This window comes from Ornithorhynchus anatinus, chromosome 2, assembly GCF_004115215.2.
Source record: "Ornithorhynchus anatinus isolate Pmale09 chromosome 2, mOrnAna1.pri.v4, whole genome shotgun sequence".
NCBI lineage: Eukaryota > Metazoa > Chordata > Mammalia > Monotremata > Ornithorhynchidae > Ornithorhynchus > Ornithorhynchus anatinus.
Window position 1 is genome coordinate 89947138 of NC_041729.1, and position 524254 is coordinate 90471391.

The 524254-nt window shown below is 42.8% G+C and overlaps 2 protein-coding genes, 1 long non-coding RNA gene and 2 other non-coding genes across 17 annotated transcripts; 4 read left to right on the forward strand and 1 right to left on the reverse strand.

The window, feature by feature from the left end:
* The first annotated feature begins 342 nt into the window (after positions 1-342).
* AHI1 (Abelson helper integration site 1) lies at positions 343-248658 on the forward strand. 6 transcript variants are annotated; one of them, XM_029052155.2, is made up of 25 exons: positions 344-388; positions 8430-8502; positions 10530-10651; positions 41691-42295; positions 44453-44643; positions 45178-45406; positions 46538-46730; positions 48645-48740; positions 51587-51772; positions 54693-54845; positions 67059-67191; positions 72504-72627; positions 75002-75231; positions 77378-77484; positions 81126-81244; positions 83631-83761; positions 85075-85215; positions 98806-98999; positions 127537-127654; positions 177540-177598; positions 201631-201663; positions 213221-213383; positions 217167-217270; positions 234289-234368; positions 248147-248658. In XM_029052155.2, exons 2-25 carry the CDS (start codon positions 8493-8495, stop codon positions 248385-248387), a joined length of 3762 nt encoding a protein of 1253 aa, XP_028907988.1. In that variant the 5' UTR covers positions 344-388; positions 8430-8492; the 3' UTR covers positions 248388-248658. The 6 variants fall into 6 exon arrangements, 5 of the variants coding, with proteins under 5 accessions (XP_039767110.1, XP_028907988.1, XP_028907997.1 ...); XM_039911175.1 differs by lacking the exon at positions 344-388 and adding an exon at positions 2170-2251; XM_039911176.1 differs by lacking the exon at positions 51587-51772 and having other exon boundaries at positions 343-388.
* On the forward strand, positions 68218-68355 carry LOC114809881. Its single transcript, XR_003757653.1, has one exon. It is a non-coding gene; the product is annotated as a small nucleolar RNA SNORA7 (small nucleolar RNA).
* Positions 248659-257967: 9309 nt separating the features above from the next.
* LOC120639039 lies at positions 257968-261187 on the forward strand. The gene is made up of 2 exons (XR_005661175.1): positions 257968-258061; positions 260595-261187. It is a non-coding gene; the product is annotated as an uncharacterized LOC120639039 (long non-coding RNA).
* Positions 261188-315177: 53990 nt separating this feature from the next.
* Positions 315178-360396, reverse strand: MYB (MYB proto-oncogene, transcription factor). 8 transcript variants are annotated; one of them, XM_001509928.3, is made up of 16 exons: positions 360325-360396; positions 350396-350513; positions 347612-347683; positions 346662-346754; positions 346138-346358; positions 343430-343664; positions 342056-342136; positions 341522-341626; positions 339620-339877; positions 338324-338674; positions 336882-337024; positions 334776-334890; positions 334565-334690; positions 333509-333619; positions 332519-332626; positions 315178-316502 (listed from the first exon to the last, which is right to left on the reverse strand). In XM_001509928.3, the coding sequence occupies exons 1-16, from the start codon at positions 360345-360347 to the stop codon at positions 316386-316388; spliced, it is 2277 nt and encodes a 758-aa protein (XP_001509978.1). In that variant the 5' UTR covers positions 360348-360396; the 3' UTR covers positions 315178-316385. The 8 variants fall into 8 exon arrangements, with proteins under 8 accessions (XP_001509978.1, XP_028908022.1, XP_007671122.1 ...); XM_029052189.2 differs by lacking the exon at positions 360325-360396 and adding an exon at positions 357632-357809; XM_007672932.3 differs by lacking the exon at positions 360325-360396 and adding an exon at positions 353110-353412.
* LOC114809922 lies at positions 331030-331166 on the forward strand. The gene has a single exon (XR_003757693.1). It is a non-coding gene; the product is annotated as a small nucleolar RNA SNORA7 (small nucleolar RNA).
* Positions 360397-524254: the final 163858 nt, after the last annotated feature.

Consider the following 524254-nt stretch of genomic DNA (forward strand, 5'->3'; position numbering starts at 1 on the left):
TGTCCCGCCTCCTCGGCAGCGCTAAGCGAAGGCGCCCTGGTCCCGCCTCCCGGGTTTCTAGGGGCAACGGAAGCTTCCTCCGCGGGTGATGTAACGGGGGAGGCGGTGTCGCATTCCCTCCTTCCCTCCCTCTTCTGTCCCGCCTCCTCGGCAGCGCTAAGCGAGGGCGCCGTGGTCCCTCCTCCCGGGTTGCTAGGGGCAACGGAAGCGTCATCCGCGGGGGACGGCACCGCTCTCCTCCCTCCATCCCTCCCTCCCGCGGCCTCCGCGGCCTCTTTCTCCATCCTCCTCCAGCCTCCTCCATCCTCCTCCATCCTCCTCCATCCTCCTCCATCCTCCTCCATCCTCCAGCACCGGCGCCTCCCTGGTCCCTCCCCGCCCTTCCCGCGTGAGTATGGCGGAAAGCGTCCGTCCGAGCCCCGCGAGCCTCGGGCATCGCGGTCGGGCGGTGCGGGCCACCCCGGGACCACCCCCCGGCCAGGCAAGCGATGATCGTCTCCGCCCCCTCCCCGGCCATTCCCCTCCCCGTCCCCTAGAGCGCTCGGCTCCATCAATCGATCGTAGTTACAGATGAGAGTGATAACGGTGGTACTCGTTAAGCTCTTACTCTGTGCAGAGCACTGTTCTAAGCGCTGGGGGGATACGGGCTCATCAGGTTGTCCCACGTGGGGCTCACAGGCTTCATCCCCGTTGGACAGATGAGGTCGCTGAGGCCCAGTGAAGCCTCGGCCACTTGTCAGCTGCGTGACTGTGGGCGAGTCACTTCACTTCTCTGGGCCTCGGTGACCTCATCTGGAAAATGGGGATTAACTGTAAACCTCACCGGGGACAGCCTGATTCCCCTGTACCCACCACCCCAGCGCTTAGAACAGTGCTCCGCACAGAGTAAGCGCTTAACAAATATCAACATTATTACATTATTACCTAGTGGAGAGAACACAGGTCTGGGAGTCAGAGGGCCTGGGTGCTCATCCCAGTCCGGCTTCTTGTCTGCTCTGTGACCTTGGACAAGTCACTCAACCTCTCTCTACCTCAGTTGCCCATCTGTAAAATGGGGATCGAGACGGTGAGCTCTATATAGGACAGGAACCGTGTCCGACCCCAATCTGATCATCTTGTATCTACCCCGGTGCTTGGAACAGAATAAGCACTTAACAAATACAAAAAAAATAATAATAATTCAGCCAAATACTATTGCATGAATGAATGAAATGCAAAAAAAAAAAAAAAAAATCAGCCTAAGACGAGACCCGTTCAAGTTGTCTTACTTTATAATGAAATCAATAGTTGAGGTGGTATTTCTTAATCTTTTGATAATAATAATTCTGTGTTTGTTAAGAGCTTACTATGTGACCAGCACTGTTTTAAGTGGATACAAGCAACTCAGGTTGGGCACTGTCCCTGACCCATGTGGGGCTCACAGTGTCAATCCCCGTTTTACAGATGAAGTAACTGAGGCCCAGAGAAGTGAAGTGATTTGCCCGAGGCCACACAGCCGACAAGTGGCGGAGGCAGAATTAGAATCCATGACCTTCTGACTCCCAGGCCCCTGCTCTATCCACTACACCAAGCTGCTTTACTAAGTAAGAGCTGGAACTAGAATCTTATTCTCTTCTCAATCCTCTGCACTTTCCACTGGGCCTTGCTCACGGGATTGAAAGGAGGGTGAGGGAGCGTGGGAGTTCCATGCCCCGGTGTCCTCTTTTTGGATTTTCCCACACTCCTGAGCCACCAGGAGGGCTTAGGTACTATTTTTCTTCTCCAGAACCAGTTTTAATGGAAACATGCTGGACTCTATCGTACATATAAATAGGTTTAATTGTGTGTTGACAGGAGAACTCTGGGAATGGGCACATCTAGAGCTGGGAGATCCCCTCCTCAAAGCAGGTCTCTGGAAACTAGTCCCTATCCCCCACAGTGCTAAATTGAAAACGCTTCAGAAGTCAATACAGAGATAATAATAATAATGGTGGTATTCGTTAAGCGCTTACTATGTGCAAAGCGCCGTTCTAAACGCCGAGGGGGATATGAGGTGATCCGGTCGTCCCACCTGGGGCTCACAGTCTTCATCCCGATTTTACAGGTGTGGTGACCGAGGCACCGAGAAGCGAAGTGACTTGCCCGAAGTCACACAGCTGACGGGTGGCGGAGCCGGGATTAGAACCCAAGACCTCTGACTCCCAAGCCCGGCCTCTTTCCGCTGAGCCACGCTGCTTCCCAAGGGTCGGGAGGATCCCTGGGGAACCTGGCGGTAGGACATTGGTCAGAAGGAAATGAAAATGCTAGGGGGCGGATTACTTTCTTCTCTTTTTTTGATCCCGTAGTGCAGTGCAATATAGTCCCCGTGCTCTGCCCGTAGTCGGTGTCCAATAAGTGGTGGTCGTGTGATGATTAGTCAAGCGATCGTATTTACTAAGCCCTGTGCTCTGGGAGGGAGACGGTGTAACCGAGATGCTAGATATGATCTCCGTTCATAAAGAGCTGATTCCTTGGATTCAAATAGAATAATAGAGTAATTATGGAACTCCGGTCTCTCCCTCCTTCGGCCCCGTCCTCAACTCTCTCGCCGTCTCTCAAAATCAACCCCCTCCAGCTGCACCTCCCGCCCCGTGTCTTAGTGTTCATATTCTCCTTCAGGCCAACAACTCCCACTTCATATCCTCTATTCTGTCCATTTTTAAAACCCTTCTAAACTCTCATCTCCTCCCAGAGGCCTTCCCAGACTTAGCCCTCTGTTCCTCCTGTCTTCCCCTCGTAGTGTCACCTACGCGCTTGGATCTGTGTCCATTAAGCACTCGATATTCACCCTACCCTCAGCTCCACAGCGCTGATAGAGAAGCAGTGTGGCCTAGTGGACGGGGCAGGGGCCTGGGAGTCAGAAGATCTGGGTTCTAATCCTAATGAGATGTTCATCCCCTTGATTCTATTTATCGCTACTGTTTTTGTCCGTCTTGTCTCCCCCGATTAGACCGTGAGCCCGTCAGAGGGCAGGGACTGTCTCTGTTACCGCCTTGTACGTTCCAAGCGTTTAGTACAGGGCTCTGCCCATAGTAAGCGCTCAATAAATACTATTGAATGAAGGAATGAATGAAGTCACTTACCTTCTCTGTGCCTGAATTCCCTCATCTGCAAAATGGGGATTCGATACCTGTCCTCTCTCCTACTTAAACTGTGAACCCCATGTGGGATCTGATGGTCTTGTATCCACGCCATTGCTTACTACAATACTTGGCACATAAAATGTGCTTAAAGTATACTATTATTATTATTATCATCAATAATAGTAATAGTAAATCCATAATTTATTTTAATGTCTGTCTCCTCCTCTACGCTTTGAGCTCCTTGTGGGCAGAGAATGTTTCTACCAACTCTATTGTAGTGTACTTTCTCGAGCACTTAGTACAGTGCTCAACATATAGTAAACACTCAATAAATACCATTGATTGATTGATGTCGGGTTTTGCAAGAACTCCACTCCTCATAATGGGGTCTTCGATATTTTCCGCAGGAAGTTCACAGTTAATCTAAGCAATATTTTCGAGCAGAAGCTGCTTCTCATGAGGAAGGGAATCTTGCGCAGAGGCAACTTTGTGACTTCTGGTTTTTCCTTGCTATTCTGTGGTGACATTGTTCCTGTGAGGTCTCGGTATGATTTAGTGAGTTTGGGGACTGTTTTCTGTGTAATCCACTCAGCTGTCAGAACTATTTTAGTTGCCAGTTTTCAGGAAAACCTTTTAAGATGAGTAATGGAATAGTGATTTTTAAACAGAACGTTGAATGGAAAGTAGTGCAGTTCCTCAGAGACGTAGATTGTTTTTATGGTATGTCATGACTCTTTAAAGATAAGTTTGTATCTTCTTTGTTGTTGTTGTTGAATCTGGGGATTAGCAAGGGAAAATAAAAGGATATGAAATGAAAGCCAACAAGTTTTTTTGCTTGGAGGAGTTTGAAATAAATGACTCAAATGAGGTTTGTGGTTTATCCAAAAATTCTAATTTTCATGATGTAGTCCCATTCAATTGAGAGTTGGCTATATTTGCTATTTTATGGAAAAGTACTATCATTTAAGTCTAACAGTAGTTAAAGGACCGTAGGACTTTGCCAAATTATAAAAATAGAAATTTATTATTATCAAGTGCTGTTAGAGTCGTTTCCGATTCGTAGCGACTCTATGGATATATTTTCTCCGGAACGTCCTGTCTTCTGCCGTGATCCATAACCTCTCTAAAGGTTCTTCCTTTATCGTTGTTATGGTCTCTATCCATCTAGTTGCTGGTCTGCCTCTTTCATGTTTTTCCTGGGCTTTTCCTAGCATTAGTGTCTTCTCCAGAGAGTTAATCCTCCTGATTGTGTGTTCCAAATACGCTAAACTTGTTCGAGTCATTTGGCCTTCCAAAGACCACTTTGGTTAATTTGCTCCAAAATCCATTGGTTTTGTTTTTTGGGCAGTCCTGATATTAGGAAAAGCATTCTCTAACACCACATTTCAAAAGAATCGATGCTCTTTCTATTCTGTTTTTTCACTCTCCAGCTTCTGGATCCGTACACTGTCACTGGAAACGCCTTAGACTCGACAGTTTGTATTTTGGTGGCAATTGTTAGAAAATATATTTTATGTATAAATTATTTTAATTTACAGTCCATAAGAATATATGCTGACATAACATGGAGAATCATTTTAGATAGCATATGGTATATGGTCCATTGTAATTCTAATCGCCTAGTATTTATAATTACAATAATAACATTTTTTAAGCACTTACTATGTGTGGAGCGCTGGTCTAAGTGCTGGAAAGAATGAAAGTTATCAGATCAGACACAGTCCTTGCCCCACATGGGGCATACACTCTGTGATATGTATATGTTCCTAATCAACCAGACAACGATACTTATTCGAATCCCGGCTCGGCCACTTGTCAGCTGTGTGACTTTGGGCAAGTCACTTAACTTCTCTGTGCCTCAGTTACCTCATCTGTAAAAAGGGGATTAAGACTGTGAGCCCCACGTGGGACAACCTGATTCCCCTGTGACTACCCCAGCGCTTAGAACAGTGCTCGGCACATAGTAAGCGCTTAACAAATACCAACATTATTATTATTATTATTATTGAGTTCTTGCTGTGCGCAGAGCACTGATGTAAGCGCTTGGGAGAGTAAAGTACAACAAAATTGGTAGACACATTCCCCGCCCATAGCAAACTCACAAATTTCGGTATTCATTTTCATTTCAGGGTATTGTTATTCTAAATTACCTGCAGAGACACATCAGTAGAAAAAGTAGTGATCCCTAAAGAGCTTTTTCTATTTTAGGCTGCGTTTGGATGTCTGCAAGTTGGGACCTCAGGACTTGAGAGTTTTAGCTTCTACTTTGCCACCAAATCCTATCTCTTTCTTACAGATCTGTCAGTTGTATCTTTTGAGCACTTAGCATGTGCAGAGCACTGTACTAACTGCTTGGGAGAACACAATATAACAGACGCATTCCCTGCCCGCAGTGAGCCTAGGGTCTAGAAGGGGAGACAGGCATTAATGTAAATAAATAAAATTGCAGATATGTACATAAGTGCTGTGGGGCTGGGAGAGGGGGTGAATAAAGGGAGCAAGTCAAGATGGCGCAAAAGGTTGTGGGAGAAGAGGAAAGGAAGGCTACGCACTTCTCTCCCCCTTTCTTCCCCTTCTTCCACCTGGTCCTCTTCTCCCCTGCTGTGTAATAAGAGTATTTGCTCACTTAGGTGTCCCATTTTGGTCCCAGGATTCATAAATTCTCCCAATTAGAGGGGGTGAAGAAAAAAATGGTTGGATGCATTGCATGTGGCATCAGTGGATCAAGGCAGGATGCTGTTCTGCTCCCCTGTCACTGCCTCAGCCCTAATTGATAGTGCTTTAGGTTTCTTTCTGTACCGGCATTTAATTCAGTAAAAGATCAATGAGTGGCAAAGAGGCACAGTATTTTGCTCATGCTGGTTGTAACAATGAATAAGCATTTGTATTTGAGAAAAATATACCATGGCATATGTGAAAGATCTCTCCCAACCTGGGAAGTGGAGAACCTCCGTTCTCGCCTTCTACAGCCTACCCTGTACACGCCGTACCTAGAGAAGCAGCGTGGCTCAGTGGAAAGAGCACGGGCTTGGGAGTCAGAGATCATGGGTTCGAATCCCAGATCCACCTCCTGGCAGCTGTGTGACTGTGGGCAAGTCACTTCACTTCTCTGTGCCTCAGTTCCCTCCTCTGTAAAATGGGGATTAAGACTGTGAGCCTCACGTGGGACAACCCGATGACCCTGTATCTAGCCCAGCGCTTAGAACGGTGCTCTACACATAGTAAGCGCTTAACAGATACCAACGTTATTAAGTAGCATGGCTTAGTGGATAGAGCAGGGGCCTGGTAATCGGAAGGACCTGGGTTCCACTTCCGACTCCAACACTTGTCTGCTGTGTGACCTTGGGTAAGTCACCTGATTTCTCTGGGCCTCAGTTACCTCATCTGTAAAATGGGGATTAAGACAGCCAGCTCCATTCTTTTGGTAACCTGATTTCCCCATGTCGTGTCTCCTGGGACTCCCAGATGCTGACTACGGTTCTATATGCTTTTCTTCATTCATTCATTCATTCAATTCTATTTATTGAGCACTTACTATGTGCAGAGCACTGTACTAAGCGCTTAGAACGTACAATTCGGCAACAGATAGGGACGATCCCTGCCCAACAATGGGCTCACAGTCTAAACTGGGGAGACAGACAGCAAAACAAAACAAGTAGTCAGGAGTCAGTATGATCAAGAGAAATAGAATCTTTGATCTATACACATCATTAACAAGACTCATTCATTCATTAATTCAGTCATATCTATTGCGCGCTCATTATGTGCAGAGCACTGTACTAAGTGCTTGGAACGGACAGTTCGGCCACAGATAGAGAAAATCCCTGCCCAACAGCGGGCTCACAGTCTAGTCAGGGGAGTCAGACAACAAAACAAAATAAGTAGTCTGGTGTCGATATCATCAAGATAAATAGAATCATAGATGTATACACATCATTAACAAAATAAATAGAGTAATAAATAATGTATACAAATATGCACAAGCGCTGTGGGGAGGGGGAGGGGGAAGAGCAGAGAACAGGGACGGGGGGAATGGGGAGGAGAGGGGGAGCAGAGGGAAAAGGAGGGCTCAGTCTGGGAAAACCTCCTGGAAGAGGTGAGCTCTCAGTAGGGCTCTGAAGAGGGGAAGAGAGTTAGTTTGGCGGAGATGAGGAGGGAGAACGTTCCAGGTCAGTGGTAGGACGGGGGCCAGGGGTCGACGGCGGGACAGGTGCGAACGAGGGACCGTGAGGAGGTGGGCGGCAGATGAACGGAGTGTACAGGGTGGGCTGTGGAAAGAGAGAACGGAGGTGAGGTAGGAGGGGGCAAGGTGATTGAGCTTTGAAGGCAAGAGTGAGGAGTTTTTGTTTCGGTTGATATGTAACCACTGGAGGCTATTGAGGAGGGGAGTGACATGCCCAGAGCGTTTCTGTAGAAAGGCGACCCGGGCAGCGGAACGAAGAATAGACTGGAGCGGGGAGAGACAGGAGGACGGGAGATCCGAGAGGAGGCTGGCGCGATAATCCGGTCGGGATATCTTGAGAGCTTGTACCAGTACGACAGCCGTTTGGATGGAGAGGAGAGGGCGGATCTTGGCGATATGGTGAAGGTGAGACCGGCAGGTTTTGGCCACGGATTAGATGTGTGGGGTGAATGAGAGAGCCGAGTGAAGGATGACACCAAGGTTGCGGGCCTGTGAGACGGGGAGGATGGCCGTGCCGTCCACAGTGACGGGAAAGTCAGGGAGAGGACAGGGTCTGGGAGGGAAGATAAGGAGCTCAATCTTGGACATGTTGAGTTTTAGGTGGCGGGCCGACATCCGGGTGGAGACGTCCTGAAGGCAGGAGGAAGAGATTCTTACTTTTGAATGAGTCGCAGAGAGATTGCAGTGTGGCTTAATAGAAAGAGCGTGGGACCGGGAGTCAGAGGATGTGGGTTCTAATCCCGGCTCTGCCAGTTGTCTGCTGTGTGACCTTGGGCAAGTCACTTCGCTTCTTTGGGCCTCAGTCACCTCATCTGTAAAATGGGGATTAAGACTGTAAGCCTCACATAGGACAACCTGATTATCTTGCATCTACCCCAGTGCTTAGAACAGTGCTTGGCACATAGCGCTCAACAAATACCATAATTATTACGATTATTATTAGAGAGATTGCTGAAATAGCCCCTTCGAGGTGATTCTTCCATTTCAATTTAATCATTTAATACCTTAAAGTAGAGACTTATTATGTGACCTCAAGGGAGGCCCGAGAGAGTAGTTGAAAATGCTTAATTGCCACCTAGAGTTTTGTTCACTTGTCTGCATCTGTCTTCATTTCACACAGATGTTTTTATTTACTGTTCTTGCAGGCTGCTGAGTGTGCTGATTGCTTCAACACTTCACATTGATTGTCAACATTATAAATATTTAAAATGCCAACGGGTAAGCATTTTACAAAACAAAGATGTATCATATCAGTTAACTGCTCATTCCTTTTTAAACTTTAATTCCTTCAGTAAGTATTAGTAAGGGTAGAATGAATATCAGAGACATATGTATATCTTTATAATGCATGCTTACATGTAATCCATGCAGTCCTACACATGATTCCTGGAGTTACACGAGCTCAACTGGACAGGAAGAGACGAAAATGTCGTTGAGGAATTGGTGCTGTGATGAATTTCTTCATCATAAATCAATCGGTGCCGTTTACTGAGCGCTTACTGTGTGCAGAGCACTCTTCTGAGCACTTGAGAGAATACAAGACAAATTAGGAGACACATTCCCTGCCAATTATTAAGTGTGCTCATCTCGTTCAGCCCCTGCCTCAGCTTCCAAGGGAGACATGACCATGATGAGTGGGAAATGAGGAGGCAGAGCAAATGTCGTTATTTATTTTTTTTTAGTGTATTTCTTAAGCACTTACTCAGTTGCCAGGCACTGTACTAAACACTGGGGTAGGTACAAGCTAATTAGGGTGGACACAGTCCATGTCCCACGTGGGATTCACAGTCCCCATTTCACAGATGAGGTAATTGAGGCACAGAGAAGTGAAGTGACATGGCCAAAGTCACACAGCAGACAGGTGGCAGAGCTGGGATTAGAACCCATCTTAACACACAGAGTCTTGTACGCACCACGTTCTGTGCTCTTCCCCCCCCGCGCCGCCCTGTCAGTCAATTAGTGGCATTTATTGAAAGTTTACTGTGTGCCGAGCACTGTACTAAGCACTTGGGAGAGCATAATAGAGTTAGTAGACATGATCCTTGCCCACAAGATGAGTACAGTTTAGTTTTCATTCATTCATTCATTCAATAGTATTTATTGAGCGCTTACTGTGTGCAGAGGCACTGTACTAAGCGCTTGGAATGTACAAATCGGCAACAGATAGAGACAGTCCCTGCCCACTGACGGGCTTACGGTCTAATCGGGGGAGACGGACAGACAAAAACAATAGCAATAAAAAGAATCAAGGGGATGAACGTTTCATTAAATGAGCCAGTCCGTCAATCGTTAGTATTTATTGTGCGCTTACTTTATGCAGTGAGCTGTTGAGAGGGTATAGTGCAACAGAATTAGTGGTCACGTTCCCTGCCCATAACAAGCTCACAGCCCAAAGGGGGAGACGGGCATTAATATAAATAAGCAATTTATAATATATAATTTAAGCATCTGTATATAATTGCTACGGAGTTGGGGTAGGGCAGATATCAAACGTCCAAAGTCACAGATCCAAGCGCATAGATGACGCAGAAGGGAGAGCAGGATGGGGAAAAGAGGGCTTAATCGGGCAAAGCCTCTTGGAGGAGATGTGACCTTACTAAAACTCTGAAGATGGAGAGGGTGGGTCGAGCACATTATGGAGTGAGAAGGAGTTTCAGGCTGGGGGAAGGTGTGGGAAAGGGGTCGGTGGTGAGATAGACGAGATTGGGGCACAGCGGGTAAGCTGACGAAGGAGTGTGTGGGCTGGGCTGTAGTAGGAGATGGGGGGATCGCTCCCCTTAATTTGAGACATCCAGTGGCACCGGAGCATCCCAAAGGCTCAGACAAAACTAGGAGCCCTCATCAGCTGTCCCCTTTGAATAGCCTCTACAAAACAATCATCCCAAAGTCTTTTTAAAATTGCTTTTATGAAAATGTTTCAGAATTTAAATGTTTCCTTTAAAGGACTACTCTTTGAAAGGGTGTTTTTAAATCCATTGCACGTCTTTAGTGCCTCAACTCTTTCTGACATTTTAACGAATACGTAACCTTATGTTGGCTGTTTGGGAGCAATTACCTATGTGACTGTTTGAAAGGCTGCAGGATTAACTAGACTTTGTGCCTTAAAATATATTGATAGTACGCATCGCTAAGAAAAATATTCTGACTTTCATAATAGGACAGTTAACTTGCAGAACAATAGAGTCACGTCCAGCTCTGTTATAACTGTTGGAGGAAGTGACAGAAATTCCCCCGATCTTTCGTAGTGGAAAGTGAAGCAAAGGCGAAAACCAAGGTTCGTTTCGAAGAACTCTTCAGGAGCCATGCTGGGTTAACAACTGACAAGAAGAAACCGAAGAAGAAGGCAAATTCTCAAGAAGACATTGCGGTTAGTTTATGAAGAACCTGATGATGTGGATTACGTGTTTGTTGGGGAGGGGGAGCCTTTAAGCGGGAATCAGTATTTATTGAGAGCTCGGTATGTGTTGAACACTCCTAAGTGCTTGGAGGAGTACAGTTGAACAGAGATGGTAGACATGTTCCCAAAAACATTGTAACAGAGTTTTTATAACGAAGTTACCTCCACCTATATACAGATAAAATATGAGAACACTGGGTCAGAGCCGATGCTGAGGTCCGATTGTTTTCATCTGGACCTGGGAACACATTTCCAGGGCTAAGGGTGCGGGAAATGTGTCTACCAAGTCTGTTATATTGTACTCTCCCAAGAGCTCAGTAGAGTGCTCTGCACCCAGTAAGCGCTTAATAAATACAAATGATTGGTTGATTACTTCTCCAGCAACAGGCCTTCCATCTACCCCTGGCTCACTGCTCCATGTGAACTATAACCTGTCACCAAAGGCTCTGCTTGTCCTCAGTTGAGTCTCCAAGAAGAGAGACGATTCAAGCCCCGGGCCTTTAAGGAAGCCCAGGCAACCAGCCCCGAAGCCGCTCGGTGGCCCAGACAGTTTCCCGCAGATCAGAGCTCTTTCTGTTTTAGTCCATGACCTGGGTGACTTGGTGGTACCAAAGACTCAGCCTGGCAATTTGGAATAGGATGGCCACTGCTCATGGGACAGTGGCCCTGGGGGCTAGCCCCCCTGGTCTCAAAAGCTCTTTGGTTACCCCACGCCCCCCCCACAAAAGAATAATAAAAAATTGCATTCTTAGAGAGACCAGCACGGCTACCCAGAGGAAACAGAGCAGCCCGGGAGATGTTTGTGATTCAGAAATCACAGGTTTTTGGTTTTTTAGAAACTGGCATTTGTTGTTGTTGTTATTATAATAACTATATGTCAAGCACTGTACTAAGCACTGGGGAAGATACCAATTAATCAGGTCCGTGTCCCAAATGGGCTCCCGGCCTTAATTCCCGTTTTACAGTTGAGTTAACCGGGGTCCAGAGAAGTTAAGTGACTTAACCGAGGTGACACAGCAAACAAGTGGCGGAGCCGGGATTAAAACCCGGGTCCTTCTGATTTCCAGGCCCGTGCTCTCTTGCCTCGATCATGCTGCTTTGCACAGTTAGGCCATGCCTGGGTGAGCAACGGTCCTGAGGCAGATAGAAGAGGTTTCAGTGTCGAGGGTGGCACGGAGGAACGTCTGCCTGAATCCAAGCGAGGCCACCGAAATGGTGGGAGCGCGTGGATAGGTCGGAGCTCACCTCAGAATGGCTTTGAAGGGAATGTGGGCCAAAGCAATGAGAGACTGGGCTAAGGGTGTGGGTTGTACAGTGAACTAAGATATCCACCCGGGGATGGAAATGTTTTCAGTAGGCAAGACGATTTGAGGCTGGGGGATCAGCGGGAAGAAGGTTATGATAATCCAAATATGAGTTAAGCGTCATCAATATCACCAGCGGTAGAGCTACTGGTACTCCCCACAGCGAAGGGGAAGCTGGTCAGTGTAAAAACCTTTTTTTTCCCCCCCATGATATTTGTTAAATGCTTACTATGCACTGTATTAAGCGCTGAAGTAGATACAGTTAATCAGTTTGGACACATTCCGGGTCCTACCTGGAGCTCACAGTCTTAATCCCCATTTTACAGGTGAGGGAACTGTGGCACAGAGATGTCAAGTGACTTGCCCGCGGTCACACAGGCTACCAGTGGCGGTTCTGGGATTAGACCCCAGGGCCTCTGACTCCCAGGCCTGTGCCCTATCCACTACAGCATGCTGCTTCTAGACTCTTATACCGTGGGACTGTATGGAAGGAGTGAGGACGGCAGGACAACTGATGTTTGGGGGACGGCAGGACGACTGATGGTTATTCGTTCATCAGGAACTCGAGAGAAGAGAAGCCATCCCAAGCTGGAAGACGTGTCGGGGTGGTGTCTGTTTCGCGATAGGAAAAAATGGCTTGATGGGAAAAACCTACCAGAGCGGATCCATTTTCTAAGGAGGGTGTGGAATACCCATAGGGAGACTCGTCAGAGAAGGAATGATTGGAGAGGTGGGAAGAGATATCCGCGGGTTCCGGCGTCAGTGGTAGAAAGCAGTAGATGATGGGATAGTTTGTTAGTCCACTGGAACATAATCCCCTCAAGTTCACTGCCAGACTCATCCAGTAGGTTGAATCTCTAGAGTTGGGCCCGTCCGCAGCGCGTGGAATGAACGATCTTCGGTGGTCTGGATGAGAAAATGCTTTCCTCTAGATTGTAAGCCCATTGTGGGCAGGGAACGTGTCTACCAACTCTGTTCTGTTATCCACTTCCAAGCTCTTAGCCTAGGGTTCTGCACAGAGTAAGCGCTCAGTAAACATGATTGATAGTATAGGCCAAGATAGGCGATCACAGAAGCTGATGACATACCTCTACATATAAATGAATGTTGTTAATAATAATAAGGATAATGTCGGTATTTGTTAAGCGCTTACTATGTGCAAAGCACTATTTTAAGCGCTGAGGGGATACAAGGTGAACAGGTTGTCCCTCGTGGGGCTCACAGTCTTCATCCCCATTTTACAGATGAGGTAACTGAGACCCAGAGAAGTTCAGCGACTTGCCCAAAGTCACCCAGCTGACCAGTGGTGTAGCCGGGATTAGAACCCGTGACCTCTGACTCCCAAGTCCGTGCTCTTTCCACTGAGCCACGCTGCTTCTCTAAACTCTTCTAGGAACCATTTTGGCTTCGTCCTTTTCTCTCTTGCTGTTGGTCTTTCGCTCATGCCCTCCCTTCTGCCTGGAGCTCCTTCAATCGATGGTATTTATTGAGCACTTGCTCTGTGCAGACCTCTGTACTAAGTATTTGGGAGATTGCAGAACAACAGAGTTGGTAGATCTGTTCCCTGCCCCTAAGAGCTTACAGTTTAGAGGGGGAAGGCAGAAATCAATATAAATAAATAATGTCTGGATATCTAAATATCCCCATCACTCCTCTCATCACCTTGGCAGACCACTGCTCTCCTTATTTTCAAAGTCCTTCTAGAGTAACGTCTCCTCCAGGAATCCTTCCCTGACTGATCTCTCATTTCTCCATACCACTTTCCACCCTACTGCCACTTCAGCACTTCACTCTCCCATAAATAATAATGTTGGTATTTGTTAAGCGCTTACTATGTGCCGAGCACTGTTCTGAGCGCTGGGGGAGATCCAGGGGAAGCGGGTTGTCCCGCGTGAGGCTCACGGTTGATCCCCATTTTACAGATGAGGTGACTGAGGCCCAGAGACGCGAAGTGACTTGCCCACAGTCACCCAGCTGACAAACGGCAGAGCCGGGATTCGAACCCATGACCTCCGACTCCAAAGCCCGTGCTCTTTCCACTGAGCCACGCTGCTTCTCATAAACATAAACTCTCCTGTACCCCTCTTCTCGCTCCCCTGCCTGTAGTACTTATTTATACATCTTATATTTTATTACTTCTTTCTGTCTGTACTTTATTTTAGAGTCTGTCTCCCCCATTAGATTTTAAGCTCCTTGAGGTCATGTCTCCTAACTCTCCGGTACTCTCCCAAGCATTCAGTGCAGTGCTCCATACATTAAGCGTGAGCGGCAGCGTGGCCTAGTGGCAAGAACACGGGCTTGGGAGTGAGAGGTCATGGGTCTGATCCCGGCCCGCCACTCGTCTGCTGTGTGACCTTGGGCAAGTCACTTCACCTCTCTGGGCCTCAGTTCCCTCATCTGTTAAATGAGGTTTAAGAATGTGAGCCCCACGTGGGACCAACTATTTAGCTAGTATCTACCCCAGTGCTTAGGACGGTGCTTGGCACGTAGTAAGTGCTTAAATACTATAATAATAATTATTTTATTATTAATAATCCCTAAGTAAATAGAATTACTTGCTTGGTTGATTAATGGGTAGTTTCATTGATTGGTTGATAAATCTCTCTTTGCCCTCCTAGAATGCAAGAGGGAAAATGCTAAATGCTAATGTTAACCATTTAATGATTTCAAAAAGCTTTTCAATCACTCAGATTCATGACCGGTCAGATATTCCCGTCAAACGGTTTTAAATCATCCCACCAGGTCACTGCCCAAATCCTCGGGCACCTCTGGCTCTTTGGGTCTCAAGCACGTAACTGAATTTTATGGAGCCCAAAGTAAAGTTTGCTAGGTTGGGGTCAAGCACAGACTCTCCCAGTTGTCCCCCATTTTGACTTTTAGGATTCCGAGGGGCAGCAGTTGAGGTGGATCAGCGCTTAGGGCCAACCTCCGCCATAATTGGGCTGAAGGACAGCCTTGGCTCCCTCCCATCCCAGCCAGATTCAGGGCAATAGAGTGGTCTAGTGGATGGAACCCGGGCCTGGGAGTCGAAGGACCAGGGTCCTAATTCCACGTGTCTGCTGTGTGTCCTTGAGCCAGTCACTTGACTTCTCTGGGTCTCAATTCTGTCATTTATAAAATGGGGTTCACGTGGGTTAACCCCACGGGGGAGAGGGACTGTGTCCGACTCAATTTGCTGTGTTCACCTCGGTGCTTATTGCCGTGCCGGCACGTAGTAAAAGCTTGACAAATGCCACAGCTGTCATTATTATTCAGGCCACATTGTGCAGGCCAGTGCGCAGGGAGGCCGGGATGGGCTGTGGCTTGGGATCTAAGTCCCGTGTCCCTTTCCCTGTTAAAACAAAGGACGACTTTTCCGTAGCAGCAGTAACTGTCACACCTGTAAAAGTCTAAACTCCTTGTAGGCGGGGAACGTGTCTCGTGCTTCTGTTACACTTTCTTGGGTCCTTAGCTTAGTACATTCAGTAGGTGCCCCATGAATACGATACAGAGAACCGTTTCATCTTTTGAGATGGAGCAGAGGAAGAAGAGTGGTTTTAAAGAAGTAAATGAGTGTGGATAGGCTTTGGATACATTAGACTGGAAGCCCGACTGTCTCTATCTGTTACCCATTTATACATTCCAAGCGCTTAGTACAGTGCTCTGCACATAGTAAGTGCTCCATAAATACTATTGAATGAATGGATATGCTACTAAATCAGTCAATCAATAGTATGTATTGAGCGCTTACTGCGTGCACAGCACTGAACACCCGATAGAGTACTAATATAGCAGAGTTGGTAGACAATTTCCTTGTCCAGAAGGAGCTTACAGTCTAGGGGTCTAGGGATCAAATTCCCATTTAACAGATAAGGTGATTGAAGCCCAGATTAATAATAAAAATTTTGGTAAGTACTTACTATGTGCCAGGCACTATATACTAAGCGCTGGGGTGGATACGTGACTTGCCCAAAGTCACATGGCAAGCAAGCGCAAAAGCTCACTATCAAGCAAAAACTCCTCACTCTTGGCTTCAAAGCTTTTCATCACCCGGCCCCCTCCTATCTCGCTTCCCTTCTCTCCTTCTACAGACCACCCCGCACACTCCGCTTCTCTGCCAACGTCCTCACCGTGCCTCGTTCTCGCCTGTCTCGCCGTCGACTCCTTGCCCACGTCCTACCACTGAGCTGGAATGTCCTCCCTCTTCACATCCGCCAAACTAGCTCTCTTCCCCCCTCCAAAGTCCTACTGAGAGCTCACCTCCTCCAGAGGCCTTCCCAGGCCGAGCCCATGTTTTCCTCTGCTCTTCCTCCCCTCCCCATTGCTCCTGCTCCCTCCCTCTGCTCTACCCTCCTCCCCACCCCACAGCACTTGCGCATATAGGTACATATTCATTATTCTATTAATTTTATTAATGATGTGTATAGATCTATAATTCTGTTTATTTTTACTGATGCCATTGATGCCTGCAGCGTGGCTTAGCGGAAAGATCCCGGACCTGAGAGTCAGAGGTCGTGGGTTCTAATTCCAGCTCCTCCATCTGTCAGCCTTATGACTGTGGGCAAGTCACTTCACTTCTCTGTGCCTCAGTTCCCTTATCTGTAAAATGGGGATTAAGACCGGGAGCCCTGCGTGGGACAACCTCATTCCCTTGTATCTGCCCCAGTGCTGAGAACGGTGCTCGGCACTTAATAAGCGCTTAACAAATGCCGTCATTATTATTATTATTACTTTTTTTCATGTCAGTCCCTCCCTTCTAGACTGTGAGCCCGTTGTTGGGCAGGGATTGTCTCTATTGCTGAATTGTACTTTCCGAGCATTTGGTACAGTGCTCTGCACACAGTAAGTGCTCAATAAATACGATTGAATGAATGAATGAATGAAAGTGGCGGAGCTGGGATTGAACGCAGGTCTTCCCAACTCCTAGCTAGGCCCATGCTCTTTCCAATAGGCTGTGTTGCTTTGCCATAATTAGGCCTCTTTGATAAATTTAATATGTTGGCTGTATATTCTGGCAAATACTGTAGTTTTAATGATGGACATTACATTTTATGTCTTGGGACATCCATTTTATGCTTTGCCACATTTCTAGGCATAGGAGGATAAAATTATATCAACTGTCTTTACAAAGCAACCACTTCTGGAAGTTTGAATTTTCTACATTTTTGGATTCACTTGAAACTGTTTTTTATTGCCGAGGTGATTTTCTCTTCTCCCTCTTAGACCCAGAAGTACTTTTCTGAACCAATTAATAAAACCTGGACAAAACAGTCCAGAGCCGCTGCAGGTAGAGGAGCAGAGTAAGCAGAGGGATAAAACATCCAATGATCTTTGACTTTGAAAATGTGTCCAGTCAAAGGAAGTGCTGGAAGTGCGGGCCTTCCACTATTACAGAAGGGTTCCTTTCACTGAGTAAAATCAGGCATCTATTATACAAGTTGGTTCAAGAAAACATGCCTCACTTGGTCTTTCATTGCTCAATTTTCAGCCGCATAATGGAGCTACATCACCTTTGCCAAGCAAACAATTGCTAGGAACAAGATAACCAAATCATCTGGGCTTGTTTGAACTGGTTGATGTTGGTTTAAACTTATGTTCACAGCTTCAGGGTGGTTATGAACTGCACTTCTAAAAATAACCAGACAAATGAACTAGATTTCTGTCTTGGACTACCTTGTACCATTCTGTTCCAAATCTACTCAGCTTCCTGGTGAAGCTACTTCGAGAGTTCTGGAACCTCCTTTGGACCTTAGTCATGCTACAGCATTTATACAGCAAATAAAATTCCTCCTCATTTGCAATAATAATAATAACGACGATGTTGGGATTTGTTAAGTGCTTACTATGTGCCGAGCACTGTTCTAAGCGCTGGGGTAGATACAGGGTAGTCAGGTTGTCCCACGAGAGGCTCACAGTCTTCATCCCCATTTTACACATGAGGTGACCGAGGCACAGAGAAGTTAAGTGGCTTGCCCACAGTCACACAGCCGACAAGTGGCAGAGCCGGGATTCGAACCCATGACCCCGGACTCCCAAGCCCGTGCTCTTTCCACTGAGCCACGCTCCTTCTCTGTATTTTTCAAGACCTTGATTAATGCTGCGCTTTGAATTTCTCAACCTCTTCTTAGACATCTGTTTTACTCCTGCTTCCTGTCCTTCCACTAAGTGACTCTGCTTATTACCCTTTTCTTTGTTTTTCATTCTTGACTCTGCACCTTCACCTACACCCTCTGCCTGGAAATTCAAAGTCTGTATTTGTTAAGCACTTATTCCCTAAGTGCTGGGGTCGATACATGCTAATCAGATTGAAAACAGTCCGTGTTCCACATGGGGTCCGTGGTCTTAATCCCCATTTCACAGATGAGGTAACTGAAGTACAGAGAAGTGAAGTGACTCGTCCAAGGCCACACAGCAGACAGATGACGGAGCCAGGATTAGGACCCAGGTCCTCAGACTCCCAGGACCATGCCCTTTCCACTAGACCACACTGCTTCCCTTAACCACCTAACCTTTTCACTCATTCCACTAGTTTTGGAAAGAAGCACAGACCTTTGACCTTTTGAACACTAGTAAGTGTTTTGACCATCTAAACTCTTGCGAGATGGAATATTCTCTTTGAACATCTTGAGCACAGTGTCATGTTCATGTTCCTTCTTAACAAATAACTTAGGATGGTGCTCACTCTGGTCAGTGCACATTTAAAATAATAATAATAATAATGATGATGGTATTTGTTAAGCGCTTATTATGTGCCAAGCATTGTTCTATGTGCCGGGGTAGATACAAGGTTATCAGGTTGTCCCATGAGTGGCTCTCAGTCTTAATCCCCATTTTAGAGATGAGGTAATGGAGGCACAGAGAAGTTCAGTGACTTGCCCGAAGTCACACAGCTGACAAGTGGCGGAGCTGGGATCCGAACCTACGACATCTGACTCCCAAGCCCGTGCTCTATGCACTGTGCCGTGAACCTTAGTGGTCTCCTTCCCTCCTGTTCCCAAATTTTAGCCACTTTCTGACCTGTTCTCGCAAGAAAAATATGTGAATGGGAAAGTAGGGTAATTAGCTAAATGGAAAATGGCCCTTTAAAAGAACTGTGTTTCAGTGCTGAGAATTTGTCTCTGGAATCTGAAGCTTTCTGTAGCCACTGTAAGACAGGATCATTTTTTTTTCTTTTTTTTTTTTTTTCTGTTGCTTAGAAGTTATCTATAGAGAATCTGTCCACATCCTTTTAGGTTATTGGGTTTGTCATGAAAAGGATGTTATTGGTTTACCCAAGCAGGAAAAGGTTAAACACATATCAAAGGCATATTGATGAACAGTCTTTGAATACCCCAAAATAGATGAAGTTACTGAAATAGTTCAGTGTAGGTTTCTTTCTTTAAAGCTGGTTTTAAGTAAACAATGAACTTCACTTTAGGCTGTTTTTTTCTTATTATTTTTATTTATGGTATTTGTTAAGCACCTGTTATGTGCCAGGCACCGTATTAATTGCTGGGGTAAATAACAGCTAATCAGGTTGGACACAGTCCATGTCCCACATGGGGTTCACAGTCTTAAACCCCATTTTACATATGAGGTAAATGAGGACCAGAGGAAGTGGCCAAGGTCACACAGCAGACAATTGGCAGAGTCGGGATTAGAACCCAGATCCCATTGACTCCCAGGCCCTTGCTGTATCCATTAGGCTACAATGCTTCTCAGGTTGTCTTTCAGTAGGGCTCCCAGAGAAGCTAAAATACTGAGTGTTATTGTTTTGTTACTTTTATCTCTGAATGGAAACATTTTTAGCGTAGAGATCTTGGTGAAAGAGCTATTTTCTATGGGTTAGAAGTCAAGATTGGTGGGGCTTCTAATATTAAAGTAATAATTGTGTTATATTTTAAGCGCTTACTAGTGCCAAGCACTGTACAAAGTGCTAGGGTAGATACATGATAATCAGGCCAGCCAACAGTCCCTGGCCCTCATGGGTTCACAGTTTAAGAGGAAAGGAGAACAGATGTTTAATCCCTATTTTTCAGATGAGGAAACTGAAGCCCAGAGCAGTTAAATGGCTTGTTTAAAGTTACAAAGCACATCATCTGTCAGTCGTATTTATTGAGCACTTAACTGTATGCAGAGCACTGTACTAAGTGCTTGGGAGGGTACAATATAACAATCTGGCAGATCAGGAATTAGAACCCACTTCTCCTCCTCCCAGGCCCATGCTCTTTCCTCTAAGTCATGTTTCTTCCCAGTGTGGAACAGAGAAAAAACAGTCCATTCCCTCCAGAGAATGTTTTGCTGCTCACCAGATCACCTGCAAAATAGGAAATTTAAAGTTGTGTCCAAGGCACTCTACCTTATTCTAGTTTCGTAATAAATTCCCAGAGGAAGTTGAAGTATTAGAAGTCTGACAAAACTCAGCGCTTGAATTTTGTTCAGTGTATTATTTGTGCATTCCTGTCTCTGCACTTTCAACCAGCTCACCGAGCCTCTCTAAGTGACTGTTTTTGTTGCAGTTATCAGTAATGGTGATTTTACTTTGGCATTGATTTAGTGCCTTTCAGCGTCAGCAATAACAGAAGCATTTATGGAGTGCCTACTCTTTGCAGAACGTTCCTCCAGATGCTTTTAGCAGTTTTTCGGGTTTCCTCGTGACTGACACAAGCAAACCTTGGGATTGTCACAGGGGTTTAAGCCAGTAGCCGAGGTGAATTCTCCTGCTGTCGTGCGTCACCAGTCGGGCACGATGTGCCGGAGAGTCTTCCTTTCTCTCCTACCCTCCGTTTTCCCTACCAACCCCCAGCTGAAGTGTTTCCCAAGTGCCGAGGATCTTTTTCCTTTCGTTGCCGTGATCAAAAATCATAGTTAGGGAACAGATTTGGGAGGTTTTACCTAAATTTACCCTGAATTCGGGGTCTTCTCCCCTGAACAACCTGGGTTGTTCTTCTGCCTGCAAAGCTGCCTTTCATTCTGCGAGTTGTTGCAAGATGCCTCTACCCCTTTTCCTTCCTCGCTCATTCATTCATTCGGTAGTATTTATTGAGCGCTTACTATGTGCAGAGCACTGGACTAAACGCTTGGAATGAACAAGTCGGCAACAGATAGAGACGGTCCCTGCCGTTTGACGGGTTTACGGTCTAATCGGGGGAGATTAGGCTCGTAGTCAGACTCACCCTTTTGTCTTTTCCTTTCTTTTTTTCCCTACTTCCTCTCCCATCTCAGAAGCTAAACCAATAGGAACAGCTCTGGAGGGGCAGGGGAAATGGGGAGGTCTGGGGAAAGAGAGAGAGATCTCAGCAGCGGTGCTGCAAGGAACCTACTGATCATGAGAACAATGGGGGTGATGGGGACTCTGGCACCTCCAGAACATTTGATCAGGAAGGGTGGTTCTAGCCCAGCTCGCCTCTTGGAATGGGAAAAGGACTGAAGGTAGAGGTCACTCCTTGCGCCCCGTTGGAAGAACGCGGCCCCAGGCTGGCCCAGAGACCTGTGGAGTTCCCAGTGTCCTCATGAAGCCTGCTTCCTGCCCCGGGGACAACAGGCCGTTGCCCACCCTGGTGCCCGTGAGGATGAGCAGCTGGAGCGTTGGAAGCGGGCCCACCAAGCCGGAGCTGCCAAAGGGGTTATAGCCACAAGAGCGGTCTCCAGCTTGGCCTAGAAACGAACTAAGCGGTGGTGGAGGTGGAGGACGTGGAGGAGAAAGACGATGGCCTTTTTCCTTCAGCTCGGGCCGTGCTGTTTCTCCCGTCCCCTTCATTCATTCAGTCGTATTTACCGGGCGCTTACTGTGTGCAAAGCCCTGTACTACTCTGCCTCACCCCCCCCCCCGCCTGAGTGGCTCGCAGGTCCAGTGGGGTCTAGCGCTCCAGGTCCGTAGTGTTGTGGCCAATAGGCAGCCGTGGATCTTGCTCCTCTAGCTTCTCGTGGAGACGGTGGTCTGTCTGCCGGGAATTTGACCAGATCCTATAGGCTGAAGCTTCTTGTTTACGGGCAAGTGTCTGCTAACTCCATGATATTGTAATCTCCCGAGCGCTTAGTACGCAGCCCGGCCTAGTCGATAGAGCATGGGTCTGGGAGTCAGAAGGACCTGCGTTCTAATCCTACCTCCACCACCTGTCTGCTGTGTGACCTTGGGCGAGTCGCTTCACTTCTCTGGGCCTCAGTTCCCCAAGTGTAAAATGGGGATTAAGACAGTGAGCCTCGTGTGGAATGGGGACTGTGTCCAACTTGATTAACCTGTATCTACCCCAGCACTTAGAACAGTGCCTGACACATAAGTGCTTGGCAAATATAGTCATCATTATTATTATTATTAGCTGCAGCCAGAAGCTGTCCAGTCAAGCGACGCTCTTCTGCCCCGTTGGGCATGTGTATTGCGGCGGCTCTCGCGGCGGATCAGAAGCCAGGAGGCCCCTCCCTGCAGGAATGTGGAATAGAACTGAGAGAACAGGCTGCTTTTTATCCAGGTTTTCCAGCAGTGTGGCAGCTCCCCGCCCTGTCCTCCCCTTCTCTCCCACACCCAGCAAAGATCCAAAAGCAGCAAAGATTTCCCCTTCTCTCTTCTCCTTAGTTTCCCTCTTCCCTTGACTTTCTCCCCCCTGTTTTCCTCCCTTATCTCCTCAATGTGTAACACTCTTGAATCCCCTCCAACAGAGCTCACCCCTTTAAATGAAAAGTGGGCACCCCTCATATGGCAGTTCAGGGTGCTGGGCTCCTGGAGGTGGGTGGGGGGGGAATTTTCTTCCAATCTTAGACCCTCTAATTCCTCTTCCCAACCCCTTTTCTGATTGCTTTCCTTAGGTATGATCTGATTGGAAGGGAAGTAATAGCAGCAGTAATAATAATACTATAATGTTCTATAATTGTGGTATTTGTGAATGCTTCCTATGTGTCAGGCACTGTTCTGGCCACTGGAACAGCACTTTTATTCTCCCAGTGTTATCACATTAACTCCTTTTTTCTCTCACAACTGTCCTGCAAGGTGGGATAGAAAGGGCAATATTCTCTTCCCCATTTTGCAGATGAGGAAACCGAGGTAAAGAGAAGTCACGTGATCTGCCCACGGTCACGTGGCAGATTGACAGTGGAGCTCGGACGTACCAATCAATCAGTCACGTTCGTTGAGCGCTTACTGCGTGCAGAGCACCATAACAAGTGCTTGAGAGAGTACAGTATAAAGAGTTGGTAGTCATGTTCCCTGCCCACTGCGAGCTTACATTCTAGAGGGGGAGACAGACATTAGTATAAATGAATAAATTATAGATATGTACACAATCTGTGGGACTGAGGGAAGGGTGAATAAAGGGAGAAGATCCAAGTTCAAGGGTGATAGAGAAGGGAGTGGAAGAAGAGGAAATGAGGGCCTAGGCAGGGAAGGCCTCTTGGAGATGTGCTTTCAATAAGGTTTTGAAGGTGGGGAGAGTGTTCCAGACCAGAGCTCAGCAGCGAGATAGACGAGATCAATATATAGTGAGCAGGTCGGCAGTGGAGGAGCGAAGTGTGTGGGCTAGATTGTAGTGGGAGGTTAAAGAGGTAAGGTAGGATGCGGTAAGGTGATCGAGTGCTTTCAGAGAAGCAGCGTGGCTCCGTGGAAAGAGCACGGGCTTGGGAGTCAGAGGTCATGGGTTTGAATCCCGGGTCTGCCACTTGGCAGCTGTGTGACTGTGGGCAAGTAACAACTTCTCTGTGCCTCCGTTACCTCATCTGTAAAATGGGGATTAAGACTGTGAGCCTCATGTGGGACCACCTGATTACCCTGTATACCCCAGCGCTTAGAACAGTGCTGTGCACATAGTAAGTGCTTAACAAATACCAACATTATTATTATTATTATTATTAATAAGTAGCAGAGAAGCAGCGTGGCTTGGTGGTTAGAGCCCGGGCTTAGGAGTCAGAGGTCGTGGAGTCTAATCCTGGCACCGCCACTTATCAGTTGTGTGACTTGGGGCAAATCACTTAACTTCTCTGTGCCTCAGTTCCCTCATCTGTAAAATGGGGATTAAGTCTGTGAGGCCCATGTGGGACCACCTGATTACCCTGTATCTACCCCAGTGCTTAGAACAGTGCTCGGCACATAGTAAGCCCTTAACGAATACCACCATTATTATTATTATTATTAAAGCCAGTGGTAAGCAGTTTCTGTTTGATGCTAAATTGGATGGTCAATTAATCGATCATGTTTATTTAGCGCTTACTGTGTGCAGAGCATTGTATTTAGCACTTGGGAAATTATGGTATAGCAGAGTTGGTAGACACATTTCCTCCCTTTAATGATTGGAAGATCTTGAGAAGTGGGGAAACATGGACTGAATGGTTTTGTGAAAAAAAAAAATGATCCGAGCAGCAGAGTAAAGTATTGCCTGGAGTGGGGAGAGACAGGAGACTGGGAGGAAATATTCTTTCCTCCTGTAGTTTTTGTCCTTCTCCTCAAAATTCATGGCTTTTTCCCTTGTTGGCAGCAGGGCAGAGAGAGATGAGAAGATGACAAACAAGCGGGAAGGAAAGCAGAAAATATTCTTTTCTTCTGCAGCTCTTCTCCCGTTTCCCCTAAAATCTCGGTGAAAAGCCCAGAAGTGACCACGATCTATCCTGCCTTCTCATTTTTCTTCACCCCATCTTCTCTAGCAGTGCTGAAACCTAGTCTTAGTACACTTGGAAAAAAGGAGTAATAACTCTGAAAAGCCCCCTCTAAAAGGGTCAACTTTGCGGGAATTTTCCAAACATGAGGAGAGTTATCCATAAAGTCAGATTGGCTTTAATGTTGGGGTATTTATTAAGCGCTTACTATGTGCAGAGCACTGTTCTAAGCGCTGGGGTATACAAGGTAATTAGGTTGTCCCACGTGAGGCTCACAGGCTTAATCCCCATTTTACAGATGAGGTAACTGAGGCACAGAGAAGTGAAGTGACTTGCCCACAGTCACCCAGCTGACAAGTGGCGGAGCCAGGATTAGAACCCACGACCTCTGATTCCCAAGCCCGGGCTCTTTCCACTGAGCCACGCTGCTTCTGGTACCTTCTGGTACTTTGCGGTACTGAGCTCAGTAGCCGTTCATTCGGAGAGTGAGTCAGTGGTATTTATTAGAATTTGAGAGAGTACAATACCATGGAATTGGTAGATGTGTTCCATGCCCACAAGGAATTTGCAGTCTAGATGGGGAGAAAGACATTAAATGACAGATTTGAGAAATGACAGGCCGTAAGGATATTCATTCATTCGATTGTATTGAGCACTTACTGTGTACAGAGCACTGTACTAAGTGCTTGGGAGAGTACAACATACCAATAAACAGATAGATTCCCCGTCCCCAGTGAGCTTACGGTCTAGAGGGGGAGACAGACTTCAATAGAAATACGGACAGATATGTTCATAAGTGCTGTGGGACTGGGAGGGCAGATGAATAAAGGGAGCAGATCAGGGCAACACAGGAGGGAGTGTCAGAAGAGGAAAGGAGGCCTTAGGGAAGGGCTTCTTGGAAGAGATGTGCCTTCAATAAGGCTTTGAATGGAGGGAGAGTCCGTTGAATTTGAGGCGGGAGGGCGGCCCGGGCCAGCGGCAGGACGTGGGCGAAGGCAAGGTATCGGTGGCAAGTTAGATGAGATGGAGGCACGGTGAGAAGGTTGGCATTAAAGGAGCAGAGCGTGGGGGCTGGGTTGCAGTAGGAGAGTAGGGAGGTGAGGTAGGAGGGGGCAAGGTGATTAAGGGCTTCGGAGCCCATGGTGAGAAGTTTGGGGTGAGGATGTGTACACCAGTGATGTGGTTCGGGGGTGGGTTGAATATCGTGTGTTTAAATCGTACAGGTCCAAGTGGGAAGGAGATGCAGAAGAGAGGGGGAATAGGGGAAATGGAAGCTCAGTCTGTCCAGAACCTGCCCCCTCATGAAAAACCCCCAACTGTTGCCCATCCATCTCCGCATCAGACAGCAACTCCTTACCATCAGCTTTAAGGTACCAGGCAGTTCTCCCTCTCCTACCTGACCTCACTGATCACCAACTACAACTCAACCCATGTACTTCATTCACTCCACTTGCACCGATTTCCTCTCTCTCCGTATCTTGATCTTGTCTATCCTGCCGCTCACCCACCCTGAGGCCTAGAACTCCCTCCCCGCTCATATCCGAGAGTCCACTGCTCTCCCCGTCTTCAAAATCATCCTAAATCACGTCTCTTCCAAGAGGCCTTCCCAGAAGAAGTCCTAGCCATCATCCCCTCTGCGTCTCATTCATTCAATCGTATTTATTGAGTGCTTACTGTGTGCAGAGCCCTGTACTGAGCATCTGGGGTACAGTACAACAATAAACAGACACATTCCCTGCCCACAACGAACTTATGATCTCGAGGGATATTTGTTAAGCGCTTACTAGATATTTGTTAAGAGCTTACTACGCTTGGGAGTCAGAGGGCATGGGTTCGAATCCCGGCTCTGCCACTTGTCAGCTATGTGACTGTGGGCGTCACTTCACTTCTCTGTGCCTCAGTTCCCTCATCTGTAAAATGGGGATTAACTGTGAGCCTCACGTGGGACAATCTGGTTACCCTGCAGCTCCCCCAGCACTTAGACCAGTGCTCTGCACATAGTAAGCGCTTAAGAAACACCAACATTATCATTACTAAGCGCTGGGGAAGATACAAACAAATCAGGTCGGACACAGTCCCTGTCCCACATGGGGCTCACTGTCCCAATCCCCATTTTACAGATGAGGTAACTGAAACACAGAAAATAATAATAATGATTGTGGTGTTTGTTAAGCAGCGCTTACTATGTGCCAAGCACTTTACTAAGCGTTGGGGAAGATACAAACAAATCAGGTTGGACACAGTCCCTATCCCACATGGGGCTCACAGTTTCAATCCCCTGTTCACAGATGAGATAACTGAAGCACAGAGAAGTGAAGTGACTTGCCCAAGGTCACCCAGCAGTCAAGTGGCAGAGTCCGGATTATAACCCATGACCTTTGACTCCCAGGCCCATGCTCTATCCACCGTGCCATGTCTCCTGTGCACTTGGCAATGTACCCCATAAACATTTTGATATCCATCCCAGCCTCCCAGTGCTTATAATAATAATGTTGGTATTTGTTAAGCGCTCACTATGGGCCGAGCACTGTTCTAAGCGCTGGGGTAGATACAAGGCAATCAGGTAGTCCCACATAGGGCTCACAGACTTCATCCCCATATTACAGATGAGGGAACTGAGGCACAGAGAAGTTCAGTGACTTGCCCGAGGTCACACAGCTGACAAGTGGCGGAGCTGGGATTAGAACCCATGACCTCTGACTCCCAAGCCCGGGCTCTTTCCACTGAGCCACGCTGCTTCTCATGTAACCCTTCTTATACTCTACTATTTCCCCAGTCCGTAATCATTTTAATATTTATCTCTTCCTGTCAACTTTAAGCTTCGCTTGTGGGCAAGGGTGAAGTTTACCAACTCTGTTTTATTTTATTACTTCCCCAAGTGCTTAGAACAGGCCTCTGCACACAGTAAGTGCTCAGTAAATACCACTGAGTGATTGATAGGAAAGTCTCTTGGAGATATGATTTTAGCAGGGTTTTGATGTGGACTGTGGGATACGACGGGAGAAGGATATTAATTGGGGATGTTCTTTTCAGAAAGTAAGCACCCCAGTTTATTACTCTAAATCAGACATATTCAGGTATAGAAAAACAGGAGATCATGGGTAGACCGTATCAGCTGAAGAAATCTTTGTGAAAATGTGTCTTTGAGGCCACAGAGAGAAGTTGTGTACAAGAGAAATGATCTTGTAAAAGGTGAAATCAAAGTGGTTTGAAGGAAAACTTTGATAATATCTGTAAATTAGAATTTCCGGACATATTCAGCTTAGTACTGTGAGGCTTTCAGAGTAGTGAAATGGAATTATTTTCTTACATTAACGCTGTGCTGATGCTTTCCCTGGGGAAAATCAATCAGTGGTATTTATTGAGCACTTAATATTTGAAAATATGTACCCTCCCACCCCCCAAATCTCTTAATACTATCGCAGGATAGTCTGTCTTTGAACTGCAGCACTTCAACTCTCAGGAGCTACCTCAAAGCAAACGTAGGATGTCAGTATATGAATGATGTGGAGGGGACAAGATAGGGTTCACGTTCTTTCTGGCTTTTAGGAATATGCGAACACACCCGTCATTTCTCTCACACAGTTATCGCCATTCTCATTAAACCAGTCGATGAAGTCCCTGCTTCGTGTGGGTGCCCTGTATTAGATGCTTGGAGAACCTCCATGTGACATAATCCCTGATTTCAAGGCATATGTAGGAATGCAGTCAATCCGTGGTATTTGAGTGTACGCCATTAGTATGCACTGTACTAAACAATTGGAAAAGTTTAATACAATATAGTGGGTAGATTATGGGCCCTACCCTCAAGGATCTTACAGTCTAGAGAAGCAGCGCGGCTTAGTGGAAAGAGCACGGGCCTGGGAGTCAGAGTTCATGGCTTCTAATCCAGGCTCCACCACTTGACAGCGGTGTGACTTTGGGCAAGCCACTTAACCTCTCTGTGCCTCAGTTACCTCATCAGTTAAATGGGGATTAAGACTGTGAGTCCCACGTGGGGCAACCTGCTAACCTTGTGTTTGGAAAGTAATAATAATGTTGGTATTTGTTAAGCGCATACTATGTGCCGAGCACTGTTCTAAGCGCTGGGGTAGATACAGGGTAATCAGGTTCTTGATTCTATTTAGTCTTGATTCTATTTAGTTGCCTTGATTCTATTTAGTTGCCATTGTTTTTACGAGATGTTCTTCCCCTCGACTCTATTTATTGCCGTCGTTCTCGTCTGTCCGTCTCCCCCGATAAGACCGTAAGCCCGTCAAAGGGCAGGGACTGCCTCTGTTGCCGACTTGTTCATTCCAAGCGCTTAGTACAGTGCTCTGCACATAGTAAGCGCTCAGTAAATACTGTTGAATGAATGAATGAAAGGTTGTCCCACGTGAGGCTCACAGTCTTCATCCCCATTTTACAGATGAGGGAACTGAGGCACCGAGAAGTTTAGTGACGTGCCCAAACTCATACCGCTGACAAGTGGCGGAGCTGGGATTTGAACCCGTGACTTCTGACTCCCAAGCCCTGGCTCTTTCCACTGAGCCACGCTGCTTCTCTACCATACGGCAATGAAGAGAGACAGCCCCTGCCCACAAGGGGTTTACAGTCTAGAAGGGAGGGAGACAGGCATCGATACGAGTAAACTGGCATCGGTATAAATAAATAGAATTCTAGATATATACATATATACATAAGGGCTGGGCGGTGGGGAGAGAGGAGGAGAGCAAAGGGAATGAGGCGAGGCGATGTGGAAAGGAGGGGGACCTGAGGAACAGGGGGCTCAGTCTGGGAAGGTGTCTTGGAGGAGGTGCGCCACTGGGCAGCGGGCAGGTCATGGGTGACTTTAAAGAGAGCAGTTTCAGTAGCAGCGGGGCTCAGTGGCAAGAGCCCGGGCTTGGGAGTCAGAGGTCATGGGTTCGAATCCCAGATTGGCCACTTGTCAGCTGTGTGACTGTGGGCAAGTCACTTCACTTCTCTGTGCCTCGGTTACCTCATCTGTAAAATGGGGATGAAGACTGTGAGCCTCACGAGGGACAACCTGATTCCCCTGTATCTACCCCAGCGCTTAGAACGGTGCTCTGCACATAGTAAGCGCTTCACAAATACCAAGATTATCATTATTAGAATGGAGGAGAGTTGAGGGCAGATTGCACGGGTAGAATAGGATTCTCAAGCAGACTCTCTTTTGCTTCCCATTCTTCTACCTTCAATTGCCCAGTAAACTTGTTGGATTTGTTAATGCATAAAAACTCTTGTGGAAACTGAATGAAATTAATAATTTTCCCCAATGAAAATTTGAGGAGAAATTTTAAATGGAAAATTGTAGTGGAAGCATTGCCTCCAGACTCGTCGTAGGCAGGGAACATGTCTACCAGCTCTGTTGTATTGTACTTTCCCAAGTGCTCAGTACAGTGCTCTGCACACAGTTAGCAATAATATAATTGATTTTCCTCATGTTTATGGAAATAATTATTTAGAAGATAACATTTTTCTGCCTGCCCTCTCTCTCTTCCCCCCCACCCCTTCTTGCTCCAGTTCTAGTGAAAGTCTGGAAATGATAATAATAATAATAATAATAATGATGGCATTTGTTAAGCCCTTACTGTGTGCCAAGCACTATTCTAAGAGCTGGGGTAGTTACAAGGGAATTAGGTTGCCTCACATTGGGCTCAGAATCTTAATCCCCATTTTTCAGATGAGGTAACTGAGGCACAGAGAAGTGAAGTGACTTGCCCAAAGTCACACAGCTGCCAAGTGAAGCAGCGTGGCTTAGTGGAAAGAGCCTGGGCTTGGGCATCAGAGGTCATGGGTTCTAATTCCTGCTCCACCACTTGTCTGCTGTGTGACCTTGGGTAAATGACTCACTTCTCTGTGCCTCAGTTACCTCATCTGCAAAAATGGGGATTAAAAAAAAAAAAGTGAGCCCCACGTGGGACAATCTGATTATCCTGTATCTACCCCAGTGCTTAGAACAGTGCTCTGCACATAGCAAGCGCTTAACAAATGCCATAACAACAACATAACAAGTGTCCACACACTTAAAACCTCAAAAAGTTAATCTGGAAAGTGTTTATTCCCAACCTTTCTGGGTGAATGGGATTTATCTGTACAGTGCGTGTTGCTTGATGCGGTAGAAAAGACTCCTGGATTATTTAAAATCCATCATTAAAAATAATTTTTTACCTATCCCTAGGCCCAGTGGAAAGAGCATGGGCTTTGGAGTCAGAGGTCATGGGTTCAAATCCCGGCTCTGCCACTTGCCAACTGTGTGACTGTGGGCAAGTCACTTCACTTCTCAGTGCTTCGGTTCCCTCATCTGTAAAATGGGGATTAAGACTGGGAGCCCCACGTGGGGCAACCTGATTCCCCTGTGTCTACCCCAGCGCTTAGATCAGCGCTCTGCTTAACAAAAGTAAGCGCTTAACAAAAATACCAACATTATTATACACTTTTTAAGATCCGATCCTGGCCCAAAGAGGAAGGAATGATGGAATGATGCAAGAGCCAGCCACTCGGGGGAGCCAAATTACCTGAAAATGAACATAAAAGATGACTTCTCTCAAGGGATACCGAGTAGCTCCAGCGATTCGCCCAGTATTTGCTGAAAGTAAAGTTGCAGAATCAATCAATCAATCAATCAGTGGTATTTATTGAGCCCTTGCAGTGTTACAGAGCTCTGAACTAAGCACTTGGAAAAATCCAATGCAATGGAATTGGTAGAAACGATCCCTGATAATAATAATAATAATAATGGCATCTGTTAAGCGCTTACTATGTGCCAAGTAATAATAATAATGTTGGTATTTGTTAAGCGCTTACTATGTGCAGAGCACTGTTCTAAGCGCTGGGGGAGACACGGGGGAATCAGGTTGTCCCACATGGGGCTCACAGTCTTAATCCCCATTTTACAGATGAGGTAACTGAGGCCCAGAGAAGTGAAGTGACTTGCCCACAGTCACACAGCTGACAAGTGGCAGAGCTGGGATTCGAACTCATGACCTCTGACTCCAAAGCCCACGCTCTTTCCACTGAGCCAAGCTGCCAAGTACTCACGAGAACCTTAGAAACAAAGGGACAATTGTCCTAGGAACAATCATTTCAAATATGTTGAATTTTTGTTTGATTTTTGTTTCTTACAGGAGGAGGCAGACGTTAAAATAGATTAGGGATAGGGGAAATAGTAGAGTATGAGAATTCATTCATTCACTCAATTGTATTTATTGAGCGCATCCGGTGTGCAAAGCACTGTAATAATAATGATGATGATGATGATATTTGTTAAACACTTACTATGTGCAAAGCACTGTTCTAAGCATTGGGGGGATACAAGATGATCAGGTTGCCCCACGTGGGGTAAATCCCCATTTTACAGATGAGGTAACTGAGGCACAGAGAAGTGAAGTGACTAGCCCAAAGTCACACAGCTGACAAGTGGCAGAGCTGGGATTAGAACCCATGACCTCTTGACTCCCCAGCCCGGACTCTTTCCACTGAGCCATGCACTCGGGAGAGTACAGTGCAACAGACAGACACATCCCCTGCCCACAATGAGCTCACAGCCTAGAGATTGAGATAGACATTAATCTATATAATTAAATAAATTACCGATATATCCATATGTGCTGTGGGGTTGGGAGGGAGAGTGAAGGAGGGGAGCAAGTCAGGGCTACACAAAAGGGAGTGGAAGAAGAGGAGAAGGGGTCTTAGGGAAGGCTTCTTGGAGTAGGTAAACAGACAAATTTTGTGCCCACATTGAGCATCCAGAATATTTACAAAAATGCTCTGGCGAGTATCAGAATGCTTAAGCTTTTTTTTTTTTTGGTTTTTTTTGTATTTGTTAAGTGCTTACTATGTGCCGAGCACTGTTCTAAGCTCTGGGGTGGACACAAGGGAATCAAGTTGTCCCACCTGGGGCTCACAGTCTTAATCCCCATTTTACAGATGAGGTAACTGAGGCACCGAGAGGTTGAGTGACTTGCCCCAAGTCACACAGCTGACAAGTGGCCGAGCCGGGATTCGAACCCATGACCTCTGACTCCAAAGCCCTTGCTCTTTCCGCTGAGCCACACTGCTTCTCTGTGCAGCCAAGTGCACAGGTGATACAGAATTAATGTTAATGTTGGTATTTGTTAAGCGCTTACTATGTGCCGAGCACTGTTCTAAGCGCTGGGGTAGACACAGGGGAATCAGGATGTCCCACGTGGGGCTCACAGTCTTCATCCCCATTTTACAGCTGAGGGAACTGAGGCACAGAGAAGTGAAGTGACTTGCCCACAGTCACACAGCCGACAAGTGGCAGAGCTGGGATTCGAACTCATGAACTCTGACTCCAAAGCCCACGCTCTTTCCACTGAGCCACGCTGCTAAGGCAGATAGGAGAAATTTAGGGTTTAGGATTAGGGGTGGGAGGAGAAGGTCAAATGGAGGTGTTAGAATTTGAGAGGAGGCTGGGTGTCTCCTCTTGAGATACTGCAGGGAGGAATAGGAGAGTTTAAGAGGGGATCAGGAGGATGGAAAAACACCTTCAATGATGCGTGAGTAATCGCAAAACACGTCGTTCAGTAAGAGCATTAAATGCTGTAGTTACTTGTACCGGTAAGTATTTTCTTCGCTCTGTAGTTCATTTTCATTCGGTCAGTTCCTTATTGGGTCTATCCTTTTGGTTTGACATTTTGAAATTACATTTGCATGTCCCCAGAATAGTTTGTTGGGACCCGAATCGACAGGATTTTCAGGTCTCGTTTTCTCTGAACTATATATAATTCACAGTGTACCTAATAGTTCCACGTACGCAATGGATTTACAGTAAATGTTTAATGATGATGTCGATCAACTTTTTACTGCATGCCATCTGTGAACGTGGGGCTGCGCTGGGCTATGTATTAGTTAGTCATTGTTTATATTCTTTAAAAATAATTTTTCTAGTGTCCCCCGGCAGGCGAACCATTTTAGGTAATATACCAGACCATACTTTTGAATCCTTATATTTTTCCCCCAAATTGCAAATCCATCATTATTTAAAAGGAAAAAAAAGTACCGTAGATGCCTATCAGTACATTAAAGAGCCTGTTTTTTAACTCATATGAAGGTGTGTCATAAGGTATTTGAGAATAAGAATAGTTGGTGCTAAGAACAATCAATTCAAATATTTTGAATTTTTGTTTGATTTTTCTTTCTTTCTAATAGTTAAACTGGTATGACTTGTTGATTAAACGACAGAAAACTCCCGTGTTTACTTGAGTTGTACCTGTTGCCTGAATTTATAGACCGTGCGAGTAAAAATATAGTTTCTAACAAAGTTCTTCACATGTCTTTTGAATTTCAAAAGTTAGTTGTTGTTTATCGTCTACTGCCATTAGATAGAAAGATTTCTTCAGTAAGATGTATTTCGCAATTAGATTGAAATCTCTCTCAAGAGCCATCAACGTAATTTGTTTTTCCACTACTTCTTCATAATTTATTCTTATTTATCATGACTGCACATTTATATTTTGAAATTTGAGGTTAACTGGATGAGGGTTGGAATGAGTGTGTTCTACTAAATAAAGCAGCAAATCTAGTTTTCTGTAGAAGTAGTGAATGGTAAAATGTATGTGGTTCTCAATAAAACTACTCTCTATAAATTTTCAGTCTTTTATGGGCCAGAGGTATTGTCTTTGATCTGAACATTCTTAACTAGAAAATATCTATCAGCCTGTAGTCTTTTGTATAGTTCACCATCTCCCTAGATAGTACACAGGTAATAATCAATGAAGCAGTGTAGTCTAGTAGAAAAAGCGTAGACCTGGGAGTCAGAGGACTTGGATTCTAATCCCAGCCCCACCACTTGTCTGCTGTGTGACCTTGGACAAGTCACTTAACTTCTCTGTGCCTCAGTTACCTCATCTGTAAAACAGGGATTAAATCCTAATCCCTCCTTCTTAGATGGTGAGTCCTATGTGGAACAGGGACTGCCCAGCTGAATTTTCTCATATCTACCCCAGCGCTCAGTTCAGCGCTTGACGTAAAGTAAGCACTGAACAAATGTCATGGAAAAATGAAATGAGCATTCATTTAAATTTGCTCATCTTTACATCGTTCTCCTTGTGTGAATGCATATTTGCAAGTCTCTTAAAATAAGGAGTTAAAATAATATTGCTTTCATTTTTATCAATTATTAACAAAGGCTTCTGTTTTCGCCATTGTTATGTAGTATCACATTATAGCAGTAAAAAGCATAGGATCTTGGTGGGTTGCGCTTTTTTTTTTAACTAGAATTTAGGTTTTGGCTGTTCATCAGTTGCACTTGGTATGTAGAATTGGATTTAGTTTTCATTCTGATAACATAAAAAGTAAAACATCCCATTAAAAAATAGAGTAAGAGCACATTTTATTCATTATTCAAAAAAGCAAAAAAAGGGCATTTGTAAGATGTCATCTATTTTTTAAACAACAAAAACCTTCCAGATTTACTTGAACTTGTACCTGATTCTTGAATTTGTAGAACATGCGAGTGAAAAATAAAGTTTCTAACTTGAAGGGCTTCAAATGTCTTCAATAGCCAAGAATAGGAAATAACTGCCATTTACTTTGTCACTGACTGCCCTAAGAAGCAGGCTTTTAAGGTAACATGTCCTACTCCTGTGCATTTATTTGGCCGATCATTCTCGGTCTCCTACGCTGGAGCCTCCTCCCCCTCCCATCCTTTAACTGTGGGAGTTCCTCAAGGGTCAGTTCTTGGCCCTCTTCTGTTCTCCATTTACACTCACTCCCTCGGTGAACTCATCCGCTCTCACGGCTTTGACTACCATCTCTACGCAGATGACACGCAGATCTACATCTCCGCCCCCGTCCTCTCCCCCTCCCTTCGGGCTCGCATCTCCTCCCGCCTCCGGGACGTCTCCACCTGGATGTCGACCCGCCACCTAAAACTCAACATGAGCGAGACTGAGCTCCTCATCTTCCCTCCCAAACCCGGTCCGCTCCCAGACTTCTCCATCACCGTGGATGGCACGACCATCCTTCCCGTCCCGCAGGCCCGCAATCTCGGCGTCATCCTTGACTCGTCCCTCTCGTTCACCCCACACATCCTATCCGTTACTGAGACCTGCCGGTTTCACCTCTACGATATCGCCAAGATCCGCCCTTTCCTCTCCACCCGAACGGCTACCTTACTATTACGGGCTCTCGTTATATCCCGGCTAGACTACCGTGTCGGCCTTCTCTCTGACCTCCCTTCCTCCTCTCTCGCCCCGCTCCGGTCTATTCTTCACTCCGCTGCCCGGCTCATCTTCCCGCAGAAACGATCTGGGCGTGTCACTCCCCTTCTTAAACAACTCCAGTGGTTGCCCATCGACCTCTGCTCCAAACAAAGACTCCTCACTCTAGGCTTCGAGGCTCTCCATCACTTTGCCCCTTCCTACCTCTCCTCCCTTCTCTCTTTCTACCACCCACCCCGCACGCTCCGCTCCTCTGCCGCCCACCTCCTCGCCGTCCCTCGGTCTCGCCTATCCCGCCGTCGACCCCTGGGTCACGTCCTCCCGCGGTCCCGGAACGCCCTCCCTCACCTCCGCCAAACTGATTCTCTTTCCCTCTTCAAAACCTTACTTAAAAATCACCTCCTCCAAGAGGCGTTCCCAGACTGAGCTCCTCTTCCCCCTCTACTCCCTCTGCCATCCCCCCTTTACCTCTCCGCAGCTAAAGCCTCATCTTCCCCTTTTCCCTCTGCTCCTCCACCTCTCCCTTCCCCTCCCCACAGCACCGTACTCGTCCGCTCAACTGTATATATTTTCGTTACCCTATTTATTTTGTTAATGAATTGTACATCGCCTCGATTCTATTTAGTTGCCATCGGTTTTTACGAGATGTTCTTCCCCTCGACGCTGTTTAGTGCCATTGTTCTCGTCTGTCCGTCTCCCCCGATTAGACCGTAAGCCCGTCAAACGGCAGGGACCGTCTCTATCTGTTGCCGACTTGTTCATCCCAAGCGCTTAGTACAGTGCTCTGCACATAGTAAGCGCTCAATAAATACTATTGAATGAATGAATGAAAGTTTCTGTGTTCAATAACAGATGAAAATATAAAGCTTTCAATAATTTAACTTCAGTAACATTTTATGTCTACAATCCTCTATTTCCCTAGGATACCTAATGGCTTAGTAGATACTATTTGTTGATGGAGGTCAGGGTGAAGAGCTCTTCATATATGTAGATAGATATACATAGAGCTAATTTGGTCTGATTCACTAGTGATTCTGTAGTGCACCATTGACTAGGTTTTTGAGTAGTCCTTTTGCAATGATTCTGCCCAGAATCTTGTCAGAATGGAAAGCAGAGGAAGATTCCCCTGTAGTTCCCACTGTCATCTCTCCTTTCTTTGTGCAGATGGCGCTGATTGTGATGGCTTTTTGAGGTGCTGTGGCATTTCCTCAGTGATCCTTATGTTGAAGAAAAATTCATGCAACTAGATGAGGATTTGCTCCTCTTCTTGCCCATAGATTTCTGCAGAAATGCCTTCAGATATGGGTGCTTCTCCATTTTCCTTGACTGCAGAGATGTCTTTCAAATCAGGGTCCTACCCAAATCTTTGAGATATGCATGTATTTACATGTCATTTTCTTTGAGACCTATTCTTCTTCCTAGAATTCCATAATGCACGCAAAGTAAATCAGAGCAGAGGCCAGTGTACCTTAAATCGTACCCCTTGGTGTAATCTAACAGTATCTCCCTACCTGTTCCTTGGCTTGCCTCCCTTTCGGCACTTGCTTTAGTCTTGAATAGTGCTTGACTATTGTCATTTATCCCCAAGCGTGTATTGTACTATACTCTAAGGAGTTAAGCAAGGGGCTGTGGATGGTGTCATGCAAACCATCACCATTCAGTCAACCAGTGGTATTTTTTGAGGGCTAACTCTGTGCGGAGCACTGTATTAAGCAGTTAGGAAAGAGTACAGTAGAATAAGTAGACATGGTCTTTGCCCTCAAGGAGCTTACAATCACCACTACAACAAAAACAACTCAATCACATGTCCTGCTAGCGATAGGACCTACCTATCTCCTGTTGACCATTCATCTGAGCATTGCTCAGTCCACTGGCAAGAAGGGCAGAAAAACTGCACTCCTGTTTTCAAAAAGTGTGCAAGAGGGATGCTGTCAATTCATTCATTTATTCATTCATTCGATCATATTCATTCAGCACTTACAGTGCGCAGAGCACTGTACTAAACGCTTGGAAAGTACAATTAATAATGGATGCATTCTCATCTTTCAACCACAGAACAATTCTACTATTTGTATTGGACAGTATATTTTATCGGTGCGCATGGGACATACAAAAAAGTATAAGATGTAATCTTTGCCTTCGCAGGCAAGTCAACATACTTGGATGAAACAGTAGTTGAAGGCAGTTACCAACACCTTTATGGAATTGTTTAAAAGACCATGAGAGTACACACACACATCATCCATTGCTGACAAGGCTGATTTGCTCCTCACCTAAACTCAGCACTCATTTACTGGAAAAAATATATAGATTAATAGTATAATATAATTTTCTTTTAGCTTTACACCTTGAGGTAAAATCGACTGTGTAGTGAACCAGTGGATTATCTGTTACCTGGAAGTCTTGCACTTAGTTTAACCTTTTCTGTTTGTCATTTATCCTATTGGTTTATCTTTCATTTTATATCGATAACTTCCTGACTGTTTTCTCTTACTGCTTCACAGGAATTGAAGTGGCCAGACTAGATGAGTCTTTTACTGATATTCCTTACTCATATAAGAACTCTAAAATATATACGAGTGGAAAGAGTGTGAAAATAACTCTAAAAGTCCACTGGCATTTCTGAATAAAGTCTTTTCTTTTTTATTTGTTTGTCTGGTAGTCTTTTAGGATAAAATAGTATGAGAAACTTGTTCTTGAGAATCATTTTTGTATCAAATTTTGAGGTGCAAGCAGCTGTAGTAATACCAATAATAATATAATCACCTTGAATTTACATGGGGCCTTTCTCATTAATCGTAAACATTGCCTATAGTTACATAGCATAGCAGAAGAAACTTTGAAGCAAGGTGCCTGAGTCCCAGCCCCATTTTCTTTCCATTAGACCAAGTTGCTTCTAAGGGAGAAATAGAATATAATTTCAGCATCAAAAAAGAGACTTTGTTACTTTCAGCATCTCACTGACTAGAGGCATTCTAGAATCAATGGCAGGACAGTCCTATGGATTTTTATTTTTAAATGCACATTTTGATGTAAAGATAAAATTATAATTTTGCCATCAAGCACATTTCTTCCAGGAACCTCAGAGTATTGTACGGACACGCTCATCCTTTTATTTTTTTTCTCTCCCTCTTCACTAAATAGGTAGCAAAAGTGTTTCATCATTTTATTGATGCTGTAAATAAGGCTAAAAGAGATAATGTGATTTTTTTCAGAGACACAAAGTGGATGGATAAAGATTTCGGGTATCTAGATTCTGGCTATACTTAGGTGATGGCAAAGTAGCCTCTTAGCAAATGAGCAAATGAATTAACTAGTGCTTAGAGGAATGGGCACAATGATGTGTTTGTCATATTGTCTGCTATCTCTGTTGTATTGAACACTCCCAAGCATTTAGTACAGTGCTCTGAACATAGTAAGTGCTCAATAAGTACCACTGACTGGTACTGAAGGGATGTGGCTCAATGGAAAGAGCCCGGGTTTGGGAGTCAGAGGTCGTGGGTTCTAAACCCGGCTATGCCACTTGTCAGTTGTGTGACCTTGGGCAAGTCGCTTAACTTCTCTGGGCCTCAGTTCCCTCATCTGTAAAATGGGGATGAAGACTGTGAGCCCCACTTGGCACAACCTCATTCCCTTGTATCTACCCCAGCGCTTAGAACAGTGCTCGGCACATGGTAAACGCTTAAAAAATACTAACATTATCATTATTATTATTACAGAAGCCTCCTAGTTGGCAATCAGTGAGTCAGCGTGGCTCAGTGGAAAGAGCACGGGCTTTGGAGTCAGGGCTCATGAGTTCGAATCCCAGCTCTGCCACTTGTCAGCTGTGTGACTGTGGGCAAGTCACTTAACTTCTCTGTGCCTCAGTTCCCTCATCTGTAAAATGGGGATTAAGACTGTGAGCCCCACGTGGGACAACCTGATTCCCCTATGTCTACCCCAGCGCTTAGAACAGTGCTCGGCACATAGTAAGCGCTTAACAAATACCAACATTATTATTATTATTAAGTCGAGTCATATGGATATTCATTCATTCAATAGTATTTATTGAGCGCTTACTATGTGCAGAGCACTGTACTAAGCGCTTGGGATGAACAAGTCGGCAACAGATAGAGACAGTCCCTGCCGTTTGACGGGCTTACGGTCTAATCGGGGGAGACGGACAGACAAGAACGATGGCACTAAACAGCGTCAAGGGGAAGAACATCTCGTAAAAACAATGGCAACTAAATAGAATCAAGATATCTGGCTGGGGCAGCTTTGATCTGTATGAAGCAGCATGGATGTGGGTTCTAAACCCGGCTCTGCTACTTGTCTGCTGTGGCTCAGTTACCTCATCTGTAAAATGGGGATTAAGCCTATGAGCCCCAAGTGGAACAGGGAATGTGTCCAGCCTGATTACCTTGTATCTTCCCCAGTGCTTAGAACAGTGCTTGGCATATAGTAAGCACTTAGCAAATACGATTAATAATGTGGGTATTTGTTAAGCGCTTACTACGTGCAAAGCACTGTTCTAAGCGCTGGGGTAAACACAGGGGAATCAGGTTGTCCCACGTGGGGCTCACAGTCTTAATCCCCATTTTACAGATGAGGGAACTGAGGCACAGAGAAGTTAAGTGACTTGCCCACAGTCACACAGCTGACAAGTGGCAGAGCCGGGATTCGAACTCATGAGCCCTGACTCCAAAGCCCATGCTCTTTCCACTGCGCCATGCTGCTTCTCATAGTATTATTATTATTATTGCATCTTCCAAGATTCCCAGGAATATACTGGGCCGGTTAGGTTGGATCGGGTTCAAGTATGTTCCTCACGGCCTCCTCCTCCCTCATCCCTCCAGCCGCACCGTACCATAGGTAGCCTCTCCCTCCTCATTTTGGTTAGTTTTGGACCAGAGGAGTCCTGGCATGGTGACTAAAGTGCTGTTAATATCTGTATTATTGTTCTTCAGATTACAGGTTGTATAGAGGTCCCTGGTACCGTAGAGTCTATACTCCACTGCAGCTAGCTGCATAATCACCTCATTATTCCTCTGAAATGAATTCCGGGCCATTCTGATTCTACTTGGCATTCATTCAATAGTATTTATTGAGCGCTTACTATGTGCAGAGCACTGTACTAAGCGCTTGGAATGAACAAGTCGGCCACAGATAGAGACAGTCCCTGCCGTTTGACGGGCTTACGGTCTAATCGGCGTGGCTCAGGGGCCGGCTCAGCTCTTAGATACTGCATTCTGACTGGGAGGCTGGCTCTAGGATAAATTAGGCCTAGATTCCGGACTTCAGAATAAACTTTCCGTTTGGCCCTTACCAGTCGATCAGTCAGTTGTATTTATGAATGCTTTCTGTGCGTAGAGCACTGTACTAAGTGCTTGAGAGAGGGCAATATAATGAGCGCTTGGGAAAGGGCAGTATAATGGAATTAGTAGACACGTTCCCTGCCCCCGAAAAACTTACAGTCTAGGCAGGGAGACCAGAGAGCAATATAGATAAATAAATTATGGCTATGTATATAAGGCTGAGAAAGGGGTGAAGAGGGGGTGCAAAGCCATATGCGAGGGCAATGCAGAAGAGAGTGGGAGAAGAGGAAATGAGGGCCTAGTCAGGAGGTCTCTTGGAGGATATGTGACGTTTGTTCCCTTAGGATGTGGATGGACTTTCATCCACAAAAATTACCGAATTGTTGAAACAGGTATCTCCGATGGACTTGGCCCTGATAGAGGTTTTATTCTCTGTCTGTATCAGGTTGTCCCAGTTCTTTCTCTTTATATGGAGGTTCGGGCACAGAATTTTTGAATGTACTTCTAATACAAGCTTTTTTGCTTGGAAATTAAACAGTTCATTACTTTATGTGGGCCGAGACAAAAAGGAAAATAGGAGTTTTCATATTTTTCGGTTCACAAAATATTATGCAATAAATATGTGCTTCTTGCCTCCTGCAAGTTCAAAAGACTTTTTTCCCTTTTATTTGTGTTCTCTTCCTAGCTTGACACCTTTAGAAGTGATCTTGATCTAGGTAAAGGATCTGGAAATGATGAGGTAATTATCAACACTATCTACCATCCCAAGAAGAGCCTGGGCTTCACCAAAAACAAACCAAGAGAAGAAAGCTCAGTGGCTGATAAAGCAAACATCGATGTCATCAGTGGAGAAGAAAACAAGCAAATCAAGACAAACAAGAAGAAAAAGAAAACAGTATTGCAAGAACAATTTAATGAGGAGGAAAATGCACATAAAACTTTACAGGAGAGTTTTGAAAGGAAGATTAATGATGACTCCCCCAAAGCCCGCAGAAGTAAATCACAGTCAGGTGCACCTCATCCACAAGGTGACAAGATAAAAAATGCCTTGCCAGAAGTGAGAGTTATAACTGAATTAGATGAGGAAGAACAGTTAATTCAAGCCTATGAGCTGCAAGTGGCTGAGGATGAGGCAAATGCAATTAGAAGGAAAATAAGGAAGAAACTTAAAGAACAGATGTCTGAATTTTCCACTGATGTTCAAAGTCATGAGGTTGTATTGAAAAATGAAGTAGGAAAAAAAAAGAAAAAGAAAAAAGAAATTCCTCTAACATCTGAAGCCGAGACAAGGTACAGCGGTGATAAATTATGACTTCTGCCAGAACTGTGAGAATGTTTCAAAGTCTTAGGCTGGTGGAATGATTTAATTTTGAAAAATGTGTCTAATATGAAACAACTTCCAATATCCATGTTTTCATAAATTCCTTTTAAATGATATTCCCTTTATATGTAAATATTGCCTTCTGAACTTTCGCTAAAACAATCTTGTAGCATATCAGCATATGTGAGGCAAACATTAATTTTTTGCAAATTGAGTTGATTGAATAGTATCAAGGAAAGGATATTAGTAATTATCCCCATTTTGGAGACGTTGTTGCTCTGCCTAGGCAGAGTATGTCCCTACTCTCACTCCCCGCTCAAGCCATTTCTGCCCCTTATCAGCAGGAGCAAACCCCCAGATGAAAATATCCAAATTCAGAATATGTCTGAATGGATCTGATATGGGAAGAGGGTCCACATCTCACTTCCAGGGAGGCGCCTCCACCCGGGTGTGGTGATTTTGTGGAAGAGTGGGTCCTTTCGTGTCCTGGTAGCAGTTGTTACCCTGTACTCAACTCATGGCTTCAGCTACCATCTCTGTGAGGATAATCCCCAAATCTGCCTCACTAATCCTGACCTCTCTCACCAGCTGCAGTCTCACATCCCTTCTTGTCCACAAGACATTTCCACATGGATGCCCCACAAGGCCTAAACTCAAAATGATGAATATTGAATTCCTCTTCTTCTCTCCCAAATCCTCTCTTTCACCTAACTTTCCCCTCATATTTGACACCACCTCCACCTCTATGTCTCTGAAGCCCGTGATACTGATATTATCCTTGACTCCTTGATCTCTTTCTACTTCCGCATTCGGTCTGTAACTTAATTCTGTCCGTTTCTCCTCCAGGGTATTTCTTGGGGCTGTCCTCTTTTTCTCCATCTAAATGGCCACGTCCCTGGATGTGACAAGGCACTTTTCATATCCCGGATACTGTTCCAGCCTCTTCGCCAGCCTCCCTACCTCTAACCCCTCCCCTCTGCAGTTTTTGCTTCACCCGCCTCTTGGATCATCTTTCTAATCTGTCATTCTGCACACATCTCTCCACTCCTTAGAATCTTTCCGTGATTACCTATTTTCTCCAGCTCAATAGAAACTCCTGACGTTTGGCTTTAAGGCAATATCTCAGCTCCTCTCTCTTCTCAGCCTCCACTTAGACTCTCCATTCTTCCCAGACTCATATTCTCTTTGTGCCTCATGACCTATCTCTCTCATTCATTGTCGTATCTATTGAAAGCCTACTGTGTGCAGAACACTGTACTAAGCTCTTAGGAGAGTACAGTATAACAATAGTCAGACTCATTCCCTGCCCACAACAAGCTTATAGTTGAAGTTCCAATCCCTAGCTCATGCCCTTCCTCCTACCTAGAACTCCCTCTCCCTTCAAATCCAGAATACTACAGCTGTCCCCGTCTTCAGAGCCTTTCTGAAATCCCTCCTACTCCAGGAGTCTTTTCCCTATCATTTATCTTCTCCTCAGACTAAATCCTCCCACCATCATCTTAGAACTTTTACCCCTTGTAGGCATTTTTAAACTCAACCCCATTGTAGAGTACAGTGTATGCTAAATTTATTTCTGTTGGCCACTCTAGTTGTAAATATTTCATGCCTGTTTTATGTTTAATTTATTTTGTTCTTTAAAAGTTTGGGTGGTTTTTTTGTTTTAATTTAGCCAAGACTTAACATTATGAATTTTTTAAGCTTTAGCATAACAAAATTTTAATTATATTTCACCAGGATTATTTGGGAGATTTTTCTATTTTTAATAAAAATGGAAATGATTTTCAAAAGTTTATTTTCTGCTCTTGAGAAATTTCTCATGTCTTTATTTTTATTTATTAATTTCAGTCAGCAATACTTTCTGAATGTTTATGCTTTGCAGAACACTATTTTTAACACCTGGAAGAAAACAATAGGGTTAAAAGATGTGATCCCTGCCTGCTCTTAAGGAGTTTACAATATATGAGGGTAAATGGAAGAAAAATGCTGTAGTTAACAGCAATTTCCAAAACTCTATAATATACGCTAGCACCCGCTATTATACTTCTTATTAAAAATGTTTAACCTAGCATCATGAAGATACTTAATGCTATTTTATGAGGAAAAGTAAGTACTGTGTTACATTACAGTGCAATGTCCCTCTCTGAACTGCAACAAATTCCAGTTGAAGATAATTTCAATAAAAAGAAGTCCTTAGAGGGAGTGCCTGCATCAGTTTTCAGTCAGAATGATGAAATGAAGACAGAAGAACAAAGCACAGAAGATGACATAAAACTGCCAACACCTAAAGCAAGGAAGGCAGCAAAGAAATCCAAAAGAGGTTTGTGATTTAAAAGTCAATTCAATTTAGATAACTTTGCCAGTAGTCAAGGAGCCAAAACATAATATAAGTAAGAAGAAATTGGAAACCCTTATGTACAGTATATTTTATCCTTATTCTCTTTTAGCACACATGCATGTTTCTGCACCTATGAAACCTGCATTTTTAATAATTTTGCCAATTTGGGCAAAGTTTCTGTGTTTAAAACAATATCACTGTATTTTGCCAAAAGTGTCAAGCCTATACCTGTTGCTGTGTTTTTTCTCTGTTTTCCTTTCTTTGGGTTTTTTGGCTTATAAAGTTGAGAAATGAATGACTCTCACATGAACAATAGATGATTCCTTCCATAACTGGAAAGTAATAACTCATGTTTTTGAACATCAATCAGATTTGTTCTTTCTACAATTCTATAAATTTATTACCGTTTTTCTTTTTAGGGATACCAAAAATGTCATTCAATCTGCCCAAAATACGTGGCCTTTCATATTCAAATTTATGTTAGTAGAAACTTATAATTTTCTTCCACTCTTATAGTTTCAGAAGATAACACAAAGGACACAAAACCCAGCAAAAATATTATCCAAGAAGCGACAAGACCAGAGGTTTCAACTCAGTCCAAGTGTGGATTTGATGATTCCCACGTTCTGGGAATCTATATTCATCGAACTGATCGACTTAGAACAAATTTTCTGATTTCTCATCCTATGGTAAAAATCCATGTGATTGATCAAAATACAGGAACGTATGTCAAGAAAGAACATAGGTAATTGAATTTTGTAAATTCCAGACCCACGGTGCTGCAGGTGTATACGTGCTTAAGAGATCATTATATGAATGTGTATATATTTAGACCGCATCTCTTCCACAATAATGATCTTTGACTGGCATACCAGTCCTTCTTTACCCTTCTGAAACTTAAAAATGTACTCTAAGAAGAAATTGTTTTCTTTGGTGCTACTGTTGCCTTTAAATAGCAATCGGGACTGACTTGGGAAAAGTATGGGAGTGGATTAGACTGGAAGTTCTTTGAGTAGGGGTTTTTAAAGTGTGGCTTTCTTCATTTCAGAGCTTTCAGTCTCCAGACCCTGGTAGGGCATAGAGCCCAGAACCTGGACAGATGGGTTTAATGTTTAATGTAACTATTAACTCAGCTGGGGATTTGGGGCAAATCATTTTACCCCTTTGAGTTCCCATTTCTTTATAAAATTGGCATAATTAATTGTTTCCCTTATGGTCTGCCAACCTGTACTCTTTCCAGAGAAGTTATGATTGTAATTATGGTATTTGTTAAGCACTTATTATATGTCAAGCACTGTACTAAGCTCTAACATAGATACTAGATAATCAGGTTGGACACAGTCCCCATCCCATGTACAGCTCACAGTTTAAGTAGAAGGAAGTGCGGTTTAATCTGCAATGTACAGATGAGGAAACAGACACAGAAAAGTGAAGTGACTTGCCCAAGATTCCTCAGGAGAAAAGTGGTGGAGCTGGCATTAGGACCCAGATCCTTTGGCCCTGAGGCCCTTGTCCTTTCCAGTAGGCTAATGCTGCCTCCCAAGATAGTATTTCTAGTGGTAATTGTAGATTCAATAACTGTTACTTATTTTCAAGCTTTGAGGTTCTGGAACTAATACAGTTTTTTGCCTTTTGAACTTCTGTGATTTCTGATTGCATATTTAAAATTACTGCCATATATAGAATTCATTTTATAAATTATAAAGTTTGTTTCCTAAATTTGTTCTTGCTGAATTGGACTATCCAAGCGCTTAGTACAGTGCTCTGCACACAGTAAGCGCTCAATAAATATGATTGAATGAATGAATTTTTCTTTGCTCAATCCTTAGTGATATTATGAGGCTTTCCAAACCCTGCAATGTGTTTTTCATAACAGTAACCGGGCAGTTTCATCTTTTTATGAACAAGAGGGAGTTGAACATATTCTTCCTATTATGACCCAACCATATGATTTTAAATACTTCAAGTCAAGACTTCCAGAATGGGAGGAACAAATTGTGTTTAATGAGCGTCTTAATTATTTCCTCCAAGAATCCGAAGACAGCCCGATAGTCATCCTGTTTTTTGAGGTACAAATTCACTGTTCTTACGGCATTTCATGCTGTTTTCTCAGTTTAACTGCATACTCTCATTCCTGGTTGTATATACTACAAATAGTAATTTGCCATTTTTGTGGTGCAGTGGGAGTTTGAGGAAGACAGCCAGACTATAACTGTAACTGTATAATCTGGTTACTCTGACCGAACTAAAATGTTTTCTACTACATGAAGGTGGACGTGATTTTCGTCTCCATGAGACATCTGTTCCAGTCTTCTCTCCATTCCCATACAGCTGAGCAGCAGTTTCAGATGCATTTGTGATTCAAAATAAGTTTAGAGGATTGATTGATTGTTTACATTTTCTGAATTATGAAAAGCATCTACAAGATGAGTACCTCAAGACAAATTTTTTTCCAACCTCATTATTTCATCTGTGGTTTTGGGACTAGTTGTGTTGTGTATCTTCCAGTAAATGTGTTTGATTTTTAGATTATAGTAGCAGATCTTCGAAGTTCACATGAAAATTTTTACTTCAACAAGTTTACTTTGTTACCAAATTTAGATCCTAGCTATGAATATTAGACTGTAAGCCCATCAAAGGGCAGGGACTGTCTCTATCTGTTACTGATTTGTACATTCCAAGCGCTTAGTACAGTGCTCTGCACATAGTAAGTGCTCAATAAATACTATTGAATGAATGAATATATGGTTTATTCTGATGAAAAGGGAATTATATTACATTTCAGATCAGAATATGAATCTTTTCATTCAGTCATATTTACTGAACGCCTACTAGGTGCAATGCACTGTACTAATGATAATGGCACTATGGTCTGAGACCCACAGGGGCCTCCTAAACTAAGAAGGGAGAGGAGTTAGGGGAAGGACACTTGTACCAAAAAACTGAAAAATGATAAAAAACTCAATACAATGAGAGAACATGGAAAACCAAAAAAGCCCACTAAATCTGCAGTACATTATGACTAAAGGAGCAATTTTCAGATTTTTCACCATTCCCACAGTCCAATCCAGAGTTCAGCAGTTCCAGCCTTGTAAAAGCTTTAAAGGTTTGAAAAGTGTCAAAGAGCTGCCCCTGTCTGCCCTGATTCTGCCCCTGTCTGCCCTGATTCAGCAGCACAGGACCAGACCCCTAAGGGAAAAGGGGTGAACTATCTCTCCCGCAATAACTGTTACTATGAATAATTGTGGTATCTGTGGAGTGTCTTATTGTGCCAAGCCCTTTGCTAAGCGCTGGGATAGATACCAGATAATAAGGTCCGATGCATTCCCTCTCCTATATAGGGCTCACAGTCTAAGTAGGAAGGAGAACAGGTATTAAATGCCCATTTTACAGATGAGGAAACTGAGGCCCAGAGAAGCTAAATATCTTGCCCAAGGTCACACAGCAGGCATATGACAGAGCCTTAATTAGAACCCAGGTCCTCAGACTCCCAAGCACATTTCCACTAGGACACGCTTATGGAGAGAAGTTGCCCAGGCTGTGTGCTGTTTGCTGCTGCTGCCTGCACAAAACTGCACCCCGAGATTTAGCTGTGATATTTAAAATGGAAGGTACATTGAATTATTTTATAAGAAATTTTTGGGGTCTGTGATTTCAGTCAATGCATTCACATCCCAAACCAGATCTACACTCCAATGCAGTTGTGCAGTATTTAACTTGTTTAAAACGGTCTTGCAGATGACGTGTTTGCTCACTCAATTATGTGTGGTATTTTTCAGGTAATCAGCAAATAATTTTAATTAGAGTTCTTATGTTAATGTTGGGAGATGTGATCTGGAAAAAAAAAATAATTTGTTATTGCTTCTGTACTCACTTGCGAGGCTGCTTTAAAACATGTGAAAAGAGCTTTTTAAACTAAAATGTTGAAATTTTGGTCATCTAACGCATTCAGAACTAATATTTGCAAGCCTTTATATTTACAGATACTTGATTTCTTAAGCATGGATGAAGCTAGAGCCAACTCTGAAGTTCAAGTCCAAGAAAGTGGTTTTCGCAAAATTGCCTGGGCATTTTTGAAGGTAAAAATGTTCAAAATGAATGAAAATTAGCTGCTAGACTTTTTGTCCTAAAGGTAGTGGACAAAATAAAATTTCCCCACATCTCTACTAATAATACTGAATAGGGTATTAAATGCTTGCTAGGAGTCAAATAATTGTGCTAAAAGCTGAGGTAGAGTTGACATTTCTGGGGCTTCTCAATCAAATAATAGTATTTATTGAGCGCTTTCTGCATGCAGAGCACTGTACTAAGCACTTGGGATTATATAACACAATATAATAGACACATTCCCGGCCCAGAATGAGCTTACAGTGTAGCATCAGCTGTATCCTGTCTAAAATTGCCCTCTGGAGTCAGTTTAGGAGAGTCCTGACACCTGTTGGACTTCACTGACTCCTGAAGCCCTCCAGTTCTTCCCTTCCTGGGATGCCCAGATCTGTGGGTCCCTCCCTAGTGAACCCCAAATCCCTGTATCCCGATTATCGGGACTCTCCTCTGTCTTAACCCCAGGCATCTCCCTGAAGGCGAGGGGGTCATTCTCAGACTAGCCTTCCATCCCCTTTCCCAGGGCTGGCTACGAGAAGTTCACGGAAAAAAAAATTCTTCTCCTGCCTTGGTTTCCGGGGTCATGTTCAGAGACCTCAATAAGTTTGACTAGATTTCTTACAAATACGCTTATCCCATTTTATTTTTTTATGGCACCTGTTGAGTGCTTCCTAGATGTCGAACACTATTCTGAGCACTGGGGTAGTAATTTGTACAAGCCCTGTCCTGCATGGGGTTCACAGTCTAAGTATGAGGGAGAACAGGTACATAATCCCCATTTTACAGTTGAGGGAACTGAGGCACAGAGAAGTGAACTGACTTTCCCAAGGTGACACAGCAGATAAATGGTGGAGCCGGAATTAGAACCCAGGTCCTCTGACTGCCCTGTCCATGCTCTTTTCACTAGGCCAAGCCGCTTCTACTTTCTCAAGAAAGTAGGCAATAGAGCAACAGTTCTTCCCTGGCTAGGTCTCAGGTAGAGGATATAGGATAAGCAGGATACTCAGGCAATGGTTATATGATGAACTGAAAGGAAGGATATCAAGGAGAGCAGAACAAATGATTAAAAGACATGGTCTCACTGTCAAACACTACCAATCGACCAATCAGTTAAATTGATTGCGCGCTTACTGGTGTAGAACACTGTAGTAAGTGCTTGTTTTATCTTATGCCACTGAGTCGTCTCCAACCCATAGCGACATTCTGGAAACATCTCTCCCAGAGTGCCCCACCTCCATCTGTAATCGTTCCGGTAGCATATTCATAGAGTTTTCTTAGTAAAAATATGGAAGTGGCTTGCCATTGCTTTCTTCCACACAGTAAACTCGAGTCTGTGCCCTCGACTCTCTCCCACGCTGCAGCTGCCCAGCACAGCGGAGTTTTGACTTGTAGCGGTTTGCCTTCCAGTCGCTAGTCACTGGCCAATTTAGGAATGGAATGGGTAGGCCTCTGCTTGATTCTTCCTCCCATAGTCAAGACTGGTAGAGGACTGGAAACTCTACAGGTGCCACCCTGAGAGGGAGAGTAAGTGCTTGGGAGAGTACAGTTCAGGAGAGTAGCTAGACACAATCCCAGCCCTCAAGGAGCACGTGTACTCGTCTACTTTGAAGTGTTTCTGAACTGCAGGGAAAGTTTTTTTTCCCATTTCTTAGTTTCTAGAGGCAGGTTGGCCTAGTGGAAAGAGCACAGGCCTGGGAGTCAGAGGTCCTGGGTTCTAATCCCGGCTCTGTCACTTGCCTGCTGTGTGACTGAGTCTCTGTGCCTCAGTTTCCTCATCTGGAAAATGGGGATTCAATATCTGCCCTTCCTCCTACTTAGACTCTGAGCCCCATGTGGGGCAGGGGCTGTGTCCAATGTGATTAACTAGTATCTACACCATTGCTTTGAACAGTGCTTGTCATATAGTGAGTACTTAATAAATACCTTCCTTTTTCTCGTTCTTGTTTTTGTTCAATCAATTGTATTTATTGAGCACTTACTTTATTCAGAGCACTGTACTACACACTTGGGAGAGTACCATATAACAGGGTGGTGGTTGTTCTCCTTCAACTCCTTGTCCTTGTCCTACCCCTTGTCCTTGTCTTCCACCTTCCCCTCCTCCTCCTTTCTCTCCTTTCTCCTGCTCTTGCTCCTCCTCCTCCTCCTCTTTCCTCTGTTTTGTGATTTTTGAGTAATTGGAGGCATCTATTTCTAAATCATGTGACTGATACAGGCCTCCATTTTCTAGGCCTATAATTGCATGAACCCATCATACTTTATTTAGCATGGAGATTTATCTTGCTCTATATACTGGCAAAAAAGGAGATGAAACTACATGCATTTTAGCTTTTTAAATTATATCTCACAGAGGTAATTGGCTCATTATTAATGGCTGCCATATGTGTTATTTCTAGTATATAGTAGATACAGATTGCAGAGGGAATGTTATTTGGTATCTTATTTTATCGTCTTTTTCAATCTTTAAGATGAACAACTTTACGTACTCCTATCTGTCACAATCATTCCATGAGTGAAAGCAGAAGCGATTAAGCTACTGAGGCCCAGAGAGACTATAACTTACCTAAGGCTAAACTTTGACTAGGTGGGGGCAAAGACAGAACTCCCAATTTCCTTAAGTTGGAAGACCTTTCCTTAGCTCACTGAGTTACATTTTTTCCTCTGTTTAATCTCAAATTATGTAAAACCCTTAATTCTGGTCTAATTGGACTTTCTAATCAGGAAAGCATAATTTATTCAAAACAAGTTTTTGCATTTGTTTGGGTTCTTTTATTTGCTGATATTAATACCTTTTTCTACTCTTTATTTTTTGTTCTTTGCTTAGCTTGTGGGAGCCAATGGAGTTTTAAATATCAATGGGAAACTTCGTCTGCAACTATACACCCCACCTTCTAGGACTAGATCACAATTAAATGTTGTGGAGGTTTTTGAATGGTGGTCAAAATGTCCTAGAAATCGTTATCCTTCAACACTGTATGTAACTATAAAGGGTTTAAAACTACCAGATCATGTAAGTTGATGAGCTTTTTGTAGATCAGTAAAGCTGATATTGATACAATAATTCCAGATTCTGACCTAAAAAATTTAAGGGGAACATTTTGAATTTTTACTTTTTTAAATGGCAATCAATTATTTAAAATAATCTAACTGTACTTCATCTCATGAAATTGACATGTTGCCATATGATTCTTACTTATTTTTTCTAATGAATAAGTTTGATTGTTTTGTTTTTGCTCTTGTCTTGCTAATATAGGAAAGCAATAATAATAATTGTGGTATTCAAGTGCTTACTGTGTGCCAGGCACTGTACTACCAGCTGGGGTGGTACAAGCAAATCGGGTTGGACATAGTTCCTGTCCCATATGGCGCTCACAGTCTTAACCCCCACTTTACAGATGAGGGAGCCGAGGCCCACAGAAGTGAAGTGACATGCCCAAGGTTATGACAAGTGGTGGAGCCTGGATTAGAACTCAGGTCTTTCTGACTCTGAGGCCCGTGCCCTATCCATTAGCCCATGCTGCTTCTCACTTGGGCAGTGTGGTCTAAGTGGAAAGGACTGGGGGTTGTGAGACCTGAGTTCCAATCGGGGATCCACCACTTGCCGGCTATCGGACCATGGGCGATTCACTTAACTTGTCTGTGCCTCAGTTTCCTGATCCATAAAATGCAAATTAAATACCTGTTCTCCCTCCCCCTTAGACTGTGAGCTCTTTGTGGGCAGAGACTGTATGATATGAGTGCAACTGCCCCTATTCCAGGGCTAAGCACAAAATTTGGCACACACAGAAAGCTCTAACAAATGCCTCTGTTGTTATTATTACATTTGGGGATTACGTGCTTCTTTCCCCAATCCTCCCCTCCACGTAACTTTCCTATCCCAGTAGCCACCATCACCATTTCGAAGGTTCTGAATCTCACAACCTAAGCATTATCCTTGACTTCTCACTCTATTTAAATCCACATATTCAGTATGTCACCAAATCCTGCCCGATTTTCCTCCACAACATTTCTGGAATCCCCCCCCCCAACCCCTTGTCTCCATTCTGCTCAGTGAAGAATTGTGGGCAGAAACCTGAAAGAATCCCATTGGAAAATGAGAGCACCCTGAAAACTGTTCCTTTGAGCAATAGATTCCTGCAGCTTTTGTCGTTGTTGCCACAGTTAATTGATTGCTTCTACTGTATTCATCCTCTCATCGCCATCCTTTATATATATTAGTTCCTCCCTTTTTTAGAATGTGAGCACCCTGGGAGGTCAGGATAGGGATTAAAGTAATATCCTTGTACCTTTCCTCTGGGCTTAGTAAAGTGTTTTTTGCCCTGTCCACTTTTATCAGTTAGCATGAATAATCATCATCATCATCAAACACATTTATTAAATGTCCATTGTGTGCAGAATGAACTGAAGTAGGTGCTTGAGAATATTCAGCAAAAATAAAAGGCATAGTCACTGCCTTCAAGGAATTACCCAAACCAGTAAAACAGGATGTAATATATTCTCTTTCCTGCCTCTGTTGTAGGCACCAATGCTATATTTTATTATACATCCTCCTAAATTTTTCTTGCTTCTTTTAGAACCTACAAATCAAAAAAATGACCTGATGGTAATAAACTAAGGGCTTACTGTGGCAAGTGCTTTGCTGAGCACTGAGGTAAAATGCAAGAAATCATATCAAAGTCCCTATTCCACACGAGATTCGAAGTCTGAGGGAGAGAGGAAGAACAGGTATTTTGTCTCCAATTTACAATTTAAGAAACGGAGGCATAGAGAAGTTAAGCGTTTCGCTCAAAGTACACAGCAGGCAGGTAACGGAACCAGTAATAGAACCTGGCTCTTCTGACACCCAGACCCATGGTCTTTCCATTAAGCTGCATATTATTATTATTTTCATAATTATCGGTATTAATACATTTATTAATTGTTAAACATATACAAGATAATCAGGGCAGAACCAGTCCCTATCCCACATGGGGTTCACAGTTTAAGAAAGGAGAACAGATTTTCTGATACCCAGGCACATGCTCTTTCCCCTGGACCCTGCTGTTGCTTTCAATATTGCTATTACTTGTTAATTATCCACAGAGTAGTTACACCAAAATGACTTTTTACCTAAAGCTACTCTGCGTACTTCTGGAAAAATAACATTAAATAATCAGAGAATGGGGCCCGATAGCCTGAATATGTGAGCTAAACATGATTTCATTCATCTGATCATTTGATTTTCTAAGGAGGATCATCTCTGATTATTTCAGATGGTCATTGTCATCAGCAGTGGTATTTATTGAGTGCAGAGCACTGTACTAAGCGCTTGGGAGAGCATTCATTCAATGATATTTATTGAATGCTTACTCTTCAAAGCACTGCACTAAGTGCTTACTATGCAACATAGTTGGCAGACACATTCTCTGCCCACAGATTTTAATATAAATAAATAATTTATAATATATAATATAGTGTTACAGATCATGTAATTCAGAAATATATATATACATATATATATATGTGAAGCAGCGTGGCTCTGTGGAAAGAACACGGGCTTAGGAGTCAAAGGTCATGGGTTCCAATCCCAGCTCTGCCACCTGTCAGCTGTGTGACTTTGGGCAAGTCACTTACCTTCTCGTTGCCTCAGTTACCCCATCTAGAAAATGGGGATTAAGACTTTGAGCCTCATGTGGGGCAACTTGTTTATTCTGTATCTACCCCAGGGCTTAGAACAGTGCTCAGCACATAATAAGCACTTAACAAATACCAACATTATTATTATTTATTATAAATGCTGAAGGTTGGGGGTGGAGCTAATATCAAAGGCCCAAAGATTACAGATCCAGGTCCTGAAATATTTTATACTTCCTAGGAAAAAAAAAACAAGACAAAAGAACAACAACAAAAAAACTTGGACCTAATCTTTGAAAATTTTTGTGCCTGTTTAGGTTGATCCTTCTTTCCGGTCTATGATGGCTCTTCAGCAGGAACAAGGGAATACGTCGTATTGTGACCTTCAGAAGGAGACTACGAAGGGCACTGAATCAGATGCAGATGATAAAAGCAAGGAATTAGTAAAATGGTCAAGGCTGCCTGGGCAGGTAGGCATCTTTTGAAAAGACCCATGTCGTTCCTCTTCAGAAATGAAGAGGAAGAAGTGTGACCTCGTGGATAGAACACAGGCCTGGGAAGATAGATGAAGTATGGCCTGGTGGATAGAAAAGGGCCTGGGTTCCAATCCTGACTCGGCCTCTTGAATGTTGTGTGACCTTGGGTAAGTCCCTTTGCTTCTCGATGCCTCATTTCTTTCATCTGTAAAATGGAGATTAAGACTGAGAGCCCAATATGGGACAGTTTTGTCCAGTGTGATAGTTGTGGCTGAGAAGACCAGTGTTTTCCTAGCATACACACCATGTTAAGTTTACCTGTCTTTGCAAAAGAACCCTCCTCAAGCTACAATTTTGTAACTTGTCCCATTAATCCTGGGCCTTGCCTGACCTAGCCTGAGTGAGGTTCCAGGGCCTAACATCTATGTGGTCCAAGTCTGAGTGAGATCAGATGTGCCCTACCCCTCCATAGGCAGAGGTGCCCTAACTCTCCAAAGGGTCAGTGGGAGTGATGGTGCCCATAGCACTTGGGGCCTGGGTCCCCGGACTTGTATATCTCAAGTCTCTGATGTGCTCAATGAGGGCTCAAAAGATCCAAAATGATGGATTTCTGGCTTGTTCCTTCACAGCTTCATCCTTCCTAAAATCCCTGCTCTCTTTTCTGCTCTCTCTCATAGTGAAAATTTGGCACCCCCAACCTAGAGGTACAGCCCTTAGGCCTTACCCCCGCATGACACTGCTGTGCTATTGGGACACCTTGGTGCATATGTAGAAATTGTGGAAATTAATCAGAGCATATAGAATCTGCTTGATCCTCATCCTCTTTTTTCGCGTGCTCCACCCTGTGAGGCAGTATTGTAACGAGCAGTTTTTAGATTCCTTTCAGTTTCAATGTTCTAGGATCTCAATCTATCAATCGGTAGTATTTATTGAGCACTTAGTGTGTGCAGAGCACTGTGTGCAGAGCTCGAGAGAGTAGAATACAACAGATTTGGTAGATAAGTTCCCTGCTCACAATGAGCGTACAGTCTAGAGGAAGAGACAGACAATATAGACAAATGATTTACTGATTGGGGTTGAGGGTAGAGTTAGCATCAAGTGCTTAAAGGTACAGATCCAAGTGCGTAGGTGATGCAGAAGGGAGAGGAAGTAGGGGAAAAGAGGGCTTAATCGGAGAAAGCCTCTTGGAGTAGTGACTTGAATAAGGCTTTGAAGGTGGGGAGAATGGTGGTCTAGCTTATATGGAGGTGGGGGAAGCCCCAGGCCAGAGGGAGGACATGGGAACAGGGTTGGTGGTTAGAAGAGATTCATGTACCTCATTTTTGTGTCAAGTGTGGATCACATTTGTTGCTATGACATTACTCAGTAAGTTAAATATGTAGTAGGTTCTGGTCTCTTAGCAACAGAAATTTGTTCATCATAACTGCTCTTCATACCTAGAATGAATTTTTCAGATTTTGTAGTCATCCCATTAAGCTTGAATAGCTAACACTGTTGCCAGTACCACTAAGTGTGTGTACAGTGTTTTGGGTATATACACCATCAGTAGCATAAACTTTGACAATGAAGACTGTAGCTGTATTCATCACATATATACATATACGTGACAGATACATCCGTAGCCTTCACTGTCGAAGATTATGCGTGATGAATATGGCTATAGTCTTCTTTGTCGAAGATTATGCTACTGATAGTGAGATCTATCCCTGTGTGTTAATACAGCTATAAAGTCCCGTGCATGACCAACATACATTTTCTGCTCTATGAATTGACCCCTGCTGCAATAATGGTTCTTTGATATTGCAGCAGTGTGGCCTAGTGGATAGAGCACGGGCCTGGGATTCAGAAGGACCTGGGTTCTAATCCTGACTCCACCACTTATCTGCTATGTGACCCTGGGAAAGTCATTTTGCTTCTTTGGAACTCTGTTGCCTCATCTGTAAAATGGGTATTAATACTGCAAGCCCCATGTGGGACATGGACTGTGTCCAACCTGACTAGCTTATATCTATCCTAGTGCTTACTCCATTGCCTGGCACATATTAAGCGCTTACAAACACCAAAAAAAAAAAAATTGAAAGAAAAAAAGGTTGACCAAGCATAATTCTCATATGAGTCAGTTTTGAATTTGGTGAAGCAGGCGATGTTTAGAGCAACATTTAGGTTGAAGAGTACATTCCTAATTATGGCATGGAGAGTGTGTACCATGTTGTGTTTCAAGGGTGTGTCTCTGATTTTGAGTTTCTCTGTCTTTTGTTTTTCTGGTTAGGGGGGGAACCTCCCTAAAAGATGGTTATTTTAGAGACTGGTTAGTGCTTCCTCTCGTTCCCAACAATTGGGAAATAGACTGTTCACTTAAGGGGGAAGGAGTTTTAATGCCCCTATGTCACTAATCAGAGATCTGTAGGTCTAGGTAACTTAATCCTCTAGTCAATTAGTCAATCGGTTGTATTTATTGAGTGCTTGCTATGTGCAGAGCACTATACTAAGCCCTTGGGAGAGTACAGTGTAACAGAGTTGGTAGACACTTTCCCTGCCCGCATTAAGGTTAAAGTCTAGAGAGAGACGACGCAAATAGCAAAAGGATATGTACATTTATATTGGATATGTACATATGTACAGGTCTTTAGACTCTCAGCTCATTATGGGAAGAGAACGTAATTGCTAACTCCATTATATTGTCCTAATTGATAGAGTTCAGTGCTCTGCACAGAGTAAGCGCTCAATAAATACCATTGATTAGTGAACTTTTTAGCTGGAAATACCCATGAGGAAACTCATTTGTTGAATTCCCTAGGATTTAAGTAATGAAATTCATGCATTTCTTCCTGCTTTTAGGACACCTCTACTTGGATGTCCCCCAACACCTCAAACTTAAATGTCCAAATCAGAACTCCTTTTCTTGCCACCCAAACCCTGTCATCCTTTTGATTTTCTGTCACTGTAGAGAGCACCTCCATCCTCCCTGTCTCAAAAGCCTGTAACCATGCTGTTAGCTTTGACTCATCTCTTTCATTCAACCCACATAATCTGTTACCAAATCCTGTCACTTCAACCTTCACAACATCACAAATCCACCCTTTCTTCTCCATCCAAACTACCACATTAATCCAAGCTCTTATCCTATCTCGCCTGAATTACTGCATCAGCTTCCTTGCTGACCTCCTGGCCTCCTGTCTCTCTCCGCTCCAGTCTCCACTTTACTCTGCTGCCCGGATCATTATTCTACAAAACATTCAGTCTTTGTTTCCGCACTCCTCAACAACCTCCAGTAGTTGCCCATCCATCTCTGCATCAAACAGAAACTCCTTATCATCGGCTTTAACGCATTCCGTCACTTTGCCCTCACCCCTGCCCTTACCTTACCTTCCTGATTTCTTATTACAACCCAGCCCATACACTTTGCTTCTCTAATACCAACCTCCTCATTGTACCTCTGTCTCATCTATCTTGCCACCGAACTCTCACCTACATCCTCCCTCTGGCCCGGAACGCCCTACCTCTCGATATCGGACAGATGATCACTCTCCCTACCTTCAAAGCCTTATTGGAGGGTGATGCTTCGGCGTCACCCTCTCACTTGGACTCGTACCCTTTTTTTACTCCTCCCTGCCCCCAGGCCTACAGGACTTATGTACATATCCATAATTTATTTGTTTATATTAATGTCTCCCTCTAGACTGTAAGCTCACTGTGATCAGGGAACATGTCTACCAACTGTTATATTTTACTCTCCCAAGTGCCTAGAACAGTGCTTAGCTCTCCCAGACTGAGCTCCCCCTTTTCCCTCTGCTCCCTCTGCTCCCCTTGTACCCCCCACTTCACCTCCCCTCAGCTAAGCCCTCTTTTCCCCCCTTTTCCTCTGCTCCTCCTCCCTCCCTTCCCCTCCCCTCGGCACTGTACTCGTCCGTTCAACTGTATATGTTTTCATTACCCTATTTATTTTGTTAATGAGATGTATATCACTTTGATTCTATTATTTTGTTAATGAGATGTACATCACCTTGATTCTATTTATTTGCTATTGTTTTAATGAGATGTTCATCCTCTTGATTCTAATTATTGCTATTGTTTTGTCTGTCCGTCTCCCCCAATTAGACTGTAAGCCCGTCAAAGGGCAGGGACTGTCTCTATCTGTTACCAATTTGTACATTCCAAGTGCTTAGTACAGTGCTCTGCACATAGTAAGCGCTCAGTAAATATTATTGAATGAATGAATGAATGAACAGTGTTCTGCACAAAGTAAGTGCTCAGTAATCATCATTGATTGATTCAAGTCTTCAACAATTTGTACAGCATAAACGATTGCTCCATTCAACAGCATTTTCTACTGGGAAGGAAACATAAAGATGTTATTTTCTGTGCCATGATTGCCTTTCAGTCTTAGCCAACCAACTTTCAATAAGTGTTGCTGGGTATCCAGAAAAGAGAGAGTAGGTAGTTCAGCATAACCTATCACCACTTGTGGATAAATAAATCAAGCATATGCGATTTTGATGGTGGCATACCCCCAAAAAAGAAAAGAAAGACCTAGTAAAGAGGTGAACCAGAAGGCTGTTTTTTTGGTTTGCTGAAATAATAGAGTACCATCTGATAGTGCCCAGAGCAGCAAAGCAATTTTGTGAGCTACTTGCATAGCCCAGTCAGCTTAAACTGTAGACCTTAATCTCACAGTGCAAACAATGGAAGCAGGAGGTTGAAAGCCATTCCAGGAAGAACAGGTAGAAAATTCAGCAGCTAATGATGATCATTTTGTACGCATTAGTGGAAGGAATGTTAATTTTTTAAGAATGGTATTTGTTAAGCGCTTACTATGTGCCAGGCACTGTTCTAACCACTAGGGTAGATGCAAGCTAATCAGGTTGGACATAGTCCGTGTCCCACATGGAGCTCACAGTCGTAATCCCCGTTTTACACATGTGGGACCTGAGGCCCAAAAAAGTGAAGTGATTTGTCCAAGGTCACACAGCAGTCAAGTGGTGGAGCCAGGACTAGAACTCAGCTCTTTCTGACTCCCAGGCTCTATCCACTAGGATACACTGCTTCTCTAGTCAATCATGAATGTTCATTGAGCGCTTACTGTGTGTAGTGCACTGTACTAAGCACTTGGGAGGGAGAGTACAACATAACAGAATTGGTAGACACGTTCCCTGCCCACAACGAGCTTACAGGCTAGAGGAGCTGAATGTTGGTCTCTTCAGCCACCTCCAAAATCTCAGCATCAGTCAGGACATCTCTGAACTTTGAGCAGGTGGAAGGAGGTGTGTGAGTGTTACTGAACTTCCACATTATAGAGGTAGCTAAGGCCCAGGACTAATGAGTACAGAACATGTAGTCTAATATTAATCAGTAGTATTTACTGGGTGCTTACAATGTTCAGAATACAGTACTAAACACTCGGTAGAGTACATTAGAATAGTTAGAAGCTTCTTCCCTGTGAGCCTGTTGTGAGCAGATTATCTCTGTTGCTGAAGTGTACTTCCCAAGTGCTTAGTACAGTGCTCTGCACAGTAAGCGCTCAATAATTGAATGATGATTGAATGAATGAATGGAGAAACTTGCAGTCTAGCAGAGAAGCTTACAATCTTTGTGGAACGTAACTGTTGAGACGGTGAAGGTGAGGGGAAAAATCAGAATACTCGAGTTGTATCCTTAGGCCAGCTTCACTTTGGCCAGGAGGCCCACCTGGGCTGAATTGAAGAGATAATAATAGCAGTAATAATAATAATAATTATACTTTTAATAATAATTGGTTATTTGTGAAGTGTTTACTAGGTGCCAACCACTGTAGTAAGTGCTACAGTAGATCGAGAACGTGTCTGCCAACTCTGTTACAGTGGGCTCTTCCAAGTACTTAATGCGGTGCTCTGCACACATTAATTTCTCAAAGAATGTAACTGAGCAATCAATAATCAGATCAGACACAGTCCCTGTCCCACACTGTGATCACAGTCTAAATAGGAAGGAGAACAAGTATTGGAATCCCCATTTTTCAGAAGAGGAAACTTAGGCCCAGGGAAGTTGTTACTTGCCCACAGTCACACATTACATGAGTGGCAGAGTCAGGAAACCTGACTTCCAGGCCTTTGCTTTTTCCACTAGGCCATCCCACCTCAAACTGGAACCAGGTTAGAGAAATACCTGAATCCAAATCTGCAGGGAGGCACCTGGAATTGCAGGAAAGGACAACTGATATTGGGACCCAGCCCTGCTTGAGGGTAACACTCCAGGCCACAAATGAATAAACGGGATTAGAAACTAGAATAGAGATCCTCCTAACTCCAGGTTGTTTCTTTTATGGTATTTGTTAAGTGCTTACTATGTGTCAATCAACGTTCTAAGCACGGGCATAGATACACGTTTATCAGGTTGGACACAGTCCCTGTTCCACATGGGGCTCACAGTCTAAGTAGGAGGGAGTAGGATTTGATCCCCATTTTACATCTCCTACTTCAACCCAATCTGCACGCTTTACGCCTAATGCCAACCTACTTTCTGTGCCTCCTTCTCATCTTTGCTACCACTGAACCCTTGTCCTCTTTCCCCCTCTGCCTGGACCTCCCTCCCCCTTCGTATCCAATACTCTACCACTTTACCCATCTTCAGTCACTGTCCCACATGGGGCTCACATTTAAAGAAGAAGGAGTAGGATTTAATCCCTGTTTTACACTTAAGGAAACTGAGGCACAGAAAAGTTACGCTATTTGCCTGAGGTCACACTGCAAGCAGTTGGCAGAGCTGGGATTAGAACCCAGGTCCTCTGACTCCCAAGCCCATGTTTTTTTCCACTTGTTCACACTGCTTCTCAGGTTCTGTGCTGAAAATGCATTATTCCTGCCTCTGTATAGATTCACTTGAACATCATCAATTACTTAGAGAACACTTGCTTTGTGAAGAGTATTGTAATAATAATGATAGTATTTGTAAAGCGCTTACTATGTGCCAAGCACTGTCCTTAGCTCTGGGGTAAATACAACGTTATCACGGTCTTAATCCCCATTTTACAGATGAGGTAGCTGAGGCACAGAGACTTGAAGTATCTTGCCCAAAGTCACACAGCAGACAAGGGCCATAGCTGGGATTAGAACCACGTCCTCTAACTCCCAACCCCATGCTCTTTCCACTAAGCCACACTGCTTCTATTGTACTGAGTGCTTGCCTGGAAATACTGAGAAAAATAGACAGTTCTGTCTTTGTTGAGCTCATGCCTAAGGGGAGACAGACCAAAAAACAAATGAATAGACCCAGTTTTGCCAGAATGTGTCCTTTCTTTACGTGTTTTGGGTGGAACCTTGCTAGGAACTTAGGCAACGTATATCCTACCATACAAGTCTCTGGATGTGGGATACCACAGTGTCAGAAGAAACTGTTTGCAAATTGCATGTAGCATTAAACCTAGAGAATACTACAGGGTGATGAGTATCACTCCTGAATACAGTATTTTCCAAGAATACAGCCCTTATGTTTTTGGAAAACTGATTGTAACTTAATGTCTAACATTGAACAATTAAACAAGAGCCAAAAGCAACCATTGCCTGCTGAGCTTTCTTAGGGTAGTATTATGAATCCTCTGATACCCTGAGGGTCCATCGGATATTAGATATTTTTTTCCACAGTGTTTCAGAAATTCATAAAAAAAGGTTATCCATTGGTCCAGTCAGTGAGTGTGATGTGAAGTCCTGTACTTGGTGCTTGGAAGAGTACAAAAGAAAGAAGACACAGGTTCCCTTGCCCTCAAGGAGCTTACAAGCTAGTAGGGGAAGAAGAAGAGCATTATTGGCAAATAGAAGGGAGCTAGAGGAAGAAGTGTACTTTCCTATAGAGAGGTGGGGGTATAGGTGGCAAGCTTGGATTAGGTGCCAAGGTTTTGGACCCTATGTACTTTGGATTTGGACCTTTTATAACACAACTTTACTTTTCATATGTTCTCTACTTATGGGGAGAATTTAGAGTTGTGTTTGAATTATCACACTGGCAAAATACCACACATACAAAAATCTAATTTCTACATGGTCTTGGTTTCACCAGCACTGTTCTTTCCTTGGCATTGCTATTATCATTATTAGCACTATTCTTATTATTGTTGATGTTGTTGTGGTATTTGTTAAGCACTTGCTCTGTGTCAAGCACTGTTCTGAGCACTGGGGTAGATACAAGTTAATGAGGTTAAATATGGCCCATAATAATAATAATGTTGGTATTTGTTAAGCACTTACTATGTGCAGAGCACTGTTCTAAGCGCTGGGGGAGATACAGGGTCATCAGGATGTCTCACGTGAGGCTCACGGTTAATCCCCATTTTACAGATGAGGTAACCGAGGCACAGAGAAGTTCATTCCTTCATTCAATAGTATTTATTGAGCGCTTACTATGTGCAGAGCTCTGTACTAAGCGCTTGGAATGAACAAGTCGGCAACAGATAGCAGCGTTGCACGCTGGAGAAGCAGCGTGGCTCAGTGGAAAGAGCACGGGCTTTGGAGTCAGGGCTCATGAGTTCGAATCCCAGCTCTGCCACTTGTCGGCTGTGTGACTGTGGGCAAGTCACTTAACTTCTCTGTGCCTCAGTTCCCTCATCTGTAAAATGGGGATTAAGACTGTGAGCCCCACGTGGGACAACCTGATTCCCCTATGTCTACCCCAGCGCTTAGAACAGTGCTCGGCACATAGTAAGCGCTTAACAAATACCAACATTATTATTATTATTAGATAGAGACAGTCCCTGCCGTTTGACGGGCTTATGGTCTAATCGGGGGAGACGGACAGACGAGAACGATGGCAATAAATAGAGTTAAGGGGAAGAACATCTCGTAAAAACAATGGCAACTAAATAGAATCAAGGCGATGTACATTTCATTAACAAATTAAATAGGGTAATGAAAATATATCCAGTTGAGCAGACGAGTACAGTGCTGAGGGGATGGGAAGGGAGAGGGGGAGGAGCTTAGGGAGATGGGGGGAAAAGAGGGTTAAGTTGCGGAGAGGTGAAGGGGGGGTGGTAGAGGGAGTAGAGGGAGAAGGGGAGCTCAGTCTGGGAAGGCCTCTTGGAGGAGGTGAGTTTGACTTGCCCACAGTCACAAAGCTGACAAGTGGCAGAGCTAGGATTTGAACCCATGACCTTTGACTCCCAAGCTCTTTCCACTGAGCCATCCTGCTTCTCTATCCCACGTGGAGGCTCACAGTTGAAATAGAACTCATCTCTCTCAACTCACATATTCTATCACAAAATCCTGTCAGTTCTACCTTCACAACATCCATAGAATCCGCCCTTTCCTCTCCATCCAAACTGATGCAATCACTGATCAGTCAATCAGTGGTATTTATTGAGTGCTAACTGTGTGCAGGGCACTGTACTATGTGCTTGGGGAAGTACAGTACAATAGAGTAGATAGGTTCTCTCCCTGCTCACAAGGAACTCACAGTCTACAGAGGAGACTTGTCCAAGCACTTATCATTTTTATCCTGCCTTGATTACTACGTGATTGACCTTCCTTCTCCAGACCATACTTTATTCTGCTGCTGGGATCATTTTTCTGGAAAAGCATTCAGTCCACATCTCCCCACTCTTCAGAAATCTCTAGAAAGTCTTTACAATCAGCTTCGAAGCATTCACTCAGCTCTCCCGGGTCCTACCTTACATCACTAATCTGCTACTCCAAGCCAGTCTGCAGGCTTTGCACCTAATGCCAACCTCACTGTTTCTCGTTTCATCTAGCCCACCACTAAACCCTGGACCTCGTTCTCCCTCTGGCCTGGACCTCCCTCCCCCTTCATATCCAACTTTACCCATCTTCAAAAACCCCTAAAATCACATGATTTCTATGAGGCCTTCCTGACTAAGCCCCCATTTTCCCTACCCACCTTCCCCTTTGTGTTACCTTTGTATCCATTAGGCACTTTCTACTCATCCCAACTCCACAGCATTTATGTACTTATCATTCTACTTCATTATTTCCTGTATCTGTAAGTCATTTTTATGTCTGTCTTTCCTTGCAGACTGTAAGCTCCTTGTGGGCAGGGTTCACTCCCTCTCCTTCCCTTCTGTGTTACCCTTGCACTTGGATTTGCACCCTAATTCATCCCACCCTCAGCCCCATAACACTTTATGTAATAATGTTGGTATTTGGTATTTGTTAAGCACTTACTATGTACAGAGCACTGTTCTAAGCGCAGGGGAAGATACAGGGTAATCAGGTCATCCCATGTGAGGCTCACAGTTGATCCCCATTTTACAGATGAGGTAACTGAGGCACAGAGAAGTGAAGTGACTTGCCCACAGTCACAGAGCTGACAAGTGGCAGAGCCGGGAGTCGAACCCATGACCTCTGACTCCGAAGCCCGGGCTCTTTCCACTGAGCCATGCTGCTTAATTCATTTATCCGTATTGTTGTCTCCTCTTCTAGATTGTCTACCAACTTTGTTATATTGTACTCTCCCAAGAGCATAGTACAGTGCTGTGCACACAGTAAGTGCTTAATAAATACAACTGATTGATTGGATCATGTCTACCAATTCTATTGTATTGTACTCTCCCAAGCGCTTAGTACAGTGCTCTGCACAGAGTATGTTCTCAATAAAAGCCATTGATTGATTCGATTGAATGATTAATACAAGAAGATCCTTTGAACAAATGGAATAATATTTAGATACTTCTGCAATATTGCAGTCATTCTAAAAGTAGCTTTTATTTAACACGTGTAAATGTGACTTAGTGCTTTCCAAAGGACCACTTTTAAATAATGTTGATGGATCTTTCATAATAGTGCTATGGCCGTTATCGTATGCTTATCTGAAAAGTAATCCCATTTTGTTTTTTGGCTGCATGAGGTTTTGGAATAAAGCCAACATTCTTTTTAATTAAGCACTCAATCTTATTGTGAAGTACATTATCTTATTATTACTGCATGATTACATTATATCATTCTTAATATTTAAAAATGGCAATATTTTCATTTCCAAATCTCATAGCAATCACTGAGGTCAAATTAATGGTAGTGGTAGTAAGTGGTAGTAAAATGCAATTAGATTTTAAATTTGGGACTGTCTCTTCTTTAAAAGCATGATATTGAGGGACCACTGCTTGGACCAGCAGGTGCTCATGTTCAAATGCACTGAAAGGAGGTTGAGAGTCATTCAGTTTCCTGTTTCTCTCCACATTCCCCAGCCCCCAAAATTCAGTCATTCATTCAATCGTATTTATTGAGCACTTACTGTGTGCAGAGCACTGTACTATGCATTTGGGAGAGTACAATATAACAATAAACAACACGTTCCCTGTCTACAACGAACTTTCAGTCTAGAGATGAGCTTACAGTCTAGAGAAAAAGTCAGGCATCATCATCGGTGGTATTTATTTAGTTTTTTTCATGTGCAGGGCACTGTACTAAGCACTTGGGAGAGTACAGTACAACAGAGTTGGTAGCCCCATTTCCTGCTCACAAAGAGTTTACAATCTAGAGGATGCCTCAGAATCTAAAACCTTTCATTCTTAGATACAGTATAAAGATTATATCAGTACTTCCCCATTTAAGGCCTGTAAGAAAGTATTTCAGGAAAATGATCACAAATACCTTTTATGTGGTGAAAATAAATATAAATTAGTATTAATATGACATTTTATTAAGATAAAAAATGTGAATACATTGAAAAATGAAAATGATCTAAGACAATGGAAAATTAAAGCATTTTGTTACATCTTTTCCTTTCCTCTTAATAAAAGTGTTAATGTGTTTTTTGGGGGTGCAGAAGTATTATGGAGAACTGAGAAATATTGTATTTATTATTATCTTTCATCATTCCCAATTAGCTGCATTTCTCTTCCCTAGTTTTTTAATCATTGTACATTTTCACAAAGCCATCATTTATATTTAAGAATGTTTATTTTGCTCCTTCCCACTTGAAGTCATAATCCTCTTTTAACCTCATAATTTCCACAGTTTTGATATCACTAGTATAGCTGTCTTGATGCATGGGGTGTAACCACAGGAAATATGAACTTCTACAAGCAGAAATGTGTTTTTCAAGTCTAGTAGCAAAAGTGGCAAAGAGAAATATCAGTTTTTATGAGGCCAAAATGTTTTCTGTGGTTTTAAAATTTCATGCTAATAGTAAAGTATTATAAACACAACAGTATGGAATTTTAAAAGGCTGTTTTAATGTCATGGCTAAACTGTAATTTTTCCAACTTGAAAATTTTTCTTTGTTTTTTAGGTTTGTCGTATCCCAAATAGGCATCATTTGTCACTGCGGGCAGGGGAGCGAGGTTGTTTCTCTATTAATTTCTCCCCAAATGGAAGAATATTAGCAGCAGCATGTGCAGGGCGTGATGGGTACCCTATTATTTGTAAGTTGTGAATTTGTTATTTTTAAAATTTTATAGCATTATTATGATTATTATTATTATCATTACTACTATAGTATTTGTAAAGCACTTACTGTGTGTCAAACACTGGGGTAAATGAAAGTTATTCAGGTCGAATACAGTCCCTGACCCACTTGGGCTCCCAGTTTAAGAAACATGGCTATGCCTGATCATCAGAGCATTTCAGGGTTTTTGTTTTCTATCTCAGTTTTTAGGACAGCACTAAAATTTTCCAGATGGTACTTCTAGTGGTTTTCAAATTTAATAATTCATAAAATATAGACGAAAGAGGTTTTTTGAATCCGAAGTTCCCGTGTACCTCAGCTCTTTCAGAATCTTCATCTCAATTAATGATTAATGTATAAATTTCATCATTTTTCTGAAACACCACTCTGCATAAGCCTTCCCCCAGTCCTCAAAACCTCAACGGTTACCCTGTCATCTCTTCATCAAACAGAAACTCTTGACCATTGACTTACTTGCTATATAGCTCTTAAGGAACTCCATCAATCACTCCGTGGTATTTATTGGACACCTATTGTGTGCAGAGCACTGTGAAAAACATTTGGGAGAGTGTAATTTAGAGTTAATAGGTACAATCTCTCCTCTCAAGAGGCTTGTAGTCTAGGTGAGGAAACAGACATTGAAATTTTTCAGCTTGGATGAGGTGATTGTTGAGTATTTATTGAACTCTTTTGGTGCACACCCCCAAAAGTCTGACCAACCTCACCCCAGTGATTGGGGTACTATAACCAGCCAGTGAATCAATCTCATTTATTGCATATTTACTGTGTGCAGAGCACTGTACTAAGCACTTGGGTGAGTACAATATAATAGAGTACAATATAGTAGAGTTGGTAGGTACGTTCCCTGCCCACAATGAGTTTAGAGCCTAAACGGGGAGACAGACATTAATATAAATAAAGAACTTACCCATGTGGCACCTATGTGCTGTGGGAATGAGGGAGGGGTGAATATCAAATTCCCAGAAGGATAAAGACCCATGTTCCCCTCTCAGGATTGCACCTGGAGAGTTTCCAGTACTCTACCAGTCTTGACTACAGGAGAGGGAGTCAAGCAGAGGCCTTTCCATTCCATTCCTAGCTTGGGCGGTGGCTAGCGAGTAGAAGGCAATCTGCTACAAGTCAAAACTCACCTGTGCTGGGCAGGAGCAGCATGGGAGAGAGTCGAGGGTGGAGATTCAAGTTTACTGCAAGAAAGCAATGGTAAACCACTTCCGTATTTTTACCAATATGGTAAAAATACACTACTGAAATGATACCTGATGGGGGCGGGGCTTTCTGGGAGAGATGTGTCCGTGTCTCGCTATGGGTCGGAGAAGACCCGTCAGCATTAGACAATTCAAGACAGATCCAAGTGCATAAAAAATGCAGAAGGGAGAAGAAAATGGGAAAAAGAGGGCGTAATCAGGGAAGGCCTCTCGGAGGAGAGGTGGGGAATAAAGTGGGGAAAGTGGTTGTCTGGCATATATAGATAGGTAGGGAGTTCCAGGCTAGAGAGAGGAAAAGGATTAGCAGTGAAATAGATGACATGGGGCCCAGTGAGGAATGACATGTGCGGGACTGGACTGTAATAGGAGTTCAGTGAAGTAAGGTAGGAGGGACAAACTGATTCAGTACTTTAGAACAAATGACAAGGAGTTTCTGTTTGATGTGGAGTAGAATGGGCAACCACTGGAGTATTTTGAGGAATGGGGAGGTGTGGACTGAACGTTTTTTAAGAAATAAGATCCAGGCAGCAGAATGAAGTATGGACTGTAGTGGAGAGAGATAGGAGGCAGGGAAGTCAATGAGGAGGCAGATGCAGTAGTTGAGGCAGAATGGGATAAATGCTTGGATCAGCATGGTAGTAGTTTTGATGGAGAGGAATGGGAAGATTCTAACTATTGTAAAGGTGCAATTGACAGGATTATATAACAGATTGAATACAAGGGTTGAATGAGAGAGATGAGTCGAAGAAAATGCCAAGGTTATGGACTTGTGAACCAGGGAAGATGGTGATGCTCTGTAGTGGATGGAGCCTGGGCCTGGAAGTCAGAAGGTCATGGATTGTAATTGCGATTCCACCTCTAGTCTGCTGTGTGACCTTGGAAAAGTCGCTTCGCTTCTCTGGGCCTCAGTTACCTCATCTGTAAAATGGGAATTGAGACCGTGAGCCCCACGTGGGCAGAGACTGTGTCCAACCCAACTTGCTTCTATCCACCCCAGGGCTTAGTACAGTGCCTGGCACATAATAAGCACTTAATAAGTATGTAATAATAATACAATGATGGGAAAGTCAGAGGGAGGACAACTTTTGGGAAGAATTATGAGGCATTCAATTTATACGTGTTAGAGATGTCCTGAAGGCAGGAGGAAATGCGAGACCAGGGAAGGAGAGAGGTCTGGACTAGATTTTTAGCTTTGGAAATCATCCGCGCGGATGGCCGTCGAAGCCATGGAAGTGAATGAGTTCTCCAAGGGAGTGAGTGTAGAAGTGCTACTTCATCTCCCACTGAGGTGGTAAAGATATCTGACCAAAGAACCACATCTCGCATGGATATCTCACATGGAGGAAAGGCTTAGTGAGAATCTGAAAAATATTTGGCTAATGTGAGTGGTGAAGACCACAGTGGCTTCTGAGCCAGTTGACTGCTGGCCTTGGCTGTGGGCCTTGTTGGAGTCTTGGTCCTTGTTACAGTCACTTTGGTCATAAATAGCTTTTGTAAGTAAAACTGTCATGTGCATTTTGTGCTATGTTGGCATGGATGAGACAGTGTGAGTGATCCAATGCCAGAGAAAACGGAAAGGTGAATGGGTGAATAAGTGCTTAAATATTAGAGTAGGCAAATCAAAATGCACAAAGGTGTTTCTGGTGACTCAATGCTTTTAAGAGCTGGGGAGGGTATGACTTTAAGAGAAAAAAATAATTGGGAAATGACTCCTGGAGGAGGTGTGATTTCAGGAGTATTTTGAAGCTAGGCAAATCCGTAGTCTGATGGATTTGAAGAAAAGAGTTCCAACAGGGGTTGGATATGAGCAAAGGGTCAGAGTTGGAAGAGGTGAGAGTGAGGGACAATGAGAAAATTCACTGGCAAAGAGCGTAGAGCAGAAGCTGGGGTATGGCAGTGAAAAAGGCCTTGAAAAAGTTTGACGGGTAGATCTATGGCTGCTATTTTATGATGTGGAGGGAAATAGGTAGCCATTGGGGACTTTGAGAATGGGGAGAAGTGGGAATAGAAAGATGTTTTAGGAAGATCATCCAGGCTGTGAAGTATAGTATAGACAGAAAAGGAGAAAATCACATCTCCTTCACCTTACATGCCCTTGCTCCCCTGTTTGTCAGACATTCAGTGTTTTCTGAGCACTTAAATAATCACAACCTCGCATAGAATTACTCTATATTCTACTTTTCCTATCTAATCTACTTTGGTGTCTGTCTTCTCCACTAGATGGTCAGACCCTTGAGTGTGGGAATCGTGTTTACTCATTTTATTGTATTCTCCCAGGTGCTTAGTACAGTTTCTTGCTTACAGCATGTGTTAAGTAAATACTTTTGATAGGGCATATTATCATTTGCAGATTGAGTGTTTTGGTGGAACAAGTGTTTTGCGGTGCAGAAAAATTCACAGCGGAGAGGCAATGGAACTTTAATACAAACAATTTCTGACTTAAGTAAGAATGAAACGTATTTATATTTGTGTGTGCCAATTCTGAATAATGCTATTTCTAAAGTAGGTTCATAGTCACTTTTGCTTCACCTTGCATTAGTCTCACTCTTATCAAACAGTGGTAATGTACTTTTGATGAAAGTGTGTTTAAGCCTAAATATAATTTGAAGATATGGAAGGCTACTGACTATTTTTCCATTCAAATTTGTGATAAAACATTTTATTTGGAAATAGGAAGGGCTACTGACACTTTCTTGATTTATTAAATTTTTCAGTAAAGTGGGTCTCCCTATGGCCATCCTAAGATGGTTTGCACAACTTATTGCTCAAACATCCAATAGAAATTACTTAGCACTGCATTGACCAACAAAATATCTTTCCCCTGCCCTTTTGGAGACATATGAAACAAATGGACTGCAGATAGTCTTCTCTTTTATTTTATGGAATTTGTTAAGCACTTACTCTGTGCCAGGCAATGTACTAAGCGCTGGGGTAAATATAAGCTAATCAGTTTGACTACAGTCCCTGTCCCTCATGGAGCTCATAGTCTTAATGCCCGTTTTATAAAGGAGGTACCTGAGGCCCAGAGAAGTGAACTGACTTATTCAAGGTCACACGGCAGACACGTGGAGGTGTTAGGTTTGGAACCCAGATCCTTCTGACTCCCAGGCCCATGCTTGAGCCACTCGGCCACTCTGCATCTCTGCTCCTCTTGTATCAATAAATCAGTGGAATTTATTGAGCACTTATTTTGTGCTGAGCGTTGTACTAAGCACTTGAAAGAGCACGATGCAATAGAGTTACTACACACCTTTTGTGCCCCCAATATTGAGCTTGGACAGAGATCCTGTCTACCAATTCTGTCATATTTTAGTTCCCTACATGCTTAGTACATTGCCCAGCACAGTGTGTGCTCAATAAATACCACTGATTGATTGTTTCAAAAGATGTGTATGTTGAATTATATTTTGTCATTTAACAGTAATGGTCATAGAGATATCAACTTTCATTATTTGATTGATTATTATTATCATTGTGTTGGTTAAATGGTCCTCTCCTTAGATAAGGCTTCCTGGAATGTGGGCTTGGAAGTGTCTTTGAGTGGTACCTGGAATGTGGCTAAAGGTTTGGGGACCAAGAAGTTTAATCTAATTTGATGGCTAGAAAGTGAAGATCAAAGCACAGAGGACATCCAGGACTAAGCTAAAGAATGGACAAAGTAACCAAATGGGATTAAACATAGATTTCCCTTTGCATAGAACAAGGGCAGGAACATTTTCTGACCCAAGTTAGGGAACTATTTTTTCAAAATAGGTTAGTGTACTGGAGTCATTGTCTGAACCACTAGGTGGGAGTAAACTCTTGCAAACTTCAATTTATAGCATAACTAGAAGTGTTTAAGCAGGCAGATTTTATTTTATATTTTAGAGTTAACTTGTTATGTATTATACATTTGTTGTTTACCTCTGGCAGTTGCATCACTTCCTCCCGTGTTTAGAGAGTATTTTAAGTTGATTCAGTTTATTCAAAGATGATAACCCAGGAAATGAATTTTAAATTGATTTGGGAGGAGTGGAGAGAAGGTATCACATTCCTGGAAACTTGCTCTTTTCTTTTTTGTTAGTGTATGAAATTCCTTCTGGATGCTTCTTAAGAGAACTTTGTGGTCATCTTAATATTGTATATGATCTTTGCTGGTCAAAAGATAATCAACATCTCCTTTCTGCATCCTCTGATGGCACAGTCAGGTTAGTATAATGCAAAATGGTATATTTGAAAGGGAGGAAATATGAATATATACATAATAAATTGTATGTATAAATACAGAGCCACCTCAAACCTTTTGAAAAATTTGATCATATCACAGTATATAACGGAAGTAGCAAACATTCTTTCAGAAGTGGCCTTCCTCTAGAAGACATTATTTGAAAATTATATAGTTTAATTGTAGTATGAGTCCTATTCTAGAAATATGCACTGAATCCTATTGCCAGTTTCTCAAAGCATTTTTGGCAGTTGAATCCTTCCCAGAAATTACTTCTGAGGTCTACAAAGTCTCGTTTTTCTTTTTCGTTTTCCTTGATTTAAATAATAATCTTATTTTCAGCATCATTTCAAGCTACTTTGCAAGTGAAGTGAACTCTTTGCTTTTATTTTCTGTTTGCTACAGTCCTCTAAATTGTTTCCCAAATCCAAAGGCATATTCCATTATTTTTGGTTTAGTTGTGTGATCTTTAACTTTTTCAAAATAAATTAAAACAAAAACTTTGTCCTTGACAACTTAAATAAGGCCGCTAGCTATGTATTCATTCATTCAATCATATTTTTTGAGTACTTACTGTGTGCAAAGTACTGTCCTAAGAGCTTGGCGAGTAAATAGAACAATAAACAGACATAAGAATCTTACACATAGAATTCCATTAATCTCCTCCTAAATTAGTGATGTCAAGAATCAGCGTCGTTACTGTTGATGATGATTTTTCATCACATATATAGGATCTGTCTTCCAAGCACCTTAAGGTATTATTTTTATAAAATTTCGCCATTCTTCTCACAGTTTCTTTGTGTGGTAGTTAAACTACGTTATAAAACAACTATGGCAAATATCTTCTCCCTTCATCCTTTCCAGCTATATTAAAGATCCATAGTAGGACAGGTGATGGAGTTGGCAATAACCATTGGAGTTCTCCTCTTCTGACCCAGATGGCGGAGAAGACAGAACTTTTCAGTACATATTTATTGGGCCCCTGTTTTGGGGAACCCAGATGATACTTTGGTCTTCAGAATTTCCCTCCTTCTGATTTGCTGCATACTCTCAGTGATTTTTTAAATTATTAACAACTAATTTAGCCATTACATGTGATATAGAGCTTAGTATTATTCCTCTTTTAGCAGATTTCTTTTGTTTTCACTTCTGAATTTCTCCAAACGCAAGCCTTGTTCCATCTGATAGATTGTTGACCTGCTTCATGTATGTGCTTTGTATACTTTACAGCACTCTTCTTTTCACCTACTTAAATTGTCTCAAGTCCCTAGGAGACTGAAAAAGTGGCAGCAGTCAATACTTTATAGATTCCATTTTGAATAGAAGGCTTCAGTGTGGATTTAAAAATAGCATATTTCATCTTTTTGTATAAGATATTTAGAAAAGTGTGGTGGTCTCAAGCATATCCTTGTTATAATCTTTTCAGTGGCCCCACTGAGCATTATTAGTATGATGGCTCAATCTACTTGGAGAGATTTGTTAAAAGGTGTCAGTCTGTTTCCCTATTCCACATAACATCTGGGCCTAGTGAAAAATGTAATGTAGTTTGAATGTATATCAAATGCATAAGCAATCTTACTAATTTCCACTTGAAAAGATGAAACTCTTCTTTCACTTCCCTCACGCTATTAGTTTGGATTCTTAGTAGATAAAGACCATATCCTGTATTCTTTACAATTCAGTTTCTAGTATTGAGAGTTACTGTTTAAGACAGCTGTCTTTTTTTCCCCTCCACCTCAAATTATGAAAAGTAGACAGCCTGCTGTGTGTCCTTAAGCAGCATTTACAGTGATGAGCTGGTTATGTTAAGGTGGATATCCATTTTTTTCAGTAGTGACATGTCAGCAAAAATTCTCTTTTCATATACTTTTTAGCATATTAATATTTTTCCAAGCTCTAAAATAGTAAATATGTTGTTGAATACATTGTTATAACATTACTATAGTTCATGCTCAGGTACTAAAATTTTCCTTCATTATTATTCTTTTTTCAAATCAGAAGGTATACACCAGTAGATTTTTATCTAATCAGATTTAGATAAAATGGCAGGGTAAAAATCAGAAAGGCTAGTTTTATAAGTCCTGACATGGGCCATATTTTTTGAACCTGGATGTGTGGCTTTAAATATGCTTTCTAATGTAATAACCAGAGAAAATAGTGAAATGAGTATGAGAACCCCAAATTAAAACTGTAGGTCTTCATCTGGTTTCCCTGCAGCATCACATCTGTTATGAGGTCTGACTTGCCATTAATTTTTGTCCAAGCCACGTGTCCTTTTTCATTTTCGTATTGATGCTAATGAAAATAGCTTAATATCAATATTATGGGGTTCATAGGTGTTATTTCTTTATTTTCAGATTGTGGAAAGTTGAAAATCAGGGAGCACCAGCTATTAAAGTTTTCCCTCATCCTTCTTTTGTTTATACGGCTAAATTCCACCCAATTGCAGACTATCTGGTGGTGACAGGATGCTACGATTCTGTGATTAGAGTATGGAATGTTAAAGTTAAAGAAGTTCATGGTCAGTTGCTGCAAGAGTTTGATGGGCACAAACATTTTATTAATTCTCTCTGTTTTGACGCCGAAGGTAGGCTGAACATAAAATGTGAATGTTCTAAAGCATATAGTAGTGTTTCTCATTTTGTTAGAATGTTTATCTCAACTTGGGAGAGTTCTTTTCATGTTATTGTGGTTAGCGTGATAATCACTTAACTTGTTAAAGGACTTCTACCCATCAGAATCTCACAGACTCTCTTAACTGTGTACTTTTTTCATGGAGTTGTTGCAGAGAGAGGGGTTCCAGGGAAATACACCCTTGGCTGGAACATTAAGGAAGTGAATTCCCTGGTTTTTTGTTCTGTTTTGTTTTCGTTAAGTAAAGGCCTAGATAAAATTACCTATTATCTGCCATGATGACTTAGTTCTAGTAACCACATGTGGACTCTTATAACCATATGTGGAAATCTATGTCTTTGCTCTATTAAAGATAATTTTCTATTGGCAAAAATGTTTCACAACAGAAATTAAAAAGAGGCATCAAAAGTGGAAACTGCAGTCATTTCAGGTACTAGTATTTATTTACCACTGTATTCGAGAGCACTGTACTATGCACATGACAACGTACAATAGATTTAGAAGACCCTATCCCTTACTTTGAGGAATTTACAATTTAGCAGAGAGAGACACACAAAATAATTACACTTAGGAGGAGAAAGAAAATGGAAACATGGATATGGGGATGAATAGGGGTGTAAGTACTAAAACCTGCAAGTCTGTCAGTCATAGTTATTGAATACTTACTGGGTTCAGACCACTGTACTAAGATTTTGGGAAAGTATAATATGGGAGAGTTGGTAGAAATGTTCCCTGCCCACAAGGAGCTTACAGTCCTAAAGGGGGAGACAGACATCGATTGATTGATTGACATTAATATAAATAAATTATGGATATGGACATCAGTGCTCTGGGGCTGAGGGTGGGAAGCAGAATGGCCTAGTGGGTAAACTACAGGCCTGGGAGTCAGAAGCTCCTGGGTTCTAATCCCGTCTCCTCTGCTTGTCATTCATTCATTCATTCAATAGTATTTATTGAGCACTTACTATGTGCAGAGCACTGTACCAAGCGCTTGGAAGGTACAAATCGGCAACAGATACAGTCCCTGCCCATTGACGGGCTTTCAGTCTAATCTGCTCTATGGCCTTGGGTAAGTCACTTAACTTCTCTGTGCCGCAGTCACCTCATCTGTAAAATGGAGATTAAGATTGTGAACCCCATATGGGACCAATACTTTGTGCAACCTGATTAGCTTGTATCCACCCCAGCATTTAGAATAGTGCTTGGCATATAGTAAGCACTTAACGAATACCGTCATTATTGTTATTCATTATTATGAATAAAGGATACAGAAGTGCTGAAGGGCATGTCCAGAAATACTACCAGGGGATTGCAAGTACATAAATGCATAGTTATTGATGGAGTCAGAAATTGGGGAAATTGATGTGGGAGAAGAAAATTTAATTAGGGAACTCTTCAGGAGGAGATGGGATTTTAGGAGGGCTTTGAAATTGGGAAGAGCTGTGGTCTGATGAGTTTGCAGTGGGAGGGTGTTCCAGCAGAATGGAGGGCAAGAGCAAAGGGTTGGGCAGGCAGGAGAGTGGGCATCAGCAAGAGGTTGTTGGCAGGAGAGATGAGAATGAGATATTATGAGTACATTTGCTGGAGAGGAATGAAGATTGCCATTTGGAGTGTAGTGGAAAACATAGTGGAGGAGGGAGAGAGATGATGGAGTGGTCAGGAATTTCTCCTTGATGTGGAAAAGAATGGGTAAACATTGAAGGCTTTTGAATAGTGGGGACACTTTTGCAGAATGATGTTTCAGAAAAATGATCTGGGCAGCAGAGTGAAGAGTGAGGCCTGGAGAGGAAGTGGGGAGTTGGTGGGACATTTCAGGCACTGTGGTACTGAATTTTGGAGTTTAATCTTAATTATTCATTTGTGGATAAAAAGTGCATGGCCTAGGGATGAAATAAAAGTGAATAATGCTCAAAAATCAAGGAATAGCTGAGTGATGTATAGTGATAAAACACTATTATGCTATAATGCAAATTATTGAAATCCCTTTTCTCTCAGAACCCTTTCATTTTTCTTCAGTTGTAAAGTGATGGTACACTCCCAAGTAATCCAGTCTCTTTATTAATGTTAGTATTCTTAATGAACCATGTATCATTTCGCAGGACTTCACATGTTCTCAGGAGACAGCTCAGGGCTGATCATTGTATGGAATACTTTTGTCAAAGGAAGCTCTCAGCAACACCCAGTTCGACATTGGGGCATAAATAAGGTATGAGATGTGTTTTTAATTTTAACCTTCCATTAAATTGGTCAAAAATATGGCTACCCAACACTTTTTGTAATTTTTCAATTGAAATAATAGTTTATGCCCTATGTGGTTGGAAAGTTAATTCCCCTGAATGTCTTCCTAATACTTTACAAATGGCTGATAAACTTTAATGACCTACTAGTGATTTTCTAGATTTTGCTCAGGGCTTTAGAGCATGAAGAATAAATATATGCTAATTTCAAGAGGGTCAGTTTATAACAAATACATTCACTTGGAAAACATATAATATATGCTGTTGAAAGTGTTTAACCTAATAATCCAATATTTCCCACTCTTCCCTACCAACCATTTTTCTTGGCAGTGTTAAGGCTCAGTTCGCACCACTATAGTTAGTGTTTTGTCAGCAGTACTGTTGTCAATCCTGTTTTTCAAGCTTATGTAGTTATAATGGGGTCTGTCATTTGATTGGGAGAATTGTTCTGGGTTAAAACTTGGCAAATTGGCACAACAGAGCAAACTGTAACTTCTTTCACTTCAACTGCTTGCTATTTGGATTTGTTTTGTTTTTTTGAAGAGGTTATTTCTTTTAAATTCGCTTGCAGCTTTTAATTGGATTTGCATAACAGTGGTTTTATTTCGTACAATGAAATAAGATCAATCCACACACTTAGGTTTTAAGTTTCTTTAGTTTCTATTATAGTTGACCCACTTTGTCCCTAAGTTTAAATAGTGTAGTTAATTGCCATCCTATGTAGTACTGTGAATGAAAGGCACTAAATTAGTGAAAAGAACCTTTATCACATCTCATTCAGTTTGTTGAGTTAAAAAAAAAAACTTTCTTAAACAGCCTTATGTATGTATTCTATTTGGAGTCATTCTGGTCTGTCAGGTTAATAATGAGTGATGTGTGGGGTTTCGTACTGTAGCCTAATTACACACATTTGAAAAAGAACTGTCTAATTACTTATATACCTGGGGGACTGGCAAAGCTCCAAAGGAGCCATTCTAGTCACTTGAGTACATATAATACACTGTTTATTATTGACCATGAAAGACACGGTGTGTTTCTTCTGTCTAAAAGCGATAACAAAAAGGCAGTTGGCTTTAAGAAATTTTATTCCAGTTCTATTTTTCTTAAGGTAGTCACAAAGACAAAGCCAGAAACGCTGTGACAAATCTGGTGGCTTCTTTCTTTCAGGGTCTAACGGGTCATGGCACATTAAAGTGCCTACAGATGGCGGTTCTATCTCTTCTTTTTCACGGTCCCTGTCAATTGGCAGAAGTAGTGAATGCTGTGGGAAGATCAGGCTCAGCTTAGAGATCACAGGATAACCTTTAAGAAGGAAGTGCTTACGTGCCATGTGGCACATAACTTGGACCAGGACCACTGATTTAAAGAGAAGCCCTAGTTTCCTCCTGTCTAGAAAGACTTTTCCCTTGATCATGAAAGTGATGTAGAAAAATAAAGGAATTCTCTGTCTAGTATATATATATATATATATATATATATATATATATATATATATATATATAAAACTAGAAACCTCCCAGAAAAAAAAATGATCTCACACTTACACCTCATCCTTTACTTGTTATGTCAATTTTTTTTTCACATTCACATCTGTTTAAGTGTTTCTCTCACCCACAGCAGTGGTTTTTTTTTTTTTAATTGATCTAGTTTGATGTCACTAAAATCCCCATCTGGGGTGTCTGGGTGTTGTGTGTGTCTCTTTTTTTTTAATCCTGTTGAAGATAGCTTGTATACCTTTATTTGGATCAATGGCCCAGTATTTCTTGGAGCTCCGCAGCTACAGTAGGTGCTCTGCAAAAGGTTTTGGGACCAGGGCAGTACAACCTAACTGCTTGCCTGTACTATCCTAAATCAAGTGGTCTCCTGAATAAGGAAAGGGAAAAGAAGCAGAAGGCTTCTGTGCCCTAGTGGAAAGAGCCTGGTTTTGAAAGTCAGAAGGACCTGGATTTTAATCCCAGCTCTGTCACTTGTCTGCTGTGTCACTTTAGGCAAGTCACTTCACTTCTCAGCGAACCCATCTATAAAATGGGAATTAAGACTGATGGTGAACCCCACGTGAGACAGGCACTGTGTCCAACCTGATTATCTTTAATTTACCCTGGCTGTTAGTGCTAGTGCAGTGTCTGGCACATAGTAAGCACTTAAGCAGTGTGGCCTAGTGGAAAGACCCCAGGCCTGGGAGTCAGAGGACCTGGGTTCTAATCCCAGCTCTGCCAATTGCTTGCTCGCTTAACTTCTCTGTGCCTCAATTTCCTCTACTGCAAAATGGTAATTAAAAACCTGTTCTCCCTCCTACTTACATTGTGAGCCCCATGTGAGATAGGGACTGTGTCCTACCTAATTAAACTATCTACCCCAGGGTTTAAAACAGTTTTTGACAATAGTAAGTGCTTAATCCCCCTGTAGGGTCACCCCTGGAGAGTTTCCAGTCCTCTACCAGTCTTGACTATAGGAGGAAGAGTCAAGCAGAGGCCTACCCATTCCATTCCTACCTTGGCCAGTGGCTAGCAAGTGGAAAGCAATCTGCTACAAGTCAAAACTCACCCGTGCTGGGCAGCAGCGGCTTGGGAGAGAGTCAAGGGCAGAGACTCGTTTACGGCACGGAAGGAAGCAGTGGTAAACTGCTTCTGTATTTTTACCAAGGAAATTCTATGGATACACTACCAGAACGATTGCAGATGGCAGTAGGGCCTTCGGGGAGAGATGTGTCTGTGGTGTCGCTAAGGGTTGGACATGACCCGACAGCATATGACAACAACAACAAAGTGCTTAATAAATACCATAAAGTAGTAAACAAACAAAAAAATACCATTTTAAAAAAAGAAGCTTTCTGGAAGTGTGGTGTGGAGTAGGGGTGGCAGAAGAGGACACATCCATTGTCTCTCTAGCTTCCAGCCTGGGCAGCCATTCCTTCACAACTTTTCCTCCTCTCCTGAAATCGAGACAAGAAAATTACCTAGAGGACCTCTCAGTAGCCTCTAATGATTCTGAGCTGGTAGCCCTAAAATGATGCTGCCGTGACATCACTGATAAGGCACCTTTTTACAGTTGGCTAGAACAGCTGTCCAAAAAGCCAGACTAAAAACCTAAAGTTAAACGGTTTAGCAATCACATCCCAATTCAATATGCCACATCCATACCGAGGCCCAAGCTAGATCAAAATACAATTGTCTGGTAAAATTTAGAGATGCATTACTTAAAAGTTGACCTCCTTTTGAATTTATAAGGCTGGATGTTTGTCGCAATCAACTTTGCAGTGGTTTCACGCATCTGTTTTCTATATCTGAAGATAGCCAACAGTGTTCGTGTCAGCATGTTCAAAAGATGTACTTGTATTTTTTAAAATGAATGTTTGTCATCTACTGCAAACACTTTGGAAACCTGAGTGTGCTGTATACAGTATCATTAAAAGTGAAATGAAAGCAAGATAAAGTTTGTAAAGTGATATATGCCACTTAAATTGTACTACTAGGATTTGGGGTTAGGTTGGGTGGGGGCAGTAGTATAATTAATACTTCGTATGTAAAACTAATTAGAGTTGATTTTGCTCACTAATGGTGTCTTTTATAATTTTTCAAAGCATTTTGTGTTCTATCTTTTTTTTTTGAAGGAAATAAGGGAAAATGATATCAAAGGAATCCCAATAAGTCATTTAGAGGTGCATCCAAATGGCAGGCGTTTGTTGATTCATGCCAAAGATAGTACTCTAAGAATTATGGATCTCCGAATGTAAGAAGATTTTCCTTGTCTTATTCTACTAACTTAATTAATCTTTCTTGTAAAAGACATATTTCTCATTCCTAATCCATTTTATATTCATGAATTGTCTTCAGCAACACTGTAAAATTAGCCTTGTTTTACTTTCGGGTATTTTTTTCCAAGAATATATTCAGTGTATAGGTTGGGATTTTTGTTTGTTTGTTTTTATCATTACCTGAAGATAGTTCCATTAAAATTTTGTCCATTAAAGTATAAAGGCTCATCATCTCACACTTTTTATTTTATTATATAAAGTAGGTTTAAGTAAATGCATCCTAAAGAGTCAACCCTAGTGCAATTCTAAAAATGAAATAAAGCATCCTGTTCTCCACTTGGTAGCAGTAGTATTTATTAGGTGCTTACTCTGTGCAGATCACTGTATTAAGCTCCGGGGAAGAGTATACAAGTGGGAATTAGATATGGACCCTGTCCCTGGAAGAACTTACAATATATGCATATAGAAGGTGAGAAAGGCCTGGCGACTGACGCATTAGGAGCAAAATAACACTAAAACAGTAAAAATGGCATAAATGTCCAGGACAAATATGCAATATGGAAAGTGAAAACTAAAATCAGTAGGGAGCTGTAAAGCATACAGCTGTTTCATTGTTGAGTAACATGATGGCATAAACCTCTTTTCCTGGGGTGATGTATTGCTAGCTTCAAGAAAGACCAACTGTTTCGTATTTCTAGTTCAGGGACTATGTTATAATGAAAGCCAAAATGAGATAATAATAACAACTGAGGCATTTGTGAAGCGCTTACTCTGTTCCAGGCACCGTTCTAAGAACTGGGATGGATTAAAGCAAACCGGGTTGGGCACAGGCCCTGTCTCACAGGGGTCACATAGTCATCTTCGCCATTTCACAGGTGAGGTAACTGAGTTACAGAGAAGTGAAGCAATTTGCCCTAGATAATGCAGCCTAGAAGTGGCAGAGCTGAGTTTAGAACTCAGGTCCTTCTGATTCGCACGACCGTGCTGTAGACATTAGACCACACTGCCTAGTGGAGAAAAGAATGAATGAAATTACATTGAGAATTAGAGAGTTTCCTGTGCACCTAAACACACACTTTGTCTATATCGCTAGTGCCACGCTAAGCAGCGTGGCTCAGTGGTAAGAGCCCGGGCTTTGGAGTCAGAGGTCATGGGTTCGAATCCTAGCTCTGCCACTTGTCAGCTGTGTGACTGTGGTCAAGTCACTTCACTTCTCTGTGCCTCAGTTACCTCATCTGTAAAATGGGGATTAAAACTGTGAGCCCCACATGGGACAACCTGATTCCCCTGTGTCTACCCAGCGCTTAGAACAGTGCTCTGCACATAATAAGCGCTTAGCAAATACCAACATTATTATTATTATTATTATCCTCTGACTTGATCCCTTTATTCATCCTCCCTCCCCAGCCCCACAGCACTAAAGTATGCATGTGTAATTTTATTTATTTATATTAATAGCTGTGTCCTCCTCTAGACTGTAAACTCATGGTGAGCAGGAATATCTGCTATATTGTTCTCTCCCAAGCGCTCAGTACAGTGCTCTGCACACAGTAAGCGCTCAACAAATGCGATTGACAGAGTGCAGCTCGTGTTTCAGTACTCCCTGTGTCCGACGCCACACACATTTGTACAACGGTTTGTTCTGACATGGCTCTAGATTATTAGGTCTTTGTGGGCAGGGAACATGTCTGCCAACTCTGTTGTATTGTACTCTCCCAATCCAAGTACTCCGTATAATAATCATCCAGTAAATAAATGAATAAATAATAAGCACTCAATGAATACCATTGATTGATTGCACTGTATCCACGCAAGCTCACTCAGTGGTATTTACTGAACACTTTTCAGTGTACACAGCACTGTACTAAGCACTTGGGAGAATACAATAAAATAATAATAGTGGTGGTATTTGTTAAGTGCTTACTATGTGCCAAGCACTGTTCTAAGTGCTGGGGTAGACACAGGGGAATCAGGTTGTCCCACGTGGGGCTCACATTCTTAATCCCCATTTTACAGATGAGGTAACTGAGGCACAGAGAAGGTAAGTGTCTTGCCCAATGTCACATAGCAGACAGGTGGTGGAGCCGAGATTAGAACCCGTGTCTTCTGACTCCCAAGCCCCTGCTCTTTCCTCTAAGCATGCGTGTGTTGTTGGACAACCACTCCTGTTACTGCAACCACAGTCTAGCCGTAAGATATAAAGAAAATAAATCATTTGGCTGAAGTAAGTGGATCTACTTTGGTAGCAAAAATTTTCTTGGGCTGTAGTGGGTTTGGTTTTTTTTTGAAATACTTTCTACCACCAACTGGTTTTATATGTGAAAACAACTCACCTGTTCATCATATTCTTTTATATTATAGATTAGCAACAAGAAAGTATGTAGGGGCCACAAACTATAGGGAGAAGATTCATAGTACATTGACTCCTTGTGGGACTTTTCTTTTTTCTGGGAGTGAAGATGGTATAGCCTATGTTTGGAACCCAGAAACAGGTAAAACATTTTTGTAAAGTCTCAAGAAATATTTTCAGATTGTTAGGAGAAACTTAAAAAAACTACTTAAAATCATCTGTGTGGTTTTTTTCCCTAAAAAACACATGCTTCAGAATAGAATTACCAATCAAGGTTGCCTGTTTTTAAAGACTTCAGCTTATCTTTGAATACGCTTGAGAGATTTGGTTTGTGGAGTCCAGATATGATCTAAAAAAAATTTTAATCCTTTCATATCGTAAGCATCTTTTCAGATTTAAAAGTCTTAAAGGATACTTTTAGTCTATTTCTCCCATGGAGATGATGACATACTCAAAACATTTATTATCAGGTGCAAACTTTGCATAGTGCTACCCTGAAAATTAGTGTAACTGGAAATAGGACAGTACGACATATGATGTGACAGAATTAAAATGCTATCTTGACTTATATGATAGAAGGCTAAAGAATTATATAATCAAAAATTTAGAGAACTGGGAACTGAAAACCTTATAGTTATGATGTGACTTGATTATAGATCATTTCACCTTGAAGATTTCAAATTTGTCAAGTTGCAGATTTTAAGGGAAAATGTATTCTACTCTTGAGTAGACTATTTGATTTCTCTTTGAAAAGGTGAAATTACAGTATAAAACTTTTCCAAAAATAATCGAAAGTACTATAGAAAGTATAATAAAATAATTCCTTTAATGGGGGGTATTAGAAGTTCCCTTTAATCAGACTGTTGTCGTATAATAAGCTGTGATTTTAAAGACTCATTAAAATTTAGTTGTAGGCAGTTTTACTTTGTGTGACTGATTTGTTCATTGGAGTTTGGGTTGTTTATTTGTCCAAGCTATGTTGAAAATGATATGCATTTTTGAAGGTGGGGTACTACCCACCCTTATCCATATTGAGAGCAAGTTCACTTATATTTAGCTCCAATTTTAGAATTTATGATTTTGGAAGGTCTGGGAAGCTCAGGCTATCCACATACTCAAATGCTAACATATTTGAGTAATATCAAATATTAGTATCAATAATCTTGATTTATAATTTGTTCATTTTCTCTTTATATGCTTTACTGAAAAGGTCCAGAAATTCTGAGAAACTCATGCCTGTTTTAAAGTGTGCTTGCAAAACTAATTCATACAGTAATTACAGCATCAACAGAGCCAGGAAAAATGATTAACTTTGACCCAAGAAATACTTGATAGTGTTGAATGATGTACCAAAAAAATTATAATTATACAATTGATATGTAAATTAATTTTAAAAAGTAACATAATACCTGAGTATCTTTTGAGTATATCAAATGGAATTTCTTTCTCTTTTAGGAGACCAAGTAGCTATGTATTCTGACCTTTCTTTCACATCGCCTCTTCGAGATGTTGCTTTTCATCCACTTGAACACATGGTGGCATTTTGTGCATTTGGTCAAAATGAGCCCATCCTGGTGTACATTTATGATTACAGCGGTAAGTACATTTGCTCTTTGCAGTCAGAGAAAGTGTCTTCCAGCTCTGTTATATTATACTCTCCCAAGTTCTTAGTACAGTGTTCTACACACAGTAAGTGTTCAATAAATACAACTGATTGATTTACAACGCTCCCTGAAAAGTAGACTGAATACAGAATCTTGAGAACATGTGGGTGACTTATGAATTCAAATATGAGAGCCAGGAACTCAGAGTTCTTGTGAGAAGTGATTGCTATCTTCTGTGTAATGCTCAGCTTTGAGTACTCTGTGCCTGCACTAGTAAAAATTATGATCTCTGACTCTTGAAATTTTATTCTAAAATGAGCTGTTTTGTGCATCTATTAGGAAGAGAAAGTATATTTCTAAAGTGTATAGTATACATGGTTATAAAAAGTTTTGCTAAGCTTAGCAGTTGCACTTATACTTCTAGACTGTGATACTGTTGTTGGGTAGGGATTGTCTCTATTTGTTGCCGAATTGTACTTTCCAGGGGATTAGTACAGTGCTCAGCACACAACAAATGCTCAATAAACATGATTGAATGAATGAATGAATGAATGAGAACATTAATGGAAAATAGTTTTAAAATACAGATGAATTATTAGAACAGTGAGAACTAATTTTGATATTTGGAGTTCCCATCCATATGTTAACATTTGAACTGCACTCTGATCAGTTTTATATATTTGCACTCCATAGAAAAACTGCATTTTGTAAACAAAATAATTTGTGATATATGAAGAGAGAGAATCGTAGCTAAAGAAGATTCCACTGACAATGAAATTCACCAGTGCATGCTTGTGTGGCTGATGAAGCCAGAGAGGCCCCCACAGTAGTGACCACATTCTGCTCACACATGCTGTCCTGTCACGTTTGTTGTTTGCAATGCCTAGCATTTTCACTTTCACCTTCATGTCTTCATAGTCCTTATGAGTCCTTTGCTTGAAACCAGCTTCCCCTTTTTTTGTTATTATCAAGGCGCCATGCTGGTCTAGCTATTTTTTATTGTTGGGCGCCATGCTGGTCTGGCTATCACAGCTGACTCCCAGTTTTCAGGTTGGGTGAAGACTCATCTGAGGCGCCACGGTGCTTTATCAGTGAAATATTTCTGTTGTCGATGTGTTTGGCAATTATAGCTTGCCAAACAGCTGCTGAATGAGTTCTTCTCAGGCTCTTTGGCCAGCGACATTATGATTCTGGAAATAAGCTCAGTGTGGGCAGGAGATGGGTCTGTCAACTCTGTTGTATTGTACTCTCCCAAGCTCTTAGTACAGTGCTCTGCACACAGTAAACGCTAAAGAAGTACAATTGAGTGATAGATTGGAAGTGTTCAATTGATAATCTTATTTAGTAGCTGATGTAGAAGCACTCTGGCTAGGATCTTGCTGGCAATGAACAGTGATGCCTCAACATTTGCTGCAATCTGATGTTTCACCTTTCTTCTTGAAGATGATGATGGCATTTTTGAGATCCTGTAGCATCTCCTCAGTGTTTGATACATTGAGGAAGATCTTATGTGGGTATGTAAGCAGTTTATCTCTTCCATTGTAGTAGCTCTCAGCAACTACACCATTCATTGCAAGGGCTTTGCCATGGCTTAAGTTCTTTCCTCTAAGTCTGAATGTTTTCTATGTTATGAAGAGCCTAAAATTCACTAGTAGGAGGTGTGATGAGGAGAATATTGAAATGATATTGCCATCTCTTCAGGGTTCCCTCCTCGTCTGCCCTTCCTCCTCTTCCTACCTCCCTTGCCACTTAAAGTATTTGATTGTGGATAATGACCAAATTTCACCACCTGAATTAAGCTTATCTTTGTCACATCTCCTCAAATGCTAGTAGTTGAGTTTTCATGTTCCCATTAAAATTTATTCAGATGATTTCTAATTCTTAACACTGCCTTTTGACTTTCAAATGCAGTTTCCGTATCTTCTGTTTGTTAAATTCATATTTCTACATATATAGCTGCTCTTAGGTATTTTATTTAAAGTCTCCCTTGACAGTGCAGTTGACCGGTATATGCATGAAAAGCTATAATGGGCCATGCGGAATCATGGTCCTGACTACACCGTGTATGCATACAAAGATAGTATTCTGTTGTGATTGTCATTTTAAGTGTTTGGCAGTGTTTTCTATTCTGCCTCTTTGTGAGCTCTTTGTGGGACAGGGACTGTATCTGATCTGATCATCTTGTCTCTACCTCAGAAATTAGCACAGAGGTTGTAACGTTCATTCATTCAATCGTATTTATTGAGCGTTTACTATGGGCAAAGCACTGTACCAAGTACTTGGGAGAGTACGGTACAATAGCAAACAGATATGTTCCCTGTCCACAAGGAGATCACAGTCTAGAGGGGGAGACAGACATTAATATATATAAATAAGTGAATAAAGTACAGATATATACATATGTGTTTCGGGGATGGGAAGGAGGATGAATGAGAGGAGCAAGTCAGGGTGATGCAGAAGAGAGAGGATAAAGAAGAGAGGAGTGCTTAGTCAGGGAAGGCTACTTGAAGGAGATGGGCCTTCAATAAGGCTTTGAAGTGAGGGAGAGCAATTATCCGTCTGATATGAGGAGGGAGGGCGTTCCAGACCAGAGGTAGGATGTGGGCGAGAGTTTGGTGGCAAGATAGACGATCCTGATATAGTTAGAAGGTTAGTATCAGAGGAATGAAGTGTGTGAGCTGGGTTGTAGTAGTAGGAGAGGTGAGGTAACGAGGTGAGGTGAGAGGAGGCAAGGTGATTGAGTGTTTTAAAGCAATGATTAGGAGTTTTTGTTTGATGCAGAGGTGGATGAGCAACCACTGGGGTTTCTTGAGGAGTGGGGCAATGTGGCCTGATTATTTTTGTAGGAAAATAATTCAGGCAGCAGAATGGAGTATGGACTGGAGTGGGGAGAGACAGAGGGCAGGGACTGATTCAATAATCAAGGTGGGATAGGATAAGTGCTTGCATTAATGTGAAAGTAGTTTGTATGGAGAGGAAAGGGACGTATTCTAGCGATGTGACGGTAGAACTCACAGGATTTAGTGATAGCTTGAATATGTGGGTTGAATAATAATAATAATAATGATGGTATTTGTTAAGTGCTTACTATGTGCCAAGCAGTGTTCGAAGTGCTGAGGTATATACAAGGTAATCAGGTTGACCCACATGAGGCTCACAGTCTTAATCCCCATTTTACAGATGAGGTAATTGAGACACAGAAAAGTTAAGTAACTGGCCCAAATTCACACAGCTGATAAGTGGCAGAGCCGGGATTAGAACCCACGACCTCTGACTCCCAAGCCTGTGCTCTTACCACTAAGCCACGTCAAGGATAATGCCAAGGCTTCTGAGAGAGGAAGGAAGTGGTGCTGTCAACAGTGATGGGCAGGTGAGTGGGAGGACAGGGTTTGGGTGGAAAGATAAAAAGTTCAGTTTTAGCTATATTAAATTTGAGGTGATGGGAGTACATCCAAATAGAGATGTCTAGAATTCTGAAAGAAATACTAGACTGCAGAGAGGGAGAGAGATCAGGCCTGGAGATGTAGATTTGGGTGTCATCAGCACAAAGGTGGTAGTTAAAGCTGTGTGAGAGAATGAGTTCTCCAAGGGAGTGGATGTAGCTCGAGAATAGAAGGGGACCCAGAACTGAACTTTGAGGGACACCCAAAATTGGGAATGGGAGGAGGAGGAGGAAAAAGACTGAGAATGAGCGGCCAGAGTCAGTGTCAATGAAGGCGAGGTTTTATGATGTTTCCAGGGGAAGGGGGTGGTTGACAGTGTCAAAGGCTGCTGAGAGGCTATCTATACTCACTCCCTTGGTGAACCCATTCGCTCTCATGGCTTCAACTATCATCCCTACTCAGATGACACCCAAATCTACATCTCCTCCCCTGTTCTCTCCCCCTCCCTCCAGGCTTGTATCTCTACCTGCTTCCAGGACGTCTCCACCTGGATGTCTGCCTGCCACCTAAAACTCAACATGTCCAAGACTGAGCTCCTTCCCTCCCAAACCCTGTCCTCTCCCTGATGTCCCCGTCTCACAGGCCCATAACCTTGGTGTCATCCTTGACTCTGCTTTCTCATTCACCCCACACATCTACTCCGTCACCAACACCCACTGGTCTCACCTTCACAGTATCGCCAAAATCCGCCCTTTCTTCTTCCAAACTGCTATTGTGCTGGTATAAGCTCTCTCATTATCCCGACTGGATTATTGTGTCAGCCTCCTCTCTGATGTCCCTTCCTCCTGTCTCTCCCAACTCCAGTCTATGCTTCATTCCGCTGCCTGGATCATCTTCCTACAGAAACGCTCTGGGCATGTCACTCCCCTCCTCAACAACCTCCAGTGGTTGCCTATCAACCTTTGCATGAAACAAAAGCTCCTCACTCCTGGCTTCAAGGCTTTCCATCACCTTGCCCCCTCCTACCTCACCTCCCTTCTCTCTTTCTACTGCCCACCCCATGCACTCCGTTCTTCTGCCACTCACCTCCTCACGGTCCCCCGTTCGCGCCAGTCCCGCCGTCGGCCCCTGGCCCACGTCCTCCTGCTGTCCTGGAACGTTCTCCCTCTTCACCTCCACCAAACTAACTCTCTTCCCCTCTTCAAAGCCCTACTGAGAGCTCACTTCCTCCAGGAAGCCTTCCCAGGATGAAGCTGTCTTTCCCTCTGCTCCTCTTCTCCTCCCCTTCCCCCATCTCCCGCCCTCTGCTCTTCCCCCTTCCCCTCAGCACTGTGCTTATTTGTATATATTATTCATTACCCTGTTTATTTTGTTAATGAGGTGTATATCTCCATAACTCTATCTTGATGATGCTGTCTTATTTTGTTTTGTTCTGTTTTGCTTTGCTGTCTATCTCCCCCATTTAGACTGTGAGCCCGTCACTGGGCAGGGATTGTTCTCTATCTGTTGCCAAATTGTACATCTGAAGCACTTAGTACAGGACTTAGCACTTAGCCCAGGACAGCGGGAGGACGTGGGCCAGGGGTCGACGGCGGGATAAGCGGGAACAGGGGACAGCGAGGAGGTGAGCGGCAGAGGAGCGGAGTGTATAGGGTGGGCAGTAGAAAGAGAGAGGGGAGGTGAGGTAGGAGGAGGCAAGGTGATGGAAAGCTTTGAAGCCAAGAGTAAGGAGTTTTTGTTTCATGCGGCGGTTGATAGACAACCACTGAAGGTTTTTGAGGAGGGGAGTGACAGGCCCAGAGCGTTTTTGTAGGAAGATGATCCCAGCAGCAGAATGAAGAATAGACTGGAGCGGGGAGAGACAGGAGGAAGGGAGATCAGAGAGGAGACTGACACAATAATCCAGTTGGGATATTATGAGAGCTTGTACCAGTTGGGATGGAAAGGAAAGGGTGGATCTTGGCGATATTGTGAAGGTGAGACCGGCAGGGGTTGGTGACGGATTGGATGTGTGGGGTGAAAGAGAGAGCTGAGTCAAGGACGACACCAAGGTTGCGGGCCTGTGAGGTGGGAAGGATGATGTCAGCTGTGTAGCTTTTGGCAAGTCCCTTAACTTCTCTGTGCCTCAGTTACCTCATCTGGAGAATGGGGATTAAGACTGTGAGCCCCATGTGGGACAAGCTGATTACCTTGTAGCCCTCTCAGTGCTTAAAACAGTGCTTGACACATAGTAAGCACTTAACAAATGCCATTGTTATTATTATTATTATTATTCTCTGTGATTAGTCTGAAAAAACCTCAGGATAATGAAACAGTAATACTACAGTTTGGTTATCTAAGGAACACACTGTCCAATAATGTACTATAGACAAGGAAGTAGAAAATTGAGACAAAAGTTCAGCATATCCTTTAGAAAAACAGTCAGAGCATGGCAGCAAGGCTCCAGAGGAATCTGGAGGCCTAAAGAACTGTAACACATATCCAGCTTTCCAACGTGGGAGTCAGAAGGACCTGCGTTCTAATCCCAGCTCTGCCACATGTCTGCTGGGTGACCTTGGGCAAATCACTTCACTTCTCTATGCCTGTTACCTCATCTGTAAAATGGGGATTAAGAGTGTGAGCCCCATGGACTGTGTCCAACATGATTAACTTGTATCTACTCCAGTTACCTCCCTCCTCACCTCTGCCAAACTAACTCTTCCCCTCTTCAAAGCCCTACTGAGAACTCACTTCCTCCAAGAGGCCTTCCCAGACTGAGCCCCCCTTTCCCTCTGCTCCCACTCCTCTCCCCCCCGCCACTCTTCCCCCTTTCCCTCCCCTCATCACTGTGCTCATTTGTATACATTATTTATTACCCTATTTATTTTGTTAATGAGGTGTATATCTCCTTGATTCTATTTATCTTGATGATGTTGTCTTGTTTTTGTTTTGTTCTGTTTTGCTTTGCTGTCTGTCTCCCCCGTTTAGACTGGGAGCCCGTCTTTGGGTAGGGATTGTCTCTATCTGTGGCCCAATTGTACATTCCAAGCACTTAGTACAGTGCTCTGCACATAATAAGCATTCAATAAATACTATTGAATGAATGAATGAATGAATGAATGAATGAATGAATGAAGTGGCGGAGCTGGGATTAGAACCCATGACCTCTGATTCCCAAGGCTGTGCTCTTTCCACTGAGCCATGCTGCTTCTCATAGTGGATAGAGCATGGGCCTGGGGTCCATAGAGAAGGTCGTGGGGTCTAATCCCCATTCCACCACTTATTTTTCTGCTGTGTGACCTTGCAAACGTCACTTTATTTCTCTGTGCCTCAGTTACCTCATCTGTAAAATAGGGATTGAGACTGTGAGCCCCACATGGGAAAGGGACTGTGTCCAATCCAATTTTCTTGTATCCACCCCAGTGCTTAGTACAATGCCTGGCACAAAGTAAGTGCTTAACAAATACCATAAATGCCATAGGTTCTTAAGATCAGGCTGACTCTTCAAAGTGATTCATAATCATCCAAAAATAGTAGTAATAATTGCAGCATTGGTAAATGCTTACTGTGTGCCAAGCACTGTGTGAAATGCTGGTATAGATGCAAGATAATCAGGTTGGACATAGCCCCTGTCCCACGTAGACTCACAGTCTAAGGGGAGAAAGAACAACTCTTTAATCCCCATTTTGCAGATGAGCAAACTGAGGTACAAAGTTAAATGACTTTCCCAAGGTCACACAGCATGCCAGTAGCAGAATTGGGATTAGAACCCAAGACTCTTGACTCCCGTTCCTGTAACTCTTTCCACTAGGTCATGCTGCTTCTTGCTGCATTTGGAATGTGCTACTAGGGTGCAGTCATCCAAATGTGGAATATTTCTTTATAATATTTCTCTACCCATGTTAGTGCCCCTTAATTGGTTCCGTGAAAATGAAGCGTTAAGTGGAAGAGCACTAAACAAAGTATAGTTTCCCACAGGAAGTAATTTAAAGTGCATCAGTAAATTCCCAAGAACACCAAAATTAATCAAACCAATATAATACTGTTAAAAACAGTAATCAAAATATAGCTACATGATAAATAGAAGTGTAAATGTATATTAGATTGTTTTTTGGACATGTGGAAATAGAATCATTTTCACAGTGTTATTTCTCACAGGCATACTGCCGCTGAAATGGGCTGTAATCACCCTATACTAGTCACACCAAACACTTTTATGGGCAGCGTTGTGAGTGCTGTATGTAATATCATCTTTAACATTCAATAGCAGTATCTCAGAAGCCTGCTGTTGTAGAGAAGAGCAATGGATGTGCAGGGTAAAAATAATAATAATAATAATGTTGGTATTTGTTAAGCGCTTACTAGGTGCCGAGCACTGTTCTAAGCACTGGGGTAGACATAGGGGAATCAGGTTGTCCCACGTGGGGCTCACAGTCTGCATCCCCATTTTACAGATGAGGGAACTGAGGCACAGAGAAGTTAAGTGACTTGCCCACAGTCACACAGCCAACAAGTGGCAGAGCTGGGATTTGAACTCATGAGCCCTGACTCCAAAACCCATGCTCTTTCCACTGAGCCACGCTGCTTCTCCAATAGGAGAAGCTTGTTTTAGAAAATGGGGCAAAGGGGTTCTATCAAGTTGTCCTCACCGATAATCTAATTCAAGCACTGTAATAGCGAGGTTTCCCATGCAAATCTCATTGTAACTAGCTTGCCAAGTAAAATGCGCTTCTTTAAAAATGAGTTTCCTGAACTTGTAAAATGGAGGTGTTAGAGGTCCACCTGATATTTGGGGTGATAGTCCCAAGTATCTTCTTTCACTCCACGAGACCCCACATTGTAGTAGTGATGTGCCTGGGAACCAGAGGTGGTGACTGGAGCTTCAGTAAACTGTACCACTGTTGAGACTTCCCTTTGTCTCCCCTCTAACTGTTTCGGGGTGGATGCAAGAGTTTTCTTTATTCGGACAGAGGAGGCTTTGGGAAGGAGGATTTTTTTTCATTTGAGGTGATACTTGCTTACCACCAAATTTGTTTCATCCTCCCCTCTTCCCCCCAGGTTCTCAGAGCACTCCAAAGTGTAGCAGATGTGTTTTTCCTGGGAGTGGGTTTATTTGATAGATTGTGTAGGTATGTGGGTTTTTGTGTCCTTGTGTGTCCTATTACAGGTAATGGTGAATGTCACAAAGACTCTAATGAATATCTTTCAGTCAGTCAATTAATGGATGACTGACTCTCCCCCGTTTAGACTGTGAGCCCGTTATTGGGCAGGGATTGCCTCTATCTGTTGCCGAATTGTACATTCCAAGTGCTTAGTACAGTGTTCTGCACATAGTAAGTGCTCAATAAATACTATTGAATGAATGAATGGTATTTATTGAGTCCTTTCTTTCTGCAGAGCACTGTACTAAGTTTTTGGGAAAGTACAGTACAACAGAGTTGGTAGACATGTTTCCTGCCCATATCGAGCTTACAGTCTAGAGGGGAAGACTGGCATTAATATGAATAAATAAATTACAGATTTTGAGTACTAACATCAAGGTTTTATCTCAAGTAAATTAATCTTATTAAGGTGGTGCTTAGAGCAGAGAAATCAAATATAATAGCAATGAAAAGGAGAAATGGAACAGGAACAGATGAAAGGAAGGAAAATATCTATGCAAAATTTTCATGCTAACTTCTAGGAGTTCTGATGTATGTGCATGAGCATATTTTTCCATCAAGCTTCTTCATTTCTTGCAGAGAAATGAAACATCCTGTGTTATGTTTTTCTACACATATTTGTTGCTGCTTTTGTTCCTGAAAAAGAGAAATTTTTCATCACCTGTTCATTTTGCAAAAGACAGGGCCAATTTAAAGATTTAATATGGTTCTTTAGGATCTGGTGGACAAAGTATTATTTTAGATTTTTTCTTGAGAGCATGGTTTATTAGGTAGTATTTGAGTATATTTACTTGAAAATATATAATTTTGGGCGTGCATTTCCAGTTAAAAAATAAAATGTCAGTTTATTTTAACACTGACTGGAAGACATATTTAAAAAATAGAATGAGCTTGTTGTGGACAGGGAATGTGCCTGATGTTATATTGTACTCTCCCAAATGCTTAGTACAGTGCTTTGCACACAGTAAGCACTCAGTAAATACGATTAGTAATAATTACTAAGGTAAATACTAAGCCATTGCAAAATATACACTCCATATACACTTATTATTATTATCATTAAGAGCCTTTCAGCAAGGAAATAGTTATTTCCTGCAAGTTAATATGTACATGTCAAGTAGTAAACTGTAGTAATATTCTAGTAGAGAAGACACTATGTAAGTTTCATTGGGTGGGAAGACTAAAAGATTATTCACCATTGACATAAAATATGAGCACTGGTATTGATTCTTTTCTATTTCGTTCATTTTGAACAGTCTTCAGGTACAAAGGTTGGAGACATACAAAAGCTTTCCTTATAACACCCAAAACCTATTTGGGGGTCTAGTTCAGACATGTCTTTTGAAACAGGCCTCTCATTGTGCCATCCTAAATCTCCTGACGGGAAGAGAGTTAAGTACTCCATAATTGGACTCTTATCCAGGAGTTGGGCAGCCCAGATGTTTTCCCTCAGCCCAGGGAAGGTTGGAGAGGGGAAATTCCATGTTGTCACTTATTCAGGACCATAACTGGATCAGTGGTATTGATAAATTCTGGTTTATAGAAGTTCTGTGAAGGTTTCACCGCAAAAGCAAGTTGATATCCAACAATTTATTTGTCTCAAACAGTGTATTCCATCATCGACATCTTTGGATTGTCCGAGGACCTTTTTCCAACCAAAAGCCTACTTCAGGTCGAAAGAAATCTGATCTGAAGGGCAAAAGATCACTCGTCATTTGGTTGGTGGGCCAAGAATTTAGTCTATTTGCCCTGGAATCCATAGGCAATTTGAAGACATCTTTCAAAACCATAGATTGTTGAACTTCTGTGTTTGAACTGTGGTTGAAAAGTGCGATTAAACACTTTCTTTACTCTTGAATTATTTGTGTTTGTGCAGGTGAGGAAGAAAGCACAATGTCACGGTGACATCATGAGGTGACAGAGTTAAGGTTTTACTGGATAATTCAAGAAAACGAGGGTTCAAAACTCTAAATATCCCCAATTAAAAACCCTTGTTTTAGCAGTATGTTATTTTTGAGTGTTGAAGAGTTTTACGGTCAAACTTTTTTAGAACTTTCTCAAGTGTCAGCTATCCTTCATTTTATAAATGAAAAAACTAGCTATAAATTGTTTTAGTAGTAGTGGTAGAACAGTGCTTGGCACATAGTAAGCACTGTACCAGGCACTTGAAAAGCACAGAGTAACAAAGTTACACATCTGCTGCCCACAAGGAGATTACACGTATAGGTAAATGCCACTAATCTGATGTTCATCAGCGTAAATCACAGAGCATATAAAATCAAAATGGAATTAAGATGTCATCTTGTCCAAGAACCCAAACTTTCTGACAATCATCTTTCAAAATTAAATAACTATGTAGTTTTCACTTGAAATATTTAATTTAGTAACCTTTTACTCAGAATTTTTATATAAAACCTATACCTGCCTTTTAAGAAAACCTCACATGTTAGTTGAGATGAATCTTATTGAAAGAGATGCCATATACAGTTAAGTTTCAAAGTGAAGTGAGTTTGGAAAAATTGTCACCATTAAGTTGTGCTTGGATTTTGAATGTAACTACACATGATTCTTTCAAGTTTCAAGAACTTAAACTTCAACAGTTTTATGTAATTTCATAGAAAATGGACCAATCTTGAAAACATGAGTTTGTGTAGATGTTAAACAAGATCATGTTGAGACCACATTGGTAGCTAAATGTATCATCCATTTTTCAGTTCTAACAAAATCTGTGACAAGTCAGCGAACATCTTTCTCTGTAAGCGTATGCGCAGGTTGTGGTCTTTTGTATCTTTCGTACTACTGACTTTTTGCTTTTTTTGGTAAGAGGCATAATTTTTACTTTCAGAAGGCAGTTGTATTGTGCCTGGTGTTGAAAGAGTTAATCATATAGCAATACAAAGCTTAGTCACTAAGTACCACAAATAAGGTTCTTTTAGGATTCCCATAATAACCGGTCTGCACTCAGAAACGGCTACTAAAAGTCTTAGCTTATGTCACATTCATTTTTATACAGAATTATAAGCAATAAATGCTTTGATTTTCTTTTCCATTGGTATTTTGTCCTATGCCATCCAATTTCTGCTATAACCCAAGTAAACAAAGACAAGGTAGGTAACCATTTTTGCATCGTGGACACAGTGTGCTGTATTCTTGCAATTGCCTATTCTTGGTGTATTGGAAGTAGATCAGTGTTTGGTTGGAAAGATTCTCAGGAATATATATACAAATAGGCATACGCATAGACTGAGAATTTTGTGTACTCACACACACGTGCACATTACGTACACATCACAAGGAGTGAGGGGATTATTCACTAGATGGCAGTGTCCCCTCTCTGAGTCAGTGTCAACTTCACATTGTTGTCTTAAGGCATTTCAGCAAGATGTAAGCCTGAAATTCTGACCACTTGAGGTCATTGAAAGCTTTTTATCATTGTTAGTTTGAGTTACTAGCATTTCTCCTATAGCCAGACAAAATCTTCACAAGTAGAATAAGCACATTACCCATTTTCCACCTGCATGCCTCACTTCAGTGTGATATCTTCATTTCTTGCCCCAAGTGCTCCCCTGTCATATTAAAATAACTGTTTTAAAACCACAGAAATGCACGCATTTTAATTGTTGCTGAAATATTGTAGACTTTTTTGTTAAAATTGCTCAATCTGCTACTGGATGAATTCTACAGAATATCAAATGATTTACTACTGCACTCTTATGAGTTGTTTTTTTTTTAATTTTCCCCTAAAATGTGTAAAATCAGTATTCTCTGATACAGTGTCAGCTAGGCATAACTAAAAATCCATACTTTTAGTGATGAATTTGAAATGGAAGCTGAAAAAATTTATACCTATGGGCTTTGAGAGTTGCATCGGTTTTCCCAGTATACTTAAATATAAGAAAAAAATCCCCTCTCCTTGCAAAATGGTTGATCCCTTATTTCTTTCCAAGGTATTCTCCCTTCAAAAATAGAAACATATAAAATAGCTCTGTTGATAGGTTTTTATACGTGTTAACTTGGACAAGAAAAAATTATATCAAATTATGCAGATTTATGTTTCCTTTAGATGATCTTAAGGTTCTGTACGCTAATATCTTCAAAAATAGATGAAAAGTTAATTTATCATTTACTGTGTCAATGATTTAAGATTTGAAACACATACCTTTAAAATTTAGGCACCATCATCAATATTTGTTGAGCACCTATTTGCAGAGTCATGTAGTAAGCACTGCAGTGGTGTCTCCTTTTAAATACATTCAGTGAAGTAGTAACAGTATTTATTTTCTTCAGAGTACTGAATTAAGCACTGGAAAAAAAAATACACAGGTGGGAATTAACACAGACCCTGTCCCTCAAGGGTCTCCGAATCTATGAAGGAGTTATGTTTTGTCATTTAAATTGGAAACTGGTGATTTTTGCTGTGTAATTGAAATGGTTTTCTAGAATCACTTGGGGATGGGTGATTCAAAAAGAAACTCTGATATTGTTGTTCTCACACTTGCACAGCATTAGTTATTCAGCAGGAAATTTAACCGATTCTAGGGTCAGCATTTTTCAAATGCATTGTTGATATAATGTAAATTGCATGGTGGGCATACTGAAAAGATGATGAAGATATCACTATCCTGGCTATTTTTAGGGAAAAATGATAAGAACGACGAGTGGTAGCTATGGCAGCATTTCATTACCAGTAAGCTACTGAGCAGAGTAATTCTTGGCCATCTCCTGCCCATCATCAAGTAAAAGCTACCAGTTTTAGACTCTAGTGACGTAGATAGAAGGTGTGATGCAGGGAAAAGGATTTTGTAGAGTCAACAGAAAGTATGTAGTGTTGTTATGCTTGCACTCACATTTCTAATTTCTGTTTTGAGCGTCTTTGATTTGTGAACACTTTTTCACAAGGTTCATTCAAGTAGTATGGCTAATTGACGTTTTTGACAAAGCACATTAGGTGCCTTAGTATTCTACTCTTCGGTGGTGCCTTTTCTTGTCATCTGAACACAACATTAGGTCTTCATATGGAAAAATTAAAATTGATTAACATATTAACTTTTTCTCTAGTTGCACAGCGGGAGGCTGAAATGGTAAAAGAGTCCAGTGGATCACTTGCGTCAGCTGGAGCACATAGAAATCCACAGATTCTTAGTAATCCTGCAATGCAAGATCCGACCATATCTCCAGCAGACCAGTTTGCCAGTGCTGCCAGAATGTCTATGAGAATGCAGAAAGTGAAACACAAACTTGAATCTGTCACGGTATGTCAAGTTTTTATATATTGTCAGGAAATTGAGAAATTCTTCTCGGAAAGGCCTAAAGCCTTTGAAAAATCCAAATGGTTTTCATAAAATAGCTTTTCATTCAGGCAATCAGTGGTATTTATGGAGTACTTACTGTATTAAATTCTGGGGCAAGTACCATACAACAGAGTTGGTAGACACGATCCCTACCTACCAGGATCTTACAGAATAAGATGGGGAGACAGTTACCATAAATTACAGATGGGGGAAATATAGAGTGTAAGGATACGTACGTGAGTATTTTGGGGCTTAGGGTGGGATGAATATTAGTTCTTTGAGGTTGGGTTGGATAACAAGTGCAATTGGAGGGCAAGTGGGAAAAATGTGGGCTCTAAGACTAAACTCGTTATGGCCCGGGAATGTCTCTGTTATATTGTTCTCTCCCAAGTGCTTAGGTCAATGCTCAGCACACAGTAAGCGCTCAACAAATATGATTGACTGACTGACTGATTGAACTTAGTCTGAGGATGTGTCTTAGAGGAGATGTGATTTTAGGAGGGCTTTGAAGGTGGGGAGAGTGCTGGTCTGTCAGATATGAAAGGGGGAAGAAGTTCCAGACCAGAGGAAGGATGTGAGCAAGGAGTTGGGGCAAGATTACTTAAAGGTAAGTATCCTCTTAGATTTTGGAAAAAAATTAATATTAAATATAGAAAAAAATTAACGGAAAGCATCATTTGCAATAATCTTCATTTTGCATAAGGATCGTCAATAAATACTTTTTATCATCAGTGGTATTTACTGAGCCCTTAATATGTGCAGAACACTGTACTAAGTGCTTGGGAGGGTACAAGACGACAGAGTTGGTAGACATATTTCCTGCCCATAAAAGTCTAGAGGGAGAGACAGACATTAATATAAATACATAGTTTATAATACATAACTTATAGATATGTACATAAATTTTTGATGGTAGTGGTAAATACAGTATAAAATTAGGCCAGACAAAGCAAAATAAACATAGGTTAACAGTTCTTCGTGTCCAACAGGAAAGATTAAACTTATACTTATAGCATTCCTTGAATGGAGTACTATATTGTAATTCACGTAGAACTAGTCCTACTTTAGTACTAGTAGTAATAGTACTAGAAGTCATAATGGTATTCATTCAGTGCTTACTGTGGGCAGAGCGTTGTACTAAGCACTGGGAGAGAATACACAGGTGGAAGTCCGAAACGGTCCCTATCCTTTTGTGGAACTCACAATCAACGTGATTGTGAACTCAGGAGAATTAGAGGAAGCACAGTTTAGCCTCAAAGACCTCTATAGAATAAAATTTCTTGCTGCCAGGTTCTGGAAACTCAGATTTAGCACTGTTAATAAAGGTACCTTAGCTGATCTTATCGGGTATCTAAAGTGTTACCTTTGGTATGCAGTAAGTTCAAGTATTCATTCCTAAGAGGCTGACAAAGACAAATCTGAAGTTTCGGGCACTCTGAAAAATCATAGGTGATATGACTTTCATCTTATAACTATAGTATTCGTTAAGCACTTACTATGGGCCAAGTGCGGGAATGGGTACAAGATAACCAGCCCGGACACTGTTCAAATTGGAGTTTGGATAAAACCTGAGTTTTTGCCTGGACATGGAGTAGTCCAAGCTCAATCTAGAAGAAACTCAGCAGCCTGAGTCCACTCCTGGATGTCTCAAGGGTCCCCACCAGATAACACCACATTAGTGATTAGTTCATTCAAGTGATCTCTGGATCACACACTCACCCAAAGCAATCCAAAATCCTGAGAGTAGCCCTAGCCCAGATTCCCTCCCCTAGTTCTTCCTCTTCCCTTCAATCAATCAGTCAGTAAATGGTATTTATTGAGTGCTTACTATGAGCAGAGCACTGTACTGAGCTCTTGGGAGAGTACAATGGAATTAGCAGACACAGTCCCTGGCCAGTCTAGGAGGGGGACACCATTTTAGTGTTTTGTGATTGTCATTTCCCCTAAAAGCTGCCATCATTTAGTACCCTTACCATTCTGGTAGCCAAATTTGCTAATATCAACATTTTCACAAGGAAGGTTAATACTTAAAAGTTGAAATAAATGAGTGTTGGGCTTTTCTAAACTAACTTAAATTTATGTTAAACAAAAATATGGGCCAAATTATTGTACATATAACTCAAAGTATAGGAAATCAGAAAAAAAAACCTCATGTTGTTTTAAGGAAAAGCCTTCTGAAACTATGCAAATATATGGAAGTAACCCAAATAAAAGACTTTTTTACAGCCAAAGACAGTCCGACCTTGCCAAAAATGTTGTTTCAAGACCAAGTGGAGAACTTCGTAAATCTTCTACAAACACCCATTACTTAGAATGACAAATGTTTACCTAGTCTCCTACTCTACAAAGTCAGTCTAATACAATGAATACACATGACTAATTCTTAGAAGTTCATGAAATAATTAAAAAACATTTCCTGATTAAAATGTCTTCCTATTTATTTATGATAATGGGTGCTTAGATACTTACAGAGTAGATGATTCAGGGACATTACTGTACTTTGCTCTTTCCAGTTTACTTTTGTAGCTCGCAAATGTCAAATACTTTCTCAGTTAGGTTATCTACCTGGCACACAAACTCACGTTGACTCAGATCCTATTAACCAATATTCAACTGCAATTCAGATGTTTTAGGTTAGAAAGGATTATGACTGCCATACAACCCATTGCCAAACGTTGGCAGTTTTTGGTCACTGCTAAGCAGTTTAGTTCAGTTCTCTTTCCAGCTGAAGTAAACAGGATTCCTTCCATAACCGGTCCCTATTGACACTGGTCTCTTTTGATTAAGGCTTAATGCTTGCCTTCTCATTGTTGTGGCTGCTGCTTGCAAAAGATGTATGTGCTGTCTTTGGCTCAGAGAGCATCAGACAATCCCAAAATCTTGTGGTTTCCCTGTATAACCAAGTGAGAAGGTTACCCAGACTTCGAACATGTTTTAGGTTGTGCTTTTGTCTGTGAATGTAAGCGCATTATAGGCAGGGAACGTTCCACTAGTTCTGTTGCATCGTGCTGTCTCGCATACTTAATTCAGTGCACTGCACATGTTAGCCCACAGTAAATCTCATTGATTGATTGAATGGTTTAAAAGATGCACAATAAGACAGTAGGGACATAATTAGCTGGATGGGAGTGGTGTTTATGAGTAAAGCATGAGAGAATTGAGTAGAAAACTGCAGGGGAGATTCAAGCTTACAATACCTATTAATGAGATCTAGAAAAGGAAATTACTGGTGCTAATTTAAAATAATCTCCATTGATAATAAACTGTAATTTAGCAATCACTGAACTTCTGAGAATTGATACAAAATGCTGTTATCCCAAAAGAAGACAGAAGAGCAGTACTATCTTCATGCAATGGCAGAGTCAAAACGAGAAGGGGAAAATGGCTCTGCAGTCAGTTCCATTCTACATCTTCTTATAAATAGGAAGAAGCAAAGAGCAACAGCAGCAGACACAGCAGCTCATAGCCCTTGTAATCTGGCTTGTAATCACAGTTGAAGGAGAGATGACTTGCTCTCTGATGTTTGTGCTTTAGCCATTCACTCTGGAACATCCCTAATACTGGTAGTTGTAGGGTTTATTGAGCTCTCATTGTGCCGGGAGCTGGTTGGACAGTTGGTCAGATTAAACACCGTCCCCATCCCTTACAGAGTTGGCAGTTGGAGAGATAGGGAGAACAGGTATAGTATCACCATTAATGATGAGGAGACTGAGTCCTAGAGAAATTAAAGTGACTTCCCTCACGTCACACAGTAGCCCAGTTTCAGAACTGGGATTAGAACGCAGATCTCCCAACTCCCAAGCCATGTTCGTTCCACTGGGTCGTGTGGCCTCCCTCAAGTCCTTAAGAATGCTTCTTCTTAATTGTCTCTGCCCATGTGAATTTGACCCACTTCATTTAAATCGATTCAACTTCACAGGCATTCCTTCAGGCTGCAGCATGATTCCTGTGAAAAACTTTGGGATGGAAAATAATACTTGGCAGGATATCACATACTGGGTTTGGGGGCACCTCTTACCATTAAAAGTGATGAAGAAATAGTGTGCTTTTCACACTTCCCAGATCTCCCCTCACTAAAACTTAATTTTGGTAGGTACATTTAAAGGATTCTAAAGCAGGTATTAAGTTCTGTGATGCTTAGTGTTTAATTAAATTTCATTACAAGATGGCTGCTCCTAAACTGGAAAAGCAAAAAGACTGTAGGGTTTTTTGTTTGTCTATTTGTTTTTCCCCACACTTACCATGGGAACTGGAAGGTAGAAGTGAGAAAACTCATCACTAGCATTTAGGAGCCTCTTGACATTTCCATGGGGGTGGAGTAGGAACTTCCCTTGTTCTTATTTGAGAAATGCAAATGTAGCATTGAGAATTTTTGAGGCCCCGCAGTGCACATTCCTAGGTTTTGTCCACACATCTTGTGGAACACACACTTCATTAATCCATATTGATTGTTTTTTACTTTTGTTACCTTCTATTTTTTCACTGTTTTCTGATTTGGTAAACTTTAGAGAAAGAAAAGAAAATATAGGTTTGGGAGGTGAGAATTTTCATCCATTCTTCCTTTTCTGGGAAAACTTCCTTCTGGAACCAATCACTGCTCATATCCCTAAGGTAGGTCAGTACTTCACTGGCCTGGTCTATATAGAGCAAACCTAATGGAAGATCAAAAAATACTCAAGAATGCATCTGCATCTAACTTGCTTTAATGACAATGCACGGATCAACCAGCAAACATTAGGAGGATTTGAAACTACGGCATAACCACACAAATAAGGCACACTAAAATCCAGCCCCTTCTGAACTCAAGTACCCATAAATCCAGTTTACAAACAGGAATTAGGCTAAAATTAGCTTGGCTTTTGCCTAGTTAGACTGCAGAAGACACATTGTCAACTTGTGTCTCAGCCAGTCTTTGGGATGGCCACAGATGATCCAAGCCCCACATATAAAGAACACTGGAAAGTATCTTGAGGGTGCCCCTCAACTGGACCCAGGAGTCTCCTGTATTAGCACCTGCTCCCAGTTACTTTCATTCATTTATTCAATCGTATTTATTTAGCGCTTACAGTGTGCAGAGCACAGTACTAAGCGCTTGGAAAATACAATTCGGCAACAAATAGAGACAATCACTTCCCAACAACGGGCTGCTTAGGGCAACACCCACCAAGGTGAAATTGGCCCTTAATTTACAGATTACTTCACCCAACTTAATGCCATTGTTATAATGAATGATGATGATGATGATATGTTTGTTTTCTAGTGACAGAGCACTGCAATATGTGCTGTCAGTCCGTCGTATTTATTGAGCGCTTACTGTGTGCAGAGCAAGTTCTAAGTGCTTGGGAAAGTAAATATAACAATAAGCAGGTCCACTCTCTGCTCACAGTTATCTTACCATATAGAGGGGGAGGTAGACATTAATATAAATAAATAAATTACAGATATGTACATAAGTGCTGGGTCTCTGGGAAGGGGGATGAATAAAGGGAGTGAGTCAGGGCGACGCAGAAGGGAGTGGGAGAAGAGGAAGGGAAGGCTGTCAGAGAAGGCCTCTTGGAGGAGATGTGCCCTCAAGAAGGCTTTAAATGGGGGAAGGTGAGGGGAGAGTAAGTGTCTGTCAGATATGAGAAGGGAGGGTGTTCCAGGACAGAGGCAGGACGTGGGCGAGAGGTCGACGGCGACGTAGATGAGATCGAGGTAAAGTGAGGTTAGCATTAGTGGAGCGAATTGTGCGGGCTGGGTTGTGGTAGAGTACCTGAGAAGAAGCTGAAAGAGTATCAATTCAGAAATGAGCCCTGGCCCACAGGAGCTCACAGCTTAACCACGTTGGGGCGAAGGAAAGAAAGGAATAAATGCAGCACAAAGTACTTCAATCAATCATTCATATTTGTTGAGCATTTGCTGTGCGCAGAGCACCGACGTAAGCACTTGGGAGAGTATAGTACAATAGCGTAGGTAGATATTATCCCTGCCCACAAGGTGCTTACACACTCAGGTGAGAGACAGACATTAAATTACAGATGGAAATATACATGAATGCTGTGAGGGTGGAATGAAAACAGGAAAGACATATTTCATTACTGCTGAGGAGTAGTCCTCAGGCTCCTCCTGGTCATTCCCAACAGGTCTTCCTTGGTCTTACTGTCACAGACTTCCCAATATGCTAAAAGAGAGAAGGTAGGCTTCTTGCTGTCCTACTCCTGTGGGATGGGGGATAGGGATTCTCCCTGGCTATGGTGGTCCAGGGGAGGAAGAATCAACTGCAACCCCCTGTGCAAAATAGAGGGGTTGATGGCTAGAGCCTTAGCTACTGCCCATCCTAGTCACAGTCCCTTAAGCAATGGTAGATATAGGTTAAAACAGAATTTTCTATGGGAAAACATGTGCTCTGCAGACACAGACGCTGTCTAAAACTGGGCATAATTTTGTAAAATTGCGCAACCCAAAGGGTTGTCCTTGTCCTCTGTTAGTTTCTCTTTTAAATGAAAATACCTTTCTTGAGCAATTATTTTTCAAGGAACTAAAAACTACTTTCATATTTTATCTAATTTATCCTTAAAATATCTCTGTGTGGAAGGAGTGGGTGGTGTTTTCCCATTTTGAGATGAGACAATTATAGGCACAGAAACGTTGATTAGTTACCCATGGTATCACAGGAAATTACTGTAACCGCAAGAAGTAGAATCCTCCTGCGTTCCAGCACATTATTTTCTTCCCTTTCCGTTTTTTATAATATTTTTTGCTAGGTTTTGCAATCTATCTCAAATAGAAGTTGATTCTCTACATCACCAGTAACTCTAAAACCAAAAATCAGAACCTTTACCAGCCACCAGTGTGTCTGTAGAAAACGATTGCATTTGGGAGAGTACAATAAAGTATAGTTGGTAGGCACGATCCTTTCATTCATTCAATTGTATTTATTGAGCACTTAGTGTGTACAAAACACTGTACTAAGTGCTTGGAAGAGTAAAATACAACATTAAACAGACAAATTCCCTGCCCACAACGAGCTTACAGCCTACTGGGAGAGATAGACATTAATAGAAATAAATAAAATTACAGATATGTGCTCTGGTGCTGGGAGAGGGGATGAATAAAGGGAACAAGTCAGGATGATGCAGAAGGGAGTGGGAGAAGAGGAAAAGAGGGATTAGTCGGGAAAGGATTCTTGGAGGAGATGTGCCTTCAATAAGGCTTTGAAGAGGGGAGAGTAATTGTCTGTCTGATATGAGGAGGGAGGGCGTTCCAGGCCAGAGGCAGGATGTGGGCGAGAGGTCGGTGGCGAGATAGACGAGATCGAGGTACAATGAGAAGGTTAGCATTAGAGGAGTGAAGTTTGCGGGCTGGGTTGTAGTAAGAGAGTAGGGAGGTGAGGTGGGAGGGAGCAAGGCGATAGAGTGCTTTAAAGCCAATGGTGAGGAGTTTTTCTTTGATGCGGAGGTGGATGGGCAACCACTGGGGTTTCTTAAGGAGTGTGGAAACATGGTCTGAATGTTTTTGTAGAAAAATGATCTGGGCAGCAGAGGGAAATATGGACTGGAGTGGGGAGAGACAGGAAGCAGAGAGGTCAGAAAGGAGACCGATACAGTAATCAAGGCGGGATAGAATAAGCTTGGATTAACGTGGTAACAGTTTGGATGGAGAGGAAGGTATGGATTTTAGCGATGTTGTGAAGGTGGAACCGACAGGATTTAGTGATGGATTGAATATGTGGGTTGACTAAGAGAGAGGAGTCAAGGATAACTCCAAGGTTAGGGGCTTGTGTGATAGAATGGTGGTGCCTTCTGCAGTGATGGAAGCTTACAAGGAGCTTGCAGTCTAATGGGGGAGGTGGACATTAATATGCAGTTGGGGAAATGGCAGATAAGGATATGTGCATAGGTTCCGTGGGGCTGAGGCTGGGGTGTGTATCGAACCCAAGTGTATATAGGCCTCGCAGAAGGGAGAGTGAATAGGGTCAGGAAATGAAAATTTAGTCAGGGAAGATTTCCTGAAAGTGATATGATTTTAGGAGGGCTTTGAAGATAGACGTGTTCTGTCAGACGGGACGGGGTAGAAAGTTCCAGGCCAGAGAGAGGATGTGGGCAGGGGGTCACAGCAAGAGATGAGCTCAAGGTACAATGTGTAGGTTGGCTTAAAAGGAGTGAGGTGTGAGGGGTAAGTTATAGTAGGAGATGAGTAAGGTAAGGAGGGAGGGGGAGAGCTGATCGTGTGCCTTGAAGTCATTTCTGTTTGAGGATTTGGGTGGGTGCTTTTTCAACCATAGCTGCACCCATAAAGACATTTCACCAATAGAGGTGCCATCTTCGAATATGAGTGACATCTCTAAATATGTATGTGCAGTCTTTTGACTTTTGGGGATATTCATAATTTAAACTGGCATTGGTGCAGTGCCTATGCTTCACTGCCTCAGAAGATCAATTTGCATATTAATACATTAATTTTACCTAGACATGTGCGTTCTGGATTTCTATATTTGTTTCAATGTGATAATCTTGGAAGCTATTTGAGTTTACAGTGTAATATTGCGCAAATACTGCTTATAGCAAATAGCTAAATTGAATCAATTGAATGTAGAATAATATTTCTCTTCTTTCGAATTACACTCCCGTGAAATAGCAAAGGAGTGATATGCATAGTTAAAATTAAGCCTTTATTTTACAAGAAGAGTGGACATGTTCTGTGCTGTGTCATGAGACTTCATTTTCCAAGTATGTCTTGCTTCTGTTTGTGTTCTAGTTATGTGTGTGTTGCTAGAAGTCTAAATTCTTTCAGACAACAATGTAGAAGCAGTGTGGTCTAGTATAGAGTACAGGCCTGGGAGTCCAAAGGACCTGTATCTAATCCCGGCTTCCTCATTTGTGTGCTGTGTGACTTTGGTCGTGACACTTAACTTCTCTGTGCCTTCATTCCCTCACTTGTAAAATGGGGATTAAGACTGTGAGCTCCATGTGGGACATGGACTATCCGACCCGATTAGCTTGTACCTATCCTAGCGTTTAGTACAGGGCCTGGCACATGGTAAGCGCTTAACAAATGCCATAAATAAGAACGTGTAGAATTAATGATTCATTATTTAGAGTCACTGCCTGAAGACGTCAGGCTGAGAAGTACTGTGAAATATTTCCAGGATGTTGGAATGGTATTTCTCTTCCTAAAACTTCAAGGTGATTTGAGCTCTTCATGGCTGGAGAAAACTAGAAAACTGGAGGGGAGGACAAGTGGGAAATCACCTGAGGCCCCGCACTGGCTTCTGAAACAGCAGTAACCAAAAGCCTCCTAGCCCAAGGCGGTACTGCCACGGATTCTGCTCTTCGGTCAGCCCTCCCCACAGCCCTCCCTAAACCCAGATCTAGGATCCCCACAGGGAGGCAGTGGTGCTCTGGGCCCGGAGGAGGCCGGCAGGGAGCCGAGGCAAGAGGCTAGCCGGGTCTGCAGTGCCAGGTGGCATTTGCTTCACTCTAGCCCAGAAGGAAGCCAGGTGGGGGCTGGAATGGTTTATGGTGGCCTAGGTCCAGAGCCACCCCAACCCCTAGGACTAGGGTTCCTGCCGAAGGCCCCGCGTCCGCACACACGGATCCTAAGACCTGTCCAGTCTGGACCGGGATTTCCACCGTGGATTCCCAGTTTCTACGCCTCCAGAGCAGGGCTCTGTCTCGACAGGACCTAAAGACTTGTAGCCCTTCAGGACAGCATTGCTGTTTTCAGCATAATAACACTTTGGAGTTTTTCTGGGCTTTAATAGAGGGATGAAGAGCATTTCCATCATGGCTTCTAGCTTCGGTAAAGTGGTTTATCCTGTTCCCGGTATGTGTTCCCTATGGGACATTTTCTTGGACACTTCTTGTAGAAATCTGTGTGTGTATTTTGGAGTACCCCTGCTTGTCACTCATAGGTTGCTTTCCTTAAATATGGATGCATTGGATTCTTGTGGCTCTGGGAGTTTCTTGGCTCAGACTGCTTTTTCTTTTAATCTTCCATTTTAGAAGAAAAGTTCAAAAAGTAGTTCAACGACTTGGACGTCAGAGGTCATGGGTTCTAATGCCGCCTCTGCTGCTTGTCAGCTGTTTGACCTTGGGCGAGTCACTTAACTTCTCTGGACCTCAGTGACCTCATCTGGGAAATGGGGATTAATAATAATGATGGTATTTGTTAAACACATACTATGTGCAAAGCACTGTTCTAAGCGCTGAGGGAATACAAGGTGATCAAGTTGTCTCACATGGGGCTCACAGCCTTAATCCCCATTTTACAGATGAGGTACCTGAGGCACAGAGAAGTTAAGTGACTTTCCCAAAGTCACTCATCTTATAATCAGCAGGGTAAGGATTAGAACCCATGACCTCTGACTCCTAAACCTGTGTTCTTTCCACTGAGCCACGACTGTGAGCCCCACATGGGACAACCTGATGACCCTGTATCAATCCCAGTGCTTAGAACAGTGCTTGGCACATAGTAAGAGCTTAAATACCAACGTTATTATTATTATTATTTGTAGTACCTGATTATGGGGTAATTCACCTTCACATATACAAGGCAGCAACTTGCAGGTGAATGTGAATTCTCCAGCTAGTGGTTTTTCTGCCCCCAACCATGGCATCCAGCACCTGGAAACACATATGTTTTAGCTTCAGTGGCAAAGCCTCATTTACTGAGGCCCTCCGGGACTCAGGTGCATTTGAGAGGGGTGCTTTCTTAAGTGGCATATCACACCCCTGTTGCACCTAGGTAAAGTCTCTAGTTTTTTCCCTCCCTGGCACTTCTGCTTGGCTAGGTGGTTAGAGTGCTGTCAGCAGCAGAAATTAGCTCTCCCAAACCTTGGGTACAACCTTCCCTCCTCCATCTCTGGTGTGTGAGCACCCCTTTTCCATGAAGCAGTGGAAGACAGCCTCGTTCACTCTCCTCATGGCCTTGCACCTGCCTTCATCTTGCAGCCTCTCTTTTTGTTTTTTTCTCTCTCTCTTGCAGGTGTCATCCTCAGATATATGAAGGGATAAGAAACAACAATAGAAAACAAGAAAGAAAGGCAGAAAACATGAAAATATTGCATAGAATTAAAAGGAGGGAAAAGGGGGAAATGCCCCTCCTTCTTCTCTCCCCACCACCCCCATCTGCTCCCCCCTCGACTCCCAGTTAAATGTTTTAGCTTCAGAGGAGGAAAGCCAAATAACCTCTCTGACTTGGTAACTTTGTTCTGTTTAGCTGTGAGGCCCAGTCCAATTTTTTTTTTTTTTTTAGTCTGACATTTCTGAAGATCCTGTTGCCTCCGGGTTGAATTAGATGGAGACAGCCTTTGAAAATAAACCTATCATCCTTGTGCCTCAGGGGTCTGATTGGGGCTTAAAGAACAGGTTATCTTTCCTGAATTGAGTCACACTTCAGCTGCAAGGAAAATTTGAATAAATTTCAGTGATCTGCCACTCCTCTGTAGACTATGCTTGAGGTTTAAGGATGAAGATTCAATCCCCTTTGTTCTTGCAGGAGCTCCTGTATTACGTTTAGCATATAGAACGTATTGAACTGTTTGGGTTCCCATCATTCATTGAAATGTATTTTTTCATTTCCCCTTATGGATTAGATTTCAATGGTCAAGAAAATCTTTTGCCTCTTCATGAAATACAATGAAAATCCTTTTTTTTTTTCCTCATCAAAAGGATTCTACACCATGCTGTTCCTAAAACAAGTGTTTGCCAAAGGTCATTTAGGTACCCAGCTGATGCAGAATTCAGCATTCTGCTTGTAAGTCCAGAGTACTAAAACTAAGGATATCATTCCTTCATATTGAGCAGAGATGCCTGTGTTTTGCCTTTCTCTACCATCAAAGTATTGTTTGTTTTTCATAGGTCCGTTTGCCAGGAATGCTCTAATCATCAGCGAGCTAGAACTTGGAATGAAATCATTAAATCTTGGTGGCAGTGGGATCTTGTGTAAAGAACATGGACAGGTAGTCAAGAGATCAGAATTCTAGGCCCAGTTCTGCCACTGACCTGTCGTGTGACTTCTAGCAAGCTTCTTGACCTCTCTGAGCCTCACTTTCCTCATCTACAAAATGGGGATAAGATATCTACTTGTTCACCTTCCCTCTTAGTCTGTGAGCCCCAGGTGGGACCGGAACTATGTTTGATCTGATTATCGTGTCTCTACCCCAGCTGCTGCTCTAAACAGCACCAAGTGCTCTTAAGCCCAAAACAATGGGGAATGGAGAAGGTAGAGTACATTCCCTAGATGGACAGGGAATCCAAGATGCCTTTCATGTCAGTATTCCTCATATCTGGACCTGAATTTCAGGAAACACATCATCAGAGATTTGCCACAGAAGCTTAGCACAGAGTAAGTACTAAAGAAATGCCATAATTATCATATGTCTGTAATGTAGAGTTGAGCTGTTTCTTGCTTTATTTGAGGGTCATATACCAGATTCATTTTTGTCAGAGCAAGGAAATGTAACTATTTTATCAAGAACCATTTACTTGTCACCTTAACAAGCTCCAAACAAAATATCTGCTTAGCTTTGTTAGGTGGTGCTGTGGTAATGATGTCATGGCATTCTTGACATTTTCATCAGCATCAAAGCAGTGTGGCCTAGTGGAAAGAGCACAGGTGGGGAAATCACAGGAACTTGGTTCTAATTCCCACTCCACTACTTGCCTGCTATGTGAACTTGGGCAAGTCACTTAACTACTCTGTTCCCCAGTTTCCTCATTTTTAAATGGGGATTAAATAAATACCTGTTCTTCCACTTAGACTGTGCACCCCATATGGAACAGGGATAAATTTGCTGACCTGATTATCATTTATCAGCTGTCTCTCTTTCACAGGCTCCTCCACTGCCTCCCATCCCTTAACTGTAGGTGTCCCTCAAGGTTCAGTTCTGGGTCCCCTTCTATTCTCTGTCTATATCCACTCCCTTGGAGAACTCATTTGCTCACATGGCTTCAACTGCCATCTCTTCATGGATGATTCTCAAATCTACATCTCCAGCCCTGATCTCACTCCCTCTATGCAATGTCACATTTTCTTCTACCTTCAAGACATCTCTACTTGAATGTCCTGTCATCACCTCAAACTTAACATGTCCAAAACAGACTCCTTATCTTCCCACTCAAACCCCATTCTTCTCCTGAATTTTCCATCACTGTAGAGGGCACCACTATCCTTCCTTTCTCACCAGCCCGTAACCTTGGCATTATCCTCAACTCTTTTCTGTCATTCAATCCACATACTCAATCTTTCAGTAAATCCAATCGGTTCAATCTTCACGACATCACTAAAATCCACCCTTTCTCTCCATCCAAACTTCTACCACGTTAATCCAGTCGCTTTATCTATAATGCCTTGATTACTGCATCAGCCACCTTGCTGACCTCCCTGCCTCCTGTCTCTCCCCACTCCAGTCCATACTTCCCTCTGTTGCCCCGATCATTTTCCTACAAAAACATTCAGACCTTGTTTCCCCACTCCTCAAGAAACTCCTGTGGTTGCCCAAGCACCTCCTCATCAAGCAAAAACTCATCATCGGCTTCAAAGCAGTCAATCGCCTTGCCCCCTTCTACCTCATCTCCCTACTCTCCAACTTCAACCCAGCCCGCATACTTCACTCCTGTAATGCTAACCCTCTCAATGTACCTAGTTCTCATCTATCTCACCACCGACCCTTCGCCCATGACCTACCTCTGGCCTGAAACACCTTCCCTCCTCAAATCCAACAGACGATTACACTCCCCCCACTTCAAAGCCTTACTGAAGGCATATCTCCAAGAGGCCTGCCCTGACCAAGCCTCCTTTCCTCTTCTCCCACTCCCTTCTGTGTTGCCCTGACTTGCTCCCTTTATTCATCACCCCCTTCCTGGTCCACAGCACTTATGTACGTTTCTGTAATTTATTTATATTAATGTCTGTCTCCTTTAGAATGTAAGCTCATTGTGGGCAGGGACTGTGTCTGTTATAGTGTTATATTATTCATTCATTCAAAAGTATTTATTGATAGCTTACTTTGTGCAGAGCACTATACTAAGCTTTTGGAATGTACAATTCGGCAACAGAGACAATCCCTGCCTAATGACGGGCTCATAGTCTAAATGGGGGAGACAGACAGCAAAGCAAAACAGCGCTAAACAAAACAAGACAGATCATCAAGATAAATAGTATCAAGGGGATATACACCTCATTAACAAAATAAATAGGATAATAAATAATATATACAAATGAGCACAGTGCTGAGGGGAGGGTAAAGGGGGGCGAGGGCTTGCTCTCCCAAGCCCCTAGTACAGTGCTCTTCACACACTAAACACTCAATAAATACAATTGATTGATTGTGGGTAGGGAGAATGTCTACTGAGTATTTTTTCATTTTCATTTTCAATCATATTTATTGAGCTCTTACTCTGTGGAGAGCACTATACTAAACACTTGGGAGAGTACAGTACAACAATAAACACTTTCCCTGCCCACAATAAGCTTACCGTCTAGAGTCGGGAAGACAGATATTAATATAAATAAATTACAGATATGTACATAAGTGCTGTGGGATTGGGAGAGGGGATGAATAAAAGGAGCAAGTCTGGGAAATGCAGAAGGAAGTGGGAGAAGAGGAAAGGGGGACTTAATCAGAGAGGGCCTTTTGAAGGAGGTATATCCTCAATAAGATATATCCTCAATAAGACTTTGAATGGAGGGAGAGTAACTGTTGTATTGTACTCTCCCAAGCTCTTAGTCAGTGCTCTGCACACAGTAAATGGTCAGTAAAAAACATTGATTTCAAACTTTGAAATCTCTCCTCAAATCCTCTGCCCCCTTGCCTCCCTCATCTCTTACCTCTAACAACCTTGCCACCTATTTCTTTGGTAAAATTGAAACTATCAGGCTTTCCTTCCTAAAGTCTCCCCTGCTCCTTTCCAGGCCTACCGTCTTTCCTGCACCATCTTTGACTCTATTCCCCCTTGGACAATAGATTTCTCGCCTCCTTTTCAAATGTTCTCCCTCCACCTGTGCTTCTGACCATCCTTTTTCACCATAATAAAACTCTTGTCCCCTCCTTTCTTCCTTCCCTGATCACCATCTTCAAACACGTATTTTCATCAAAATTATTATTATTATCATTATTATTACTGTCATATTCCTTAAGCACTTACTATTGTCAAGCACTGTTGCAAGCACTGGAGTAAGCAGTATAAGCACGTGGGGCTTAAAGTCTTTGTAGTAGGGAGAACTAACATTGAATCTCAGTTTTACAGATGAGGAAGGTGAGGCACAGAGAAGTTAAGTGACTTGCCCAGTGTCACAGAACAGGGAACTGGCCGAACTGGGATTAGAACCCAGGTCCTCTGACTCCCAGTCCGTGTTCTTTGCACTAGGCTGTGCTGCTCCTCTAGGCCATTGATCTCCAGAGACTCCTTCTCTACTGCTTTCAAACATGACCATCTCCCCTATCCTAAAAATGCCTTCCCTTGGCCCTATAGCACCTCCTCCCATCTCCCTCCTACCATTCCTCCTTGAGCAAGTTGGCCACACTCACTGCCTCCACTTCCTTTCCTCCAATTCTCTCCTTGACCCCCTCCAATTTGTCTTCTCCCCTTTCACTTAACAGAAACTGGATTCTCTGAGGTCACCGATGACCACCTGCTTGCCAAATCAATGGCCCCTACTCTGCCTTGATCTCTCAGCTGCCTTCACTGTCTACCACCTCTTTTTCCTGGCAACATTATCTAACTTTGGCTTTACTACCACTGTCCTTTCCTTGTCCTCCTTGTACTTCTCTGGCTGCTCATTCTGAGTGTCTTTCATTGGTTCCTCCTCTGCCTCCCACCTGCTAAATGTGGGAGTTCCTCAGGGCTCACTTCTAGATCTCCATCTAGTCTCCAAATACATCCACTGTCTTGGGGAACTAGTTCATTCCCACGGCTTCCACTATCGTCTCTTCACAGATGAATCCCAAATCTACATCTCAGCCTTGATTTCTCTCCCTTTCCAGTCTCACATTTTCTCCTACCTTTGGGACATCTCTAGTTAGTAATCCCTCTGCCTCCTCAACCTTAACATGTTTAATACCAAACTCCTCCTCATCGCACCCAAACCCTGACCTCCCAGAGACGTTCCCATTGTCATAGATGTCATTATTCTCCTTGTCTCATAAGCCTGTATACTTGGCCTTATCCTCAATTCATCTCTTCCATTCAACCCACATGTTTAGTCTGTCAGCAAATCCTATTGGTTCTGCCTTATCAAATTCTCTAAAATCCACTCCATCCCTTTCAACCAAACTATTACTACACTGAGTCAAGTGCTTATCATCCCCTGCCTTGACTACTACATCGGCCTCCTTGCTGACCTCCCTGCCTCCCATCTCCTGCCCACAATGAGCATACAGTCTAGAGTTGGGTGGAACAGACATTAATATAAATTAATTAATTAATTACAGATCTATACATAAGTGCTGTGGGGCTGGGAAGGGAGGATGAACAGAGAGAGCAAGTCAGGGCAATGCAGAAGGGAGTGGGAGAAGAAGAAATAGGGATAAAGGGGCTTAGGCAAGGTTTTCTGGAGGAAATGTGCCTTCAGTAAAGTTTTGAAGTGAGGAAGAATAATTTTCTGTCTCAAATGAGGAGGGAGGGCATTCCAGGCCAGAGGTAGGAGGTGGGCGAGAGGTCAGTGGCAAGACAGATGAGATCGAGGTACAGTGAGAAGGTTAACATTAGAGGAACGACATGTGTGGGCTGGGGGTTGTAGTAGGAGGGGGGCAAGGTGATAGAATGCTTTAAAGCCAATGGTGAGAAGTTTTTATTTGATGTGGAGGTGGATGGGCAATGACTGGAGTTTTTTGAAGAATGGGGTGACATGTCTTGAACATTTCTGTAGAAAAATGATCTGGACAGCAGAGTGAAATATGAACTGGAGTAGGGAGATGTAGGAGCCTGGGAAGTCAGAAAGGAGGCTGATGCAGTAATCCATGTGGGAAAGGATGAGTGATTGCATTAACATGGTAGCAGTTTGGATGGAGAGGAAAGGGAGAATTTTAACGATGTTGCGAAGGTCAGAAAACTGGTAGTATTCCCCCACTGAGTTGAAATTTGAATTTTGTGGGTGGAAGAGTGGTCCTTAATGACCTAATTTTATTTACTGTGTAGTTAACACTACATCAGATGGCTGGAAGAAAAGAGAACTTCAGGACTTCCGCCAGAATATGACAGCAGCAGTTGTCTTCCCAGAGTCTGACCAATTTTTTTTATTGAGGATAGCAACACAATTCTAAGTCGTAAATTTAGTCCTTGACAGCCTCAACGCCTGTTTTTTGACCATCCAGTATCGTGATAGTCTTTATTGAGCATCCACTGGATGCAGTGTATTAAATGAACCACTTGGGAAAATATATCAGATATAGGAGAGCTAAGATATAAGACAAGTGGGCATTATAATTCCTAGACGGAAAGTTTTTTTTCTGACAACTGGAGAAGGACTTGTTGTGGACAGGGAATGTGCCTGTTTTTTGTTATATTGTACTTCCCCAAGTGTTTAGTTCAGTGCCTTGCACACAGTAAGCACTCACTAAATACGACTGAATGAATAATGAGTGGATAGAATAACATAGACTGAAGTACGAGCTCAAGAATTTGCTCCTAGGTAATGTGGGTGATTTTTCGAAAATGATCAGAACAAGGGTTAGCAATAATAATAATTGAGGCATTTAAGAGCTAAGTGACAGGCACTGTACTAAATATGGGGGTACACCAATCAGTGGTATTTATGGATCATTTACTGGCTGCAGAGCACTGTACTAAGCACTTTGGAAGTGCCTAGACTGTAAGCCCGGTGTGGGCAGGAATTGTCTCTCTTTATTGCTGAATCGTACTTTCCAAGCACCTAGAACAGTGCTCTACACACAATAAGCACTCAATAGATACGATTGAATGAATGAATGAATGAATGCCTATAGACACTCCTTGTGTCCAACCTGTGTAGAACTAACAGGATTTGCTGACAGACTGAATATGCAAGTTGAATGAGAAAGATGAGTTGATGATTAATGCCAACTTTAAGTGACTGTGAGGTGGGGATAGTGGTATTGTCTACAGTGATGGGAAAGATGGGGGAGGACAAAGTTTTGATGGGTTGAAGAGTTTTGTTTTGTACATCTCAGTAGATTTATCCTGAGGCCAGGAGGAAATGTGAGAATTCAGGGGGGAGAGACTTCAAGTACTTAGTACAGTGCTCTGCACACAGTTAAGTGCTCAATAAATACGATTGAATGAAAATCAGAGATGCACAGAGATGCATATTTGAGAATCATCCATGTAGAGATGGTAGTTGAAGCCGTCAGTGTGACTGAGTTCTTCAAGGGAGTGTGTGTATTTGGAGAGTAGAAGGGAACCCATAACTGATCCCTGATAGACTCCTACAGTTATCGGGTAGGAGGCAGAAGAGGTGCCAGCAAAAGTGGCCAGAGAGGTAGGAGGAGACTGGGAGAGGATAGCATCAGTGAAGCCCAGGTTGGAGAGAGTTTCAAGAAGAAGGGGGTGTTGAAGTCAACTAAGAGGTCAGGGAGTATTAGAATGGAATAGAGACCTTTGAATTTGGCAAGAAGGAGGTCATTGGTGACCTTAGAGGGCAGTTTCCATGTAGTGAAAGGGGCGGAAGCCAGATTGGAGAGTGTCAGGAAGATAATTGGAGGAGAGGAAGTGGAGGCAGCAGATGTAATCAACTTCCTCAAGGATTTTAGAGGGGAATAATAGGTAAGTGGTCTGATAACTGGAGGTTGTTGTGGGGTTTTTTTAGGATGGGGGAATACATGAGCATGTTTGAAAGGAGTGGGAAAGAAGTCATTGGAAAATGAAAGGTTGGAAATGGTCAGGGAGAGAAGAAGAGAGGGGGCAAGTGTTTTAATAAGGGGTGAAGTGATAGAATTGGAGGGGGGTGGATTTGGAGAAGAGGCAGGAGTTCTCTTGAGACACTGCTGGGAAAGCATGGAAAGTGGAATACAAGGCAGGAGGAGGAAAGAACTGGAGAAAAGCAGGAGAAATTTTAGGGTGACCATGCCTGATGGTTTCAGTTTTATCAATAAAGTATCACAGCTAGGTCATTAGGGACAAGAGATGGGGGAGGGGGACGGGGGTCTGAGAGGGGAGTTAAACATCTGAAACTGCAGGCTTGGGCAATAGGAATAGGAATCAATAAGGATGGAAAAGTTTTGTTGCTGGGTGGAAGAGAGGGCAAATTAAAGCAGCTGGGGATTCATTTAAGATGTACGAGTTCAGCCTGGCATCTAGATTTCCACCAGCAGTGCTCCGCAGCTCAGACTCAAGATCCTAGGTCATGAGGGGCGTAAATGTAAGCCTCAAATTCAGCCAGAAAAAAAGTAGTGATCCTGACTCAACTCTGAATCTAAACTACTGTAGTCTTTTTTCAGTTTCCATTCATATAGACCATTTAAGTTTTGTCTTCACTATTATTTATAAATCCAAGAAAAAAAAGGTTACGTCAGGCTAATCCCATTGACATATTAATTATCGGTACTGTTTATTCATAATATTTCCAGTAACATTAAAGAATCCACCCCATCAGTTAATCATTAAAACAGTTTCTATTGTGAGCTTCAAGGAAAATTATAATCCCTTTGTGAATTTGGTAAGATTTAGTGAGGTTTCTCTTCAGAATTACATATGCCAATCCAAACAACATTTGGTTACTACAGTAAGTATGTACACTTGCATTTATTGGACTTGGGTGTGATTTCCTTGTTTTTCTTTGAAAGTATGATCTTTCATAGCAGAAAGCATGGAAGCATTGTAGCCTAATGGTAAAAGCAAGGGCCAGGGAGTCTGAGCACCTGAGTTCTAATTCCAGCTCTGCAATTTATCTGCTGTGACCTTGGACAAGTCACCTCACTTCTCTGTGCCTCAGTTGCCTTATCTGTAAATGGGGGATTAAGATTGTGAGCCCCACCTGGGATTTAAACTGTGTCCAATCTGATTAGCTTTATCTACCTCAGGGTTTAGTACAGTGTCTGGCACATCATGCTTAACAAATACCATAAAAAAACAACAATTTTCAGGCATTCATGAAAATACTTCCCTCACCTTGGCCAAAAATTCAGTGAGTCAAACTTAATCTTATTCCTTGATTCTGTTCCCAAGTCTAAATTGAGGAGAATGTAATAGAGTTTTTAAAAAATGTTTACCCATTTCATATGTAGTCTTTGTAGAAACAGATATTCTTGATTTTTTTAAAATTCGTTTATGAAAATGCCAAATTCATATGATTGTTCTTGAAGGTGAACTTTAAAACATTTTCTTCCATTGCATAGTTTCTATTTCTTTAGTAACCAGGAAAAGAAGATCTCTCTAAGTGCCTAATCTCAAATGTATCTTTGTTAAAGAAAACAAACTACCATAGTTTACGGGCACAGTAGTTGAAAAACAAACCTTTTTTCCCCTTTTCCATTATGTTTTACATTAGTATGTGTGCATGCATAAACTTATTTGATTTTGGGGGAGAGATATGACCTTCAAGGCAATTAGCCCTTGTATCTTCATTCACCTTTTCATTTCCTAAAATCGTGTTTTTGCAAAATTGGATTTCAGAAGGTTCCCCCCACCCTCCCCCAAAATGAACACTTCACTGTGAGACAGAGACCAAGACCCTCTTCAGCCCTTATTCCAGACCTCACCAAATCCTCTGTCAAGCCTTCTAGATTAGGCGAGAGGAATGAAGAATCTCACTTCCGTAAATCTCTATCCAGCAATTGCCCTTCAAAGAAAAACAGAAATCAAGACCCAACAAAAATGAAAACTAACCTCAAAAAGTAAGGGATAAAATGTCTGTGAAGTCTTGAGACGTTCTTTGTGTATAATCTGTCTTGAGGCCTTAGAGTATAAATTCCTAGAGAGCTCCCTGGAGCATGTGGTTGTCATGTTCTGTGCTACCTAGCACATTGTGGAAGATCAATAAATATTAAACAACAAAAACAAAAGAGTTGGCAGCCCATGCAGGTAGATTCATCTCATCAAAATTTTCAGTGTAATAAAATAAACATTTCTACATCTTCATGAACTCAGGAATATTCTGAAGAGTCTAGGTCCTCAGGGAGATAGATATGTTACCTGAGTTACATCTCTGTGAAAACATTAGTCTAGGTTAGATATTAGAAAAACTGAAAACATGGTTTTAACCTTGTGGTTTAGGGTGTACAAAGAATCACACTCTTCTCTATTGAAATGTATAAGTGTCTCAGTGTATGATGTTCTAAGCAAGAAATGAAGGAAAATATCTGACCTTTTAAGCCGCCACAGTTGGCATGGAAAAAATGCGTTCTTTACTTTTGGGTAGTCTTTCTTTTGAGAGTATAATCGTATTACTTGGAAGTCATATTCTGATTAAAACCTTAGACCAAGTTTAGACCAGAGGCAGAATACTATGAGAATTTCTTTTTATGGTTAACATTGAACATGTAATTAAGAAAAATGTAATTTTCCAAGATTGAGCAGCTCATGCTCTATTGTATCATAATTCAATTTTTATAGAAACATTGTTGTCTCTTTGCAGTAGATAAACATGCATTGCTACATTCTTCATGAATCTTTCTTACAGCTTAATAGTGAATATAGGATGACTTCATAGTTATTAAAACCCATATATATCACATAAATACTTTATTGGAAATTCCCATTGTATTTCTTGGAGAAATGGTTTACAATAATAAGCAAGACCTTTGGAAATGGGTGTGAGGTAGTGGTGTGAGGTAGTTTCCATTGCCAGTTCATTAAGTAGAATCAGGCTTTTATAAAAAAAAAAAATACTTTCTTCCCATCAAATAGAAATATTAACAGCATGGACTTTATCATTACCAACATTAATTTGAAATGTATAACCTTTGGTTTTCTTCCAATTTTTATTCACATCTCTGCAATCCAGCATTAAGAGCATTTCTCCCCACAAATAATAAATCTGTTTCTCTGAAATCTTGAGCACTTTACTTTAGATATGTTCATTTTAAATTACGTTTGCAGTTTTGGGAAGACATATTTGTCTCCACTACTTTTCAGTATTCTCCAGCCAGGAAGCCAGGTAATAAGCCCTTTTAGAGACCTTTTTAGTTCCCATCTTGTCTGAGACACCTCACCACCTCCCCACCCCCACTCCCACCCCCAGACACACATACTTTAATTGAAAAAGCACCTAAACAAAAGGCCTCATTTAGCTAATGAGCATTTTAACTCTTAATTGAAGAAGCCGCATTCCAGGGTCAATTGGAAGCAGCATGGCCTAGTGGATGGAGCGTGGGCCTGGAAGTTAGAAGGTTATAATCCCGGCTCCACCATTTTTCTGCTGTGTGACCATGGGCAGGTCACTTCACTTCTCTGTGCCTCAGTTACCTCATCTGTAAAATAGGGATTAAAACTGTGAGCCTCATGATTAGCTTGTAATAATGATAGTTACAATTATGGTATTTGTTAAGTGCTATGTTCCAGGCACTGTCCTAAGCACTGGGCACTGTATCTACCCAGTGCTTAGTTCAGTGCCTGGCACATAGTAAGCACTTGACAGATACCAGAAAAAAAAGCCCAAAGGTTTTTGGATTTCGGAAGATGTTTTCCTCACTCCTTTTATTTTATTTTTATGTATTCTGTAAGTGTATATGTATATGTAAATATTGTTCCTCATCTCAGTTATTTCATCTCATTTGTCAGTGTTTTTTGTGTCCGGCAATAAGTTGCAGAATGGCATAATTTTGTAACATATGTTGTATTATCTACTACTCTAATTTTAAATTCAGGTTAAAATGACACAGGTTTTGCAAGCCAGTACACAGCAGGTACCGCGTAAATCACACTTGGTGGTTGTAAATAGGTTGATGCCTAAATCTAAGATTGAAAGCTGTCCTTTTTCTCCACATTTTGTAGAAACACTCATTCTGATGTTTGCCAGTTCTGCTTGAGGAGAGCAAACAAAAGCTTCTATTATCAGGACTTACAAGGAAAACTTCACTTGGTCACATCTGTTATGATGAGTAAAAATACACAAAAGACAAGGAAATAAGAACTTTCTGAGAATAAGCCTTCTTATGAGTTAGTCCAGCCGAGCTCAAAGCTGACTCGTATAACAACAGCAAAAGCCCTTTCCAGAGGAAAGATTACAGGAAGGTCTTTTAAGAAAAAAAAATCTACCCAAAGAAGAATGACACTGTCATCTTCAAATCTACTATATCATAGTTGCTCGTGGACTGATTTAGATATTTTTATTGAGACCATAGTAACTGATTTGGAGATATTTCTGCATGTGGCTACTCAAAGACATTTTTTTGAAACACGAAAAATCCTGATCTAGAGTCAGCTGGTTAAGACTGCAAGTAGATTTTTGGTCAGGTATATTCGCTGAGAGTATTTGGCAAAGCAGACCTCTAGGACCTAATAATCATCTATCAGCATAGCCTGGTTGAAACAGAATGATTTTGGAACTATGTACCAGTGTTCCCACCCCACAGATTTGGATGCTGTGAATTATAACTTTGCGTGGTCTGTTATCCCCCCAGTTTTCCCTCGGTGGGAAGTAGTAATAGCAGACTTTGAGTGCTCCCTATGTAAGAACAGTCCTGAATTCCCAGGGTTTGTAGCTCACCCCTGACTAGTCGATAAAGGGGCCACTCTAGGGAGGAGTCTCAAGTCATGCTAAAGGGGAAGCTGGAACCCTCCCCGGTGTTTTTCACCCCCTTCCCCATGTATGCTTCTTATGGGCAGGGAATGTGTCTACCAACTGTTATATCGTTCTCTCCCAAGTGCTTAGTACCATGCTCTGCACACTGTAGGTACTCAGTAAATATCACTTGATAATTTGATAAGATTATAAAATTCTGTGGGTGGGAAACAAGTTGTTTGGTTCAGTTGTATTCTCCCAATCACTTAGTGTGGCGCACCCAATAAATACCATTACTTCTACAGCTACTACCAGTAAGTCCGGGCAGCAGATTTTAATCAGACAGAATCTTGAGTCTAACAAGAGTTACATTCAACTCTTGATGATTAGATTAGATTGTAATCCCATCATTGGGCAGGGATTGTCTCTATCTGTTGCCGAATTGTACATTCCAAGCGTTCAGTACAGTGCTCTGCACATAGTAAGCGCTCAATAAATACTGTTGAATGTATTCAATGATGCCAACCCCCGCCCAACACACTCATGCATACACACACACACACACACACACACACGTGAGAAAACATCCACATAGAAAACCCAAAATCTGTCAGCGGTGACAGTCAGATGATCCGTATGAGCTTTTGCTGAAACCACCATTGCGAATCCTCTAGTCATTGCATTGAAAATGAGTTGAAGGCATTTCATTATGAAGAAACTTGTGACTTCAGGATTTTTTCAGCCAAAGGACATTTGTTTTGCTCCAAGCAGAATAGGATATAGATTGCCCAGCAATTACCACACATGGTTCCAGGCTACCTATTGGGGATTGTATTGGATGCTTCGTTTTAGTGTTACAAGCTCTTCTAATTCTGAGGATTTACCATCAGGACGCTTATACTTCATTAACCTTTCAGAGTTTTTCAGTGGAAGAGTCAAGGAGTTCTCAAAACTAGAATGTTGGATTCAGGACTCCTCGAATCTTTCAGCTCCTTAACCATTTCTGAAAAGAGCCCCTTTCAATCTCCATCTTCTAAACTGAACAAAAGGTGTGTGATTAATGCTAAACAATGTAACTGGCTTATTAGAGGTATCTGGATATTTTATTAAATAGAAGTACTAGCCACATAATGTGATAATGCTTTTAAGAAACAAAGGAAATAACTACAGATTTTTCTGAGAATCAAATATACTAGTAGCTTTTCAATAGTGATTTAAAACCAGTTTGAATAACCCTAGAGCACCAATCTTCTAAAAGAAACGTAACCCAAGTAAAGGCTAATGTGCAATCCAAAATCAGCTAAACTTCATTTGACTTGCAAGTTTGAATGGAAATTAGGCTTCCATATTTTACAAAGGTTATAAAACTTGAATAGTCAGAAAAAGGAGAGATTGTTGTTGTTAGTTAGCTTGTCTCGGCTTGCACTAGTACATTATATTTTGTCAAATGGGCAATTCCCTTTTTTAACATGAAAATTAGCTCCCCTAGAGAATGAATATTTGCATATTTTGCATAGAGCTGCCATACACCAAAAAGAGAAGCAAAGCAGCTTTGTTATAAAGTTGGCAAAGATTCTGGATTTTTTCTTTCTTTCTTCTGCCCTTTTATAAATTTACAAAGTTTTTATTCCTTTTAGTTTTACTCAACCCAGGGTCTGTAGTAAACTGCCTTTGACAGAACTGTGGTTTTTGCATGAAGCAAGCAGAAAGTGTGTTGTGAAAAGAGGTAGATTGGTGTAGGCTATCTTGGCCAACCTTTCTGTTGTTGAAAATTATTAAGCAATTCCTTTCCACAGCATATATTTCAAAAATAAGATTGCTTCACTCCACTTAATGGGTATTATTACTTTTCTTCCTCAATTTGAAGTAGTGAAAATATGTAAGTAACCCTTTTTTTTACTCTTATATTTCCAATTTGAGACCACTGTCATAAATAATAATTATCCCACCCAAAAATTGAATTATCTACCCCTTTATCTTGCTGTTCAATACTTTACAGACATTTAAATAGGCTTTTAAGTAATATGTCAGTGAAGAACAAAATGATAAAAATGCATAGCAAGAATGTGCAAATGTAGTCTATTTTTCAAATAGCAGCATTTGATTGAGAAAGATTGGCAATATTTCCATTTCTATAGAGGAGTTAAAATACCCATTGACTGAAATATTTTGGTCTTTGATTTAAGAGGTAATTTAAGAAAACTGAAAGGCAAAATGTGTTTATTTCACTAATGTACACCTGCTCTATTGCACTTGACTTCAAAACATATTATTTGACATGTAGTACAAAGAGTTTTCAGTAATACAGAAGTAAAACTGGAAAATGACTCTCAAAAGAGAAATACGTGAAATAATTAAGCGATATATGTGGTGTTTCTAAGTCGTTCCATTCACGTCCGCTCGACCCCCAAATTTAAGGTGGTATCAGTCAGCTAACTATTCTCCTCTTGGTCCAAAGCATATGGGTGTTGGGTTGTCCCACATTTTGAAAAGGAAGTTTGGTTTTTCATCCCAACTTCCTATTGTAGAGCAAATAAATTCCAATCTAATGAAATGTTAGTAAGGCTTTTAAATGGGATTTTAAGTACATAACACTGTTATTCCTTGACTCGAACTATGTGGAAAGTAGCCATCCTCATAGGGAGAAAGACATAAGGACTAATCCTAGGTGAAGTTTGAGTATGCCCAAGAGGATGTGAGGTTAATTTTTTTTTGGCATGGTATTTGTTAAGTGCTAACTTATGTGCCAAGCACTGTTCTAAGCGCTGGGTAGATACAAGGTAATAAGGTTGAACACAGTCCATGTCATGCATAAGGCTCTCAGTCTTAATGCCCATTTTACAAATAAGTGAACTGAGGCACAGAGAAGTTAAGTGACTTGTCCAAGGTCACAGAGCAGACAAGTGAGCCACGTAAGAAGCAGCGTGGCTTAGTGGAAAGGGCCTGGACTTGGGAGCCAGAAGTTGTGGGTTCTAACTGGCTGTGCCACTTGTCAGCTGTGTGACTTTGGGCAAATCACTCAGTTACCATATCTCTAAAATGGGGATGAAGACTGTGAGCCCCACGTGGGACAACCTGATTACCTTGTATCTTCCCAAGCATGTAGAACAGTGCTTGGCTCAGAGTAAGCACTTAACAAATACTATTATTATTATTATACTGTTATTAAAGTGGCAGAACTGGAATTAGAACCCACATCCTTTTGCCTCCTAGTAATCTAATATTGCTAATTATTTGTCAAACTTTTACAATTCTTGTTCTGCGTGTTATATTCCAAAGTATATTTTTAATTCTGATATATTTCCCGCCTCCAAGTCACATTCCAAATATAGAACACATTACAGCATTCTGATGTCTGAAGCCAGTGATCATTTTAACACTTACATCACTGTATAAAGATAAAAGGCATTTTAAAGTTAACTCGGAGGAAGTGTATACAATAATACTTCTATATGATAGTCAATTCCAAAAGTGTTTTAGATGACTCCTAAGTGAGAATCCTGTAGCTTTTTGTCTGTAACATATTGTGGGTTTGAAGAACAATTGGAGAGAGTCAGGAACCCATTTTCATATTACTAAAACTCTAAGGATACCATACCAGAAGGATTGCAGATGGAAGTGGAGCGTTCTGGGAGAGATGTGTCCATGGTGTCATTATGGGTCGAACACGACTCGACGGCATAAGACAACAGCAACAATGCTCTGTGTAGGAAAAATGTGTTGGAAGATAGTTGGAAATAGTTGGAAAAATGTGTTAACTTACCCAAGTTGCAATTTTGCAGTCGCCCCTTATAGCTCAAAGGAAATAGCTCATTTAGCTTGTTTTGTTTAATCATGGACATTTTTAAATTGAATATGAAGGTCAAATAAAGTATGCATACATCATTTGAGAATCATTGGGAAGTAGATTTTGGAGGCTTAGAAACCACTGCTATTGGGTAGTTTATTACTTATGATTTTTTTCAATTTTCCTTTTGTGAATATTGAAAACATTTTCTTTTTATAAGTTATTTTGTATTTCATAAAATTAACTGCACATCTGGGTTGGATTTTTTTGCCCCTGTTCTGGTAAGATCAAAATCTTTGAGCTGGACAAGCACAATTCATTCAGTTGAATTTATTGAGAGCATATTGTGTGCAGAGCACTCTGCTAAGCACTTGAGAGTAACAATACAGCAATAAACGGACATATCCTCTGCCCACAAGGAGCTTACAAAAGAAAATACAATGTCTTATTTGCTCATGAAAACTGTAAATTCTCATTATATTTCATGTATCTTTGTATTTGGGTGACATCTGGGTTTTATCTATCATCAAAGAAGTAAAAACACAAACTTTAAGAAATTTCAGTGTCTGGATCATGAGAGTACCTGCTGTTTTGTTGTCTTGTGAATGCTTCTTTCCTTCATTTTTTAATTTTTATATCCTAAACCCTCCCATCATTGTTTAGAACATATCTTATTTTCTTTGCCTAGTTAATCATAATGCTGTCTTCTAATATTCATTTCATTTTCACATCTAAAAAGGCAAAATGCCAGTTTATACCACGCGGATTTTATTCCATTCATTTTGCAGTTTTACTTCTCTGAATTAACCCTAACTGCCACTCTGTGTCCTCTCCACCCTGTTCAGCAGTGTACTTGCAACAGACGATTCCATTTGAAATCATGAGGTGGTTCAAAATTTTGCTTCAGAAATTTCCATCCATAAGGCAAATAACAGCAAACCTAATCGAGTCACACCATTCCTTTGTGACTTTTCTGAATGTCCCGGTCTGAGTATTTTCAGTAAGCAAATATTTCGCATCCAGTTTTTGCATCAGTAAGTTACCCAGGAAATTACGCTTTTAGTTTCTGATTTGCCTTTCCTATTACAGGCCAGCTCAAATCTCTTGCTTCCTGCTCCATCACTGTGCTCACCACACTCCAAGTTGAGGCTGCCAAGCATGCTGGGCACTCATCTGATTCCACAGCATTCATGTACCACTCAAAGCGGTGAGCCCCTTTCTTACTTTGGTTATTATTCTGCCATTCAGCTGTGTTATCTGATGAGTATCTTCTTTCCTTCTTACAGGAATTGGCCCTATCTTATAGTAAATTCTGTAATCATTAGATTCCCATACTCTCTTTGCTTGATCCAGTTAATATAGAAGTCTAACTTCCCATTTTATTTGGGATTTCAGAGCATTCAAACAGATATTGCTGATTTTTAGTTGGGTTCTCTCAACTTATTTTCTATGTCTAATCCCTTTCTTTGTGGATCGAAGAATCAAAAACAGTTTAGTAACCACCCGTATTAGGATGCATCATGAAGAAGAGAAGGTGGGCTGTTGGACAGGAGGAGGTTTCAGTCAGTAGAGATGTCCTGCGTATGGGCATGTTATTAAGCTATGCAAAGAAGTTATTTATAAAGTTCTAAAGCCATCATTAGGTTGAAATAAATGGTACAGTTGTAACTTCTTTTCAGATCACTGTTTTAAAGGTATTTGAATAAGGTCTTGAAAAGAAAGAGAAGAATTAAAAGGAAGGCTAAGTTGTTGATGTTTTAGTATTAGGATTTCAGTTTCTCTGGTCTTTGCGTCTGACCTGATTATTTTGCATCTATCTCAGCGCTAGTATAGTGCTCGGCACATAGTTAGCACTTAATAAATGCCACAGTTGTTATTAGTTTGTTTAATTTCATTAGGATTATATACATTATTGCCAACTTTTTTTTCCTTTTTTGTTCAGTGGTCCCTATGAAAAGGGTGGTAAATGTAGTTGATACCTAATCAGGTGTCTTTCATTAACTTTGCCCAGCTAAAAATAATATACTGTCATCGAATAGTGTTTGATTTCACTTTCCTTGCATTAAGGTTGCCTTACAATATGATGAAGAATAGTTTGTATTTTAACTTTGACCAATATAGTTTTCCTATTTTGGACAGTGTAAATCCTATAAATATGGACTGTATTTATTATGACAAATATTTATTAAAAGCTTACAATGAGAGAGGCACTTAAATAAGACCTGGAGCAAATCTCTAGAAATCGATAAAACTTTCTTTGGTTCAAAAAATATTCATACTATCAATAGCAAAGGTCAGATAGGTGGCAAAAAATTCAAAAGGGAAGATCATTCAAAGTTCAGAGATTATTCAAGGTAAATTAAAATTCAACAATGATAGTCACAATAATAGAAAGTTGGTCAGTTTGTTACTCCTCTCTCCATTTATCTTTTCCTAGCCTGTTTGTTTGTTTTCTTGCTCTAGAAACCTAGTTAGCAATTGAAAATGGTATATTATAAAAAGCTTCTTGGGTGTTGAGCCCTGTGTTAAGCCTTGGGACAGAAACAGTAAACAAGTTAGGCACATAAGAGGCTCTCAAGCACCCACTGTGTTTGTTTTTTGCACTTGTGTTGTCAGAAATACAATTCCAGTCCTTTACTAGACTGTAAGCCCTTTGTGGGCAAGGAACTTATCTATCACCTCTGTTGCATTGTATTTTCTCTAGGGCTTAGTACAGTGCCCCGATTAGACTGTAAGCCCGTCAAAGGGCAGGGACTGTCTCTATCTGTTACCGATTTGTCCATTCCAAGTGCTTAATACAGTGCTCTGCACATAGTAAGCATTCAATAAATACTATTGAATGAATGAATGAATGCTCTGTACACAGTAAGTACTCAGTAAGTACCATTGATGGCACTGTGCTGTAGTAGAAAGAACACAGATCAGGAAACCTGGATTCTATTCCCAATTCTGCCCTGCTCTGTGATCTGAAGCTAGTCACTTAGCCTCTATTGTGTCTCATTTTCCTCCAATGTAAAAGTTGGGGGGAGGACAATATCTGCCTCTCATTTTCACAGTGATGTTGTGAAGAAAGTTGACATCATTTGTGTGAAGGCGGTATGGAAAAAAACATGAGTCTGTATACACTCAACGTATTATTGATTGAGCAGTGGGGAAAAGGCCCAGCTCATTACTATTCTAAGTAAATTTTGCATGATTTTCCATTTGCTTTTCAGGGGAATCTTAGGGTGTTTTCCTTGAAAAGAGTTTATATTTAAATCACAAAATCAGCAGCATTTAAAAAAGAAAGTCTTTAGCTTTGATTTGGATTTAGAAACATGGTTTGTTCATAATAGGGGAATGTCCAAACTTTCAATTTTAAGAATTCCATTTACTAGAACCTATTTCCATGATCTGTTTCAATGAATAATACTCTCTTGCAAGGTAATATCAACATATTTTGATGGTTTCATTTCATGAAGCTCTCTCATGAGAAGAGTAAATGAATAGGGTGAAGAGTAACATAATCTAAGATTTAAATGCCCCTCCTCCCCCTGCTGAGTTTTGGATTAAATGAGAACTTCATGAGTTCCACCAGAGAGCACTTAATAGATTTTTCAGTGCAATTGTTGTTCATGTATGTTTTAAAAGAAAGGAAAGATAATGATCCTTGATGGCATAGTGGGTAGAGCACAGGCCTGGGAGTCAGAAGGTCATGGGTTCTAATTCCGGCTCTGCCATTTGTCTGCTGTGTGACCTTGGTCAAGTCACCTCACTTCTCTGGACCTCAGTTATCTGTAAAATGGGGATTGAGACTGTGAGCCCCACATTGGACAGGGACTCTGTCCAACCCAATTTGCTTGTCTCCACCCAGCACTTAGTACTGTGCCTGGCACATAGTAAGCACTTAACAAATACCACAAACATTATTATTATTCACCAGTTTGGTTGTAGAATATAGATTTATAGCTCCTGGTGGTCAGGAAATATGTCTAACAACTCGGTTATTTTTGTACACTCCCAAACATTTACTATAGTGCTCTGCACACAGTAAGCACTTAATAAATACGATTGATCTGGTTTTGGTCTTTGGCTTTCAAAATTCCAGGGAATTCCTATGTACTTCAACTAATCCTGTCAGGATTGTGGTGCATTAAGTTAATTGCCCATCACTTTTGTAACGTCTCTTCATCTAGGTAAATCTGATTAAAGAAGTTGCTACAAGAAAATTTTTAAATTTAAGATGTTTTGTGGAATTACCATATTTGTGGTGTTGGCTACAGTGAGGTAATGATAATTACAGCTCTAATCAGATATATTTTGTAGTCAGGAAATGAATTGGTTTGTTGTTTTATTTTTCTTGAAATCAACATTTAAATTGCATAATCGTATTTATAACTGTATAAACATCAATTAGTCTTTTCAACACCCTTGAGAGCTAGACAAGTGTGCAATTATCCCCATTTTACAGATGAGGAAACTGAAACAAAGATTTCATAATTTTAGTTGGTTACAGAATATGAATTTAGACAAGACCAGTCCCCAAATCCTGTCCTTTTTCAAACTTCCAGGCTGTTCTGATTTCTAAATTCCATGCCACCAGGAATTTAAAATAATATTTACCCAAATTGAAAATTGCGGCATACTTAGGGATTAAGTTAAAATAATAAATGAATAATACTTTCCAACCCACACTAATATATCTCTTTTGCCTAAAGCAGCAGACTACCTAACCAACTATTGTGGGTCCTTCCGTAATACAAGGTTAAGTGATCTAATGATTTAAGGGTACAGATCCAAGTGCATAAGCAGGTTTGGAAATGAGGACTTAATCCGATTAGGTCTCTTTGAGGTGGTGTGATTTTAGAAGGGCTCTGAAGCTAGGGAGAGTGGTGGTCTGTTGGACCTGAAAGGGGAGGGAGTTCCAGGACAGAGGGAGGATGTAGCAAAGGGGTTGACAGCAGAGTAGATGAGATTGAGGCACAGAGTGTAGGTTGGCGTTAGTGGAGATAAGGGTGCAAACTGGTTTGTAGTAGATAAGTGAGGTAAAGTAGGAGTGGGAGAGCTGACCGAGTGCCTTCAATCAATAATTCAGTGGTATTTTTTGAGCTATTATTGTGTACAAAGCACCATACTAAGTGCTTGTGAGAATCCGATGCAAGAGTTGTTAAAAACTCTTGGTAAGGAGTTTCTCATTCCTTCATTCAATCGTATTTATTGAGTGCTTACTGTGTGCAAAGTGCTGTACTAAGCACTTGGGAGAGTACAGTCTAACAACAGACACATTCCCTGCCCACAAGGAGCTTGCAGTCTAGAGGGGGAGGCAGACATTAATATAAATAAATACATAAATAAATTACGGATGCATACATGTGTTGTGGGGATGGGAGGGAGGATTCATTCATTCCTTCAATCTTTTTTATTGAGCTCTTACTGTGCCCAGAGCACTGTAGTAAGCTCTTGGAAAGTACAATTCGGCAACAATGATGAATGAATGGAGCAAGTCAGGATGATGCTAGAAAGGAGTGGGAGAAGAAGAGAGGAGGGCGTAGTCCGGAAAGGTTTCTTGGAGGAGAATTGCTTTCAATAAGGCAATTTCTGCTTAATGCAGTTGTGGCTGGGCAACTATTGGGGGTTTTTGAGGAGTGGGTAGATCTGGACTGAACTCTGTTTAGAAAATGAGGTGATGAACATTACTGCCACTGAGAAATTGATGTAATTTTTCTTTTCAATTGATTTTATTGGATTTGCTCCATGCAGACTCAGCTAATAAGTCTTCCCCATCACTTTGCAAATAAAGAAGCAGTTTGACTTAGGGGATAGAACACAGGCCCAGGAGTCAGAAGGTTGTGGAGTCTATCCCAGCTCTGCCACTTGTCTGCTGTGTGATCTTGGACAAGTTGCTTCACTTCTCTGTGCCTCAGTTACCTCATCTGTAAAATGGAGATTGAGCCTGTGAACCCCAGGTGGGGCATGGACTATGTCCAACCCGATTATCCTGTATCTACCACAGTGCTTAGTACCGTGCCTGGCACATAGTAAGAGCTTAACAAATACCATAAAAAAAATCCCCTGTTCAGATATTAATGGACTTTGGGCTAAAAGACTAGTAAGAAAAAGTTGATTGAATCCATCTGTTTTTTAATGGCCCAAAAGTTAACATTATTTTCCATCTTAAGAAAGGGGGTTGGTAACTATAGAGAAGGAAGATAAAATGATCTGGGTATAGGTCATTTTCATATGGGAATACACTGAAAAAATGGACTTTTCAATCTGGACAATGAGAAGAAATGCCTGAAATGAATAAATAAAGGGAGAGTGTTGTCAGGGTAAATGTGTAGTTGCTGTTAAGCACATTGAACAATACTAGAACCACAGTCTACCCACTGACTCAAAGGTATCAAGTTCATTTCTAAGTAAAGGAGATGGATCTTGACTAATTGAGAAGTAAAGATGCAGTTTTTGGTAGACAAGTTGCATAAGCAGAAAATAAGGTTCCACTAAATTCATTGATAATTGATCTGTAGAAGGAAAAGTAAGGGATGTTAGAAGTGAAGTCCCTATCTGTTGGTTAAATAAACATCGTTCAACATGAGAGTCAATCAATCATATTTATTGAGTGCTTACTGTGTGCAGAGTACCGTACTAAGCACTTGGGAGAGTGCAGTATAACAGAGTAGGTAAACACGTTCCCTGCCAATAAAGAGGTTACAGTGTTGAGGGTAAGACAGATATTAATATGAATAAATACATAAATTATTGATATTTACTTAAGTGCTGTAGGGTTGAGGGAGGGGTGAATAAACAATGTAAATCCAAGTGCAAGGGCAATACAGAGGGGAGTGGGAGAAGAGGAAATGAGGGCTTAGATAAGAAAGGCTTCTTGGAGATGTGCTTTTAATAAGGTTTTGAAGGTGGGGAGAGTGAACATCTGTTAGATATGAAGAAGGAGGGCATATGAAGTGTCGGCCGTGAGATAAATGAGATCAAGGTACATTGAGTAGGTTGGTATTAGAGGAGCAAAGGGTGTGGGATGGATCATAGTAGAGAAGCAGTGAGTATAGTAGGAGGGAGCAAGGTGAGTGAGGCCTTTAACCTTCCTTTCCAAACTCCTAGAACGAGTCGTCTACACTCACTGCCTTGAATTCCTCACTTCCAACTCTCCCCTGGACCCCCTCCAATCTGGCTTCCGTCCCCTCCACTCCACTGAAACTGCCCTCTCAAAGGTCATCCATGACCTCCTTTTTGCTAAATCCAATGGCTCCTACTCTATCCTAATCCTCCTCAACCTCTGAGCTACCTTTGACACTGTCAACCATCCCCTTCTCCTCGACACTTTATCCAGCCTTGGCTTCACAGACTCTGTCCTCTCCTGGTTCTGCTCATCTCTATGGCTGTTCTTTCTCAGTCTCCTTCGCGAGCTCCTCATCCCCCTCCCATCCCCTAACTATAGAGGTTCCTCAAGGGTCAGTTCTTGGTCTTCTTCTGTTCCCCATCTATACTCACTCCCTCGGTGAACTCATTTGCTCCCACGGCTTCAACTATCATCTCTACGCAGATGACACCCACATCTACATCTCCTCCTCTGTTCTCTCTCCCTCTCTCCCTCCAGGCTCGTATCTCTTCCTGTGTTCAGGACACCTCCACTTGGATGTCCACCCGCCACCTAAAACTCAACATGTCCAAGATTGAGCTCCTTATCTTCCCTCCCAAACCCTGTCCTCTCCCTGACTTTCCCCGCACTGTGGACGACGGCACTACCATCCTTCCCGACTCACAAGCCTGCAACATTGGTGTCATCCTTGACTCTGCTCTCTCATTCACCCCACACATCCAATTTGTCACCAAAACCTGCCAGTCTCACCTTCACAACTATGCCAAGATCCACACTTTCCTCTCCATCCAAACTGCTACCTTGCTGGTTCAACCTCTTATAATATCCTGATAGGACTACTGCATCAGCCTCCTTTCCGATCTCCCATCCTCCTGTCTCTCCCCACTTTAGTCTATATTTCCCTTGCTGCCTGGATTATCTTTCTACAGAAACGCTCTGGTCATGTCACTCCCCTCCTCAAAAACCTCCAGTGGTTGCCTGTTAACCTTCACATAAAGCAAAAACTACTTGCTATTGGCTTCAAAGCTCTCCATCACCTTGCCCCCTCATACCTCACCTCCCTTCTCTCCTTCTACAGCCCAGCCTGTACACTCTGCTCCTCCTCCTCTAACCTCCTCATGGTGCCTTGTTCTCACCTGTCCCGCCGTCGACCCCTGGCCCACATCCTACCTCCGGCCTGGAATTCCCTCCCTCCTCATATCCGCCAAACTAACTCTCTTCCTCTCTTCCAAGCTCTACTGAGAGCTTGCCTCCTCAAGGAGGCCTTCCCAGATTGAACCCTCCTTTTCCCTCTGCCCCTCCTCTCCTCCCCATTCCCCCTACTCCCTCCCTCTACTCTACCCCCTTCCCCTCCCCACAGCACTTGTGTATATTTGTTACTCTATTTTATTAATGATGATATCTGATAATGATATCTGTGATTCTGTTTATTTCGATGGTAATAATAACGTTGGTATTTGTTAAACGCTTACTATGTGCCAAGCACTGTTCTAAGCGCTGCGGTAGACACAGGGGAATCAGGTTGTCCCACGTGGGGCTCACAGTCTTAATCCCCATTTTACAGATGAGGTAACTGAGGCACCGAGAAGTTAAGTGACTTGCCCAAAGTCACACAGCTGACAAGTGGCCGAGCACTGATGCCTGACTACTTGTTTTGTTGTCTGTCTCCCCGTTTTAGACTGTGAACCCTTTGTTGGACAGGAATTGTCTCTATCTGTTGCCGAATTGTACATTCCAAGCACTTAGTACAGTGCTCTGCACACAGTAAGTGCTCAATAAATATGATTGAATGAATAAATGAATGAATAAAGCTGATGATAAAGAATTTCTGTTTGTGGAGGTGGATGGACAACCATCACAGGTTTTTGAGGAGTGGGGAAACATGGACTTGAATGGTTTTGTACAATAATGATTTGGGCAACAGAGCACAGTAAGGATGGAAATGGGGAGAGACAGGATGCAGAGAGATCAGGGAGGAGTCTGATGCAGTAGTCACGATAGGATAGGATAAGTGCGTGGATTAATGTTGTAGCAGTTTGGATGGAGAGGAAAGGGCAGATTGAACAGTGTCATAAAGATTGAACATACAGGATTTGGTTACAGATTGAATTTGTGGGTTGAATGAGAGTGATGAGTCAAGGATAATGCCAAGGCTACGGACTTGTGTGACAGGGAGGATGGTGGGGCTGTGTACAGTGATGGGAAGGTCAGGGAGAGGCCAGAGTTTGAATGGAAGGATAAGTAGTTCTGTTTTGGCCATGTTAATATGAATGAATGTCCAGGACACTAATTATACTTTTCTTCTAAGTGGCCTTTGGTTCCAGCGATGGTGACATAAAGCACTGGTCTGTCTACTCCATCGTTCCAACTTAAATGGCACTACTTGTGTTCTTGTGGGGTTTTTTTGTTTTGTCTTGTTCTTGTTGCAATTTAGTACGATCCACCTGTCATTGGAATTGTGAAGACAAAGAGTAGGTCTGTGGGATTCTTTCCCTCTTCAGATCTTATTCAAGTTCCCTTATGCAAGATTGACAGTTGTTGCCTGAGGATGCTGATGACCCTGTACTTCCTTTCTTACTTAGATTAGGGCCTGCTACTCAAACTGGCAAGGAGCTTGTTTTTTTGGTGGTTTTTTTTTTTTGGAGGAGGGGAGGTAAGAGAAGACATGGCAAAGAATGGGGATAATTTCGAGATACTCTCTCTTTCACTCAGTCACTCAATGATGTCCCGATTCCCCAATGTCTTGGAGTTGGAACCAGAGTTACATGTGTCTAGATTGTAAGCTAGTTGTGCACAGGGAATGTCTTTAGTGTTATGTTGTACTCTCCCAAGCACTTAGTACAGTGCTTTGCACATAGTAAGCACTCAATAAATATGATTGAATGAATGAATACCTCCTTGGTTTTACTGCATCACTTTAACTCAGATATCAGTGTGTGAGATTAGGGGGAATCATGATTGAAACAGCAGGTTCTGTCAAAAAATTATCTCCCCTAAATAAACTCCTCTTTTGTAGATGAGTTGACTGAGTTGATATTACACTTTTGACAATAAATACAGATAGGGGTGTAGCATTTGAAGTTCATTCAATGCAATTTGAAAATATTTATCCCATGTAAATCCAGATTATTTCACTTTATACAAATTATCAGACTAATTCATATCTAAAAATCTCACACTTTTGGATGCAGTCATTTAGGTCAACATAGATTTTTCAACTTCAGTTATCTGGATTATTGATATATTTAGACTCATGCAAAAATCAGATTGCCTGGAAAAATTTTTTTGGCCAAATCAAATTATTTTCTTAGACAACTAACATTTTTTAATGTAAGAATTCTTATACAACTGTGTAAGTTTCTTGTGGCATTTAGTTGCTTTCAAAGTTTTTACCCTTTCTTTCTCCTTAAAAGTAGAGTAGTAAAATCTTTCTAGTTTTGTAGACACTTCAATATAGGAACTTCCCAGATTTCTAGTTTCAACAATACTTATTTGTATTATTTTCAGGATTTTGGATTTCCTTAGTTGAGTGCTTTTTTTTTTAACTGAAGAAGAAACCTGATCTGTTGTCTCTCACATGCATGTATAAGATATACAGTCATCCAGAAACACTGGCTTTTTGAGAGAGTACTGTTGAAGTGTAAAGCTATGTATTCAAGAACATGATTTTAATGGAAAAGCTAGGATATCCTTATGTAACCTATTTCAAAAGGTAGATTACATCTGTGTTAGAAACGTGATGGTTCTTGAATGGAGAAAAAACCCACTTTGGCAAAAATGAGAACAATTAGAATGATTCTCTCAATAAACACAGCTGATAGTGAAAGGGGTTTTCCATTTTAAAGAAAGTGAAACTGTCTTCAAAGAACTCTTTCTCTGTCATTCTCTCTGAAGGTATTGGCAGAACTAACCGTTGCCATTGTAAACCTTCCATCCTATTTGATGGACTTGAAGCATTAGTTGAAAAAGAGTATTGTATCAAGATATTCTCTTATTGTTACACAGAAACTACAAGGACCATTTTCTGTTTAAACGAAAAACCAGAATAGGTTTATTTTGTGATAAACGTTGTCATATACAAATGCATTGTCCAGAATGTCTTGATTATCTGTAAGCTAGTTGAAACTTTGGAATATCAGCAAAAGACCTGCTGAGTCGGGGAAAAATTATCATTTAAAGAAAAACCACCTTGTAACAGAAACACTTACAACCTTGCTTCCAATGGAATAAATGGGCTATGCAATGGCAACCTTTTTATCCAATTTCAAATGTATCACTTGAAATTTGTCTGACCGGGGTTTATCCAAAAAGTTATTTTTTTACTTTTCAATCCCGCCTCTGCCACTTGTCAGCTGTGTGACTGTGGGCAGGTCATTGAACTTCTCTGGGCCTCAGTGACCTCATCTGTCAAATGGGGATTAACTGTGAGCCTCAAGTGGGACAACCTGATTACCCTGTATCTACCCCAGCGCTTAGAACAGTGCTCTGCACATAGTAAGCGCTTAACAAATACCAACATTATTATTTTTTTTACCATATTTCTTAAGCACTTCCTATGTTTCCAGCATTGTTGTAAGCACTGGGGTAAATACAAGTCATTCAGGTCAGACACAGTCCCCGTTTCACATGGAGCTCACAATCTAAATAGGAGGGTTGACGGATATTGAATCCCCATTTTGTAGATGGGGAAACTGAGGCACAGAAAATTGAAATAACTTGCTCAAAGTCACACAGCAGGCAAGTGGTGGGATTGGGATTAGAACCCAGGTCTTTTGACTAGGCCTGGGCTCTGAAGCAGCATGGAGGATAGAGCATGGGCCTGGAAATCAGAAGGTCATGGGTCCTAATCCCAGCTCCTCGACTTGTCTGCTGTGTGACCTTGGGCAAGTCACTTATCTTCTCCATGCCTCAGTTACCACATCTGTAAAATGGAGATTAAGACTGTGAGCCCCATGTGGAACAAACTTTGTACCTTGTATCTACCCCAGCACTTAGAACAGTGTTCGACACATAGTAAGCGCTTAACAAATACCATTAGTATTATTATTATTATTATTTACACTAGGCCATGCAACTTCTCATGGGCTTCCTGTGAACTCTCAGTTGTCAGAGGACTTTACTTGACTTTTTTTAGTTCCCTGGTGTACAGGTAGTAAATAGCCAAACACTTCCACATGAAAGACAGTTTAAAAATTGTGTTCTTTTTGAACATAAGGTGGATTCTTTTGAATCAGAAACCTGGTCTGATGTGCATTTTTTTTCTGATTCGAAGACTATGAACCCTATGTGGGATAGGGATATAAGTACTGTGTATCTACTCCAGCACTTAGTACAATGCTTGACACAAAATGTTGAAGAAATACAATTATTATTGCTAATAATAATACTGTGTTCCTAGATTTATTCTTAAACTGTGTAATGAATAATCCCAGCTTCAAAGCCACTCACAGTTGTATTCTCCAAGCCTCTGAGTAATCTACTTCCATTCTAATTCATTTGGAGATGCCCTGGTGGAAAAAAGATAACAGAGATGGACCAACTTGGGTCTTTCTCCATGTCCAGAGTTGTGACGGGAGAAGACAGGACTGCCCACACTCCTGCAGAATCATCCAGAGGTGGGTGAGGCATCAGCTTCCACACCATATAACTCTTGGCCCATACTGCTTCTTGGCTCCAGAGTAAGCACTCAGTAAATACCACTGATGGTGATGATGATGATGATGGTGATGATGGAATTTGGAGCAGGAACAAAAGAAAACTGAAATTCTGGCATGAATCCTACATGGTATGGTATGGTATGGAACTGGTATGGAAACTTGGCCAACGAGTGAAAGGAACAAGGCGGTTGCTGTGGTTGCCGTCATGTTTGGTAACTGCTGTTAGACTCTCAGATGGACTCTAGATGCTCTGTTACAGCTGCTGCCTTGCCCAAGGGCTGACTTTAGGCAGTATCCTCTGCAGGGTGCACTATCAAAGCGGACTGAGCCTGACATGACATCAGAACCAGTGGTGGTGGGGGAAGCGGTGTAGACACAGCATCACTGGGTTCTCCCCTGGTTGGACATGGCTTCTGTTTGAATAGTGACCCATAAGGAAACTGAAGTGGTTATATGTGGGCAGGGAATGTGCCTGTTATATTGTTTGTGTTTTACTCTCCCAAGGGCTTTATACAGTGCTACCGTAAGTGCTCAATAAATACGATGTATTGATTGATTGATTGATTGGAGCAAGAGGAGTGTCAGGGATCTCTTCCTCCACTCCCTCCAACTCAAGAAATACTCTAGATTCAGTGCTTTGAGCCGATTTCTGTATGTCATCATGTTAAAGCAGGTGCAGCAGGTTGTAAGGAATCACATGGAATTCTACAAGCACAGCATAACATAATATGTGGGACAGTATGCGGTGGTAAGTCTTTCCCTCCCTAGGGGTGGTTAAATATCTGCTGTAATGTACTGTGTGGGTCAGTGGAAAGAGCACGGGCTTTGGGATCAGAGGTCATGAGTTCGAATCCCAGCTCTGCCACTTGTCAGTTGTGTGACTGTGGGCAAGTCACTTCACTTCTCTGTGCCTCCATTACCTCATCTGTAAAATGGGGATTAAGACTGTGAGCCCCACGTGGGACAACCAGATTCCCCTGTATCTCCCCCAGCGCTTAGAACAGTGCTCTGCACATAGTAAGCGCTTAACAAATACCAACATTATTATTATTATTACTCTTCCAAGCATTCAGAGTAGTGCTCTGCATACAGTGCACTCAATAAGTACCATTTAATCGATTGATTGAAACTGGTCCTATTCACCTCCTATTACTAGTTTGCAATTCCCACACAAGATCTTAAAGGTTCCATGCTGGGTTTTTAACTAGCCAGGTAAAATGATTAAGAGCCAGTATCCAGTTTTTTTGTTTGGTTTTTGGGTCTTTTTGGGGAGGGACCAGGGTGTGTGTGTTGGGAGGGTGGTGTTAGGGTTTTTTTATGCTATTTGTTAAGTGTTTACTATGTGCCACACACTGGAGTAGATCCAAACTCAACAGGTCAGACACAGTCTCTGTTCCCCATGGGGATCCCAGTGTTAATCCCCATTTTACAGATGAGGTAACTGAGGCTTAGAGAAGTGAAGTGACTTGCACGAAGTCACACAGCAGACAAGTCGCAGAGGTGGAACTAGAACCCAGGGCCTTCTGACTCCAAAGCCCAGGCACTATCCTTTAGGCCATGCTGCTTCCAGTTATTGGGACTGTTGAGGTGCTTTCTAAATTGGGAGGATTGGTTTGGGGTTGGGAGTGTGGGAGAGTAGGAAGGTGGGAGAAGAGGACTCCCTGAAGGGGTAGTCAAAAAAGGGAAGGGTTGGCTATCCTCTCCAAGCCAACTGTCTCCCTAACTCCAGTTAATGTCGCCTGGGTGAAATTAATCAGTAGCATTAATGAGCATCTGCTGTGTGCCAAATACTGTACTAAGCACTTTTGAGAGTCCAATAGATGTAGGAGTCTTGATCCTTGTCCCCAGGGAGTTTACAGACAAATTTAGGAGACCAACAAATCATGATAATAACAATAACACAGGCTGAAAGAAGAAGTGGTTCAGTAGTGCAGCATGTTAATCAGTACATACAAGAGTGCAGCAGGATGTTTGAATGCAAAAGGAATGAGATGATATTTGAGAAAATGTAACCTGGGAAGAAGAAAAATTAATTAGGGAAAGTTTCCTGAAAAAGGTGAGGTTTCAGAAGGGCTTGGAAGCCATCTCTTATCTGATTATAGGGCATTCTTTTTTCATATGAATTATTCCCAAGAAATCTATATATCGTATACCCTTGGGTGTTCATTATCTTCTTCAGACCAGGAACATACCTTTTACTATACAGCAGAAATTTTTTTTGCATAATTCTCCGATGTTCTTTGAGTATTAATCCACTCCCAAAGGTATTCAATTTATAGCTGAGCTTTTGTGTAAATAGTTTTGGAAAGTGACTGAGAAAAAGAAATGGAAACAAGGGATACTCATGCCAAAAAAAAAAACCCCAAAAACAAACAATATCACTCCAAAATGACTTTTTTTTCAATCCTTCTTAAGGTGGAATCCTTCAGATAGGTCAGTTTAGCACGCCATAAAGCCTGGGTCAAGACAGCTGCTGACGAAAACAATGATGGTGAAAAAATACACAGAAAGTTGAGGCAGATTCAAGTGAACAGAGCATAGCACTTTGCTGTCACAAGGTGCCTTCCTAGTACTTAAAATGCAGTTCAGAATGATACTAATCTGGAAATTAAAGTCAGTATGTTTCCCAAGAGTGTAATGAGCTTTGCAAAAAGATATGACCATCCAGAACCCAAACAAATATTTGTTGCTTTTTTACCAAATGAAAGAAATAGCAAGTGTCGGGAACTATTGAGTAGTGGTAAAGTACTTTATACAAAGATAGCACTGAGGTAGAGATGTAGTTTTCCCATCAAACTTTCTACTGACTTTATTGGGGACAGGTGGGACTAAAACATTAATCTGTATAATCCATAGGCAAAATAAAATCAGTTAGTGATATTTATTGAGCAGTTACTGGGTGTAGAACACTTTACTTAGCATTGGGAAAGTAAAATAAAGTTGGTAGACATGTTCACTGCCTACAAGGATCTTATAGTCTAGATGGGAGACAATAAGATAAATCTAGAGGAGAGACATAAGATAATTTAAGATAAATTAAGGATGTGCACATAAGTGCTGTGGAGCTGAACGTGAAGTGAATAGCAAGTGCTTAAAGGGTAAAGATCCAAGTGCATAGGTGATACAGAAGGGAGAGGGAGTAGGGGAAAGGAGAGCTCAGCTGGAGAAGGCCTCTTGGAGGAGGTGTGATTTTAGTATGGCTTTAACAGTGGGGAGAGTGGCAGTCTGTCATATAGGAAGTGGGGCAAAGTTCTAGGACAGAGGGAGGATGTGGGCAAGGGGTCGGCAGTGAGATAGATAAGATCAAGGAACAGTGAGTAGGTTGGCTTTTAGAGGAGCAGTGTGTGTGAGCTAGATTATAGTAGGAAATCACTGAGATTAGGTAGGAAGTGGAGAACTGTTTGAGTGTCTTTAAGCCAATGGTAAGAAGTATCTGTTTGATGCAGAGGTGGATGGGCAACCACTGGAGGTTCTTGAGGAATGGAGAGGTGTGGACTGAACAGCTTTAAAAAAAAGTGATTTGGGCAACATGAAGTATAGGCTGGAGTGGAGAGAGAGAAGAATCAGGGAGGTCAGCGAGGAGGCTGGTATAGTAGTCAAGGTGGGATAAACTCATCCTCTAAACTGTAAGATCATTGTGGGCAGGGAATGTGTCTGTTTAATTTTACATTGTATTCTCCCAAGTGCTTAGAACAGTGCTTGGCACACAGTAAGTGCTCAATAAATATAATTGAATGAATATGATACAGGCTTGTATCAGCGTGTTGGTAGGTTAGGGATGGAGAGGAAAGGGTGGATTTCAGAGATGTTGTGAAGGCAGAACCAACAGGATTTGGTGACAGATTGAATATGTGAGTTGAATGAAAGAGGTGAGTTAATGGGGTTTCAAGGATAACTCCAATGTTTTGGACTTTGGAGACAGGGAGGATGGTGGTGTTGCTCACGGTGATGGAAAGTGAGTGGGAGGAAGGGGGTTTGGGTGGGTAGATTAAGGAGTTCTGTTTTGGACATGTTAAAGTTTGAGGATGTCGGCAGGACATTCCAGTCAAGATGTCCTGAAGGCAGGAGATTGAATTGAGCCGCAGAGAAGGAGAGAGGTCAGGGCTGGAGAGGAAGATTTGGCAAATGTAGAAGTGGTAGTTGAAGCCATGGGAGTGAATGAGGTTTCCAAGGGAGTGGGTATAGATGGAGAATTGAAGGGGACCCAGAAATGAGCCCTGAGGAACTTTCAGAATATCCAGATTAAGGATCAGAAAAAAAGCAGTCAAGTGTCTGTTCAAATGTATAGATTGTTGCCTGAGTGAAGTAACAATAACGAGGGGATTTAAACATTAAAAACTAGATTTTTTGACATCAAATTTAATTAAGATTAAGCCTTGGAGAATATTGGTGAGATTTATCTGACAATCACAGAGGGATAAAAACAGATCAGTGGATAAGTGTTTCTCAGACATTTTGAATGAAGAAACTTTTTCTAGCACTTTCATTAGATGCATTCAGAAAATCCAAAGAAAAATTAAATGTTCATTTTTTTCCTGGTTATATAGGAAAGTCTGAAGCAGAAAGTTTTTGGATATCCCTGTTTAAGACTATCAAACAAGGTCTAGTCTAATCCTTGAAATTTTATTGTGATATTTAGGCATACTGAATGTGCGTCTCTCTGCATATATATGTCAATTATTATTCTATAAGTATAGTGAACCTCAACAAGAATTAAAGACTCAAGTTTTCGGCCCTAAACCTGTGCTTATATAAGCAAGGAACGTTAGCCAGAAGGAGTTTTACAATCCATACTGTTAGCTAAATGGCGATATGTGGGACAGGGACTGTGTCCAACCTGATTATCTTTTATCTACCCTCATATGGTGCTTGCTAATAATAATAATGATGGTATTTGTTAAGCACTTACTATGTGCCAAGCACTGTTCTAAGCACTGGGGTAGATACAAGGTAATCAGGGTGTCCCATTTGGGACTCACAGTCTTGATCCCCATTTTCCAGATGAGGTAACTGAGGCCCAGAGAAGTGAAGTGACTCGCCCAAAGTCACACAGCTGACAAGTGGTGGAGTCGGGATTAGAACCCACGACCTCTGACTCCCAAGCCTAGGCTCTTTCCACTAAGCCATGCTATTTGTTAAGTGCTTACTACGTGCCAGGCACTGCACTAAGAAGTGGATGACAGCAGGATACCCAAGCAACTGCTGTAGGGAGAAACTGAAAAGGACACAAAAGGCACAAGGGCCAAGACAATGATATGCATTCATTCAATCATATTTATTGAGCACTTACTCTGTGCAGAGCACTGTACAAAGCACTTGGGGGAGTATAATATACTAATAAAGAGACACATTCCCTGCCCACAGTGAGCTTACAGTCTAGAGGGGGAGACAGACATTAATATAAATAAATAAATGGTGGATATGTACATAAGTACTGTGGGGCTAGGAGGAGGAATGAATAAAGAGAGCAAGTCAAGATGACACAGAAGGGAGTGTGAGAAGAGGAAAGGAGGGCTTAGTCAGGGAAGGCCTTTTAGAGGAGATGTGCCTTCTATAAAGACCTAGTATAGTGCAGCCTGCAAGAGTCCAACATACCAGTGAACTCCAGGGAGACCACTACAGCACTTAGTCCAGCCTCGGAGGTGATTTTTTTGCCCATCTTGATCAAACTTCATGAAGACCTGGTTATAAGAAGAGTCAAAGCAGAAATGGACCCAGTGTGGGACAAACCCCCCAGCACCACAAGTATCCATTTTATAAACAATGAGGGAGGTTGTGGCCATCACCCTTGGGTCTTTCTGGCTATACTCACTCACATGGATAGGGTCTCACCCTCAGTAGCATCACCGTCTAAAAAGGTTAGCCAGATATACTCAGGGCTGGCAGTAAAGCACTAAAACTTCCCCTAGTGGGAGTGTTGGTGCACATTCCAGCATGCACATTACATGTTCTAGTAATAATAATAATAACTGTGGTCTTGATTAAGCACTATGTGCCAGGCACTATACTAAGCGCTGGGTTAGATAGAAGATAATCAGGTTGGATACAGTCCCTGTCCCACATAGGGCTCACAGTCTTAATCCCCATTTTACAGAAGAGGTAACTGAGGCCCGGAGAACCAAAGTGACTTGCCCAAGATCACACAGCAGACAAGTGGCAGTGCCGGGATTAAAACCCAGGTCCTTCTGACTTTCAGGCCCGTGCTCTATCCGTTAGGCCATGCAATTCTCTACGAGGAAGCAACTCTGCACAAGAGAAGAATAGTCCCGAAATTTTCATTGTCACACTTGAAGATCTCTTCACAGGCATAAGTCCACCAGTTGAATACCTGGGACAGATGGATCTTTGTAATGGATGCATCTGTTTGTTGGAAATGTTTTATTTTGATAAGAATCTGCACAGTGAAGAACCGACCTCAGTACAACCCACCATTTGCAGGGATAACCCCATACAAACAAAGGAAATGGTTTTGTAGCCACATACCACTAAGCCTTCCTCAAAACCCACCTAGAGAACCTGGACATCAGCTCTCCTGCCTGATAGACAGGTTGTATTTCCAGCTTTTCCACCCTCAGCTCTGTCCTCTTCTTCTCTTTGTTTCCCTTAAGAAGTCATCCTTTCTCTCAGGTAGCCTCTCCCTAGCTTGAATGCTATCTCTAAATAGGAAATAAGAGCCCAAGGCTTAGTACAATTTTCTGATTTAAAAAGAAACAATTGTATTTATTAATTATAATGGTATTTGTTAAGCGCTTACTATGTGCCGAGCACTGTTCTAAGGGGGACATACAAGTTTATCAGCCCGAATGGGGCTCACAGTCTTAATCCCCATTTTACAGATGAAGTAACTGAGGCACAGAGAAGTTAAGTGACCTGCCCAAAGTCACACAGCTCACAAGTGGCAGAGCCGGGATTAGAATCCACAACCTCTGACTCCCAAGCCCGTGCTCTTTCTACTAAACCACGCTGCTTCTCTATTTATTGAACACCTACTGTGTGGGAAGCACTGTGCAAAGCACTTGGGAGAGTTTGGGAGAGTACTCTCAAGTGGTCGGCATGATCCCCACTCTCACAAGGGCTTACAGAACCTGGCTTTGTATTAAATTCATTTAAAATTCACCTCCTCCAAGAGCCCTTCCCAGACAGAGCTTTCCTTTTCCCTCTGCTCCCTCTATCCCCCCTTCACCTCTCCACAGCTAAATCCTCTTTTCCCCCCATTTCCCTCTGCTCCTCCCCCCTCCCTTCCCATCCCCTCAGCACTGTACTTGTCTGCTCCATTGTATATATTTTCATTACCCTGTTTATTTTGTTAATGAGATGTACATCGCCTTGATTCTGTTTATTTGCTATTGTTTAAATGAGATGTTCATCCCCTCGATTCTATTTATTGCTATTGTTCTTTTCTGTCCGTCTCCCCAGATTAGACTGTAAGCCCGTCAGAGGGCAGGGACTGTCTCTATCTGTCGCCAATTTGTACATTCCAAGTGCTTAGTACAGTGCTCTGCACCTAGTAAGCGCTCAATAAATACTATTGAATGAATGAATGAATTCATTGAGTGCTTACTATGTCCAGAGCACATTACTAAGCCCTGGAGAGAGTACAATGCAACAGACTTATTCAGTTGATCTTTGGATATACCAGTATTCAGTGGCCCTAACTATTAATTAGTCTGTCCTCGATTAGTATGGTGTCATGCCTGAGAATTTAAACTGAATTGGTGTGTTGGAGGATGGTGGTGTGGGGGCGGTGGGGGAATTCAGGGAATCTGTGTGTCCGGGCCCAACCTGGGCATATTTCCACTCTTTCTTATAAAATGACCACTGCAAGTTTTCCATTCTATCACTTGACATTGAGGCTAAAACAATTGGACCTTAAAGAAATATGTGGATTCTTCTGTTTTCTCCAAGGAAGTATTCACCCTTTCCCTTTGTATCGAATGTGACTGCAGTTTGTGAAAATGCTTCATCTCTGACTAATGTATTTCAATTACAATGACTCACTTCCTGTTGGTTGAACTGAAAGGAACAATGGTTAGAGCAAGTTTTCTTTTCCAGTGTAAAAACACTATCTTAAAGTTTATATCAGCGTTAGACTACATTGCATTTTGACTACCTATGAATAGAACTGGTCTTGTTTACACTCACATTATATCTTCAGAGTCTCAGATATAAATATTGAAAGTTCTACTTCACACTCTCACTTTTAATCCGCTTGCTAGTATACACTTTTCCCTAGCCTATGACATAGAGGAGAGAAAAAAAAAATGACTGTCCAGTGCTTCTTTGTCTTCCCTCAAACCTGAAACATTTACTGACAAATGTAAGCTGGGAATTAGCCTGTTACAGTTTTCAGCTAAATTGTTTATGGCATTTTAACCACAGCAACACACCTGTAGTTTATTGAAGAACATGAAAATATGATACCACACAGGAAATGGAGTAGTATGTGAAGCTGACACTCTGTCATTATTTAAGGATCTAAGAGAATATTGGAATAAAGAGAGCGTTGTATTATCCCAGGCAGCATTATACTTTTAAAAAAGCATTACTCTGGATTTACTGTATTTAAAATATACTTAATTATTAATATGCTAAAAATTTTCTCATTTATGGAGGGGATGATGGCCAGATATCAAATTCACATGCAGTTGTTCGGTAGAGGAGGTTTTTTTTTATTTTTATTTTTAATTAAAAGAAACTCAAATGAAGCACATCAACTGTTTTCAAAGCTAATAAGCTAGTTGGTGCTCCTTCGAATCTATATTCAATCCAAGTTACTTCTGCTTTGTTTGAATGAAAACATTTTTTGGTCTGTACAATAAGGACACAATAGAATTTTGCAAGAAAGTGATACAAATAAAAAACAAAACCAGCCAGAATCTTATTGAACCTGATAGCATTTATGTACATATCTGTAATTTATTTATACTAATGTCTGTCTCCCCCTCTAACCTGCAAGCTCATTTGGGGCAGGCATCATGTCTACCAATTAATTCTGTTATATTGTGCTCTCCCAAGTGCTTACTACAGCCCTGTGCAGACAATAAGCACTTAATAAATATGATTGATTGATCATTGGCTTGCATAACACAAGTCAACAGCATCATTTAGGTCGCAGAAATTTCATTTATTTAATTCCTTCAGTCATGTCCTAAGAGGTCTGTTGATGAATTGTGGGGCAAGAAATAAAATACCACTTTTTTAATACTGAGCTTTTTCAAAATCTCTAGGTTGATTGGACGACCAGGCAGTTGAACATTGAGTTCCTTTATTTATTGCTATTGTTCTTGTCTGTCTGTCTCCCCCGATTAGACTGTAAGTCCATCAATAGGCAGGGACTGTCTCTATCTGTTACCGATTTGTACATTCCAAGTGCTTAGTACAGTGCTCTGAACATAGTAAGTGCTCAATAAATGCTATTGAATGAATGAATGAATATTGATTTAACAGAGATACGAGTATTTCAGTAGTTGTGCAGCACATGCTGCATGATTGGCATTTGGAGTACTTTTTCAAAGCTGTTGTTTTTATTTGCCCAACATAGATTTGAAGCAAATCATTTTAGGCAAGCAGATATAATAGCAACTTGTATTTCCACCACACTAATCTTTGAGGAGCTTGGAGCATTTTATAGAAATTATCTCTCACCCCCATGAAGCCCATGGAAGGCATAAGTAATAATAATAATAATGTTGGTATTTGTTAAGCGCTTACTATGTGCCGAGCACTGTTCTAAGTGCTGGGGTAGACATAGGGGAATCAGGTTGTCCCACGTGGGGCTCACAGTCTTGATCCCCATTTTACAGATGAGGGAACTGAGGCACAGAGAAGTTAAGTGACTTGCCCACAGTCACACAGCCGACAAGTGGCAGAGCTGGGATTCGAACTCATGAGCCCTGACTCCAAAGCCCATGCTCTTTCCACTGAGCCACGCTGCTTCTCCACACAATAAGTGTGCAATAATAAGAGAAGCAGCGTGGCTCAGTGGAAAGAGCCCGGGCTTTGGAGTCAGAGGTCATGAATTGAGTTCTGCCACTTGCCAGCTGTGTGACTGTGGGCAAGTCGCTTCACTTCTCTGTGCCTCAGTTACCTCATCTGTAAAATGGGGATGAAGTCTGTGAGCCCCACGTGGGACAACCTGATTCCCCTGTGTCTACCCCAGCGCTTAGAACAGTGCTCTGCACATAGTAAGCGCTTAACAAATGCCATCATTATTATTATTATTATTATTATTATGAAGTGCTCAATAAATATGATTGAATGAATAAATTATCCTTGTCCTCCATCTGAGGAATCAACCATGTAATCTGCTGAACCACTATACCAGGAAATGTGTCTGTTACATTGTTATATTTTACTCTTCCAAACGTTTAGTACAGTACTCTGTACACAGTAAGTGCTCAGTAATTCTGACTGACTGAACTATCAATTAGAGCTTGAAGCTTGGAGACGAAAATGAATTTGGGAATGCAGTTCTGAATCATTCTGCTTTTTCAGGTGTGATAAGTGCTTTATTCAGTTTACATGGCTGTGCTTTGGCACGGGATGAGAGGAAATGTTTAGTTGACCCCTGTGGCTTGATCTGGACCTTTGCAGCTCATTGCCATCCCCCTCACCCTTTTCTGGCAGGTCTGGTTTCTGGAGAATGCCCCGAGAATTTTCTCCAGGTGCAATAGTGTGAGGGAATGAGACCGGGCCAAAGCGGGGTTGGGGGGAGCCCAAATAGCAATCTGGCAGGCATTCTGACCTAATGGTTCTCTCGTGGGCTCAGGAGTCATATGGAGAACAAGTAGTCATAGAAATATTTCCCCATTATGTACAATGCTCGCTCTGAAAATGTTCATTTGGGACTAAAGATTAGCTTCAGATTATCAAAAGGTATGTATTTTAATGTACAAAAGAATATTATATATAATACATATGTAATATATAAAATACATAGACTGTAAGCTCACTGTGGGCAGGGAATGGGTCTGTTTATAGTTGTATTGTACTCTTCCAAGCAGTCAGTATAGTGCTATGCTCACAGTAAGCACTCAATAAATATGTTTGAATAAATGAATCATTTTAAAAGGATATTTCCTTCCTGACTGCAAGTTCACTGTGGGCAGGAAATGTGTCCATTCATTCAGTTGATTTAATGAGCACTTACTGTGTGCAGAACACTGTTCTAAGCGCTTGGGAGAGTACAGTACAACAATAAACAGACAAATTCCCTGTCCACAAGTTCACAGTCTAGAGGAGGTAATAATAATGATAGTATTTGTTAAGCACTTACTACATGCAAAGCACTGTTCTAAGTGCTGGGGCATACAAGGTGATCAGGTTGTCCCATGTGGGGCTCACAGTCTTAATCCCCATTTTACAGATGAGGGAACTGAGGCACAGAGACATTAAGTGACTTGCCCAAAGTCACACAGCTGACAAGCAGCGGAGCCGGGATTAGAACTCATGACCTCTGACTCCCAAGCCCGTCCTTTTTCCACTGAGCCACGCTGCTTCTCACAAGATTAATAGGAGGTCTATCATATTGTATTCTCCCAAGTGCTTAGTACAGTGCACACAGTAAATGCTCAAAAAATATGATTGATAGTTCCATAACAAAAATAGTATAAAATGTACTTGCCCCAGGCAGTCTTAGTGATTACATTAATGAAGGAGCTAAAATTAGAAGTCCCAGTTCAGTCTATCCCTTAGCCCTCTCAACTCTCAGTTCCCCAACAAACCTGTTGAAATTGATTTCTAAAGGACGGGGACTGTTTCCTATCAATCACTTGTATTTATTGAGTGCTTACTGTTTTCAGAGCAGTGTACTAAGCGTTTGGAAGAATACAGTATAACAGAGTTGGTAGACGGGTTTCCTGTCCATAGTGAGCTGACAATCCAGAGGGGGAGACAGACACTGATATGAATACATAAATTACAGATATGTACATGTGCTGTGAGGCTAAGGGAGGGTTGAATAAAGAGAGCAAATCACAGTCAATGGCAACGCAAAAGAGAGTGGGAGAAGAGGAATTGAGGGCTTAGTCAGGGAAGGCCTCTTGGAGAAGTGCCTCCAGTAAGTCTTTGAAGGTGGGGAGAGTGATCGTCTGTCAGAAGCAAAGGATGTGAGCAAGAGGTCGGCAGCAAGATAGAGGAAATCTAGGTACAGTAAGTTGGCTTTAGAGGAGCAAACTGTGCGTGCTGAGTTGTAATAGAAGAGTAGCGAGGGGATGTAGGAAGGGGCCAGGTGATCGAGTGCTTTAAAGCCGATAGTAAGGAGTGTTTGTTTGATGCGGAGGTGGAGGAGAAACCACTGAAGATTGTTGAGGTGTGGGAAAGCGTGGACTGAATATTTTTATAGAAAAATGATTTGGGCAGCACAGAGTGAATAATGGACTGGAGTGGGGCGAGACAGGAGGCAGGACGGTCAGCAAGGAGGCTGATACAGTAATCAAGGAATGCTCCCAAGCACCGAGTTCAGTGTCCTGCCCTAGGTTAGTAAATATAGTTTCATCTAGCCAGACCCTTTATGGTTCCGATCCAGTTTAAGGATGGCCCTTTTTTTCATTTTTGCTGCCAAATCTCCATTTGCCGCATCTCTGGCCTCGGAGGTCTGTGGTTTGAGTGCCAGCGCCAGACCTGGGAGGGAAACAAAGAGGCTCTGGAGTAACTCAGGGGTCAGGGTACCCAGAGAAGCAATCTAAATGTGGGCTAGAGTCAGCAGACTGCTGCAAAATGGCAACCATGTGATATCATCATGTCATACTGCCGGCCTGCTTAGCAGGTGTGATGCCACGTGTAATAATAATAATAATAATAATAATGTTGGTATTTGTTAAGCGCTTACTATGTGCAGAGCACTGTTCTAAGTGCTGGGATAAACACAGGGGAATCAGGTTGTCCCACGTGGGGCTCACAGTCTTAATCCCCATTTTACAGATGAGGTAACTGAGGCACAGAGAAGTGAAGTGACTTGCCCACAGTCACACAGCTGACAAGTGGCAGAGCCGGGATTCGAACTCATGACCTCTGACTCCAAAGCCCGTGCTCTTTCCACTGTGCCACGCTGCTTCGTGTAACTTCACGGTCCAGTGTTTTGGAGTGTTGTCACTGGCTGCCCCCAAGTACGCAATGAATATTGTTGTTGATGATGATGATGATGATGATCTCATTTCAGCATTGACAGTGAAGGGTTGATTACCAGCAAGGCTTTGATTACCCAACTCCTCGGGCAGTTCTAAAACTGCAGCTATTGCATATTTTTTATATCCACCACCCAGCGTAATTGTTTAAATGAGATGCACTTTGGATGCGTGAAATGTGGAATTTGAAGGCCTTCAGATACATGGGAACTGTGTAGCCACAAAAATATATTTAACATGCAGTGCAGCCAAAGAACTAGTTTAATGGGACTTATGTTTCTACATTTACATCTAGTTTAGTCATTAACTACTTTTTAAAAAAAATTTTTGCCTTTCTGACTTCCCACAGATGATCAATCAGATGCTAGAAAGGCAAGAGGACTGTGTTCTTTTAATTAAACTTGCTCTATTTGTATTGAGATCAAGACTCTGCAGATTTCTTGAGGATATGTATCCTTTTTCAGTATCACTACCTAGGCGTATTAATTAAAATCTCTCTCTGAAAACTAGAGTAAATAGCAAACTCAAGAGTAGCAAACTTTGAAGATTTCAACTACTTTATCAGAAGGGCATAATTTATACTTTAGGTGAAACTCATGTATGTTAAGATAATTACAGCTGTGCCTGCAGGGTAAAGGAAGTGCCGCCGGCCAAGTCATACAAGGGTGTGGATTAAATGAAGCATTACTCCAGCTCTGCTTGGCAGAAATGCCAGAGAGTTGCAAAATTCAGGGCATGACGTAGCATTGCAGAAATAATCTGCCAAAATTATTTGGCTCAAGTGGGTCCTTCTTTTTAATTATGTGTTATGAGAAAAGAACCAAATTGAATTTAATCTTCACTCTGCAGCTCCTTTTCCTAGTTTTAGAATTTAAACAGAGAGGCCCAAATCTCTTTCCTCATGAAGGGCACTTGTGGGTTGCGGAGGTAAGATCATTTTCTGAGGGCTGATTGCCCTGAGAGGTCAGCAAAGCAGTCTGCCTTAGAGGATAAAATTAGAAATGTGTGTGTTGTTTGTCAGCATATTTTGTGTATTAGGGCTTCCTTGGAGAGGGCACAGACAGTTATTTTTGAAATTTAAGTATTATATAGCAACAGCATGGATTTCTGTTCCTGAAATTTTGTGGGCAGAAAGGAGTTTTTATCTACACAGAAGTTGTGACTTTTAAAAAGTAGTGCTTATTTTTTTCTTGTTTCTCCACCAAATTCACCCCTTTTTTTCACACCTCATCTCACCTTTTCTGAGAGGTCTAGGAGGATCTTCTAAATGCTACTCAGATGCATTCCACCCCCAAGCAGCTTCCCCGGCACTGCTGATCTCCGAAACCAGGGTCTCTGAATCATTTCTGTAGTACTTCAGCCTATGCCCTGATGTTTGTTCATTAAAACAGTGCACATGTTCTCTTATATACTGGCATCCTGGAAAAAAACAAACAAGCTAGGAAGATCATTTGCTTATGGAAAAGGAGAAAGCCACCTTTCTGTGTTGCCGCATTAAAAAAAAAAAAACCTTTCTGAATTGGGACATTTTGTATAAGTGTAGACACTTGTTTTTTCCTTGCTGCTGCAGAAAAATCCCTTCAGTACATTTTCAGAATCTGTCACTTGCCTGGAAAAGGCATAGGGCGTGCTTACAGTTGAGGTGTCTGCATCAACATTGTCTTCCTTGATGACTGGTCATACCGACACTTGCCAGGAACATCTAGACAGGTCTCCAAAGTGAATGAATGCGTCAATGTGATGGATTTTTCTAATGCACCCTTTGTTTGTAGAGTTACAGAGTACCACAGATTTAATGGAAAACTTTAAAGCCGTAACATAAATTAAAGATATGGGAGAGCAATTTTTTGGCTAACAGGGGAAAACCAAGAAAGCATCATAACACTGACTTAACCCAGCTTATTTGCTTGTTTTTAAAAAGGCATTTAAGAGCTTAGAAAGTGCCAGTCACTAAACTAAATGCTGGGGTAGTTAATTAGGTAGGACATAGTCCCTATCCCACACGGAGTTCAGTCTTAATCCTTATTTTACAGATGAAGCAACTGAGGCATAGAGTAGCTAATTGATTTGCTCTAAGTCATACAGCAGGCAAGTGAAGCAGCATGGCTCAGTGGAAAGAGCCCAGGCTCGGGAGTCAGAGGTCATGGGCTCTAATCCTGGCTCCAGCGCTTGCCAGCTGTGTGACTTTGGGCAAGTCACTTCATTTCTCTGTGCCCCACTTACCTCATCTGTAAAATGGGGATGAAAACTGTTAGCCCCACGTGGGACAACCTGATCATCTTGTATCCCCCCAGCGCTTAGAACAGTGCTTTGCACATAGTAAGTGCTTAACAAATATCACCATTATTATTAATTGACAGAGCCCCAATTAGAACCCCCATCCTCTGACACTTAGGCCCGTGCTCTCTCCACTAGTCCATGCTGCTTCTCGTGAGAGGCAAATAAATTCTCTGATTTGTGTGTCAGGAGACAGAGATGTTGTTCTCCAGTGTCCTCCTGACAGACTTTGAGGTGCCGAGTGAATCACTGACCTCTGTATTTCAGTTTTGCAGACACTGAATGGGGGAAATGATCCGGAATCATATGTGCTATGGTGGTGTGAGGATTAGTGAATTAACTATCACAAGGCATTTTGAGTTGTTGTTATGAAAGGTGTTAAAAATGAGCTTGAGTAATCAGTGAATTCTAGCAGGTGTGATGGAGTAAGGAATTTTCCATAAAGAGCCATGGGTGTAAAATAGATCTGGATTTGAGAATTTCACAACATCATTGTCCTAAAAGAGAAGGTGAAGAGAAGCAGTATGGCTTACTGGATAGTGCACAGGCCTGGGAGCCACAAGGTTCTGGGTTCTATCCCAGCTCTGCCTCTTGTCTGCTGTGTGACTTTGGGCACTTCACTTGTCTGTGCCTCAGTTACCTCATTTGTAAAATGAGGATTAAGACTATGAGCCCCATGGGGGCAGGAACTGTGTCCAACCTGACTAGCTTGCACCTACCCCAGCACCTAGTAGAGTGCCTGGCATACAGTAAGCGCTCAACAAATATCATAAAAAAAGGAAAAAAATCAAACACATGTGAGACTTCCTTTGGAGAGCCCCAAATATATTTATTTAGTCAGGGGGTTGTTGAGGGGAGAGAAAGAAGGAAATGGAACTAGAATTACATCATTTCATTTTAAAGACAAATCCTGGTTCCATTGAAGAATGTATCCCAAATGGTAAATCACAATTAAAGATTATTAATATGACCTTATTAAGGGTTTATACTAATTTGCCTCATCGAATTTACTTTGGAGAAATTCATGCATCTTCCTCTTCGGAATAGACTCTTTCCATCTTTTTAGAAAATATTTTTTTCCCCACTGTGTTGTAGCTGTAAATGTAGTTAGCCCAAAACACTAGATTGCTAAATAAATCTGACTCTTATACACAATTTTGAGCCCTGATTTATTGTGTGGTGGGCTGGGTGAAGAAAGTAATCCAGTCCAGTTAGACACACTTTCAGTTGTGCCTTTCTCAAAGAGTTGGACTGATTCCAAAGGCAAACTTTCTAAAATGAGCAAACTAGTTGAACAAGTTTAGTTCACAAAAATGTAACTAGGTTTGACCTTTGCCATCTAATTTTTGGGGGTTAAAAAGAAAATGAAAACTGGAAATGAAAGATAATATGTGCAATAAAGTCATCACTTAGGAAGTATTTCTGAGGTCATTCAGCTAATATTGAAAATTTTGTTTGGGTTCAGGGGCTGCCACTTCTACTGTAAAATCATAAAGCTGTTTGACATGAATCAAAGAAATGATACATTCATAAAGAGTCTAACTGTTTTTTAACTGTGAAATCAAGTTTGGGAGGAAACTGTATTGTTCAGACTCAAAGCCCCTTGTTTAAATGTAGCAAATTTAGAAGTATGAAATGAAGTTAATTGCACCCAACCTGTTTTTTGTTTTTGTTTTAGCCACAACGTGCCCCTTTTATAAAAAATGCGCTTTAAATCTAAGTGAACATCATTAATAATTCACTGGCGTGAAACTATATTCTTCATATTTTTCGAACAACTGTCCTCTGTTGTTTTACCCCAGCATTTAGTACAGTGCTGGGCGCATAGTAAGCACTTAAAAAACATTACACTTACGGGTCAGTGGAAAGAGCATGGGCTTGGGAGTCAGAAGTCATGGGTTCGAATCCTGGCTCTGCCACTTGTCAGCTGTGTGACTGTGGGCAAGTCACTTAACTTCTCTGTGTCCCAGTGACCTCATCTGTAAAATGGGGGTTAAGACTTTGAGCCTCATGTGGGTCAACCTGATTACCCTTTATCTACCCCAGCGGTTAGAACTGTGCTCTGCACATAGTAAGCACTTAACAAATACCAACATTATTATTATTTCATTAAAAATATCCAGAAGCCAAAACAATTTCTCCATGTTTATTCTCTCAAAACGGTCCTTTGGGCAGTCTAAGACCAGGTCTATCAATGCACGGCCCCTGGGGTTGACACTGGCAAGTTCTTGGGAGCTGCAAGGACAGGCAACCATAGTAATAACTGTGGTATTTATTAAGCACTAAGTATGTGCCGGGCACTGTCCTAAGTTCTGGGATGGGTACCAGCAAATTGGGTTGGACACAGTCCCTGTCCCACCTGGGTCTCACAGTCTCAATCTCCATTTTACAGATGAGGTAGCTGAGGTGTAGAGAAGTGAAGCGACTTGCCCAAGGTCACACAGCAGACAAGTGACTGAGGCAGGATTAGAGCACAAGACCTTCTGACTCACAGGCCCGCTAGGGCTGCCATCCCCAAAATACTGGAATCCAGTTCCTGTTGACACAAAACGAGTCTTCCAACTCAGGTTATATTGTTCTTTCCCAAGTTTTTGGTACAGTTTTCTGCACATGGTAAGGGCTCAATAAATACCACTGATTGATGGATTGCTCTACTCTGCTGCTGCTGCTCTAGTAGGGAAGTCGGTGTGAGGAACCTTCTTAATAAAACTCATTGGAAACTGAGGAGTTCAGTAGCACAGCAACATCCACAAGTTTTGGGGCCCGAAATTCTTCCTCCGTCTCTAGATTTTAAGCTCTTTGTGGGCTGGTTAAGGAGCCAATCAACTCTATTGTATAGTAATCTCCCAAGCGCTTAATACAGTCCTCTGTGCACAATTAGTGCTCAATAAATACCATAGATTGACAGCTTGATCTCTATCAGTTAATCAATCATATTTATTGAGCACTTACTGTGTGCAGAGCACGGTACTAACTACTTGGGAGAGTACAATATAACAATAAACGAACTATTCCCTACCCACAACGAGCTTACAATCTAGAGGAGGAGACAGACAATAATATAAATAAATTATGTTTGTACGTAAGTGCTGTGGGGCTGGGGGGGAATGAATAAAGGGAGCAAGTCAGGGCGATGCAGAAGGGAGTGGGAGAAGAGGAGTCTCCTTTTTCTCCTCCTTTTCCTCCTCCTCCTCCTCCTCCTCGTCCGCCTCCTGCTGCCCTGCTATCCGGAAGATCACCAAAGGAAGGAAGTTAATGGGAGCTGGGTCTCTGAATGTGTGTGACTATGAACACATGTCTTTCTGTCTCATCTTTTGGTCTTTGCCTTCTTATCCGCTCTAATCTTAGACTACTATTAACTTCGACTCCATTGAAATTGCACCCTTTAACTTGTTTCTGGAAGAAAATTACAAAGGAAGCTTTATTTACCACTTCTTTTGTTCTATTTAATAATAGCAAAAAGTTAAGTGATTTGCCGGTTTTTTTAATCAATCAGTGATATTTAATGAGTATGTATTGTCAGCAGAGCACTCTATACAGCACTTGGGAAAGTAGGATACAACAGATAAACACATTCCCGGCCCACAAGGAGCATACAAGCTAGAGGAGACCAATGCCAAAATAAATTACAGAGGGATATGTAAATAAGTGCTATGGCGGTGGGGTGAAAATCAAAGTGATTAGGTTTGCATACCCTAAGTATAGGTGACTTAGAAGGGAATGTGTCTGCTTATTGTACTCTCCCAAGCGCTTAGTACAGTGCTCAGCAAACTGTAAGCGCTCAATCAATATAATTGAATAAATATGATAAAGGCTTGTATCAGCGTGATGGTAGATTAGGGATGGTGAGAAAAGGGTAAATATGATTCAATGAATGAATGAATGAATGAATGAATGAAAGGAGGGAGGGCAGATAGGGGAAGTGAAGTAAGGAAGGCCTCCTCCAAGAGGAGTTGTGTTTTAATTCAGCTTTGAAAGTGGGGAGAATAGTGATCTCTTGGATATGAAGGGGAAGGGAATTCCAGGTCAGGGGGAGGATTTTGGCTTAGGTTCAGCGGTGAGGAAGATGAGATCATTGTACAGTGAGTAGGTTGGTGTTAGAGGAGTGAAGTGTGTGGACTGTGTTGTGATAGATCAAGAAGGTAAAACAGGAGGTGGAAAGGTGATTTTCTTAAAGCCAGTGTTGAGAAGTTTCTGTTTGATGCAGAGATGGATGGGCAACCACTGAAAGTTCTTGAGGAGAGTGGAGATGTGGACATGGTGGTTTTTTTCAGAAAAGTGACCAGAGCAGCAAAATGAAGTATGGAGGGGAGAGGGGAGAGAAGCCTAATTTTTATATGTATGGTATATTAAGTTGTTACTAGGTGTTAAGCACTGGGATTGATACAAGATTATAATATCCCACACTGTCCCTGTCCCCACTGAAATAGGTTTAACATTCCTGCTTTGGAGCCTTTGAAATGTATGTTTTTCTTAGTTAAGTAAATGTACCCAAAATATTTTTTTTTCACTGATATTGGTATTCTACATGTTCTGCCTCCTATTTAGGTTGTGAGCCCTATGTGGGACAGAGGCTCTGTCCAACCTGATTTTCTTATAACTGCCCCAGTGCTGAGTACTATGTTTACCAAACACATAGTAAACGCTTAACAAATACCATTACTCTTATTATTATCATTGCTATTAATAATAATAATAATGCCATTATTAATATTTTATACAGATTAGCTAACACTGCATGCTGGAAAGTGTTGATCTTTTCTCAGAAATATTGGCAAAAGCTTTTGCTGTAATTTTCAATTAATGGTATCTGAAAAATGACAGTCTGGAACTGGTAAGCTTGAACTCAGATTTTCATGAAATCACTAAAGACAGTCTCTCAGAACAAAGGGCATGGTTCAGAATCAGTTTTATCTTGGAAGTATGAAAGTCAAGTTCATAAGTATTTTCATTTTGGAAGAATGGAAGTCCATATCAAACTTAACTTCTATTCAAGCCTGTTGTTCCCAGAATGTATGTTTTCCTAACCTGGATATTAGACATCCTTTTTAGCAACCGCATCACCAATAGTATTTATTGTGCTCCTGCTGGGTGCAGAATATTGAATTAAGCATTTGGGAGAGTATAGCAACAGTAAAAGACACATTACCTGTCCTCAAAGGAGTTTATGATCTATTAGAAGAGACAGATTGACAAAATATTTACAAATATAGAGAACAAAGGTGAAGATAAAGAGGCATACATGGTAATAACAGAAGCAGCGTGGCCTAGTGGATAGAGCACAGGCCTGGGAGTCAGGAGGACGTGGGTTCTAATTGCAGCTCTGCCACTTGTCTGTTCTGTGATCTTGGACAAATTACTTAATTTCTCTGCCTCAGTTCCCTCATCTGTAAAATGGGAATTAAGATTGCAAACCCTATTGTGGAACAGGGACTGAGTCCATCCCAATGATCTTGTATCCACCCCAGAACTTAGAACAGTTCCTGGCACATAGTAAGTGCATAACAAATGCCACACATTATTATTATAATATGGAAAGACAAACTTGCTAAATAAGTGAACAAATAAAATAAATCAATGATTATGTACAGAAAAATAATTACGGTATTTGTTACGAGCTTAGTTTGTACCCAGCACTGTTCTGAGCACTCGACTAGATACAAGTTAATCAGGTCAGGCACAGTCCCTGTCCCACATACAGCTCACAGTCTAAGTAGGAGGGAGAACAGACATTGAGTTCCCCTTTTACAGATTAGGAGGCTGAGATACAGAGAAGTTAAGTGACTTGCCTAAGGACACACAGCCAGCAAGTGGCGGAGCCAGGTTTAGAATACTGGGTTGACTATTGGAATGACGCTACCTCTGCCGATGGATATTAATCTGGGAATACATCCTGAACTACTACTTCGGCAGTTTAAAGTATTTTTCCCAAATAAAGGTTTTCACAGTGTTTTTCTCTTTTGGTGTGAATAGATATTCCAGTGCTACTTTAGGAGAATTAAAAGTCCTTCTTTAATGGTTCAGCCACCATCGAAGTTTTAATTTCTTTCCTCGCAAAGCAGTCTGCACCAAATCCAGTGACCCACTTCCTCCTTATCAATTCCAGGCATGTCATGGCCTCCTAGCAGGACCCCTGTAGACTGTAAGATCCTTGTGGACAAGGAATATAGCTACCATCTGTATTGCCTTGTACTTTCTGAAGCACTTAGTTCAGTGTGTACACACAAAAGGTGCTTAATAAATACCACTGGCTGATTGACCAGCACTTGCCACTGTACTTAATAATAATTAATAATTATGGTATTTGTTAAGTATTTACCAGGTACCAGGCCCTTGTTCTAAGTGCTGGGTTGAATACGAGAAAATTGTCCCATATGGGGCTCGCAGACTTAATTGCCATTTTACACATGAAGTAACTGAGGCACAGAGAAGTGAAGTGACTTGCCCAAAGTCACACAGTTGACAAGTGTCAGAGCCAGAATTAGAACCCAGGTCCTTCTGACTCCCACGGCCATGCTCTAAATGCTAGGCCACTTCGACAAATGCCCCAGTCCAATTTCCTCCTTTGGACAGTACGATCCATGAGCCTTAGGGTGAAGATAATTCCTTCAGTGACTCCTCACACAAGCAGAATAATGATGTCCTAAAATATTTTCTATATTGACTGCTAAGCAATTCTTAAACTGGAAGGTAATTGGCACATTAAAATGGGACCAAAAATCAGTTTTGTGATTTCGGAGTATATGGAGGGATATGTTCTTGTAATACTAAATGTATAGTCTACTAGTCAGAATTATGGCTTCTGTTTAACTGAGTGCCTCAGTTCTTTCTTTTTTAGGTTTAGTCAGTTTGGGATCTGGATTGTTGGCAGTCTATGATGTGAAAGGGCTTTCTGGTAGTGTTTTCTGGAAATTAGTATCTGTCACTTTCTGAAAGTGCTAACTCAAGAGGGACATTAGGTTTAGGAATAAGTAGAGGCTCTTGTGGTCCTGAAAAAGACCTCAGAGATAGTGCTGATTTATATTTTCCAGGCTTCTAGATGTGGGTTTGCTGGAAACCTTTTCCTTGCACAAAAAAACTGTTTGAAAATGCACTACATACCCTTTATGAGCTATTGGTAGAAGGCTTATCACTTTCTGGGTTGTTCTTAGTAAGCAGTCCCTTACAAGTCACAAAGTAAAGCCGATGAGAGATATGGAAACCTACAAGTGACTATATGCTGTGACTGGTCATTTTCTCTCGTTTGAGACACTTTGCATTGCAAATTGGGAACAAGTGAAATTTGGAGCATCCTGCTCCTGGTGCTCTTCATTACATTTTAATTAGAAGAGGTTGTGTGTGTTTTTTTCTATTCTCATGTAAGAAAGGTTAAAATGCTTTTCAGTAAGTACAGATTAAGACTGAGAGTGATTCTTGGATTGTCACCCCAACCGTATTCACCCTTCCCCTTTCTTTTTTGTGGCTGGCTAGAAAGACTGCCTTTAAACAAAGACCCCGATGATAAAGATGAGCCCAAGCAGTTGCCAAATAGGAAAGTCAAATACATATGTTAACAATAAAGGAGATGGCATCATCCAATATGCTTTATGTTATGTTATGTTATAACAGTTAAACTATATATTGCAGTGTTTTAGCTATCGTTCACGCACATACTAACAGTGGTCCTTTTGGTGGTCCAGTACACACAGTCAGGAGATGTGGGCATGGGGATAACTCCACCAGTGACTTCCGGTAAGGGCTCCCTTAAATCCCTTGGTACCTCAGTTTCATCAGGATAAAACAGAGATGATAGCACTTGTTTCATCCCTTGTTCCGAGAATCAGTGAGGTAGTGTCACTAAGCCACTCTGAATCCTTTGAAGTTAGGCAGCCTATGAATGTAAAGTATTATTATTACTTTGTTAAAAAAGAAGAATGAAGTCTCACATCTCTGCTATTCAATTTTGCTGAGATGTGGGTGGGATTCCATTGTTGTGGGAGAATTACCAAAGTGATAGATTAGCAAAGTAGAATCAGCAAAGTTCTCTTGTATTTTGGTCACTGAGTTTCTCCTGGTTTTCCTTTTTGAGTTATCTTTCCTAATGACTTTACCAGATTTCCCACATAATAAGTGTCATCCACATAATCTCTTTTTTAATCTCAATCAGTGAATTTGTAAAATGGAAGCTTAAAATAAACACTTGAGAGCAAGGCACTGGAAAGCCTGATGTCCAAGGTAAGCTTTAAATGCAAATTAGGTGAGACACCAGCTGATGGATTTTTCAGTATTAGAGCAAACTGAGAAAAGCTGCATTGTTTGGGTTGTAGAGAAAATACCTTTTCTAGAATTCATTCCCCTTTTTTCCATAGAGGAAGACTCAAAACTCTACAAATTATTCATTTGATTTTACTGTGTTAGTAGTCAGTTCTCAAATCCAGTATCTTTTTTGGGTACTACTGCAATGAAAGACCCGAAAGATAAAGGTACCAAAGTTGATCTGCAGATGGGAGGTGTGCAACTGTTTGAAACCAGTGCAGTTGCCCTCTGCTGTTCTTCAGCTGCCTCCACTCTCAAATCCTCTAAAGATATGGGCCTTTGGCTGGCTCAGAAAAGAGAAAAATGCACAACCTGCTTTTCTTTACGCTTGTATCTCTTAACTCTGGTACCAGTTAAGGTAATGGCCTCCTATTAAGTGAAAGAGTTGAGTGCTCCCTAAAGTGGGATTGTTAACTGGTGCTTTGTCTTGAGAACAGAACAGTGTTTTCAGACTCTTGAGTCCCTGAATTATTTTATTTTGTCCCTTGCAAGCTTAATTCAAAGTGAGAATTTCTCAGGGCTCCATACTCTGTACACATGAGGTACCCAATAAATAAGGTAGTGATTTAGAGCTATGATCTTTTCTAATTCTAACAATCAGGATTCAATTCCCTTACGGAGGAGTCCTTTTCCCTTTATATATTTACAGGTCATTTCTTTTTCTACACCACCACATCTTGGTGTAATCTTAAAATTATTAAATCAATGCTATGGACTGTTTCTAATTGTTTTCCTCTCTCAACTGGTGCTTACTATTACTCCTAACTAGTAAATTGGCATTTGAAGAAGATGAGTAACTCTTTCAGTCCTCTAGGCTGTGTATTACTGCATTAATGTATTATCGCATTACTGAATTATTGCATTACTACATTGTATGTAAAATCTGTGCAGAGATGCTCTAAATAATCCCCTAGTGGTGTGCAAGAGTTAGTGCACCACCTAGAGGGCCAAATTACCATTAGGAAGGGAGCAACCAATCGCATTTATTGAGCTATTACTGTGTGCAGAGCATTGTGCTAAGCTTTTGGGAGAGTACACTTTAACAGAGTTGGTAGACATGTTCCCTGCCCTCAAGGAACTTACAGGCTAGAGAGAGAAGAAATGGAGCAGTGGACATGCAGACAATATGGAAAGGTTGTTAATTAAACATGTTCTTACCAGCTATACCTGCAAACTAATAAACGTTTCACATCGGTAGCCTTATCTTCTAACCCAAAGGACGGCTAAGTATACAGATCCATAAAGGCACTGGGAGATTGGTTTGGAACTATCTTGCCATTAGATGATCCCGAAATCCCCATGCAACTGCTTAGATGTGAAACTATTTTTTATAAAGAGCAATGGAGAATGGGTTTTGTAACCACCGTTTTAAGGAAATGTGAACGAGTTTAACTAGTGCGACAGCTTTAGATTTATAAAAATGGTAAAAAAATGGAAAATGTAGTTATATGAACCAATCACTTCTCCCCCTCCATGTAGCGTGTTTAATTTTGAAACATAGGAATTTGTGGCTCCAGGAAGGGATAAGGGATATCCTCAAATCAAATAGGCCCGTATTTTTAAAATATGGCCACATGAACAGTTCCAGGTGGCCCAGACTCTTTGTAATGCTATTTTTTGTTCACTGATACTAATTTACCTCCTCGCCTCTGATCTAGTGCTTCGAATTCACTTTGCATAAGAGGACCTCAAAAGGGTCATGTTATTTTAAGTTCCTTTCATCCCGGCTCTCAGCACACTTGTTAAGCCCATGTTCGTTTTATGTAGAAGGGGACAAAGAGGTTAAGGGAATGAGTAAATAAATATCATATTTGGGATTAGAATTGATTACTTGACACCAGTACTCAGATTAGACCTTTAGGGCATGCCACAGAGGAAGTGGATGAACAGGCTCTAAACTACTACACTTCTATCTATATCTATTATGGTTAGTATTTAGAAAGTACAGACTGAGTTTCTTAAGAACATAACTGGGATTTACTTTTTAAAGGAGGCAGTGTGACCCAGCGGAAAGAGCAGAATATGGGGACAGATTGTAGTCCCCTCTCTGCCTTTGCCATCTGTGTGATCTTGAACTATAATAATAATAATAATAATTAAGTGCTTACTATGTGCCAGGCACCATTCTAATCACTGGGATAGATACAAGATAATTGGGTTGAACACAGTCCCTGTCCCACCTAGAGCTCACAGTATTCATTCCCATTGTTACAGATGAGGGAACACGGTAAGTACTCAATAAATACGGTTGAATGAATGAATGGAACTGAGGCACAGAGAAGTTAAATGAGTTGCTCAAAGTCACACAGCAGACAAGTGGGAGAGCTGAGATTAGCACCCAGGCCCATGCTCTATCCACTAGGCAACACTGATTCTGTACAGCCCCAGAGATCCACTCCATGGAGTTGTGGGGAGAATTTTGCCCTGTAACTTTCTCCAGCATTCACCACTTGACTAAAATATTGTTTAAATTGTCTGTGCTTCTGATCACCTGTAAAATGAGAGAAAAAATACTCCTCTCCCTCCTCCTAAGACTGTGAGCACCATGTGGATAGGGACTAGTTTTGCACCATGCTTGGCACAAGGTAAACACTTAATAAATTATTTCATTATTAAAATTTCCTCCAAATGTCAGCTATAGGTCACTAGGTAAATGGGAAGATAATTTTATGAGACAGTTCTATATCTCGCGAGTTGTCTGATTAAACAGAGCTGGTCAACGTTTGTGACTATCAATGTTGAATTGGTTAGCTCATATAGCTTGTAAATAGATACTTTTCAGCCAAAAGGGAGCACCTTTCAATCCATCGAAGCCCTTCTATGGCATAGTGAAAAGAGCACAAGCCTGCAAGTCGGGTATGGATTCTAATTCCAGCTCCACCATTTACCTGCCCTTTAACCATGTGCAAGTCACTTAACTTTTCTGTGCCTCACTTTTCTTACAGGGATACAACCCTGGCCCCGCTCCTTTTAGACTTTGAGCCTCGTGTGGAACAGAGATTGTGTCTGACCTGATTATCTTGTATCTATCCCAGCACTTAGTACATACAGTACTTGGCATATAGCGCTTAACAAATACCGCAATTATTAGCATTCTATGAGTCAATAAGCCTGATTCTACCTTTTGGGCTCAGGACTGTATTATCTATACACAACGCCTTGGATTCAGAGAGAAAAATAGCCTACTTGTGTATCTCCATCTCCGGCTTCACTGTGCCAAATTATATATGCCAGGACTGCATAAAGGATATGTGCCTTCCACATAGGGTCCGCTCAGTACTTAGCTGAGTGGATCGATGAAATAAGTAAGTGGCCTATACTCATTTTAAGGTACTCTTGCTCCTCTATGAAGCTAGAATCAATCAGTCAATGGCATTTATTGAGTGCTTCCTAAGGGCAGAGCACTGTACTCAGGGTTTAGGAGAATGCAGTACAACAGAATTAGCAAACTTGTACTCTGCCCATAATGAGTGTACAGACCTTCTAGCTGCTTAGTAGAACTAATAACCAAAATGAAAGTTGTGTAGGCAGAACTCAGAGTAGCATCAAAAATAATTTAGCTAAATTGACGAGTGTCAGAGGGAAGCCATCATTCTGTTTCTCCAAACCTCCCGTGGTCCCTTCAGTATCCGTCAGACAGTCATATTTTTCGAGTGCTTACTGTGTGCAGGGCACTGTACTAAGTACTTGAGAGAGTAAAATATAACAGTATAACAGACATATGCCCTGCCCACAATGAGCTTATGGCCTAGAGGGCTCTAGCATTATCTGGCTTGATGGGCCACTGGTCTGACCCAGAGTGACACTATGTATGTCTTCATATGCAGTGTGAGAGAATTGCTACCTCTTAAAAACTCAGCCTTTCTCGTTTAGCTCCTGTCTGCCTCAAGCCATGCTTCTTTTCTCCAGTGCCCATCATGGGGAATCGATAGATGTCTTGGCCTCATGTAGCCATTGTTGTGCCTAGGCAAAAAGAGAGCCGTTTTTCTCCCCTTCCTGCCCTGGGTGTCTTTTATAATGTTGGTATTTGTTAAGCTCTTACTATGTGCCGAGCACTGTTCTAAGCGCTGGGGTAAACACAGGGGAATCAGGTTGTCCCACATGGGGCTCACAGTCTTAATCCCCATTTTACAGATGAGGGAACTGAGGCCCAGAGAAGTGAAGTGACTCGCCCACAGTCACACAGCTGACAAGTGGCAGAGCTGGGATTCGAACTCAAGAGCCCTGACTCCAAAGCCCGTGCTTTTATGTGCCCTTTTGCAGGCCTTCTTGTCAGCGAATGATTGAATATCTTTTATAAAAATAATCTGACTTCAAGGCACCTTAGAGTGGCTTGAAGATTGTAAATGCTTGGTTATTAATGCTCGTTTTGTCAGCCAAAAAGAATACTTATACCAGTGTTCTGTGGAATGTACCTAGTTCCCAAAACTTTGGACTTGTCTACAGAGTGTAACCCTGGCCTACTGGATAGAGCATGGGCCTGGGAGGCAGACAGACCTGGGTTCTAATGCTGGCTCTGCCACTTGTCTGCTGCGTGAACTTGGGAAACTCACTTTATCACTTTATTTCTCTGTGCCTCAATTCCCTCATTTGTAAAGTGGGAATTAATTCTGTAAGCCCCGCATGCGCTTGGGACTGTGTCCAACCTGATTTGCTTGCATGGCTTAGTGGAAAGAACACGGGCTTGGGTGTCAGAGGTCGCGGGTTCTATTCCCGACTATGCCTCTTGTCAGCTGTGTGACTTTGGGCAAGTCACTTAACTTCTCTGGGCCTCAGTTACCTCATCTGAAAAATGGGGATTAAGACTGTGAGCCCATGTAGGACAGCCTGATTACCTTGTATCTACCCCAGTGCTTAGAACAGTGCTTGGCACATAGTACGCACTTAACAAATATTATCATTATTATTATTATTACCCCAGCTGTTAAAACAGTGCCTTGCATGCATCCTATTTAAAAAAACTAAAAAAATAACACCACAAATCTTTCAGTGTTGGTAGTGTGAAAATCTTTGGTCTTTTTGAAGATGAGGATTCTCATTACTCTTTATTCTGGAAAATAACCACAAGTATTTTTTATTGATTTCCCTCTGTTGCTTTTCTAGAGCCCATTTTCCCCCAGTTTAACAGTATTCCCTAGTAGGAAGCTAAGGCATTTAGTGAGTTGCATTAAGGTCGGGCTTTCAGTCCTCTACTGCCTGCATTGAATCAGCTCCACTCCTGACCTAATTCATGATCTCGTCACTTGTTACTTCTCTTCACAGGGGTGTTCTGAGGATAATTTTTTTGAAAGTCCTTCTGAAAAACCATGCAGCACCTTATAAATGTATGGTATTAGTTTTATCATTATTTCACTAAACAGTCTCCTAGTGAAAAATCTATGGAAATAGGATCAATATTGTTTAAATAGTAATTTTTTAAAGCAAAGTCAACTTAGATTTAGTTATAGCAATAGTAACATTTATTGAGTGCCCATTTAGTATAGTGCTTGAAAATTAGAAAAACAAGCAACATGTTCTCTGCCCCCATTGAGCTTACAATCCAATGGGGATGACAACATAAAGATATTATAACTAGGGTACATAAATATGCATGAGAACTAGGAGAGCCTAAACAAGTTCATAAGTACTACGCTGGGTTGAAGGGATGATATGGCTCAGGGTTCTGGGAAATTAATTGGGGATAGCTTGTTGGAAGAGGTGAGATTTTAGGAGAATAGCCTGTGTTCATTTTTATTTAACCTGATAAGCAGAAATTCTAAAGCATTGTATGAAAAAGTTGTCTATGATAAGATTTTTATTTTCCCTCAATAAGATGAATAACATCTGATTTGGTACACTGGAAGAGAAGGATGTGGAAAGATTGTGCAGGATAACCCACTTGTTAAGTGTATTTGCTTTCCGTAGACTTGGTTTATTTTTGGTGTTTAAAACAATAAATATGATGGCAAAGATATCACCTTTTAGGGTATTCCTTGTGCATGCTAAGGAATTGCATTTAACAGTTGCTGCCACAAGTATAGGATGACTTTGGTTTGCTTGGATTGATTGGACCAAAATAAGTGTAAAAACATGAGAAAGAAGGAGAATAGTCTTTCTTTTTATGATGCGATTTGGTTAGTGGTGCTGGAGTCATTTTTATCTTTCTTTATTAAGCCATTTTGCATGTGTAAGGTATTAAATTCAACTTTTGACCTCTTTATTCTCCCCGCCCCATCCCCAAGCAAATATGCAGTGAGGTAATTTTATAATAAATATGCTTGGTGCTAAATTAAATATCTGACTTTGATCGGGTAAATATTTAATTTGAGATCTGAGTTTGTGTCATTATTATTCCTGTGATGTTGAATTTTACCATTTATACAAATAATGCAGTTATTGAGGTGTAAAGAGAACCCCAAACCAATTGAGCAATGCTGGTTTTTTGAAAGAAATATATTTAATTGGAATCAATGTGAGGAGTGTAGCATTATGCAAGGCATCTAATTTAGGATAGTTATTTGCCACATGGCTGTAACATGTTCCCATCTCATTGTAGAAAATGCATGCACAAGCACATTCTTAAAGTATACGAATGTATTTCAGGACTATAAATTCACTTGGCACTGAACTGTACTTTTGAGGATATCGTAAATTCATAATATAAATATAAAGACTACTGCCCATCAAAATGGCTCCCTAAAATCATAGAGTTGTCAGGGACCTCTGCAAATCATGGGGTCAAGCTCCCTGCATAGAGGAGCATAATTAAATCACTTAGGACAATGGGTTGCTTTGACTTTCCTTAAAGATCACCGGGGTGGAGATTCCACAACTTGCTTTGGCACCCACTCAATTGATGGCATTTATTGAGCGCTTTCTGTGTACAGAGCACTGTACTAAGCATTTAAGAAAACCAGAAGACCAAAACTTCTTCCATATGCCCAGACAAAACCTTTCCTGCCTCAATGTAAGCCCATTTCTCCCTCTTGTTCTTCAGTAAACAAAAACTACCAGTTAGCATGTTCCCTGTTTCAAATCCTTTCGTATCTTCAAAGATAATTACAGTTACCTCTTAACCTTCCCACCTCTTGTGGAACTTTTATTGTCATACTTTCCTGGAATCTCTTGAATTTTTGTATGTCCTTTTACAATGTGGTGATTAAAGTAGATCTAGTGCACTAATTAGTTCAGACTAAGGAAAAAACCCTTGCATGTCAAACTCATAAATCCTCATATCGTGTTGACTTTTTTAATAAAAGCACTACACTGATGATTCATATTTAGCTAGTGGTCATCGGTGACTCCAGTTCTCTTTTCTGCTGCTTTTGTGCCTAGCCTGCATTCTCTTTCCAGTAAGGGAAGCTTATTTTTCAACTCTGCATAAACCACCTTGCACTTTGCAAAGTGAAATGGCATCCTGATTTTGACAGAATCATTTTTCAGAGAGAGGTAAAAGAGAGCAAAGATTTAAGGGATCTCAGGAATCTCCCTGAGATTCCTCTTCAGTTTTCAGTAGGAATCCCTACCAGAAGAGGTTCAATGACCTGCATACAGAGATCTCCTTTATAGCCCACTTGGGCCTGCTTTGCAGAGAGCTTGCTTCCTAAAAGCTTCATGAATATTGGTCCCGTGCCGTGGACCTTTTAATTGTCTTGAATGTCCCCCTGCCACTTTCTCGACCGGTGTAGAAATGCACTATGATTTAGAGGGTTCTGCAATCTTTGATGAATCCAGGAAATCAATAATTTGTCACAGAATCATAAACAGTGCATAAGGTAGCCTATAGAACCTCTGAGACATACAATCCTGAAATAGTCTGGATGAGTGTCTGAGATTGAAAATTAGGGTGAATATTAATTGGGCCCAATGACAGAGCAATATTAGTCTGTAACAACAATGTATTTTAAATTGATGTAAAAAAAAATGAAGGAAGCAAATGAGTTACTCTAGGTGGGGAGGTATTTCTGCCTACCTATCTTGCTTTGCATGGTATCTGTCAGCTCAATTAAGCACCGGTGTATAAGGTAGAATCCAAACTCTCATATATAAAAGAAAAAGATATTACTGTGATCATCCATAATGTATCACCATTACTACATGAATTTAAAAAGCTCTTTCTACATGAGAAATGTAGATCTCCTGGCCAAGATTCTGCCTGTGTCATAACAAAGTAAAAAAACATGTGGCTCAAGTTTCCTGTCCTTTAGACTGGCTTTAAGCTCCTTGTGGACAGGGATCATATCTGCCAACTCTGTTGAATTATAATAATTTGGTATTTGTTAAGTGCTTCTATGTGCCGAGCACTGTTCTAAGCGCTGAGGTAGATACAGGGTAATCAGGTTGTCCCACGTGAGGCTCACAGTCTTCATCCCCATTTTACAGATGAGGGAACTGAGGCACCGAGAAGTGAAGTGACTTGCCCAACCCAAGGTCACACAGCTGACAGATGGCGCAGCCAGGATTAGAACCCACGGCCTCTGACTCCTAAGCCCGGGCTCTTTCCACTGAGCCACGCTGCTTCTCAATTATACTTTCCTAAGCTCTTAGCCCAGTGCTCAGCACACAGTAAGCATTCAATAAATTCCCTAGGTAGATTAAAAGTCTAGTGGGCAGTGGAATTTTTTACCCACTGAAGCATAAATACTGGTCAAAAATGCCGATAAAGAATTATTGCTGTGAGATGGCATCCTAACATTTGCTTCTTCATTTGGTGCAAGAATCTATACAACCTTTAGCAGCTCCTGACTTCCCCACAATCCCTCCCTTCCTCGCAATGTGCCTTTAGCCTGCTGGAACTCTGGGACTGCTTCAAGGTCCTGGAGTGGCAGCGAATTGGAGGAAGAACATGTAAAATGAGGAAACTGAGGCACCGAGAAGCAAGTTGACATGCCAGCGTTATAGAAAAGGTGCTTCAAGAAAATTGATTTACAAAAGGAGAGATGAAAGTGCCATCCAGCACTCCGGATAGGAAATGCTACACTGTTGCTCTTGGATTGTGAGCCCCTTGAGGGATCGGGCCTAATTCCCACCTGTATATTCTCTCCCAGCGCTTAGTACAGTGCCCTGCACACAGTAAGCATTTAATGAATACTGTTATAATTGCTACTGATGTCAGTGCTCCTAGTTGCAGTGGGAGAAGCAGTTGAAAAGCAGAGATGCAGTGTTAAGTAGAGGTTTAGCCTAGTTGATAGAGCATGGGCCTGGGAGTCAGAAGGAACTGGGTTCTAATCCCAGCTTGTCTGCTATATGTCCTTGGACAAGTCATTTAATTTGTCTGTGCCTCAGTGATCTCATCAATAAAATAGGGATTACCACCATGAGTCCCATGTGGAACACGGACTGTATCCAACCTGATTGGCTTGTACCTACTACCCCAGTGCTTATTCATCCATTCAGTCGCATTTATTGAGCGCTTGCTGTGTGCAGAGCACTGTACTAAGCACTTGGAAAGTACAATTCAGCAACAAATAAAGACAATCCCTGCCCACAACAGGTTTAGTACAGTGCCTAGCACATAGTAAGCGCTTAACAAATACCATTAAAAAAAGGAATAGTAATACAAATCCAAAAAAAAGGAGTACTAGTAATTCAAATCCAAAATAGTTTGTTCTCCCTGCCTGAGGCAGTCCCTCCACTAGATTGTAAACTCCTTCATGTCTATATACTTTGATGAACTCTCTCAAGTGCTTAATGTGGTGCTCTGCACACCGTACACATTCAGTAGATACTATTAATTGATTAGGTATTAGGATATATTTAGCATTAGATGGTGTATACCCCACCTCTTTGTTTATGCTTCATGTAGCTTGGGCTTAAAGAGGGATTTTCTAAAAGAAAATTGTCTTCCAAAATACTTATTCTATGCTCCTTAAGCCAGAGTCCACTGTGCTTCAAGTGAGGGACTCAATAAATACTATCACTGCTATAGATGTTGCAATTCCACCATAAGCATTTGGATTTCTTAGAACTTTGAAAAGTTGAACCAACTATAAATCTTACTTGTCTTCTAAAAGAAGGCACCCTCACTTAGATCCTAGTCTCTGGGGGCAATCATCTCTTCAGCCCAGAGGCTTTGATGAGGACACTGTGACCCAGACCTGGTTAAATGCATGGTTGGGATGGAACGTTTCAGTTTCAGTACCTCAGTCAGCACAGGGTTCATATAAGGATTGGTAAGAAAACAGGTGACCCCTAAAACAGGTCATTTCCAGTTCTTGATCTAGAAGCTGTGGAACAAGAATGTAGCTGTCTTTTGGAGGGAAATGCCACCCGTTTGTGAAAGGGAGACCGATCAGACCATAAAGAGGTGTAAATGTTGTTCACAGTTTTATCTCAGTTTCTCACCTGGGGGATTGTCTGATTCTTGTAACTAAGAGTGAGTGTAATTTATACTCAGAATGGTGAGTTTCAGCCTGTTCACTAGTCAGTATGTTTATGTAACTGAATCCCACAGTGAACACAGCTGTACCTCACAGTTTTGGCTCTAAATTACAGTACAGATCAGTGGCACAATCAAAGAAGCCAAGTCTTTGTTGCCATAGACTAAGTTCTTTTTTTTTTCATGGTATTTGTTAAGCGCTTACTATGTGCCAAGGCACTGTACTAAATAAGTGCTGGGATAGATACAAGCTAATAAGGTTGGACACAGTGCATGTCCCACATGGGCCTTACGGTCTTAATCCCCATTTTACAGATGAGGTAACTGAAGCATGGAGAAGTTAAGTGACTTGCCCAAGGTCTCACAGCAAGCCACGGTTAAGACTAAACCTGGTATCCAGGCCTCTTGACTCCTAGACCTGATCTCCGTCAGAAGAAAGAGCACTGCTCTGGGAATCAGGAGGCCTGGGTTCTCAACCTGGTTCCGCTTGCTGGTGCTATGCCAAAAGTGGGGAAGGTTTATGACTGAAGAAGCATTTAGGAAAGTCTTGGAAGTATACAGGCCCAGCAGGAATCCTGAAACAGAGTTACATGGCCTAATCGAGCCCCAGCCTGAAAGTCAGGGGACCTGGTTCTGATCACAGCTCTGCCGCTTGCCTGCTGTATTCATTCATTCAATCGTATTTATTGAGCGCTTACTGTGTGCCAAGCACTGTATTAAGCAACAAATAGAGACAATTCCTGCCCACATCAGGCTCACAGTCTAGAAGGGGGGAGACAGGCATCAAAACTAGTAAACAGGCATCAATAACATCAGTATAAATAAATAGAATTAGAGGTATATATACACATCAGAACAAGTAAAACAGGCATTTAATATAAATAAATAGAATTATAGATATGTATATATACATAAGTGTTTTGGAGTGGGGAGTGAAGGTAGAGCAAAGGGAGCAAGTCAGGGCAAGGTGAGGGAGGCGGCCTGAGGAAAAGGGGGGTAAGTCTAGGAAGGCCTCCTGGAGGAAGTGAGCTGTCAATAGGGCTTTGAAGGGAGGGGGGAACATGTGATTGTTAAATACCACAATTATTATTATCATGATGGCGGGGTAATGTGGGTGGCAAAGACTGCAGCAGCTGCCGAGGCAAGGGCCTGCCGGGTCATGGAGCTCCGGCAAAGCATCGGCATTATGCTGCGACCACTTTGGTCATAAATGGATCCTGCAAGTAGGAAGCCTTCTGGTGCATTTTGAATATGTTGCCCCAGCAGCAACATGCCTGGCAGGCATGGGAGAAGGTAGGTGGGGCTGAGCAAACCACCACGGGACTATAATCAATTATTGTGGGCAGGTTCACCATCCTGACGTCCCAGAACTGAGACCAGTCACCATTCCCCACAAGAGACTCCATTGCCATACATCTAGCAAACCTTAAACTTCTTCTGCTCTTTAGAGTTTGAGAAATTGAGAAGCAGCATGGCCTAGTGAAAAGAGCACAGATCTGGGAGTCAGAAGGCCTGGTTCTAATCCTGGCTCTGCCACTTGTCTGCTCTGTGACCTTGGGCATATCACTTAGCTTCACTGGGCCTCAGTTACCTCATCTGTAAAATGGGGATTAAGACTGTGAGCCCCTCGTGGGACATGTTCTGTGTCCAACCTGTTTATATTGTATCTAATCCAGTGCTTAGGACTGTGCCTGACACATAGTAAGCACTTAAATACCATAGAAAGGTAAATATTTTACTACTGTTCCCAGGATCAGTATTAAAAATTAAGTTTAACAAAGTACAGTACATGGCACAGAGTAAGTGCTTAACAAATTCCATTTTAAAAACCCTTACAAATTAGTATTGAACTATGCATTAGTGAGCCTGATTTATGTGCTGCAATAATTCCAGAAGCCTTCCTCACAACTGCATCTCAGTCCATTTTTCAGAAGTCAGAATAATTTACCTTTTTTGGCTTTCGAAAGTGGTCGTAACAGGTTAAAAGTACAACCATATGTAAATCTCAATTAGTTTTTCCAAAGGACTTTACTTCAAAAGTAATGCTAAAGCTAGATTTTCAGTCAAGTTTTTTTTTTTTCCTTCTGAAGCTTACCCTCATCTATACATTCTTAGAAAAAAGTATGAACAAACATTTAAGATAAATAGCATTTCAAAGTCAGGCTGCTTTTAACTTACTTCCTTTGAAATGTAACTTTTATTAGACAGTGTTTGGATTAATTGTCCTTTCTGATTTTATTTTTAATGAGTTATTGACTGTAAATGAAAATAATTGGAAATGGCAAATTTCCAGAACTATTCATTTAAGATAATGAATTGATAAGTGTTTGAATATTTTTTAAAGCACTAAAGTCTATATGTGCAAGAGTCGTGTTTGGAGTTGTTTTTTGTTTTGCAGCAGTTATAAGCGTGTGACAATAGGTTTGTAAAAACCCAGATGATTCCTAAAGTCTGGTAAATCTACTAGGTTTCATTACTATGAAACTATACTTTAAACAAAAAACAATATTTAGTGCAGTAATAAAATTCTCTTCCTTTAGAAAAAAATCACAGAGCCCGTTTTCTTCTACCTTGATCATCTTTTGAGGTACACAATTTTCTTAGACATCCCCTCAACTAGAATTATCATAGTTTAACACCTCTCTTGCCTTAATATTTAACCAGAGCCATTGCTTCCAAAAATGTGATGTCCCAATTAGGAGCTTTAAATTGAAATTCATTCACTCAATAGTATTTATTTATTTTCATAATTCCTAGTGTCTTCATTCTCTGTAAACCTGCTACTTATGAAGTATATGAAGAATGAACATTCATTTTTATTTTGACAAAGTGTTCTCATACACTGCTTTTAATATGTGAATTTCATGGTTTTGGAAGTGAGAGATTTTTATGGTTTTATGGTTGATCTTGGAATGCCTTATTTGACATGACTGCCTGTCATTGTATCTCTTAACACCACCTGATCCCACAGTTCTGAGTTTTCTGTGGTCATGCCAACTGTCCTAGATGAAAATTCAGTTTTTGATGGACACATTGAAGAGTCAGGCAGACAGTCAATCACATTTATTGAGCACTTACTGTGTGCAGAGCACTGTACTAAGCACTAGGGAGAGTACAATATAACAATAAATAGACACATCCCTGAGAAGCAGCGTGGCTTAGTGGAAAAAGCCCAGGCTAGGGAGTCAGAGGTTGTGGGTTCTAATCCCAACTCCGCCACTTATCAGCTGTGTGACTTTGGGCAAGTCACTTAACTTCTCTGGGCCTCAGTTACCTCATCTGTAAAATGGGGATTAAGGTTGCGACAACTTAACTTTGTCTACCTCAGTGCTTTGAACAGTGCTTGGCACATAGTAAATGCTTAACAAATACCATCGCTATTATTATTATTAGAGGGGGAGACAGACATTAATATAAATAAGTCACAGATACGTACGTAAGTGCTCTGGGGCTGGGATGGTGGATGAATAAAGGGAACATGTCAGGGCGATGCAGAAGGGAGTTAAAGAAAAGGAAAAGAGGGCTTAGGGAAGGCCTCTTGGAGGAGATATGAGTAAAATGAGACCCCAACTCACTCGAAACTTGGACTACAACTTGAACCCTAATTCCAACAAGTGACAGTCAACTCATTCTCCTATCTTCAATTATTGTTTTCTGAAAAAGAAATGCAACAGAGGACACCAGTAACGAGAAAAAGATAAATTCACACATGATGAAAGGATTTGCCTGAGCTTAGTAGTCAATGTAATCATTTCTAAAGGAAAGAATTAGAAGTACTTCTTTTTCCAAAGCACACTGTGGTGATTGAATAAAATAAACAGCAAGATATGTTGTGGTAGGAAGTTAGATGATCAAAGAGAAATACTGAATAGACTTATTCTTTCTGATAAAATAAGGAAGTAATTCCTTTCAGAGGCTTTGTGATCATTTCTGTCTAAAATTTTTGTGTCTGCAAGTCCAAAATGCAACTGTTCAATGAAATGAAAGACAGGAAGCCTAGATAATAATGCCAGTTTTGAGCACGAGGCAACATGTGGACACTGCTTGGCTATTGCTCTAAACTATTTGAATGGAAGTATTGGATTAGCTAGCCTGGTGTCAGTGCTGTTAGTTAGATAAACCATCCAGCTGTTCCTGACTGAAGGATGCATGGCCGTGGCTTTGCTGCTGTTGAAGAGGTTTTCACAGTGCTTTGTGTAGCATATCCTGCTAACATAATGTTTTCAAAATAAAAGTTATTCGCTGGAGAGGGCTAACAAGCAAAAATTCACAGCCTTGTCTTTTCACAGGGGGTTTCAGCCCAGTAGGAAAGCCACTTAATCGAATGCCATCAGTCACACTACCAACGGTAAGGTATTCTATTTATGCATTTTAAAAATTGAGATAAAACTCGAAAATGCCATTCTCTGACCGGTGTCTCTATAGACAACCATCCTACCCTCTATGAAACTACACACTCTTCCATCCGATTGCTCTCTGAACTTCAAACCAAGTGGTCTCTTTTCCCACTGTTTTCCATCAGCAATGAAATATAATGTCTCTTCTAAATTGTCCTACCACTTTTTGGAAACAATACGCTAAAAGGCCAAGAGAGCTATTCTAGGATTGGAAGTCGCTTTCGACTTTGGAGGAGGAAGTGCACATTTGCATTCAAATTAATGGAAACATTTTTTGAATGAAATATTGTTGTATTGGGTACTGTCACCATTGTCTGGACTGGTTGATTTATGATGAGAAAAGGGAGCTGACTACATGTGATGTTTTGGGTGTTATGGATCTCCAGTGGATTTTTCATAATGATGGGAGATGTATTTGTTATTCTGCTCTCTTGCCATACTGCTCCCTGGGAATGAAACAGATATCAATAGCACTTGAATGTAGGTTTTTTTAAAAGATTTGCAATATTAAGGATGGTGTTGAAGAAAGAGAAGAAAAGTGCTATTCAATATTTTAAGTGTTTCAGACATTTCAATATATAGTTGTGTGTAATATAGATTCTCTAACCCTAAATTGACATGTCTGGAATATAAACTGCTAGCACTCTCTGGGTTCATTAAAAGAGCATAAATTAGATATGTCTTAATTCCCTAAATTTACTCTATTTTTTAACTCATTAAGATTTCAGATTTTCTAGTGCTCCATTTTATGAGAATTATTTGGTTTAACAAGATACTGTAGAATACTTTCATCGTCATCTTATCATGGGTTATTGGGTATTCTTTATCATTTTATTCATTTTAGAATTGATCATATATATTGCAGTCAATATATATAAGACCTATTATTTACTGAATCTGAGCAACATTGCCTTCTGGCTGTTGGGTGACAGAAAAAACTGACTTTGGGAATTACTCAAGTCTCTAGTCAAACACGAAGGAATTTGACTTTAATGTGTATTTTAGTTACCTTTTTAAATCATGCTGATATAAAAGTAGTCATAATGATATGGAAATTTTATTATATAAAGGGAAAAGCAGAATGTTGGTAATTAAGTGAAACAGAGACCAAAATGATCTGGGGTATGTTTGAATAATGTTCTTTCCTGTAGTTGGATTATTTCGCATACTTTTGAATTTGTATTTTTTTTTTTATCCCTGTAGGCTTTACTGTGGCAGCTGTGTTTGCATTTCTGTTTTCTGTTTGTACATCGTAAGATTCAGTAAAGTGCAGCCTGGCACAGTTTTTTTTCCTCTAGGCAGACTATAGATTCCCATGATCATTAAGTGCTGAAGGGCTTTAATCAAATAAGGAGCATATTATCTGAAACCCTGAGAATTAACAGGAGTAACATTTACAGCAGTTTCCTGATCTTATGAATTAATTAAAAGCAAATCACAATGCCTAACTAGTTTAGGTAATGTCTTTTGGGTTAGGCTTTTAACAGATTTATATAACTAAAAGTCCTTAATCCTATAACTAGCAAACTTCCACTCAGGTTGTTCCCAATATTCTTCTGCTTTAAGCAATACCCAAATGTTTTAAATACTATATGGAGTTTTTCATACTTACATCATGTTTGAGACCCTCTTTGAGTAGTCACCGTTTGATTGAATGATGACCACATAATCTATTCATTTAATTCTGATTTTTTAATTGATTAAAGGACAGTCTTAGAGGAGGAAAGTTTTTAATTTATTGTACTATATGGATGCAATTTTAAACAGTGAATATTTGGCCAAGCAGTTGATGTGAGATATTGAAGAAGCAGCGTGGCCTAGTGGATAGAATACCTGGAAATCAAAAGGATCTGGGTTCTAATTCTGTCTCTGCCACTTGTCTGCTATGTTTCCTTGGACAAGTCAATTTCTTTGTGCCTCGGTTATCTTGTCTATCAAACGGGGTTAGAACAGTGCCTATCACATAGTAAGCACTTCACAAATGCCATAAAAATGTGGACATATTACATTCCTGTGTGATATAATATTCAAACTTCTCTTATATAAGATGTAAAAATATTTAGCTGGGTTTAGTTGCTTACCGTCTTGTTTACTAGTTAGGAAAAAAAAGAAAAACCTCTTCTCAGATGGGATCCTGGAATTTTTGCACACTATTCACTCGTTGATTTATAAATCCCCTGAAATAGCTCTATAAATGGGGCTCAAGGTAAATAGAAACAACTAATGGCTTTTCTCCTAATTATCTTCTTGAAAGAGGTAATTTATTTAAATGGGTGATTATTTGCAAAAGGAAGTGTATTTTATTCACCTTATTCCTTCATAGAATGGGGCTCAATATCTCTTATTTTGAAAGTGACTTCCATCAAATTCAATTCACTTTATCAACAGTATACTTGATTCTGCTGATAATGAGGTGATAAATTGGAGTGACTTTTTTATGGTATTTAGTTCTTATTTTGTGCCAGACTCTGTACTAAGCGCTGGGGTAGATAAAAGTCAGATTGGACACAGTTTAGGTCCTACAAAAGGCTCACAGCTTTAAACCCTATTTCAGAGATGAGGTAACTGAGGCACAAAGAAGTTAAGTGACTTGTCCAAAGTCACGCTGCAGAGAAGTCTCGGAGTCGGGATTAGAACTCCGCCACTCCTGACTCCCAGGCCCGTGCTCTACCCATCAGACCTCATTGCTTCTCAACTCTTAGCTCTTTGAGGTCACCAAGGCCCAGTAAAGGACAGCTTAGCTTTAGTTGGAGAAAGCAGAGAGAGAAAAACAACTGAGATGATCAGGCGTCTGAAGCAACTTTTGAATGAAGATTGATTTAAAAAAAAAAAAAGAAGGTTGAAAGAGGTCATGAATGAAGTTTACAACATGGTAAAAAAAAGGTAGATCAAGCAAACAGAATTGTTCAGTTCACTCGAGTTTGAATATGATGAGTTTGAAACAAGCTGTAGATGTTAATTTTATTATTACAGTTAATTATGGATTTTATTTTTTAATATTCAGAAATTTGGTCTGCAGCTGTTCTATAGGTTATAGAGTCTCCTTAGGGGTCAGGGTATGAGCTGTCAATCAGTGATATTTATTGAGCACATACTGCATGCGGAGAACTGTGCTGAGCACTTGGGACAATTCAGTACAAGAGAATTGGTAGACATGTTCCTCTGCCCAGCAGGGATTTACACTTTTGAGAGGAGATAGATATTAAAATAAATTATGAATATGTACATAAGTGCTTAAAGGGTTAATATCCAAGTGCATAGGCTACACAGAAGGTAGAGAGAATACGGCTGATGTGGGCTTAGTCAGGGAAGGCTTCTTGGAAGAGAGGTGTGATCTAATTAAGGCTTTGAAGGTGAAGAGAGTGGTGGTCTTCAGTGGGAGGGAGTTCCAGGCCAGAGAGAGGATGTGGGCAGTAGGCACCCCACTAGTTTGGATTAAAGCAATCAGGAATTGTGGGCAAGGGGTCGACGTCAAGATAAATGAGACTGTAATCTCATTGTGGACAGGGAAAGTGTCCACCAACTCTGTCGTACTGTACCCTCCCAAACACTCAGTACAGTGCTCTGCACCCAAGAAACATTGAATGCATACAATTGTTTGACTGATAAATGAGATTGCGGTAAAGTGAGTGGGTTGGTGTTCAAGAAGCGTAGCGAGCTGACTGGGTAGTTGTAGGAAATGGATGAGGTATGATAGGAGGGGGCAAACGGATTGAGTGCTTTTTCGCCAACGGTAAGAAGTAGCTCTTCGATGCAGCGGTGGGTTGGCATCCACTGGAGGTTTTTGAGGAGTGGGGAGACGTAAACTGAACATCTTTTCAGAGTAAAGTAAAACTAGAATGGGAAGAGACAGGAGGCAGGGTGATGAGCGAGGAGGCTGATGCAGTAGTCAAGGTGGGATATGATAAGTGCTTGGCTCAGCATAGTAGCAGTTTAGATGAATAGGAAAGGACAGATTTTTATGAGGTTGTGAAGATACAATTAACAGGATTTGGTGACAGATTGATAGTATATGTGGGTTGAACAAGTGAGATGAGGATAATGCCAACGTTACAGACTTGTGAAACTGGGAGGATAGTAATGTCTGCATTTACGGGAAAGACAGGGGAAGGACAGGATTTGGGTGGGACATATTCAGTCTGAAGTGTCAGCAGGACATCCAAATAGAGGTATCCTGAAGGCAGAAGAAAAGGTGAGACTTGCTGAGAAGGAGAGAGGTCAGGGCTGGAGAGGGAGATTTGGGAATCATCTACAAAGAGATGGTAGCCAAAGCCATAGGAGCAAATGAGTTCTCCAAGGGAGTGGGTGTAGGTGGAGAATGGAAGGGGACCAAGAACTGAGTCTTGAGAGACTCCCACAGTTGAGGAGCCCTAGAACGAGACTGAGAATGACTGGCCAGGGCGATAGGAGGAGAACCAGGAGAGGGCACTGTCAGTGAAGCCAAGGTTGGATAATGTTTCAGGAGAAGGGAATGGTAGTGTGTCAGAGGCAGCTGAGAGGTTGAGGAGGACTAGGATGGAGTAGAGTGGAGTCTGATATCTTTTGCAAGAAGAAGGTGACCATACAGAGGGCAGTTTCCATGCAGGGAAGGAGGTGGAAGCCAAGTTGGATGGGGTCAAGGAGAGAATTGGAGGAGAGGAAATGGAGACAGTGGATTTAGGGAACTTGCTCAAGGAGTTTGGAAGAGAATGGTAGGAGAGAGATGGGGCGATAACTGGAGGGAGCTGAGTGGTCAAGAGAGGTTTTTTTTAGAATAAGGAATAAATAATGGTGGTATTTGTTAAGTGCTTACTATGTGCACAGCACTGTTCTAAGCGCTGGGGGTTACAAGGTGATCAGGTTGTCCCATGCGGGGCTGTAATCCCCATTTTACAGATGAGGTAACTAAGGCACAGAGAAGTGAAGTGACTTGCCCACAAGTCACACAGCTGGCAAGCGGCGGAGCTGGGATTCGAACCCATGACCTCTGACCCCCAAGCCCGGGCTCTTTCCACTGTACCGCGCTGCTTAGACGTGAGCATGTTTGAAAGCGGTGGGGAAGAAGCCCTTGGAGAGCGAACAGTTGAGCATGGTGGTCAAGGAGGGAAGAAGGGAGGGGCAAGTGCTTTGCTAAGGTGCGAAGGGATGGGATCGGAGGTGCAGGTGGAGGGGGTGGATTTTGAGAGAAAGCAGGAGATCTCTGCTTCAGATACTGCTGGGAAAGATGGGAGAGTTGAAGAAGGGGCAGAAGGGTGGGGGTGGGGGAGGGGCGGAAAGGAACAGGAGAGATTTTAGGGAGATTATGTCTGATGGCTTCAATTTTTATCAATAAAGCCCAGGGCCAGGTCATTAGGGGCAAGAGCTAAGAGGGCAGGAGGACAGGGAGATTAAAGAAGGAATTAAATGTCTGAAACAGCTGGCTAGGGCACTCTGCGCAAAGGGTTTGTTTTTGTTTGTGTTTTTTTTTTTTTTTATGGTATTTGTTAAGCGCTTATTGTGTGCCAGGCACTATACTAGATGCTGTGTTAGATACAAACTAATCAGATTGGACACAGTCCATGTACCACATGGGGTTCACATTTTCAATCCCCATTTTACAGATAAGGGAAGTGAAGCACGGAGAAGTTAAGTGATTTGCCCAGTCACACAGCGGATGAGTGTCGGAACCAAAACTAGAACTCAGGTCCTTCTGATTCCCAGGCCCATGCTGCTTCTTTAGGGGTGGGGAGGGAGTACCCATACCCTTATCACCCTATGTTTCTAGCATTTTCATTTGTGGCTTACAAGGCGGTGGTCAGGGCACTGAGGGGCCACAACAGCCTCTCTGACTCCACACACATAATTGCTGAGCATATGAAATCCAAACTACCCAGGAATCATGAACAGTGTTCATTGAGAGGGCAGAAAAATCATTAAAAATTTTCAGAATAAAAATCTCCAATACGTTAGGTAAGAACAACAGTAGGCAACCGACTAGTTTGGATTAAAGCAATAAGGAATTGGGCTTGAGAGCAGGAACTCAGGACGAATGTGAAACCAAGAGTCAAAATCAGAAACGATACCAGGCAGAGGGGCTAGTGGAGCCAAACACAGCCTGTATGTATGCACTATACCACAGGGATTGCCGGTTCTGTGGTAATCTTTTCACCTATATGTAGGGAGTCTCACCACCTGTACCGTTGTCTTTGACACAGAGGACAAGTACGTCCTCACCTTTAAAATCTTTGTCATAGAATTCTCCCTGGAAGAAGACTAGATAATAATAATAGTATTTGTTAAGTGCTTACTATGTGTCAAGCACTGTTCTAAGTGCTGGGACAGATAGAAGGTTATCAGGTTGTCCCACGTGGGGCTCACAGTCTTACTCCCCATTTTACAGATGAGGTAACTGAGGCACGGAGAAGTTAAGTGACTTGCCCAAAGTCACACAGCTGACAAGTGGCGGAGCCAGGATTAGAACTCACTACTTCTGACTCCCAAGCCCATGCTCTTTCCGCTAAGCCACGCTGTGGCCCCATCCCCAGCAGGTCCCCAGAGGAGATTTGTCCGCGTCAGTGCCACCCGTGGTGGGGTGAGGGGATGGGGGTCCCATGAGATAGGTGGATAGGAGATAGAGAAGCAACGTGGCTCAGTGGAAAGAGCCTGGGCTTCAGAGTCCGAAGTCATGGGTTCGAATCCCAACTCTGTCACTTGTCAGCTGTGTGACTGTGGGCAAGTCACTTAACTTCTCTGTGCCTCAGTTACCTCATCTGTAAAATGAGGATTAACTGTGAGCCTCACGTGGGACAACCTGATCACCCTGTATCTACCCCAGCACTTAGAAAAGTGCTCTGCACATAGTAAGCGCTTAACAAATACCAACATTATTATTATTATAGGTGTATGGGAGGAGCAAAGGCAAATCAAGGGCCTATTCCCAAGCAACTCGGGAGGTGGAGAAGAAATAGGGTTCCCTCGCTTGGACTGCCCTGAGAGAGGGATATCCCTGGAGCAGCAGCAATTTGAGAATGAATAGCTGCACCTGCTTAGTCTAGAACTGTAAATGTAATATCAGACTCAGATTAATCAGGGAAAAGTTCATTGTCTGAACCCTGAAGGACAGGTATAAAAGTTAGTTAATAGTTAAGTCCAAATGGAAGAGAGTGCTGATGTTTACTTTCAGTAAAAACTTATTTGCAAATCAAAGGGAATTAGCTGCTGAATTCATAAGGAAGCTCTTTTTAAAAACATTTTCCTATTTCTTCCTTGAAGTTATTATACTGTACTAGGAACCCAGCTAAAAACAAGTAGACTCTGCCTTTTAAATACACTCTTATTTTAATGTTCAGGGCTGCAGCTGTACAGAAACCTAAGCACAGCAGATTCCAAACCTCTATCCGTTTTCATTAAAGTTAACCTGGAATGTTAAAGTTCCAAAGAATAGAAGCCCTTGCAGACAATAAGTGAGATATATAGCATTAGTGGGTTTAAATAATGCATTTTTTTAAAAAAAAGTCACAATTGAAAGTGAAAACTGGTCAGATTTGAGCAACGTCAGTAAGCCAGATTCAGCACAGATATTGGCGATTTCTACCATCATTTCCTGTTCTTCTCCATTACAGTGATGGTTAATTCACCTTCTTACCCCTTCTAATTTATTCAATCAATCAGTGGCATTTATTGACTGCTTACTATGTGCAGAGCACTGTACTAAGCCCTTGGGAGCATACTATATAACAGAATCAGCAGTCACATTCCCTGACCATAATGAGTTTATAGTCTAGTTTACAGTATTATGATCGATCCTACAGCCTAGTGTCAGTGACCAGTTATTCAATCAAATGGAGTTTTTCTACCTATAACTAGATCATACAAGGGGGAGCCAGCCATTTTTTCAAAGGTGGCTAGCATTTGTTCAACACTCACGCACGTTGCCAGGTCAAAATAGGAAGAAAAATAATGAAGAAATTTCATCTAAATAAGAATTTCCTAAAATAGCAAAACACTTGGGTAATTAGAATAGTGCTAATTGTACACAGTTGCAAAGTCAAAATCATCAGCTGCTAAAGAGAGTTCTGATCAATCTCACCAGAACTCCTTGCAGTGAGAGGACTTTGTACTATATAATGGAAGCTTGTGTCAAGCAATTTTGAAAAATTGCTTTCAAATTATTAATGATGATCATTTTTCCTAAGCTCATTCAGAAAACTATTCATTTCAACTCCAGCTTTGGTCCTTTGGGAACAGAAAAGTGTGTAAAGCTTTAGATTTGTCAGTACAGTAATAATGTGTGCATCTGTTTGGAGCAGTTGAACAGGTTAATCTGATCATTTGTAACATTGCTGAACTAGTATTGATGCTTTCGATGGAAATATTGTGAGCAGGGAACATGTCTGCTAACTCTGTTGTATTGTACTCTCCCAAGCGTTTATTACATTGCTCTGCACATAGTAAGCACTATATATAATTACCTTTGATTGATTAAACAAGTATTTTTCCAGCCTACCCATTCTCTCTACTTTAGGTTTACCTTCTAGGCTCCCTTGTAGGAACTTAAGATAAAGGCAGAGAGGTGTCTAGAATCTCCATATCCCAGTGACAGCCAATCTGCTGAAGCCCAGGTTGAAGAGACCTACCAAAATCATAAACCAAGCCCATAGCCAGCTACTTCCTGAATGTAATTACAGGGTGGGGAGAAAACTGATAACCTGCGAAGTTTTACTGCTCAGAAACTCATAAAACAACTTGTTTTCATTTATCAAGAAAGTGGCAATGCAAAGCAATATTGTGGTCCTGTTCATTTATCTTCTTGCAAATGCAAACTGAGATGCAAATGGGATGCAGCTTTCAGATTGCCTGAATGTTATTGGTGTACAGCGTAGCTTGGTGTACAAAGGTTAGGTCAGTGCAATAAACTCTTCTAAGTCATTTCCCTCCTAGTGGTGCCTAGTGGTGCCTCATGCCTAGCCGGAAAGAATCTAATTCAGTATTTTGCACAGCATGTTACACTTTGTGGAGACTTATCAAATTATTCTTTTTCAGAAAATAATGCATAATTGAAAATAATTTTCCTTCAGGACTTACAATCCCACTTTTTCCAAAACAACCAAGTTAGGAATCCTGTGTTTTCAGTTGTCCTAAAGATCACTGACTTCGAAATTGTTTCCTAGGATTTTTGGCAAAAATGCAGTTAAGTATATTTTTTTTCCGTTATTTTTCCTGGCAGGCATGAAAATTGATTTTTTGGGACATGTCAGAAAAAACATAAAGCAATACCTAATTAAGTTGAATTCTATTTTCTAAATAAGCACTGGTACTATCATTTAAGTAAGGGAAACTTTTAATGTAGCTGACTCTCAATTATTGCCTTATGGGATTCAGAAAGGACAGAATATCAAACCTAACCCTCCCCTTTATGCTCAGGAGAATTCAAGGACCATACCCTACCTGGTTTCCCACCCTGATACCTGATACTTATCCAGTGTCCCTCAGCAGCTGTTGACAATACAGTTTACCTACCTGTCCCTGGAAAAATGGCAGAAGGATATTGACCCGGGAAAGGGGATGTAGAGATGTGATCATGAAATCCCGGATTGCCTGGCCACCAGAGGTCGAGATTTGGTGTGTCTTCTCCCCCGACACACACACCCCACCACCACCATCACTCTCCAGACTTTCCAGGAGCAAATGAGGTAGGCCTCCTCCTCCTCCAGAGGGATAACACGGAGGAGCACCCCCTCTTAAATTGTGTTGAAAATTGGGATCATTCAATCCACCCATCAATCGAATTTGAGTACTTACTGTGTGCAGAGCACTGTACTAAGCCCTTGGAAGAGTACAACAGAACAATAAACAGACATTCCCTGCCCACAAGTTTACAGTCTAGAGGGGAAGGCAGTAGTATAAAAAAAGAAATTACAGATATGTATATAAGTACTGTGGGACTAGTGGGGGGAATGAATAAAGGGAGCAATCGTATTTATTGAGTACTTACTGTGTAGCAGAGCATCATACTAAGCACTTGAGAGAGTGTAATACAACAGTTTGGGTAGACACGTTCCCTGCCCACGATTAGTTTACAATCTACAGGGGTAACTTGGGCATTTGAAGCCAGGGATGCAGAGGGGCCCTAGAGAGACTGATGGAGTTGTTTTCGGAACTTCCTTAATCATGATTTCACTATCAGGTTCTGAGAGTCAGACTTTTACTGCTTTTGAACTCTCTCCCGTCCCCACCTCCATTTTAGATTTTTGCTCTCTGAAGGCAGAGCTCATGTCTGATCGTTTTTATTTTATCTGGTCCCTGTGTCTTAGCACAAACTATGAGCCACTTTATGATAGCAAAATCCCCAATACATATTGACATAGGCCCTGTTTCAAAGAGCCCTAATAAGACTGGATTTTTAGGTTCTGGCCTGTCCAAACACCAAATACTGAAAAAAAAAGATTGCAGTTCTGGCCCTCTGCATGGTCAAACAACCCTGACTGCGTCTGCAACACTGCAGTCCGCTGAACGGTCGCCACTCCAGAAAACCAGTCTTTGCATTTCTGCACGGCTTAATGGATAGAGCCCGGGCATGGAAGTCAGATGGTCATGGGTTTTAATTCTGGCTCCACCACCTGTCGGCTCTGTGACCGTAGGCAAGTCATTTCACTTCTCTGTGCCTCAGTTACATCATCTGTAAAATGGGGATTGAAAGTGGGAGCCCCATAAGGAACTTAAGTCCACCCCAGCTTAGTACAGTGCCTGGCACACAGTAAGCACTTACCAAGTACAACAATTATTATTATTATTTCTTTGACTGTATAAATCTCATGTTAAATTGTTTGATGCCCCATTTAATGGGTGATACAGCCAAATGGAAAAGATATATTGTTCTTTGTTACTATTAATGATAATGATGATAATGATTACATTAATAATATTCTTGATAATAATGGTGTTTGTTATGCGCTTATTATGTGTCAACCACCGTTCTAAACTCTGGGGTAGATATAAGGCAAATCAGGTTGGACACAGTCCCTGTCCCGCAAAAGGCTCACAGTCTTAATTCCTATTTTACAACTGAGGTAACTGAGGCACAGTGAAGTGACTTGCCCAAAATCACACAGCAGACAAGTGGCAGAGCTGGGATTCAAACCCAGGTCCTTCTGACTCCCAGGCCTGTGCTCTACCTCCTCAACTCCATACTACTTGGTCTGCTAGTAGTACCCAAGCCAGCTGGGTTTTGTCCAGCTGATCCAGGTCACCTGCTTGGCTCTTCTTTTCTCTGCATGTGCCAGCCAAGGCCACTTTTTTTGGTCTTGAATGTGAGATCTAGGCCCCCTCTTTCAAAGGGCTTTGCTGCAGAACTGCTGAATGTAAGGGGAGGACCCTCCCAGATCCAGCTGGGGATCAGAGATTTCCTCGAGCTTACTCACAGGTCAACAGCCCCCCAAAACATTTAGAAAACTTTGACTGCCCTTACACTTGTAATAATTGGGAAGATTTCAATAGTCGGACCATTGGTAGTGCTCCTGTTTGACTTTTAAGTGGTGCAGGTGCTGCTTCACACCTGTGGCCAGTTATTCCGATGAATTCAGCATGAAATTCTGAATTACAGAATTCCACATGGCCTAGTGAAACATCATAGCACTGGACTGAGAATCAGAAGGATCTTGGTTCATTCAATTCATTCAATAGTATTTATTGAGCGCTCACTCTTGGTTCTAATCCCAGCTCTGCCACTTGCCTTCTGTGTGACCTTGGGCAAGTCACTTCACTCCACTATGCCTCAGTTACCTCATCTGTAAAATGGAGATTAAGACTGAGCCCCCTGTGGGACAGGGACTGTGTCCAACCTCATTAGTTTATGTCTGTCCAGAGCTTAGAACAGTGCCTGACACCTAGTAAGCGCTTAACAGTTACCATAAAAAACTCACTTAACTTCTCTGCGCCTCAGTTACCACATCTGTAAAATACAGATTAAGACTGTGAGCCCCATGTGGCACATGTACTGTGTCCAACTTGATTAGCTTGTACCTACCCCAGCCCTTAGTACAGTTCCTGGCACACAGTAAGTGCTTAACAAGTACCATTAAAAAAAAAATTGGGTGGGTTCTTCCATAATGTCATAATGGTATTTTCACACAACTAATTGCTTCTGCAAGATACTGCTGTCACGGGTGAAGGGAATTCTTTAATAGAAATGCCACTTGACCTGTTTCTTATATGCTGTGTCTTCCACACTGGCAGATTGCCATCATATCATCATCATCTACAAATATTTAATCATCCACTGTATGCATGACTTGCCCTGGGTAAAACAGGGATTTATGGAGTACGATGAAGATCCAGCCTCTCTTCTCAAGCTGAAGACAGTTTGTCTGAAGAGGGACACCTCCAAGTCACCTCTCGTTTTAACTAAGAGTAGCCCTGAATGTTATTAAGATTGGCTGCCATGAATTTTAAACAGGATCCTCTGTAAAGTCATCAGCCATATTTACTGAGTTCTGACTTTGAGCAGGCACTGTATTAAGTAGCATTTGTTAAATGCTTTCTATGTTCCAAGAACTGTACTAAACACTGGGGTAGATACATCCCGTTGTTGGCTAGGAATTGTCTCTATTTGTTGCCAAATTGTACTTTCTCCAATCGCTTAGTACTGTGCTCTGCACACTGTAAGTGCTCCATAAATATGATTGAATGAATGAATGAATAAATACAAAATAATCAGATCCCACATGGGGCTCACAGTCTGAGGTGAGAGAACAGGTATTGAATCCTCATTTTTACAGATGGGGGAACTGAGGCAGCAGACAAGTGACAGAGCCAGGATTAGAACCCAGGTTCTCTGACTCCCAGGCCCATGCTCCTGCCATTAGGCCATTCTGCTTCTCAAGGAGCATGTTCGGGGAACATGCATAAGATTCACATGATCTTTTCCCTTGAGAATCCTGCAGGCCAGACGTGATGAGAAGGTTAATTCATATTGATGCAAATAACACATGAATAGAGGGAAGAAGCAGTGTGGCCCAGTAGCTAGAGCATGGGCCTGGGAGTCAAAGGACCTGGGTTCTAATCCCAGCTCTGCCACGTCTGCTGTGGGAACCTGGACTAGTCAGTTAACTTGTCTGTGCCATAGTTGCCTCACCTGTAAGACTGTGTGCCCCATTTGGAATGTGGACTGTGTCCAATCTGATTTGTTTGTTTGTACCCCATTACTTAGTACAGTGTTTGGCACTCAGTAAGTGCTTAGCAAATCATTAAAGAAAAAAGGAATAAATTAACTGATATAGGCATGGTTGCCAAGGTGGCTGATGGAAGAACATGAGATGGAAAGTGTGAGGAAGTGATGGGCATTGGGGATGGGATAATCTCTGGGTTCTGGGGCAATCAATCAAAGTATTTATTAAGCACATGCTGTGTGCAGAGCACTGAACTAAGCACTTGGGAGAATACAGTTCAATAGAGTTGGTACGGACCTTCCCTACCCTCAAAACCAAACATCTCAGGTAGTTAAGAACAAAGTGTCATTCCAACTAAAAAATTGTAAACAATCATTCAGTGGTATTTATTGAGTGCTTCCCTTCTGCAGAGTACTGTACTGATTGGGAGCACACAATACTACAGAGTCGGTAAATGCTATCCTTGCCACAAAGTTCTTATAGATGCCTAGGGGGAGACGGACTTTAAAATAAATTACAGATAGGGGAAATAGTAGAGAATAAGCATATATTCAGAAGTGATGTGGGGGTGGGGTGAATACCGGAGTGCTTAAGGGCTCCACAGCCAAGTGTAGAGTCAAAGCAATGGGGAGGGTGGATAGGGGAAATGTGAGTTTAGGGAGGAGGGAATGTGATTTTTTGGAGGGTTTCGAAGGAGAGGAGAGTGGTGGACTGTCGGATAAGCCGGTGTGTATCCTCAGAAGTTGGCGGGGGGTTGCTTCAGGTTGCTTGGGGTAGAGACTCCCGCAGCTCAGAAAGCTAGGGTGACGGTGTGACAAATAAGTAGTAAGTAGCAGTGGCCTTGGGAGGGAAAAAGGGACCTGAGGGTTAGGGTGGGAGAAAGAGGCCCAGAGGTTGTGGTTTTTTCCGGTATGAGACAGAGTCACCTGTGACCTTGAGAAAGGAAACTACAAACACCTGCCACATGTCAAACCACCCCACATGCCACACAGACGTTTGAAGAATGGGGCACAGAGAAACAGACGTAGTCTGGCAGATGAGAACTAAAAAAGGGCAACTTTACCAAGGCATAGAATGTAGAACACCTTTTTCCTTAGGGAAGAAGGGTCTGTGGAAAGTAGATTCTGTTTTAGGAAAAAAACATTTATTGTAAAATTAAAGGATGAATGAATTTCTTTCAAGAAAAGCATCTCTTCAAGGAAACAGTTTGGTAGAGAATGAGAGCAACAGGCCCGGTGAACTGTAAGCTTGACAGCACACAAGGGACAGACAGTTTTTTACCTGAAAATGTGGCTGAGACTGTGAGTCCTGCGTTGGCTTTTTCAGCCACAGACATACATGCACTTCCCCATCAGTAGTGTTGTTTTTTTTTAAATAAAAGTACCACTATATATACAGACACCTTGTCCTGGAAAAAGATGAACTTTAAGGCAAGAATAATTCCCTGATAGATTTCAAGAAGCATCTCCCTTAAAAGAGGTCTTTCCAGAATAAGCCCTTATTTCCCTTATTCCCTCTCCCTTCTGCATCACCTATGCACTTGGATATGTACCTTTCAAGCACCTGAGATTCACCCCACCCTCGGCACCACAGCATTTATGTACATATCCATTATTTATTTTAATGTTTGTCTAGAGTGTAAACTCCTTGTGGGCTATAAATGTGTTATAATTTGGTTATCTTGTATTCTTCCCAGCACTTAGTCCAGTCCTCTGCACACACTAAGTGCTCAATAAATACCATTGATTGATTGATTAAAAATAATGATAATAATAATCATAATATTCATTGAGCACTTCACTTTGTGCCAGGCACTGTGCTAAAGCACTGAGATGGATACGAGCAAATCGGGTTGGACACAATCCCTGTCCCACATGGGGCTAACAGTCTCAATCCCCATTTTACAGATGAGGTAACTGAGGCTCAGTGAAGTGACCTGCCCAAGGTCATCCAGCAGACAAGTGGCAGAGCCAGGATTAGAACCCATGACTTTCTGACTCCCAGGCCGTTACTCTAGCCACTGAGCCGTGATCGATTGAGCTCCCTTTATGTAATAAAAATACTATAATATTTAGGGAGTTAGACCAGGGGAACAGGTTTGTAGAAAGAGCCCCAGCCCCGGAAAAGCTTTCAGTCAAGCTGTTTCTTGCTAAACTACTTTTAATGGGAGCCTGATAATGCTTTTTGAAGACATCTCTACATCTTCTTTCCCTTTTACATCCCAAGAGGTCCCTCGGTAATCGCAAGTACATTTCCCTTCCATCGCACCTTGGGGGACCTGAAACAGCAACGCCTCAAAGTTGATGGCTGTCGACTCGTAAAGCCAGGAGCCCACTTTCTCCTGCTCTGTAGTCTTACTGGAGCTGAACAAACGCTGTCTCGACAGTAACGCTAACAGACCTCAAGCCCCACATTCTCTCCTCCCACCTCTGGGGGTAACTTTAGGGATGAATAGTCCTATGCCAAAAAAGGCCGAAGCTTGGGGCAGAGCAAAATTCTGTGGGTTATGGTCTCCCACAGTTATGGTCTCCCACATCTTGGTAATTAGTACTCAGAGCTAATGACCCCGTGACCTACTTCGTAGAGAAGGATGAGCTCATTGGTTGCATGCTCTCCCTGCTTACCCCCTCTCTTTACTTCAACAAATCCCCGTCCCATGCTTAGCCTTTTTAGTGTCTTTTCTAGCTTCTTGTCCTACCTATTAATTTGGGTCATCTCTCTCTGCTAGGTTTAGCCCCAAGCCCATTTGGCACTTCGCCTTCTATAGGAATTCATCCTCTCCTAAATGGCTTCAATTACAACCTCTATGTAGGTAACTTCCATATCAACATGTAACTCATTACTCTGCGATGGGAGAGGGAGGTGTAGGAGAGGATTTGAGGAGGAAGATAAGTAATTCTGTACTAGACATGTTAAGCTAGAAGTGCTAGAGGGCCGTGCATGTACAGATTTTGTGGAAGTGGCACGAAATGTGAGATTCCAGAGGAGAGAGGTCAGGGCTAGTGATGTTGATCTGGGAGTCCAAGACTTTGCAGATGAGCCATGGGAGTTGCTTCCGAGAAGCCGCGATTGCACCAGCAGCCGTGGAGTGATGGGGGGGATAATACCATTAAGGATAAGGCTCTGTCCTTGATTCTGCCCTCTCTCTCTACCCCCTCATTTAGTCTCTCACCAAATCTTTTCAGTTTTCTCTTCATAACATCTCCAGAATCTACCCCTCCCTTTACATCCGGCACTTGTATCATAGCTTGACCACCGCATCAGTCTCCTTGCTGATCTCTCTGTCTCCTCTCACTCCCCTCTTTAGTCCATACTTCATTCTGTTATCTGGAGTGTTTTTCACTTCTCATAAACCGCAAATGGTTGCCCATTCCTCTTCCCATCAGCAGTCGCTCTCCTAGTTATCCACTATCTTCTCCCATGGCACCCCAGTGCACAATCTTCATTCCCCTCAAGATAACCTACTCACTGCTTCTTGTTCTCGTCTTTCTCTCTGTAGATCCCTTTCTCCCACTGTCTCCCTTACCTGGAACACTCTAATCCTTCTTATCTGGCAGACCACAGTTCTTCCCATCTCAAAAGCCCTACTGTGATTGCATTCCCCTTATGAAGCTTTCCCCAAGTAATCGCTCATCTCCTCACTCTTTATACCCTTACTGGTGCTTCGGCTCTTTTGGGCCTCTAATATTAACACTGATGTACATAAGCAGCATGGCATAGTGGATAGAGCACGGGCCTGGGAGTCAGAAGGTCATGGGTTCTAATCCCATCCCCATCACTTGTCTGCTGTGTGATCTTGGGCAAGTCACTTCATTTCTGTGCCAGTTACCTCATCTGTAAATGGGGACTGAGACTGTGAGCCCCATGTGGGAAGGAACTGTGACCAACCTGATTTGCTTGGATTCACCCTAGCTCTTAGTACAATACTTGGCCCATAGTAAGCACTAACAAATACCATTAAGCGCTTAACAAATGCCATCATTATTATTCATTCAGTCAATAGTATTTATTGAGTGCTTACTATGTGCAGAGCACTGAACTAAGTGCTTGGAATGTACAAATCGGTAACAGATAGAGACAGTCCCTGCCCTTTGATGGGCTTACAGTCTAGTCGGGGGAGACAGACTATTATCATTATTTTTATTTTACTTATTTTTATATTTTTATGCTTACTTTATTATTTTTATAATTTCTCCCCCAACCTGAAATTTAAGTGTTCCTCTCCCCATTAGATTGCAAGGCAGGGACTCTGTGTTCCAATTCTTTCGTACTATCCCTCTAGACCGTAAATTCATTGTGCCCAGGGAATGTGTCTGTTATATTGCGGTGTTGTACTCTCCCAAGCACTTAGTACACAATAAATACAATTGATTGAGTGCTTACTGTGTGCAGAGCACTGTACTAAGTGCTTGGGAGAGTACAATAAATAAAATTGATTGATTGATACTATCCCAAGTGCTTAGTACAGTTCTTTGCACAGTGTGTGCTCAATAAGTGCTATTGATTGATAGATGAATGTGCCTTTGAATCAGAATTCCTTGCTGGATTGTGCAGGCCACTACAGTTAGGCGCCTTCCTGGCACCCTGTCCTTTTGGGTGACACGAATGGTTTGAGACAAAAGATGTTCTGCTGGCAGCGGGACATGTGCTTGAGTTATTGGTGCAGTAATGGGGACAGTTTGGGCAGAGCCATCCACACTCTCTTCCTCCTTTGCCCAGTGGCACACATCATTTAACAGCTGGTAAGTCACCAGACTTACATAGCTCTGACATTTCAGCTTCAGTAAACACTACGGTGCCCTCTCCCGTCTTTTAAGGCAGCATTGAGCCTGATCATTCAGTCAGTAAGCCAGTTGTATTTTCTGTGTGTACTCTATGCAGGGCATTGTGCTAAGCACTTGGGATGGTTTAGTGCAGTATCTTTAGTAGTTGTGTCCTCTGTTCATAAGGAGCCAAGAATGTAGATGGGGAAACGTGGAAATAAATTACAGCTAGGGGAAATGGCAACCTCTAAGGATACATATTTAAGTAGTGTGGGTTGAGGGTAGAGTAGATATCAAGTGCATAAGTGATGCACAAAGTGTGCCAATCAGAAAGACTACAGCAAGGAAGGAAACACTTGGAGATAGTGAAGGAACATTTACAGCTTTAGCACAGGCCCTGACCATCTTAGAGTTGGAATGAACAGCAAGAATCATCATTTGATCATCACTCCCCTCTCCCAGACTCCAAAATGGTCTTCAGTTGCCTTTTGACTCAAATTCAAATTTCTTATGGGAGCCCCTATACTGATTCCTCTTTCAAAACCATTCTAATCTCCTGCTACATCCTTGCAGACATATTTCTGGTTCCCCAGACATGATTTGCCATTTTTTAACGGCATGACACTTCCAGTGCCCCACTGCCAATGCCCTTCCTATGCCTTGAGGTTCCATTTTTTCCATCCAAGCATATTCTGTCAATCTTTATAACTGTCTACAACTCACCTTAACTGAGCCCCAGACTGAAAAGTAACTCCAGTCATGCCTGCTACTTTAGTAATTTTTCCCTCTTCTTCTTGACGACTCATCTCTCTCCACATACTTAGTCTTGGAAGCGTTTCTCCAAGTATGTATTCATTCATTCAATAGAATTTGTTGATCTAGTAGTAGAAATAGTATTTATAAAGGTCAAAGTTGGTGTAATGTTCTGAACTAAGCACTTAGTACAAAATAGGTGACATATTCTTTACCAACCAGGAACTCATGATTTAGAGGACTAAGAGTCCAATGAAGGTAAAATCCACTGGACCAATTGTACATGTCCAGTGGGAGCAAAGGAAAGGATCGACCATTGGAGATTTTTTTGAGAGTGGTTGATGTGTGCAGAACAATGTTTTAGAAAAATTATACAGGCAGTGAAGTATGGACTGCAGAGGGGTGAGGCTTGGCAGTCATCTAAGTAGACATGTCCTGAAGGTAGGAGGAAATACAAAATGGCAGAGAAGCTCCTTCCAGAGAGGGAGGAGGAGAATCAGGAGAGAACCATGTCACATAAACCAATGTTAAACAATGTTTTCTGGAAAAGGGAGCGGTCGCTGATTAAAAAAAAGTCTGCTGACAAGTCAAGGAAGGTTAGGATAGAGTAGAGATTAGATTTGGTGAAGAGGAGGTCATAAATGACTTTGGAGAGTTTAAATGGAGTGGGGTTTCAGTTTCAGTGGCGTGGAGGGATTGAAAACTGGATTGCAGTGGGTCAAAGAGAAAGATGGAGGAGAGGAAGTGGAGGCAGTGGGAGTAAACAGCTCATTTATGGGATTTGGACAGAATGGTAGGAGGACAGTGGCTGGAGGGTGCCCATTCATCTCCTCATCAAGCAGAAACTAGTAACTGTGAGCTTTAAGGCACTCAGTCAGCTTCTCCCCTCTTCTTATCCTCCCTCCTCTCCCACCACAGTCCAGCCCACACATTTCACTCCTCTAATTCCAACCTACTCACTATGTCTGGTTCTCTCAGCTCTCTCATTGCTTACCCCTTGTTCACAACCATCTTTTTTGCCTGGAACTCTCTTCCACTTCACATCTGACAGACCCCTACTCACCCCATTTTCCAAATTCTACTAAAATTATATCTCCTCAAGGAAGTCTCCCCTAATATCTCATCTTTCCATCATATTTTCCCTCCCTATTGCATCACCTATGCACTTGAGTTCATACCCCAACAGTATTTAGATACTCATCCCACCTCCTATCACCACAGAACTTATTGTTTACCCTTACCCCTAATTTATTTTAGGGTCTGCCTCTCCCGCTGGATCATAGAACTTCTGAGGGCAGGGATTGTGTCTACTTGCTTTACTGTAAATCAAAAAAGTCACCTACTCTATCCTAATCTTCCTTGACTTGTCAGCAGACTTTTTTTTAATCTCCCAATAAAGAGATTACACTTAGTACACTTAGTGCACTTAGTACACTTAGTACAGTGTTCTGTGCACAGTAGGTGTTCAATAAATTTATTGATTTTTTTAATTTATTTTAAATTTTTTTGGTGTTTGGAATTTTATGGTATTACACGCTTACTATGTGCTAGATATTGTAGTAAGTACTGGGGTAGATACAAGGTAATGAGGTTGGACACCGTCCATGTCCCACATGGGGCTCACAGGCTTGATCCCCATTTTACAGAGGAGGTAACCGAGGCACAGAAAAGTTAAGCGACTTGCCCAGGGTCACACAACAGACAAGTGGCAGAGCTGAGATTAAAAGCTAGGTCCTCCAACTCCCAGACCCATGCTCTTTCCACTAGACCAGGCTGCATGATTGATTGGTGTAGATGGACTTGACAGAATCAAGAGAACTGAAAAATAAACATGTGGAGGACAGGGTTGATATATACCTACGTACTAAGGGTAGCTATTGGGTGACATGAGCAAGGACAGTGGAAACTTTTTGGTGAAGATGGGTTTTCAGGAGAACTTTGAAATTGAGATGAGATGTGTTAAGCGGATTTGGGGGGAGATGGAGTTCTGAGGAGAAGGGCACTGTGTCGGAGAACCATTATTTCTGGCACTGGGCTCTCAAGAGTATAAACTCATGAAAGGTGGGGACTCTGTCTTTTCCTCCCTTTGTCCCCCAAACCCCAGTACCCGATACAGTGCACACTAGCAGCATGTGCTCAATACATGTGTGACTAGCTGATTTGGAACTTGGGCTGGTGTGGAAGGAAAACTTCTCCTACAAACCTGTAGTATGCAGCTCACTGTTCTTGGGCAGAAACCTTATTTAATGGAAATAAAAAGCACACAATTTCCACATGACCCCAAAGCAGCTTTGTTCACTGCAAACCGATGAAGATCCATAAGCTAAGGGGGCTGGCTTTCAGCTCCAAAATGTTCTTGTTACTCCATTTATGGAGAACATTTAGCATGGCTACAAGCCTGGGGATTTTGCGACAGGGTTGTAGGCCCGAAAATAATGCAGGAGGTGTAGCAAACAGACCCCCAAATTGAAGTTTGCATGGGTGCTTGGTGGTGAGAGTGACTGAAAGTATGTCAATCAAATTTATTGAGTGCTTACTGTGTGCAGAGCACTGTACTAAGCCTCGACCCATGATCAAACTGCTGTTGTAAGACCAAGTTCAAGCAGAACCTCTAGTGATATGTGTTGCTGGCCCATTGAGGGAGAGGGAAAGGAAAGAGAAAAATCGCCCTAGCATCTAGTTAATTTTTTTGGTTTTATTTATTTTTTATGGTATTCATTAAGTGCTAATTATTTGCCAGGCACTGTACTAAGTGCTGGGGTAGATACAAGCTAATTAGGTTGGGCACAGTCCGTATCCCAAGTGGGACTCACAGTCTTCACCATTTTACAGACAAGGTAACTAAAGCCCAGAAAAGTGAAGTGATTTGCCCAAGGTTTTTTTTTGTTTGTTTGTTAAGCGCTTACTATGTGCAGAGCACTGTTCTAAGCGCTGGGGTAGATACAGGGTAATCAGATTGTCCCACATGAGGTTCACAGTCTTCATCCCCATTTTACAGAAGAGGTAACTGATGCACAGAGAAGTTGCCCACGGTCACACGGCTGACAAGTGGCAGAGCGGGGACTCGAACCCATGACCCCTACTCCCAAACCCATGCTCTTTCCACTGAGCCACGCTGCTTCCCAACAATGTCACACAACTGAGAAGTGGCAGAGCTGGGACTAGAGCCCAAGTCCTCTGACTCCCAGCCCGTGCCCTTTCCACTAGTCCACGCTGCTTTCCAGGTGTTTCTTTAATTCAAAGAAGCCCCCCCAGTAGAAGCAAAAGGCACATTCCACTTGGAGTCTGGCACATATGGCTAAGTGAAAAGCTCACCTCACCGACAGACCCAGATGATTCTGAGCAGGATCCTTTAGCAAATATGTACTTGAGTTTCTCCTTGAAATTTAAGTGACGATCTGTTGGATAAATGACAAAGCGGATGGATAATTATTCTAATCTGGCCTTGGTTCTACTTCTCCATGTCCCTGGAGGAGAGCCAAGGAGGATCAAATGAAGCTAATACTAGGAAGGAAAGCCCAGGCTCACTTCCTTGAATTTTGTCTATATCACCCTTCAACATGCTTTCGCCACAGGGATTTGGTTTGCATTTTCAATTACATGACTTACCTGTTTGGCCCATTCAGGTTCTAAGTGAATATAATTAGCTGTCCCTTTTTATGAAATGGTCCATTGAAGCACTACAGTCTTGGCTTGTCAAGTTATTCATCTGAGAGACTGTAGGTCTTCCAAGGGAAGGAAATAATAGTACTGTCTGTATTTTTTTTTTTGTCCATTTTGAGCCATGCACAAAAATGTGCCAGCTAGTTCTTTATATTTGCTAATTGAATCTTTGACTCATGCCAAATGCTTTAGGAATAGCCAGAAAAAAACTATACCTTCAGTGGTTCGGGTAGTATCAGGTCCTGTGTTCCAGTGGAACACTATCACTCAGTGGTATTTTTAAATGTGCCTATTATATGCAGGGGAGTGTATTGGGCACTTGGGAGGGTACAAAAGAATTAGGAGACATGATCCCTGCCCTCAGAGAGTTTACAGTCTAGCAGAGGAGACAGAAACAAACTAAAGTACAGGTAGTTGGAAGCCAAAGAGTATAAACCTATGTACAGAATATACCAATAATACTTGTTAAGTCCTTACTGAGTGTCAAGCACTGTGCTTAGTGCTGGGGTAGATACAAGATAATTAAGTTGGACACAGCCCCTGTCCCACAGGGGGCTCACAGTCTTAAGTAGGAGGGAGTAGAATTTCATCCCCCTTCACAGGTGAGGAACTGAAGCACAAAGGAGTGAAATGACTTGCCCAAGATCACATAGCAGGCAAGTGGTGGATCCAGGAGTAGAACGGTCCACATCCGTGCTCTTTCCACTAGGCCACGTTGCTTCTCAAAAGGTTTAGGTATGGTTAGTCATGAATTAAAAATGGGCTTTCAGTTATTAAAGCCATTCTATTAACAATGTCTAGAGCTAATCGCTCAGTATAGTGCTCTGCACATAGCAAGCGCTTAATAAGTGCTATTGATTGATTGATTAATCAAGACATTTTCGATAGAAGGGATCTGGGAATCTTTCCTAAAGTATCTGTCAGGAGGCTGTTGTTTTGAGTCAAGTGCTTAGTATAGTGCTCTGCACACAGTAAGTGCTCAATAAATACAATTGAACGAGAAGAATAAAAACTGCCATTATTATCTTCCTTGTGTTTTCTTCATAATAGAAAGACATTGCAATCAACCCAACAGTCATTCTAACACTTTTGTGTCTTTTTACTTTTCCTCAGCATTTTTGTGTGGGTGCTTATGTATAATTGGTATATTCAGGGATGTACTATTTCCTCCTAACATAGATTGCTACCTGTTACAACCTAGTTCTTCTTCTTGTAAATAATTTATGTCTTCCTCAATCCCTTATTAGGTTGTAACCTCCTTGAGGGTGAAAATCATGTATTTTACTCATGTTGTATTTCCCCGAGCATTTAACAAACTGCTTCCACTCAGATGCTGAGTAAATATAATTGATTAATTTATCAATTGGTAGATATTAATCAGTCAATGGCATGTCATGAGCACATACAGTCCAGAGCACTGTACTAAGTGTTTGGGAGGGTACAGTACAACAGAGGTGGTAGACACAGTCCTTTAGTGCTAGTGATGAAAGTAATTGAATAGAGGCCTTTCCCAAAATGCCATGTTGGATACATCTGGCTACTCTCCAACATCAATTTGTATGAATCCTTTTGGTAGTCTTCTGTACTTATTCATTTTGTTTGATATCACCAGAAGAATAAACCATTGTGGATTTTAAATTTCACAAATATTCTAATTAATGAAAAACTATGTTTTTACAGAGTGACAAACACTTTCCGACATCACTGCATAAGGTAGGAGCAGATAATTCTCTGACAGTAAGCATTATGCAATTATTCACTTGCTTTACATCGGTTATCTTAATTTACTCATATCATTTAAATACCAATCAAAAGTACACATTATTTTGATTTATTTCTTTAGAGACAGTATTACATAGAATTTCTAGGCAGTACCCAGGGAAGTGGATGTGAAACTCCTCAGCTGTTAAAGTGGGATATTTTATTCCCACTGGAAATGGGCCTCTTGCAAGGTACTCTGAGAATTTTCTTTATTCCATTTTAGTAAATAAAAATTCAGTCCATTTTAGCATTGATACACTAGCTATTCCAATCTGTGTTGATGGAATATTAACTGAGGTGACCAGTAACAATAATCAGTCAATCACTCGTATTTACTGAGTGCAGAGCATTGCATTAAGCACTTAAGAGAGTTCATGACAGTGGACATAGTAGATATGATCCCTGTGTACAAGAAGTGATATTTATTAAATGTTTACTGTGTCAAGCACTATACTAAGCATTGGGATAGATATAAGAAAATCAGGTTGGTCACAGTCACTCTCCCACATGGGACTCACAGACTAATGGGAGGAAAAACAGGTATTTTATCTCCATTTTACAAATGAGGAAATTGAGACCCAGAGAAGTTAAGTGATTTGCCCAAAGTCACACAGGAGAAAAGTGGTGGAGCTGGGATTCGAACCCAGGTCCCCTGACTACCAGGCCTGTGTTTTTTTCCACTTGGCCTTACTTCTTTCCAAGAGAAAGTAAGTGACTTTTGTCACAAATTTCCTGTTAAATCTAATAGATTTATCTTCTAGTATGTAAGAAGTAGAGCATTGTTTTTTATTGTCATCATAACTGTGGAAAGACCCAATGTCTTCATCCCACCTTTTTAAGGGGAAAGAGTATAGTTTCTGCTTTATGATTTTATTTTGTTTTAGGTTTTTATTTAAAATGGTCTTATCCACTCAATATTTGTGAATTGGTAATAACACTACTATTAATAAAATATTTACAAGGTGTCCACAGCATCTAATGTCTATTGAGCTCCTTGTAAGCAGGTGTGTCTTGTATATTTGTCGTGCTCCCCTAAAATGCAGTGTATAGTGCACTGAAATCTGTGGGTGCTCAATAGATAGTAGTAGTATTAAACAGAATGTTTTTCTGCTTGCTGTTATGCAGAGATGGCCTAAAACAGATGAATTAGTGTTATCTTCAGAGTGACATACAGAATATTTTTCTCAACTATGGCAAAAAGACCCTCCAAATGAAGTGGGTAACTATTAAGTTGAGCCACTGATTTCATTTTTGTTTTGGACAGAAGATGGAAAATTTGAGCTTCCTGTTGAAAACTGACATTGACATGGAATCTCTTATTATAAAATGATTCCAGATAGAAGAAACCGATACAAAAAAAGATGTGACTTTAAAGCATTCAAATAGAGGCTAGATGGATTGCAAAGTGCAGTAGGAGAAAACAAATGAGTAGGAAGCGAGTATTTATATAAAGCCTGGGAATTTAGCTTTACAACCAATGAACAAAAAATACTTATTGAGTGCCTAGTATGCAGAGCACTGAACTAAGGGCACTTGGGAGAGTACAGTACAAATAGTAGCCATGATCCCTGCCTCAAGGAGTTTATAACATGGAAAGGAAAACAACCTAAAATAAATTACAGCTAGGAGGAAGTAATGGAGTATGAAGATAAGTACTTAAGTCCTCTGTGTACGGTTCCTGGGTACCTAAGTGTTTAGTTGGTGTTGAAGTGGCAGTTGGGGAGATCGAAGGTGAGGAGATTGTATATCCAGTTATTTGATTGCTTTAGTTGTAAATATTTTTGTCTGTCTTCCCCGTTAGGCTATAAGTTTCATGAGGGCAGGGCACACACTTCTTTATTTTGTACTTCTCAAGTGTATCACACCAAGTAGTGGCTCAATAAATCCTAATACTATCAGTAGATTAGAAACTGGATTAACCAGAAAAGGCCTGGAGATTAACCAGAAAAGGCCTGGAGAAGAAGACTAAGCCTCCCACCCCCCTTTCCTCTTCTCCCAATCTCTTCTGCATCGCCCTGACTTGCTCCCTTTGTTCTTTCCCATTCCCAGACCCACAGCACTTAAGTACATATCTGTAATTTTTAATTTTTCATTAATGTCTTTCCCCATTTCTAGACAGCAAGATTATTGCGGGCAGGGACTGTGTCTGTTTATCGTTGTATTGTACACTCCCAAATGCTTAGTACAGGGCTCTACACACAGTAAACGCTCAATAAATTTGACTGAATGACTGAATGAATGAAAGTGATTTGAGAAGGGTTTTGAAGATGGTCTGTCACTGTGAAGGAGTGGGGAGTTCCAGGCAAGAAAGGGGTGTGAGCAAGCCGTCGGGGCAAAGCAAGGCAAAGTAGGTAGGTTAACACAGAATGTAAACTGGGATGGGATGTGGGAGAAGGAAGTGGAGGAGGAGGAGGGAGAGAAAGAGCCCTGATTGAGTGTTTAGAAGCTGGCGGGCAGAAGCTTCTGCTTGGAGACTGTAAACTCCTTGTAGGCAAAGGTCAAGTTTACCAACTCTCTTGTATTGTACTTTCCCAAGCTTCCGCACACGGCAAGTGCTCAATAAATACTGTAGATTGGTTGAATGGGAAACCAGTGGAGCTTTTCAAGGAGTGGGGAGACGTGCAGACAACATTATGGGAATATGATCCAGGCAGCAGTGTGAAACATGGGAGAGATTGGAGGCAGGGAGGTCAATGAGGACTCTGCTGTCATAATGAAGCCACAGTGTAACAAATCCCTGGACTCGCTTGGGGGCAATTTAGATGGAGAGAAAGGACAGACTCTGGGAGTGTTCTGAAGGAAGAAGTGATCGGACTTGGTGACTGAATATGTGGCTTTAAAGAAAAGGAGGAGCCGAGGATAATGCCAAGGTTATGTATGGGCTTGGTACACAGGAAGGATAATGGTGCTGTCTACAGTGATGGGTGAGTGAGGTTGGGGAGATGATTTGGGAGGAAAATTGAGTTCAGTTTTGGACATATTAAGCTTGAAGGGCTAAGGACCATGTGGGTATAGATATATGTTCTCGGGGGTGGGAGGATGCAGAAAAAAGAAGTCAGGGTGAGTGAGGTACATTTGATTGTCATCACTTAGAAGTGGTATTGAAGCTTTGGGAGAGGATGAGCTCCCCAAGAGCAAGTGTGAATGGACAAGAGAAGCGCACCAACAACAGAGTCTTAAGGGACATCCACTGTTAGGGAGCGGGAGGCAGAGGTAGGCCCAGTGAAAGAAATTAAATTAGCTATGAAACCCCTGGCCCTTCGCACCCTTTCAAATCCGAGTGTCATGCAACTTCACTTCTAATCTACCCAGTCACTGCTTGATTTTATTAAACAACAAATAATTTCTTTAGTCATATGATTTGGCCATGATGAAGTGAATGTTGGACTCTCTCCTGCCGTTTCTGCTTGTTCCCAAAGTCCTTCCTCTCTCGCCAACATTTTCCTCTTCTAGGAGTGTCATCCCTAACATGAGGCAACACGAAGGGCAAACCTTCCCAGGCCCAGACGAAAGGAAAGCCTTTCCCAAACTCACCGTGGAGCGGCCTGCCACCTGAAGCTGTAATTTGGCCGCACAAGATGTTCAGTGCCAGCACTTCTCTTCCTGAAGTTACACTGAGAACTGGCAGAAGGAATCACGTCGTAGTGATCGGTACAGCTGTCAAACGTGACTTTCTGAACTTAAATAACAGGGAGTTCCCTTGGGCTCTCTCCTCTACACCTATTAAATGATTCCTCTAGTTCCTGACTGAATGCATATCCAGAATCAGCTCAGCAAGGTCATCCTCCCATGCTGTTCAATCATCTGTTCATTTCAAGAAGAAACTCTTGCCATCTTACATATTTAATGATGGTATTTGTGGAACGTTTACCAAGTGCCCAGATCTGTACTTAGCGCTGAGGTAGATAAATCAGCTTGGACACAAGTCCCTGTCTCACTTGGAGATCACAGCCTCAGTGAGAGGGAGAGTAGATATTGACTGAATCCTTATTTTACAGAAGAGGAAACTGAGGCACAAAGAATAATAATGTTGGTATTTGTTAAGCGCTTACTATGTGCCGAGCACTGTTCTAAGCGCTGGGGTAGACACAGGGGAATCAGGTTGTCCCACGTGGGGCTCACAGTCTTAATCCCCATTTTACAGATGAGGTAACTGAGGCACAGAGAAGTTAAGTGACTTGCCCAAAGTCACACAGCTGACAAGTGGCCGAGCCGGGATTCAAACCCATGAACTCTGACTCCAAAGCCCGTGCTCTTTCCACTGAGCCAAAGAAGTTAGGTGACTTGCCCAAGGTCGTACAGCAGGCAAGTAGCAGAGTTGGGATTAGAACCCAGGTCCTCTGACTCCCAGGCCAGTGCTCTTTCCACTAGGCCACACTGTCCCACTCAGTATGTGTTCACTCCCTGAAAGCTGTTCTTCCCTTCATTGATCCTCAAAGTCATTTCAGAGATGGAAGGAGGAGATCAAAGGACATCAGTAGGGATTATGTTACTAATGATAACTCTGCGGAGAAAATTTAGAAAGCCTTCCTTACTGACTGACCCCACTACTCTTATTCGCTATACATATTCTCTATTTGTACCTTTTCTGCCAATAAATATTACCTCAGTAATGTGGTAGAGCCCTTTAACAATCCAGTCATTAGTGGACTGTTGTGATTTAATAATATATTCATTCATTCATTAGAGGTTTTCTCCTGCTTTCTGTGTGCCAAGCACTGTACCAAGCCCTGGGCGGTACAACAATGGATAAACAATATTTCAACCCTGACCCTCAGGGACCTCACAGTCCGAAATGGAATCTGGGAGGTTGGCAACAGTCACGTGAGGAGGGATTTGCCACCGAGAGACAAAACAACATGAGAAGATAAAGAACATGACAACATTGCGGTTGAAGGAAACCGTTTTCAGACATCTTACCGCCAAAGTTGTCCAGGGTCCATCAGTTAGAACCAAAATCTTTCCCAACCTTCTAAAATAGCATGGAATGGTTGCACAATAGATGTGCATTAACCTTTTCACTTCATGTAAGCACTCAATAAATACCAAGATAGATTGATTCAGACTTCCTCACACATGGATAACATTTCTTTTTATCAGTAATCTCAACTTAAAACACAAAGAACATTTGGATATATGAGTGTGTCTGAGTTTTCAGATGGGGAGTTATAAATTAGGAAAGATATTGAGTTCAGTCAATCGGTGGTATTTATTGAGTGCTTACTGTGTGCAGAGCACTGTAGGAATAGCTGGGGAGAATATCATACAGCAGAGTTGATGGATATGTTCCCTGTCCAACATGAACTTAGTTCTGTAATCGATCACAGAGTCAGTTGGGCTTAATGACATCAACCAGACAGAACTCCGTACTCTGTGTCAAAGAATCAAGCTAAACTCTTCATCGTTTATTTCCATTTCCCCTATCAGATGCCCAATGACCCTCAATGGGCAAAGGTTATTTATTGTTGCTTTAAGTCTGTCCATCATCTGGTTTCCACAGCATTTCAACCCTCTTCCCTTACTACCCTCCAACTTTTGTTCTTTGCCCCTCACCAGCAAACAACCTAATTGTTCTTCACAATTGATTTTTCAATTAATCAGTCTTATTTATTGAGTGCTAATGGTGTGCAGGGCACTGAACTAAGCACTGGGAAGAATATAATATAACAGTATAACAGGCACATTCCTTGCCCACATCGAACTTACAGTCATTCATTCAATAGTATTTATTGAGCGCTTACTATGTGCAGAGCACTGTACTAAGCGCTTGGGATGAACAAGTCGGCAACAGATGGAGACAGTCCCTGCCGTTTGACGGGCTTACAGTCTAATCGGGGGAGACGGACAGAGGAGCTTACATCTTCTCTCTCTGGGTTTCAGCTCCTTATGCATAGGGAGTGTGTTTTATTCTTCTAAATGCCCCCCAAATGCAGTGGTCTGCACTCAGGCACTCAATCGGTTGTGATGATGGAAGATGAAGATGATATTGATGACACTGTGTTTTTTCCCATTGGCTTTTGCCTTGGCTCTTCCACAATTCATTCATTCGACAGTGTTCTGTGTATAAACGTTGAAAGTTCTTAACCCACTTTTAAGACTGAATTTTATGATTTAATATTTGAAATTAACTCCAATTTACAAAATTCTGCTTTAACTGACATCATTAAGTCTCACTCTGCCTACATTAGGTGTGGTTCAATACAGAATGTTACGGTAGTTCTCTAGAGACTTTTCAGATTACCCTTTTAACCCTGATAAAGAACCGTCATATCGCTAGTTGGAAAAAAAATCTGTTGGTACAGTTGGAGTCTCTTTCGGGGTCTTAGTTATGTTGGTATTTTTATCCCACGAAACAGATTCTTCACAACCCATCAGGTCCCAATCCTCCCAGCAGTCTTTCCCATTAAGCATTATTTTCACAATATTATTTTTTCCCAGTAATGTTATTTTCATTACCGAAGCCAATGGGTAATGAAAATAAGGTAGAAAATCTGAATGAGAGTTACAGTTCCACTCAATAGTATTTTTTAGAGTGCATACTGAGTGCAGAGCACTGTAATAAGCACATGAGTGACTACGATATGACAGTTGGTGGACACATTCCCTGCTCACAAGGAGGTTATAGTCTAGAGGGAACTTAGGTTTATCCAAGCCATGCAGATAAAGGCCAGTAAGTTTGGAAAGGGGAAAATGAAAAGAAAGGACAAGAGTAATCCATGGAAGGATTTGGGAGCAAGGGGAGGGGTGAGAGTGAAGAACTGGATGAAAATGTAGAGTTGTTGAGGCAGTGAAGATAGGGTCACCTAATTAGGTGAGGAAATGATGGAGAGCAAGAGCCTCTGGAAAGATTTAACTTAATGCTGATGGATGAATCAGACAGTAGATGGTTCGGTATGGAGAAAACAGAGAACCACGTCTTGATTTTTGAACATTATTCGCCCATTTAGGTAGAAACATCATTTTACAAGATTTCCTCTTTAAACATTTTTCACAAGTGACTATTCAACCCTATAATGGGGATAATTCCCCATTGTGAAGAAAAGGTAGTCATTTCCTATTGACATAAATAAATCTCCTCTAGTTGGACCCTCATCATTCTGCCTTAGCTACGTAAACACAGCCTTTGTTTTGAATCAGGGAAATTAAATAATTCCAGGATTTGGGTGTAATTTGGGCAATTTTAATAGCAATTAGTGTGATCTTACCAACTTGGCCTTCACAGATCACAGGCTGCTAATAGTTAATGGACTTTTCACCAAAATATTAGGAATGCAGTTATGTTTCCTTTGTGTTCATATGACTTTAGGCCTTGGGATTTTTAAGGTCGACAAATGCCTAAGGAGGCCTGACAAATATGAACAATGCAGTAGGTTTGGTTTCATTTCTAACATGGATATTCTGTTAATCAGCAAGTAATTACTGAGCATCCACAGGTTGTGTAGGACTGTACTAGACACATCCCCTGCTCTCCAAGAACTTACAGTTTAATAGAGGAGACAAGGCAGACCAGCCTGGAGATGTCAACAAAAATGGGAACAAATAGAGAGATAGAGAGAAAAGGAAGCCAATGTAATTAGACAGTATGCTTGGCCACAGCAAACAGGAAGTGATAGATAGGGAGAGCCTGGTAGGCGAGTCATCTACGATTAAAAGGTTTTTTGGAAACCAAGAGGGAACTGGTTGAGAGATGGAAGATACAGGGTCACAGTAATGGGAGAGGAAGGTGATTCCGTTGCATTTTGAAGTGACCAGAGAATATAAGTAATGCCGTTACTGGGCCAGGTTTAGTGATCCAAACTAGCCCAGCACACCCCCATTCTCCTAAAACATAGGGGTATCAGTCTTGCAGAACCCTGGGTTGAGAAAGACTTGTGTTCTAGTACTCACCATCTCCGACGCGGCAAGAATCCACACAATTGCTTTTTTTATGGTATATGTTAATATGCACCAAGCGCTGTACCAAGCACTGGGGTAGATACGAGCTAATCAGGTCGGACACAGTCTGTGTCCCACATAAGATTTGTTAAGCACTTACTTTTTGCCAAACACTTTACCAAGTGCTGGGGTAGGTACAAGCTAATCAGGTTGGACAGTCTCCATGTGCCACATGGGGCTAACAACCTTAATCTCCATTTTACAGATGAGGTACCTGAGGCCCAGAGAAGTTTAGTGACTTGCCCAAGGTCACACAGCAGACACGTGGCAGAGCCAGGATTAGAACCCAGTTCTTTCTGACTCCCAGGCCTGTGCTGTAGCCACTAAGCCACCCTGCTTCCCTTCCAATATTGCCTTCCATTCTAGCCAAAAAGTATAGTGAAATGTAGTGTAGTGAATACTGAACGTATTCGATCTCTGACAGTGGCAGGGCACCTCACATCTCTACCTTTTCCCTTTAATATATTCTGGACTCTCAACCGTGTATTTGTGTAAACCTCCTCGCATCTATTGATATGTTTTCCCCCCACGATTACCTGTGGTAATGAATCCCACGCTTGAAAAGAAGATGCCACATCGATCCGAACATTTCCGAGTATTTGAGCAACTGAATAAGTTGATGTCGGCCCTTTCCTCCTTTCCACATTAAGTTTACATCTACTCTGGCCATCCTACCCCTGGGTGGCCCTGTGCACCAATGGAGAAATCCCCCCTAAGCAGGAGATGTAGAGTACATATTTGTATTATATCTGGATTTGCCCATCTTGTCTCCCCACTAGATTATTCAATAGTATTTATTGAGCGCTTACTATGTGCAGAGCACTGTACTCAGCGCTTGGAATGTACAAATCGGCAACAGATAGAGGCAGTCCCTGCCCTTTGACGGGCTTAGATTATGAAGTCCTTAAGGGTAAGAACCACGTCTAACCTACGCCCTCTTAACAGGAACACGTACCCCGTTGATGCTCAGGAAAACACTGAGTGCACATGTCCAAGGACAGGCCAAAACTCTGAGGCCACCGTGTGGTCTTCAAGTGTGTCAGAAAACAGAACTCGGGCAGAATGTTTGGAGGTGGGAGTTGGAAAAGGAAACCAGTGTAATCAGACAGTATGCTTGACCACAGCGAACAGGAAGTGATAGATAGGGAGAGCCTGCTAGCCAAGTCATCTATGATTAAAAGGTTTTTTGGAAACCAAGAGGGAACTGGTTTAAAGATGGAAGATATAGGGTCACAGCGATGGGAGAGGAAGGTGATTCCGTTGTATTTTGAAGTGACCAAAGAGAAGGAAGCGAGAAGTGGGACTACTTAAAAGAAAGATGTACTAGATTTAAAAAAGGACAATGACTTTTTTTTTAAGAGGGAGAAGAAGCCGGGGAAGGTGTTTGAAAATGTTGTGGAAACAATGAGATTGAACTGGAAATTTTTCAGATTCAGGATGTGGAGTAGGGCAAATGGAAATAGAATAAGCTCCTGCCTTATCTCTATTCCAGTTTATCCATGCCACTTCCAATTCTTTTCACCATGTTTTTTAAGCCCTCTACCACCACTGGGAAGCCAGTTCCCTTGGCCATTTTCATCCATGTCTCCTCCCACTTCCTTTCCAGACCTGCTGCTACCACACTAGAAAAGACGATCCATGGGATGTTGGGTGCTCTCTTGCGAATGAAAAGAAATAACAATCTGCTTTAGAGGGCATTCATTCAATTGTATTTATTGAGTGCTTACAGTGTGCAAAGCACTGTACTAAGCACTTGGGAGAGTACAAGACAACAAACAGACACAGTCTCTGCCCATAACAAGCTCACAATCTTAGAGGAAATGAGTCTAGGTTCAGCTGTGTGTGAGTTTGGGTGTTTACATGTGAGAGAGAGATTGGACGTGGATTATCTGTCATTTTCTGTTAGCAACTACTGCTGTTGTCCATATTCTCCAGATACTTGAATGTGTTTTCTAATCAACGCTCATTTATATATAAATACTCATGCTGCTGTTTTGGGCACCACATGAAAATAGACATGGCTTCTTGTCTTTAGGAATTTATATATTTTTTATTTAAAGCAGAAGGAATATGCTGATGAGGATACAGCAAAAAATACACAGGGTAAAACATAAATAACTCCTAATATTGCAGTGCAATCTCAGAAACAAATGAAGAAATAAACCTAAAATGAGTAGACGTTGATGTTGTGTACAAGCATTGACTTACAACTGACAAGGGATGTGAGGAAAAATAATAGTAATAATGTCTACATGGGTTAAAATTTACCCCCAGTTGACAAGTAATGGTCAAGAAACAGAGTTTCCTAGTGGATAGAGAACAGGCCTGGGAGACAGAAGGTACTGGGTTCTAATCCCAGCTCTGCCACAGGTTTGCTGTGTGACCTTGAGCAAGTCACTGAACTTGTCTATGCCTCAGTTACCTCAACTGTAAAGTGGGAATTAAGACTGTGAGCCTCATGTGGGACATGGACTGTGTCCAACCCAAGTAGCTTGTATCTACAACAGTGCTTAGTACAGTGTCTGGCACATATTAAGTGTTTGACAAATACCATAACAAACAGATTCAACTGTAGTTAAATCTGTAGAGTAGTTCACTCTGTAGAGTTTGATGACAAATTCACAATTGGAATTAGAAATATAGGGGTGGATGCTAGCAGTTTTCAAAGCCCCATGTTAAAAAAAAAAAAAAGGAGATGAATAAAGCCAAGCCTTGTTGAGGTCTGTAAGCATGGGAGCACAAGATAATTTTTTTATACATGAAAACCCGATAAAATAGCTCTTAGCACTTGTTGGACAATGGTAGAAATTATGATGATCTTCCTTTTTTGATCTTATTTTTAACATCTTTGGTCAGAAGAAGTCTAAATGGCATTGGAGTCACTTCCTGATCATGTAGATTTGAGCAAGTTAAATAGTTATCGATTGCGGTAAATCCATAATGACACAGACGATTCTGATTGGGACATTTTGCCTGGTAGAGGTGATTTTGTTTTTCAAAGACACACAAAAGCATTATTATGCAGATAATTATGTAGTTATTCAATATACAAATTTTTATACAGGAATGTGTCTCAAAAAGTGACATTAGCAGCCAACCAAGTGATCAAAATAAAGCTTTAAAATCTAGTTGTTCCATTAGGGATTTCAATTTAGTAAAACTGTCAATTGTATTATTTGAAGAATTTATTTAAACACATCTGCTCGGCACACACTGAGAATGGGATCTAAAGGTGGTGTAACAATTCTAAGAAGTGCATATATGGGCTCTTTTTTTTTTTCATTTGCTTCACAAGTAAATTGCTGAAAAAAAAACCCTAACATCTGCTGTTTTGAAGCTAATCTTAGTGTATTGAATGCTCTTAACCATTTCTACAATCCCACAGTCCTTTATCTTGCTTCTCCTGCTGCGTTCCCACCACCCCTGATCCCATTAGCAAACCTTGAGACGGCCTCAGCCTTACCAAAGTGCAGCTTTGGTTTCAGCTGCTTTTCTACAAGAGGAAGTGAATGTTGGGGGGTTTTCTCTGTGGCACAGTTGTGATAAAGCTGTGGTGGTCTTATCTCTCTTTTAGGTCGTGGCTCTTTATGACTACCCAGCGCATCGATCAGATGAGCTAACCATCCATCGAGGTGACATTATCCAAGTGTTGTACAAAGATAATGATAACTGGTGGTTTGGCTGCTTAGCAAGTGGACAGCAAGGTTATTTTCCAGCTAATTATGTGGCTGGTGAAAGTAAGTTTTATGTTCTCTTCCTGATAGACTAATGCGGGCATAACTGATGATCCAAGATTATATCATGCACCACTGTTTAATTTACTGTGGTGCTCTGTTTTTACAATCTATCAAAGGTGAATGTGTGTGAGATGATATGGCAGTTACTTCTTAGGGTGCAAAAGGGAGCGAAGGAAAATCTAGAAGCCAATGAAATGATCGAAGCCTATTGCATCCTGAGATTGCTCTGGGTCAGTCTTCTTTTCTCATCTCCAAGCCACACGGTTTCCCCCACCCCCGTCTTCCTTGCTCAGCCCCCGTTTCCCAGCCACCTGCTTTATACAGAATTTTGGCATCTCACTTTGGTTCTCACAATGGCTCATCAGTTCACAGGCTTCTCAGTGCTTCTTCAGCCCTCTCCCACCCTGGGAAGTTAGGGTAGCTCAACCAGCAACCTGGCTGAATGAAACTAAAAACTGTTTCCCCTGTGTCACTGGATACTTTCATTCCAAAATAAATGAGGATTAAAACTCCAATTGGGGAGGAAATTCTAGAAAGGAGTGGCCCAGAGCTGTGAAATGACCACCAGGCCTTAAAATGTGACGATAAAGTTATATGAATGGAAATTCAACGTGATTTTTTTTGAAGTTGTTTTATTGAGGAACAATAAATGGCCACAAAACAATCTATACCTTAAGTATTAAGCCTATATGATGGGAACATCTCACTGGTTTATACAAACTGTCTCTAGTCATGATCTATTTTAAATATGACGTAGTAGAGAAGCAGCATGGCATAGTGAAGAGAACACGGATCTGGGAGTCAGAAGGTCATGGGTTCTAATTCCGGCTCTGCCACTTGTCTGCTGTATGACGCTGGGCAAGTCACTTCACTTCTCTGTACCTCAGTTACCTCATTTGTAAAATGGGGAATGAGACTGTGAGCTCCACGTGGGACAAGGGACTGTGTCCAACCTGATTTGCCTGTATTCACTCCAGTGCTTAGTACCGTGCCTGGCATATAGTAAGCGCTTAAACAAATACCATAATGATTATTATTATGATGTAGAATCTATTCCTATGTTGACTGTAACTAGGTGTCTTGAGGGAGCTTTGACATGAGTGTCCATTTTGCTCAAATAACACAATTAATTAAGAAAATCTTCATTGTAAAACCAAGTGGATAGGTTAAAGGTAAGGACCAATTGCTGGACCTTATCTCCCTTTCTGAATCTCCAAAAATAAGACTTCAAGAAAAAAGCTTCAGATGCTCAAAGGAAAAAAAGTACTTCTTCCAATCTAAGTCAAATGTGAGAGCAGTGAACATATAAAGTATATTTCAAAAAGAGCATAATAGCTAATATATTAAGTTTATGTGTCAGGCCTGGATCTGGGCCTTAAATGAAATCCATTGCTGAATTTGGTGACAACTGTCAGGATTAGAAGATTGAGAAAAGTAGCCCTGATGGTCAGCTTCTGCACGGTGAAATTGTTCTTGACCTCAAGTACCTTCTTATGACCTAGTAGCAGTCAAACTACTGATAGTAGCAGTGACATTTCCTGAGTGCAGTATATTGTACTTGCCACTGTACTCTGTGCTTGAAAAAGTACATCAAAAACCCAAGACATATTCCCTGTCCACAGGGAGCTCACACTCTGGTGGGGAAGACAGATCAATAAGGATTTACAAGCAGTGAAATCAGAAGAAATAAATTTGTAATGCTTAATCAGATAATAATAGTAATCAAGGTATTTAGATGCTTTACTCTGTGCTAAGCAATGTACAAAGCACTGGAGTAGACTCAGTGGAAAGCGCACAGGTCTAGGAATTAGAGGACCTGGATTCTAATCCTGGTTCTGCCATTTGTCTGCTGTGTGACCCTGAGCAAGTCACTTAATTTCTCTGCTCTTTTGCAAAATGGGAATTCAATACCTGTTCTTCCCATTTAAACTGTGCGCCCTGTGTGGAACCTGATTACCTTGTATCTACTCCAGCATTTAGTACACTGCTTGTCACATAGCAAGCGCTGAATAAATTCTGCAATTAGTATTATATTTAATCAAGATAACCAGGTCATATGCCATGGGGCTTACAAGATTGATTGATCCATTCAGTAAGGTAGCTCTTGCTACCTTACTAATTTTACTAAACTACTCATCACTCCATACTCCCCTGCACTCTTTGCATCTCCCAAGCCCATCTCCTGGCTTATTATCCCACTCCCCCTATCCCTTACTCATACTGTTCCCAGGGTTGGGAGCTTCCTTCCCTCTATGCCTCCCAGACCTCAGTCCTCCCCATCCTCAAAGTTTTCCTAAACACCCACCTCCTCCAAAAACTCTTTCCCAGCTAATTATCGGGTACCCAACTCTTATCAACCCTTCAGCCATCTCTTACACTTAGCTTTGGGTTTATTTATTTTTGCCCATCCTCAGAGCTTGTGTACATCTGCATATTTGATATTAATCTCTCTTTCTCTGTCGCTAGAGTGTAAGCTTCATGAGCAGGAAATATGCCTTGTGCTTCTGTCATATCTCCCAAGCACTTAGTACAGGGCCCTCCACTCAGGGGGCACTCAATAAGTACCTTTGCCCGGCTACAATTACTAATTCTACCACCCCCGAAAAGATTGAGCCCTCTCTGACTGATGGCCATGGCTAGGAATGGGTTTTCCCAATCCTGGAATCTCAATGGGCTATTGCTAAAGGCTTCTCATTCATTCAGTCATATTTATTGAGCACTTACCGTGTGCAAAGGGAGTACAATATAACAATAAACAGGCACATTCCTTGCTCATAATAAGCTTACAGTCTAGAGGGGGAGACAGATATTAGTATAAATAAGAATGATAATGATAATAATTATGGTATTAAGCACTTACTATGTGCCAGGCACTGAATACTAAACACTGGGGCGGATACAAGCAAATTGGGTTGGACACAGACCCAATCCCAAGTGGGGCTCACCATCTCAATCCCCATTTTACAGATTGGGTAACTGAGGCACAGAGAAGTGAAGCTACTTGCCCAAGGTCACACAGCAGACAAGTGGTAGAGTCAGGATTAGAACCCATGACCTTCTGACTCCAAGGCCTGTGCTTTATCCACTAAGCCATGCTGCTTCTTTACAGATAAATTACAGATATGTAGTAAATGCTTTGGGGCTTGATTTCCCCCTGGTTGACTTTGGAGTCAGAACAAGGACCTCCCTCCCTTCCACCTAGTCCCCCAAGTTCAGCTCTACGTTTTGGTCTTTCCCCAAGGCCAATAAGCTCCCACCTGGCCCCAGAAGGGATCGGCTCTCCCATGTCCCTGCAGAGACACCTTGAGCCCTCCCCTCCCCACTGCAATAGGCGCCTGACATGGAACAGGGGCTGATCTGTACCCCAGCTAGCCCTGGGGCTAGTTGAGAGCTTGCTTGACCCTACGCTGGTCCCAGCCTGTCTCTCTGGACCTCTTCTTGGGTCGCTGTTGGTTCTGGGCCTCTCGAACTCCACGGTTTGGAAGCTCTTCCGCCTGCTTGCCCCAGCGATCGTAACAAAAAATTGGCACCTGGGCCGGTTCACCGTTCTTTTCGACTGGTATTGGTTGCAAATGATGATTACTGCTTTTCAGAAATGTTGATGCAGCACTCTGCTGGCCAAAAACCCTCCCCTTTAGTCAATGGGGCTTTTTAGAGGCAAGCATTTGAAATCAGCCTTAATTGCCTTGCATCGTGTAATTATTGACAGTCATTCTTTTACCAAACTTTGATTTGCTTAGATTTTATCTAATTATGTCATATGTTGATATTTTTCATCTTTAGCACAAAATGAAGATGTACAATCATCAGAGATAGTACATGATTCCTCTCCCCTTCTCCCCCATGAACAAACTGAGGCAGAGAAAGGGCCTACAACTCCAAGAAAGGTAAATATTTGAGGAGAAGGAATCCCAGTGTTTTGAATGTGGGCTTTTCTTTTCTGTTTGTTCTGGATAAAATGACCTTTGAAAAAAAACTTTTTCAGGCATATCTATTTTATTTGTCTATCATGCTTCCTTGCTTCTCTGCCTTACCTCTCTCCTTTGTTATTATTATTATAATGGTATTTGTTAGGCACACACTCTGTGCCAGGCACTGTACTAAACACTGGGGTAGATAGAAGGAAATGAGGTTGGACACAGTCCCTGTCTCACATGGGGCTCGCAGTCTCAATCCCCATTTTACAGATGAGGTAACTGAGGCCCAGAGAAGTAAATTGACTTGCCCAAGGTCATACAGCAGACAAGTGGCAGAGCCGGAATTAGAGGGAAATGTGGGACTAGTAGATTGATCACTCACAGACAACTTCCCCGCTGCCCTGCTCAGCATACCCAACCTGTGCCTTCTTTGGAGTGTCCTCTGTTCATGTATTGGGGTTACAGAATATCAATCTTCCCCTCTCCACCATCACACAACCCTGGGATTACCAACATGAGCTAAGTAAACCTGGATTCCCTTCCTAAATGGATCTAAATCAGAGCTATTCAGTCATAAATCCAATCTGGTCTCCACTCATAACATCACATCACCCCCGATCTGGTCCATTGCATGGGAGTCAGTCCCAAGTATTGGAATGGATTTACAAATGTCGATTTTCCTTCTTAAAAAAAATGTTTTTTCTTTCCTTCGAGGATAAACACTGAATGCACAACTCATCGGTGTTTGACTTCCTGGGAATGCCCAAACATAAAGAGGGTTCTGTGCCCACATGTAAGCAGATGCCTATGAGAAACCATGTGATTGTCTCAGATAATCTCATGCCTTGGGTTCAGTGTGAGTCACGAGGGTGACGACCAACCCATGGATGACTGGGCTTTTTGAGTACCTGCTATGACCATGCTCTTTGCGTTGCTTAGTCGTTTTAGCAAAATAATCATGGTCCCATTTTATTCTGACATGGGTAACCCAAGCTCATCAGCAGGATCACTGTATGCATCCTTTGCTAGATCTGTTGGTACAGAAGAGCAGAGAGAACAGGTCAGAATTATCCCCCTTTGCCCTCATGAATGGCCATGTCCTGGGCCATTTTCTCTACATTCATTCATTTGAGTATCTGTTAAGCCCTTACTATGTATGGGTCGAGCATTAAGTGCTGGGGTGACTACAAGATAATCAGGTCAGACACTGTCCCAATCTAGGTAGGAGGGAGAACAGGTACTGAATCCTCATTTTACAAATAAGGAAATGAAAGCACGGAGAAGTTAAGTGACTGACCCAAGTTCAGACAGCAGGCAAGTGATAGAGCTGGGACTAGAATCCAGGCTATGCTTTTTCCACTAGGGAAAGACCAATTCCAATCTTGGTCTTTGTCATGTCTTTGCATCGCATACCACCTCTCATTGAATTCGTTCATAACCGTAAACCTTAAGTCTTTTTGGAAAAAAAAAAGGAAATCGGGTATTTTGGGGTTTTTTTAAATTTTTTTAATTTTTTAACTTTTAATTCCTCCTATACAAACTCCAAGCTAAGAGGCACAATTATACCTCTTAAGAGCTTGGCAGCTGCCAAGTCTTCAAGGTTCATCCAAGTGGAACACACCTGCTCTACTGCTGCATGTGCCAGGTACCTTCCAACATTTCATCGTAATGTTAGTGGGTGATGGCCTCACACGTGTGCCGGCATATCAGATGCAGAAAAAGAGAGGAGGGACTGAAATCATTATTCCCCGTAGGGGAAGGGGAAAGCGACTGAGGCCCTGGGCCTCAGTTGGAAGACCGGGAGTTAACTCCTTGAACAAGTCGGCAACAACGCACACCACAACAGGTGGGTAAGTCTGGGGGAAAGAAGTTGACTCTTGCCCAAGGCTCAGACTCAGAACTGGCCCCAAGAAACACTACCAGCAAGTATACAGATAAGCAGCAGAGAGAAGATTGACGCTATCAGGACAGAGGCAATTCAGGAGCTTTGAACAAAGCCAGAACTGGCATCCTTGTGTGAAGAGTAGTTTTGTTGGGTTTCATTGGACCCCAAGCACAACCCTGTGCTATTCATTTACTGTGTTTATTTTTTGCATGGGACTTTAGGGTGCTTTGGGTGGTTGAAAGCCCGCTTTCAATTTAGGATGTTTAAATTACAGAGTAGGACAACACTCCACCAGTCCAATACTTTTTTTTTAATACAAGTGCCAGATGTTCTGCATTCTACACAGGCGAGGTGAATTATTGTAAATCATTCATTCAATAGTATTTATTGAACGCTTACTATGTGCAGAGCACTGTACTAAGTTCTTGGAATGTACAAATAGGCAAAGATAGAGACAGTCCCTGCCCTTTGACAGGCTTACAGTCTAATCGACGGACTTACAGTCTAATCACTTACTGTACCATTGTAGTCATTAGATACCACATCTCTGGCATATTTTTTTTTGCAAACATTGCACTCTGTGGAGCCTGGGTAGATGGTCTCATTGAGCATTTTGAGTGACAGGGTTGACTGGCTCTCTGTCTCAGAGCTTTTTTGGTCCGAAATGGCTTCTCAATGGAAAGAGAAATTACTCTCTTGTGAAGAGTTCAGCCCTGAGGTTTCACTCTGGAAGACTGAATTTTGTGTGCAGCCGTAGGCTTTGAATATATATTCAGGTTCAGGAGGGGTGGGCTGGACTATTCTTGAGAGAAGTGAATTTCTAAATTGTAGGTTAGAAAATTAGGAAGCATACTGGAACAAGGAAACATGAACCGCCTCAATTTCCCTAAAAGCCTGTCCTTTATTCATAGGAAAACTAATAGCGGGTAAACAAATAGGATTCTGAACCCCACAGAGCACAGCGATTGTGATTCTTCTAACAAAAAGATTCCTACTGTAGTCTCCTGCATCTCACAATAGACTATTTTTGTGACTTATTTTGTGCAAATTGATCAATCAATCAATGGTACTCATTGAGCACTTACTATGTGCAGAGCACTGTACTAAGCACTTGGGAGAGTAAAATACAAGATGATTAGTGGAAATGTTTCCTGCCCATAATAAGCTTACAGTCTAGAGGGGGAGGCAGACGTTTAATTAATATAATTTTGATTTTGGACTAACAGGTCCAAAGGTGGGAGAAAATGAGAAAGGCTGGAGAACGGGACTGGGAGGGAGCACACCTAATCTCTCACTCCAGAATTGCCACCAGCCCAGTTTCTAGGATGATGATGATGATGATGATGATGATATTTGTTTAGCGCTTACTCTGTGCCAGTCACAGTACTAAACCCTGGAGTGGATACAAGCAAATCAAGTTGGACACAGATCCTGTCCCGCATAAAGTTCACAGTCTTAATCCCCATTTTAAAGATGAGGGAACTGAGGCACAGAGAAGTGAAGTAATTTGCCCAAGGTTACACAGCAGACACATAATGGAGCCAGGATTAGAACCTATGACCTTCTGAATCCCAGACCCTCGCTCTATCCATTACACTTTTCTAGGTTAACATGCCCCTCACCAAATGGCCTGTTTTGGATCTTTCATAACTGCCTGTTTGGGCCCTACTGGAGGTTGACTGGTGGGCTTTGCTCTGGAGAGTGGGCATAGCTTTCATCTGCCCACACGCTCTTTAATCAGAGATCACAATCCACCCCACTAATCCTCTGAGCCCCAGCATATAGCCACTAGGAATGTTTAATGTCATTTTCTGTTTAGAGCATTTTTTACTATTTATAGTAACCAGGGACAGTCAAAATGAATTGTTATTATTTCATCTTCTTGTGACTGGTCTTTTGCCAATGGAGTGTGTGAAGTGTTCCTGACCATGTAAGTGGCCAGATTGACAAGTAGATTTAAGTACATGACTATATCCTTGTTCTAAATCCCAAAGTAAATTTATAATAGCATAATTATACTATGGGTCTATTAAATAAGCAAATGATGAAGTATTTTTTAAGCTTTAACGACTGGCTAAGATTTTCCAGATAGACGTTTTCAAATACAATTGGGTAATAAGAGAGAATCATTAAAAAAAAAAAAAATCGATGGACACACAATTCATGTTCTCTATCTTCTTATTGCAGCTGTAAAGATCTGCAATCACTTCATCTCCCTTATCTACTCATCTCTTTTATCTTTGGCAATTTTGTTTATCAGAGGTAAATAGGTCCATCTCTTCATTTCTTTGGTGTGCCAAGTAATAAAGATTATATTTGGGTTTGTCTTCAGATCTCCTGAATTAAGGAAGCAGGGAAACTGGCCCAATCACTCTCGAAGTGGCAGGGTAGGTGCAGGGATGGGAATAATAATAATAATAATAATAATTTTGGTATTTGTTAAGCGCTTACTATGTGCCGAGCACTGTTCTAAGCGCTGGGGTAGACAAAGGGGAATCAGGTTGTCCCACGTGGGGCTCACAGTCTTAATCCCCATTTTACAGATGAGGGAACTGAGGCACAGAGAAGTTAAGTGACTTGCCCACAGTCACACAGCTGACAAGTGGCAGAGCTGAGATTCGAACTCATGAGCCCTGACTCCAAAGCCCATGCTCTTTCCACTGAGCCACGCTGCTTCTCCAAGAGAGTTGGCTATGGGAAGTCTTGGAGAAGAGGGCCAGGAGGCTGGGGAGAGACAGCCCCCCTCTGATTATTAGATCTTTCTCTCGGTTCCTCGCTGCTCTGCTCGGCAGCTTCCCTGGAGAACTCTCTCCTGTGCTTCTCTGCCTCTCCTCCCTCCGTGGGGTGACCCTAATGGCCTCAGACAGGTCTGTCAAACCCTCCTGCCTCCTCTGTCCAGCCACCTCACCCTCTTTGGTAGCCACACACCTTGCCACATGGCCCCCATCTACCCCTGCCCTATTACTTGATCACCCAGTTTGCTAAGTGTCAGTGGGTTTGTTCCCCTTATATATGAAAGAATCAGTTTATTTATCAGAATAGAATTAACACATAGCAAGGAGTAAGCAAGGTTCAGCATGGTGTAGTGGGTCATGGGTCATGGGCTCTTGTGAGCCCGTTATCGTTTAGACTGTGAGCCCATCATTGGGCAGGGATTGTCTCTATCTGTTGCCGAATTGTACATTCCGAGTGCATAGTAGAGTGCTGTGTACATAGTAAGCGCTCAATAAATACTATTGAATGAATAATTCCGGCTCCCCCACTTGTCTGCTGTGTGGCCTTGGGCAAATCACTTCTCTTCTTTGGGCTTCAGTTACCTCATCTGCAAAATGGGTATTGAGACTGTGAGCCTACTCAGGACAGGGAATGTGTCCAACCCAGCTCTTAGTATGATGCCTAGTAAGTAAGTAAGCGCTCAACAGATACCACAATTATTATTATTATCATATCTGACCAAGGCAAGTAATGCTTCAGGGTATATCTGTTGATTTCTCTTTCTTAGGGAATGGTTCTACTGAAAGGAAGAATAACATGTAAGTGATAATATACTTCCTAATTTTCCAAGTAAGCTTATTTCTAAAGATGCAAATATGTTTGAAGGAAAAGGGAGCTGTTTTGAAGGTGTATTATCAACTGTTAAAAAAATATTCTGTCTGGTGTATGCTACCATCCGGTGGTGTTAGCACAAGAGTCAGGTCGAATCTGACTGTGCACCAAAACAAGGCTAGTCTGAAGTTACTGCCCATAATTTTTTTATGGTATTTGTTAAATGCTTACTATGTTCCAGGCACTGTATTAAGCCCTGGAGTAGATACAAGCTAATTAGGTTGGACACAGCCCAGCACTTGAACACAAACTCCAATAGGCTTCATCCCCAAGTTATTATGTTTGCACCTGGGACCCCCGCCCCTCCTCCGCACACGCTTCCTAAATTTCACCAATGTGAGGACCCCTCCCAAAACTGTGAGCATGATTGTGAATCCCCCAAAGCAATTTAGCAACTCAGAGCCTCCTGAGCTCCCTCCTCTACAGCATCTGGCCCCAAAAGGGCCCTCCCTAAGAGACTGCCAGGGTGGAAATTCCCCATGTTCCTTGAATCCCTAGGGATTTTATCTGGGCCCCATGCTGGAGGAGTTGGGGGGAGGGATCCCCTTAGGAGATTCCTTACTGCCAGAGCAAGACTTCATTCTCCCCCAGTCCCCTCCCCAGGAAAAGGAACTTTAGGTGAGATATTGGTGTTTGATCACCTGGAAACCCCATTCCAAAATGGAGACCTGTGAAATGCATACATACATCAGAATTGCTCCTCTGGTTCTGGGAGATCTTAATCTCAATCTCTCTCTTGCTTTCTCTTTCTGTCACACACTGACTTGGGGGCCAGGCTAGCATACATGGCCCCTTAAAGTTACATCAATCATCCATCCCCCATCTCATAAAGGGAAGGTAAGCATACCCCCCGAATCTGGCTCCTGGCATCAAAATTCAGCCGTAGCTACATAGGAATCGACTGCTAGAAACTCCATATCGAATGAGCTGTTCGATAAGCAAATAGAAACAGCATAATTAATATGGATCACTGTCCAACATGTTCGATGATGAACCTGCTCAGAGTGCACCCAGGTGGGAACCAAGAGCCAAGATCCTCTCTGGCAGGCATTTCCAAATACTATTTGTACATGGGAGCCATCCCTTAGAGAAGGACAGCAGCTGCTGCCAGCAGAACCTGTTGCTATCAGAGGCCCAGTGTCTTAGCTCTGCAGTTAGCATGAGATTTTGGCTGAAGCTCTAAGCCTATCAGCATATTTACCTAGCACCTAAGTGCCCATCCTCCTAATGCTTACCCATTTCCAAAGGATTCTGTTTAATCCAAGACAATGCCTCACAGGACCAGCATAAGTTCCTTAGGCCTTAAACGGTTGTCTTTTGCCATTCAAGGTACCTATCGTTAAAAAATGCCTATTAACTTATTCTCATCAAGGGCTGTGGTTGTAAGTAGTATGCAAAAGGGTTGAGAAAGGATTGTTGGTGTTTACACTTTGGGGATCCTATCTGAGCTTTATTACTTTGGTTATATATTTGGTTTGAGAAGCAGCATGGCTCAGTGGAAAGAGCCCGGGCTTGGGAGTCAGAAGTTCGAATTCTGACTCTGCTACTTGTCAGCTGTGTGACTGTGGGCAAGTCACTTAACTTCTCTGTGCCTCAGTTACCTCATCTGTAAAACGGGGATTAAGACTGTGAGCCTCACATGGGACAACCTGATCCCTTTATCTACCCCAGTGCTTAGAACAGTGCTCTGCACATAGTAAGCGCTTAACAAATACCAACGTTATTATTATTGCTTCTAGACTGTGAGCCCGTTGTTAAGTAGGGATTGTTTCTATCTGTTGCCGAATTGTACTTTCCAAGCGCTTAGTACAGTGCTCTTCACACAGTAAGCGCTCAATAAATATGATTGAATGAATGAATAAATAACTGCCCAATTAGGTCAGACAGGGGTGGAGGATTAAAATATGTAATATTTCATAAAGGAATTCAATTAGATTCAGGAGCTATTGTTTGCTTTGCCTGGACGATAAATTAACCGTATGCAAACCTGTGCTTCCTGCCTTGTGAATTACTTAACTCAAGAGCCATGGCATTAGGTCATAATTGTCCTTTATTACAACATCGATCTAAACTGCCAGTATAAATCCTTGAAGAAATGTACAGGATGAGGAGACTTACCATATTTTCAATCTGTCTTCATCAAACAAAGCGTGATTATAATACAAGATCCTGTACAAACCTGGGGAAAGCACTCTGGTTTGGCTACTCATTTAATCTGAAATTGTTTTTCTATGAGATTTCTTACATTTTAGTCCTTGTTACAGATTGAATCAAGCAAGTCTTCATTTAGTTAGGGATCTTGGGCTGATACATTATTTTAATTCAATCTTGAATCTTGAATTTAAACCGAACTTTGGAACACACTTATAATTTACCTTGAGTGTTTTCCTGAGCATTTTCACAGTTAAAAATTTTCTTTTTAGTTTAAATATATTCAAAACAGAACTTATCATCCCACCCAAATCCTATACTTATTGTCATTACAGACAGCACTGCCTTCCTTCCTGTCTCACAGACCCAGAACCTTAGCATTATCCTCGCCTCATCTCTCATTCAATCCATGTGTTCAATCTGAACCAAAATCCTACCGAATGAGCCTTCACAACATCACTGAAATGTGCCCTTTCCTCTCCATCCAAACTGCTACCTCATTAATCCAAGTACTTATCCTATCCCACCTTGATAACTGCATCAGCCTCCCTGCTGACTTCCGTGCCTCCTTCCTCTCCCCATTCCAGTCCTTACTTTACTCTGCTGCTCAGATCATTTTTCTACAAAAAATTTCAGTCTGTTTCCCCACTCCTCAACAACCTCCAGTGGTGGCCCACCCACCACCACATCAAACAAAAACTCCTTTCCATTGGCTTCAGAGCACTCAATCACCTTGCCCCCTCCTATTTTACCTTCCAGATTTCGTAGTATAACCCAGCCCATGCGCTTGAGTCTTCTAATGCCAACCTACTCAATCTCGCCTATCTCGCCCCTGACTTCTCACCCACATGCTGCCTCTGGCCTGGAACACCCGCCTTCTTCACATCCGACAGAGGATCACTCTCCCCACCTTCAAAGCCTTTTTGAAGGTACATATTCTTCAAGAGGCCTTCTCTGACTAGGCCCTCATTTCCTCTTCTTCCACTCCCTTGCACTTGGATTTGCACCCTTCATTCATCCCTCCCTCAGCCCCCTAGCACTTATTTACATATATGCAATTTATTCATATTAATGTCTGTCCCCCTCTAGACTGTAACCTCATTGTGGGAAGGGAACATGTCTACCAACTCTGTTATATTGTACTCTCCCAAGGGCTTACGACAGTGCTCTGCCTATAGTAAGCACTCAATGAATATGATTGATATGGAATATGTCTTAAAAAATTAAAGGACATAAGGGTTAGACTGAATTTCTCTGTTAAATGGCCTTTTACAATATGCACTTGATGGAAAGAGTCTATTTGCTTAAACAGTTTCTTAAAACCAAGGCTTTTGTTTCTCAAAACACTTTTATGAATATTTTTTCCCCAGAGAATGAAATTCAGAAGTTGTTACTTTGTAACTCCCTAGTCATTTTACCACACGTGCACGCACACACATACATATATGCACATGCATACACATCCACATCAGGCTCTTTCTTCTGGGGTAGGTACAATACTTGAAAGAATATAACCAAACAGCTTTCTGGGGCAAAAATAAAAAACAAAAACTCAGGTCATGCATAGGTCATCCAAGACACTGCTAGGGAATGCCAGAGAAGCTGTCTCCACTTCCCCTCCTCAAAGCCAGCGCCACAGACAGAAACCAGATTCAGGGTTGGGATTACAATCCATTCTGACCCATGAAAGAAGTTTTGAACTGGCTGGGTTAAAAAGGCTAGATTTCCAGTGGGCCTTCTCTGTCCTTCCTGCCAGCCGATGGTCCACATGGTCGTGGGAAACAGAGTAGAGTGATGTCAGGCCATCGAACTGCACACCAAATTAAAGATCTCTCAGGCTGGTCCACCCTCCGGAACGGTTGTGAGAGTTGGATCTACTCTTTTTTGTTATTATTAATAATAATAGTAATAATAATTGTGGTATCTGTTAAGCACTTACTATGTGCCAAGCAGTGTTCTAAGCACTAGGGTAGATACAAGGTAATCAGATTGGACACAATCCCTGTTCCACGTGGGCTCACGGACTCAATCCCCATTTTACAGATGAGGTAACTGAGGCACAGAGAAGTGAAGTGACCTGGCCAAGGTCACACAGCAGACAAGTGACGGAGCGGGATTAGAACCCCTGACCCTCTTACTCCCAGGCCCGTGCTGTGTCCACTGTACCATGCTGCTTCTGAATCTATCCTGTAGGAGTTTACAGTCTGCTGGAGGGACTGACTGACCTAAGCCATTCATAGATACTATGGCTATAGCTATAAAGTGTAGAAGGATAAGTAAATGAATAAGTGTAAATCGATTTAAATTGATTCTGTGCATAAGAGCTTAGTGGTAAAGCTGCCCGGTAGGAGGACATGACTTGGAAAACTCCTACTTAATAGGGGAAGGCCTCCTGGAGAAGTGGGGAGAGCTAGACAAGAGGAGAAAGCACCCAATAAGTACTTTGGAATGTGTGAATGAATGAAAGAATGAGTAAGTGTGAGCAAGGGGTCTGAGGCAGGAGAGTTGAGAGTCAAGTTTGATTGGGGAGAAATGGCATGAGTGCAAATTGGGGTATAGTAGAGGCTGGTAAGTGTAGTAGTAGCTGGTAATAAGACCGGGAGAGCTGATGGAATGCCTTAAACCAATGTTGGGAAGTTTCTTCTGCTTGATGTGGAAAGGACTAGAATTTTTTTTTTCACTGGAGCAAAATGTGCAAACCAATGTTTTGAAAGAGTATCCAGGGTGTAGAGTGAAGTTCAGCCTGGAGAGGGGAAATGTTAAAGGCCAGAAAGGCCAGTGAGGAGGCCTTTAGTCTAACACTTGGTCCAAGATGGTAGTTGTTTTGTTGGAGAGGGAGGGGCAGATCCGAGAAAATGCCACTGAGTAAAAACCATTAGGATTAAGCTCTCAAATGTGAGTTAAAAGGAAGTAAGGAGTCAACAATGTAAGGGGCTGTAAGCATACACTGCCCTTGACCTCGCCATACCTTGACCCTCTGTCTGGTCCAGCCCTAGCCCAGCCTGTCCTCCCCTTGTCCAGAAGATTAGGAACTGTTGTTCAGGAGCAGGGCATTTCTACCCTTGGGCAGTTATGTGAGGCTCACACTTTGACTGGACAAGAAGCACTTCCATCTCAGAGTTGAAATGGGAGGATGAGAAGAATACCTCCCCGGAAAATGGAGAGAATATCCTCCTCGGAGAATGGGGAGAATGCCCTCCCAGGAAAATGGACAGGATGCCCTCCCTGGGAAATGGGGAAGGAGCAGAGAGGCACAGGTACTTACCTGAAGCCCTCTCTGTCCCTCCACTTCCCTCTCTCATCCTTCTCTGCCTCTCAATTCCAAGTTTTTTGTCCCTCTTCTCCGCAACCCCCTCACCAACTTCTCTTTGTTCCATTGTCTCTATTTTTCTCTATTCCCTGTTCCTTAAACAAATTCTGCTTTCCCCAGGACTGCTCTTAGCCCTTATCCCCACCCCGAGGCCATATGATTCTTTTCTTACCCTTCTTTCACCTGCTCTCCCTCCTTACTTTTGGTTGTTGAACGCTAGGTGAATGAGACAGAAATATAGGCTGGTTAAAAAAAATCAGTAAATCACATTTATAAAGGTAACCAGAATGATTCTTTGACTTTCCTTGGACCCAAAAAAAGAGTAACACTGTATACTTTTAATCCAAGCAGTAAGAGCATAATCATTTTGCAAATGAGCAAGATAGAGAAGCATCGTGGCTTTTACTGGAAGGAGCATGGGCTTGAGAGTCACAGATCATGAGTTCTAATCCTGACTCTGCTACTTGTCAGCTGGGTGACCTTGAGCAAACCACTTAACTTCTCTGCACCTCCGTTACCTCATCTGTAAAATGGGGACTAAGACAGTGAGCCCCACGTGGGACAAACTGATTATCTACCCCAGTGCTTAGAACAGTGCTTGGCACATAGTAAGCACTTAACAAATACCATCATTATTATTGTTAATGTTATATTAGCTTTGTCTTTGTTTTGAGATATTCTTCTCTGGGGGCAGGGGAAGTTTGAGAAGCAGCTAAGTAGTCACCATTATCCTCCCCCACAGCAACCTTTACCAAGTGCCAACCTTTTAATGGCATCTAAAGCCGTTTAAGACCTTCTCTTTAAGGCTTTTGTAGCAGCAGCTTTTTGTTCAGAAGGAATTAATTCCTCTTTACAACCAAGTTTAGGTCACAGAGGTCTCCTGATATCATCGCAAGTCACTAAGCAACTCTTCTAAAGATCAGTGGGCTCCACCCCACAAGGTAGTGACTCAAGCAGCCTCTCAGCTCACTGCAGGGGTGTCGAAGTTGTTGGGTGTTGAAACGTTTTATCTTATGCCAGGGAAAATTTTGCTCAGCTGCAAGCTAAAATGGATCAAGAGAGTTAAAACAAAACAGAACTGTGTGTTGAGTTTCTACTTGAAAAAAATCAGCCACTGGCAAAATTTGCATTTCAGGATTATTTTTATCACCCTTCGTGACAAGAGAGTGAATACCATTACTTACAACATGAATCAGGACGCCTTCCCAATCGTTCATTCTTAGAAATTCAGCCCAATTATTCAGTCTACCAAATAATCATTTCTCACTATTGGTGTTTCTTCATTTTGAAGCCTCCAGAGAAGAACGCTCAAGTGCTATTTCTTTCTGCTTGGATATGCCAAAGGGAAACATTCTGGCAATTAATTTCTAAGCATTCACATGTGCTACACCCAAAAAGAGTTCTACACACACACATACACACACACACACACACTCTCTCTCTCTCTCTCTCTCTCTTTTCAAATTCTATCACTGCCAAAGGCTATTAAACTCTTCAAATCCCAAAATGTGTGTTTAGGCATTTATTTCATATCCATTTCATCACCCAAAATATTTTGGAATCAGAAATAATGGGCCAATTTTGCCAGGCTTATGAAGCTGCTTCTCTGGATTGTTGGGCACTATTCGAGGGAAGTTAACGCTTTCAGACCACTGGCCTATGCATGAGTCAGTCAGTCCATGGTACTTATTGAACACTTGCTTTCTGAGAATATAGTAGCAGACAATGTAGAGGGTTAATTGTAGTTTTAATTAAGGCCTTACTCTGGGCCAAACACCGTGCAAAGTGCTGGAGTAGATTCAATATTATAGTTTGGGGACAGTCCCTGTCCTCTAAGGGGCTCACAATCCCAATAAGGAAACCAAATATTTAATCCCTATTTTATAGATGAGGAAACTGAGGCGTAGAAAAGTTAAGTGACTTGCCCATTTTCACACACTAGATAAATGGCAGGGGCTGGATTCGAACCTTGATCTCAGTCCTGTGCTCTTTCCACTATACCCCGAAGCCAAAATGTGGACTCTGTCCTTGGATAATTTATAATCTGAAGAGGACTCTTATAACCATAACACTCCAAAGCAATACAACCACATAAAATATGATAATATGACATAAATGACTAGTATGTACAGTATCTCTACATGGCACAAAACCACAAGCAGAATTTAATGAAATATTCAAATAGACACAGAGTTACTGGTGGAACTGGATTCATGTGGGGTTATTTCAGATCCAGAGCAGCAATTTGCTAAATCATCTTGCTCACAAACAGGATTTAGCCAATACTGGAGGTCTTTTTCTAACATATTCATGCAGAGGTAGTCATTCCCATCTTCTGACTTTCAGTTTGTGTTCCTTCCAGAGGAACTACCTTGTACATACTCTTCTGTTTACAGTCTGACCCATCTATGGTTCACCAAATTTACCTTCCAGGTTTCCTGTTTCAGCATTCCCCAGCCCCCAAAATTAATTAATTCATTCAATCGTATTTATTGAGCACTTACTGTGTTAGAGCACTGTACTAAGCACTGGGGAGAGTACAATATAATAAACAAATTCCCTGACCACAGGTCAGGATCACCTGCAAAAAACAGGGAACATGCTCACTAATCTATCATCCAGGTCATTTATGGAAAAGTTTCAAACGTCCCCCAGATCAACCCATATGACAGCAACTGTTTAACCGCTCATTCCCTAGGTACAGCCTGCAGTCAGATATGTACCTGCCTGTTAAATTAATTAGGAAATCCAAAAGCTAGTCAACCGTGCAATGTGGCTCAGTGGAAAGAGCCCGGGCTTGGAAGTCAGAAGTCATGGGTTTGAATTCCGACTCTGCCACTTGTCAGCTGTGTGACTGTGGGCAAGTCACTTAACTTCTCTGTGCCTCAGTTACTTTATCTGTAAAATGGGGATTAACTGTGAGCCTCACGTGGGACAAGCTGATGACCCTGTATCTCCCCCAGCACTTAGAACAGTGCTCTACACATAGTAAGCGCTTAACAAATACCAACATTATTATGCAACTAATTTGGTCATTCTCAAACCTAATTGATCATTCATATTTATTGAGCACTTACTGTGTGCAGAGAGAGCACTGTATTAAGTGCTTGGGAGAGGACAGTATAACAGAGCTGGTAGACACATTCCCAAATGGGAATGTAACCACAACACTGTTGATGATTCTGTGATTTTAAAACTTTTTCCTTCTCTAGTAACTATTTCTGCCTCTAGGTGCTCCACAGAGAGGAGAAGGTAAACTATATTCAGTCAAAATGCATAACGGAACAACTTTTGATGAATAGAATATGATGCTTGAGAGATCTCTGGTGTCTGTGAAAGTAAAACGGTTATGTATGGAGTGCTTGGTTGGGGGTCAGCTGAAAATTTAGTCCTTTGAAATCCAATTTTTTTTCCAGAACAACTATGTAAAAGGTCACTGGTCTACTATCCTGTTTTTGCTGCTCCTCAAAGGAAATACTCCTCACTTCTAAGATAATAGAACTTTTCCTGTTAACAGATTGCACATACTTTTATTGCTGGGTTATTCATTGAGTCTTGCATAGGTTGAAAATGAGCAGAGGTTTTTGCCATACATGCTTTGTGATTTTTGAGAATCCCATCAGCCCCTGTATTTTGAAATGCCTTCAAGGTTATGGCATTGTACAGCTAGTGAGACATTCCCAGACAACAAGATCCGGGCCCTGAAAAGCTTACCGTGTGATGGCACAAGAAGGAACAATGTAACCACAGCTGAGAACAGCACAGAACACTCACTGATTGAAATGCGACCATGAAAATGTCCAAGTCCTTTAGCCCAGTACTCCCTGGGCCGATAGCCACATTTCCAAATCGCCATCTTACTTTACAGTAACAGCACAGAAACCCAGGTCGGAAAAACCTCAAAGGTATACATTCAGACACATGAGTGTAGGAAGACATTAGTCCATCCTGCAAGGTGAGCATTATAATTTGGGAGATATAACTGTGTTAGCTTCATGTAAATCCTCTTGCCCTCCCTCTATTCTCCCTTTCCAAATAGTGCAGTTCTTACGATTTAATTTCAGATCAAATTTTGGGAAGCCACTTAGCTCACAAGCACTAACTCACAAATGTTGGCCTTACCAATGTCCAAAGGTTATTGGGAATAAATTTTATTGGAAGAAACAAAATGTTTTATAATAATTAGTGTATTAGAAGTGAAATTTTGTGTGTTTTCATTTGTTTCTCTAAGATCGAAAAACAAGTGTCCCCAATCTGAACTGGTGCTTTCCTATTTTTTTTTAAAGGGTGATGTTTGAAAACTTTCAAAAATAGATGTTTTCCTCCCATTTCACATTTGAGCAGATTTAATCAGCTCCATTAATGTTAGAGAAATCATTTGCTCTTAGATTCTTTCATAGATTTATTTAAGATTGGTCATTAATCCATCTTCACCAGGGCAGCCTTTTGGTCTTTGAATAACCTTGCTCACTGACTTTCAAAGCCAAACTACAGTTGACAATGGTGTATTACTATGGTTGGGAGAAACCCTGTCATCTCAAAAAATGGGGCATGCAGGGACCTGATGAATGCTGTTGCTGGGATCTGATTATGAAAGGAGGAAATGTAAAAAGAAAAAACTAGTGTCAGTAGGGATAGCAGAACTGAGGAGAGCATAATTCAAGTGAGCTTAAGATTGACAGGGCACCTTTCCCTCCTTTGATTTCATGAACCCCATTGTTTTTAGCTATCAAAGGGATGGTGTGTTTCCTTCATTTATGGATGATGAAAAATATAAATATTCAATTCCTATCTATAGCCGTTCTCAATAAGAATACGTTTATCCTACATGTAGGAGTATTCAGCATTTTCCTTTTTCCTAAAGCTTGGTTTCTAACTAGGTGAATAGATCTGTTTTCTTAGGAAACCACTGTAATGTTTGAAGAGGTTGACATAAACCTATTTTGCTGTAAGTGATGCTTAAAATGATAATCACCTTCCATTGCTTACAGCCCACTTCCCTTTTAGTTGCTGGGTCGATCATTCTTCAGTGGACGCTAAGCAGTGTTGAAAAGTGCATTAACTCTCCAAGGCATGAAGACGTTGAACTGGCTAAATTTTACCTAAAGATTTGTGAAGCTTTAGCCAGATTTATAATCTTGGACAAAGTTTCAGTTCCACCAAGGGACTCCAGTGGAGGGAAATGAGGTGCTAATGAACTACCTCTAGTTTTCTCTAAACTCTAAGCTCGTTGTGGGCTGTGAATGTGCCTGTTATATTTTGGACTGTACTCTCCCAAGCACTTAGCACAGTGCTCTGCACTCAGCACAGTGTTCTGCACTCAAGGGCTCAATAAATACAGTTGATTGATGAAGCAAGGCTGTGGAAGCATAATAATAGAGTTGGCTGAAACAATAAAGTAGGTTAAAATTATTTCACTTAATCTAATATCACAATAGCAGTGTGGAAAAAAACAGTGAGATGGTAGAATTTAAGGATAAAGAGTTTTTAAAATATAGGTTGTGCCCTTGTGGCACAAAATGAAGAGGAGTGTTAGCAAGCACATCTTGTGGCCCAATTACAGCCTTCCCTGTGCCAGGTTGGCAATTAGCCAATTAGTTTAGGCCATAAAGGTTGCTAATCTGAACAATTTAGGTTAAAAAAATAGCATTTGGGGCCTGAATTATCCTGATTGGTGTCTCCTGGGCTCAAATTAATTTACTAGTTGCCAAATCCACCTCCTCACTTAGTGCTGTGGAGCTAGAGGCAGAAATGAATAGAATATGTGACAGAGTGCTTTCAGAGGCATTCAAGCAAAGATTCAAACCTTCTTTTTGCCACACACCTGAAAACTGGCATTATGTGTAAAGAGTGCTTAAACTGAAGAACTGTTTCCTTGTTTTTAACCACATAGGAGTGAACATGTCATGGCTGATAGACATTCTTTTTCAAACAGGGTATATTCTCTCCTCATTCAGGAAGCTGGTGGGTTTTCAGCATACAAATGTTGGCCTCATTGTCTTCCTTCTTCTTACCTTAGTGCTTTTTTTTTTTCAGCTGTCAGCAGTCCTCAGACAGTCCGTGGACCTTCATTTTACCTCAGAGCATGACACATATTTAGACTCACCTGTGACACAGTAAGCAACAAATTCTTCAAGTCACTCACGGTGTTACTTCTACAGTGACTGTTTAAAACAATGGCAAATTCTCAGGTTCCCTTTTTTCACAAGGCATCATCAAAACTACAAGTTAAACTTGGGATAATTGGTTCAGGAGAAAATGAGAAAATAAATTAATAATCTATTGTCCTCTACACAGAAAAATGGTACTAAGATGTTTTGAGAAATAGGATAAAAGAGTCCCACAAAAATTGTATTGTGGGTGATATGTGCTCTTATTTGTGGGATCGCTTTGAATAAGTTATTTGGACACAAGCAATAAAGTATATCTGTAAATTGTCCAGTTCATGTGAAATGGATTCTAAATAAACAGCAGTATAATGAAAATAAAATTATATCGTCCCTGAAGTGTGGCACTGAAAGGAAAAATCTAATGATTTTCCCAATTCTCTGGAGCAACATTTAAATCCTGTTTTCTGGGCCATGGCTGTTGGCTCTGAATTGTTTATTTGAAATATTTACATTTATTTTCTGGGAAAAGTTATTTGCAACTTGCGTGGCTGGAGATACACAAATGCAAGATTACCTCTCCCCCACTCAAAAGACAATTTCCACAGAGACATTCTTCTGGGCACAGTCCCCATTTTAATAACATTAGAACTTCTCCTTTTTATTACCCCATCTGCAGATGACATCAAATTTGTAGGAAAGGAAAAGTTTACATCATACAATGTGAAACGGTAACTTTAAAAAACCACAGCACAGCTCAAACTAAAGTTAAAAGTTGAGTTTAACTGCTTTGAAAAGTTTTATGCAGAGAAAACTTGTGCGGGAATAACAAAAGTCATCTTGAGCTGAATGCTTTGCTATCTGCCTGAGAAAGTGAGGCTCGTCCCAGCACAGGAATATTGCAAATGTTTCTTAAAACTGAAGAAAAATGATTGGTGAAAACATTCACTGCACCAATCCAAATGTGTAACTCTGAACTCTAGAATCCACCCTTTCCTCTCCAGTCAAACGCTACCTCACTGATCCCAGCTCTTATCATAATCCACCTTCACTACTGCATCAGCCCCTTCACTGACCTCCCTGCCTCCTGTGTCTCCCCTCTCCAGTCCCTACTACGCTCTTCTACTCAGGACATTTTTCTAAAAAAAAGATCAGTCCGCATCTCCCACTCTTCTTCAAGAACCTCAAGTGGTTGCCCATCCACCTCTCCATCAAACAGTAACTACTTTCCAGCAACTTCTAAGGTACACAATCAATCCGCCCCCTCCTACGTTAACCTTGCTGATTTCCTACTATGACCCAACCCGCCCACTTGGCTCCTCTAACTCCAGTCTAAGCACCTCAAACCTCGATCTCATCTATCTTGTCACTGACTCTTTGCTCATGTCCCTTCTCTAGTCTGGAACTCTCTCCCCCTTCATATCCACCACTATAACCATCTTCACCCCGCTCGGGATCACACCTGTAGAGTTTCCAGCACTCTACCAGTCTCAACAACAGAAAGGAGAGTCAAGCAGAGACCTACCCATTCCATTCCTAGCTTGGGCAGTGGCTAATGAGTGGAAGGCAATCTGCTACAAGTCAAAACTCACCTGTGCTGGGCAGCAGCGGCATGGGAGAGAGTCGATGGCAGAGACTCAAATGTACTGCACGGAAGAAGGCAATGGTAAACCACTACCAGATTTTTACTAATAAAACTCTATGGCTACACTACCAGAACGATTGCAAGTGGAGGTGGAGTGTCCTGGGAGAGATGTTTCCATGGAGTCTCCTTGGGTAGGAGATGACTCGAAAGCATAAGACAAGACCCATCTTCCAAGTCCTTCTAAAATCATATTTCTTCCAAGAGGCCTTCCCTGACTAAACCCTCACTTCCCTTAATTTCCCTCTCTTCTGTGCCGCCTAAGCATGTGGGTAGGTAACCCTAAGGTCTGTCTCCTCCCCTAATCTGTAAACTCCTGTGGACAGGGAACATGACCAACAACTCTATTGGTTTGTAATCCCGCAAGCACTTAGTACAATAAGTGCTCAAAAAAAGAAAATTGATTAATTCAACTTTACAGACTCAAAGGAGAAGTAGGTGTCAAACTCCTCTTTTAAATATGATAGAAGGGAATTCCTGAGGACTACGCAGAAAGGAAAATAACTTTGTCCTTATATGAGGGAAGACTTCATGTCACTGTAAATGTGGGATCATGAAAATAATATAGAAATGTTTGTGTAAACAGCCTTCCTGGCTTTCATTCAAAAGGATGGGGTGTATAACAAAGTTTTAAAATTCCTTAATTCAAACTGCTCTGTTCTTCATGGATATCAGATTTTTCCCTCTTTGGAGTTAACAACAAAAGAGGTACCCTATAGATTTGCTATTGTACCTTGTCAGAAAGAAGGAAACACTAGTGAAATGTGGAATTGCAATCCAGATTTATTTGCACATTACCCATTTCATGATTCATCACTGTACTTTTTTGACTAAAGCAGACCCTGGAGAAACGTTTAAGTTCAAGATAACTGCCAAAAATGTCTTATTCTGGCCTTATGCTTTGCAATCTGTAAGGACAATAGGAATGCCACTCTCCCAACAGTTATTAGGTGAAATTGGCCTTAATCCACAAGAGTATAAGGGTTGAAAAAGCCAGAAATAGCCTCAAAAAGAATCAAAGAGTTGTCATAGTCCAGAGTAGTACATAAATTTAAGGAACCTAATTCTGCCTCTCCCAGAGAGTGAGGTCAACCTTGAGTAAACCTCTGGCAGCATGAGAACACTTCCCTCCAAAGATTTATGAGTAGGGATGGAGCTTAGCTCTTCTCCACCACTTAGGCTGTGACTTGGTCAGTACCCATCAGCCCAACCCATGGTATCTACTCTAGAGCCAAGAATACTGGTTCCCAAAGAGAATTCAGGACAGAAGAAGCGTGTTTTTCACTCCACAGCTCCATTGTGAACATTGCTCACCCCTCCAGAGTCAGAAGGGGAAGCATAATAACTGTTTTTGAAAGATTCCATCTGCTTATGTAAACAAATGTGAATAAATAATAATTGTGGTATTTGTTAAGCACTTACTCTGTACCAGGCACTGTACTAAGTACTGGGGTGGATACAAGAAAATCGGGTTGGATACAATCCCTATCACACATGGGGCTCACAGCCTCAATCCCCATTTTACAGATGAGGTAACTGAGGCCCAGAGACATGAAGTGTCTTGCCCACGGTCACACAGCAGACAAGTGGCAGAGCCGAGATTAGAACCCAAGACCTTCTGACTTCTAGGCCCATGCTCTATCCACTATGCCATGCTCCTTTCTCATGGGTGGTTTTTGACGTGAAGTATGGTGAACATTTTTTGGGTTTTATAATGGACGGTCTGATTTTACCATACCTAACGTTGTGGGGTTTGACACTGGACACCTTTATGTCTGATGTTTTTGTTTTTAGCACTATGTTTCCTTCCCCATTGGCCTCTGCCAAATTCCACTTCCCAAAAGCAGCCCGATGCCTGAAGGGACCTGAGTGTATTGACTCTGGAGCAATTGTCAGAGGGGTAGGTTACTTCCAAGAAACTCCCAAAGTTTAGCTGGAATTGGACAGACATTTGCAAAAGTGGCATAAGTGTGGCAGACATACTGTGTGCAATCAATAGTATTTATTGAGCATCTGAATGAAGAGCACTGACTAAACACTTGGAAGAGCAATCAGTCAATTATTGATATTTATTGACTGCTTTCTGTGCATAGGGTGCTTGGGAGAGTGCAGTAGAATAGAGTTAGTAGATATGATTCCTACTTTCAAAGAGCTTACTATGTAATGGGGAATATGATACAGTGCTCTGCCCACCATAAGCACTTAATAAATGCTATTACTCATAAACATTATTACTGTAATAGAATTTATCAGGAAATGGCACAAATGTGACAGGATGAAATAGTGAGCCAGACACTGCACTGAACACCACTGTGTGCAAGGAAAGGATTCATCAGAAGTCTTCTCAGAAACCTCCACTGGCTGCCCATCCTTCTCCTCATTAAGCAGAAACGCCAGCTCTCTACCTCCTGCTTATCCACTCTCTTCTCACACTGCACCCCAGCTCTCACTCTTCAATTCTCTGAAGTTAACTTACTCACAGGGCCTTTTTCTCCTCTATCCCACTGCAGTTTCTTCCTGGCCAGCCTGGATCCCCCACCCCCATCCCTTCATATGCCTAGGACCACAGCTTTCCCCACCTTCAAAGCCCTTCTGCAATCCCATTTCCACCAAGGAGCTTTCCCCTAGTAATCTCTACTTTTTTAACAGAGTTAAATGCTTATAATTTGCCAGGCACTGTACTAAGAACTTGGGTAGATATAAGCTAATCAGTTTAGATAGTCCCTATCCCACATGGGGCTCACAGTCTTAATCCCTATTTTACAGGTGAGGTAACTGAGCACAGAGTTGTTTAGTGATTTGCCCAAGGTCACACAGCAGGAAAGTGGCAGAGCTGGGATTAGAACCCAGGTCCTTCTGACTCCCAGGCCTGTGCTCTATCCACTAGGCCGTGCTGCTACTTTTCGCCTTGTATTCTCATCCTCAGCCCTTCTGTACCTCATAAACACTGAAGGTTACCATAGTACTTGGAACACTTATGTACATATTTTATACACACTATTACTCCTCCATCTGTAGTTTTTTTAGGGTAGGAATTTAGCCTTCTGAATGTTTGTACACTCCCAAGTCTTAGCAGAGTGTAAGCTCTAGACTGTAAACTCATTGTAGGCAGGGAATGTGTTTGTTACACTGTTATAATCTACTCTTCCAAGTGCTTAGTACAGTGTTCTGCACATAGTAAGCTCTCAATAAATATGATTGACTGACAGTGCTCTGCACACAATAAGCTGTCTGTAAATGGTACTGACTGGCATCTTTCTTTGTGTGACTGTCACCAGTCCTCTCTCTACCTTTTTACTTTGTGAGCTCTCTGAAGCTCCATGTCTAATTCCCAACTATGTATTCTTTTCCAGCACTTACTGCAGTGCTCTGCATATAGTAAGCACTCAATAAATGCTATTGTTACTATTGCAGCTACATCATCCCATTATACTGCCCTCGACAGTGTCGCTTGTGACATCACGGATTTCTCAGGATCTGTTGGTTTCAAGTGCCATTCTTACGGTGAGATTGTCTCATGAAAGTCAATCTATTTGTGGTATTTATTGAGCACTTACTGTGTGCAGATCACTTACTGTGTGTTGAGCACTGTACTAAGTGCTTGATACATTGTAAGTATTGTATCAGACACTTTTGTATCAGTATTGTAAGTCATATTAAAACCTGAATTTGTTTCACTGAGTTCCAATAGCCTTATGTAAAGGTAGATTTTTGACAGCATTTTTCTGATGCCTCTGAGTGGAAGTGATTAGGCATTTATTTTTAAGGAATCTATTTGACCAAAGGTGGGAAAGTTGTTTTTTTTTAATAAAAGAAACCTTCCCAAAGGCTTTCACAAGAGGAAGTCAAAATCACTAACCTGAATATACTCCATAAATAACCACGTTTGAAGATTCTAAAGCCTCATGTTCTAGTAAAAAAAAATATTATTTGAGCATTATAAACCCTCAAAAAGTAAGACTATTCACACCTAGGCTATAGACTCTGGCTATATTGCCTTTTTTTATTGAAAGCAAAATTAGCATCAAAAATAGAGAGAGATAAGGGTTGAGTTCTCAGGGGGAAATGAAGAGTGGTTCTTAAGTTGAAAAGAAAAGAAAAAAATGGTTATCTCTAAAGACTAGAAATGGGCAGGGAGACGTGAAATAGTGACATTTTGAAGAGGCTATTTGATTTAGTAATTAGGCTCATTAAACTGTCCAATTTTAACCAGAAACCTTAAAGTGCATATTCAGAAACAAATTGATTTGAGTTAGTCAATGTATTAATCAAATAGTCAAATTCTCCCAACAAAGAAGATCATAAAAACATAATACCAGAAGGAGTGCAGGCCCTGGCCACCTGGGGATACTGAACCTTAGGCCCAGGGAAATTGAAAACTCAATCGATCCATCAGTCATATTTATTGAGCATTTACTCTGTGCAGGGGACAGTACTATGTGATTGGAAGAATACAGTATAACATAGTTGGTGGACATGTTCCCTGCTAACAATGAGCCAGGTTGAGATTGGCATAAATAATGAAAAAGTAATAATAGTACTTTGTTAAGTACTTATTATATACCCAATACTGTGCTACACAATCAGGTCAGACCCAGTCCCTGCCCCACACAAAGCTCCCAGTCTTAGAGGAGAGAAAGCAGGTATGGAATTGGCCCAGTGTCCCTGTGGTCTCCCAGCTTGAAGCCTTTTCTGATTCAAGGGTCATGGCACAGTGGCCTAACTGCTTCCATGAATGCACAGTTGTCCTCATGACAACTTCAATATCTCAAGAGGAGATCTCCTGCTTTCTTTCAAAATCCACTCCCTCCGCCTGTGTATCCAGCTGTGTATCTATCCCTTCTCACCTTATCAAAACACTTGCCCCCTCCCTTGCTCCCTCCCTAACAGCCATCTTCAACTCTTTCCACTCCAATGGCTTCTTCCCCACTGCTTTGAAACATGCTTATGTCTCCCCATCCTAAAAAAAACCCTTCCTTTTACCCCATGGCTCCCTCCATTTATTGCCCCATCTCCCTCCTACCATTCCTCTCCAAATTCCTTGAGCAAGTTGTCTATACCCGCTGTCTCAAGTTCCTCTTCTCCAGTTCTCTCCTTGTCCCCCTCCAATATGTCTGTCCCCTTTCCTCCAAAGAAACCTCCCTCTCAAAGGTCACAAATGATCTCCTTTTTGTCAAATCAAATGGCCTATTCTATTCTACTCTAATCCTCCTTGACCTTTCAGCTGCCTTTGACACTGTTGACCACCCTCTTCTTCTGGGAACATTATCTGACCTTGACTTCACTGACACTGTTCTGTCCTGGTTCTTCTCCTATCTCTCTGGCCAGTCATCAGTCTCTTTCATAGGCTCCTCCTCTGCCTCCTATCCTTTAACTGAGGGTGTGCCTCAAGGCCCACTTCTATTCTTCATCAACACCCACTCCCTTGGAGAATTCATTTCACTCCTTTGGCTTCAACTACCCACCTTTTGCAAATGATTCTCAAATCTACATCTCCACCTCTGATCTCTCTTCCTCTCACATTTTCTCCTGCCTTCAAGACATCTCTTCTTAGATGTCCCACCGTCACCTCAAACTTAACATGTCCAAAACAGCTCCTCATCTTCCCACCCAAATCCTATCCTCCCCAGGATTTTCCCATCACTGAAGGCAGCACCACCATCTTTCCCGTCTCACAAGCCCATAACCTTGGTGTTATACTTGATTTATCTCTCTCATTCAATGCACATATTCAATCCATCATTAAATCCTGTTGGTTCAACTTTCACAACTTTGCTAAAATCCAACCTCTCCTCTCCTTTCAAACTGCTACCATGGCAATCCAAGCGCTTATTCTATCCTAACTTGATTACTTTATCAGCCTCCTTGCAGACCTCTCTGCCTCCTGTCTCTCCCCATCAATGTTTCTACAAAAGCATTCAGTCCATGTTTCACCATTCCTCAAAAACCTCCAGTGGTTGCCCATCCACCTCAATATTAAACTGAACGTCCTTACCATCGGCTTTAAAGCACTCAGACACCTTGCTCCCTCCTAACTCACCTCCCTACTCTCTTACTACCACCCAGCCCACACACTTCACTCCTCTAATGCCAATCTACTCACTGTACCTTGATCTCGTCTATCTCGCCACCGACCTCTCACCCACATCCTGCCGCTGGCCTGTAGCGTCCTCCCTCTTGATATCCAACAGACAAATACTCTTCTTATTGAAGGCACATCTCCTCCAAGAGACCACCTCTAAGCCCTAATTTCCTCTTAGATCTTCCCTGATTAAACCCTAATTTCCTTTTTTCCCACTCCCTTCTGCACTGCCCCGATTTGCTCCCTTTATGCAACCCTACCCATCCCCCCAGCACTTATGTACATACCCATAATTTTCTTATTTATATTATTGTCTGTCTCCCTCACTAGATGATGAGCTTATTGTGGGCAGGGAATGGGCCTACCAACTCTGTTGTATTCTCCCAAGCTCTTAGTACAGTGCTAAACACATAACAAGGACTCGATAAACATGACCAATTGATTCTTGTTTTATGGACTCCTCATACCAGCAATCCCAGGAACATCTCTTCTGTTTTCTCCCCAAAACAAGGCCCAGCCCCTAAAGTCCTGCTTGGATTGAAGCTCAACTTTAGCCAATGCTATCCTATGGTTTAGTTTGTGGGGCTTTTTTTGGTTTTTGTTAAGTACTTACTGTATGCCAGACACTGTACTAATAGCACTGGGGTAGATACAAGATAATCAGTTTGGACATAGTCCCTGTCCCACATGGGGGTCACAGTCTTAATCCCCATTTTACAGATGAGGTCACTGAGGCACAGAGAAGTGAAGTGGTTTACTCAAAGTCACGCAACAGATGAGTGGTGGAGCCAGGATTAGAACCCAGGTCCTTCTTACTCACAGGCCCGTGCTCTATCCACTAGACCATACTGCTTCTCATGCTGAGCTGGGCAGGGACCAGGACCATAAGCTCAGTGCGGGCAGGGAATGTGTCTTGTTTTTGTTATATTGTTCTCTCCCAAGTGCTTAGTTCAGTGCTCTGCACACAGTTAGTGCTCAATAAATATGATTGAATGAATGAATAACTGGACAAGGCTGGGGCAGGTTGGGAAGAGAATTATCTCAGGTTGCAATGACACAGGAGTCATCAAAGCCAGCCCCCTGTTTTGGCCATAGGTGCCTCTAACTTGTTTTCAGAGACTTTTAGTGAAGGAAATCCACCAATTAAATCCACCCATTTTTAGGGGCCTTCACTGTCAGGAAAGTCGCTCTCTGGGTCTAACTTTCAACTCTCAGGTATGAAGGAGAACAGCAGGTCATCGTCTTTTTTATAATAGTTCCTTTTATACTTGAAGATTTTTATTAACACCCCTCAGCCTCAATACATTGTTTTCAGCCCATTTCACCTTTTTGTCTTGAATGTTCACTCAGGCGTTCAGAAAACACAGGGTCTTTTACAGGGATATTTTCCCCTTCATATTTAATTATCTCAAAAGTAGGCTTTTACATGCTGAAGTTACAACTTCTTTGAATTAGAATCCTTTTGAATGTCTTTTGGCCTAATCAAATTTTCAAAACTTTTGCAACCAGTAAGAGATATTCAATTTTCAAACAAAACTTGAAAACTGCAGTAGAAGTCAGTTGATTGCAGTTACTGAGTGTCTATTGTGTGCCAAGCACTGTTCTAAGCACTTGGTAATGTACATTATGCATAGTAAAATATATTATGTGTAGTAAAATATAACTTGGTAAGCCTGACTGCTTGATTGCTGTCATGAGCAGATCAACCAGAAAATAAATTGTGGCAGCTTTAGAAAACTAATAACTTTGACAGGTGGTATTAACAAGAGGATATCCCTTACCTAAAAAAAGGACCTCAGAACTACATTTCTAGATCTAATTGAGTTTTCTCTTCAGCCCACAGGAAGTCTCACATTGAAATAGCCCACAAAGGTGAATAGCAATTAATCAGTCTCTCAAAACGAGAAGTGCTGAATAAGTCCTACTTCCACTCATGATGCTGACATTGCCAGCCAGTTTTATGGTTTGCTTTGCTTTGAGCAGCTGACCCCAAGCTGCTCTATAAAAGTCTTGATGGAAAAACTGGTCGGGGGCGAGTCATTTTTTAACACATCCGTCCTCTTTTCACCCACTCATCTGGAAGGAGTGCATTCACCCAAGAGTTATACCGAAGGTCCTGGGATCGATAGGCTTAGTACTCAACAAGGGCATCTATCACCCCATTCATTTTCGAAACGAGTGATTTTCATAATAAAATCAATTCTAAAAGTGGCAGCACCAGTAATTGGGGCTAGCCTCCGCATCTTCATCTAAACCTGGTCTTCCTCAAAATGTTAGGGAGGCTGTGGCCATTTCAAGCCGCTTTCAAAAATCTCGTCACCTGCCACTCCGAAGTTGAGCCCTACTTCCGAGGTTGCTGTGGAAATGAGTTTAGAAAGAGCATGACACTATTCTTGAGACTAGCAGGACCCTTTCAACCGTTTGTTTTTGCAACGTGTCAAGTGCCACTAGAATCCTCTTCACTCGGACAGCGTGCTCTTCGTTTGTTTAGTATAAAGCAGCCGGCTGACAAGGTACACTTGATGCAAAACCAGTCTAAAGGCCTTTGGAAGGCTTGGTGGTCCTAGCAGCACAGTGGATGAAGTGCCACGGGATACTGGGAATGAGAGCTGAGGTGAAAACCAACACATGCAGCCTGGCTCTGCTGCCTTCCCTCCCCTTCCTCATTCATTCATTCAATCTTATTTATTGAGCTCTTGCTATGTGCAGAGCACTGTACTAAGCTCTTGGGAAAGTACAAGACAGCACTAAAGGGAGACAATCCCTGCCCACAACAAGCTCACAGTCTAGAGGAGGGAGACGGACATTAATACAAGTAAACAAACAATATAAATAAATAAAATTACAGATCTATACATAAATGCTGTGGGACGGAGAGAGGGAGGAAGAGCAAAGGAAGCGAGTCAGGGTTACGTGGAAGGGAGTTAGAGATGAGGAAAAGTGGGGGTTAGCCTGGAAAGCCTTTTTGGAGGAGATACACCTTCAGTAAAGCTTTGAACGGCGGGTGGGGTGGTGGGGAGAGTGATTGTCTGGTGGATTTGAGGAGGGAAGGCGTTCCGAGCCAGAGGCAGGACATGGGCCAAGAGTCAGCAGCGAGACAGGCGAGATCAAGGCACAGTGAGAAGGTTAACACCAGAGGAGCGAAGTGTGCGAGCTGGGTTGTAGAAGGAGAAAAGGGAGGTGAGGTAGGCGGGGGCAGGGTGATAGAGAGTTTTAAACCACTGTGAGGAGTTTGTGTTTGATTCAGAGGTGGATAGGCAACTCCTGGAGATTTTTGAGGAGGGGGGTGACATTCCCTGAACGTTTCTGTAGAAAGATAACCTGAGCAGCAGAGTGAAGTATGGACTGGAGTGGGGAGAGGCAGGAGGTTGGGAGGTTAGCAAGGAGGCTGATGCGGTAATCTAGGCAGGATAGGATGACTGATTGTCCGAACATGGTAGCAGTTTGGATAGAGAGGAAAGGGTGGATTTTACCGATGTGAAGGTGAGGCTGACAGGATTTGGTGACGGATGGGTTATAATAATAATAATATTGGTATTTGTTAAGCGCTTACCGTGTGTCGACCACTGTTCTAAGCGCTGGGGTAGATACAGAGTAATCAGGTTGTCCCACATAGGGCTCACAGTCTTCATCCCCATTTTACAGGTGAGGTAACTGAGGCACAGAGAAGTTAAGTGACTTGCCCAAGATCACACCTGACAAGTGGCAGAGTTAGGATTAGAACCCATGACCTCTGACTCCCAAGCCTGGGCTCTTTCCACTAAGCCATGCTGCTTCTCCGTTATGTGGGTTATGTGGGTTGAATGAGAGAGCGAAGTTAAGGATGACACCAAGTTTACAGGCTTGTGAGACGGGAAGGATGGTTGTGCCATTCACAGTGACAGGAAAGTTTGAGAGAGGACAGGGTCTGGGAGGGAGACCCAGTGTCCCTGAGGGGAGACCCTCCACCTAGTGTACCTAATGCAACTAATCTGTTTTCTGTCCTCTAGACTGAAGGTCATTGTGGGCAGGGAATGTGTCTATTTATTGCTATATCATACTCTCCCAAGTGCTTATACAGTGTAGGTGCCCAGTAAATACCATTGAATCAATGAATATCGAGCACCAGATTGCTGGAAAAATAATGAACTGATGTGGTACTTTTTTTTCCTGTTTTGAAGAAATAGAAAGCCGCTGATTTGTGACCTCGTAAAATATTCTATTTTTACTCAGAGCAGAAAAGGAAAAAAAACTGCTAAGTATGCACTTTGCTAACATGTAGTTTGACTGTTTTAAGGCTAAGACTTTCAAATGTAGGAAAGGTTTAAGCCAAGGTAAGGCAAAGTGAAAAAGAAACCTCAGTAATGAATTGCTAATTTATAATACATTTTTGACTGTTTTAAGGCTAAGACTTTCAAATTTAGGAAAGGTTTAACCAAGTTAAGGCAAAGGGAAAAAGAAACCTCAGTAATGAATTGCTAATTTATAGTCCATTTCTGACTGTTTTAGGGCTAAGACTTTCAAATTTAGGAAAGGTTTAGCCAAGGTAAGGCAAAGTGAAAAAGAAACCTCAGTAATGAATTGCTAACTTACAGTCCATTTTTGAAAGGAGAAAAAGATTCTTATGCTCATCAGTCACTCAGTAGTATTTATTGGGCACTTACTGAGAAGTGGCATGGCCTGCTGGAAAGAGTACAGGTCTTGGAATCAAAGGTGCTAATCCCAATTCCGCCACTTGACTGCTGTGTGACCTTGGGCAAATCACTTTACTTCTCTATGCCTCGGTTACCTCCTCTTTAAAATGGGAATTAAAATTGTGAGCTCCATGTTGGTCATGGACTTTGTACAACCTGATTATCTGGTATAGACTTCAGAGCTTAGTATAGTGCCTGTCAAATGATAAGCACTTAACAAACATCATTAAAAAAAAATCAATGTACCTAAGTGCTTGGGAGTGTACACTGGAAGCAAAACACATTTCTTACCCTCAGCAAACGTAGAGTGAAACAGGGAAGAGATGGACAAAAATAATTTACAAATAGTGGGAGCAGGAGGAAGAACAAGACACAGTAGGAAGAAACTCAATTTTATCTATTGTGTAATTGAATACACACTAAAAATATACATAGCAATGAAGGTTTTGAGGCTAGGAATAAAACACATGTGGAATAAACACACACACTTGGATGTTGTGAATTGACTGGGATGGGTTTCTGGAGTTGGTGGGAAGTGGGTGAAGCTGTCCATAATGTGCCCGGGGTGTTGTAGAAGTATGGAGGGGATATTGTTTTGTGGTTTTAAGATAAAGGCCTGAAGTAAACAATACTACTAAAGTCAGTGAGGTTCTGGAACTGAAAATAAACAATTATGAAATATCACACTGGGCTTGAACTGTTGCCTTTGGAGAAGCAGCATGGCCTAGTGGAAAGAGCACAGGCTTGGGAATCAGAGGATGTGGGTTCCAATCCTGGGTCTGCCACTTGTCTGCTGTGTGACCTTGGGCAAGTCACGTATATGCTTTGTGCTTCAGTTACCTCATCTGTAAAATGGGGATTAAGATTGTGAGCCCCACCTGGGACAACTTGATCACCTTGCATCTATGCCAGCACTTAGAACAGTGTTTGGCATATAGTAAGTGCTTTACAAATGCCATAATTATTATTATCACCTCCTTGTCAAATAAAAGATCAAATGAACACAAGATCTCTGCTTCCAACTTCTGGAGAAAATCTCCCATTTGCACAGTACAGTATAGTGTGTGTGTGTGTGTGTGTTCATGTGTGTGTGTGCCCAGTTAAGCAGTACTCTTTATTGCATTTATTGATTTATCAAAGTTTCCAAAATTACCAGTAGCTCTTTTCTTCCCTATTATATTACTTAAAGTTGGATAGCCCACTAGCAGATTTGGAAATAGAGGTATTTGCTTGAATCATTTAGGCCCTGGAGGAGAATGTTCGTATTTATTTTGGGACCCATACCGTTACCTGGGAAAAGTCACAGAATGTGTCAGGCGACTCAAGTTCATTGTGGCTGAGAGGGAAGTCTCAAGGTGATTGTTAATTTTATAATTCTTTTCCCTCCTAGAGGTGCAGGGAGGAAGAAGAAGAAGGAGGAGGAGGAAGAAGAAAGACAAACGGATGCAATGACAGAAATAAAACCTAACCTAACAGCTCGTCGCACTTCCCAAACGTCAGGTGCTGTTGCGCAGATAGAAAGCAAAGTGGCACCTCCTGGCCTGAGTGCAGGATCAAAGAATAAAAAGCGAACTGGAATTCGGGCCAAGAGGACTGGAAGGGCGAATGTGGCCTTCGAGCCCAACTGTTAGGAGCCATTGTAACAGGTGGGCCCAAGGATCTTGGTCTACACATTTGGGATTGCATCCGATTGACCACAGTTAGCAAACTGATACAGAAGAACCCTTCTACAGTTCACAATCCAGAAAGAAAAAGAGTGTGAACTGAGAGGAGATGAGCGCAGCTGTCCTTCAACCATTTTTTAGGGGTACCTAAAAACACATAAAAGAGAGAAGCAGTGTGGCCTAATGGAAAGAGTCAGAAGATCTGGGTTCTAAAATCTGCTCTGCCACCTGCCTGCTATGTGACCATGGGCAAGTCACTTAACTTTTCTGTACCTGAATTCCTTCATCTGCAAAATGGGGATTTGCTATCTGTTCTCCCTCCTACTTAGACTTTGAGCCCCATGTGTGACACCTGATTATCTTTTATCTAACCCAACACTTGTTACAGTCCTTGGCACATAGCAAGCACTTAACAAATGCCTATCATTATTATTATTATTATTACACAATAGATTAGGAGAAGCCATGTGGTTTAGTGGCTAAAGCACAGGTTGGGAGTCAGAAGGACCTGGGTACTAATTTCAGCTCCTCCTCATGTCTGCTGTGTGACCTTGGGCAAGTCACTTCGCTTCTCTGGGCCTCAGTCACTTCATCTGGAAAATGAGGATTAAGACTGCAAGTCCTACGTGGGGCAGGAACGGTGTCCAACCCGATTAGCTGATATCTACTGTGGTGCTTAGCACAGTGCCTGGCACAAAGTAAGCCCTTAACAAATACCACGGTCATTATTATTAGTAGCATGGTCGAGGAGTCTGGGACCCTTGTATCTTGACAAGATAAAATTCCAGCGCTGAGAACAGTGTTTGGTACATGGTAAGCACTTAACAAATACCAGAATTGTTATTATTATTATACTGGGTTGTATGCAGGTGATCGATCAAATTGAGTAGAATAGGAGATGCTGCTGAGAATAGGAACAAAGAATATTCTTGAGGTTTAACGTTTGAAAGTATTACATTTATAACAGGGGATTTGGTATTCAAGATCCCTAAACAGTGGTCACATTGTAATGAAGAAATACATAAAAAGAAATATGTACTTTTGACTACCTACTTTTTGTACTGATTTTCAGTGAAGGGTGTGTTAAGTCTATGCACTACAATTGAAGCAGCAGAGGGTTTTTTTTGGCATCCAGGAAGCAGAGGTTCATGTGTGTTTTATTTTTCAAGTATTTATACAAAATATCTGAATTAAATAAACCATGCAGTATTATATTTATTTTAGCTTCACTGTTTACTGTAATATTTTAGAAATTATTTCTTTGCATTATGATGACTCCTTGTCAGCAAAATGATTTCAGAAATAGTGTCATTTCATACTCTGAAATTAAATCAGTTTATTTGGGGATGGTTCTTTTTTCCACTTGACCTTCTGAAGGAGATCGTTCTGAGTCTATCAGGGAAATCTTTAACCCCAACCCTCCCCATCAAAAAATAGACAAACGTAAAATTAGAAAAACTTATTTTGTAGACAAACAATTGATTCCATCAAAAAAAGAAGTGAAAATAACAGTACCGGGCATTGAGGTGTGAAAGGTACCCAGATGCGAACCACTCCATGCAATATAGTCTCATAAAAATGTATTCTACTCTCATCCCTGCACATGTTTTGATGGCACAAAAATGGGTAAACATGTCTCTGCTCCACAGAGCTCTAAAAAAAGGCATTTCCCTCAGATAGTAGTGTTGATGGGTACTGTTTGATAACAAGCTTCAGCTGTTGGTGCCTCCAGTCTTCCACTTTGTGCACGGCCCAGAGTGTGTGTGTGTGTGTGTGTGTGTATATGTGTGTGCTTATTTCAGGAAAAACTGGCTCTATCTTAACTTCAGTGATGACAACTGTACACTGGAAAAACTCATCATTTTTGTGAAATAGCTGGATATTTTAAATAGAGGACTCTTCAATTTCTGCCTGGAATTCCAAAGCATTTTCCCCGATCCAAGAGTGTGATTCCTGTCTTTAAAAGCAAGAACAAAAAAAAAATCCAAACATAGCAGCAACACAGGGTTGTTTCCAAGTTAGAGCCAAAAAGACACATCAGAATATATGTTCCGACCAGCTGAACAATTGTAAGGAGCTCGGAGCTTAATTGGAGGACAATCTAAAAATGTTGATCACAGGGAGATGGGAGATAGAGGTAACGTTTCAGCCTAACACAAGAGAGAGTTAGTGGTTCTAATACAAGGCACTGCAACTCCTTTTGTACTGGCAAACTTGAGCTCCGATTATGTTCACTGCTCTGAAGCTGAATAGACGGCTCCGCCACACTTTCCAAATTGAGAAGGGAGGAGGCAGGAGCTATGCCTCATGAGGAACGGGGCCAAAAGACAATTAGGCTGAAAAATCAGGAGAGCCCTTAGAAAGACTTACGGCCTATTCATTCAGTTGTATTTACTGAGCGACTACTGTGTGCAGAGCACTGTACTAAGTGTTTGGGAGAGTACAATACAACAATTAACAGGCACATTCCCTGGCCACAATGCGTTTACAGTCTAGATCGGGGGAGACAGACTTCAATACAAATAAGTTAAATAAAATTACAGATATGGACATAGGTGCTGTGGGGCTGGGAGTGGGGAAGAGCAAAGGGAGCAAGTCAGAGCGATGAGGAAGGGAGTGGGAGATGCGGAAAAATGGGGCTTAGTCTGGGAAGGCCTCTTGGAGGAGATGTGCCTTCAATAATGCTTTGAGGGAAAATGAAGGGAGGGAAAATGGGAGGGAAAGTAATTGTCGGATTTAGGGAGGGAAGGCATTCCAGGCCAGAGGCAAGACAGGTGAGATGGAGGCACAGTGACAAGGTTAGCACCAGAGGAGTGAAATTTTCTGGCTGATTATAGATGGAGAGAAGCAAAGTGTGGTAGGAGGGGGCAAGGTGGTGGAGTACTTCAAAGCCGATGGTGAGGAGTTTTTGTCTGATGCAGAGGTGGGTGAGCAACCACTGGAGTTCTTTGAGGAGGAGGGTGACATGTCCTGAACTGTAGAAAAATGTGTCTGTAGAAAAATGATCTGGGCAGCAGAATGAAATATGGACAGGAGTGGGTAGAGACAGGAGGCTTGGAGGTCAGCAAGGAGGCTGGTGCAGTAATCCAGGCATGATAGAATGAATGATTGTATTAAGGTAATAGTAGTTTGGATGGAGAGGAAAGGGCAGAGTTTAGTGATGTTGTGAAGGTGAGACCTATAGGATTTATCCTTAAAAACAAACTTGAGTTATATTTGCACAATTTTCACCTCAAGAGGGTGGGTTTATGCTATCTTTTACCTCTTCTTTCCTTCCATCTAAACAGGAGTCTTATGCTTCTTTGTAACTTCCAGGAAGGTTTAGAATTTTCCTGTCTCACTTTCTGGAAAACAAATGTGGGGAATAATGGTCTTTCAATCAATCAATGGTATTTATTTAGTACTAACTGCATGCAGAACATGCTTATTGTACTAAGCACTTGGAAGAGTACACTGCAACAGAGTTGGTAGACACATTCCCTGCCCACAAGAAGCCCACAGTCTAGAAGGGGAGACAGACAGTGATGGAAATAAATAAATTATGGGTATGTACCTAAGCGGTTATACAGTATATAGAGGATAAACTCAGAGATTTATTCTAAGGCTATTAAAAAATAAAATTCAGTCTCAAAAGGATTCACAATATAAGAAATATTTTGTTCTAGATTTTTTCTTCACCACTGAGAAAAATGATGCAGTGACAGGGAAAACTAGAAACAGCCTGGCTTAATGGATAGAGCACAGACCCGAGAGTCAGAAGGACTTGGGTTCTAATCTTGGCTCCAACATTTGTCTGGTATGTGACTTGAGCAAGTCACTTCACTCCTTTTGCCCCAGCTCAACTGTAAAATGGTGATTAAAATTGTGTGACCTATGCGGAACACAGACAGTGTCCAACCTGATTAGCTTGTGCCCCAGAGGTTAATACAGTGCCAGGCACACAGTAAGTACTTAACAAATACCATTTTTTTTAATGTAATTAAACCACCACAATGAGAAGCATTCATGGAGGCAGGATGGGCTAGTAAGAAAAATGACAGATTTAGGAGTCACGAGAACTGGGTTCTATTCCTGGCTCCAACACTTCCCTGTGGTATAACACTGGGCAAGTCATTTAACTTATTTGTATCCCAGTTTCCTCATCTGTAAAATGGGGATAAAATTCTAGTTCTCCCATCTCCTTACACTGTGGGCCCCACTTGGGCAGGGACTGAGACTGATCTAATTATCCTGTATCTACCCCAGTGCTTAGCACAGTACTATGCACATAATTATGCTATTTGTAAAACACTTACTCTGGGACAAGCACTAGGGCAGATACAAGATCATTAGGTCAGACACAGTCCCTGTCCCACCTAGGGTTCATAGTAGGAGGAAGAACTTAATAGATACCACTATTACTGACTCACCCCATGCACTTTTGCAACCCTCAATATTGTCTTTTCCAAGGGTAGTTTTAAGTGTGCAACAAAATATTTTAAAACTGTGAATTTTCCTCAGGTGGAAATTTAATTTAAAATTGTTTTGGAAAAAGCTCTTTTAGGAATGGAAAACTTTATGCCTCCAAGTCAGTCTATAGCTTGACCAACCCTTGCACAGCAACCAGAGAAAACAAATTGAGACTTCGGCACTAGTCGTTTCAAAAGTCATCATTTGCAGGGGGAAAAGAATCTAGGGACCAGCAGCAGTACATTTCTGTAGCAATATTTAAGGACTTTTCCACATATTGGTTCTGTAATTGAAAGGTTGCTGCGGAACTTCTGGCAACAAGAAAAAAAGCTCGCTGAATGAGAAGTAGTTGCTTCTGTGGAGGTGGAGCTTAGGGCAACGAAAATTTCGCGCCAAATCTGGTTGAGTTTTTTTCTTCAAAATTCACAGACACCCTCCTGGTGTCATAAAATCCTCTGCATATTTCCTAATAGGCAGATGAATCTGCAAACCACTTTTCTGGTTTTTTAAACTTTGTCTTTAAAACTTACCCCATTTCCCTTCTGTGGGATATTTGCTAATCGTTCAAGCTGTCTGAACTGGAAAGTTCACACCTGCCCAAAGGATTAGAAGACAGTAAACTAGGTCACCACAATTTACCTTCAACAGCAGTGGCAGCGTCATGATGGCATGCACGTTCTGTGACACATCCTGTATCCTGGAGTCCTCAGTAAATGCTTTCAATCGATCAGCCGATTGAATAATAATAATAATGTTGATATTTGTTAAGCGCTTACTATGTGCCGAGCACTGTTCTAAGCGCTGGGGTAGACATAGGGGAATCAGGTTGTCCCACGTGGGGCTCACAGTCTTAATCCCCACTTTACAGATGAGGGAACTGAGGCACAGAGAAGTTAAGTGACTTGCCCACAGTCACACAGCCGACAAGTGGCAGAGCTGGGATTCGAACTCGTGAGCCCTGACTCCAAAGCCCATGCTCTTTCCACTGAGCCACGTTGCTTCTCCAATCACTTAGATGAGCATTCACAGGCAGAAGGAAACTGAATTTTTAAGGAAATGGTTAAAGATGAAATCTACAGTTCTAAAGCCTGCTGGCACTCAGTGAGAGAGTGTCAGTGTGAGCATATAAAAAAATCACTTGTTTTCTTTACATAATAGTGGCTTAATACTATGAAGAACCAAGCTTTTTAGATTACCAGATGTAGAGTGTAAGATCATCTTTAGACTGTAAACTCATTGTGGGCAGGGACTGTGTCCGTTTATTGTTGTATCATGCTCTCCCAAGCACTTAGTACAGTGCTCTGCAGAGAGTAAGCACTCAACAAATTTGAATAGTATAATACATCACTTATGTACATATCTGTAAATTATTTATTTATATTAATGTCTGTCTCCCCTTCTAGACCGAAGTTCGTTGTGGGCAAGGAACATGTCTACCAACTCTGCTGTATTTCACTCTCCCAAGCACTTAGGACAGTGGTCTGCACACCGTAAGTGTTCAGTGAATACCACTGATTGACTGATCAATTAAATACTTGCCACTGAGGGGTGAACTGAGGCTTTCAAAGCAGCATTTAAGATGGCTGCCTACCTAAGAGAGTGGAGTTCAAAGGAACTGATAAGCTGCCTGGTCTATAACCATAGCTCAATGACTCTTCAAATCATTCCATAGTCTGGCAAAATTGGCATCAAAAGAATAATGGATTGCTTTATTACTTTCTGAAGAGTCACTTAAATGGAAGAAAAAGATGCCACATCCTCCATTTACTACCTTGGGGTGCTTTCCTCCTTGTCATGAGGTACTTTTAGAAAAAGATCCTGTAAAACACAATTCGGACATTAGTAATGACCCTTAATCCAAGAGGCAAAGGGAGGCAGATCACAGTCAAATAAAGAGCAATGAAAGCACAGGGGAGCGTGAAAATCAAAAGTCTCTGTTGACTAGGGAACTAAATCTGTCGGCTGGGTCCGATTGTATGTTGGAGAATTGAATGTCAGGATCATTTAGGGTTAACAATGGCCCAACCCAGCTAAAGCAGACAGCTCTGAAAAATAGCCGGCCCGGTAGCCATTTGCCAGAGACCATGGAAGCAAACTTGATAATGAGGCACTTCATTCATCACATCCTTCTGCTCTAATTACGAAGGTGAATAGGAAAAACTTCATCTGAGGCGGGAACCAGCTGAAGTAAAAACACTTGTTTTGTAAACACAAAAGATTTTTTTTTAATGATCCTCTATGAGCCTATAGGAAACATATATGGAAAACTCCAATCTCCAAATTGCACTTCACAATCAGCTCTCTGCAGGCCTTAATACTTTGCTGGGATGTGCAGTTTAGAACACTGGTGTTTGACATATTTTCATCTTGCCTTATAAGGGGAAAGTCTAACTCTGCTTACAGCTGCAACTTGTTTTGTCATCTTCCATTTCTAATGAGCCACCAACACACTGCTTCCTGGGTTGAAGAAAAATGATAAAATTGTGTTTTGTTTCCAACCTAAGGATGTTAGACATATGATGTTTCTCCTTCCCCAAACTTCATTCTATGATGATTAAAAAGTTCACGTAGAAACAGCGCTACCCATCAAAATGGCCAAATATTTTGGGGAATCCCAACTCATACGATGCCCTAAGAAGTCGGGGTTATACCGAGAGGATCCTTCGAAGGCCCAAGGGGCTTAATTTTTGGAGTCTTTTTTGATTCATCCTTTAGTACTTGTCAACAGCTGGAAAAGATCTCTCGGGATCTTCTGGACAAAGTAGTTTAAGAATGATTAACTGGGTTTTGTATAAATATATTGCCTCAGCAGGAAAGTGTCCTACTTCAGCTTTTAATTTTTGAAGTTAAAATCAGGCTTCGACCAATTTAATGAAAATGACAAAGGGGGAAGGAGGAAAAAGCAAAATGTTGAGGAAAATAAAACTGAAAAAAAAACTTGCTGGCAGGGGATGAATGAGAAACTGAAGCTTGAGAAAAGTGGTCACAAGACAGAAGGAAGAAGGTTCCCTGGAGGAAAGTCTCGTTGCTTTGGTTCAGTTTTTTCAATATTTTGAGACTAGAATATCTAGTTAGTTATTTTTTTCCATTCAAAAAATACTCGGACCGCACTTAATTAGATACATGACTTGCTTCCTATGAATCCCCGACCCTACTCACTAAACCGCCTCACGCATGATTTTTGCATTCTCCATTTTCTCCATGTAGAGAGACTACCGGCTGCTCGACCACAGCATAGCTCCTTCTTATCATTCCAGCCTACTGTACACAAGCAAGTGCTCAGCAGTAGCTGCAGATGCCACTTTTAGCAAGTTAAATGTTTCCACACCGGTAGAGAAATATCAGCAAAATCTATGCACTGAAAGAACATCAAATTCTTATTACACTTATCACATGCACAGGCAAGGAGTATAATAAACTAGTCTGTAGCAGCTGTAAATTTCTGAGGATTTATCTAACCACAAATACATTGAAATGGGGAAATGGGGCTATATTAAACTGTGCAAGATGCTGTTGGAACTTTGCCATCTCTGCAACATCCTGTAATTAATTTATTATGACAGGTCTGGCAAACTGAAACACCAAATACACTTGCGACAGACTGTTCTGCTCTAGCTGTTGGGAGAGCTCAGCAGTCACTAAAAATGCAGGTAGATTTTTTTTTTCTAACAGGAAGGTGGGGTCATTAAGTTGCCATGCAGTATTGCTAACGGTGTGCTAATGACTCAAATGCTGGTTTTCACCAGCAGTGTCTCTGGATAAGAAGGAGAATGAGATTGAAGGCAGAGATCCAGTAGCTGAGGTCTCTATACCTCCTTCCCCGCTTCCAGCAGGTCGAGGTTCTGGATTCAGCAGGAACGCCATCTGACCAGGCGTCTTGAGAGGCTAGGCCTCCCTCCTGCTAAAAGGCTACAAGGTGTGATCTCTATTGGTGAGGGACGTAATTATGGTATTTGTTAAGCGCTTACTATGTGCAGGAAAAATCGGGATGGACACCGTCTCTGTCCCACATGGGGCTGACAGTCTCGATCCCCATTGTACAGATGAGGTAACTGAAGCACGGAGAAGTGAAATGACTTGCCCAAGGTCACACAGCAGACAAGTGGAGGAACTGGTATTAGAACCCATGATCTTCTGATTCCCAGGCATATGTGTTGCAGTTCTTAGTGCATCTGGCATTCCTGTAGCCTCCTTCTCCTGAGGAATTTGCCCTAAATGAGGAAACGTGAGAACAGTTTCTCATTCTCAGTGGGATTAAGTGCTGTTCCATTTCATGCCAACAAGATGTCGTCCATTAATATTATCCCCATTTAACCCTCAGTTTGCCAATGAGGGAACTGAGGAACACAAAGTAACTTCCCCCCAAACCACGTGATCAGTCTTCTTTATTATTATTATTATTATTATATTTAAGTGCTTACTATGTTCTAACACTGTACTGAGCACTGGGGGGGGTAGATTCAAAATAATTAGAATGGTCACAGTCTCTGTCCCATATGGGCTCGCAGTCTTAGAAGGAGGGGAATAGTTATTTCAGCCCCATTTTACAGATGAGGAAACTGAAGTACAGAATAGGTAAGTGAGAAGCAGCACGGCCTAGTGGAAAGAGTCAGAGGACATGGATTCTAATCCCGACTCTGCCACTAATCTGCTGTGTGACCTTGGGCAAGTCACTTAATTTCTCTGTCCCTCAGTTACCTCATCTGTAAAATGGAAATTAGGACTGTGAGCCCTACATGGGACCAACCTGCTGTGCTTGTATCTACCCCAACACTTAGTAGAGTGCCTGGCATTTGGTAAGCATTTAAGAAATATCATTTTTTTTAAAAAGTGACTTAAGTTCACTCAGTGGGCAAGTGACAGAGCTGGGATCAAATCCAGATCCCCTGACTTCCAGACCCATGGTCTTTCTACTTAGACTAGAGGTCATGAGAGCCTATCACTCCAACAACCACCCTATCCCAAGAGTTCTACCTTCCTATTCATGGCTAGAAACCCACCCTAACTTCCCCAACTTGGCATGGGAGAGAAAATCAGAAAGCCAGCTGGACTAAGAGTCTTCATTCAACCAATTCATTGGTCCTTTTCCCCTAGGCATTACCAGAAGACAGTGTAATGGGATAGGAATGGAACCTTTCTGCGATGTGATGCCAAGTCTCAGAAGAGGCATCAATTTGCATTTCTCCAACATGGTATGTTGGGTATGTCTAGATTGAGTCCAGTTATCCATTCGTTAGTACAGTATAATCAAAACTAGAGACAACCACTGAGAAATTGTCTGGTTAAAGAGTGCCAGAAGATTAATATTAATTGAGAAACAGCAAGGGATAGAGCACGTGCCTGGGAGTCAGAAGGACCTGGGTTCTAATCCCAGCTCTGCCACTTGCCTGCTGTGTGACCTTGGGGAAGTCACTTAACTTCCCTGTGCCTCAGTTACCTCATCTGTAAAGTGGAGATTAAAACTGTGAGCCCCATGTGGGACATGGACTGGGTCCAACCTGATCATCTTGTATCTACCCCAGTCCTTAGTAAAATTACTCTTCCAGGAGCTTAGTACAGTGCTTTGCACACAGTAAGCACTTCATAAATACGATTGAATGAATGAATAAAATACCATTAAAAAAACCCACAGGCACTGAGTAAGAGTGTTAGTTTGTGAGCCAACTCCAATCTCTTCTGCCCCCAAGAACACAGCAGTACTTTGATTCTCCATGAACAGTCCATGGGCAGGATGGAGAAAAGAGACCTTCTCTCACCAGTGAAATCGCTCTGTGAAGCTACAAAAACCCAGCTCCATCACTTGTCTGCTGTGTGACCTTGGGCAGAGCACTTAACTTCCCTGTGCCCATGTTATCTCAACTATAAAAGGTGGATTGGGACTGTGAGCCCCACGTGGGACAAAAACTGTGTCCAACCTGATTTGCTTGTTTCCACCCCAGCATTTAGTACAGTGTTTGGCACATAGTAAGTGCTTAACCAATACCACAATTATTAATATTATTATTTTATTCTACTGGACACACCAGCACCAAATAGGGCATTTTGCACATTGTAGGTGCTCCATCAAAACTGAGAATGAAAGTAAAGTTTCTGGGAAGATATGTAAGTCTAACTAAATTACATTTTGTAAACAGAAGCAGGGAGCAACACTTCCCAAAATGACATATTCAACTTGGTTTTCCCCGCATCTCTTGGGAGAGATCTAACCATGGGTCTTCCCAGGCTAAAGGGAAAGAGGTTCCCTCTTCCCTTTTCCTGTGTTTTCTAGTTCACCCAAGCTGATGGCTAAGTGCAAAATGTCCCCATACTCAGTCAGTTATAATTGTGGTATTTGTTCAGTGCTTACTAAGTGCCAAGCACTGGAGAAGTTACAATCTAAGCAGATTATACACAGTCCCTTTCCCACATGGTCTTAAGGAGGAGGAGGTATAGCTATCTTATCCCCATTTGAGAAATGAAGAAACTGAGGCACAGAGAAATTAAGTAACTTGCCCAATATCACAAAGCCAGCAAGTAGCAGAGCTAGGATTAGAACCCAAATCTCCTGACTCCCAGTTCTGTGCTCTTTTCATTAGCTACTCTTCTTATCTTAGGAAGAAACTGAGCAGCTGTGTATCCTGCACTCATTTCAGTGAGTTCCACTGGGTTTTGTTGAGTGAAGGCTAGATAGCTGTCCAGAACATCCCAGAAATGGCTCTCTCCTCCCTATCCCAGACTCCTTTCAGTCTATAAATAGCAATAGGGAATGGAAATTGGGTAGGAAACACTTTCATCCAGGAGCAATGGTGCCCAGGATGCTGATGGTAGCCCAGCACACCCTCCTGTAGAAACACATCCTGGTCAGAATGGCAGACTAGCCAGTGGCTAAATGGCAATAATACTTGTGTCAAAAATCAACAATCCAGTCCTATGTATTTCTTCTCAACACAAATATTTCCAGCTTCATTTCATTGAAACTGAAATGAAATCACTAAACAACGCAAAAAAACTCCAAACTAACAACAGTCAATTGTGTTGTGAAATTAAGAATTTGTCAGAAAGTTGTTTGAGTGGAGCCCTGCAGGCAAGAGTTTTTGGTCTTGTGATTGCATGGCCATGCATGTCTTCTGATTGGCCCAGAAATTGTACTGTTTGACAGCTATTGCCCAGTGGTATTAATAATAATTATTATGGAACTTGTTAAGCACTTACTATGTGCCAAGCACTCTTCTAAGAAATGGAATAGATACAAGTTAATCAGGTTGGACACAGTTCCTGTCCCACATGGGGCTCACAGTCTTCATCCCATTTTACAGTTGAGGGAACTGAGGCCCAGAGGAGTAAAGTGACTTACCCAAGGTCACACAGCAGACATGTGGCTGAACCAGGATTAGAACCCTGGTCTTTCTGACTCCCAGTCCCATGCTCTATCCACTGCTGATCTTTGCCTCACCCTGACAACCTGTCCAGACTCTGGAAATGACCAGGAGCTTCTCCAGTATGGGAGAATGGTGCTGGGAGATAAAAAAAAAAAATCCAAATTCTTTCTGTCATTCAGGCAGATCTGCTTATTTCTGGCTTCCCAGAGGGACTTTTGTGGGTAGAGAAGGGGCAAGTGGCTTCATGGACATTGCTCGTCTGTGGCGAGGTTTCCTGTATATCTTGGTTTGGCTTGACTTATCCCTTGTTGATTCTGATCAGAAATGAAAATTTCATTCATAGAAACTCTTTCTCAATCTCTTCCAGGCCAACCGAACAAGCTGGACCATTATCAGAGCAGAGAAAATTCAGGGAATTACGGCTCATGCTGGTTGGCCTCCCTGCCTCAAGCTTGAATTTTGGTGCCACAAGCCATACCCCACTGTCTTGTGATATCCCAGAAGGTCCTGAAAGGGGTATATTCCCATCCAGGAAGTCTCTTTGGGAGCAGGAGCTGCATCTGATTACAAAGCCACTTTTTGGACACCAAGAGTGCAGTGTCCTGGCCTCACTAAACACTGGAATTTGATTTGGGGGCCGTTCATGTCCACTAATCCCTGCTGGTTCTCAAAGTTTCTTGGGAAACAGGGCAGTATTTTTAGGGAAATGTAATGCCCAGATGCAGGATCGTTCTTTTTCGGCTTGTAAATTTTGGTATTCAAGAGCAAAGCTGATTAAGGCTGATTTGCATTGCACTTTGCATGGCTATTGATCTGAAGATCAAGTTAATGAACAGGTTTTTAAGGCCTGGATATTTGAACCCCTGGCCCTGTAAATTTGATATGTTAATCATTATTTTCCTTTTAAGTTTTCATAGTTTTCTGTTGAAAAAATAAACCCCTGGCAAGTCCTCTGGTTGATAACAAGGGACTATGTAGCCCATTTGTTATAAGCAAGTTTGCAAGTTTCCATTTTTACCAACACATCTTCCTATCTTGTACTCTTCTGCCATTAAATGGCTCCAATCATTTTCATCACTTTTTATCTTTAGCATCTAAAAATATTCTAAAAGGCTTTGTTAGTTTCAAACAGCTCTTTGTTCAACAAGCAAAACATAACACGCTACACAGCCCTGTTTTATATGAAGTCTCTCAGATTCACCGGAAACCTTGGGGCGGGTCTTATACCAAATCACTGGTAGCCCTGCCAGACTCTGAGTTAAGAGATGAAATTTGATTTCTCTCACAGTGCTTCATTTGATGGGCGATCTTCAGCCTGCCTTCTGTTCTTTCATTTCCAGACATTATCCTTGTCCTTAGATCTTTACATGGAAGGAGAAAAAGACTCTAGGGTCAATCATCAGTCCATCATATTTATTTAGAGCTTATGGTGTGCGGAACACTGTACTAATGTACGGAGAGTACAATATAGCAGAGTTTGTAGATACATTCCCTACCACCAAAACTTCGTCTAGAGGGGGGTGACAGACATTAAAATAAGTTACGGATAAGTACATAAATGTTGTGGGGCTGAGGGTGGGGTGAATAAAATATACAAATCCAAGTGTAAGGTCTAGGAGACCAGTGTTGACCTTTATGACCGGATTTTGTTTTTAATTTTCTCTGGGAGTCAGAATCACCCATAATGATGACACAGTGAATGAGCCTCCTTCTAAGGAAATGAGGCCACTGGTAGGTCATTGAGTTCATTAGAGAAGGCAGGAGGTGGGACCCGAGGCATATCACTTCACCTTTCTGGGCCTTAGTTTCCACATGTTGAAAGCACATCTACCAACTTTGTTGTACTCTCCCAAGTGCTTTGCTCAGTACTCTGCACACATTGAGCACTCAATAAATACCACTGATTGAAAAATGGTGGTTTGATAGACTATAAGCTCCATTTGTGACTGTCTATAGTCTTATAATCTTGTATCTACCCCTGAGTTTAGTATATAGTAAACGTTTGATAAAGGCCATCATTATTTTTGTTATTAGTCTATTGCACTCAATTTTCCTGCAGGCTGATTCTGAGGATGAATTGAAGCCTTTCTGCATTTGTTATCCTCCCACAAATTACAAAATGTCCCTTTTTTTCCTCTTTTAATCATGTTTTCCTTTACATCAAACACCTCTCTACAGAAGTACATTTCTGAGAGTGAATCTATTTGAATCCGAAGGATGAATATTTACCTAACAGTAAATAAGGGAAAAGGAACTTTGCCAGATAAAAATTCACTTGGAAAAAGGGGAGTTTGTTTCAATTTTCCAAAACTGGAGGATGGCATGTGTGCTGCTCAAAATTCCAGTGGCAGGGCTCAAAGTTGGAGAAAATCAGTGGTTAGCATTTAACAGTTACTGCTGTATCATTTCTTGAGACTGAATTAGTGGCAAGGGAAGTGGACCTTCTGGAAGGGATAGTCAGATTTTCATGTCTGTAAACAGTGGTAGGACAACAGTTTTGTTTGCCTATCACCCCGGTGAGGCTTCTGGGACTTGTAGTTCCAGGGATAGAGCATGTCGATAGATTGATGGATGATGGTATTTACTCAGCGCTTACTCTTGGGCAAAAAATTGCTCTAAGCATTGGGGTAGATATTAGATAATCAGATCCAACTGTCGTTGCCCCAAATGGTGCTCACATGTGCCTTGAGAATTACCTAATTTCCCAATACTCTAAGTCTACAATGCAGATGGAGGTGGGGTGTTCTGGGAGCGAAGTGTCCATTGTGTCGCTATGGGTCGGATTCGACTTGTCAGAATAAGACAATAACAATAACAAAGTGCTGTGGGGTTGAGGGAGGAGTGAATAAAGGGTGAAAATACAAATATCACAGAAAATAAATAAAATAACACAGAAGGGAGAGGGAGAAGAGCGAATGAGGACTCAGTTGGGGAAGGCCTCCTGGAGATGTGTTTTTAATAAGATCTAAGATTATGTTTGGGTGCTGACCTAGGGCAGTTCCATCTTCATCCATTAGTCTTGGGAGATGAATAATAATTAATATTGTGGTATTTTTTAAAAAATATGTTGACTTTGTGCCAGGCACTGCAGTAAGCTCTGGGACAGATACAAGCAAACCAGGTTGGACACGGTCCCTGTCCCATATGGGGCTCACAGTTTCAATCCCCATTTTACAGATGAGGCCCAGAGAAGTTAAGTGACTTGCCTAAGGTCACACAGCAGACAAATGGAGGAGCCAGCAATAGAACTCATGACTTTCTGACTCCCAGCCCCATGTTCTGTCCACTATGCCAAGCTGCTTCTAAACAGATTACTAAAACATACAGTGTATAGAGGGTATTACATGGAATTAAGGAATGAGCCAGGGTTTAGAAAGCCTGGTTCTTAGCTACCAACAAACTGAGAGTTGAGAACACATAGCAAAGACCTGGGTATATAGATCACATTATTATGCTCTGGCATAATTTGGTGCCTTAATTTGGTCACTTTGGGCAGAAGTCTGTCATGCATGTAAAATTGTTATGTGTATTTTACGGGGTGTTACAGCTCTGTCAACCTATTTGCTTGTTTCATCCACTGCTCCAGAGTTTGCAAGAGTGTGCAAGTGATGCTGTGCAAGCCACTAGCACTACAATCAATAGGACTTTGCACAGATTCTTTGTCAACCAATTAATACTTTCTGATCATTTACTGTGTGTAGTAATAATAATGATAATGATGGTATTTGTTAAGCACTTACTATATGCCAAGCACTGTTCTAGATAATCAGGTTGTCCCAAGTGGGGCTCACAGTCTTAAGCCCCATTTTCCAAATGAGGTAACTGAGGCACAGAGAAGTTAAGTGGCTTGCCCAAGGTCACACAGCAGACAAGTCACAGAGCCGGGATTAAAACCCACATCCTCTGATTCCCAAGCCCGGATCCTTTTCACTAAGCCACGCTGCTTCTCTAAAACATTGTACTAAGTGCTTGGAAGACTACAGTAAATAACCACAAACCATTTTTTTTTTTAATGAGATGTATTAAGAACCTTCTATGTGCCAGGCACTGTTCTAAGTGCTGGGATAGACACAAGTTAATCAGGTTGTATGCGGTCCATGACCCACATGGAGCTCATAGTCTAAATTCCCATTTTATAGTTAAGGTAGCTGAGGCACAAAGAAGTTAAGCGACTTGCCCAAGGTCACAGAGCTGTGACCTCATTGCAGGCAGGGAATGTGTCCACCAAATCTGTTATATTCATTCATTCGATCAATCGTATTTATTGAGTGCTTACTATGTGTAGACCACTTTACTAAGTGCTTGGAAAGTACAGTTCAGCAACAAAGAGAGACTATCCCTGCCCACAATGGCCTCACAGTCTAGAAGCAGGGAAACACACACTAAAACAAGTATATAGACATCAATAGCATCAATATAAATAAGTAGAATTATGGGTATATACACATCAAAACAAGTAAACAGGCATTAATTATAAATAAATAGAATTACAGATATGTACATAAATACAAAAGTGCTGTGGGTCAAGGGTGTAGAGCAAAAGGACGAGTTGTGGTGAAGGGGAGGAGAGGGGGAACTAGGGAAAAAAGGAGGGCTTAGTCTGGGAAGGCCTCTTGGAATAGGTGAGCCTTCAGTAGGGCTTTGGAGGGGGCCAAGTGTGATTGTACTCTTCCAAGAACTTAGTACAGTGCTCTGCCCACAGTAGGCACTCAATAAAAATGATTGATTGATTGACAGAAGTGGCAGACCAGGATTCAAACACCTGTCCTCTGACTCTCAGGCCTGTGCTTTTTCCACTAGGCCATGCTGATTCTCACAATCCCTTCCCTCAACTTTACAATCTACTAATTGTAAACTAGCTTGTAAAATCCCAGTCTCCAAGTCTTTGGGACCTGACCAAGTGTTGTCCACCATTACTCTGGGATACCCCATTCATCACTTTGCTCATACAAGGCATTTTCTCATTAACGACAGCTTATAGTCTACAGTTCTAACCCTGAGGGGTCCCCAGATTGAAGTGGGGTGCTGAGGTCAGCAGTGCCGGGTTTTAGGAGTGGGAGCAACACAGGAGACCCAGAAATGCCACCAGGACTCCATCTGGGGGCTCATTCTGGGATGCTCATCCCTGGCCCACCTGATGATCAACCAGCCTGTTTCAATTTTGAAAGTTGACTAAGCTCTCTTACACTAATAATAATGATAACTGTGGTATTTGTTAAGCTCTTACTATGGACCAAGCACTGTACTAAGCACTGGGGTAGGTACAAGATTTAAGGGATTGGACACAGTCCCTGTCACTCATGAGGCTCACAACCTTAATCCCCATTTTATTAATAATAATAATGTTGGTATTTGCTAAGCCCTTACTATGTGCCGAGCACTGTTCTAAGCACTGGGGTAGATACAAGGTAATCAGGTTGTCCCACGTGAGGCTCACACTCTTAATCCCCATTTTACAGGTGAGGCAACTGAGGCAACTGAGGCACCGAGAAGTTAAGGGACTTGCCCAAAGTCACACAGCTGACAGGTGGCAGAGCTGGGATTAGAACCCATGACCTTTGACTCCTAAGCCCATGCTCTTTCCACTGAGCCAAGCTGCTTTTACAGATGAGGAAACTGAGGCATAGAGAAGTGAAGTGACTTGGCCAAGGTCACACAGCAGATAAGTGACAGAGTAAAGATTAGAACTCAGATCATTTGACTACCAGGCCCTTGCTCTTTCAACTAGGTCATGCTGCATCTCTAAAACCCAAAGAACCTATATTTATGCTTTAAGTCCTCCATCTACAGCAACACACAACTCCTAGAAAAAGCAGGAGGGGTGAAAGTCTCCTCTATTGCTTTAAAATGACAAATCCAGGTGGCAGAAAGAGGACTCCCTGAGGCTTAGGAAGTTCAGGTGGGGGCTGTTCCTGTGTTTAGTGTCAAGCCTGTTTTCAAAACTCTCTTAATTAATTCCCCTTGTCTCCTTCCCGTTCTCACAATTTAAGGCAAGGTGTGTGCGGGGAAGCTGATAGATATAGCACAGAGTAAGGAAGCCCAGAGGGTGAGGGGGGCTGGCACTCTCAATCTAAAGAGTGGCTGAATATCCAGAATGGTCTTGCACTTCCCAACTCCTCCAGGGTAGCTGAAATGAAGCTATGGACTGGTAGGTGAATATGCAGAACTACTTTTAAGAATAATAGTAATAATGGTATTTAAGTGCTTACTATGTGCCAGGCACTGTTCTAAGAGTTGGGGTAGATGAAAGATAATTGGGTTGGACACAATCCCTATTCCATATAGGTTTCCCAGTCTTAATCCCCATTTTACAGACAGAGAACTGTGGCACTGAGAAGCTAAGTGACTTGCCCAAGGTCACACAACAGGCAAGTGGCAGAACTGGAATTAGAACCCATGGCTTTTTTTGACTTGCAGGCTCGTGCTCTAGCCATTCATTCATTCGAATGTATTTATTGAGCACTTACTGTGTCCAGAGCACTATACTAAACTCTTGGAAAGTACTATTCAGCAATAGAGAGACACAAGCCCACAGTGGGATTACCGTTTAGAAGTGGGGAGACAGACATCAAAATAAGTAAACAGGCATCAATAGTATCAAGATAAGTAGACTTATAGATATACATACATCAAAACAAGTAAAGAGGCATTAATGTAAATAGAATTATAGATATGGACATATATACCCAAGTGCTCTAGGGTGCGGGGGTAAAAAAAAAAGGAAATGAGTTGGGGCGATGGGGAGAGGGAGCTGAGGATGTGTGGGTTAGTCTGGGAAGGCCTCTTGGAGGAGGTAAGCCTTCAATAGGGCTTTGAAGAGGGGGAGGCGTGATTGTTTAGAGGATTTGAGGAGGGAGGACATTCTGGGCCAGAGGTAGGACATGGGCCGGGGTTGACAGCAGGACAGGCCAGGCTGCTTCTCTATCTTTTACCTACAAGTGCATTTTTGCTCTGGAACTGGAAAGGCAATGTAGGATCTAGATGGCTTTTGTGATTTGTACCGATATTTAATGCCACCAAGGACATCAAAGGCATTTAGCCCTCTGGTCCAACTGCATTTTGCATAATCCTGCATCAGCAGATTCAGTATGCATAGTATAATGATTTTTGAAGGAGGAGTAGTTTGATTTCACAATCTCCCCAACTCTTCTCTCTGCTCAGTCCTTGCTAGAAGCAGGATTGACATGGTGTCTCATAACTAAAGGTGTGTCAACATTTCCATTACAAGCCTCTGGTGTCAATGATCTGTATCAGCAGGAACAGAATCATCTGGCCTCAATCCTGGCTGAAAAAGAAGTAACATCTGACTGAAGTAATATGTTTAAACTGTTAAATAAGCAGGGGGAACTTTTCTCACTTTTGTGTTGGATGCGATTTTTAAAAAGCATGAAGTGGCTTTTTGAGATCTCTTTTCTGATCCCAGTTGGAAAATGTATTTGTCAGATCATCACATAAAATGAGGTACAATGGATTCAAGACCAGGGATAGTAATACTGTGTAGTTGTCAATGCCTGTCTACCCAGCTAGATTGTAAACTCTTCAAAGGCAGGAATCGGGTCTACTAACTCTCTTGTACTTATGCAAGTGCTTAGTATAGTGCTCCACACAGAGAAAACACTAAATAAATACTACCGATTGATTACGATGCCCTTTTTTCCAGACAATCAAATGTTCTTAGCCCTGTGAACAAAGAAAGCACTGCTCATTCTCTTAGCCTGCTCAATTTGCCCGTATATGAGGTAGGGAGATAGATTTAAAGCACTCATTTAGAGACAGGGATGCAAATTTTTTGGGGACCCACAACAAACCAAGGATGGACCTGGGAAAGTGATCCAGATCTCTATTCCCACTCTGAAATGCCTCAGAGACAAGAGCTAGCTAGGCTGACACAAAATCCGTTTGAAGAAACAGCTTCAGTGTTGGCTTTTAAAGAACATAATTGTGTTTTTGTCTTGGAATTGGCTTGTGCTTGCTGCATTTCCATCTGTGAAACACCTGGCCCATAGCCTAGGGTGGAACCCACCCTGAGTACTGTAAATAATGGTAATTGCATTGAAAAATCCCCCCCACCCAATTCCCATGGTGCAAATGTCTCAAGCCTCACGTTATTGCACCCAGGCGGTAAGGATCTCTTTGGACTCATTGGATTTCAGAGGTATGTCCCTTTTATCCCCCTCCCCAAAGATCCTTCTCATCCTCACTCACCAAGCTCCCAGAAAACAATGGCTCCCTCTAAAAACCTCCCTCTAGAGTGTAAACTTGTTGTGGGCAGGAAACGTCTTTACCAACTCAGTTCTATTGTACGCTCCAAAGCGCTTAGTACAGTGCTCTGCACACAGTACGCACTCAATAAGTACAATTGATTAATGTCAGCAATGGTGAGGTTTCCCTGGTAGCTTTGATCAAAGCCGAGATTTGCTCTGCCATAAGACACTTTAAGGGTAAATATTGAAGATGAGAGAAATCTACTGTTAAAACACCAAGTGGATTTTGGGATATTGCTGCTCTCATTTGCTTTTAAAGTAGTTTAGAGAGTTAAATTTCAGCAGGAGCTTATTCCATTCAAATGTCCCTTATATAAAGAGAGGGAGAGAGAGACTGTGTGTACACTCTCTGATTCTGTCCTGGGTAACATTCAAGAGTCCTTACCTACGGTAGCTCTATCATTTTGACAGGCCCTATTGTTCAGATGAAGTTGACTGGCCTCCAAGTTTTTGCATCATTAGATTATCACCATGGTGCCAGGGAGGTGTTTCCTGCCCAATCTTGATGGTTTGTTTCATGGATGGTCTCTGGGAGCAGTTGTCTGGGGTTTGGATTGGAAATTATGTTATAAATTATTACATTAATGTTATCTCCCCCTCTAGATGGTAAGGTCATTTTCTCTTTTTTTATGGTATTTAAGTACTTACTATGTGTCAGGCACTCTACTAAGTGCTGAGGTAGATACAAGCTAAGAAGGTTGGACCCAGTCCCTGTCCCACGTAGGGCTCATGGTGTTAATCCCCATTTCACAGATGAGGTAACTGAGGCCCAGAGAAGTTAACTGACTTGTCCAAGGTCACACAGCAGACAAGAGGTGCAGTTGGGATTAAAACCCAGGTCCTTCTGACTCCCAGGCTCGTGCCCTAACCCCTAGCCCATTCTCCTTTGAATCTACCAATTCAATTGTATTGTACTCTCCAAAGCGCTGAATCCAGTGTTCTGCAAATAGTAGGTGCTCAATAAATAACATTGATGATGATTACCCCATGAATGGAAATAGTGTCTTTTTTGGTTTCAATAGAGGGGAGACATATACACCCAGAGGGTTCTTGTTTGTGAGTGGGTCTGAATCATTTCCTAGCCAAGGAGGTGTTTCCTGCCTTCCTCACTCACCCAGGGGGTTCTGATGCACTAACACAAACTGCGGTCTTCACCTCGAAGTAGGTTCTGACTCAGGCCAGCTTCATGGGGTGGCGTAAAAGTTCTAGCTCTCCCCGTGCTCATTAGAAATTGAGTTCACCCTTCAGAGGCAGAAGGAGATTTGTTATTTTTCCATTCGGGGGACAAACCACTTCACCGCGGTGGTGTGAATTTCCGAGGTCACAAGCTGGGTTTGTCGTATGGTGGGTGTCAGCTACACAGATGCTGAGGGACAGCTATCTCTGCAGTGCCTGGGGCTCGGGAAAGGAAGTGAGATGGGGATTGTACTCCACGGGAGGGAGGCTCATCTTCTCTGTCCCACATATAGTCACAAGTGATGCTGGGAGGATTTCTTCCTCCTGGGGTCTGCCCAGAGATGAATGATCCTTCCTTGGACCGGGCTTCTATATTGGCCCCACTTAAGCTGTCTCTAAACTGTAAGTTGGTGGTGGGCAGGGATCGTGCCTACCAACTCAGTTATATTGTACCCTCCCAAGTGCCGATTATAAGCGCTCTGCACACAGAAAACGCTCAGTAAATATGATTGACTAAGCAGCCATTTGAAGGAAACCCAACTTAAAAGCAACATCATTGCTCCATGCCTCACTTGTCGGACCCCTTGAAGAGGAACCAAAACAATCTAGAAATTACAAGCAACGTAGCTTAGTGAAAAGAGCATGGAATTAGAAGTATAAGCCCTCCTTTCCTCTTCTTCCACTCTCTTTTGTCATGCTGACTTGCTCCCTTTTATTCAGTCCCCCTCCCAGTGCCACATAACTTACGTACATATCTATAATTTTTGTATTGTATTTTTGCTTGTCTCCCCCTGTAAGCTCATTGTGGGCAGGGAATGTCTGTTTATTATTATTTTGTACTTTCCCAATGACTTACTACAGTGCTCTGCACCCAGTGAGAGCTCAATAAATATGAATGTATGAGTTTTTGTCATTTTTGTCTGGGTTTTTGACCTGGTTCCATGATTTTCCTGCTGTGTGACATTGGGCAAATCATCTGAGTGCTCTGTGCCTCAGTCTGAGAGCTCTGTACCTCAGTTTCCTCCTCTGTGCAATCAGGATTGCATATCTGTTCTCCCTCCCCTTTAGAATGTGAGCCCCACATAGGACAGGGACCATGTCTGATCTAATTGTAGTCAATCAGTCATATTTATTGAGCACCGACTGTGCTCTGTGCTAAGTGTTTGGAAGAGTACAATATAACAGAATTGGTAGACTAGTTCCTTGCCTTCAACAAGTTGTCTCTATTCCAGAATTTAGCACAGTGCTTTGTGCATAGTAACTGTTTGACAAGTTCCAAATTATTATTATTGTTATTGTGGTCTCTTGGTTTATGAAATGGAGGGTCCTGCCGGCACTGCTAACCAGAGGTTGTTAATCAAAAATAGGAGCTTCCTCTTCCCCTCAGGGTATCTCCAGTAATATTAGTGCTTGGAATAGAATTTAGACCCTCCATGGATCTACCCCCCCGCCCTTCCCCTACCACTACAACAGGAGGGGCTCCTCTTTTCCGAGTCCCCATGCCAAATGTCTGCCCTCTTCTCCGTGTTTCCCAAATAGGAAGGTCGTGGTGTTTAACTGAAATGAAGCTGTTTTAGAAGCAAAGTGGCCTAGTGGAAAGAACACAGGCCTGGGAATTGGAGGATGTGGGTTCTAATCCCACCTCCTCCACGTTTGCTATGTGACCTTCTGAAGTCGCTTCACTTCTCTGTGCCTCAGTTACCTCATCTGTAAAATGGGGATGAGATTGTGAGCTCCATGTGGGACAGGGACTGTGTCTGGCCTGATTACCTTGTATCTACCCCATTGCTTAGAACAGTGCTTGGCACAAAGTAAGAGCTTAACAAATACCACAATTACTATTATTAGTATTATTATTGACAGGGGAAAGCAAGATGTGCCTCATCCCTGGTCTCCCGTATTCCCCTTGGTATGAGAAGCAATGTAGTCTAGTGGATATCTCATGGGCCTGAGCGTCACTAGGACCTGGGTTCTAATTCTGACTCTGCCACTTGTCTGCCACATGACCTTGGGCAAGTGACTTCACTTCTCTGTGCCTCAGTTCCCTCAACTATAACATGGGGATTAAGACTGTGATCCCCATGTGGGACAGGGACTGTGTCCTACCCAAGTTGCTTGTATCCACCCCAGTGCAAAGTACAGTGCCTGGCATATAGTAAGTGCTTAACAAATACCGTTATTATTAGAGCTAGGCTTTTTCTGGACCTTACCTTTGTCCTCTTCCTTCCTTGCCTGAAAGGGATTTTAGCTTTCTCTCGGCAATAGGGAAGAGGCAATGACAAATGTGATTCCAGTTTCTTCCTGCTGTTTAATGTTGGCATTTCCCAAATATACTCATTAGAGAGTGCCAAAAATTAAGGGTCTGGATTTACCTGGGTTAATCTGGGTAATAGAAGCAGCTTAGGTCAGTGGGTAGAGCATGGTCCTGCGAGTCAGAAGGTCGTGTGTTCTAATTCCAGCTCCACCTCTTCTCTGTGTATGACCTTGGGCATGTCACTTCACTTCTCTGTGCCTCAGTTACCTCACCTGTAAAATGGGGATTGAGTCTGTGAGCCCCACATGGGACAGGGACTGTGTCCAACCCGATTTGCTTGTATCCACCCCAGCATTTAGTACAGTGCCTGGCATATAATAAGCATTTAAATACAATTATTATCAATAATATAAAAAGTCACGGACTTGGATGCAGAAGTTAGTTGGTACAAATATCAAGGCAGTAATGAATGCCCTTAGAATCTGTGTTGTCTTTCAACCCCTGTCCGCAAGTAGATTTTGATTTTGGTGCTGATCATCAATAAATTATTGAGAATTTACTGTGTGCAGAACACTGTACTAAGTGATTGGGAGAGCACAATTCAACAGAGTTGATTAGATATGTTCTATGCCTACCACAAATTTACAGTCTAGAGGTAACCTTACAGTTTGGAGATCATCATCTACTCCGGACTTCGCTCTGGGGGAAAAAGGGTTAAGGACTCTCCGTAAAACATTGTCAATCACTAGAGACTGTCACCGAGATGAAAAACAAGATTGCACCTGTAAGGCTGGCAATTTAAGATAGATTTTGGTCAGCTATTTTTCTTATGCTTTGTTCTGCCAGCTGCCTCTGTGCTTTGGATGCAGGTGGAAGGATGGACTTTGCTATCTATAAAAAATTTAATGGCAAAGACCAACTTCCGCTTTGACTCCCTGGGGATCAAAGTTTTTTGGGTTTCTTTTTTTTTTTTTAAAGACTGAAGAGTGTGAGCAGAACTTTGAGGAGACAGATTACTATTCTCTCTTCTGAAGTGAGAAACAAATAGGAAGAAGACTTTTAATTTGGAAATGAACAATGGAAAGATGGGCCTGTTCAGAGTGAGGCTGAGGATTTGGTTAAATAATTGCCTTTAGGTGTGTGGGGGAGGGAGATACCCTCGGCACTTTCAACAGGAGTCCTGCTGAGGTGTGGAGGAGAGGCAGAAAATAAAAGGCTGGAGGTGTGGGAGTTGTGGACTTTTCCTAAGGGTGAAGTGTTATAAGATTAAAACGATTTTACCAACATCAGATCAGAGATAAGTGGTGTCATTCCCACTTTATAGGTGGGAAAATAGAGGTAAATAAGATAATAAACTGTCTTGCGTAAGATCTCAAGCATGCCAGCGAGAGAATTGGTAATATGCAAACATGCACACGTGTGCACACAATTGTTCTTCAAATCTGAAGGCAGTGCAACTGGCAGCATATGATTTGTGTGGGATTAAGATAATGTGCACAAATGGCTCTTGCATTTATCTGTTGTGTGACCTTGGGCAAGTCATTTAACTTCTCTCTGCTTCTGTTACCTCATCTGTAAAATGATTAAGGCTGTGAGCCCCATGTTGGGCATGGACGGTGTCCAATCTGATTTACTTGTTATCTACCTCAGTGCTTTGTACAGTGCTTGGCCCTGTAGTAAATGCTTAACAAATACCATTTAAAAAAAAGGAATTGGGGATTAAAGTCAATGATGTTTCTTTTCTTATGGTCTCACTACAACCTACCTGCACCCGTTTCTTTTTGCAAAGCGCCTTGCAAACATGGTCATTTCCCTGGGTGTTTGGCACCAAAATGCTGATATTGTGTGATGTTATTAGTCTTGGTATTCAGGTTTAAAACTGATCAACAGAGGTCAGTTGCTTCAAAGGGTGGTGACTTACTGAATAATTTTTTCTGTTCTGTCTGATTCATGTATATCAACTGGATCCTTCTATTCCACTTGGTCATTTTTGCCAGAGATTTTCAATCAGATACAACCCCATCCCAACTCCAGTGAGGGGTGTGTTGTGGGTGGTGGAGGCCGGATGGGTGTGTGTATATGTGTGTGTGTGTGTGTGTGTGTGTAGGTGGAGTGGGTAAGAAGAAGAGTTGCATTTTCTTTTCATGTTTTGGTTTTTTAATGGTACTTGTTAAACACGATGAGCCAAGGACTGTACTAAGCCCAGGGATAGATACAAGATAATCAGTCAGGCACTGATTCCAACATGGGGCTTCACAGTCTAAGTAGGAGGGTGAAGAGGTACTGAATCCTCATTTTATATAGGAGGGAACTGAGGCACAGAGAATCAATTAATCACATTTATTGAATGCTTACTTTGTGCAGAGTATTGTATTAAATGGTTGGGAGAGTACAATATAATGGACATATTCCCTTCCCTAGAGAACTTAAGTGAACTTGTCTAAAGTAACAGGCAGGCTAGTGGCAGAGCTGGAATTAGAACCCAGGTCCTCTGACTCCCAAACCTGTGCCCTTGTAACTAGGCCACACTGCTTTCCATGGATGGAGCTTGTAGTGTCAACAGATTACTGTCCCCTGAGCTACTTTCTGCTGGGCTCCTTTTGGAGGCAAGAACTTCTGAGAGACCAACAAGAGATGGTTGGTTAGAGAAGCAGCATGGCCTATTGGGAAGACCATAAAACTGGGAGTCAAAAGGACCTGGGTTCTAATCTCAGCTCCACCACTTTCCTGCAATATGACCTTGGGCAAGTTGCTTAACCTCTCTGTGCCTCAGTTACCTCATCTATAAACTGGGCATTGAGACTGAGCACCCTGTGTCAGACAGGGACTGTGTCTAACCTGTTTAGCGTCTACCTACCCCAGTTCTTCTCAATGCAGTGCCTGGCATGTAATAAGCTCTTAACCAATACCATAAAATTTAGAAAATGGAGTAACAGCAGAAATGGTGAGAAGGTAAATTTTCCTGAGCTGGCACTGTTTGACTCCTCAGAGTCTGTGTAGCTGTCAGGAGCACAGCAAGAACGGCTCACTAGCCCCCCAGAAACACCAACTTCAGAGACCCAGTGGTGGCATTAATCCATTTATCACTGACATTTATTGAGCACCAACTATGTGCTAAAAGCTTGGATCAGTACAATAGAAAAAAGGTTGTTGCTTGCCCACAAGGAGCTTACAGTCTAACTGGAGAAAGTAGACAAAAATTACAAATTAGCAGGGGCAAAAGGAAGGACAATATAAACAATAAAAAGCATCAACTGGGCAATTACTGTGTGTGGAACACTGCACTAAGTGCTTAGGCGAGAATAATAGAGTTAGTGGACGAGATCTCTGCCCTAAATAAATATGAATGAATCAATGAATGACCATTACCCGTAGAGGGAAGCAATAGAGTATAAAAATAAGTGCATAGGTGCTATAGGGTGTTGGGAGTAAATAAAGTGCTTAAATGTCAGTTGAGGATATAGGCTGGGGAGATGAGAAATAAATTAAGAAAGGCTTCCTGAAAGAGGTGTGACTTCAGAATGGCCTTGAAGATAGGTACAGCAGTGGTCTGCCAGATATGAAGGGAGAAAGAGTTTCAGTCAATATTTATTGAGCACTTACTGTGTGCAGAGCTTCTGAGCACTTGTATAGAGCACAATAATGTAAGTAGACATGATCCCTGCCCTCAAAGAATAATAATAAATAAATTATGATGGTATTTAAGCACTTTCTATGTGCCAAGCACTGTTCTAAGCACTGGGGAGAAATGCAAGGCTATCAGGTTGTCCCAGGTGGGGTTCACAGTCTTAATCCCCATTTTACAGATGAGGCAACTGAGGCACTGAGAAGTTGTCACTTGCCCAAAGTCACACAGATGACAAATGGAGGAGCCAGGATTAGAACTCATGACCTCTGACTCCAAGCCCATGCTCTTTCCATTAAGTTTATAATCTAGTGGGGAAGACAGGCGTTAAAATAAATTACAAATGGGAGAGGCAAGTGAGAGGAAGGGTATGTACATATGTGTACTATGGGAAGAGGGTGGAAAGTAGGGAGTCAGTCAATCACATTTATTGAGCACTGTACTAAGCGCTTGAGAGAGTACAATGTAACAATATAACAGAAATATTCCCTGCTGAAAATGAGCTTGCAGTGTAGAGGGGGGGACAGAAATTAATATAAATAAATAGAATTACAAATGTGAACATAAAATGCTGCAGGGGTAAAGGGAGTGAGTCAGTGGCTCAAAATGTAATGGGACTCAGGAAAAGGGGAGCTTATTCAGGGAAGGCCTCTTGGAGCAGATGTGCCTTCACTAAGGCTTTGAATGTGGGGAGAGTAATTATCTGTCAGATGTGAAAAGGGAGGGAGTTCCAAGCCAGTAGTAGGATGTGAGCAAGAGGTCAGCAGCGAGATAGAGGTACAAGTCAGATGGTTGGCAGTGGAGGAGCAAAATATGTAGGCTGAGTTGTAGTAGGAGAGAAGAGAGGTGAGGTAGAACAGGGCATAGTGATTGAATGCTTTAAATAATATAATAATGTTGGTATTAAGCGCTTACTATGTGCAGAGCACTGTTCTAAGTGCTGGGGTAGATATAGGGTAATCATGTCGTCCCACGTGAGGCTCACAGTTAACCCCCATTTTACAGATGAGGGAACTGAGGCACAGAGAAGTGAAGTGACTTGCCCACAGTCACACAGCTGACAAGTGGCAGACCTGGGATTCAAACCCATGACTTCTGTCTCCCAAGCCCGTGCTCTTTCCACTGAGCCACGCTGCTTCTCTTAAAGCTGATGGTAAAGAGTTTTGGTTTGACGCTGAGGTGGATGGGCCACCACTGGAGGTTCTACAGGAGTAGGGAAACATGGACTGAATGTTTTTGTAGAAAAATAATCCAGACAGCAGAGTGAAGTATGGACTGGAGTGGAGAGAGACGGGAGGCAGGGAGGTCAGCAAGGAGGCTGATATAGTAATCAAGGTGGGATAAATGCTTGGATTAACACAGTAGCAGTTTGGAAAGAAAAGGGAGGATTTTAGGAATGTTTTGAAGGTTGAACTGACAATTTAATGATTTATTGAATATGTGGGTTGAATGAGAGAGAGAGGAGTCAAGAAAAATGCCAAGATTACTGGCTAGTGAGATAGGAAGGATGGTGATGCCATCTACAGTGATGGGAAAGTCAGGGGAAGGACAGGGTTTGGGTGGGAAGATAAGGAATTCTATTTTAGACATGTTAAGGGAGGTTGAGTTATAGGCAGAAGGAAAGGTACAAGCAATAGGTGGGTCGAGGCAAGGAGAGAAAGAAGTACAGTGAGTAGGAATGAAAAGTGCAGCTGGGGGCCTGGGGAAGAAAGGAGTGGATAATTAAGAGGGAGAGCAGGAAGTTGTGTAAATATGTTAGACTAGCATGGGAAATTAATCATTTTTAATGGTACTTGTTAAGCACTGTTCTATGCGCTGGGGTAGATACAGTTTTAACAGGGTGGACACAATCCCTGGCCCACATGGGGCTCACTGTCTAAATTGGAGGAAGGAGGATTTAATCCTCATTTTACAGATGAGGTAACTGAGACACAGAAAAGTTATGTGACTTGCCAAGGTCACAGAGCAAACAATAGGCAGAACTGGGATTAGAACCCAGGGATTCTGATTCTATGACTGTGGTCCTTCTATGAGACCATTTTATTTAATATATATAATAAATACACAAACTATTAAGTAAAAATATACATATGGAATTGTGCTGAGGGAAGAAATAGTTAAGTCCTGAGGGTGGAAGTGGGGTTGATGTGACTGGGATGTTGGGAATTAGTTGGGAAGTCTTTCTGGAGGAAGCAAGACTGTAAGACGGCTTTGAAAGTTCTGGTAAACTGTAAACTCCTTGTGGGCAGGGATCATGTCTACTAACTCTGTGCTCTCTAAGCACATAGTATAGTGCTCTGTGTACAGTAGGTGCTCAGTAAATTAATACCAGTGATTTGAAATTGAAACCAGGTGGAGAGCAGCGTGGCTCAGTGGAAAGAGCACCGGCTTGGGAGTCAGAGGTCATGGGTTCGAATCCCACCTCTACCACTTGTCAGCTGTGTGACTGTGGGCAAGCCACTTCTCTGGGCCTCAGTTACCTCACCTGTAAAATGGGGATTAAAACTGTGAGCTTCACGTGGGACAATCTGATTACCCTGTATCTACCCCAGTGCTTAGAACAGTGCTTTGTACATAGTAAGCGCTTAACAAATACCACCATTATTATTATTAGAACTTAGGGAAGCAGTGTGGCCTAGTGGAAAGAGCAAAGGGCTAGGAGTCAGGAGAACCTGGGTTCTAATCCCAGTTCTACTACCTACCTGCTGTGACCTTGGGCAAGCCACCTCACTTCTCTGTGCCTGTTACCTCATCTGTAAAATGAGTATTAAGACAGTGAGCCCACTGTGGGACAGGGACTGCGTCCAACCCAATTACCTCATATCTACCCCAGCGCTTAGTACAGTGCCTGGCACATAGTAAGTGCTTAACAAACACCAGTGTAGGTATAATAACTACTGTAATTGGGGAGCACTTTGGTATGGTGGATTTGCAATCAAGGGGCTTCCAGGCTTGGGGAACAACATGTCATGATCTAGGGGTTGGAAGAAGGAGAGTCAAGGGACAGGAAGTTTGATTGGGAGCCTGCAAGGAGCACAAAGTGAGAACTAAGGAGGAGGGAAGTGAAGAGAGCTGATGTGCAAAGCACAGAGAGGTGGTATTTGGTATTTGTTAAGCGCTTACTATGTGCAGAGCACTGTTCTAAGCGCTGGGGTAGATACAGGATAATCAGGTTGTCCCACGTGAGGCTCACAGTTAATCCCCATTTTACAGATGAGGGAACTGAGGCACAGAGAAGTTAAGTGACTTGCCCACAGTCACACAACTGACAAGTGGCACAACCGGGATTCGAACCCATGACCTCTGACTCCCAAGACCAGGCTCTTTCCACTGAGCCACGCTGCTTCTCTAGAGAGCCCCGAACCCAACTGTTGTGTTGTGCTGTACTCTCCCAAGCACTTAGCAGAGTACTCTGCACACAGCAAATGCTCAATAAATAAAACTGATTGATTAATTAGAGAGGGGGCAGGGAATGTGTCTACCAACTTTATGTTGTACTTTCCCAAGTGCAGTGCTCCTCATGCAGTAAGTGCTCACAAATATGATTTATCAACTGATTGGGGGATGATAGGGTTTGGCTCAAACTCTGATGGCTTCCACTGACTCATCACAACTCTGGTCCACCTTTCCATGTCTGCCAATTCTGTTTTGTTGTTCTCTCCCAGGTGCTTATTACACTGCTCTTCACATAGTAAGCGCTCCATCAATCCATGGTATCTTTTACAGTTTAGAGAATAAATACCATTGATTGATCAATGGACTGATTGATTTTTCCCTTCCTCTTCCCTCTTTAGTGCAGTTGGCATCTGAGGACAGTATCTGAGGAAGAGCCTTGGCTCCCAGACCTATCTCTGGTATATTCAGGTGAATTTGAGGAGAAATCATGAGCCCCAAGAGAGAGCAAGAAATCCCTTTAAAGCCCTTTCAGCGGGGGAGGGAGGAAATCTCTGAGATCTGACCTGAAAGGTTAAATGGAAAAGAATGTAGAGCCTAAAGTGCACCTCACGTGCAAATGCAGCACAACTGTGTGGGCTTCAACATCACCTAAGCAAGAGAAGGAAAGCTACCATCATAAAAACTGATGCTTAATTTAGATTGTTTGTTGGTTATTTATTTTTACCTCACTGCTTTAAGTGAGTTGACTACCTCAAAGCAGGCACAACAGTAGATAAAAATACAGAAGTTACTAACTGGGGTTCAATAGGTTAGGGGAGCTTAAAATAGCTCCTAGGCATGTCATCTGGCTGGGTGTTTGACCTTCTAATATATGAATAACCAAAATGTCTGTTCCAGGCAGAGAATCCAAACAGCAAACATGACCATACAATGAGGGACAGTTTTTTATGCCCACAGTGTGGTCAGGACTTTCAATCCCACATTGGCCTTTTCAGCCAAACAAGCAACAATCTGTGGACTTCACCACTGATGGGTTCATCTTCAAATATGTAGGACAATGCTCTCTTTTTTTTCTTCCTCTCTCTCTCTCTCTCTTTCTCTCTCTAACTATATATAGATATAGCTATATATATCTATCTATGCACATATATATCTATATCTATAGATAGATACAGTGCATTCACCCACACACACACACATTTAGATCCACCTTCTCCCCTCTGAGACATCTGGTTTGGCCACTGTTATAAGCAGGACACTGAACTACCGTCCACTGAAGGCCACTGAGAGGGATCTCATTCTAGCACCCAATTCAGAGATAAGGAGAATTTGCCATCTCCGTGGCTTGAGACAACTATGGAGGAAGTGCCTTATGAGATGGTTTGAGAGGTCATTAGTTCTCCACGAAGAGGCCTGCGACATACCAGGAGCTTGTGTTGTTTAGCCTGTCTTTTTCATATTCCAAAGTGGAGGGTGGGACATCCTACTGGCTAAGAAGAGATGTAATAATAAAAATAATCAAAATGGCATTTGTGAAGTGCTTACTATGTGCCAAGCACTGTAGTAAGTGCTGGGGTAGGTACATGGGGCTGACAGTCTGAGAGGGAGGAAAGTTATTGAATTCCCATTTTGCAGGTGAGGGAACTGAGGCACAAAGAAGTTAAGTGACTTTCCCTAGGTCACATAGCAGGCAAGTGGTGAAACCGGTAATAAACCCAGGCCCTCTGACTCCCAGGCCTGTGGTTATTTGGCTAGGCCATGCTGCTTCTCCCTCTCTACACTGCTTGTGCTGTCTACACCAACTTTCCAGAGTGGTGACTTTTGGCTCATGCAGTCTGGGGGCACTGGAGGGAATGGTGGCCTGCTTTCCTTCAGGGATCTGCCAGAGTAAACTCTGCAAGGTGATAGTGCTGCTTGGGATTATTTTGACATGGCTTTTATTTCTGTTAAATTTGCTCGTGAGGATGTAGGAGCCCATCTTAAAATGATTGAACCCTCTTTTCTCCCTATGAGAAAGCCGGGACAACTTGGGAAGGATTTGTAAGGTGATCAGACTCCTGGGAAGGTTGGGAAGGTTGGCAGTAGGCCTTCAGGAGTACAGCACTCGGGAAGGAGAGAGGAAGGAGACAGAAAGGGACGAAGGGGAGAGAGAGAGAGGAGGGGGACAAAAAGGGAGGGGCATGAGCAGAAAGAAGGAGAAAAGAAGACAGAAAGGGAAAGTGGGGGAAAGAGAGAGGAAAAATAGGGGAGAGAGGGCAGTAATATGGCCCAGTGGATAGCGCACGGGCCTGGGTGTCAGATGGATCTGGGTTCTAATCTCAGGTGTGCCACTTGTCTGTTGTGTGACCTTAGGCAATTCATTTCACTTCTCTGTGCCTCAGTTCCCTCATCTGTAAAATGGGGATTAAGACTGTGAGCTCTATGTGGGACAGGGACTGTGTCCAACTTGATTAGCTTGTATCTTCCCCAATGCTTAGAACAGTGGTTGTCATATAGTAAATGCTTAACAAATACCATTATTATTACTATATTATTGTTTATGACAGAAAATTCTATTTAATCTCTCTCTGACTCACTGGAAGTTGGCTTTAAGTCTATTAATGATACTCCTATTAATGTTGACGGTGAGCTAGGGCAAATCACTTCACTTCTCTGTGCCTCAGTTACCTCTTCTGTAAAATGGGGATTAAGATTGAGCCCCATGTGGGACAGGGACTCTGCCCCATCTGATTAGCATTTACCTACCACTGCACTTAATACTGTGCCTGGTACATAATAAGTGCTTAACAAATACCATCACTATAGGAGGGAGAGACAGAAGAGAGGACAGAGAGAGAAGGGGAAAAAGGGAAGGAGGTGAGAAAAGCGGGAAGAAGAGAGGGAGAAAAATAGAAAGAGGGAGGGAGGGAGAGGTGGGGAAACCAAAGACAGAACAGAGAGAGGTAGAGGGGAAGAAAGGGAAAGAGGTGGGGAAAAAAGGGGAGAGAGAAAGGCAGAAGGGAAAAGGGAGGAATTTGTTAGACGTAGGCTAAGTGCGTACTATGCATTGGGGTAGATACAAGATAAGGTAAGAGATACCTTGCCTCCATGCTTTCCTATAACAACTCAGCTCACACACTTTACTCCTCTAATGCCAACCTACTCACTGGATCTCTATCTTGTCTATGTCACCACCGACCTCTCGCTCATGTACTGCCTTTGACCTGTAGTGTCCTCCCTCTTCATAACCAACAGAGGATCACTCTCCCCAACTACAAAATGTTAATAAAAGAACATCACCTCCAAGAGGCCTTCTCAAACTAAGCACTTACTTCCTTTTCTCCCACTCCTTTCTGTGTCACCCTTGCATTTGGATTTGCACCCTTTATTCACCCCTCCCTCAGCTCACAGCTCTTATGTACATATCAGTACTCAATTTATATTAATTTCTGTCTTCCCCTCTGTACTCTAAGATCATTGTAGGCATGGAATGAGTCTATCAACTCTGTTATATCGTACTCTCCAAAGTGTTCAGTACAGTGCTCTGTACTCAGTAAACACTCAATAAAAACGATTGACTGACTGTCATACATGGGGCTCACAATCTAAGTAGAATGTTAGAGAAACCTCCCACACTTAAATTATTTTTTGTAGCCGACAGACATGAGGTGTTTGTTCAAATGGTGGTGACAGGTTGGTAGACTAGGTGTAACTAATCACTGGGATAGAATAGCATCCATTCTAGAAAAAACTTGAGAGGAAAGTTGCAAAATTCCTGGCATCGGGGCATAACCCATCATTAAATTTGACCATTATACCAGAAAACTGACATGTACAAGAAGAGTTCCAGGAGTGATGCGGTTAGTTAGCGAGTAGCAAGAAATGTAGGGAGGATTAAACTGTCATGTTTTGGGATAAAGAAGTGTAAATCACGGGGTCCTCTGGGAATTGCATAAGGGCTCAATTTGTTTAATACCTACATAAAGATTTGAAATGAGAAAAGAGTATCAGTCAATCAACTGCATTTACTGAGCACTTTCTGTGTACAGAGCACTGTACTAAGCATTTTAATCAATCATATTTATTGATGTAGAGAACTGTCCTAAGATCTTTGGAGAGTAATAATAATTATGGCATTTGTTAAGTACTTACTATACTTAACACTTATTTGTTAAGTACTTACTATACTGTTCTAAGCACTGGGGGAGATACAAGGTAGGCAGGTTGTTCCACTTGGGGCTCACAGTCTTAATCCCCATTTTACAGATAAGGTAACTGAGGCCCAGAGAAGTTAAGTTTCTTGCCTGAGGTCACACAGCAGACAAGTGGCAGAGCCAGGATTAGAACCCACAACCTCTGACTCCTAAGCCCATGCTCTTCCCACTAAGTCATGCTGCTTTTCTGTACAGTATAACAGAATTGGTAGACACATTCTGTGCCCACAAAGAGCTCATAGTTTAGAGGGGGAGACAGACATAAATGTGAATAAATAAATTATGGATATGTACATAAGTGCTATTGGACTGAGGGAGGGATAAATAAAGGAAACAAATCAGGGTGACGTAGAAAGGAGTGGGAAAAGAGGACACGAGGGCTTAGTCTGGGATTGGCCTCTTGGATAAGAGGTACCTTCAATAAGGCTTGGAAAGCAGAGAGAGGAATTTTCCACTGGATATGAAAAAGGAAGGTGTTCCAAACCAGAGAGGGGGTCTGGATGAAAAATTGGCGGTGAGATAGATGAGGTCGAAGTACAATGAATAGGGTGGCATAGAGATGGTAGTTGAACCCAAGGGAGCGAATGAGTTCTCCAAGGGAGTGGGTATAGATGGAAAATAGAAGGGGATCTAGAACAGTTAGCCTCAAAAAAGACTGAGAATGAGCAGCCAGAGAGCAAGAGAGGAGGAGAATAGGGAGAGGACAGTTATGATGAAGCCAAGCTTGGATAATGTTCCCAGGAGAAAGGAACATTAAAGGCAGCCGAGAGATCGAAGGGGATTAGGATGGTGTAGAGGCCATTGGATATGACAAGGAGATCACTTGTGACCTTAGAGAGGGTGGTTTCTGTGGCGTGAAGGGGACAGGAGTCAGATTGGAGGGGGTCAAGCAGAGAACTGGAGGAGAGGAGCTGCAGGTGTATACCACATGCTTAAGGAGTTTTGAAAGGAATGGTAGGAGGGAGATAGGGTGATACCTGGAGGCAGCTGTGGGGTCAAGGGAAGAGTTTTTAGAAGGAGTTTTTAGCGAAGACATGGACATGTTCGAAAGCACTGGGAAAGAAGCCATTGGAGAGCAAACAGTTGAAGATGGTAGTCAGGGAGGGAAGAAGGGAGTAGGCAAGTGCTTCAATAAAGTGCAAAGGGATGGATTCAGATGCACAAGTGGAGGAAGTAGGTTTTGAGAAAAGACAGGAAATCTCTTGAGATATTGCCAGGAAAGATGGGAGAGTTGGAGAAGGGATTGAAGAGAAGCAGGGGAGATTTTAGGGAGATCACACCTGATAGTTTCAATTTTCTCAACAAAGCAGGTGGCCAGGTTATTAGGGGCAAGAGATGAAGGAGGCAGAGGGATAGGGGGTTTGAGGAAGGAGTTAAACATCTGGTACAACTGGAGAGGACAATGGGCAAGGGAGTCAGTAAGGATGGAGGAATAATGTTGACACCCAGAGGACAGGGGAGAGTTAAAGGATGACCTTGAGGTGGACCAGGTCTACCTGACATCTGGATTTCCACCAGCAGCTCTCTATGGCTCATGCACACTCATTGTGGGCAGAAAATGTGTCTGTTTATTGTTGTATTGAACTCTTCCAAGCATTTATTACAGTGCTTTGTACACAGAACTCAATAAATATGACAATGAATGAATGGAATGAAGCAAGTGAACTGCAGAGGTGATCTAGGGCTGTAGATCAATGGAGGGATGGGGGACAGTTGAGTTAGTAAAGGGGTTGGTGTTGAGAGGGTCAGTTTGCTCCTCAAGGGAAGGTAGTGTGAGTGTGGAAATTAAATGGGACATAATGACCTGAGAAAATTGGATAGGGTCAAAAGGTTGGAGGTCTCTGTGGGGGAAAAGGACAGATCTGTAGAGTAAGCAGTGAAACTTCCAAGTTTATAGCTGACACTAAGCACTTCTGAAAAAACAAAATGGTAATGTTTTACCACTCAGGTATGGAATGCACTGCAGATAGGGTGGACTGAAAACTGGCTGAAGAGTTTCAACATGAACAGGAAAAGGATAATCTAAGGAAATATAATCCAAATTACAACTACATGATGATGGGCTCTGGAAACTAGGGCCTTTGGTCAGAACTGACCCTTCTGGGGCTTTTCTGTCTTGTTCTTTTCTGGATTGTTCTGTACTGCCACCTGATAAGTTACCAACTGAACCAGAAACTCCCAGGAGTGGCCTGAAGAATCACCAGGTTCTGCTGTTGGGGCCCTGACATTAGCAACTGTTGCTGTGGTTTCTTCCCCACTGCTTTCAAGCATGCTCATGTCTCCCATTATCCTAAAAATACCCTCCCTTGACCCCACAACACCCTCCAGTTATTGCTCCTTCTCCCTCCTATCATTCCTATCCAAACTCCTCGAACAAGTTGTCAACACCCATTGCCTCCAGTTCCCATCCATTTCTCTCCTTGACCAGTCTGACTTCTGCCCCCTTCACCTTACCAAACTTGACCTCTCAAAGGTCATCAATGGCCTCCTTCTTGCCAAATCCAATGGCCTCTACTCCATCCTAATTGTTCTCGACCTCTCAGTTGCCTTTGAAACTGTCAACCACCCCCTTCTCCAGGAAACATTCTACAGCCTTGGCTTTACTGACAGTGTTCTCTCCTGGTTCTCCTCCTCTCTCCCTGGCTGCTCATTCTTAATCTCTTTCCCAGGCTCCTCCTCTGTCTCCCACCTCCTAACTGTGGGAGTCCCTCAAGGCTCAGTTCTGAGTCCCCTTCTATTCTTCATCTACCCTCACTCCCTCGAAGAACTCATTCACTCCTATGGCTTCGACGGTATGGATGATTTCCAATTCTACCTCTCCAGCCTGATCTCTCTACTCTGCAGTTTCACATTTTCTCTTACCTTCAGGAGGTCTCTACTTGGATGTCCTGCTAACACCTCCAACTTTGTGTCCAAAACAGAATGCCTGTTCTTCCCACGTAAACACTATCCTCCCCATGAATTTTCCATCACTTTAGACAGCATCATCATCCTCCTTGTCATAAAACTGTAATCCAAACTGCTTTCACATTAATCCAAACACTAATTCTATCTCGCCTTTATTATTGCATCAGCCTTCTTGTTGACCTCCCTGCCTCCTCTCTCTCCCCACTTCAGTCCATACTTCACTCTGCTGCTCGTCATTTTTTTAAAAAAACTGTTCAGTGCATGTTTCCCCACTCCTCAGAACCTCTGATGGTTGTTCATGCCTCTCCTCAACAAACAGAAACTCCTTATGATTGGCTTTAAAGCATTCAATCACCTTGCCCCCTCTTACCTTCCCTCCCTGACTTCCTACTATTAATCTGCCTGCACACTTCGTTCCTCTAATGCCAACCTATTCACTCTAACTCTTGTCTATCTCACCACTGACCCCTTGCCCACATCCTGTCCCTGGCCTGGAATGCCCACCCTTCTGATATCTGACAGATAATCACTCTCCGCACCTTCAAAGCCTTATAAAAAGTACATCTCCAAGAGACCTTCCTTGAGTAAGCACTCAGTTCTTCTCCCACTCCCTCCTGGCTTCCCCACACACTAGGATTTATACTCTTCATTCACCCCTCCCTCATCTCCATAGCACTTATGTACATATCTATATTTTAATTTACATTCGTGTGTCTCTCCCACTCTAAACTATAAGCTTTAGGAAATGTGTCTACTAGCTCTGTTATATTGCACCATCCCAAATGCTTAGTTCAGTGCTCTGCCAGCAGTAAGTGCTCCCTAAATGCGACTGATTGCCTTGCCTATCTTTCTGGAACCTTTGGAAAATAGTCTGTTTTGTGGCAAGGCAGTTTTTTTCTTGTTTCAAAACACAGATAATCTGACTCTGGTACCTGGCTCTGAATTGAAGAATGCTACCTTTTGCTGACTTTCTCAACTGATCATCTTGAAAATTGTTCAAATAAATACCTGGTTTTCTCTTAAGGGAACTGCATACTCTCCACTCATCAATCAATCGGTAACCCTTAACAAATACCTACTAAGTGCAAGGACTGGATCAAGCACCAGAGGCACAGCACACATTCCCTGAACCCAAGGAGATTACAATTCTAATGGGGGAGAGAGAAGAGCCAAAATGATTTATGAATAGTGTGAACAGAAGGAACCAAAGAAGCAGTTCAAACATGCCAGGATGAAATAGCTGAATAAATAGTTGAATACACAAATGAAAATATAAATGTAAAATTGCTGATTATAGAATACAGTGCATAAGTGCTAAAGGTAGGTAAAGTTTGGGTGAATTCTATTTAGGATGCTGGGAATAAATTAAAGGAGGCTTCCAGAGGAGGTGGGCTTTTAAGAGGGCTTTGAAGGTGGGATTGGCTGAGGTCTGGGAGATTAGGTATAGGGAGGAGAAACCACATGAGATAGGAGATGGTGGGAGAGTCCAGAGTAGGGCATGAATAGAAGGGGAACTGGGAGAAAAAAAAAGTGTGAGCTGGGGCACTGTTCGTAAAGACAGTCAACAAATAAAATGGGACAAATAGCAGAGAGGCCGTGTGGCCTAGTGGAAAGAGCACAGGCCTGGAAAGCAGGGGACCTGGGTTCTAATTGCAGCTCCACCATTTGTCTACTGTGTGACCTTGGTGAAATGACTTTACTTCTCTGAGCCTTGGTTACCTCATTAGTAAAGCAGGGATTAAGACTGTGAGCCCTGTGTGGGACAGGGACTGTGTCCAACCTGATGATCTTGTATCTATCCTAGCGCTTAATACAGTGCCTGGCACATATGTTGAATTAATACTATTTTAAAAAAGTTGGAGGAGGATCTGGGAAATGTTTTGGAGGAAGACTCTGTAGGAGGTAGCAGAGTTGACTGAATGTGAGAAGTGAAAGGCAGGAAGGGGTGGAGTTTACAGCAAGAAGAGAAAATGAGAAGTTCAATTTTAGACATGGTGAGTTTGAGGTGCTGACAGTACAGGAGGTGGAGGTGTCCTGGTAGAAAGTGGAAATGTGAGCTTAAAAAGTGGGAGAGGAATACAAGATTGGGTGGAGGACTTAGTAGTCATCTGCATAAAGATGGTAGCTGAAGCCATGCAAGTAAATGAAAAAAGTAGAGAGGATAGAACCAGAAAACCAAGACTTCCAGAACAATGGCAGTAGAACACCCACACTTGGGAGGTGAGAAGTGGAAAAGGAGCTGAGAAATGAGATTGGGGAGGAAAGATCAGATCAGTGCCAGGTGGGTCAAACTAAGATATAATAGTCTTTCAAGAAGGACGTGGCTATGGTGTTGAAGGCACAGAGAGGTAAAGGAGTAAGAAAGACTCTGATGGATATCATCCGTGACTTTGGAGAGTGCATCCTCTATGGAGTGAAGGAACAGAACGCCTGCTTGGAGTGGGACAAAGAGAGAGCTGATGAAGCGGAAAAGATGGCAGCAAGTGAATACAACCCATTTAAGGAGTATATAGCGGGAACAGGAGATTGGAGAGGGAGCAATAGCAGCATGAATCCGAGCCCAAAGAAGGCTTTTTTTTAGTAAATGAGAGGTTAAAAAAACCCTTTACTTTCTCAAGTAATGCCCTCAAGGATTAATTCATAAAACACTGCCTTTTCTGCAAAATACTATAAATTCTCCTGCCAGTGCTCTTTATGGAAAGATGTTCAAAATTCAGGCAGATCAGGATCTACTTTCCAATGAGTTGTTTTGGAGCCATCATTGTGAGGACTTTTCCAGAGAAAAGTGGCTTAGGCTTTGGTTGGAATTAGCTAAAAGCCAAATGAGGGACAACTAGAAGAAGAGGAAGAATGGACACCAACTTCTCAACTTTTTGGACCTAATATGAGTGTTACCAGGAAATGTGATACCCACAGACTATTTGCTCTGGGCCTTCAAATCTTAACTATGCCTGCTTGGAGCCCAAAATAAACATGCCTCCAGCCACACAATGTGTTTGAGATTCACGTGTGTGTGTATGTGTGTCTGGGAAGGGGGAGTGAGGGTGGGGAGATAGCTGTTTGTGTGTGTGGGTGTGTGGGTGCTGCAGCTTTCTCAACAAACAATTTCCACTGTGATTTATTGCCTCTCCAAAATACACCATCATCTTCTGGGAGGGGGCAGGGTCAAAGAATAAAAAAGGCCCTGTAATTTAGCTTTTGTCGGTCTTTGGTAGAAATGTTTCCTTTCTCAAGTAAACTTCATTCATTAGTTGATGGACACTCTGCTGACATAATACCCTAAATCTGCCCCATTTCTGACGGTCCAATTTTGTGTTCGGATTTCCAATTGGCAGGAAGAGCCGGAGCGGAAGTGCGGAGAGGCCTTTGCTGGAACAGTTCGGACAGCTGCGGCTACACCACAATGAGAACCATTGTTAAAGTGAGTCCTTAAGGTTAATGTGATTATGCAAATCCTGTCCTAACTACCACAGCTCTACTGTATCCCTCCCCAATGAATCCACTGTCACTTTTCATTAAGTGTATGCTGGCCTGTTTACTTTGAAGGTATCATTATAACTCGCAGAAAAGGTTTGCATAAAGCCCATTCACAGCTGGCATGGTGTTGTGTTCCTCCACTTTCAAACCAGATTTGACCCACAGCGCAGATGACATCACACAGCCAAATCCCATTTGCCACTCTACCACATTTCTATAGCTAAGGATGGCGTATGTTTTTTAAAGGCACTTGCTTCCATGGAGTGTATCTCAGAACAGTCTCAAATGACTCATTCTCTCCCAGGTTAATTCAAGCATTTATCCCATCACGCCTTCATTACTGTATCAGCCTCCTTGCTGACCTCCCTACCTCCTGTTTCTCCCCACTCCAGTCCATATTTCCACTAAGTTACCCAGATCATCTTTCTACAGAAGTGATTGTCCATGTTTCCCCTCTCCTCAAGAACCTCCAATGGTTGCCCATCCACCTGCACATCAAACAGAAACTCCTTACCACTGGCTTCAAAGCACTCACTCACCTTGTCCCCTCCCACCTCAACTTGCTACTCTCCAACTAGAGTCCAGCCCACACACTTCACTCTTCTAATGCCAACCTACTCACTGTACCTCGATCTCATCTATCTGGCCACAGACCTCTTGCCCACGTCCGGCCTCTTCATATCTGACTGACAATTGCTCTTTCCATTTTCAAAGCATTACTGAAGGCACATCTCCTCCAAGAGGCCTTCCCTAAGCTCTCTTTTCCCACTCCCTTCTGCATCACCCTGATTTACTCCCTTTATTCATCCCTCCTTCAGTCTCACAACACTTATGTACATATCCTTTATTTATTTATATGAATGTCTGCCTCCCGCCCTAGTCTGTAAGCTTGAGCAGGGAATGTGTCTACCAACTGTGTTGTGTTGTACTTTCCCAAGCACTTAGTACAGTGTTCTAAAAACAATAAGTGCTCAATAAACATGATTGGTTGATTTACCTCCTAATGAAAGAAATTAACTTCATTCTTGGGAATGATGCCAGGTGCTCTGACCACTGGGATAAATCTTTGGCCAATACTCATTCCTTTGGAAAATCCCTGGCTTCAAAGGTAAATCCATTTATTGATCCAAATTGCATCCCATCTTTTCATCTCTTCCCAGCAACCTGAATACTGCAATTAGATATACTAGTGGAAGGATATCTTTATATGTAAAATCTTTTTTTAAAAATGGTATTTGTTAAGTGTTTACTGTGTGACAGGCACTGTATATAGTGCTGGGATAGATACAAACTAATTAGGTTAGATACAATCCCTGTCCCACATGGGGCTCACAGTCTTAATCCACATTTTAAAGATGAGGAAACTCAGGCCCGGAGAAGTCAAGTCACTTGCTCAAGGACAAGCAGCAGAAAAGTAACGGAGCTGGGATTAGAACCTGCTATGCTCCATCACCCAGGCCACATGGCTTCCTCGCATAAGGATCCCAGTGCTTCACACCTGCCCAACCACTCTCATTGCACCCGCTTTCTCAGCAGGAGTGCACTGATTGTCAGGGACAGGAACCTGTAATTGGCACTGTGGAAATGACTACATTTAAACCAATTCTTCCTGAAGTCTTTGAGATTGGGCAGGGGTTGTCTATTCCTGAATCCAGCACTTGTCTGCTCTGTGACCTTAGGCAAGTCATTTAATGTCTCTGGGCCTCAGGTCCCTCATTTGTAAAATGGGGATTAAGATTGTGGGTTCTATGTGGGACACTTGCTTAGTACAGAGCTTTACACACAGTAAGTACTCAATAAATACAATTGAATGAATGAGCAAGATTAGCTTGTAACTATCTCAGCACTTAGAAGAGTGCTTACACTTGACAAATACCATTATTATTATTATTATTGTTAGTGACAGGAAATGCCATCAAATCTCACTCTGACTAGTTGGAAGTTGGCTTTAAGTCTATTGATGATACTTCTGTTAAAGTTGATTTTGCTTGATTTCTCTCATTAGATTGGTTCTTTGGGGAAATAGATCCTCTATCTCTGATCTCTCACGTCTTTACAGTCTCATATATCTTCCTGCCTCCAAGGATATCGTCACATGGACATCTCACTGGCACCTAAAACTCAATAGGCCCATAGAGAACTCCTCATTTTCCCATCAAATCTTCTCATCCATTTAACTGTCCCATCAATCCACATCATCCTCCCTGTCTCTGAAGCCTGTAGCCAGAGTGTTATCCTTGATTCCTCCCTCTCATTCAACCCTCAGAGTGAATCTGTTGCTTCAGTTGGTTTGTTTCCCTCCTGTGTGTTTCCAGGATCCATCCCTTCCTCTACATCTACATGTTCACCACATTGCCCGGGCATTGGTAGCACCCTGGCTTGGCTATCTCTTATCCACCCCGGCACTTAGTACACTGCTTCACACCTAGTAAGCACTTAATAAATACCCTAATTATAATTATGATTATTACTTCACCAGCCTTCTCATTGTTGTCCCTGTATTCATTCATTCCTTGCTTACTGTGTGTAAAGCACTGTACTAAGCACTTGGGAGAGTACAGTATAAAAATAAACAGGCACATTCCCTGCCCACAACAAGCTTACAGTCTAGAGGGGGAGACCGACATTAATATGAATGAATAAATAAATAAATTAGATATGTACATAAGTGCTATGGAACTGGGATGGGGTAGTGAATAAAGGGAGGAAATCAAGGTCACACAAAAGGGAGAGGAAGAAGAGGAAACAAGGGCTCAGTAAGGGAAGGCCTCTTGGAGAAGATGTGCCTTCAATAAGGCTTTGGAGTAAGGGAAGGTTACTGTCTCTTGGATACGAAGAGGGAGGCCATTCCAGACCAGGAGCCAGACGTGGGCAAGAGGTCGGCGGAGAGATATCCACTCTCTTCCCTCTGTAATTCATATTAGTCTAGTATCCACTTCCAGGATCATTTTTCTAAAACATTGTTCTATACAAGTCTTGCCACTCAAAAACCTTCAGTGGTTGCCCATTCTTCTCTGCATCAAGCACTAGTTCCAGAGAGAGGGAACGAGCAAGGAGACATCAGCCAGATAGATAAGAGTGGGTGAGCATTTTGGCATTAGAGGAGCAGAGTTTTGTGGGCTGAGTTGTAGTCGATCAACAAGGCCCTCTAGCCCACCCCTGCTTTACCCAGCACATACAGCTTTTCCTCCTGTGAAATTTCTGTATGTGGCCATCTGAGGACACCCGCTAGCGATGGCTGCTTTTTTTAACTAACTGGAAGAGGAGCCAACCGCAGCCTAGACTCATTGAAATTGGAGGGCTGATGGTGGGGTCACAGGTGTGAATCCCCTACCTTCCACTCCTGTTCTGCTCTGTGGCAGCTCACCATCCTCCCCTTCCCTCCCATATAGAAGTAGAGTGTCCTAGTGGATAGAGCATGAGCCTGGGAAACAAAAGGACCTGGGTTCTAATATCGACTCTGCCACTCGTGTATTGTGAGACCTTGGCAAGCTCATTTAACTTTTCTGCCTCAGTTACCTCATCTGTAAAATGGAGATTAAAAATGTGAGCCTCATTTGGGACAGGGACTGTGTCCAACCCAATTTGCTTGTATGTACCCCAGTGCTTAGTAGATACAAAGCACTGGCATATAGTAAGGGTGTAACAAATACCATTATTATTATTATTATCATTATCCATCCCTTCTGTCCCAGCCACTGTGATGGGCCACAAAACCAGCCCTGAGTAAGGAATAACTATAAAGATTTAAAAGGAAGAAATAGTTATGTGGCGCTCTTTTTTATGGTTATCTCTATATTGCTGCTCAGTAAACCTTAGAGAAAGAGAAAAAAAACCTATCCAAGTTTGCCCTTCTGAAGCTTGGTAAAGGGTAAGATACCGGCAAACTTGCCCACAAGGGGAAGTGTAGATTCAATTAAAAAATAAATTAGAAATAAAAGATGTTATCCATGTTAAAGATGAGGATATGTTTTGAAAAATATTTTTTATCTTGTAGACAGTGCCCCTTTAATGGGCTGTGTACATAGCTGCTAAGATGATGTACAAAGCTCAGCATTTTATTGACATAACTAAAATCCTTGCCCTGTTCCAATTCACTGAACATTCCAGTTCCATTTATGACAAAGCATCCTTTACCAAGAACCCAAACCAGTCTCCTCTGAACCAATGGAACAGCAAATAAACCAACATTCTTGTGAAACAGTAGTGCCCTCCCAGGGTCACCATATAACACAAAATATATGGTGGCATTATCATTCACATCTGTCTTCTCCTTTTTAGAGTACTTGGCTAATTACTTTATGCAACAATCTTTTCATCTGGCCTGGTTCGCCAAGTGAGACAATAAGACACCTAATAATAATTAATAAAAATTATGGTATTTGAGGAGTGCTTTTTACATGCCCAAGCACTGGACTAAACACTAGGGTAGATACAAGATAATCAGGTCCCACTAAGTACAAGGGAAAATAGGTATTGAATCCCCACTTTGCAGATGAGTGAACTGAGGCACAGCAAGGTAAGTGACTTGCCCAATGTCACACAGCAGTCAAGCAGTGGAGCCAGAATTGGAATCCAGTTCCTCTGACTCCCAGGCCTGTGCTTTTTCCACTAGGTCATGCTGCTTCCCTAATGGATAGTAATAATGATGATGGTATTTGTTAAGCACTTATTATATGCCAGGCACTGTACTAAGCGCTGGGGTGGATTCAAGCAAATCAAGTTGGACACAATCCCTGTCCCATGTGGGGCTCACAGTCTCAATCCCCACCTGACAAATGAGGTAACTGAGGCCCAGGGAAGTAAAATGACATGCCCAAGGTCACACAGCAGACAAGTGGCAGAGTCATGATTAGATCCCATGACCTTCCAACTCCTAGGCCCATGCTTTATCCACTATGCCATGCCCATGTATCAGAGAGAAATATTTCTCAGGTTGAGATTTGGGTTTCCCATGGCAGACTGGGAGGGAGCAGGAGGTCTTCCCAAAAAGTCATGCAAACCAAAGGTCAGGTGTTCTAAAGGCTGCAGGGGGTTGGAAATGGTAGCTGCTTCCTCCTCTTCCTGGCCCCTTCTCTTCATCTTCCTCTTCCTCCTCCCTTCCCTCTCTTGCTCTCTCCCTTTTCCTGCTTCCCTACCTCTGCAATGAGTTCCTGAAAGCCTGAGAAAGAAGCAGATTGTAGACTTTTCTGTGGGTGTGGATGTGGAGAGGTGATGTGGGGAATGGGAGAAGAATGGGAAGTCCATAGAAGATCTGAGGGAGATCACGGGATGATAACTGTAAGCTTGAGAGCAAAGATCGTGCCTTTTAATCTAGTATACTGACACAAGTACTTAGCACAGGGCTCTGCACATAGTAGGTGCTCAATAAATACTACTGATTGATTGAGAAAAGTTAGAGAATTTTTCCCAAACTCTTACCCAATTTCACATCCCCTGACCACAGAGTTGGTTCTGGATCTCATAAGTCTCCCAACTCCAGCCTCATACCTCAGTGGTCTCTTCATGGAATTTGTTAAGCATTTACTATGTGCCAAGCACTGTACTAAGACCCAGGGGAGATGCAACTAATCAGGTTGGACACAGTCTGTGTCCAACATGGGGCTCACAGTCTTAATCCCCCATTTACAGATGAGGGAACTGAGGTGCAGAGAAGTGAAGCAACTTGCCCAAGGTCACACAGCGACAAGTGGCAGAGGCAGAATTAGAACCCAGATCCTACTGACTCAGAGGCCCATGCTCTTTCTACTAGACCAAGCTATTTCCTGCCCAGCCCAAGTCAGTGAGCTGATCCCTTGAGGACTGGAGGGTTATTAGAAGTCCTCCTTAAAACCCTCTCCTAGTCCAGCCCTACCACATATTTTGTGACTTGGGATAGGATACAGGAAATAGAAATCCTCTCAAAACACTGCAGCTCCCTCTAGGCAAAGGTAAGTAAGAAATGAGCAGTTGTGCCTCTTTGACAGTTGGAGAGTCGAACCCAGGGCTAAACATAAATCTGACATCCCTTCCACCCCAAGCTGTCTGCCTGGAAACTTTGTTATTCCCCGTCACCTGCCAAAGCAGCGGTTTCCCTGGTTGTTCAGGGAGCTTTCTCAGAAGCCTGGCTGTCAGCACTGCTAACCTTAGAAGTGACACCCGAACAATAGAAAATTCCAGCATGTTATTCTTAATCATTAAAGGAGTAAAGGGAAACCTGTTTTCTAGGGCCTGTAGCAAAAATATACAGCAGGTGAGTCCAACCTCTCTCCTTTCCCTCCTGACCCTCTCCTCAGAGGTGAGAGCCAGGGGAAAATTGAAAGAGATGGGGAAGGGAAAAATGAAAGAGATGGGGAACAGAGAAAGAGAGAGAGTTAGAGAAAGTGGGGGTCCTGAGTTGTTGCAGAAGCTTTCTTAGAAGCAAATCTCCTCAATTCTCTTCATGCTCAAAGCCCTCCTAAAACCACACCTCACCTCCTCCAGTGAGCCTCCCCCAACAAATGATCAGGAAGCTAAGTCTTACCTTTCAGCCACCTCTGTTCACTCATTTGTGCCCAGCCCCAGAATATATTATACAGAATAGTCCATTTTATTTATTCTGATTCCACTGCCTGTGGATATGTCTTTCCCATTTGGAACGTAAGCTGAGCATCAGTGATGGCAATTACTGAGCACTCACTGGGTGCAATGCACTGTACTAAGCACTTGGGAAAACACAACAGCACCATGAGACGCGTTTCCTGCCCATCAGAAGCTCACCCTGTAATAAGGGAGAATGTGCAGTGAGTGGATGAATAAATATCATTATTGATGAGGTGATGATGAGCTGAGTCACTGCGAGCCGGGAATGTGTTGGTAATTGTTATATTGTACTTTGCCAAGCACTTAGTACAGTGATTTGCACACAGTAAGTGCTCAATAAACATTGCTAAATGAATGAATGAATATCGATATGTCCATTCATCCATTCATTCATTCAATAGTATTTATTGAGCGCTTACTATGTGCAGAGCACTGTACTAAGCGCTTGGAATGAACAAGTCGGCAACAGATAGAGACAGTCCCTGCCGTTTGACGGGCTTACAGTCTAATCGGGGGAGACGGACAGACAAGAACAATGGCAATGAATAGAGTCAAGGGGAAGAACATCTCGTAAAACAATGGCAACTAAATAGAATCAAGGCGATGTACATTTCATTAACAAAATAAATAGGGTAATGAAAATATATACAGTTGAGCGGACCAGTACAGTGCTGAGGGGATGGGAAGGGAGAAGGGGAGGAGCCTCAAGTCTCCAAACCCTGTTGGGAAGATTTTTTTTTTATGGTATTTGTTAAGCACTTACTTTGTGCCAGACACTGTATTAAATGCAGAGTAGATACCAGCTAAACAGGTGGAACACAGTCCATGTCCCACATGGGGTTCACAGTTTTAATCCTCATTTTACAGATGAGGTAACTGAGGCACAGAGAAGTGACTTGCTCAAGATCACACAGCAGACAAATGGTGGAGCTGGGATTAAAACCTAGATCCTATCAATTTTCTATCCCAAATCTTTGACTGATATAGCTCATCATCAGTGCAGTGATTTTTCTGTCCCACATTTGCAAAGTGTATGGTAGCTAGAGTGTTGGATTGCCAAAAAACCTGTCGTTCCTAGTGGAAAGAGCTGAGAATTGGGAATCAGGAGAGCCCAGGTTCTAATCCCTCTCTGCCACTTGCCTGCTGTGTGACCTTGGGCAACTAACTTAACCTCTCTGGGTCTCAGTTTGATAAGGTACTGGCTCTTCCTACCTTTGATATTATGAGCCTCGTTTGGAACAGGAAATGTCTTATCTAATCATATATTTTATTTTCCTAAGTACTCAGTATAGTGTTCCGTACACAGTAAGGGCTCACTAAATACTAATGATTGATATTATAGCTACCTTAGAGCTTAGCTCACTGAATATATACATAAGAAGCATTATTATTACCCATGAATCTTACCCCCCAAGTGGACTTAGTGCATACTACCATACAATTCCCTCAAGTCTCTGGTCAATGGAGTAATAGTGAGATATTTCAAGGTCTTCATTTAATCCATTTTAAACCAGGCAAGTGGGAAAGGAATCTTATATAGGAGAAACTGGGGGTTCCTTTAGCACGTTTATTGAATTGTGCCCTTTGCCTTTAAGAAGGCTCAGGACTCAACCACAAATAAAATTCATAATTAAATATGAACACCTAAAGGAACAGTCTGGAATCTGCTCCTGGCTACCACTCCCAGTGTGTGAGCTCAAGTTACATAAATAGTCTAGGCCTCAAGGTGAGGAAGACATCAGTCACTTGTCCTTATCTGAATAAATCCATCAATCAACTGTATGTATTGAACATTTACTATATGGGGAGCACTTTATTATTTGGGAGAGTACAATATAACAGAGTTAGTAGACATCGTGGCCTAGTGGATAGAGTATGGGCCTGGGCGTCAGAAGGACATGGATTCTAATCCTGGCTCCACCACTTTGATGTGTGACTTGGGCAAGTTACTAAACTTCTCTGTGCCTCAGGTATCTCATCTGTAAAATGGGGATGAAGACTTTGAGCCTCATGTGGGACAGGAACTGTGTCCAACCTGATCTACTTGTATCCACCCCAGAACTTAGTAAAGTGCCTGGCATGTAGTAAGCACTTAACAAATGCCACAATTATTATTCTTATTACATGTTCCCTGCTCACAACAAGCTTACAGGAAATGCACGGACCAACCAATCAATCATTTGGTGATATTTATTGAGACCTTACTGTGTGCCAAGCATATACTAAATGCTTGGAGAGTACAATACAGTAGAATTGGTAGGCTTATTTCTTAATAATAATAATGATAGCATTTATTAAGTGCTTACTATGTGCAAAGCACTGTTCTAAGCGCTGGGGGTGATACAAGGTGATCAGATTGTCCCACGTGGGGCTCACAGTCTTAATGCCCATTTTACAAATGAGGTAACTGAGGCACAGAGAAGTTAAGTGACTTGGCCAAAGTCACACAGCTGACAAGTGGCAGAGCTGGGATTTGAACCTATGACTTCTGACTCCCTAGCCCGTGCTCTTTCCACTGAGCCATGCTTTATGACTATGAACAATGAATTTATAGTCTGGAGCACATTACAAAAGAAGTCACATAGTAACCAACATGGATGTATGAGTGAGAGAGAGAGAGTGAGTGTGTGTGTGTGTGTGTGTGTTTCCTTCCAGAGGGCTGGGGGGTTGTTGTCTACTCAAGTAGGATATTCAAAATTGCTCAGTGCATTTTTTACGCTGGTTCTTCTGAGCCAAATGTTTTGAATTGACATAAAATCTTAGGCAATTGAAAATTGTCTTTAGTTCCCAATAAATATGAGTGCAGAGATCCTCTCATAGTTTCCTTGACCTTGAAATCACAGTGCAGGCATATTTTCTGAATGCATTTTCTACTGGGAAATATTTGTTTTTAACCAGAATCTTCCCAGGACACATTTAACCTTCAGCATCAAATAAACATCCAAGGTAATTGCCTTGTTGCATTATTGCTTTTTTAATCATCATCATCTTTATGTAACACCTACTTATTCAATGCCATGCACTAGGCACACAGGTGATTTAGAAGAGAAATAAAAGACCAGATCCCTACCCTCAAGGACTTTATAGTTTAATGTGTGGAAAGTGGCAAACATAAACAATGAAAATAAGAATAAATGAAATATATACAAACACTTTCAGTTATGGACATAATTGCTGAGCATAGCAGACATGTGCAGGGCAGAAAAACTGATGTTTATGGACAAACTACTATGCTTGAAGCCAAGCACCATGAGTCCAACCTCAAACCCTGCACCAGGTAACTTGATGTCAGCACACTCTTGTCTACGGCAGACAGTTAGTTGTGATCTGGTGCTCTATCTTTGGCTTGACTGTAAACTCACTATGAGCAGGGAATGTTTTTATCAACTCAGTTGCATTGTACTCCCTCAAAGCGCTTAGTATAGCGCCCTGCAAAAAGTGAGCACTCAAAGAACACGATTAATTGATTGATTTCACTTTGGGCTCAGGCCTGCAGGCATGGAATGAGGGAGGAGCTTCATGACTCCCAGCACTCTCTCCCTCTTTTTCTCTCTCCCTTTCTGTTTCATCCTTTTCTCTCCTCTCCCCTTCCTCTTTCCCTTTTTTTCTCTCTCCCTTTCCTCCTCCTTCTCCTTTCCTCTTAATCTTTCTCCCTTGCACACTCTTTTCCTTTCTCCTTCCTCTCACCCCATTCCTTCCCTTCTTTCTTAACACCCCTCTCCTTCATTTCCTCTCTTCTCCTCCCTCCATGCCCCTCTTCTTCCCTCCCTCACCCCACTTCCACTCTCTTCCTCTCCTTTTCCTAATCTTCCTCAGTGCTTTGGAAAAAGGAGAGGGGAGTCACTTGAGGAATGAAGGTGGGACAGGGAGGAAATTAACCCTCTAGGACAAAGGAAGTGTGAACTACCACAGGGAAAAGAAACTGTCCCAAAGGGAGGTGGAGATAAGGAGGGCAGGGAGGGGAAGGAGAACAAGGAAAGACCAAATGGCAAATTATATAAAATTCAAACCAAGAAAGTGGCTCCCTCTTCTACTTCAAAGGAATTCCCCCACCCTTAATGCAAACTTGGTATTTACTGCCTTGCAATTCCACTGGAATACAAAAGTTAAAGTTAAAGTTAACAAAAGTTAATCATGTTCTTTGAGTGCTCACTTTTTGCAGAGCTCTGTACTAAGTGCTTTGAGGGAGTACAATGCAACTGAGTTGATAGACACATTCCCTGCTCACAGTGAGTTTACAGTCAAGCCAAAGATAGAACACCAGATCACAACTAATTGTCTGTCGTAGACAAAAGTGTGCTGACATTAAGTGCCCTAGTAAAAGGAGCCAGGGCCTGGGAGTCAGAGGACCTAGTTTCTAAACCACCACTTGTCTGCTGTTTGATCTTGGGCAAATCACTTAACTTCTCTGTGCCTCACTTACCTCATCTGTAAAATGTGGATTAAGATTGGGAGCCTTATTTGGGACAGGGTCTGTGTCCCTTCTGATTAGCTTGTATCTACCCCAGCTCTTTAGCACAGTATTTCACACATAGTAAGCATTAAACAAATACCATCTTAAAAGGAGTTTATATGACCTCTGGATAGAGAGTTTCGATGCAGCAAAATAGCTGTCTTCTGAATTTGGAAAAAAAAATTTTAAATTAACATTTTGAACTTTGCAACTTTACCATGCCTAAGGAAAAAAAGTGGGAAAGGTTTATCAGGTGATCTTTAGGCTAATGGGTTTTAATGTTCATAGGTACACTCTCAGAGAGAACAATCCTGTCTCTACTATCTCAAGCAAAGAGCTCTCAACTCAATGAGAAAAGCATCGAGTTGAAAATTAAAATTTTCTTCTTTCAAGCAAGCAGTGGTTTTGTTCCATGAAAACAGTATCCTAGGACCAAACCCCAGCTTCCATGAATTTTTTTAATTTTTTTCTCTCCACTTGGGGTTCATTTGAGGATCTTAAAATATTCATTATTATTGCAACATTTTCAATATGGAGTTAGTAAAATATTATCAGAATCCAACATTAGAATAGGAACATTGGCTCATAAAACTCAAAGGGGTGTGCTATATATATATATGTGTGTGTAGGAATCTGAACTCTCAACTTGTGAAGGTTTATGGACTATTAGCCATAAACTAATATCTTACTGATATCGTTTCATTGGCTGAAATGCTGGCAGCCCTGTTGTTGCTGGTGGATGAGAGAAGGTGTATTAAAATATATCAATTTATGCTCATAAACATGAAGCACTTTAGGTTATTTGATCAGAGAAGACTTGTCCAAAGTCCCAAATATTTTCCCGGTGCTTGACTTTGAGCTTACAACACGTTTTCAGTAAGCGTTCTTTCACCGATATCTTTTAGACCTGTAATGCTAAATAACTTTCAAGACTGCTTTTGTCCTGGTTGGTCACTATGAATGAACATTATAATTAACAGATTTCTTAATGAATCTGCTAATATCAGTAATATAGTTCAGTATTGTTGCAGAACTGTTATAAAACATAGACACTCTATTCTTTTTCAAATCTCTCGTGTCAGGAAACTAGGTTTTCTTTGAATAAACTTTGCATTTTTCAAGAATAAGCAAGAATTCAAGGAATATTCTCTGGAGTCCTGTTTTGCTATGTTGGTGTCCTCCTGATTCATTTGCCCTAGATAACTAAATCTCCTTTTCTCACCAGTCACTATTCTGAAGTTCTCTTTTTTCTGTTATGAAGTTGTTTTTTTCTCAGTGTGTTCCAGAACAACTTTGAGGCAGGGATCCATTAGGTTTTTATCAGAGAGTTTCTATGGAACAAAGTTCTGGAAGAAGGGATCATTATATTTATTTATGTTGCCTAATTGGTGTAGTAATAATAATGGTATTTGTTAAGTGTTTAATATGTTCCAAGCACCATTCTAAGCACTGGGGTAGATACAAGGTAATCAGGTTGTCCCTTGGGGGGCTCACAGTCTTAATCCCCATGTTACAGATGAAGTAACTGAGACCCAGAGAATTTAACTGACTTGCCTAAAGTCACACAGCTGATAAGTGGTGGAGTTGGGATCAGAACCCATGACCTCTTATTCCCCAGGTGGGGCTCTTTCCACTAAGCCACACTGTTTCTCAATAAGTAAGCCTCCAGTCATGCCTCAAACAAATTTTCTGGTATCTAGTTTTATTACATGCTACCATGTTTTTCTGGAGCATTCCTAAATTCAGAATGTTTTTTCCACTTGATGAATTGCATAATTCTCATTAGAGAAAATCCTTTTAAAAAGTGGGAATAGGATAATTTTTTTTTCCAAAAGAAAAATATGCCAGCTTGTAATGTTTAGGTAACTGAAAAGCATCCCACACCAGGATATTCTTGGGATCTTTATATTATTTTGAAGGCAGCCTTGGGGCCCAGTGATAAGGTTATAGGCCTGGGAGCCGGGACACTGGATTCTATTTCCAGGTCTGCCATTGCCTGTCTGTGTGACTTTTGAGCAAATAACTCTCTATGACTTTGTTTCCTCATTTTTAAAGTAAGGCTAAAATACCTGATCATCTTCCTTCTTAGACTATGGTCACTGTGAAGAAGTCAGGGATTGTGTCTAATGATCTTGTATCTACCCCAAGGTTAAGCACAGTGCTTGGCATAAAGTGACAGTAAGACCTAGAGGAAAGAGCACAAACCTGTAAGCTTGTTGTGGGCAGGAAATGTGTGTTATGTGGTTTCATATTCTCCCAAACGCTTAGTACAGTGCCCTGCACACAGTCAGTATTCAATAAATATGATTGATTGATTGAGCCTGGGAGTCAAAGGACCTGATTCTATTCCTGGCTCTGCTACTTGTTTTCCGTGTGACCTTGGACAAGTCACTTTTCTTTTCTGTGCCTGTTACCTCATCTGTAATATGGGAATTAAGACTGTGAGCCCCATGTGGGACAGGGACTTTGCTCAACCTGGTTATCTTGTACCTACCCCAGCACTTAATATGGTGCCTAGCACATATTAAGTGCTTAACAAATACTATCTAAAAAAAAGTGCTTAAGAGATACCTTAACTATCACTATTGTTACACAACTTCTCATTCACTTAAATATTTACCTCTCAATACTGGGTTTTTTTTCCACCTTCGGATACTGCTTCCTCCTTAAAAGAGTTGTTTATGTCATATGGATGGTTAAAGATGACTAGTGCTTGCTGATCCATTTTTAAGGTATTGAGCAAGAGAGGTTGCTATTTTCCAACACCCTATAATCTCTTCAAACAACAATAAATCTGCTGGTCCACAAACATTTGCTGAGCACCCACAGAATACATACCACTTTTTCTTCTAACCCAAAGTCAGCTTGACTTAAAAATTGTATTTTCGGAAGCCCAAAATGACTAATCCTAACAAAGGAGAAAATCAGCAATGACATTAAAACTTCAACAGTTACCCTCAGAGGTGCTCAGCTTTAATGAGGACCTTTCTCTGCAGGTTACCTCCTACTAGTCTGTGTTTCCCAAGGTTGATTTTTCCTTGCTCCTTTGCTGCCTTAATCTCACGGTAAATGTTCCCAAAGAGTTTGACATTCCTATATTGTGAAAACTTGGAAAATTCAAGTTCATAAGGCTTGGGTAGATATTATAGATGGTGAGGCAGTTGTGATTTTGTGTTTTCTCTGTACATTAGGGAGGCTGCACAGCTGGGGTGTGTGTTGGTCTACCCCACATTGCTGCAGCTGTCTGGCTCCAGGACCTCAGCCACAATGTAAGGAGAAATTGTGTACTTTGGCCCCTGCTTTAGGCCAATTGCCTTCCTCAAACAGCACCAATTCATTCATTCGATCATATTCACTGAGCACTTACTGTGTGCAGAGCACTGTACTAAGCCCTTGGGAGAGTACAATATGACAATAAACAGACACATTCCTGGCCCACACAGAGCTTGTGGCCAGCGGTGGAGCTGCTCCTGCAGGAAGCATTCGTTCATTCAGTTGCATTTATTGAGTGCTCAATGTGTGCAGAGCACTGAACTAAACTCTTGGGAGAGTACATACAACAATAAACTGACACATTCCCTGTGGGTGTCTGAGGTGGGAGTGCTTAGAGAGAGAAGGGTGGGAGCAACACACATTTTCCTTCTTCAACCGATTTGTACATTCCCAGTGCTTAGTACAGTGCTCTGCACATAGTAAGTGCTCAATAAATACTATTGAATTGAATGAATGAACAAAAGGATGTGTGGGGGAGTTCCACTGATTCCCAGGCTCAATCAATCAATCAGTTGTATTTATTGAGTGTTTACTGTGTACTGGGCACTATACTAAGCGGTTGGGAGCATACAAGACAACAATATAACAGACACATTTTCTGCCCACAATGGGCTTACAGGTTCAAACTTTTATCACTAGACCACACTGCCACTTTATACAAAGCACTGTACTCAGACTTGGAAAAATAGCATGGCATAGTGTGGATAGAGCATGGGCCTGGGGATCAGATGATCATGGGCTCTAATCCTGGCTTTTCCACTTGTCTGCTGCGTGGCCTTGGGCAAATCACTTCACTTCTCTGTGCCTCAATTCCCTCATCTGTAAAATGGGGATTAAGACTGTGAGCCTCATAAGGGACAGGGACTGTGCCCAAACCGATTTGCTTGTATCCGCCCCAGTGCTCAGTGCAGTGTCTGGCACATAGTAAATGCTTAACAATACCACAGTTACTACTATTATTATTAGATACAGGATAATTGGGTTGGATACGATCCCTGTCTCCTTCTACCGATGGTGACTGACAATGGGGAAACCTATAGGTGGGTTCTGGTCCAGAGATGGTCTATTTGCAATTCCATTTCCCGTTTCTGTCAACCTTTGCCCTCCGCTGAGTCCTAGCCTCTCCATCTCTGGCCCAATTAAATGAAGCCGAGAAGGGAGGGAGCAGAGGAGCACAGGTGTCTCATGGTGTCCACAGGATGCCATGGTAGCCTGCGGGGAGGGATGGGGATGGCAGAAAAGAGTTACATCTGCCGTGTCCTTTCTTCTCTCACTCTTCCCTGACCCATTAGGATTTCTGCTAATGTCACAGGGGATTTCCAGCCTTGTAAAATCCCCTGGGGGGCAGACCCAAGCACCTGCCAGAAACCCTTCAGTTAAAATGGAGTCAGTGTGGGTCTCTTTCCTTCTAAAGATCTGTATATTTTCCACCTACCAGAGTTGAGGGTCTGATGTCCACATGGCTTCCATCCCTGTGGCTCTACAGAAACTGCCCCCTCAAAAGTCACCTTCTTGCAAAATCCAAAGGCCAGTACACCGTCCTAATCTTCCTTGACTTCTCAGCTACCTTCGAAACTGCCGACCACCCCCTCCTCTTGGAAACGTTATCCAACCTCGGCTTCACTGACACTATCCTCTCCTGGTTCTCCTCCCATCTCTCTGGCAGGTCATTTCAGTCTCTTTCATGGGCTTCTCCTCTGCCTTCCACCCCCTAACTGTAGGAGTCCCTTGGGTTCACTTCTGGTCCCCTTCAATTCTCCATCTACATCAACTCCCATGGAGAGCTCATTCACTCCCATAGCTTCAACTACCACCTCTATGCAGATGATTCCCCAAACTACATCTCCAGCCCTGATCTCTCTCCCTCTCTGCAGACTCGCATTTCCTTCTACCTTCAAGACATCTCTACGTGAATGTCACACCATCACCTCAAACTTAACTTGTCTAAAACAAAACTCCTTATCTTCCCATCCAAATCCTGACCTTCCCCTGACTTTCCCATCCCTGTAATAATGTTGGTATTTGTTAAGCGCTTTCCACATGCAGAACACTGGTCTAAGTGCTGGGGTAGATACAGGGTAATCAGGTTGTCCCATGTGAGGCTCACAGTGAATCCCCATTTTACAGATGAGGTAACTGAGGCACAGAGAAGTGAAGTGACTTGCCCAGAGTCACACAGCTGACAAGTGGCAGAGCCTGGATTCGAACCCATGATCCCTGACTCCCAAACCCGGGCTCTTTCCACTGAGCCACACTGAGGAAGGAGGAGGGTTGAAAGGGAAGAGGAATGGAGGGGGAAGGAGGAGGGGAGGGCGAAGAAGGAAGGGAAGAGGAAAGGGGGAAAGGAAGGGAAAAAGGGGGAAGGAGGGGGGAAGAAAGTGAGTGGGGAGGGAGAAGGGGGAGATGAGCAAAGTAGAGTGGAAGTAGAGCAGGAGAGAGGGCACAGACAGCCTGTCACCACCACTGAGCGAGCCAGGGCTGACTGTTCGGATCACAATGGGGGTCGCAAGGGGATCCCCGTCCCACCTGCCCACCCGCCGGCTCGCCTCTCTGCGGGGCCCCGAACCTACTGTAGACGGCACTACCATCCTTCCGATCTAACAAGCCCCATAACCTTGGCGTTATCCTTGACTCCTCTCTCTCATTTAACCCAAATATTCAATCTATCACTAAATCTTGTCAGTACTAACTTCACAACATTGCTAAAATCCATCCTTTCCTTGCCAACCAAACTGCTACCAAATTAATCGAAACACTTATTCTATCCCCCCTTGATTAGTGTATCAGCCTCCTTGCTGACCTCCCTGCCTCCTGCCACTCCAGTCCTTACTTGAGAAGCAGCACGGCCTAGTGGATGGGGCTTGGGCATGAGAGTCAGAAGGACCTGGGTTCTAATCCCGGCTCTGCTGTGTGACCCTGGGCAAGTCACTTAACTAATCTGTGCTTGTTACCTCATCTGTAAAATGGGGATTAAGACTTTGAACGCTGTGTGGGACAGGGACTTTGTCAAACCTGATTATCTTGTATCTACCCCAGTACTTAGAAAGGTCCTTGACACATAGTAAGCACTTAACAAATACCATCATCATTATTATTATTTTACTCTGCTGCCCGGATCATTTGTCTATAAAAAGGTTCAATCCATGTTTCTCCACTTCTCAAGAACCTCCTGTGATTGTCTGTCCACCTCTCCATCAGACGGAAACTCCTTACCACCAGCTTTGGAACACTCAGTCACCTTGCCCCCTCCTACTTCACCTCGCTACTCTCCTACTACAACCCAGCCTGCTCATTTTGCTCCTCTAATGCTTACCTCCTCCCTGTACCTCTAGCTCGTCTATCTCACCACTGACCCCTTGCCCACGCCCTGCCTCTGGCCTGGAACACCCTCCCTCTTCATATCCCTCAGACAATTCTCCCCACTTTCAAAGCTTTACTGAAGGCACATCTCCTCCAAGAGGACTTCCCTGACCAAGCCCTCTTTTCCTTTTCTTTCACACCCTGCTACATTCCCCTGACTTGCACTCCTTTTATTCACCCCTTCTTCATCCCTACAGCACTTACGTACATAAACATCATTTATTTATTTCTATTAATGTCTGTCTAGACTGTGAGCTCATTTTGGGGAGGGAATGTGTCTGTCATATTGTACTCTCCCAAGTGCTTAGTACAGTGTGCTGCACATATAAATGCTCAATAAATATGATTGATTGATGGATTGATGACAGCAAGTTCCTCTTTGACTTTTGTTGGGTAGGGGTTGCATCTGCCAACTCTGTTGTACTCTCCCAAGTGATCTGCTCACAGTAAGTGCTCAATAAATGCCACTGAATGATTGATAGATATCATGCTAGACAGTCAGCCATCACCTCATGCTTTGAGATGATGGAAACTCACCCAAAGTTTACTTTTTAGAATTGCTTCTTCTAGGTTTTCTGACTCTTTCCATTTTTTCAGTGGAAATGAACCAATAAATCGACAGTCTTTATTAAGTGCTTACTGGATGACTTCTCCTCCTCATCTTGCCTCTCCTCAAAAACTTTCAATGTTTGCCCTCTTCTCTTCATATCAAGGAGAAATTATGACCATTGGTTTTAAGGTACTTATTCAGTTCTTTACCCCCAGCTAATGTTTGTTCTTGTGAAGGTAACCTACTCACTGTGCCTTGTTCTTGTCTCTCTTGCCTCTAACTTGTTCATACTCTCCTTCCTAATCGATCCATCAGTTGTATTTACTGAGGGCTTGCACTAAGCGCTTGGGAGAGTACAATATAACAAGGAGAGTATAATATAACAGACACATTCCCTGCCCACAACAAGCTTACAGTCTAGTTTTTGCAGTCTCCTGCCCACAGCTTCCTCCCCTTCTCATAGAGAAGAAGCATGGCCTAGTAAAAAGAGCTCCCCTTCTCATAGAGAAGAAGCATGGCCTAGTGAAAAGAGCGAGGCCCTGGAAGCCAGAGGATCTCTGGCACGTACCTGCTGTGTGAACTTAGTCAAGTCACTTAATTTATCTGTGCCTCAGTTTCCTTCATCTACAAAAATAGAGATTCATTACCTATTCACCCTCTTACTTAGACTGTGAGTCCTATGTGGGACCTGATTATCTTGTATCGTTGTACAGTGCTTGGCACCTAGTAAGCGTTTAACAAATACCGTAGTTATTAGTATTGTCTTTCAAAGCACTGCTTCTCTCATCTTCAAGGCCTTCTGAAACTAAATCTACTCAGAGATCTTCCCTGATTAATTTCTCTGAATAACAATAATAATAATAACAGTTTTTAAGTGCTTAATATATGTCAAGTACTGCTTTAAGTACTGAGGTAGATACAAATCAATCAATTTGGACACAAAGTAAGTGCTTAATAAAAAACAATGATTGATTGAGGTTAATTTCTATCATCTTGCCCAGTAGTTTCCATTTCCAAACCATACCATTCAAGTTGCTCTTCTCTGGATCTTCCCAATTTCTCCATTTTCTCTCAAAATGTGGAGACCTGAGTTGAAGAGAGGGCTCTAATAATGTCAGACAAAAGAAAGAAGAGCAAATGAAGAGGTTCTTGATTTTCGCAGGCCACATTTTTCTTAATAGGTTCTAGGATGTTACAATTTCATCACAATTATTTTAGCGTTTCTTCACTTTCATAACAGCATTGATTTGTAAATTCCTCTTCAACTCAGGGGGTACCACATAGACCCTCTCCTCCAGGTCTTTTCAAGTCATCTTGGTCCACTAAATCATTGATCATCTTGTCTGATTTGATACCTTTGTTCCCAGTCCTCCTGAATTCCTGGTTTTTTTTCTTTAACTGGTACTTGTTAAACACTTAGTACATGCCAGGCACTGTACTAAGCACTTGGGTAGATATAGGCTAATCAGGTGGGACACAGTCCATGTTCCATGTAGGGCTCACAGTCTTAATCCCCATTTTATAGATGAGGTAACTGAGGCACAGAGAAGTTAAGCGACTTGACCTATGTGTCACAGCAGTCAAATGATAGAACTGTGATTAGAACCCAGGTCCTCTGACTCCCAGGCCCACTCTCTTTCCACGAGGCCATGCTACTTCTCGCACTGTTTATACTGATAGACCATTTTTGTAAGTTAAAAGGCAGATCTGGACCTACCCCAACAACCTTAACCAACTTCTTGAATAGTTTTATCAGCCTACCCTACTCAGCCTTCTTAACATCAAATGTCAGGGGCAGAATTGCAAACACTGAGGTCTGGTATCCAAGCACCGAAACAATGGCCCAGTTTTACAACATTAAATGTAAATATAAATAAACATAAACATAGCATAAACATAAATAAAAGAGGAGAAAATAAATCAAATAGCTGAAAGATCCTAAGTCATGTAATCAGTAGGTATTTACTAACATGGTCCTACTCATGGACCTGAGGTTAAAATCATCCAACTTGCATTTATCTCAAGACCAATGCATGCATAATATGCCATGAAATTATGATTTAGGCAGTGTTCTGAGGACCTGATCTTGAATTTTTTAAAAAGCAAAAGTCCTCAATATAAAGGCAATGGGCCTATACAAGACCCTTAGGATTAGATTTTTTTTCCTCGTTCAACTCTTAGTTGTTCATATCCTGTTATGTAAAAAAAAGGGTTCTTTTGCCTAACAAGTCACTGTTGAAAATTTTCCGGCTGAAGAAAATGAAACTTTAAAAAATCATCCATCCAATCTTAGTCCTTCGACAAAGGGGTTTACCCTAGAAGATGGATACCAGCCTTGGTATAAACCTGATTATGGTATTTTTTTCAATTGTATTATCTAAGATTTGAATATAGTGTTTTGCAGAAAAAGGAAGCGCAGGAACAACAATAAAAGGTGAGAAAATCATTTGAACCTCAAAGAAGGATGTTCCCAACTTTAGTCATAGATCACATGCCAAGAACAACTTCTTTAGTCTGCTTTAGGTATTTTACTTTTTCAGAAGGCTGAAAAGAAAATGGAGAAACCATTTTTCAATACGGGGAAAAATCTACCCCCTTATAGAGCAACCAGCAAGTGGACTTTTTGCTGATGCTGTTAAATTGATTAAGAAACAAAGTCATAATTTTTTCCATTGGCTGATGTTGCCAGGAATATGATGAACTGAGTCCAGTGACATATCTATCCCTAAGACTGTAAACTTAGGAATGTTTCTGTTTATCATTATATTGTCCTCTGCCAAGCACTTAGTATAGTGCTCTGCACCCAGTAAGCACTCCATAAATATGATTGAAATTTGAATATAAGAAGTGGGGCAAGGGAAAGAGACTATGGTATGTTGTGACATTACTGATTTGCTTACCTGTTCAATATGCATTGTGAAGTTCTTTAGAGTCAGGAACAGGATTATGTATCGTGCTACCAATCATCACTATGGAAGACAAACATTACCCTAGCTATTTGGCTGATTGGTATTAACAAATCTGATGCTTCTTCTTGGTTATGACACAAACCCATGAGCAATTTAAGTTGTTTTTCACTTTTCCTGGAAACAATTTCTATTCAGAGATCTTCTTTCATAGCCTACCTACTCATTTTCAATAGATTACATTAGTTACTTGTTGCGTGACAGCGAAGTTCTCCTGGAATCTGGACATAACTGAAAAGCTACTTACATATCCCTCAAGCTTCATCCATATGCCCAAGAAGCAACAGTTTGTTCCAGTGATGTGTCAGTATAAATCCATAACTAGATTGTAAGTTAGTTGTGGGCAGAGAACATGTCTGCGAACTCTGTTGTATTCTCTCAAGTGCTTAGTACAGTGCTTCGCACATAGTAAGTGCAAATACACATAGATACAAATATACCATAGTAAGTGCAAATACACATAGATACAAATATACCTGTAGCTTGCTGAAAATAGGCATTAATTAAACATGAGATAGTTGACCAAGAAGATAGTTGATCTCTCTCCTTAAAGGTAGGGGGACAAGGAAATGAACAGGTTGGTTGTCATGACTCTCTTTTTCCCATGACTCCTTAATATTTGTGTGTGTGTGTGTGTGTGTGTGTGTGTGTATCTTCGCAACTTGCCACACTCCACATTTTGTACAAGAAAAATTGATAGTTTATTTTACTTCCTCAGAGGAGGGCCAAGAGCTAGCCTAAAACCAGTGTGAATTGTAACTTTTTTGTATTTCTTTGCTAGGCTGCATTGTGTGTGAATGTTTGTGTAGGTGGATGAGAGCTTCAGAAACAAAATGATTTCACTTCAGTTCTTTGGTGTATGTGTTCTTCATTACTGGTTATTTTAATTGCGTGCTCAATGGTAAGGGAATGCTTATGTCTATTATGGTGGTTTTAGGTATGCTATGACCATTCAGGTGTTCACTCTTAAAATTCAGATAATGATGTCTCTCAATACTCTATTTTTCAATTCACATTTCCCATTATCTTAGAGATGTATAAAATTAAATTTGGGCAGACCATTCTGTACTGATTACACAGTTGGGTTTAAGTTATTCCAGGAAGTGACAGCCACTAAGTGAAACTTAAAGTGTACACAAGATGTGTTATATCAAAGAGAATGCAAATGATGGGGACATTACACATTAATGAGGTTTTGTGTGTGTGTGTCTGTGTGAAGGGGGAGAACGAGAGGGAGAGAGCATAAATATTTCTGCGTTTCAGGTTTGAAAATGAGAATGATTTTCATCAGTGTGTGTGGGTGTGGCTGATAAGACTAAAGAGTGACTGCGAATCTGTCCTATTGTGTATATGAGAATTGGCTCCTTACTTATATGGAAACAGCATGGTGTAGTGGATAGAGCAGGGGCCTGGGAGTCAGAAGGTCATGGGTTCTAATCCCGGCTCTGCCACTTGTCTCTTGTGTGACCTTGGGCAAATCACTTTACTTCTCTGGGCCTCATTTACCTCATCTGTAGAATGGGGATTGAGACTGTGAAACTCACATGGGAAAGGGACTATGTCCAACCCGATTTCCTTGTATCTACCCCAGCGCTTAGTACAGTGCCTGGTACAGACTACTTGTTTAGCCAAAGCAACTGGCCCCATTCCTGTTTCTCGCTCTCGATGCCATGATAATGCCTCAGTCTCCTTTCTAAGAGATTCCTCATCTTTAAATTGGGATAGCCATTCTGGACTGCCTTCTGTTGCTGCCTGGATTGTCCACTGACCTGCAGCCTCATTTAAATAGCTTTGCTTCCTTCTGGGTTTAAACCATTTATCACCTTATTGTCCATCTCCCCTTTTCTGCTCACCATAATTACCTCCATATCCTGCTCCATGCATCCTCCTTAAACGTGAGCTCACTGTGGGCAGGGATTGTCTCTCTTTATCACTCTACTGTACTTTCCCAAGTGGTTAGTAGTGTTCTGGACACAGTAAGTGCTCAATAAATACAATTGAATGGAATGAATGGTTATATTGAGCATTGTTTTGATGCTAGCCTGACTGGATTCTGCAACCTCATTATTTATGATCCTGTCTGGTCTCTTGATGCTCAGAATGGCAAAAAGGTAGCATTGGTGGAACTGCTCTAGAAGTAGATGTGTAACAGTGGCAGGTCTGGTTTGCACCAACATAGAGAAAGTCGGACACTACAATTGCTTGAGACCCTCAATTTAGCCCAAACAAGGATAAAATAGGTGCGACAAGGGTTACAAATCCCCCCCGCCCAGAAAGCTATGCCTTAAAAGTTACTTAAATTTGAACGAAAATTAAGCAGAGTTGGAAATGGAGATGAAATGCTGAGAAATCCTAGGTCTATCCCTAACTCTACGCTGGCACATCTAAGCATCGATTCGTCAATCCAGACCTCTCAAAGATTCTTAAAGGTCAACTTTGAGAGAAACCGAGAGAACAATCTCCCTGTTTTCTTCTCCCCACCTTGTCCCCTCTCCTCCTTGTTCTGTTTGGAGGGGGGGTCCTTTGCTCCTTTGCTTCCAATGGGAAATTACTCCCCATTGCTCACATACCTTGAAGAACTGTGGGAGTGGAGAGTGGAGAAGAGGTGATAGCGCTATCAACAGAATGGCTGGGAGGACCCGTTGGTGTCCCCCGAGGAACCGTGGGAGTTGAGAGTGGGGCGATGGTGGTAGTACTGTCAACAGAATTGCTGGGGGGATGCTTTGCCACGTCCTGAGGATTTGTGGGAGTGATGGTGGGAGTGAAGAGTGGAGAGGTGGTGATGGCGCTATCAACAGAATGGCCGGGAGGGCCCTTTGCTGGGCCCTGAGGAACCGTGGGAGTTGAGAGTGGGGTGATGGTGGTAGTACCGTCAACGGAATTGCTGGGGGGACGCTTACGCTTTGCCATATCCTGAGAATTTGTGGGAGTGATGGTGGGAGTGAAGAGTGGAGAGGTGGTGATGGCGCTATCAACAGAATGGCCGGGAGGGCCCTTTGCTGGGCCCTGAGAAACTGGGCGTTGAGAGTGGGGCGATGGTGGTAGTACTGTCAACAGAAATGCTGGGGGGACGCTTTGTCACGTCCTGAGGATTTGTGGGAGTCATGGTGGGAGTGAAGAGTGGAGAGGTGGTGATGGCGCTATCAACAGAATGGCCGGGAGGGCCCTTTGCTGGGCCCCGAGGAACTGGGAGTTGAGAGTGGGACGATGGTGGTAGTACTGTCAACAGAATTGCTGGGGGGACGCTTTGCCACGTCCTGAGAATTGGTGGGAGTGATGGTAGCATTATAAACCGAATTTCTGGAAGAGGGGGGTGCCCTCTGCCCTGCCCCAAGGAACTGTGGGAGTGGAGAGTGGTGGGATGGTGGTAGCACTATCAACAGAATTGCTCTGGGGCCCTTCTCCACGGCTCAACATCGTCACTGCTCTGGGAGCGCTCCTAGTGAAGAATTCCACCGGCTTAAGTCCGCCTGACCTCCTCCGCAGGGACGGCGGGGGGAGAATCAGGTTCCGGGTTAAGATTTCTGAGCTGCAGTTGCTCTGTCTGTGGCACAAAATTACTAAGTCTAGACCACCTGAATTCTGGGCCAAGAAGTCTTCACATTCATTCATTCATTCAATAGTATTTATTGCGCGCTTACTATGTGCAGAGCACTGTACTAAGCGCTTGGAATGTACAAGTCGGCCCCAGATAGAGACAGTCCCTGCCCTTTGACGAGCTTACAGTATTCCCCAGCCCTGCTTGCCGCCATATGTAATCTAGGTGAAGCTAGGCCATGGTGGCAGTGCCAGGCCACAGCCTCCAAGATGTATCCAGACCGTAAAATTCCTACTAGATTATAAACTCCTTGAGAGCAGGGACTGTATCTCCCAACTCCGTCTCCCTCACAGCGTTCAATACAGTGCTCTGCAAACACAGTAGGCGCTCAACAGATTGACCCAGAAAAGAATTCTCTAGGACACACTCTCCCCATCCCTAGAGAAGCAGCGTGGTTCAGTGGAAAGAGCCCGGGCTTGGGAGTCGGAGGGCATGGGTTCGAATCCCGGATCTTCCACTTGTCAGCTGTGTGACTCTGGGCAAGTCACTTAACTTCTCTGTGCCTCAGCTCCCTCATCTGTAAAATGGGGATTAACTGTGAGTCTAACGTGGGACAACCTGATTACCCCGTATCTACCCCAGCGCTTAGAACAGTGCTCTGCACATAGTAAGCCCTTAACAAATACCAACATTAATCCCTGCCTGCAACCGTGGCCACTAGTGGAAAACTCATCGAGCAGTTCCCGGGCGGAGCCTGGAGAGCGGTTCAGTCGGCCCCAGCCGAGCCTTCCCTGAGCCCCACCCGGGAACGGGAAGGGAGAAGAGCGTGGAGAACGGAGCCGAACGTTTGCAAGGAATGTCGGGTTCCTCCATTGTTGGAGAGAAATGGGGCAAGGGGGGGTCTCTGACCACATCATCCTGTGTGCACAAGGCCTGAAGTCAGAGAACTGTCACGAGTAAGTAAAAAAAGGACATGCTTTATTTTTCTACCAGGCAGTAAGTACATTGTCCTAACCAAAGTTAAGTGCAGCTCGGGCTGCACACGATGCTCTTAAGGCAGCAAGGTCAGACTCTGTTACAAAAATCAGTGTTCTCTCCATAACTGTAAAGGGTTCGTATGGCAGTACTAAGGACCATACGTTTTAAAAGAATGGGTAAGCTGATCCAAAAAGTGGAATATGAATTAAAGAACAATAAGGGCCAACATAACACGAAACAAAACAGACAACATGAACAACAAAGAGTTCTCCCAAACATGAAGGTGCAATGCATGCTATTACAAACCAATGAAAAACCACACACAAAATCTCCCAGGAAAAGTGTTCCAAAAATTATGCTTACAAAAGGAAAATGTATGTTTATATAAAAAAATACAATAAGTCTGAAATGCTAGTGCATAGTCAATTAGCTAACACCAAGTTTTGTTTCCTCTTCTCATAAAGCCCTACTGCCCCTTTAAAACTAGCAGCACGTCTACATGCTAAAGTCCGTAGCAGCAAAACACATTATCCATTTGGCATTTACAAAATTAAATTACTGAATAAAAATATAATTTGTTCTCATAAAACTATGTTTCATACAGTAATAATTTTTAAAGCAAGCTAACAAAAACAAAATGCACACATAAAACAGTTTAATACAGTAACAAAATCAAATAGTACTTCAAAACTTTATCAATCTTGAGCATCTGAAATCTTGATTCGTTTCCCCTGGATATTAAACATTTAGAGTAATGCTTTTGCTGATTCGCTTGATCCCAATGCATTTTGCTCAGTGATTTAGAAAAGGAATGTCTGAGTACCTGCTCTTTATATAAAATTTCACGCTACTCGTCACAGGAAAACAATACTGGTGTAAGTCTGTTTGATCTCCAAAAATACAGAAAAATCACTTTATTTTAAAAAAATTCTGCATTAAGACATTTAATGACTGGTTACAATTCAGTACCTAATAATTTAGGTAAGTGCCATTTATAAAAAAAACAAAAAACATCCTTTTAGTTGGGTGAAATCCAACAAGAATATGCTCACTTTGTGCAGCTCCCAACTGTTGTACCACAACAAAAATATGTTCTTCTCCCATTCATGAAAAGTTTCATGTAGAGGAATGCAAATTCCAAGTCAACTTGAAGTGTTTTGAAAACCATAATGCTTGTCCGGAACCCTTTACATAACCAGAGTCCGGGTAGAGAATGCATTGATGTATTTGCGTGCCTGGTCGGAAACGATCATCTGGTCCTCTATCTTCCCACAGGACACCGCTTCCCAGGTATTGCTGAGATGCTAAATTAAAAAGGAGAGGTTTAGTGTCTGTCCTCTTTGGGGCAAATCAAGAATCACACATTTTGGAGCCCGCCCCCGCCTTCCAGCCCGAGTTGGAACATTAAAGAATGCAGTATGAAAGTCTAAGGCCACATGCCGTTTAGCAGTCACCGGTACACCTTTGATTGATTTGTTCTCCCCCAACCGCACCACCATTTAACCACTATAAATGGCAGGAAGCCGAAAGGGGTGGGGGGTGTAAACACATGTCCAGAAGTATTGTGCTTTTTAAGAAAAGAAGAAAAACACCAGAGTTTCTCTCAGGAAAGAAAACAGATGCCCTAAATGGAAAAAAAAACACAAATGTCTTTTATCAGGCCTGGTGGCAGCTGGATTTGAGGGTTGGGCTTAGGGTTTGGACAACTCATTAGTCAAGTTTCTAATCGCCTTGATTGGGAGGGGAGAAGACAGAAAATTTAGCAACTACCGGAATTCAGGAACACTCACTAAAACAGCACTGCCCACCTTCCCCCCGAGCTAAATTTAAGAACAATAATAATAATGGTATTTGCGAAGTGCTTACTATGTGCCAGGCACTGTTCTAAGTGCTGGGGTAGATACATCAGGTTGGACACAGTCCCTGTCCCACATAAGGCTCACAGTCTTAATCCCCATTTTACAGATGAAGGAACTAAGGCCCAGTGAGGTTAAGTGACCTGCCCAAGGTCACACAGAAGACAAGCGGTGGAGCAGGTCCTGATTCCCAGGCCTGTGCTCTATCCTCTAGGCCATGCCGAACTACCCTTTCCCAGCAGTAGCCTCTTGGCTAAGGGTGTAACTGGCATAATTGTGAGCCACAACTGGAGGGGTTTGTAGCACCCACCATGCTGCCCAGCCCCATTACTGGGAAGTCTCCTTTTGGCGCATGGTGTTTTTCATTTTATTGACCCCCAACTTGCAGCACCCCTCTCTGGTTCACATCTCTTCCCACTCGGCATTTATGGATGCTCTCAAAGTCACCCAATAGCCTCACTGTGCCGGCGCATATGTGGTTGCATGGGGTGAGAGACTACTATAGAGAGAGGCCTTTCTAAAATCATTCGGCTTCGATGCCAAGTCGCACCAAAGAGCTTGGAGCTGCGGCTCTGACTTCTCGATCGCCTTGCTCCAGCTCGACAAACATAAAGTGGGCTCCTGGGTTAATCCCTGTTCCTATAGAAGACAGGGTATCATCCCAAGTGTAAATAAAATGGTCTGAAGCACATGTATATTTGTTCTGGAAGCATGGAGTCCCCACAAATATCTTGAAATGTTGTACCGCGATGTATTTTCCAAGAACACTGTGTGTCACAGAGGCTGGAGATGGCAGAGCTGGCCCTGTGCTCGGTTCCCCCCCACCGCTGTCAAGGCATGTTTACTGTCCCCAGAGGGTCAGGCCCCAAAAGAAACAGAGCATGGGAGCCTGGCGTGTGTCACGTTTGGGGTGGTGGAGCTCCACACAAGGAGTCACCATTCCTGTCGAAAAGCAGGAAGGGCAGGGAGATGCCAGTAAATCGGGCAATCTCCTGCTGAATCTGAGTAAAAGCTTGTGTCCGTTTGCTCCGGCTCATCTCAAGATCTACCGATTGATAGTATTTGCTCAGAACAATGTACTAAGTGCTTGGGAGAGTACAATATATGAGTTGGTAGACACGTTCCCTGCCTACAGCAAGCTTACAATATAGAGGGAGAAGACCCTTTCTACCATGAATGAATTCCCGTTGCCCCATGGAAATCCTACCACACAACACTTTAAGTGGACTATTATTTCATTTAAAAGAGGTTTCCTGTTCTCTCTCAGTCTCCCTGCTTTCTGACTTTATTTCTCTCCCTTTGTCTCTCTCCTATAGCTGAGTAACTCTCTGCAGGATTTTCATAGGTCCTAACTGTTCTGACTTCGCTTTCACGAGCTTGTAGCCCAAGGGAACCAGAATTAAGCCTAGCCTACGATGAGCATTTTGTTACAAAAGTACCTGTTCTTATTCTTGAGTATTCCTGTTGATGTTGGGTTTCTCCCTGAATTCTGTGACCAGCTGTTTCTGGCTAGCTCCCTGAGCCGTGTTCCACATTTCAAGAGCCTGCTTTTCTTCGATAGTCCGTGATGGACTAACCCCTTCCTTTCCTCTGGCTTCCATTACAAAAATGGCTGCGAGAAAACGACGGAACGAAAGGACGACCCCATGTCCTGTTAAGTGCTCCCTTACGGCCGAACCACTCTGACTGGCCAGTGAGACGGGGGGTCCGATCTGACCCAAGAAAGATTTCTGTGGAAGATCAAAACTCCGCAGTTGTTCCAGTGAGCCCAGAGAGAGAATTCAGCTCTTCGACTTCTTAGAAAAAGAGTTTTCAAACCCAGAAATTCTTTTTTCTGCTAACCACTGGGGCTCTCTAAGTGACAACAGAGAAACTATTATATTCATAAAGTCTGGCTGCTTATCCAGTCGCGGACTTTAAAAACAAGATGTTTTAAAATGAACTTTTTTCGGGTCCAAGACTTAATTGAGGCACTAAGTATTTAAACCCTTTTTTTTGGCATTTCGAAGCATCCAAACCCCAGAGCGACCCAAGTCTCCTCAGAGGAGGGAACACTCAGGGCTAACAATTCTCCCTGGGAAGAAGAATGGAGTTCCAATAAAGTACAATGCATCTGCAGCCCAGACGGAAGGCCCGGCAGGCAGCTTGGGCCGGGAGGCGCGTGCGAGTTCCCCCCAAACGAGACAACTTTTCCTCTAGTCTTGGCACAGCCTGCCGAGTCTCCCGATCCAGGCACAATGCACTTCCGGACCTGGACGCCCGACTCAAGAAGCCACTTTGTAAAGGAACAAAGCCTGCGAGGATGAGAAGTTGAACGGCGCCTTCTCTGAATGCCGGCCTGTCGGTCCGGGAGCACTGAGTAGCCCTTTGATAAGACGGCGGCAGGTGCAAAAGGTGGCCCCAGAAGCCAGGTCTGTGTGGGGAGGGCTTTATTTTTGGACAGCAATACTCCTGTCAAAAAGCCCATTCCTACCTCCCCCGTGCTCTCCGGGGAATCTGCAAGGGGTGCACAAAACTTTGAGGGTCACCGAACATTACTGGGGCTTGGGATGGGCAGCCCCTCCTGTCGTCCAGCCCAGCCTGGGTTCTGGGAGACATGTAGTGGGCCGAGAGGATGGCAAAGAGCAGCATGATTCCCCAGGCGGTGCCTGCCAAGCTAACCGGCTAATCAGGACAGGCACGTGAAGATGCAAACTCTCTATGTGTCTGTTGCCAATCCCTCACCTACTTTATTATTATTATTATTAATAATAATTGTGGTATTAATTAAGCGCTTACTATGTGCCAGGCACTGTACCAAGCACTGGGGTGGATGCAAGCAAATCGGGTTGGACACAGTCCTTGTCCAGGATAGGGCTAGCAGTCTTAATCCCCACAACGATGAGGTAACTGAGGCCCAGAGAAGTGAAGTGACTCACCCAAGGTTGCACAGCAGACAAGTGGCAGAGTGGGGATTAGAACCCATGACTTCCTGACTCCCAGACCTATGCTCTATCCACTACGCTGCATCTCACGCTACGCTGCTTCCTGATTGTGAGCCCCACGAGGAATAGGGACCATGTCTAATTCTCACCCGTGCATTTTCTCCCAGAGCTTAGCAGAGTGCTCCACTTAAGCACTTAATAAATACTACTTACTACTATAACAACAACTGCCAGAACAGTCAAGCTGCATCACTCATCCTAAAGCTTACGTATCCTCCTGGGATGGGAATCGAGGGAGGTGAGTACCACCAATCAATCAAGCAATGGCATTTATTGAGCGCTTATTATGTGCAGAGCACTGTACTAACCGTTTGGGAGAATACAACAGAATTAGAAGACACGGTCCCTTCCCAAAAGGACTTTACAGTCTAAAGAACCAAATCAGATCAAATCACACCAGAATCAAACCCCTATAACAGCTGGCTGACTCATCGATCACTCATACTGAGTACTTACTGTGTGCAGAGCACTGTACTAAGTGCTTGGGAGAGTACCATATAACAGAGTTGCCTGATACATTCCCTGCCCACAAGGAGCTAACTAATATATGAGGTAATGTTCCAACCATGCAAAGTCTAGACTGTCAGCTCCTTGTGGGAAGGGAAGATGTGCTCCAAATCTTTTGAGTTGTACTCTCCCATTCGCTTAACGGTAAGTGCTCAATAAATACCACTGATTGACTGATCATTAAAATTTTACAACCTGTCATTAGGTTTGCCCCGGGTAGATGAATGTGCTACAAAATAATGGGGTGAAGACAAGAGGTCAGAAGGTCTATCCTTAAGGAAGGCAAAGGCACACTTTACTCCAACTGCTAAAAGGCGATGGTGACAATAGCCTTGTTATTATCCTATTTCAGGCCTCATTTTTAACCGGGAGCCTCGGTGGCACCTCTCTCTTGCCTTTCAAGAATTCTGTAGGACTTTTGGCTGGCTTAGAGACTGCATGATGGTCACCTCTCTTCTTGGAACCTTCTAACTTTGTAATAATAATAATGGTAATTATTATTATTATTACAGTATTTGTAAAGCGCTTACTATGTGCCAGGCATTGTACTAAGCACTGGTATGGTTACAAACAAATTGGGTTGGACACAGTCTCTGTCCCACATGGGGCTCACAGTCTCAATCCCCATTTTACAGATGAGGTAACTGAGGCCCAGAGAAGTGAAATGACTTGCCCAAGGTCACAAAGCAGACAAGTAGCAGAGCTGGGCTTAGAACCCATAGACTGTAAACTCTTTGTGGGCAGGGAATGGGTCACCAACCCTGTTACACTCTAGTCTCCAAGGCGCTTAAGTACAGTACTCTGTACACAGTAAGCATTCGATAAATACGACCGACTGATTGATCAACCCTGAGATAGATACACACATGCTTGTATAGTCTCAGTTTCCCCTTTCGCGGCAGGTCGCTGTTGCATTTGCATGAAAACTTTCAATCAAAATCCTGGAGCAGGACCACATGTGAGTTCATATGTTGAATTCCTATTCGCTTACTAACTCTCGGTGGAGTTCCAGCTATGTCACTCTCCTGGGTTCATTTTTACATCGATAATCCTACCGGCACATCCTTCTCCTGGCAAGAGAATCATCTCACTTATCCTGTAACGTGTCTTTAGCTGCCCCTGGGCAGAAGCGAACTGTAAACAACCTGTCAAAGTTTTAACTGGGATATCCTGTTAAAGCACTTTAAATAAATACTTGGACCCTTTGTGGAAAAAGAACAGTGAGACAAGGCAAGGCTGCCCATAAGGAAGTTTGATGCCAAAACCAGTCTTTCTTCACATTTTCAGCCAGACTACGGATTGCCTTTCTTGGTGCTGTGCTGGGATGCCTTAATACGCCTCCCCCAGCTGTTCCACCCCGTGGCTTCGGGAATGGGGATAAACAGAGGCCTGGCGCATTTGAATCGGGGGCTCCTCAGGCACCAAGACTCTTAAACTTGCTACTTGCAATTTTGGAAATAGTGAAAGATATTTTCATACTTCAATATGTTTGATTGAAAAGAGGGAAAGGAAGCAGGGTGTAAGGAAATGAAGAGTTTGGATTGCCCTCCTCTCGGCCCCTACCTAGAAATAAACCCGCTGGATCCTGAAAGTCCACATTCAATGTCAAAGTGACATTCGCTTAAAAATACCTGAACCACAAGAGAATTTGAAGAGGGCCGAGAGGACATCCCATATTGTCCTACTCATTTAGATGTAGGCTGCCTGGAGGCTGGGGGTTAAATTAGATGACGTTTGGTTGCCTCTCCTAGACGCACACGTCTAAGATTGTATAACATCATTTACCTATCACGTTACACCTTTAGGATTTTGTGTTCCCTTATTCTTTGGAATCATTGCAAGTCCTTCCACCAGCCACCTATCAGTTCCAGATCAATAAATACTGATCGATGTAAGTGCCAAGTTGCTCTAAAGCAATTCCATTTCACTGGCCTAGGGAATACTCTGTTCCAGTATATTTATTTGCCTCAAGGGTCGTCAAATAAAAACCAAATTTCCAACTCTGGTCATGACTTCCAAAAAAAAAAAATAGTCATTCCAGTACTTCCTGGAACCACGCAGTAGGTTAAGACTAAAAAAAGCAAGGTCCTTTTCCCATGACAGATGTACGCATATGTGCACCTCCTGGTTGGCCCAGGAGCCTGGCAGATTTACAATGTCTGGTCGGGCTGCCGTGTCTCAGCCCTGGCCTCTTCACACCGTCCATCGCCAGTCTGCCCATACTCTGGGCACTGTCCGGAGGCCCTGAAGACCAGCAGTAAAATGTGCAATCTCAAAATCGGGTTCAAAAAGCCTGAAATTCCATCTGTCAATCAGACTGATGCAGGCTGGGAGGTGGAGTTATCAATCAATCAATGGTATTTATTGACCGCTTACTATGTGCAGAGCACTGTACAAGCACTTGGGAGAGTACAATGCAACAGAATTAGCAGACACGTTCCCAGCTCATAACAAGCTTACAATCTAGAGAGCTAGTGGTCTCTGATTCCAAAAAAAATTAATCTTACCTGCATGACAAAATTCTTTCTAATATTAGGTCTGCCTGCTCTCCCCGCCTTTTTAACAATGTTTTTTGTTAAGCACATACTGTGTGCCGGGCACTGTACTGAGCACTGGGGAAGATACAAGCTACAAGCCCTCCACATTATATTCGTCTGTGCAAATTTCAACCTCAGAATCAGGACGTCCTCCAGGAAAATGCAAATAGGAGAGGGGGCATATCTGGCACATCTTTCAGGTTTCAGGTGTAAGAAAGAGAGTGTACTTGTAGGCGGATAGTTCTGTGGAATGACTAAAACACTAGCAATGCTTCCTTGCAATGGTTCTCAGTTTGGGGGATGGGGAAAATGAGAGCAAGTCACTATCGGCCTTCCCCTAAGACATCTCTCATCGTCCAATCTCCTATCATACACAACCTAGAAAGTTGTCATTTCATAGTCCCGTGTTACTGGGACGATCATAGGAAAAAAACCATCAACACAGTCAATGAGAAAAAAGCTGAGTAAAAAGTTCAGTTGGTGTGAATTGCCGCCAATAGCAATTGAAAGCTCTTTGCAAAGATAGGTTTCAATAAAAATAGCTAGGAATTTTGCTGAAATTAAACTCACTGTTTAAAAAAATAGGTTGTGACAAACTAGCAAAAGTCAGGAAATTCAAATTTAAGGCTGTCACTTTGTGGTTAAAAAAGAGGAAAGTGATGTGAGTTAAATGCTTATGAATGTGCTTTTAAACTTGAGGAGAGGTTAGATAGTTTGTAATTTCCTTTTACTCCAAAAAGAAAAGCACTCAAATACTTTAATATACTTTATATGCTAATTCAAGCTTCAGATTCACCAATAAAAAGAACTTGTTTTGTCAGTGAATGTTCATTAACAGATTGTACATATTTATAACTTGCCTAATGAGGTGTTTTATTTGCATGACTCCAAATACTTTCCTCTGTGGAATGAAAACATACTTTTAAAAAACGTTCCAATCTATTCATTACTCCCGGACTTGGGAAGAGCCTGTCATGGGCCCTCCTGGGGGCTCATTGGAAACAGGATGTCTAGGCCTAGTCCCACCTGCTGGAGCAGAGATTACTGGGGCATCAATCAATAAATTAATCAATCAATGGCATTTATTGAGCACTTACTATGTGAAGAGCACTGTACTTAGTGCTTATGAGAGCACAATACAGTAGAGTGGATGGAAACATTCCTGGGCATTCACCCCATTTAACCAAACTCACCAAAGGCTAAAGTTCAGGGGGAAGATATCATGGCTAAGGTAGGCTCTCCCATCCCCACCCCCTGTCAACCCACTGACACACAGCACCTCAGGCATCATAGATATCTAGTAGGAACTATCCTCCAGAAGTGAGACTGGGAGACCTACGTGGGACAGGGACTGTGTCCAACCCAATTATATAGTATCTACTCCGGAGCTTAGTACACTGCCGGCACACGGTGAGCGCTTAACAAATACCATCATTATTATTATCTGCCCCGCATTCTCTTCCTTGGTATGATAGGAGATTGGACGAAGAGAAAAGTCTTAAGGGAAGGCTGATAGTGATTTGTTCTCATTTTTACCATCCCCCGGCGTCAGGTTCTCTTCCTTGGCTTGGTGACTTGCCTTACTACCTTCTTTCCCTCTCTCCCTTCTAGTGTCATCCAATTTCTCCCGAATCCAGAACAGGACTGAATTCACTGATGTTATAACTGTGAAGACCATATACACACATATCTGTCAAAGAAATTTCTCTGAATGTGTTTGGAATAAATGTTCTGGGAGGCTTTCACCAACTTAACGTTATGTTTGCTCTTTTCATGAATCTCATTATGCTGAGAACCCATCCCACCATAATGACATGCAAAATTCCACTTTCCAGAAACAGCATCGAACGCGAGTTTCAGAGCAGCACAGGAGACCGTGAGCCACTCAACTTCATTGCTTTTAACTTGGGAGAGTTTAAAATGGCCAACTTACATTTTTAAAAGTTATTTATACGGAAATGATTTCATTGTATGGCTCTTCATGATTCCAATTTGAAGTTTTAAAGTACAAGTATAAACTCCCGGACAGAGGCTTGTAATGGAATTGTAGGCATAACTTTCCTATTAAATGCAAACAATCTCCTACAGGTCCCGTGCTGATAACCGTAAGTTGGTAAAATTTGTCTTGACTTTAATGGGAGTTTTCCCCGAGTGAAAGCTTGCACAGTCACTCTGTATTTAGTAATCATAATAATTGTGGTGTTTGTTAAGCACTTACTATGTGCCAAGCACCATACTAAGAGCTGGGGTAGATCCAAGGTAATTGAGTTGGACACAGTCTCTGTCCCATATTGGGCTCACAGTCTGAATCACCATTTTACAGATGAGGTAACTGGGGCACAGAGAAGTGAAGTTAATTGCCCAAGGTCACCCAGCAGACAAATGACAGAACCGGGATTAGAACCAAGGTCCTTCTGATTCCCATCCCCATGCTCTCATAGTATTTACTCCAAGAACACTTGAATACTTAATATGTGTTTCCAAAAACCTAAGACAGTCAAAATTATAGAGCTGGTCACAACAGATAATATTCTCCCCATCTAGACTGTAAGTTCATTTTGGACAGGGAATGTGTTTGTTATATTGTTGCGTTGTACTCTCCTGAGCGCTTAGTACAGTGCCCTGCACATAGTAACCACTCAATAAATATGATTGATTGATTGATCTTGTTACTACCAATTAACTACTGAAATAGTTCACCCATTTAAAATGCCTTTAAAGTTAAGTTGGTTAAGAAATTAGGGCCATTTGAAGAACGAGTTTGGATTGATAGTATCACCACCAAAGGGCCAACTGGATTTATTTTTAATTTTAGGAAATGGGGAAAAAAATATTAAAATCTATTTAACGTCGGTTTAGTTCACTAGAATAAAACGATTCTCTCCACAATTCAAAGGTGGTATAGTTGTGAAGTGATAGATGCCCTGTTTGACTTTTCTTCAGAAAATGAATTTAATTTAAACTGCTAAGGACTTTGCAAGAGAAAAAAAACCCACCAAAAAACACCCTGACTTCTTTCTCCTAGATCCCTCAATAATCAATGAGTACTGCAGGTAGCTGCCCTGTGGCTTTGAATCAAAATGGACAGACTAATTGCCAAATAGACCTAACCGTGATAGCTTCAAATAAAGCAAAATACTGTGTTTCTACATAGTCCATACATCATTACTTTCCAGAGAGTGTAAGATGCTCCAGGGCAGGGCTTATCTCTTAAGCTTTTGCTGTATGCTCCCCAAATGTCTATTATAGAGATTTGTATAAATGAGACAATAAATACTGTTGATATTACTGAATCCACATATTCCTGATTGGCCTTTTTACTGATGGCAAATATACTAGTTATTTTAAGTAATTTTAATTTAACAGGGGTGGCAGCGTGGCCTAGTGGTAAGAACAAGGGTCTGAGAGTCAGGAGATCCAGATTCTCACCTCAGTTCTACCTCTAGCTTGCAGTATAATAATAATAATAGTAATGTTGGTATTTGTTAAGTGCTTACTATGTACAGAGCACTGTTCTAAGCACTCGGGGAGATACAGGGTAATCAGATTGTCCCATGTGAGGCTCACAGTTAATACCCATTTTACAGATGAAGGAACTGAGGCACAGAGAAGTGAAGTGACTTGCTCACAGTCACACAGCTGACAAGTGGCAGAGCCGGCATTCGAACCCATGACCTCTGACTCCCAAGCCCGGGTTCTTTCCACTGAGCCACGCTCAGTATGACCTTGGGAGAGTCCCTTAACCTTCTGGGCCTCAATTTCCTGATCTGTAAAATGGGGATAAGATAGACTGTGAGCCCATGTAAGATAGGGACTGATTCCAATCCAGTTATCTTGCATTTTCCCCAGAGTTTAGCTCATAGTAAGTACATAATAAATGACATAATTATTATTGTATAACCTTTATATTTCCAACCCAAATACAAACCCCTCTGGGGATATTTTAAAATATCTTGCGGGACTCAGCTATTATGGAAGTAATGGATCGGCGGCATAGATCCTGCCACTGCTGAGCTACTTCTTGCTGGGTTCCCTAATGACTCAAAAACACCAGGAAACCCAGCGACTGATCAACCCATCAGTCGATCAAGAGTATTAATTGAGCACCTTTTATGTGCAGAGCTCTGTACGAGGTGCTCAGGAGAGTACAAAAGAGAAGGTAAACATGATTCCTGTTCTCAAGGACCTTATAATCTAGCATAGAAGATGGACGCTAAAACAAACTGCATGTAAGAGAAAGCAACAGACTATAAAAATCAAGAAGCCAGCAGCATAAGCAGAATCTGGGGCAACTGAGAAAGAAGCTCCTGTTTCTGCTGTGGCTGCTGCCAGCTACAAAGGGGCGGCACTGTTTACTAGGACCACAGCAAGAAGCAGTTTCAGCACGTTAGCTTGGGCTCTTCTTTTCTCCCAAGTTCAACTTCTCATTGTACTACTAGACTGTAAGCTGACTGTGGGCAGGAAATGCGTCTGTTTATTGTTGTATCGTACTCTCCCAAGCGCTTAGTACAGTGCTCTACACATAGTACAGAAGAAGCAGCATGGCGTAGTGGATAGACCTTGGGCTTGGGAGTCAGGAGGTCATGGGTTCTAATCTCAGACCCGCCTCTTGTCTGTTGTGTGGCCTTGGGGAAGTCACTTCACTCCTCAGGGCCTCAGTTCCCTCATCTGTAAAATGGGAACTAAGACTGTGAGCCCCACGTGGGACAGGGACTGTGTCCAACCTGATTACCTTGTACCTACCCCAGTGCTTAAAACAGTGCTTGGCATATGGTAAGCACTTAATAAATACCATAATTAATCAACAATAAGCACTCAATAAATACAATTGAATGAATGATTGAATGAATGCTTCAATCTCAACTTTCCCACCTCTGCTCCTTTGCTCATGTCTTCCATCCTGCCTAGAATTCTCTCCCCTTTCCAGTCCACGGCTCTCCCTGCCTTCTAAAGGAATGTGTCTACCAACTCTGTTATAGTGTAGTCTCCCAACAGCCTAGTACAGTGACCTCCGCACACAATAAGCGCTCGATACATGCAACTGATTGATACAAAGTTCTTCTGGAATCCCACCTCCTCCAGGGGGACTTCTCCAGTTAATTTTCTTCTTTCCAAGATAAATTCTCAAGTACCACTTCAGCAATCAATTAATCAATCAATCGACAGCATTTACTGAGCACTAACTGTGCATGTAGAGCACTGTTTCAAGTGATTGGGAGAGTGTAATACAACAGATTTGATAGACATGATTTCTGCCCTAAAAGGAGTTTACAATCTGGAGGGGAAGCCAGACACTAAAATAAATTACACATAAGGGGAAATAGAGTCTAAGGTTATGTACAGAAATGCTGTGGGGCTGAAGTTGGGGTGAATATTAAGTGTTTATGGGGTACAGATCCAAATGCATCGGTGTTGCGGAAGAGGGGGCAAGTAGGGGGAGTGAGGGCTTAAGTGAGGGAAGGCCTCTTCGGGGAGATGTAATTTGGGGAGGGTTGTGAAGGTGGGTAGCACTCCTAGCTGTCATAGCACTTTTTAATGGTATTTGTTAAACGTGTACTATTTGCCAGGCAATGTTCTAAGCGCTGGGACAGATACAAGGAAACCAGGTTGGATATAGTCCCTGTCCCACATGCAGCTCACAGTCTTAACCCCCACTTTACAGTTTAGGTAACTGAGGCATAGAGAAGTGAAGTGACTTGCCCAAGGTCACAGAGCAGATACGTGGCAGTGTCAGGAGTAGAACGCAGGTCCTTCTGACTCCGGGCCCGAGCTCTATACTCCAGGCTTTAAGCTCGTTGTGGGAAGGGAATGTGTCCGTTATATTATTCTACTGTACTCTCCCCAAAGCTCAGTACAGTGCTCTGCACACAGTAAGTGCTCAATAAATACAGATTGGCTGTCTGGCTGAATGAGGGTGGAGTGCTTAATCGAGTGTTCAAAGGGTACAGATCCAAGGGCTTGGATGACACAGAAAGGAGAGGGAGTAAGGAAAATGAGGGTTTAGTTGGGGAAGGCTTCTTGAACATGTGAATTTTAATAAGGCTTTCAAGGTGGAGAAAGTGATGATCTGCTATATGTGAGGGCCAGAGGAATGATGTGGGCAAGGGGCTGGCAGTGAGAAAGATGAGACTGAGGTAGAATGAGTACGTTGACGTTGGAAGAGTGAAGTGAACATGCTGGGTAGTACTAGGAAATCAGCTCGGTAAAATAGGAGGGGGTAAGCTACTGAGTGCCTTCAAGTCCATGGTAAGGAGTTTCTGTTTGATGTGGAGGTGAATACAAAAATGATCTTGGTAGCAGAGTGAAATAAGGACTGGAGTCAGGAAACACAGGCGGCAGAGAGATCAGAGAAGAGGCCGATGCAGTCGTCAGGGTGGGATAGAATAAGTGCTTGGATCAGCACAATAGCAGTTTGGATAGAGAAGGAAAGGTGGACCCGAAAGATGTTGTGAACTTAGAACCCGAAAAGATTTGGTGATCGCTTCGCTAAGTTTAATGAGGGAGACGAGTCGAGGATAATGCCAAGGTTACAGGTTTGCGAGACATGGAGGATAGTGGTGTTGTCTACAGTGAAGAGAAAGACAGGCAGAAGACAGGATTTGGGTGAGATGGTGAGGCATTTCCTTGCTCTGGAGCTGATGGGTCCTCCTCTGTGCAGGTGAGGGGATGGAACCTCAGGAGAAACCTGTAGACTGTAAGCTCTCTCTGGACTGTAAGCTCGTTGTATCTTATACTGTTCAATTGTTGTACTGTACTCTCCTAAGCACTTAGTACAGTGCTCTGCACCAGTAAGCACTCAGTAAATATAATCGACTGACTTGAGACTAAAGAGGTAGTTTTTTAAAAAAAGGTCAAAAACCTGTGGGTTAACCCACAAAAACTGGGACTTATCTAGCTGTCTCTAAGGACAGTAATGAGCACCATGCTTTGGAGTTTAGTCCGCTATGCTACTACCTAAACTAGCTATTAAGAGGGAGCCTCGCCTCCTGATAGGTCATCAGAGGAGTAAAGTTGCCATCAATAGGAATTAGACTGAGCTTTGACTTACAAAATATGACTAGTATTACCACTGATAAACAATTGAGTCAAAATTCACAATATATGTCTACTGCTACGCCTTATATCTTTGGGCAAAGTAGCATCACATCATCTGCAGCTTGACTTTTAAAGACTCAAATTCTGTGTGAATTTTGTACCACAGGAATGTGTTTAAACCTGACACCAGCATTCATTCATTCTGTACTTATATGAGATCTAAACATTAACTGGTTGAAGAATCTGAGCTCCTAATTTGTTTTATGGGAGAGGTATAGAAAGCAAAAGCCTAACCTATTTGTCACAGGGAAAGTTCTACCAGGAAAAGTTTTACAGGATAGATCCTTGCCACTGACAAGGAGGAAGGCTGGAAATGCACATAGTGCATGAGCCTACGTCCGACCGATCTGACAAGATTGTAAGCTTGTTACATGTCTGCTAATTCTGTTGTATTGTACCCGCCTAAGTGCTGAGTACAGTGCTCTGCACATAGAAATTGTCGAATAAATCCCATTGATTGATAGATTACTCATTTTAGATGGGTAACAAAGCAGCGTGACTCAGAAAGAGCACAGGCTTGGGAGTCAGAGGTCATGGGTTCGATTCCCGCTCTGCCACTTGTCAGCCGAGTGACTGTGGGCAAGTCACTTAACTTCTCTGTGCCTCAGTTACCTCATCTGTAAAATGGGGATTAAGACTGTGAGCCTCACGTGGGACAACCTGATTATCCTGTATCTATCCCAGCGCTTAGAACAGTGCTCTGCACATAGTAAGCGCTTAACAAATACCAACATTATTATTACCCTACCTACACAGGAAACCAATAGCTTTGGGGCATGACTCAAAAGGGGGGAAATAATGATAATAACAATAACAATGATAGTAATAATAATTAGTTAGTAGGTGCTTACTCCCCTCTCAGGATCGCACCTGGACAATTTCCAGTACTCTACCAGTCTCGGCTATGGGAGGGAGAGTCAAGCAGAGGCATACCCATTCCTTTCTAGCTTGGGCAATGGCTAGCGAGTGGAAGGCAATCTGCTACAAGTCAAAACTCAGCCATGCTGGGCAGCAGTGGCATGGGGAGAGTTGAGGGCAGAGACGCGAGTTTACTGCGTGGACGGTGGCAGTGGTAAACCACTTCTGTATTTTTACCATGAAAACTCTTTGGATACTCTACCAAAACGTTTGCAGGTGGAGAGCAGGGCATTCTAGGAGAGACGTGTCTGTGGCGTCGCTATGGGTCGGAAACGACCAATAAGACAAGACAAGGTGCTTACTAAGTTCCAGTCACTGAGGTAGGTACAAAATACTCAGATTAGAAACAGTCCCTCTCCCACATGGAGATTACAGTCTAAGAGGGAGGGAGAACAGGTATTTTGCCTCCATTTTGCAGATGAGGGTACTGAGGCACAGAGAGGTTACCTGTCTTGTCCAAAGTCAGACAGCAGGCAATTAAGCAATCAATACATCAATCAATCATTGGCATTTTATGAGCATTTACTGGGTGCAGAGCACTACACTAAGTGCTTGGGAGAATACTATATAGCAAAGTTGGTAGACATATTCTGGGATTAGAACCCAGGCCTCCTGACTCCGAGGCCTGTGCTCATTCCCTCTTGGCCAGGCTATCCTACATTCCTCTTACCATCCTCTGCTCTTGAATCTCTTAACTCCCAATCACTGCTCACACATTTTCCCCATTTGGGGTATCCTCCCCCATTCATTCCACCAAACCATGTTAGTTCCCTCCTTCAAAGCCCAACTCATCTAGGAATAGCCCCCCATCATTCTGGTTATACTTCATCTATGTAATGATCGACTTCATTACTTTTCATTTTGTGTGTTTCTCTTTCCCAACTGAATTTGGGCACTGCTTCTTTTTTTCTAAGTGTAGTGTCTGCCTACAGTGAGCACTGAATAAATATCCATGATAGTGACATTATGGCTACAGGTTAACAGCTACCTAAACTCACACCCGACAACAGGCTGAGAGCTAACAATATGTCCTTCCTTTTCACAGAAAACACGTGTGAAGCAACACTCCTTTGCAGGGGCAGAATGGAGAAGGCCAGATCACCTCTTTCCTCCTCTGTGTACACCCTCTCTGGTCTCCACTGCCAGACAGGCACTGGGGCATGGTTCTACTCCAGGGCGCCCTCAAGGGAGGGCAAAACAATCCCCTCACCTAAACAAACTGGCAGGAAAAATGAAAGTAACTTATTACAGGCTAATGACAGTCTCCTTTCCTCATGGTAATGAGGAATCCAGACTGAATATAAGCTTTTAGACCAGAGTCAATTACCTTGCAAGGAAATACCATGTTAAAACCAGGGGGCAATTTTTCCAAGAAATGCACTGATTTTAAAATATACTAGCGTCCACCCAAAGAGCAATTTACCTGTAAAGGGGTAGCCAATGACCTATTTCTAGGTGCGGCGAACGCTTTGAGAACACTGTCTTCCTCTTCTAACACCGGCATCATTAAAACGGAACTGGTAAGAAGATTCTAAACATACAAAGGATAATTGGGAAGTTAAGGAAGGCTGGGGTGGCACCAGATAAAAGCGACACCATACAATTGCAACACTGACCTCCTCCATCCAGAAGGCCCACTGGACATGCCTGAGAGAAATTCTACTTCTTGCAACTCTAAAGAAAATGGCTTCCTCAGATAGAGTCTAGTGTGAGCTCATTACGGGCAGGAAACATCTCTGCTAATTCTGTTGTACTGTACTCTCCCAAGCACTTAGTACAGTGCTCTGCCCAGAGTGAATGCTCAATAAAAACTATTGGCTGATTGATTCATTCAATCTTATTTATTGAGCGCTTACTGTGTGCAGAGCACTGTACTAAGCACTTGGAAAGTACATTGAAAGGGAGGTGAAAGATTAGGGACTCCCACCCTCAAACTCCTGACAGGTCACTGTCCTCTCGGATAACCAGGATCTGCCAGGGGTTCACATCTGTCCCAGGACTATTCAGTGGACAAAGGCGATGGCCAGGCCAGGCTGGACTTTCCCCTGCCACTCAGAGAGAGGTTCCCCAACAGGGCCTTGAGCAATCTGCTTGCAGCTGGCTTCCCCAGACCAGCCTGAGCCCTTGGAAGGCCCAAGATCTCTCTCAAAAATTCAAAATTACTCCACCGGAACGGCAGCATCCCACTTTCATTTTCATATCCAGAATTTGACAACATCAGTTAAAGCTGGAGAATGATGGTCATGAGGAAGAGAGGATATTCGTGTTAGGGAGAGGAGATGCAGTTGAGAGGTCGCAGAACTGAAGTTTTGGGGGGTTTTTTGGTGGTTTTAAATTCACAAATTTCATATTCAAATTCTGGGTGACTGTAAATTGTTAGGAGAGGAATTGGGGTCTGATGGTTTATACATACCGGTACATCTTCTATAGGAGATCCTTGGTTAAAGAGTTGTGTGTTCAGATTCTCTCCTTCCCAATGATTTGAGCAGAAGAAGTTCCCTGCTTTACCCGTTGGAGACTCCACCTGGAGTGAAGACAGGAAGAGAAGAGTATTTTAAGGGCCATTGTTAAATCTGAGGATGTGCACAATTCTGACTTGTTACCACTGACTGTGGCAGGGAATATGTCTGTTTATTTGTTATACTGCACTCTCCCAAGCACTTAGTACAGTGTTCTGCACACAGTAAACCCTCAATAAATACAACTGACTGACTGACTGAAATATGCTCAAACATATAGCTGAAGGTGGGATCTCTGAATTTCCCCTTTTCCAGTCCCTCTTCCTCTCCCAAACCACATATCCCAACGCTGGCTCAGCCCACAGGCTAATGACGAACACCTCAAGTTCTTTAGGTTCATACGATTCTGCTAGTTTTTAATTCAGTTTGTGAAATTAAATATATAAGCCTCCCGATTAGACCTGTAAGCCCGTCAATGGGCAGGGATTGTCTCTATCTGTTGCCGAATTGTACATTCCAAGCGCTTAGTACAGTGCTCTGCACATAGTAAACAATAAATACTATTGAATGAATGAATGAATGAAATAAACAAATGTTCTGGTCATTCTCAATTTTCTCTGCTACTCATCATCCACTTAGTAATCAAGCCACGGCGGCTAGAAAGGAAGTCTGGAAAGAAGGAGGGCAGCTTAGCTGACTGGCTTCTCTTCCTTTCTCCCATGGCACAACTGCTCAACCTGTGAACGGGGGGAGGCAAGCAGAGAGTGTAGGGGAGAAAGTCAATGGGGGAGGAGGGGATCTTCATCCTTCCTCAGAACAGAAAGCTTGGGCGAGGAGGGGATCTTCATCCTTCCCCAGAACAGAAAGCTTGGGCATAAAGAGTCGAGAGCCACCCCAAAAGCACACTGTAGCCACTCGGGGGTGTAGAACATTGGATGAACGGAGGATGGATGAATGGAGACACGTTGAGGGTCCTGTACTGACTTCCTTAAAAGGCCGGATCCCCTTACCTCTTGCTTGATTTTCTTCAATAAAGGTGGCCCGTTTTCGTGGAATCCAGGCACGATCCCAGACTCATCCGATTCCTGCTTGATGACATCCTGCAGATCTTCCACCAGGTGGGATGGGGTCTGTGGCTGAGGAGAAGAAGGAGAATTTTAGCATCAGACAAGAAATTCCATTTCTGCTAATGCCAATCTCACTGCCATGGTTATCACTTACCAGCATCTTCAAGGGGCCATACTTGATTTCTTGAGCTGCAAGAGCATTTTTGAATGGAGTAGGTGTTCTCGGAGAGCTCTCCATGATTGACCTTTTGATAGCTGGAGTTCTAAAACTAGAAAAATAAAAATAGCAAGGCAAGTCAGCATGAGCAACCTCATACCATATTGCTATTGAATGAGTGCGGTTTTTCTCTTTCATATTTACCTGTTCAATCCAATAGGTTCAATCCAAAAGCCTTGGCGGATAAAGATTTGATTTTTTACATGTATGCTCACTCTATTTTTTCAGAAAAAAGTACTGCCCTAACTTTCACTGCCTTTAAAACCACTTAATCAGAAGGGAAGGATAAATATGCAAAATATACAAAAATGATTTCTTATCTTTGTGGGATAATGCGCTATTCCCTACACTTGCAAAATTCCTACTAAAATCATTAGCCTGAAACACAGGCCTCTGGAAAAGGCTCTAAGATTTCTTAAGAAACACAGCACAAGCTTATTCACATGATAGAACATAAATCTGAATATTGACACAGAATGAGAATCTAGTCCTTAGTGAAGACCATCTTATTTGTCTCTTTTCTTCTTCCTCCTACATGTAAATTATTTTGCATCTACCTCTCACATCAGATTGTAAACAACAGAAGGGATCCTTTCTTCTATCTCTTCATCTTCTATCCTATCTCCCAAGAGTTTAACACAGTGCTCTGCACAAAGTCTTGTCTTGTCTAATGCTGTCAAGTCATTTCTGACCCATAGCGACTTCACAGACACATCTCACCCAGCACGCCCCACCTCCATCTGCAATCATTCTGGTAGTAGAACTAGAGCATTTTCCTGCACGCAGTAGGCGCTCAATAAATATTACTGATTGTTTGAAAAGTCTTTTACCCCCACAAAACAGAATAAAATTAGGTAACCAAAGAGTTGCTTAAAAAATCAGTAGAAAAATTTAGATTTAGAACTTTAGCTAGGGACCTCAATGCATCAGCTAATTTAGTTATATTCACATTTTGGGGTTCACGCGCCATTCCAGTGTTTGGGGGAGGAAGGACTCCCCACTGGCAGGGGGAAAACAGTACCTGGGAAGATGTACATCCAAAAGGCAAACATCATTGATCCCCCAAGCATCCTTTGGAGCCATTTATTATTAAGGTCTGTCTCCCCCTCTAGACTGTAAGCTTGTTGTAGACAAGGAACATGCCTATCAACTCTGTGGTAGTGTACTCTCCCAAGCACTTAGTACAATGGTCTGCACAGAGTAAGCACTTAATAAATACCATTGATGATGATGACACTATCAGAGCCTACATCCTGAACTGGTTGGACCACAAGTCTGATCCAGAAATGACACTGTTTCGCTCTTTCTACCAGGTAAAGAGGGAAGAGTTCTTCCTATTTTCCTGGCAGCTTTCCCCTTTGTAAGGACTTGTTAGAAATTTTTCTTCTGTTCCTGATTATGCTACCCATATCCCCTCATCCAAGTTCTATGTTGACTGACAAAGTCATACTGCGCTTCTAGAACAGGAAGCTGGAACGGCAGTCCTGCTTCAAAAGTGGTGTGGGTAGTCATGGTGGACCACTAATGGCCTGCAAGCCATATTTGAAGAACCACTGATTATTCTTCCCCTATCTTGCAGCAACTCTAAATGGGATTTCTCACCTTGAACAGAGCCTTGGGGCAGACTGTATCTCAAAGACATTGCAGAAAACCAGACCAGAAATTATAAAAAGTGGCTCTTTTTTCACACATTCTCTCTCTCTCTCTCTTTCTCTCTCTCTCTTTCTCTCTCTCACAAACACACACACTTTCTAGTTCAAGAAGGGCACCTATTCTTAATACATTCTCTCTCTCTCTCTCTCTCTCTCTCTCTCTCTTTCTCTCTCTCACAAACACACACACCTTCTAGTTTAAGAAGGGCACCTATTCTTAATACAATCCTCGACTTCTAGGTGGGTCCGAACTAATATATTTTGGCCAGGTCATCAGTGCCCGTTTTATGATTTAAAGTTAATAATCTAAACTAAGATGAACTGGGAACAAGAACATATCTGACTGAATAAGATAACATCTATTACTAAATAAAGCAAGTACTTTACTTACATATTATTTTCCTTCTGTGGCTTAAGAGTTTGGTCTCTGTGAAATGGTGTTGTAACAGTCAATTTATGACCACAAAGTGGAGTGGAGGCTAAAGAAGGAGAGTCCATGTCCACATTTTCATGGCTATTGGAAGTGTTTAAAAACTGAAAAAAGAAAATATTCTAGATTAAAATCATAGCTTCTTATGGTAATCCTGCTGACTTGAGAAGAAATGAAAATGAAATCCTTTCCTGATAGCTACCAAGTATGTTTTATTGTCCCATAATATAAACTAATAAATATGCTTAGGCACACTGATTATGGGATAAGGGCATTGTTTCAGGAGAGCACTTTCAATAATATGGATATGATAAGTGATATTCAACTCAGGGACTCTGGTGATAATATTGCAAAATATGGAAGAGGCTGTCCCAATAAAATGTACTTGCCACCAGCCTAAACAGAGGAATGGCGTTAACTTCTTATAATCTAAAGAAGTCAATTAGGCAAGAATTTTTTTGTGTTTTGTAAAGTCAATGTTGATCTTTCATATCAACTGCATTTACTTTCTCTGATTAACTCCATGGCCCAAGACAATTATTAAAGCTAGGTTAGGTTGCATGGAAGATTCCAGAACATAATTTTCTGATTGGCCCAATGAGACAACTCTACTGCAAAAACACTATTACTGCAGTAAGTTAAAGCTGTGTTTAAATCAACACAATAGAAGTTATGGAAATTGTGATCAAAAAAGTGCCAAAACATGAATGTGCCTGGGTAAACATTATACCTTAGCAACTCTCCAATCAGTGAGCAAGGTTTAATGTTCCAAGAGGTCTTTTTCTCAGTTTTTTTCCTCAGTTACCAGGAAATAATTCAATCAGAAAAGGAAATTCAGTCACAAACTGCATTCACACAATGTTATGGCTGCTTGACAAACGTTAGGTGATACAAAGTAAAGACGGAAGGTCTTTTCTTTAGGAGAAGTCATTTCTTCCCACAAATGTAGTTTAGTCATAAATTGAGGATGGAGTGACACCCAGTACATTTTTGACTTTTGCTCCCAACCCGAACATTATCTAAACACAGTTTGTTTTTTTCCACCAGGTCAGTAAAATCACACTAAATGGCCAGAGATGCAGAGAGTGTTAGAAGGGACAGAAATGTTAAATTCTGATCCTGAAGAAACAGAAGCAAAGGCCCACATATTAACCATCATTCCTCCTTTCCAAACCGCGGAGAGTCAGTAGCAATTAAACTACAAAAATCATCAGTTAGCTTGCAGAGAACCTAAAATTGAGTGATAAAGACTGACCCAGAAGTGGCTAGCTAGATTCAAACATGGAGTGAAATCAACGAGTGCAACAGTAATTAGTCATTTGTTCCAAGGATTAGTTTCTAAATTGTTAACACTCTGGTGACTGTTGAGAATTAGTAACATCTGCTCAGAAGTCTTGATCTACCTGGGAGGGAGAGAAGGGCAGGCTTTTGACAGGGGAACGCTTAGGCGTGGAACTGTTGACGTCAGAAAGTAGGAAGGAGCTATTGCCTCCAGTGGCCAAGGGGCTGGCATGCCCTCCTCTCTTTTTGTGCAGGATGACCAATGGAGCTGCGCTGTACTTTGCAGTAGACAAGAACTTGGAGGAGTCAAGAGAGCCCTGACTCAATATGCGTTTGCTCAAGCAAGTGCTAGGGTATCCTTCGGGTCTACTTGGCTGAAGCTGAACTGCTTTGCCTGAGGGAGGTTTGCTAGGTGGAGTATCTGCTTCTTCAAAGAATTCAAAACTGCTGAGATCACACCACGATGAAGAATCCTGAAACGACGTGGGAGGTATGGAGCCATGAGACAGCGTGTGTGCATGACGTGGGCCACTTCACGCAAGCACAGCACTGAGAAAGAGAGGCCCATTACAAAACAAACGCTCCGCCCCCAGGGGTTAATTTAGTCTGACCCCTTAGGTGAGTCGCCTGACAGTTAACACTCCATGGCATGCAGTGGAGCGGATTGTAGGTCCCTTACCGGGCAGTTGCTGACCTGTTATTTGGCACTAGAACTTCCTGTTTTTAGAGCCTGAGTTCTTCATTTCTGCATAGCCCTCTTCAGTACACGCATGCCAAATCTAGACCCCTTCCCTAATGGAAAAGCACTACTAACTAGGAACTGAAATGAAGTTTGTTTACACAAGAATTCAATTAATACTCAAAAAACTGACATACTGTCATAACTCACACTCCCCAGGGCGATTGGCTTTTAGGAGAAAACCCTGTGGCACGACCTAGCAAGCCTCACACTTTTAGAATTCAGCCTGCAATCTCCTAAATTCTGAAAGGTCAGAGCTACTGACGGTCTATACCAAAGGAAGGCAGAATCGTTGAGACAGTAAAACTGAACAGACGGCCCCCGTGCCCTAAACTAAGCCCTAAGGCTTCATTTGCCTATTTCCTAAAAGATGGGTCATTAAACGAAACATGCAAAGCACGAGATTTTGACCCAGGTGGCCCACGAAACAACAGGTAGTCTGAACTAAGGATAATACTGGCAGGTACGCAGCTGGTATGGGGCTCAACACAAAATAGGTACTCAGGTTCACATTACTGACTAAAGTTCATAACAACTCGGAAATCCTACTTCCAGCCTTGCCAGAATATAAGCTTGTACTAAGATATATGCAGGAGAAAACAAGAACACCTAAAGCATGGGAATTCCTCACTTCCCCTGACCAAAACAACTCAACTCAGACCTTAAAATTGCTACTTACAGAATCTATAAGCTGAAGTGTTTCTGCGAATTCCAAGAGGTTCTTAACATTGTCTAAGATGTTGCCTTGGTGTACGATCATGCACCTCGCTGGGGATGCACTTTCTTCAGGTAAGCAGCCATGGTCTACTGGAGGAGATGGAGTAGAGTGGTGATGGTCTCCCAAACAGGAAATGGGCGCGTTGTCACCATGAGGTCTGGCGTGATCAGCCATCGCTGTGCTGTGCCAGGCTGGGTAGCTGGATGTGTGGTTCTGGGTCTAAGGGAAGAAGAGAAAAAAAAAAGAAAAAGTGGGGGAGAAAAAAGGAAGGAGGAACTTAGCAATTAAGTTGCACAAGATGTCAGATGCTGTTGGAGGAAAGATAAAAGTCGTTTCATCATCTAAAACTTACGCCTATGAAACAGTTGTCAAGATGTTTCCTTTTATCAATGTAAGACCCTGCTTTTTAAGTAGTGGCCTATTTTCTCATCTTTGTGATTACCTTTAATATCATCAGTTGGTTAAAATAGCAAATTGCATGGGTGCCCACATAGGGTCCATGGACTCTCATAGATAGTATAGAAAAGATCGTATTTGTAGACTATTCCAGAAGTCCATAAAGATTCCGCAAATACTCTGTGCTGAGGATCGGGATGACCCAGTTAGCATTCTACTCTGCAAAAGGTTTAGGGATTTAAGAGTTAGAGTTGCTTTTGTTTGCATTTCTCTTTGCTTCTTCTATCCCTATCTAGTGCTACAGCTTACACCAATGCAATGAAGAGGCTGTCAAATCAACGTGGTTAGGAAAGCAGAAGAGCAAATTAACAGAAATCTCTTTCCAAGGTGATCATGCAACAGAAGAAATTGCAAAACATTAACTAAAGTTAAAAGTGGTCAAACTAACATATCATGCAAACAATCATTTAATTATTATTTTTTAATTACTCATGAAAGTATCTGCTGGCTATCACTTTTCTTTTTTGTGATTGTTTAACTGTATTACAAAGTAGAAGCTGCTTTACTAATTTACTACCTGATCACTACAAAGAGAATTCAGAATTCAGTAATAGCCAGCACTGGTTTCACGCATGCAACTAAAGGTTCTAGCATATTCACAGAGAAAACAAAAAAAAAAAAAACCAAAAAACAAAACAGAATGGGGCATGCACCAAGTCGAGTTTGAAGTTATGAAGAACGAAATATACATCTGAAGAGGGAATTGAACCGAAGAGAAAAATTGAATGGTAAGGCACTACGTTTTCATTACAAGAAACTTGGCTCTTAAATATAAGGCAGATTCTCCCATGTTAAGAAGTCTGCTGAGACACTCACTTACTTCTTTTTGGCCTTCTCTGATACTTTAAATTGTGTATGACACTTTGGAAAAACCAATTCGGTGATAATGATGCAATAATAACAACAACAACAACAGTAATAGTGGCATTTGTTAAGTATCTTCTATGTTCTCAGCAGTGGGGTAGATATAAGTTAATCAGGTCGAGACAGTCCCCGTCTCACATGGGGCGCACTGTCTAAGTAGGAAGGACATCAGATTTTGTATCCCCATATTACAGATGAGGAAACCGAGGCGCAGAGAAGTAAAGTGACTTGCCCAAGATCATACAGCAGGCAAGTGGCAGAGCGGGGATTAGAACCCAGGCCCCCTGACTCCTAGGCCCATGCTCTTTCCGCTAGACCACGCTGCATCTCTAGAACAGTTCCTCACGCCATTAAAGAGAAAATGTCTCCCAGTCATAGTGGAGAAGTACATTTCCCTAACCAATTGCCATTTTATTGTGTTCTTCTTAATGGAAACATAGAGCCTCGATTAGTTTCACAATTAGAAGGGAAGGGAAAGTAAGAAAGAAAAGCACTGGAGTAAAGCTGCTATCCCTCCATCCAAGCACACAGTGACATTCTTACTGGTAATGCCTGCTGCCCTTTCAGTTCATTCTCAGTCGACATTAGTAGCAACTCTAATTCCTTTATTCGTTTTTCTTTCTCAGGGTCTTCATCATTATAGTGTCTCTGAAATTAAGAGTTGAGGGAAAAGAAAAGATAAAGGTCTGATTGGATGCTGTAAAGTAAAATGTTTGTGGCTTGCTCTCATTTGGTACCACAGCCATATTAGACTCAGAGGCGACACAAACACCGACTGCATTTTTCCACTGCGAAACTTCTCGTTGAGTTTAATCCCAGGCATTAAAATGAGCAGCATCTAGGAAACCCCGGGAGGTGCAGGGGGATGGGGTGTTTGGAGGTCTCCTCAGAAGAGCAGATTGTATGTCAGAACTCCCTCCCCGGCCCCTTCCCCTGTCCATACCACTTCGGTAGGGTGAAAACATGTGATCTTTGTGACAGGATAGTAGGCATTCAGTTTTGTTTTGTTTTAATAGCTTTGGCTCTACATCAAACACTGATTCAATTCCCTCCTGAAATGATCTTTAAGTTATCTACCTGAATCGCCGCAGCAGCTGGCTGAGGAACATTGACAATATTTACATGCAATGCTACAGGATACGGGATCTGTCCAGGGACCTAAATCAAAGAGTAAGACATAATTCATGTCATTTATGGTGCCACACACTCCAGGAGAGCTAGCATTCCAATCTGAAAATCAGGGTTTTGAAGGAACCCTAAAGAAGAATATGATTATTGTGCACAGATCCAAGTTCCGGACAAGCAAAAAGAAAAAAAAAATCAAGCTACTTTTCTACAAGACCAAGGACACTAGTTGAGTGAACGTTGTTTCTGCCTTGTGTCCTCTATTCGATTATAAGGCCCTTAAAAGCAAAAACCATATCCTTACTTAGCATAACCACTGAGTACCTCGTACATTGCTATTTTGTATACTCAGTGGGGGAAGGGGAAAGGAGGGCGCGAAATAAATATTTCTTCATCCACTGATGATGGTGAGAGTTTAATAGGAAGTGCCAAAATGTCCACAAACACATATAAATGAGGATGTACAAACTACAGACCAAACCCCTCCCTGGGATCGATAAGTTTGTGAGCATCACCCGGTTCAAGCATTAATATAGCAAAAGTATGAATTCAGATCACTAATCCTCTGAAGATTTTAATTACACTAAATTTCACAGTAATAACTGTGGTATTCGTTAAGTGCTTACTCTGTGCCAGGCACTGTACTAAGTGCTGGGGAGGAAACAAGCAATATTCTCCACTGTGAATTTTTTTTTCCCAAAGACAAATTCAAAGACATCTGAAAGAGTGCTGGGAGAACTAGGAGTGGATTTGCATGGGATTTGCATATGATTTGTGTATGCTTCCAGAGGCCGCAGATTATTCTCAAGCAATTCTGAAGCTTAAAATTTTGATTATTTCCATCCATCCATCCAGTTGTTATTAAAACACTTTTTTTCCCCGCTCTTCTCGTCACTCTCTCTGCATCAACTGTGACGAGCACTTAGCGGCATCAGAAGTATATAGAACAGAGGCTCAGGACAACCACACACATGCAAAAAAAAAAAAAAATTAAAGACAAGGGGAGCGAGATGCAAAGGCCTCCAGAACTACCTTCTAGATCCAAGGATAGAGAACTTGGGTCTACAACAGAGATTTGCTAAATATTTCTAGAGTTTACTCTCTAGGTCTCTATGGAAAATATTCGGAAGATATTACCTAATCCTCAACATCACATGGCCACTCAAAAATAAAAGCAATTCTCCTTGTTATACAGTTGTTTTTATCTCCCCATCCTAGCCCTCGATGATCTACCCCTATGTCAAACGAGATGATGCAAAACAAGCTTCTAACTGGAAAGCAAATAATCCTCGAAAAAGCTAAAGCAAATGGTTTTCATCAGCTTACATTTTGTGCTTCAGAGATGTGGTAATAGGAATAGTCATTGGCAACTGGGGGCTGTGCAGTTGGGGGAAGCTGGGAAGAGGGTGGGGTGTGGGTAAAGCCCATTAAATGATTGTTCTTCTGAAAGCTTGTGGCTACTGTAGGCTGGTTGGCTTTGGAAGACTCCTGCAGATAACCCTCCTGTTCAACCTTTCGACGCATTGTAGAATTCCAGTGGTTCTTGATAGCATTATCAGTTCTGCGCAGAGAATATATGAACATAAAAAAGTTTCTATTCAGATTAAGTTAATTGACAGAAAACTGTTCCTAGCAGACATCAAATTTACTGTTGTATCATATGGCGTTTTATTTTCCCCACCTCCCTCCGCTCAGCCTTTGACAGAAACCACTGTACACATGTATGGGTTCCCTATTCATTCCATTTCCCCAAATGGAAAGAATTCCATCTCGGCACCTTTTCATTTCCTTAATAAAGAGAGAGTTTCACCGCAACAGTGGGGGAGATTAATGTGAGTCAAGTAACCTGAACTGCTCGGAAAGGTTCTGCCCAACTAGGAAAACAACCACTTGACTGCTGTCTCAATGCCAACTCTCTAGGTAGCCGATAATAAAGTCTTGCATGGGCTGCAGCAATCGCTAGCCCACCCAACTCAAGCCAAGTCCCAAAATAGAGGCCAGACCCTCCCCAAGGATCCCCAGGCCCATTCAAGGCATGGCGGGTTCTTATTTCTGGAGGGGGCTGGTGTGGCCCAGCCTTATTCTTGAGTGCTGTTGAGACTTGAATTCCACATAGCCCCCAGAGACTTCCATGAATGTATGATGTTTTGCCACTTGCCTTTGCCGGTAACCCCCAAACTGAGGAGGACCCCCAAAACGGAGTTAGGCTAGCTAGTGACTCCTCCCTCAGGCCCACAGGACTCGTGTACCTAGCTGTAATTTATTTTGATGTCTGTCTCCCCCTTTAGACTACACATTCCTTGTGGGCGGGGATCGCGTCTACCAATTCTATTGCTGTGTAATAATAATAATAATAATGGTATTTGTTAAGCGCTTACTATGTGCTGAGCCCTGTTCTAAGCACTGGGGTAGATAAAGGGTAATCAGACTGTCCCACGTGGGGCTCATATTTTTTAATCCCCGTTTTTACAGATGAGGTAACTGAGGCACAGAGAAGTTAAGTGAGTCGCTCAAGGCCACACAGCAGACAAGTGGCAGAGCCGGGATTAAAACCCACGACCTCTGACTCCCAAGCCCGTGCTCTTTCCACTGAGCCACGTCCCCAAGCCCTTAGTACAGTGCTCTGCACACAGTATGTGCATTAGAACGGTACGTGGCACATGGTAAGTGCTTAACAAGTACCAGAATAATAATTATTATTATTATCATTATTAAGCACTCAATAAATACCACTGATTGATTGATTGACTGAGAGTCCAAAACTGATCCTGACACTTCCTGGCCTACACACAGTCCACTCAGAACTACCTGACAGCTCTGGAGATGGGAGTGGTACACATGTAAAATACATGTCACTTCTGGGAAAAAAAGAACACTATACCCTCCTTGGTGGGACCATCAGACAGACATTGGAGTGGAGAGTCTGCAGGGGAGTAAAGGCACCCATCTTCGATTTGCTAACGGGGCCGTTTATGCAGTGATAAGAGGCCACTCAGTTCCACCAGAACGTGTGTTTGCACTACACAGAATGGCTGGAACGTGACAACAGAATTAGGGAATGTGTTTCTGACGACACAGGCCTGACAGGATACAGTGCAACATGGGGCTTGAAAAACAGTTGTGTGCAAGTGCACAGCAGCGGACACAATACGAATTACAAACCGAGGTTTCCTTAACGTGGGGTTCTGTGAGAACATGACCTCACACTATGGGAGAATTGGGTGTATACTCTGCAGAGAAATAGTTTCTAAATTGAGAAAACAAACTCTTTTAGTCTTCCACTGTTCTGACCTTAAAAAAGAGCCAAAGGAAAAGGGTGTTATTTTCAAGTACTCAGATATGACCTCTCGGCTGCAATTTTTTTTGTTTTGGTTTTCCACTTTTACCCAGTGGTATTTGCCAGTATTCTCTACTTTACTATACTTGGAGGAGCAGCACGGCCTAGTGGAAAAGAGCATGGGCCTAAGAGTCAGAGGACTTGGGTTCTAATCCTGTCTCCGCCATTTGTCGGCAGTGGGACCGTGAGTAAATCACCGTACCTCCCTGTGCCTCAGTTACCTCATCTGTAAATGGGGATTAAGACTGGGGGCCCTATGTGGGGTAGTGACTGGTTCCAACCTGATTATCGTGTGCCTACCCCAGAGCTTAGTACAGTGTCTGGAACATAATGAGCACGTAACAAACACCATTAAAAAAATAATAAAACGATGAAACACCAGCTACAAATACTTTCTGGGGAAAATAATGTCTCCTTTCACTGCATCTCATCAAAAGAAGTTTGGGGGTTTCTGCCATATCAGCTAAAAAAGCAGGGCACTGGTTCTTACTATTTAAACTTTCTTTACTTCACAGTAACGCGATGATATTTTGAAGCCGTTGTTTCTTTAATCTTAGGAAAAACAACCCTCGAATCTTTGACCCAACACAAGACATGTGATGAAGAAGTGTGTAATTCACTCAGTGGACATTTAAAACACAACCCTCAAGCCCCACTCCCTTTCCTTTCCCGCTTAAAAGCGATTACACATTATTACCGTCCAGGAAGTAACTTAGCGATTTCTGCCCATCTGTTCCCCAGCCTCTTGTGTGCCTGGTAAATAATTCTGTCTTCCTCTTCGGTCCAGGAGGTTTTCTTAACTTCTGGATTCAAGTGGTTGTGCCACCTCTCCCTGCACTGCTTTCCAATCCTCCCCTTCAAGTGCTTGGCAATAACAGACCAACGCTTCGGACCGTATTTCTGCACGAGCTCTATCACCTTCAGACAAACATGCAAAAACCACCCGGGTTTTAGTGTTGCATAATGAATCAATGCAAACGTTCTGCCGCGCTGTGGCAGCTTCAGTGAAATTCTTCCAGAGACACTTTATTCACATAGGTGCCCACAGTCCTGGGTTTTCTCTTTAAATAGTTTATGAAGTGGGAAAAAAAGAACGACGACGACAACAACAACAAAAAACACATCCACAATGGGTGTGTGGGCAACGGATCAATTAGGGAGTTTTCTTCAAGATTTGAAAAAAGGTCGGGGGGGGAGGGGAAGGGGGGCAGAGGGACTTACTCTCTGATCCTCTTCTTTAGTCCAGGGACCCTTTATTAGCTCAGGATTTAGTACCTTCTGCCATCGGTGCTGGCACTGTACGTCTGTCCGATTCTAAAAGGATAAAACGCGTAAGTTAAATGCTCTCTAACTAGAACTGTCAGGCTCACAGGTGACAGTGTTGCCGGTGAGAGCGCATTCCTAGGTGTGACTGTACTGGAGATGTACATGAAGACTTCATGGCCGAGGTCCCTCACATATGAGATGAGAGGAAAACAGCAGGTGATTTTCTTTCCTAGGCATTGTGACTCCAATCAAAATCTTTTGAACTGCTCAGAACTTGTAAGGGAGGTCTGCCAATTCTTGAAATGATAGGGGAGGTCAAAGGTGGGCCTGGCCCTATAAATCCTCAATTTTCAAGGGCATGGCCTACGCACACCAGCCCCTACCCCCACCCCAACTACAGATCAAACCAACAAAATTTGCATACACCTCCAGCCAATCTAACTTTTAGCCAGCTACAAACTGGGTCAGCACAATGCTTCACTCGATGGCATCTTCAAATCTGCAGTGCCCAATCAGATGTTACAGAATTCAAAAGAAACACCATGCTCTGTGAGCAACCATCACAACTGATTGAAACGTGTTTCTTTTCTGAACTTAGACATTTGACCTGTGTTATTAAGTTAATCATTTACTGGGCAACAAATTACCACGTTCCCACTTTATACTTCCTTCAGAAATCAAGGAAATGAAGGACCATGTGAGTCAATCTCTCCAAAGCTCCTCAGAAATCCACCAACGTTTCTAAAACCTCCTGGTTATTTGCCTCAAGAGACTGTAGGTAAAGAGGAGAACTCTACCCAGTTGCTTAAACAGTTCACATAATCAAATATGTTGTATTATTTTGGAAAAGAGGTACAAATTTTACTCCCACATGATTTAAATATCCAAAGCAAATCTTCACTTACAGGCAGAAAATTGGCAATAACCTTCCAGTCGTCTGTGCCATTCTGTTCCACTAGTTTCTTTAACTTCTCATCCTGAGACATTTAAAGTTAAGTGTTAGTTGGAACAATTGCAGTGAACCAATCAACACGATATGAAAACAGAAAAATAATTACCGATGCCCAGATAAAAATTCATCTTTGCAAGATACTTTCCAAATGCTTTGGATAGTTTTGTATTTCTCTGAGGGAAATAAAACCAGTAAACCTCATCTGACCCTGAATTCTGGAGATATTTCAATACTGCAGGATATTAGGATCGTAAATGTATTGACATGATCCTGACTGCCATGCCTAGTTCTTACCTGTGGAATCTCTCCAGGTGCTTAGTATATGCTCTTTCCTCGTTGTGGGCAGGGAATGTCACTATTGTTGTAGTGTACTTTCCCAAGAGCTTAGTACAGTGCTTTGCACACAGTAAGCGCTCAGTAAATACGATCGAATGAATCAATATATCAACTTCTCTGGGGATGTTCTCTGGCTGTCTCCTGTTCGTGACAGGCTGCTTACTGTCGCACGTCAAATGGGGCCAACAGAGAGAGTTCCATTACCGGCTGTCTGACACACGAAGCCTCTTAGGGGCTTCCGACGGTACCCAGCAGATCCATCGACCAACCGAAGTTAATGAGCCACTACTGAATGCACTGTGCTAAGCCCTTGGAGGAGCGTGATAGTGTCAGAAGTCACGATCCGTGCCCCCAGGGGCCTAATAGTCTAGTAGAGAAACTCAGCATCTAGCAGATGCTCCATTTTGCCCTGTTTAAGCCTGATTAAAGGGGAAAATGGCAATAATTTGATGAGAAAAAACTCCCCTTGCCTTCTGCACCAAAATTCAGTGTTTTCCAACAGGAAGAGGAGAACAGGGCCTACTGTGAATCTAGTCAATTCGTTTCATCTGCAGAGGAGAACACTTTTCCTTCGACTTCCCAACAGAGTTTCTTTACTCACAGCCGAAGCGTGGAGTGCCACTCAATGGAAATGAATAGATAATTTCACAGCACGAAGCGAGCCCCACCATAAGACCTCAGTCATGAGGTTCTTCCATACCTTCCTAAAGAGACCCCTCTCCAGCAGACCACTGTGCCTCTAATGCGGTTTCCAAACATCGGGCTCACCATACCGGCCCAAAAGGTCAGAAATGACCTTCGCCCTAACCGATCTACGACCAATCAATGGTATTTACTGAGTGCTTCTTGTGCGCAGAGCACTATATCGAGTGTTTGGGAGAGTACGATCCAACAGTGTCAGCAGACGTGTTCCTTGCCCACAAGGAGCTTAGAGCCTAGAGGAGGAAGTTAGAGTCTACCACCTCGTATGGTGTTTATCAAACTTGGCATCAGATATCCCACAACACGGAGAGGAGGAAGGGAGTGGCAGAGGCTAAGAAGGATCAGCACTGCTACATTACGGAGAGTTGATGTATCTCCAGGACCCTTTTCGGGCCCTTATTCCCTACCAGGCCTCAAGAACCGCACCAGTGCCAAGAGGGAAGCAAAGTCTGTCCTATTCTCAATGTCTGACAGGCTACAGAGAAAGCGGGGGGCAGGGAGTTCAGGTTTTCCAAGAGGTCTTCCCCAGTTAACTCTCATTTCCCCTTCCCTTCCCACTGCTTAGCCACTTCAGGGTCACCTTCGCACCAGGGTACACACTTGCCAAGTCCTTGGCCAGTAGCATATACATATATATCTTTAAACTGGGTTGCTTTCCCCCTACCTATGATTGATTTATGTGGCTGCCTCTCCCAGTTAGACTGTAAGATCCTTGAGGACAGGGATGATGTAGACTAACTCTACCGTACTAGAACCTAGAACTTAGTAGAGTTCGGCACAGAGTAAGCACTCGATAAAAACTACTGATTGACCGGTTGAGAAGAAAAGATTTGAGAACTACTTTCCTAATTGTTCATTAGGAGGACCGCTGGTGGGGTAAAGGACTATTTGATTTCTAGGCCCCAGGTATGGTTCACTTTTTGTAGGATAATACTGACGCAAAATGAGGTCCCAACCTGGAAGAGAGGATAAGTCCACCTTAAAATGAAGCCAGTGGCGAGCTCTGTGGCTAACCCATGCCAGGTAAAAACTGACAGCAAGGAGGAAAAATTTACCGTGTTTAACCTGTGTCTTTTCAGAGCAAATGCTAGCTGAACCCTTAGCCAAGGAACATTAAGAGGATCTGATGCTAATACTTTGCCCCACACTGAAATTCAGCACAAAGAGAAAAAATGTGATATTGATATTCTGCAAACAGGGTGTTTTGTATTGAGAGCGCGTTCTCAAGCATGTCCCCTACTGGGCCCAGGGAACTGTTTGATTGACAGGTGCTGCCTAGGGGTGCTGGTGGTTCTTGGTAATGTTTCAATTGTTATCTACCATAAAGGAAACCGATCATCAAAAATGTCAAGCTCTTTTATTCAATGAAATCGTTTTTTGGCTGAAACATTGTTTTTTCTATTACCACAGAAATCAAGGGAGTAGTGCTATAAGGTTTCGAGGTGAGCAGAAGGATTTATGTCACAGTCAGTTGCTGCGGTCAAACAAATAGCTATGACTGGTTCTGCTCGGTGAAGGGATTTCTTCAAAATGAAGCGCTCTCTAAGAGTTTGCCAACCATAGAAGCGGGCAGGGGGAGAGGTGGGAATACCACCCACCACCTTTTTAGTTTGGTTTATTTAGACTCTTGTTGCCGTTTCAAAGGAATACTGGAAAATCTTAAGGTTGAAATCAGGCCGAAATAAAATTAATCAGTTACCTCTTCACGGGTCCACCTAGTTTTCCCCAGATGACGTTTCCCAGCCTTGGGAAGCAGCCCATCATAGTCATGATCATACATCTCAATTTCTTCGTCATCCTCATCACTGCTGTATATGCTACGGAAATAAAGGGGAGCGGACACAGAATGGAACAAGAGGATTTAAACTATTGAATTGCAAAACATATATACACATATAGACGCACAAAAAAGCCCTCGACAATCTCTACAAAGGCTACAGAGATAAAAGTTTGAAAACTTGCACAACGAGATTTTATTCTGCATTCTGTTGTTCTAGCATTCTGAACTGGTTCTGCTGTTTTTGGTATCCACAGATACAGGCAAAAAGCTGGCACCCTCCTTATTACTGTGCATGTTTAGACCTGCTCACACTGTTAGATCAGTGACAAATTACACTTTTGGCAATCTTTCAACCAATCAAGGTTTAAATATAAAACATGGTGTTTAGGACAATAAAGAGAATAAGAGCCCGTGTCCTTTACACAAGAGCATACTCAAAACCTTTAGTCTACGCCACATCTTTTGAAGAACACTTTCACATGCACAACAAACCAAACCAAACCAATTATACCAACCTGAGCGAGTTGGAGTTTTTTCAAAAGGACAAAAAAAGTTCACGGAGTAGCTCTATTCAATAATATCATTATAGTCATCCCTGTAGGATTTAGAAGATCAGGGACATCTAAGGGGACGGGCTTTTCTAAACAGCTAGAAGAAAGACCAGCAAGTGATCACACTGTTTTGTAAATAAACACTAATGTCAAACCCGCCCACTGGTTCATGGTCAGGTAGAGCAAACCTATGGGCAAATTGACGATTTATGGTTTCCAGAGCAACCAGGTGAACTACCTGCCATTTCATAACCATTGTATTGCCAATTTACACTTTCCTCTCTCTACCCAAATGGTATCTGAGGCTCCTGTAATTCATTTTCCTCAGGACTAAGGGATTTATTTCCCTAGAGGCATCTGTAGGATAAAAAGGAACCTATTAGCACACGCAAAGAAGTCTTAACCTATCTAGTTAACTAAAATAAAGAATTTATGATTTCTTTTGAAGGACACTTTTTTAATGTATTAAACATTAGCTGAATGCGGTGGTTGTTTCACAACCTCGAATGCTTTTAGGTCCTTGTAGTTTACTATTTAAAATGTATGAGTAAAGACAAAGCATCGATGAGATACTTTTTAGAAACCTTTCTAAAATCAATCCATCAAAGACGGACAGATTTAGACCGTAAGGTCAGCGTGGGCACTGAACGTGTCTTCCAACTCTGTTTCACCGCACTGTCCCGAGACGTCAGTACAGTGCTGTGCACACGGCAAGTGCTCGATAAATATGACGGATTGATCGCAAGATATTTGGAATGATGAGTGTGGGACTAATAAATGATGACCCAAACCCCCCCAAAATAAAATAATACCATATATTAATGACCCGCCTTTGGCCTTGACAAGCAGTGCTCACTAGAATTGGAATGCAGATAGTTTTCCTCGGTTGGAAGCTATTATACTTTCCCTCATAAACTAGCAGTTTATCTAGTATACAGGATGCTGTAACCCAAACTTTGAAAATAATTTCCAAACAAACTGGGGTGGGGATAGGGGGTGGGGGGTGGGGGATGGGGAGGAGGATTAGAACTCTGTAGTAAATTCCTTTCAAGATCCACACGATCGAAAATACAGGCCAAGAAGAGAGGGCACTGTTTCACACAGCAGCAAGCTGGGAAACGTTGATCGGTAATCCCAGGCCCAGCAAGAGTCATACCACACACTCACGGATGAAATGCAAAAAAAGAGAAATGACTTCCGTAAGGTCCCAGATGAACATTGGGATCTAGCCAATGGCTAACAAGGACTCTGTAGCCAAGTCCTTGATGCTCTGCGACCTCGTGGGCCCCCTCTCTTGAAACTCCCGGAACGAAGGACAGGTGGGAGAACTGCGACAACTCCGTGCCTCAACTTTTTATTCATTGACTCATTCGGTGGTACTTACCGAGCGCTCGCTGTGTGCAAAGCACCGTACTAAGAGCTCAGGATAGTACAATTTAACAACCAACAGACACACTCCTGCCCACAACGAGCTCACAGTCTAGAGGGAGGCCACCGAGTTACGCCGGCCTAGGGTAGGGAGATGGGGGTGAGGGTGGGGGTCCTGCCCCGAAGCCATAGCTCGTGCCCGGAGACCCCTCCGCCAAAGCAGGTGAAAGCGGCCAAAGCCATGCCTGCTAGATGGCCCTCCAAGGCTACTGCTAGGTCTCATTAGGTGGCCCATTTCCCCCTCCTGCTGCTGTGGCTGCTGTCTGGTGAGAGGCGTGGCCAGGTAGTTTCCTGGACACTGCCAGGCCAAACCACGCACTTGAGCAGCAGCAGGAGCAATGCAGCAGCAGCCCTGCAGCAGCCCACGGGGGAGGGAAACCGGGGATGGGGAATTGGTGCCGGCGGGGGGGGGGGGAAAGGCGAACTGCAGAAGATCAACAACCCTTAGAGTCGCGACTTGACTTGATACTTTGCATTTGAAGATTTCCTCGTTGAAGGGGAGGAAGCCCCGGGTCGCATCTGTAGCATGATTAATTTCTCCCGGGGCCCTCAAATAACTTTTCATTTTTATCTGTTGCTGCCGACAAGATCTGGGCCCAGCAGCCGGCGCCCTATCAAAGCCTCCCTGAAAGGGTAAAGGCGCTGTGCCCCCACCTGCTAGGCCGGGAGTGTGGTTAAAGAGTCTCTACCATTATGAATCTTGTATTTTGTCAAGGAAACAAACTGAAAGATACCAAAAAAAAAAGAGAAAAAAAGAGAGAAAGAAGTGGGGTGAGGTAGAAGAGGGTGGAGAGAGGAAATGACATGTGGTTGCTCCTGTGATTCTGGAAACGGGGGTTCAAAGTCTCATCGAGTTGACCCCATTAACCACCTTGCGCATCTCCCAGGTGCCCCAGCCTACACACACTACACACACAACACACACCACACAACACATTACACACACGCCCCGCCCCTCCTCCGTCCCCACTTGCCCAGGTGAGATCAGCGCTTAGAACAGCGCTTAGCACACTGCAAGGGCTTAACAAACGGTCCTTTGTGGGGCAGGGCTCCTCTCCCTTGATCGCGGTGCTGGACGTTCATTCAGTCGCGTATATTGAGCGCTGACTGTGGGCAAAGCACTGTCCTAAACGCTGGGGAGAGTACCATGCAACCACAAACAGATACATCCCTGCCCACAACGGGTTCCAAGCGCTCAGGACAGTGCTCTGCGGGCAGTAAGTGCTCAATAAATGCCACTGAATGGATGATTGATGAGCAAATACCAGATTAAGCATTATTATTATTATCGGGACCGCAGGGTCCCTTCCCAAGCACATTCCCAGGTGGAATTCCTCTTCTTTCCCCCCCTTCCATCCCCCCAGGGGCGTGGAAAATAAAGCCCCCCCCCCCCCCCAGACCCCTTGCTCTTGAGGGAATAAATCGCAATCAGACCGGGAGCTCGTGGGCAGGGATGGTCCCTCTTTATTGCTGTATTGGACACCCCCAAGCGCTTAGTACGGCGCTCTGCGGCCAATAAGCGCTCAATAAATACCACCGGGCGACAAGTAGGAGCCCAGTCCATCCCTCCCCGCTGCCACACCGATAAAGTTCATTCAATAGTCCTCATTGAGCGCTTACTATGGGCCGAGCGCTGTACTAAGCGCCTCCCCATCCCCCGCACCCACGTGCTTTGCAACTCCCCGCCAGGGATGTGGCTTTATTCATTCCTTCAATAGTATTTATTGAGCGCTGACTAGGTGCAGAGCGCTGTACTAGGCGCTTGGGAGGGACAATTCGGCTATAAATAATAAGAATAATAATCCGGAGGAGGAGGGAACGGTGGAGGGCCGGCGGATTTGGGAGGGGGCCCCCACCTCCGAGAAGGAGTCGGAGAGCCGGGATCTCAGGAGGAGGAGGAAGGACAAAATCATAATCATAACGATGGTGGTATTTGTTGGGCGCTTACTATGTGCCAAGCACTGTTCTAAGCGCTGGAGGGAGGAGGCTACAAGGTGATGAGGTTGTCCCCACGTGGGGCTCCCGGTCTTCATCCCCATTTTCCCGATGAGGTCACTGAGGCCCAGAGGAAGGAAGCGACTTGCCCCGAGCCACCGGGGGCGGGCGGGATTGGAACCCACGACCCCGGGCTGCTCTTTCCACTGAGCCACGCTGGAAGGGCGAATTGGGGGGCAGATCCCGGGAGAGCCCCCTCTCCCTGCCCCAGCCCGGCCGCCATGGGGGGGAGGAGGGAGGAGGAGCAGCCCGCCGCCTCCCCAGGACCTCCCGGAGGGCTTCCCGGAGGCGGTGCGAAATTCCCTTCCCGCAGAGGGGAGGCGGCCGGGAAGCCTGGGACCAGGGATGGGGGACCCCGACGGCAAAGGGACACCTCCTCACGGTCCCCCTCATCCCCCCCCCATGGGCAGGGACGGTCCTTCCTCACTGCTGGACTGTCTTGTCCCAGCGTTTAGCGCAGCGCTCTGCACGCCCCAAGCGCTCAAAAAGTACCACTTCTTTATAAAAAAGCGTTCAACCATCAATTCTGCCCAACTGTCCATCCCCGAGCGCTTAGTACAGCGCTCTGCACGCCCCAAGCGCTCAAAAAGTACCACTTCTTTATAAAAAAGCGTTCAATCCATCAATTCTGCCCAACTGTCCATCCCCGAGCGCTTAGTACAGCGCTCTGCACGCCCCAAGCGCTCAAAAAGTACCATTTCTTTATAAAAAAGCGTTCAACCCATCAATTCTGCCCAACTGTCCATCCCCGAGCGCTTAGTACAGCGCTCTGCACGCCCCAAGCGCTCAAAAAGTACCACTTCTTTATAAAAAAGCGTTCAACCCATCAATTCTGCCCAACTGTCCATCCCCGAGCGCTTAGTACAGCGCTCTGCACGCCCCAAGCGCTCAAAAAGTACCACTTCTTTATAAAAAAGCGTTCAACCCATCAATTCTGCCCAACTGTCCTTCCCCGAGCGCTTAGTACAGCGCTCTGCACGCCCCAAGCGCTCAAAAAGTACCACTTCTTTATAAAAAAAAAGCGTTCAATCCATCAATTCTGCCCAACTGTCCATCCCCGAGCGCTTAGTACAGCGCTCTGCACGCCCCAAGCGCTCAAAAAGTACCATTTCTTTATAAAAAAGCGTTCAACCCATCAATTCTGCCCAACTGTCCATCCCCGAGCGCTTAGTACAGCGCTCTGCACGCCCCAAGCGCTCAAAAAGTACCACTTCTTTATAAAAAAGCGTTCAACCCATCAATTCTGCCCAACTGTCCTTCCCCGAGCGCTTAGTACAGCGCTCTGCACGCCCCAAGCGCTCAAAAAGTACCACTTCTTTATAAAAAAAGCGTTCAATCCATCAATTCTGCCCAACTGTCCATCCCCGAGCGCTTAGTACAGCGCTCTGCACGCCCCAAGCGCTCAAAAAGTACCATTTCTTTATAAAAAAGCGTTCAACCCATCAATTCTGCCCAACTGTCCATCCCCGAGCGCTTAGTACAGCGCTCTGCACGCCCCAAGCGCTCAAAAAGTACCACTTCTTTATAAAAAAAGCGTTCAATCCATCAATTCTGCCCAACTGTCCATCCCCGAGCGCTTAGTACAGTGCTCCGCACCGAAGAGCGCGGATTAGGGAGCCAGAGTCGTGGGTTCTAATCCCGCCTCCGCCACTTGTCAGCTGTGCGACTTGGGGCAAGTCGCTTCACTTCTCTGTGCCTCAGCGACCTCATCTGGAAAATGGGGATGAAGACTGGGAGCCCCACGTGGGAGAGCCTGATTCCCCTGTGTCTCCCCCAGCGCTTAGAACAGTGCTCGGCACCATAGTAAGCGCTTAACAAATGCCATCCTTCCCTTTCCCTCATCTGGAAAATGGGGAGGAAGACGGTGAGCCCCACGTGGGACAACCTGATGACCCGAGTGCTTAGCACAGAGTAAGCGCTTAACACATAGCAACATTATCACTATCCCATAGTAAGCGCTCACTAGATACTACTGCATAATAATGTTGCTATGTGTTAAGCGCTTCCTCTGTGCAGAGCACTGTTCTAAGCGCTGGGGGAGACCCAGGGGAATCAGGTTGTCCCACGTGGGGGCTCCCAGTCTGCATCCCCATTTTCCAGATGAGGTCACTGAGGCAGAGAGCAGTGAAGTGACTTGCCCCCAGTCACCCAGCTGACAAGTGGCGGAGCCGGGATTCGAACCCACGCCCTCTGCCTCCCCAAAGCGCTTAACACCTACCGACATTATTAAGCGGCGGAGCCGGGATTCGAACCCGTGACCTGTGCCTCCCCAAAGCGCTTAACGCCTACCGACATTATTAAGCGGCGGAGCCGGGATTCGAACCCGTGACCTGTGCCTCCCCAAAGCGCTTAACGCCTACCGACATTATTAAGCGGCGGAGCCGGGATTCGAACCCGTGACCTGTGCCTCCCCAAAGCGCTTAACGCCTACCGACATTAGGCGAAGCCGGGATTCGAACCCGTGACCTCAGCCTCCCCAAAGCGCTTAAGGCCTACCGACATTAGGCGGATCCGGCATTCGAACCCAGGACCTCAGCCTCCCCAAAGCGCTTAACGCCTACCGACATTATTAAGCGGCGGAGCCGGGATTCGAACCCGTGACCTGTGCCTCCCCATAGCGCTTAACGCCTACCGACATTATTAAGCGGCGGAGCCGGGATTCGAACCCGTGACCTGTGCCTCCCCAAAGCGCTTAACGCCTACCGACATTAGGCGAAGCCGGGATTCGAACCCGTGACCTCAGCCTCCCCAAAGCGCTTAAGGCCTACCGACATTAGGCGGATCCGGCATTCGAACCCAGGACCTCAGCCTCCCCAAAGCGCTTAACGCCTACCGACATTATTAAGCGGCGGAGCCGGGATTCGAACCCGTGACCTCAGCCTCCCCACAGCGCTTAACGCCTACCGACATTAGGCGGCGGCGGGATTCGAACCCAGGACCTCAGCCTCCCCACAGCGCCTAACGCCTACCGACATGCGTGAGCGGCGGAGGCGGGATTCGAACCGGTGACCTCTGCCCTCCCAAGCCCGGGCTCTTTGCACCGAGCCCCGCTGCTGGTGACAGGGGCCGAGCGCTCCGTCTAGGTCAGGGGAAGGACCGGCTCTCTCTCTCTCTCTCCCTCCTCCTCCCCTTTTCCTCCCCCCAACGCTAGAGTGGCAACTTCCAAGAAGAGAATTCCAACCTTTTTTTTCCAACTTTTTTCGAAAGTTGGGCCGCCAGCCGACACCTCCACGGCCGAAATGGAAATGGCAATGCCCGGACCCGCGACTCCGACATCTTTAAGGGCTGTTGGCCTCCGCCCAACGCTCCTCCAAAGTTCAAACGGAGCCCCGGCAACGCTGCTGCGTGACCTTGGCCGAGTCATTTCCCTTCCTCCGGAAAAAACGGGCCTCGGGAATCCCGAGGGGCTGGGATGCCTCCCCCTCCTCGCAAGCAGCCCCGGCCGCCCCCCCCCGGCGCTCAGTACAGTGCCCGGCACGCAAATCGGCGTCAGAAGTCGCGGGTTCGAATCCCGGCTCCCCCACTTGTCCTCTGCCTGACCCGGGGCCTGTCCCCAGCGGCGTGGCGCGGCGGCAAGTAGCCCGGGCTGGGGGAGGCGGGGGTCATGGGTTCGAATCCCGGGCCTGCCCCGTGGCAGCTGGGGGGCGTGTGGGGCAAGTCACTTCTCTGGGCCTCGGTTCCCTCTCCGGGGAAATGGGGAGGAGGACGGGGAGCCCCACGTGGGACCACCTGATCCCCCTGGGTCTCCCCCGGCGCTTAGAACGGTGCTCTGCACGTAGTAAGCGCTCACCGGATACCAACGTTTTGATGATGGGCCTCAGTTCCCCCATCTGGAAGATGGGGATGAAGACCGTGGGCACCACGTGGGACAAGCCGGTGACCTCGTAGCCCTCCGGGCGCTCAGAACAGCGTTTGGCCCGGAGGAAGCGCTTAAAGCCAACATTATGATGATTTTTCTTTCTTCCGCCCAGGCTCCGTCATCCGTTCATTCACTCGCTCCATCGTATTGATCGGTGCAGAACACTGTACTAAGCGCTTGGAATATACTATTCGGCCACAGCTGGAGAAGACCGTTCGGTCTCCGGCAAGGACCGGCTCCGAAGCCCTCCCGGGAGGAGAGTTTTAGTTTTGACAGCTTCTCCTCCAACAAAAAAACCACCCCTCCCCCGTGGGCTATTTGGGAAGCTCCCCCCCCCCCCCCCCCCCCCCCCCCCCCCGGCGAAGGCGTTTAGACCGTGAACCCCTTATCGGCCAGGGATCCTCATCTGTTACCCGATCGTCCTTCCCCCGGCGCTTAGTCCAGTGCTCTGCCCGGAGTGAGCGCTCAATAAATAGCCCGGGGGGATCTGTGGCCCCATCGCGCGGAGTAGAGTGCTCTGCAGACAGTGAGCGCTCAATAAATAGCCCGTTATTGGGCAGGGATTGACTCTCTCTGCTGCCCGATCGCCCAGTCCCAGCGCTTCGCCCAGTGCTCTGCGCAGAGTAAGCGCTCAATAGATAGCCCGTCACTGGGCAGGGATCGTCTCCGTTGCCCAAACGTCCACTCCCAGCGCTTAGTCCAGTGCTCATCACAGAGAAGGCGCTCAACAGATAGCCCGTCACTGGGCAGGGATTGACATCCGTTGCCCAATCGTCCAGCCCCCAGCGCTCAGTCCGGTGCCTTGCACCGAGTAAGCGCTCAGTAGATAGCCCGTCACTGGGCAGGGATCGTCTCTGTTACCCCAACGTCCTTCCCCCAGCGCTCAGTCCGGTGCCTTGCACAGAGTAAGCGCTCAACAGATAGCCCGTCCCCGGGCAGGGACTGGGATCCGTCGCCCCATCGTCCGTCCCGCAGCGCTCAGTCCAGTGCCTTGCACCGAGTAAGCGCTCAGTAGATAGCCCGTCACTGGGTAGGGATCGTCTGTTACCCCATCGCCCGTCCCCCAGCGCCTAGTCCGGTGCCTTGCGCAGAGTAAGCGCTCAGTAGATAGCCCGTCCCCGGGCAGGGACTGGGATCCGTCGCCCCATCGTCCGTCCCGCAGCGCTCAGTCCACTGCCCTGCACAGAGCCAGCGCTCAGTAGATAGCCCGTCCCCGGGCAGGGATTGGAATCCGTTGCCCCATCGTCCTTCCCCCAGCGCTCAGTCCAGTGCCTTGCACAGAGTAAGCGCTCAACAGATAGCCCGTCCCCGGAAAGGGACTGGGATCCGTCGCCCCATCGTCCTTCTCCCAGCGCTCAGTCCGGTGCCTGGCCCCGAGTAAGCGCTCAGTAGATAGCCCGTCCCCAAGCAGGGACTGGGATCCGTCGCCCCACCGCCCGTCCCCCAGCGCTCAGTCCGGTGCCCTGCCCCGAGTAAGCGCTCAGTAGATAGCCCGTCCCCAAGCAGGGACTGGGATCCGCTGCCCCATCGTCCTTCCCCCAGCGGCTCAGTCCGGTGCCCGGCCCCGAGTAAGCGCTCAGTAGATAGCCCGTCCCCAAGCAGGGACTGGGATCCGTCGCCCCATCGTCCGTCCCGCAGCGCTCAGTCCGGCGCCTGGCCCCGAGTAAGCGCTCAACAGATAGCCCGTCCCCGGGGCAGGGATTGGGATCCGCTGCCCCATCGTCCTTCCCCCCGCGCTCAGTCCAGTGCCCCGCACCGCGTAAGCGCTCAGTAGATAGCCCGTCCCCAAGCAGGGCTCGTCCGTGCCACCCCATCGCCCGTCCCGCAGCGCCCCGAGTAAACGCTCAACAGATAGCCCGTCCCCGGGCAGGGACTGGGATCGGTCGCCCAATCTCGGGTCCCCCCCCAGCGCTTAGCCGAGCGTCCCGTACAGAGTCCGAATGAGGAAAGGGGGGAGGGTCCGGCGCCCAGCGAGCAGCGGAGGGTCCCGCACCCTCCTCCCGCTCCCGGGCTACCTGGGCCGGGGTCTCCTGGCCATCCTGCGGCGCGCCGAGCCCCGGACGCAGCAGCGGCGGCAGGAGGAGGAGGAGCAGGAGGAGCAGGAGGAGCAGGAGGAGCAGGAGGAGCAGGAGGAGGAGGAGGAGGAGGAGGAGGAGGAGGAAACAGGTTGATCTTCAAGAGGAAAGTCTGTAAACAGAGATGCCATCAAACAAAGGGCTTTTGGACCCTCCCCCTCCCGCCAAATCTGGCGCCCCTGCAGTGCGCAGGCGTCCCGGGCCCGCCTCCTCCGCCCGCCCGCCCTCCGGCCTGCCTCCCCGGCCCTGCTCCTCCCCTCCGATCCTCCCTTTCTCCCCCCCCCCCCCCCCCCTTCCACTCGCTGCATGGCAGGGGGGACGGGGAAACTCCCTCCTTGGGGATTCGGGGCAAAGAGTCCCGACGGGAGGGTCGGAGGTCGTGGGTTCTAATCCCGCCCGGCTGCTAATAGCCCGGTCGACCGGTCCTCTTATCCGCGCCTCTCCCCGCCACTCGCTGCATGGCAGGGGAGGGGTGGGGGAAAAGTCCCTCCTTTGGGATTCAGGAGGAGCAGCGTGGCTGGGTGGAAAGAGCCCGCGCTGGTGACTCGGTTGTCAGAGGTTCTAATTCCGCCCGGCCGATGGGGACTCAGGTCCTGGGTTCTAATCCCGCCCGGCTGCTAGTAGCCCGGTCGACCGGTCCTTCCGTCCGCGCCTCTCCCCGCCACTCGCAGCATGTCAGGGGGGTGGGGGGAAACTCCCTCCTTTGGGATTCAGGAGGAGCAGCGTGGCTCAGAGAAAGAGCCCGCGCTGGAGACTTGGTTGTCATGGGTTCTAATTCTGCCCGGCCGATGGAGACTCAGGTCCTGGGTTCTAATCCCGCCCGGCTGCTAGTAGCCCGGTCGACCGGTCCTTCCGTCCGCGCCTCGCCCCGCCACTCGCTGCATGGCAGGGGAGGAGTGGGGGAAAAGTCCCTCCTTTGGGATTCAGGAGGAGCAGCGTGGCTGGGTGGAAAGAGCCCGCGCTGGTGACTCGGTTGTCATGGGTTCTAATTCTGCCCGGCCGATGGGGACTCAGGTCCTGGGTTCTAATGCCGCCCGGCTGCTAGTAGCCCGGTCGACCGGTCCTTCCGTCCGCGCCTCTCCCCGCCACTCGCTGCATGGCAGGGGAGGAGTTGGGGAAAAGTCCCTCCTTTGGGATTCAGGAGGAGCAGCGTGGCTGGGTGGAAAGAGCCCGCGCTGGTGACTCGGTTGTCAGAGGTTCTAATTCTGCCCGGCCGATGGGGACTCAGGTCCTGGGTTCTAATCCCGCCCGGCTGCTAGTAGCCCGGTCGACCGGTCCTTCCGTCCGCGCCTCTCCCCTCCACTCGCAGCATGGCAGGGGGTGGGGGGAAACTCCCTCCTTTGGGATTCAGGAGGAGCAGCGTGGCTCGGCGGAAAGAGCCCGCGCTGGAAACTCGGTTGTCATAGGTTCTAATTCTGCCGGGCCGATGGGGATTCAGGTCCTGGGTTCTAATCCCGCCCGGCTGCTAATAGCCCGGTCGACCGGTCCTTCCGTCCGCGCCTCCCTTTCCCCCCGCCCTCACTGCAAGGCAGTGGGGCTGGGGGGGGGGGGGGGAAATCCCTCCTTTGGGATTCAGGAGGAGCAGCGTGGCTCGGGGGAAAGAGTCCGGAGTGGAGAGTCGGAGGTCGTGGGTTCTGATTCTGCCCGGCCGATGGGGGCTCAGGTCCTGGGCTCTAGTTCTGATGGACGCTAATAACCCCGTCGACCAGTCCTGCCATCCGCGCCTCTCCCCCAAACTCACAGCATGTCAGGGGGGTGGGGGAAAAGTCCCTCCTTTGGGATTCAGGAGGAGCAGCGTGGCTCGGGGGAAAGAGCCCGCGCTGGAGACTCGGTTGTCATAGGTTCTAATTCTGCCGGGCCGATGGGGATTCGGGTCCTGGGTTCTAATCCCTCCCGGCTGCTAATAGCCCGGTCGACCGGTCCTTCCGTCCGCGCCTCCCTTTCCCCCCGCACTCGCTGCATGGCAGGGGCTGGGGGGAAACTCCCTCCTTTGGGATTCAAGAGGAGCAGCGTGGTTCGGGGGAAAGAGTCCGGAGTGGAGAGTCGGAGGTCGTGGGTTCTAATTCTGCCCGGCCGATGGGGGCTCAGGTCATGGGTTCTAATCCCGACCGGGTGCTAAAAGCCGGGTCGACCAATCCTCCCGTCCGCGCCTCTCTTTACTCCCCCCTCGCCCCAAACACACACACACACAACTCAGTGCAAGTAAGGGAGTTTGGGGGAAAACTCCCTCCTTTGGGATTCAAGAGAAGCAGCGTGGCTCGGTGAAAGGAGCCCGGGCTTCTTGGGAGTCGGAAGTCATGGGTTCGAATCCGACCAGCCGCTAACAGCCGGGTCGACCGGCCCTCCCGTCTGCGCCTCTTTCCTTCCCCTCTCCGCCCCCACCCCCTGACTGCAAGTAAAGGGGTTTGAGTCCTTTTTTGGACTCAAGAGGAGCAGTGTGGTTCAGTGGAAAGAGCCCGGTCTGGGGAGGTCATGGGTTCTAATCCCGACTCCACCACTAGTCCCCTGTGTGACTTGGGGCAAGTCACTTCGCTTCTCTGGGCTTCAGTTCCCTCATCTGTAAAACAGGGATTGAGACTGTGAGCCCCACGTGGGACAACCTCATCACCTTGTATTTCTCCACCCCCCCGCCCCGTGCTTAAAACACTGCTTTGCACATAGTAAGCGCTTAACAAAGACCATTATTATTATTATTGGCTTTTAGGGGGCTCTAAATAACACTCCTTTTCAGCCCCTTCGCTGTCCTAATCGAGCTTTGGTCAAGGCGATCTTGATAAACGAGATGGGGACATCCTCTAAATTGGGGCGTGATCAATGGGGACGGTGAAAGTTTACCCGAGGGTCCCGATGGGGTGGGAAAGGGCAACGCAAAACTCTGGGGATGGAGCAGCTTTTTCTTTTCTTTTCTTTTCCTTTTCTTTTCCTTCCTTTTCTTTCCCTTTCTTTTCTTTTCCTCCTCTTTCTTTCCCTTCCTTTTCTTTCCCTTTCCTTCCTATTCTTTTTCTTTTCCTCCCTTTTCTTTTCCTTTCTTTTCTTTCCCTCTCCTTCCTTTTCCTTTCTTTCCTGTCCTTTTTCTTTTCCTTCCTTTTCTTTCCTTTCTCTTCCTTTTCTTTTTTTCCTTTCTTTCTTTTTTTTTCTTTTCCTTCCTTTTCTTTTCTTTCCCTTCCCTTTCTTTTCTTTTTCTTTTCTTTCCTTTGCCTTTCCTTCCTATTCTTTTTCTTTCCTTTCCTTCCTATTCTTTTTATTTTCCTTCTTTTTCTTTTCCTTTCTTTTCTTTCCCTTCCTATTCTTTCCCTTTCTTTTTCCTTTTTCTTTCCCTTCTCTTTCCCTTTTTCTTTTCCTTTCCTTCCTATTCTTTTCCTTTTCCTCCCTTTTCTTTTTTTTTTCCTCCTCCTCTCTCTTGCGGGAAGCAACGTGGCTCAGTGGAAAGAGCCCAGGCTTGGGAGTCAGAGGTCATGAGTTCTATTCCCGGTTCCGCCGCCTGTCAGCTGCGTGATTTTGGGCAAGTCACTTCACTTCTCTGTGCCTCAGTTACCTCCTCTGTAAAATGGGGATGATGATCACCTTGTATTCCGCCTCGCCAGCGCTTAGAAAGGTGTTTTGCACGTAGTAAACGCTTTATAAATGCCATCTTTATTCTTATTGTTTACCTTCCTTTTCTTTTCCTTTCTTTTCTTTCCCTTCCTTTTCTTTTTGTCTTTTCTTCCTTTTCTTTTTTCCTCCCTTTTCTTTTTTTTTCCCTCCTCCTCCTCCTCTCCTGGGTTTTGAGTAAAAGTTCACCCAGTCAGGTCGGATGCGCTTCGGGGCTTTTTGGAGCACAGCCATAGTCAGGCGTCCTAAATGTAGCCACTGGAGGGGCACCCAGTACGCTCCCTCGTCCACTCCCGGACATATACGGAGCTCGCATCCCGAAGCCCTTCCCCCTCTCCCCCCACAGTCTCCCCAGACTGTGAGCCCGTTGTGGGCAGGGATTATCTCTCTTTATTGCTGATTTGTACTTTCGCAAGCGCTCAGTACAGCGCTCTGCACACAGTGAGCGCTCAATAATCGCGATTGAATGAATGAACGACACCGACACACCACGAGGCAGGGGTTACTGCCCCCCTCCCCCTCCCCGAAGACCCGTCACCCGTGCCTGTGCCACACTGTACAATCCAAGCGCTTAGTACCGTGCTCTGCACATAGTAAGCGCTCAATAAATACTATCCACACGCCCTGATCCGCAGCCTCGAACTTCCCTGCAAAATCGTCCCGGTGACATGGGCACAACGCCCCGCGGGGAGCAGACACGCGTGCGCTTTTCCGAGCTCATCCCCCTTTCCGCCTTCGTGGGCACAGCCCCCCTCCATCACAGAGATCAAAGGGATCGCCGTCGGTTTGCAACGCCGTGGCGAGGGAGGATGATGGTGCTTCCCAATCGTTTTTATTGAGCCCTTAACTGGGTGCAGAGCACTGTACTAAGCGCTTGGAAGAGCACCCTCTAGCCTCAAAGACATTTCCTTCCCGCGAGGAGCTCACGGTCTTGGAGGGATGCGCCTGGCATCATCCTGGAATCCCTCTGCAGGTCTCCTAGTGGGTGCAGAGCACTGTACTAAGCGCTCGGGAGAGTCCACTATAACATCAAACACACCCCGCTGCCCGCAGACGAGCTCCCAGGCTAGGGGGCATCTATCAATCATCCTTGAATCCCTGGGCAGGTCGCCTGGTGAGCCGGGGGAGAGAGCTCATCCTCCAGCCGAAGGAGAAGGAAGAGAGGGTGAATTGTTAATTTCTAAGGATTGTCGACTGGGGGATTTTGGGGGAGTTTTGGTTTTACTTCCGTTTGTAAACTAGTCCAATTGGGGATTTTTTTTTTCTTTCTCACTATACCCTCGCTTATTTTTCCTTTTATCTCACAGGAGCCAGGCTCGAGGCTGTTGCTAGCTGAGAGGAGTTTGTGGGTGTCCGATCTGCTCCAACAGTTCAAGCCCAACCCATAAAACATTTTTTTTTTGTTACTTAAATGAGTCACAATTTTGAAAAATGGTGAACATGCAAAGTTTCCAGTCTTTATCTGCACTTTTAAACTTCGTTTCTTTAAAGATTTGATATATACTCTAACCCTTCACCAAAAAAATTAGTGGTTGTTAAAACTTCTTGCATTCTTCCTTCATGGGAGAGGATGAAACAGGAGGCTCTTGAGCACTTTCAGTTTTACAAGCTCAAGGGTAGAGGATAACTGCACTCCAACATGCATAATATTTTTACATGCTGTGCACTTCTTGATTCTCTGATAAAAAGAACCAATAAAACTCCTCAGCATCTACCTTAAAGCAAATATAACTGAAAGTTACACCTGAAAGAATTGCCACTTTTGTTTCCCGGAGTCCTCTGGGTATCCGCGTTGGCATATTCCCTCCCAAATACAGACTTCTTGTCACGGTCTGACTTTCTGGCCCTGGTTGAAGTTAATTCAGCCCTGTTTTCTAGGACTCCTTTAGAGAGGGAAATTCCATTCTTAGAATATTCATCAGCAGGAATAGACAACGCTTAAATATCATTCCGTTTATTCATCAGAAGCCTCTCTTTGTGACTCGACTCTAAATGCCTTCCTTTTCAGCATTTGAAGTTTTAAATTTCTTTCTGATAAAGTTGATCATAGGTGCTGTACGGAGAGGTCCTCTTTGCTTGAAGATGATCCCGGCGAAGGTGAGGTTTACCTTCGGATCCCCACGTGGTGGAAAAGGCCAAGGAAAAGCTGACCGCCCCATCCTCATCGAACACATCAGAAGCGTCCTCTCTTGTGCTGGTATGTTTGTTGTCTTCAGTGGCCGGTGCCAGTCTTGGTTTTGCCTTCTAGTCTCACTACCCATCCCGAGTATATGTGTGCACCCACATGCATAGCTGGATAAATATTACACCATCAGCCCTAACTCTGGATCGGTTAAACCTCAAGCCCGTTATCTCACAAAATAGATTATCCATCTATGGTGAGTAGAAATATTAAATCCTAATACTGTGTGGTGTTAGCAAGTTTAAGGGAAAGTTCAGGCAAACCTTGATTTATCCACCACAATGGTATCTTCTTTTGGACTCCAAAGTTATTATTGTCTAAAACCAGATGAGAACAGATCGAAAGAATGAATGAATGGTAGACCTAGCAGTTTCTAAACCTGATGAGGCATCTCGAGGACCTCTAAAAGTTCACTCGTTCTAAAGTAGTTATTGAGTACCCACTGTAACGTGTCTTATGCTGGCCAGTCGTTTCCGACCCATAGCGACTCCGTGGACACGTCTCCCACAACGCCCCACCTCCGCCTGCAGCCGTTCTGGTGGTGTAACCATAGAGCTTTCTTGGTAAAAATTCAGAAGTAGTTTATCGTCGCCTTCTTCCGCGCCATCAAAATGAGTCTCTGAACCTCGACTCCCATGCCACTGCTGCCCGGCACAGGTGAGTTTTGACTTGTAGCGGATCGCGTTCCACTCCCTAGGCGCTGGCCAAGCCTAGGAATGGAATGGGTGTGCCTCGACTCTTCCTCCCAGAGTCGAGACTGGTAGAGTACTGGGACCTCTCCAGGTGCGATCCTGAGAGGGGAACCCGCTGTGGGCAGAGTAACATGTCAAGTGCTGAGAATGGCAAAGACAAAAGCGTAGCCTCCTGGAAGAGCCAGCATTCAGTTTCTGTGGTGGTGTTCCCCATGTTCTGGAAAGATTAGAGGGTGGGGGAAGGATGCTTGAGTCAGTGGGGAAGAGCCCACAGCTCTGCCTCTGTTCAGCAATCTGCCACTGCCCCAGCCCTCCAAAATTCAGCCCAATTCCTCTATCCCCTGCTCCCCATTCCTTCCAGGGGACCTAAATGAACAAGTATCTCTGGGTCCACACAGATACGGTTTTGGAAAACTTTGGTTGACTTTGTGCCGACGAAACGCTTTTCTAGAGGACTTCGTGACTACTTTTATTTGTTCCCTACAACTCCAGGAGTTAGGGCAATACTAATATCCCTCTTTTATTGGAGAAGAAACTGATATGAGGAAGGAAAGTGATTTGCAAAAGGTCACGTGATGAACAGAGGTAAATACTGGTGTGTCCCCTGAACCGTGATTACCTCAGGTTACCTTTCTAGGCAGGATAAAACATCCGATTGGGAATTTCACTGCAATGGGTTCCTGCATGGGTTCCTCGCAGGATGGGATTCAGCCAGCGATGGGTGACCTCATCGTCCCTCCACCCCTGCAGGGTTTGGAAAATATCCACGAAAAACCATTGAGATTCAAGGATGGCTCCTTCTGTGGGGCTGAGGACAGGGGTCTCTCAAGCTGACTCAGACATGGCTTTGAGTTCAGGCACTTTTAAATCAATCAATCCATCGATCATCAATCGTATTTATTGAGCTGTTACTGTATGGAGAGCACTCTACCAAGCGCTTGGAAGAGTATGATATAACAGAGTTGGTAGACACGTTCCCCGCCTGCAGCGAGTTTACAGTCCAGAGGGAGAGAAGAAGCACACCCTTCCTCTCTTCCTCCTCCTTCCAGTGGAAAACCAGGAGAGGGAGAGCACAATGGCTCCAGGAATACAAGGGGATAGGGGAGGTTTCCTGAAGCAGGAGCCACCCCAAACTGGCTTGGATTTATTCCCCTTTCCCGGACCAGAATGCCTGGTAGTGCCAGGGTATCCCTGAGATGCCACCCAGAATTCTAGGCTCCCCCTTGCCAGCAAAGCGGACACAAAGTTTGCCAAATTAAATTGAGGGCCACATTTTCTGAGGTTATCATTCGTGGTAAGATGCTGTTAGGATCAACTCACTGTCCAAGTCCAGATGGGTCCAGATACAGTCTTGGGTATGTTTCCCGTTCCGATGAGACATTTCTAAGACCTTTTACCCGCAGGCCTTTCTCCATGAAGATTGCGGAAAGGCATCTGCAGAAATCAACTGCCTCTGGGCCAACTTTGTAGGAGCTATTCCAGGCAAGTGGAAAACCAGCTTCTCTTAAACAACTACAGGGAAGGCGATGCCGCAGCCCTTATGGTAAGAAACCGTTCTTATTTTGATATGAAATATAATACTTGGCTGCGTTTAAGCCTGAGTCCCTGTTTTGCTTGCCCTTTTTTTAAATGGTATTTTTTTAAGCACTTGCTATATGCTAGGCACTGTAGTAAGCACCAGGTAGGTACAAGATAATCAGGTTTCACACCATAGGGCCCAGAGTCTTCATCCCTATTTTAAAGATGGGATAATTGAGGCACAGAGAAGTGAAGCCACTTGCCCGAGGTCACACAAAAGTCAAGTGGCGGAGCCGAGATTAAAACCAGGTCCTTCTACTCCCAAGCCCTTGCTCTTTCCACTAGGCCATGCTGCTTCTCGTTGGATATGGAAAATATTTGCGCGTCGTCTTTCATATAGCTAGATATATATGTGAAGACAGTTATCGTAACTCCAGCAGCCACCTCTTTTTCAGGCTAAATAATACCTTTCCCTCATAAATCAAAACCTATTTCAGTAGATTAGCACAGCCCATGCGGGACAGGGACTGTGTACAACCTAATTAACTTGTCCTTACCCCAGCATTTAGAACAGTGTTTCACATATAGTAAGCACTTAACAAATGCCAAAAAAAAACCACCCTGAAGATTCCTTAAGGGCAGAGGATTGCCCTAGTTACCTGTGGTCTTTGTTAAGCACTTATGATTGGCCAAGCACTGTATTAAGCACTGGGGTAGATAAAAGATAATCAGGTCCCACGTGGTCTCACAGTCTCAGTAGGAGGGAGAACAAGTATTGAAACCCCAGTTTGCCATTGAGGAAACTGAGGCACAGAGAAGTTAAGTGACTTGCCGAAGGTCACACAGCTGGTAAGTGGTGGAGTCAGGACTAGAACTCAAGCCTCTCTCTCCCAGGCCCATTCTCTTTCCACTAGGCCACCCGGCTTTCCGAGAAACTGTGGTAAGTTAGAGGAGACATGATCCTTGGATTCAAGGAACTCACATTCTAATGGAAGAGATGAGATAGCTACATACACACACACACACACACACACACACACACACACTCACATTTAAACAGGCAGTGAATTAACTAAAGCTTTGAAACATGTGAGTTACAACTTGTTGAGTTGCTTCGGTCAGCACTGAATTGGAGTTAGACTGGACTGATCTGTTTTCTCCTGTGTTCTGCTTCTGGTCAAACAATAGAAAAGTGTATCTGTACACCTGTGCTGCCATGTACGCGTGTCACTGTTTTTTGTCGGCTCCAAGATTGCTCCTTGCCGAATTACTTTAGGTAACTTCTCCCAAAACTTCAGTGACTACCTCTGGATAGCATCTGGATAACTTCAGTGGATATCTTCTGTAAGAAGTCAGTTGTAGCAGCTTAACACCCAAGATTAATAGAAATCAAAAATATGAAGGCTCAATCCCTGCTGCTGGATGAGGAAATTTATATTTGTGTGTATACATATAGGTGTGTATGGCATATATCCCCACATTTGTGTGTATATACACTAACACAAATATACATCTATACATATACACACAAATGTGGGGATATATGCATAGATGTATATTTGTGTTAGTGTATATCTGTATACATATATATGCAAATGATACAGGCCTCGGTCTATGCCTATACATAAACCCATGCCTGCCCACTGTCTTTATGTAACTTGGGTAATTTAGGTACCCCACTTTTTCTTCTGGGGTTCATTCTATTTGTTTCTCACTCTTATTTCTTATTTAGGCCTTTTTGAATTCTAAACCTGTTCTCTAAGTCTTAGGTACTCCATCCAATTCGCTACACACTGTAAACACATTTCTATTATTCCAATCGCCAGTGAAACTGGCCCTTAGCATTAATGTTGAGATGTTTCTAGTGAAAAAACTATTTTCCCTATTTAACAGGGGCCTTCAGGACCCAGGTCCTGTGGAGCTTCAAGGAAGCTAAATTCACAGATCTTCTCTGCAGCAGGAGATGAAGGAGTAGGGCAAACAACAACTGACCCAGAAGTTAGCACCAACCATTTTAGAACAATGCCAAGCTTGCTGTGTAATCTTAAACTTGAACTCTAAAACAATGGAATGAAACAAAAACTCTTCCTTAGGTGACTTTTCTGTGTTATAATTTTTTGGCCATCACCAGAAATCTAGCATTGGGAATGAGGTAATTCTGAAATGAAAGGGACTTAAGTATAAATGAATAATAGTGAGATAAGATGGGAACGTGAAGGATTTCTCTAAGTGTAAACCTGTAAAGCCAACATGTTTCATCATAGGGGGGATTAATGAGCTTGATTTATCATCACCTCAGTAATAAACCTTAGCAGACACCTTTACATGAGCACACAGTTTACAAGTAAAACCAGAATCACTCTTTACCTTGCTGCTGGAAAACACGCTCTCTCTGTCTCTCTGTCTCTCTCTGTCTCTCTCTTTGCCTCTCTCCCTTTCTCCCCTCTCCCTCTCTTGCAAATGCTCTCTCTTTCCCTCTTTCCCTCCCTACCTCTCTCCCCTTGTTTCTCCTCTCCTCCTCTACTTCTCCCTTGTTCCCCTCTCTCCCTCTTCTCCTCTCCCTATTACATTATTGCATAGTATTATTTGTGGCAAGTATTTCTTAGCAGTCCTAGAAGAGAACACCTTGAAAGTCTTGCTTCTCCACTTGACTAATGACCTGCAGATCAACCACCTACCGTGGTTTATTTTTAAAGAGTGGATAGTTTCTTTTTTAAAAAAATGAAGAAAACATTTCATTAAATCTAATAGTGTCTGTGAGGCTTACCTCCTCACAGGCCCCTGGCAAGTAAGGCATAATGATTAACCTGAAGATTTGTCCAGTACTTTGAACTCCTTGGCATACAAAACACAGAAGGTTAAGTTTCAGCCAAGTGATACATAAATCTTTTTTATACATATTTTAAAACATCCTTTGGTTTTGAATTTTTTCTCTTTTTCTAAATGATTGTGCTCTGGACTCTTTTAGGAATATTTTTCTAGGAAATCAGCCTTTATGTGCAAACATAGTTCCAGAAAGGAAGCAAACTTCAGTTTTAATCTTTCGAGACATTTCTCCTACATGGCATACAAAAATATATCTAAAAATCACTAATCATTTTAAATTGTTTTCCAGGATAAGACTTTCTGGGATTCTAAAGTGATTAGGTTGATTAAAAATTCCAAAATTCAATATATGCTGAAGCAGGTTTCTTTGGAATTGTAACATGGAGTGAGGGGGTCACTGTGGTGAGGAATAATTAAATTCTTGTGTGGCATTACAAGGTCTTGTGCCTTATTTGAAAGCTGCATTCTTTTTTGAGACCTTTCAGACAGTTTTATGTTGACTGATCACTCGGGAGAACTTGAAGAAAGATGTTTCGGCTGACTCATGTAAAAGAATAGGCAGGGAGATGTTTTGATTCGGGAAACCAAAATGCAGTAAATTCTTGATAATCCGGGAACTGATGTATTTAGTTTGTGGATTTGGTGCTTTGCAATTTATCTTTTGCCCTCTGGCTCCCTGCCTTTGGGCACATTCAGGAGAAATGAAAGGAAGTGAGATTTATACCATTAGTGTTGCTACTCATGAACAAACCTGGTCAAAGGTCTAGTTGTAGGGAGGGGAGAATGAAAACTATTCCCTAAAATGAGGTTTAGTATTACTTACAGAGCTAATTTTATCCATGCTATTTTTCATCCTCACCATGCCATAAAATCCCACTATCTACAGTGTCACCTATGACTTTGAAGAATATGTTCCGTAGATGTGTATATATGTATGTAGATATATTTGTGTGCACATATATATATAGTTGATATATATGTATATCTACATATATATACCCCCCAAACACAGACATCCAAACATACCCAAGCGTACTTTCTCATACACATACATATGTATGATATATAAGTACATATAATATCTATCTACCTATCTATCTATATAGTCACCCCCAAACTTACACACACACACACACACACACACACACACACACACGTGCATGTACTTTCTCCACATTCCCACTGGAATGTTTAGGGTCAAAGGTTTATGAGCAAAAAGGTCCTCAAACCTGCAGTTTTATTCCTCCTATTCCTATGTGCTGAATATCTGAGATTTTATGCCTATTGGAATTAATGTGAGAGGAATAAATGTTGAGAAGGATATTCTTGTGCCACCAGGCTCATACAAATTAAACAAAAATCAAAAAGATTTATGAAGCAAAGCATAAGTGGCAGATCAGTCAATTGATTTGGAATACTCAAAACCCCAAAAGGTGATGAGCATTAGCGTCTTTGGAGTTGCTGATGGATAATAAAATTCTCTGAAGTTTAACTTTCATTGGGCATACCTATTTAGCGAGTTGGCATGGAATACCGGAGGAAAGTCGAAGTAACTGGTGGCAGGTAAAGTTAAACATTTTGATTCTGTTGAATATGTTCCCAATAATTACTAAAGGAGTAGCTGACCTTCTGAGACCAGAGGAATATTAAAATTTCTGGCTTTGAGTTATGCCTGGTACCGTAGGAATGAGTTGGCAATGATTAAGCGCACACCCCTGAAAGAAAACATCAAGACCTCAGTATTACGCTCAGGTAAGCATAAGGGCGAAAAAAGACTTTTGCAGAACACTCTGCTGGTCAGAAACTAAAAGCGATTAAAGTCACATGCTTTGTATAATCAGAGGTGGACAGCTCAGAAGACAAATTTCACTGGGAATCCAGCAAGATAGGACTTTGCTTTTTCTTTTGAAGTCTAAGAAATAATTTTAAAATGCATGGGGGAGCTGAAGGAGGGGCAGTACTCTAGTATATTTTTAATGTAGTTCTGGGATATGCAACTAGAGAAATCACAACTCCTGTTGTAATTCGTAGTCTACAGAATGTAGCATTTTCTATTGTTGTTGTTTTTCCTCTACGGAAGCCCAATTTTCTTGACCTTTGAACCTGTTGGCAGTGAACTACCAGTTCCCTAATGCGAGTTTTTCTGAGGAGGGCAGGTCATTGGTATGCTAGGGCAAAGAGTGACAATAAGTTTTTATTGTTTTTTTAATGGTATTTGTTAAGTGCTTACTATGTACCAGGCATTGTACTAAGTGCGGGTGTAGATATAAATTAATCAGGTTGGATACAGTCCCTGTCCCACATGGGGCTCACAGTCTTAATCCCCATTTTACAGATGGGGTAACTGAGGCCCAGAGAACTGAAGTGATTTCCCCAAGGTCACACAGTAGACAAGTGGCAGATCCAGCATTAGAACCCAGGTCCTTCTGACTCCCAGACCCGAGCTCCATCCACTAGATGATCCTGTTCTTTGTTTTCATTCTGTGACCCAATCATCCACTCAGCTCTAGAGGTGTCCAAATTGTGAGGCAGGATTTATGAACCTGAAGTATATTTGAAACTGAAAGTAGGTAAGAGTGGGATCTGTGTTGCTGCTGTCTCGGAAATCATCCCCGTCTCCATGGCTTTGATGTCCACACCAACATCAGTGTCTTACAAACTAGGCCACTTCTGTTAATGATCCCACTGGGCTTCTAGGAAGGTAATTATTTCCTGGGAGGAAAACTGCTCATGAGTGAGGTGAATTGATTCATTTCTTCATAACTCTAGCTCTTGTGTTCATTCAACATTCCTTAGTACAAATATAGAGATGCACCTCAAGATTCAGCCAGGTAATAACAATGATTTATAATTATTCATTGATAATTAGGGTATGCATCAAGCCCTTACTCTGTCCAAAGCACTGTTCTAAGCCCTGGGGTAGATACATGGTGATCAGGTTGTCCCACGTGGGGCTCACAGTCTTAATCCCCATTTTACAGATGAGGTAACTGAGGTACAGAGACGTTAAAGTGGCTTGCCTGAGGTCACACAGCAGACACGTGGAGGAGTAGGGATTAGAACCCACATCCTCTGATTCCCAAGCCTGTGCTCTTTCCACTAAGCCACGCTGCTTCTCTTATGCGCCCCTCAAATAAATCAATGATATTTATTGAGTGCTTACGATGGACAGAGCACTGTACTAAGTTCTTGGGAGAGTAAAATCAACAGAATTAGCATACCCGTTCCCTGCGCATCATGTGGTTGTATTGTGAATAGGTTGTATTATATTTTCCTAAGGATTTACATGAAATTAGGCCTATTCCAGAATCAACCTCAATATGATTAGACTGTGAGCCCTTCACTGGGCAGAGATTGTCTCTATCTGTTCCTGAATTATACATTCCAAGCGCTTAGTACAGTGCTCTGCATATAGTAAGCGCTCAATAAATACTATTGAATGCATGAATGAATGATTGAGCGTTGAGCATCACGGGTAAGTAAAAAAGTACACCGTAAATCTTTCCCTACCTCTGCCTCCCCATGCTTACCTTCCCCGGTACTGAATGTTCTAGCTCCTGCTCCCAAATCTGTAAATACTTTTTGTCTATTCCTGTCTCACCCATTAAGTTCCTTAAGGTCATTTGCTTTTACTGAATTCCCCGAGTGCTTAGAGCAGTGCTCTGCACAGATACTAATGATAATATTTGGTAACTGTTCACTATGTGTCAAGCACCATACTAAGCAATGGGGTACTAAGCCGTTTTCTTGTCCTCTCTCTCACACCCTAAACTTGGCCTCCTTTACCCTGCCTCTCCCATTAGAGAAGCAGCAGAGTGAAGTGGATAGGGCACCGGCCTGGGAGTCAGAAGGTCATGGGTTAAAAACCCGACTCCATCTACTGTGTGACCATGGGCAAGTCACTTCACTTCTCTGGGCCTCAGTTACCTCATCTGTAAAATGGGGATTGAGACTGTGAGCCCCATGTGGGATGGGGACTGTATCCAACCCTTTTGCTTTTATCCATCCCAGCACTTAGTACAGTGCCTGGCACATAGTAAGCACTTAACAGATACAATTATCTTCCTCATTGCTCCAAATTTTTTTATTTTATTTTATTTTTTGGTCGCTTGACTTTAAACAGAGCAACGATCGTCATCACTGCCCTCCTCCTCCTCCTCCATCCTGCCTTGTAACCTTGGGACTGGGAATGGGGACAAGCTGGAGGGAGAGGGTGGTGGTTCTCCTAAATTTATTCCTGTCTGTTCCCATTTCTCTCATTTTGGCTGGGGCCCAGGGTGGGAAGGAGAAGGAGAAGAAGTAGGGAGGCAGCAGTATTACCTTAGGAGGGAGTACACCACCCGTTTGGACCTGCCTCAGTCCACCCCATCCCTGTTCCAATGGCTTGGGATGCAAAGATAGGAATACAAGCCAGGAAGAGAAAAGGAAATGGGAGGGGTGGCCACACCGGCAGCAGCAACTACTGCGTGATTAAAGTTCAAAGAAAAAAAAATACTAGAGAGGGTGGCGGGGTGGGGAAGAAGGAGGAGACGGAGGAAGGAGGGGGCCAAGTTCAGATGCAGCCAATGGGGACAGGATAACCACTCAGAAATATGGAGGTTGTTGAGGGGAATAAGGTGTGAGGAGGGACAGTGCTTAGAAAAGTGTTCTGCATAGATAATAATAATAAATACGATTGAATAAATGAATGAATATTTGAAAAGTGCTTATTATGTGTCAAGCACTGTACTAAGCATCGGGGTAGATGCAGGATGATCAGCTCCCATATGGGGCTCACAGTTGGAGAAGCAGCATGGCCTAGTGGATAGAGCACAGGCCTAGAAGCCAGAAGGATGTGGATTCTCATCCCTGCTCTTCCACTTGTCTGCTGTGTGACCTTAGGCAAGATGCTTCATTTCTCTGTCTTGCATTTATCTCATCCGGAAAATGGGGATTAAGACTGTATGGCCTATGTGGGATGGGTACTGTGTCCAACCCGGTTATCTTGTATCTACCCCAGTGCTTAGTATAGTGCCTGGCATTTAGTAAGCACTTAACAAATACCAGACAGTCAGACAAGTAGGAGGGAGAACAGATATTGCATCCCCATTTTGCAGATGGGGGAACTGAGTCACAGAGAAGTTAAGTGGCTTGTCCAAGGTCACACAACAGACAAGTGGCAGAGCTGGTATTAGAAACCAGGTCCTCTGATTTCCAGCCCTGTGTTCTTTCCGCTAGACCACTCTGCATCTCAGAGAGTAGCGGTGCAATTACCGTTCAGACTCTGGTGATATATCCAGTTCCTCTTCAATCTACTGGGGTAGTTTCCTTCCAAATCCTATGCCCTGTCATGCCAGTGCACACATGATATAGTTGCTCACCCTGGATTGCCATGGTTTGAAGTCCAATTGAGGATTGCAAATCCTACAAGTTTTCAGCTCTAAGCAGTCACCAAATCTCACCTATTTCTTAGTATGATTAAATCGATGCCAACTTGATTTACAGAGAATTTGATGTCAAAGGAGTACCATTCAGAACAGGATGGGGTGTGGGGGTGAGAAGTTAGATAGTTATTTATCTAATTTGGTTCAAGGCGAGCAAGCAAATATATGAACTTTCCGCAGCAGCAAGATTCCTAGTTTGACTTTGTTTAAGCCTTCTCTCCAAGTAAAAAAATAGCTGGATATGTCTTTGAATAAGAAAGTTGCACGGGTAAGTCCTAAGAACAATATGACTATTATGTGATCTGCTGAAAACTAGTAAGATCACTCCTTTAATGTTCCACTTCCTGTGATTTTTACCCAGGGGCTTCGGGAGCCACAGGAGACACCTGCCTTTAAAAAATGCTATGATGTCATGAATCCGCTGAGAAGTGCTTCCACTGAACGTATCCAGCAGTGTGCAATATTTGGTTCACGTATGTACTAAATTCCTGTTACAAAAAATATAGAGACTGAAGCTGATTAGAAACCTCATATGGCCAAAAGAGAGAGAATAAGGTAATAACCTTTACTAATTATAGGTTGTTTCAATTTTCGGTTCAGCATCCAACTTGGTAGAGGATATTTGGCAAACATTATTCTCTCCGGCTGAGATTTCCTCTTCCCTCTGATAGAGGGAAGGCACAGTGAATTAGAGTTGAGGTTTTGAAGTACTATTTTATAGAATGAAGTTTAATTCTGGCTGGGGCACACTTTTTACAGCCTAGGGGAATGATGCTTGGCCAAGAGACGTATTCTAAACAAAATCTAATTGGTAATATATCTGTTTACTATATGAAGCCTAATAAAGGGAAATTAAATTAATGTTATAATCAAATGGGAAATCAAATCAAAGATTGAAAATGGATGGTAGTAACATAGTTCACAACGCTTCAGCTAAGATCTTGTTTTCCTGCAAAGTCTCAATTTTGGGCCTTAAAATAATCAATTAGAGCTACAGGCTAAAATTTGGCACCCAGCATTTTAACTTGTGCACAGAGTTGTAGAAAAAATCAGTTTGCACGCTCCAGAATTACACATGAGCATAAAAAGAAAGAGAACTTTAGTTAGAAGCTTTTATTTTTTGCACTTGAAGAACTGAAAGCCTCCTCTGTTTGTTATTTTCTGAAGGAGGGGGGTTTCCTGTGTGTGCCTTTGCTGGTGCCCCGGGGATCCCCACATCTCTTTAGTTTTGCGTATCCTTTCCTTGTAGCTATCATCCTCTCAGCCAATGAGAGCTTGGGAAGTCACCTTTCGGCATCCTCATGGCGTAGCTATCTCTACTCTTACTTGCCCGAAAGCGGGGGTGCGATTGCAGGATACACGATGGGGCTGTAAAACGGATCCTTTCGGAGTTTTGGGAAGCCCTGGTCCAGCCCCCTCTAGGTCTGATGATAATGCTGATTTCTACAACTGGAGAAAGAGAACCTCCCCGTTACTTGGTTTCCACCAGCTTCTCAGTTGAAGAGGTTTTGGAAGAGATAGCAGTTTTCAAAAAAAAAAATCAGCCCCGCCATGCACTTCTTGTCTGGGAGGCTTGAACTTTAAAAATCCATCTCCACTTTTGTGAATGAGTATTAATTCAGAATCCTCTTTATTTTAATTTAATAAAAATGCAGGTCTTCATGGCATAGACTAATGACATCTCCAGACGTATTTACGGTAATTATGCCAGCTGATATAGTTAAATTAATGATATAAGGACATAATTATATGTTTCAGTGATCTTTCACATATTTACAGGAACTGCTCTAACTGGCTTAATTAGAGTAATTATGTAAATACCTGATAATATGCAACAAATTACTAAAAAAAATCTGTATTCAAGTATGTTCAGTTTCTGAGACCAACTCATGACAAACTCACTACTAACTAAGGATACCGGTTTAGTCCTTTCTGGATGATGTCTAGCTGTTGGAGGTTTAACTGCCCTTTTTTTTTTCTTTTGTAGTTTTATCAAGACGAGCAATGTCCGTTGTTATTCTATGAAACTACTCGCACTGCTGTGTTACACGCTCCAGTTTCACGATGAGTTTTACTGTAACATTCGAGGAGGTTGCACACACTGAGAACTGGAGAAGTTGCTTAGGAAAAAAAGGTTGATAAACCTCACATCAAGAGGTGTTCTCTTTCATTTCCTTTCAAGTCTGGTACTTACAGATACCATCTTTCATTTCCATTACAAAAGGTAGTTTCCTCGGACTAACATCCAAATAATCTTTCTATAGTTAAACAAACGCATCAACTAAGTTAGTAATTGGTGGCGTGTGCAGGGAGTTCTTTGCCTGCCTTTTCCAATCTCTAAATCCATGCACTATACTCTCCTTCCCCTTTCATCCATCATTTTCTGAAGGAAGGAGAAAAAAGAAGACATCTTTTTAGTGAGCAAATGCCCCTCCTTTTTTTTTTTTTTTTTACTGGTATTTGTTAAGTGCTTTTTGTGTGCCAGTAACTGTACTAAACCCTAGGGTAGATATAAACTAATTACGTTGGACACAGTCCCTGCCCCACAAAGGACTCCCAGTTTTAATCCCCATGTACCAGATGAGGTATCAGGCACAGAGAAGTTAAGTGACTCGCCTAAGGTCACACAGCAGACAAGTGGCAGAGCTGGGATTAGAACCCAGGTCCTTCTGACTCCCAGGCCTGTGTTCTTTCCACTAGGCCATGCTACTTCTCAGGTGAAGTCTCTAGGGACTGACATGAGAATATTCTTTTCTCTCAATCTGTGCCCTGGTATATAGGTGATGATCTCTGTTGCCCAGAGGGAATGAAACAATAATAATAATAATGATGTTAAGAGCTTGCTTACCATGTACCAAGCCCTGCACTAAACAGATTAAATATAGTCCCTGTAACATATGGGACTCACAGTATAAGGGGTGGGAGAGCAGGAATCTTTTCCCCCATTCTAGAGAGGAGGAAACGTAAGCCCAGAGAGGTTAAATGACTCGTTTGAGGTCACACAGCAAGAATAAAATTTATCTGTGAAAAATGGGGCCCACATTAGACTTACTCATTCCTAGCATCTTGAATTAATGAATTATCAGTGGGCCCTACTCACCCTCTGTCCCCAGGGATATGCAAGGCTCAGGTGCCTCCCGTTTCCCCTTTCTGCCTTCTCCGCAGTGCCCAGGGTGCGGCGAGAGAACAGAATGTGCCACTCGGGGCTGGGCTACCCACCTGGAATGTGGGCCCTGGTGCAGAAGCAGAATGCCGGGGGAGGAAACCAGGACTGAAGGTGAAAGTACCTCCAGGATTGCCTGGGACACAGATGCCCCGTTTTGGCTGCATCAACATGAGCTTTCTTGCGATAGCCATGCTGCAGAGAGGAAGCCTGTAGCCATAGGAGCAGAGGATGGGGCGGGGGGGAGGGGGTGGTCTCTCAAAACGCTAGGCTCCCTTCAAGGGAGTGGGTGCCAAGGGCTGCCCTAGGGAGCATGGTCCCCCCCTGGGCATTGGAAACCAGCTGAAGAACTCTCTTTACTTTGGAGAACAGGAAAGGCCTTTTTAAAGGAATGGGTGGCTGGAAGATTCGGACCAGAAAATGCAGAGCTTGTGGGCAATCTTATGCCCACTTGACCCCACCGCTGCTTAGCACTTGTCCCCTCCTCCCTCTCCCCCCAGTTCCACCCCCTTCAGGTGCTTTGCAGAGGGTACAGGTGATGCAGCACGGGTGATATTTTTGCAGATGGGTCGTGGGCATATACAAAGCTGCAGAATGTAGGTTAAGCAGAGAATATTTCCCTCCCCATGCATAAATCCTCAATCTCTGCTGGCTGTGCTGTCTTTTTACATTGGCTCTGGACTGCTTCTCCCACCCGCAGTTTACTGTTTCCACGTTAGCGGGAGAATCTTGGAATTCATATGACTTTGGAACAACTTCATTTAGGAGGTATTTCTCACCCTCTGGATAATCAAGTAATATTTCTGATTCTCTCCTGCTTGGAAGTTTTGAGTTCCATTCAAGGGGGCAAAATCATCAGAAACTGGGTCACTCTCGGACCTGTTTGCCCCATGAAATCTCTGCACTGCTGAATTTCCTGCCATTCATTTGTTATAACTTTCAAAATTAATTTCTTAACTTTCTTCTATTATGAAAAACATATCAGTTAAAGGGCTGAATTTTGTTTCACAATCATAATCGGAAGCTTTCCAAAGATGGGCCGGAGAGGTTAACTCTAGGCCTGTTCGCAAGCAGTCTCAAAGGGCAGGTGAGCAAAAATGTAAAACTCTAAATGCATGATGAAATAAATTCAGTTTACTGTGGAGACTCGGGGTGCCAAAGAGGCATACGCCTCTGAGAATGAGGGTATTCTGCCCACCTATTAAAGAGAGGCAAGAATTGACAACCTTCCTGAGTCATTTTTCCACAAAAATGTTCAGTCCATGTTTCCCCACCCCTCGAGAATCTCCAGTAGTTGCCCAACCACCTTGGTATCAAACAGAAACTCCTTACCATCAGCTTTAAAGCACTCAATCACCTTGCCCCCTCCTACCTCACCTCTCTGCCCTCATACTACAACCCAGCCTGGCTCACACAACTTCGCTACTCTAATGCCAAACTACTCACCGTACCTCAGTCTCGTCTCTCTCGCCGCTGACCTCTGGCTCATGCCCTGCCTCTGGCCTGGAATGCCCGCTGTCTTCATATCCCACAGATGATCACTCTCCCCACCTCCAAAGCCTTACTGAAGGCACATCTCCTCCAAGAGGCCTTCCCTGACTAAGCCTCATTTTCCCTTCTTCTACTCCCTCCTGTGTTGCTCATGCTCTTGGATGTGCTCCCTGTATTCATCCCTCCCTCAACTCCACAGCACTTATGTACATATCTGTAATTTATTTATTTCTATTAAGCTCTGTCTCCCCCTCTAGACTGTAAGCTCGTTGTGGGCCGGGAATGTTTCTACCAACTCGGTTATACTGTACTCTCTCAAGTGCTTAGTACAGTGCTCTGCACACAGTAAGAGCTCAATAAATATGATTGATTGGTGGATTGACTGAACCTTATTGGAACCTCATGGCCTCTTCTATCATGGCAGGAAAGCATGAATGGAAAATAGCCCAGGAATAATAAATAATATGGTATTTGTTAATAATGGTGGCATTTTTTAAGGGCACTATACAAACCCTCTTCTCTTTTGCTTTCATAGGAGTTTGCCCATGTTCTAACCAAGCAGATAACTAAGAGCCTAAGGCCTACAGAACCCACGGAACAAAAAGGTGTGAAATAAAGCCTCAGCATTTAAAGAGATACAAACACAGATAAACACTGGGCTGAGAGGCAAGGATTTGCACATGGGAAGCAATGATCCAGGAAGATAAAAGGCAAGAGTAACCCTCAGCCAAGGAAGATTTAGCCACTGAAGCAGCTGCTTCTGCCCCTCTCCTTTCCACCTCCTGTTTGCTTACAGGTATGGAGGGAACAGGGTGGGAAGCTGATGTTCTGATGCCTGGGGCCTCCTAACGGCATAAACAGAATACTAAAATGTTGAACACGTTGTGTTTTACAGAGGCTGTTATTTCATCATGAGTTTTGTAACTTCACAGTAACTACTTGATGAAATTACATCTTAATACCCAGCTGAGAATGTTTTATTTCTTCAACAGGAATCTGCAGAAGGGGGGGAAAAAGTGTCTTTTTTTTCCTCCCAATTAAGAAAACGGCATTAACTTGATGGTGCAGTAAAGAAGCCAAGGACTCTTTGAAGCAGAGCAAAATATCCCTCCCACATAATCTTGTCACCCTGCAGACACTAAACTTCCTTTCTTTCATTTGAGTTCTGGCAGCTTGTATTTCTAAGGCAATTGTTGCCATACTTCTTTCTTTCTTTTTAAATAGCTAATGGAAAAAAAAAGTAGGAGTAGATTAATAACAGAAAAAGGAATGAATAAATTTAAATGCATGCAAGTAATTTCTTTTTTTTTTTCAGAATGCTTCAGTTAGAAGTTAAGGTAAGTACTCTCAGAATTCTGCAAAGAAATGTCTGTGGCCCTCTTCAAATAATAAAACAGAGTCTCATATAAAACAGATCAGCTAGCACGTAGTTTATTTAATGTAGTTATTATAATGTATGCCTGCCAGCAGTGAGGAAAACTTGTTTTTTTATGCTTTCTGCAGACTGCAGATGTTTCCCAAGGTTTTGACACTCTCTGGAATTGAGTTTAATATAGACGATAAATTTAAATTTCATGAAAGGGGACTAGCTGCATGAGACCGTTGTCCCTTATTCTGCCATTTGGGACATTAGCCAGCCATTTCCTCTCGCCTATCCACTCTTTGGTGGAGGGCCCGGGGTTTGCAATAGTGGTTATGCTTCCCACCACAACCTAGAGCAATGATTGCTAAACCCCGTTTTACCTCTGTAAAGTGGTAGAGTGGAGTTGCAGGCTGCTCCTGAAATCATCCTAAACCACAGATCCAATTCTTATGAACTCACCTGTTACCTTCCTTTTATATCTCATTTTTAACCACTGCACTCCTATCCGCCTTCTCGCTGGTTACGCTCACCGTTCCAGCAGAATAAGAGAGTGTATAAGTGGCGCTGGGGAAACCACTAGCACCAATATCAATTCCTAAATGTAGGTTCTCTATCCCGATTACTTTATAGTAATAATAATTGTGGTATTTGTTAAGCAATTACTGTGTACTAAGTGCTGGTGTTAGATACAAGACATCAGGTCAGACACAGTCTCCGTCCCACATGGGGCTTGCTTTTTAAGTGGAACAGTGAACAGGTATTGAATCTTCATTTTACTGATGAGGAAATGGAGGCCCAGAGATGTTAAGTGACTTTCCCAAGGTCGCACAGCAGGCAAGTGGCAGAGCTGGGATTAGAACCCACATCTTTCTAACTCCCAGGCCCTAGTTCTAATAATGATAATAATAATTACAATGGGATTTGTTAAGCGCTATTTGCCAAACACTGTTCTAAGTGCTGGGGTAGATATGAGGTAATTAGATTGTCCCAAATGGGACTCACAATCTTAGAGGAGCAGCTTGGCTCAGTAGAAAGAGCCCAGAGTTGGGAGTCAGAGGTCATGGGTTCTAAGCCCGGCTCCGCCACTTGTCTGCTGTGTAACTTTTGGGCAAGTCACTTGACTTCTCTGTGCCTCAGTTACCTCAGCTGTAGAATGGGGATTAAGACTGTGAGCCCCACGAGGGACAACCTGATAATCTTGTATCTACCCCAGCACTTAGAACGGTGCATGGCACACAGTAAGTGCTTAACAAATACCATCATTATTATTATTAATCTTAAATTCTATCAATAGGCCATGCTGCTTCTCAGCATGTCTGAAGGCAGTGCATGAACACAATCACCAGACTCACTCCAATGAACCAACAGATAAAAGTCTCCACTGCTCTGAGCCCTTCTACCTCTTTGTAAATCCTTCACTCTGTCCATAGTCAGCAGTGAGACAAGTCAGAGACTCACTGTCAAAGGAGGCAGTCACCCAGGTGAGTGCCAGGACACCAGATTGCTTCGCTTCTCCCCCAGTCAGCTCCACCATCAATACTTCTATGACTTCACCAACTATTCCTCCTGCTGACCCTTTTCCTATGCCCAAACCTTCCTTCCCGGGTTAGGATTGCAAGTGAGGAAGAATGGGAAGCTGGTCAACCTTCACTCAGGGAAGAGAGAGAGAGGAAAAGCCTGCTGCCACCGCAAACATAAAATAAATATTTCTAGTCCGGTTCTGGAAATGGACTTTTTTCAAAATGACACTTGATAGCAAAGGTTTCTGTCATGATATTAAGGTCAGCGTCGCCTTCCCAACTTCTTCTGTCTTAACTACTTCAGGATTTCCAACTGGAGTTTTTCAGACTTGAGTTGCAGCTTGCAGGGAGAAGAGACTCTCAGGAAAAGGAGATGGAGGAAGAGGAAGGGTGGATGGACTATCTGTTTCCTGGGCACTCCTCCCCACCCCTCACCTCCCCCAGCACTGCCCTTGGGTATCTCCTTGGTTGCTCCAAAAGGGTCGAGGGCAGAACCAGAAGTCTTGGGGACTGTGGGTCCGGGGCGTGGGGGGATGGGAATTAGTAGGGGGAGGAAGTGCCTAGACACCACTGCAACCAAACCAGGAAGGACCAGGAGACTAAACCCAGCACCATACTACAGACCTGCAGTTGGAAGATGGGTTGTAAGGGAAATTAGGGATGTTGGATCACCATTAGTCTGGATGTCAAGGACAATGATCACGCTGTTCCTTTAGGTGTCCTTCAGGACTACCGCTGGAGACAGATTACTGAAGAGAATAATGGACTTTTGGTCTAACCTGTAAATGACAGTGCATACAATACTGAAGCGATCTAGTCCAGCTCAGGTACCGACTCATCTGTAAGTAAAATCTGTTTTTTTTTGTTTTTTGTTTTTTCATTGATAAAATGTGCGATGACACCGACCCTACCTACTTTAAACATTATTGGAAAATAAATATATGTGAAAACATATTGAGCTTTTAGGAGGAAAAATATCGCGTCAATCCGCATACCCTAGTGCAAAGAGCATGGGCCTGGAAGTCAGAGGATGTGGGTTTAATTCCAGTTACATCACTTGTCTACTGTGTGATCTTGGGTAAGTCACTTAACTTCTCTGGGCCTCAGTTTCCTTATTTGTAAAGTGGGGATTAAGACTGTGAGCTCCATGTGGGACATGGACTGTGTCCAATCTGATGAGCTGTAATAATAATGGCAATAATAATTATGGTATTTGTGAAGTACTTACTATGTGACAAGCCCTGTTCTAAGCGCTGGGGTAGATACAAGGTAATCAGGTTGTCCCTTGGGGAGCTCATCGTTTTAATCCCGATTTTACAGATGAGGTAACAGGCACAGCGAAGTTAAGCAGCTTGCCCAAGGTCACACAGCAAACAAGTGGCAGATCTGGGATTAGAACCCACAACCTTCTGACTCCCAGGCCCAGGCTCTAGCCACTATGCCATGCTGCATACTCCAGTGCTTCGTACAATGCCTGTCACCTAGTAAGCACTTAACAATTACCATTTTTTAAAATATCTGAGAATATTAGACAGTACAGTTTCCTATACATACTAAGCAATCAATAAATACTTTTGATTAATTAGCTCTCTCTAAAGGAGGAATGGGCATGGCCTGTCCAAGTGAATGAATCTACCCAGTTGGCACTAAGTAGGGGAACTCGATCAAAGCGTTACCTCATGCTGTGGGCAAGAAGAGTCCATCCTAGTCGCCAAGCAGCAAGAGAAACACAGTTCTTTCTCCCAAGCCAGAGTATAAGCCTGGGAGGAAGGATAAAGGTTGGAATGCACTAAAAAAAAAGTATTTTCTACTTCCCTCCTCTGGAGTGGGTGTACTGGGAAAACAGCATGGCCTACTGGAAAGAGCATGAGCCTGGACATCAGAACACCCGGACTCTATTACTGCCTCTGCCACTCACCTTTTGTGTAGCGTTGGGCAAGTCACTTGCTTCTCTGTCCCTCAGTTTCCTCTTCTGTAAAATCGGGACTAAAGTACCCGCTCTCCTTCCTACTTAGACTTTATGCCCCATGTGGTACAGGGACCGTGCCTGATCTGATTATTTCGTATCTACCTCAGGTCGTAGAACAGTGCTTGGCACATAGTAAGCACTTTTCAAATACCACAGTTTTCATCGGCATGGAGGGAGAACACAGCTGATTATGCATAGTGATTAAAACGGCACTTTTATAATTGCAGATAGGAATAAAAGCCCTCTGGAAAGTCTGTTTTGTGAGGACAAGCCCACTGCCTGACCTTTTGAAGATGTGGACATGACCTTCGGGAAGGCAGTCATTTAAAAGGTAACCAGATGGGCTGTCTCTTAAATAGCGAGGGGAGTGGGGGTGGGGGTATGTGTCAAACTTGTGTCACTGGAACTCCAATTATAAATGGTGAAAATGAAAATGAAAATAATTTTAAGAAAAGATGATGCAATGGAAAATTCCTGTGCTTTCTGGTTCTTCTACTTTTCGGGTGTGCAAGCGGTCGGAGAAGAAAATAATATTCTGGAATATTTCCTCTGACAGGTTTCTCATCCAAAGGAGAGACACTCCCCTTCACCCCCCACCATTCCCACTTCCACCCCAAACATAAAACAATTTCACAAGAACTCATAAACTAAGGGAAATCTTGGGGCTTAACTTTTATGGTTTGCCAACTTCCCTGTTCAAACTTTCACTACTTTCATTATCACTACCATTGACTGCAAGTCTTGGATCGTATTTGCCTTTGAATAGCTGGCATTTCTTTCTTGCTTTCTTTTTCTAAGCTTCTCCCCTTTTCCATGTTCTCGGGCAGCTGCTCTCTTTTCCTTTTCTTCCTGTTTTTTCAGTTTTCTTTTTCCTGGGAATGCTAACTAAGAAGGAAGACTGCTGCCTTTCCAGCAGTGGCACAATGTGGTTTACTTAGTTTCCCTTTCTGTGGGACGTAGGCCATCTACTGATGCCTTTCGGTATGGCTTTTGAAGCTAGAAAATTCTGGCAATTCTGAATATGCCCCCAAAACAGCCATAAAATACACAGGAACACCACCTCTACTACTCGATGACCACAAAACTGGGTAGCAAGGACTCTACAACCTAAAGATTTCGTTGCCCTTACCAATTTTCTTTAAAAACACCGTGCCACCTAATCTGGGCAAACATCACTTATTACCTAATTGAATTTAAACCATAATTTCAGAATCATACAAGTAGATGGGATACTTTTCATTGCCATTTTAATTTTCTGATAGCTTTAGACCAGAGACCAATTCCTCTTTCATGAAGTAAGTATTTGACTTGTTGGGACTTACATTATGACTTTAAGGTATGAAGGAAAAAAGACTTCTAAAAGCTAATGATTTTGAGGATAATTTGCCTCAGAATCTCTGTTTTTTGTTTAAACAGGTTATGGTCTAAGTAGTAATTCTTTAAAGTATGGAACACTGAACTGCAGCTAGACACTTCCCTTGGGTCTTCTGAGTCATATCTGCGCAGTTTGACAAATACTGACAAAGTAAGTTCCTGTCAGCAGCTCAGAACACTTCTAACTATGGAAGAGTGAACTAGATTGTCTTCTGCCTCTTGCAGCATCAATGAGATTGTCAGCAAGATTTGGAAACTTGAAATAACTTTTGGTGCACTGTGGAGGCCGAAAGACTAAATCTCCATTAATAAAGATTAGGTCAGAATGAGGTAGATATCTTAAAACCAATTGATTTTTTTTTTTGCTCCCCTCCCATTTGTTTGTTTGATCTGAAGACTAATATCTTTACTCTGGGCCTTTGACAATATAAGCAGAATGCATTAATTCACTTTTCGACCCAGAAATAACTATTAATAAGTGCTTACAATGTGCCAAGCACAGGGGTAGGTACAGACAAGCAGGTCAAATGATCCCTGTCCCATAGTGAGCTAACAGTCTAAGAAGGAAGAGCAGAGCAAGTATTTTAATCCCCATTTTACAGGTGAGAAAACTGAGATGCAAAGAGATGAAGCCACACAGCAGACCACGGGCAGAGCTGGGATTAGGGATTAGGTCTCCCTACTTAATCAGATGCTCTTTCCAGTAGGCCATGCTGCTCTCTCGTAAATATATTTTCTGAAAAGTTGCTGCTTTGGGGCACAATGAGAGGCCTACATTTTGCAAAGACTTTGTGCCTTTCATAAAAATATAATTTAAATTATGTTGGGAAGCATAAACTATGCTACTGGGAAGCAGTAGGCCTAGTGGGTAGACCCCAGACCTGGGAGTCAGAAGGACCAGGATTCTAATCTTGACACTGCCTCGTGTCTGTTGTTTGACCTTGGGCACATCACTTAACTTCTTTGGGCCTCAGTTACCTCATTTGTAAAATTGGAGTTAAGACTGTGAGCCCTGTGTAGGACATAGACTGTGTCCAATCTGACTAATTTGCATCTACCCAAGCACTTAATACAGTGCCTGACACTCTAGACTGTAAATTCATCCTCTAGACTCATTAGCTCCTTATGGGCAAGGAGCATATTGGCTAATTCTAATGTATTATACTCTCCCAAGTGCTTAGAACAGTGCTCTGCACATAGTAAGTGGTCAACAAACACCACTGATTGATTATTAGAGAATTAGAGAATTAGAGAATTAGCATTAGAGAAGCAGCGTGGCTCAGTGGAAAGAGCACGGGCTTTGGAGTCAGAGGTCATGAGTTCAAATCCCGGCTGCGCCACTTGTCAGCTGTGTGACTGTGGGCAAGTCACTTAACTTCTCTGTGCCTCAGTTACCTCATCTGTAAAATGGGGATTAAGACTGTGAGCCCCATGTGGGACAACCTGATTCCCTCGTGTCTACCCCAGCGCTTAGAACAGTGCTCGGCACACAGTAAGCGCATAACAAATACCAACATTATTATTGACTGACTCATTGTAAGCACTTAACAGATACCATTATTTTAAAGTTCCATAGCCCGGCAAGATGGATAGCTGAACATATCTGTAATTTCATTTATTTATATTAATGTCTGTCTCCCCCTCTAGACTGTAAACTCATTGTAGGCAGGGAATATGTCCATTATATTGTTATATTGTACTCTTCCAAGCAGTACTCTGCTCACAGTAAGTGCTCAATAAATACGACTGACTGACTGAAAAGGCAACAGACTCCATTGCATTTCCCTTCTGTCTCTCTCAGTGTTTTTACACACTTGCCTAGTGTGATTTTCGCCTTTGGAAGCTAAAGGCCACACACTCTCTGGGGCATGGAGGTGAGAAAATTGCCCCAATCACCTCTCTGCAGGTGTTGGCCATACAGCTGCTCTGCCCACTCTGGAGTCACTCTAAAGTGAGCATCCATCAATCAGTCAGTGGTATTTATCGAGTGCTTACTCTGTGCAGGGAACTGTACTAAGCACTTGGGAGAGTACAAGGTAACAGAGTTGGTAGGCTTATTCCCTGCCTACAATGAGCTTATAGTCTACAGCCTGGGTTCAAACATCCAATCCACTCAACAGTGGTATTTAAATAAAAAATAAATGGTGGTATTTGTTAAGCTCTTACTATGTGCAAAGCACTGTTCTAAGCACTGGGGAATACAAGGTGATCAGGTTGTCCCACGTGGGGCTCACAGTTTTAATCCCCATTTTACAGATGAGGTAACTGAGGCACCGAGAAGTTAAGTGACTTGCCCACAGCCACACAGCTGACAAGTGGCAGAGCTGGGATTTGAACCCATGACCTCTGACTCCCAAGCCCGGGCTCTTTTCACTGAGCCACGCTGCTTCTCCATGCTATTTATTGAGCACTTTCCAGTGGATGAACGGCCAAGAGCCTCTGGCCCGAAGTGTGCTCCTGACAGCAGGATTTCCCTCTGGCGAGTTTAAAAATAAGAAGGGGAATTGATGTGAGAATAGAATAGCAAAGACAGACATTCTCCCCTCACAGCTTTCTGGCAGCTCAATTCCTCTCCTCTTCCCCTCTGTCAATTTGTGCTCATTATTATTTTTTTTTTAATCAAAAAGCCCCTTAGGAGGCTCTTGAAAAATGAGGTGATGGTGGTTTCAGTTGTCTGTCTTTAAACGTATGTTTCTGATCCAAATGGTACCGTCATCCTTCTCAGCCAGTGAATTGTGATAATTCTGTCCCAAAGCTTTTTGTTCCACCTTTTTGGTCTGAATTATCTACCTGGATAATTGGTTTGCCCAAATGACCTAGTCAAAGTGAAATAGCTAGTGACTGAAATGTCCTTCTGACCCGGCGAGAAGGGGAGAGTTGGTCTCACTATCAGTCCTCTAGACTGTAAGCTTGTTGCGGGCAGGGAATATGTCTGTCATATTGTATTATTGTAATCTCCCAAGTGCTTAGTACAGTGCTCTGCACACAGTAAGAGCTCAATAAATACCACTAATGGAATGACTGGTCCAGGAGTATAGGAGAGATCTGCTAAGATTCCTTGTGCCAGTGCTCTGAGAATGAGTCAAAAGGCTTCAGTGATTTTAAAACTATCACCTCTCATTAACACCCAATTAAAAGGCAACCTCTCTGAAGCAATACTGTAAAGACTGGAGCACACACACTATCTTTGCATTGCAAACCGGTAGCTTAAACTAGAGAGTTCTTTTTGCATAATCTACTGTAGAAAATTAATGCAAAGGCATATGATGCAAAGGCCGCCTTGAGTTTGCAAATTCGAGCAGCTAACTCAGGGGAGCGAGGACCAGGGAGCTTTACAGATGGAAATGAGTGGCAATTAGAGGTGATTAACCTGAAGATTCAAAAATAAGATAGTAAAACATTTTACTCTGTGACTTTGCCAATATAGTTAAATAAATTAAACTGTTACCCAGTCAAGTTGAGACATTAGAAATTAGGTTAGGCAATATTTCACGAGAATCTCAGGCCTGAAGGAAAGGAAGAAGGCAAGGATAATGAATATTGCCTCTTTAGAAAAATAGATTCCCTAAAGTTTAACTCTAGGTGATCTTCTCTGGGAGATGAACTTACAGAATCTCAACAGCAAGAGCAGCAAGTTGATAGTAGAGAAAGCCCAGACTCTGTTCCTGTCAGAGAAATTACATTATATCATTTTTAGGGACTTGGGAAGAGTTGAAGAAGAATTCAAAACCTGAGGGTTTCTTGTTTTTTGAGTGGTTTTTTTTTTAAGAGAAGCAGCATGGCCTAGTGGAAAGAGTACAGCCTGGGAGTCAGAGAAGGTGGGTACAATATCGGTTTTGCCACTTGTCTGCTGTGTGACCTTGGGCAAGACACTTAACTTTTCTGCACCGCAGTTACCTCATCTGTAAAGTAGGGATTAAGGCTGTGAGCTCCATGTGGGACAGGGATTGTGTCCAACCTGAGGAGTTTGTATCTACCCTAGTGCTTAGTGCAATGCCTGGGACATAGTGAAGAATTCAACACCTGAGGTTTTGAAAAGCCACCAGTATTTGGGAATTTTTGACCATAAATAAGACCTTTTATAATTTTAATATTTGGTAGATGGGAATGGAATTTAAAGAGCACAACCAAACCTGTATTTTGCTTATGGAAGCATAAGAATTGTCCTGAGGGTCAAAGACCAAGCTTCTCTTTCCCTGCCCTGCCTTTACCCCCTGGATTTCCAAATGCTTTATTTTTCTTGTGCTCAAAACAACACATGCTTCACAGAGGGGTTACGAGGTTTAATTAATGGATATCTGAGGCATTTTGAGAACCTTAAGTGAGAGAGAGCTGGCATAAATGTGCAAAGCATTATATATTAGCTCTGCTTGGGAGTGCCCATGCTGCCACACCGCCTCGGGCTTTGATCTCATCAGAACTCATAAAGTTAGTAATACCTTGTATTTATATAGTGCCTTTCTTCTAAGAAGCTCTAAACTCTGTACAGACATTATCTAATTCTTCCTCACAACCTTCCCTTAAGGGAGGGAGGGGCAGATATTACTACCACCCCCATTTTTAGATGAGGAAAATGAAAAGGAGGGTGAGGAGATTTTTGCAAGGTCACCCAGCAGTGTTTTAGTGGAATCAAAACCAGAGTGTCTGTGCCTTGGCTCCGGGGTCCAGTTCTCCATCCGTTCGACCACGCCTGTCTCATGGGTAGAAAAATAAGTTGTGGACTTTTACATGACTTATCTCGAAAGAATAAATTGAAAGACGAGTCATTGGAAAAACAATTAAGGTCTCTTTGTTGAAAGGAGTTATTGCTTTTTGGTGCATAGTGATTTTTTTCCATAAGGTGTTTCTTTGTATTTTAGCCATTAATGCCTCTTGATTAAGGACACAATTCTCATCCATGGAGCTATGGTAACAGCCCACATGATAAGTGTGAATAACATTGCTATGAAAAGTTTACAAAGAGCTGACACTCATATGCATATCTTTGTACTCTACTAGTTCCCCTATCTGTAATTTATTTTATTGTCTATCACCCCTCTTTACTGGAAGCTCCTTGCGGGCAGGGTTGTGGCTACCAGCATGGTTGCATTGTACATTTTCAAGTGCTTCATACTGTGCTATGCACACAGTAAGCACTCACTAAATACCATCGATTGATTGGCCAGCTCTGTATTGGACCGTGCTTGCTTTCTTGCTTCTAGGAGTAGGTTTGGGTCTGGTTAGGATCTAGAGGAGCAGAACGAAGGGGTTTTAGGGGGTTTTTATTGAAGACATGGTGAATCGTTTATATCTGGATCCATGTTGAATCAATGCCTCATTTTGCTTCTGTTCTGGTGTTATAATTTGGATATTGTGTCCCAGACCTCTGTCACTTTTAATCATCAAAAAATAAAGCTTCAAGCTTGTGGTTAAACTGCACCTGCAACTAGGAACTTGTACTTACATTTGGCCGGTTGTGTATGGGTATTTTGGTGGGGCATGTGCAATCTCTTCCACAGGGATTGGTACATTAGGAGTAGGAAAAGATTGCAGGAGAAGGATGACGAGATATGTCTTTGTCATACTGGACTTGAGGTGATATTGTAACATCACTTAGATTGTAAATCTCTGGAGTTGGATCTGCAACTGTCAATCAGTGGTATTTATTGGGCACTAACTGTGTGCAGTGCACTGTACTAAGTTACTTGGGAGAGTACAGTAGGGTAGAGTTGGTAGATATGATCTCTTTCCACAAGGAGACCCCTCAGAGGGTCAGGGAGTATCGGGGGCCTGGCAGGTGGCCCCAAGGGAGACCGGACGCCTGCTGTTTGGACTTCCCAACTAGCGTGGCCCAGTGTGACCTAGGGCAAGTTACTTCACTTTTCAGGGCCTCAGTATCCTCATCTGTAACATGGGGATTCATGCATTCATTCATTCAATCGTATTTATTGAGAGCTTACTGTGTGCAAAGCACTGTACTAAGCGCTTGGGAGAGTACAATATAATAACAAACAGACCCATTCCTGTCCACAATGAGCTCACAGTCTAGAGGGAGATTAAATATCTGTTCTCCTTCCTACTTAGATTATGAGCCCCATGTGAGACAGGAACTGTGTCCAACCTGATTGTCTTGTATCTACCCCAGCACTTAGCAAAGTACTTGGTATATAGTAAGCACTTAACGGATACCACTATTATTTTTATTGTAGTTTTTGTTATTATTAGATGGATAAATCCTTGTCCTTTTCCTCCCAGGGAGGATGTTCAAGCCCCTTCACAAAGAGAAGTCCCCACCCACAGTGAAGGATCTGTCAGGCCCCATAGCTCCTCAGAGCCAATCCTGGCTCTGAGGATGGGGGGGGGAGGGAGGTGGGGGACAGTGGGCAGAAGCAGGTCAGTGTCTTAGACTTCACCCACAGTCTGTGTTCTAGAAGCACAGGTCAAACCCACCCCATCCAGGGAGCCAGGAGGGACATAGTGTATCTTGCTCTGAGCTGAAGAGAGACAAACCACCTTGCCCCCCACAGCCTTCTGAGGGGATGGGGAAGGGTTCTTGTACCCTGCTAATAAGAATAATAATAATTGTGGTATTTGCTAAGCTCTTACTAGGTGCCAAGCACGGTACTAAGCACTAGGGTAAATACAAGACAATTGAGTTGGACACAGTCCCTACCCCGTATAGGGCTCACAATCTTAATCCCCATTTTGCAGATGAGGTAACTGAGGCACAGTGAAATGAAGTGACTCACTCAAGTCCACACAGCAGACAAGTGGTGAAGCCGGAGTTAGAACCCAGGTGGAGTGAAGGCAGCCTGTCATGCCGCCTCTCTCTCTTTCCCTCCCTTCTTTTTCCCTGTCCTCTCATCTCTCCCTCCTTCCCTTCCACTCCCTCCCACATCTGTCAAGAACAACTGTTGGTATGGAGCAGCAGTCTCGCAGTTCAACGACATCATTGCATTGCTCTATGTACGGTATGATGTAATGATGTTACATGTCATGCGGAAGGCCCAGAAAACCCAGTATCTATGGGCCTCCAGAAAGGGGACTTTAATCTGGCCCAGTCCCCACCAAATGGGCCTTGAAAGGAAGGTGGTGGGGGGACGAGGCATTTAAAACCGTTACTCAAAGTGAAGTAAACTATATCATGTGTGTTTAAATAGTATAATTAGCTCTTTGAGCATTATTCGTTCAAAGCTTTCATTTTGTTTGGCTCTTCTGCACAAAAACATGGACTGCTCCTTCCCCGGAGAGCAGGCACTGTGCCTTTAGCTTCCGGTTATATTGTATTCATTCATTCAATAGTATTTATTGAGCGCTTACTATGTGCAGAGCACTGTACTAAGCGCTTGGGATGAACAGGTCGGCAACAGATAGAGACAGTCCCTGCCGTTTGACGGGCTTACAGTCTAATCGGGGGAGACGGACAGACAAGAACAATGGCACTAAACAGCGTCAAGGGGAAGAACATCTCATAAAAACAATGGCAACTAAATAGAATCGAGGCGATGTACAATTCATTAACAAAATAAATAGGGTAACGAAAATATATACAGTTGAGCGGACGAGTACAGTGCTGTGGGGATGGGAAGGGAGAGGTGGAGGAGCAGAGGGAAAAGGGGAAAATGAGGCTTTAGCTGCGGAGAGGTAAAGGGGGGATGGCAGAGGGAGTAGAGGGGGAAGAGGAGCTCAGTCTGGGAAGGCCTCTTGGAGGAGGTGATTTTTAAGTAAGGTTTTGAAGAGGGAAAGAGAATCAGTTTGGCGGAGGTGAGGAGGGAGGGCGTTCCAGTACCGCGGGAGGACGTGACCCAGGGGTCGACGGCGGGATAGGCGAGACCGAGGGACGGTGAGGAGGTGGGCGGCAGAGGAGCGGAGCGTGCGGGGTGGGCGGTAGAAAGAGAGAAGGGAGGAGAGGTAGGAAGGGGCAAGGTGATGGAGAGCCTTGAAGCCTAGAGTGAGGAGTGTTTGTTTGGAGCGGAGGTCGATAGGCAACCACTGGACTCTCCCATTGTACTCTCCCGAGTACAACCATTGTACTCTCCCGAGCGCTAAGTACAGTGCTCTGCACACAGAAAGCACTCTGTGAATATGATTGATTGGTGTACTCTCCCAAGATGTGCTCATAGCTGATGCTCAATAAATGCCACTGTTGCTTATGATGAGAACAGGATTGGGATGTGGATTGGATTCAGGAAGGAATGATTAAGAAGGTAAGGCACAATTAGATAGCATGTGAGGGCATGGTCCATATTTGAATTCTGAAATTTGGGACAGCTAGAGTCATGGAGAATGATAAAAACTTACAGATCTGGTAGAACACCTGCCAATAGCTGCAAGCAGGGAAACCATGAATTGCTCAGTCATTTTAAAAGGCAGAGCACTGAAGAAATGCCAGAGGGTTTCACACATTCCCCAGTAATCACCATCTTCTAGGACAAAGGTGAGAAAACTGGAATCGCAGAAATCACCTGCTTGCCATCTCACTGAAACGGTGTGGCCTAGTGGAAAGAGTCTGGACTGGGAATCAGGAAACCTGGGTTCTAATCCTAGTTCTTTAACTCTCCTGCTGTGTGTGACCTTGGGCAAGTCACTTAACCTGTCTGGGCCTCAGTTTCCTCATCTATGAAACTATCCAGCTTCTGTCACTTGCAGGCTTTGTGACCTTGGACAAGTCTCTTAATTTCTCTGTGCTTCACTTTTCTCACTTATAACATGGGGATCTGTTCTCCCTCCTACATAGACTGTGAGCTCCACGTGGGACAAGGACTAGCACATTGTAAACAGCTAACAAATACCACTATTATCATATTGTCCGATACGATTATCTTGTACTAATCCAGCCCTTTGCATAGACCTTTGGCACATAGGAAGCGTTTAGCCAATACTATATTGCTGTTTTCCATTGCTATAAAAAACTCTAGCCAGATCCCTCCCAGACTGGCTTCTGGAAAATTTCATTTAATATTTGTTTCCAGAATCACAGTCACTTTAGGCTACCTTATTGGCAGAGTAAGCATGAGTTTTTGCTGCTGACTAGGTGCCCGAGAAGGGCAGGAAACAATTTTGGCCTACTTTGATCATAGGCATGCAGCGTTTGCCATAATAATAATAGTTTTTGTTAAGCATTTAATAGTAATAATAATCATAATGGTATTTGTTAAGTGCTTACTATGTGCCAAGCACTCTTCTAAGCCCTGGGGTGGATACAGGGCAATCAGGTTGTCCCACTTGAGGCTCATTGTCTTAATCCCCATTTTATAGATGAGGTAACTGAGGCACTGAGAAGTCAAGTGACTTGCCCAAAGTCACAGAGCTGATAGGTTGCAGAGCCGGGATAAGAATCCATGACCTCGGACTCCAAAGCCCATGCTCTTTCCACTAAGCCACACTGCTTCTCTGCATTTCCCATCTGTCAAGCATTGTTCTAAGCACTGGGGTACATACAAGCTAATCATGTTGGACATAGTTCCTGTCCCACATGGGGCTCACAGTCTTAATCCCCATTTCACAGATGAGGGTACTGAGGTACAGAGAAGTGAAGCGCCTTGCCCAAGGCCAAACAACAGACGAGTATTGGATCAGGATTAGAACTCAGGTCCTTACTAATAATAATTAATAATAATAATAATAAATAATAATATTGGTATTTGTTAAGCGCTTACTATGTGCCGAGCACTGTTCTAAGCGCTGGGGTAGACACAGGGGAATCAGGTTGTCCCACGTGGGGCTCACAGTCTTAATCCCCATTTTACAGATGAGGGAACTGAGGCACAGAGAAGTTAAGTGACTTGCCCACAGTCACACAGCTGACAAGTGGCAGAGCTGGGATTCGAACTCATGAGTCCTGACTCCAAAGCCCGTGCACTTTCCACTGATGGTACTTGCTAAACATTTACTGTATGTCAAGTGCTGTTCTAAGCACTGGGGTAGATACAAGTTAATCAGGTTGGACATAGTCCCTGTCCCTCGTGGAACTCACATTGCTTAATCCCCATTTTACAGATGAGAGAACTAAGGTCCAGAGAAGTGAAGTGACTGTCCAAAGTCACATAGCAGACATGTGGCAGAGCCGGGATCAGAACCCAGGTCCTTCTGACTCCCAGGCCCTTGCTCTATCCACTAGGCCATGCTGCCTCAATGCTATCATTTTTAGATCTGGACCCTGACAGCTACCAAACCGGTTTGGCAATCCTGAGATGTTTTATCAAAGCCCCTGAACTGCTGCCCAATGATTTAGTTGATCATGAGACAGGTGAAAAAGTCTTTTCTAATGCTTTCCCCACCAGCAACAGAGGAAAACAAGCCTCACTGTGGGCCAGGAATATATTTACCATCTCTTACATTCATTCTACTCTCTCAAGCGCTTAGTCAGGTGCTCTATATGCAGGAAGCGCTTAATAAAAACCATTGATTGATTGTGCAGTAGGTCCAGACATGCTTAAAGCCTCATTTTTAATTGTATTTTTAATGCCTTCCAGAAGTCAGTATTAGGATACTCTTCTTGTCTTCCAAGAAACTCTTTCAATTCAAGAGGTTACAGGTTTCCTCTTTGTTCTTGAAGTAGTCTTAAAGGACCTTCTCTACAGAATGTACATACTTACAAGATGACAGGCAAATATTTGCTTCTCTCATCTTCTCTCTTACAGCTATTTTTAAAGTCTCACCCCCTTCTAGCTCAATCAATCAATCAATTGTATTTATTGAGTGCTTACTATGTGCAGAGCACTGTATTAAGTGCTTGGGAGAGTACAATACAGCAGAATTAGCAGACGTTACCTGCCCATAATGAACTTACAGTCTAGAAGGAAGGAAATGTATTAATATGAATAAATAATTTATAAAATATAATTTTAAGATATGTGCATTAGTGGGGGAGGGGAGAATATCAAGTGTCCAAAGGTTACAAATTGAGTTGCATAGGTGGCACAGAAGGGAGTGTGAGCCAGGGAAAAGAGGGCTTAATTGGAGAAAGCTTCTTAAAAGAGAAGTGACCTTGGTAATACTTTGAAGGTGACAGAGTGGTGGTCTAGAGTATATGGAGAGAGAGGGAGTGGAAAAGGGATAAGTGGCAAAATAGATGAGATTGGGGCAAGGGAGTAAACTGGGAAGAGAAGTCTGTGGGCTGGGCAGTAGTACGAGAGTAGTGAGGTGAGGTAGGGTGGGGCAAGTTGATTGAGTGATTTAAAACCAGGGGTAAGGAGTTTCTGTTTGATGCAGAGGTGGATGAGCAGCCACTGGAGGTTCTTGGGGAGTCATGAACTGAACATTTTTGTTGCTAAGTGATTAATGCATTAGAGTGAAATTTGGAAAGGAGTGGGGAGAAACAGGAGGCACGGAGGTAGGGGAGGAGGCAGATGCAATAGTCAAGGAGGGATAGGATAAGTGCTTGAAGCAGTATGGTAACTGTTTGGCTGGAGAGGAAAGGGCAAATTTTAGTTAGCACTGTTGTGAAAGTATAACTCACATGATTTGGTGTCAGACCGGATATGTGGGTGGAATGAGAGAGATGAGTTGAGGACAACACCAAGGTTATGGGCCTGTGAGACAGGAAGATTAGAGGTGTTGTCTACAGTGATGGGAAAGACTGTGGGGGCAGGGCTTGGGTGGGAAGATAAGTTCAGTTTTGGACATGTTCAATTTGAGGTGTCAGTGTGACATTCCAAGTAGGCATGTTTTGAAGGCAGGAGGAAATGCAAGATTGCAGGGAAGGAGAGACAACAAGGCTGGAGATGTAGATTTGGGAATCATGAGCGAAGAGATGATAAAAAGCCATGGAGCGAATAAGTTCTCCAAGGGTGTAGAGGGAGACTAGGAGGGGATTTAGAATTGAGCACTGAGAGACCTTTACTGTCAGATGGTGGGAAACAGAGGAGGAGTGAGCAAAAGAGACTGAGAATGAGCAGTTAGAGAGATAGGAGAAGAAATAAGAGAGGACAGTGTCAGTGAATCCAAGGTTGGATAACGTTTCAAAGAGAAGGGAGTGGTCTACAGTGTCCAAACTGGCTGAGAGGTCTAGGAGGATAAGGATGGAGTAGAGGCCATCAGATGTGGGGAGAAGAAGGTCTTTGGTTATCTTAGAAAGGGTTGTTTCTCTGGTGTGATGGGGTGGAAGCCGGTTTGGAGGGGATCTAGGAGAGAGTTGGAGTATAGGAAGTGGAGATAGCAGGTGTAATCAACTCTCTCAAGGTAGAGAAATGGTAGGATGGAGATGGGGTGGTTATTGGAGACAGCTGTGGGGTCAAAGGAGGGTTTTTTTTTAGCACAGAGGATACATGTGGATGTTTGAAAGCAATGGGGAAGAAGCTGCTAGAAAGCAAACAGTTGAAGTCAAGGAGGGAAGAAGGGAGGAGGTATTTTAAAAAGGTATGAAGGGATGAAGCACAGGTGGAGGGGGTAGGTTTAGAGAGGAAGTGAGAGATTTCATCTGGAGTTACTGCAGGGAACATTTGGAGAGTCAAAGAGGGTGGAGAGAGGGGATTGGAGAGGAACAGAGAAGTTCCTTCCCCTCTGTTTTACTACAGTGTATGGTAAGTGCTCAATAAATGCCACCTATTATCATTAATGAAGACCAGCTTCTCTCTCCCATACTGAGAGAGGCCTCAGGAAGCAGCATGGTGTACTGGAAAGAGCACTGGCCTGAGAGTCAGAAGGTCATGGGTTCTAATCCTGGCTCTGCCACTTGTCTGCTGCGTGACCTTGGGCAAGTCACTTCATTTCTCTGTGCCTCAGTTACCTCACCTGTAAAATGGGGATTGAGATTGTGAGTCCCATGTGGGACAGGGACTCTGTCCAACCGATTTGGTTGTATCCACCCAAATGCTTAGTACAGTACCTGGCCCATAGTAAGCACTTAAATAACATTATTGTTATTGTTATTATAATAATAATGATGTCTTCTTGTCATTTAGCCCCGGTAGTACAGTGCTAGTACTAAGCACTGCAGATAGTAAGCACTCAATAAATACCACCGGTTGATTGATCAGTGCAGAATATCACCACTTGGAAAAGCTTAGTCTCTAGAACTCTGAAAATTCCACTGCATGCTCCTAAAAGATCAGTTATGAAATTATTAAACAGGGTTTGACCTAGCATGAGTTTCTAGGGACCCACACTTTTACTTAACCATTCTGAAAAGTGGTCATTTAGTAGTACCCTAGCTTCCTTTCTTTAAGTTAACTGCTATCATGCCAGAATTGTCAGAAGCAACTTGGCCTAGTGGAAAAAGCATAGACCTGGAAGTCAGAGGACCTGGGTTCTACTCCCGGCTCTGTCACTTGCCCGCTGTCTGACCTTGGGCTAGGCATTTGACTTCCTGGTGCCTCGGTTACCTCATCTGAACAGTGGGAATTAAAACTGGGGGTTCATGTGGGACGTAGACTGTGTCCAACCTGATCAGCTTGTATATCTATCCCTGTACTTAGAACAGTACCTGGTACATTGTGAGAGCTTAACAAATACCACTTAAAAAATATCCCCCTCTAATCTATTGATTACTTGATATTTTAAAAGACTATGGTGTGGGATTTTGTAAGAGGTCTTTTGAGAATCTTAAGGATATTATGTTTATGATTCCCCTATACCAATGTGTCAACCTCCATCACTTTCAGGTTACTGAGGCACAATTTCCCCAAAACAGAAACCATGTTGTCTTTCTCCCAGAAGGTTGTGTTTTACTAAATGCACATTTATCATTACTTAATTTCTGATTCTATTCATTTCGCAGGTGTAAAGAAAAAAATACTGGTCTATAATTTTCAGAATCTACTATGAAACCTTTCTTTATAGACTGTAAACTCATTCTGGGCAAGGAGCGAGTCTACCACCTCTGTTGTATTGTACTCTCCCAAGAGCTTGTAACAGTGCTCTGCACACAGTAAGTACTCAATAAATCCCATTGACTGATTGTGGATGGATGCTGTATTGGCAACCTGCCAGTCTTCCAGTTGAGTTACTATTTGAAAAGATAGGTTTTGCATTGCCCTTGGTATTTCATCAGAACCCTTGAAAGGATGCCATCAGGTCTTGGAGTTTTGTTTAAATCTAGTTTTTATCCATTGGATCTGTAGTATCCCATGTGGTCACTATACTTTGATTCAATTTATATGGCCTGTTTGCTTACAGGGGAAATCTCCCTCTAACAACTTCCCCAGTGAAGAAGACCAAAGTTAAGAATTCAGTGAGAATTTAGACTTATCTCCTTTTCAGGCCTGAGTGCACCTTTCACTTCAACATTGTCATATGACCCCAACTATTTTTTTTATGGTATTCGCTTACTATGTGCCAAGCAGTGTTCTAAGCGTTAAGGTAATCAAGGGATGCAAGGTTAAACCACATGGGGCTCACAGTCTTAATCTCCATTTTACAGATGAGGTCACTGAGGCACAGAAAAGTTAAGTGACTTGCCCAAAGTCACACAGCTGACAAGTGGTGGAGCTGGGATTAGAACCCACAACCTCTGACTTCCAAGCCCATGCTCTTTCCCTATTTTCTAACAGAGTTTCAGCTTCTGGTATATTTGAAGATTTGTTATTTGTTTTGGCATTCTTTGCGAAGTGCTCTTAAATTTTATTTTCTGGCCAACTTAGTATCTGCACCTGACTAGCCACTCTTTATGGCCTTTATTATTCTCCACTGAGAAGCCAGATTGGGTGAAGATGAATGGGGAGCAAAGATTGGAGGAAGGAACATTTAACAACCTTCATTATGCTGATACTACCCTACTAGCAGAAAGGGAAGAAGATTTGAAGGGCTTATTATTAAAAGTTAAGGAACAGAGCACAAAGATGGGCTTACTTTTGAATGTCAAGAAAACAAAGATCATGACAACTGGAAGTTTTAACCCATTTGTAATGGATAGAGAGAAGATTGAAATAGCTGACAACTTTTCTCTCCTGGGATCGATAATCAATAATCAAGGAACTAGTAGTCATGAAATACACCAAAGTTTTAATGTTAGAAAGACTTGCTATGAAGAGCCTGGAAAAGTCATGAAACGTGCTGATGTAACAATTGCCACAAAAATACAAATTGTCAATTCTATGGTGTTTCCAGTGACAGTGTATGGATCTGAAAGCTGAACAGTGAAAAAACAGGATAGAAAGAACATCGATTCTTTTGAAATGTGGTGTTGGAAAAGGCTTTTGCAAATACCATGGACTGCCCAAAAAACAAACAAATGAGCAAATTAAGCCCAAGTGGTCTTTGAAAGGCCAAATGACTTGACTTAGATGAACATAGTTTGGACACATAATCAGGAGGACTAATTCTCTGGAGAAGACACTAATGCTAGGAGAAGTCCAGGAAAAATGTGGAAGAGGCAGATCAGCACCTAGATGGATAGAGACCATAGCAACAATTACGCAAGAACTGTTAGAAAGGTTACAGATTTGGGCAAGTTTTGGGGGAAATGTATCCATAGAGCCACTATGAATTGGAAATGACTTGACACTTGATAATAATAATACCTTCTGGTAAACTTTACATTTTTGAAAATATGACCTTTTCCCTCTGATGACCACTTTTACCCTGCCAGTTAGCCACACCGATTTTCAGTTTGGTTATCTGCTCGTACTTTGTGGTAATGCATGTTTTACCTGAAGTTATAACAGGGTGTTTTTAAATAGTTTCTTGCCTTTCCAACTACTCCTTTCAGCTTCTTCTTAAAGGTGTCATTTTTTTTCAGTTTCCTTTTCAAAAATTAAATATTCAGGGGATGTTTTTTTTTGGGGAGGGCCCCTCAGCCACAGAAAGGAGGGTGAATTCTATTGAGATATGGTAGCACTGTAGAATGTCCTCCTCACATACACCGCCTACACAAGATCCTACACATTACTCATAATTATATCCCTGCCAGCACCTTAAATTCAATGTGCCCGACAATATGTGTGTGGGTATACATATATATGTGTATATATAAATATATATATATGCGTATATATAATTTATTTTTATTACTGTCTGTCTCCCCCTCTAGAATGTAGGCTCATTGCTGACTGGCAGTAGGTCTGTCAACTCTATTTTACTTTACTCTCCTAAGTGCTTAGTAGTGTTCTGCGCATAGTAAGTGCTTAATAAATATGATTGAATAAATAAATGAATATGTTCCTCATATTCCCTCACAAACCTTTTCATCATTTTTCATTTCCATGTCGTTACTGACATCACTGCCATTCTTCCTGAAACAGAATCTTGTGACTTTCTGGTGTCATCTTCGACTACTCTACTATTTACTTCATTTAGGCTGTTTCTAAATTCTGCCTGTTCTCCCCCTATAATATTTCATAGATCTACTCCTTCCTCTCCATCGTTATGCCTACCACCATGCGACCAGAGAGGACAGAGTGGATCTGGAAGGCGTTATATAGGAAGAACTGCAGGATTTTATCATCAGTGGTATTTGTTGAGTGCTTACTGTGTCCAGGGTATCGTACTGAGTGCTTGGGAGGGTACAATACAACAAAGCTAGTAGACAAGTTCCGTACCCACAGAGAGCTTACAGTCTAGAGGATTTGGAAGTAGATTGAAGGTGAGAGTTGAAATCGAGGAGTTGAAGATCACACCAAGGTTGCAGGCTTTTGAGGATGGTGGTGTTATTAATGGAAGTGGGGAAGAGGAGTCATTTTACTAAAGAAGGTGAGAAGTTTAAATATGTTGTGTTTGAAGTGCCAGTGGGACATCCAAGATGAGATATCCCAGAGGAAAGGGGAGATCAATCAATCATTGATATTTATTGAGCATTTACTGTTTGCAGGTCACTGTACTAAATGCGTGGGAGAGTACAATACAACAGAGTCTTGGGATTGTCAGTGAAATAAGAAATAGGTCAGGGCTAGATATCCAAAGTGGAAGTCGATGAGGAAGAATAATAAGGGCTTTGTAGGTTAACTCTAGAGGTATTTTTTTTAAAAAGAAGAGATTCACTAGTAAATTAAATGAATTGCCTCAGGGAGGTGAATGAAGTACATAAGTCAAAGTACTAGAAAAAGATTATGTTCATATCATTATTTACAACACTGACAAGATTGTAAAAAATATGAGGCATGTGAAATGTATGAAATAATTTATTATTTTTATTTTCACGGAATGACTTCCTAACTGTGAATATTGTACATGCCCTATATTTTATACAACCTTTCTTATGTGGTAAATAAAGGTTGATATGACTCTAATGTCAAGAAAATATCTAAAAGCCAAGAAATAACTCACGATTTTTAAAACCAGCTTTAATTCAATGTTCGATAAACTCACTTGGAACACTGCGGGCAATTTAGTTTGCTTACTGCATAATGATTCCTTTGTCTCATCCACTTCTTACTGTATTTCAAAAGTGGTTGTCCCTTAGCACCTTGACCCTCACACAAAGTTGAGAAGAGAAAGTCATTGGCCTTATCTCTACAGAGATTTAGAGTTTGTAGATAAAGCTACAAACTCCTCACCTTCTAGCTGTTGGATTATTGTTTACCCTCTACTTTCTCCCTGACTCAAGCCTCTTCCTTATTTAGTTAGAACACCCCCCACCCTTTTCCCCCTCCCTCCCACATTGCTGGAGGTTGGGGTGAGGGAGCTTGGGAGGAGAAGGGACCAGAGCAAGTCTGTGGGGAGCAGAAATGGGGTAATTGCTGAAAAGATGGAAAGAAGAAATGCTTTAGACCCAGTGCAGCAACAGTCAAACCATCATATTTATTGAGCCCTGACTGTGCACAGAGCACTCTACTAAGCACTTGGGAGAGCACAATGCAACAATATAACAGAGTTGGTAGACCTGATCCCTGCCCTCAATAAACTTACAGTCTAGAGAGGGGGGCAGACGTTAATATAGACCAAAAAACTACAGATATGGATGTAAGTACTGTGGGACTGAGGACCCAGAACTGAACCTTGAGGGACTCCCACAGTTAGGGAGTGGGAGGCAGAGGAGGCGCCTGGAAAAGAGACAGAGAATGAGCAGCCAGAGAGCTAGGAGGAGCATCAGGACAGTATCAGTGAAGCCCAGGTTGGGTAATGTTTTTAGGAGACCAGGGTGGTCAGCAGTGTCAGAGGCAGCTGAGAGGTCGAGGAGGATTAGGATGCAGTACAGGCCATTAGATTTGGCAAGAAGGAGACCACTGGTGACCTTTGAGAGGGTGGTTTCTGTGGAGTGAAGGGGAGGGAAGTTAGATTGGAGGGGGTCAAGGAGAGAACTGGAGGAGAGAAACTGGAGGCAGACGGTGTTGGCAACTCCCTCAAGGACTTGGGAGAAGAATGGTAGAAGGGAGAAGGGATGGTAACTGGAGGGAGCTGTGGGATCAAGGGCTGGCTGGGAGACTGCCACAGAAGGCAGTTCAGCCTGGCGGGCAGCAATTCCAAATGGGGTGATTGTCTGGTGGCAGAGATTTGGGGAAGATTATGGGCACCTAGAGGGAAAAAAGTTCTGCTAAATATGGAAAAGAATAAATTCCGGCAATGCAGCATCCTTGCGTACGATGTGATAAAGATTGCAGTCCCACGTTACTTCTGTCAGCCATGTTCACCCACTCTAATGGACTCTCATTATCCATCTGTGAGAAAGGGAGAATACAGCAGCTGCCAAGGCCTGGTTGCTCCCTCGACATTGTAATAATATTGTTGGTATTTGTTAAGCGCTTACTATGTGCAGAGCACTTTTCTGAGCGCTGGGGTAGATACAGGGTAATCAGGTTGTCCAATGTGAGGCTCACAGTTAATCCCCATTTTACAGATGAGGGAACTGAGGTATGAAGAAGTGAAGTAATAATGTTGGTATTTGTTAAGCGCTTACTATGTGCCGAGCACTGTTCTAAGCGCTGGGGTAGACACAGGGGAATCAGGTTGTCCCACGTAGGGCTCACAGTCTTAATCCCCATTTTCAGATGAGGGAACTGAGGCACAGAGAAGTTAAGTGACTTGCCCACAGTCACACAGCTGACAAGTGGCAGAGCCGAGATTCAAACCCATGACCTCTGACTCCCTAGCCCGAGCTCTTTCCACTGAGCCACGCTGCTTCTAATGTTGTAGCCCCGAGGCCCACTATTCAACCCCCAGACCATCTGGTGTCCCAGCAACCCCTTCTCCAGTGAGCCAGAGGACGATGCAGCAGTAAGTCTTTCCAACTTTCAGACCGCTGGAAAGCTTACGTGTGGCTCAGTGGAAAGAGCATGGGCTTGGGAGTTGGAGGTCATGGGTTCAAATCCCCTCTCTGCCGCTTGGAAGCTGTGTGACTGGGGGCAGGTCACTTAACTTTTCTGTGCCTCAGTTACCTCATCTGTGGGGATGAAGACTGTAAGCCTCAAGTGGGACAACCTGATTACCCTGTATCTACCCCAGCGCTCAGAACAGTGCTCTGCACACAATAAGCACTTAACAAATACCAACATTATTATTATTATGGCCTAAGCCCTCAGCCTCCTTCTGCTCATCAAACCCCCAAGTGGTTCTGCTGGGAGCCCCCAAAGACCTCTCACTGTGCCACTCTGGGGCATCATTCCCAAGGGGCAGCATGGCTTAATGGATAGAACACAGGCCAGGGAGTCTGGAGGACCTGGGTTCTAATCCCGGCTCTGCCACTTGTCTATTCTGCGACCTTAGGCAAGTCACTTCACTGGGCCTCAGTTGCCTCATTTGTAAAACAGGGAATAAGACTGAGCCCCATGTGGGACGTGGACTGTGTCCAACCTGATTAGCTTCTATCTACTCCAGTAATTAGTACGGTGCCTGGTGAAAAGTAAATGCTTAACAAATACCATCAGAAAGACAAAAGTCTGACCCCACCGACAGGGCTGGAAGGGATATAAATGGTGATGGGGTGAGGCCTTCACATGTTTTAAAACATTTGGAAGGCTGTTATAGTAGTTGCTGCTGTGTCTGTGATAGTTGTGAATGCTAGACTCTCAGCTCTAAGGAGCCCTTCTAGTCAGAGCTCCCTATCCTTCTGATTTTACTGATCATTTTCATGGTCTTTTAAGTTTTCTTTTTGCATCCATCCCAGCTCTGTACTGGTTCCTGCTAGACTGTGAGGCCCTTGGGGACTAGGAACTGTGTCTTTATCTCTTCCCTTTATTTTCCCCACTGTTAATTCAGGGTTTTGCACACAGTAGGCATTATTTCTATTACCACTAGCATCATCTTTAAGTATGAAAAATGGCTAAACAAACCATTTGTATACAGTAAACTCCTTGTGGGTAGGGAATGTGTCTACCAACTTTTTAATATTTTATTCTTCCACTCAGTACAGTGCTCTGCACACAGTAAGCACTCAGTAAATCTGATTAATTTATAGAGCATCTCCCTAAAATTTAATATGGAGCACATCACTCCTCTCCTCAAAAATCTCCAATAGCTACCCACTTCTCAGATACAACAAAACTCCCACCCAGTGCATTCCAGGCTCTACAGCAGCTATTTCTCTTTTACCTATCCACCCTCTTTTCTTACTACACCTCACTTTGAATATTTTGCTCCTCCCAGCCCAACTTCATGACTGTAGTGTGCTTTTCATTCATTCAGTTCTATTTATTGAGCACTTACTATGTGTAGAGCACTGTAATAAGCACTTGGGAGAGTACAATACAGCAATAAACAGATATTCCTTGCCCACAACAAGTTTTTGGTTCTCTTTCCAACCCATTGCTCAGGCTTTTCTTTCACATGAAAATCTCTCCCTCCTCAAGTCCAACAAATTACACCCTTGTCCCCTTCAAAGCCCTTAGTGAAAAGCTAACTCTAACGAGCAATTTCCAAGATACCATGTTTCTGAGAGAGTCACCCTATCAGCGACCTGAGCACTCTTGTATAGTTGTTCTTTTATTTAATGGCCTACTTTTGTTTCTAACATTTATGTCTCTCCTCATTTTATCTATCTATTGTATATTTGGTAAACCAACCCCATTTGCTACCCTGCTTAGACTGAAAGCTCCCTGGGGGCAGGGACCATGCTTATTATTTTCCTTGTGTGTTTCCAAGTGCCTAACACACTGTTTTGCACAGTTGCTCAGCAAATGCTGTTCATAATGCTCCTTGTGATTTTTTTGTGGTATTTGTTAAATGCTTTCTATACGTCAAACTTTATGGCAATGTCTTATCTACTTAATCTAATTCCCAAGCATTTAATACAGTGCTCGGCACACAGTAAGGTCTTCCACTATAACCCAGCCTTTCTCTCTTAACACCAATACGTTTACTATGCCTCATGATTCTCACTCTTGACCTCTTGCTCACACCATTCCTCCTACCAGGAACTTCCCCTCACTTTTTACCTGAAAGACTACCACTCTTCCCCCATTTTCAAAGCTCTTCTAAAATCACATATCCTGCAGAGAGCTTTCTCTGACTAGTCTCTCATCAATCAGTCAATAAATAGTATTAAGTGAGAGGTTGAGGACTGAACTAAGCACTTGGGAGAGTACAAAATAACATTCATTCATTCAATCATATTTATTGAGCACTTACTGTGTGCAGAGCACTGTACTAAGCGCTTGGAAAGTACAATTCAGCAACAAAGAGAGACAATCCTTGCACAGAATTAGTCGGCACATTCCCTCTCCACCAGGAGATTACGATCTAGAGAGGGAGGCAGACATCTCTTTGATCCATAGGTGGATGGGCAGTCACTGGAATGTTCTTGAGGCGTGGGGAGATGAGAACTGAACTTTTTTTTACAAAAATGATCAGGGCAGCAGAATGTTGTATGCACTGGAGAGGGGAGAGACAGGAGGCAGGAAAGTCAGCAAGGAGTTTGATACCGCAGTCAAGGCAGAATAGGATATAATTACTTGGATCAGCATAATAGCAGTTTGGATGAAGAGGGAAGCAATGTAGCCTAGTGGAAAGAGCATTAGACTAGGAGTCAGAGGACCTGGGTTCTAATCCCAGCTCTGCCATGTCTCTGCTGTGAGACCTTGGGCAAGCCACTCAATTTCTCTGTATCTTAGTTTCTTCATCTGCAAAAAGGAGATTCAGTGGCTGTTATTCCTCCTACTTAGAAGCAGCATGGCTTAGTGGAAAGAGCCCGGGCTTGGGACACAGAGGTTTTGGGTTCTAATCCTGGCTCAGCCACTTGCCTGCTGTGTGACTTTGGGCAAGTCACTTAACTTCTCTGGGCCCCAGTTACCTCATCTGTAAAATGGGAACTAAGAGTGTGAGCACCACGTGGGACAACCTGATTACCTTGTATCTACCCCAGCGCTTAGAACAGTGCTTGGCACATAGTAAGCACTTAACAAATACCATCATCATCATCATCCTACTTTGAAAGTGAGCCCCGTGTAGGACCTGATTACCTTGAATCTACCCTAGCACTTAAGAACATTGCTTGACACATAGGAAGCACTTAACAAATACCACAGTTATTATTATCCTTATTATTATTAGAAGAAGGAGCAGATTTTAGTGATATTGTGAAAGCAGAACCAACAGAATTCAGTCACAATTTGAATATGTGGGTTGAATTTGTTGGATGAGTCTAAGATAAAGCCAAAGTTTTGGGGCTTGTGAGACTGGGAAAAGAGTGGTATTGTTTACAGTGATGGGTAAGATTGGGGGATGACAGGGTTTGGATAGAAGATGAGTTCTGTTTTGGACACGTTTAGTTTGATGTGTCAGGGCGACAGCCAAATAGAGGTGTCCTGAAGGCAGGAGGGAATGCAAGACTACAGCGAAGAGGAGAGGTCAGGGCTGGAAAGATAGATTTGGGAATCATTTGTTTAGAGATGGTACTTGAAGCCATGGAGAAAATAAGTTCTCTGAGGGAGTGGGGATAGATGAATAATAGAAGGGGACCCGATACTGAGCCCTGATGAACTCCCACAGTTAGATGGTAGGATTCAGAGAAGGAGCCTATGAAAGAGACTGAAGAGCAGACAGAGAGATAGGAGGAGAACCAGGAGAGGACAGTGTCAGTGAAGTCAAGGTTGGATAATATTTATAGGAGAAGGGGTGGTCCATAGTCTCAAACACTGTTTAAAGATTGAGGAGAATTAAGATGGAGGATTAAGAGGATTAGAGGCCAATGGAATTGGCAAGAAGGTGGTCTTTGGTGACCTCAGAGAAGGGAGTTTCTGTTGAGTAAAGGTGAAGGAAGACAGATTATAGAGGGTCAAGGAGTGCATTGGAGGAGAGGAAGTGGAGGCAATAGGTGTAGACAACTTTCTCAGGAAGTTTGGAGAGGAATGGTAAGGGGGGAATGGAGCAATAACTGGAGGGAGCTGTGGTGTCAAGGGAGGGTTTTTTAGGAAAAGGGATACATGAGTGTGTTTGAAAGCACTGGGGAAGAAGTTATTGGAAAGTAAGCTGTTGAAGATGGGAGTCAGGCATGTAAGAAGGGAGGGGGAAAATGTTTTGATAAGGTCTCTAGATTGTAAACTCATTATGGGAAGGGAACGTATGTGCTAATTCTGCTCCCAAGCACTTAGTACAGTGCTCTGCACATAGTAAGTGCTCAGTAAATATGACTGATTGATTGATAAGGTATGAAGGGATGGAGTTGGAGGATTAGGTGGGGCGGGCCAATTTTGGGAGGAGGCGGGAGGTCTCCTCTTGAGATACTTTCATCTCCTCACCCTATTCTCCCTCCCTTTTCCCTAAACACTTTAGTCTGTATCCCTTAAGCACTTTGAAACTCAACCCATTTCCACCCTCATAGCACTAATGTGCATATCCTCTATTACTTCTCCTACCTGTAATTTCTTTTAATGTTTGTCTCCCTGGCTAGACTTTAGACTCCTTGAGGGCAGGGATCATGTCTTTCTCTTTCATACATTTAGTACATTTAGTATATTTAGTACAAGCATTTAGTACAGTGCTCTGCAAATAGTAAACCTTCAATAAATACCACTGACTGAGTGAATGATTGATAAACCCAGTCAAAGAACCTGGGTTCTAATCCTAGCCTTGCCACTTGTCTGCTAGTTTGACCTTGGGCAAGTAACCTAACTTCTCTGTGCCTCAGTGACCTCATTTGGAAAATGGGGATTAAGACTGTGAGACCTTTGCGGGACACGGTCTGTGTCCAACACATTTGTCTTGTATCTACTCAGCTCTTTGAACAGTGCCTGGCATATAGTAGTTAGCAAATTCCATGAAAATGAATAAATAGAATTGATTAACCATGGATGATTCAAAGATTTCCGGCTCTACTGACAGCTTTAAATCCTAGTAGCTCACTTATAGCTTGTGATAACAGAGTGAAAATTAGAGGTGTACCTCGGTGTCTCCTTGTCAGGAGAGGCTCACTGCAGTATGGGCCCAGGGAGAGGGTGATGGGATTGGGGCAGTTTCCTCAGTTAGTGGTGGGACAATGCAAGACTTCAGAGTCCTCTGGAATCCTTCCACCCCTTCAGCCCTTCTGTCACTGTTCTGAGGGCTTCAAATCATGGCCTAGTGAATAGAGCATGGTGAAGTGGAGGGAAGCAGCATGGCACTGTAGATAGAACATGGGCCTGGGAGTCAGAAGGCTGTGGATTCTAATCTCAGCTCTGCCAATTGTCTGCTGTGTGACCTTGGGCAAGCAGTTCACTTCTCTGGACCTCAGTTTCCTCATCTGTAAAATAAGGATTAAGACTGTGAGCCCCATGAGAAATAAGGACTGTGTCCAACCCAATTTGCTTCTATCCATTCCAGTGCTTACAGTGCTGGGCACCCAGTAAGTGCTTAACAGATACCATTATTATTAGTACTATTATTATTAAGTGTTCAACTGCTCTAAAAGTTTCAAGAAGCAGAGTGGCCTTGAGGAAAGAGGACAGGCCTGGGAGTCAGAGGACTTGAGTCCTAATCCCAGATCTGTCAACTGCTCACTTTGTGACCTTGGACAAGTCACTTTACTTCTCTAGGCCTCAGTTATTCTGTTCTCCCTCCTACTTAGACTGTGATTCCCATGCAGAACAGGAACTGAGTCCAACAAAATTCCCTTTATCTATCCCAACGCTTAGAATAGTGCTTGACACATAGTAAGCGCTTAACAAATGCCATAAAATAAAAAGTGGGATTAGGGTACACCAGGTGCAGCAAGATCCAGGCCACTGAGTCACACACGATACTACATGGGTTAGCCCAAACATGCGCTATAATATAATAATGTCATGTGGTCCATTTTGAGTAAGTTCCTCCTAGCCTAACCTAAACCTAGAATGCTTTCCTTGAGGGGCGGGGTGACTCAGATGCCTTGCCAACTTACTCTACAGCTTTTGTGTTGCACTCCCAGATTGCTATGACGACAGATGCCTCCTCTAAGTCAACTCGGCGGCAGGAACCGAGGCAGAGTGAGGCCGGGAAATTTAAAATAAATATCCTGGGATAAAAACAGGATTAGTCAGGCAATACAATATCAAACAATGAATTGAGTGTTTATTGTGTGCCCAATGCGGTTCTAGAAAACTAGACTTTCTGGTATAAAGCCAGACCTTCAGGTCAAACTGGACAAGTGGCCACCTTCCGCCCAGCTGTCCAGAAGAATGCACTTCCAGTCCAGTTCATATAATAAAGTGAATTAAAGGAACATTCCTTTATTTCTCACAGTCAAATTATTTTCAAGGCTAGGTTGACTACTGCGTGGGACACGTAAATTTTAGGACCGTTTTCCTTTTGTGGACTCGAATGTTTTGGCAGAATCTAGTCTCGGTATAGAACCCGAGGAGACGTGACCATTTCTTGAGGAAGCTTTTAACACCAGTCCTTCATCTAAACCTGCCTGGGAACTTATACATCAACACCACTGCCTGGAGCATTTTGGGCTTTTCCATCTTATCCTCTCCTCTCCCTCCACTGCTTCCCTGAGGGGGCACATCAATCAATAAATCAGCGGTATTCATAGAGCACTTATGGTGTGGAGCACTGAACTAAGCACTTATTGCAGTCCCCAGAGGGTTTTAAGTATTTTTTGTTTTTTTTATGGTGGTTGTGTTTTAGTAGTATTGTTAAGCGTTTACTATGTGCCAGGCACTGTACTAAGTGCTGGCATATATACAAGCTCATTCATTCATTCAATAGTATTTATTGAGTACTTTCTGTGTGCAGAGCACTGTACTAAGTGCTTGGAAAGTACAGTTCAGCAATAAAGACAGACAATCCCTGCTTACAGTCTAGAAGAGGGAAGACAGACATCAAAACAAGTGAACAGGCATCAATAGCATCAATATAAATAAATACAATTATAGCTATATACACATCAGAACAAGTAAACAGGCATTAATATAAAGAGAATTATAGGTATGTACATATATACGCAAGAGCTGTGGGGTGGGGAGGTGGGGTAGAGCAAAGGGAGTGAGTTGGGGAGATGGGGAGGGAAGGGGGAGCTGAGGAAAAGGAGAGCTTAGTCTGGGAAGGCCTTCTGGAGGAGGTAAGTCTTCAGTAGGGCTTTGAAGGGGGGAAGTGTATGTGGAGGGAGGGCATTCCAGGCCACAGGTAGGATGAGGCACAGTGAGAAGGTAAGCACAAGAGGAGCGGAGTGTGCGTGCTGGGATGTAGAAGGAGAAAAAGGAGGTGAAGGAGAAGGGGACAAGATGATGGACAGCTTTGAAACCAACAGTGAAGAGTTTTTGCTTGATATCGAGGTTGATAGACAACCACTGGAGATTTTTGAGGAGGGGCGTGACATGCCCAGAAAGTTTCTGTAGAAATATAATCCAGGCAGCAGAGTGAAGTACAGACTGAAGTGGGGGGAGACAGGAGGTTGGGAGGTCAGAAAGGAGACCGATGCAGTAATCCAGTCGGGATAGGGTGAGTGACTGTACTAATGTGGTAATGGTTTGGATGGAGAGGAAGGGGCGGATCTTGGCGATGTTGTGACCGTGAGACTGGCAGGCTTTGGTGACGGATTGGATATGTGGGGAGAATGAGAAAGCAGAGTCAAGGATGCACCAAGGTTGCAGGCTTGTGAGATGGGAAGGATGGCTGTGCCATCCACAGTGATGGGAAAGTCAGGGAGAGGACAGGGTTTGGGAGAGAAGATAAGGAGCTCTGTTAAATACAGTTGGACACAGTCCATGCCCCGTATGGGGCTCACAATTTTAACCCCCATTTTACAGATGATGTGAATGAGGCACAGAGAAATGAAGTGACTAGCCCAGGGTCCTGCAGCAGATAACAGAGCCAAGATTAGAACCTGAGTCCTTGGGACTCCCAGGCCCGTGCTCTATCCACTGAGCACACTGCTTCTCAGGGTAGCATAGAGCTTGTCTTTCCATTACATTGAAACTCCCTGAGGATGGTGGTGGGATTTTTTTTTTTACTTCCATTGTATCTCTTCCAAGGGACTACTGCAGTATAGTGTTTTGAATTCTGTGGGAGATCAGTAATAATAATAATAATAATGTTGGTATTTGTTAAGTGCTTACTATGTGCAGAGCACTGTTCTAAGCACTGGGGTAGATATAGGGTAATCGGGTTGCCCCACGTGAGGCTCACAGTTAATCCCCATTTTACAGATGAGGGAACTGAGGCACAGAGAAGTTAAGTGACTTGCCCACAGTCACACAGCTGACAAATGGCAGAGGCGGGATTCGCACTCACGACCTCTGATTCCCAAGCCCGGGCTCTTTCCACTGAGCCACGCTGCTTCTCTGAGTACGCAATGCTGGTGCTGCTGTTGATAAGGCCTCTTGAGTAGCCAGTAATTGAAGGCCAAACTGGAGACACTAGAGAGCCCACGAGCTTACCCAAACTGTCAGTGTAATGCTGCTGTCGTTCAGTGCCCAAATGCCATAGAAAGAGGCATTAGAGAAGTAACATGGCCAATGGATGGAGCATGGGCTTAGTAGTCAGAAGGACCTAGGTTCTAATCCTGGATCTGCCAGTTGCTTCCTGTATGACATTGGGCAAGTCGCTTACCTTCTTTGTGCCCCCAACTACTTCCTTCTTCTGTAAAGTGGAGATTAAGCCTATGAGCCTCGTATGGGACACAGACTGCATCCAACCTAATTAGCTTGTACTTAACCCAGCACTTAGTATGGCACCTGTCACTTAGTAAGAGCTTAACAGATGCCATGAAAACGAAAGCAGCAACGAAAATAGGTGACGAGCAGAAAGGATCAGAGAGACTAAGAGGCAAGGATTCTCTAAAATCTTTCAATTCATTCATTCAATTGTATTTATCGAGTGCTTACTATGTGCAGAGCACTGTTTTGATCCAAATGTTATTTTGATCTGGGCATAACACAATCATTGGATTGAGAATTTTTGACAGTTTCTTTCAAACTGGCATCATCTCTGTTGATAGTTTCAACTGCTACTTGATTTTGCTTGATTTACTGATATATACTTTGGGTTCTGGCATAAGTAACCACTTTTAAGATATGCTCCAAAACAGAACTTGTTTTTATCATAAAGTTGGGTTTTAAAAAAACTGATCAGTGTTTTTACGAAGGTGAAGGAAGCAGGGTTCTGGGTTAGCAATCAATCGTATTTATTGACCGCTTACTGTGTGCAGGGCACTGTACTAAGTGCTGGGGAGAGTTCAACACAATAATACAATACACAGTCCCAGCCCGTGACTAGCTTAGAGTCTAGATGATGAGCTTACATTCTAGAGGATTGTTATGCTTTTCTGGATCTCCTGCTTAGGAAGATCACCTCTTTGGAATGCAGGGATTTATGTTTTTCCACCAGTTTTCTGCAACTCCAACTTTAAGGACTTCAAATAAAATTGAATCAAGCTACGCTGAAAATTGAAAAAAAACCAGCCTCCTAACTCTTCCCAAGGCTAAATTAACAAACCAGCTACAAAAGAGTTCACAATGGAGTTGGTTTTCCTTAAATTTCCAGATTCAGACATATTTTAGGGCTACCCTTTGTCCAACCATTAGTTAATAGGAGAGGAAGGTTTATCTCTTCAGTGCATTCAAGCCCTCTACCAGTTCCATGACAGAGACAACTGAAGCTGAGTTAAGAAAGAGCGAACAGTTTCGCTGGAGTAAAAGTAAGCAGGGCAGCAGGGAGAGACTATCCAACCAAACTGCACTTTGGAGAGCCAATAAATCACAGGATGAGTCTGAAAGGAAAAGGAGAAGAGGCCATGGAAATAGTTTCATGGCTTGTCTCAAAACAAAAACAGTTCAATCAAGTACTTCCCCTGAGCCACTGGGGAAGTACGGTTTAGTGGTGATAGAATTTTCATTGTTTTTCAACTGCAGAAAAAGGATATTTTTTTTTTTTAAAAAAAAGAGAAGAAAGTGTTCCAGCAAGTTTAGGAGCAGGAAGCTAAATCCAAGCCAAGTGAACACTGATGTTCAGGCTTTACCTGTGGGCACCCCCTCTTGGCCTTTGCAGATGGAAATCCCCTTTTTTATTCTTCCCAAAGGGAGCAGCTGGACTCTAGGTAATTGGATTAGAATTTTCCCTTCTTCTTAGGCATCCAAGCCTAAGACAACAGTTTAGAGTTACTTCAATATTTCAATATAGTTGGAATTTCACCATCATGTAATCACTCTTCACCCTGAACAGATCATTCTCACAGGTATAAGAAAATCTGGCCATGTCACTGTGTTTTGGAAATGCATTCTTTAAAGCTGTGCTGTGTTTTGGGATCAATTGTGATAAAAAAATTCATTTTAATCATGACACAGTATCATCATTGTTATTGTTAACAATGGTAATAGTAACTGTTGTTATTATACAATGTGGAAACAGTGTAGCCTAAAGGAAAGAGCACAGACCTGAGAGCTAGAGGACATGGGTTCTAATCCTGGCTATGCCACTTGTCAGCTGCGTGACCTTGGGCAGACCACTTAACGACTCTGTGCCTCAGCTACTTCATCTGTAAAATGGGGATTAAGACAGTGAGCCCCATATGGAGTATGGACTGTGTCCAACCTGACTAGTTTGTATCTACCCCAGTGCTTAGTATAGAGCTTGGAACATAGTAAGTGCTTAACAAATGCCATAAAAATACTTCAGGAATAAAATGAGGCATTAGCTATTGTCAGCATTTACTAGGTGCCGCTCAATCAATCAATCGGTGGAATTTATGGAGCACTTACTGTGTGCAGAGCACTGTACAAAGCCCTTGGGAGAGTGCATTATAACAGAGTTGGTAGACATGTTCCCTGCCTACAATGAGCTTACAGTTTAGAGGGCGAGACAGACACCAATATAAATAAATTAGATGTTGGTATTTGTTAAGCGCTTACTATGTGCCGAGCACTGTTCTAAGCGCTGGGGTAGACATAGGGGAATCAGGTTGTCCCACATGGGGCTCACAGTCTTAATCCCCATTTTACAGATGAGGGAACTGAGGCACAGAGAAGTTAAGTGACTTGCCCACAGTCACACAGCCGACAAGTGGCAGAGCTGGGATTCGAACTCATGAGCCCTGACTCCAAAGCCCGTGCTCTTTCCACTGAGCCACGCTGCTTCTCCAAATTACGGTTATGTACCTAAGTGCTTTGGAGTGGAGGGAGGAGTGAATAAAGGGTGCAAATCTAAGTGCAAGGGCTACACAGAAGGGAGTGGGATAAAAGGAAATTAGGGCTTAATCAGGGAAGGCCTCTTGGAGGAGACATGTTTTTCATAAGGCTTTGTGAGTGAGGAGAGGGATCGTCTATCAGATACGAAGAAGGAGAGCAGTCCGAGCCAGGGGAAAGACGTGGGTGAGGGGTCGATGGTCAGATAGATGAGACTGAGGTACAGTGACTAGGTTGGCATTAGGAGAGCAAAGTGTGTGCACTGGCTTATAGTAGGAAATCAGGGAAGTAAGGTTGCAGAGGCAAGGTGACCAGAACTACCTACAGTGCCCAGCACTTAGTACAGTGCCTGGCACATAGTAAGCACTTAACAAATACCATAATTATTATCGAATACTTTAAAGCCTATGGTAAGATGTTTCTGTTTGATGCGGAGATGGAGGGAAGTGGAGGTTCTTGAGGAGTGGAGAAACATGAAAATTTTAATAATAAAATTATTTATTAATTTTGTAGAAAAATGACCCAGACAGCAGATTGAAGTGTGGACTTGAGTGGAGAGAGACAGAAGGCAAGGAGGTCAGCAAGGAGGCAGATGCACTAGGCAAGTAGGGATTTGATAAGTGCTTGGACTAGCATGGTAGCAGTTTGGATGGAGAGGAGGGGGGATTTTAGCAATGTCGTGAAGATTGATCTGACAGGATTTGGTGACATTGAATATATGGGTAAAATGAGGGAGGTGCATCGAGGATAACTCCAAAGCTTTGGGCTTGTGAGACAGGGAGGAGGATGGAGCTGTCTATAGTGATGGAAAAGTCATGGGGAGGACAGGGTTTGGGTGGTAATATGGGGAGTTCTATTTTGGGGCATGTTAAGTTGGAGATGTCAGTGGGACATTCAAGTAGAGATGATCTGAAGGCAGGAGGAATGTGAGACTGCAGGGAAGGAGAGAGATCAGGTCTGAGGATGTAGATTTGGGAATCATCCCCATATAGATGGAAGTTGAAACCATGAGTGCGATGAGTTCTCCAAGGAAATAAGGGGACCCAGAACTGAGCCCTGAGGGACTACCACAGTTAGAGGGTGGGAGGTAGAGAAGGAGTCTGCAAAGGAGACTGAGTGTCCAGAGAGATAGGAGGAGATGTCAGTGTCAGTGATGCCATGGTTGGGTAACATTTCCAGGAGAAGGGGGTGGCAGACAGAGAGCCCGTTTTCTAGACTGTGAGCCTGTTGTGAGCAGGGATTGTCTCTATTTGTTGCTGAATTGTAGTTTCCAAGCATTTAGTATAGTGCTCTGTACCCAGTAAGCAGTCAATAAATATGATTGAATGAATAAATGTTGAGGAGGATTAAGATGGATTTGGCAAGAAGGAGATCATTGGTGACTTTTGAGAGAACAGTTCTGGTGGACTGGCAGTTTTGGCTGAGTGAAGGGGGTGGAAATCAAAATCAAATTGGAGGGGGTCAAGGAGAGAATTGCTCACTTTGATAAGTTCTGGGGTAGATACAGAATAATCAGATTGGGCATGATGCCTGTCCCACAAGGCGCTCACAGCCCAAGGGGGAGATAGAACAGATATTTCATCTTCATTTACAGATGAGGAAACTAAGGCACAGAGAAGTCAAGTGACTTGCCCAAAGTCACATACATATTGAGCTGATATTAGAGAACACATTTATTGAGTCCCTATTCTTTGCTGCTTACTGCACAGCAGAAGCAAAAGAGAGGCATCCGGTCTTCAAAAAGTTTGCAAACTACTTCCCTTCATTTTGTTTGGCCAATGAGCATGAAACTCTGTGGTAGTCTTTAGACACCTAAATGACTGCATCTCCTATTTAACCCAGGAATAAATGAATAGTTTAGAAGACAAAACATTTGCATTATTCAATAGTATTTATTTAGCGCTTACTATGTGCAGAGCACTGTACTAAAGGGCTCCTAACAGCAGCATCAGGAGGAGGGATGCTTGGGAATAGTTGAATAGAGAAGCAGCGTGGCTCAGCGGAAAGAGAACAGGCTTGGGAGTTAGAGGTCATGGGTTCTAATTCCGGCTCCGGCACTTATCATATGTGTGACCCTGGACAAGTCACTTAACTGCTCTGTGGATCAGTTACCTCATCTGTAAAATGGGAATTAAGACTGTGAGCCCCATGTGGGACAACCTGATAACCTTGTATGTACCCCGGTGCTTAGAACAGTGCTTGGCACATAGTAAGCGCTTAACAAATATCATTATCATTATTCTTAAGTGCCTTTTGAGCAGGGAACACATCTACCAACTCTATTGCAGGCTGGCAGTGTGGCTCAATGGAAGAGCAGAGGGTCTAAAAACCCAAAGTCCCATGCTTGAATTCCGGCTCTGACACCCATTCCCTATGTGGCTTTGGGCTAGTCAATTCACCTCCCCATGCCTCAGTTTCCTCAGCTGTAAATTTGGGGATAATAATACCTGAACCCTACCTCGAGGAGTAAATAACTAATTTCATGTAAGGTGCTTTGGTAATAAAAGCACCACTTAGAGGCACAGGTATTATTACTTTATAGACTAGCAGCATGGTTTAATGGAAAGAGCATGGGCTGGGGAGTTAGAAGTTGTGGGTTCTAATCCCGGCTCTGCCACTTGTCAGCTCTGTGACTTTGGTCAAGTCACTTAACTTCTCAGTGCCTCAGTTACCTCATCTGTAAAATGGGGATTAAGACGGTGAGCCACACGTGACACAACCTGATAACCTTGTATCTACCAAGTGCTTAGAACAGTGCTTGGCACATAGTAAGTGCTTAGCAAATACCATCATCATCATCATTGTTATTATCATTCTCCAAAGCACTAAGTATAGTGCTCGCCACATAGTAAGCACTCAATAAATACCACTGATTAATTGGTTGATCGATTACTGGCAATATATTTGGGGGAAATGATGCATTTCTATAGAGTTTGGAATTTTGGCAACTTTCAGCCTAATTCGTCCTTCTAGCACTCCTGAAGGAGTCACATTGTCCCCTCTGGGGAAACAGTATGGCCTAGCGGAAAGAACATGCACCTGGGAGACAGAGGACCTGGGATCTAAACCCAGATCTTCCACTGGCTTGCTCTGTGACCTTGGACCTGTGCCTCAGTTTCCTCAACTCTAAAATGGGGATTAAATCCTCCTCCCTCCTACTTAGACTGTGAGCCCCATGTGGAAGAAAGACTGTGTCCAATCTGATACACTTGTATCTACCCCAGCACTTAGACGAGAGCTTGATACATAAGTGTTTAATGAATACAATTTAAAAATGAAAGGGAAATAACTATCCTCCCACCTCCCCCTCTTCCTCCTTCCTCCAGCCTCCATTGCTTAGTCCCCATTTGAAGCAGTCTCACTCCTGCTTCAAGAAACGGACTACTCCTCTCCTCCCCAATGCACCTCTTTCTCTGAGGATCCTTAAGGATGTGTCTTGCGATGGCAACCCTACTTAGGATAAATTTGCCACTTTGTTCTCCCAGTCCACCCCCAAATGTTCCTCCATGTCCCCCATAATGAATCCCCATTCAAGGACACCAAATAGCACCCTGCACTTCTGCTGGAAGGGGTGTATTCTCCCACATTGAGTCATCGTAGCAGATTTAAGAATGCCCTTTCTTTCTGTCCCCTCGGGGCAGAGTTAGGCTCACTCAAAGGCAGCTAACATTAACCAGAGATAAAATTAAACAGCACTGCTTCTTTATTGTAATTATCACATTCTGGAAGATACATTGCCTTAGGAAGATAGGTTTCTCTTCTGCTTTGCTCCTCTGCCCAACTGTAGAACTGTGTTTCCAACTGGGTTGGATTTCAATCAGCTCCAGTAGATTTCCCTTCAAATTCTCACTTCCATCAGGCTTTGGGGAGCCAGGGCACCAGGAATTTCTGGATTTCGTTAGTTAGAATAATAATAATAACAATGATAATGAAAATAGTAGTATTTGTTGAGCACTTACTATGTGTCAAGCGCCGTTCTAAGCATCAGGAAAGATACAGGATAAACAAGTCAGACACAGTCTCACAACTTAAGTAGGAAGGAGAATGGGTACCTCAGCCCCGTTTTACAGATGAGGTAACTGAGGCCCAGAGAAGTAAAGCGACTTGCCCAAGGTCACTTTGCAGGCACGTGGTAGGACTGGGACTAGAACTCACAGGCCTGTGCTCTTTCCACTAGGCTCTGTTATTTACTGGATCTCCACTTGTGCACCCAGTAAATTGATCTACAAGTCTGTCATTCATTCATTCAATCATATTCATTAAACACTTACTGTGTGCAGAGCACTGTACTAAGAGCATGAGAGAGTACCATACGACAATCAACAGTGGCATTCCCTGCCCAAAATGAGCTTACAGTCTAGAGGGGAGGAGACAGACATCAATGCAAAATAAATAAAATTGCAGATATCTTCAGAAGTGCTGTGGAGCTGGAAGTGGGAGGAAGAGCAAAGGGAGCAGTCAAGGTAATGCAGAGGGGTGTGGGAGATGAGGAAAAGTGGGGCTTTGGGAAGCCCTCTTGGAAGAGATGTGCTTTTAATAAGGCTTTGAAGTGGGGGGAGAGTAATTATCTGTCGGAGATGAGGAGGGAGGATGTTGCAGGCCAGATGCAGGACGTGGGTCAGGGGTTGTCGGCGAGACAGACGAGATTGAGGCACAGTGAGAAGGTTAAGCACTAGAGAAGGGAAGACATTGTTAAGACCCCTCAAAATCCTTTCTGGAGAAATGAATGTCTCCTTTACAGGGTCTGATGCACAGGGTTCTATAGGGTGTTCAATCTCTGAACAGAGGAAGGGAATGTAGGGACCGGAGGGAATCCATGTGGGGAGCCCCCTGTGAGGTTTGTTTTCCAGGGGACTGGGGAGTCTCCCTCTACTTGATTTGAGCCGAGTTTCTGTGAGCTGACCCCGCAAGCAGCCCAGGGAGACCTGAAAGCTCATCCACGGAAACCCCGGGAGAGCAGTCACAGAACCCCGTGGGCTCTCGCTGTACTATCCCTATGCTAATTTTAAAGCACTGGGAGGAAAGTAGTATTGCTGGCAACCACAGAAATGGCTGCTCTTGGGGAGTGAGTCTCTGCCTGAACTAGGTCCAGTTTCAAGGAATCAGGGCAGTGAGTGTCTTTCCTCTTTGCCTAGACTTTCTAGACTGTAGGTTAGTTGGGGGTGGGGAACGTGTCCACCAACTCTGTAATATATTATTCTCCCAAGCGCTTAGTACAGTGTTCTGCACACAGTAGGTACTCAATAAATACCATTGATTGTAAGCTCATTTGGAAAGGGACCTTGTCTACCAACTCTGTTATATTGTACTCTCCCAAGTGCTTAGTACAATGCTCTGTACACAGTAAGTGCTCATAAATACCATTAGACTGACTGACGGTGAGCTCATTGTGGTTAGGGAATGAATCTACCAACTCTGCTATATTGTACTCTCCCAGGTTGCAAGACCAGTGCTCTGAACACAATAAGTGCTCAAAAAATAAGATTGAATGTTGGATTGAGGATACGATTAGCACAATTTCAAAAGTCATAGGGAGAACTGGACATACAAATACCATCCTTTCTGTTCATTTTCATAAGAACAATAGAATCAGATCATCTCATTTAGCTTCGTTTAGAACTGTTACCTGAGGCTTCCAAGTTTTCCCTGAAGATCTTTCATAGTCAATCAATGGAATTTACTGAGTGCTTACTGTGTGCAGAGCACTCTAGTAAGCATTTGGTAAAGTCCAATACAGCAGAGCTGATAGAGGTGATACCTGCCCACAGGTAGCTCAAAGTCTACAGGAGACTGACATTAAAATAGATTTTGGATAGGGAAAATAGAAGATAATAACATTTAACTAAGTACTGTGGTACTGAGGTAAGTATCAAAGAGCTTAAGGGGTATCCAGCTATCAATCAATCACTTATATTTATTGAATGCTTACTATGTGCAGAGTACTGTACAAAATCCTGGGAGAGTACAATATAACAGACTTGGTAGACATGTTCCCAGCTCTCAAGGAGTTTACAGTCTAGTTTGGGAGACAAACATTAAAATAAATTTTGGATATGTACAGAAGTGATGTGGGGTTGAGGGTGGGGTGAATAAAGGGTACAACTCGAAGTGCAAGAGTGATGCGGAAGGGAGAGGGAGTAAGGGAAATGAGGGCTTAGTTGGGGAAGCCTTTTGGAGGAGATATGATTTTAATAAGTCTTTGAAAGTGGGGAGAGTGAGTGTCTGTCAGCTATTAAGGGGGAGGGATTTCTGGCTAGAGGCAGGAGGTGGACAAGGGGTTAGCAGTGAGTTGGATGAGATCAAGGTACAGTGAGTAAGTTGTCATTAGAAGAGCAAAGTGAATGAGCTCGGTTGTAGTAGGAAAGCAACCAGGTAAAACAGAAGGGAGCAAGGTGACTGAACTCTCTAAAGCCTATGCTGTGGAGTTTCTGTTCGATGCTGAGGTGAATGGGCAACCACTGGAGTCTCGTGAGGCATGGGGAAACATAGACTCAGTGTTTTTGTAGAAAAATGATCCAGGCACCAGAGTGAAGTATGGACTGGAGTGGGGAGAGTCAGAAGGCAGGGAGGTCAGCAAGGAGAGTGATGCAGTAATCAAGGCGGGATAGGTTAAGTGCTTGGATTAACATAGTAGCAGTTTGGATGAAGAGGAAAGGGCAGATTTTAGCGATGGTGTGAAGGTAGAAATCGACAGGATTTTGTGACAGATTGAATATGTGGGTTGAATAAGAGAGATGGGTCAAGGAAAATATTAAAGTTATGGGCTTATGAGATGGGGGAATGGTGATATTTCTACAGTGATGGGAGAGACAAAGGGAGGACAGAGATTGGGTGGTAAAATAAGGAGTTCTGTTTTGGATTTGTTAATTTTGAGATGTAAATGGGATATACAAGTAGAGATGTACCAAAGGCAGGAGGAAATAAGAGAGGGCAGAGAAAGAGAAATCGGGGCCACACATGTAGATTTGGGAATCATACATGGGAGTGGAAGAGCTCTTCAAGGGAATGGGTATAGAAGGAGAATAAAAGGAGACCCAGAATTGAGCCTTGAGATACTACTACACTTAGGAGGAGGGAGGCAGAGGAGGAACCTGCGAAAGACACTGAGAATGAGTGCCAGATAGATAGGAAGAGAACCAGGAGAGGATGATGTCAGTGGAGCCAAGGGTAGATAATGTTTCTAGGAGAATGGGGTGGTAGACAATGTTAAAGGCAGCTGAATGGTTGAGGAGGATTAGGAAGGAACAGAGGCCGTGGATTTAGCAAGAAGGAGTTCATTGGTGACCTTTGAGAGGGCAGTTTCCTTCGAGTGAAGGGAGAGGAAGCCACATTGGAAGGGTTCAAGGAGAGAACTGGGGGAGAGGAAATAGAGGCAGCCAATTCACTCTAGGAGTTTAGAGAGGAATGGAAAGAGGGGGATGGGGTGATAATTGGAGGGAGCTGTGGGGTAAAAGGAGTACATGACCATGTTTGAAAGCCATGGGGAAGAAGTCACTGAAGAATGAACAGTTGAAGAAGGCGGTCAGGGAGGGGAGAAGGGAGGGGACAAGTGTTTTAGTAAGGTGCAAAGTGATGGCGCCGAGGCACAGATGGAGGGGGTGATTTTGTGAGGAGGTGGAAGATCTCTTGAGATACTGTTGTAAAGTAGTAGGTGAAGAAGGGGCAAAAGGATGGAGAGACTGGAGAGCAACAGGGGAGATTTTAGGGAGATGTCATATACACACACACACACACAGATCCAATCCCTACTCCCACCACCTACCTCATTTACCCTCCCATGTGGCCCACTCCCACATTCCCATAGACTACCTCACTGGCCATGAGCGTGAACCAGTAATAATTGAGTCACCCATCTTGAATGACAATGAATCTTGTTTATGAGACTTCAAGATGGAGAATCCTCACAGAGAAATTGATTATAGTGCTATAAATGCCCAGCTCAACCTTGCACTGCCTCATCCCTGCTAGTCATGTCCCCACTGAGGCCCACAGAGCTCATACACCCTCACCTGAACCAGTAGCAACAACTGGAACAGGCCAGCCAAAAAACTGCTCTTGCTGCTGCTGCTGCTGCTGCTGCTCTCAGCTTCTTGCTGGGCTCCCAGGATTTCTTGCCTTGTCAAAGAAGCCAGCAAGAAGCTGGCTCAGCAGTAGCCCCTGGAGGATTAATAATATTTATTGAGCACCTTGTTTGTGCAAAGCATTGAACTAAGAGTTGGGAAAACAAACATGCCTGAGAATTACACCTAGTCCCTGCCCCAAAGAGGCTTACATCCTAAAAATAATGGGGTGACAAACACCTGAAGAAAGATAAAATTATGAAAACACAAAAACAATGTAAAGGAAATGAGTAATGATAAATATGGCAAGAACAATAGTTGTAGATTTGGGAATCATACATGGGATTGTAAAGGACAAGAGTAATGGTAAATATGGCAAGAACAATAGGATTCTGTGGCTAGAGGAGCAGAGCTTCAGACTCCTCACTCCTCAGACAGTAGTAATAACTGCTGTTTCCCCAGTGGGCATTTCCTCTCTGAATCTTTAAACACCTCAGGGAAATATTTAGCCCTCTTTGAAACTTTTCATGTAGCCTCTACCCATGCCTCTTCAAACATCTTAGACTAATGACACTATTTTATTTTAAATGAATCTCAGGGAAGAAAAGTCTGCAATTTTGTTTATATCAATCAATCCTGGCTCCACCACTTGTCTGGTCTGTGACCTTGGGCAAGTGACTTCACTTCTCTGGGCTTCAGTTCCCTCATTTGCAAAAGGGGGATTAAGAGTGTGAGCTCAGTGTGGGGCAAGGACTGTGTCCAACCTATTAGCTTGTACTTACCCCAGCGCTTAGAACAATACTTGGCACATAGTAAGCACTTAACAAGTAATAATAATAATAATAATAATTGTGGTATTTGTTAAGCACTTACCAGGTGTGCCAGGCCTGTACTAAGCACTGGGGTGGATATGAGCAAATCGGGTTGGACGCAGTTCCTGTCCTAAATGGGGCTCACAGTCTCAATCCCCATTTTACAGATGAGGTAACTGAGGCCCCAAGAAGTGAAGTGACTTTACCGAGGTCACACAGCACACAAATGGTAGAGCAGGGATTAGAACCCATGATCTCCTGACTCCCAGGACCATGCTATACCTACTACACCATGCTTATTATTACATTTATTGAGCACTTGTGCAGAGCACTGTACTAAGCACTTGGGAGAGTACAGTATAACAAAGTTGATAGACATATTCCCTACCCAGAAGGAGCTTACAGTCTATAGCACCCTAAAGGTCAAGAAGTTCTTCCTTTAATCTAGTTTAAATTCCTCTGCTCAGTGTGGTCTAGTGAAAAGAGCATGGGCCTAGGATTCAGAAGGTTATGGGTTCTAATCTCAGCTCCATTCTTCATCTGTTGCGTGATCTTGGGCAAGTCACTTAACTTCTCCGTGTCTCAGTTATCTCATCTGGAAAATGGGGATTAAGACTGTGAGACAGAGACTGCGTCCAATCTAGTTATCTTGTATCTACCCCAACACTGAGTACGGTGCCTGGCACAAGGTAAGTACTTAATAAATACCATTTAAAAAAACCCAAAAAATTACTTCAGGAGTGATAGAGAACAGTTGGTCTCTCCATTCAAAGCCAGATATTGGCCTTGCTCTCAGCCTTCTGCTCTTCAAGCTAAACAAAACATTCCTTTCATCTCCTCTCAGAGGGCCCGTTTTCTATCTTTTTGATTTCCTGCCTTTCCCCACATCTCTGTTAAGTTGAAACATCTAGCACTGCATAATGTTTCTGACTTTTTAGTTTCTTGGTGTTATCAAGTCAGTCCTGCTGCAAGAGGATCACACCGAGTTACACACACTACTTTAAGGGTAAGCAAAGTTTTGGGAGGTGGTGGACGTCTGGGTTCTTGGCGGTTTTCTCCTCAACTCCATCTCTGTGGATGAGGTTCTCTGTGCTCTTCCAAATGTGTTTTTCTAGGTCTGAAAGCATGAGCTGTCTTTGGTGCCCAAGAAAGAAGATGTTGGTTGTGTTTTCTTTATTGTACAGGCTTTATTCTTTCTGGGTCAGCTACTTTACAGCTTCTACCTTATCTCCAACTAGATGGTTTCCTACCTTTCTGCAAGGTCTTTTCCTCACAAAGTGTTGCTGTCTACCAGCCTCCTGCTTTTTCATTCAATAGTATTTATTGAGTGCTTACTATGTGCAGAGCACTGTAGTAAGCACTTGGAATGTACAAATCGGCAACAGATAGAGACAGTCCTTGCCCATTGACGGGTTTACAGTGTAATTGGGGGAGACAGACAGACAAAAACAATAGCAATAAATAGAATCAAGGGGATGAACATCTCATTAAAACAATAGCAATATGTGATCTTACCTCTGGAGGTAAGGGAAGGGAAGAATGAAGATCACAGTGCCATGGAGAGGGGGAAGGAAGGGAAGAGATTTGGCCTATTCTAGACTTAGAAAAAAGGCTATTTCCCTCTTCTTAAAGGCAACCTGATTATTATCAGTGAGTCACACCATCCCTCTTCACACAATAAGACACTTTCAATAGTTCACTATTATTTTTTCTTTTCCTCCTTTGCTGATACAGAGTCAAAACCCAAACTGGCTGCTAAATGAATTATTTGAAGCACAAACACTTTCTTCAGAGTTTCTAGCATATTCTAAGAGACACAGACCAGAAAAGAGCCGGAGGGCAAAGCGGGGAAAAGACTAGTCTGATTTACTCATTTCCAGCTCAGGAGAAAGGTTTCCAGGCCCCTTGACTCCATGTCCAAAAAGAGGTTTTCTTCCCCACTCCAAATAAGGCAATCTTGTCTCAAAAAGAAAAAAACTGGGGCAGCAGTTCAGTCACCCTCTATCCTGGTAGTTCACACAACAAAACCACAGGCATAACTTATTTCTCAATGGCGCCCTCCGACCTGATATTTATCGGTCGCTTTTGCTTTTTGGTGACACAATTTACTTGGCCAGGGGCAGGGGAGCAATCCATTTCTGCCCCACTTTCTTTATTTAATTACTTTTTGCATAATGAACCATAGCTTTTTAAGGCTTGATTTCATACAGGAGTAATGTTTGCAGCTAAAATTTTAAAAATGAAAAGAATAAGGCAATGGGAATTGGCATGGCCTATAGGAAGAGTACAGGACTTGAAGTCAGTCAGTCAATCGTATTTTTACTGTGTGCAGAGCACTGTACTAAGCTCTTGTGAGAGTATAATGCAACAATAAATAGGTACATTCCCTGCCTGCACTGAGCTCACGGTCTAGAGGGGGAAACAGACATTAATATAAATAAACTGTAGATATGTATGTAAGTGCCGTGGAGTTGGGAGGAGGGATGAATGAAGGGAGCAAGTCAGGGCGATGCAGAAGGGAGTGGGAGAAGAGGAAGCTCTACCACTTGCCTGCTGTGTGACCTTCAGCAAGCCACTTACCTTCTTTGTGCCTCAGTTTTCTCATCTGTAAAATGGGGACTAAATATCTGTCCTTCCTTTCCCTTAAACCGTGAGCTCCATGTGGTGCAGGGATTGTGTCCATCCTGTATATACTGTATCTAATACAGGGCATGGAATAGAGTCAGCACATAAAAAATACTGCCAAAAAAAATAATGGAGGCATTTTAAAAGTGCATATTGGATTTTACCTCTCCTTCCCTTTCATTTTTTAAATTTCTTCCTGGAAGGAACATGAAGAGGGTGTGAAGGTGAAGTTGGGGGAAGGGAAGTCTGTCCACTCTCCACAATATTCCTGCACCTCTGACTGATTCTGAATCCTACTGATAAGTGCTCCTAGTGTTTTCCTACTTTTCTGGTTCCTGATCATCTCTGCCTCACACCTTGTTTCCAATCACTCCTCTCAGCTGATGCTTCTGTTGGATCATGGGGAAGGGAAGGATGGCTTTGTGTAACCCCCCTTCAAAGCCTACTGAGGACACATCTCTAAGAGGCCTTCCTTGACTAAGCCCCCCTTTTTTCTTCTTCTTCCACTCCCTTTTGCATCACCCTGACTTGCTTCTTTTGTTCATCTCCGCTCCTAGCCCCACAGTACTAATGTACATATCTGTAATTTCTTTATTTATATTAATGACTGTCTTCCCCTTTAGACTGTAAGCTCATTGTGGGCAGGGAATGTGCAGTTTATTGTTGTAGTATGCTCTCCCAAATGCTTAGTACAGTGCTCTGCACAGAGTAAGCACTCAATAAATGCCATTGAATGAATGAATAAATGAATCTACATGAGTCTCATCTTGGCTGTGCTTCCTGCTACTCCTCTACCCTCAGGGTTTCCATGGCTCGAAGTTTCTTATGATTTCTTCTCTCCTCAAAACACACCATTAGAATACCCAAGACGAACACTGCACAAATAAATAACACCTGCTTTCTTTAAATAAAATAAGAAACCGAAGAAGGCTTAAATTTTCCATTGCCACTTATGATTAACCCTTTTAGCTCACAGTATTTAACTGATGCTATTTCTCTTTTAGCCCACATGGTCACAGAAGAATGAATCAGTATGGGGTGAGATGCTTGGACTTCACCTTGCTGCCATCCTCAAGATTCATCTCTTGCCTTTCTTCCTGTGAAAAGATCTCGTGGGTCTCAGTGAATGGGGCAGGATTTGGTAAGACTGATGCACAGCTTTCACATTTAGTTGGTGAGAGACAGAAAATGAAATCCTAACCAAGGGAGAAACAATCCTCTGACTCACTCCCACCCCAATTCAACTTGCAAAGAATCAGTTTATCTAAAAAATAAATATTCTTGCCCAATTACAAAACTTCTTCAAAGGATAACCTCCATATTAGTTGCAGGGAAAATGTTTTGATTATTTTCTGATAAGCCCTACCTAGGTAGTTTATTCTAAATACCCACCCGTCCTTGCAACGGAGGTTGTTACAATCAATCACATAGTCATATTCAATGAGTGTTTACTGTGTGAAGAGCACTGTACTAAATGCTTGGGAGAGTACAATGTAACAGAGTTGATAGACATGTTCCATGCCCATAGTGAGCTTACAGTTACAGAAACTGCTAACGGTAAATATGCAGCCTCCCACCCCAGCTTGCACCGCAAGCCTTGGTAGCACTTTGGGCGGTCACATTTATTTGGCCAAGTGACATAATGTGTTCTATTGTCTTCTGAATCCCAGTAACCTGTTTGGTAATTCCATTATGAATGTAAATTCATTCTCATTCTCAGACTCTTTTGTGGGCTTCTCTTCTGCCTCCCACCTCCAAACTGGGGGTTCACTAAAGGTTCACTTTTTTGTCTCCTTCTATTCTCCATATACACCCACTCCCTTGGAGAACTCACTAGCTCCCATGGGTTCAACTACCATATCTATGCAGATGATTCCCAAATCTACATCTCCAGCCCTGATCTCACGCCCTCTCTGCAGTCTCCCATTTCCTCCGGCCTTGAAGACATCTCTACTTGAGTGTCTTCCTGTCACGTCGAACCTAACGTGTCCAAAACAGAATGCCTAATCTTCTCACCCAAATCCTGCCCCTGACTTTCCCGTCACTGTAGACGGCACCATCATCCTGCCTCACAAGTCTGTAACCCTAGCATTATCCTTGACGCCCCTCTCTCATTCAACGTACCCAATCAATCAATAAATTCTGTCAGCTCAACCTTCACAACATTGCTAAAATCCATCCTTTCCTCTCCATCCAGATGGCTACTATGTTAACCCAAGCATTTATCCTACCCCACCTCGATCCTTGCTGACCTCCCTGCCTCCGGTCTCTCTCCACTCCAATCCATACTTCAGTCTGCTGCCCGGAACTTTTTTCTACAGGAAAGCTTCAGTCCATGTTTCCCCACTTCTTAAGATCCTCCAGTGGTTGTCCATCCACCTACGCATCAGACAGAAACTTCCTACCATTGGTTTTAGAGCACACAATCACCTTTCCCCTCCTACCTCACCAACTGCTCTTCTTCTGCAACACAAGCCGCACGCTTCATTCCTCTAATGCCAAACTAACCAATGTACCTCGATCTCAACTACCTCGCTGCTGACCTCTCACCCATATCCTGCCTCTGGCCTGGAACACCCTCCTTTTTCATATCCGGCTGATAACCGCTCTCCCCATCTTCAAAGCCTTATTGAATTCACATCTCCTCCAAGAGACCTTCCCTGACTAAGCCCTCATTTCATCTTTTCCTGCTCCCTTCTGAGTCACCCTAACTTGCTTCCTTTATTCATTACCCCTGCACCCAGCCCTGCAGCACTTATGTACATATCCGTAATTCATATTTATTTATATTGGTAGCCTGTTGCTGGGTAGGGATTGCCCCTATTTGTTGCCGAGTTGTACTTTCCAAGAGTTTAGTAGAGTGCTCTGCACACAGTAAGAGCTCAATAAATACAATTGAATGAATTAATGTCTGTCTCCCTCTCTAAATTGGAAGTTCGCTGAGGGCAGGGAGTGTGTATGTTATAATGTTATGTTGTACTGTCCCAAGTGCTTTGTATGGGGTCATGCACACAATAAGTGCTCAATAAATATTATTTATTGATTAAGTTAGGAGTGGGAACTCGGTGAGAACCTATGCCTGAAAAGATTACATAGAGTTGTCCTCCATATGCAAAAAAGATGATACTGATGGAGAGAAGTAGCATAGTCTAGTGGAAAGAGCATGTGCCTGGGAGTTGGAAGATCTCATTTCTAATCCTGGCTCCACTACTGATCTGCTGTGTGACCTTAAGCAAGTCACATCACTTCTCTGTGCCTCAGTTATCTCATCTGCAAAATGAGGATTAGTTTTGTGAGCCCCACATGGGACATGGATTGTGTCCAAGCTGATTATCTTGTATAATAATAACAATAATAATAATAATTATGGTATTTGGTACCATATGTCAAAGACTGTTCTAAGCACTGAGGTAGGTACAAGGTTATCAGTTTGGACACAGTCCCTTTCCCACAGCGGGCTTAAATTCTAGGTAGGAGGGAGTGGGATTTAATCATTTTACAGTTGAGGAAACTGAGGAGCAGAGTAGCAAAGGTCACAAGGCCACACAGCAGAAAAATGGTAGAGGTGGGATTAGAACCCAGGTCCTTTCAACTCCTAGGCCCCTGCTCTTTCCACTAAGAAATACTCCTTCTTTACCACAATGCTTAATACAGTTCCCGGCACATAGTAAGTGCTTAACAAACACCATAAAAAAATTCCCCTGTGGGGAAAAGCTGAATGTGGGATCCACAGCCCCAACAGCTCTGGGCACATCCAGAGATTTTCTCTTGGGCTGTCCTGTTCACTAATAAGCTCCTTGTAACAAGGATTGCATCTACCAACTCTGTTAATATTGTACTCTCCTAAATGCTTAGAACAGTTGTCTGCACACAATAAGAGCTCAATAAATATCATTGATTGATATATTGATTGCAGAGCCTAGAATTATTTACACTTTTTGCCTAGTCTCTATCTATGGATTAGGACATCAGTGACTCCAATCAATTAAATCAGCTGCATTTATTGAGAGTCTTCTGGGTGCAGACCACTGTAATAGGGCACTTGGGAGAATACATTTGAAATAAACCTTTTGAGCACTTACATTTTGGAAAAATCTGAACGAGTGGGAGTTCACGCCAAACACTTTTTTGTCATGGAATCAGCCCTAATTTCTCTAATGCCATGTTTTAGTGGAACATGATGATTTTTACTGAGATAGTACCCGTCATTAAGAATCCTCCCATCATCAGTTTCTTTACATTCACAGGAAACCAATAGCTTTGTGTCTGTTAGGCAAGGTTTTCTCTGCTGCACCTCTCTGTTCCATCTCTGCTGCATTGTACTCTCCCAAGTGCTTAGTACAGTGCTCTGCACACAGTAAGTGCTCAATAAATGCCATTTATTGATTCAAAACTGATGAACTGTATTTGCCCCAGGAGTAAGGACTGAACAGGAAGACCCATGAGATTGCCTACCTAACCAAAGTCTTGCCGGGTGGAGAAGAGTCAGTCAACCATATTGACTGCTACCTCTCTGTGGGCAGAACACTGCACTATCCACTTGTGGTCAGTTAAAAGGGAAGGCAAGATATGATTCCTGATTTAAGGACTCTTATGTTCTAAGTACCTAAAAAACATAAATTAAGCTATCTCTTTGTCTACAGAGGAACAGTATAGAAGAGGAACCACAAATCAGTTGAACCTGCCAGTGAACCAAAAACCCCACAGCGATGCCGAGCCTAAAGGGCATGCGCTGGTCTAACTGGGTGGGGCCGGGGCTTAGGGCAAGCAAAGCACTAAATTGAGCACTTGGGAGAGTACAATACAATAGAGTTGGTAGACTCTACTTGTCTTTCCTGCCCCTTGTCTTTCACAATGAAACCTTATTGAAGACTTATTGAAGGTGTCCTCCAAGAGACTTTTCCAGACTAAGCCCTCATTTCCTTTTCACCCACTCCCTTCTGCATCACCCTGATTTGTTCAACTTCCCCCTCAGCACCACAGCACTTATGTTCATGATCATAATTTATTTATATGTATTACTGTCTGTCTTCTCATCTAGACTGTAAGCTTATTATGGGAAGGGAATGTGTCTACCAACTCTGTTATATTATTGTATTGTACTCTCCCAAGCACTTAATGCAGTGCTCTGAAAAAAGTAAGTGCTCAATAAATACGTTTCATATGCTCAACTGATATCCTTTCTCACCAAGAGTCTGACTTGCTGAGCTAGTTTGCGACAGTTTCTATCTACTCTGCTCTGGTCTCATTGCCTGAAGCTTCTTTAGCAGAGCATTCGATTAGACTGTAAGCCCGTCAAAGGTCAGGGACTGTCTCTGTTACCGATTTGTACATTCCAAGCGCTTAGTACAGTGCTCTGCACATAGTAAGCGCTCAATAAATACTATTGAATGAATTCACAGGCTTGCCCAAGCAAATGGTTCCACCACTCCAAATGGTGATTAATAGTTTGCAGTACATTAGTGGGGTCATTTCCACTATTCCCATGATATGTTCATAATTAATAGTTTGCAGTACGTTAGTGGGGTCATTTCTGCTATTCCCATGATATGTTCATGATTAGACCATGATAGGATCATATGACCAAACCCAACATAAACTTTGCAGTTGGGTTACTTTGCTCCAGTACATCATGACAAGTGTTTAGTCTTTTTTTTTTCTTTTAGAAAAAATGGCATTTGCTAAGCCCTTACTATGTGTCAACACTCGTCTAAGCTCTGGGGTGAATTCAAGCTTATCAGGTTGGACACAGTCCCTGTCCTACAGGGGGCTCATGGTCTAAATTGGAAGGAGTGGTCTAGTGGACTGAGAATCAGAAGGAGCTGGGTTCTAATCCCAGCTCCACCATTTGTCTGCTGTGTGACCTTGGGAAAGTCACTTAACTTCTCTGTGCCTCAGCGACCTCATCTGTAAAATGGGTATCGAGACTGGGAGCCCTATTTGGGACAGGGACTGTGTCCAGCCTGATTACCGATTACCAGAACTTAGTACAGTGCATGGCACATGGTAAGCACTGAACAAATACCACAATTATTAATCCCCATTTTGCAGATGAGGTAACTGAGTCATAGATAAGTCCATTGACTTGCCCAAGGTCACACAGCAAGCAAATGGCAGAGCCGGTATTAGAATCCAGGTCCCCGGCCTGTGCTCTTTCCTTTAGGTCATACAGAAAATACATATTCTGTAGTAATAATGATAACTGTGGTCTTTCTTACGTGTTTACTATGTGCCAAACACTGTACTAAGCACTGGAGTAAAGACAAGATAATCAGTTCAAACACAGTCCCTGATCTACTAAACAGGGACTAGCGAATGGGGGCAACAGGTCCTCATTTTACAGATAATCAATCAAGCCATCAATGACATTTATTGAGCCTTTATTACATACAGAGCACTATACTAAGTGCTTGAGAGAGTGTGATATAGCAGAGTTGGGTAGACACATTCCCTGTCCTCAAGGAGCTTACAGTTTAGAGGGGGAGACAAGGTTTTAAGATTTTTTTTTTTTTAATTATATATGTGCATAAGTGCTGTGAGGCTGAGGTTGGGGTGAAAATCAAGTGCTTAAAAGGTACAGATCTAAGTGCATAGGCTATGCAGAAAGGAGAGGGAATAGGGGAAAAGAGGGCTTAATCAGGAGAGGATTCTTGGAGGAGAGGTGACCTTAATAAGGCTTTGAAGGTGGGGAGAGTGGTGGTCCGGTATATAGGTGGGGGGAGGGAGCTCCGTGTCACAGGGAGGACATGGGCAAGGGGTCAGTCCAGAGATAGATGAGATAAAGGTACAGTGAGAAAGCTGGTGCTAGAGGAGTGAAATGTTCAGGCTGTGTTGTAGTAGGAAGTTAGCGAGGTAAGGAAGGAGGAGGCAAGTTGATTGAATGCCTTAAAGCTGAGGGTAAGGAATTTTTCTTTGATGTGGAGGTGCCCAGGCAGAAACCAGAGGTTCTTGATGAGTGGGGAAACATGGACTGAACGTTTTTGTAGAAAAATGATTCGGAAAACAGAGTGAAGTAAGGCCTGGAGTGGGGAGAGACAGGAGGCAGGGAGGTCAGTGAGGAAGAGATAAAGAATCTGAGACCCGGAAAATTTAAGGGACTGCCCAAGGACATACTCTCTAATAGAGTTCAGGTCCTTTGATTCCCAGACCTGTTCTCTTCCCTCTAGGCCAAGCCACTTCTTATCCTCCAAGATTCCATTCTTGTTTTAACTGGGTTTCTCCTAATAAGGATAATAATGAATAAAAATTATGGAATTTGTTAAGCGCTTACTAGGTGTCAGGCATTGTGCTAAGCACAAGGGTAGATACAACTTAATCAGGTCAGACTCAGCCCCTATTCCACATGGAGCTCACAATGTAAGTAGGAGGGAGGACAAGTGTTGAGTCCCCCCATTTTACAGCTGAGGAAATTGAGGCACAGAGAAGTGAAGTGCCTTGCCTAAAGTCACATAAAAGGCAAGTGATAGAGCTGGCATTAATAATAATAATAATAATAATAGTAATGTTGGTATTTGTTAAGCACTTACTATGTACCAAGAACTTTTCTAAGCACTGGGCTAAATACAGAGTAATCAGGTTGTCTCACATGAAGCTCACAGTCTTAATCCCCATTTTACAGATGAGATAACTGAGGCACCAAGAAGCAGCGTGGCTCAGTGGAAAGACCCCGGGCCTGGGAGTCAGAGGTTATGGGTTCGAATCCCAGCTCTGCCACTCATCAGCTGTGGGACTCTGGGCAAGTCACTTAACTTCTCTGTGCCTCAGTTACCTCATCTGTAAAATGGGGATGAAGACTGTGAGCCTCATGGGGGACAATCTGATTACCCTATATCTCCCCCAGCTCCGCACATAGTAAGCGCTTAACAAATACCAACATTATTATTATTATTATTACATGACTTGCCCAAAGTCACACACCTAATGGGTGGCGGAGTTGGGATTAGAACCCATGACCTCTGACTCCTAAGCCCATGCTCTTTCCACTGAGCCATAGTACATTAGAACCCAGGTCCTCTGATTCTCAGGCCTGTGGTCTTTCCATTAGGTCATGATGCTTCTCTGTGCTTAATACAGAGCACTGTACTAAGCAGGCGAATAAAATACAGTCAAGTTGTTAGTCCTTGCTCACAAGCAACTTAGAACGCAGTGAGGGAGACAGACATCATCATCAATTACAAAGAGGGGAATCGATTGAGCAATCATATTTATAGAGTGCTTACGGTGTGCGGAGTACTAAGTGCTTGAGAGGATACAACAGAATTGATCGACACATACCCTGCCCCTGTGCTTGTTTATCCCATGTCAAAATGTTCCTGTTTGGGGGTCAGTGAGTCAGGTTTTCATCCTGCCCTCTCTTAGCACTGTGGCCTTTAAGCATCCTGTAGAGAAACAATTCAGAGGATGGCGTCATCCTTTTTCTTCACATGATTTGGGTTGTCTACTGCAGAAGAGTTTGGGACTGTATGCCTAACTCCACAATTCATCTACTGTGGGACTTTAGGTAAGTCATCTAACTTCTCTGTTCCTCCATTTTCTCATCTGTAAAATGTGGATAAAATACTTGTTCTTTCTCCCTTTTAGCCTATGAACTCCATTTTAGGCAGGACCTGTGTCTGATCTATGTTTAATAAACACAAACATCATTATTTGCCAAATTCTAGTGCCAACCTACTCACTGTACCTCAGTCTCTTCTGTCTCACCACTGACCCCTCACCCATGTCCTGTCTCTTGCCTGAAATACCCTCCCTTTTCATGTTCAATACCCTCCCCACATTCAAAGCCTTATTAAAAGCATATCTCCTCCAAGAGCCATTCCCTAAGGCCTCATTTTCTCTTCTTCTACTCCCTTCTGGGTCACCCTTCTACTTGGATCCTTTATTCACCCCCCCCCCTTAGCCCCACAGCACTTATGTACATATTTGTAATTTATTTATTTATCTTAATGTCTGACTCCCACTCTAGACTGTAAGCTCACTGTGGGTAGGGAACACGTCTAACAACCCCTACTCCCGGCTTTGAGGATAAGTTAATAAGACAATAGGAGTCTCTTAGAGCCTGAAGAGAGACTAGTTAAAAAGAAGAATAAAAGAATGCCTGTAGTTGGGAGAGCATATGCTGCAAATGATCTAAGAAGTAGGCAATCCACTTGCTGAAGATTAGTTAGTATTTGTAAAAGACTGAAATTCTTGGGCCTGTGCACAGAGTAGTAATAGAAATAACAATTGGCATAAGTTGTATTGATATACGTTTATAGTGTAGTAGGACTTAAGTTCAGTTTTAATTCAGGCTGCATACTAATAATAATTACGGTATGTGTTAAGCACTTATTATGTACCAAGCACTGTTCTAAGCACTGGAATAGATACAAGGTAGTCAGATTGGACACAGTCACTGTCCCACATGGGACTCAAAGTCTTAATCCCCATTTTTCAGATGAGGTAACTGAGGCCCAGAGAAGTGAAGTGACTTGCCCAAGGTCACACAGCAGACATGTGGCAAAGGATCAGGATCAGGATCAGAACCTTCTGACTCCCAGGCCAAGCAACACTGCTCCTCCACAGCCTATGCCACCTTCTCTGTCATAGGGATCCCTGAAAACTGCACATACAGAATTATCCAAATTTCATTAAGGTCAGAAAAGAGGAAGTGACAAATCAAAGGGGAAAAAAAGTGTTATTTAGAATCCAAAGCATGTTCAGCTCTATGCTATCCTTCCATTTCTAAAATGCTAGTCCGTTTTGAATTTCTCAATACCTACCTCTATTCAGGTTAAGTATTAATATTCAAAAGATTCCAAAACTCATAGGATCTATTGGTAGCCTAATTAGGAAATTGAGTTTAGCTTTGAATTTACCTAGTCAAGTGTGCAACTGTGCTCTGTTGCATTTTTGCAAGCATATATATATATATGCACATGCATATGTATATTTTGTGCATATATGTCTATATGTATATGTATATATGTTATTGAAGCGGTCAAGGCTTCATATTTATGAAGCACACGACAGAATGTTATTTCTATTCTGCAAAGTGGTTCACTGTCATTTGCATATCTTCTTGTGTGTGTGCTCCCAGAGTTCGGGTAATCAAGCTGGAGCAACTCAACCAGATGCAATGCCAGAGAGCAGCTCCGAACAGAAGAAAACCCTCCCCGGGAGGATCGGTGAAAACTTTTTGAAATATTGGCCAGAGCAGCTCAGCAAAGAGTATCCCAGTGTGGCCCCCATCCAAAAATATAAGGTGTGTGGGTGTGTGAGTGTCCGGGTGTGGGTGCGCCTTGTTTAAAAATGGCCCTAGCAAGATTCCATGTGGGTGAGTGTGGCTGGAGAGATTGACGTGTGAGGCATAATTCCTTCTACATTGTGCACATATAGCTAAACCCTTGCTAGGTTGTTGTAGTTGTTATTTGCAGTCCCCAGCACTATTGGCAACTCTATTTTTGTTATCACGATCTTCGCCGCTAGGAAAGAATCACTCTCTTGCTGACTGCTTTTGCCAGGCTGGTCTAGTAGATATGCACAGTTATGGCATATCGGTTGAGGTTGAGGTTCACAGTATCAGCAGATAATTTATTCTGCCCCCTCTGCTTTGAGCTATCCCACTTCAGTTCACCATCCAGCAGCTGCCTGTGACTTTTTGCTGATGTCCATTCTCCTCACATTTCCTGTTGAGAAGCAGCATGGCCTAGTGAGAAGCAGCGTGGCTCAGTAGAAAGAGCACGGGCTTTGGAGTCAGAGATCATGGGTTCAAATCCCGGCTCTGCCACTTGTCAGCTCTGTGACTTTGGGCAAGTCACTTAACTTTTCTGTGCCTCAGTTTTCTCATCTGTAAAATGGGGATTAAGAGTGTAAGCCCCATGTGGGACAGGGACGGTGCTCAACCCATTTATCTCGTAACAACCCCAGTGCTTAGAGCAGTGCCTGGTGCGTAGTAAGCGCTTAACAAGTACCACAATTACTATTATTATTATTCAGCAAATAGACATGGTGGGGAATGTTGTTTTAATCCTGGTATACTATGCGGTAAGCTTTTTGATTGTGATCCTGGCTCGCCATGTGATGTTAAAAATGGCATATAGATGACTCCTATTAAACCGCTCAAGAATTTGAGTTGAACCTTGGTTGGTTGGTCCAGGCCTTTCAGTCACATTAAAAAGTTGGACACTTCAGTTTTTTTGAAGATGTTTAGATTTTGTCCTGAAACCTCTTTCCGTACTATCCACAACACTCTCAGTTTCCCAAAGGATGTGTTAGCAGCCTTGTTTTGGTTTTCCATTTCTCCATCTATTTTTGCATTGTTGAGCAATATGTTGCTTATGCAGCAGAATTCAAAGACAGATTTTTTCACCTTTATATTACCAGAGACATCTTTTGTGGTGTGTAGAGACTCCCAAGTGAAGGTACAAAACTCAGTCTTTTTAAGGCATATTGCTAACCTATTGCAATTTAATGATTCTGCAAAACTGTTTAGAATTGTCTGCCTTTCATGTATAGAAGTTTCCAGAGCATAGTCATCACAAATAACAGCTTCTATAGTTAATTCCGGAATTTTGAGGAAACTTTAGTCTGTTGAGTTGGATGAAATTCCTGGAGGATTAGAAACAGATTCTAATACCGGCTCCCTGATTACTTGAATGTTAATTCTTTTATTTATTTGCTATTTTTATTTGAGCATCAACTCTGTGTGGAGTCCTGCACTTTAATCTGTGGATGAACACAATGGAAGAAAAATTAGACTCAGTCCCTTGCCCTGAGTGGTCTTATAGTCAGAAAAAAAAAAAGGAAGAGCGGTGGAGATGGTGTCTACTGACTTGTTATGTTGTACTCTCATAAGTACTTAATACAGTGTTCTGTATACAGAAAGCATTCACCAAGTACACTTGATTGGTTGAAGGGCAATGATCATGCAAGAAAAACTGAAACAATGTAAAAAAAGATAGGACCTCATTGCACAATTCTGTCAAAGCACCTTCAACTCTGACCTGGTGATGACATTGGTTTAAGATTTTAACAAATTCTAAAGACAAACAAATTTATTTGGTAGCTACCAGGGCCAGGTGAAACAATGGGGTTAAATGGTTTAATCTAATCTACAAGAAGCCACGTGGCCTAGTGGAAATAGCCTGAGCCCAGGCGTCAGAGAACCTAGGTTCTAATTTCAATTCTGCCAATTGTCTGCTGTGTGACCTTGGGCAAGTCGCCTAACTTCTCTGTACCTGTTTCCTCATCTGTAAAATGGGGATTAAATCTTACTCCCTCCTACTTACACTGCGAACCCCATGTGGGACAGGGAGTGTGTCCAACCTGATGATCTTGTATTTACTTCAAAGCTTAGTACACAGCTATGCGCCTAGTAAGTACTTTAATCCTCATCCTCATGAACATAGCATAGAAGTTTAACTTGTACAGAGTTAAATTTTGTAGCTTTCAACTGATGCGCAGCAAAGATCATACCCACTATGCCAGATTAAGTTGTAAAGCTGCCTTCTGATTCAAGGAGCACAAAGTTAGCTATGCTCTGAGTAATTTAGAGCAATGGAATGCTGACACTTAACCTTGGCGGTTTATTCAAATACTGTGGGATCCTCCTCTGCCTCCCACCACCTAACTGTGGTAGTCCCCTAAGGCTCAGTTCTGGGTCTCCTTCTATTCTCCATCTACAACCACTCCCTTGAATAACTCATTTGCTCCCTTGGCTTCAACTACCATCTCTATTCGGATGGTCCCCAAATCTACATCTCCAGCCCCGATCTCGCCCCTTCTCTGCAGTCTCACATTCCTCCTGTCTTCTGGACATTTCTACTTGGATATCCTGTCGATCCCTCGAATTTAACATGTCATAAACAAATCTCCTTATATTCCCACCCAAACCCAGTCCTTCCTCTGTTTTTCCCATCTCTGTTGACAACCGCACTATTCTCCTGTCTCATGAGTCCAACCTACATATTCAGTCGGTCAGTTCTACCTTCACAGCATTACTAAAATGTACCCTTTCCTCTATCCAAATGGCTACCACATTGATCCAATTATTTATCCTATCCAAGACTTGACTACCGCATCAACCTCCTTGCTGATCTCCCTTAAGTCCAGTCTCGCCCCACTTCAGTCCATACTTGACTCTGCTGCGCAGATCATTTTTCTAAAAAAAAATTGAGTCCGTGTTTCCCCTCTCCTCAAGAACCTCCAGTGGGTTACCCATCCATCGCCACATCAAACAGAAACTTCATACCATCAGCTTTAAAGCATTCAGTCAGCCAGTGCCCTCCTACCTCACCTCCCTGATTTCCTCCTACAACCCAGCCCATACATTTTACTCCTTTAACTCCAACCTCCTCATTGTACTTTGATTTCATCTACCTTTCCGCTGACCCTTCATCCGTATCCTGCCTCTGACCTGAAACTCCCTCCCCCTTCAAATCTGTCAGGTGATCACTCTCCCCACCTCAGAGCTTTATTAAAATCATAGACCGTGCTCAGTTCTTAGAACAGTGCCCAGTGCTTAGAACAGATCTTAGCACATAGTAAGCGCTTAACAAATGCCATCATTATTATTATTATGATAGCTCCTTCAAGAGGCCTTCTCTTTGGAGAACTCATTTTCCCCATGGCTTCAACTACCATCTCTATTCAGATGATTCTCAAATCTCCATCTGCATCCCTGATTTCTCTCCTTCTCTGCTGTCTCCCATTCCTCCTGTCTTCTGGACAACTCTACTTGGATGTGCCATGAACACCCCAAACTTTTCATGTTCAAGGCAGAACTCCGTGTCTTCCCACCCAAATCCTGTCCTCTCCTTGACTTTCCCATCACTGTGGAAAGCGCCACAATCCTCCGTGCCTCACAATCCCATAACTGCAGCATTATCCTCAACTCATCTCTCTCATTCAACTCACATAATCAGTTTGTCACTAAATCCTGTCAATTCAACTTTCATGACATCGCTAAAATCCACCCTTTTTTCTCCACCCAAACTGCTACCTCGTTAATCCAAGCATTTATCCTATCCCTCCTTGCTTACTGTATCAGCCTCCTTGCTGACCTCCCTTCCTCCTTTCTCTCCCCACTCGAGTCTGTATTTTGCTTTGCAGCCTGTATCATTTTCTACAAAAATCTTCAGTCGATGTTTTGCCACTTTTCAAGAACCTCCAGTGGTTGCCCATCCACCTCTACATCAAAGAAGAAACTCTTTGCCATAGGGTTAAAGCACTTAGTTACTTGCCTCCTCCTAACTTACTTTCCTGATTTCCTACCACAACCCAACCCACACACTTAACTCCCCTCATGCCCATCTACTTTGTCGCCGACCTCTCGTCCACGTTCTTCCTCTGGCCTGCAATGCCCGACCACTTCACACCCGACAGACCCGACGAACCCTGTCTCCCACCTTCAAACCTTATTAAAAATACATCTCCTCGAAGAGGTCTTCCCCGAAAAAACCCTCCTCTTCTCCCACTCCCTTCTTTGTCACCCTTGCACTTGGATTTGCACCCCTTTTTCACCCCTCCCTCAGCCTACCAGCATTTATGTACCTCTCCCTAGTTTATTTACATTAATACCTGTATCCCCCCTCAGATTGTAAACTGACTGAGGGCAGGAAATGTGTCTACTAAATCTGCTATATTGTATTCTCCCAAGCGCTTAGTACGGTGCTCTGCACACAGTAAGCACTCAATATATTTATGATAGTAGATCTATCGATTGAAATACTTTTTCCAAACCTCCTTAAAATAGTACTGTACTTGTGGTCTAACTTAAGGGCTTGTGTTTGTCTAAAATTTCCCTCTGCTTTTAAAAATTGCAACTCCCCAGAGCAGGAAGACCAGGTCTTTTGGATTCAATCACTTGAGTTTGGAAAGCTTCCTTTTAGGGAGCAGGTAGATTGGTCATATTCCTCATATTTTCAAGGCTATCAATTAACCACAGGACTGTTTCATAGCATCACATTGGGTGGTATCTGGGTGAAGTAACTTTGGTTAGTCATCGTTAAGCTTTATAATTCTTCCAGTATGGTTTACAAACGCAGCAAGGTAGGCATTAAGTGGGGCACTAAAACTTTACCATTGCTCCTATCTCTTGTATTTGAACTTGGTGATTTAAAGGTGAAAGGTTCAATCTAGCATTATTAAATAGACCAATCTATCATTGATGTCCAGATAATGGATTAGAAAAGCTTCTCACATTTCTTTTGTAGTGATTGCTTTTGGCTGCCCTTCCATTTGCTAGATCACATGCTAATATGAACCTAAACTCAAGAGCCATAATGTACAAAACAAAGGAATCCACAAGAAAAAGATTCTGACTCATGAGAGGGGTACCCTTACCTTTCCCTCCCGGTAAAAATGAATCATTACTGGATGGTGACCTCAGGACAACTACTTAAAACTAAATAATATTTTCATTTTCCTTTTCTTTCTTATTTTATTGAATCTCACTCTTACGGATTTGTGGTTATGGTGAAACATACTTCACTTTTGCTTCAGTGTTATCTTCTGAAACTGGGGTCATCCCTAAACAAAGTCAGTGAGCCTGAGAGTAGTGTAAACATAAGCACTGGCAAAGAGTCGCTGACTTGACGGGCTATATTTTTTCCTTTGAGCAACGTACTCGGTCAATAAATTAGTGGCATTTTTTGAGAGCGTACTGTGGGCAGGGCACTATACTAAGCACTTGGAAGAGAAGCAGCATGGTTTAATGGACAGAGCATGGAGCTGTGTTCTAATCCTGCCTCTGCCCTTGTCTGCTGTGTATCCTTAGGCAAATCACTTAGCTTCTCTGTGTCTCAGTTTCCTCAATTGTAAAACGGGGATTCGGTCATACTCCCTCCTATTTAGATGTGATACCCATGTGGGACAGGGACTGTGTTTATCCTGAAGAATGTGTATCTACCCCAACGCTGTTTGCCAACAGTGTTTGGCACATAGCAAGTGCTTAACAAATACAATAATAATAATGATAATAATAATGCAGTGTTCCCTGCCCACAAGGAGTCTATGGGGCGGGGGACAAATATTAAAATGAACCTCGGATATGCTCATAAATGCTATGGGGCTGAGGGTGGGGTGAATAGCAAATGCTTGAAGGGTACGAATCACACAGAAGGGAGGAGTAGAAGAAATGAGGGTTTAGTCTGAGAAGGCCTCTTGGAGGAGATAGAATTTTAATAAGGCTTTGAAGATGGGGAGAGCAGAGGTCTGTTGGATATGAAGGAGGATACAGGCCCATTTCTTGGATGAACAAGATAAGCTATAATGGACTTCTGGTCCACACTCTCCTCTTCAGTGAAGGCTAGGCCTACATCTGACTAGAGAGGAAGATTCTAGGCCCACTATGGCTGCTGTATTCTGGCAGGGAGCTGATGTGATGAGGGTGAATACAAATTCTTACTTTGAGGTGCACTTCTCTAATCCCCCAAATTTAGCCAGACAGGAGAACTGCTGTGGGTCCATCGTTCTTTCTCTTCCGACTCTTTCTTTTCTAACTCTTCTTTCTCTTCTAACTCTTTCCTCCTGAAGGAGCTGGGTTCTAATCCTGGCTCCGCCATTTGCCTGCTGTGTGACCTTGGGCAAGTCACTTCACCTCTCTGTGCCTCAGTTACCTCATCTGTAAAGTGGGGATTAAGACTGTGAGCCCCACGTGAGACAGGGACTGTGTCCAACCTGATTAGCTTGCATCTATCCTATTGCTTAGAACAGTGCTTGATGCATAATAAGCACTTAACAAATGCCATCATCATTATTATTATTGGGCTATTAAATGATGATGATGGTAATGGGAATAATGATTTGCCAAGATATAAGTGCAAGATGGAAAACTGGGCCTTTTTCAATCAATCAATGGTATTTATTGAGAGCTTACTGAGTCCTGAGCACAGTACTAAGCGCGTGGGAGTAGAAGTGTTGAACAACACTTCTACCTTGTTCATCTTATTTCTCTCTTTAAATTTTCCAATTTTAAATAATGTGAAGTCCAAGAAGGTTAACCGATTATGGAATCCAGTTGGCTCTCTTCGAATTCAATTCTGAGCATTGATTTTGGAATAATAATAATAATATATGGCATTTGTTAAGTGTTTACTATATGCCAGGCACTGAACTAAACACTGGGGAAGATAATAATAATAATAAATGACATTTGTTAAGTGTTTACTGTGTGCCAGGCACTGCGGTAGATACAAAGTAATCAGGTTGGACATAGTCCCTGTCCCACATGAGGCTAACAGTCTTAATCCCTATTTTACTGATGAAGTAATTGAGGCACAGAAAGGTTAAGTGACTTGCCCAAGGTCACATAACAGACAAGTGGTGGAGCCTGGATCAGAACCCAGGTCCTTCTGACTCCAAGGCCGATGCTTTATCCATTATGCCATGCTTCTCTACATTGATATTGAATATTGATCAAAAAGAGTTGATTAGTTATGCTTAACTATGAAGTAGGTGCAGTTGAATTTGAATTATAATTTTATATCTGTTGGTTGTTCCATAATTGAGAAAACTTTACGAGACACCAGGAAGTTGAAGTTGAATAGACCTTATCTTCAAGGGCATACATGTGCTGAAAAATAAAGTTTCAAAAGTTGTGAAAGTTAAAATGAATGGATTTCAGATTAAGATCCTTTGTCATTAAGAAAAAAAAATAACCTTTTCATCTGACTCACAGGCAAAAATGAAGTGTTCAACAGCACTTTCCAATTTGTTAGTGTAGCTTCAACTACAAATTTTGGGGCCAGCTTTGAGATTTTATGTCATGTTTCAATATTGAAATATAAATAAGTTTAAATTATATCATTAAACTAAGCTTGCGTGTAGTAGTAAACACTATTAAGTACTTGATGTGATTTATATTTCAACCATTAAAATTTAGCAAATTATGTATTTTTTTTTCACAAAGTTCTTTGCAAATAATGATCCATCAATCAACCAATCAGTGGAATTTATTGAGCCCTTACTCTGTGCAGACCATTATACTAAGCACTTGGAAAAGTACAAGGCAAAAACTTTCAGACTGTACATTTGTCCCTCTAGACTCTAAGATCCTTATGGGCAGGGAATATGATGGCTAATTCTGTTGTATTGTACTCTCCCAAGCACTTAGTACAGTGAACTGCACATAGTAAACTCTTAATAAATATGATTGACTGATAAAGTTGGCAGACATGATTCCTGTCCTCATATGAATTACAATCTAATGTGAGACACAGATGTTAAAATAAACATTGCGTAGTGAATAGAGCACGGGTCTGGGAGTCATAAAGTCATGGGTTCTAATACCGGGTTGGGCACTTGTCTGCTATGTGATCTTGGGCAAGTCATTTCACTTCTCTGTGCCTCAGTTACCTCATCTGTAAAAGGGAGATTGAGACTGTGAGCCCCAGATGAGGCAGGGACTGTGTACACCTGATATGCTTGTATCCACCCCAGTGCATAGTACAGTGCATGGCCTAATGTAAGCACCTAACAAATACCACAGTTATTATTGGTATTATTATTTAGAGAAAGAGGCCGAGTAGAGGGATTATATGTATAAATGCTATGGACTGTGCATGAGTATCAAAGTTTTTAAGGGATACAGACCCAAGTGCATAGATGAAGCAGAAATGAGAGTGAATAGGTTAGGGAAGAAGAGACTAATCAAGGAAAGCTTCTTGGAGGAGATAGGATTTTAGCAGGTCTCTGAAAGTGGTTTTTTTGAAGAGTGGGAAGACATGCAGAATGATTTTTAGAAAAATGATCCAGGCAGCAGAATGAAGCATTGACTGTAGTGGGGAGAGGCTAGAGGCAGGGAGGTCAGCGAGGAGGCTAATGCAGTAGTCAGATGGGATATGACTAGTGTTTGGGCCAGTGGAATAGCAGCTTGGATGGAGAAGAAGAGGTATAGCTGAGAGTTGTGAATACAGAACGATTGGGTGACTGATTAAATATGAGGGTTTAATTTGAGAGATGAATCAAGAATAATGCCAAAGTTGTGGGCTTTCGAAACAAGGAAAATGGTGGGTTGTCAGCAATGATGGGAAACTTTCATTCAATAGTATTTATTGAGCGCTTACTATGTGCAGAGCACAGTACTAAGCGCTTGGGATGAACAAGTCGGCAACAGATAGAGACAGTCCCTGCCGTTTGACGGGCTTACAGTCTAATCGGGGGAGACGGACAGACGAGAACAATGGCAATAAACAGCGTCAAGGGGAAGAACATCTCGTAAAAATAATGGCAACTAAATAGAATCAAGGCGATGTACAATTCATTAACAAAATAAATAGGGTAACGAAAATATATACAGTCGAGCGGACGAGTACAGTGCCGTGGGGATGGGAAGGGAGAGGTGGAGGAGCAGAGGGAAAAGGGGAAAATGAGGCTTTAGCTGCGGAGAGGTAAAGGGGGGATGGCAGAGGGAGTAGAGGGGGAAGAGGAGCTCAGTCTGGGAAGGCCTCTTGGAGGAGGTGATTTTTAAGTAGGGTTTTGAAGAGGGAAAGAGAATCAGTTTGGCGGAGGTGAGGAGGGAGGGCGTTCCAGGACCGGGGGAGGACGTGACCCAGGGGTCGACGGCGGGATAGGCGAGACCGAGGGACGGTGAGGAGGTGGGCGGCAGAGGAGCGGAGCGTGCGGGGTGGGCGGTAGAAAGAGAGAAGGGAGGAGAGATAGGAAGGGGCAAGGTGATGGAGAGCCTCGAAGCCTAAAGTGAGGAGTCTTTGTTTGGAGCGGAGGTCGATAGGCAACCACTGGAGTTGTTTAAGAAGGGGAGTGACACGCCCAGATCGTTTCTGCGGGAAGATGAGCCGGGCAGCGGAGTGAAGAATAGACCGGAGCGGGGCAAGAGAGGAGGAAGGGAGGTCAGAGAGAAGGCCGACACAGTAGTCTAGCCGGGATATAACGAGAGCCTGTAACGGTAAGGTAGCCGTTTGGGTGGAGAGGAAAGGGCGGATCTTGGCGATATTGTAGAGGTGAAACCGGCAGGTCTCGGTAACGGATAGGATGTGTAGGGTGAACGAGAGGGACGAGTCAAGGATGACACCGAGATTGCGGGCCCGAGAGACGGGAAGGATGGTCGTGCCATCCACGGTGATAGAGAAGTCTGGGAGAGGACCGGGTTTGGGAGGGAAGATGAGGAGCTCAGTCTCGCTCATGTTGAGTTTTAGGTGGCGGGCCGACATCCAGGTGGAGACGTCCCGGAGGCGGGAGGAGATGCGAGCCTGAAGGGAGGAGGAGAGGACAGGGGCGGAGATGTAGATCTGCGTGTCATCTGCGTAGAGATGGTAGTCAAAGCTGTGAGAGCGAATGAGTTCACCGAGGGAGTGAGTGTAAATGGAGAACAGAAGAGGGCCAAGAACTGACCCTTGAGGAACTCCAACAGTTAAAGGATGGGAGGGGGAGGAGGCTCCAGCAAAGGAGACCGAGAATGATCGGCCAGAGAGGTAAGAGGAGAACCAGGAGAGGACAGAGTCCGTGAAGCCTTGGGAAACTTGGGAGGAGGAGAGGGTTTGGGTAAGAAGATGAAGAGTTTGGATGGTGTGATAGTAGTCAATCAAGTCAACAGCTATAGTTTAGGCCAATGCAGTGCTAAAATGGGAGTGTCACTGATTGCCAAAGGTTAAGAAGTTAAATTAAGAAAATGGACATCCTATTTTTCAATTCAATGTTTTATGGGATATTGCTTTGAAATTTTTTTTGCAAAATGCAGCTACTGTATACTCAGCTGGTATCTTGCCATTTTTAAATTTTAAAAAGGTTGTGATCTCTTTAAAATAATATTCTGGCTGCAGATTCTTTTCCTTGGCTTGATCTCCTTGTCTTGCCATGAGGGGTCCATTGAGTCCGAAATCTTCCCCTCTTTCTATTCCCCCTGCACTACACAAGTCTCTGCTCAAGCTCAGTCCTGCATGTTCAAGAAAAACAGGAGAGGGAGGGATGAGAGGGGGAAAGGACAATGAATTAATCAGTCACAAGAACAATCAATCAATCAATTAGTCAGTGGTATTTATTAAGTATGTCTGATAGCCGAGCAGTGTACTACACACTTGGGAGATACTGTAAACTCCTTGTGGGCAGGGAATATGTCGACCAACTCTGTTGTATTGAACTGTCCCTAACATTTAGTACAGTGCTCTGCACATAGTTAACACTCCGTACATATCGTTCATTGATTATACTACCCGAGATTTGGTAGAAACAATTTCTGCCCTCAAGGAGCTCACGGTCAAGTAAGGAGCTTACAGAGAAGGTAAAGGTAAAAGAGTTGCTGCTATTATAATCCCCAAACGGAACTTTGGATAAACTCTTTCAGGCCTGCTAACAGTGGAGTTGAATAGGAGTGTTCCCCAACTCCCGATTCCATTGAAATTGGAATAAAATGACATGGATTGGACCTGAGTAGTCTGGAGGGTGAAGGCTAACTTTCTTGGGGAACAGAAGAGAAAGAAAGAGAGAAGACATTGCGAGCCGACACTGGATGAATGGCGTGGGGCCGGGGGCAGGGGGAGGAATCTGAAACAAAGCAGAGGAAAGCTGGATTTCATCTGAAGGTGAGGGGCCGGCTTTAGCCAGGGGCTAGGTAGTGAGGGGAGGTGGGAGGGAGTTGTCAGGAGAGAAAGTAACGATGGGAGCTGGAAAGACAAGAGAAAGAAGAAAAAAGAGTTTCAAATGTGGAAGATGGGGGGAGTAGTCAGAGAAGGGAGAGAGGAGATTATCAGGAAAATACATGAAAGCCTTTGTGGTGAAAGAAGTGGGTGGAGGGAAAGGGGAGATGAGAGGAGCAGGAAAGAAAGCCTCAAGAGTGAAGAAAAAAAGCAGGGAAAAGAGTACATGTAATTATATGTAATTTTATCTTCATCAGAAAATGTTGAAGTCTGCCCTGTTAAGAGCATTGGCATTATTTCTGATACGGCCCAATAAACAAACGCAGTTCCAACCCATTGTGTTCTGCCGAGATATCGGCCTATCTCCTCAACCACTGACCATTGAAAATGGGTAGAGTCCTAATGCCGCTTCATTAGGAACTCTAAATGAGCTGACCTAACCCCCTCGCCACGTTCAGGGCAACAGTGTAAGAAAAGGCAACGTAAAATATCCGAGCCACCGAACATCTCGGGAACAAATTAGCTGATCTCTATCGGGTTGACATTTAGAAGCGGTCCACTTTCCCCCTTTCAAATGACTTTTCTTTAAAGAACCCAAAGTGGAAATAAGAAATGCCCCGGATCCAATTAGATGTGCTTCTTAGATTTCCTGGAGGTGCATTATGTCTCTAAAGATGCTGGATGAGACACCTAGTCTCATCGGGTCTTAAAAACCACGTGCAGTTTCAGTTAGTGCTGAGAGGGACGTTGACAAGCTTCTTTAGAAACTTCTTGTTGGTCCGGATTCACCCAACACTTCATGGAGGTTTGCAAGTCGTTCACCGAAGCTGAGTAGGATGTCAGTTGAGTTGCATGAGAAGTTGGGCCAGGTTTCAAGCGAACCTGGGCCAAATAACAGTTTGAGATGGGAGCCAGGTGAAACTCAGCGGGTCAAGCTTGAGTTTTGCTTTGAGTTTCTTTTGGGTTCTCTTTGAACTTGCCACTCAAAGTGAAACTCAGAGGATTTTAACTTTGTGCAAATTCTAGACCCAGAAGGAAGGCTTTGGGAGGCGACGCTTGCAACTGAGAATGCTGTGTTCACAACCTTGCTGGTAGCTTCATTTGCCCCTCTGGAGAAGATGTCATTTGGAGAATGAGTATGAGCTTTCCAACCTGCCGGAGGCTGCCTGGGATCTATTCAGAAAGGACGCGCTCCCCGAATCGCGTGATCAGTCGCTCGCCAAAGTTTGAGCGACAGGCTTTTCTTCTCGGCCATTTCCACTGTCTGTAACTTTCTACTATCTAATAATAATAATAATAATGTTGGTATTTGTTAAGCGCTTACTATGTGGGAGAAGCGGAATGGCCTGGCGGCTAGAGCATGGGCCTGAGAGTCAGGAGGATCTGGGCTCTAATCCCGGCTCTGCTACTTGTCTGCTGTGTGACCTTGGCAAGTTACTTCATTTCTCTGGGCCTCAGTTCCCTCATCTGTAAAATGGGGATGAAGACTGTGAGCCTTATGGGGTCACAGACTGCATCCAGTCTGATTACCTTGTATCTAACCCAGCGCTTAGTACAGTACCTGGCACATAGTAAGCGCTTAACAAATACCACAGTTATTATTATTAGCTTATTTTCACGTCTGTCTCCCCCTTTATATGCTTCTTGTGGATGGGGACCGCATCTACCAACTCTGTTGTATCGTAGTCTCCCGAGTGCCTACTACAGTGCTTTACGCACAGTAAGCACTCAATAAATACCGTTGACTGATTGATGACTCGTTAATTCAGACAAAACAGAAACAGCTCTCTGAATTATCTGGACATTTTGGCCGATGTGATCTGACCCTGGCGGATATGGAGAAAAAATTCCCCTCTGAGAGAGAATAATACTCACAATAGAACCCAAGGCTATGTCCCCTTTTACCCGATCATAGATTCAAGTCTCTCTCCCAAAACCCACCCCAATGAATTCTATGAAGAAAATGCACAACACCATAGAGAGGAGGACAACTGGCAAAATGTCATTTCAACTTGAGTGAGGGCTAATGCTGGGGTCAGGGGGGATCTTAATTTACTCTTGGCAAACAAGGTGGAATATTTAATTAAACTTAACAAAAATAAGGGTTTTTTTTTTTTGAGAAAGGAAACAGGGCTGACAGAACTTTGGCATATCAACAAAAGGAAACAGCACAAAGAAAAAAGGATTAGTCAAAATAAAGATCAAGAGAAGATCAAAACTAAATTGGCTGAAATCCAGAGAGCATTTGTTACATTTTATAAGCAGCTCTAGTATTCCCAAGTATGTCAAACAGAGGAACTAGCCGATCTTTACCCAAAGGATTTTTGACCACCCTGCATGTTAGCGATTAGATGCCCCCATAGCTACTGAGGAAGTGGTGAATCCAGTATGTGTACAGTCACTGACATTAAGAGAAAATCCTTTGAGGCCCTGACATTACAAAGGAAATGAAAGGTTCATGGCAAATTCTCACACGCTAGGTAAAATGAAAGGACAAGTTCAGTTATCCAGAGCACTGAGGCAGTTTCTACCCCGCAGTAGAAATCCCTCCACTCGCTCAGGCCACGAGGGAATCATAAAAGGCAGAGCCCAGCAGTCTCTATCTGCATGCCAGAGGGTGGCACGTCAAGACCTCTTGCCTGGCGTACCAGTCTCTGGAAATGGCATTGGCCTGGAGTGCCACTCCTGGTTACCAAGAGTGAAAATTCCTCCCACTCACCCTCTTGCGTCTACGCTATCGAAAAGAATTTGTCTTTCCCGTGAAAGTGTAAGCTCCTTATGGACAAGAGATGTGTCTGTTCTTTATTCTGTACCAGCCAAGGGCCTAGTGTCGGGCACTGCACAAGGTGGGCACTCAAAAATACTATTGCCACTACTTACTACTAGTATTTCTAGTATTACTACTACTATAGCAGCATGGCATAATGGGTAGAACACGGACCCGGGAGTCAGAAGGTCATGGGTTCTAATCCCAGCTCCACCGCATGTCTGCTGGATGACCCTGGGCAAGTTACTTCACCTCTTTGGACCTCCGTTACCTCATCTGTAAAATGGGAATTGAGACCGTGAGCCCCACGCTGGACGGGGACCGTGTCCAACACAATTTGTTTGTGTCCACCCCTGCACTTAGTACAGTGCCTGGCACCATAGTAATAACTTATCAAATACCATAATTACTATTACTGCCACTACTCGGGTTAATTGAACTTCCTTTCGAACTTTAACCTTTCCAATCGTTATCTACCCGATCTTGCTTTTTCTTTGCACTTGTATTTAGGGATTTCATCTAATTTTACTTTTTGTGATTTTCTCACCTGCCCTTATGGTCTCTGTAGGGTGCTGGGTTTATACAGCTTCATGTGTTGTTACCCTTCTCGCCCTTCCTAATCCCTGGTGTAGTTTGCCCTGAAGCCTTCAGAACCTATAGTGGTTATTTTTAAAGAATGGCCAGTTTTTTATTTTAGGCTTTACTCCCACAAAATACTTGCAGTTTGTCTGTTAAAAATATATTTTTTTGAAAATTCTCCCATTATGTCGCTGACTTTTCTCCTCCTTGGGATCCTGAATATCATCATCTCTTTACTGCACTCAAGTTACCCACTCACCTTTACTAATTCTTAGTGAATTCCTTTCTGTACTAAGAAATTAGCTTCATTTCAATTCAAAATAATCCAGTGCAGTGATCTTTTGGTTGGTGAATTGATTTTTCCATCAGATATGTGGGTAGTTAAAGTTTCACATTACCACCGGAATCATTTTTTTTTTAAATGATATTTGTTTAGCACTTACTACTTGCCAAGCACTGTACTAAGCGCTGAGTTAGATACAAGCTAATCAGATTGGACAGAATCCTTGTCCCACATGGGGCTCCCGGTCTTAATCCCCATTTTCAGATGAAGTAACTGAGGCACAGAGGAGTGAAGTGACTTGCCCAAGGTCACAGAGCAGACAAGTGGTGGAACTGAGATTAGAACTCTGGTCCTTCTGACTCCAGAACTGTTAGTGAGTTGAACAAAGATCCTCATCCACACTTCCTGTCTTGGTTGGGAAGTCCAAGGTAGACTTTTTCCGTGGTGCCATCTTTCTTCCTTTCACTTCCACTTTAACCCAGACTCATCTTGAAAATTAATAACAATGATAAAAATGATAACAATAATAATGGAATTTGTTAAGCGCTTACTATTTGCCCAGCACTGTATTGAGTCCTGCGGTAGATACAAGGTCATCAGGTCCCAAATGGGGTTCACAATCTAAGCAAGACGGAGAATCAGTTTTGAATCCCCATTCTGCGGATGAGGGAACTGAGGTACAGAGAAATTAAGTGACTTGCCCAAGATCACACAACAGGTAAATGGTGGAGCCAGCATTAGAACCCAGTTCCTCTGACAACCAGGCCCAATCTCTTTCCAGTGGGCCATGCTTCTTCTCCAATAGGGGCAAGCGATGGGGAGTTGGAGAGTCAGGTTTAAGCGGGGAGCTGAAAGTCTGAAACAGCTGGAATGGGCAGTGGATATGGCAGTCAATAAGAAAGAAAAAATGTTGTTTCTGGGCAGAGAAGAAGGTATAAATAAAGCAGGTGAGGATGAGGGTCTATGGCCTTGTAGAAAGAATATGGGCCTGGGAGTCAGAGATCCTGCGTTCTAAATCTGACTCTGCCACTTACCTACTGTGTGACATTGGACAACTCACTTAACTTCTCTTTGCCTCAGTTCCCTCGTCTGTAAAATGGGGATTCAATACCTGTTCTCCTTCCTACTCAGATTGTGGGCCCCAAGTAGGAACTAGTTATCTTGTGTCTACTACAGTGCTTTGAAACGTAGAAAGCGTGTAATAAATATCACAATTTTGTGTCAGTGATGGGATTAGAACCCAGATCCTCTGACTTCCAGGCCCATGCTCTTTCCACTAGACCACACTGCTTTTCAGATGTAAGATCCTTGTTGGCAATGTTTTACTTCTGAGGTATTCGCCCAAGAATTTGATACAGGGCTTCCCACTCAGGAGGTGTTCTGTAAATACCATCTGTTGGTTGACTGATTGACACTTGGCTTTGTTCAGTTTCTTAGGCCACTGAATGCATATTGATGTCCCCCTATAAATGAGATCACACGACCTCTTTTATTTTCTCCCTTCTTGTGAGCTCACTGTGGGCAGGGAACATGTCTACCTCTGTTATAGTGCGCTCTCCCAAGCGCTTAGTACAGTGCTCTGCACCCAGGAAGGGAACAATAAATATGATTGAATGATTGATTTCCTGGACAACCCAAACTGTCCTAGTCCAATACTCCTGTTCCAAGTGCTGCTGACTGACATCTCAGTTATCCATCTGATCTCCAGAGCTAAGATATCTCATTCCATCTGTTTATGACCCTTACTCCTTGAATTTAACCATTTCTAATTGCCCACACTGTCCTCTCCGTTTTCTTCCTTGTTACTGGGCCCCTCTTTGAGCCTTTGTAATACACCACCACTCTATCCCTTCAGAATCCGCTCAACTGTATATATTTCCATTACCCTATTTATTTTGTTAATGAATTGTACATTGCCTTGATTCTATTTAGTTGCCATTGTTTTTACGAGATGTTCTTCCCCTTGACTCTATTTATTGCCATTGTTCTCGTCTGTCCGCTTCCCCGATTAGACGGTAAGCCCGTCAAACGGCAGGGACTGTCTCTATCTGTTGCCGACTTGTTCATTCCAGGTGCTTAGTACAGTGCTCTGCACATAGTAAGCGCTCAATAAATACTATTGAATGAATGAATGAATGAAAGAAAAACAGCACACTGAAGGTCATGTCTCAAGTGATGTCAAAATTGGGCCAAGAGCAAGGTTATGTGGCCTTGAATTTATAGGATCATTGTGGGTATTTATTAAATGCTTACTATGTGCTAAGTGCTGATATAGATATAAGGTTGGCATGAACCCCTCTCCTATAAAAATAATAATGATGATGATTATGGTACTTGCTAAGCACTTACTGTATGCCAAGCACTGTTCTAAGTGCTGGGGTAGATACAATTTAATCGGGTTGAGCACAATCCCTGTCCCACATGAGGCTCACAGTCTAAGTAGATGTGAGTAGGACTGAGTAGTAGAGAAGCAACACGGTCTTGTGGATAGAATACGGGCCTGGGAGTCAGAGGTCATGGGTTCTAATCCTGGCTCCACCACTTGTGTGCTTTGTGACCTTGGGCAAGTCACTTAACTTCTCTGTGCCTCAGTTACCCCATCTGATGTAAGGGGGATTAAGAGTGTGAGCCCAATGTGGGACAGAGGCAGTGTCCAACCTGATTAACTTGTATCTATCCCAGAACTTAGAACAGTGCTTGGCACATAGTAAGTGCTTAACAAGTACCATTATTATTATTGATATTATTGAATCCCCATTTTACAGATGAGGTGCCTGTGGCACAGAGAAGTGAAGTGACCTGCCCAGGGTCACACAACAGACAAGTGGTGGAGTTGGAATTAGAACCCAGGTCCTCTGATTCCCAGGCCCTTGCTCTTTCCACTAGGCCATGCTGCTTCTCTACGTGAGGCTCACAGGCTTTCATTGCATCCCCATTTTACAGATGAAGAGGCTCCAAGAGACTAAGTGACTTGTCCAGTCACACAGGAGGCCAGTAATCCTGCAGGGCTGGGAGTTGAACCCAGTTCTCTTAACACCTGGTCTCGTGGTTTTTCCACTACTGAACAGTTTAGAAAGAGTTACTTATAAAAAGCAAAACGACACTTTCATGATGAATATAAATTTGGTTGGTACAAAGGAAAAAACTATAATCACAATGACCAGGAAGACTCTAACATAAATCCATCAACCAAAGCAATATCTATATTCCGACTAACACAGTTTCAGGGCTTTTGTGACATTTGATTATCCTTCTCTGCTGGTGATAGCACTTTGCTAGGCAAGGAAGTTTTCCAAGAGGTTGTTCTCTCCAACTTACCTTCAGATTCTGTTCTCGGTATAACACTTGGACTGTCGGTTAGCTTTAGATTTTCCACTTGATGTATTTATCTAGTTAATAATAATATTATCATCATTATATTGTGATTATTAGTAGTAGTAGTAGTATTTGCTAAGCGCCTACTATGTGTCACACACTGTACTAAGCACTGGATAGATGCAAACTAATCAAGTTGGGCACAGTCCCTGTCTCACATGGGTCCCACAGACCAGGTAGGAGGAAATAGGATTAAAATCCCCATTTTACAGATGAAGAAACTGAGGCAAATTGAAGTGATTTATCCAAAATCTCGCAGCAGACAAGTAGAAGAGCTGGGATTAGAAGCCAGTTCCTCAGGGCTGTGCTCTTTCCACTAGGCCACACTGCTACTCTTTGACAGGGATGTTATGATATTCATAACCTGATAATGATTTGTGTGTTGAACTGATCTCTAATCCTAAAGCAAATCAGGCCATCGAGTCGATTTCCTATTAAAATTTGTAAGGACACAATTTGATCCCTTGGTCACATTTTCCTTATATTTTTTAAAAAAAGTAGGCTGAAAAGCCAAATGATAGTTTCCATTTATTAAAAACGTGTTTTGTGTTTAAGTGGATGTGTTTCCAATCAGAGACCACTACAGCATCTTCACACAGCTACCTCATTATCTAGAAGGAGATGAAAGCCACAATCACCAGTTTCCAGCATCCACTGGTAGCAGAGACACTGGGAATTAGAAGGTTCCTGCTGCCACTGCCTCCATAAGGAGTATGCACTCAAGAAGTGCAAACTCGTGGTATTTTTTCCCAATCAATCAATAAATGTATCGCATTTGTTGAGCACTTACTGTGTGCAAAGCACTGTATTAAGCACTTGGGTGAGCACCATATAACAGAGTTGGTAGACACATTCCCTACCCAGAAGGAACTTACAGTCTAGAGAACTTTGTGAAGGATTTTCTACAGGCCAGAAATATTAATAGCTTCAAGAAGGAGTTGAATAAATTCATGGATGAGAGGCCCAGAATGGGCTACTAGAGCCAGAGTTAGAAATAACACTGGTATTTGGTAAATGCTTACTAGTTGCCAAGCATGGCTGAGCTCTTGGGTAGAAAAACTATGATCAAAACAGACCCAATCTCTATCCCACATGGGGCTCACAATCTAAGAGGGAGGGATAGCAGGAATTTTGTCATCCTTTTTTTAACGCTATTTGTTAAGTGCTTACTATGTGCCAAGTACTATGCTAAGCGCTGGGGAAGATATAATTTAATCAGGTTGGACACAGTCCATGTCCCTTGAGAAGCTCACAGTCTAAATCCCCACTTTACAGATGAGGTAACTGAGGTGAAGAGACATTAGGTGACTTACCCTAGGTCTCACAGCAGACAAGTGGTGGAGGCTGGAATTAGAGCCCAGGTCCTCTGACTCCCAGGCCTGGGGTCTTTCCACCTGCCAACTCTGCTTCTCATCATTTTATAGATGAGGAACCAGAGAGCCCGAGAAGTTGTGACATGTGACGGACAGCAGAGAAGTGTGGAGCAGGGCTGGTCTCCAGACTCCCAGGCCCGTGCTCTCTCCATAAGGTTGTGGCCTCTCTCAGGTTAGATCATTCATCCCTAAACATGACAGAAGATCCCAGGAAGGCAAACATCATACTCTTGATACTCCAGCATCCTATTGCCACTGCTGGAGAAAGACTTCTGGCTGGATTGTTTACCCGCCCCAGGAACGATACGGCTCCCATGGGTCTGCTTAGGGAAGCTAAGGCTCCCATTTTCTCCTTGCCGCTACTCAGGGTAGCCCACTTTAACCCTATGTTCAACACACTGGGACTTTCTCAGCATAAAGGCATCACCTTCATCATCATCATGATCCTTATCATCACCATCATTGTCATCCATATCTCCATTATCATTATTTCCATCTTCGACATCTGTATCATTATGTTCATCGTTGACGTCATCATCATCATCATCCATATATTTGAGCTCTTATCTCATGTCAAGCACTCTACGGACCTACCCCCTAATTCAAATGGGGCTCTGTTCCCTGAAGACATGGTTGTGTTGTGAGTGACTATATTGTGGAAGACACTACATGTTATATGTTAGGCTCTCTTCCAGCGCCTTTGAAAAATGATATGAAATTCCTTTAGGTGCAACATACTATAATATTAATCACTAAATTTTTGTTTAACTTTTGTAAAAGTAATTCCAAGGATTCCACCACGGCATTAACTAAATGGGGAGTTGTAGTGGTAGGAGTCTTTGTAGAAGGCTTTAGAAGTAGAAGCTTCTTCTGTTGACCAAGGTAGTGGCTTTCCAAATTTTCTGAGGTAAACCATCAAGCACCTTAACACATAAGCCCAGACTGTGCATAATGTGGAGTATGCACTAATGTACCTGTGCTGGTTGACTGGGGGGGACTACAAGAGAAGAATAAAACCAATTCCTACTTTTGGAGGGTGGATTTCTACATTTTTGGGACCGCTAATTGTGATCATTCATTCATTCATTCAGTTGCATTTATTGAGCGCTTACTGTGTGCAGAGCACTGTACCAAGCACTTGGAATTCAGCAACAAATAGGGACAATGTATGTGCCAATCACTGTACTAAGCACTGGGGTAGTTACAAGTTAACTGGGTTGGACATAGTTCCTGTCCCATGTGGGACTCACTTCTCTATCCACTAGGCCACACGTCATGTCTCTTGTGCTGGAAAAAGATTCCTTGGGTTCATTTCTCCTCTCTCTCTCTTTTCCTCTCTCTTTCATATTTTCCCTCAAAGTTGGACTGTCCCTGAGAATGTTTAAATTCTCAGTCTGGAGGCTTGAGAACAGGGAATGAATGGAAGGAAAAGGGGGTGTATGAGGAATGGAACCTCTCTCCTTGTAGCTACCACTTCAAGGCAGCCCCAGTCATTTAAGATGACCGGGCCCCCCGGCATCAGTAGACCATCTTGAAATTCCAGGACCTGTCCCGCTGCCTGACTTAAGTACTTCAGAGCTACAAATGGACCACTGAGGTGCCCCTCTCCATCCGCAGAGCCCCGGCTAAACTGGGGCTGGAAGCCAAAGGGAGGGAGTCATAGAGGAAAGAAAGCAGATGTATGCCCATCCTGCACTCCTTCTCTACCTAGCGCTGAGGGTGAAGGCAGGAAAGCTGTGGCTGCCCTGAGATCTGGGCTCATGCGGCCCAGGGCTCTGGTGACCGTTCTGAGCGCCAGCCACAAGCCCGGTGCTCAGTGCCGCCCTGAGGAAATGAGTGCTGTACCGAAGCAGGGCTCGAGACCTGGGAGCTGTCACGCGTAGGCTGGGCCAGAGGAAGCTCACCCGCCATGGGCCAGGCAGTGGGGGCCCGATGTCATGATGCTCCCAAGGAACACACAAACCCTCCTGAAGCTCAGTAGGGATCATTTAGGTGCCTGGAGTAGGGTGATAGATTCACCCTGGCCGTACCATTTCAGCCTCTGTCACACGACTGGCAGCCTGGACACAGAAGGGTCACGAGCAGGACCCAAATGGGTGTGTTTATGGTTATATCATACTCTCCCAAGTGCTCAGTACAGCACACTGCAAGCACTCAATAAATACAACTGACTGACTGACCAAATGGTGGGAGGATGGCTGTGGCTGTCAGCACACCTGTTCCTCTCCGCCCTTCTCTTCTTTTCTTGTCTCCTGGTCCCTCCCATCTCATCATCCCCATTTCCTCCACTTCTAAATGCTTCCCTTTTTCCATTCTCTCTCATCTCTCTTTTTGCTCTTTTCTTTCCTTTCCTCTTCTCCACTCTCCTTTCTCTCTCTGCCCCTTTCCCCTCTCCTCTCTCTAGTCCCTTTGGGTCCAGCACCATCCCACCTGGGGTGACCAGATTTCTGATCACCTTGGCGTAGTGGATGGATCGCAGACCTGGGAGTCAGAAGGTCATGGGTTCTAATGCCAGCTCTGCCATTTGTCTGCTGTGTGACCTTGGGTAACTTTTCTGGGCCTCAGTTACCTCATCTGTAAAATGGAGATAGAGATTCTGAGGCCCACATGTAACAGGAACTGAGTCCGACACAATTTGCTTGTGTCCACCCCAGAATTTAGTACAGTGCCTGGCACATAGTAAGAGCTTAACAAATACCTTAGTTATTATTATTATCATTATCACCATAGGGTCTGTGGGATTACACACACACACACACATGCACGTACACGCATCCCCACCCCCAACCCAAATCTACTCCAACCCTCTGTGCCACCTGCTCACTTTGACTCTGTTCTCCATCCCTCTAACCAGGCCTGGATTGAGGCATCTCGGGCCAGTCCCCCTAACCAGGCCTGCAGTCTCAGCAGTGCATGCTCCTCCCAGAGCCTGGTCAGTTCTGTTCCCTGGTCAGGTCAGTTCTGTTCCCCCGCATCCACCACCGCCTCCATTATCCCCATCTTTGGGCCCAGTCACCTCCTCTCCTCAGGATCATTCTGGCTCTGGACTGCCCAAGCATCGGCCCACTTCCTAAGAGGGGTCAAAGTGAGAGAGCCCCAAACTGGGGTTGGACATGCCTCAGTCACCCCACATGAAGGCTGCCCTTTCTGGCTTTTTCCTCCTGCCTGTCCCAGGAACGGCCACATCGGGGATTAGGTAGAGGAAGGGTTTGCCATATCCCATCTAGAGAGCCACGCTTTGGAATCTCTGGTCTGGGGGAGAGCCTGTGTAAACCTGAGAAGGACCCCGATCTGCCTTCTCTCCCCGCTATTTCCTTCTAGATGCTGTTATGTGGGGGCGGGACAATAGATGGAGAGATTGCAGGAGGGCAAACAGAATGCATTAAACCATCTTCTTGAAGACCCAGAAGCTCACAGCCCCCATTTTGGGTCACACACTTAGAACATGCTGGGATCCTCAACAGGGCTGCAGTGCCTACTGTGAACGCATATCAACAGATCAGACCCATGGTTTCCCCTAGAAGATGTCTCCCAACCGTTTGCACACGATAGCATGGGCATGGTCTAATCACGTTTAAAAGTCCCAGAGTTAAACTTCACAGCCGCAGAACCCCTTCCGATTTGAAATTCAATATCATTTTTGAAGCAGGCAATTCAGAACCTGATGAAAAGAGGAAAAATCAAGTCTTAGGAAAATGGATAGAAAATTTCCTGCTTTTGAGAGTCTCAGAGTTCTTCAGGTCATATTTATAGTTCCTCAACTTAAAGGCGATATTTACTGGGCCAATTTCAGGCTGTTGGGAATCTGGACAGATATTCTGTAATTCTGTCACAAGCAGCAGTTACAGTGGAAAGAGTGATACATCCTGCATTGCAGAACTGTAACCAAGTCCCCCGAGAGACTTGAAAGGCTCAAAATGCTCAGTGCTATTTGCGTTAAATAAAAGGAATAAAAATCCAACCCAGCCCCAAGGTTTTTTTAAATTGTTTTTGGAAATAAGAAAAGTTTAATTTAGTCAGTAAAGATAATTATCACACTTAAAAATATAAGTAGTGGTGAATCACCAAGACCATATTACTATGACTCATAATAGTATGTGGTCAGAATGTACATGTGCCAAGGAGGTATTTTTTTTCAAAGAATACCCTTTGGTGGTTTTCTCTGCCTTCAGTTCTTCACAATTTTAGCATTCTCTCAGGGGCTGAGAACTCTCGTCTCTGTAGGAGATCCACTGTACACTAAATATAAATCTTGTGGTTCTCATGGTGAGACAGGATTGATCATATAGACGGCTCCTCCCGAGCCTCACCTATGCAGCCTCTCACCTCTACCCCATCTTTTTCGGAGTCCTCAGTCAGAGCTCTCCATTGGTAAACAGGATGGTAAAAGAGAGGGGCCCAAAAGGGATTTTAGGAGCCGTTGAGCCCCATTCCCAGCACCTATGGCCTACATAGCTAAGGATCTGGGAGGCAACCTTCTCTCCCAAGCACTTAGTACAGTGCTTTGCACACAGTAAGCGGCCAATAAATACCACTGAATCAATGAATAAATGAACGAAGGAAGGCTTTTAGCCCAGACTGTACACTCCTTGTGGGCAGGGATGGCTTTTACCAACTCTGTGTACTTTCCCAGGTGCTTAATACAGGGGTCTGCACACAGTAAGTGCTCAGTAAATAGCATTGATTGATTTAGAAAAGAAGGTGATGCTATGCAAAGAAACCTGCCAATGTGGATGTCAGAATAAATTCCCCCATGAGAAATAAGTCCCGAATGTCACAAATAAAAAGAAAAATGAAAATCACACATGGTTTTCCCTAACATGCCTTCTCTAATGGCTAATGCTGGCATGATTCACTGTTAAACGACGTGAGGCATTGTTCCCACAGACTGATATAACAACAACAAAAATTGGAGCCATTTGCTAGGTGAAATCATCTCACCAATGGCATGAGAAGGAACGGCCGATAGAGTCATCTAGATTCTGCTCAGGGCGCTAATGTAGGGAGAGGATTCTACCCCAAGCTGAAATTTGTAAGAGGGTCATGGTGTTCCATGCCCTGCAGCTGTTTTATGAGTTGCTGTGAACCTGGCAGATCACAGAAGCCAAGCAGGTTTGGGCCTCTTTAGTGTCTGGATGGCAAACTTGAGAAAATCCTCCAAGGACCGTCAGATGGTGGTTTAGAGAATCAGAAGTTGTTTTCGTTCATGAGGTTCTGAAAGAGGAAACTGATGCCTGGAGTTTTGGTGTTTCTCGTTTCTTGTTTTCAAACTCAGGTCCTAGACCTCAGCCGACATTAAAGAAGGCAAAATTTTTCCCTAAGGTCAGAGTTGGAACAGGTCATAGGGCAGAGGAAGCTGTGTGTGTGTGTGTGTTTATGTTTTTGTGGGATCCAGGAGTTCCTCTCCTCCTATGTACACCAAATCCCTTTCTATGGCTCTCAGGTCTAATTTCCCAGAGGAAAGTTTGCATGAATTACTACGTTATAGCACTTGCTCACCTTGAGGCCTCCAGGGTGCCATTAAGTAAATTATCACCCCAGGGCAGATGCCAAAAGGTAAACAGTTTCTCTGGCCTCTTCAGCAGGTTTTACCCTACCTGAGGTTTGTAAATCACCTTGGGGAAAATGCTCTGGGAACATCAAGGGTCAAGTCACTAGAGAAATAGGAGTCTTCCACATGAGCAATGAACACGCCATTTTTCCTAAAGTGGATTCAATGCGTTTGGTCATTCAGCTGATGACTTGAAATTTTAGGTGGCTTTTTTTTTTCCCAAATGAATACAATAATTGAATTAGCCATTTGCCTTGGTTGGGGTTGCCTGCCTTCTGGCCGATAGACTCAGGAAAGGATCAAATAATAATAATGATGATGATGGAATTTGTTGAGTGCTTACTATGTGCAAAGCACTGTTCTAAGTGCTGGAGAGGATACAAGGTGATCAGATTGTCCCCCGTGGGGCTCACAGTCTTAATCCCCATTTTACAGATGAGGTCACTGAGGCACAGAGAAGTGAAGTGACTTGCCCAAAGTCACACAACCGACAAGCGGCTGAGTCGGCATTTGAATCCATGACTTCTGACTCCCAAGCCTGTGCTCTTTGCACTGAGCCATGCTGCTTCTCTATATTGATTCAAAACAAGTTGAAATGTCTGCTGTTGAGCTAGCCCCTTTAGGTCAAACCGTGCTTCCTGACCAGGTTCCATTAGTGTATTTCAGTCGTGCTCGGTGGGAATTCTAAAATGGCCCTTCCAATTCATTCTTCAGCATTAGTCCATGGTGGAACAGAATGGTGTTGATGTAGGTTGGTGGATGCCATGTAAATACCATATATTCATATTTTTGTTTTTTAATGGTCTTTGTTAAGTGTTTACTTTGTGCCGGCACCCTACTAAGTGCTGGGGTAGATGCAGGAATCAGTTTGGACACAGTCCATGTCCCAGATGAGGCTTGCCATCTTAATCCCTATTTTACAGATGAGGTAACTGAAGCACAAAGAAGATAAGTGACTTGCCCAAGGTCACCGAGCAGACAAGTGGCAGAGTTAGGATTAGAACCCAGGTCCTTTGACTCCCAACCCTGGGTGGGATCTTTCCACTAAGATTGAGTGGAGTGTTGGAAAGCAGGACCAGCTCTGCTCTAGAGAGGAAGCACATGATGGTTCACGGTGGAAGAGGAGTGTTAAGGTTTCCAGTGTGGGTGGGCTTGAGCTTCTGAAGGGTGTATATTTTCCAGAATACCTTTCTATCACTATCACACCCGTAAAACTAGGTGCCAAGTGAAACAACTTCAGTTTTGCTCCAAAAGTCCAAGCTGCACACTCTGAATGCTTTTCCTCACTCTTTCCAAGCAACGGAGGCACACCTTATACATTTCCCTTTAATTTCCAGCCATTTGTGGTTGGAAAATGTCAATTATTGCCTGCTCTGTAGACCCCATTTGGAGGAAGCAAATTTGATTTATGTTCAAGTTTAATTTTATTTTCCAAATTATTGACTCAATCAATCAGTGGTTTTCCAGCTTCCCTTAGCAAGGAAGCTATGCTACTTTTTTTTTAATGGTATTTGTTAAGCACTTACTCTATGCCAGGCATTGTACTAAGAGCTGATGTAGATACACACTAATCATGTTGGAAAGAGTCCATATCCCAACAGGGCTCACACTCATTCATTCATTCATTCATTCATTCAATCATATTTATTGAGTGCTTACTGTGTGCAGAGCACTGTACTAAGCGCTTGGAATGTACAATTCGGCAACAGATAGAGACAATCCCAGGCCAACAATGGGCTCACAGTCTAAAAGGGGGAGACAGACAACAAAACAAAACAAGTAGTCAGGCATCAATACCATCAAAATAGATAAATAGAATCCTAGATATATACACATCATTAATAAAATAGAGTAATAAATAATGTATACAAATATACAAAAGTGCTGTAGGGAGGGGAAGGGGGTAGAGCAGAGGGAGGGAGTAGGGGCAATGGGGAGGGGAAGAGGGCCAGAGGGAAAGGGAGGGCTCAGTCTGGGAAGGCCTCCTGGAGGAGGTGAGCTCTCAGTAGGGCTTTGAATAGAGGAAGAGAGTTAGCTTGGCAGATGTGAGGAGGGAGGGCATCCCGGGACAGTGGTAGGACGTGGGCCAGAGGTCGATGGCGGACAGGCAAGAACGAGGCACAGTGAGTTTAGCGGCAGAATTTTCCAGACGAGGTAACTGAAGTGAAGTGACTTGCTCAAGGTCACACAGTAGACGTGGCAGAGCTGGGATTAGACTCACAGGTCCTTCTGACTCCCAGGCACCATCCACTAGGCCACGCTGTTTCTCAATGCAGCTACACTGGGTGGGATGTGTTAGGAGAATGAGTGACAGCAGGAGACCCAAAACTGCTATAGGGGATCTGAGAATGCGAAAATAACACCAAAAAGGGCAGAAGAATCACGTAAAGGAGGGGGTAAAATAAAGGCTCAGGCAGTACTGTACTGCAGTTGAAAATTGGGACTCCGTTGCTATGGAGAGAACCGCATACCATCAAAAAGGAAGTTGCAGTCTTTGAGCAAAAGCTTCCTTTGGAAAGAGAGGCAAGGAGGCCAAAGAGAAAAGACTGTCGTTTGCCACAAGCATTAAATTCAACTATACAGTGAGGGACAACCTTCTTATGTGCCCAGTGTGGGCAGGACTGTGGATTCCACGTTGCCCCTTTCAGCCACATCTGTTCATTCATTCATTCATTCAACTGTATTTATTGAATGCTTACTATGTGCAGAGCACTGTAGTACGTGCTTGGGAGAGTATAATACACAAACAGGCACGTTCCCAGCCCACAGCGAGCTCACAGTCTACGGGGGGAGACCACCCGCATTCTTAGTTGAACTTTGCTTCCAGTGTTGTCTTCCGATATGAAGGAGAACCCCTAGGCGGTAAACTCCTTGTGGGCAGGGAAAGCGTTGACCAATTCTATTACATTGTGCCCTCCCATGTGTTTAGTTAGTACAATGCTCTGCACACAGGGAGAGCTTAATCTATATGATCGATAGTTATCAAGCGCCTACTGTGTGTAGAAACCACTGTACCAAGTTTTTGAGAGAGTACAATATAGTTGTCAGACATGATCTCTGCCCTCAAGGATCTTACATTCTATGGAGTCACTTCTTTTTCTCATTTGTATTCTCTCTGAAGGGTGAGTTCAGATGAAGCAGGGTTTGTCAGTCAGTCAGTCATATTTGTTGAACGCTTACTGTGTGCAGAGCACTGTACTAAGCACTTGGGAGAGTACAATACAAAATTAAAACGGACTTATTCCCTGCCCATAATGAGCTTACAGTCTAGAGGGGGAGTCAGCCATAAATAGAAATTCATTAATTACAGAGAATTACAGAAGTGCTTTTGAGTTGGGAAGGGGGGATGAATAAAGGGACTACGGCAGGGTGACACAGAAGGGAGTTGAAGAAAAGGAAAAGAAGCCTTAGTCAGGGAAAGCTTTCAAAAAGGCTTTGAAGGATGTCATCTGGCATATCTAACACACTGTCCCATGCAGGTTTTTGTCCCTATCAGAGACCCGGTACCCGGCTGCAGGGACCTTTGCCTTAACCTGGAACGGCAGAGCTTACGATCTCGTGTTCCTGTGTGTTCTGTTCCTTTTTCACTATTACCAGTTGCAGTAATATGTTTCAGAGTTATATTTTGGATTTCCATGCAGCTTAACTGCATCATGGTACTACTAACAGTAGCCCGGGCTTGGCATGGGTTCGAATCCCGGCTCTGCCACTTGTCGGCTGTGTGACTGTGGGCAAGTCACTTAACTTCTCTGTGCCTCAGTTCCCTCATCTGTAAAATGAGGATTAACTGTGAGCCCCCCGTGGGACAACTTGATTACCCTGTATCTACCCCAGCGCTTAGAACAGTGCTCTGCACATAGTAAGCGCTTAACAAATACCAACATTATTATTATTCTTAGGTGTCTAGCACTAAACCAAGTGCTGGTGTCCATACAAGATCAGAAGGTCGGATGCTGTCCCACTGCTTCAATATCAGCAGACAGATTCGGTCCCAGGGATTTGTTTGGTATTATGCTCTGCCATTTTATGTGAAATATTGGCTTAATATAGTGGTCTGCACACAGTAAGAGCTCAATAAAAACCACCGATAATGAAATGTTGCATATGGGTAATGCCGACGAAGCTGCTTATATCTGTTGCGATCTTGGGGAAGAATCTAATGATAAGAAGAATCACAATGATAATATTTATAGTAGTTGTTAAGCACTCACTGTATGTCAAGCACGCCGCTAAGCACTGGAGTAGATGCAAGATAATCAGGTCGGACACAGTCCCTGCCCCATATGGGGCTCACAGTCTAAGTAGAAGGGAGTAGGATTTAATCTACATTTTACAGATGAGGGAACCGAGGCCTAGAGAAGTTAAGTGACTTGGCCAAGGTCACAAAGCAGACAAGTGGCAGAGCTGGGATTACAACCCAGATCCTCTGACTCCTGGGTCCGTGCTCTTTCCACGAGGTCATGCTGCCCAACTTCTCCTCAAAACATATAAATAGAACAGGATTTCAGATGTGCTGGAATGATAAACAGCTTCAAAGAGATGAAGCTGTCTGCAGAAACTGTGGGGCATCTGACTAGTTCTCTTCTAGGATATTTTTCTATTTTTGATTTTTTAAAAAAATTTGTGGTGTTTAAGTGCTACCTATGTGTCAAGCACTGTCCTAAGTGCTGGGGTAAATGTGAATTAGAACCCTTCTGATCTGGTGACTGAAGCATATCATGATGCTCAAGCTACTAGATGGCTTAGATGGCAACATGGTATGTCAGAGGTGACTTGGCTGCCTGATAGATGCTGAAGCGCATCAAGAATTCCACACAGCCAAACTCAGGGTAACAATGGAGTTGGGTTCTCGAAAAACAGTGCATCTCATTAAATGTCGTATGAATCATTGTGTCAGTGAGAAAGGGGGAGTTTGGTTCTTGAATTCTCAGGGGAATCCCATGGTCAGTATGAGTCATGAAACATGAGACAATCCCCACACTGATTTAGGTGCCACAAAGGACCTGATCTCAAACTGAGGACTTTTCCTGGGACTCATCTGGGAAGGGGATCCAGTGCTTTAGGTAAACCGGAACCGGCTTGAACACAGTCCTGGAATAAGGAAGAGTCCTGGAAGTGAGGGGCAAGGAGGAGAGAAGGGGATTTAGAGGTGATGGGAGTTTGAAGGGGTAATGCAAGCAGTGAAGATGGTGGCGGTCAGACCCTGCTGACTACTTCCTCTTTGGTTGGCAGGAGTCGCAAACGGACCGACTTCTCCCATTTTACTCTGCCCCTGGCTGGGTGCCCGATGTCTTCTTCTGTGGCCAGTTGGCATCATGCCCCTCCTCAGGAAAGCCAGCTCACGCGTTCCCATAACCATGGCTACCACCGCCCTCTCTTCCCACAGGAAAACCCTCTTGTCCCCTGGGTGATCTATCTATAAATAGATATACAGTTATTTATTTTCAGAAGTAGTGGGCTTTTTTTTAATGCTTACTATGTGTCTAGCACTGTTTTAAATGCTGGGGAAGATGCAAGTGAGGTTTTTTTTAAAATGCTATTTGTTAAGTGCTTACTATGTGCCAGGCACTGTTCAAAGCTCTGAAGTAGATACAAGCTAGTCCATGTCCCACATGGGGCTCACAGTCTTAATCCCCATTTTACAGAAGAGGTAACCGAGGCACAGAGAAGTTACTTGTCCAAGGTCACACAACAGGTAAGTGGCAGAGCCAGGACTAGAACCCAGATAATAATAATGATGGTATTTGTTAAGCACTTACTATGTGCCAAGCACCGTTCTAAGCACTGGGGTAGATACAAGGTAATCAGTTTATCCCACATGGGGCTCAGTCTTAATCCCCATTTTCCAGATTAGGTAACTGAGGCACCGAGAAGTTAAGTGACTTGCCCAAAGTCACACAGCTGACAAGTGGTGGAGTTGGGATTAGAACCCATGACCTCTGACTCCTAAGCCCGTGCTCTTTCCACTAAGCCACGCTGCTTCCCATAGATCCTTTGGCTCACAGAATTGTGCTGTATCCACAAAGCCTCGCTACATCTCACGGATTTAGGGCTATCCCATGGTGATATGTATAAAGGACGATTGGGACTAGGTTCTAGGGATTAGCCCTAGGGTATAAATTCAGCAGGGATTTTATATATCCCATTTTCTGCAGATCACCTGAAAGGGGAAAGCGTATTATAATAATAATTGCCGTATTTTTTTAAGCACTTTCTATAAACCAAGCACCATACTATGTGTTGGGATAGGTACAAGATTAATCAGCTCAGACGCCTTCTCTGTCCTCATGGGGCTCACAGTTTAAGTGGGAGACAGTAAGTCCATTGTGGGCGGAGATTGTCTCTCTTATTTGCTGTATTTTACTCTCCAAGCACTTAGTACAATGCTCTGCACACAGTAAGTGCTCAATAAATATGATTGAATGAATGAACAAGTTTTGTATCCCCATTTTACAGATGAGGAAACTGAGGCACAGGGAGGTTAAGTGACTTGCTCAAGGTCACACAGAGGACAAGCGGCAGAGCCAGGATTAAAACCCTAACTCCCAGGTAGTCCTCTATCCACTAGGCCATGTGGCGTCAATTTGATCCTGGGTTGCAGACAGAAATACAAATTGTCAAGTGTATGGTGTTTCCAGTGACACAGTATGGATCCGAAAGCTGGACGGTGAAAAAACAGGATAGAAACAACATCGATTCCTTTGAAATGTGGTGTTGGAGGAAGCTTTTGCGAATACCACGGTCTGCCTGAAAACCGAACAAATGGATTTTAGAGCAAATTAAACCAAAGTGGTCTTTGGAAGGCCACATAACTCGACTTAGTTTAGCATATTCTGGACACATTATCAGGAGAACTAATCCAAAAGTCCAGGGAAAACGTGGGAGAGGCAGACCAGCAGCTAGATGGATAGAGACCATAACAACGATAACAGAAGAACCATTAGGAGGGTTGTGGGTTATAGCAGAGGACAGGACGTTCTGGAGAAAGTATATCCATAGAGTTGCTATGAATCGGAAATGACTCAATAATAATAATAAAAATAATAGAGACAAGAGACGGAGGGACAGACCATCTCTTAGCGGAGTGAACTTCCATGACTCCAGGAAGTCAGTGTGGCAAAATGAGCTGAGTTTTGGGGGAAACTATTACATCACTGTGAGGCACATCTGTACTGTTTGTACTCAAAGATGGGTTATAAATGAAGTTGACACCATCTTTAGATCTGAGTTCTGGATATTACTAAATTTGGGTGGTCTCAGCGGTGACTCTCAATCAGTGGCATTTAATGAACTCTTACTGTGCACAGAACACCGTACTAAACGCTTGGGAGAGCTCAATGCAACAGAGTTAGTAGACACGCTCCCTGCCCACAGCGAGCTTCGTCATGGTCAACTGGACAGGAGGTAAAGGTGCTGTATTTGCTCTTTTCCTCATCACCAGTGGAATTCCATAGGGTTGTGAGATAGGTAGCTTTTTTCCATCTTCTATGCAGCCGTATTAGATGATGTAAAGGAATCTGGTATTAGAATATGCTTCTGGTTCTCTGGGAAACTTTTTCAACTCCTCAGATGACAATCATTCACAGAAGTCCTTAAATCAATCATTCAGGAAGTGCTACTATTTTGAAGTCTGTGCTCTAGAAGCATAGACATAAGAAGACATGCAAATAAGGATGGTCATCTTTGCAGAATCAGCAAAGTGACAAGGACAAATAATGAAGACAAAGAATGTACGAGTCTCTATCTGGAAATCAGTTCCCACAGCCAAAGATGTTCACTGGCGATTGAGAACTGAAACCTGAGATTTACTAACGAGGCAACGCGCTGTCCAACCAAACCTGAATAGCCATGTAGACGATGAAATTAAGAAGGCCAGCATACCCTCTAGACTATAAACTCCTCGTGGGCAGGGATCGTGTCTACCAACTCAGTTGAATTGTACTCCCCCAAGTGCTTAGTGAAGTGCTCTATGCACAGTAAGCTCTCAATAATTGTGATTGATGGATTGATCCTTTGAGTAGATGACTGAGAAGCAGCCTGGTTCAGTGAAAAAAAACATAGGCCTGGTGGGGAGTGAGGAGGTTAGAGGACATGGGTTCTAATCGCACCTCTTCCACTTTCCGGCTTTCTCACCTTGGGCCAATTATTTAACTTTTCTGTACCTCAGTTTCCTCATCTGCAAAATGGGGACTCAATACTTGTTCTCCCTCCTACTTACACTGTAGCATAATTCCTGTCCCAAATCTGATTATTTTATATCTACTCTGGTGTTCAGTACTTTGCTTGGCACGTAGTAAGCACTTAAATATCATTATTAGTAGTAGTGATAATAATAATAAAGTGTGATGGCAAAACTGTCTGAACCTTAGAAAAACAGTGTGAATTAGTGGATAGAGCATAGGCCTGAAAGTCAGAAGGACCTGAATCCTAATCCCAGCTCCATCATTTGTCTATTCTGTGACCTTTGGCAAGCCTCTTAAATTTCTTTGCCTCAAGTTACCTCATCTGCGAAATGAGGATTAATACTGGGAGCCCTCTGTGGGACAGGGATTGTGTCCAGCCTGATTATCTTAGATAATAAATAAAAATTACTATGGTATTTGTTAAGCACTTACTATGTGCCAAGTACTGTTCTAAGTGCTGGGGTAGATACACAGTAATCACTTTGCCCCACGTGGGGTTCTCGGTCTTATATTTTACAGATGAGGTTACTGAGGCACAGAGAAGTTAAGCGGCTTGCCCAAGGTCACACAGCAGAGAAGTGGTGGAGCTGGGATTAGAACCCATGTCCTCCGACTCCCAAGCCACTTTAATAATAATAATATTAATAATAATAATCAACTGATCCTGTTGTCATAGGATTTGGAGAACAATTCACCCATGCCCACCCTGTCTCTCCTTCAACCAATCTTCATCTTTCCCACCTAATGAGACATAATTTGGCTCCTTTTCCTTTCTACACTTTTACTCCAACTTTCTGGCCTGGACTGGCTTCAGGGAATCCAGTGAACCACTACACTCTGACAATCCCAATGCCTTACAATTAATCGTGATGGGTTTAAATGAGGTGGAAGCCAGGAGGAAAGTTGTCCCCATTTTCTATTTCTTTGCTCGTATCTTTGAACCAGCCCATATAGGTGTTCACTGCATGTTAAACAGTACCATAAGCATGGTAAAATAAGTCTAAAAATCGAGTCATTTCTGTTTTATGACTTTTGTGTCCATGTTTTTTTCACTACATAAAACTGAGTGCTTAAATGTTTGAGGTTCCCTATCACTTTTTCCCTAAATGCAGTTCTTTCCCCAAGAAATATTCCAGTTTATGTCCCACATCTGACCTGATGCAGATTCATCTGATAGGTAGTGTTCTCTGGCACTGGAAGCAGCTACGGCAGTGCACCCTCAAAATGGCTGGGCTGCACTAGTGATTCAGCCAGGCACAATTATGTCCTGAGGACGATTCAACCTTCCAGTGGCGTGTGTCATCTTTTTAAAGCATTTTGGTACATAAAAGGTGCCATATTTTAGAGGTGTGTCCGGATCTACGAAAGACCACAGCTCAAAGAGCATTCGACTGAAAATAAACTGTAATGCCTATGGGAGATAAATGGCCTCTTTCATGGCAGAAAATTGGGCATTTAATTGGGCATTTTACACCTTAAATGGTGTTTCACTTACCTCTATTCGACAGTGAAAAAACCAGTCTACCAGTCAAAGAATCATTTTATTTTATTTACTAGGGGCATCAAATTTTCATCTTTGGAAGACAATTCAAAGCCGGGGATTAGAAATCTTTTCTGAGGAATGTATCTTTCTAGCTCAGAAACATGGGCTCCGAGGTGGTGGCTTAATGTCTCTCTGACCATAGACTAGTCACTTTTTAAATCTCTGGTTTGCCTGCGTTGTTAACACCTGCTTATTGCATAAACTCCAACACCGAACAGTCATGTGATCATGGTTTTCAGCTGCATGCTAACCACAAGAGTAACTGTGGTTTGTCTGGTAAAAAGGACTTTTTGCTCAGCCAGAGAAAAACTGACTATCTCCTACATCCCCCTGCCAGTTTCTCCCACCACTTCTGATATAATCCACATGGGGTGCAGTGCATGCTCACTGCAGTATCTTTGTCTTTCAGGCTGCAGAGACGAGGTAAACCTTTCTCAAACGAAGCCACCGTGATGGAGTCATTTTAAATCAGCAAAATTTATTCTTTGAAGCAGTGACATTTGAAAATGCAAAATGCCTGTTTCCTGGGAAGATGCCATTTTTGTCCAAACACCGTGCCCAGCCGAATCCAGCACACATCTTTGCTTCACACTCAGTAAAGAAAGTAAAAATGCCCGAGCACAGACGGAATGAGCTTGAGGTTGTACTTCCCCAAGATCCTCCAGCTTTCTGGGTACACACCAAGTAAATGTTTCTGGTGGTCATCAGAGCACAGCTCCTGAAGGTAATCAGTTTATTCTCCCCTTTGCTCGGGCAAAAGATCTAGGTAAACGGGCCCTTCTTGGGACGGAGAACTCTGAGAAGTGTGGGGAAACTGGGGATTTCCCTTAGGGTTCTGGTTTTTCTCTCTGGAGTCTGCTGAGGAGATTTTCGTGCCTCCCCATGACAGTCTGAGATGAGGGAAGTAACTGCTGTAGACTGTAAGCTCACTGTGCACAGGGACTATGTCTACCAGGTTTTGTGCCCTCCTAAGTGCTTAGCACAGTGCTTTGCCCACAGTAAGCGCTCAATACATACTATTGATTAGATTGTGTAGGTGCTGGGACATCTGAGTGGAACTGGATTTGAAATTTCCTTAACCACCTGGAATCCCTAGAAGGGTTCTGGAAAATTTCCAGTCTCAGGTGGTCATTTAGATTGGGAGCAGTCTAACCTAGAGTAAAATTTTCTTCAGGGCCAGGGAATCTGCTATTCTCAGCGCAACTTTCTTCCCTGCAACATCGAGATCACAGGCTACCTCATGTTCCTAACTGCCAATCCAGTGAAAACCACAGAGAATAAGGATCGAGGTGCTGCGATAGTTAGTTGAGCCACCTGTGGGACAGGGACTGTGTCCAACCCAATTTGCTTGTATCCACCCCAGCGCTTAAGTACAGTTCCTGGCCCACAGTAAGGACTTAAAAACCAGTTATTTTATTATTACTCCGTAAATGGCTATCTGTGGTTTCCTACAGTGCTATTCAGGATGCAGCTTTAAGCGTTCTGTGAAAAACTGAACAAGTTTGAAATGATGATACAGGTACTGTATGATGATCTTTACACTAGCGCCAGCTTTGGGCAGAGCAGTGGAGCCCAGTGGAAAGAGCATGAGACTAAATCAGGAGATCCAGGTTCTAGTCTTGTCTCTGCCACGTCCCTGCTGGTTGACCTTGGGCAAGTCACTTAAATTCTCTGAGTCTCTGTTTCTTCATCTGTAAATTGTGGATAAAAATATCTATCCTCCTTTCTTGGACTGTAAGCCTCGTGGAGGACAGGTACTGTGTCTGATCTGTTTACCTCGCATTTCTCCAGTCCTTGGCACATGTGTTTAATGAAGATCATTACTTTTATTATTATGGTACATTGGGACCAAAAATCATTCTTAGGCAAATAAGCCTTTTAAAGGAACTCTAGAGGAACTAGATTTCTGTGGCCTTGAAATATGAAGACCGAAGAATTCCTGCAGCTCACTCAGCCCAGTAAACAGCAAGAATTAGCTAAGGTCAGCTGGCCTGGGAAGATGAGAAATGTATCGGTCACTATGGAAATCCTGGCCCACCGACAAGCATGCCAGCCAATCAGGCTACACGGAGAGAGTGTGCCAGTGGTTAGACCTCGATACAAGCTGAGTTAAACACGCTCTTCGTTACAATGGAATGACACGGAGTTTAAAGCTTACTAAAGCAATCAGGTATTTTTCACATAACTGTGGGTATCTTTGTCCAAAGCAAACAATAAACTATTCACCCTGTACTGCTTAAAAGCAGCATGGCCTAGTGGATGGAATACAGGCCTGGAAGTCATAAGGACCTGGGTTCTCATCTCGGCTCTGCGACTTGTGTGCTGTGTGACCTTGGGCAAGTTACTTCACTTCTCTGTGCCTCGGTTACCTCATCTGTAAAATGGGGATTGAGATTGTGAGCCCCGTGAAGGGCAGGGACTGTGTCCAACTCGATTTGCTTGTATCCACCCCAGCATTTAGTACAGTGTCTGGCGCTCAGGGTAGAGCTGGGCTAGATCCAAGTTAATTAGGTCGGACACAGTCCCTGTCCCACATGGGACTCTATTACATTGTACTCTCTCAAGTGCTGAGAAAAATGCTCTGCACACACTAAGCACCCAATAAATACGATTGGCCGGCTGATTGTATGGACTGGAGAGGAGAAAGACAGGAGGCAGGGAGGTCGACAAGGAGGCAGATGCAGTAATAAAGGCGGAATAGGATAAGTGCTTTGATCAACATGGCAACAGTTTGGATAGAGAGAAAGAGGCAGAAGATAGAACTGACAGGATTTGGTGACAGATTGAATATGCAGCTTGAATGAGAGATATGAGGCAAGGATAACAGTATATTGAGTGTTTGGGAAGTATAAAAAAAGCAACACGTTCACTTTTCCCAGGGAGATTACATTCTAAGGGGGAAGACAAAGAAAATGCATCTAGGCTGTAAACTCGTCTCTATGGTAAACTCATCATGGGAGGGGAATATGTCTACTGTTATATGGTACTTTCCCAAGCGCTAAGTACAGTGGCTTGCACACAGTAAGTGCTCATGAAATGTGATTGAATGAATGAATATAGATTAGTCAAAATAATACATAATTGAATGTACAGTTGAATAAATGAATATATCAAAGTGTAGAGCATGGGTATAAGTTCATAAGTGTTAGAAATAATGTTAAAGTAGCCCAAGCCACACTATGTTAAAGCAGCTCAGTGCATGGGCAAAGGCTTTATAACTTCTGGGTGGGCTGGGATAACAGGGAAGGCTATTTAGATCCTGACATCAGCAACTGTCATCAATCACTCAATCAGTCAGTGATTATTTGTCTTGTCTTACGCTGTCGGGTCATCTCCGACCCATAGGTATGCCATGGATACATCTTTCCCAGAACGCCCCACCTCCATGTGCAATTAATCTGGTAGCGGATGCATAGAGTTTTCTTGGTAAAAATAAGTAAGCAGTTTACCAATGCCTCCTTCTGTGCAGTCAACTTGAGTCTCCGCCCTCGACTCTCTCCCGTGCCGCTGCTGCCCAGCACGGGTGAGTTTTGACTTGTAGCAGGTTGTCTTCCACGCCCTAGCCACCGCCCAAGCTAGGAATGGAATGGATATAATAATAATGGTATGTGCTAAGCACTGTTCTAAGCGCTGGAGGGATACAAGGTAATAAGGTTGTCCCACATAGGCTCACAGGCTTAATCCCCATTTTACAGATGAGGTAACTGAGGCACAGAGAAGTTAAGTGACTTGCCCAGAGTCACACAGCTGACAAGTGGTGGAATGCGGATTAGAACCCAAGACCCCTGATTCCCAAGCCCATGCTCCCTCTGCTTGACTCTCCCTCCCCATAGTTGAGACTGGTAGAGTACTGGAAACTCTCCAGATGCGACCGTGAGAGTGGTTGTTTACTGAGTACTTACCGTGTGCGGAGTACTGTATAAAGCACTTGGGAGAGTATTGTATAATCCCTGCCTATAAGGAGCTCACAGCCCAGAGGGGGAGATGGACATTACAGTCCGCTCAACTGTATATATTTTCATGACCCTATTTATTTTGTTAATAATAATGTTGGTATTTGTTAAGCGCTTACTATGTGCAGAGCACTGTTCTAAGCACTGGGTAGATACAGAGTAATCGGATTGTCCCACGTGAGGCTCACAGTCTTAATCCCCATTTTACAGATGAGGGAACTGAGGCACAGCGAAGTTAAGCGACTTGCCCACAGTCACACAGCTGACAAGCGGTGGAGCCTGGATTCGAACCCATGACCTCTGACTCTAAAGCCCATGCTCTTTCCACCGAGCCACGTTAATGAATGTACATCGCCTTGATTCTATTTATTTGCTATTGTTTTAATGAGATGTTCATCCCCTTGATTCTATTTATTGCTATTGTTCTTGTCTGTCCATCTCCCCCGATTAGACTGTAAGCCCGTCAAAGGGCAGGGACTGTCTCGATCTGTTACCGATTTGTACATTCCAAGCGCTTAGTACAGTGCTCTGTACTCCGACTCGGCCACTTGTCTGCTGTGTGACTTTGGGCAAGTCACTTAACTTCTCTGTGCCTCAGTTCCCTCATCTGTAAAATGGGGATTGACTGTGAGCCCCACGTGGGACAACCTGATTCCCCTGTGTCTACCCCAGCGCTTAGGACAGTGCTCGGCACATAGTAAGCGCTTAACAAATACCAACATTATTATTATTATTATTGCTCTGCACATAGTAAGTGCTCAATAAATACTATTGAATGAATTGAAATAAACTGCAGGTAAGGAAAATAGTAAAGTACAAGGATATGTGCTGTGGGCCTGGGGATGGATAAGTATCACATCGCATAAGGGGGTACAGGCCCAAATACATAGTCAATGCCAAGAGGAGGATGAATGGTGGAGGAAATGAGACATTAGTCAGGGAAGGTGTCTTGGGGGAGATATGATTCAGTAGATTAAGATGAGAGAATGGTGTTCGGTCGGGTATAAAGGGGAAGGGAGTTCCAGACCAGAGGGAGGATGCAAACAAGGGGTCAGGGAAGAGAGTTGCAAGATTGGAATACAGTCAGTAGACAGAACTTAAAAGGAGCAAAATGTGTGACCTGGGTTGCAGCAGGAGATCAGCGAGGTTGTCAACGTGTTTAGATCAACACCAAATATAGTGCTGTTGCTTCTGGGTCTGGTTTTCATTCCCTACTGATAGAAGTTATGGGGAAGCCAGGCAAATAATAATATTAATAACGTTAACTGTGGAATTGTACTGTACTCGGCGCTGGGGTGGATACTAGCAAATTGGGTTGGATACAGTCCCTATCCCACATGGGACTCACATTCTTGATCCCCATTTAATAGATGAGGAAACTGAGGCATAGAGAAATGAAGTGACTTTCCCAAGGTTACACAGCAGACAAGTGGTGGAGCTGAGATTAGAACCCAGATCCTTCTTCCTCTCAGGCCCATGCATTACCCACTAGACCATGCTGCTTCCCACCCTAAGTTTTGGCTAGATGTGCTCTATTTGTGATAAATGATGCAGTATGACCCTGACGCCCTTCTTCTTACATGACTTAAAATCCACCACAGGTCACTGGATCAGCAATCTAGGGAAACAAAATCCATAACATCAAGTTTTCTGCAAACCTGTGAGTCCCAGTTGCATTTGCCTAAGAGAATGAGATATGACTTTGGATGTGGTGAAGTATCTCCCCTTTCTCAGATGCCTTTCTGAACACTCAGGTAGACAAACTCGCGAATACAATCGAAAGGCCGAGTAACATGAATACACACTTTTTAAATACTTTTGTGATTTTGGAACTTTAACCAAGGCCCTTCCTCCTCAAGGGTGTAGGGCATTCTCTTTAAGTCCCTTCTCCCTTTTGTCCCTTTCTGTGGGAACTCCCTGGGGAATAGTTAAAAAAAAGAAGTCCCCATAGCCCGGACAAGTTTAGCGAGATGGTGTGAGCCAGGAGCCGAAGACTGTTCTACAATGTTCTGCAGGCAATGTATTTGATGAACATAGAGCCTTATTGTTAACGATGTGCAAAATTCAATATATTCTCACACCAAAATTGTATTGCCCAATTTCCCATTCAGTAGACTCCAGAACCCTCATGTTATCTATCAATACAGCTAGTGTTAACGTTGTTCTGTGTTATAGACAGTACAGTATATGGCCACATAACTCCCACACACATTTACCTAAAGAAATGCCCTCTAGCTAAAGAACAGAACTCCTAATTTCTTAATGCCCCAGATTCACATAAATCAGGGATAAGTCTGTTGATCTGAGCTTTATTAAATATGAGATCATTGATTTCTTTCCAGCACTCATTTCAATCCTTACAATGAAGAATGAAGATTGTCTCTTTGTGAAGTCCAGAGGGGTAAACAAGAAAAATAGAAATACCCTAACGTGATAAAGCAGATAAGGGTAAAGATAAGTTACAGAAATATATCTATAAGCCACTTCTAATTTCTGTCTCCAGCTTAGTTCAGAACTCTGCACAAAGCAGACACCCAGTAGACTTTTCTGCCCTCAGTGGATGCTCAGTAAAGTGCTCTGAACATAGTAGGAACTCACCAAATGTTGTCATGTGAACATTTGAGAAATATTTTTTGTTACTGCATCTTGGTTAGCAAGGAATGGAGAGAGAAAGACTGGCTATGAAACTATTACAGTGGTTCACTTGGGAGGTGCTAAGCAGTTAGACCTGGGTAGTGGTATTAGAAGTGAAGGGGAAAAGAGGCATTCTCTGAAAAATTGGTGAGGATGAATTTATTTGGTGATGGATCTGGGAAGTGTAGGCTGTGAGCCTCTATTGTCTCTATTTGTTGCTGAATTGTACTTTCCAAGCACTTAGTACAGTGTTGTGCACACAGTAAGCACTCAATAAATATGACTGAATGAATGAATGAATGAAGTCAATAAATGGCAGGAGATAAAGGTTCCTTCAAAGATGTCGGGGATGAGGATGATGATGATGTGGATAGTAATGGAAAGTCGGGGAGAAGGGCAGGTTTAGAAGGGAAGATGCAGAACTCAATATTTGATAGGCTAAATTTGAGGTAAGACGTAAGTAGAACTGTTCTGCAGTCAAGAGGAAGTACAAAGACCTAAGACAAGTGGAAAGATCAGGGGTTTGAGACCCATAGTCTTAAAGTCACCCACACAGCGGGGGTTAAAGGAATGGCTGAGTGCATGAACACCCTGAAAAAGTAAACATAAAGTGAGAAGATCAAAGAATTTAAAAGTGAGCCCGGAGGGAAAGTCACAATCAAAGAGAGGAGAGGAAGGGGAGCCAGCAAAGGAGACAGAGAAGGCATGTTCACAGATTATTTAGTGAACCTTGCTAGCATGTTCGGTTCTATATCAGAGTGAAGTCAGAATATTCAGGGAGAGTTTACAAACTAAGAGAGACAAGCTAAGTTATACAACTACGAAATGAAAAAAATGGATGACTCAGAGGAGAGAAAAATGGCTTTTGCTTTTTACTTCTTTTTCTAACAGCTTGTTTGCTCCTGCTGTTTTGGAGGTGGGTGATGAGTGCAATTAAGGTACTTTTGTAATGGGGGGTTTATTTTAGTTCAAAAAAAAAGGAGAGGATGCTTGTTTGGAACACCCAGAGCTACAGGGAATGATCAGTTCTAGTTGATCAGTTTCCTTTGCAGGAGCAAAGAATGAGGTACTAACCCAGAGGAAATAATCAGAAACAAAGCCATAGACTGTAACCTGTGATCCTGGGCAGGGCAGATATCAGTCAGTGTTAACAGTGTTATTTAGTGAGTGCTTACTGTCTGCAAAGTACTGCGCTAAGCACTTGGGAGAGTTCTGTAGAGAAATTGCTCTTAAGAAGCTTACAGTCAAACAATCATATTTATTTGAGTGCTTACTGTCTGCTATATTCAGTGCTAGAGAAGCAGCATTGCCTAGTGGATAGAACTGGGGCCTGGAAATGATAAATTCTAATCCTGGCTCCTCCACTTGTCTGACATATGACCTTGGGGAAGTCACTTAACTTCTCTATGCCTCAGTTTCCTCACCTATAAAATGGGAATTAAAACTCTGAGCCCTATGTTGGGCAGGAACTCTGTCCAACCCGATTAACCTGTGTCTACTCCAGTGCTTAGTACAGCAACTGACGCATACTAAGCGCTTAACAAATACTATTAAAAAAAAGGGAGAGTACAGAATTGGTAAACCATTCCCTGCCCACAAGAGAAGCATCGTGGTGTAGTGGAAAGAGGTCATGTCTTTCCCCTACATGTCTAACCCCAGCTCTGCCATTTGTGTGTGTGACCTAGGGCAAGTCACTTCACTTCTCTGTGCCTCAGTTCCCTCATCTGTAAAATGGGGATTGAGCCTGTGAGCCCAACATGGGACAGGGACTGTGTCCAACTCGATTTGCTTGTATCCACCACAGTGCTAAGTTCAGTGCCTGGCACAAAGTGAGCACTTAATAAATACCATCATCATCATCATCATCATTATCACAACGATTTAACAATCTAGGGGGAATAAGAGGGAGACTAAGGGAGGGACCAGAAGGAAATCTGTGGTGTTATAGGCTGGAGAAATTTATGAGTATGCTGAAGCTAGGAAGTTTTAATATGAGAAATGAAGAGAAAATTGTTGGAAAACATAGGGCTCATAAACATGAGAGGAAGATCTTTGTAAGCTATCAATCAGTCAGTGGTATTTATCGAGGGCTTACAATACAACAGAATTGGTAGACATATTCCCAGCCCACCAGGATCTTTCAGTCTAGAGAGGGAGACAGACATCGGAATAAATTATGGATGTGTACATGAGTTCTGTGGGGCTGAAGGTGGAGTGACTAGATAGTGCTATAAAGGTACAGATCCAAGCGCATAAGTGGCACAGAGGGGCGAAGGAGTAGGGAGAATGAGGCCTTAGTCAGGAAAGGCCTCTTGGAGGAGATGTGATTTTAATAAGGCTTTGAAGGAGGGGAGAGTGGTGGTCTGTCATCGGTGAAGGGGGAAGGAGTTCCCGGCCAGAAGGAGGATGTGAGCAAGAGGTCGGCAGTGAGATAGATGGGATCGAGGTACAGTGAGTAGGTAGGCGTTGGAGGAGTGAAGCGTGTGGGCTAGGTTAATAATGTTGGTATTTGTTAAGCGCTTACTATGTGCCGAGCACTGTTCTAAGCGCTGGGGTAGTCACAGGGGAATCAGATTGTCCCACGTGGGGCTCACAGTCTTAATCCCCATTTTACAGATGAGGTAACTGAGGCACAGAGAAGTTAAGTGACTTGCCCAAAGTCACACAGCTGACAAGTGGCCGAGCCGGGATTCGAACCCATGAACTCTGACTCCATAGCCCGTGCTCTTTCCACTGAGCCAGTAGGAAGAGAAAATATGCCAACTTCCTCTGAGTTCGTTTGCGTAATAGTAAGCTGAATGGGGAAGAAAATTTTGTTCACAGCTTACACAGTGCCTCTATATGCAGATTTTTATTCCCATTTCATACATCGACACACCACTACCTCTTCAGGACTAACCTGCAGATCTTGGCCTCTACAAGTGTTGTGACATTTTATGAAGTTAATGCCAAACCCACAACACTTTCTCTGGGAATGTTTTCAGAGTTATGTTTTAAAACAGCACCCACAGACTTTGACGCAACAGAAACTTAGCCACTAGAGAATTTTTGGTTCTTAGGTGATAATAAGTCTGTAGTATTTACCGTGTGTTTACTGAGTGCAAAGCACTGCTCTAAACATTTGGGAAAGTACAGCAGAAACAAAACACATAGTCCTTGCCCACGGAGGGTTTACAATCAAATCGACTTTACTTGGTTTCTATGCCAGCAGGTGATAAAGATGGAAACTTTTGTAGGAAGGAGTGTGTAGATGAAGAATCTTTTCCTCATTCCTGCCCAGTACGTCAGAGCAAAGCCTCAGACTCATTTTGCAAATGTCTCTCCACTCCTGGGGCTCTTGGGAACTGTAGGACAAAGGGAGTACAGGCCTGGGAGTCAGAAGGATCTGGGTTCTAATCCTGGCTCCAGCTGTTGTCTACCACGTGATCTTGGGCAAGTCACTTGACTTCTCAGGGCCTCAGTTACCTCATCTGTAAAATGGGGACTAAGACTGTGAGTCCCATGTGGGACATTGACTTTGTCCAACCTAATTAGTTTGTATTTACTTCAGTGCTTAGAACAGTGCTTGATACATAGTAAGCGCTTAACAAATACCATTATTACTATTATTATTATTATATAATACCCCAGGCAACCCCTTGCTCACACTCTGGGTCCAAACTGTGGGTAATAGCTGGCCTGCTTAACCTTTATTATTATTAATGATAATAATGATAGTATTGGTAATATTTATGAAGCAGTCACTCATTATTATTATTATGGTATTTGTTAAGCACTTACTAAATGCTAAACACTTTACTAAGTGCAGGGGTAGATAAAAGATAATCAGGTCACACACAGTCCTTGTCCCATATGGGGCTCATGGTGAAAATAGTGGATAGAGTTTTACAGATGAGGAACCTGTGGTACAGAGAAGTTAAGTTCATTCATTCATTCAATAGTATTTATTGAGGGCTTACTATGTGCAGAACACTGTACTAAGCACTTGGAATGTACAAATCGGTAACAGATAGAGACAGTCCCTGCCCTTTGGCGGGCTTACAGGCTAATGGGGGGAGATGGACAGACAAAAACAATAGCAATAAATAGAATCAAGGGCATGAACATCTCATTAAAACAATAGCAAATAAATAGAATCAAGGTGATGTACATCTCATTAGCAAAATGAATAGGGTAATGAAAATATATACAGTTGAGCAGATGAGTACAGTGCTGAGGGGAGGGGAAGGCAGGGGGGACGAGCAGAGGGAAAAGGGGGGAAGAGAGGGCTTAGCTGAGGAGAGGTGAAGTGACTTGTCTAAGGTCACACAGCAGGTACATGGTGGAGTCAGAATTAGAACCCAGGTATTCTGACTCCCACTCCCATACTGTTTTCACTAGGCCACACTGCTTCCACTTTGGAAAGCTTTTAATATCAGAAGCTGTGGCCCAGGCATATGCAGGGTCAATTCTAACCTCTGATGAGATTCTGAACCTCAGAAAAAAGCCCAAGGGGTGAGAGAGAGCTCCGCAAGTTAAAATATACTGATGCGAATTCCCAAAAGAACTTTATGTCTTTCGGACAATATTGCTTGAACCATCACATGACCACCAAAGATTCTGAACAGTGCCACCTGAACAGTGGGACCCAACCCTTGACCATGGGGACCCCAAATGAGTGGTTGTTGTGAGGGGCTCCTATCCCGAGCCCCTTTCCAGGGGAGTCCTGGGGAGAGCCCCATTCTGAAATACACCTCAAGCAGCCTCTTTAGTCTCACAAAAGAACAAGATGGCTACAGACTGTCTTTGTTCAATGCTCTTGTCTTTACTCCTCGAGAAAATGGAGACCTTATCCATCCCAATCAACATTACGTGCCATGTGGCAGTGCTTACAAACACCTTCTTTCCCTAGTAAAATACTTACAGTTCACAGAAATAAATGTGTGAGGCGTACATTAAGCCCAGACTGTAAATAATCCAACAGGGACGCATCTTGAACAGACTGTCTGTTTAGACATCACTGGGAGGAGAAAAGTGTTACAGTGAAGCAACACTTGGATCTATTCGCTACCTAAACACCGTGATTTTTTTTCTCAGCACATGTTGAAGCAGTGTCACAAGAACCCTTTAAATGCTGTTACTCTTTGAATAGATTTTCACGTACCTGTGTTGGGAGGACATTAGCCTATGTGTTTTACAGTCTGGTGGAGTAGCTGTGGAAGAAATGCAGTCAGTGAGCATCGACTGATGTTATATCCCCAAAATGCAAAACTTGATATCTTTGAGGATTTCTTTCATTTGATTATTCAGCTCCCGTCTTTCACGAAGCAGGAATGGAATCCTTCCATCGTAAATGATGTGTGGATCTCAGTACAGTCCCAGAGGCGTCAGGCCCAAGAATAACAATAGTAATGATGATGATGACATTTGTTAAACAGTTAACTATGTGTCAACCACTGTTCTAAGTGCTGGGGTAGATGCAAAATAATCAGGTTGGAAACAGGCCCTACCCCACATGGAGCTCACAGTCTCAATCCTCCAGGAGGCCTTCCCAGACTGAGCCCCCCCTTTCCCTCTACTCCTCCTCCTCTCCCCTTCCCCCCCTTCCTGCCCTCTGCTCTTCCCCCTTCCCCACCCCTCAGCACTGTGCTTATTTGTATATATTATTTATTACCCTATTAATTTTGTTAATAAGGTGTAGATCTCCATGATTCTATTTATCTTGATGATGTTGTCTTGTTTTGTTTTGTCCTGTTACAGATGAGGTAACTGAGGCACAGAGAAGTTAAGTGACTTGCCCACAGTCACACAGCTGAGACTTCCTCCCCCGTTTACACTGTGAGCCCGTTATTGGGCAGGGATTGTCTCTATCTGTTAGAGAAGCAGCGTGGCTCAGCGGAAAGAGCATGGGCTTGGGAGTCAGAGGTCATGGGTTCGAATCCAGGCTCTGCCACTTGTCATCTGTGTGACTGTGGGCAAGTCACTTAATTTCTCTGTGCCTCAGTTACCTCATCTGTAAAATGAGAATGAAGACTGTGAGCCTCATATGGGACAACCTGATGACCCTGTATCTACCCCAGCGCTTAGAACAGTGCTCTGTACATAGTAAGCGCTTAAAAAATACCAACATTATTATTATCTGTTGCCAAATTGTACATTCCAAATGCCTAGTATAGTGCTCTCCACATAATAAGCGCTCAATAAATGAATGAATCACCATTTTAGAGATGAAGGAACTGAGGCACAGAGAAGTGAAGCGATTTGTCCACGGTCACACAGCAGACAAGTGGCAGATCTGGGATTCGAACCCATGACCTCTGACTCCAAAGCCCGGGCTCTTTCCACTGAGCCACACTGCTTCTCATTATTTAGTCAGACCAATAATCCATCCAGCATGGGAATCTGCTCCAAAATATAGAGGAACTCGCTACTGAGGAAAAGGAGACCAATATCAAGCAAGTAGGTGGCCATGCTAAACTGCAGAGGAGAAAAGTCAGGGTTGGAGAGATAGATTTGGGAGTCTTAGACTGGAAACCCTTGTCTCTGATGGCTTAGTTCTAGTGGGCGTTATCTTATTTTCAGAGCTGGGACTAGAACCCAGGTTTCCTGATTCCTAGAGCCACAGTCCTTCCACTATTCCTACAGTAAAAATAATAATAATGGTATCTGTGAAGCGCTTAGCTACGTGCCAGGCACTGTACTGAGTGCTGAGATTCATTCATTCATTCAATAGTATTTATTGAGCACTTACTATGTGCAGAGCACTGTACCAAGCGCTTGGAAGGTACAATTCGGCAACAGATAGAGACAATCCCTGCCCATCGATGGGCTCACAGTCGAATCGGTGAAAGAGGAAATGGGAGTGATGAGAGGGGAGGGAGCAGTAGACAAGAAAAGAAGAGAAGGGCAGAGAGGAACAGGTGTGCTGACCACCACTGCCCACTGCCATCCTCCCACCATTTGGTCAGTCAGTCAGTTGTATTTATTGAGTGCTTACAGTGTGCAGAGCACTGTACTGAGCACTTGGGAGAGTACAGTATAACCATAAACACAGATCGGTTTGGACACAGTTCCTGTCTCATGTGGAGTTCACAATCTCAATCCCCACTTTACAGATGAGGTAACTGAGGCCAGAGAAGTGAAGTGACTTGGACACAGTCCCTGTCCCTCATGGGGCTCACAGTCTTAATCCCCATTTTACAGACGAGGGAACTGAGGCGCAGAGGAGTGAAGTGACTTGCCCAAAGCCACGCAGCAGACAAGTGGCAGAGCTGGGGTCGGAACCCATGGCCTTCTGACTCCTGGGTCCATGCTCTATCCACTAAGCCAGACTGCTTCCCTGAAGTACGCTGAAGTTCTGCAGTACTCTCTGCAGTAACTCTCGGTGAGATACGTGTTCGTTAGATAAATGTGCCACACTATAGAGAAGCTATTTACTCTCTCAACTCTTGGGAGAGAGACTTTGAGAGATTAGCCTAAAGGAAAATAAGAGAAATGAATAATCTATTTATTTGAAGCATCATCCTGTAGTCTCAGCTCTAAAAGTGTTCATTTCCAATACGGTAAATATATATTTTAGGGTCATGTTTTGCATATAGCAACTTTTATCCCTCAGAAACAATGGTGGCAAAATTATAGTTTAATTTGAAGGGCAGAGATTATCCCCAGATACGAAATTTTTTGAAATTGATTCAATGGGGTAGGCAGAAGGCATAAAGCCAGTTTTTCTTTTAGTTGATTACAGTCAGCTAACACTCCTCCTTTAAACAAACTGTTAAGTTTGGTTTAACTTTAGTTTGGTTCAACTCCTCCTTTAACCAAACTCCCCCTCCTTCAAATCCCCACTACAAACCGACGACTTCCTCCAGAAATATTTCCAGGTTAACAAGTCCTGCCTAAGCCAAGCTTAATCACACCAACACTTTTCCAGCATTTATATGAATGTATTTTTGTGCTGTGGACTCTTGCGTATTTTTTAGGTTTTAAGTCAGTCATGTGTATTTACTTAGTATTTGCAGTGTGCAGAGCACTGTACTAAGTGCTGGAGAGAGTACATTTCCTGCCCACGGAGAGTTTACAGTCTCTGGGGGGGGGCAGGGGGAGGAGAGAGATAGACATCAATACAAATAAATACATTACAGTTGTGCACATAAGCGCTTTGGGGCTGGGAGGGGGGATGAATTAAAGGGAGAAAGTCAAGGTGGCGCAGAAGGGAGTGGGAGAAGAGGAAATGAGGGCTTAGTCAGGGAAGGCCTCTTGGAGGAGATGCGCCTTCAAAAAGGCTTTGAAGTTGGGGACAGTAATTGTCGGTCGGATATGAAGAGGGAGGGCGTGCCAGGTCAGAGGTAGGATGTGGGTGAGCAGTCGGCAGTGAGATACATGAGATCGAGGTACAGTGAGAAGCTTGGCATTAGAGGATCAAAGTGTGCAGGCTGGCAATCGCATCTACTTGCGTGATGTTTGTCTCCTTTTCCCCACTTGACAGTTCCTCCACTTTTGGAGCAGACCCGGGACTGGATGGCTTATTGGTCTGACTCAGTAATGGTATTGCTGATGATCTAATATTCTAACTAGGGAAGGGAAGAAAGTATGCAGCTCAAATTTTATATATACAAATTTAAAGAGCTGTGCACACAGCCTGAAAAAAAACAACCAGAAGTTGAACCGATTTTAGATAGTAGGAGTAGTCAAGGAACAAAGATGGCCTAATAATAACAATGTTGGTATTTGTTAAGCACTTACTATGTGCAGAGCACTGTTCTAAGTGTTGGGGTAGACACAGGGGAATCAGGTTGTTCCACGCGAGGCTCACAGTTAATCCCCATGTTACAGATGAGGTAACTGAGGCACAGAGAAGTTAAGTGACTTGCCCACAGTCACACAGCTGAGAAATGGTGGAGCTGGGATTCGAACCCATGACCTCAGACTCCCAAGCCTGGGCTCTTTCCACTGAGCCAATTCATTCATTCAGTAGTATTTATTGAGCGCTTACCATTTGCAGAGCACTGTACTAAGCGCTTAGAATGGCCTAGGAGTCCGGGGACCCGGGTTCTAATTTCAGCTCTGCCACTTGCTGGCTGCATGACCTTGGGCAAGTAACTTAACTTCTTCGTGTCTCAGATTCCTCAACTGTAAAATGGGGATTCAATGCCTGTTCTCTCACTACTCAGACTGTGAGTTCCATGTGATTCAGGCACTGTATCCACCCTAATTAATCGATGTCTAGTCCAGCACTTAGAACAGAGCTCGACATCTAGGAAGCACTTAACAAATACCATTTTAAAAAAAAGCTTTATGAAGGATGGATTTTGAATTTCAATTATTTCACGCTTTTCTAAAAACATGGAAAATTAAAGAAGGGAGGTGTGAGGTGAGGGGCCATCGGCTTTGTCCCCATGTCCCTGAAAACCCTAATAGTAGCTTGGGCCAAAAGATGCTGCTTGGGTTTGGACAGGGAAAGAGTTTCGTAGAAGCTTCTCTTTTTTGCACAACCCTAAAGGATCCTCTGTTAAAGAATGACCGAGAGCATTCCGGCTGTGCTTCCGCAATATCCATCAATCACCATCCAGGAGTGGCAGTCAATCGGTGGCCAGGGCAACAGTGACTACCGCCGTGTCTCGGGGCCCAATTAAGCGTTTTTTATTGATGATGATGATCTATAAATTATATATTATAGATTATTATTTTTATATTAATGTCTGTCTCCCCCTCTAGGCTGTAAACTCATTGTGGGCAGGGAAATGTCTCTGATTCAGTTGTATTGTAGGCTCTCAAGCGCTTAGTACTGTGCTGTGCACACAGTAAGCACTCAGTGAATACCACCGGTGAAGATGATGAAGCAAAAAATGATAAGCCAACTTCAGCCATCATCAGTCAATCCATCAGTGATATTTATTGAGCATTTATGGTGTGCAAGAGTACTGTATTAAGTGACTGGGAGTAAACAACAGAGTTGACTGACAAATTCCTTGCCTCTGTCCTGAGATTTCAGGGCTGAGAACTGGGGCAAAGGAGTTAATTAGCGAACTAATGGTTTTCCCTGAATCCCTAGTGCTATCTCATCCCGGGCAAGCAGTCATGATAATGATAATAATAATAATGTTGGTATTTGTTAAGCGCTTCCTATGTGCCGAGCACCGTTCTAAGCGCTGGGGTAGACACAGGGAATCGGGTTGTCCCACGTGGGGCTCACTGTCTTAATCCCCATTTTACAGATGAGGTAACTGAGGCACCGAGAAGTTAAGTGACTTGCCCAAAGTCACACAGCTGACAAATGGCCGAGCCGGGATTTGAACCCGTGACCTCCGACTCCAAAGCCCTTGCTCTTTCCACTGAGCCACGCTGCTTCTCTTGATCCCACCGGGGCCTACCTCAAAGAATAATTATGGTATTTGTTAAGCGCTTACTATGTGCCCAGCTCTGCTCTAAGGGCCGAAAGTAGACGGGCCGAGGTGCAGCATATTGGGGAGGACACCCGCAGGTTGGTAGTTTTTTTTTAATCAATCAGTGGTATTTATGGAGCACCTACCGTGTGCAGAGCACTGTAGTGGGCTTACGTTATTCAGGACCTATTCAAACAAGGAAACCACAGCTGGAGGCTCAGCTCCGCAACACTTCTGTAATTGATTTTCATGTCTGCCTCCCCTTCTAGACTTTAAACCTCTCGTGGGCGGGAATTATGCCTACCAATTATACCCAGCTGCCTTGTGTTCTCCCAAGCACTTAGTCCAGTGCTCGGCACACAGTCGGCGCTCAATAAATGCCATCGATGGATTGATGCCAGGCCACGAAGCTGTCAGCCGGCAGGCGGGAGGGCTCGGCAGGTGCTGCCGTCTTCATTGCTCACATTTTTCAGCAGTTCTGCGGGGACTTTACATCTCGGGGAAGCCCCTAGGTGACTCTTCTGTCAGAACCCACTATGTCTATTCTGTCAGAACACACTCTGTCTGTCTCCCTGTTAGAGGATAAGCTCCTTTTAGGGAGGGAATGAGTCACTTGCTTTCTTCGGTTTCCCAGAGCTTAATTCAGTACTTTGGACTCAGTCAACGCTCAGTAAATTCTTTTCTTCTACTTCAACTAATACAACAATAATAACGGCAACAAGTTCTAATCCTCCTCCTCCTACTACTACTAATAATAACTGTGGTATTTGTAAAGTGCTTACTATGTGCCAATTACTGTTCTAAGCACTGGCGTGGGGTAAAGTAGCAGCTGGGCTTAGTGGAAAGAGCCCGGATTTGGGAATCGGGGGGCGTGGGTTCTAATCCCGGCTCCGGCACTTGTCTGCTGTGTGACTTTGGGCAACTCGCTGCACTTCTCTGTGCTTCAGTTACCTCATCTGTAAAATGGGGATGAAGACTGTGAGCCCCACGTGGGACAACCTGATTACCTTGTATCTACCCCAGAGCTCAGAAAGTGTCTGGCACATAATAGTGTGGCTCAGTGGAAAGAGCCCAGGTTTAGGAGTCAGAGGTCGTGGGTTCTAATCCCAGCTCTGCCACCTGTCAGCTGTGTGACTTTGGGCAAGTCACTTAACTTCTCGGTGCCTCAGTTACTTCACCTGTAAAATGGGGATTAAGACTGTGAGCCTCATGTGGGACAACCTGATCACCCTGTGTCTACCCCACCGCTTAGAACAGTGCTCCATCTGCTTAGTACAGTGCTCTGCACATAGTAAGCGCTCAATAAATACTATTGAATGAATGAATGAATGCCCGGCGCATAGTAAGCACTTAACAAATACCAACATTATTATTATTATTACATAATAAGCGCTTAACAAATACCATCATCTTTATTATTACAAGGTAAACAGGGTAGACATGGTCCCTGTCCCACATGAGTCTCACAGTCTTCATCCCATTTTACAGATGAGGTAACTGAGGCACAGATTACTATTATTACTACTACAATTACCACCTCCACCAGTGGCATAACTTCAGCAGGCATTCGTTTCCATACAGAACCGGGGCTACAAACCAGATCTCCTGGGAGTCAGAAGGCCCTGGGTTATAATTCCGGCTCTGCCACTCCTCTGCTATGTGACCTTCGGGCAAGTCACTTAACTTCTCTGTGCCTCAGTTACCTCATCAATAAAATGGGGATTAAGACTGTGAGCTCCGGGTAGGACGGAGACTGCGTCAAACCTGATTAACTTGTATCTATGATTTCGATTTCGAGAAGCAGTATGACTCAGTGGAAAGAGCCTGGGCTTGGGAGTCAGAGGTCATGGGTTCTAATTCCGGCTCCACCACTTGTCAGCTGTCTGACTTTGGGCAAGTCACTTCACTTCTCTGTGCCTCAATTCCCTCATCTGTAAAATGGGGATTACGGACTGTGAGCCCCACGTGGGACAACCTGATTACCTTGTATCCCCCCTAGCACTTAGAACAGTGTTTGGCACATAGTAAGTGCTTAAGAAATACCATTATTATTGTTTCCCAGTTCTTAGTGCAATGCCCACCACATAATAAGCACTTAACAAGTACCATAAAAAAAAAAAAACTCTTTCCTTTGGATCAACTTTGGGGCTGCTTTTACATATAGATTTATTATTATTATTATTATCATGTGTTATTAAGAGGAGCAATATGGCATAGTGGATAGAGCATGGGCCTGGGAGTCAGAAGATCCCAGGTTCTAATCCCAGCTCTGCCACTTGTCTGCTGTGTGACCCTGGGCAAATCACTTCACTTCTCTAGGCCTCAGTTACCTCAACTGAGACTGTGAGCTCCATGTGGGACAGGGACTGTGTCCAACCTGAACTGCTTGTATCCACCCCAGCGCTTAGTACAGTGCCTGGCACATAGTAAGCAATTAACAAATACCATAATAATAATAATAACTCTTAAAAAATGCTTACTTGGGGCTTTACACGTACTTACCCCTGGGGAATATGATTTCAGCCACTGCCTCTAACCCAGAGGGGGTTCACAATCTAAATGGAAAGAACTGGTAACAGACACACTGGGAAAAAATGAACACGAAAAATACATCAGACACAAGAAATCAAGAGCAACAATTACAACCAAAGGTACAGTCTATTAGACTGAAAGGATGGAAGCAGCATGGCCTAGTAGATAAAGCGTGGGCCTGGGAGTCAGATGGACCTGGGTTCTAATCTCTACTCTTCTGTTGTCTGCTATGTCCTTGGGCAAGTCACTTCATTTCTCTGCCTCAGTTACCTCATCTGTAAAATGGGGATTAAGACTGTGAGCCTCATGTGGGACATGGACTGTGTTCAATCTGAAGCTTGTATCTACCCCAGCACTTGGAACAGGGCCTGGAACATAGTAAGCACTTAACAAAAATAAAAATAATAATAGTTGTTATTATTATGATTATTTTTAAGTTTCCAGATCTATCACAGTTCTCAGCAGGGTTTCCCCTATTTGGCCATCACAGCTTCCCCAGACATCGCAACAGTTGTGCAGAAGCTTCAGGGGCACAGGATGTCATCCCAACAGTGCTGGGTAGAAGATTGGTGAGGGAAAGGGGAGGGAGAGAAGGATAGTGCTGATCCTCAGATCCTAGAGTTCTGCTGTTTGCTTGTCTCGCTTTACCACAGTAATAGAGTCGCTCTTCGGTTCAAAGACGATGCTGCCAATGAGGAGAATCGCCTTCTTGTAATGAGCGTGTTCCTTTTCAGAGAAAGCATAATTTGACAGATATTCTCCATTTTGTTCACCATAATTCTAATGCATGATTGCCCTGAACAATTTTCATATTTCAGAACCCTAATTAAATGAGCACGCTTGTATTAACGAGGCTACTGTAGAATCATAAGGCTCAGAGGGGGCACTGAAAAGTATCTAATCCATCCTCTATTCACTAGGTAGACCTGGAAGTGGCATTATTTGAGCTGTGCCCAATATGTGACTGAAACTTGCAAAATGAAACCATGGTACTCGCTCAAACAATTAGAAATATCATTTCTTCCATTTTTTCAGGAAGGTACTTCAGGAAGCTAATTCACTGCTTCAACTGTCCATTTTTTGCATATAATTAGATGGGTTAGCACGCTAATTTTAACCAAATGCTTTCTATTATAAGAGTGGAAATACTCTCACAGAACTTCCGGGCAACAGAAGGATGAGAATATTTTAGGAGCATACCAACAATTTAATAATAATACAGTCAGAACCTGTGAAGACAATCGTAGCCTCTACTAGAGTCAGCATACAGCTGAGGCCAATTTAACTTATTCAAAGCCAAGGGCAGGATAAAACAATTATGTGGGAAACCTGGGATGGATCTACATGGCTTAGTGGAAAGATCACGGGTTTGGGAGTCAGAGTGCGTGGGTTCTAATCCCAGTTTGGGCACTTGTCTGCTGGGTGACCTTGGGCAAGCCACTTAACTTCTCTGTGCCTCAGTTACCTCATCTGTAAAATGGAGATTAAGAGTATGAGCCCGATTACTTTGTATCTACCCCAGTGCTTAGAACGGTGCTTGGCACAGTAAGTGCTTAACAAATACCATAATAATTATTACTACGACTCTGTTATATTATATTCTCCTAAGCGCTGAGTACTGTGCTGTTCACACCGTAGGCTGTCAAGACATATTAGCGATTTGGATAATGCAGATCTAAAATGCACTCATCTCAGCTTTAATTATTCTAATATCCAGGGAGCGGGAAACACTTTTACTTGAAATATAATTGAAGCCATGAAGCACACCGTTTACCCTGCTCAGTTCACCTGATAATTACTCAGCCCGAGCTTGGCTTTACCTAGTGGAGCTGGTCTCTGAAGTCAGATCTATACAGCTGCGATCCTCTGGCAAGACAAAGACTTCTACTTCTGCCTGAATGACTTAGGGACTTATATCTCTGCAGACCTGGTCTCAGTAAGATTTTCCACATTCAGCAAAGAACTGAACTTTTGGTTTGTCTAAGGAACTTTCTGATTATGAAGTGAGATATCTTTATGATGAGGCCTTAGCACGTAATGGCTTCTGTCTTCTGTAAAATAACTTTCAGGCCCGACTCTTTCATTCATTCATTCAATAGTATTTATTGAGCGCTTACTCTGTGCAGACTCTTGCCTAACGAGCATGGACCATCCTATCTCCACAACTAAATGGAGTCGAAATTCATATTCTAAAATTATCGGAGATGTGCAAGTAGGCCATCTCTGGGAAGAGCGAGCTGAGAAGCAAACAGCCCACTTTTGGCAAACATGGCGTTTTAAAGACTCTCCTCCCACACTGCTACTATAATCCTAGCTACGAGCAGGAGTTAAAGCACAGGATGGTTAAGTTCCCAACGTGATCAGAGCCTCCAGGTTCTGGAATGAGGCCGGTTGATATGAGCAATCTTAACTGTTAGACATGATAGTGGTCAGGATGAATAGAAATTTAAGACTTATTAAATTTTCATAGATCAGGGCTGTCATTGTGGGGCCCAAGACTCATGTTATAAAGCCTGCAAAACACATTAGGCAACCTTAGACTGGAACTTTTGTTTTTGATGTTTCTCCTTTTAATTTTTGTGGCTAATGTTTTCCCATTATCAAGACCTTGCATATTTTCAACGCCCACCCAGCCCCATCATATTTTTTTTTTTGTTAGAGGGCTGAGTGACAAGTACATTGATATAACTGAATCATCTTTCTGCAGGCATGAATTTGTTATCAGATGGGTTTTCTAGTAGATTCATACATTTAAGAAAAAGTGCATCCGTTGAACAAGATTAGTCTCTAAAAGATATGACATTTGTCCTAGCAATGGGTGATAGAATTTTATGCTTTAGACATGTGAACCAAACTAGATAGCACACTGACATATTGTTGAGGAGTTCCTTTCTCTCGGGTTATCAGATGCAGCAACCAAATTGAAGTGGAAAGGGTGTTATCATACAAATTTACTGGTAGAGGTCCAAGTTTCCACTCCCTGAAGTTGCCAGTGCCTCCAAACAGCAAAACTGGGGACAACATCCTGACTTGATGCAAGGAGAAGCCAGATAGGGTTGCTGAAAATGGAGGAGGAAAGTACCCTCGCCTGTAAGATTAAATGGGAATCGATTAAGTGGGAATGGCGGTCAATGGTGAATGGTTTTTAAATGCCTCTGAAGATACCATCCAGGGACTTGGGAAGGTAGAAATGTTGTTAAAAGGGCTCTCGAACAATGCCATAATGCACTCCACTGCATTTATCCTTCTTCGAGCCGAGGCAGAGGTGAATGCTTTGAGGTATATCAGCTGATCAGGACGCTTGTTATTGCCCTAATAATAACTGCTAACTCTACTGCCTGTGAAAATGCCAATAACTTTCCACCGCACTGGGCCTTTTTGAGCTGAAGGATCCAAAAGGATTTTGTGGGCTTTTAAAAATCCCAGAATCACTTTATACGTAAAAGTTTAACAGGACCAGCAACTCCAGACATGTTTTGTTTGCTTTAAAGGAAGGGGAGTGAAGAATAACTTCCCCCAATTAAAAAGCAGAGGATTTAAGTAGGGAGAATGAAATTACCTTACTTTGGAATTTGGCCAGATAAGGGGAATTTTAGCACTCCCTCTCCTTGAAGTACCTTAGGATCTTTAATCAGTACAGGTGGAGATGACCGTCTTTTATATCTCATCCAGAATGGAGATTTCCCTTGGATGTTATGGAAGCTAAGTGAAGGAGGTTGCTAGGTGAAATTAGGTATGTAAACAGTGAAAAGGTGAAAAGCCAATTTTAGAACTCTTTTTCGATGACTCCTTTCTTTATCTCTGAAGCATCAGTAGAGCAACAGGGTATTTACAGTGGCAATTGAGAGGGGCAAAGAGTTCAGCAGCTGTGATCTAGTGGAGAGAGTACGGGCCAGGCAGGTAGAGTACGTAGGTTCTGATCCCGGCTCCTGTGTGACCCTCGGTAAGTCATTTTGATTTCCCGGGGCCTCGGTTTCCTTATCTGTAAAATGGGGATTCAAAAACCCGTTCTCCTGCCTAATTAGACTGGGAGCACTATGCGAGACCTGGAATGTGTCTGACCTGATAATCAAGAACAGAGTTTGTCATAGAGTGAACATTTAACAAATTCCATGCTCATTATTCATTCCTAAAATTCATTAAGATAAAGCATACACATATTGAAAAAGTTACTCTGCAAGAAAGTCCTCTATTCTACAGTCATTGACTTAAATCAACATGACAGTGTCCCTTCTCTGAGCCCTGCTATGTCCTGCAAGCATCCGTCTACGGGTTCCACAACAGTGAGACCAAGCTATCATATGATCATGAGATCCATATCGATTAGACTGTAAGCCCGTTAAAGGGCAGGGACTGTATCTGTTGCCGATTTGTACATTCCAAGCGCTTAGTACAGTGCTCTGCACATAGTAAGCGCTCAATAAATACTATTGAATGAATATCATCTTTAATGCTAATATTGAGCGCCTCATAATGAAAAGTTGGCATCAGTTTGGAGCTCCGTTTGGCCAACATCGGAACATAAGAATACATGCGATGCCATTAGAGAGTTAGGAATGATCCATACGGACCAGCACTATATTTCTGACAGTGGCTGACAGCAGGCTCCTTGGAGAAACAGGTGTTGGCTGCGATCTCTGACAACCGTCGTAACAATAACAGATGAAACATCTTGCATTCCTAGCAGTTTTTTAAAATGGCATTTGCTAAGTGCTTACTATGCACCAGACACCGTATTAAGCACTGGGATAGATACAAGTTAATCAGGTTAGATACAGGGCATGTCCCACACGGGGCTCACAGTCTTAATCCCCATTCTACAGATGAGGTAACTGGGGCATAGAGAAGAGAAGTGACTTGCCCAGGGTCACATGGCAGACAAGTGGCTGAAAAGGGATTGGAACCCGGATCCACCCGAGGTCACACAGCAGGTTAGTGTTGAATCTGAGATTAGAACCCAGGTCCTTCTGACTCCCAGGCCTAAACTCTATCCACTTGACCATGTTGCTTCTCATTTCCCTCTATATCTCTAGCCTTCCCAGTGGTAGCCCACTATAGACCTCTCATCTATGAATTGATCCAAATCCTTAATAATAATGTTGGTATTTGTTAAGCGCTTACTATGTACAGAGCACTGTTCTAAGCGCTGGGGTAGATACAGGGGAATCAGGTTGTCCCACGTGGGGCTCACAGTCTTCATCCCCATTTTACAGATGAGGTAACTGAGGCACAGAGAAGTTAAGTGACTTGCCCACAGTCACACAGCTGACAAGTGGCGGATCCGGGATTCGATCCCATGAACTCTGACTCCCAAGCCCGTGCCCTTTCCACTGAGCCACGCATTGAACCTAACTGATATTAACAACCCGGACAACCCCTCGTGTGAGCCAATTCCAGGCACTAAATTAATCATCGTGCCAGTGAAGAAAAATGGAGTCGAAACAGCTTCAGCAAAGGGAGGACATATGTCCAAAATAGAACTCATCTTCCCACCCAAATTCTGTCCTCCCCTAGGTTTTCTCATCACTCATCAAGACCACCGACCTCCCTGCCTCACAAGTCTGTAACTTAACATGGCCTAGTGGCCTAGAGCATGGGCCTGGGAGTCAGAAGGACCTGGTTTCTAGGCCAGGCTCCTCCACTTGTCTGCTGTGTGACCATGGGCAAGTCACTTCACTTCTCTGTGTCTCAGTTACCACACCTGGAAAATGGGAATTAAGACTGTGAGCCCCGTGTGGGACAGGGACTGCATCCACCCTGATTAGCTTATATCTACTCCAGCGCTTAGAACAGTGCTTGACACGTAGTAAGCACTTAACTAACACCATAATCATTCTTATTATTAATAATAGTTACTCTCCCCACCTTCAAAGCTTTATTGAAGGCACATCTCCTCCAGCAGGCCTTCCCAGGACTAAATCTGCCTTGCCTCTTGTCCCTTTATTCATCCCCCACCCCAGCCCCACAGCACTTATGTACAGATCTGTAATTTTATTTATTTATATTCATGTCTGTCTCCCCCTCTAGACTGTAAGCTCGTTGTGGTCAGGGAATGGATCTGTTTTATGGTTATAATGTACTCTCCCAAGCACTTATACAAATACAGTTCATTGACTGACTGACTCGTTCAGTTGACACGTTCAATCCATCAGTTGTACCTTGGCAACATCTCTGGAGTCCACCCCTTCCACTCCATCCAGGCTGCTGCCATGCTGATCCAAGCGCTTATCACGTCTCTCTTGGACTGCTGCACTGGCCTCCTCGCTGACCTCCCTGCCTCCTGTCTCTCCCCTCTCCAGTCAGTACTTCACTCTGATGCCCACATCTTTTTTCTACAAAGCCGTTCAGACCATATCACCCCCCTCCTCGAGAAACTCCAGTGGTAGCCCTTCCACTGCAGCATCAGACAGAAATCCCTTACGGTCATCTTTGGGGCACTCGATCTCCTCTCTCCTTCCCACCTAACTTCACTAATCTCCTACTGTGACCCAGCCCACTCACACATACTACATTCCTCTGGCGCCAACCTTCTCACTGTTCCTTTGTCTCACCTGTCACTACCAATTCTGTAATATTGCTCTCTCCTAAGTGCTTAGAAGATTGCTTGCCATAGAGTAAGTGCTTAATTGATACAGTTGATCGATGGATTATTTTGTATATACCCCAGTGGTTGGCACATAGTAAGCGCTTAACAAATACCATCAAAAGAAAATCAGCATGCGATAAATAGCATTGACAGATGGATTGACATGTGTGTGAAGGAAAATGACTTTTTGGGCTTATCAAGCAGTTCCCATGGAAAGTTGCCCTAGGCCATATTTTTGTCTAAGTCCAGCTCTGCCTCTTGACCCGGGATCCTTCCACCAAATGGACATTTCCCTGTAGGCTTCATCCATCTGGAGACACTCTCTGTCCTCTCCAAAAGGAACACTTGGCCTTCCCTCTTGAAACCAGATCTATTTCTTCCCCTCTCCTGGAACACTCTCCTCCCTGACCTCTCTCACCAAGGCACGACCTCTCCGGAGATATTGATTCTTCAACGCTTACTCTCAGTACCGTTTTCTTTTCCCCCCACAGAATTTACTGGCAGCTTATTGGTTGGCGAGCAGTGGACCATATGCTTGGGAGAATACCACAGTAGAGTAGGTAGTTGTTATCTCTGCCTTTAAAGAGCTTATCAAAGCTTCTTCTGGACACCAGTGTTCCTCCTGGACACTTAACCACTGGAACATCACATGCTCGAATGTCCTCTTCCTGCTTCCGTTGTATTTCAAAGACTTAGCGTTAGAAGATCAGTAAATAGAGCAAAGTGTACATAGGCTGACAGGTTTAAATCATCAAGGAAAAATAACATTTACGAGCATGTTTAAAAATGTTTTGGAATGGGATATAATGGAACACGGTGAAGAAAATGAAAAAAAAAACTGAGGAAATGTTAGTTACAGAATATGTTTGACCTGAGCATTGTCTGTCTGTCTGTCTCTCCTCTTTCTCTCTCTCACATACACACCACACATACACACATTATGTTCTCTTTTTCTCTCCCACTCTGTAGGCTTTGGAATAAAGTTTTATCACCTGTTACCTTGTTACTGAGATTATTTAACGTCACTGACAGGATATTTTGAAGTGACGTTCCACTTGACCCAGCGCAGAGCCGCATACATCGTGTCATTTAGGAGAGTGTCGTCTTCTCAAAAGTTTCTTTGTTTAGCTGCGGTTTTGTCGGGGGGAGAGGGGAAGCAAACCTCCAGATTTAAGGACAATCCTTTGAGTTGAATACTTGTTCCTTAAAAACCCTTTTTAGGCAATTAGTGGGTTGGGTAACATGCGAAGCAGTGGGGACTTTTCCCCCCACTCAGAACAGGTAGAAGCAGGCAGCGACTCCAGGATTTCGTAACTTCTGCTCTCCAATCAGAAAACTAAAGTAAGTCCTTGTTCCACTGGGCTTCCTGAGTCATATTACTGTGAAGTGTCTATGGAATTAGTTATGCAAGGTGAGGAGAAAAGAGGTCCTTTGTGAATTTTCAATGGCATACCTAGGAGGCATTTCACAGAATTATGGCTAGTGATTAAAGAAGCCTACATTAAAAAAAAAATTAACACTATCCAGAAGGCTTACTACTTCTATCTTGAAAATTGCATAAATTATCAAGAAGTATTTATCTATATCCTTTATTAATTTTATTAAAATTCCTAGGGATTAGTATGGTTGAGGGATAAGTAATCATTTAGAATATTAGACTTTTTATTTTTGGGTCAGCTACACCCAAACTCCTTGGATTCATTCATTCATTCTTTAACTCATTCATTCAAACACATTTATTGAGCCCTTACTGTGTGCAAAACACTGTATTAAGTGCTTGGGAGAGTACAATATAACAATAAATAGATGACGACCAGAAGCTAGGGTTGTTCAGTCATCTGTCTGAAATGAGCAACTATTTTAAACCAGAAGCAACGTGGCTCAGCGGAAAGAGCACGGGCTTGGGAGTCAGGGGTCATGGGTTTGAATCCCGGCTCTGCCACTTGTCAGCTGTATGACTGTGGGCAAGTCACTTCACTTCTCTGTGCCTCAGTTACCTCATCTGTAAAATGGGGATGAAGAGTGTGAGCCTCACGTGGGACAACCTGATTACCCTGTATCTACCCCAGCGCTTAGAACAGTGCTCTGTACATAGTAAGCGCTTAACAAATGCCAACATTATTAATAAGCCCAGTTTGTAAGAAATCTCACTGTCACCTTTCCCCATTAGTGATGATTCCTCAATACCAGTTTTCATGGATAAACTTGAGCAGCGGCACCGATCCATCAATCAGTGGTATTTATTGAGTGCTTACTGTATTTCGAACACTGTATACCAGTTCCGATTTGTGGAATTTCAAATCTTGACTTTGATCTTGTCTTATCTCATTTGGCCATGGTGACTGGGGGCTACCCACTGGGAGTGAGAGTGGAATCTGGATGCAATATATAATTCTGAATCTTTCCTTAGTGTCCCTAAACATGGGACAGCTGATTTTAGCACTAATTTGCAAATATACAGGTATGCAATCCCAATTTCAAACTCCTTGGGCAAAAGCCTAATTGGAGTCTAATACCGCCTGTCCATTCATGTATCCAAACCTTTCTTATCATCGAATTGCCATTCAGTAGGTCAAGTATAATTGGAACTATTTCTTTTGAATTTTTGAAATGAATGCAACCCAATGTGAAGCCTGAGTCAGTTCCAGTTGGAGAATAACTCTCTATGACCCCAGTGGTATATCTTTTGGTTTTTTTAATGGTATTTGTTAAGTGTTTACTACATGCCAAACACTACTAAATACTGCAGTACATAGGAGATACTCGGGTTGGACAAAGTCCCTGTCCCACATGGGGCTCACAGTCTTAATCCCCATTTTGTAGATGAGGCACAGAGAATTTAAATGATTTGCCCAAGATCACATGGCAAACAAGTGGTGAAGCCAGGATTAGAACCCAGGTCTTTTGACTTCTAGGCCAGTGTTCTTTCCACTAGTCCATGCTGCCACTATTGTATTCAGACATTTTAGCAGTCTTATGGATTTAACTATGCATTGATTATTGATTTATTCATCTATTTGCATTTATGATTTATGTCTAATCTTGCATTCTTGGAAACTAATTGATAATCATCAATTTATGTCTTTGGACTTTACTGTATTCTAACCATCCTTGACCTCTTGACGGCTTCTGGCACTTTCAAACTCTCACTTTGACACACTTCTCTCCTGCCTCTCCTCCTGCATCTCTGGCCACATCTCAGTCTCTTTCCTTGGCTCTTCTTCTTCCCACCCTCTAATTGTGGGTGCCCCTCCAAACTCTATTTTGAGTCTTCTCACTTTGCATTCACTCTTTTGAGGTGTTTATTCATTCCCATGATATCAATTTCCACTTCTATGTGGATGACTCTCAAATCTCTCTCCCCACTCCTCGGCAATCTTACATTTCTTCTGCCTCCAAGACATCTCTGAAGCCCTTCTACAATCCCACTTCCTCCGGCAAGCCTTTCTCGATTAATTCTCAACTACCCAAGATCCAAATTATAGCTCCCGCGCCATCAAAATCACCTTGAGCTCTCATGAATTTGTTTATTCCCAACCTCAGGATGTATGCAATTCATCCATTATCTGTACATCATTTTATTTCTGTCTTCCCTGTTACAGTGCAAATTCCCTGCGAGCTGAAAATCTGTCTCGTGTTTCTCGTTTTTCTCATGTGCTTAGAACAGTGCCTTGCTCTCAGCAGGCAGTCCTGTCTGCATCAGGCTAAAAACTCCTGACAGTGCACTGACTGCACCGGCTCTCTTCCTCTTATTTATTAGCTCTCTTCTTCCACTAAACCCCAGCTTACAGTTTTCATTCTCTCATGTTCTTCTCACATACCTTGCCCTCAACTCCCCGCTTCGACCCCTTGCTCATCTCCTTTCTGCTAGTTTGAACTCCCTCCTGCTTAAATCAGACCAATCATTGCTTCCCCATTTTCAAATCTCTTCCAAAAATGCACCTCCTCCCTCCCTAATTACGCTCCTCCTCTCTGGGTCTCACTCAACCAACGGTTTCCCTTAGTACGTATGTTAAATACACCTTAGCACTTGAGAAGAGCCTCAACTTAGATGAGTTTACACTCAACAATTTACCTATTAGTCTATACTCTTGCTATCAATGGATGTAGCATTCGCGATGGACTTATTTCCTTCCCTCTAATTAAGTCATAAATTCCGTGAGAGAGGGAAATCACGAGGGAAACAGTAGGAGTTTTTGGGTATCACTTGTTGCCTGGAAAGATGGTCAGAGGAGAGGGTTCAAATTCTAAATTTTGAGCGGGAGGTTGAACTAGGGAGTAGAGAGGTTGAACTAGGGAGTGAGAAGCAGTGTGGCTCAGTGGAAAGAGCACGGGCTTTGGAGTCAGAGGTCATGGGTTCGAATCCCGGCTCGGCCACTTGTCAGCTGTATGACTTTGGGCAAGTCACTTCACTTCTCGGTGCCTCAGTTCCCTCATCTGTAAAATGGGGATGAAGACTGTGAGCCCCACGTGGGACAACCTCATTCCCCCGTGTCTACCCCAGCGCTTAGAACAGTGCTCGGCACATAGTAAGCGCTTAACAAATACCGCCACCATTGTTACCCACCCTTGTACACAGTCCTTGTGGCTGGGGGCCCCGGGGTTCCCATGGAGGGGATACTTATGTACCAGAGTTCTAGAATAATGCTTAGGGTATCCAACTTTGGCTGAAATACAGAAGAACTGCACTAGTTACATGCAAACATGGGAGGGAAAACAATTGGGTTTTGCTCAGATTTTTCCAAACGAATCTGCTTAAATTCACTGATTTTACTATTGGCCCAAATGTGTTCTCCTGTTATTAGTGGCTTCTTCATGTCCTTTAACATTTTTTTTTTGTCTGCCCAATATTTGTCTATTTTGCTCAGATCATGACTTTCCCTTTGCCTGAAATTTCCTCTTCTTTTAGCTTTGCCAAATCAGAGCCATTCCCTCTTTCAAAGGCCTCCAAAAAAGGATCTTCCTGATTAGCACCCTGGCATGCCATCTCACCAGCCACCTCAGTATTCATGGTTTTGCCTCCTTGTTTTCTTGCTATTTATTTATTTTGTTTTATGGTATTCGGTAAGTGCTTACAGTGCATCAAAAACTGTTCTGAGAGTCGGAATAAATACAGGTGTATCAGGTTGGACACAGTCTCCGTCCCACCTGGGGCTCAGAGCCTAAGTAGGAGGGAGGAGGTTTTAAATCCCATTTTACAGTTGAGGAAACTGAGGCACAGAGAAGTTAAGTGACTTACCCAAGGTCACACAGAAAGCAAATGACAGAGCTGGTCCTCTGACTCTCAGGCCTGTGTTCTTTCCACTAGGTCACGCTGTTTCTCTATTCACTTGGATTTCATTATAATCTACTCTATAATCTATTTTTTAATGGTATTCATTAAGCACTGACTATGCGCCAGGTACTTTTGTTAAGCACTGAGATAGATCGATCGACCGTATTTATTGAGGGTTTACCATGTGCAGAGCACTGTACTGTGTGCTAGGGAGAGTACATATAACTGAGGTGGTAGACACGTTCCCTTCCCACAGTGAGCTTACAGTCTAGAGATGACTTTACAGTCCAGAGAAATAGATGCAAAGCTAATCAGATCGGGCACAGTGCATGTCCCACAAGGGGCTCGCAGTCTTAATCCCCAATTTACAGATGAGGTAACTGAGGTGCAGAGAAATGAAATGACTTGCCCAAGTTCACACAGCAGGCAAGTGGCCCGCTCAGGATTAGAATCCAAATCTTCTTACTCCCAGGCCCATCCATGCTCTTTCATAGAGGCCATGCTGCTTTTATCCGTATATTAATGAATTTGTATCTCCCGCCTCCTCCATCAGATTGTGAATTCCTAGGCGGCAGAGATCTTGTCATTCACTTCTTTTGTACTAGAACAATGCTTTGCACACAGTGGATACTCAGTCATTTCTATTTATATTGGCCCTTTCTCACAGGTGCATTTCTTTACTCTGATTGCTATGGACTCAATATGACCCTCCCCTCTCATTCTTCTTAATCATCTCTTTCCGCTTTCTATTCCAAATGATTTTCCCCGTTGAATCTCTCTCTCCTCCCCAACTCCAAGACCAGCCCTCACCCCTTCCAACTCTTGCACAGAGAAAACATCTTGAAAGTCGCGAAGGTTCCCCGAAGAGAATCGGTGAACGATCAAAATCATAATGAGTTTTAAGAATGAGATAAAAGCTCCAGTTTTACAAAACTTTATAAACAGAATTGTGCCCCTTTCCCTAATGGATGGATCTCGATGTCAGGGGCGTCCTCTTTGGAAACAAAGGAGAGACGCACATAGATGCACACCTACACACATACACACACAGGTTCATGCACACAGAAATATACATATGTGCCTACACAAATATATACGTGTGTGCATAAGCACACACATTCCTGCTGCTTAGAGAGTTGGAGCCCTGGTCTCGAAGCTTCAGGGAGTGTGTGGGTTGTGGGGAAGGGCAAGGGCTAGAGAGGCGAAGACACCTGTGCTTAAAACGACTCCGGTACCTGTTGTTACCAATTTACTAGACCCACGATCCTCTGGTCTGCATTGGAGGGTCATGACCTCGGCCGTGGATGCCTTTATCTGCTTTTGATATGTCCTTCAATGCTCCACAGGCATTAAAAATTCACCCACCCAATCTCCTCTGAAGGTTGGTTTCAGCTTTTCTGAAAACTCATCGGTTTGTTTAGTCATGCTGTCAACGGTTCTGTCAAACACAGAAGCCCAAGGAAGCTTCACACCCTTCGGGGGGAGGGGATGATTTGCCGTGAAGGAGGGCCTGTGCCCAGAGTCTTGCCAATTTTCAGTCATCTTGTTGCTGATTCTTTTTGTACCTTGAGAAGAGTATCTGAACCATGGTGTGGGGAAATTCCCAACTGGAAGGGAAGAACAGTTCAGCTAGAGGGTACTGCACTCATTCAGAAAGTCCAGCAGGGATCAAAAAGCTAAGGTTTCTAGAATTTAGAAGTTTCCCAATGGCCTCCTTCGTTAGCCAAGTCCAAAGACCATATTCCATCCCATTCGTCCTCTGTCTCTCGGCTGTTTTTGACACTGTGGGCCACTGTGAGTCCAGGATTAGAACCCAGCTCATTCTAAATCCTGGGCCCATGCTCTATCCATTAAGTCATGCTGCTTCCTTGGTGCAGAGCACTGTACCGAGCACTTGGGAGGGTTCAGTACAACAGTGTCGATAGACACGTTCGCCGTCCACAAGGAGCTTACAGTCTGGAGGGAGAGACAGATGTTAATATACACAAATGAATTATGGATATTTATTCATTCATTCAGTCGTTTTCATTGAACGCTTACTGTGTGCAAAGCACTGTCCTAAGTGCATGGGAGAGTACACTCTAACAATGTACATAAGTGCTGGGGGCCGAGGCTGGGGCGAATACCAAATGCCCGAAGGGCAAGTGCATAGATGACAAAGAAAGGGAGTTGGGGAAAGAGGGCGTAATTTGGGAAGGGCTCTGGGAGGAGATGTGACTTCAGAAAGGTTTTGAAGGTAGGGAGAGTGGTGGAGTTCCAGGGAGTTCCAGGCCAGGGAGAGGCTGTGGGAACGGGGTCGGCAACAAGATCGGTACGTGGCTCAATGGAAAGAGCACGGGCTTGGGAGTCGGAGGTCATGGGTTCTAATCCCGACTCCACCACTTGTCAGCTGTGTGACTTCGGGCGAGTCACTTCGCTTCTCTGTGCCTCAGTTATCTCATCTGTAAAACGGGATTAAGACTGTGAACCCCACGTGGGACACCCTCCTTACCTTGTATCTCCTCCCCGCCGCCGCCAGCACTTAGAATAGTGCGTGGCACATAGTAAGTGCTTAAGAAACATCATCATCATTACCATCATCATCGGGACTCAGTGAGCAAGCTGGCCCTGGAGGAGTGAAGTGCTTGGGCTGGTCTGCAGTAGGAAATCGGTGAAGGTAGGTAGGAGGGGACAAGCTGATTGAGTGCTTTAAAGCCGAAGGTAAAGAGTTTCTGTTGGATGCCTCCGACCTCCTGGAAACACAATCAGGCTTCAGTTTTGCTGACACAGTACTATCCTGATTCTCCTCCTACCTCTCTGAATGATGTTTTTCGGTTTCATTCGCTGGCTCCTCCTCTGTCTCTCATTCTCTTACCGTGGGCATCCCCCAAGTTTCTATTTTCGGCCCTCCGCTTTTCTCGCTTTACAGTCACACTTTCGGGGAGCTCATCCGCTCAAGAGGCTTCAACTACCCTCACAGTGCGGATGATTCCCAAATCTATCTCTTCAGCCCTGATTTCTCGTCCGACCTAATTTCCTTATCTTTTTTGTGGTATTTATTAAAAGTGCTTACTACATGCTAGGCACTATACTAAGTGCTGGGATAGATACAAGCTAAATAGGTTGGACCCAGCCCATGTCCCACATGGGGTTCACAGTCCTAATCCTCACTTTACTATGAGGTAACTGAGACACAGAGAAGTTAAATGATTTGCCTGAGGCCACAGAGCAGACAAGAAGCAAAGGTGGGATTTAAACCCAGGTCCTTCTGATTCCCAGGCCCGTATTCTATCCACTAGGCCGAGCTACTTCTCCTGCTGTTTTTCCTGCATGACATTTCCCAAATCCATTCTTTCCTCTCTGCCCAAATTGCTACCCTCCTAGTAAAATTTAGGTCTTGGCCTTGGCTTAGTTATTGCATTCACCTCCTTCTTGGTCTCCCATTCCAGTCTCTTCCCATTCCAATCTAATAATAATAATAATAATTATGTTGGTATTTGTTAAGCGCTTACTATGTGCAGAGCATTGTTCTGAGCTCTGCGGGAGATACAGGGTAATCAGATTGTCCCACGTGGGGCTCACAGTAAATCCCCATTTTACAGATGAGGTAACTGAGGCCCAGAGAAGTGAAGTGACTTGCCCACAGTCACACAGCTGACAAGTGGCGGAGCTGGGATTCGAACCCACGATCTCTGACTCCCAAGCCCGGGCTCTTTCCACTGAGCCACGCTGCTTCTCGTACACAATCTACACAATAGGCTGCTGGATGGATCATATAGCTTAATAGCCATTCAGCACCACATCTCTCCCCTCCTCCTGGGCTCTTTTTCTCCTATAAATGTGGAAAAATCCAGCCACTACTTTCTGTTTAAAAAGTACCAGCACAATCGTTAATCCAATCAGTGATATTTATTGAGCACTTACTACGTGCAGGGCACCGTACTAAGTGTTTGGAAAAGAACAATACGACAGAGTCGATAGACCCGTTGCCTGCCCACAAGGTGCTTTCGGGCCAGAGAAGGAGTTTACGGTCTAGAAGAGGAGTTTACAATCTAGTGCTCACTGATGTAAAATTTCAGGGCTTTTTTTCCAACTACAGTATACAATATTGAGTTTTGATCCTGGTTGGATCTCTAATTTCATAGATTAGAACAGTCAGTCAGTCAATCCCATTCACTGAGCGCTTACTGTATGCAAAGCACTGTACTAAGTGCGGAAAGCACAAAATATAACCATATGACAGACTTATTCCCTGCCCAAAATGAGCTTACATCCTGTGGGGGAGGCAGATATTAATATAAATAAAATCACAAATACATACGTAAGTGCTGTGGAGTGGGGGTGGGGGATGAATAAAAGGAGCAAGTCAAGGCCATGCAGAAGGGAGTGGGAGAAGAAAGGAGGGCTTAGTCAGGGAAGGCCTCTTGGAGGAGATGTGCCTTCGATAAGGCTTTGAAGATGGGGAGAGTCATTGTCTGTCTGATATGAGGAGGGAGGGCGTTCCAGGCCAGAGGCAGGATGTGGGCGAGAGGTTGGTGGCGAGATAGACGAGATCGAGGTACAGGGAGGAGTGAAGTTTGCGGGCTGGGTTATAGTAGGATAGTAGCGAAGTGAGATAGGAGGGGGCAAGGTCATCGAGTGCTTTAAATCAATAGTAAAGAATTTCTGTTCGATGCACTGATGGATAGGCCGCCACTGGAGGTTCCCGAGGAGTGGGGAAACGTGTGGCTCGAACATTTTTGAAGAAAAATGTTCTGGTCAGCAGAGGGAAGTATGGACTGGAATGTACATCCCCTTGATTCTATTTATTGCTATTGTTTTTGTCTGTCTGTCTCCCCCGATTAGACTGTGAGCCCGTCAATGGGCAGGGATTGTCTCTATCTGTTACCAAACTGTACATTCCAAGCGCTTGGTACAATGGTCTGCACATAGTAAGCGCTCAATAAATACTATTGAATGAAGGAATGAATGGAATAGGAAGAGACAGGAGGCAGGGCGGTCAGCAAGGAGGATGTTACAGTAATCAAGGCAGGGTAGGATAAATACTTGGATTAACATGGTAGCAGTTTGGATGGAGAGGAAAGGGGGGATTTTAGTGATGTTGTGAAGGTCAAACGGACAGGATTTAGTGCTGGATTGAATATGTGGGTTGAATGAAAGAGAGGAGAAAGGATGTCGACAATGTTAGGAAAGTCAGGGGAGACAGGGCTTAGGTGGGAAGGTATGGAGTTCTGTTTTGGACATGTTAGGTTTGAGGTGACAGCTGGACATCGAAGTGGAGAGGTCTTGAAGGCAGGAGGAAATGTGAGAATGCAGAGAGGGAGAGAGATCAGGGTTAGAGATGTAGAATTGGGAATTATCTGCATAGAGAAGATAGTTGAAACCACTGGAGCGAATAAGTTCTCCAAGGGAATGGGTGTAGATGGAGAATAGAAGACGACTCAGAACTGAACCTTGAGAGACACCCTCAGTTAGAGGGAGGGAGGCAGAGGAGGAGCCCGCAAAAGAGACTGAGAATGAGCGACCAGAGAGATAGGAGGAGACCCAGAAGACGACAGTGTCAGTGAAGCCAAAGTCGGATACAGCTCCCAGGAGAAGGGGATGGTCGACCGTGTCCAAGGTAGCTGAGAGGTAGAGTAGGATTAGAATGGAGTAGAGGCCCTTGGATTTGACAAGAATAATAAAAATAATAATGATGATAGTATTTGTTAAGCACTTATTATGTGCCAGGCATTGTACGAAATGCTGGGTGGATACAAGCAAATCAAGTTGGACGCAGTCCTTGACCCATGTGGGACTCACAGTCTCAATCCCCATTTTATAGATGAGGTAACTGAGGCACAGAGCAGTGAAGTGACTTGCTCAGGGTCACACAGCAGACAAGTGGCGGAGTCCTCTGACTCCCAAGCCTGGGCTCTTGCCACTAGGCCACGGATTTTGAGAGAAGGCCGGAGATCTTCTCTTGAGATACTGCTGGGATAGGTGGGAGAGTTTTAGGAGGGGCAGGAGTGGGGAGGGGCCGAGGAGGAAGAGGGAAGATATTACGGAGATCATTCCTGATGGTTTCAATTTTTTCAGTAAAGTAGGTAGCGATGACAGTAGGGGCAAGTGTCAGTACGGATGGAGAAATAATTTTGCCGGGCAGAGGAGAGGGAGGAGTTAAAGCACACAAGGATAAACTTGAAGTGGACCAAGTCGGCCTTATACCCGGATGTCCTCCAGCAGCTCTCTGCGGCTCGTGCGGCTTGTGGAGGTGATCCGGGGCTGTGGGTTAGTGGTACGCGATCGACGAAGGGAAAGGGGAGCGAATGAGTTGAGTTCAGTAGTGAGGGTGATGTTGAGAACAGATGAGGCTTTATCTGATGCCCAGGCCCAGTCTCTTTCCACTAGATGATCACGTTGGTATTTGTTAAGCGCTTACTATGTGCAGAGCACTGTTCTGAGCGCTGGGGTAGACACAGGGGAATCAGGTTGTCCCACGTGGGGCTCACAGTCTTCATCCCCATTTTACAGATGAGGTAACTGAGGCACAGCGAAGTGAAGCGACTTGCCCACACTCACACAGCTGGCAAGTGGCAGAGCCGGGATTTGAACTCATGACCTCTGATTCCAAAGCCCGGGTTCTTTCCACTAGAGCATGCTGATTCTCCATAACACATCATATCATAGAGAAGCAGCCTAACCTGCATAATTCACCTCACTTAATGTAGATCAAGTGGCCACTGGCAACACTGAAAACCCGCTGCGCATTTGCCAATCCACGTATTGGTAGTACACAGTGTTTAATTTTAATGACATGCCCCACTAGCTTCTCCAGTGGAAAAGCCAAGTCCGTCAGAGAAGTGATTCATCATGAACATGAATATTTACGAAGTATTTCTTGTTTTTAGAGAACTGTACTGGGTCCTTGGAGATGTAGAGAAGCCTAAAGTACAATCTCTGCCAGGGAGAAATCTGTAATCCAACGAAGACAGACATAAAGTGACAAAAATACAATTGATAATTAAGTACGAGAATAAACACAAGTGAATAATTAAATCAATTCAGAATACCTCAGCAGATATGTGTAAAGAGCATGAGCCTGGGCATCAGAGGTCCTGGGTTCTAATCCCAGCTCCACCATTTGCCCACTGTGTGACCTTGGACAAGTCATTTAACTTCTCTGTGCCTAAGTTTCCTCATTTTACTCAATGAGTGCTGGCTATCAAGCATTGAACGAGAAGCTTGAAGGAATACAGTGAAATAGAATTGGTAAACACATTTCCTGCCAATAAGGAGTCTTTAGTCTAGTGGCGGAGATAGAATATAAAATAAATTACAGATAGGGGAAATGAATATTTTCAAAAGTGCTGTGTGGCTGGTGTGTGTATGGGGGGTAGATATCAAGGTCTTAAGCGTTACCGATATAAAGGTATAGAAAAGGGGAAATGAGGGTTAGTCTGGGATTTTTTTTTTTTTTTTTGAGGAGGTGTAATTTTAGAAGGGTTTTTAAGGTGGGGAGAGTGATGTCCAGTCTGATATGAAGGGGGAGGGAGTTCCAGGCCAGAGGGAGGACGTGAACAAGGAGGTCAGCAGTAAGAGAGATGAGATCAAGGGACAGAGAGTAAATAGCATTAGAGGAATGAAGTTAGTGGATAAGGTTGAAGGAGGAGATCACTGAAGTGCAGTAGGAGGGTGAAAGCTGATCGAATGCCTTGAAACAGATGGTAAGTATTTTCTGTGCAATGAAGAGGTGGATGGGCAACCACTGGAGGTTTTAGAGGAGTGGGAAGATGTGAGCAGAACCATTTTTTTAGAAAAAATGATCCCGGCAGCAGAGTGAGTGTGGACTGGAGTGGGGAGGGAACAGAGGCAGGGTAGTCAGCGAGGAGCCTGCTGCAGTAGTCGAGGTGGGATGTGATAAGTGCTTTGATCAGCGTGATAGCAGTTTGGGTGGAGAGCAAGGGGTGGGATTCTAGAGATCCTGCCAAGGTAGAATGTTGAAAAACTGCATATTTGGGATGGATGAGGAAATGAATCAAGGATAATGCCAAGGTTGCTAACATGTGAGTCGGGGAGGATGGTGGCGTTGTCTACAGTGACGGGAAAGTCATGGGGAAGACTATTTTTTAAGGATGGAGGAGACATGGGTGCACTTGAAAGTGTGGGGAAGAAGCTTTTGGAGAGTGGCTTTCCTTTCCTCTCCATCCTAACTGGTACCATGCTGATTCAAGCACTTATCCCATAATAATAATAATGATAATGATGATGGTATTTGTTAAGCACTTACTAAGCACTGGGTTGGATAAAAACAAATCGAGGTGGACATAGTCCCTGTCCCACATGGGGCTCACAGTCTCAATCCCCACAGTCTCAGTGCTCACTGTTTCAATCCCCCTTTTACAGATGAGGCAACTGAGGCACAGAGAAGTGAAGTGACTTGTCCAAGGTCACACAGCATAAAAGTGGCAGAGCCAGGGATTAGAACCCATGACCTTCTGACTCCTAGACCCATGCTCTAACCACTACTCCGTGCTGTTTCTTCATATTCCAGACTGTAAACCCGGTGTGGGCAGGGATTGTCTCTACTGCTGAATTGTACTTTCCGAGCGCTTAGTACAGAGCTGTGCATACATAAAGCGCTCAATAAATATGATTGAATGAATGGATGGCTCAGTCTGGGAAGGCCTCTTGGAGGAGGTGCGCCTTCAGTAGGCTTCGAAGGGCGGAAGAATAAGCGCTCAATAAATAGGACTGAAGTGAATGCAGTGGAATTGAACGGAGTGGAATTGAACGGAATGGAAAGGAATGGACGCAACATCCCTCTGCCCCTCCTCCCCTCCCCATTCCCTCTCCTCCCTCCCTCTGCTCTTCCCCACAGCACTTGTGCATACTTGTATATATTATTTATTGCTCTATTAATTTTATTAATGATGTGTATATATCTACAATTCTATTTATCCTAATGGTATTGATGCCAGTCTACTTGTTTCGTTTGGCTGCCTGTCTCCCCCTTTTAGACTGTGAGCCCGTTTTTTGGGCAAGGATCGTCTCTATCCGTTGCCAGGTCGTACGTTCCAAGCCCTTAGGACAGTGCTCGGCACACAGTAATTGCTCAATAAATACGATTGAATGAATGAATGAGTGAATGAACGAATGAATGAAAAGGGGGCTTAGTCTGGGAAGACCTCTTGGAGGAGGTGCGCCTTCAGTAGGGCTTTGAAGGGCGGAAGAGTAAGCGCTCAATAAATACGACTGAATTGAATGGAATGGAATTGAACCGAATGGAATGGAATTGAACTGAATGGAATAGAATGGAATAGAACAGAATGGAACTGAATGGAATAAAATGGAATAGAACGGAATGGAATGGAATTGAACCGAATGGAAAGGAATGGAACGGAACTGAATGGAGCGGAACAGAATGGAATGGAACTGAATGGAATGGAATGGAATCGAACGGAATGGAAAGGAATGGAATGGAATTGGACTGAATGGAAAGGAGCGGAACGGAATTGAACCGAATGGATTGGAATGGAACAGAATGGAATGGAATGGAACGGAACGGAATTGAACTGAATGGAAGGGCATGGAACGGAACGGAACTGAATGGAGCGGAATAGAATGGAATTGAACTAAACGGAATGGAATTGAATGGAAAGGAATGGAATGGAGCAGAATGGAATGGAATTGAATGGAATGGAAAGGAATGGAATTGAACTGAATGGATTGGACTGGAACAGAATGGAATGGAATGGAACGGAATGGAATTGAACTGAATGGAAGGGCATGGAACGGAACGGAACTGAATGGAGCGGAATAGAATGGAATTGAACTGAATGGAATGGAAGTGAACGGAAAGGAACGGAATGGAGCAGAATGGAGTGGAACAGAATGGAATGGAATTGAACTGAATGGAACGGAACAGAAGGGAATTGATGGTGGCGGAGTGAAGCGTTTCGCCCAAGATCACAAGGTCGCGGGCGGTCAAAGAATTGACCCAACACTCGAGAGGAACAAGAATAAGACAAAAAGTTTTATTTGGGGATCCAGAGTAGGCCAAATAAGCCAAACAGAGGGTAACGCACCCGGCGGGCAACCTCTCCTTAAGGGAATGACGCGCTCCATCATTTGGGCGGGGCAGCCTTTTAGAGTTGCACATTGCCGCAGTTTCTCTCTTCTCTGGCAATGTGGGTGTTCCTGGATTGGTCCTTTTTGGCCACAGGGGCGGTGTCTTAGGCAGGGGGTGATCGTCCCTATTTGGGGTGGGTTTCGTCCTCCTCCGGATTTCAGTGACTCGGCAAGGTCGAGCAGGAAGGCCCGAACAGGAAACCTTGCCTGACACCATTTTGCATTCCCTGCTGTGTCCCCTCGTGCCTCAGTACCCCATCAGAATTGAACTGAATGGAATGGAATGAAATGGAATTGCACTGAATGGAATGGAACGGAATGGAATGGAATTGATTGAAATCGAATGAAATGGAGCGGAATGGAACAGAAAGGAATCGAACCGAATGGAATGGAATTGAACTGAACGGAATGGCATCGAACTGCATGGAATGGAACAGAACGGAATTGAATTGGATCAAATGGAACGGAATGGAATGGAATAGAATTGAACTGAGTGGAATGGAACGGGATGGAATGGAATGGAATTAAGTTCTCTGGCCTCAGTTACCCCATCTGTAAAATGGGGATGAAGACAGTGAGCCCCACGTGGGACAACCTGATGACCCTGTATCTACCCCAGCGCTTAGAACAGTGCTCTGCACATAGTAAGCGCTTAACAGATACCAACATTATTAAGGGCTTTAAAAATGCCATTATTAGTGTTATTATTATTATTATTATTATTATTAACTGGATGGAATGGCATAGTAAGCGCTTAACAAAGACCAACATTATTATTATTATTATTATTATTATTAACTGGATGGAATGGCATGGCATAGTAAGCACTTAACAAATACCAACATTATTACTATTATTATTATTATTATTATCTGGATGGAATGGCGTGGCATAATAAGTGCTTAACAAATACCAACATTATTATTATTAGTATTATTAGCTGGATGGAATGGCATGGCATAGTAAGCGCTTAACAAATACCAACATTATTATTATTATTATTATTATTATTATTACTATCATCATTATTATTAACTGGATGGAATGGTATGGCATAGTAAGCGCTTAACAAATACCAACATTATTATTATTATTATTATTATTATTATTACTATCATCATTATTATTAACTGGATGGAATGGTATGGCATAGTAAGCGCTTAACAAATACCAACATTATTATTATTATTAACTGGATGGAATGGCATGGCATAGTAAGCGCTTAACAAATACCAACATTATTATTATTATTATCATTATTATTATTATCTGGATGGAATGGCATGGCATAATAAGCGCTTAACAAATACCAACATTATTAATTATTATTATTATTATTATCTGGATGGAATGGCATGGCATAGTAAGCGCTTAACAAATACCAACATTATTAATTATTATTATTATTATTATCTGGATGGAATGGCATGGCATAGTAAGCGCTTAATAAATACCAACATTATTAATTATTATTATAATAATTATTATCATCTGGATGGAATGGCATGGCATAGTAAGCGCTTAACAAATACCAACATTATCAATTATTATTATTATAATTATTATCATCTGGATGGAATGGCATGATATAGTAAGCACTTAACAAATACCAACATTATTATTATCATTATTATTATTAACTGGATGGAATGGCATGGCGTAGTAAGCGCTTAACAAATACCAACATTATTATTATTATTATCATTATTATTATTATCTGGATGGAATGGCATGGCATAGTAAGCGCTTAACAAATACCAACATTATTAATTATTATTATTATAATTATTATCATCTGGATGGAATGGCATGATATAGTAAGCACTTAACAAATACCAACATTATTATTATCATTATTATTATTAACTGGATGGAATGGCATGGCGTAGTAAGCGCTTAACAAATACCAACATCATTATTATTATTATTATTATTATCATTATTATTATTATCTGGATGGAATGGCATGGCATAGTAAGCGCTTAACAAATACCAACATTATTAATTATTATTATTATAATTATTATCATCTGGATGGAATGGCATGATATAGTAAGCACTTAACAAATACCAACATTATTATTATCATTATTATTATTAACTGGATGGAATGGCATGGCGTAGTAAGCGCTTAACAAATACCAACATTATTATTATTATTATTATTATCATTATTATTATTATCTGGATGGAATGGCATGGCATAGTAAGCGCTTAACAAATACCAACATTATTAATTATTATTATTATAATTATTATCATCTGGATGGAATGGCATGATATAGTAAGCACTTAACAAATACCAACATTATTATTATTATTATCTTTATTATTATTAACTGGATGGAATGGCATGGCATAGTAAGCGCTTAACAAATACCAACATTATTAATTATTATTATTATTATTATCTGGATGGAATGGCATGGCATAGTAAGCCCTTAACAAATACCAACATTATTAATTATTATTATTATAATTATTATCATCTGGATGGAATGGCATGATATAGTAAGCACTTAACAAATACCAACATTATTATTATCATTATTATTATTAACTGGATGGAATGGCATGGCATAGTAAGCGCTTAACAAATACCAACATTATTATTATTATTATCATTATTATTATTATCTGGATGGAATGGCATGGCATAGTAAGCGCTTAACAAATACCAGCATTATTAATTATTATTATTATAATTATTATCATCTGGATGGAATGGCATGATATAGTAAGCACTTAACAAATACCAACATTATTATTATTATTATCATTATTATTATTAACTGGATGGAATGGCATGGCATAGTAAGCGCTTAACAAATACCAACATTATTAATTATTATTATTATTATTATCTGGATGGAATGGCATGGCATAGTAAGCGCTTAACAAATACCAACATTATTAATTATTATTATTATAATTATTATCATCTGGATGGAATGGCATGATATAGTAAGCACTTAACAAATACCAACATTATTATTATCATTATTATTATTAACTGGATGGAATGGCATGGCATAGTAAGCGCTTAACAAATACCAACATTATTATTATTATTATCATTATTATTATTAGCTGGATGGAATGGCATGGCATAGTAAGCGCTTAACAAATACCAGCATTATTAATTATTATTATTATAATTATTATCATCTGGATGGAATGGCATGATATAGTAAGCACTTAACAAATACCAACATTATTATTATCATTATTATTATTAACTGGATGGAATGGCATGGCAAGTAAGCGCTTAACAAATACCAACATTATTAATTATTATTATTATAATTATTATCATCTGGATGGAATGGCATGATATAGTAAGCACTTAACAAATACCAACATTATTATTATTATTATCTTTATTATTATTAACTGGATGGAATGGCATGGCATAGTAAGTGCTTAACAAATACCAACATTATTAATTATTATTATTATTATTATCTGGATGGAATGGCATGGCATAGTAAGCCCTTAACAAATACCAACATTATTAATTATTATTATTATAATTATTATCATCTGGATGGAATGGCATGATATAGTAAGCACTTAACAAATACCAACATTATTATTATCATTATTATTATTAACTGGATGGAATGGCATGGCAAGTAAGCGCTTAACAAATACCAACATTATTAATTATTATTATTATAATTATTATCATCTGGATGGAATGGCATGATATAGTAAGCACTTAACAAATACCAACATTATTATTATTATTATCATTATTATTATTATTAACTGGATGGAATGGCATGGCATAGTAAGCGCTTAACAAATACCAACATTATTAATTATTATTATTATTATTATCTGGATGGAATGGCATGGCATAGTAAGCGCTTAACAAATACCAACATTATTAATTATTATTATTATAATTATTATCATCTGGATGGAATGGCATGATATAGTAAGCACTTAACAAATACCAACATTATTATTATCATTATTATTATTAACTGGATGGAATGGCACGGCATAGTAAGCGCTTAACAAATACCAACATTATTATTATTATTATCATTATTATTATTATCTGGATGGAATGGCATGGCATAGTAAGCGCTTAACAAACACCAACATTATTAATTATTATTATTATAATTATTATCATCTGGATGGAATGGCATGATATAGTAAGCACTTAACAAATACCAACATTATTATTATTATTATCATTATTATTATTAACTGGATGGAATGGCATGGCATAGAAGCGCTTAACAAATACCAACATTATTAATTATTATTATTATTATTATTATCTGGATGGAATGGCATGATATAGTAAGCACTTAACAAATACCAACATTATTATTATCATTATTATTATTAACTGGATGGAATGGCATGGCATAGTAAGCGCTTAACAAATACCAACATTATTATTATTATTATCATTATTATTATTATCTGGATGGAATGGCATGGCATAATAAGCGCTTAACAAATACCAACATTATTAATTATTATTATTATAATTATTATCATCTGGATGGAATGGCATGATATAGTAAGCACTTAACAAATACCAACATTATTATTATTATTATCATTATTATTATTAACTGGATGGAATGGCATGGCATAGAAGCGCTTAACAAATACCAACATTATAAATTATTATTATTATTATTATCTGGAAGGAATGGCATGGCATAGTAAGCGCTTAACAAATACCAACATTATTAATTGTTATTATTATAATTATTATCATCTGGATGGAATGGCATGATATAGTAAGCACTTAACAAATACCAACATTATTATTATCATTATTATTATTAACTGGATGGAATGGCATGGCATAGTAAGCGCTTAACAAATACCAACATTATTATTATTATTATCATTATTATTATTATCTGGATGGAATGGCATGGCATAGTAAGCGCTTAACAAATACCAGCATTATTAATTATTATTATTATAATTATTATCATCTGGATGGAATGGCATGATATAGTAAGCACTTAACAAATACCAACATTATTATTATTATTATCATTATTATTATTAACTGGATGGAATGGCATGGCATAGTAAGCGCTTAACAAATACCAACATTATTAATTATTATTATTATTATTATCTGGATGGAATGGCATGGCATAGTAAGCGCTTAACAAATACCAACATTATTAATTATTATTATTATAATTATTATCATCTGGATGGAATGGCATGATATAGTAAGCACTTAACAAATACCAACATTATTATTATCATTATTATTATTAACTGGATGGAATGGCATGGCATAGTAAGCGCTTAACAAATACCAACATTATTATTATTATTATCATTATTATTATTATCTGGATGGAATGGCATGGCATAATAAGCGCTTAACAAATACCAACATTATTAATTATTATTATTATAATTATTATCATCTGGATGGAATGGCATGATATAGTAAGCACTTAACAAATACCAACATTATTATTATTATTATCATTATTATTATTAACTGGATGGAATGGCATGGCATAGTAAGCGCTTAACAAATACCAACATTATAAATTATTATTATTATTATTATCTGGAAGGAATGGCATGGCATAGTAAGCGCTTAACAAATACCAACATTATTAATTGTTATTATTATAATTATTATCATCTGGATGGAATGGCATGATATAGTAAGCACTTAACAAATACCAACATTATTATTATCATTATTATTATTAACTGGATGGAATGGCATGGCATAGTAAGCGCTTAACAAATACCAACATTATTATTATTATTATCATTATTATTATTATCTGGATGGAATGGCATGGCATAGTAAGCGCTTAACAAATACCAGCATTATTAATTATTATTATTATAATTATTATCATCTGGATGGAATGGCATGATATAGTAAGCACTTAACAAATACCAACATTATTATTATTATTATCATTATTATTATTAACTGGATGGAATGGCATGGCATAGTAAGCGCTTAACAAATACCAACATTATTAATTATTATTATTATTATTATCTGGATGGAATGGCATGGCATAGTAAGCGCTTAACAAATACCAACATTATTAATTATTATTATTATAATTATTATCATCTGGATGGAATGGCATGATATAGTAAGCACTTAACAAATACCAACATTATTATTATCATTATTATTATTAACTGGATGGAATGGCATGGCATAGTAAGCGCTTAACAAATACCAACATTATTATTATTATTATCATTATTATTATTAGCTGGATGGAATGGCATGGCATAGTAAGCGCTTAACAAATACCAGCATTATTAATTATTATTATTATAATTATTATCATCTGGATGGAATGGCATGATATAGTAAGCACTTAACAAATACCAACATTATTATTATCATTATTATTATTAACTGGATGGAATGGCATGGCAAGTAAGCGCTTAACAAATACCAACATTATTAATTATTATTATTATAATTATTATCATCTGGATGGAATGGCATGATATAGTAAGCACTTAACAAATACCAACATTATTATTATTATTATCTTTATTATTATTAACTGGATGGAATGGCATGGCATAGTAAGTGCTTAACAAATACCAACATTATTAATTATTATTATTATTATTATCTGGATGGAATGGCATGGCATAGTAAGCCCTTAACAAATACCAACATTATTAATTATTATTATTATAATTATTATCATCTGGATGGAATGGCATGATATAGTAAGCACTTAACAAATACCAACATTATTATTATCATTATTATTATTAACTGGATGGAATGGCATGGCAAGTAAGCGCTTAACAAATACCAACATTATTAATTATTATTATTATAATTATTATCATCTGGATGGAATGGCATGATATAGTAAGCACTTAACAAATACCAACATTATTATTATTATTATTATCATTATTATTATTAACTGGATGGAATGGCATGGCATAGTAAGCGCTTAACAAATACCAACATTATTAATTATTATTATTATTATTATCTGGATGGAATGGCATGGCATAGTAAGCGCTTAACAAATACCAACATTATTAATTATTATTATTATAATTATTATCATCTGGATGGAATGGCATGATATAGTAAGCACTTAACAAATACCAACATTATTATTATCATTATTATTATTAACTGGATGGAATGGCACGGCATAGTAAGCGCTTAACAAATACCAACATTATTATTATTATTATCATTATTATTATTATCTGGATGGAATGGCATGGCATAGTAAGCGCTTAACAAACACCAACATTATTAATTATTATTATTATAATTATTATCATCTGGATGGAATGGCACGATATAGTAAGCACTTAACAAATACCAACATTATTATTATTATTATCATTATTATTATTAACTGGATGGAATGGCATGGCATAGAAGCGCTTAACAAATACCAACATTATTAATTATTATTATTATTATTATTATCTGGATGGAATGGCATGATATAGTAAGCACTTAACAAATACCAACATTATTATTATCATTATTATTATTATCTGGATGGAATGGCATGGCATAGTAAGCGCTTAACAAATACCAACATTATTATTATTATTATCATTATTATTATTATCTGGATGGAATGGCATGGCATAATAAGCGCTTAACAAATACCAACATTATTAATTATTATTATTATAATTATTATCATCTGGATGGAATGGCATGATATAGTAAGCACTTAACAAATACCAACATTATTATTATTATTATCATTATTATTATTAACTGGATGGAATGGCATGGCATAGAAGCGCTTAACAAATACCAACATTATAAATTATTATTATTATTATTATCTGGAAGGAATGGCATGGCATAGTAAGCGCTTAACAAATACCAACATTATTAATTGTTATTATTATAATTATTATCATCTGGATGGAATGGCATGATATAGTAAGCACTTAACAAATACCAACATTATTATTATCATTATTATTATTAACTGGATGGAATGGCATGGCATAGTAAGCGCTTAACAAATACCAACATTATTATTATTATTATCATTATTATTATTATCTGGATGGAATGGCATGGCATAGTAAGCGCTTAACAAACACCAACATTATTAATTATTATTATTATAATTATTATCATCTGGATGGAATGGCATGATATAGTAAGCACTTAACAAATACCAACATTATTATTATCATTATCATTATTATTATTATTAACTGGATGGTAAGCGCTTAAC

What these genes read in the sequence shown, in the direction of transcription:
- AHI1 (XM_029052155.2), top strand. An exon ending in GACATTGGGGCATAAATAAG is followed by an intron (nt 77,485 to 81,125) that starts GTATGAGATGTG and finishes TTTTTTTTGAAG; the next exon opens with GAAATAAGGGAAAATGATAT. An exon ending in CATCAGTCACACTACCAACG is followed by an intron (nt 177,599 to 201,630) that starts GTAAGGTATTCT and finishes ATGTTTTTACAG; the next exon opens with AGTGACAAACACTTTCCGAC.
- MYB (XM_029052189.2), bottom strand. Translation starts at nt 357,726, where the DNA reads ATGTCGGAGTCGCGGGTCCGGGCATTGCCATTTCCATTTCGGCCGTGG. An exon ending in AAAAAAGTTGGAAAAAAAAG is followed by an intron (nt 350,514 to 357,631) that starts GTTGGAATTCTC and finishes TTATTTCCGTAG; the next exon opens with CATATACAGCAGTGATGAGG. An exon ending in CAGCTGCTGCGGCGATTCAG is followed by an intron (nt 341,627 to 342,055) that starts GTAGATAACTTA and finishes TCTTAATTTCAG; the next exon opens with AGACACTATAATGATGAAGA.